The sequence below is a fragment of the Eublepharis macularius genome, chromosome 1, assembly GCF_028583425.1.
Source record: "Eublepharis macularius isolate TG4126 chromosome 1, MPM_Emac_v1.0, whole genome shotgun sequence".
NCBI lineage: Eukaryota > Metazoa > Chordata > Lepidosauria > Squamata > Eublepharidae > Eublepharis > Eublepharis macularius.
The window spans coordinates 128,894,195-129,433,499 of record NC_072790.1 but is presented as its reverse complement, the minus strand read 5'-3'; the positions used below and the strand labels follow the sequence as shown (position 1 = coordinate 129,433,499).

The window sequence follows — 539,305 nt, the reverse complement described above, 5'->3', positions numbered from 1 at the left end:
TTTAATTTGTTAGCTGCCTTGGCCCTTATGATGACAGAACAGTGGGATATAAATTTTGTACCTCAGGAGCACAGGACAATAAGCCTTATGGGACAGGACTTTCATTGGTCCCTGGCACAGAATGGGCCTACATCTTTGTCACCTTTTGCTGGATTGTTGTTTTGAAGACATTTGGAAAAATAGAGTAGAGTAGAGCGTATTTTGTATTGTCTTTCATATTTTTCAAATGCACATGGGAGGCCCTATGCACTCAGCACATATATATCTTCATTATATAGTTGCTGGTCCAGCCTTGTGCTTGTACCTTTCACAAACATACAAATCCCTGTTCCTGTGTAGAGATCTAGCATAAGGATACAGGAGTAATAATAATTTTAATAAAAACTGGTATACTTGGTCATGTATACATATAGAGCAGGTGGTGGAGTAAAAGCAAAACCATCTGCCATCAGAGCTCTCCAGCAATTAATAAGGACAGATTATAACCAGTGGTTCCAGTCCACCTAAAGTTGGTAATGTTCCACTGAACGTTAAGACCAGACCATTTCTACATGCATCTGCTCTTGAAGACAATTTGTAAACCAATGGAACAAGTCAGAGCCGAAACAGACGTGACAAGTTACCTCAATTCAACCTGGGTTTCCTTGCCTCGAGGTTTGACGGGAAGTGTAGGCGTCCTTGCAGATGCATCGCTGCATTTCTCCTTCCCCTGCTTGTGTGGCCCGGAGCTACATAGCCGCACATGCTCTGCCTCCCCCATCGCACTGAGCGTCACTTCATCTCCCCCCATCCCTCGTCTGGCCCAGTCCCCGCAGTTCTGGGCTGCACGGCTTCTGGTGGGGGCCGGGCGAGTGAGGGGGAGATGCAGCATGCTCCAGGAGCCTTTCCTCCTGCTCTACCAGTGCAGCCCAGTGTCGCTCTGTGGGGGCTGGGGCAGGCAAGGGGGTGGATTTGCCTCCCCCCGTCGCACTGAGCGTCACTTCATCTCCCCCCCCTCGCCTGGTCCAGCCCCCACAGAGCAACACTGGGCTGCACCGGGAGAGCGGGAGGAAAGGCTCCCGGAGCATGCTGCATCTCCCCCTCACTCGCCCGGCCCCCACCAGAAGCCGTGCAGCCCAGAACTGCGGGGACTGGGCCAGACGAGGGAGGGGGGGAGATGAAGTGACGCTCAGTGCGACGGGGGTGGGGAGGCAGAGCACGTGCGGCTATGTAGCTCCGGGCCACGCAAGCAGGGGAAGGAGAAATGCAGCGATGCACCTGCAAGGACGCCTACACTTCCCGTCAAACCTTGAGGCAAGGAAACCCAGGTTGAATTGAGGTAACTCGTCACGTCTGTTTCGGGTCTCAGTTACAACTAGGCGTGTGCATTTGAAAATTACTGTTCCATTTTTGAGTGAAATATCTGCTGTGGCTGGCTGGTTTTCTGGTAGGATGCCACCAGGTCAAACTTGAAATTTGTTAGTTTTCTTTCCTTCTCTTGGTTTTCATGGCCTTTCTCATGGTTTTAAATGGAGGCTCTGGGGTCACTGTTCTTACACTCAATGGCACCAAAACCGCACAGAATACAGCTCTCCCTCTGAACCATTGATTCACTGAGTTTCCAGCACACACAAATAAGGGAATTGGTGTTATTGGACCCTGAAGTAGCAAGTGTTGGCGGTGCAGTCATTGTTTCACCGACTCTTATGCCAGAAAACTGCAAACCATAAATGGCAAGCTAGCGCCTAAACAGAACAGCACCTTCAGCTTGTGCATAATTTATTTGCATACCATGATTCTTAGCGTCTGACTATGATCAATCATGCATGTGCCAACTAGAGCCAAAATATTTTAGATTTGTGTTAGAGAAATGCAAAATCCTGCGCCCCCCCCCCCCTTCTCCATTGTTCACAGCAGACCGAGAAAAGTTTGAGTGAGAGTCTGAGACAATTGGGGGGAGTGAGGGAAGTGGATTGTTCTCCACTTTTTTTTCCTATTCTTGGTCAGTAAAGTTTGGAGACTAGCCCAACCTTCCTTTCTGATTTAAAAAAAAAAAAAGCTACCGACCTACCCAAGAGTTGGAAGAAAAAGAGGAGACACTTCGGAACATTCAACTCAGAGTTAACATTGTCAATAAGAGAGGGCCCAAAAAGACTGCAGTCTTTTTGGTGGATATATAGCTCCTCTTGGTGCTCCTCCAACTTATTTCTGCAGGACTACTGCACCCGTAGTTGGCAGATGGAAAAATCCCAAGCAAGCACACCAGCAGAAGGCCACTGAATGGCACACCTAGTCCAATGTCTCAGGCCATCATTGTGACTCCATTTTAAAAACCAGTCAGTTGTTTCAAAATTTACCCTCATTTGCATAACATGATCCTTTGCTGTTTTGCAAGGAGGACAGACCCCTCCCATGGTGCACAGAGATGCCACCAGTGCTCTCCTTTCTGAGAGTGAACAAGTATAGAAAGGGTCCGCTGGCCACAATGGGTGACAAGTGGGTCTGGTTGCTTGGAGCTTTCGCCATCCCAAACAGTTCACCAAACTAAGTTTTTTACTGGGGTGGGGGCAGTCCTTCTGCCAGCATATCGGGGGTTAGTGTTAAACTGAGGGGTGAGAATTGGGAATGGCTATTCTTTTCTTCTTCAGAGGCAGCACCACTCTCTAGCTAGTACTGAATGTAAGAGAAAAGGTCTGTCTTTTCTTTTATTCTACCTTTACAACACTGTAGGCAGGAGAAGATGCTGGTGAACACCTTCTCCTAGGACGTTAACTGTGAGTGAAAGCTGCAAACTTGGCCTTGCCTATGCCAGGTGATATGATCTCATAGATGAAGTGAACAAGTTACACACTTTGAGACCTCTGAAGCTTACCATTCATATCCATCCAACTCTTTACAGGTAGATTGAAATTGTCATGGACGATGTTTTCCTATCAGCCCCTTCTGAGAAATACTACTTCTACTGATGATTGGCACAGGCTACCTGCCTGTTGTCTTGCAGAGACAAGATGGATGAAATCTCCTCCTCTTGGTCCAGATTCATACCAATCTTTGCTAAGTTTTCCTCCCCACAATGCAAGGTGGCAGAAATGACGTACTCTGCCCCCATATGTTAATCATGCTGCAAAGCCATATGTAGATGCAGTCATCATGTTGTCCAATAATGTGCCCAATCCACCTATTCCACCATGTAGTGTTCCTCTGACTCCTGTGCAACAGAATTAACAGAGAATACTAAGATTTGGGGATCGGGTCCATGCAGCTGCACCCTGCATTAATTCTTACCTCCTTCAATGTAGTGCAGTCAGTTGCACCTACAGTAGGGAGAGATAATTGGCTGGTCAACTCAACAGCATGAGGGATGTGTCCTTGTTGGGAAAGTTGGCACTGTATGTGTTTGATTAAAAAATGAAGGAAGGCAATGAGGAGGAGGAGGAGCTGGCCAGGCCACACTGATCTGTATTGAGATGAGATTTATATTTACCTTTAATTAGGACTGCTCTTGAAAACAATTTGGAAACTTCAGTTGGTTCAAAACGTGATGGAATGTTTATTATTGGGGGATAAGGCTTCATGTATAAATTTCATCTGTATTACAAACTTTCAGTTGGTTGCCTGTTAGTTTCTATGTTCAGTTTAAGAGGTTGGTTATTACCTATAAAATCATTCATGGACTGGGACCTACATGCCTAAAAACTGTCTTCCCTATTATGTCTCCCTGCAGCGGCTGTTTAGCTGATCTACTAAGGATTTCACACTACCTGTTGGTGAAAACGGCTACTCCTCACATCAGATTCTTCTCCATGATGGTTCCATATGTTGGAATAATTTCTCAGCTGGTTAGATGGGCTCTCACTCTGCTTACTTTTAGAAAATTGCAAAACTGAGCTATTTTGATAAGCATTTTATGAATGTCTGAGTTTCTATCACTGCACTTTTGGTAGAAATATCTTTTTAATGTTGTTTTAAGTGGTATTTATTGTTGATATTTTTCTACTGTAATGGTTTTTAACTAGTTGTGTGCCTCTCGTTGGGTCCCTTGGGGAGAACATTGGGGAAAATACTGTAAAATAGATAAAATAGCCAGTTTAGGGTTAAGTATAGAAAAGATGGGGAAATTTCAGTTATATTTTATTGTGATGAAAGATTATTATCTTGTAGAGGGTGGGGAACTGAAACAATCTTCTATTATCCTGCCTATAGTTGTAAATAAAAGCACAGGTTCCTGAAACTAGTTTTAAAATTGGTTTATCTGGATAGGTTTAGGACAAAGGCATTACTTGAGAAAGTTACAGTACATTTTTTCTAAGTTGAATTATAAGTTGAATTATAAAATCACTGAGGCAAACATGAGACAGCTTCAGCAAAGGCAAAACAGGCTAGTTAATAAGCAGCTAATGGGAAGCAGCATAGCTACAAGGCAAATATTTTCCTACTATTCGGGCTAGATATGCTTGCAGGAGTCATGGAATGATACTCTGCTATTTCAGCAAAAAGGGCAGAATGATTGTCTGATTTAATGTTAGTTTAGTAGTCAATGAGGGTCAAGACCTTACTTTTCTCTCTATAACAACAACAACAACATTCAATTTATATACCACTCTTCAGGACACCTTAACACCCCACTCAGAGCAGTTTACAAAGTATGTTATTATTATCCCCACAACAAAACACCCTGTGAGGTGGGTGGGGCTGAGAGAGCTCCAGAGAACTGTGACTAGCCCAAGATCACCCAGCTGGCTTCAAGTGGAGGAGTGGGGATTCAAACCCGGCTCTCCAGATTAGAGTCCCGCGCCCTTAAGCACCACACCAAAATCACCTAGGTTTTTTTGAACAAGATGTTTGATCCATGTGAGTTTTCAAAATTAAATTATATTTGAAGCAGGGAAGTGGGAGGAGGGGAATGTGAATGTTAAGGGCACTATCAGGCCAATACTGATGCAGTAGCATCCCACTGCTATCAAAAAGAATTGAATCAGTTGCTTTTATTTCAGAACTTTCAAATTTAACATACAGAAAAACACTCTGACAGGTGTATAAGATAGAGCACAGCTGGTACACAGTTGTATCAATATGACTGTGATGTGGCATGATTGCATCAAGGTACATTAGCCTACAGAAAACAGCTACTGTCACCAGATGCGACATCGTAACATCATTAAAAAGCTGTAGCACAGTACATATTTTGATTACAGAGAATGTGTGGAGAGGGTAGAGTTTGGAACGATTAATTACATTTTCTATGGCCCAATACAACTACCCACAGTATTTGTTTGTCTTGGGATCCATCGACTGGAGGAAGATGAGCTTTAGATTGGACCGATTATATGGGCTGCTTGCCTTCCAGTCACATCATAATGTTATCCCATTTGGCTTCGGTTAACTCTTGGCCTATTGACCTATATTTGCATGCAACACCAGGATAGTTTTAGATGGATAGCCATGTTCGACTGTAGTAGAACAGCTTCAAGTCCAGTAGCACCTTAAAGACAAACAAGATTTTAAGGGTATAAGCTTTCGAGACTCTTGTTGGTCTGAAAATCTTGTTGGTTTTTAAGGTGCTACTGAACTTGAATCTTCCTACCCAACACCAATTTGAAGAATGGGGCTTTTCCTCATCATGCCCTGAAACATTTTTCTTCCCCTCTTCTCATTGGGGGTGGGGGGGAAGGGTTGGAGTATCAGGCTAAATAAAGAACTCCATAGCTTGCTTGCTGTTTTGTGATCCATAATAGAAGGTAAATAAATTTTTAAAAGTGTGTATTTAGTCATAAGGGCAAGAAATTTGCTTTTTTGACTCCACCCTCAAAAGAAAACTTGAGATTCTCAGGAATTCTAATGCCAAATTCCATGCCTTTTATTAATTTGCACTTAATCAAAAAACACCCAGTTACTAGCAATTTTTAATGAGACCACAGCACAGGATTCCATGCATTTGTGCAAACTAACAATGCACAATGCACTGAATTTCATTAGTGAATGTTCAGCAAGTTTGTTCTGCAGTTGAAAAAAATCAAACACAGTATGAAAGTCAATCACAATACTAGTATGCCTAGAAACATTTAAGGTAAGTTGATCTACTTTCCATCAGGTCTCTTATGGGCCTTTGAATTCAATGAGAATTTTCTAGTAAATGTTTAGGAATGAAATTTTATAAGGTCTACTGACAACTGCTAACTTTTCTATTGCTTTAGGCCACCCTTGCTTTTTGATTTCTTCCTCTCCTTTCTCACACCTCTCCTAACAGCCAATGGGAGCTATACCTCACAAAGTAGGTTAGCTTTAACTAGCTCAAAGAATGCCAAGATGTATCATTTATTTCTTACTTCATTTAAACCCCACTTTTGTCCCCAACGGCAGCCCAAAGCAGTTTACATAATTCTCCTTTCCTCCATTTTATGTTCACATGTACTGTAAGTTGGGCTGAGAAGGTGTGACTGGACCAAGCAAGCTTCCATGGCAGAGTCGGAATTCAAACGTGGGACTTCCAGATCTTAGTCTGATACTCTAACCACTACACAAACTGGCTAGACTAATAGGAAGGGGGAAACTCTGCTATCTGAATGTTGCTACTTTACCTTTTACCATTTACTGCAGGATTGTAACAGAAGCTAAAAATGCCGAAGTGGAATTTGAAGCACAAGGCAAATAATCTGCCTAAGCTTATCCTAAGGGAAAGGTAGTTTTCTTCTTACAATTTGGAATTTATTTTGATCCCTCAAGTATTAGTTGTCCTTTATTATAAAACACAGAACACACGAACTGACATGCTTATCGCAGATCCATTAAGATCTTTAATGAGCCTAATTGTCATTGTCACAATTGTTAAGTCATGCCAATTCACATTTAGATGCAGGCTATCAGGCTGAAGATAAAGATTTGCATTATTTGGAAATCACTGCAACTTAATCAGAATGTAAATGCATAGAGGAGATAGAAATCTGCTGGATCGCTGTTTAGATCAACTAAAACGATTATTTTGAACCTGTATAGTCTTTGTAATGTGCCAGTACTTTACATTTATCTTAACTTCCACACTTAACAAAATGTGCAAGAAAGGAATCAAGACATTTTAAAGGTATATCTAGAATGTTATTCTACACAACACACAATCCACAACAACCATTCTTCTAAAATTGATTCATCACCTGTTGCTAAATGCAGATCAGGTGACCAATCTGATTTTAACATTCAGTATGTTAATACTGTGGTTCCTTCGCTGCATTATTTATTTGCTTAGGAGCTAATTTCATTTTTTAGAATAACTTACTTTAGCGTTTACTGTGTTTAGGTTGCAGAAAGCTCAACATGCAAAATACCTACCACCATAATTCATCCTTGGTCAGAAAGTTTGCAGTAACAGTTTTGAAAGATACCCAGCCTGTTCTTTGGCATTTTCTAGCATAAAGGAGTTCCCCAGCTGAGGGTAAGCCTGAAACAACCTCTGCATGCACCCTTGCTACAAACTGCAGAGTTAATCAATAACTTTAGTGTTTTCTATTATTTGCTGGCAGCAACAGAGCAATGATGTTCTAATTTCAACTCATTGAATCCTCTTGCTCAAGAGAGTAAGAAAAATCATTATAAGAATGACAAAAGACACACAGATAAATTAATTTGTGTTTGTATTTTATTTAGTCCAAGAAAATCTATTTTAAAAACATAGAAAATCAAAGTATCGATCCAATCACATTGGATTAGAAGAAACTGCAAAAGCTTGGAGTTGTGGCACAAGCTGAAATTTGCAGCATCATCTGAGTATTTTGAGGCCAAAGCAATACACTGTAACAAAGCAGTATCTGTGAATGGAGACATGCTCCTTGAACCAGGAGAAAATTCTTCTGGTGTTTCTTTGAAATAAGTCAGTTACAAGAAGAAATATTGGTTATATGATTTGTGTTCTTTGCATTGCTTAGAAAGGCCCTAGATCAGTATATAAAAAAGCAAGAACTAAGCACTTGCTGCCTAACTTCTAGCCACTGGTAATTTACATTGTGATTACTAGGTTTTATTTAAATGCTGTTTAGAGAACTTTACATATTATTAACAGCCATGGAACTATAAAGATTAGAACCAGGATTATATAGACCATGCCACTGTTCTTTGTAATTATTTTTAACTGGTTGTAGCTACTGCAATATGGCTTCCCACACATACATTGCAATTTGTATGAACAAATGGTTGCCCATTTGTTTGGTGCTGCAAAGCAGGCCTGTCAAATCAGCAGCCCATCAGCCAGGTAATGCAGCCTGCCAGGTGCTATGATAAAATCCCTCCTTTTCTAGCCCTAGGTAGGCCACAAAATCTAAGTGTTCCAATCATCTGCTAGACAGCAGTCAGCGACTGGTCAGGGCCTCATTTAGTTCTGGGGGAATGAATTAGACAGTCCTGTTGTGAAGCACATAATGAAAGTGAAATCTAACATTTGGCAATCAAGAACCATTGTCAGAACAACCAATTGTAAACTGAAGGAGGGGGGAGGGGAAAAATGGGAAGTGGAGAAAGCTGCAACTAAAGAAAACTCCCAACAATTTTGAGACATACCATGTTACTCACTTTACACGTTTACATATTGTAGACAAACACATGGAATATATCTAAGTGATTCATAAACAAGGTGCTACTTGTCACTTTTTTTGCTGAAAGAAGCTACTGACTGCTAAGCTTCAATACTTAGTTTAAAACTTCCAGCTCACTCTAGGTCAGCATTCTCAGAAATGCATTTTTAGGCATTTGTGTGGTAACAAAACTTACAATGCAAACCTATGCTAAGTTACTCTAGGCTTTTTGCATATGATTGCACTGCAAATCTTGGATATAACCACATGCTACCTTGCATACAGATACTACTACTTTTCAAGGAGAACAATTTTTTTGGGCCTCTCAAAACAATATCTGTGGATCTCTAATTTGCTTTGACAGATAGAGAGTTCAGCGAACAACACTCAACTGTGGGAAAAGTTTCAGATTAAATTTTTTCCAGCTATGTGTTATGAAGATAACACATTACTCCAGCATCTGGTCTCAGCAAAATACATTAAGCATTTGTATTTAGGCCTGAAGGAATATTAAATTCCTCATTTGACTAGGCCAATTTTTGGAGACGTGCTAGCAGATATATAAATAAGGCAGCAAAAACAATTTGATTTGCCTTGAAATCAGCCTAAGGGGCCATTAATTGGGTGTTATTGCCAAATGGCAACTGATAAGGAGGCCCCAACATCTTTACTGGCAGACCCTGAAAGAAGAGATGGAGGCAGGGTCCGTACTATGCAAGTATGGGCTGCATAAAGCACTGTTGGCTCATTAACAGACACAAAGGAGCATGGTGCTGATACAGCTTCCTCACGCTTAGCTTCCTGTCAATGGCCATCAGTAAAAAAACTGGTTCTGTTAAACAGCATCCAACCAAGTACTGCCTCTCACTAAACCTCAGTGGTTCCCATCAGCAGATTTCATGGCAAAACAATTATCCGCACGTTCAGTTTGGCAGCCTTATATGAAAGAACAAAAAGTATTAATAATTAAACTGAAATGATTTAATGGCCATTTGCACTGTGATTTCAATGGACCAACATAGACACTGCAATAGAGAAAAAAAAGTTGTAAATACTTATTAAGAAAAGTGGTCATTCACCTTTCTTATCCTCAAATATCTAAAAACATTTCATTGCCTATAACTTGACATGGATTGCAGTATTAGACTGTTGAATTTCATGGTGTTCATATCATCCCACTGTCATACTTGCTAAGGAGGATTGTTTTTTAAAAAGCATCTTTCCATTTTAATCTTTTACTGATCAACACTTTTATCAAATAATTGTACATGTGATAGTTCACTAATAAGATTATATATTACTGTTCATTAGCAACGCTGTTCCAGATACTATGTTAAGTGAATTTTGAGAAACCCCTAACTGCCATATTTTATCAGAGGGAAAGCAATGTTAGGCAGAGTTCTTAAGGCTTAAGTTACAACGTGTATAGGTCACCACTAGATGGGGCTAGTACACCAATGAAATTTTACTTTCTTCACTCTTTATGCAGCTCCTACAAGAAGGTATTTGCAGCTCACTTCATTCCTTTTCAAATAAATTACTATACATGTAGGACAGTGAAGCTGCTGGACTATGCAACAGGCTCAGCCAGATAGGTGCGGAGGCTCCAAAGTGCAAGAGAACTTGACCTGCTAAACCTGTTTGATGTCTAGAAGATCAAATACTAAATGCTTTGAACATTTTCACTATTGTTCAACTATTTAGCATTTAAAGCCTGCCCAGTAGTTATGCACAACCGATAGTGACCTGCAATCTTATACCTAGCAAAATCACAAATGTCTTTGTGGAAGGTTTCCTAAGTTGAGGGTTTCTTTAAAAAATAATTAATTAAAGCACAAAGTTAAATGTAAGACATCTTTATTTAAAACACTTTTTAGAGATCACAGGTCACTAAATGAACGAAGTGGAACCCACTTACCTAACAAGGGGACACAAATATGGAACAGACTTAATCCTTTGCTGCTCAAAACCTTTTTGAAAAGAATGGTCTCATTTCCTGACATGGTATGTTCCAAGAACAGGAAGACATTATCATTTTTTTAAAAAAAAAAATTGAACTATTTTTCTGGTTCTTGACAAATTAAAATTAGTTCTGGGTTTTGCCTCATATTTGGTATGATAGTTCCTTAACCAAGTCACACTCAAATCTGGTAAAATTGTGGCTATTTGTTTGTTTGACCTTTAAAGACATCCCACTTTCTCTGAGGTGTTCCATACAAAAACAAATTGTATTCAAATAAACTTGAGAGCTGTAATCCAGTACAGACACAGACAGACATTAAAACATTGAACTCAGTCTTCTTAGACACCTGACCCTCCTCTAGACTGCTGCTGAAATGTTTTCAACACATATAACACAAATATCACCATGCATGGAGCAGGTGGTAGAAAACTAGCTTCGGTCTAATTAATTGATATTTCAACTGATCCAAAGACAAACTTTGCTTTTCACTCATAAATGTTCTTTTATGGAAGCAAGAGCCAATGCAGCATTAAACGCTGGGGCTTCCACACAGTAGGAAGCGAATGTATTAAAATCTATGGCCAACTGCAACTCACAGTGCCTCCCTATAATCTCATGTACTTAGTTATTTTCCTACTAGGCAAGACAAATGAGAAGGTCATTTTATATTTTTTTCACATATGTAGAGGGAATATACATTAAAATTAGATTTTGCTTAAAGATATACACATAAATACACAAAAGAATTACACTCCAGTTTTGGAAGCACTAATAAAAAAAGTGAGCCTAAAAGATGCCAACTTCCTTCCTAGGCAGTAATCTCAACAAAAGGCGACACTTCCTGCCTTCCCCAATGCAACTTGCCAGCAAAAAAAAAAAAAGTTATATTAACATATTGTGAAAAGAAAGTGTTAACAATCAAAAGTAAAAGAAGGGGGCTTGAGCTCCTGATGGTGCCTCAGGATTGTCAGATGCCTTCTCAGAATGACATTGAAAAGCAGAGATCTAGTATCACCATTCCAAATCATTGGTCTTTAGCCCAGTAATGCAGAATCCATTTTCGTTCATTGCCTTCTTCAGATAATGGTCCCTCTGAGTGTAAGATGCAGTTTTCAGACAACTGTGAAAAGAGAAGTGAACAAATCAGTGATGTTTTGCAGCATGAGCTTCTTAACCAGTGTGGGCATACCATCGTGATGTATTGGGCTGGCACCATGAGTCAACCTGTCAAGATGCTGTCACCAGCTGCTTCAAGGCAAAACTATACAAAATTGTTATGTGGCTCAGAAACTGAAATTAGGGAAGCATTATTTTAGTTCCACTGCAAGACTCCATCACAAGTGACTTATCAGAAAAGTATACCAGCAAATCACACTTGATTCAAATATTACAGTCTGACCTCTCCCCACCCCATTTGGTGTAGTGCTTAAGAGCAGCAGGACTCTAATCTGGAGAAACGGGTTTGATTACCCACTCCTCTGCTTGAAGCCAGCTGGGTGACCTTGGGTCAGTCACAGCTCTTTCAGAGTTCTCTCAGCCCCACCCACCTCACGGGGTGATTGTCGTGAGGTTAATAATAACACACTTTGTAAACTGCTCTGAGTGGGGTGTTGTTGTCCTGAAGGGTGGTATATAAATCAAATGTTACATATCTCATTCTTTACTGCTAATTCTGCCACTGCCTCCAGGAGGTGAGATTTAACAAAGCCCCATCACAGCTGGATCACTTGGACAGAAGTGCTTTGTGAGCCTTCCCCAACTGCAGGAGGAGGAGGAGTTAATGGTGGGCAAGCAAGCAAACAGGGAAGACTGACAAACTTGAACCAGCACCTAGTTGTCTGGTGTGCTTATCTGACAGTTGATTTGTGAGAATGGATTTGCAGTACAGCTGGAGGATGTAGAGAAGACACTCCAAGGATCATCTAGTCAAACTTCCTGAACAATGCAGGAAATTATAAGTTACATCCCCCATAACTCCCCAGTGATCCTTGCTTTATGCCCACAGGATGACAAAAAAACCTTAGGATCTCTAGCCAATCTGGCCTGGAGAAAATTCCTTCCTGACCCCAAAATGGTGATCAGCATTACACTGGGTATATAAAAAGGGCCAGGAGAGCCTAGCATGGGCTTGTCTGGTTTTCACAACGTGACTCAAAAGGCATGAAAAAATATCTATGTGAACAATGTATTATACCTGTAATCTTCTTGATGCTTGTTATACTCCACTAAAGGTGACTGGAAGGGTAAGCAGAAGATTGAGGAAGGTAGGTAAAGAAAAGCTTCACTGAGTATAATGCCTTAGGCAACACATAATCAGGATTTCTGGACTGGGGCCGTTACAAAAAGTAGAAGTATACATTTTGTATATACTTCTACTTTCAATCTAGATTCAGGGCCATTTTTTCTGAACTATTTTCTATCAATGGTTATATTTCCTGCCAGTGTGGAAGCAATTCATTCTGACAACACTGTGTGCTGTAGCACACTGAACAGGAAATAATGGGATACATTGATATTAGCACCAACATCCCTTGACTGTGAGGGAAAAACAGCAAATATACCACACCAAGTCAAACATTTGTACATGCCTGCAGTCACAGTTGCTCCATCAACAAGCTTTCCAATGGAACTAGTTTGCTGTCTAGTTGCATACAAAGAGAGCTAGATAAATTTTATTTTTATAAGTGTTAAATACAAGGATTCCCCCAGGAATCTGAGAACCTGTTTCAGGCTTTTAAACTTTCTTTTGGGTTCCAATATCAGCAAATTGATTTTGACTTTGAAACATCCAACAATAGTTCTGAAGCCACTTGTTTGCACTGCACACATTTAGTTAATACAATGCCATTTAAAAGCATTACATTGGATTTAAACTAGCCAAGCAATTACTGTAATAAAAATGATACCTACTTTAAACTTCAGGATTCAGTGAGCTCTGATTTTAGCTGTGGACTCTCACTGGATGTGCAGTCTTCGTTATTTACATCTTTCCCTGTCTGTGTCTCCTCAAATCCTGTTGACTGGTCTTTCCTTTTTACATGTGTTTGATGCTCTACAAAGTGTTCTTGCATTTGAACAGTCTGCCCATCTTCTACACCCTTTAGCTTTGAACAGTCTGTGTCAAGTGTCTCTCTGAGTAGATCTTCTGAGACAATAGCTTCCACTGTCACTCTCTCAGTCTCTATTGGAACAGCGGCACCCACTTCAGAGTCAAGCTTTGTTTCACTATTTTCTTTCTGCAAGCTTGGCTCTTCTGTAATTTCTTTTCCAGCTTCATTCACAGCACTGTGACCTTGCACTAGTGTTGCCACAACGTCCAGTTGTTCATTTGATTGTGATATGTGTTTCCCTGCTTCTAGATCTGCACCTGCACTTCTAGAATCCCAAATTTCTCCATATTCAGACATGTCAAAAGTGACTTTTTCTTCTGTTGTGAGGGTCTCTTGTTTCTCTGTGTTCACAGGAAGCAACTGCTGATCAGTGTGTATACTTTCCTGAATTTCACATTCATTTTCACACATTAGACTTGACACAGATGCTGTCTCTTCTGTTTTCTCCAGTTTATCAACAGCATTCTGAATTATTTTAAGCACGATGTTGGTACTCTGAGACTCAATAGTCATAGACTGAACACAATCTTTCTGAAATTCTATATGCGTCAAAGAGGGGCTTCTTTCTGCAGACTGAACCTGTTTTTCAGTTTCTTGACAGAGTTCTGATTTTTGATGTTTCACTTCAGGGATAGAATCAAATACTTGTGTCTGGATCAAACCATCAGCTAGTAACGCTGGCTTCTTAGTGGATGATTCTCTCTTCTCAGTCCATGATATTACCTCAGCATATGGGTCTAGAGCCCCCAGTCCTGACTGAGCAAAAGTCACCTGTTGTATAATTTTGAATTCAGTTTCTTTTGGCTCTTCTAAGAAAGACTGCAATGTTTCTGTGGATGTTTCTTTAACAGTGACACATTCTTCAATGATCTGCTCTTCAATTGCTGCAGCTGTGACTGGCACTGAGGATTTTGAAGCTTCATAGCTTTGCATTTCAGGAATGTCAGTGGTGACAACAATCTCCTCTTGCTTGGTGAATGTATGTTGCTGCATTGGAGTTGCATAAAGTACGTCACTACCAGCAGCTAGTTCAACGTTTTCAGCTGATTTTTCTGTTTCCACTGTTACTACTTTCTCTGACTTTTTTGTTACTACTTTCTCCTGACTTTTTTGACAGCTCTCTGAAACATTCTGTGTGCATCTGGAGTCTGAGACGAGGATGTCTCCTTTCACTTCAGTCTTTGCAGCAACCTCAGTTACTACTTCATCTGCATGTCTTGACTTAATGGTTAGTTCTGTATTTCCAAATTTGTTTCTCATAGAATCCACTGTTGCCTCCTTTTTCACAACATCCTCAGTTAATTCAGCCTCTGTGAAATTTGATTTCAAAGTAAGGGCATCTTCCTTTTGACTTTGCATTAGGCCTTCAGATGCAGAGTTATCCAGGCATTTTGATGCTTCTCCTTCAATCTCCATGCAGGATATAATGGTTTCTGTCTGCACAGGGGTTTCAGTTATAGTTTCTTCTGTACATTTTGATTCTAAGACATCCTTTAGATCACTAGTTTTGGGGAAAGTTTCTTCTATGTGTTGTGATTTTAAAGCAAGCTTGGCATCTGCTATGTTATGCTGGGTGAAATCAATAGCTTCTTGTTTATGAGTTGAAACTTTAATTGACCCCCTTTCCACAGGTTCTTCAGTTATTGCTTGCTTAGTTGATGTTGGTTCAAAGGTAAGACCATCATCTTTAAACTCAAGAGGCCCCTCAGATCCAACGGAATCCAAACATTCTGTTTGAAAGAAACTGGCAACATCTTGCATCTCTCTCTGCACTGGAACTCTAGTTACATCACCTACCACAGGTGCTTGCTGTAAATCCACACAAACTGGAGATTCAACGGAAATTATTGAATTCATAGTATCTTCAGTCTCAGATTGACCGTTGACTTCAGCCTCCATGTTCTGCAGAGTCTTCTTCTGTTCCGCTAGCTTGGCAGCAGTTTCTCCTTCCACCACTTCTTCTGACTGCTTTGCTTCCACATCTACAATCTTTGTGAGGACCCTTGTATTCACTTTTGCATCTACCTTTTCTGAAGGGATGTCTACTTCTGCTTTTTCTGTGAGGACTTCAATTGTTTCTGTGGGGAATTCCATTTGTGTATCTTCTGTGAGGTCTTTCACATCCACCTTATCTACTAGAACCTTCATTTCAACCTCCTTGGTAAACTCTGCTTCTCTCTCTTTTGCATGGAACTTCATATCCTCTTTCTCTATAGAAGCCTCTACAACTACTTTTGCTACAGAGGCATCCACATCAACTTTCAAATCAGCCATTTCTGCTTGGGCCTCTATTTCTACCTCTGCATCTATTTTCTCTGTAGAAGCCTCCACATGCACATTTCCATCTGCCTTTTCTCCTGGGACCTCTGTTTCCATCTCATTTTGAGTAATTTCTACATGGAACTCCATGCCTATATTTGTATCTCCCTTTTCTGTGGGAACCTCTGCTTCTACCTCCTCTGACAAAACCACTGCTTTTTCTGTAGGAATTTCTTCTTCTGTCTTCTCTGAGGAAAGCTTCATTTCGACTATTACTTCGGCCTTCTCTGCCAGGACCTGAGCTTCCACATTTGGTAGGCATGGTTCCTTTCCCATTTCTTCATGGGCCACCGTTTCTACCATTTGCACAAGAGCCTCAATCTCTGCATTGTGCCTATGAACCTCCACGTCCATCTTTCTTATGTTTATCTCAGTTTCCACAGTCTCTACATGGATCTGTGTCTCAGTATTCAACAGGTGAGGTTTAAGTTTCACATCTGCTACAGGGATTTCTGTTTCTAATTTCTGAAGATGGAAGTCAGGTTCTATTTTCTTCACAGGCATTTCCGTTTCCATATTGTGCAAAAGAGCATCAGTGTAATTGTTCTGTAAGCAGCTCCCAGTTGCAACTTTCTCTGTGATTTCAGTTTCTAAGCCAAGTGCAACATCTTTGGTGATATCCAGAGGATTCACTTTATTTACTACATTTTGCACTGGAACATCAATAGCCTGGATCTGAATTGGTATGTCAGGCACTAGTTCTTCAGGACGTGTGGGTTGTATAAACAGCTCATCATCTTTTACTTCATTCTGCATAGGAGCCTTATTTACTTCAGCTGTACTGGTTTCTGCATTTTCTGACTCTGGTTCAGGTACAATCACCATCTGAATAAGATCTGGAGACAACTGAGTCTTCTCTTCATTGATTCTTTTCATTGATCCATCCACTTCTGGAACATCATCTTCAGTGATATCACCGTGAGCTATTTCTTCTACATTCACTGTGACTTCTTCTCCTGCATCCTTAGTTCCATATTCTTCCTTTTCAATTCTTTCTAGAGATATATGTTGTTGCTTTCTGACAGTCTCACCAATTTTTTCTTCTTTCTTTTCATCAGCAGTCACTGTAACAAAGGCAAAATCTTCCTCTTCAGATTTCTCTTCAATTGTCTGTTCTTTGGTAATTTCTTCATGTCTTTCTTGTTCATTTTTTCCACAACTTTCATCAGCCCCATCTACATAAATAATTTCTTTTTCTCTTTCTTTCTCTTCAGTATATGTGTCCTTACTCTTCTCCAAAACTTCCTTCAAACCACTTCCTTTAACTTCATCTTGACTATGATCACTTTCTGTGCCTTCATTACGCTGGATATCAGTCTTCTCAGGTTCTTCTACCTTTAAGAGTGATTCAGCTAATTTAGCATCTGGAAACAAGATGATGACCTCTTGTCTGCTTTTTTCTACTGACAGTGACTGAATGACTGTTTCTGACACTTTCCCACTAATCAATTGTTCTTCACTAGATAATTTAACTCTTTCAGCAACTTCTTGCAGAACTTCCTGGGTTTGCATATTTAATTCTTCTAGATTTTGCTGACCTTCTGTCTCCTGCACAGGTGTAGCTACTTCTGTTGTATCAGGAGACTCGGTTAGTCTTGAAACTGCTGAAACCATTTCAGTTGTCTCTTCAGCACAGGACACTTCAGTTACTTCTTCAATACCTGAAGCTTCTTCTCCAGCTGTAACTGCTTCTGAGGTTAACTCCAGCTCACTAGAGTCACCACTAATATCCTTTCTAATTTCTGGCTCATGTTTAGTAACTACTGCTATTTCTTCTCCTATTCCAGTTTTGGAAATTTGCTCAGTTTGTTTCTCTTCATCTTCATATACATGTTCAATGGACTCTGTTATAGCAGCAGATATCCAAGATGGTGACCTTTCTTCAATACTTGTAATTGCTCTTTCCCCTTCAACCACTGTGACAGTAACTGCATGAACTAATCCTTCGCTGGCCTGTTCATCTACTAAAGCATCCTTTGATTCTTCAGTTCTCCTATTCAAAGTTTTCTTCTCAGTTACATCATCTTGTTTTGCCTTTTGTGCTTCAAATTTCTCTTGCTCAGCAGCTTCATACTCTGATAAAGGAACAACAGCTGGAACATCATAATCTTCTTCATTGTTTTCTGCAGTTTCTTCTCCCACTTCCTCAACAGGAGCATGTTCTGGTATCCCATCTGACTTTTTCTTCCTGCGACCAGGCATTAATTTTTTAAATGAAACCCAGGACTCTTCTTTTCCAGAATCACCATCTGAAGCAGAATGTTCTAAACTTGGAACTGTGACCAGCTCCTCAGTCCTGTCTTCCATCTTTGTTTTAGATTTTCTTCTTGGGGTTACTAGTCTTTTAAAGGACTCCCATGTTGAAACTCCTTCACCTTCAGATGGACTTCCAGCTTGTTCTGGTGAGGAATTTCCTTGTCCTTGATCACTTTCCTGGGAACTAGTAAAGGTCATGTCTGGGGCTATTTCTTTATGTGCTGCTTCTTCTATTTTTTGCCCTTCTTGAGCAAGTCTTTGTCCTACTTCTTCATCAGAAGATGATGATTTTCTAGCTCTTTTCTTAGATGAGCCTACACAAATTAAGGCTTCCCATGATACAGAAGTATCTACTTTTCTCTTGGGCTCATCTGTGCTTTTTTCTAACTTCTGCTCTTCACCATTTTCTTTATCATCTTCCAGTTCTTCACAGGGAGCACTTTCAGTTGAAGAAAGAGTTGCACTCTTCACCTTCTCAAGTTCATCTTCTTTGTCGCTTTCAGAAAGTCTCCTGACTCGTTTCTTAGGAGTTACCATCTTTTTAAATGATGCCCAAGGAGTAACACTTTCTCTTTTCTTTTCCATATCTGAAGAGGCACCCTCTTCAGTTTCAGTTACTTGTACTGCTTCTATAACTTTGTCTACAGAAGAAAGTTCTATTGTCTCTTCAGGGGAAGAGGCAGAACTATCTCCTTTTTGTTCTTCAGGACTTTCTGCAGAATCAGACAATTGTTGTGTTTGTTCTACAGATTCCCCTGACTTAGCTTCTTCTCTTTTTACTTTATGTTTCTTCCCAGACAACTTCTTTAAGCTAGTACTTGTAAAAAGCTTCTTTAAGGGGCTGCCTTGTATCTTACTCCTTTCTTGTGATGAAAGCAATTCAGCTTCATTTGTAATGCTTTCTAGAGGTTTAGGCATTGCTGTATCTCCACTGCTTGGTTCTGTTTGTTTGATCTGTTCATTCACTGCTACAGGTATAGTTTCTTTGACTTTTAACCGTTCTTCAGCAGGTTGTCCGCTTTGAATCTGAGCATCTTTCTCAACTAATTGTTCAAGAGTTAGTTCTTTTTTATTTATTTTTACCTCTTCTGTCTTCACAATGGTACTAACATCACTGTTAAACTCTTTGGGTATTTCATCAAAACTTTCAGTTGCCAGAGGAGCTTTTGGTTCCAGTTTGTCTTCAAGCATTTCAAAATGATCCTCAGTCTTTTCCACTGCCAGTGGAGAAGGTAATTCATGTTTGTCTATTTTTGCCTCACATATTTCTGTTGCTAGCAGCACTCCATTCTTTTCCTCAGATAATGGAAGAGTGCTCTGCTCTAGGGATATTAAACATTCTTGCATTGGTTCTGATTTTTCCTTGGAGACCAGACCAATCTTCTCAGTCAGACATATCTCAGATTCTTTGTTTACACTTTTCACAAACTCCTGTGAGGGCAGAGGAATGGGTTCTACCTGGCATGTTTCTTTTGAGACATCCATAATTTTTGCTTCTTCTCTTTCCTCACTCTCTTTTTTCACTTTCTCATCCATAGGTTCTACAAAAATTTCTGCCCCATCATTCACTGGTACTGTTTTTTCTTCTACCAGTTCTTCTTTGATAGCATTTTCTTCTTTCGTCACATCCTTCTCTTGGTCTTGCTTCTCTCTCTCAAAAGTCTGGTCTTCTTCTTTGGGCTTCCTGAAACTTGTCTTTTTCCTAAAGCCAGCCCATCCCTGAGTAAAGAACTTTCTTAGGGGTGATGCTGTTTCATTAGCTAACGGACTAGTTGGGGACTCTACCAATTTGCTACCATCACTTTTAACTTCTGCCTCCTTGCTTCGTTCAGTTGGCTCCACAGTGCTTTCTGTTAGTTTTTCAGAAGAAGCTTCTTCCTTTACCTGCTCAGTGTGAGTCTCTTGTTCAGTTTTTTCTACAGGATGGGACACTTCACTTTGTGTTACTTCCTCAACCATCTCCTTTTTCACTTCTTTACAATCTCCAGCTCCATCTGCTGCTACTTCTGTATCATCTGCTTTTACATTCAATAGCTGAACAGGTTCTGATTTCTCAGTCTTATCCTTTCTGACCGTAAATTTGAATCCAACAAACTTAAAAACTTTTTTAAACCCAACATCATTAGATGGTGATTCACTGGGTTGTTCCTGCTCTTCTGCTTTTTCTTCTGGTGTTGGCAATTGTTTATCAACACCTGGTAAGTCCTTAGGGTCATCATCTACATTTGTTTCATCAGTTGATTCTGGTGTCTTGGTGTCCATGTTTTCTGCAGACTCTTCTTTTAGGATCACATTTGCAGTTTCTCTCTGTCCAACTAGAAGAGATATTGAAAATGACAAAAATGAGGCATCTCAGCTGTATTAATTCGTTCTATATTGCATGTAAGCATTATAATAACTATTAATGGCTGCACAGATCTGCACACTCACTTAGGAATAAGCTACACTAATTTCACTAGAACTTGCTTTTGAATACGCATGCACAGAATCATGCTGCACCGTTATTACGTGCAAAGTCACAGTGGAACATATAGTTAAACTCATTTAAATGGATGAGTTTTAAAGTACGTAAATATTGTTTAGACTGTGATGGATGCTTTTTTAAAAAAAGATATCAAAACAGATTCCATGATTGCAGTGATGGCTGTTTGTATGTAATTAAGAGAAACAACAGTTTTCATAACAAAGACTAACTTCTAAATTGATTTGGTAGTTGACAAAGTAATCCTGAGGCCTGCTTTTTTTTGCATACAATTTTCTTAGTTTAAATTCTTTCTACTCAGATGAAGTTTACCTAGTGCCTGAGTGCTACGTTCTAAAACTGAGAAATCCCTTTGTCCAGAAAAGATACAGTTAAAGTAAGAAATTCTTCATTGAACTGTCTGAGATGGGAAAAGAAAGACCATCATGAATAAAAAGTTAAAGAAAATGTGGCCCATGGAAAGAGTAATGTTTCAAAACTGAATTTTTAAGGTGTTCATCCCTAACGATGAACCTGTGGGGTTTAGATACAGGATTGTTACCTTTTATAATTTAATAAAACTTTAAGAAATCTCTGAAAAATATTAAACCTAAAAACAATACTACCAATCTTTAAACAAATTTAAACTTATATAGTTTGAAACCTATTTGCCTACAATAAAACATGCAAATACACATTTGCATTCAGCTCTGCCCCCAAAGTAATTTCAGTATATTTTGTCAGTGACCAATGCCTCTGAATGTCATTTGTTTCCTTAACAACTACAATTGTAACACTGAAACTACTTAGCCTATTGACCTAAAAATGGAGCTATTACTTCAATAAGAAGAAAAACAATGTATTTTAAAGCAAAATTATGACATCTAAATAAAAGAAATGACACATGACTTTGCCAGTTTGTATTCATTTGTTCCCTTGTAGAGGTGGATCAAAAGAAGGGAACAATGTTTCTTCTCAGTGTGGTGCAGTATTGTGTGTCTTCCCTTTTGCAGCCTACAATGGGTGGCTTGCATAAGGAAACAAGGGACCAGCTCATGCAGAGCTCACCCTCCATGCAAACCCCTAGGCTTACATAGAAGAAACAGCTGTGAATTGTTGCCTCCATGAGACCACCGAGTTGAGTATGGATTGGTTAAGTGCCCATGAACTTCTGAAGCAATGGCAAGGGGCTTCCATTTCTGTGAACCTGAACACAGAAAATGGCATTTTTTTATATTGCTGTTTCTGAAGCACAAACTCTCAAGTTCAGTACTGGCCTTTCAAGTGTACTCAGAAACAAAGAAAAATTAAAAAAATGTTTTACTTTTATCTACCAGCAATAATTGTACCATAATTTTGACATACTACTTTGCCTATTTAAGGAGAGTATTTTGACTTTTTAAATTGCTAATAGGGTCAGAGATGTTATTAAGCTATTTTTTGGAGGTCAAGACTTTATCTTTGGACAATCTGTGTACTAGAGAACTAATCAGAGGGCACATTATGACTACCATACTGAAAACAGCACAGTTCTTCTTGCACTGTGCCAATCATGCACTAAGTTGAAAAGCAGGTAGATACCTGAATACTTTCCCCTCACCTTTTGCCATCCACATCTTTCTAAAATTTCAAAGGTAAGGTGTGGTGTGATGCTATGTCCTGTGGAAATTAAAAGAGCAGTCCTAAACAGGACTACTCACAAGTAAGTCCCATTTTATTTTATTTTTATTATTCGATTTCTAGCCCACCCTCCCGGTCTGTTCCCAGGAAAACATTCTTCAGATGTTGTAGCCTGAATCTCTGAACGTGGGAATTTAAAATTTGGGGTGATGGAAAGATAAAAAGGGAGTGTGAGAAAAGTGGGCATAAAGTGGCACTTATTCAAATGCAGATTAATTTTTATAAGAAATGTTTCCAACTCAAATTATATTTAATTTCTTCTATTTGAAAATGGAAAGCCACAATTTTGTTCTAAAATAAAACATATAAATATGAGAAAAGTTGTATCTCCAGTCCCGGTTATATTCAGCTTCCATGATTCTTGGAGAAGCCCTGAATTAGACCATTTTGTACCTTCACATGAAGTTGCTGCATCTCACCATTCTCTACAACTTTTAAACACTTTTTCCTTTCCATAATAGAGTTTTAATGAGTGAGATATTTGACTCATGTATTTATACAACCATTCTATAATAGGTAGGCCTAATTCTACTCATAATGTGCCCTTCTGCAAACTATGCTTTTTTCAGTTACTGTAAGCATGAAAAGGTATCCTCACTTACTACTTTTCTACAGATTACTGAAAGGGACAATTCTTGTTTCAGCTTTCTGGCACATGGACAGAGAGGAGAAGAAGAGGGCGAATTGTGTTTATGCAAAGTGGGCGCTGTATTTTAGTTGCTGTCTGCTTTCCCTGAGGAGTATTTAGGAGACTTCATGGTAAATATCTGAGTATGTTAAAAATGGTTTAGCAATATATATCATTACAGTTTGTCCTTGTTAATATAGTCTGAATCCTGACATTCTGCCAGGATCTAGCATCAACACAGATGCCAGAAGGCATAGCTACTGATTGTAGTCTAGTAAGTGTCTGTCTAGAACACAAGCATTTGCAAAACAGCTAATCCAAACAGAACCCAAACAGAGTAGACATGCCTACACAAACCCTTGCAGCCTAACTCAGAAAGAGTCTATTACAGGTATCCAGCACAGATGTTTAAATGCTTATCCAGGGTCTGCAATATAACAACACTGGCACATAAATGCTTGTCTAGATTTCAGACAAACAGAAAAAATCTTATATATCATAATTTTCATAGTAAGCTGGAACCAGAAATACCCATTATTAGGCAGACCAGCTACAGCAATAGGGTAGAATAAGAAAAATGGAAGCTCCGATTACGTGAAAACAATAAAACATACTATCTGTAGTTTGTAATTATTGGTGTAAATGACCAGTACCCTGCTGCTGGCTGCAGTACAGCTCCAAAGATCAGTTCTAAACTGAATGTGCAGTCTAGGTCTAACCAATCTATATGTTTTTAAACCACAAGATAGCTGGTAAAAGATATGGCGTAACAGTGTGACACAAAGGATGCCGACAGACAAGTGCACATTCCAAAACAGAATTCAGTAAGTTTCCCAAGTATTAGAAGTCAGTTCAGATTAAGGACCTTTTGGAACTATTTTCTCTGCTCGTCATCACCAGGGAAATAGGGAGGAGGTTTTGGGCACATCTACCTTCTCCTTTCTCTGTATCATTCATGGGAAGAGAAGACTGGTTAACAATACAGAGTTATTCCAGTTCAAACCCAATGACATCAATGAGCTCAGACTGGAGAAATTTGGTTTAGGATTGCATTGCAAATTGGTGTTTCCATTGTTATTTGAAAGTAGGATCTCCTCTGATCCTGGGAGATTTAACCTGCATTAATGTTATATTAGTAAGTAATTTAAACATTCTGTTTAAACAGAGCTTCTGCCTGCAAAGTTGTTGAAGTATTACTATTACTGTTATGCTTGACCTAATTCCCTATTATTTTGTGGTTGGCTACATTTCTTGTGGTAGCCATTTTGTGGTTAGGGCTGCCAGGTGGCCTCCGCAAAGAAACCAGATGAGGCCTTGGCATGCACTTAAATTTTTTTTTGCACGCATGGCACTCACAAGGCCAGCATGGTGACATCACTTCAGCCATAATGTCATCACTGGTGCCACCCCCTGGGCTGGCCAGCCACTTCTGCAGGTGTGCACAGCCTCAGGAGGCTGGAAGAAGCATGATGGACGCTGCTTGAGTGTCTGGGCAGGCTGGCCACTCTTGCAGGTGCACGCAACTTCAGGAGGCTGGCCAAGCACCTGGGCTGGCTTGCCACTCCTGGGTAGTGCTGTGCAGCTGCAGACAGCCTGTAGGAGCACTGTAGTGGCCATCCAAGCCGGCTGGCCACTCCTGCCAACACCATGCACGAGGCCTTTGCCTGGGCAATGGGGGAGGAGGCATCCAGTATTCAGGGAGCGTTTTCCCCAAACAGTCCCCCCAATACTGGATATCTAGATGAATACTGGACACCTGGCAACACTACTTATGGTTGTGCTGATCACCCCATGTCAGAATTCCAAAGGTGCCTGCAGGCTCAAAAAAGGTTAGTAGCCCCTAGCTTAGGCTGCTTCATCAACATGAACTATGGGGAAGTCTGCCAAGGCTTAATTCATAACTTAAGCTGTCACGACTCCTTACTTGTCAAATTCCATGACTCCAAAAGAGAGAGTAACAGAGTTCCAATGGCTGCCAATGACACTTCCCATCTGAAGTTTCTCCAACTCATCATCAAGTACTTACAGTCTTGGAAGATGTGATCTTGTTTCCCCATCTTTGCTTTTAAACTATTATCAGCAACCAATGGAGACTCAGAGCCAAGTGAGACATGACGGCAGGTTTATCCCTCTAGCCACTGACACTATGTTTCATGGAATTTGTTGTTTTTTAACACAGACCCCACAGGGGTATTGGCCTGTGGTTCTTGGCCTGGGGACCATGTATGGTTCCCTTCTACATTTTTATATATTCCCTTGTTGTGTTACCAATCTTACTCATAGAAGGTATTAGATCAGGTTTTGGGGTCCCAGAGTTCCTCACAGAAAGCAGATTCCAGAGAGAAAATGGCAGTCATAAGCAGACTTCTTTTTTAGAAGAAGACGATGGCTACTGAAGAGCCATTTCCAGTTACCTGCCAGGGGTGTGCTATGTTTGTCTTCTTCCCTGAGGACAAGGACTTCATTTGTCACAAATGATAGTGTTACTAGAAGAAAAAGTGAAGAGCCTGGAGGAACGGATTGGTATCCTTCAAGAGATCAAAGAAGGGTAAGATTTTATCAACAAAAATAGTAAAGAGTCCAGTAGCACTGTGAGTTTTTCCGTCAGCAGGGGGCGCCGCGTCCGTCGGGTCCGTTGTGGCGGGGGTGCGGTCTGCGCAGCCGACGGGTCCGGGGGGGGTGTCCCGCTGCTACCTAGGCCGGGCAGGCGGCCTGTCCGCTGGCTCCAGGGGTCTCAGCTTCCCTTTTGATTGGCCTCAGATGGCCCCAGGGCTGTTAAACCGTGTCTGGCAACAGGTAAGCACAGCCTCTGGACCCAGGGATGGTCCTTCCCTCAGGACAGCCTCCCTGTTTCTCCTCCCCGGCCAGGGAGCCTCTGACCCCTTTTATCCCCTCCCTCGCTAGGGGCAGCCGCGCCCCGCTCCCCAATTGCCAGCGCCCCAGGTGAGGCTCATTATCTGCCCCAATGCCGGCAGCAACACCTGCCTCCAGCCTTTCCGGGGTGGGACGCCTGGTGCTCCCTCCTCCCGCCTCCCAGCTACCATTGGGCGCCATTCCCCCGTCTCCCTGGTGGGCGGGCGGGCTGGCCTATCGCCTGCCGACGCCGGGGCCGGTTCCCACCCCCTCACTGCCTCGCGGCCCCGGGCGAGGCTCGGCCTCGCAAGCGCGGGCCTCGCGGCTGCGCCGCCTCGCCTCTGCCGTCGCCGCCGCCACCGCATTGGGGCCGTCTACCCCGGCGGCGTCCGCCCCGGCGGCCGCCCAGCCTGCCGGTTTGCTTCCCCCGGGGCGCTTCCTCCCGCCCGGGTTGCTGCCGCCGCCGCCTCCTCCGCGGCGCCGCAACAGCGCTCCGCCCGGCCGCCGAGCCGACTGCCGCGGCCGCGCCCGTCCGCCGCCGCGCCTGCCCCGGCTAGGTGAGTTTTGGGGCTCGTGGGGCCGGGGCGGGCGGCGGCGAGGAGGGAGGGGAGGCTCATCCCCGGACACGCCCTCCCCTTTTCGCTCCCAGATGCTGGTGGGTCTTCCTCGTGCATTCTTGACAGGAAGTCGGCGTTCTGGTGCAGGTGCCCTGGTCGGTGTCTCGTCACAAAACTGAAAGGTAAGAGCGACATATACCATCTAAGTATGCGGGCATTGTGGTCCTTCATCCGCGCCATCCACAAGAGGGGGGCATGGTCCGTAACCAGGGTGAAGGGGTTATTGGTGAGGTAATACTGGAGGGCCCCCACCGCCCACTTGACGGCCAAGGCCTCCTTCTCCACCGTGGCATACTGCCGCTCGGCCTTCTGCAACTTGCGACTTAGGAAGAGGATTGGCCGTTCCACCCCGTCGATTTCCTGAGAGAGCACGGCTCCGAGCCCCGTGTCCGAGGCATCGGTGTGGACGACGAAAGGCTCATTGAAGTTGGGATTGTGGAGGACCGGGGCGTTGGACAGGGCCACCCGGAGCGTCCGGAAGGCCTCATCGGCCGTTGCCGTCCAGGGGAGCTTGGGAGGCAGTCCTTTCCAGAGGAGATCTGTCAGGGGGCTGGCCCGGGATGCGAAGTTCGGGATGAACTTGCTGTAATATCCGACCAATCCCAGGAAGCGTCGGAGCTGCTTCTTGGTGGCCGGACGGGGACAGTCCTCCAGCGTGGCCACTTTCTCGGGGACCGGTCTCAGCACGCCACGGCCAACTATGAATCCCAGGTATTTGACCTCCTGGAAGCCCACCCGGCTCTTCTGCGGGTTTGCCCGTAGGCCGGCGGCGTCCAGGGCTTGCAGAACCCGGCGAAGGTGTTGCATGTGGGAGGGCCAGTCGGGGCTGAAGACGAGAATGTCGTCAATGTAGGCGGCGGTAAACCCCTGGCACTGGGCTAGTGCCGTGTCCACCAGCCGCTGGAAGGTGGCGGCCGCCCCGTGTAGCCCGAAGGGCATCATGCGAAATTGGAACAGCCCCTGGGGCGTGGTGAAGGCCGTCTTCTCCTTGTCACCTTCCGCCATGGGCACTTGCCAATAGCCCTTCGTCAGATCCAGGGCTGTTAGATATCGGGCGGTGCCCAGTTGGTCGATGAGGGTTTCCGCCCGCGGCATGGGGTAGGCATCAAACTGCGCGATGCGGTTGACTTCCCGGAAGTCAATGCAGAAGCGGACGGACCCGTCGGGCTTCGGCACTAGCACCACAGGGCTCCTCCATGGGCTGCGGGAGGGCTCGATAACCCCGAGCTGGAGCATGTCAGCTACCTCACGGTCCACTTCATCCCACTGCTTCCGGGGCAAGGGCCGCCAGGGTGCCCGGACCACCCGCCCCGGCGGGGTAGGTATGGCGTGGGTCACCGTCGTGGTGCATCCCGGGATCCGCGAGAAGCTGTGGGGGAAGTCCCTCAGCAACTGTTCCACCTGCTCACGCTGTTCCGGGAGGAGCGCCGGGTCTAGCGTGGGGCCTCCGGGGGGCCCCCCCGGGGGGTCCAGGGCAGGTTTCCATCGGCGGGCTCCAGGGGGTCGGCAGCGAGTTGACACGCTTGCGGCTCCCGCTCCCGCCACGCCTTGATGTCATTGACGTGCAGCCTCTTGGCTTGTCGCCGCGAGGGGCCCCACTGGACCAGATACATCAGAGGGCCCAGCACCCGGGTGATTGTAAAGGGGCCCCTCCAGGGGTCCCCGACTTGTTGCGGGCCAAAGACTCGCCGGTTGACCAGGACCTTGTCGCCTTCCTGGAAGGTGCGTAGCCGGGCTCCCTTGTCATAGCGCTCTTTTTGGGCCTCCTGGGCCTCAGCCAGATTGCGTTGAGCCGTCTCCCGGGCGTGCTGGAGGCGCTCCTTCAGCTCCCGCACGTAGTCCGGAGCCGCTGTTGCGGGGTCGTCTCGGGGGGTCGCCCATTGCATTTCGACCACCCCCAAGATGCCTCGTGGCCGCCGGCCGTACAACAGCTCGAAGGGGGCGTAGCCGGTGGATGCCTGAGGGGTCTCCCGCAGGGCGAAGAGGAGGGGATTGACCAGAAGGTCCCATTGGTTCGGCTTGTCCCGTGCCAGCTTCCGCAACATGGCTTTGATGGTCTGGTTGAGGCGCTCCACCAGGCCGTCTGTCTGCGGGTGATAGATGGACGTAAAGATCTGGCGGATGCCTAGGGTTGAGCAGAGCTGTCGCGTCAAGGAGGCCGTGAAGGGCGTCCCACAGTCGGTGAGGATTTCCCGGGGCAACCCCATGTGGGCGAAGAACCGCATCAATGCTCTAGCGACGCCGGCCGCCTGCATGGACCGCAGGGGAATCGCCTCGGGATAGCGGGTGGCGTAGTCAACCAAGACCAGTAGGAACCGGCAGCCGCAGGCCATACGTGGCAGTGGCCCCACGAAGTCCATGGCCAGGCGGTCGAAGGGGGTCTGTATGAGCGGCAGGGGCATCAGGGGAGCTTTGGGGGCCGGTCGGGTGGAGGCTCGCTGGCACACCGGGCAGGAGCGGCAGAAGGCCTTGACGTCAGCAGCCACGGACGGCCAGAAGAAGTGGGCCAGGACCCGGGCCAACGTATTATTGGCCCCCTGATGGCCGGCCCAGGCGTGGTCGTGGGCGTAGGAGAGGACGGAGGCCCGGAAGACCTGCGGGACCAGCAACTGCCGGGTCTCAACCCCCCGACTGGCAGTCAGCCTGTACCAGAGGCCCATTTCCTTGACAATTCGGGGGTAGCGGCCAGCCCTCCGCCCGTCCCGGACGCACCCCTCACTTACCGCCACGGCGTCGCGGAGGGACTCGAGGGTAGCATCAGTCGCCTGGGCCTCCCGGAAGGCGGGATTGGCACCCCAGGAGGGTGGCGAGGGCTCATCAGGCGACGCCGAGGTCCCGGCACGGGGCCTGGGGTCAGTGGTGGCGGGGAGGGCCTCCGCTGGCGAGGTCTGCAACCGCACCTCCAGGCCTGGCGCATCTCGGCCCAGCAGTACCGGGTAGGGGAGCGCGGGTACTCGGGCGAGCTCCAACTCCCACTCCTGTCCTTGGTAGCGCACCGGAACTCGCACCACCGGGTACTCTTCTGCGTGTCCGTGGAGGCACGCGACGGACGTGCGCCGCACGACGGGCAGGCCTTCGGGCAAGAGCCTGGTCCGTATCATTGAGACGGAACTGCCGCTATCTAGGAGTGCCGACAGCCGCCAGCCCGCAATTTCAACGATGACCAGTAGGGGCGGGGGCCGTACCGCGCGGGTGGCCAGGGGTAGGGCTTCCTCCCACCCTGCATCGCACTCCATTAGGGGGCAGTCCCTCATCAGGTGGCCCCGCTGTCCGCAGCGAAAGCAGGGCCCTCGGTCGGCAGTGCTGGCAGGGGCCGGGCCGCCGGGGGCCTTCACGCTGGGTGGTGGTGGTCGCGGCCAGCGGGGCGGGATTCCGCTGCTGCTAGGTTTGGCCCCGGTGGGGGGTAGGGCAGCGGAGTCAGCCCCCAGGGGTCCACGGGGCCCTACCCGGGCCCTCCCTGCGGATCAGCCGTCGCGCCCCGGTGTAGCTCCGTCCTTGTTGGGCTCCCTTGGCTCTGCCGCCATGAAATTTTCCAGCAGGGCCGTGGCTTCCTTGAGATCGGCCGGCTTGCTACAGGCCACCCAGTATCGTGCCTTGGCGGGCAGAACGTTCAGGAGTTGCTCCAGGACGACCTGATCCGTGATGGCCTTTTCGCCCGGCGTCTCTGGCTTGAGCCATCGGTAGGCCAGGTCCCGGAGGGTGGTTACGAACCCCCGCGGCCGATCACCCTTGTTATAGCTCAGGGCCCGGAACCTCTGGCGGTACGTGTCGGGGGTGATGGCATAGCGGTCCAGAATGGCCTCTTTCAGCCTCGCGTAGTCGGCCGCCTCCTCCTTTGGGAGGGCCTTGAGCGCGGCCTGAGCTTCCCAGGTCAGGTAGGGTCCGAGAATGAAGGCCCACTGGGCTGGGGGCCACTGGGCAGCCTCCGCGGTGCGCTCGAAGGTTTCCAGGAACGCGTCCACATCATCCTCTGGCCCCAGCTTGGTGAGTTGGAACGGGGCGGCCCTGTGGGGGCCCCTCGGGCCAGCCGGGGCCCCGGCGCCTCCTTGGGCATCCCTTAAGGTGCGGCAGACATCCCGGAGGAGGGCTGCCTGGGCGTCGCGCTGTTGGGCCACGATGTCCTGCAGAATCCGCCCCTGCTGCTCCGTCTGCTGCGAGGTTATGTCGCGCAACAGGCGACCCTGTTGCTCGGCCATCCACTGCCCGAACTGGGCAAAGTCAAACGAGCCGCTGGAGTTGGCAGGCGCTGCCCCTCCGCCTCCTCCACCCTGGTCCATAGCTGTCGTGGGTGTGGGCGGTGTGGTGGTGGGTCCCGGAAACGTTGGCGGGCGGAGGAAAGACCGGCTGCTGGCCCACCCCGCAGGCGTGGGTAAGTAGGGGAGGCGCTTCACTAGCGGTCGAATGCCTGCATTCTCCACCACGTTGTGAGTTTTTCCGTCAGCAGGGGGCGCCGCGTCCGTCGGGTCCGTTGTGGCGGGGGTGCGGTCTGCGCAGCCGGCGGGTCCGGGGGGGGTGTCCCGCTGCTACCTAGGCCGGGCAGGCGGCCTGTCCGCTGGCTCCAGGGGTCTCAGCTTCCCTTTTGATTGGCCTCAGATGGCCCCAGGGCTGTTAAACCGTGTCTGGCAACAGGTAAGCACAGCCTCTGGGCCCAGGGATGGTCCTTCCCTCAGGACAGCCTCCCTGTTTCTCCTCCCCGGCCAGGGAGCCTCTGACCCCTTTTATCCCCTCCCTCGCTAGGGGCAGCCCCGCCCCGCTCCCCAATTGCCAGCGCCCCAGGTGAGGCTCATTATCTGCCCCAATGCCGGCAGCAACACCTGCCTCCAGCCTTTCCGGGGTGGGAAGCCTGGTGCTCCCTCCTCCCGCCTCCCAGCTACCATTGGGCGCCATTCCCCCGTCTCCCTGGTGGGCGGGCGGGCTGGCCTATCGCCTGCCGACGCCGGGGCCGGTTCCCACCCCCTCGCTGCCTCGCGGCCCCGGGCGAGGCTCAGCCTCGCAAGCGCGGGCCTCGCGGCTGCGCCGCCTCGCCTCTGCCGTCGTCGCCGCCACCGCATTGGGGCCGTCTGCCCCGGTGGTGTCCGCCCCGGCGGCCGCCCATCCTGCCGGTTTGCTTCCCCCGGGGCGCTTCCTCCCGCCCGGGTTGCTGCCGCCGCCGCCTCCTCCGCGGCGCCGCAACAGCGCTCCGCCCGGCCGCCGAGCCGACTGCCGCGGCCGCGCCCGTCCGCCGCCGCGCCTGCCCCGGCTAGGTGAGTTTTGGGGCCCGTGGGGCCGGGGCGGGCGGCGGCGAGGAGGGAGGGGAGGCTCATCCCCGGACACGCACCTTTAAGACTAACCAACTTTATCGTAGCATAAGCTTTTGAGAACTACAGCTCTCTCTGTCAGATGCATGGAGCGTAAGAAAAAACTCCAGAGGTATATAGGTGGTGATGGACAGGGGGAGATGGTGCAGGGAGTGAGGGTCATGTAAATGTAAATCAGTTACAAAAAGTCAAGAAAGAGGTGGAGTGCACAATCCAGGCAGGGTATGACCCCCTCCCCTCCATAGCAGAATCTGAATGGAATGTCTGAGATAACCATTCATAGTCTCTATTCAATCCAAGTCAGACTGAGTCAAATTTACATATGAATTTCAATTCAGCAGCTTCCCTTTGGATTTTGTTTTTTGAAATGTTTCTGTTGAACTATGGTGACCTTTAAGTCCTTGATGGAATGTCCACAATGACAAACAGCTTTCCAAAGCTACCACCAGAAACATATCTGGACTTAAAACTCTAAAGTGAAAGTCCCAGCTTCTCCACTCACCAAACATGACGGACCAGTTTCTAAGCAACTGGGAGTGAACTTCTCCAGTACAGATGAGTTTGGACAACAAGAGCACTTAAAGCAATAGTCAGCATTTTGGACACTGCCCTCCCATTTTGAAAACATAAGCAGAGATGCTAGGGCAGTTGTCTCATAAGGCCTGTTGCCCCAAACTGTTACTACTTCTATACCTTGCTCAGTTACAAAGTTGACAACTAGAGGCAAACTTTGGCCCAGAGCTGCCAGTTGCTGGCCCGCACCAAGTTGGATAAAGGAGCACAGACAGACCCCTCTACCTAACCAACCCCACAAGAGCTCCTCCCCATTCCCTGCTTTGGAGCAAGTCTTCTATCATTTTTACCCAAGTCTAATATACTTCACCTTGTGGCTAGTGCCCAAGGTCCCCACAGATTGCCCCAACTGACCATCCTTGTTCTCCAATGAACTCCATCAAAGAGAGTGCTCCATTTACCAGTGCCCCATCCCTCAGAATGTCCTGGTAGATTGAAATATTCTCCTACTGGCTTCTGGATATTACCATTTTCATATCAAATTTGTGTCCATTTATTCTTTTGTGCAGAGGTTGGCTGGTTTGTCCTATGTACAGAGCAGATGGGCATTGTTGGCACATGAGGGCATATATCATGTTGGAGGATGAGCAGCTGTAAGAGTCAGAGATTGTGTAGTTGACACCATTGGGTCCTGTATTGGTATTTTCTGTGTAGATATGTGGGCAGAGTTGGCATCTGGGTCTGTTGCAGGGTCTGGTACATGTGTTGGTGACTCTGTCAGCTGGTTCATGGTTGTTAGTGAAACGTTGTTTAAAGTTAGGGGGCTATCTGTAGGCAAGGAGAGGTCTTCCACCCAGGGCTTGTGTGAGAGAGGCATCATTTTCCAGGATGGGCTGTAGATCACTGATGATATGTTCAATAGTTTTGAGCTGGGAACTATAGGAGACAACCAGTGGTGTTCTGTTGTTAGTTCCTTTTCGTTTGTCCTGGAGCAGGCTGTTTCTGGGTCCTAGTTGATTTGTTTCCTCATCTCATTTGATGGGTACTGTAGCCCTCAAAATGCTTGTTGTAAATCTCTTAAGTGAGAGTCCTGATCAAGAGCACTGGAGCAGATATGATTGTAATGTAAAGCTTGGCTGTAGACAATCGACCGAATGGTTTGTTTTGGGTGGTAGCTGGAGGCATGTAGATATTAGTATTGGTTGGTAGGTTTCTGGTATAAGGTGGTATTTATCTGTCCATTATGTAGTTGTACAGTGCTGTCCAGGAAGTGTACCTGTTGTGTAGAGTGGTCCAGGCTCAGGTTGATAGTAGGGTGAAAGTAGGGATGAAATCTCTCAAGGGCTTCTGTCAGGTCTGTTGCCCACAGTCCCTCCATCTTTCTGAATTATTGCAATCATCTCCTGTGTGTGTGTCTATTTTTCACATAAGCTGTCCAGCTCCTGGGAAGGCTGCACTCTTATCTGAGATGGCTCACCACAGCGGCCTTGGGACAGTTCCATCCTACTCTCCCACTGACTGTACCCAGCTGGTTGGGCACCAAGGGTGGGGGGCTTACGTAGAGGGACTGAAACCTTGTAGCAAGCACTCCATACGTCATTCTCAACAAGAGACCTGTGTACAGCCAGATGCTTTTACTTGCCTCTGTGTAACCTATGGACATATATATGCTGAAGCTATGATATCTCATTAAAGAACCTTAACTCAAGAGAGCTTGGATTTCTTGTTGCGAGGGGTAGGAGTCAACTTCAACGTATCCTGCTCTCCATAGACTGACAGCTTCCTTTTCATGGGTCCAAATGATACAGATGTCATCCAAGAACCTTAAGTACAAGAGTGGTTTCAGTGGATGGGAGCTGAGGAAGTGTTGCTCCAAGTCTGCCATGAATATGTTAGCATACTGTGGTGCCATGCGTATGCCCATGGCTGTGCCGTTAGCCTGTAGATATGTTGTCATCAAATTTGAAGTAATTGTGAGTGAGCATGAAGTAGCAGAGTTCAGCGGCAAGGTGTGCTGTGTTTTTGTCTGGGATAATATTCCTGATGGCTTGCAGTCTATATACAGAGCCTCAACATCCATAGATGTTACGATGGTGTCATCTGGTAGGTTGATTTACATTTACATGACCCTCACTCCCTGCACCCTCTCCCTCCTCCCCTCACTGGAGTTTCTTCTTACCTTCCATGCATCTGATGAAGAGAGTTGTGGTTCTTGAAAGCGTATGCTACAATAAAGTTGGTTAGTCTTAAAGGTGCTACTGGACTCTTTACTATTTTGCAACTACAGACTAACATAGCTAACTCCTCTGGATTAACAAAAATGTGATTTTGGGCTACATCAACAGAAGCATAGTGTCCAGATCATGTGAAGTGATGGTACCACTTTACTCTGCTCTGGTTAGATCTCATCCGGAGTATTGTGTCCAGTTCTGGGCACCACAATTTAAGAAGGATAAAGACAAGCTGGATCATGTCCAGAGGACAGCAATGAAGATGATGAAAGGTCTGGAGACCAAGTTCTATGACGAAAGGTTGAAGGAGCTCAGTATGTTTAGCTTGGTGAGGAGATGATGACAGGTGATACGATAACCATCTTTAAGTACCTGAAGGACTGTCATACAGAGAATGGCACCAAGTAGTTTTCCGTTGCCCCAGAAGGCTGGGCCAGAACTAATGGGTTGAAATTAAATCAAAAGAGTTTTCAGCTAAACATTAGGAAGAACTTCCTGACAGTTAGAGCACTCCCTCAGTGGGACAGGCTTCCTCTGGAAGTGGTGGGCTCTCCTTCTTTGGAGGTTTTCAAGCAGAGGCTAGGTGACCATCTGACAGCAATGCTTAATCTGTGAACCTAGGTAGATCATGAGAGGGAGGACAGGAAGGGTTACATCAGTGCTTAGTTCTCATGGCCCCTTCTTACATGCCCAGGGTAAAGCCAATCGACAATATAATGGACAGAGAAGTTGTAGAGAAGCACCTTGCTGCACTGGGTGTGTAAAAATCCCCTGGGCCGATGGAGTGTACCCAAGAACGCTTAAAGAACTTTCAAAAGAGCTTGCAGACCCTTTGTTGACCATTTTCTAGGAGGACAGGTGATATGCCGGAAGACTGGAGGAGGGCAAATGCCGTTCCAATCTTCAAGAAAGGAAGCATATTGGAACAGATATTAAAGGCGTCAATCTGCAAGCATCTGATGGACAACATGGTGATACAGAAAAGTTAGCATGGATTTGTCCCCAACATGTTCTACCAGACCAAGCACATCTCCTTCTACAATCTAGTGACAGGCTTACTGGATCACAGGAATGTAGTTGATGTAGTTTATCTGGATTTCAGTAAAGCTTTTGACAGGTTCCTCATGATATTCTGATGGGTAAGCTGGTGGACTGTGGAATGGACTCTAGGATGGTTAGATGGACAGGGAACTGGCAAGATAACCACACCCAAAGAGTAGTTGTCAATGGCATCACATCTGATTGGAGGGAGGTATCCAGTGAGGTGCCACAGGGCTCAATCCTGGGCCCAGTGCTTTTCAATATTTTTTATAAATGATCTGGATGAGAGAGTGAAGGGATTACTCATTAAATTTGCAGATGACACCGAACTGGGAAGAGCTGCAAACACCCTTGACAAGAATAGAATTCACTGAGATCCAAACATACTCAAAAAGTGGGCAGATTTTAATAAGATGCCATTTAACATGGATAAGTGCCAGGTTCTCCACCAGGGTAACAAAATGCAAAGTATGCATACTGGATGAGGGATACACTTTTGGGCAGCAGTGTGTTTGAACATGATCTTGATATGGGTAGGTATGAAGCTAAATATGAGCAATCAGTATGATGCAGCAGTGAAAAAGGCAATTGCAGTCTTGAGGTGTATTAACAAAAGCTTAACATCCAAATCACAGGATGTCATTATCCCACATTTTCGCCTCTCTACAGAGCTGGCAAAGATTGTGTTACCTTCCTAAAGGCTCTGTCAATATTGCAAACCCTCAGAAAAGCGATCTTTGCCAGCTCTGTAAAGAGGTGAAATTGACAGAACCTTTGGATCTGTCTTTTTAAACCACGCTTCCCAGCTTACATTGTATCTCTCTACATTTGAGCATTCTCGTGTAAAATGTCTTGTGTAAAGAGACTCTCAGAGGAGGAAAGGGAGCTGTTCCTGTTGACAACTGAGGGTAGGACTTAAAACAATGGGTTTAAACTGCAGGAGGCAAGCTACCAGCTAAAACATTTTCATGTTAAGAGTAATCTAACAGTGAAATTGGCTACCTTGGGATGTGGTGAGTTACTCCTCATTCAAGGAGCAGCTAGCTGGAAGAATACTTGTCAGTGATGCTTTAGGTTGTTCCTCCATTGGGCAGGGGTTGGACTAGATGGTCTGTAATGCCTCTTCTAACTCTATAATTGTATGATTCTATTTCTTATTCCCCTCCTCCCAGCAGCCCCCATCTCCGCAGACTTTCCTGTTCCTTCTATTCTTCCCACCTGCCAACGAATCATCCTTTTGTCTGTCCCTCCCCCATCTTCAGCAGTATTTGGGCTGGGAGAGTGTCAAGGTGGCCACAGCCTCCCCCTCAGACGAAACTCTTCTGGCTCTCAACTGCCCCAAGATCAATTTGCAGCACCAGGGGAGGGGAATTGTGGGAGCTGACTGTGGACACCCTGGCTCCCTCCCAGCTGAAACACTCCATCACTGCCAATGCAGGGGAGGGGAGGGGAGGAAAGAACAGAGACAAAGACATATCACCTCCACTGAGTGCCCAAAATCTCTGCTTTCCCACTTGGCAGTTAAAAGGAGGAAGTGGTTGGAAGGAGGCAGCAGAGAAAGGGCAGGGCACTGGCAACACATTCCAGTGCTCAACACCTGCCTTTCTTGGCTACTTTCTCTTCTAGCACTGAGCAGAAGAAGGTGGTGGTAATGGAGAAGGAGGTGGAGGGAAAAAAGGACAGTGACAACAGCCCAAATGCTGCCAGCACTCAGCACCTGCCTTCCCTGGCCTCCTTTGTCTTCCCACAATCACCAAATCAACCCACTCACTCCATCTGTCTGGCTTTCCCCCTCTACAATCTGCCTCAGTTATGTTCTCCCACTTCAGCATCCCCAAGGTCTGTTTCCTATCAGTTATCAGTACAAGGACAGACAACCCTTTATTTTGGATGATTTTGTAAACCTCCCTCCCCACCCAGTTTTTGGTTTTAGATTTTTTTCTACAAAGCTGGCCACCAAACTCCCAGGCTTAAATCAGGAAGGGAGCAGAAAAATATGAGCAACCTTAGAGAACTCGGGGGGGGGGGGGCGGTGGCTTTTTTTCTACCAAAGTGACTGTTGTAATTGCCAGGTATAACCATCTCTGATTCTCACAATTTTCTCAAGTTCCTTTCCCTTTTACTTATTCCTTAGTGGAGATGACATGTCTCTGTGTCCTCTATTTGCAGGGTGAAAGGGAGGCTGGGCAGGAGATCTCACTGGCATTCTCCATCCCCCACTGAAATCCCCTTCTCTGGTTCCTTGAATGATGCTATGATGGTATTCAAGGAATCAGGGAGGTTGAGTTAGTCCCCCACCCACACCCCCAGGATAACTTAAGTCTAGACATCAAGCAGCATTTAGGACATTGGGGAAACGGTAAGGAAGGAGAGTGAGAGAAGGAAGGAAGGGTACTGGAAAGAAGGAGGAGAACTCCATCCTATTCTCTCTGCAGGCAGCCAACACCAACCAGTGCAGCACCAAGGAGTAGAAGGAAAAAAGATGTCACCACTATCAACCTGACAGCAAAAAGTATGTAGGATATTTTTTTATCAGGCTCCTACTGAGAACTCAGGGATTATTTTGGTATCAGCTTGCTTTTACTGCATTGTCTTCTGTTTGCAATTCTACCATACCTTGCCTAGGCAGTTGTAGTTTGCATCATCTACCAAATCAGTAAACTTATTTCAGTAAACTTATTGTTTATTGGATGCCTTTAGCCATATTAATACATTTTTTATTCTGTAATCTGCCTTGAGTCTCAAAGAGAAATGTGGGATATAAAGTAAATAAATATATACCTTTATTTAAAAGGTAGAGCAAAACTGTATAATAAAATATTTTCCTTATGAGTAATCCTATCTGTCTCCAGCAGCACATTCATACTGAGAATATAACAAATGATAGCCACACTATATCCACAGTTGTGACAGCTCATTATTCAGCTACTGGGTTTAAGAGAATTGTAACAGAAACCCTAGATTCAATATGGCGTAACAGCACCACCTAGAACATCTGGGTTGTTGGAGCCCTTGGGTTTTACATGAGAATAATACTTTATTCCCCATTCCATATTGGGGTTACCTGACCTATCCTTTTTTGAGAAAGGACAACTGGCTTGGGCCAGATTCCCTTTTTGTCATGGAAATGCAAAGCCATTACTAAGGTATGACCATCCTGCAATAAGTCTATGATTGACAGAAGTATTCTCTGACATCAGAGATGGAGCTTTACTTGGGATTGATTAGATCCAGTAATCAATCTCATAGAGGAGGCTGGCTTAGGCCAGATTTCATCATCCATAAATATCTGGAAGCTCTGGACTTTTCTTTGCCGGTACCTGGGTTGTGGAGCAATGGGCATGGGACCCTCGATGGCATGCCATTACAGCTGTTGTTGACATTGAAGAGCCTGGGCATGTTCCTAGATGCCACTCTCTCTATGGAGGCCCAGGTCATGGGCATTGCCAGATCTGCCTTTTTCCATCTCCAGCAAGTCAGGCAATTGGCACTCTATCGCTCACCCATGGTCCAGAATGCAGCAGCACACATTCTTACTGAAACGCAATTTCAGGCACACATCCATCCTGCACTGTGCCAGTTGTACTGGCTCCCAGTTCAGTTCCAGATCCAGTTCAAGGTGCTGGTTTTAGTGTTTAAAGCCGTTTACGGACTGGGACCTGCATACCTGCAGGACCGCCTCTCCCACTATGTCTTCTGCAGGGCCTTGTGCTCTGCGGATAAGCAGCTGTTGGTGGTCCCCAGCCCATGGGACATTTGTCTGACCTTGACCAAGGCCAGGGCTTTTTCAGCCCTGGCTCCAGATTGGTGGAATGCACTCTTGATTGAGATCCAGGCCCTGCAGGACCTGTTACAGTTCCATGGGGCTTGCAAAATGGAGATGTTCCACCAGGCCTTTGGTTGAAAGCCAGTGAATTGTCCCTCTCCGGACTTCCGGTTTGGGATCCATGGAGGTCTAACGCAGCTCCAATAGTGGAGCTGACCGGGCTGCCGTTTCCAGCGGCCGGTGGGGCAAATTCAGCCCGCGGCCACCTGCTCCCAGGCGGGGAACAGGCAAAGAATGCTCAAGTACCTCAGGGCGCGTCGATCTCGGGCGAGGGGGGGTTCTGCGCTAAGGATTCTCTCTCGTCCCTTGAGGTCCCACCCTAAGACAGGTCGGCATAAATCTCTACGGCAGATCCGGGGCCAGTGCGACTGGCATAAGATCTTCATGCCCAAGCTTCAGCAGGGGAAATTAATTTCGGAAGAAAATTTGGAATCGAAGCAGTGATTACAACCCAGAAAGACGTGTGAAAAGGTAAAGATCACTATCTCTCAAACCGGGACAGACTGTTTAAAGTAATGAGGCTCTAAAGTGAACTTTTAAACTGCAACAGTTGGACTATATTGAGAAAAAGATCCGGCAAGAATTTGATTAGAAAAAGGACTAAGTTAAAGAAAGTTATTGAAGAAAATAGATAATTATTTACCATACCTGTGGTTATAAAGCGATAGCAAGCTGTGAGAAAACTTCTACCATCGCGAGAGCTGCAGTGGAGAGTCGGCAAACAGGAAGTGCGTAACAGCGATAGAGGTGCCTGTGAGAGAAGGTCCCCATCGAAGGACAGGAAGAAGGGAATCGCCATTTTTGAAAAGGGAAGGGCATTGACTTCAACAGGAGCGGAAGTAGGACATCTTGGATTATAAAAAGACTATAGAAAAACCATAGAGAAAAGACGCCCGACATTTTGGATTTTGTAAGTGTCTCTTGTTTATTTTAAGAACCGGGACATTTAAATTATTTCAAAGGGACATCAATTTAGACGCCACGGAGTTAAGGAAACGTGCAGACTCGTGGGAGCGAGGTAAATCAAGCCCCACGATGTCGAAGAAAGAGTGGCAAACAGCTATTGAGAATTTGGACAAAAAATTCCTGGAAATGTTAAAGGAACTGAAGGAGACAAAACAGGAGTTGGTGAGAGAAGTTAAAGATGTTAAAGAGACAGTAAAAAACAAATTGGCAGAGGTGAAGAAGGGAATGGAAACAATACAAACCGATTTACAGGCAGCGCAGCAGAAAGTTAATGTTGTGGAAAAAGCGATGGAGAATCTTACAGAGACGCAACGAACAGATATGAGAGTGATAAGGGGGAGAATGGCAGTTGCGGAGAGTAAATACATGGAGAAACAGCTGAGGTTTCGAGGTCTGCCGGAAATAGAGACAAAGACAGCACAAGAACAGGTGACTGAAGTGTTAGCTGAATACCTGGGAAAGGAGGAGGAGGAAGTTGTGGCTATCCTGGATGTTGTGTACCGAATAAACTCCAGATTCGCGGCCCAGAGGAAATTACCAAGGGACGTGATTGTGCAATTCACGACAAGGAATATAAGAGAAATGATAGTGAGTAAACAGTTTCAAGATCCATTGGTAGTCGATGGCAAGACGATTATCATCATGAAGGAGCTACCCAGATCGGTGTTGCTTGATCGGAAAAAATACAAAGTGCTTGTGCAGAATTTGAAGGATATGAAAATAAGATATAGATGGGAATTACCGGAAGGGATATCTTTTGAATTTGGAGGAATGAAAAAGCGCATCAGATCTGAATTTGAGATGGAAAAGTTTATGAGGGACAATGAAAAGGACTTACCAACAACAAGGCTATGAATATGGAGTGTAAAGTTTTATCTTGGAATGTAAATGGACTTAATTCACCCAAAAAGAGAAGAAGTACTTTCCACTGGCTAGTAAAACAAAAATGTGACATTGTATGTTTGCAAGAGACCCATATCAGAAATCAGGATGTAAAATATCTCAAAGTGAGTAAGTTGGGCATTGATTTTGTAGCGGCCTCAAAAAAGAAAAAAAAGGGAGTGGTACTATATATTAAAGAGGAGCTACAGCCAAAATTAATGATTAGAGATGTGGAAGCCAGATTTATAGCAGTGGAATGTACATGGAATTTTTAAAAAGTGTTGGTTATCGGAATTTATGCACCAAACGGTGCCAAAGAGAGCTTCTTTGAGGATTTAAGGAAGCAACTAGATGAACTTATATATGATCAGATAATCCTTGCAGGAGACTTCAATGGAATTACAAATTTGGAACAGGACAAAAAATCAGTAACTGCACAAAAGAAAAGAGGACTTTTGCCAAAGACGTTCTTTGCATTAGTGCAGCAGGAAACTTTGGAAGATGTATGGAGAACGCGGAATCCCACAAGTAGACAGTATACATTTTTCTCCGCAAGACACTCTACTCTATCACGTATTGATATGATCTGGGCCTCAAAGGATTTAGTGCTTTGGACTAAGGATGTTGAAATAATGCCTATGGTAGGCTCAGATCATAATCCAATTATGTGGAAGTTCGGGAAAAGAAATAAGAGGAAAGGATGGAGAATAAATGAGGATTTGCTACAGGAGGGAGAAAATATGGAGATGCTGAGAAGGGAAACTAAGTTCTTCATACAACATAATATGAATCGAGAAGTACCAACCAGTAAGGTTTGGGATGCATATAAAGCAGTAATTAGAGGCATACTAATGGATTTAAATGGAAGAGCACGAAAGAAACGAGAGGAGAAGAGACAGGAGATTATGGAGAAAATAAAAGCCAAAGAAATGCAACTAAAGAAAAGACCAGGTAAGAAGAAAATTTATCAGGATATTAAAATTTTACAAGAGCAGTTGACGGCAATGAACAATAGAGAATTGGAATGGAATTTGAAAAGAATGAATCAAAAGTCGTTTGAAGGTGCAAATAAACCTGGGAAATATTTGGCATGGCAACTGAAGAAGAGAAAAGAAAAAAAGATAATAAATAAAATATGTGAGGACAATAAAGTGCATCTGGAACAGACTGCCATTAGTAGAGCCTTTTACAAATTTTACGCCAAATTGTATGGGAAAAAAGAAGTGAAAAAAGATTCAATAGCGACATATTTGGGAAAAGTAAAACTCCCAATAATCTCGGAAGACTGGAGAGTTAAATTAAATAGTGAAATAACAGAGGAAGAAATAAAGAAAGCAATACAGTCAACAAATTTGGGGAAAGCGCCAGGGCCTGATGGACTTACAGCAAAATTTTATAAGGTAATGGCCAATGAGCTGGCGCCATTTCTAAAAGAGGTGATCAATGGGGTCTTAAGAGACCAAAGAACTCCAGATACTTGGAGCGAAGCTAATATATCATTGATCCCTAAAGAGGGACAGGACTTGACAAATGTTAAAAATTACAGACCTATTTCTTTACTTAATAATGACTACAAGATCTTTGCGAAGATCTTGGCAGAGAGGCTAAAGGGATGGCTAGCTGAGGCTATTGGGGAAGAACAAGCAGGTTTTCTTCCAAACAGACAAATTAGAGACAATTTAAGGACAGTTATAAATGCTATTGAATACTATGACAGGCGTTGTGATAAAGAGGTTGGGTTCTTCTTTGTAGATGCCGAAAAAGCGTTTGACAATTTGAACTGGGACTTTATGTTTGCAACTATGGAACAGCTACAAATGGGAGAAAGATTCATAAGAGCAGTTAAAGAAATTTACAGAGACCAAAGTGCAGCAATTGTGGTGAATGATGAGGTGACTAAGAAACTTATTATAGGGAAAGGTACAAGACAAGGTTGTCCGTTGTCTCCACTGTTGTTTATTTTGGTATTGGAAATTCTGATGATACAGATCCGAGAAGATGATGCAATCCGTGGAATAAAGATAAAGGACTTTTCCTATAAGGTCAGAGCATTTGCAGAAAACATAATGTTAATTGTGGAAGATCCAATTGAAAACATGCCTAAGGTAATAGATAAAATCAAAGAGTTCGGAGACTTGGCAGGTTTTTTTGTAAACAAAAAGAAGTCAAAGATATTGTGTAAAAATATGACTAAACAAAAACAACAGCAACTTATGGAAATAACAGACTGTGAAGTAACAAGCAAGGTAAAATATTTGGGAATCGAACTGACTGCAAAAAACATAGATCTATTTAAGAATAATTATGAGAAATTATGGACTCAAATAGAGCAAGACTTGATTAAGTGGAATAGATTGAAGTTGTCATGGTTGGGAAGAATTGCAGCAGTTAAGATGAATGTTTTGCCAAGAGTGATGTTTTTGTTACAGACAATACCAATTATTCGGGACTCTAAACAATTTGAAAAATGGCAAAGGAAAATATCGGAATTTGTGTGGGCAGGCAGGAAACCTAGGGTGAAAATGAAAGTGTTGCAGGATGCAAAAGAAAGGGGTGGAATGCAACTGCCCAACCTGAGACTTTACTATGATGCAATCTGTCTGGTATGGCTGAAAGATTGGATGACGCTGGAAAATTGCAAATTGCTGGCCTTAGAGGGATACAAAAAACTGTTTGGATGGCATGCATATTTATGGTATGACAAAGTGAAAGCAGATTCTATGTTTCTACACCACTATATTCGGAGAAGCCTCTTCACAGTTTGGAAGAAATATAAAGATTACCTACAGGAAGGAACTCCCTCCTGGGTGGTTCCATATGAAGTAATTGATCCAAGAACGATCGATAATAAGCAACAGTGTTTAACGTATAAGGAGATAACTCAAACAGAATTTTCTAAAGTTAGAATAAAGACACAACAAGAGCTGTCCCCAAACTATGATTGGTTTCAATATAGACAAATCAGAGATCTTTATTATTCGGACTGTGCGAAGGGAGAAATAAGAATGGAGAATTCAGAATTAGAGAAAGTAATTCTACAAGGAGATAAAAAAGAAATTTCAAAGGTTTACAAAGTGTTGCTAAAATGGTATACTGAGGATGAGGTAGTTAAAGTGCAAATGGTGAAGTGGGCTATAAACTTGAACAAAGAAATAACAATGGAGGCGTGGGAATACTTGTGGGAAAATACGTTGAAGATTACGACATGCACTAATATTAAAGAGAATGTTTATAAAATGATGTATCATTGGTATCTGACACCAAAGAAGACAGCGCTAGGGAATTTGAACATGTCTAACAAATGTTGGAAATGTAGAAAACATGAGGGTTCTTTGTACCATATGTGGTGGACTTGTGAGGTAGCTAGGCAGTACTGGGGGGAAATAATAAAAGTAATGAGTGAGATTTTACAATTTCAAGTGAATAAGAACCCAGAACTCCTGCTACTGAACTTGGGAATGCAAGATATGCCAGCACAATACAGGACATTGTTATTTTATATGACAGCAGCAGCTAGACTTTTGTACGCGCAGAAGTGGAAAGTACAAGAGGTGCCAACCATTGAGGACTGGATCTACAAATTGCTGTACATGGCGGAGATGGATAAAATGACAAGAAAATTGAGAGACCTTGACCCAGGGCAGTTTAACAATGACTGGGAGAAGCTGAAACAATATCTGGCGAAAAAATGGGAGGTGGGTGGAGAACTGTGGCAGTTTGAAAATTACTGAAACACAATGGAAGAAGAGGGAAGTGACTATACCGAGGGGGGGAGAGTTGACTGAATAATTCTAGGCAAATATCATATTGGATTATTATATAGGGTATTAGTAGTGCTATTATTATAAGAAATGTAAGGATAAAAACTAAACTAAACATCTTTCTGACGTAAATAATAGTTGCAAAAGGGTGAATGGATATATATCAGCAGGTGAAATGTGGATATAACAGATTGACTTATGTTAAACGAATATATGAATGGATTACTCTAATTAAATAGCTCTATAACGGAGAAATTAGATAATTATATTGGATATGATATGTAAAAGGAAGTAAGGAGCAACATATATAGAATATAAGTCAAATTGATTGATTTATTATGAATGCATGCAAAGTTTATAGAAGTACTAGAAAATATGTATAAGGTGGGGCAAATTGCTTGTCCCATATCGAAGAGAGTAGAAAGAGTAAAATAGAGTATAGGTGATCAGAATGAATATTATTGAAAGGAATCAGAAATAGCACAAATATGATAGATAAGCTTAGAAGAATTTGAAAGTATATTATAATAAATATAGTAAAGTTCATATGAGTAAAGGGAAAATAGATGAGGGGTTGGAAAACTGTTGGAAGTCAACAAAAGGGGGGGAATGGGAGGGGGTTAGAATTGGAAATTTAAAGGAATGTGAGTGTAAATGATATGATATGATGTTTCTAATCCAATAAAAATTTTTACAAAAAAAAAAAAAAAAAGAATTGTCCCTCTCCTACCTGCCATGTCTTGTGTTCTGCCAGCGGCTTCCCTGGGTATGTGCCAGAGCTACATCCATGGTTTTTTGGTATTTATTGTAGCCTGTGTTGTTCATGGCAACAGTTTTGTTTTATATTTAGTTTTTAAATTTTTGTGTTGTTTTTAGATATTTGTACATGGTTTGAATGTATGATATATTTTCTTGTTGTTAGATGCCCTGAGTCCATTCACAGGGAGGGTGGGGTATAAATCTAAATAAACACATAAACAAATACATAAATAAGAACAGTGTGACATCTGGAGACCCCAAGACCAGTGGGCAGAGGATAAAGACTTGGTGCAGTAAGGGAGATTATAAAGAGATACTGCTGGATTGCAACTGATAACAAAGCTCAAGACAATGCATCCACCTGGACTGAATCGATACCTAGGCTTCCTGCCTAGGAAAGCAGACAAAATACAAAAGAGGGTGCTATTACACAGCACACAGTTCACAGACTCTTGATTAAAAACAATAAAGTTGGAATAACTCAGCTAAGTATCTAGATTGAGCAGATTCTTTGGTGGATGTACAGTGATCCTTACAGTACCAATAGAAAAGAGCAAGAGTCCAGTAGCACATATAAGACTAACAAAATTTATGGTTGGTATGAGCTTTTGTGAGCCACAGCTCACTTCTTGAGATATAGCTAAAAGTTGAGTCCATCTGTCCTATCTTGTAGAGTGGAGTGATTACAGAAGCAGAATGGTAATAGCCAGTGAATGACAAGTGTACATCCACTTCAGAATCTGCTCAATCTAGATACTTAGCTGAGTTATTCCAACTTTGTTTTTAATCAAGAGTCTGTGAACTGTGTGCTGTGTAATAGCACCCTCTTTTGTATTTTGTCCGCTTTCCTACACCTTTTGAATCCAGCCTCCAATTTGCACCTTTTTCTATAATAAATCTTCTTTTTATAAAGAAGATTTTTCTTCACCTTCATTTAATATTTTATATTTCTCTGGGATGTTTCTTTGAATCTCTTCTCTCTGTGCTAGACTGCAGAAACACTACCCAGTAGATCAGTCTAGAAGTTCTCAGGAAGTACCTAAGTGGTGGCAGCCAGGTTCCAGGATACCCTTGGTCTAAGGGAGTTTCCCAGCAAGGAAAGTCACCTTATCCCCCTTCCTACCATAACCAGAATCATTTCTTGATTATTATGGGAACCAAACCTCTGATTCTGCTAGGCCATGAATACGGGACACTGACATGAAAATGGCAATTCCATACACACTTCTTTGGGTGTAATCCAACACAATGGGCCTTGGAACTTACTCTTCAGAGACCATTGGTTAGGCTTCATTGGTTAGGTTTCTTGAAAACTAGTCCAGCAAAAAGGCATCTACTTTCCTACAGGTCTGAATCAAATATAATGTATTCTCTTCTGATTGTGTCTGCCTACAGGGATTACATGGAGAAATAAACCAGAGCTCCATAGGTACACTTTAGCGCAGTTAAAATGGCAAAAAAGACACTATTATGGAAATCACAGTGGGGAGTGTATCCATGGAGCACCAGTTTATATATTTGATCATTCTCTATGTGAGCCCTGTAACTTGGGTGGACAGGAGCGAATTAAGCGTGAAAAGGCAGCTGAGAAAACGTATGACTGGGTCTTATTCTACAGAACAATCTAGCAGCAAGAAACTCTACCAGAGGTAGCCAAAATACCCAAGCTATACAGATACACTCATATGGTCAGGAGCCACTGCCTCTAGAACCAGCCATATCCAATCATTTTTTTAGGCAGATTTTGAGATAACATTACAGTGTAATAAACTGTCACGTTAAATTTATTGTTTTTGTCTCATGAACTGGGAGAAGGAAGAGAGATAGAAAAGGTCTCCATCTTGAATTCTTTCTCAGATTGCTTGGGATTTGCATTTGAATTGCTTAAGAACTACACGAGATTCCTGCACTGCAGACAAGCCATCCCGTATCTATACCAAGTTGCTTCCTAACTGCCATCTTGGAATTTTAAATGTATTTATTGCGGATTCTGGTTTTTAATGTATTTAAACTGTTTATTTTTGTACTATCACATTATTGTAACCCGCCCTGAGATCGCCTGCGGGGAGGGAAAGCTAGAAATCAAATATATTATTACTATTACTATTACTATTGTTGCTGCTGCTGCTGCTGCTGCTGCTGAATACATCAGTCAGGTAACTGATCTGACCTAAGGCATAGTATCTAGATAAAATGCTGCTGTATATAAACTGACATTTAGATTGTTTTTCTCTCTTCATATTTCAAATGCAGATATTAGTTGCGCAATATAAAATAACTGACTGCATCAAATGATCTATCTTGTTGGATACCACATGTAGCTTTAGTGCATGGGTGCTTTAAACATTCCATAATATTTTAAAAATCACTGCCAGGCTGTGGTCTCTGCCAGTAAGATCACTAATTCTAAACTGACGTCAGATGGATTAAGGAAGAATATTTCCAGACATGTTGATCTCAAGGAGACAGAAAAAAATCACACTTTTTAAAAATAGATTTTAAAAAATAGCCTTGTATGTCTTTAGAAATGTCAAACCTCCTAACAATTGGATGACATCTGCTCTGCTATGCATTACATTAAAAACATTTCCTGAACAGGGTACAACTACAATAAAGTGATAATCAATGGCAACTTGCCCTTCAGTACAGATGGCTTCCATCTTCAGCCATACCCAGAAAAATCCCTCTGAAGAAACATATATACATGCTTTCAGAGAGCGCTATAATTATACAGTTATTATCTGCAATATAGAACCCTTCCCATATCAACAGGATAAGCAATTCTAAATTGAAAAAAAATCCAGCAAATTAGCCTTATGGAGCAACGGCAATGGCTCTAATGGTTATTTAAGGGCCCTCATTAAGCACACCTAAATGTTCTGGATTTGGCCAAGTACTGTACATATTAGGCCACTAGTTCCCAGGCTTTTTTAGTCAAGGATAAACCAACAGAATCTTATTTTTTCTTAAGACTTGCATGTCTATTCCAACTCCTGTAAGTGAAGCCCCTTTATTCTTTGGACTTATTTTGACTCTATCACTCCTTGCTAGCAACTTGACAACTTACCCATAAGTCTCCTGTAATGCATTCTATCAGCCTATACAGCCCAAGTAAGCAGCCAAAGGTTTGGGTTCTATCAAAATCAGACACGTTTTGCATTTAGGCAATTTCTAAAAGATATTTCCCACCACTGACTGTTTTACTTTTAAGACTGGTGCAATATGCCCTACAGACACAAATCCTAATGACAGAATTGGATGGGTAATTGATGACAGCATGTGTGCATAAGTTGCCATATAAGGCCTAAAAGTCTCCTTGGATCATTTGTAGAATTGCCAAAATCTGCCCAGTATTCCACTGGCATGACTGGTTTTTACACTTCTGACCAATTGCCAGATGAGTATTTGTTGTTATCAGAGCTTTTTTTGAGGGGGAACACTCCGGAACGGCATTCCAGCAGCTCTAGAATCTGCCCACATGATTCCTTCCTCCTTCAGCCCCACAGGCTCTGCAGAGGAGGTTAAGCTGCTTTGAATTCATTCTGCTTTCTTTTTATTCCTCCGTGAGTGAGAGAGAGAGCAAGTGAGCTGGGGCCCAGTGTGGGCTCTGCAGAGGAGGTTTAGCTGCTTTGAGTTCATTCTGCTTTTTTTCATTCCTCAGTGAGTGAGCGAGAGAGAGAGAGAGAGAGAGCTGGGGCCTGGCGCAGGCTCTGCAGAGGAGGGCTAAGCTGCTTTCAGTTCATTCTGTTTTCATTCAGGGCTTTCTGTGTATGTGTGTGCTGCTTTGAGTTCATTCTGCTTTCTTTTCATTTCTCTATGAGACACACACACACACACACAGAGAGAGAGAGAGAGAGAGAGAGAGAGAGAGAGTGCAAGCAGAGCTGCTGGGGCCAGCACTCCAGAGGAGGCTAAGCAGCTTTGAGTTCATTCTGCTTTCTTTTCATTCCTCTATGAGAGAGAAAGAGAGTGCAAGCAGAGCTGCTGGGGCCGGCTCTTCAGAGGAGGCTAAGCTGCTTTGAGTTCATTCTGCTTTCTTTTCATTCCTCTATGAGTGAGAGCGAGAGCAAGTGCAAGCAGAGCTGCTGGGGCCAGCTCTCCAGAGGAGGCTAAGCTGCTTTTGAGTTCATTCTGCTTTCTTGTCATTCCTCTCTGAGTGAGAGAGAGAGCAAGTGCAAGAAGAGCTGCTGGGTCTGGCTCTCCAGAGGTTAAGCTACTTTGAGTTCATTCTGCTTTCACTCAGGGGTTTCTGTGTATGTGTGTGCTGCTTTGAGTTCATTCTGTTTTCTTTTCAGGGGGCAAGTGGGGCTGTGCATGAATGTGTGTGTGTGTGTATGTTGCTTTCATTCTTTTGTTGACTGAAGTTGACATTGTTATGCTTCCCACAGCTTTTGAATGCAGATTGGTTCTGTGTTAGTTAAATATATGAGTTATGGTTATTTGTATTAGTTAAAATATCAGTTACGGTTATTTCAGTTTCATGCTAGGAATGGATAGCTGTGTCCAAGTCACAGAAGGCTTTCATCAATATATTCATCAGCATATAGGTGTTCTTACGTCTTAATAGCTGAACTCAAATGGTTCTCCCCACCCTCAGCTGATTAACATCACTGAGATTGCAGTGGACATATGAGAGTTAAGGAAGTTTTTATGAATATTGTTTGTCTGGGACATTGGAATATTTGTGAGCATTTCACAATGTCACAACAGCTTAGCCATTGGTAAGGTAGAGTTGGCAGACAACAAAAAAAAAACCATTTTAAACTAAGTATAAATCTAATGCAGCTAAATCTAATTTTGATTTGCTCCAGTAAAGCAAAACCCGCGCTGAAAATTTGAAAATTCAATATTCATTTGATTAGGAATTTCAGACTCTCTGGAATTTTGAGAAAGAATTTTGGATCCTTTTTTTCTATGCTGGCAGAGGGAATCTGTTAGAATTTAGATTTGTGAGATGGGTTTTGGATTTTTAGAGGCATATTTTAAAATATGATTCCAAAGAAATGAAATGTTTGGGAAAGGGAATGGAAGATTTCACTTTTTTTAGAGGATACAGAAAGGAAAAAAAACCCTTTCTCAGAATAGTGTAATTTTTTAGGCTTACTAACATTTATCTTGTCGTAATGCATTGTGCTGGATTCCAGGAAGCACCATCACTTCCAGGAAGCGTCATCACTTCTGGGAGTGACGGCACTTCTGGGAGTGATGTCATTTCCTGGAGTGCCACATGTGGTAACAGAGAGTTCCACCACCTCTTTTCCCAGAAAAAAAAGCCCTGGTTGTTATAATGGAGAGAACCAGAGAGGCCAATTTTTAATTGTTTAGCGCTGTAGAAGACAAAGGAATTTGCTGTGCTTTAAGACCTTCACAGCACTAGGTATGTGGCCAATTTTAACTTTAATTTTCATTCCAGGATTTTCTCTGCCTCAAAAGAAGCTGCTCTAAACAGTACAGCTGTCTTTAGTTGCCTTTTCTGATTTCTTTTCTCTCCTGATGTCTCTTTGACCAGAAAAAATGGAAGAAAGAATTGCGTGCCTTCGCAGAATTAGCATTTTCTGTTAGCTCTATTCTTGGGCACATGAGCTCGTTCCCTTTAACCTGCTGAGCTCTGCCTTTTTATCCCACTGGTCCCACCATTGGATAGAGGCCCTGGGCCCCACTCTGCCTTTGATGAGGGTCTGTCCTATGCCATATCTATGCATTCTAAGATTTGGCATCCCTAATTTTGTCCTTCATAATAAAATCAGCAATGGAGAAGCAATGGAGAAATGACACAAGCCTGTCCCCATGTAAAAAACACCTAAGTTGACACTAATCATAGTTAGCCCAGATTCAGTCATAATAGCAAACCATGGAAGAGAGGGAGGAATCCATGTACATGGGAGAATGGGGGAAGAATTTGGAGGCTGGGAAAGGTGATTTCAGCTAACACTCTTAAACAGAAACTCCACTTTATACACATACACCTTACACACATATACATAATGTTTCTTCCATGCTTTCTTTTTGACCAAAACACTAAAAATAGCTTTGGGAGGACTGTAATAACTATTTCCCCTTCCTGTTGTTCTTCCACTCAAAAGCAGCCACTAAGCAGGTGGAAAAACATCAGCTTGGAGATGTGAACAGAAAAAACACTGAAAGAAAAGAAGTTATGCAGTCCTTTCCCTCCACCTTGCAAAGATAAATGGGATGATTTCAAGTCTGCTGCCCTGAGCTCCCTGGAGAAAGGCGGGCTACAGCTAAGGTTGACAGATAGATGCAAATATCTTTGGCTAGCCTTACAATGCTGTTACAGTACAGTTACACTGGTTTTCTCCCCTACACTACATTCTCATAACACAGCTAAGGCTGAAACATACATGCACTACAAAACAGAGGAAGTCTAAAATGCTGTTTTAAAACTAACATTCTCATACTGTCATATGATTCAGAAATCTGGGATAAGAGCATTGAAAACTGCTTTTCTTTTTTCATACAGACGGAGTGCATTTAAAATTGCCCTTTTCACTTTTATTCTACAAGAGTAGGATATGGGCTACAAGGTGGTTTAAGTGGCCCATAGGAATTGTCGTAAGAGATTGAATTGTGAACCAGGAAGTTCCCATTTCCAATGTCAGATTTTGCCACAAACTTAAAGGATTTGTTCAGACATAGTACAAAATCATGGTCTAAATTAAAGTAACCACAGTTAATAGTAATCAGAAACCATGCAATCATACTAACTCTGGTTAGTTTGAGTACCTTAAACAGGATATGAAACTAGTTTACTATAAACATTTAGATCCAGGCATGCTTTCATATTTCATATTAATGTATCCTAGCTTAATACTGATTTTTTTTCTTGCCTACGTACCCTGCTTAAAAACGAACCACTCTTGCCATCAGCCAACTTTAAAGCTAAGCCTCTCCCTGCTCGCAGCTCCAAGCCTGCTTAGCAATAGACTCCTCCCTCCACCTGGGCTTCTGCTCTCTATAACATAGCAATATGACAAGCTCCTTCCATGCATCCCCAAGGGAAAAAAACAATGCCAATGGAGTTCGGCTATCTAAATTGCCTGTGCTCCATCCACAAAGTAGTTTACATAGACATATTGTTCACATTTGTTATACTGAGGCAATAGATACCGCAAGGAGACAGACGGATGGAGGAAAAGCAGCCTCCGTACCCCCCTGTTGCCTTCTGCACCACCACCAAGTCCAACCCATTTAACTTGGCATTCACATCTGTTACTTCTTGCTTTCCTTGTTCAGTAAAACACATAATATAATTTGTCTGTGTAGGTATGTAGGCTCTTCCAGGAGCTTTGGGCTCTTTGTGTGAATGCTATGTGGTTAGCAGGTACTGTTTGTGGGAAGTTGGAAAATTGCCTGGGAACATGGGTGAAAAAGGGCCGGGGATCTGTATCTGCTGTGTCACTTAAAGCACAGAACTGGATAATGCTTAGGCATTTGAATGTGCTTGGGTGACACACTAGAATTAGGAGGAGGAGACTGGCTTTCTTGGGTTTTTGAGAGAAAAGCGTAACAGGGAAGTCTTGTGGATTTTTCACTAGCTGGTTTGTGTATGGTGGAGGGCTCTGCAAGAGACTGCTGTGGCCAACCATGGCCAAAGCTGCCTTGGCCCTTGCATTGCTGCTGGTCAATGGTAAACAAACTGGTCATGAAGTGAGGCTTAGCTATCAGTTGGGTGGCATCCAACAGGCTGCAATAGCAGGTCTCTGATTATTGCCTGCAGTTATTATTTGATGGGGGAATGGAACAACAGTGCGGGAAGCCAGGATTTACTGACTGGTTCTGCAGACAGGCCAGCTAAGAAAGACAGAAAGCAGTTTCTAGCATGGAGATGAAAGGCAAATCTATACCTGTTGCGATTTTGTCTGACACATAGCTGTCCTGACTGGGGTTGGAATGGCAGCCCTACATTTTGATTTAAAATGTACCTGCATGCACCCAGGGAAATTCATCTGTCTCCTCTATCATTACCTTCTGCCAGCAGGTGAAGACTTTTCTGTTTTGTTTGGTGGTCTCTACTGACCCTCCTTCCCATTTAAATGTTTTATTTATTTTTATATGTATTTCTAAAATTTGTTTTAATGTTTTTGATTGTTCTCTACCCTGTGGACCCTACGTTGGGTGGAAAGGCAGCATATAAATGTTTGAAATAAATAAAAAGTACTCCCTCCTCTGGGAATGACCATAAGAGAGACTTTCTGACTCAACATCCTGGCAGATTCCCTCAAAGCCATCTGGGGGGGGGGTGTCCTTACATGACTTTCCCCTCTTCTTCTGAGAAGGAGGTCCTTTCCCTCCCCCCCCCCTCACTACTTATGCTCAGGTGAGGGCAATAGCAACAGGAATTCTGTTTTCTGCAGCAGTATTTTCCAGCCTCAGGCTCTCACCACTTGTCACTCAAGCAGGGAGGGGAGAGACAGCTCAGCACATGTGAGTCTCCTGGTTATGGCAAGCCCAATACGGGTGACTGTACTATTGGGGTTCAGCTGGCCCCTAGCCATTCTGTAATTTTGCTGTCCTGTACTGCTTGGTTATTGGACCAGCTTTGTGCCTCTATTGACTATGAGGGCATGAACAAAGCTAAACCAAATACTTCTGCAGGGGCTATGCATGAGAAGTCTCTTAAGGGAGATTTGTCAGACCTGCTTCATTGAAATTTTTGGCAATTGTAAAGGCAGATCTATTTGTTGGGCATCAAGAGTTTGGAATAGAAAATTTGAGAGCTAGGAATATTTTGATTGTTTTAATTGATGCTGTTTTATTATTTCTTCCCTCTTTGTTTTAACTGGATTGTATTTATAAAGTTTTACCGCACGCCTTGAGCACCATACGGTAGAAAGGTGGAGAATAGTTTAAACAGAAATAGAAATAGTGACAATATTGTGTAGTTAAGTAAAATAATTGTTATGACCCCTTTACACAGCCTTCCCCCACCAAAACCTCTCTTCACAGGTTCAGGGCTTCAGGCAGGCCAAAGCAGTCACAATTTGCCACCAGTCTTGTCTCTCTTTTCTAGGCAGAGAGCCCTGAAACCTCTCCCCTACTCTCAGAGAAGTCACCAGATGGGAGAGCCAGTTACCTTATATTAATCACCCCTTAGCCAGCTACTGCCAAGGGCTGTTGGGGACAAGGAACTCCACACTGCTTTACTTTTTCTGCTATCACCAATTTCCACAGTTCAATATTTGCAGAGTGACCGAGACCTATTAGGGGTGTGTATGTGCGCACACGCACATGTGTCTTTTCCCTTACAGAGACCACTTTCATTCAGTAGGGATTAACTAGAAACAAGAAATGAACTTTTATTAAAAATTCAACAATATAAGAGTAATTCATAAACAGTTTATGAATCATATATCCATAGTTTCTTCCCTCTTGAACTTTTGACCTTATCATCTAGTCATGTTTCTCAGGTCTGTTTGTTACTACCTATAATTTTCTCCCTCAGCCACAGACAGATTAAGCTGCGCTCTCCCTCTCTGTTTTAAAATCTTTCTCTCTACTTTACACAGCTCTCCCTCAACTCTCTCTTTTGTGTAGTGGTTAAGAGCAGCGGGACTCTGAGATCCAGGTTTGATTCCACACTTGAAGCCAGCTGGGTGACCTTGGGTCAGTCAGAGTTCTTCCAGAGCTCTCTTAGCCCCACCCACCTCACAGGGTGATTGCTGTGGATATAGTAATTACATACTTTGTAAATCACTCTGAGTGGGCGTTACGTTGTCCTGAAGGACAGTATATAAATCAAATATTATTATTATGTTATTATTGTTGTTGTTGTTGTTGTCATTTAACTTCCTTTTCCAACATTCTGACAGCTCCCATTGGCTGTTCTTAGGGAGAGGCACCGCAGTTGTCTGTCACAAGGATACCTGTCCATCTTGTTAATAATATTACATTGCTTGAGGAAGTTTTTCCCTTCGGGAAATTATGGTCTTGTTAATTGCACCTCTACAACATACAAGCAGAGAATGAAAGACATAACCTTTAAAGGAATAAACTAAAATGATGGCAATTTATCACGTACTGTCTTGTTTGACATATCAAAAGCAAAACTATTATCTATGAACATGAATAGTGCAAAAAATATACATGAAACCTTATTAAATATTTTTCTGCTGCATAACTGAACACCAAATTGCATATCTGGCAACTAACCTGTTAACAAAAATGGACAGCAGAGGGCACTATGTCACTGCTGGTTATTTTTGAGTTGTGAAATTTTAGTAGTTGGCTTAATTAAATTAAATATGCTCTATGTGTTTGTGCTATGCTTGCAAAACTTATGCTGTATTTAAAAAATCATGATTTCTACTGAAACCAGAATACTGCTCAATGAAACATTTTATGAAACAAGAAATAATAGCAAAGACAGATGCAGACAAAACTGTAAAATCTATCTTCTTTGATCTGAAATGCCTAGAAAACAGGTACAAAAATACTAATTAAAATGATAGAAAATGTTGCCTCCTATTAAACAGCAAATGCTCAGAGCAGCTTTCAGTCACTCAGGGCCAAACTGATATAAAGCGGGGGGGGGGGGAGATGAATATATGCATTAATCCACCCATTTAAGTGGAAAGCAAGGTATGTGCAGGGTCTATCTCCCACCCATCCTCCAAAACATGGTAAGTATGAATGAGGACAGCTCTGAAGGGTGAGGAGAACTGATTCTTGCCCCACCTTCTTCTTACCATGTGGCAATCCATAGGAGAAGTTTTATTTTCCTTACCTATATACTGTGTCTTTTGTAAAAGATATACCTCCTCTAGCCTTTTACATGTGAATAAATGCACAAGAGTCCTTGGATCACATCTGATTTAGCCCTCACCCATACATTCCAACATTTATAACACATCCTAGGGTTTCCAGGTCCCCCGTATGTGGAAAGCAGGGGGTGGACCAGTTGGGGGGAGTGTATCTATTAGTTATTATCTAGGATAGCTAAAAAGACTGAGGTGAGGGGCAAAAATGGAGGACTGTGGTTTTCTTGCCTTGCTTCTAAGTTTGCCAGCGGTTGCTGCTTTTGGAAACAGAAAGGCAGATCGGACTTCTGGTCCAATTTGGCAGGGTTCTTACATCATTTAGGGTGATATAAGACAAATGATTGCTTGTGCAGGTGAAGATAATGATTAGAGAATAGCCGGGGTGATTTGAAGCAAAGAAGGTGGGTCAAAGTTAAGCACCCCTCCCTACCTTCACTTTTTGCACTAAACTGCTCCCTCCCAAAGTAGCTTCTCTCTTTTAAAAGACTACCAGTGTTTGTTGCATGTGTCCTCTTGAAACATACAGTTAAGTCCTCATTCAGACAAAAATCTTCTTTGTAGCTGATAAATGCACACCTGTTTTACAAGCCACAGATGCCTAGTCTAATGCAGGGGCTCCTCAATCTATGGGTCAGGTCCCAAAAGTGGATCACAAGGCCAGGTGGGAAGAAGTGGAACAGGATGAGTTGAGCAATAGCACATTTGACTTTGCTTCTGCATAATGGTCATGCAATATAGTTGCTCAGCAATGCTTTTTATGTAGTATATTTTTCTGTTATACCTCCAAGAAACAAAAGACAGCATGCATCATTTCCCCGTCATCCATTTTGTCCTCATAAAAACAACCATGTGAGGTCAGTTAGGCTGGGAGATAATGACGTGCCCAAGTTCACCCAGCAAGTTTCCATGGCAGAGCTGGTATTTTAGCCTGGGTCTCCAAGATCTTAGAGTAACACTCTTAACTACTAGACACACTGCATTACTTAATGTATATAAAATAATTATGAGCTATATGATTATTTCGCATGAGCAATTAAATTTACCTATAAATTTATTCAGAGCTAACTGAAACATACATTTTATGTTGGGGAGGGGGAACGTGGCATGGTGTTTCTTTGCAAGTGGGTCTGAACAAGTACAATAACTTTAGAAATTGACCCCACATTAAAATCTGAGAACTACTAGTTGAATGGATTTTACTAATATTTAAACTAATCAGTCTACAAAACACTGAGGGAGAAATCCTAAGCAGGTCGACTCAGAAGTAAGTTCCATCTTATTCAATGGGGCTTACTCCCAGGAAAGCAACCTTAGGATTGCACCCTAAGTTTACCAATTATTTTGCTTCTCAAAGATTGAATGGTTACTTATCATTTTAAAGCCATTAGTAAAATTTGCTTTTCTCTACTTTATATATGGAGTGGAGAGGTGTAGCTCAGTGGGAAAGCACATGTGTTCCATGCATTAGGTCAGAGGTTCAGTTAAAAGATCCAGCTGGTGCTTCCAGTTAAAGAATGCTGCATAGCAGGGTTGGGACAGCCTCTGCTTGAGCCCCTGAAAACCTGCTGCTCATTAGAGTGGACAATACTGAGAACTGTTCTTACAGTAAAAGGTAATTTTACATGTTGACTTATAGTAATTTGGAATAGTTACATGAATTCATTATGTGAATAATGATAATTGTGATAGTAATGTGAATTCATTATGAAATTAGCAATATTGGACAAAAGATTGATATTAAATAAAACCAAATACAAAAAAAGAAAGAATACAAATATGAAAGTAGCTTTACATCAACTTAAACTTTCTTGATGTCTGTATTAAATGCCTTGCAATTTATGTTTCAATAAAACGAAGAGCATAAACCAACATATATTAGCGCCCTTACCAGGCCAGGAAAATCTAATGAGCTTCTGCATGTGCAGCTGATGCAAATGCTCATCTGGGTTCAGAGATACGTCCTCCCACTGAACTGGAGCCTTTTGATACCGGTGGGGATGCATTTCCAAAATGAAGGCACCACCTGTTGCAGGTACCTGTGTAGTAGCTGCATATGGCTAAAGTTACATCAGAGTTTTTCCCTCATGAGAGCTGCTGTAGCATAATGGTTCAATGGTCAAGTTGTAAATCAGCACTTTGCTGGTTTGAATCCCACTACTGCCATAAATTCAGCAGGTGGTCTTGGTCAAGTCCTTCCTTTCAGCCCCAGCTCCCCAGCCGTATTGTAGGAATAACAACAACTCTGATTTTGTTCGCTACTCTGAGCAGGGCACTAATCTGTCATCTTACATAAACAGTTATTATTCACTATTCTGCCATACGATTACAGGGCTGGCTCCAGGTTTTGAGAACCCTGGGAAAATTTTATTTTACTGCCTCTCCACTAAGCATGTTTCCTCCCTCTATGGTATGTGCAGGCAACCTCCTGGTGGAGGCAGTACAGCATGATTTTCATGCAGCTTCAAGCGCCATCAGTGCTAGCCGGGATTAAAGGAGAAGGAGTTGTACTTTGTTGTCCTGCCCTCAAGAAGCTGGAAACTGATGTACCTCTAAACCTCTGAAACAACCTTTCATAGCCTACAGAAGGCAAGGGAGCACAGCTCTTTTACTTTCCTTTTGGCCCAGTGGGGTTGAAGGGGTGTGAAATTCAACCTCTAATGCCATCACATCAGGAAACACGAAGTTACCCCTGTAAAGCTCCTGTAAAGTTTCACCAAAGGTTCCAGTCTCTCATTCCCTGATGGGAGGAACACCTGGAGCTTGCCTATGGCTCCAAAAGTGCTTGAGTTGGTCCTGATCCTGGACAGGCAATAGCTGTTATTCATTGCTGCATGTTGTACGGGTACGTGGCCTTTTCCTCCCTTCCCTCTTCCTCTGAGCAACGATTCCTGCCTACTACCGCTGCTATGGAGCAAAATTTAAGTCCAATGGCACCTTAGAGACCAACAAGATTTTCAGAGTGTAAATTTTAAAGAGTCAAAGCTCCCTTCTTAGGCCTCAGGGTTCTACTGCAGACCAACACAGCTACGCAACTAAACTATGCTCAGGAGCAAAAGTGACCAGAGTGAAATAGGTACTGATGCCAGCTCAGGCTACCCTCTCCATCACAGGAGCAAGAAGGAACCAAGCCAGGAGGGGCCCATTCTTTACCACTGGCCAGAGGAAGAAGGAAAATTATAGGAAAGCTCCTAGGACTTCGGCAGAGGCAGGTCATTGGGTTAGGCAGCAGTGAACTACTGGAAGCTACCTGAGCATGCTGAGTTCTGATGCCAGACCTGTTCATTTGCATACAATGGCATTTGTTTATTCACATACACTGCATTCAGATATCATATTTAATTGCAATTACAGAAAATGTGCATGAACCTAACTTACTGAAGTACTTTTGCACCTTGCTGTTCGCTCCTCCCCTCCCGTCTTGTGCTGAAACTCGTTATAGTAACTCTAGTTACTTATATCCTAAACCAGCATTTAATCCAGGCTTAGGAAGGGTGAAACTAACTCTGGTTAACCCACAGGCCTGTAATTAGAGCTGGCATTTTAAACATGACTCTTGAAACAAGAAGGGAGAGGAGCAAGGAGTACATGCGAGCTTGGCAACAAGTTTGGTTTGTGCACATTCCTTGTCAGCCATTGTTATATGCAACATCAGAATGTGGCCTCTGTTCCTCTTAGCACAGGTGAGCATGAGAGAGTCACTTAACTCAGTATGTACTACTAAAAATTTAGTTTTGATTCTAGTTCTCTTTTGATATAAAAATTTAAAAAGAAAATATAGCTGTTGGGCAGGCTTTCTGTAAATTAATATACACAGTGATGATAGGGAGATAAAATACAGCTTCTGGTGTGATAGAATCAACTTAGTATCTATTAACACAATACATATTGTATTACACATATGCATTTTGCTTCTAGCACACATACCTGGCTGTTTTTTCTATTTCTCCCATTCCACCTGCCCTTTACACAAGTGAGGAGATATCTGTTTCTTGCAGTTGGAAGACAGAAAGCAATTCTCAGGCTGCAACAGTTAAATCTGAAACACTTCATGTGCTTGCAGTCAACCATGTCAACATCTGGAGTTGGTTGTCTTCCCCCCCAAGGATATGTTGCACAGTCCTGGATTTTCTCCATGAATTCTCTGCATTCTATGTATGTCATACACACCCAATTCTCCATGTTCCAAAATCTACTATCCATTGAAAGTCTCCAAACATGTTTTAAAAACAAAACTTAAGTTTATTCGATATTTAAATATCTATGGCCAAAATATGCTCTCCATTTCATATTTAATCCCACTGTGATTAGTATGTTTGCTTGAGTTTAACTGAGAGCACAAGCCATTGCCTTGAAATATTTGGTTTAAGCCCACAGTGGTTAAAAAATTCATAACAATTCACAACTCCATCATATCTAAAGTTACAACACTTTTAATGTGGAAAGAAAATCGCTCACTGTCATGAGACTCATTACAGCTGGACCCAACAGAGAAATTTAAGAATGAATTTGGACTGACATATATTTGCTTCTCCGAGTGTGAGCTAGCTTTGCTACGGGAATGCAAATTCATGAAAAGCATCTGTAAAATGTGTTGTATGTTTCACAATATTATGTAAATGAATTGACCTCAGAAACAATTCTGCTGCAGTATCAGTTAAACCAACATAAACAAATGGATATAAAATATAGAGTTCTATGACTGCCTAGTTTATCATCTCAGCATTTGTACTAGGCAAAAATACAATATGATATAAACACATTGATGTAAAAAGTAAGTTGGCTTCTTTCCAAAGCCAAGGATTTGGGGTGAGCCACTTCCCTCACAATTTACTGTCCAGAGCAGAGTGAGACTCATCTTCACTTCAGTACTCTCACTTGCTGTTCTCCACACTTGCTGTGTGTGTGCATGTGCACGCACATGCATATCTATACTGGGTAGAGACTGTTCCTCTTCCCATGACTTGGTGTAGAAACTCTACTGTGTACCTAACAAGTTGGAAAGGGGAGGAAAGTGCAGAAAGGAGGATCTCCTAGGAACTCCCATTTTTAGATGTTTCCAGACAATGCAGACATCCACCACCACAAGCCAAAGTTCTGCATGAAAGAGAAATTCCAGCATCATTTACAATCAAATTATGAAAACATATTAATAAAACAACAAACTTCTGGTTCAGTTCAAACAGTTCTTCAAATTGGAAATAGGCAGTGGGTTCATGTACTCCATCCTCTGGCTCCTCCCATGCATGTTAATCCATTTACAGTACCATCCTAAGAACACTTTACCGGAAATAAGCCCCATTGAACAGACCTAAGACTCTGAGTTGACCTGTTGAGGGTTGTTCTGTAAATCTTCGAGTTCTGATTTCAAACTCTGGTGCAAACAAACAATAGTTTGAAAGATAGCACTAGCCACAGTTGACCCAGTTGGATGTCATGGCAAACTAGGGTTATGGAAACAGAAGAGGGAATCAGCTTACAAAGAATGCATGATTTGGCAGCTTCCTAATCCTCTAAACAATCGTTTAGAAAATCCCCGAACTGACACTGTGTTCAGATGCGAACGTACAAGACAAAAATTCTAACATGATAATGTAGTTATCAGGTAATTTAGTTTGTTCAAAATTTGCTTAAAACGAAATTTTGTTATTTTTCAATCTCTCTTACTGTGCTGTGTAGCCATAAAAAACCCTAGTTTCCTCCTTTATTATAGTACTGAACAATCATACTGCTCTTGGACTTCTTTCAGCACTATAGACATGGAACCACACATCCTTACTACCATTTTTTTGGCAAAATAAAAATTCATTATAGATTCTACACTACGGATAATTTCACCAGCAAATCTGGAGAACTATCTTTCTAGTACTGGTATAAGCATTATTTAAGGTTCATGAAGGCACATGGTTAAGGCTGAAAACAAAATATTTTATTTTGAAAACAATATAAAAATTGCCAAAATAATGCTTTTAATGGAAGGTGAGTAAGCGTATTTGTAAGTGGGAACCAATTTTGTTTTTGTCATTGCTTCCCATGCTTTTAACTGGATAGTGAATTGTTTCCACAAGCTTTTTTACTAGAAGATTCTAAATGCCAGCACTTCAAAGTATTGCTTTTAATTAAAATGAAAAAGCCTCTAACTGCTCTGAATCTCCATGTTCACTCCCCATGTTCAGAAACATATTGATGAGATTTCCAAAATTAAGTTTTGAAAGCATTTGGAGACGAGGGGGTGATAATTCAGCTCCAATCACACTAATTAATATATTTTAAACAGTTATTTTATTTTCATGAGTATATGCAGTTGATGTATAATGCACCTTTGTAATGAACAAGATTAAGTAAGCAACAATAACTTGAACTTCAGAAGTTAAAACAGATGTTTGCCCCATTATTTATGTAGAAGATTGTGCCTGAGGGTCAAGGATAATGGAAATTAAGGAAGAGGAAGTTTACTTTTTAAAATATGGGAAGTTGCAAGAAAACATGAAGCTTCAACAGCCATATTCTAGGTACAAATGGGTGAAAGAAAAGGTGCTAGACTAATTTCTTTGTAAACTAAAATGAAATTAAATGAAAGAACAAAATTATAATTAACAAAATGGTTTAAAAGTCAAAGGAAGCATTTATAAGTTTACACATCACTTTATTTCAGAGGTGGAGGATTATCAAAACTAATAAACTGCTCAGTCAGAAACAATACTAGACCACATAGAACTGCTCATGTCTATATATAGCAAACACGTCTAATTCTAAAGCAGTATGTTAAGAACCACTCAGTTTCTCCCACAATCTCTGTATCAAATCAAAGTGACAAAAATTACTTACAGTGCAATCCTAAACAGAGTTACTCCAATCTAAAATGATTAGGATTGCACTGTTAATCACAATTTAACCACCATGCCTGATCCTAGGCACATTTCCTTGGAAATTAGTCTCGCTGCATTTCGTGGAGTCTGTTTTTTTGTAAATGTGCATTAATCCATAGCCTTAGTATTTTAATCAGAATACACACATATTTAAAAAAAACTAAATTATGAAGAAAGGTAGATACATGAATTAGAACTACAGAAGATTGTTCTGTCATACCCCTGAGCAAAAATGAGTTGCTCTATAAAACTACTGCCTCAAAGACCAAACAAAATTTAAACTTCTTTTTACCTGTTATAGTGATGGTTCCCAGCATTTTTGCTATCCTGCAGTAAACAGAAACCTCTCTCTCTCTCTCAGGCAAGACCACTCCTTTATTTCTTTGTAAAAGGGGGAGAGCAGAGCAGCAGTCCTCTGTACTAACAGAATCACAGTTGTGTTTCTCTGCTTGATCAAAAAAGCAGACTGAAGTTGTATTTCAAGCAGCTTGATTCTTGTCAGACAGCTCTCTGTGGTCCAACCCCTTCTTAGCTGCTCACTGGAGTGGGCAGGTTACATGCCTAATTTGAACAATGAGATCTCCACCATTTGCCATTGAACATCCCTTAGTGTTACAAAAGACTTTCTGCAGATCAGTGGAATTTGTTTTGACGGAGGATGGTGAAATGTACTATTCTTATATTTACTACATGCCTCCAAAGTGAAAACAATAGACATTCTAGAACCACTTACTCTCAAGAGACTTCGTGGAAAATTAAGAAAATTCAAACCACCAAGTTGTTTCCTCTAGCAATCTTATTCTCAGGACAGTACTTAAAGCATACTGTTCTTTTAAATTAATTACTTGAGAAAATTTTAATTTCAAAAAGAAGAGAGTTTGTTCTATTTGCTCCTTTATATACCATAATTACTATAGCAGTTGGGCATATCTGCTGTTTAATACAAATTTAATTTATAATCGACCACACTGAGAGAATAAGAACTGAGTCAGTCTGTCTTCAAAACACACCCAGATCTTTGAAATGTGCAAAAAGATCTAAACGCAGGCTGATGGAAGCCTTGGGCTGTTACTCTGCCATTGCAAAACTAGGCACTCAGTAAGATGAATTACATTGAAAAGGATTTGCCTAGAAAATAGGTAATGGCAAGAAAGTCTGTAGGGAGAAATGTTTTTGCCATGAGTTCTGATTATTTTACTTCTTTTGGAGAAATTCTCACTGCGCTAGAGAAGAGCAATATAAGAAGAATGTAATGACCCTTAGAGCTTCAAACATTCCTCCACCTCTGCCATGTTGTCAATAAGGCCCCTTGGGCAAATTGTCTTCCCAGCCAGAGCTATGGGGGCTCTGTAAACTTTTGGATGCTTAACTTGGGACCCTGTCAAAGACTGAGGAGGCTGGGGTTTTCCAGTGGAGTATGAAAAAACATTTTGGCTGGCTCCTTCTGAGGTCAGCTGACCATTTTTCTCTGCATTTCCCAGGAACCAGCTGCAGCCAGAGAACAAATTCCAAAGTAAGCATGCTGGGTGATCTACACTTGCCCATAGGATAGGCAAAAATAAGTTTTCTATCTTCTGTCAGTATAAAGGTCTTTCTTGCAATGGGGATTAGGGAGCGCTGCACCTCAGGTTTGGAAATGACCCAGATGAAATCCAAACAACTGACATTTCTTAGACTGCTGCTGCTGAGAATTACAGAAGTCCAGTGAAAAGGAGGGGAAGCACTCTCTCACTCCCATCCACAGAAATCAACCTACTTTTGTCTACATTCTGCCCCTGTGTGCTAAAGCAGGAACAGAGTATGCATTAGAGCATGTGTGCATATATGTATGTACACGTACAATGACATGCATGGCACTGACACTTTTTATATCAACATGTGTAGGAATAGCATGTAGGATTTTGTGTGTGTGTGAGATCACAAACTGACCAATTTTAAAATGTGGCTCAAAGAAAAAGTTTTCCATTCTTAATTATCCACTAGGTTGTATTTGAATACTTGCAGATATAGTTTTCACATTCATCTAATTAAAGACATTGGTCCAATTAAAGTAGTACATTACATCATGAAACTTTATCTAGTCTACTTCCCTGGAACTAATTCTGCAATACTAATCTTTTTAACATAGTATAATTCTGGAAACAGGGAAGGACATGGCAAGAAATCTAATGGTAATGCAAGAGGTTTTGCTACACAGGACTAACGCATCTATTCCAAAAGAAGTAATAATGGGCTGTCATGATTTTGAATTAAAAATATAAATGAAATAAATATATTCTATTCCACCTTTCTTCTATCATGGAGTTCTAGGAGGTGCATATAAGGCTCCCAAAAAGATTCAGAGCTGCTCAGCTTTAGCTATGTTCCTTTACCATCTGTCTAGCAGGGCTGCCAATTCCAGGTTGGAAAATCCCTGGAGATTTTGGGCATGGAGCCCGAGAAAGGCAGGGACCTCAGCCATAGAGTCAACCTTTCAAAGCAGCCAAGTTTTCCCAGGAAACTGAGCTCTGTCACCTGGAGATCAGTTGTAATTCTGATAGATCTCCAGGCCCAATGTGGGGGTTGGCAACTCTACTTTCCAGAGAAGAGGTTTCATCCTTCTCTAAAGCAGTCATCAAAGCAACAACATTTGATTTATATGCCGCCCTTCAGAACACCCACTTCGAGCGGTTTATAAAGCGTGTTATTATCATCCTCACAACATTCACCCTGTGAGGAGGGTGGGGCCGAGAGAACTCCGAGACAGCTGGGACTGACCCAAGGTCATCCAGCTGGCTTCAAGCAGAAGAGTGGGGAATCAAATACGTTTCATGAGCAATACTGAAGTTCATCTGCTGAATGCTTCTAGACTTGTCAATCATGACAAGTCAATGGATTCTGTCAATGGATGTCCAAAGAAGATAAAATAAAGCAGCAGCATAGATTCAATTTTTTACAAGCAGAGGACTTCTTGAAGGATGTGAAATCTCATCCCCCTGCTGGCCCTCACTCCTGGCCACTGCTTTCTGCTACCACTATTTCCTTCCTCCTTCTTCCACCTCCTCCACCCTCCTGCCACAATGCTTGCCACCTTCCTCCTTCCTGTCCACTTCAGCTGCCTTCCCTCAAACCTCCTGCTGCCACTTTCTTTTCTCCCTCCTGCCTCAACCCTCCTTCTCTGCCCCTCTCAATGCTACACGTTTTGGCAATGTTTATTGGGATTGATAGGCATACACCAAAAGGCAGTCATGATCTCATATGCTGCATTGTGGTTTTTTTGGAGGGTTTTGTAAAACATCCTCCCCACCCCCTGCAAATCTGGAGGCTTCTAGTTAGTGTTTTGGATCTACCAGAGTATTTCTGTGGGCAGGTACAGCATTTTGAGCTACAGCAGGAAAGAGGTGAGAAAAAGGCACTCAGTGGTTAGAAATCTGTCTGTGGAAACGCTCAGATTTTTTCAAACCAAGGGAGCAGGGGTCACTGGGGGTGGAGGGGGGGAGGTGGTGGTTGTGAATTTCCTGCATTGAGCAGGGGATTGGACTAGATGACCCTGGAGATACCTTCCGACCCTATGATTATATGATTCAATGATAATGCTATAAAATGTGTCTGTTTAAATTAGGAAGATTTGGTAGCATTTCACAATAGCAAACGTTAATTTAATTTCTATTTGTGGACTACCTTTCTGATAGTAAAGTCTGATAATCAGCAGTGATTTCTCTTGCTGTTGTTCAGCAGTAACAGAGAGCATGAGGGGATGGTTGTTAGAGAAAAAGATAGCCAGGCCTACTTGCATTCCAATGTACAGACACTATGGCTCTACAAGGGCTGTAAAGTCTTTTAAATTCCTTTGTCTCCTTCATACAGACAAGCAACAGTCTGAGGTGATTATGGCACAGCCTTCATCACCCACGAATTACTGAATTGCTCTATACTTGTTCCAGTGCTTATATGATCACTGAGTAAGATTTCTGCCTCTATAAAAGTAAAATAAAATCTGTAGTGATAAATGTCCATATGCATAAATATTTTGCAGTTTGTTGAGGATTAGCCAGAGCACAAGTTTTTCTTTGGCAATCTTTTGCACATTTATAAAGAATTTTAAATGTATTATTCCATCTCCTGGGCCTTCCAGATAGGGGTACACAATTAAACCAGAGCAGATTTTGCTTCCTGTAAAATGAAAATGACTGAATTTCTGTCTCACAACTGGAACACATTCCATCAAATTCCCCACAAATCAAATATGTGCCAGGAAGAGCAGAGATGCATGTCCACTCTAACTTGAGAATGTCCAGGCAGTATTTTTTGCTGAGATCAGCAACCTACATCTGAAAGTATGAGGAAAATCAGTCCAGGCTCCGTGGTCCAACTTATCTCAAAATAAAGCAGAGAAACACGTCTTTTACACTTCACACAATGGCTTTGAATTTTGTGGAGGAAAAAATAATGTAAGAAGTGGTCCTTTGATTCACTGGTAAACCCCTCTTGCATTTCAGTGATGTAGCTCCTTTGGAATGCAGAGGAATTTGCCTGCATTGCATGAGAGAGATTCCAGTTACCTTGTCAACATTTTTGTTCACAGAAACACCATAAATTCTCTCCATATACCACCACACCCAAAGGGTGCACGACTCAAATGGACTGCGTTCTTTAGGGATCTGAATGTATGTGATGTTCCGTTAACACAATTCTATTTTTTCTGGGGAAATTAAGATTACATCAACTTCAGTACAGAGTTGTGTGAGCCACATTTTCTGTTAGTATTTTTTTTGTGTGGATTTCAGTATGAAAAACAATTTGTACTCCTTGTATCATTTATGGGGAAGTAACTCTCCTCAGTGCTGTTTTGGTATGGGAAAACAGCTTGATGTGGGGGGGGGGGAGGCAGAAGCGCGCGCGCGCGCACACACACACACACACACAGAGACCGACCATGGAAGTGTTCTTTTATTCTTTAAAACTCATTTCCTCCAGTTGCTATTTGGCTTCAAGGAACCCAATTTGGGTCTGAGGAACCTGACTCTCCAATATTCAAAACTCAGCATTTTCATTTACTGCACTATAGTTATTCTACTGTGTCATAAATGATCCTTTTACTCATGTCTAGCTTCTATTTGGGTAGGCATTAAATCTCATCTCAGAAGCTCCAGGAACCAAATATTCCATCTATGCCAGAAGTTGGTCAAATGTATAAACCTCTACCGTGCCCCACCACAGACCCCTTGGTGTTATCTCCACTTTTTCTTCTCCCACAATGTCCTCACTTTTCTTTTCATATACACATATGCCCCGACTTCCAACATCCAATGATTCCTAAATTCGGGGCCAGCAGATCAAGTTGTACCCACTGCTGCTGTACATGGCTAATAAAGGGAGGTTGCAATAGTGATTCTATGCCCCTGCATGTATCAGTAATTTCTATTCTGTGAACATGTATGAAAACTACTTATAACACTGCTTATGTTCTAAGCCAACAGTGTCTGCTTCCACATGAAACTTGCTGCTGTGAACGGAGAGGCATTTACAATGACAAAGGAGCATCCATGCAGAAGTTTTCCCCACTCTTTCCTTGCTTCAACATCCCATTCCCCTCTCGAGCCCTTTTTATTACAGAGTTATAAGGGAAAACATGCAGCCTCCACATTTTTGCTTATAATTCCGCAATGAAAAGGACGAAAACTTTTATCTGGGAACTAGCAGATCATGTCAATATATTATTATAATTTTGTAGCAAGCTAGGAATCCCAAATTTTAAAAAGCAAAAGCTCTCTAGTACCGGGGGGTAATGGTGGCTACAGGGGCTCAGGCAATGAAAATAGTATCAATGTGAGTGGGACCTGAAAAAACGTATACCTTTCTGTCCACATAGCATCCAAAGGCACTTCAACTGTGATCCTTTCAAAAGGACGGCACTACACCATGCTTGGGAAAAGTTGCAGCAAAGAAAATAAAAACACAGAAGCAGGACAAATAGAGGACAATATCATGTAGATGCTCCCCCAGAAAGTGCTGCTTATTATAGGGAAGCCAAGCCAGAGAAAAACGCCTGTATGGAAACAACCAGTAAAAATCCGCAGAAAAATCCCAGCAGTCCTCTTTTGGCAAGCTAATCCTGGAGTAGCGGTACCAGCCAAAAACTCATGAGTGTGAGCAACAGATGTACATAGCACTCACAAGAAAGGGACACAAGCAGTAATTTGTTGTATAGAACATAACAAGCATGTAGGAGAGGCAGTCTTTCAAATATATGATTCCCACATACGATTAAAAAGTAGCATCTTGAATTGAATCCAGAAGAATATAGGTAACCAGTACAACTGTTTTGTTCATAGTGGTACATACAGATGTAAGAAAATGAGAAGCTGCATTTTGCACCAGTTCAATCTTCCAAGTTGTTTCCTAAGACAACCCTGTGTATAACATATTACAGTAATCCAGTCTAGAAGTTACAGAGGTGTGAATCAGATTAGCAGTGTTTGAAAAGATAACCTTCATACTGTGTGTAAATGATCAGGGGTCTGGAGACTGAGCCCTACGAGGAAAGGCTGAGGGCCTTGGGAATGTTTAGTTTGGAGAAGAGGAGGGGCATGATTGCTCTCTTTAAATATTTAAAAGGCTGTCGTTTGGAGGAGGGCAAAGAGCTGTTCCAGTTGGCAGCAGAGGGTAGGACGCGAAGCAATGAGCTAAAACTACATGCACAAAGCTGGATATTAGGAAAAACTTTTTCACCGTCAGAGTAGTTCAAAAGTGGAATCAGCTGCCTAGGGAGGTGGTGAGCTCCCCTTCACTGGCAGTTTTCAAGAAGAGAACATAAGAACATAAGCAAAGCCATGTTGGATCAGGCCAGTGGCCCATCCAGTCCAACATTCTGTCACACACAGTGGCTAGAAATCCAGTGCCATCTAAAGGACTGTCAGTGAGGCCAGGACACCAGAAGCCCTCCCACTGCCTTCCTTCCAGCACCAAGACAACAGAGCACCACCTCCCCACAAAGAGAATACCATCTATCTCCTGTGGCTAATAGCCACTGATGGACCTCTGCTCCATATATTTGTCCAGTCCCCTCTTGAAGCTGGCAATGCTTGTAGCTGCCACCACCTCCTGTGGCAACGAATTCCATGTGTTTATCACCCTTTGTGTAAAGTAGTATTTTCTTCTATCTGTTCTAACCCGACTGCTCAATAATTTCATAGAGTGCCCACGAGTTCTTGTATTGTGAAAAAGGGAGAAAAACACATCTGTCTCTACCTTCTCTAACCCGTGCATTATCTTGTAAACCTTTATCATGTCTCCCCTCAGTCGTCTTTTCTCCAGGCTAAAGAGCCCCAAGCGCCTCAATCTTTCCTCATAGGGAAAGTGTTCCAACCCTTTAATCATTTTAGTTGCCCTTCTCTGTACTTTTTCCAGTGCTATGATATCTTTTTTAAGGTGTGGCGACCAGAACTGTACACAGTACTCCAAATGAGGCCTCACCATCGATTTATACAGAGGCATTATGATACCGGCTGATTTGTTTTCAATCCCTTTCCTAATAACCCCTAGCATAGCATTAGCTTTTTTTATGGCAGTCGCCCACTGTGCTGACGTTTTTAGTGAGTTATCTATCATGACTCCAAGATCTCTCTCTTGGTCAGTCTCTGCCACTTCAGACCCCATCAACTTGTATTTATATTTTGGATTTTTGGTTCCAATGTGCATTACTTTGCACTTGGCTACATTGAACCTCATTTGCCACATGGATGCCCACTCTTCTAGCCTCGACAGATCCCTTTGGAGTGCCTCACAATCCTCTCTGGCTTTCACCACCCTGAACAATTTCGTGTCATCTGCAAATTTAGCCACTTCACTGCTTAATCCCAATTCCAAATCATTAATAAACAAGTTAAAAAGCATTGGACCCAATACCGACCCCTGTGGCACCCCACTGCTCACCACCCTCCACTGTGAGAAGTGCCCGTTTATACTCACTCTCTGTTTCCTATTAATTAGCCAGTTTTCGATCCACAAGAGGACTTGGCCCTTTATCCCATAGCTACTGAGCTTACTTAGGAGCCTTTGATGAGGAACTTTGTCAAAAGCTTTCTGGAAGTCAAGATAAACAATATCTATCGGGTCTCCCTTGTCCACTTGTTTGTTCACTCCCTCAAAGAACTCTAACAGATTGGTGAGACAAGATCTTCCCTTACAGAACCCATGCTGAGTTTTCCTCATCAGCTTTTGGTCATCAATGTGCCCACTAATTTTATTTTTGATAATAGTTTCCACCAACTTACCCGGTATTGACGTCAGGCTGACTGGCCTGTAATTTCCCGGATCTCCCCTGGAACCTTTTTTAAAGATGGGGACAACATCAGCTACCTTCCAGTCCTCAGGAACAGATGCAGAGTTTAATGACAGATTACATATTTTTGTGAGGAGATCTACAAGTTCACACTTGAGTTCTTTCAGAACTCTTGGATGTATGCCATCTGGGCCCGGTGATTTATCAGTTTTTAAATTATCTAGCAGTCGCATAACCTCCTCTCTCGTCACCTCAATGTGACTCAGGTCTTTCAAAACCCCTCCCAAAGTCAGTGCTTCCGGAGTGGGCATGCACTTCTTATCTTCCACAGTGAAGACAGAAGCAAAGAACGCATTCAGCTTCTCGGCCATTTCCCTATCACCCTTTAGTAATCCTTTTACGCCTTGGTCATCCAAGGGCCCCACTGCCTCCCTAGCTGGTTTCCTACTTCTAATGTATTTAAAGAATTGTTTATTGTTTTTCTTTATGTTCTTTGCAATATGCTCCTCATATTCCCTTTTTGCCTGTCTGATCACAGACTTGCACTTTTTTTGCCACAGCTTATGCTCCTTTTTATCAACCTCACTCCGACTAGTTTTCCACTGCCTAAAAGAATCCTTTTTACCTTTTACAGCTTCTATTACATTGCTTGTTAACCATGCTGGCCTTTTCCTAAACCTATTTGTGCCTTTCCTAACCAGCGGTATATATTTAATTTGAGCTTCCAGGATTGTAGTTTTAAATAGTCTCCAAGATTCCCCAAGCGTTTTGACCTTTTTTACTTTCCCTTTCAGTTTCTTCTTCACGTACCCCCTCATCTCAGAAAAGTTACCCCTTTTGAAGTTAAACATGGCTGTGTTGGTCTTATTTGGCAATTTCCTATTTATACATATGTTGTACTCAATAACATTATGGTCACTGTTCCCAAGTGGTGCAATCACATTTACATCTCTCACCAGGTCTTCAGCATTACTGAGGACCAAATCCAGGATCACCTCTCCCCTAGTAGGTTCTGTAACCATCTGTTCCATAGCACAGTCATTGAGACAGTCTAGAAACTCACTTTCTCTCCCCCGATTCGAACACCCATTGGCCCAGTCAATGTGTGGGTAGTTAAAATCACCCATTACAACACAGTTTTTTTGTTTAGCAGCCATCTTTAATCCTGTCATCATTTTATAATCCTCCTCTATTTTCTGATCTGGAGGGCGATAACAAACTCCCACAGTTAAGTTTCCATTTGGGCCCGTAATTTCAACCCATAGCACTTCCAGAAGCGAATCTAATTCAGTTACCTTCTCAATCTTACTGGAATGTATACCTTCTCTGACATATAGAGCCACCCCACCACCAACCCTTCCCTCCCTATCCTTCCGATATAATTTATATCCAGGAATCACCGTGTCCCACTGATTTTCCTCATCCCACCAAGTTTCTGATATGCCCACAATGTCTATGGATTCGCCCAACACTAAACATTCCAGCTCCCTAATTTTACCTCGGACACTTCTAGCATTTGTATATAAACACCTGTAACTTCCCCGGCACACTTTGCCTCGAGACGTAGTTAGGTCATCTGCACTGTTTGTCTCCATCTCAGTTGACAACTCTAATCTATCTCCCTGTAGAAGTGTTATACCTAGCCCTTCATCTCTCTGAGATGAACCATCCTGAACCAGAGACACTTTATCTCTTGTCGGCTTTCCCCCAGCATTTAGTTTAAAAACTGCTCTGCCACCTTTTTGATTTTAAGTGCCAGCAGCCGGGTTCCTTCTCGGGACAAGTGGAGACCGTCTCTCTTGTACAGCTCCCGCTTGTCCCAAAAAGAATCCCAGTGCCTAACAAACTTGAACCCTTCCTCCCTACACCATCGTCTCATCCACGCATTGAGACTCCTGATCTGCGTTTGTCTCTCTGGCCCTGCGCGTGGAACAGGTAGCACTTCTGAGAAGGCTACCTTGGAGGTCCTGGCCTTGAGTCTCCTGCCTAACAGCCTAAATTTTTGTTCCAAGACCTCACGACTGCATTTCCCAACATCGTTGGTTCCAACATGGACCACGACCGCTGACTCTTCCCCAGCACTATCTACCAGCCTATCTATAACACGCGTAATGTCCGCTACCTTCGCACCAGGCAGGCAAGTCACCATACGGTCAGAACGCGGTTGTGCCACCCAGCTATCTACTTGTCTAAGGATCGAATCACCAACTACCAAGAGCCTCCCTCCCGCCCCACCCAGGGATGGTTCCTTGATGCGAAAGGAAACCTGCTCACCAACTGAAGAAGAGGTCCCTTCTGAGGGCATGTTCCCCTTATCCTCAGTACGGTGCCCTGATTCCACAAGATCCTCATTCTCCTTGACAACAAGAACGCTGCCATTTTTAGAGTGGGACACATCTATCCTGTCCCTGAGAATCTTGTCCTCGTGCCTATCTAACTGTCTCCGCTTCTCCAGGTCAGCCACCTTGGCCTCAAGGGTACGTACTCGTTCCCTGAGAACCAGGAGCTCCTTGCAGCGAGCACACATCCAGGACTTCTGACCAGAAGGCAGATAGTCATACATGTGACACGCAGTGCAATACACTGGAAAGCCCCCAACCCCCTGCTGGCATTCTGACTTCATTATTCTGTTTTAGGAATAACACACTAAGAGGAAAGAAAACGGCTATGATCCCCCGGCCAAGAGCCCCCGGCCAAGAGCCCTTTAGCTCTCGCCCTTCGGCTCGTGCCAAAGGCTCGCGCCCCTGCCCAGCAGTTGCCTTTTCAATGCAAAAGGTCACTTCCTGCTAAGCACAGGAGGTGAGCACAAAGGGGGTGTGTGGCTTGTACTCCAGCAACCCCCAGCAGCCTTACAAACACACTCACCCTCAAACACAATCAAGCCCAAACACACTCAGCCTCAAAACTACACTCAAATCAACACAAAACTACCCACAAAAAGCCCCAAAGCTAGAGAGGACCACCCTTAGCTTCTCAGCTTAACCCACCACAGCCAAGAAAGGCAAAAAGCCCTTACCTCCTCTAGCAGCTGCAGACCATGTGCTCCTGAGCCCAGGTGACTCTGCTCTGCCCTGCCCCTGCCCAGCAGTTGCCTTTTCAATGCAAAAGGTCACTTCCTGCTAAGCACAGGAGGTGAGCACAAAGGGGGGGGTGTGGCTTGTACTCCAGCAACCCCCAGCAGCCTTACAAACACACTCACCCTCAAACACAATCAAGCCCAAACACACTCAGCCTCAAAACTACACTCAAATCAACACAAAACTACCCACAAAAAGCCCCAAAGCTAGAGAGGACCACCCTTAGCTTCTCAGCTTAACCCACCACAGCCAAGAAAGGCAAAAAGCCCTTACCTCCTCTAGCAGCTGCAGACCATGTGCTCCTGAGCCCAGGTGACTCTGCTCTGCAGAGTCTGCTCTGCTCTGCAGAGGCTGGATGAATACTTGTCAGAGATGCTTTAGACTGATCCTGCACTGGGCAGGGGGTTGGACTAGATGGTCTGTATGGCCCCTTCCAACTCTATGATTCTAAATGAAAGATACCCATAGTAACAGGGATAGGCTGTTTCTCCAATAGCAAAACTGAGTCTAAGAGTATCCTAAAATTTTGACCTGATCCACCAATGATGGGGCACACCCTACCCCAAAGTGGTAAATCAATACCATCTGGAACTTTACACCTTTCATAAATGTGAATTAGCTTCCTTGACAGAAACTCTTCGAGTTCTACAAGACAGAACAGACTTAAATAAGTGACAAGGTAACAATTAATGTGTTTGACACCATGACTATGATTACGGCTTTGACTATGATGATGGCGAATGCTAAACAGGTGAAAAATAAAATTGATACTGGAGGAAAAAGCCAACCTGATACATGTTAACAAGTCTTAACAAAACGAAGCAGGCAGCTTTGAATTGCTCAAACTCTGTTAGTTCAAAATCAGCCCAGCAGGAACCTTGAGGAGAAAGTGGGGAGGCCTTTATTCAACATGGTTCTCCTTGCACAAGCATCCAATGATGACAATGTCCTGTCTTGATTGCATGACCTCTGCGTACGAATTCAAGGACAGACTACGATTCTGCTGGTATACCAAACACCAAGGTATCAACATACTGTGGCTCAGCTTGTAGATGTGACCAGCTTGTGCTGGAAGCCGACATTTACACTGCTGTGAACTAAGGCCACCTTTTTTGTGCTGCCCAGGATTTCATTCTGCAATGGCAATCATGGGACTGCCCAGATTATTATACACCCTAGAGAGGTGGATTTATTGTTCTTCACTGATCAGAATACTGGTGGTCTGTGATAAGATGCATTGAACAGACATCTTTGTCTTCGTCAAGGCATGTTTAGATGTGGCTATCACTTTTGCAGGGAAAGTATAACCTAAAATACAAAACTCTTCAGTTGCTTGCAAGGAAAAGGGTTGAGGTTGAAGAGGAGTCAGTCTGCCTGCTCAGTGAGTGGTTTAAATCACTAGCTAGTAGGATTACAGCTAAATATTTGAGGTTTGTACCCAAATAGGCCATGAAAAGAGCAAATCTAAAACGTAAACACTGTATCATCCCTCTCATTCTCTATCCAAGTGAAATACTTTGTTTAAAGCTGCCTTAATCAGCAGGACAAAACTGGCTTCAGTTCAAGTACTTCAGCTTAACTGGATTGTGGATGGGGGAGCCCAGCATATTTTCCCTCCTTGACTCACACTTGGTATTCAAAGAGCTTTGCCTATACAAAATCTGCATCAAGATTAGTCTTTTTTCTGCCTCTGGTCTATAAACATTCTACTGGTGTTCATAAAGTAGAAAGTAAAAAGGAAATAATTGTGATTTTTGTTTCTAAATTGATCTTCCCCACAGATTTCCTTTTTTATGTACAAAAAGAAGAAACACTACAAACCAAATGAACTTTAAATATTGTCAATGGACATGCACAAGCCTTTAAATTTTGTCTGTAAATCAAAGACCTTCTGAAACACAAATACAATCCTAACAATGGAAAATATGAAAATTATTCTATCAAAATAAATATACATATATTAAAACAGGCAATTACTGGTGTTGTAAAAAACCAGACAGGAAAACACGGTAACTGAACACTTGTAATATAGTATGAAATGATTTTATGACTATTCAAAAAGTAACCTTTGTACAGAAAGACATAATACACTGATTTATCAGCTATTAGTAATGTACAGCTGGCTAGTTCAAATCAATACATGAAATCTGCCCTGCCCTTCCATTCCACTGCCTGCTTTCTCCTTAGGATTGCCAAGTCACAGCCCCGCAGGGATGGGAGAAGATGACTGGCTATGAAGAGCAGTGCATGAAAGAAATTCAGTGGGAATCATAGGTGTGAACTACAGGGCGGGGGGGATGAGGGGCTTGAGCCCCCCTGGATTTGGCCGGGGGGGCAAGCAGTGACAAACTCACATGAGGGACTCAATTACAATAGCAGATGAAGCACAGGACTGTCCACCCTTCCTGTCCTATCTTGGGTGTATCATATTACAATTTCCATTATTCTTTGGGGCTTTGTTCCTGTTTTTTGCTCGTATGTATTTGTGTGTTTCTTAAGAATTTATAATTTAAAAAAGGAATTGCGGTTTATACAAACAAGTTACAAATAAATGTCACAAAATAATTAAGGGACTCTGACAGAAGATATATCATTTTGAAAATCAGGCTCCTGGAAGGCAAGATTTACACACTAGCAACAATATATGCACCAAACAATGCAAGAGAAAATTTTTATGAAAATGTTTTCCAATCCATTTTCGATTTTCAAGAAGATAATGATCTTCGGAGACATGAATGGGGTAATGGATTTAAAAAAAAGATAGCTGAAAAAATTCAAAGCAGGCAAACTTCCCAAAATGTTTAATTATATGGAAATTTTACAATTAGAAGATGTTTGGAGGATCAAAAATCTGAATATTGGAGGCTATACTTTCTTTTCTGATAGACACCAAACACATTCAAGGATTGATATGTGCTGGATATAAAAAAACTTGAGTTATTTATATTGTTTATTATATCTTTACTCTTCTTTTTCTTTTGATGTAATTATAATTGTGGTATCGTTTTTTTATTTTCTTTTTTCTGTTCTACTTATATTTATAAAAATCAATTTTATATAAAAAAAAGAATTTATACACTGCCTTAAAATACCTATGGGTATGGCCCACACTAATTAGCTTAGTCTTTAACCCTAACTGTAAAGAAGCCTTCCCTAAGGAAAACACTGGGGGAAAGAGTGGAAAACTACACCTGGGGAACTACGCAAGAAAGAAACTAATGCAACAATACTAATGTGAGGAGATTGTATATACATTTATAAATTATTAAAGTGCAAAGTTTTCAAGTGCTGAAGGTCAATAAATACATTAATAGATATCCATCCTTCACAATAAATAAGCATTATTCAAAGTTTCAGATTCTCTCATATGTAATAAGGTGGTGTCCAATCTATAAATATCAATAAATATCACAGTCCAAAGTCCACTCGCACCCAAATAAGCAATATAACTCTCAAATAAATAATAATCATCTCATCTGTTGTGGGTGCATGGAAGGAGGTGCTCCAGAGGACCCCAAAAGGACGAGTGGGTAGGTATGACACATTCAATGCTCATAAAAAATTCTTGTTCTGGTTATTTGGGTCCATCTAAAGAATACCCAGAAGAAGAGTTTTTTATGAGCATTGAATGTGTCATACCTACCCACTCGTCCTTTTGGGATCCTCTGGAGCACCTCCCTCCATGCACCCACAAGAGATGAGAAGATTATTATTTATTTGAGTGCTAGTGGACTTTAGACTTTGTGTGGAAGAACAGTTTTTTCATGGCAATATGTGGAGGGGGCTGCTTCAGCCACTCCTAAGCATCTCTTTCAATTTCCATTCCATTTTTAAATAGAGAGGTGGTATCAATTCCTAAAACTGAATGTTGTCTCTCTGAAGCAATGAGAAACCCCATCTGTATGAACAAGATTGGGTGGGGAATGCAGATCAGAGGCCTTTTTAAATTTTCCTTTTGCCCCATTTGCAGCCTGGAGAGAACATTGGCAAGGAATGTGCACTCTATACATGTTCATGCTCTGCATTTTTCTGGTACCTAAAATGGTGTGGGGTACAGTTTCAAAGGGGTGACCAACTAGCTAATGCCTAGAGAAGAAACTGAAAAGAACAGTTGAGTAGCACTTTCAAAACTACAGCAATGTATTGCTATAGGATTTGAGGATTCTTTCGGTAGATAGATATTTTGTGTCTTCTTCAAGCAGAGGGAGGCTGTGGCTACTCCTGCTGGCTCAGGCCCTCAGTGGCATGTGGCTTCTGCTTTTGAGAAAGTGCAGGAGAGGATGCTTATGGGAGCAGAACAAGGGGTAATAGGGGATTAGGAGAATATTTTATTTTATTGTAATTTTAAAAATTTAAATAAACAGTTGCCATTTTTAATTAAAAGTTAAAGTTGTATTTCAGCTGTCTGAAGATTTGCTGAAGCCAAATGTATTTTGCAAGTTGAACCTAAAGAGCAGAAATTAACTATGCATAGGAATGCAGTAATTTCCCATAAACTTCATTATGTGATTTTGTTAATAATGTGTTCTGAATGTCTGTGTTTTTAAGTAGTGTGCTAAGAAAGCAAGGTATATGCAATCCTAGGTAGTGTAACTGTGTGCGGTCATGACTAGCACTGTGCTGAATTGCTTCAAAAAGTGCTTGTACTCACAGGATATGAGTTTGAAATGAGAAGAAAGATTGCTACTATTCTGAACTCTGTACATTGCTCAGAAATCAAGTGCACAGCAACTGTTTTGTATTCTGCCCTGGTTCAGACTTGAACCATGCATTTACCAAATGAAGGCATTTGCAATGCCATAATTTAGTGAATTTCAGTACTAAGTCACCCTTATGAATAAGACAGAATCAAGACTCCTGTAAATTAATGTCCAGGAAAACTTAAAAAATGTTCCCCTACAGGCTTTTCTGTGTAGCCTTTCTTAGTGTCAAATTTGTGACCATTAGTTTGTCCTATACACATGGTATGTATATTTGTAGAGCTTAAAGGTGACTATCCTAAAAGTGAATTTCAAAACCAGGACACAGCAGGAGGTTGCTGAGATACTACTATAACCACTAGCAAACTCCACCTTTTCCTAGGTTTGGCTCAGCCTAAGGGTGTTGTTGGTGTCAGCATTATATTGTTTTAGACAATATTGCTGTAAGACAGCAGGCACTTAGTGGCCATGATCACTGACAGCTTCCTTTTTTTTTTTTTTTTTCCTTTTTAATATATATATTTTTATTTCAATTATTAACAAAACTGTTTACAATATGAAATACAACATGGGTAAATTGTTAAAAAACTACGTAACAGAGAAGGGTAAAACATGGAAAGACAAATTCAAGTTGAATGATCTGATATATTTTGGATTATAGATTCAGGATTGTTTGGTATATTTTATTGGGAGGATATAGATTTTCTTTCGAAATGTATTCAAAAAAAGGGAACCATTTTTCCATAAAATTTGTTGTTTGGGGGAAATTTTCAGCTTGATAGATTCCATCATTGATTTTTTCAAATAAAAAATGGTCCCATATTTTAGAATACCAACTGGTAATTGTTGGTACAGTATGTGATTTCCATTTTAAAGCAATTAAATTTTTTGCTGCCATTAAGAAGACATTGATGAGGTCTCGTCGAATTGGTGGGATCTCTATATCATCCCATTGATTCAGAAATATCAGCTCAGGTTTCTTTGGTATTTTGTAGCCAGTTAACAAAAAGATTTGGTGCAAGATTGTATTCCAGAATTCTTCTATGTAATGACATTTCCACCAGCAATGTATATATGATCCTGTATCCCCACATCCTTTCCAACATAAAGATGAACTGTGAGAGTAAATAGCTGCTAATTTTTTGGGTGTAAGATACCATCTTGTTAATATCTTATAGGACTGTAGTTTAATACTAATTGTTGATGAATTAAATATTTTAGAGGACCATAATATTTCCCATTGTTCTTTTGATAATATTTTGTCACAGTCTTGGTGCCATTTTGACTGATATGTTAAGGTTTTAAGTTTAAGGTTTTGTAGCAAAATATTATAAATTTTGGAGATTACTCCTTTATTTGAAAGGCCTTTCCTATCTATAATTTGTTCAAATGCAGTCTTTGGTTGTTTCATAATGTCCTTTAAGTTTATAGAAGAGGCTAGATTCTTTAATTGAAAATAAATAAACCATGATATATTACTATTAATTTTTTGCTCCAATTCTGGTTTATCTAGTAAGCCTTCTCGGGAGGCAATATCAGTTAGCCTTGTTATGTTGTTTTGGCTCCATTTTTTAGTGAATGCGGGTGAGAGACCCGGTGGAAACCAATCCTGAAAAAGAAAAGAAGAGAACCTGGAATATTTGGGGGTGATTTTATTTCTATAAGCATCCCATACTTTTAGGATAGCTGTAAAAAAGATGTTTTGTTTAGAGTTTGTTGGGCGGACGTGTTGTTTATTCCATAGAAGATCCTGAATGGATTCATTTTGTTGTGTGTTTTGTAAAAGGTTGATCCAATCCATATGATCTTCCTTCTGTATTATAGAAATTACATCTTTTAATCGTGCAGCTTTTTGATAGAGATCAATATCTGGGAAATTAAAGCCTCCTTGTGTGTTTTTTAATCTTAGTGTTGTAAATGCAATTCTTGGATGTTTATCTTGCCACAAAAATTTATTGAAGAAGGTTTGCCATTGTTTTAAAAGTTTTGGTGGGATTAATATTGGAATTGTTCGAAAGAGAAAAATTAACTTGGGAAGTGCAAATGATTTAATTAGATGGTATCTATCATACCATGATAATTGTTTTTTATTCCAGTCACTTAATTCTGCTCTTATTTTAGCCATTTTATCTATGTGATTTAACTTTAGTAACTGGTTGAGGTCAGATGGTAGGATTATACCCAGATATGGTAGTTTTTTTGGTTCCCACTGGAATTTATATATGTGTTTAATATTCAATTGAGTTGTAGTTGTTGTGTTTAAAGGAAGTATGTTCGACTTGGTGTAGTTTACTTCTAATCCTGAAATTTGACCAAATAAACTTAAAAGATTTGATAAGTGTTGAAGCGATAGGATTGGGTTTGTGAGGTATAGCAGCATATCATCTGCAAAAGCACTGAGTTTATATGTTTTAGAGTTAACTGCGATTCCTTGAATTTGGGTGTTCTCCCTGATTGCTATTGTCAGTGGTTCTAAGGCAATTGCAAATAAAGCAGGTGACAAAGGGCAGCCTTGTCTTGTTCCTCTATGTAGATAGATTTTGTCTGAAGTGTTTCCATTTATTTTGACATGCGCTGTGGGTTGTGAATAGATTGTCTTTATTATACGTCGGAAATTTTCTCCAAAGCCCATATGGTATAGTGTTTCATCTAAATAACATATTTCTAAGGAATCGAAGGCTTTTTCGATATCTAATGATAAGAATAGAGCTTCAGTATGTTGATTTTTGCATATAGACATTAAATTTAAAGTTTTATAAATATTGTGTGTTAAATCCCTGCCGGGCATGAAGCCGGTTTGGTCCTTGTGTATATAGTGAGTGATAAATGAATTAAGACGTTCGGCTATAACTGAAGTAAATATCTTGTAATCTTGATTTAAGAGAGAAATTGGGCGAAATGAGGCTGGGGTTTTATGATCTTTGCCTTGCTTCGGAATTACTATAATAGAAGCAGTCGACCATGAAGGAGGCTGTATTCCTGATGTTAGTAACATGTTACAAGTTTCAGTAAGGGGTTGTAACAGAAGTGGGGCAAATTTTTTATAAAATTCTGCAGGAAATCCGTCTGGTCCTGATGTTTTGTTGTTTTTTGATTTTTGTATGACTGCTGCAATTTCTTGTGTGGTGATTGGATTCTCCAGTTTTGACTGATGTGCTTTTTCTAATTTTTTAAGATTTTTAAGTGATTGTAAAAAATGGGATATGTTTTCTATTTTTGGTTTTTTTGATGTATATAGTTGATTATAGTAATCTCTGAAGATATTAATTATGTCTTTTGATTTAGTGTATATTTGTCCTTTTTTGTCTTGGATTACCCTGATTAATTTTGCTACCTTCTTTTCTTTTATTCTCCAAGAGAGAATACGTAAAGTCTTTGGTGTATTGAACCAATGTTTCTGTTTTAAATATATGAGATTTTTTTGAATATTATCTGATTCTATGGTTTCTAAAAGTTTGCGTTCATTTATTAGTTTCTGGTATACTTTTTTACTACCATTCTGTTTATGTAGGAATTCCAAGTGTTTAATTTTCCCTGTAATTTCTTGTTTTTGAGCTTTCTTAACCTTGTGAATTCGTGATGTTAATGCTATTAGATGTCCTCTAGTGACAGCTTTTAAAGCGTCCCAAAAAATATGTGGTTTTGTTTCTGGTGTTGTATTTTCTTTCATGTATTGTTTGATGATATTCTCAATTTCCTTAACATGATTTGAATGGTACAGCAGTGATTTACTAAATGTCCAGTGTTTTTCAGTTTTTGTTTCTGACTTAAATGAAATGGTGCAAGTAGTCCAAGCATGATCTGAATGGATTATGTTACCAATTTCGGTTGAGTTTACCTGATTAATTAATTTTTCTGAAATTAAAATAAGGTCAATTCTGGTGTAAATGTGATGTCTAGGTGAGTAGTAAGTAAAGTCTTTTTCTGTAGCATGAGTTTGTCTCCATACATCAATCAGATTGTGATTTTTAATCAATGTTGCCAATTTAGTATTGTGACATTTCTTATTGGATTTTTTATAGTCTGACCTATCTAATTTGTGATTCATTATGAAATTAAAGTCTCCACCCACAATCAGTTCGCCTTCCTGAAATTTTTCTAGATTAATTAATAGTTCTTCTATAAAGGTTATTTGCCTTTGGTTAGGTGCATAGATGGATGCCACTGTAAGAAGGTGATTGCCTACAGTTCCTTTTACAAATATATATCTACCCAGAGGATCAACCTTTGTAGCTTTATGAAAAAAAGGAGTATTTTTGGATACTATAATTGCAACCCCACGTGCTTTAGAAGTGCCATATGCATGGTATTGTGTCTGAATCCATCTGTCTTTCAGTGTTAAAGGATTACCAGCACGAATGTGTGTTTCTTGAAGTAGAGTGATATCTGGTTTAAGTTTAGCTATATGTGTAAGTATGCGTTTTCTCTTAATTGGATTCCCCAAGCCTCGAACATTATAAGAAATTACTTTTAGTTCAGAACACATATTGTAACTTCTCCCTCCAATTTCTTCTTAGAAATAAATTATTTTTTGTGTTAAAGAAATAGCTTTTAAACAACTTATTTGGTAACAGTAATGCTATTTAGTATATAAAATCTGAACGATAAGAAAATTTTCTGATGACAATACAGCACTTGTTATAACTTTAAATTTTGATTATACTTAACTGTGTATTATAAACAGTAATACTTCTAATATCCGTAAAGTAACAATATAAACTTGAAGTAGTAATATAACTTTCTAATAACAGTAAAACTCTTCTATAACTCTAAACTTTGTTTATAACTAATTATTTGATATAAAATAGTAACACTCTATAATATAGGAACAATAACAATCCCTATTATCAATGAATTTCTGTTTAACTTGAATTCGATTAATAAGCCAAAAGGGGGAAAAAATAAAATTTAAAAAAAAATGAAAAAAATAATGGAAGAAACTAAAACTTATCCTATATAACCCTCTATAATTCAAGAGATAAACTTCTCTCCTGAATTACTGGAAAATTCCAGAATATCTGGGTAATTCTAATTTGGAAGCTAATTAAATTACTGTATCTTATAATCTGCCCCCCCGAACCCTTTGTTGATATTTTGATGCTATGAATGGCATTTGTTTCAGTCATTGGAATTAGAGCTTCTATTATTTCTAATGCAGAGTTTGAGACTTCAGTTGTGCCTAATCGGTATCTTGCTTCCTTTTTGTGGAGTTGAAGGATATGATCTCTTTCTTTTGTTAGATATGTTGTCTAACTCCATAGGCAGTTCCAGGTTAATGCTCTGTAACAGGCATAATCCAGTTTCTTGGTCTTCTGCTGTGTAGGTCTCTCCTTGTTGTTTTACTTGGAGTTTAGTAAAGTTTATCCATCTATAGTTGATTTTAGCTTTCCTTAAGGCCTCCGTTACTGGTTTAAGTTCCTTTCTTTTATTTAAAATGTCCTTTGGCAGATCAGTTAACACCAGGATAGAAGCTCCTTTGTATGTAAAGGTGTTTTGTGATCTTGCCACCTCCAAGATTTTTTTTCTTGTTCTCCAATCGACAAATGTTGCTACAACATCCCTGGGACTTCTCCTTTTGGGATGATTAGGGTAGCCAAGGCGATACGCTTTGGAAATTAGAGGGCTGATGCCCTCTTCTAATTGAAGGCATGTGGCTAGCCAGTTAGAGAGGAAAGAGATTAAATCTGCATTTATTATTTCAGATTCTTCAATCCCTCTAAATTTTAAGTTCTGCTGACGGTTTGCAAGTTCAAGGGTTTGAATTCTATTTTGCATGTAGTCATTCTCTTTTTGTAAGTCTTGCACATCTCTTTGCAAGGCAATGCTAAGATCCATTGCATTTTCAGCTTTTAGCACTGCTTTGTTAATGTCTATTTTAATTTCTGCAATTTGCTCTGTTAAATTGGAAATTTTTTGAAGGATATTAGACTCCATAGCTTGAAGTAAGGCTGGTAAGCTTAAGTCTGATGAAGAGTTACTTACTCTGCTTTCCTCGGCAGCCATTTTGAGTGTGTCTTTTTCAGCTCTGATTTCTGCTGCTGGTGTTTGGGAGACCAGGAAAAAATCTTGAAGCTTTTTAGCAGCCTTACTGTTTGCTTTCTTCTTTTCTGTTGTTTGTTTGTTCATAGCATTCATTTTACAGTTGTTAGGTTGTTTAAAGGGCTCAGGGTGAGACAGAGCTCAGCTTTAGGCGGCCATTTGCTTTTGCTGCGAAGCCACGCCCCCATCACTGACAGCTTCCTAACAGCTGAATGTGCTGTTTGGTTTGAGCTGGTCAGGTCTGGTTCCTCCCCTGCCTGGATGATGCAATACAGGAGGGGATAGATGACTCAGCATGACTCAGGAGGAGCTAAATGACTCAGCATGATGGCTAATTGGATAATTGTCAGTGCTGATATGTATGTAAGTGTATATGCTGTGCTTAGTCTCTCTCTGCTGTAAAACAGACTGGCTGGCGCAGCACTTTGTCTGATTGAATGACTGTGAACTATATGTTCTGTAAATAAATGTAAATAGTTTTTACACTAGCCTGTACTGGTGTGTGACTCTGCTTGGCTCACCTGCGGCTTCGGTGCTGGGATGCACGTACACTGACAGTTGGGGGGTCCCCATTGGTGCCTGGGTCCACCGAAATTTGTGGGGAGATCCTCCCTAAATCTCCCATGGCCCCACCTCCACAGATGGTGGCATGGAAGCCCCTCTGTGGTGTCATTGGCTCCTCCCTGTGATGTCACTGGGGCCCTGGCATAGCAATGCCTCTGGCCCAGCCCCAGCCCCACCCCAGGAAATTGGAAAGTCTACGCCCCTGGTGGGAATTTCCACTTCTTGCTACTATAGTGGAAATAAACAAAGAGACAATGAGATTTATGCTTTTTTAAAGTGTACCTAGACTGTACTCCTTGGTATCAAAGGACAAGCTGACAGATATGCACAATAGGCTTTGGCCCATATGTGAAAGTAGTTGTATTCAGGCACAGAAAATCTCTAGAGCAGGCTAAACTGGCTAGGTCTCCTGTTATTTAAGCGGACATGCAGTCCATTGGGGCATATCTAGAACAATGTAAAATACCTAAACATTTACACAATGATACTGGAACTCTTAGAAGTATTTTGACTTCCTGACAATGGATTTTTCTTGTCATCTCAGGAAGCCACAATAAATCCTTGTAAACAAACCCTAAGCCTATGTGGACAGCTTTAACCACAGCACCAATGACTTGCCCGGGGCCCTTTTATTGAGATATCAACTAACAATGTTACAAAGGGGGTGTGAGTGAAAGGAAAATTCAGGGTATTTCACATAGGGCCCAATGTAGACTAAGTGAGGGAGCAGAGCTTCTCACAGGGCTCAGTAAAGTCCTGTTTTCCCATTCCCCACTCCCTTAAATGTACACTTGGGTGCTCACACAGGCAGCATGAAGGCCCACTGCAGAGAACAGAACGTCCACACTTACATCTCATATCTCTGTGTAACCTCTTGTTCTGTATACCATGAACTTGTTTGTGCTGTGGAGTATGAGTAACTTGCAGGGTGCAAAGTCAAACGGCAGGATTCAATAGACCCTTATGTTGTTTGCATGTTTGGGTGGAAGGGGATGAATCCTGCACAAATCCTATGTATGCTGGTAGATTACTGTAATGCACTCAACATGGGATTGTATTTGAAAATGGTGTATTCATGTGTGTGTTCAAAATGGTCTGGAAACTTGAGCTCATGCAGCAGCCAGGCAACTGTCAGGGGCTACCATCAGGGATGGGAGTACAGGGATTATATCATTCCAGTGTGAAAACATTTGCACTGGCTGCCAATTTGTTTCCAGACACAATTCAAAGGACTGGTTCTTACTTTAAAACCCTAAATGACTTAGGGACAGGGTAGTATGAAGGACTGCCTCCTCCCATATTGTCCAGCCCACCAGTTAAGATTGCCTCACAAGTCCTGCTCTGAGAATTGAGGAGGGTGGCAACTAGAGACAGGACTTTTTCAGTAGCAACACTTCACTTATGGAATGTCTTTCCCCTTGAGGCTTGCCTGTCACTTACTTTGCTCTGTTTTAGGTGACAGGCCAAAATGTTTCTGTTCATTCAGGCTTTTAATTAAGGGATCTTTAACACCTTTTAACCGTGCTTTTTGTATGAAGCTATTATTTTAAGATGCTCAGTGGTTTATGTTTTTATGCTGTGGCTGAGTTTGTAATGCTGGATTTAAAATAACTTTTAATGTATAAAACAGAATCAGCCGAAGCCTCAACGTCACCCCCATTCTGCAGTCACTCCATTGGCTACCTATCAGTTACTGTGCTAAGTTCAAGGTATTGGTTATCACTTACAAAACTCTTCATGGCCTTGGTCCAGCATACCTACGGGACTGCCTCCCTCCCTATGTTCCTCCACGGCAGCTTCGCTCATCTAACCAGGGTCTCCAGCAGGTGCCACCCTGCACATGAGTGAAATCAACAGCACATGAGCCTTCTCTGTGGTGGCCCCTACCCTGTGGAACGGCCTGCCTGAGGAGGTCAGGAGAACCCCTATTCTCCTGGCTTTCCAGAAACGATGCTAAACCGAATTATTCAAAAAGGCTTTTTATTCAGATAGGAGGGATGTATTGTAGGGAGGGAGGTTGCAGATGCTTTGCTAATGAGTTATGGACCAAAGACTTCACCATTGTGTTGCCTTACATAATATTTGTTGTTTTAAATATGTGTTCCTATGAGCTATCTGTGCTTCATGTTGTCTAATAACAGCTCTAGAATTGCTTATGTTCTGTTTCAGCATTTCTTCAACTTGTATTGGATTCTTGCTGATGGTAGGTTTTTGTAAACTTGTGTTTGTTTACTCTATGGCACTGTTGATGGAAATGTCCTTGAAATTAACTGTACTAATCTCACACTGTGTAATCCGCCTTGAGTCTCAGTAAGAAAGGTGGACTATAAATGACATAAATAAATAAAAGTCATATTTGGAGTGAATGCTGAATGTGAGCACTGCCTCCCTATCATACAAACCAGTGATTAGTGCTAACAAAAATGACAGTGGCCATCATCTAGGTATTTTTTAGAGGGTGTGACACAAAAAAATAACTGCATCAAGGACTTTATTGATAAACTGAGGACCTGTAAATTATAGAACAAGGGCTATGGTCCCAATTTCAGACTTGCCTTTTCCACAGCTTGATGTAAGATCTCCTACCACTGTAGACGTCTCCTTACCATCTGCTACAACTTCTTCTGCCTGTTGTCCATTCAGTTCCTCTGGCTTAAGGTTGAGCTCCACTTGCTCTTCTGCAGTTCCATTAATAGTGGATATCTGTCCATTCTTCTGTAAAAGCTGCATTTGCCAGATTGAAAATACAAAAGAGGGAGAAACACTTATGTCAGTAGTGTCAGACTTAGCTAAAAGAAGCAGTACATTCCCTTTTCCTTCATGTTTAAGAAAATAATAATAAACACACATTTAAGAAAATGTATATGTTATCAAATTTAGGAAATATAAAAATAACACGTGTAGATATAATTAATATTTTAATAATAATTATATGTGAAGCAGCTGCAGGACCAGAAGTTTTTTTTTAAAGTGTGCAGCATTTGAAAATTGTAACTATAATTTTTTTTTTACATTTCTATGCCAACTCCCCCCCCCCCAATAAGGTCCCTAAGGCAGCAAATCAAGGTATTAAAATGCATTTAAAATATATATGTAAAACATTTAACAATACAGTAAAAACATATAGACATACAAACTCAACACAACCAGAGAGGAGGGTCTGTTCACTAATGAAACAAAAAAGTCTTCACCTGCTGGTAGAAAGTAATGAAAGACGGAGACAGATGAATTCCCTTGGCAAGGGAGTTCCAAAGTACTAAGTATTGCCACAACAACAGAGGGATTTATTTAAACTGAAATATCAAAGGTTGCTATTCCACTTGGTAATTTGGGGGGAAATTTTATAAGTGGTTGCAAATTATTTTCTATTCTTTGCTACTCAGTGCAAATATAAGTTGGCAACTTTTAAAAATGGGATAAAAATGTTTTTTCAAAACATTCCAGTTCCCCTGGAGAAAATGGGAGCTTTGGGGAGGGGATCCAATTGCATTATACCCTGCTGAGGTCCCTCCCTCCCCTTGCCAAACCATACCATCCTGATGCTCCACTGCCAAATCTATATGAATTTCCTAGCCTGGAGTTGGCAACCCTAACGTTACCATAGAGTGGCATGCTATCAAATGAAGAAACCATACAATAAAAAACCCCAACAATTTCTTTAACAATGCAATCAATTTTTAAATTATATGAAACCCTAGGTTGGATGTCTTTGGGTGCCATCTTAAGCTCTTTCTCCTTGAACAACTCCATACACTGATGTATCCTGAAGATATTATGCCGTATCTGGAGACAGACTAAGGCAAGTCAGCACATGACCAGTGCTAACATATTTTACTGCCAGTGTAGTAGAATAGGACAAATTAATGTGTGACATATCAGCAAGTATACACAGTAAAGACATCTCTGTGTGTTATCTATATGCCACCATGGACCTTGAGCTTGTTTGGAGGTTCTAGCAGGGGAGCACAGCCACCACACACACACACACACACACCCCGACTGAAGAACAGCACACTCCCTCCATCTGGGATGGCCACCCCCCTCCACCGAGCTCGCAGCCTCAGGAGGGACGCACATGGAGTGGCGAGGGAGGGAGGGGACACACGCCCAGCCAGCCAGACCAGCCGAACCAACCCCAGCGATCAATTGGGTGACAGATGTCGCAGCCAGATCACCCTCACATAGTCTGGTTTCTCTTCAGATCATATAAATCTTTCGCCTATATTTATTTATTTATATTTAATTTATTTTCCACCCTCCCCATATCAGCAGGCTCAAGGCGGATCACAACCAAGTTTAAAAACATATTTCATCATATATACAATTTAAAATCATAAAACATCCTAATACATAGATTAAAATACATGTAAACATATTCACACACATACACACACACACATATATATATGTGTATGGATGTATGTAAACACAGCAGCACATAATCCAGACAACCCCCCTATTTAGCCATCTCCAGAGTATTTTGCCAGGGATGTACGAGAGATGGAGGTGTCACTAGTAGGGAGGGCATATACTGTGCTCCCCCGGCTAGGGGGCACCATCCGGCATCAACCATAAGCCTGGCAGAACAGCTCCATCTTACAGGCCCAGTGAAATGCTAATAATCTCGCCGGGCCCTGGTCTCATTGGACAGAGCGTTCCACCAGGCTGGGGCCAGGACTGAAAAAGCCCTGGCCCTGGTTGATGCCAGGTGGGCCTCCCTAGGGCCAGGGATCTTTAATAGATGCTTATTGCTAGAGCGAAGAGTCCTCTGGGGTTCATATGGGGAGAGGCGGTCCCGCAGATATGCCGGTCTCAGTCCATATAGGGCTTTATAGGTTAGTACCAAAACCTTGAACCTGATTCGGTACTCCATATGCCACAATGAGTTAGAGATGGGCAGAATAGCTATGTCATAAAGTTAAAAAAATGAGAACAAATATTCAGAATATAACATTTACATTATTACTATAAAAATCATAATGAAGTAAACATTATAACAGCATATTTACATTTTTAAAAGAAAAGTCTTCCCATTAAAATCTTCTTTTCCAAGAATACACTCTTACATACTAACTTTGTGTGTCAATGCAATCTGTCCCACTGCATTAGTACTTCCAACTAACTAATTTTGGGTCATGAGTGAGAAACTCATCTGAACTAAGGACATGGAAAAAAGAATTATTATTTATGTTTATTTTCCCCTCCCCCATGTTGAGGGGGAGTTCATGCTACATCCACATCTTGTTTTATCCTCACAAAACCACTGAGATCAATTTGAGTAGTAAATAATAATTCGTCCCTAGCCAATCAATGAGCTTCACAAAAGGCACTAGAGATGAGAATCTGGATCTTACACACTCAAATCCAACATTGTATCAAAAACATATTCTTAATATCAGTCAATTTGGGAAAATTATATCCATTATGGAATCAAATAGAAATTATAAATGTCACAAGACACTACAGTAATGTAAGACAACTGGTTGTTCTAAAGCTTACCTCAAGTGATACAACTGTTTCTGTCAATGTTAGTAGAATACTAGGGCTATATATTTTTCTTCTGGCTCATACCTCCCAATAAAAGGTGATGAGGCACCATGTTAGCTTTACTATTTGTTTATTTATTTATGTATATATTTTTACACCATCTATCCACCACAATATAAACAGTGTGAAGTAACAAAGCCCACCATCTCCCCACAACTAAAATTGCTTGGCTTCAAGTGGTATTATTCATTCAATGATTAATGTAGAAAGGTTTGCCCTTTTCTTGGGGAACAAGGGGAATGAGGCTAGGTCTTCCTCAATTTCTAATCATCATAATTCTCAGCATTCCTTATGTCAAACCCAGGTCCATTCCAAGAATTCCACACAGCAGATCCAAATGCATTGGTGCTAATTTTAGTTCATTGTCTTAATCCTTTTAACATTGGTCTAACTTAAGGGTACTAAAGACAGATACAGCTGTCTGAACAACTGATTAAACTAAATCGTACACCAAAATATTTTCTCCATTGTTTACGCTTCTGCTTTGGTTTATTACTTAGTATTTGGCTGTACCATAATCTGTCACACTAAAAAAATCCTTAAGTGGTAAAGTAATAACCATTTCAGTGTAAATTATTTCTAATAATTTTTAGAGAGAATGGGAAAATATAGGAAGTTTCAATATATTATACTTCTTTTTGGAAACAATAAAAACCCAACAAAATATTGTATTTGTCCTTTTGGCATAACATTTGCCATAGAATCAGCTCTTTAGCCATAATTTTTGGCCTTCGACTGTAACCACTAGACTACGTTGTCCTTTGAGGAACCTCCACATGGGAATCAACAGTTCTACAATAGAACAGAACTACACCTCTGGAGGTTTTACTTCATCACCTTAGTGGTGAAACTACACCAGTTGGACTCTTGATTGAATTTATATGTATTTTTGTATGTCTTTATTGGATATTTATATATAATATTTATTAGGAATTATATATTAGCACTTTGGCACTTTGCACTCTGCAGAAAAAAAATAATAAAAATTTATAAATTTAATTTCCAGTGTACCTCCAAGGTTTTTCTCTTTGTAATTGGATAGAATCAAATCTGGCAAAGGCACTGAAACAGGAGACAAGATTTGTCTCATGAAATCAACTTTTTGAAATCTGGTCCACAGAACAGAACAACACTATTGATAAACCGAATATACTGAACCACAGATTGCAGCCATAGAGAAAAAAAATAGTGTTTCATACCTGTAACTGTTGTTCATCTAGGTCTTCCGTGCAGGCACACATGGGACTGCGCACAGGCAGGCCTGCCGACTTCGGAGATTTTTATAGCGCAGAACCACTAGGGGGCGTCCCCGCCTCCTAACGTGCATGCGCGGCTGTCTTTTCCCGCTGAAAAACAGCTCCTAAGAGGCGGGGCACCCCCGACGTACCCTCAGTCCTCTTTCGCCACTGACTACAAGGTAAGTACCAAGAGAATTAGCGGGAAAGGAGGGAGGGTATGTGTGCCTGCATGGAAGACCTAGATGAACAACAGTTACAGGTATGAAACACTGTTTTTCATCTGCGGTCTTCCTGTGCAGTCCCACATGGGAGATTACAAAGCTTAAATACCTGGGTGGTAGGCACAGATGTATCATCACAGGAAGATTGATTGTAGGACTGCTGTACCCACTATCGTTTCCTTCCTGTCTAGGACGTCCAGAGCGTAATGTCTGACAAACGTGTCTGCAGAAGCCCAAGTCGCAGCTTTACAGATGTCTTGTAGAGGGACACCTCTCAGGAGTGCTGCTGAGGATGCTTGAGACCTGGTGGAGTGAGCATGTATCTCCAAGGGACAAGTAAGTTAGCACATTTATAACTTAACAGAATAGCTTGCACTACCCAGCGAGCCAAAGTTTGAGGATTGGCTCCTAACCCCTTCTTTGGACCCGCAAAACAAACAAAAAGGTGGGAATCTTTCCGAAAGGGCTTCACCCTATCCAAATAAAAGAGGAGAGCCCTGCGAACATCCAGGGCATGAAGAGATCTCTCTGCCTCTGAAGAGTGATCCTTGAAAAACACAGGTAATGAAATTTCTTGTGATAGGTGGAATTTGGATACCACTTTGGGTAAAAACTCTATCTTTGTTCTCAGGACTACCTTATCAGGGTGAACACTCAAATAAGGAGGATCACATGAAAAAGCTGCCAACTCGCCCACCCTCCTGGCAGACGTGACAGCCACTAAAAACGCTACCTTCAACGAAAGTAAATTCAGAGGGCAAGTAGCTAAAGGTTCAAAGGGCTTGGAAAGCAGCTTGGTCAACACCAGCGGCAACGAACATTGAGGCACTAATACCCGCACTGGAGGAAACAAGTTGTTGAGCCCCTTCAGAAACAGTTTGGATGTGTAATGGGAAAACACAGTCTTTCGATCAACTGGGGGATCAAAGGCAGAAATCGCAGCCATATAAACTTTAACTGAAGAATTTGACAATCCAGATTGTTTAAGCCCCCACAAAAAATCCAGAACCTCGGAGAGGGAGGAGGCCAGAGGGTCAACCCCTCCGACCCTCATACCACTCAGTAAACTTGTTCCACTTCAGGGAGTACGACTGCCTAGTGGACAAACGACGTATGTTCTGGAGTACATACATTACTCCCTCAGAGAAACCCCGTCCTGAAGAATCAGCCACAGTTTGAATGTGTGTACTCTGTGATGAAGCACCCCCCAGAAAGACAGTAGATCCGGCTGATCCGGGAATTGGTGCATCCGGCTGTAGAGTCTCAGAAGCGCATGAAACCACGGTTGCTGTGGCCAGTAAGGAGTTATCAGAATGGCTGACGTTCTGTCCAGCTGGATCTTGGAGAGTACCCTGGCTAACAGGGGGAACAGGGGAAATATGTAAAGAAGGCGCCCGGACCAAGTTAACTGAAATGCGTCCCCAAGAGACTCGAGGCCGACGCCTCCTCTGGAGCAATAGCGGGCAGTCTTGCAGTTCTCCTCTGTGGCGAAAAGGTCTAAGTCTGAGGTTCCCCATTCTGAAAAGCCAGGACGTAAATACTTGTCGTGAAGAGACTATTCATGGGTGTCACCCCCAGTCTACTAAGGTGGTCAGCCATAACATTGTCAACACCTGGTATGTGGACCGCCACAAGCCATACAGAATGGTCAACAGCCCAATTCCAAATTCTCATCGTCTCTTCGCATAAGGCTAAAGACATAGTGCCCCCTTGTTTATTCAAATAAAACACTGTGGCGATGTTATCCGTAAGGATCTGGACCGTTTTATTCTGCACCATATCAGAAAACGAAATTAAGGTGTAGTAAACAGCACGTAACTCAAGGAGGTTGATATGTTCTTTACACTCTGACTCATCCCACATACCATGGGCATATGAACCCTGACAATGAGCACCCCACCCTAGGGTAGATGCATCCGTGGTGACTGAAAGGTCTGGCTGACTATAGCTGAAACCAATCCCCCCAAACAGGTTGGCATCTTGCAACCACCAGTCCAAAGATAGGAGAACCCTGCAAGGAATACTAAGTTTCTTCTGCTGGGAATCCCTGTCAGGGAAAAAGGTTCTAGAAAACCAAAGCTGTAGTGGTCTCATCTTGAGTCTTGCCAGGGACATCACAGCCGTGGTGGCGGCCATATAGCCCAAAAGAACCTGAATAAGTCTAGCTGGTTGGAACCTGCATCTCATAAATCTTTTAATAAGTGCTTTAATTTTATTAGCCCTATCTAAGGGCAAAAATCCCGCATCCTGAGAACCATCAATAATGGCTCCAATAAATTGGATAACCTTGGAGGGGATAAGCTTCGATTTCTTTCAACAGCCCTGAGTTCTAAGGAAGGCAATCGCCACCGCCATGCATTTGGTAAATACCCTAGGGGCGGTGGACAAACCAAACGGAAGAACACGGTACTGAAAAATCCGAGTACCATAGGTAAAACAAAGAAACTTCCTACGCTCAGGAAAAATTGAGATGTGGAAATACGCATCTTTAAGATCTAAAACCCCAAACCAAGAGGCAGAGGGTATCAGAGTCAGGACCATTTGTAGAGTGGTCATCTTAAACTTTCGGACCTTTACAGATTTATTCAATTCTCGGAGGTCCAGGATAGGGCGAAGTCCTCCATCCTTCTTGTCTACCACAAAAAGGTTCGAATAGAAGCCAAAGGGGGAAGAAGAAGGAGTCACCGCTTCAATAGCCCCTTTTAATAATAAGGCTGATAACTCTGAAACTACCCCCGGTTGAGGTGTTTGAAAGGAGAAAACAGAAAGCCGGAGACCAGGCCACTGAACAAACTCAATTTTATAACCAAACTGAACCAACCGTAACACCCAAACATCTGAAGTAATGCTACACCATTCAGAAAAGAAAAGAGACAGCCTGTCCCCAAAATAGGGGTCAGGTCACTGTAATTGTCAGAACTGTTTTTGGGAATGTCCCGATTCTTTAGGTTGGTGCTGGTTATTTCCCTGCCTATTCTTATTGCCCTGCCTCCTCCTCTGGAAGGTAGATTGTGGGCTCTGATATTGGCGATGAGGCTGGAATCCATACCCATAATAAGGGTGGTAGCGTTGTTGACAGCTTTTAGTATACGGTCTGTACTGAGTGCGACCAGGCTGATGTTGGTGCAAGACACCATAAGATTGAGCTGTCAACCTATCTTTACGTTTCTTTGAAAGATACTCATCTGTTCTATCGGAGAACAGGTTCTGTCCTTCGAAGGGGAGATCTTCCACCTTGGACCTTGTCTCCAGTGGTAAGGCAGTGGTCCTCAACCAAGTGAATCTGCGTAACACGAGAGCAGACAGGAGTGCCCTGGTAGAGGTGTCTGCCATATTCCTGCTTACAGTAATCTGGTGACGAGATAAGCGGACAGCCTCCTCTTGAATAACTCTAAGGAAGACTCTTTGATCCTCCGGTAACTGAGGCACAAATGTTGCCACCTTTGTCCATAACAACAGTTGATAGGCGGCCATCATCGCTGCATAGTTGGCAATTTTAATGCCAAATGCTGTTGATGTATACACCTTCCTGGCCAGAGAGACAATCTTCCTACTGTCCTTATCTGACGGGACCGACAAGGATCCTTGCTTGGGTGTCGCTTGCATGTCCTCCGTAACAAGGGAGGAAGGAGGTGGGTAAAGCAAAAGGAACGGACACTGTTCATCCTTGACTCTATACAAGTTTTCTATTTTCTTGTTTGTGACAGGAGTAGAGGCAGGTTTCAGGTTTAATCCTGAAAGGAGTTCCACAAAGCCTTCAATCATAGGGAAGACAATCGTCGGAGTCGATCCAGAATACATGTGTTTTAGGATCTTATCCTTCGACCGTGGTTCCGAAGAAGCCACCTCAATGTCTAGCGCCTTCGCCATTCTTTGAAGAAGTTCGTTGTAGGCGCGAAAATCCTCAGTCGGAGAAGCTTCCTCCGATGGACCAATCACTCCATCAGGCGAATCTGAAGGAGGGGAGTCATAAGGCCTTTCGTAGGAAGCATACGTGTCATAGTCGGTGTCTGAAAAACCCGGGGTCCGTCTAGATCCCCCTGGGGAGCTAGCACGCATAGAAGGTGAGTGAGAGCGTCTCTTGGTTCCATGGTCGGAACCATAGGATCCCTCCCTGTAATAACGATGTCTGGCCGAGTAAGGGCTGTATCTGCCAGCGCGGCGTGATTTTGAACGACCTCTGTCTGTGCGAGAGGAACGTGAAGACCATGAGTCGCGAGAAGGTGAACGAGGTACTCCCGATAGAGTCGGGGGCTTTTCAATCATAATCACATCTGATTCCCGGGATCTCTCGGATGCCGGGGTTCTCCTAGGGGAAGCTACGTCCCCCGACCCACGGTGACTCTTCGTAGGTGGATCGGATCCAGAAGCACCTTGCTGACTGTGCTGAGGGGTGATAACACTCTCAGGTACTTGTTTGTCTGATTTGGAAGATTGATGCTTCTTCTTTTTCTTCTTCTTTGCCAGACTCACCCGACAGATCCGAAGAGCGCTTCGGCTCCGAAGATTTTCGTGAAGTGCTGCGTCGGTCCGACTGCGATCCACTCCGAGGGGTTCTTGGCTCCGACGGGGCCACGGAACTCTCCCTCCTAGACCAATCACCCGACAAGGAGCCCGGTGGTTCCGAAGCAGGTCTCGACCCCGAGATCAGATCCGAAGAGATAGGAGCGGTCAGATCCGAGGAGCTCCGAACCAACGTGACCGGACTCGGCCGTCTCGGATCGGTATGTGCGGGAGAGCGGCGACTTTTCCGAAGATTTTGAGGCCGGAGTAGCAGGTGTTCTAGGCGCGGGGGATTTACCCGGTATAGGTGGGTCAGTTACCGCCATCGCGCGTCACCATAAATAAGCTTGAAGTCTCCTCAACCTTTCTGCCCTGGCCTTCGTAGTGAATGTGCGGCAGTACTTACATGCCTGTGGGTTGTGGGTTTCCCCCAGACAGTACAGGCATTCGGAATGACCATTCGATTTTGTCATTTTTCAATCACAAGAGGAACACCTCTTAAATAATGCTTTATCCGACATCTTCCAGATCATGATGAAACGCTTTCCGAAGAGCACAGCTAGTAAGAACCTCTCAAGTTGGCGGCAAAAGAGGAACTGAGGATACGTCGGGGGCGCCCAGCCTGTTAGGAGCCGTTTTTCGGCGGGAAAAGACAGCCGTGCATGCGCATTAGGAGGCGGGGATGCCCCCTAGTGGTTCTGAGCTATAAAAATCTCCGAAGTCGGCAGGCCTGCGCGTGCGCAGTCCCACGTGGGACTGCACAGGAAGACCGCGGATGAATGATAAAATATGAAATGGTCAGTTTGCAACCATTACTGTAACAAACCCCAGAATTGCTGTAAAATCAAATAATCCTTGCGCTCCACTCTTGTTTGTTGGGTAGAAAATTTAGAGTCTTGCTAGTACAGGTATACGGTAAAGATAGGCAAATGATCAAGAGGAACAGAGCAGGTCATGCAAGACTGAAGATTTTGCTTCTTATAGCTTTGAAAGAGACAGCCACCACCTGCAGATGATGCCTGGACAATCCAATTTCAAAATTCAGAGACATTCACTTTAAAAAATTATCCTAATCTGGTAAAAACAGAAGGAACTATATGATGTAACCTGACACTCACTATTTAGCTGCATGCTCAAAGCACCAGTAAGAAAATTGGTAGTGGCACCAATCATTTTTCTTTCAGTCTCTATCAAGAAGTCTCTACACTGCTCCCAGTTTTCTCTCTAAGGGTAGATGCATGCAGCCCCAGCTGCTGGACTGAGCTAGGAAGGGACATGTAAGACCCATATAATCACACAGTTCCTACTTGAGCTAGGAATGTGGTACAAGAGTCTGCTTACATGTGTGGTCCTTAGGTGGACTGGATAAGAGATAGTAACCCTTCTGGAAAGTGGAGCAGGAAAATAATCTTTCAAATATATTGAAATCATATATTGAAAAAATCTTTCTGGGTAAATTACAGTTACAACTGTTTAGGTGAGTGATGCACAAGGTGGAGAAAAGTGACAGCTGCACTGCAGATCTACTCCAAACTTACAGTAGTACAAATGACTGATCATCAATCTGGGTCCCATAACAAGGTGAACAGGGTTAACAGAGAGGGGATGTACCATTGGCCTCTATCCAAACTTCCAAATACTTGATTTTTTGTATAGTTTCCAAGAGTTTAAAATCTTCCCATATTATTAAATATAATTTGTACTCATTAAGCATTTAGGAAAGAGACATTTAAAATGAAGCACAGGGATTCTCCTGTGATTTGTAGGATGTATGTTTATTTTTCTAAGCTGACTTTCAGGGTCTGTCACCAGAACACAGTTGTTTAAATTTTTAAGTGTGTCATGGCTGGTATTTTTTATGTACTCAGAAGTACAGCATTGTTTCTGCCACCTCAGCTTTTTAGAACAGACAACCCCAAATATTTACAGTCTAGTAGGAAGCTGTGAGGCTAGCAGTTACTACAGTGGCTAAGGCAGGAAGAATTAGGTCAAACCCTGGTAAGGTTGAAATGCTGTACTGAGCAATCCAGAAGCAAAGAGCTCAAGGCTACTTTATCACCTGATCGCATCTTTCCCTGCAACCTGCAGTGATACATTGTTTGCAATTCATCTAATTTCTTCTAAATGAGGATTAAGTCACTTCCAAGAGACTACTGTTCTGCTCTCACTGAAAATTGCTTTGCCATAGTAAATCCACAACACAACCAATACTGCTCTAGATCCCCTATGGATATGGCGCAGTTACTGTCCCCACAAGTGTGATAGTGAAGTGAGAATGTCAAGTTCTGAAGAGTATCACCTGGATGGTGAGTGATAGTGACTGAGTGAACAAACTGTCAGAGTAGTGGAGGAAACACCTCATAAATTGGGCCATATATACACTGTATAACATTAGACTTCTTAAAAAGATCTCTCTCAAACCCATGAGGATAGTGAGGTGGGTAGCCATGTTGGTCTGCAGTAGAAAACAGGGCTGTACATACCTGTAACTATTGTTCATCGAGTTCTTTTGTGCAGTCACACATGGGACTGCACATGCAAGCAGGCCAGCTGCTCGGAAAAAATCTTTATAGCTTTTAAAAAGCTATTTTAGGGGCTGCTTCTTCCGACTCACATAGCAACCCATTTTCCCGCCAAAATGGGCACGTGATAAGGGAGGAGTGACCCCTCTTCCCTCCAGTTCTCCTGAGCCACTGTGAGCTACAACTGGCCACCAGCAGAGAGTTCACAGCGAGGCAGGAGGAAGGATGTGTGTGCCTGCCCAGAAGAACTCGATGAACAATAGTTACAGCTATGTACAACCCTGTTTTCATCGTCATTCTGTGCAGTCCCACATGGAGATTACCAAGCTAAACCAATAAAGAGGAGGCGGGGTGAATCTCTTCATAAATTCATTAAGCATGTACCCTCTGTACTTCCAATGACAGTGTTAGATCCCTGCATGGATGCACCACACCATCAGATGCAGGGACCTGGGGTTGTGGTGGTACAACTCCCTGTAAGTCAGGATGTCATGTGTCACTGGCAAGTGTATGTAATTCTGCTCTGCTAGACTCAACAATCTCGGGAATCAGATCTGTCTGGGCCAAAAGGTGGCTATTAATATACAATCCATCTCGTCTGACTAGATTTTGCTGAGTACCCTGGGAATCAGAGGAATGGGCAGGGATAGGTAAAAGTTTGTCCGACCAAATAATCTGGAAGGCGTCCCCCAAAGACAGGGTCGCTCCCAGCACTAGAACAGAACAAGGAGCATTTGGTGTTGCATGCTGTAGCAAACAAATCCGCCTCTGGGACACCCCATTGAGCAAAAACATGCCTGAGACACAAATCATTCAGAGTCCACTCGTGATTGGTGTCTAAGGCCCTGCTCAAAGCATCTGCTCAGGTGTTGTCTGATCCTGCAATACGGATAACATGGAGCAAGACTTCGTTGGCAATAGCCCATTTCCAGACTTCTGTAGCCTTGTACACGCCAGGGAGGTGGCCCCCCCTTTGCTTGTCTACGTAGTACATGGCTGTTGTATTATCAGTATGAATTCAGACATTTTTGCCACGCAGCATTGCTGTAAAAGAGACAATAGCAAAGCGGATGGCTCTGAGTTCCAATATGTTAATATGTAGTGTTTGGTCCTCAGAGGACCAGAAATCCTGTATAGACAAGGATCCACAATGTGCTCCCCACCCCTAAGGGGACTCTCAGCACCAGCCAGAAAACACACTGACTGGTTGCTAGAAACCAATATCTCAGATGAAAAAACTTTTACTGTTTAAATGGAACCAGAAGAGAATGGTACACTGGGACAATTAGGGTAGCGTTTTACCAACTCAGGCAGCCCCTTGCCTACTCCTTCCTGCTTCCATATTGTTTTTTCTACATGAACTGCAGTCAACCTGTCTTGCCTTTAACTTAGCACTACAAACAAGCAAACACACAGGCAGAAGGCTTTGGTTTCCACTATAAACCAGTCCCATCTATGTACACTAGTTCACTAAGCCACAGCAGTTGTCTTTACAGCTCTCTCTGAGAGTCAAGCTACAAGTGATGCCTGACACGAGGTGGACATGAGTCAGGTTCCCGAAAGTTTTGATGGGAAGTGTAGGCGTCTTTTCTGACTACCGCAGCTCAGCTCCTTCCCAGCCACTGGGGGCTGGAGTTTACCAAAGGAAATCACATAGTTAACAACATAATACCTTTGCAACTTGCAGAGTTGGATGAAGAGTGCCTGCATACAGATTGCTAGTATTTATAACACATTTATTACAAGCAAAGCCCGCTGGCAGCGGGATGCAGGGAACTCACCTTCTACTGCCCAAGGGAGCCCCTGGCAGTTGCTATTGCTCCAAGCCCCCTTACGCCATTTCACCGGCAATTGGCAAAGCTGTTGGCAGCCAGGACAGCTGGGAGCACTCCCGCTGGTGGTAGCACAGTCGGCTTCCCACACCTTGCACACCCTGCATCTGCTTCCCCCACCAGCAGCAGTACACCCCTTCCGGACTCTGCGGCTCCCTTCCTGCCCTATCTCAGACCAGAGAGCAGTGCAAGATCCGGCTGGAGGCAGGGCAGCTCATTAAGCTTCCTGCGCCTCGCACGCCCTTAGCTCTCTCCCTTGACTCCCCAGCACCTCTCCTGCCACCCACCCGCTTGCCTCCCTCTGCTGGTGCCTGGCACTCCGGACACCCCCAGGCAGCTGAAGCAGGCATAGGGTGTGCGAGGCACAAGAGGCTTCCTGCGCTGCCACTGGCAGAAGTGCTACCAAGAGTCCCAGCTGCCAGCAGCTTTGCCAGCCACTGGTGAAATGGCGTAAGGGGGCTTGGAACAGCAGCAACTGCCAGAGGCTCCCTTGGGCCGGCAGAAGGTGATCTCCCCGCACCCCACTGGCAGTGGGCTTTGCTTGTAATAAACGTTTGTTGTAAATACTAGCAATCTCTGTGCAGGCACTCTCCCACCAAGCAAGTACCCAACCACAAGCATAAGGCAATGGCAAGCAAGCACAGTTGTTGTATAAACTAGATCCCACTTGTCCTCAGGTTGAAAGTGAGAGCGAATGGTAAATTTGGAAAACTCAAGTTCTCTCTTTCTCTGTAGCCATTCTCACTTGCTCTGAGGCAAGCTTGCTTTTTTAACTCCTTGCAGGGTAATTTGAAATAGGCTCTGTCCTTATAGGAGAATCCCATTGGCCAGAGAAAGTGAGCTCCTGCAAGGATTGACCACTCAGTGCCCCGTCCCTGCCTCATTATTGTTCCCTCCTGCCTCTGCCTCAGCTCTGCCTCTCCCTTCTCTACAAAAAAGATGGGAAATGCTGTTTCTTTGCAAGAAAATGGCAAGGGAAACAGCCAACCCAGCATTTTCTGAATTAACCAGGATTTACCTGGATTTATTCAGGGGCCTCAATCTGGGTACTTGGATCACATCCAGAATTCTCTAATATGAGCCAGGAAAACTGGATTTTGCTGAATTACACATCTCTAATAAGATTACACATCTCTAATAAGAGTTAGTAACTAGTTCATTTATGCTGTAGTACCCATCAAATTTCCCCATTTAAGAGATGTAAGAAAGAACAAGGGACAGGCCTGATCAAAGCATACATGGACAATAAGGAACTCGGAGCCAAGCTACAAGTGACACCTAACATGAGTTGGACATGAGTCAGGTTCCCGAAAATTTTGATGGGAAGTGTAGGCATCTTTTCTGACTACCGCAGCTCAACTCCTTCCCAGCCACTGGGGGCTGGAGTTTACGAAAGGAATTCACATAGTTAACAACATAAAACCCGTCCAACTTGCAGAGTTGGACAGACAGTGCCTGCATACAGATTGCTAGTATTTACAACATTTATTACAAGCAAAGCCCGCTGGCAGCAGGGTGCAGGGAACTCACCTTCTGCCAGCCCAAGGGAGCCTCTGGCAGTTGCTGCTGCTCCAAGCCCCCTTACGCCGTTTCACCGGTGGCTGACAAAGCTGCCGGCAGCTGGGACAGTTGGGAGTGCTCCCACCAGCAGCAGCGCAGGAAGCCTCTTGCACCTCGCATGTGCCGTGCCTGCTTCACCTACCAGGGGGTGTCTGGAGAGCCAGGCAATGGCAGAGAGAGGTGGGCAGGCAGGCAGCAGGAGAGGTGCTAGAGAGCCAAGGGCATGTGAGGCTTGGGACAACAGCCGAAGGTGGGGAGAGAACGGAGGGTGTGTGAGATGTGGGAAGCTTCCTGAGCCATTCCGCACGGCTCTCCAGTCTGTGACACGGTAGGAGAGGAGTCACAGAGGCCTAAAGGGGTGTCAGGTCTGTTGCCCACTGTCCCTCCATATTGTTGCCCAGCATATGATATGTTGCAACAGCCTCTTGCATCTGCTTCCCTTGTTGCCTTCCAGATTCCAGGACGGTCGAACCCTTATCTCGGATGGCTCGCCGCAGCGGCCTTGGGACAGCTCCTTCCGTCCAGCTACTGACTGTGTTCATTCTTAACAAGAGACCTGTGTACAGCCAGATGCCTTTGACTGCTTCTGTGTAACCTATGGACATATGTATCGAGAAGCCTGTGATATCTCAATAAAGACCCATTTGCTCGAGAGAGCTTGGATTTCTTGCTGCAAGGGTTGGGAGTCACCTTCAACGTATCCTGTCTTCCACAGACTAACAAGGGGTGTGCTGCTGCCAGTGGGCAAAGCAGGCATGGGGCGTGCGATGCACAGGAAGCTTCCTGTGCTTCCACTGGCAGAACAGAATTTTGGCACCTCTTGAAAGTAATCACTTGTCCAGTGGCCCCACCCCCTGATCCTGTTTCCTCCCGTGAGCACCCCAAGGCACCCAGCTCTTTAGTTTTGGGCAAAGAGCAACACTTTTCTTGCCGCTTGCAAGCAGCAAGAAAAATGTTGCTTTCAAAGCCCACCGCTTTTCAGCTGATGGAAGGGGGATCCCCAATCAGCTGAAAAAAAGCTGTGGGCCTTGAAAGCAGCAACACTGCTTTCAAACGCCCGCTTGCTTTTTTTCAACTGAGGGGAGGGGGAGGAGGGACCCCCCCATCCTCCCCTCAGTTGAAAAAAGCAGCAGGGCATTTGAATACAGCAACGTTTTTCTTTCCTCACAAGAAAAGTGTTGCTGCTTTCATATCTAGCAGTTTTTTTCAGCTGACAAGAGGGGATTCCCCTCCCATTAGCTGCAAAAAGCTGTTTTAAAATACCAGCAGCTTTTTCAGTTGAGGGAAGAGGGACCCCCCCCTCCTCCTCCTCCGCTGAAAAAAGCAGCGGGGCATTTGAAAACAGCAACACTTTTCTTCCATGTGTTTCTCCTTTATTTCCCTCTTTTTTTAAAAAAAAAATTAATTAGTTTTTTTTACAAAGTTTTTCAACTAACAACAGTACTTAATATACAATATATTAAAAAGATATATTCATTAACATGGAAATAATGTTCAACATTAACCATAAACTTAGAACATAATAACAATAGAAAAAGTTTTAACTTGTAAACAGCACGCCACAAATCCTGCAAGGTGGTAGCCTATTTATTTTAAGAAAAGAAAACGTGAATTTCTTATAAGCAGAATTGAATATTATAATTATAGATAAGCCATGGAATAGTAGAGGTCTTGTTTTGTTGTATGTTTATATCCAGTAGCTTCTTTAGTCAGGTAGTCTAAGACTGGAAGCCATTTTTCAAGAAAATATGATTTGTAGTTAGGGTTTTCTCTCTGAGCCATCTGGTCTGTGATTTTTTGCATAATAAAGTGGTCCCAAATGCGGTTTTTCCAACTATTCAGGGAGGGAGCAGTTCTTTGGTTCCAGCTAGAAGCTATTGTTAGTTTAGCTATAGCTAGAAGTGAGTAAATGAGGTCCAATCTGGCAGTAGGAATCTCAGGATTTTCCCAATAGTTTAGTAAAATTATTTCTGGGGATTTTGGGACCTTATAGGTTGTTATGTGTTCAATTTCCTTAATTATTGCATCCCAAAAAGAACTAATAAATTTACAACCCCACCACCTCATTTCCCTCGAGTGTTCTTTTCCCAGAAAAAAAAGCCCTGAGCAAAACTAAAGGAAATATTTAAAGTTTCTTTTTAAAATCTTGCTTTTTCACAGTATGAATTAGCTAAATAAAAATGTATGCAACCAATGTAATTTTTAAAATTAGAAATTATTGCAAACCATTAAACCAATGCCATATTATAATACAAATCCAAACTGATAGAAAAAGTAAATTACACAAATTTAAACCTCAGCAGCATGCAGTTTTAACTGCATTATAACTTATAAAAAACCACAGCCTTGGGAGTTCAATAAAGAAAACCACCAATCTCTGGTCCAACACTTCAACCATTTTTATGTAGTTTCCTGAATCTTGGCAGAGAAGGCAATTCATGCATCTTCTTCAGCAAGCCGTTCCACAGAGTGGTAGTGTATACAGTAGAAACTAGGGAGAACACTGTAGCTCTAATAGAGCACAAATGTGCCTCGTGAAATGACAGAATCACTAAGAGACAACAACTGTTCTGAGTAGGTGCGTAGGTGTATATTAGGTGAGAGGGTCCCAGACTGTGAAGGGCTTAATAGGTCAAAATCTTAAATTATGTGTAATCATTTCAAGTAAATGGGTGCATGTGTCTTTAAATGCTTGGTCTGAGCTAGGTGAAGAGTGGGGGTGAAAAAGAGGAATGAATGAGCGATATGATTGGCTGACTGAGATTGTGGGCGGAGTGAATGCAGTTTAGACTGGGAGAGAGAGAGCAAAGTAGCAGTCAGTCAGAAGAAAGCAGGCTAGCTGTGTGCTGCCTGAGTATATTGAAGTATTTATGAGAGAAATATAACCTGTGTGGAACCTGAACTGAGCATGTTTGTGAAAGGACACTCAGTCAGGGAAAGAGAGGCCAGCTGTGGGCTGCCTGAGCAGGTTTCATATTTCTGTGAATGAGAGTCAGAGAAAGAGAGGCTAGCTGTGTGCTGCCTGAGGAGTTTTAAACATTTATGTGAGAGAAATATTGAGTTAAAGAAAGAGGCTAACTGTGTGTGAAGCCTTAGAAGAGATCAGTGTGAATGAGTTTATAGGAAGTAACTTTAAGAACCGAGAACTACGTTTATGAAACCGATACGCTTCTTGACTAAATAAAAGTTTGTTTTATTTTGTTACATCCCAGTGTAGCTGTCATTGCTATATCCCATTCCTATCCTCAGGGCCACATAGAACCACGAAGGAGCCTGACACTTAAACACGTTACCAAAGGGAAAATTTAAATAAAATATTTTGGAATAATATATTCCTGGTGGCAGCAAACTACCCAGAGGGTGTAAGGGGAAGATTAAAGGCAAAATCTACCCCAAAGAAAGTAAAGGTCATAACATTATGCCCAGAAACTAAAGTTGCCACCCAGTGGTTGGCACGCAGTAGAAGACTGGGAGGAACAGAAACATGTGGTGTGCCTTATCATCTACAGAAAGAAATCATTTCCAGGGCTAATCCAGAAGTGATGTCATGTAAAACCATAGAGTTTCTGCTGAATCCTAGAGCAGTGTAGTTTCACGTCTAAGTTTGCCCCAGAAATGACATCATCTCATTAATACAACAGCAATTTTTTTCTTACTTTTTTTCCATGTCGGACTACTGAGCAGTGGTTGGGGACCAGGGGGCTGCCAGTGGGAGACTGCCTGCTACAGTGGGCAACCTGGCAACCCCACCAGAAATACACTGGAGGCAAAAGCAACTTTTTAGAACTGCAGTGTCACACACATATACAAGCTTTCACAACTTCCACCACTCAGGAGACAAGTTGCTACATTCTGCACAGCTGCAGTTTCTGCGTAACCTTTAAGAGCAGCCCCACATATAGCATATAATCTGGAGATTATAGAATTACGCATCAACGTGACAAGGTTGGCCAGGCCAAGGAGAGGGCAGAACTTTCTAATCAGATATAATCAGAAAGCACTCCTGGCCCCAGCACTCATCTGTTTCTCCAAAAGCAAAGCCAGGCCCGGGAGCATTCCCAAACTCTTTACATGCTCAGACAAAGAGAAAATAGTTCTGTGCAGTTTACACAGATCAATTTTCACCCCTTCCCAAGACTTCAGCCTTCCAAACAAACATGCATTCAGAGAACGTTTTTCATTTATTTTGGTGCTGTTCTGTGTGCAGCCACTGGGGGCACAGAGCCCTGGAAGCAAACAGCTTCCCAGTAGCCAGTGTCTTTGCCACTTTTTTCACAGCCCTTTTTAAAAAAAGAAAGTTTGCCACGGCTGCAAAGCTGAAGCAAACATGGGCCCCTGGTATACCTTAATCCCCCTGCCCTCCAATTTTCCCTGTATTTGTATCTCCCTGGCTGGGGAGTTAAAACATTTAACTTCAGAAAAGAAAATCTTTGTTCATATTATGTTCAGAAAGGGTATGTGTGCGTGTATTTCTCAAGAATATGCACCCGGCGCGGAACTTACCCGCGCCGGCGTTTGCAGAGCTCGCCGGCAGGGAAAAAGGGGCTGGACGGCATCTCGGCCGGCCCTGCCCGGACACGCAGCTCCCGATGCAGGCTGGGCAATGTAGTTTTAAAGAAGGCAGCCAGCCAATCGGGGCAGAGGGCCGGGCAGGGGAACCAATTAGAAAAGGGAGGTATCTGACCTGAGAAGGGAAGTTTTCCCTCAGGTCCTCCCAAAAAGTATATCTGCTCGGGCCGGCCGGTTGCAGTTCAGTCGGCCTCGGAACAGCGATCCCCACCCACCCTCCGCTTGATTCAGATGTTTGGGAAGCGTTACTATGGGATTTAGTTAGTTAGACATTGATGTTAGCGTAGACTGGTTAAATGTATGCCTTGGACTGTTTTGTTCATTGAAATGAATGAGGTTCACATTTTGTCAAGTTATTTTGTCACAATCTATGTTGGCGGTTTGGGCGTGGGGCACCGATCCCGTCGGGGAAAGACAGGGCCGGCTGGCACTGTTTCCCCATAGATGGGGATCCCCATAAGGGATCTTGGACCAGGCTTGGCAGTGGTAAGCCCAGCTCGGGAGGCTGACAGAGCAGGCCTGTGTCCAGGTGACGGGGGAGCCACGCAGAGGCCACCGCCCAGTGTGACTCCCTTAACCGTCATTCCGGGTTTTCCCCCTGCAGCAGGCATGCTGGAGGGGTGAGGTGTCATCGGTGGGCAGGCGGGCCAGCCGATGCTGGGATCCGTGCCCCTACGCAGCCATAGCTCCTTAATTCGGTAACCAATAAAGTTGTGGCCAATTTTCTCCAAAAAACAAGCGTCAGCGTGGTTTTTATTTCTGCCCTGTACATCCCTGCCTTTTAGGCTGGCAATGCAAATTAAATCCCAGATACAACACTTTGCATGCATTCTTGCTTAACTATGTGACTATAATTTGTGTTTATGGTTTTAAAATACATCTTTTTAGACTGAGTTAAAGCACATGTGAAGTCTGAGATCAGAAGTTAGAACTGCTCTCACCCCAAAATAATCAGGAATGATTTTTAATTGTATATTAAACACTGTTCAAGCAGTGGGTTATTATTATTGTTGTTGTATTTGTGAGACATCTGATAGCTGGTCTTGCTAGATTCATAGATGATATCACTTCCAGAATCTATAGATTCATAGATGACATCACTTCCAGAAAATGATGTAATTGTGCAGGTGCAGGGGCACATGTGAGCTTCACAGAGGAGTGATTTGGACCCCAAATGGGTCAATTTGGGGCCCAAATCAGCCCGCTGCAAAGCACGGGAGAGCTCTCAGGGTGGCAGGATGACACTGCACTACCCCAGGAGTGTGCCCAGGAGACTCGTTTCCACAACTTTCCCCCCTGCCAGCCAGGTAAGTGGTAGTGGGAGGGGGTAGAGGGTGAAAGTGGGGGATCCCCCACCAGGGGAATGAGATTCCTATAGATTCAGCTGGAGCCCACTTTTACATCATCGGATGTAAAAAATATGTATGTGCGTGCATGCGCACACATGTGTAAATATAAATTTACAAAATTAGGCACATGGCTATATAGAGAAATAGTAGGAAGTACAGACTGAGCAAACTGAGTATTTGATACACAGAATCCTCAGGGGCTGGTACAAAGAGAACATGGGAGTTTTCATAATTTTTATTAAGCAGGAGGGCATTTTTGGCAGAAACACTTTGGCTGGAAAGAGGTGAGGAAAGCTGCCCATGCTGCTTTTACACATTCATAAAGGTTTATATAGATAGATAAGTCATGTAAATATAAAGGCATATAAACTGTTGAATGAGGTGAAGACAATTAAATCTTACTTCTAATGGCACCTGTTTAGGATTACTCCCCAAAGATCTCATTGATTCTGTTGATCTGTACCCTCAAGGAGCATGGACTGGGCCACTCTGGAAATTATTTCCAGGGTCATTTTGATTGTCCAATCTGCCCCTGCCCCTGGAGGCAGCAGCAGCTGGAGGGGAAGGGAGGGGAGGGGAGCTGGAGCTAGGCAGATTTCAGCATTGGTGACTAGAATCTCTTTCTAAAATTAGGGCAGGTGCAGGAAAAAAACCAGCATATGGAGAGTTGGCACACCTGCCTCCTCCCTGTAGGATAAGACAGAGTTGCGCTTACTGGTAACTGCTGTTCATCTAGGTCTTCATGCAGGCACATATTGGGACTACACCTGCGCAGGCGAGCCGCTTGGAACAGGATTTTTCTCAGCTTATAGACTAAACTGGGGCGGGGGCACCTCCCCATGGACCACTCCGATCCAGCTTTTCCCACTGAAACGGTCATGTGATAGAGGAGGTTGCCCCCCCCTTTTTCCCTCAGTTCTCCTGCGCTGCCATGAGCCCACATGTACAATACTCGAGAGTTCACAGTGGGGCAGGAGGGAGGGAATGTGTACCTGAACAAAGACTAAATGAACAGCAGTTACTGGTAAGTGCAACTCTGTCTTCATCTACGGCCTTCAGTGCAGTCCCACATTGGGAGATTTCCAAGCTACTCACCAAGGAGGTGGGGTGATGCTCTCATGCAAACAGTGACTGTAGGGCTGCTTCCACGCACGTTGGATAATCCACTTAAAATACTCTTTAGTGAACGTTTGAAACTGATTTTCTATGTGTGGAACAAAAAATCCACTTCCAAAGGATTGTGAAAGTGCATTGAAAGAGCATTATTCAACGTGTGTGGAAATGGCCTAGAACTGCACATCCCACTGCTGTGTCTCTCCGAGCATTCACATCAATCGCATAATGTTTCACAAATGTCTCTCAGATGACCAAGTTGCAGCTTTACAAATGTCCATCAGTGGGACTCCCTGGAGGAATGCTGCCGATACTGATTGTCCTCTCATCAAATGAGCTCACAGAGGAAAAGGACAAGGGGCGCCTGAAACAGCATAAGTTAACCTAATCTCCGTCACCACCCACCTGAAGATGGTCTGTGAGGATGCTGTGTTCCCCTTATTTGGACCAGCGTAACAGACAAAAAAGGCCTGGCTTTGCCTAAATGACTTTGTCCTGTCTAAATAAAACAATATTGCCCTCCTGTGTATTGTTTGTTCTCTAGGGGACTCACGGTTTGGAAAAAACACCGGGAGAGTCACAGTTTGAGATACATGAAAACGAGAGACCACCTTTGGCAAAAACTGCAGACTTGTATGCATCAGCACTCTGTCAGGGAAGAGTTATAAAAAAGGTGGATCCACTCTCAAAGCTTGCAGCTCACTAACCCTGTGAGCCAAGGTTACTGCGATAAGGAAAGCCACTTTAAGTGGCAACATCTTAAGGATACATACCGCCATAGGTTCAAAGGGTTTAAGCATCAGGCTTGATAACACTAGAGATAAAGACCATTGAGAAACTTTTGGAGTTCTTGGTGGATACAAATTGTTTAATCCCTTCAAAAACAATTTAGAAGAAAATGGGAAAAAAGCATTTTACCATCCACAGTAACATGAAAAGCCGAGATGGCTACCATGTGGACCTTAAGAGACGAGGTTGCTAGTCCTGACCTCTGTAAACAAACCAGGTAGTCAAAAACATCAGATAAGGGGCAGAAGCCTGGTGAAATACCCTTACTCTCTGCCCATAGCAAAAATCTATTCCATTTCAGGGCATAAGATCTCCTAGTTGTAGGCTTATGTGGATTCAGAATAACGTGTGCCACTGCATCAGAAAACTGCCCAGTCAGTGTTGCACCAACCATGCTGTTAAATGCAACCTCTGCAGGTCGTGGTGTAACACGGGGCCAAAGGTCCGGGACTGCCGGAAGCCGAATGAGATCCCCATTGGCCGTATCTCTCAATATATGGAACCATGGCTGATGAGACCAAAAAGGGGCTATCACTATGCAATTGGAATGGTCTGTCTGAAGCTTGCATGTTACTCTCTGCAGTAAGGGAATGGGAGGAAATGCGTAAAACAGCCCCACTTTCCAAATCAGTTGGAAAGCATCCCCTAGCGAGCCCCTCCCAATTCTGGCCCTGGAACAAAATTGGGGGGCCTTGGTATTCTCCAGCGTGGTATTCTCCAGTGTGGCAAATAGGTCTACATTTGGATAACCCCATGTCATAAAAATGCCTTGATAAATTGTTGAGATAAAAATGTCTTGAGCATAACTGTGCCCCAAGGACCATTCGTGATGTGAAGTGCCTAATATGCTCAAGAAGTCTGCCCTTATGTTTTGTGACCCTGCAATATGCAGGGCAGAAAGGGTAATGTCCCGGGAAATGGCCTAATTCCACAAACAGATAGTTTCTAAGCAGAGCTTCTTCTATGCTGTACCACCTTGTTTGTTTATGTAACAAACTGTAGTCATGTTGTCTGAAAGAATTTGAACCCTTTTCCCAGACACCATATCCGCAAGTGCATTGAGGGCATAAAATACAGCTCTCAGTTCCAGGAAATTAATGTGACATTGCTTTTCAGCAGCTGTCCACAGGCCATGTACAGATACTTCCCCACAATGCCCCCCCCAGCCTTCCAAAGAAGCATCAGTAGTTAAGGTCATGTCATGTACAGGGGACCCAAATGGAACCCCTTTATAAAGATTCACAAAGTCAGACCACCATTTTAATGACCATAAACCCCTTCTGGGAAAAGAAAACCATTTGTGGGAGGAATGTATCTGAGGACAAAATTTCTTAACGAACCATAGCTGAAGAGGCCGCATTCTCAAGGGTGCCCAGGGAACCACTGATGTCATGGATGCCATGAGACCCAACAGAATCTGGATCGACTTAGCACTGCTGGCAAAATGATCATTCTAAACTAAGTAATCATTGAGATCCCTCAGATCTAGGCCTCTTCCCTCCGTCCTTGTCCACCAAAAAGAAGCGGGAGAAAAACCAAACTGAGCGTCAGAGTTGGAAACCCTTTGAAGAGCACCTTTATCTAACAGTGACTGAATCTCATTAAGCACAGGCAAAACATTGACTGATGCTTGATTAGGTAAGCAACTAGGAGGCAATGAGTAGAATTCCAACCAGTAACCATTTTTAATAATTGCTAACACCCAAGAATCCCTGGTAATGCACTCCCAACTAGTAATAAACTGCCTTAACCTGTCCAAAAGCAACATAGGAGATTCAGTCATCTGGTTTAGTCAGAACTGATGTCTGTGACCCTGGGAGACATCCCTCAGCCTGACTTGGCTGAACAGACTTCTGTCTCCCCGATGAACGGCGTCAAGCTTGGTTAGAGGCAGCAAATATTGGCCAAATATTCATCAGTTGACTCTGAAAATAGGGTCGTACCCTCAAAGGGCATATCCTCAATCTTGTTTCAGATTTCAACAGGCAGAGCAGTGGCCCGAAGCCATGTGTGTCTCCGAACGACGACTGCTGTGGCTAGACCCCTGGCTGACACATCAAGAATATGACGACGTACTAATTTGCTGTATAGACAGAATCGTAGCCTCGTCTTTAATCAGCTTGGCCAGGGTCTTCTTATCATCAGGTAACATGTCCACATATGAAGACATCTTATTCCATAGGAAAATCTGGTATCCACTCATAATTGCCAAAAAATTGGCCATCTTAATAGTAAGGGACGACCCAGAATACAGCTTCTGTCCTACAGAGTCCAGTTTTCTGCCTTCCTTGTCTGAAGGAACAGCCATACTGCCCTGCCTCTGTTTAGCCTGGAACTCTTCTGCCACCACTGACAAAGGTGGTGGATGATTGAATAGGTAAGGACAAGTATCCTTCTTCACTTTATACAATGCTTCCACCTTCCTAGTGGTCATGGGAATGGAAGCTGGTCTCTGCCTCACCTCATCCATGATCTCAACAAACCCTTCCATCATAGGGAATGCCACTACCTTTGGAGTGTCATCATAGACATATTTGAGGATCTTATCCACTTTCTTAGGTTGAGGTGCAGAGACATTAATCTCCAATGACTTAGCCATGCGTAACATCTGCTCTGCATAGCGCTTGTAGTCAAGGGTTGGTGATCTCTGATCTGACTCCCCTACGGTCTCTTCAGGCATTGGATCCAACAAAACATTGGGACTGCACTCAGAACCGAGTGGCTCAATGTCCGATCCCGAATCGGAACCGATTATCGAAGTGGAAGGAACCGCCGATGGGTACCAAGTTGGATCCGAAGTAGGGGAAACATCACAGCCCGAATGCACCGATCCCGGTGCCAGAAAAGGGTAAGCAGAGTAACAGTCCCAGTCGGGCGGGTAACCAGGGGGAAAATATGGAGAGTACCAAGGAGGGTGGAAGTAACGCTGCCAACCCCTCTCATTGGAACTGGAACACCGCCAACGCTCCTTCTCAGCCCCACCGGTTCTGTGGTCGGACTCAGATGAGAGGGATCTCAATCTCCCTTTATGTCTTGATACCGAGGATGCAACCTCCTTTGGGACGCACTGCCTCTTAGACTTGTTTTTAGATTTATCCTTATGCTTGCGCTTATGCCCCTTAGGGAGAGTCGCTTCAGCAGCATTAGGAACCGGCGACTTTGAGAGTGTAGTGTGGGAGGCAGACCGATTACTGCGTACCATAATCACACTAGGCATAGACTGCATAGACACTGAAGTCTCTCGGGATCAAGAATGAGGTCAGCTCTAAGACCTCGGTACTGATGGTTCCGACACGGACTGCGAAGGCCCAGGAACCGAGGCTGCCATTGGATCCAATCCATTCTTCCCTGTTGGGTGCAGCAAACGCTCTGCTGGAGCCGATTTCCTTGCCGGACTAGCAGGATTAGACATCACCTTATTTCCAGAGCGTTGCTTTAAGTCTAGCTGCCCAATCAGCTCTTGCTTTAGGGGTGAAGCTCTGGCAAATCTTGCATCTTTCAACAATATGGCCCTCGCCCTGGCAAGAAAGGCAGCAATCATGACCGTCCGATTTGGCCATCTTAGTGGTACACTCCTCACATTTTTTAAACAAAGATTTATCTGCCTTACGGTTTGGGGTAATGGCGAGACCGACGTGATCTGGAGCTCCGGATCATCTGAGGTGCTGTTTTCTGGCTGGTGGGGTGCACAGATTGCCCACAGCCTCCTGATTTCAGCTAGAAATCAGGCTGGAACGCTTGAAGCCCAGAAAGTGAAGGGTCTCAGTGGGTGGGAGGCTCTAAATAAAGGGCTTTCCTCCCAAGCCTTGAGATCCTCCTCGGAGAAGGGCGGCCAAAATCTCTGCAGCAGCTTCTGGAGTCATTAAATTGACATAGGCTCGTTGTTCCCCAAGCGTCGGGAACGGAATTCGACAGAATTGGATGTTTGAAGCAGTGAGTACAACCCAAGAAGTTGGTGTTAAGTAAAGATTACTATCTCCCCCAACGGACTGTTTTACTGAGCAAAGACCGATTTTTTAAAAGAATGAAAGACTGAGATATTAAGCTGAAAAGGCATACCAAAGAACTGAGCTGTTTAATTTGAGGCTTGAGAGTGAGAAAAGGCTAAAAAGAGCAAAGAAAGAATATTGTTTTGCATACCTGTGGTTGGGGAGAGAGCAACGCGGAGGGTGGATTGTGGGAATCGGAAGAAGCGCTGTGAGGCAGGAAGTGGAGGATAATAGACGGAGAGGAGACAGAGACAGAGCGGCGAGGGAGAGGTCAGGAAGAGTCGGAAGAGCCGGAAGGAAAACAATGCTGGAAGAGGGGGTGAAGCGCCCACCATTGAAAGTAAGGGAGAGGAAGCGGAAGTAAAGTGCCCAACATTGAAAGTAAGGGAAGATTACTGCAGTGACATCATTATCATAGAGAAAGATCGCCCGACATTTTATATCATAGAGAAACATCACCCGACATTTTAAGGGTAAGGGAAGCCTTAACCGCCATTTTAACAGAGGGCAGACGCTTAAAACTTTGATATATAAGAATAGAGACTTTAATTAAAAAGAAGACGGAGTTAAGAAAGAGAGCAGATTCGTGGGGGCCCAAAGCAAGTCCGATGGCTTCCAAAAAAGAAAAGGATTGGCAGGTTGCTATGGAGAATTTGGATAAAAAAATAACGGAGGGAAATAAAAAGATTCAGGAAATGGTACAACTACAGCAAAATTTAATGACGGAAATTAAAGAAGTGATTAAGTTGGAAATAACGGAGGTTAAAAAAGAGATGGAGGCAACAAAAACAGATTCACAGAATACCCAACATAAAGTGCAAGAAACGAGACAGATGGTGCAGGATGGGGAGAAAAAAACAGAGGCTATACAGACAGAGACTATGGGTATGGGTGAAAGAATTGTGATGATGGAATGTAAAGCAATGGATAGACAAATTCGTATGAGGGCTGTGCCAGAAAAAATGGGCGGATCCGTTCTGAAACAAGTAGCTGAAATATTGGCAAAAATTTTGGGACAAACAGAGGAGGAAATGATGACACACCTGGACATTGTGTACAGTGTCAACTCAAAGTATGCAGAACAAAAGAATTTACCAAGAGATATTATTGTCCAATTGACTACAAGGAGAATGAAGGAGGAAATTATTAGAAGGCGTTTTGAAACTCCACTGGAAATAGCTGGGGCACGGGTTCGAATTATGAAAGAAGTACCAAGAAAAGTACTCCAGGATCGGAAAAAATATAGAGATTTGATACAAAAGCTGAAGGCAGCTGAAATTAGATATAGATGAGAGTTGCCAGAAGGAGTGACTTTTGAATTCCAATCAGGGAGACAAGTGATTAAGTCAAAATATGCAATGGATGTCTTTCTGATGGAGAATGGAAAAGACTTTCCTAGCTCAACCAGATTATAATTATGGAGTAAAAATTAATTTCATGGAATGTTAATGGACTCAATTCACCCTCCAAACGAAAAGCTGTGTTACATTGGTTATCTAAACAAAGAAGTAATATGATTTGCCTGCAAGAGACTCATATTAGAGATCAAGATGTTAAATATTTAGTTAATAAGAAGTTAGGAAAACAATTTGTTTCGGCAACAAAGCAAAAGAAGAGGGGAATTGTTATATATATTAAGGAAGAATTGCAACCCAAATTAATAGTGTCTGATAAAAATGGAAGATACCTGGCTGTGGAATTTTTATGTAATGCTAAAAAAATGTTGATACTTGGACTATATGCACCAAATGGCTCTAAGGATATATTTTTTAAAGATTTAAGAGAACAAATGGAACAATGGACTTATGATCAAGTAATTATAGCTGGAGATTTCAATGGAGTGGTGGATTTACAGTTGTATAAAAGTTCATCATCAAGTAAAGTAAGGGCGGGGAAACGACCAAAGTCATTTTTTGAAATTCAGGAACAAGAAAATTTAGAAGATATCTGGAGAAAATATAATCCTAAATCGAAGCAGTATACTTTCTTCTCAACTAGCCATCAATCCTTTTCTAGAATAGATATGATCTGAGCATCTAAAGAACTTGCAGTATTTACTAAAGAGATTGATATTTTACCGAAAATTAGCTCAGATCATAATCCTGTGATGTGGAGATTTAGAATGAGAAATAAGAAACGGAGATGGAGAATTAATGAGGATCTTTTGGGAGACCCAGAATGTGTGGAGGTGCTTAAAAAAGAAACGAAGTTTTTTATTCAGTGTAATGTTGATAAAGGTGTGTCAACACATAAGGTCTGGGACACGTATAAAGCAGTAATCAGAGGTGTGTTGATGGACTTAAATGGTAGAGACAAAAAGAAAATAGAAATGAAGTTAAAAGAGATTCAGGAAAAAATTATCCAAGTAGAACAGCAATTGAAAGAGAGGCCAGGTAAAAAGAAATTGTTGTATGAAATAAAGTTATTGCAAGAACAAATTAGGGTTATGGAAAATAAGGAAGCGGAGTGGGAATTGAAGAAAATGAAGCAAAAATCATTTGAAGGAGCTAATAAACCAGGGAGATATTTGGCATGGCAATTGAAGAAAAAGAGAGAAAAAAAGAACAATAAGTAAAATTATGGAAGAGGGGAAGGAATTATATGATCAAGGACTGATTGAGCATTCTATAAATATTATGCAAGACTATACCAGAAAAAAACAGTGGATTATGAAAAGATAAGAGACTATTTTGACATGATTGATTTACCTAAGGTGCCGGAGAAGCTGAAAAGGAAGCTTGGTGCTGAAATAACAACATTGGAAGTGGTGCAAGCAATACACTTCCAACTTGGTACACTTGGTAAAGCTCCGGGACTGGATGGAATTACAGCAAAATTTTATAAAGTGATGGTACAGGATTTAAAACAACTGATGCAAAAATTGATGAATGAGATACTGGAGGGGGCAGAGATGCCAGATACATGGAATGAGGCTAATATTACATTGATACCGAAGGAGACATTAGACTTAAGTAATGTTAAGAACTATAGACCAATATCTCTAACTAATAATGACTATAAAATATTTGCTAAGATATTAGCGGAAAGATGGTTGTTGTGGGTTTTCTGGGCTGTATTGCCGTGGTCTTGGCATTGTAGTTCCTGACGTTTTGCCAGCAGATGTGGCTGGCATCTTCAGAGGTGTAGCACCAAAAGACAGAGATCTCTCAGTGTCACAGGAATGTCAGGAACTACAATGCCAAGACCACGGCAATACAGCCCGGAAAACCCACAACAACCATCGTTCTCCGGCCGTGAAAGCCTTCGACAATATTAGCGGAAAGACTTAAGGCGTGGTTAGTGGAATTTATAGAAGAAGACCAAGCTGGTTTTTTACCGGAAAGGCAAATAAAAAATAACCTACGAGTGTTGCTGAATGCCATTGAATATTATGATAAAAATCCAGGGAAGCAGGTTGGCTTGTTCTTTGTGGATGCGGAGAAAGCGTTTGACAATTTGAACTGGGATTTTATGTTTGCAACAATGGAAAAGATGCAGTTGGGAGAGAAATTTATACAAGCAATAAAAGCAATATATAAAAACCAATATGCAAATATAATTGTTAACTCGGATGTAACAAAAAAGTTGGAAATAAGAAAAGGAACAAGACAAAGGTGTCCGCTTTCCCCACTTCTGTTTGTAATGGTACTGGAGATTTTAGTTAGGCAAATAAGAGAAGATAATTCAATAAGAGGACTGAGGACAAAAGGATTTGAATATAAAGTGAGAGCTTTTGCTGATGACATAATGGTGATAGTGGAGGATCCAATAGAGTGCATGCCTAAATTGATGAAGAAAATGAAAGACTTTGGAGATTTAGCGGGATTTGTAATAAATAAGGTGAAGTCCAAAATACTGTGCAAAAATATGACTAAACAACAACAAAAGGAGTTGATGGATAAGGTGGAATGTGAAGTAGTGAACAAAGTTAAATATTTGGGAGTGGAAGTGACAGCGAAAAATATCGATTTATATAAGAATAACTATGACAAGTTATGGCAACAAATAGATAAAGATATGATTAAATGGAATAAAATGAATTTGTCATGGTTAGGTCGTATTGCAGTAATCAAGATGAATGTCCTTCCAAGAATGATGTTTCTACTACAGACAATACCTATTGTTAAAGATAGCAAACAATTTGAAAAGTGGCAGAGAACGGTGTTAAACTTTGTTTGGGCTGGAAAGAAACCCAGAGTTAAAATGAAAGTACTGTATGATGCAAAAGAAAGAGGAGGTTTACAATTACCAAATTATAAATTATATCATGATGCGGTATGTTTGGACTGGCTAAAGGAATGGTTAACATTGAAGCATTTGAAGCTGTTAGCATTGGAAGGACATAATAAACTATTCGGATGGCATGCATATCTATGGTATGATAAAGTAAAAGCAGACTCTATGTTCTTACATCATTATGTAAGAAAAAGCTTGTTTGCTGTATGGACTAAATACAAGAAATATATGGAAGAGACTATACCAATGTGGATTATCCCTGCGGAAGTAGTAAATCCAAGAACAGAATATGCAGGGGAAGACTGGTTGACATATAAAGAAATTATTGAGATAAAACAGAACAATTATTTGCTTAAAGACAATGATGAATTGCCATTCCAATATGGATGGTTTCAATACATGCAGATAAAAGATCTGTATGAGAAAGACAAAAGGAAAAATGGTTTCAGACTACAAAACTCTGAGATTGAGAACTGCTTGTTTCAGGGAGGGAAGAAAATGATTTCTAAAATATGTAAGATATTATTGAAAAGGTTCACAGAGGAGGAGGTTGTTAAAGTTCAGATGGTTAAATGGGCAATAAATTGTAATAGGGAAATTCCAATGGAAGCTTGGGAAAAGGTATGGAAAAATACAGTTAAAATTTCAGTATGTACCACGGTGCGTGAAAATGTTTATAAAATGATGTATAGATGGTATTTAACACCGAAGAAGTTGGCCAATGGTAATAGTCAGATGTCTGATAAATGTTGGAAATGTAAACAGCATGAAGGTTCATTCTATCATATGTGGTGGACTTGTGATAAGGCAAAACAGTTCTGGGGGGGATATAGTAAAGGTTATGTCGGATATTTTACAAAGGAATATAAATAAAACCCCGGAATTGTTGTTATTATGCATGAACCTAGAAGACTTTAATAAAATGGACAGAGTTATGGTATTTTATATGATTACGGCGGCCAGAATGTGTTATGCACAGTTGTGGAAGAATCAGGAGATACCATCTATGGAAGACTGGATTTTGAAAGTTCTGAATATGGCAGAAATGGACAAGTTAACAAGGAAATTGAAAGAACAAGAAGTATTGGAATATACATCAAGCTGGGAAAAATTCAAGAAATATATGGAGAAAAAGTGGGACATGAAGGGGAAATTGTGGTCTTTGGATAGTTGCTAAAGAGGAGATAGAAACTTACTTAAGGTTAAAAGGGGGTATATTATTATATTTTACTGGATTAGTATAGAGTTATAGTATTATAGTATTATAAAGTTAAGAGTAAGATAGTATATTCATATGGAAAGTATAAGATTGAATAATAAGGTTGTATAGGTAATAGGGCATATATATGATATTTTAGTGATGTAATAGAAGTAATAGATTTACAATATAAATAATAGGTATTTAAGGAATAGTATATTACATATATATATATATATATATATATATATATATATATATTCTTTTAGTTAGTATATGTACTTATTATATACTTATATAATTTTTATACTCTTAATTTAGATAAATAGTATATTAAGATAGCTAATACAAGTAAATAGATTAGATTAGTATGTATTATATAGATACATATTATATTATTATAGATTTAAGAATTTATATGATATATTCTTTAGATTAAGTTGGGTATGGAAAACTGTTGGGAGTCACTAGAAAAGGGGGGGGGAAAGGATGGGGAAAATGCAATGGGGTGGAAAATGATAACGATTTTTATGTTTATGTTTGTAAACCCATCCAATAAATATTCTTTAAAAAAACAACAACAAAGATTTATCTGCCATCTTGACGACAGAAAACAAGACGGAAGGAACTCACTGAGGGCCGACCGACACTTGTGATGATCGGTTCCAACAGACAGTTTTGGCGAAGAACACTATAACTAATACAACTACTATAACTACTACTCAAACGTTAAACTATTTAAACTGTAAACTCTCTCAAAAATGCTAAACAACACAAGCCTACACTAAGAACGTCCGTTCCTTGCGGCAGCGAAAAACAAACTGAGGGGAAAAGCGGGGGGTGACCTCCTCTACCACGTGACCGTTTCGGCGGGAAAAGCCGGATCGGAGTGGTCCATGGGGAGCCCCCCCCCACGTTTAGCCTTTAAACTGAGAAAAATCCTGTTCCGAGCGGCTGGCCTGCGCAGGCACAGTCCCAATGCGGGACTGCACTGAAGACCGTAGAAAAAAACTGACTTTTCACATATCCCCAATTTTCCTCTCCTTCTTGAGACATCGTCATGTAGTTGTGAGTTTGCTTTTTTGTTTTTGGTTAGCAGAAATATGTTTAAAGTGCTTTTTCAGTTAGTACTTTTTGAGAGACTGAGGTCTCACTTTATTTAATAGGCTTATTCCAAGGTAAATTGTGTCTTACCTATATTTAATTGCTAACAGGCTTGAAGGTTCTGGCTAGGCCCATGGCTTGAGAGTCTTCCTGGTTCTGCTTGTTACTGGTTTGTTGTGGTGGTGGTGGGGGGAGGGGGTTTGCACCATATCCTATTGCAATTATTACGTTATTTGTTTTAGATGAGGGGAGTTGCTACACTGAGGAAAGCAATGGCAAGCCACTTCTGCTCATCTCTTGCCTTGAACACCCCATGGTTGGGGTTGCCATGAGTCAACTACAACACAAAGGCAGTCTTCTTTTTCATATAGGGGGTCCAGGTGGAACAGAGCAGCAGCAGATGCTATGTGGGGGACAGCTGGAAATTCTTCTGCTGCAGCCAGCAGTCACCAACTAGCTTACTCGGCATGGGGTGGGGCTGCTGCTGCTTGTTCTTTTGCCAATGACAAGTGAGTATAGGAAAGGGAAGACTTGGGGCTCTACCCAGTGAGGCTGCAGTGCTGGCATATCTAATTCTTTTTGAAACCCAAGAGGAGGCTATCAGTTGCCACTGGGGGTTTCTTCCACCCTGTCCCTTGCCCCTTGCTTCTTTTTATTTCCCTCCCTATGACTTGTATTTTCTGTCACATCTCTACCCATTCTCCCTTTCTGCCCTTGTGCCTAGAACACCCTTCCTAAGTCAAGATATGGCGCCTTCTCTTTCTCACACTACTCTTTCCGTAGGGTTGCTATCTCTGGCTTGGGAAATTCCTGGAGATTTGGTAGTGGTGCTTGTGGAACAGAGTCTGGGGTAGGGAGGGAGGTCAGTGAAGATGGGATAACAATAATGACATCGTGTGGCAGTGAGTTCCATAAGTTAATTACATGTTGTGTAAATAAATACTTTATTTGGTCTGAACTGCTTCCAATCAGGTTTATTGGGTGATCTGAAATTCTAGTGTTATGAAAAAAGGAGAAACTTATTATCTCCAAAATGTCAGTAATATTATATATTTCTTTCATGAATGCCAGTTTGCCATTTTTCTACTAAAAAATTGGGCAGGAGACAATATGCAGAGGACCCCAGTTTTTCCAGTTTCAGTCTATTGCTTGCATGCTCCAAGGTGAGAGCTGTGATAAGAGAGCTTTAGGAGTAATTCTACTTGAAATTGTGTTTTAAATTGTAAAAGTACAACAGCTTCTGCCTTTTCTTTCTTTTTTAAGCAGATGATAACAGTTATTACATCTATGGAAAGTCACACATTCTAAAAAAAAAGACACACTAACAACACACACACACACACATATATAAAAAAAGCAAACAAGTAAAAAAAAAAGCCTAAAACTAAATTACAAATTGAGTTCCAATTTTCTCCATAACAAATATACAGCATTTTCAGTCTTGCTTATTCTAAATTAAACTTAAGAGCCCTCTTTTTTCTATTGTTCATGATTCTTAATTCATAAATCCAAATGTCATCAAGTCATTATCTATTTTGTGTAAATAGTCTATAAATGGTTTCCATTCAGTCAAAAATGTAACTAATGTATTTTCTCTAATCAGTGAAGTAAGTTTTGCCATTGACGAAAACTCCAAAACTATTGTAGGCAATGTTGGCATTTTCTACTGTTGTGCATAGAGTACTCCTGCTGCCATGATCAAATATAAAAACGAAGTTCTAAAACTTCTTTCCAACTGGCTGTCCATCGTATTACAGAAATTTTCCTAGATACTAGAGCTTAATGTAAATTTCAACCCCTTTGTCCACATATTTTCCCATTGCTCCATTAATATGTCATGTACACAATTGTTTGCCTATTTAATCATATATTCTTTTACTTGCTCTTCTGTCTCAAACCTCGACCAAAGTTTGTACATTTTAGAAATAACATGTTCATCATTTTTACAGAGGGCAATTTCAAATTCAGCTTTAGATTGCTCAAAGTCGTAATATTTCGTCTAGTTTAAATCTCTCTGAGATTTGCATATAGGAAAACCATTGGCAAACATGCCCTTCTGCTGCTAAATCCTCTCTTGATTTAATTTTAAGTTGACCTTGAGAAAATTCCAAGTCACGATAAGTTAACCATTTAGTTGACTGTTGCCTTTTCTTGTGAATATGGTTAAGCTGACATGTCATGTTGCAAATGGTCATTCTTTTTGTACGTTTATCCTGCCCTTTCTCCAGTTTCTCCTCCTCCATTTTACTCTCTCAACAATCCTTTGAGGTAGGTCACTGTGAGGAAGAGATTGGCCTGAAGTCACCCTTTATGGCACAGTGCAATTTTCCATGCAATTTAGTACTGCATCCTAAAACTGTCAGCTTCCTCTTCTTAAGGCAACTCTCTAGTCCTGCGCTCATTTGCCCATCTAACAAAAATTTTCTGGCTATGGGTCTTGAGCTACCCAACCCAAATTCAACCTCAGGAACCTATATGCCAGTTCTGCCCTCATATATACTCAAGCAACATGAACACAACTTAATAATATCAACTTGAGCTCAATCACCAGCTCATCTTCCAGTGTTTCTACTCTCTACATAGAATGAAGATTTGTTCTTACATAAAATATGATATTAAACATTGCAATATTCTGAAACCAGTAAGGGAACATATTAATCTTTCCGAGTTTTTTGCTGCTGATTTTAAAGTCATTATTTTCCAATTAAAGACTTTCAAAGGCAAAATACAAAGAGCAATTGCTACATTAACATTCATGAAGAAGTTTAATACTATTTTAACAGAGACCTTTTATTTCTTACTTATTAGATGCTAATAGCACACCCCTTACAGATGTTTATTAGATCCTCTATACTTTTATAATTTATATCATGCAATTGTGTATTATGACTCATTTTGTACTAGACCTATGGTATGTTAATTCTACTTTGCCTATCTATCAACTGTTGGTAGCAGACTGTTCACTGGCGGTTGATTAAAACTGGCCTGTCTTTATAACATCTTCCCATCACACCTTTCTATTGACTGCAACTTTGAGTCTAAATAATTCTGCCTAATGGATGAACAAGTCATACATCTGATGAGCTGAGCTCTGACTTCTGGAAGTTTATAACAGAGTAATTTTTTTAGCTTCCAAATTGCCACAAGATTCCTGTTCTAGTTTGCTGCTACAGACTAACAACTATAACTACCCCTCTGGAAATATCCTGAATATAATTTTACTAAGTCAGAAATCTCATATACATTTACTTGAAAGTAAGTACCACATGAGTAAATGGTACTTTCAAGTGAACTGAGTTTGTAAGGGCAACACAAAGATCATCACGGTAATTTTCAACACCAAAGCTATGGCTCTACATGCACTTACCTGAAAGTAAAGTCAACTGATACTGGTGTCGTTTCAGAGTATATATTAATAGTGCTAATCTTCCTGACATTTACAGCCCGATCTTAAGTGGGGAGGGGGTGGGTGGGAAGTGCATAGGAAGAGGACTAAGGCTTATTATGTGGGTGCAACTTGCACTTACACAAGCATAAACCTCCCTTCAGAGGATGTTTAGCCTGGAGCGCTGGGAGTGCTGACAAGTTGACCTTGAGTGCCTACGCTCTCATAGGCCGAATGTCCAACCCCCCAGAAAAGGGGGGGGGGTACTTTGAACTACATGTACTGCTATTTGTTGAAAATGTGTCATTCCTAACAAAGTCTTCATTATACCTTGAACTGGATTTTTATAATAAATCTTAATTAAACCAACCAGTGGAGGTTTTTTGGTAAAATATCTTGGCAGATTCCTTACAGTTTGTTAGGAATCCTCTTTTTCCTTCTCCAACTCTGCATACATGAACCCCAGAGCCTGTTAAACCCTGCTGCCTGAGCAATGGCTGGAAGAGAAGCGGATGCTGGGAATGGGGAACTGCCAGAGGGCGAGTTCAAACTTGAAGACCCCTCCCAGCAGGCAGGGAGGTGCACTACCGTGGGTGGGCCACCACCCATGGCCCCACTGGGCAGCCATATGAACACGTAAGTGAGGTGCAAGTCCCTGCACCGGCGCTGAAGACCCCTCTAAGGAGTGTGAGCCCAATGCTGAGGCATTGGTGAAGGTAGTGAGGCCACGACCAGGATCTGCCTGGCAGCCTTTGGACTATAAAAGTTTAATGGAAGGAACTCCAGTGCAATGGGCCCCCAGATCATCATCTATCAGAAGGTGACAGGATTTGAAGGATCGTCGGAGGGCTCAGCTTCACAGCCCAAGTTATCTGACGGAAGAGATCGCTGATCTTCAACTATATGAAAAGGAAGAAGAGGGGGACAAGGCTGAAGGGATGGTACATCAGCTTCAGGTGGAGATGGGAGAGCTGAGAAGGGACATGTACACCTTCATGTTGTTGCAAGCAGCCCTCCAACCTGAGCAGCCTTAGGTCTCAGAGGATCAGCAGCGGCCACTTCCTCCTCCCAATGGGCAGGGAGCTCTGAGGATTCCTGATGGACAAGTTCAGCCAGGGGGACAGGTGCTGTTGGGACAGCCTATTACACCTGGACCAAAAGGGGCCTTATTTTTTATTCCCGTCACCTTAGTGCATCCCCAGAGAGGAACTCACATAAGGGTTAGAGCCCTTATTGATTCAGGATACAGCAGAGATCTCCTTGCTCCCGCCTTAGCAACAGGGTTGGGGCTGAGCTTAAAGAAATTGGCTGCGCCAGTCCAATTTGAGCAAATAGACAGGTCCCCTATGAAAGAAGACCCATGCTTGTATGAGACTGAGTTAACACCTATGGGAATGGGTAACCATTGGGAAGAGAGAATTTTTGTTATAAGCCCCATGGCAAAATTCTCAGTGGTCCTAGGAGTGAGATGGCTTTTTGATCATGATCCCTACATACAGTAGGAAGATGGAACTATATGTTTCCCGGCCGAGGGATGCCAAGAGCATGTGTGGAATACAAAATGGGAGGGGGGGTGCCTACCCCCCAATGCCAGAGAGTGTGTGTTTAACCCAAGAGGACTTGGCTATCATACCACAGGATTATCATTATTTGAAGCAAGATTTTTAAGAGGAGGCGGCAGATGAACTTCCTGCCCACCGCCCTACTGATTGTGCAATAGAATTGATCCCAGGGCAGTCTCTTCCCCAAAGGGAGACTACCCTTTGCCCCTCATCAAAGATCTGCTGGAAGTGCTGGCTCAAGGCAAAATCTTCACGAAGTTAAACCTGCGGGAGGCGTACTACAGAGTAAGAATTAAAGCAGGGGATGGATGGAAAACTGCCTTTAATACTCCCCTGGGTCAATTAGAATATTTGGTGATGCCTTTTAGCTTGCAAAGGGCTCCTTATGTTTTCATGAATTTAATAAATGAAGGTTGATGGTTGTTGTGGATTTTCCGGGCTGTATAGCCGTGGTCTTGGTGTTGTAGTTCCCGACGTTTTGCCAGCAGCTGTGACTGACATCTTCAGAGGTGTAGCACTAAAAGACAGAGATCTCTCAGTGTCACAGTGTGGAGAAGATGTTGGGAGGTAATTTATATCTTCTCAGGAAGGTGGGTTTGGGCTGAGTCATCCTGTAAGAGTTTCCCAGGGTGTGGAATGCTAATGGAGGGAGGCTTCATTGTATCCTGAGGAGGTTCTTTTGCATATGGATTGGTGTTTGATATGCTAATCTTCTCTGCAGAGCTATTGTCGGGTATAGAGTATTTTGTTAGCCTGGTGTTTTTCAGGACTGGAAACCATGCTCTATTCATTCTTAAGGTCTCTTCTTTCCTGTTGAAATTGTGCTTATGCTTATGAATTTCAATGGCTTCCCTGTGCAACCTGACAAAGTAGTTGGAAGTGTTGTCCAGTATTTTAGTGTCCTGGAATAGGATACTGTGTCCTGTTTGAGTTAGGCTATATTTAGCCACTGCTGATTTTTCCGGATGGCCAAGTCTGCAGTGTCTTTCACGTTCTTTTATTCTTGTCTGGATGCTACGCTGTGTGGTCCCGATGTAAACTTGTCCACAGCTGCACAGTATGTGGTATACTCCTGCAGAGGTAAGGGGGTCTCTACTGTCTTTTGCTGATCGTAGCATCTGTTGTATTTTTCTGGTGGGTCTGAATACTGTTTGTAGGTTGTGCTTTTTCATAAGCTTTCCCATCTGATCAGTGATTCCTTTGATATACAGCAAGAACACTTTTCCTGTGGGAGACTGTTTTTCCTTAGTTGTTTGATTTATCCTTGTTTTAATCGCTCTTCTGATTTCATTTCTAGAGTAGGCATTTGCTTGAAGTGCGTAGTTTAGATGATTCGTTTCCTCGTTGAGAAAGTGCGGTTCACATATCCATCTTGCACGGTCTACTAATGTTTTTATTATGCCTCTTTTCTGTCGAGGGTGGTGATTGGAGTTTTTGTGTAAGTACCGATCCATGTGAGTGGGTTTCCTGTAGACCGTGTGACCTAACTGAAAGGTTGCTTTGCGGATGACCAAGGTATCTAGAAATGGAAGTTTACCCTCGATTTCTTTCTCCATGGTGAATTGTATGTTCAGGTGGATATTGTTGAGGTGGTTTAAAAACTCCATCAATTCTTTCTCACCATGGTGCCAAATGATAAAGGTATCATCCACGAACCGGAACCAGACTGTAGGTTTGGGGGGAGCTGATTCTAGAGCTGTTTTTTCAAAATGTTCCATGTAGAAGTTTGCTATAACTGGGCTGAGCAGGCTTCCCACGGCCACCCCATCCATCTGTTCATAGAATTTGTTATCCCATTGGAAGTAACTGGTTGTCAGACAATGGTGGAATAAGGCTGTTACATCCTCTGGAAAAATCTGATTAATAAGTGCGATTGTGTCTTTTACCGGAACCTTAACAAATGAATTGTTACACAAGTTCCTGTACAAAGGAGTTATTGTTTACCTAGATGACATTTTATTGTATAGTGGAAATCTGGAGTCACATGTACAATTGATCAGAGAGGTGTTGACCACCCTGAATCAAAACAAACTTTATATAAAGCTTTCCAAACGTGAGTTTCACTGGACAGTGCTGGATTATCTGGGGTATCAGGTATTCAACAAAGGAATAAGTATGGATCCTGGCAAGGTTCAAGCTGTAAAGGATTGTGAGGCACCCCACACCCTAAAGCAATTACAACCGTTCCTGGGCTTTGCCAACTTTTATAGACCTTTCATTAAGCAGTTTGCTACTATCACTTTGCCTCTCACCAAAATGTTAAAAAGCAAGGACAGGGGGGCAGTAGCTGCTAAGCAAAATGCAAAACTGGCATGGAATGGGAGTGTCAACAAGCATTTGACAAACTGAAGGAAATGTTTAGCACAGAACCCATCCTCAGTCACCCAGATGAGAATAAAAAGTTGATTGTACAAGTTGATGCAAGCAACCGAGCCATGGCAGGGGTAATTTTCCAAGAAGGAGCAGATGGAGAGTTACATTCATGTGGTTATATATCAAAAAAGTTTTCAACCGCAGAAAATCTTTAGTCCCTCTGGGAAAAAGAGGCAGCAGCAATAAAACTAGGTCTTTCTACATCGAGACATTGGTTAGAAGGGGCCAAAATTCCTTTTGAAGTGTGGACAGATCATAAAAATTTGGAGTATTTAAAGATGCCTAGAAAACTAGGGGCAAAGCATGTGAGGTGGGCGGAATTTTTTTCTAAGTTTCATTTCACTTTAAAATATCTCCCTGGGAAGTCTAATTTCCTGGCTGATGCTTTATCAAAATTACCACAACATGAAAGCCAGAGAGAGGAGGTCAATGACCGATTTTTCGTGCCTAGCCAGTTGGGAGGAGTGGTAACCCAATCTCAAGCACAAACACAAACCCCAGCTGTGTCTCTGAGCCTTGGATAGCATAAGTGTGAGAAGAAATGGAATAGGAGGGGGGAATGATTTAAATGAACTACAGCAAAACACTGAGAATTGATGCTGGTACAAACAAGGAAGGTTGTACATTCCAGAATCTTTGAGGGCAGAAGTGTTGAAAAGGTGTCATGATGATAAAACTGTGGGACATTTGGTTTTGTAAAAACTCTCAACCTGGCACAATGACAGTTTTTCTGGCAAGGAATGAGAAAAGATATATCACAATATGTGACCACTTGTCAGGTGTGTGTGATGGGGGAAAAGAGGGAGGAGCTGCCTGGATTATGGCAGCCTTTAGAAACCCCCTCCAGGCCTTGGGAAACAATATCAATGGATTTCATCACAGATCTTTCCCCCTCTAAGGGAAAAATTGTTATTCTGGTATTTATGGACTTATTCTCAAAACAAGCACATTTTGTGCGCTGCTCAAAAATCCCCACTGCAAGGAAACTAGCAAACCTCTTTATGCAACGTGTGGTACATTTGCATTCTTTTCCAACCAAGGTAATCTCCGACAGGGGCCCCCAGTTCGTTGCCACCTTTTGGCGGGAGCTGCTCAAATTCACTGGAATTGAACAGAGTCTGAGTTCTAGTCATCAACCACAGAGTTATGGACAAAGGGAAAGAACGAATCAGATATTGGAAAAGTTTCTAAGACGCTATATCAATTATCAACAAGGTAACTGGATGGATTTTCTCCCTTTTGCTTATTGTTACAATAACAGTATACACAGTTCTATTGGAGCAACCCCCTTCAAAGTCACTCAAGAGTTTTGAAGGAAAACCCATGCCTCCACTAGAGCAGGATATAGTTAACCGAGGAGCGGGACTTGCAACAATGGTGGTCTGATATCAGCAGTCAGTGGAGGATTATAAAGGAAACTTTGGAACAAGCTAAAATGGATTATAAAGAACAAGTAGATAAGCACAGATCTCCCCTATGGGATTTGAAAGTAGGGGACAAGGTGTATGTGTCTACAAAGAATCTAAAGGACACCCAGCCAAGCAAAATACTCAGCTGGGAAGATATAGGCCCCTTTAAGGTGCTGAAAGTAATAAATTCAGTAACAATGGAATTAGATCTCCCAAAGAGTCTGAAAAAAATTCATCCAGTATTTCATTCCAGTCTGCTAAAGAAAGATCCTGGAGAAAAAAAGTGGCACCCTGCACCAGCCCAGACCCCTCCTCTAACGATACATGGACAGTCAGATTATGAAATTGACTTATTCTTAGATTCTAAACCAACAAGAGGAATACTTTATTATCTCATGCAACGGAAGTTTTTCCCTAAGAGTAAGCTGAGTGGGTCAAAGCTATAGACATTAGAGCCCCCAGACTCTCAAGAGATTTCCACAAGAAATACCCACAAAAGCTGGGGGGGAGGGAGGCTAATTTTCAGGGTGGCAGAAAATGTCAGGAGGTTGTACATACATAGATTTTACCCTATGGCAACATTTTGATGAATTACTAATAATGCAAAAATAAGCAGAATTGTTTTGAAATATTATTTATTTTCTGTGGCATTAAACAGCATTTTTCTAGGTCTGTCAGCTATGTGAAAGTTTTCTTTGGAACTAGCAAGCAGGAAGTGAGGCAAGGATAATTTTGAAGAAATATTAGAATAGAGGTTTCATAATATCACAAAACCCAAGAAATCCATAATCCTGAAGATATTACAACAGTAAGCCATTCACGTTTCTGTACTCAGATGATAAAATGAGTTAATGAGGCAGCTCATCCCATCTTTATTGCTATATCATAAATCTTGGGTAGTAACAAATCAGAAAGCCGGGGGGGGGGGAGGAGGGGAGGTGCTGTAATAAAAACTGTCCTAAAGAATGTTAATTTATTCATCTCTGTATTTCCTTACAAACAGACCAAGAACAGTCTTATGCTACAAACTATTCTGTGTCAGCTCAAGATATCACACATACGAATGCTTTTATTTGCCACATAGTGCCAATTCACACAAACTTGATTACACCAGCTTCCACAAACAGACTCCCATAAATTCTAAAAGTGGAGCCTCCTTGCCAAAATTAGGACAGTTCTACATGGAAATCCAATTTACCGCATGTCCAAATAATGTATGACTATCAGTTGTACCGAGCTGGCCTTAATACAAGAATACTGATCACCTGAGCTTTGCAGCCAGCATTCTTGTTGCAGCAGGATTTCCCTTCCCTTGGCACATAGTTCCTTCAGTTTTTCATAGTTGCCAACCTCCAGGTGGGATCTGGGGGGGTCTCCTAGAATGACAACTGATCTCCAGACCACAAAGATCAGTTCTCTTGAAGAAAATGCCTGCTTTGGAGGGAAAATTCTATGGCATTCTACCCCACTGAGATTCCTCCCCTCCCCAAATCCTGCACTAATCACATTCCACCTCCACATCTCGAGGAATTTCCTAACTTGGAGTTGGCAAACCTGGACATGAATAAGAATAATGAATAAAGAAGCCTCTGGTATTGCCAAGAGGTAAACAAAGGTCAGAAAAAATGCAAAGGCTGGGCAGGGGGAGAGATGGGTCTGATTGTGATGCACAGATACAAGTCACTCACATTAGTGAGGGCCCAGCAAACAGAGCTGATCAATAGTTATTCTGGATATTACACAGTAGCTGGATAGTCAAGTCGGTCTGGCTAGTCTAGGTTAGTATACAGAATGCTAGTACAGTGCATGCAGTTCATTGATCAAGAAACCTAAATTAACTGATGAAGTGAAATTAGTCCAGTCACAGTTTCAGTCTCATCCCTCCTGCAATTTACTACTAGGGAAGCTAATAATAGTGTTGTATCTTAAAGGTTTATTGTAATAGACTCTGAAATAATGTATGGGAACTTATTTGAACTCTCTAAATGCTAAGTATTATTATTTCTGGGGATGTGAATATAGAAAGGAGAAGTTGCTAGGCTCAAGAATTTCAGGTTCCAGTGCTCCAGGAAAAGAGATGACATTTTAATATGCTGAAGTAATAAAATCAATGCAAGATTGGTTTCCTTGCAACAATGACTTTAGGAACTGCTGTGCATTAAATTAATGACTTGTTTTGCCATGCACAGGAAAGTCAATTGTGAATCATCTCTCCATTAAATATCAGTTCTATTGGACTTCAACAAGACCATTTGTTTTTAAACACTGAAATCTGCCATTCTTCAAACTTTAGTTGTAGCATCACCATATTCAGCATGACCCACCATTAGGGCTGCCAATCCCCCGCCCAGGGTGGGGATCCTCTGTTCCCACCTCCTCCCCCGACCCCACTTACTTGGCCAGCGGGGGGGGGGGCGTACCCCCTGGGGCACCCCCTGGCAGCACAGCCAACCCACTGTGGTGTGATCCCGAGCCCTGCAACAGGGCTGTTTCAGGCCAAATTGGGCCCATGAGGGGGGGGGGATTCAGCCCTTTGGCAAGCTCGGGCCCACCAGGGGACTCAAGGGACCTGGCAACCCTACCCACCATTACCTGTGCTAGAGTAATCTTATATAAATAGTAATCTGATTCTAGCAACCTTTAATTGTCAGGTGCTCCTTAATCCACTGAATTAATCCACTGGCTATATCAAAAGTTGTTGCTGTTATTTGTTTGTTTGTTTGTTTGCTTGCTTGCTTGCTTGCTTGCTTGCTTGCTTGCTTGCTTGCTTGCTTGCTTGCTTGCTTGCTTGCTTGCTTGTTTGTTTGTAGTCTGCCTTTCTCACTGAGACCCAAAGCGGATCACATAGTTCAAGTGAAATACAATATAACCAACTGCTAGGACATTCACTGAGCAAAGAACAATAATGAACAACAGATAGGATGTTCAGTGAAACAGATACAATAGGGAATGGTAGCAGAGATTTTTTAAACAAGCATAAAGCTGAGCACAGAGATGAAATCTTTCTGAAAAAAAGTATAACTAGTTAACATGGCATGTTTAACAACGTTGAAACTCCATAATAGGAGCATAGCTACATCAGCAGACAGTATCAAATAGCATAGTCTATAGTCCCCGTCCCTACCAAGACATCCTCAACCCGTGGGGGAGTGTGCTGGAAGGGAAAGGAGCGAGTGAAGGGTGGGCCATTCTCAAACACGAGCTTTTGCAAGCTCAAGCCCTCACTATCCCAGCAAGATGGAAACATGGTAAGGGCTCCAAGAAACTGATGTGGATGCACAGAGAGCTCCAGAATAAGCTAAGAGAAAGGGAAATGTTCAGGAAATGGAGAGAAGGACAGACCTCTAAAGAGGAGTATATGAGGGTTACTAGGTACTGCAGATCAGCCATCAGAGAGGCCAAAGCTCAGTACGAGCTGAGTCTGGCCAGGAGGGCTCGCTACAATAAGAAAAACTTCGACAGATATGTGAGAAGCAAATGCAAGGTAAAAGAGGCAATTGGACCGCTGTTGGGAGTAGATGGAGAAACTCTGATGCAGGACAGAGAAAAAGCAGACAGGCTTAATGACTTTTTTGCCTGTTTTCTCCCTGAAGAACTCAGGCACATCTAGAGATAGTAGAAAATGTGGCAGGACACCTGAGTGGCTAATTGACATTGACAGAGAGGTAGTGGAGAGGCATCTGGCTGCACTGGATGAATACAAATCCCCTGGGCCGGATGGGGTGCACCCAAGAGTGCTGAAAGAACTTTCCAGAGAACTTGCAGAACCCCTGTCCATCATCTTCAAGGCCTCCTGGAGGACTGGGGATGTGCCACAAGATTGGAGAAGAGCTAATGTTATCCCAATCTTTAAGAAAGGGAGGAAGGATGACCCGGGAAACTACAGGCCAGTCAGTCTGACTTCTGTTGCTGGGAAGATATTAGAACAGATTTTAAAGGGATCAATCGGTAAGCATCTGAAGGACTGCTCAGTGATCCGGGGAAGTCAGCATGGTTTTGTTCCTAACAGATCTTGCCAGACCAACCTGGTTTCCTTCTTTGATCGAGTGACCAGCTTACTGGATCAGGGGAACTCTGCTGACGTGATTTATCTGGATTTCAGTAAAGCTTTTGATAAGGTCCCCCATGACATTCTGATGGGCAAACTGGAAGACTGTGGAGTAGACTATAGGACAGTTCGGTGGATGGGGAACTGGTTGGAGGACCGCACTCAAAGAGTGGTGGTCAACGGCGTTTCATCAGATTGGAGGGAGGTGTCCAGTGGGGTGCCGCAGGGCTCGGTTTTGGGCCCGGTACTTTTCAATATTTTTACCAATGATCTGGATGAAGGAGCGGAAGGACTGCTCATTAAATTTGCTGATGATACCAAATTGGGAGCGGTAGCAAACACCCAAGAATATAGAATTAAAATTCAACAAGACCTGAATACTCTGGAGAAGTGGGCAGCTGTGAATAGGATGCAATTCAACAAAGACAAGTGCACAGTATTACATCTGGGCCACAAAAATGGGAAGCACAAATACTGGATGGGGGATACACTTCTGGGCAATAGTATATGTGAAAGGGATCTTGGGGTAAGAGTGGACTGTAAACTGAATATGAGCAGTCAGTGTGATGCGGTGGCAAAAAGGCTAATTCAATCCTGGGTTGTATCAAAGGGGCCATAGCATCGAAATCGCAGGAGGTCATAGCCCCTCTCTATAATGCCTTGGTCAGGCCACACCTGGAGTATTGTGTGCAGTTCTGGAGGCCTCACTTCAAAAAGGATGTGGACAAAATCGAGAGGGTGCAGAGGAGAGCGACAAGAATGATCAGGGGTCTGGAGACTGAGCCCTACGAGGAAAGGCTGAGGGCCTTGGGAATGTTTAGTTTGGAGAAGAGGAGGTTGAGGGGGGACATGATTGCTCTCTTTAAATATTTGAAAGGCTGTCATTTGGAGGAGGGCAAAGGGCTGTTCCAGTTGGCAGCAGAGGGTAGGACGCGAAGCAATGGGCTAAAACTACATGCACAAAGGTACCGGCTGGATATCAGGAAAAAAATTTTCACAGTCAGAGTAGTTCAAAAGTGGAATCAGCTGCCTAGGGAGGTGGTGAGCTCCCTTTCACTGGCAGTTTTCAAGAAGAGGCTGGATGAATACTTGTCAGAGATGCTTTAGGCTGATCCTGCACTGGGCAGGGGGTTGGACTAGATGGCCTGTATGGCCCCTTCCAACTCTATGATTCTATGATTCTATGAAGAAGATCTAGCCATGCAGTGACAAAAATGGCAAAAGCAAGAAAGAGGCGCAATTATTTGAATCCATTCTAGAGTATTTTCTTAAGCCTAATTATTTTTTCACATTTCAAGAATTTTTTTAGTCCTTCAATTCAGTTAGATATATATTCAAATTTTAATAAACCCCAAGTAAGGGCACAATCCTGTATACACTTGTTTGGAAATATACCCCAATGAACTCATTACACTGCACAATAGGCATACTGATGAACAGCAGTATTCGTTACACTGCACAATGGGCAGACTGATGAATTTCCTAGGTGGTCTTCAGCGCTTTAAAAAAAGTATATTGACCTTTCTCTTAGAACTGCACTTATAAAGATTGCTGTTAAGATTGTTGATTTCACCTGCCAGAATGGATGGCTTTTACCTTTCTTTAAAAAAATTGAAAGTCAGGACCAAAGAGAAGAAACCTAACAAGATTAGGTACTGCAGCACAAGGAAACAGAGGTGACAGGTTTTGGCTTCCTTTCCAAGTCAATGCCCCTGTAACAGGAGTGCATACATGTGCAACACATCATTAGCGACCACATTTTTATTGTTTTAGCTTATTTTTGCTATAATTCTCATATCCATTGAAGTTTGCTCAAGTGTTTCAAAGGAGCTATTTTAACAAACGTAAACAACATTATCAAGGCAAACAAGAAAACATGGATCCAGTTTTCTTGTTCCTCTGAAAATACATTTGCCACTGCCTATATGATTGCTCCCTATGCCACTCTAAGTAACATACATATCTTCTGCCTATGTGGTTATACTAGACTACCCGATTATATATCATGATAATGAAACAGCTCATCAAAATCACACTCTTGGAAGTGGTTGAGATCCAAAGGGCTTCTAGTATTATAATGTTGAAGTTCTACTCACTGGGGAGATGATTTTTCCTACCAGCTGCAGCCCATCTGCCACATCCCTCACCATTCCAAACAGAATGGCTTACTGGTGGTTTCCAAGTAGACCCCTATACTATAAGTGGTCATGTCCTGTCACCCATTTCAACATGCCTGCCTGACTAAAATCTCTAAAAATCTATTCCTTTAAGTCGGCTTCATCTGATTGTTGTTGTGTAATTCTGATCCTCAGCCAGCCAGCCAGCCTACCCACCCACCACTCACCTTTCCTTCCTTCCAAAAGTGAGCTTAGTGGACTAGGGGTTGCAGCTGGAAGGAAAAAGCACTCTTCAAGTGCATACATGTTTGGCACACACTCAGGGGCTTCTCCAGATCTTCACTATAGGAAACAATATTCTTGATCAGATTTCTCCCTTTTGTTCCTCCTCTCTCACACATAAACATAGACACATAAAAATTACTGCATGCATGCACAGAAATATGCCTGCTTTTCTTTCTTGTGCAGTGGCTCGTTAATACCTGTCCACATATGATGAATTATCTGAAGGCAGTTTACTCAACCAATAACAAACCTCCCTCTTTTTTGATTTCATCCTTTCATCATCCGGCTGCATCACTGAAACCCCTAGAGGTCTAAGTTGAATGATCAGACATTGCTCTATTCTAGCCAAAGAAGTAAAGGACACCTAAACCATAGTTATCAATCAAGGGCTCTCAAGCAATCCCATTGACCTACAGAGAAAGGCCAACAAATAATTCTACAAAGAAATAATTTAGGAACAGATACAAATTTAGAATAATAATCTCATTTTAAATGTTTTCCCACATAAGAATAAAGGCTTGGCATATCTGAACAGATGACTACATAATTAGTAGAATTATAGGCATAATTTTAAAAAATATGAAGCTGTACTACAACTAAAAATAAATGAAATTAAGCTCTTTATAAAGAAAAAAAATTACAAAAGTCCTGCAGGTTTGGAATCAGCAACTGCTCTTTTGCTGAATAATCTTCTTTGTGTCAGGGATTAAAAATACTTGAAAAGGAAGGGGCTGCACTGATGGACCACAGAGGCTGTTGATGGAATGAGAATGGGACTCAGCCACAGAACTGCTTACTAAGAAAGCTTTTACTTATGCATCTACTCCAAGGTCAGCTGAAAAACGTGTATGTCTCCTCAGGAAAATGAGAAATGATTTAGGGATCAAAATCTTATTGCAAGTACACGTAAGTGTCAGATCTCAAATTCTAAAACCTTTTTATCTTTGGCTATTTAAAAGGTGGCTGCACAGATTCCATGAGTTCTGCAGTTTCAGCTTTGCTAAAGCTACAAGTATGGTTCAAACTTACAGGAAAAGTATTGGAAATGTTCAGGCTGGTGCATGTGTGCACACACATACCTCACATACCTCTTCAAAAATTCAGCACTCCCTCCCTCCCTTTTGGGGGGGGGAGGGACTACAGTTAGTCATTTTCTCTTAGCCACAAACTCCAGGACTGCAAACCACACTTGGAATCCTCTTATGGCAGTCAGAGAACAAACTATAGTTTAGTAGCACCTTTAAGACTAACCAATTTTATTGTAGCATAAGCTTTCGAGAATCACGTTCTCTTCGTCAGATGCATGGAGGGCAGAAGGAAACTGGTCAAATATAGGGGAGGGGAGGGGGAGGGGGAGGAGGAGAGGGGGGATGTAAACAACTCCTTTGATATGGAGATGCAGACAGCTCCTTTTGGTGTGGGGATCAGTTTGCTTGTGTAAAGGTTCAAAGGAGTTTGCCGTGTTAGTCTGTAGTAGCAAAATCAAAAAGAGTTCAGCAGCTGAACTCCCCATCCTTGTATACTCTCCATCCACCAGTTGAGATTGTATATATTGTATTACTTCTGGATTGACAGACTAACTCATTATTATTGTTCATAATCGCACTTTGAATTGATATATATGCATTTTCACTTCAGCACTTTGCACAAGCAAAAATATATATAAAAAATTAACTTTCAACTGATTGGTAATTTATTGTCGTTCCCCGGATTCTGTATTTTGTGTTGTTCCTCTCTCTGGGGGTTCACTTTGTTTTTGAGCTTATCAGCACCGGGAGTTATGGCTGATTTAGCCGAGACCTTTGCCTATACGGCAGAGAAACGGGACCAAATATTATCAATTAATAAGTCCCTGCTTCGGTCTAGCAATCTGATTCCTCATGAGGATTGGTCTACTTTGGAGCAGCTTGAAATGAAGAGATGTCGTATGCTCCTAAATGCTGCCTCCCTGACGGACTATTTGGTTAATAAGTTCATCCCCAGGGGCTTACGTATTCACAAGCCCCCGGGGATGTTTAAGGAAGATGAAGACTTTAAGGCCCGTTGGGCTGTGATCCTAAACAAGTGTTCATTTGACCTGATGCTTCTGCTAATTAAAATCTCCAATGAGGAAGCCGAAAAAATAACTCAAGAAATTACTTGGGTGGAGGAGGAATTGAAAACTAAACTTACTCTAGAGGAGTTTGAGACAAAGAAATCAGAATTAGATAAGTGTATTACCGAGGGTAAAGAGAAGTTGAAAGAACTTAAACTTAAAAAATTTGATAAAGATAGGAAAGACTATACCACAGGACACATATATCAGTGGAAGGAAGAGAATAACATCAGACCACGCAAAAGGGTTACCTGGGCTAGGAATTTACCGCCTGATTCTGAATTTGAAACAACCGAGCCCTCTGAGACAGACACCTCAGGGGACGAGGGCAGTAGTGTAAGAACACTTAGGAAACGGAATATTCCCAATCCACCAAGGGGGCATTTTTTAGGCAGACCCCCGCCTCGTTCCAAAAAATCAAACAAAATGAGGACTTAGTATTCAACTTGTCCTCTAGGGCATTGACTGCAACTGAGAGATCTGTATTGAATAAGGGTCTGGGGTTTGTCCCCACACCCAGATACAATGCCTTTAGAACCAGAGTGGACTTTTTCAAATTGGCAAGACTTATAAAACTCAAAAAATTCTTTGGAAACACTACAGACATTGGCACTAACCAAGGCATCAGGTATGTCATCCTTCTGTCCGTCTGTCTCAGACCCTTTAATTGATTCTTTTGAAAAGGTGGTCCTCGAGACATTGACAAACTAGAGGAAAGGAAATTACTTCGGAACTACAATCTAACACTAAATGAATGGGGTGCTATTAATTCACTAAAGAATGACCGTAACATTGTCATTAAAGCCGCCGACAAGGGCGGCGGCATAGTTGTTCAGGATGCATCCCATTATGTTCAAGAGGCTGAGCAGCAGTTAAACATAAGTACGGACTATAAACGCATTTCCTTTAATCCCCTGGCACAGATCCAGAGAGTTATCCGTACTGTGTTAGAGGAGGGCCTTTTGGCAAATGAGATTGACCAAAAAACTTTTAATGCCCTCATAAATAAACAACCACACACACCAGTCTTTTATATATTACCTAAAATTCATAAACAGGGATTTCCTCCACCCGGAAGACCTATCATTTCTGGCTCCAACTCTGTGCTGGAGCCCCTTTCAACATACATTGATTTCTTTCTCCAGCCCCTGGTAATTCGCACTGAAGCCTATCTTAAAGATACAATGTCCAATATCCTTACTAGAACCTCTGAGAATACCCAGCACAGCCTACTTAATGACATTGGATGTTAAGTCATTATATACTTCTATTCCGCATGAAGGAGCAAGGGCTGTTGTGGAAAGTGCCTTGTTGCAACGTACCTCCCAAATCCCCTCCACCCCATTTCTACTAAATATTTTGGATATAGTCCTTGAAAGGAATTATTTCAAGTTTAACAATGAATACTTTTACCAGACCAAGGGGGTGGCGATGGGTTGCGCCGCCGCCCCTAGCATCGCCAACCTTTTTATGTCCCGCATAGAAGAGACATTTATCTTGGCGGAGAACAACCCCTTTAAAGAGTCTATTGTCTTTTACAAGAGGTTCATTGATGATGTCATTGTCATCTTGAGCTCAATTACGCCTGCAGGGGAATTTGCTAATTGGCTTAACACCTTGGATACTGACATTCAGTTCTCTTGGCAAGGGAGCTTAGAGTGTATTAACTACTTAGACGTCACTGTTTATAAACGCACTGACTGTAGCTTGGGAGTGCATCCTTTTAGAAAGATCACTGATAGATGCTCTTATTTGCATTTCAATTCTTTTCATCCCAAACATTTAAAAAATAATATACCTGTCGGTCAGTTCTTAAGAATGAAGCGCAACTCCACTAATGATGTTGACTTTAGACAACACAGTAAACATTTGGACTTAGCCTTTGCCTCAAGGGGTTATCCGGAAAGTGTCAGATTGCCAGCTATTAGGAGGGTGGAGAATACACCCCGTGAGACGCTCCTTTGTCCGAGAGTGCACCAGATTGATTCTAGAATCAAGTGAGCACTAGAATATACTCCCATGGCAGGTCCTATAAGTAGAATAATTAAAAAACATTGGCATTTGGTAAGTGGCATCAGTGGATGTGAAGATCCTCCGACTATTGGGTATAGACGCACTAGAAGCCTGAAAGACATTCTCATTAGATCTGAGTATCAACAATCGGCTCCTGTGCGCTCTTTACCAACGGGATATTTTCCTTGTGGAGAGTGCACCGTATGCCACTTGATGGTTAGACTTGATACCATTTTACCGGATAGGAAAGGCTTTACTATTGGCTTCTCAACATGCAAGACAGCCAATGTAGTTTACGTTATACAGTGTATCTGCCAACTTAACTATATTGGCAGTACCACCCGTCAATTGCGAGTACGCATTTAGGAGCACCTCTCACGTATAAGAAACAACAACAGAGAGGCTCCTTTAGTAGAACAGTATTTATCTAAACATAGGAACATTAATGACTTGCAGGTTTCTGTTTTAGAGGTGATTGATGCACCTTCCAGCTCAGACCAGTCTAGGAAATTGCTACAAATGGAATCTAAGTGGATTTTCGAGCTCAAGAGTTTAACACCCAGCGGTCTGAACTTTTCAATAGATTACTCTTGCTTTCTAGGCTAGGGGAACTATTTTTGGTTTAGAGAGACTGCATACAGCCCACTGAGTCTTTGGAGGGACCTATGGTCCTCCGGTTTTTAGTAAGCATTGCTTCTACGACCATACACACAAAAAATATTTATAATGTTGCTCCTTTTGCACATGAATGTATTTTATATATGAATGTTTTTATATATGAATGTATTTTATATGAATGTATTTATATGTATGTAGATATTATATGTATGTATTTATATGAACTAATACTAATTGGTGTACTGTAGCACACACATTTATGTGGTTTAGACCCCTTTAAGGAAACGGTAGATCTTAATTGTCTTAATGATATCGCCCAAGGCATTTTATTGAAATACGGGGTGGTTTTCTGTTAGCTGTATCTGTCACTTCATTGCATTTTGAGCCTTAATTGTATTTCCAACTGAGTGGGGTGTGAGGAGAGATACCTGTGAGCAGTGAGTATGCATATGAATTATTATACAAGACGCTATGTTTTATAAGAAATAATTTATTAATTAATATTGCATAATAACTTCCATCATAGTCCATTGAATTATACCCAAGAAGAAGTAAGAACGAAACGGGAAATGGAAATTTGTGCATAAGCCCGTCGGCAGTGTTCCTTGGCACTTCCAGCTCCATCTTTGGAATGATGGTCTGAATTTCATCTCAAACGGGACGTTTCTCCCCATCCTTGTATACTCTCCATCCACCAGTTGAGATTGTATATATTGTATTACTTCTGGATTGACAGACTACCTCATTATTATTGTTCATAATTGCACTTTGAATTGATATATATGCATTTGCACTTCAGCACTTTGCACAAGCAAAAATATATATAAAAAATTAACTTTCAATTGATTGGTGATTTATTGTCATTCCCCGGATTCTGTATTTTGTGTTGTTCCTCTCTCTGGGGGTTCCCTTTGTTTTTGTGATTATTATCTCCACAACAAAACACCTTGTGAGATGGGTGGGGCTAAGAGAGCTCCAGAGAACCGTGACTAGCCCAAGGTCTCCCAGCTGGCTTCAAGTGGAGGAGTGGGGAATCAAACCCAGCTCTCCAGATTAGAGTCCCGTGCTCTTAACTACTACACCAAACTGGCCTGACCTGGAGATTACAGCTGGTGCAAAATGCAGCAGCGCGTGTTATTACGAGAACGCCAAGTAGAGCACATATAACACCAATACTACACAAGTTGCATTGGTTGCCAGTGGAGTACTGGATCAGATTCAAGGTTCTGGTATTGACCTATAAGGCCCTATGTGGACTGAGGCCAGTGTATCTGCAGGACCGTCTCTCCCCATATATTCCCTGGAGGACTCTGATCAGAAAAACAGCTATTAGTGGTCCCTGGTCCCAAGGAGGCCCACCTGGCCATGACAAGATCCAGGGCTTTCTTGGTCCTGGCTCCTACTTGGTGGAATGCTCCGTCTACTGAGACCAGGGCCCAGAAGGATTTATTGTCTTTCCGCCAGGCCTGCAAGACAGAGTTGTTCCGCCAGGCTCATGGCTAAGGTTGGGCCTCCACTGGCTTGGGGGGGAAAGGAAATTTAACCCCCTCCTGTGAAAAACTGTCCACTACAGTATGAATGCAAAATATTTTAAGTCTTCCTGATGCTGCCGCTGCACAATACAAAATGTCGCTGTTTAAATGGTGTTTTAATATTTAACATTTATACAGATGTAATATTTTAAATTGTTTTTAAATGTTGTTAGCTGCCCTGAGCCCGCTTGCGGGGAGGGTGGGATGTAAATATGAAATTATTATTATTAATAATAATAAAGTAGAAACAGCTTGTTTGTCATCATGTATAAATTGGGCAACTGAAAAAATAACATTGTTCCAAATGATACTGACAAAATGCAGCACAGGAACCATGGTAAGAACAAAAGTTGCTTACTTATGTCACTATGTCTTTCCATTTAACAAAGGAAAGCATTTTTAACTTCTTCTACATATTTATGTAAGATGATGCAAGCAAAAAAAAAACAAAATTCAGCATAGAGCAGTCCGATTGAAAAGAAGAAATAGAGTATGTAATGATGATACCTCTGTAAAGAAACCTGAAATGTACTGTTTTATCCATGTTTTCAAGTTAGCTTTTAAATGTTAATTTTCAGCAATTCCTTTTTAAAATGTTCTCTTGCTTACTGGAGAAACTATTCACAGAAATTATTCATGTGTATTAATGGGGGGGGGGGTAAATTTCCTAAGGATGAGATACTAAACATACTTTTCTTCTAAACTTATTCACTCCAATAGATTTAGAAAGGTTTAACTCAGCTTTTGGTTGCCTTGTAAATGTTTCCACAGCAAACTATAGTTTGTTATTTCATATGGATCACAAATAATTGTTTATTCTCTGCCCTTTAAACTAGGAATCGAAACCACAATTCAGTCTTGGTTTGGTGGGCGAAGAATAAATTATACTGTAGGACTGGGACAACATGATAAACTACAGCTTGCTGAAAAGCAGAAGCTTTCTAGTGGCACAGAAAGAAAGGGGGAGAGCATAAGCCTGGCTCATTCTTGCAGTTTGCCATTATGTGCAAATCATGCATTATCTCAGCCTAATCTAGCTCACAAGATTGCTGTAAAGATAAAATGTATTCTGAAGTTCTTACAGGAAAAGTGGGATAAAAATTTATCTAATATATAAACTTTAAGCACATATGCAATAGCATAGCAAATCTTAAATTCAGGCTTTTCAGGATGTAAATATGAAAAAAATACATCTGCATTTTCTTCATGTCTGTTTGAGCTGATTAAAATGCTCTTGATGTATACAAAGACACTGGCAGAAAACCAATCTTTTAAAAATTAACTGACTTCTTAAGCAGAGTTTACACCCTTCTAAAACCCTTAGAAGGATATAACTCTGCTTAGAGTTCACTGTATAAGTTTCCTTTTTCTAAGCATGATTTCTCTTTTGTACTATGTCAATGTGGCTGTCAGAGTTTAATCCTGAATATGTTACAAACAGATATCACTTATCTTATTCTGGAAATCCATGTCAACATTTCTGATGAAAGTTCACCAGTTTTAAAAGCTCAAAGCATTTTGCTTTAACAGATACATGGACATAGTACATAGTAAGAACTCTTTATTTGTGAAAGCTGAGATGAATATGATGAAGATAAAGTAAAGGCAAGCCTGCATCACCACCACAGAGTCAACTGCCATATGCAGTGACCAAAAACATTGTTATGAGTTTCAGAGCAACATTAACAGTTTTTCCCTTGAGAATTTTAAAACACTACAACACTGTTCATGGCTGAAGGAAGAAACAATATTCCTCCATGTATCAATTTCCAATTAAGAGAAATGGGAAAGAAAGGCACCTACTACTGTGCTCCTAATACAACTGCCAAGTGTCAGAGCAAATCACAATCAAGTGATTCAGTCCTTGAAAGCAATACAATACTTTCTTTAACAGTAAAGTGTTCTTGTTAGGCATCAAAGTGTTCCTGAATTGTGGGAATGCATTCTCTTTTTCAATGAATTCCAAGAAGGGTTTTAAAAACAGAGAGAACTGATTCAACATGCTTTGACAAATTAGATACTTAAAAGTTTGTAGTACTAAAGCAAGGCTGATGAGAAGTCGTTTCAAGAATATTGGTCAAGTATTACAGTCTTCCTGGTATAAGCATTTTCACTTATTACACAGTTATACAGTTATGTTCATGCAGATGAAAGGTAATAGGTACTGTACAGGGGCAAGTATGCTGTAAGCTCAGCACCCTTGGAAATGTTAGTATACGACATACGACATAGTATACGAAACGTCAGGAACTACAATGCCGAGACCACGGCTATACAGCCCGGAAAATCCACAACAACCATACGACATAGCTGTTCATGGCTAGAAGACACAACAACCATCGTTCTCCGGCCGTGAAAGCCTTCGACAATACAAAGACTTAACTGTTTAACATCTTGGTTTACAAAACAACTTGATCTAGAAGATGGAGTGGCCCCATACATCACAAGGGCATATAGAATAGGCCCAGAAAAGCTAAGCAGGACAAAAAAGCAACCAAGAAGCAACCATTGAAATACCTGATTTCAGGACAAGGAAAAGGATCTTAGATGCAGCGAGGGAAAAAGGCCATTTTTCCTTTGAAGGTCACCCAATTCAAATCTACATAGATCTTCCTGCTGAGATCCTCCTTAAAAGAAAAGAGCTTAAGAAGACAACAGAGGCACTCCGGAGTGCAAATATCCCATATAAATGGGTTAACCAAACAAAGCTCCTTGTTATCATGCAGGATGTGCAGCATATCATCACAGATCAAGCCTCTGGGGAAAACCTGTTAGTAAATCTCAATATAGAATCACCGATGGAAACGAGCAAGTTGAGCCAAAAAAGGAAAAGTCATCAGTTGCTGTCTCCATTGAAAAACAGCAAGATCCCTGTGCGGTTTAATTGAACTCTGGCAAGTTTATTGTCTTCATTTATGTGTAAAAAAGAAAAAAGATGCCAATTGATAGCGATTTACCTGTAAGGGGAAACAATGAAGCAAAGGTGGGGGGTGGGGTGAGGGGAGTACTACGGACATTGCTCCCATTACTGTTGTAATTGTGCTGAGAGTGATTTGTCAGTTAACTTGATGCCTAAACAGCCAAAGGGCACTGGTATTTACCAGTAACTTGTGAGTGAATTAACTTACTTGTTTTCAAGGGCTGTTTATTTTTATTTTACTTCTAATTTTTTTTCCTTTTTAATTTTGAGGTGGGAGGGAGAAGGGAGGGGGAGGGGTGTGTGAGAGGGGGGAATTGCATTGTTAAAAGTTTTTTTAACGTGACAGCAGAGAGTTAAGAAAACATTATTGAGAGAAAGAGGAAAGTAGTTTGCAGTTGCTAGACTTGTTAAAACATCTGTATAGTTATACAGACATTTCTACTTTGTATTAATAAATAAATAAAATAAGACTGTTTTATAGGATAAGTTAGTATAAATATTATTGTGAATATAGTTACATCATCAAAAAGGAAAGAATAATAGAGAAAGGGGGAAATATTAGTTGTATAATTGATTGGTTTTAAGTATTCTGGGAATTCATAAATTTTTGGAGATAGTTAAAATAATAATTAAAAAATAATCAAACAATTAAATAAAAATAAATTAAAAAATAATAACAACTACACAAAAGAAAAATTGTTAGGAAGAATAAATAGAGAGAAGCTTGTTTTTTAATATAAGAATTAGAAAATAAATAAATAATGAATTCAAAAAAATATTAGAATAAAAAATAGCAACAATAAAAATAAGTTAAACTATATAATAATAATAATAATAATAATAATAATAACCAAAAAAACCCTCAAATCTTTCTGCCGATATAATAGTAATAACTAATACAATATAATAACATTTATTTGCTCAACAGTTGAATAGTTGCAGTTGCAAAATAGTTACAAATTAAAATATTAGAATAACCAGAAATAGTTTAAAAAGTGGCAACATACAGCCACATTTGGGTTCTACACAAATATATATTTTAAGTGAAATAGGTGAACAGTACCCTAATACATTCTGAGGGCAATACTCTATTCCACTTTTAAACTCATTTAGGAATAAGCAACAATATAGGAGGTGAAGAAAATATAGGGGGAAAGAAAATAGAAAAGAAACAGGTAATATATTACTCTAGTAACCTAATCAAACTTAACCATACACAATGCAACCAATATTAAAGGTCACATCCCAAAATGTAAGAGGATTGGGAAATCCAATTAAAAGAAGAAGAAGAATTTCTAATTTGGCACAAACAAAATCGCACATCATAATGGTACAAGAAATCCATATGAATCCCAAAAAATTTGTAGAACTGAAAGCAAATCGGATACAGAGCCAATATCATGCAATGGGAAACTCCAAATCTCGGGGAGTTGCCATATTAATTTCCAAAGAAATAACTTTCCAATTAAACAGCATAGTGAAAGACCCAAAGGGAAGATATATATTTGTGAAGGGGTTAATAGCGGATCAAATGGTAACCATAGCATCACTATACGCACCTAATGAAAAGCAGCTAGAATTCATAGAAAATACATTGCAAAAGCTCTCTAGCTTTCAAGAAGGAATTACATTAGTAGGAGGGGATCTGAACTATATAATAGATCATAAATTGGATAGATCACACTTTAATACCAGTGTTAAAAAAAAGGAAATCTAGTAAAACTAGATTGGCCACTCTATTAAAAAAAAACAACTTGATAGATACATGGAGATTTCTCCATGACAGGGAGAAAAGTTATACTTACTACTCGTCTAGGCACAACATTTATACAAGAATAGATTTTGTTCTGGTATCTGATTCATTAGGCTCTAGATTAGACAACTCTGAGATCAGCCCTATAATTATATCTGATCACGCGAAAGTCTCATGTACCATACTTAATAACTCTGATAAAAAAGAGGAATCTACTTGGACTTTGAATAGGGCATAACTTATCAATGAAATTACAGCAAAGGAAATTGAAAATATATTAAAAACCATAATAGATGAAAATAATAAACCCAACACTAAACCACACATACTTTGGGATACGATCAAAGTAGTTGCAAGAGGGCACATAATGGCATTATCTTCTAGGATTAATAAGCAAAGGAGAGAACAGAAAAGAGAAATTGAAAATAAAATCAAAATCTTAGAAGACAGACATAAGACTACAGTAAGCAAGAAAGTTTATCAAAATTTAATAAATCAGCGGAGACTATTGGAATCCCTTGAAACAGACAAAATATGCAAAAACCTCATTTATGTAAAACAAAAATATTGGCTGAACACCCCCAAATCTTTAAAACTGCTCTCATATAAAATCAAAGAGAAAAATGCAAAAAGAAACTTCTCACGCATAATAGATAGTAAAGGACGATCCCTTACAAAATCAAATGACATAATTAATTCTTTTGAAACTTACTACAAACAACTATACTCGACAAAGAAACCAGATCTACAGGATATAGGTGCATTTCTAGCCTCAATAGACAAACTTAAAAAATTATCAAAAGAACACCGAAATTATCTGGACAGTCCTATCACATGTCAAGAAATCTCAGTAATCATTAAAAACTTAAAAAATAATAAATCCCCGGGACCAGATGGATATCCACCTGAATTTTATAAAAGGTATTGTAATTTACTTGAGCAGCATCTTCAGAATGCATGCAATAACGTAAGAGAACATGGTTTGTTGCCCCCAATGTGGAATATGGCCTTAATAACAGTCATCCCTAAGCAAGGAAAGGACAGTACAAAAACCTCATCGTATCGACCTATATCGTTCCTTAATCAGGATTATAAAATTTTCACGGCAGTAATGGCACATAGAATAAACTCATTCCTTCACAATTATATCCATCCGAATCAGACAGGATTCATACCCAGAAGAGATAAGACAGACAACATTCACAAGACATTAAATCTCATAAACCACTGCAAACATCACAAGAAACAGGCTCTCTTTCTATCATTAGATATTGAAAAGGCCTTCGATACTTTAGAAATAACATCCTTGGACAAAGTACTGCAAGCTATGGGATTTGGTAAAAAATTTCTGAAAATACTACATTCTATATATATATATACAACCAACAGCAAATTTGAAAATAAATGGGCAGACCTTCGGAAAAATTTCAATTGATAGGGGCACTAGACAGGGATGCCCTCTATCACCAACTCTATTTGCCATTGCAATAGAACCACTGGCTATTACAATCAGAGAAAATAATAACATTAAAGGAATCCAAATTAGAAAAGAACATTATAAGATGAGCCTATTTGCGGACAATATGATTATTTATGTGACTGATCCCTTTTGTACCTTAAACTATTTAGAACAACTACTCACAGAATTTGGTATGATTTCAGGTTTACTGAAAAATCAAACAAAATCATAAATATTACCAATTAACATAATGAAAGAAGATACAGACAAAATAAAAAAACAACACAAGTTTCATTGGTTAGAAAAGGAACTGCTTTACTTAGGAATTGCAATTTCTACTAATAACAAAAATTTGATACAATCAAACCACTTTAAAATAATTACACAAATTAAAAATGACATGAATAAATGGTCAGAAATACTAAATATTATTAAGGAAATAACAGGGTACAGTGTCCCTATGTCACCAAAAGTAATCTTCTTGGGACTGTGGGATCAGACATCAATCCCAAATGTTAGAAGAGACCTTATCAACTCTCTCCTGGTGGCAGCTAGGAGTGCAATAGCAACCAAATGGAAAGACCAATCTCCACCTACTACAGAACTTTGGTTTACAAAAATCTGGAACCATTTGATAATGGAAAAAATAACTGACAATCTACATCAGATGGAATATCAATCTTCGGGATCAAACTTCTGGGAAAAATGGATCCCATTTTACGAATTCATAGAAGCAAGAGATCTGCAACCTCCCTCTTCACACCACTCATTGTTGATGTATTAAAGTTGAAGCACTGTGTTAATATTTGTAAATGCAATGTATTATATTGGTTTGTTGTTTGATTATTGTTACAGTTCTAAAATTGAATAAAAATATTAAAAGGAAAAAAATATGAATAACAGTAACAACAACATTCAATTTATATACTGCTGTTCAGGATGACTTAACACGCACTCAGAGTGGTTTACAATGTGTTATTATCTCCACAACAACAATCACCAAACATTATTAAACATTATTAACCACTACACCATACATTATTAAAACAATTTAAAACCAAAGCTTAAAATACAAATTAAAACAACAGTTAAAACACTGGGGAGGGGGGAGGGATCAGTGAGGAAATGCCAAGCAAAACAAAAGGTCTTCACCTATTGGCGGGAGACAGCAGCTGAAAGGGCCAGGCAAATCTGGGGAAAGAGTTCCAGAGTTTTGGTGCCACTAATGAGAAGGTTCTCTCCCAGGTTGCTACCCACTTAATCTCAAAAGGCGGGAGCACCTGAAGCAGGATTTCTGAAGATGACTGCAGTGGTTGGGTAGGTTCATAAGAGAGCAAGCAGTCCTTTGGATATGTCGGTCCCAAGCCATATAGGGCTTTGAAAATCAATACCAGTGCCTTGAATTGTGCCGAGAAACAAATTGGAATCCAGAACAGATAAGCCAGGACTGGAGTGATACATTCCATATGACCCACTTCAGTTAGCATCCTGGCTGCAGTATTCAGCAGCAATTGAAGTTTCTGAACAATTTTCAAGGACAGACATGTAGAGCACATTGCAGTAATCTAATCTAGATATAACTAGGGCATTTCCTGCCCAGAAACGACCACAGCTGGCTCACCAATACTAGTAAAAGGCATCCTTGGCCATAGCTGCCACCTGCTCATCCTGCAGAAGGCCTGGGTCCAAGAGCATCCCCAGTCTACAAACCTGTTCCTTCAAGGTGAGTACACTCCATCCAGAACAGGTAACACCTTAAATCTTGGGTCAGACTTTCTATTCAGCAGTAGCACTTCCATCTTGTTGGTACTAAGCTCCACAGATATTCTTCTATGTATCCATTTCCAAGTAAAACAAGAAAAACACAGTTACACAACTTGTCCTCAAAATCATACCCCTTATGAAATGCAAAATGCACACCTAAAAAGAATGGTCTACATTCCTTACGGAAAGTCAATGGCATAGAAGACCTCTGTGTGCCCTTGAGAAGAATGAGCCAAAGAACTGGAACTGCCACCAAAAAATGAGAGGGTTCACATGTCAGGTGCTCAGCATCACCTGTCATGACCAGCCACACCCTGCCAATATGATTATGCTTTATGTATGGGTAAACACTGAGATAATTAATTGCATGGACTGCTTGTCATTCAGACCCGCGATGGGAAAATATGCTACGGAGGTGATTGTTCCAACTGTTATCTGTATGCTTCTCTCAGCTGTACCAAACGCCTCTCCTATTAGTCTGGGAAGAGGTATCTGTACGACCTTGGAAAACCCCATATATCATTCCTGTTGCTTTTCTCACTTAGATGCTTTCCTGCCGAACTTAAAGGACAGTTAGACTGGGGAGGTGGGTTACAGTATGCCCGCACATTAGAAACCTATATATGTATGAGGCTTGCATGTAACCGTTATTCCTGGCAAAGATGGAGTAAGATCATGATACTGGCAACTTTTCAATAAAGCTTTACTAACTGCAGTGGAGTCTTTTGAGAGTTGCTTGGCAGATCTTTATATCACATTGAGTGCAAATGGACAGCTCAAAGGCGAGGCACGCCATGAGGAAGCCCTGCCTGTGACACAGAGGCTTGTAACAAGAAAAAAACAAGGGCAAAAAGCACTCCAGACAACCAGCTTTGTTTCTATAGGTCCATTTATTTATTTATTTAAAATATTCATATATTTATGATATGCATACAACACACATTGGTTTCCAGGCGGTTCTGCAGGATCCAATGCCCCCTGGCAATACGTTAGATGAGCTGGTAGATTATTGGCATGGCCAACTTTCCGAAGCCATCGACGTTATTGCCCCTTGCTGTCCTCTCCGAGCCCGCAAACGGGTAGCTCCTTGGTTCACCAAGGAGCTTCACCAGATGAAGTGGTCTCTGAGACGACTAGAGTGAGTGTGGAGGCGGGAGCGCGACGAAGAGGCAAGAACATCTTATAGGACATTTATGAAAGCCTATGAGGTAGCAGTGAAAGCAGCAAAGATTGGATTTCTTTGCTGCTTCCATTGCATCCGCTAGCTCACGCCCGGCTTAATTATTTCAAACAGTTCAGTCCTTGGTCTCCCTCTCTCAGGGAGACTGCCAAATTCTTAATTCAACTATTGGCTGTGAGGCTTTTGCGAGCTATTTTGTGGGCAAAATCTTGTCCCTTTGCCGTGGCCTGCCGCCCACTGTTGATACAGTAAGAGAACTGGAGACCCCTGAGCATCTTCTAGGTCTGTATTAGATCATTTCATGCTGCTCTCCCAGGACAAAGTTGACAGGATCCTGCAAGGGATGAGGCCAACCACCTGTCCTCTGGACCCCTGCCCATCCTGGCTGGTGAAGACCAGCTCAGAGGGTCTACGGGACCATTTGGAGGCCATTGTTAACATCTCCCTGAGCTCTGGGGGTTTTCCCAGAGCATTAAAGGAAGCGGCAGTGCAGCCCCTCCTGAAAAAATCATATTTGGACCCCACCGACCCGTCACTTACCGCCCAGTGTCGAACCTCCTGTTCCTGGGCAAGGTGATTGAGCGGGTGGTGGCAGTACAACTGCAGGAATTCCTGAATGATGCTGTAGTCTTGGACCCATTCCAGTCCAACTTCCGTCCTGGCCATGGGACGGAGACGGCCTTGGTCGCCCTCACAGATGACCTTCGCAGGCATCTGGATCGAGGCAGTTCGACGCTGCTTGTGTTACTCGATCTCACAGCAGCGTTTGACATGGTCGACTATGACTTGTTGGCCAGCCGCCTCGTCAATGTGGGGATTAGGGGGACAGCCTTACAGTGGCTGGTCTCTTTTCTCCAGGGTCGGGGACAGAGGGTGGTGCTCGGGGAAGATCTATCGCCCCCTCACCCTTTGGTGTGCGGGGTTCCGCAAGGGGCAATACTCTCCCTGATGTTATTTAACATCTACATGCGCCCCCTCGCCCAGTTGGTGTGGAGATTTAGGCTGGGCTGTCATCAATATGCAGATGACACCCAGCTTTTTCTGTTGATGGATGGCCAGCCAGACACGGTCCCAGACAATCTGGCCAGAGCTCTGGAGGCTGTGACGGCAATTTTGCCAGTGGTGAAGAGTCTGGGCGTGCTCCTGGATGCCTCCCTGTCGATGGTGGCCCAGGTCACGGCGATTGCCAAGTCTGCATTTTTTCATCTCTGTCAGATCAGGCAACTTTCCCCTTGTATGATTGCAGGCATACAATCAATGAGAAGCTTGTGTCCAATGGCCACCAGCCAACTCCTTGATGTTAGGGTTGATTCCTATGAGTTGTGTGCCACTTTTTAAATGATTCAGAATTTTATTCTCAGGATGGGAAAAGCAATATAAAACAACTCCCCTTAGTGTATCTCTTCCCTCTGCTAAAATTAATGGAGATAGATCGCCCAAACTAGCAAAGCTTCAACATGTGCATCTTCCATATAATCAGGACAGAGTATGTTCTTCATGCTGGCAGGTTTATCACAAACCACCTTTATTATTTTTAGAAATATTATTTCTTTAATTATATGTATCATCATTTTCATCACTACATAAACCCTCATGTATTTCTAGTAGTCAAGATGGCAGGAAAACAAATCTTGGAAAAAGAGGCTCAAATTAGCATGTTTGGCTATTGGAAACATGCTACAGGTGCACATACTCCCTTCTGCCCTCATGCATGCTTACTAGCAAATAGAGGCCACCCCGGGTATAATCGTAGGACCAGTAGAGACAATGGTCCCCTGTGGGCAGCCAATCAAAGGAATGTGAACAATATCTATATAATAAAATGTTTATAAATTTTAAAGTGCAGAAGTGCTCAATGGCAAATTACATACACTCATATTCCTGAATAGCATAACAATAAATATTACTTCTAAGATTAGTAACAGTTATAAATATGTTGGCAATAAATATTAAATACTGATATAACAGCACACTATACTCAGTATATGCATAGCAATATCATCAGTCCAACATATACATGCAGTCCAATGGGACAGAAGAGATTTTAAATGTGCTTATGGTCTTTTGGAATACAAAATGATGTGGACAATATGTATGTGATGCCGTTCCTGAGGTATGGTATAAATCCTGTCAATCTTACTTCTCTCAGTGCACCATGGAACAAACAACCAAAAAGGTCACACCATGACTGCTTGCTGCGTGCTGGCAGGTAAGTAAGTGAATGGTGTCTTTCAGGCACACAGGTGCATGCTTATTCTGTCCTCCACATTCTGATTTGTAGTAACCAGTTGAATCTAAATGTCCTGAGTGAAATCCGTATGTACAAAAACAAAATTACCCTGGGCTCATTCTATTGTATAGGCTTGATTCTGAAGGGAGGTGGGTGGGATGGAGATTTTGAAGGCTTTCATTTTTTTAAAAGCAGTTTTTATGGTCTGCTTCTAGCCTGACAGCCTCCTCATGTCAGTGGTTTGTGAGGTGCAGGTAGGGACATCCATCACATTGTGAAAGAGTATGGACAAACTCTTGGCCAATTTAATTCTATAGTAAGAAGGCAATTTGTTCAGCACAAAGGCCACACTGGCAGCATACTAAGAGCTGGAATGCTATAGCACATAATAAACACAGAACACATTTGTAATAAATACACTGAGGATTACAGCCATCTTGGACATTTATGGTATTGCAGCTGTTTATTACGGCTTTTGTTTAGTAAAACCTAAGAAAGCAACTAAATGGCTACAGCCTTGGAGACTGAATTCTTTGAAGAAAAGTATTTTAACGGATTTTACACACACACACACACACACACAAAATCCCAGCTGTATTGTAGTTAATCCTTCTATTAGTATAAAGCTGCTTAAACCAAACACCACTCAACCCAGAGAGATGGGGTGTCCTACTGAGTCCCAAGGCAATATGAGCATCTGTGTCACCTGTTAAAGAGTCTAATCCTAAAGCATTTTTCCTCATCAGATAAAAATTCAAAGAATTTCCAATGAAGAGATTTTACTGTAGCATTACATGGAAGCTTATATGCTACACTGTAAATTATATGTGGCACGACATTTAAAAGTTACTGTAAATTGTAAAGATTTATTTAAGAATACAATTACAACGTTTAGCTTTTCGGAGAAATGGAATAATCTGTCAGAGCATAATTTTAAAGCTAACAAACAGCGCAACGAACCAATCTTACGTAAAGTCAACCCTACGAGCTGCTATGTTGAAGCAGCAGTTCATAGGATTATGCATATATATATGCATAATATATATATATTATGCATATATATGCATAATATATATATATAATATATATATATATATATATATATATATATATATATATATATATATATATATATATATATATATATATATATATATCACAGTGCTGCTGTAAATTGGCAGTTTCTCCTTCCAATAAGATTCCTACAAGGTACAGGATTTGACCTCAGCTAATGTGCCAGCACAGAAGTAGCTCCTGGCATTATTAGGGCAATGGGCAGTGTGTGAGTGAGAGAGATGATGATGATGATCTTGCTGGCAGCCAGCTAGATAGCAACAGTTGAGTTCCATCTGGTTACACTGGTCTTCCTCTCCTTAGAGGCTTGGTGGGGGCAGAGGTGCAAGCTGAAGAGGTGCAAGCTGAAGCTCTTCACCCTTTTCCCACTTTTTCCCACTCTTCGCCCTTTTCCCCTTTTCCCACTTAGCCTGCGGTTTGTTTTAGGCAGCTTCTTCTATCAGGCCAGTGGGATCTGTTTTTGTTGTTTTATCATATTTCACCATCATTTGTGAAATACTTTGGATTAGGGTTGCCAACTGCAATGATTTCAAGAAATGGGTGCATGTGTCTTTAAATGTTTGGTGAGATAGGTGAAGAGTGAGAGTGAGAGAGACAAACTCCTGTTAGCAGTACTGCTGAAATGTCCCAAGAAATAGGAGGAGCCATAAATAAAAACTCTGAGGAGTTTAAAAGAGAAATTATGACAGATTGCGAGTTAAAAGACATAAGAGAGAAAGCCAGGCAGAATGAAATGAACACAGAAAGAGACATTTTTGCTTGGGAAAATGAGTTGTTACAGAAAAGGGTTACTAACCTAAAGCTAATTTGTGAAAAAATAGATAGGTCAGAGCAAGAAAACTCTTATCTGGATATAGGAAACAGAATGCCAAAAAAGACTCTAACTAGCCAGAGAAACCTCAGATTTCAACTAGAGTCCTTAGAGAAACAGAATACACAAATTGATGAAGAGAATGTAGAACTCAGAACAGTTGAATCTGTGAAGAGTATGAACCTCATGGTGGCTCAGTTACAATTTGAAAACAAGGAACTGGAAAGTGAGAACCTACAGCTTCAGAAAAGTCTAAGGCGTAGGAAAACATCTTTTAAGAAGGCTGAACATTTAGAAGTCAGTTACCAAGTTTTGGATACAGAAAACCAAAGGCTGCAAAAAGCCCTAGAAAACACCAACAAAAAGATTCAGCATTTAAAAAAGTTGATTTATTTTGCCGTAGTTACCCTTTTAATTGTCTTTCTACTAATGCACAGGAACTATCAGTCAGTTAGAAATAGACTTTATGTAAGAAGAGAGAAACAACTTGATAGTACAGTTGCTGAACTGGCTGAAGACAAATGTTAAGTACTAGAAAAGTTCAGCATGTGCAAAAAACAGAATAAAGAGTTAGGAAACTCCTTGAAGGATGCTAGCCTTTTAAATGAGTCACCCAGTGCATCAAACATGAAGAGAGCATGTAAAGAACTGAGCTCAAACCCTGTTCGCAAGAACAGGGGAACAACCAGAACAACCAGAACAATAGAGGAACAACCAGAACAACCAGAACAATAGAGGAACAACCAGAAGAAGCAAACAACGACCTAGTAGAGAAGGCCAAAGCCGAGATGACCTCAGCCCAGCAGTGGAACATCCCAGAGAGGAAGATGACACCCCAGTAGAGGAGGAACGCAAGTTAAAGAAACCCAGTACTTTAAAACAAAAACCACAAAAGAGTGAGAAATGGACTTAACAGGAACTGCAGAGACAATAAACTATTCCCTAAGCCAGAGAAAGCTGCACACCACTCTTCTGGAAAAATGATGTGTTCCGCTTAAAGGAGAAGGGGGGGATTTGTAATGATTTCAAGAAATGGGTGCATCTGTCTTTAAATGTTTGGTGAGACAGGTGAAGAGTGGGGGTGAAAGAGAGAGATGAGTGAGTGATATGATTGGTTGATGACAGAGAGTGGGCGGAGTGAAGGCAGTTTTGAGTTACTGAGGGAGAGGAAAAGATTCAGCTAGGGCAAGAGAGGCGAGCTGTGTGCAGCCTGAGTGTGTTCATGTATTTGTGAGGGAAAGGCAACCTGAGTGGAAGCCTGAACTGAGTGTGTCTGTGAGACTATATATTCATTCTATTTGAAGCAGGCAAACTGTGTATGCGCCTGAGAGAGAAAGAATTGAGAGTGAAAAGAAAACAGGCTAGCTGTGCGCTGTCTGAGGAGTTCTGTGTGAGAGAAATATAGAGCCTAGAGAAAGAGGCTAACTGTGTGTGAAGCCTTACAAGAGATCTGTGTGAATGAGTTTGGATGAAGCAACTAGAAGAACTAAGAACTACTTTTATGTAACCAATAAGCTTCTTAAAAAATAAACTTTTATTTTGTTTTGTTATATCCCAGAGTAGCAGTCATTGTTATCTCCCATTCCTATCCTCAGGGCCACATAGAACCACGAAGGAGCCTGACTCATAAACACGTTACCAAAAGGAAAACTTAAATAAAATATATTGGAATTTAATATTCCTGGTGGCAGCTAACTACCCAGAGAGTGTGAAGGGAAAGATTAAAGCAAAATCCACCCTAAAGAAAGTGAAGATCATAACACCAACTCTACACCGTAGTCCTTTGTTGTTGTTTTAACCTCTAGGTGGTAGCTAGAGATTTCCTGGAATTGCAACTGATCTCCAAGTTACATAGATCAGTTCCCCTGGAGAAAACGGCCGCTTTGGAGTATGGTTGAAGTGACATTATACCCCTCTGAGGTCCCCAACTGTCAGCCCCACTCCTTAGTCCTCTGTCAGGCCAAAACAGATGTTACAATGTTTCCTCAATCGTCTTTCATTGGACTGAAAAATACAATCTCCATGCCATCATCAGAATATGGATTACAGTACTTTGATGTTTCAGCCATTGCTTTAATTAAAAATGCACAACAGGAATAGGCTGTCCAAGCAGGCTAGGGCAAGAGAGGGGAAGGAAAGATAGACTAGAGATCAACAAACATGCAATACTTGGTTAACACTTGGAATAGAAGAAGGGGAGAAATTAACCCATATTTGAGACAAAGCCTCTAGTTTGCAAATCACAATTTGCAGAGGACTAGCATTACACAATGACAAGCACTATCTTCAGATATAGACTTTCAGTGCCAACCCCAAGTTTTTACCAAGAAAAGAGTCGTGAAATGAGCAGAGGGCCTCTGCTCCTATACCCCCAAAAAACATATATGTAGAGGCACACACAAACATAGGTGCAGAGGCTCTCCATGCAGCAGGTCCAACCACCTCCAAGCACAACTGCCACCATTTTCACATCTGCCACCATGACTACATTGATCCTAGTGGTAGCAGCAGCAACACAAAACAAGCCTTTCCTTCTCTCTTCTCCCTTCCATTCTCTCCAGCTAGCCTCAGCTTTATCTTACTAACCAAGCTTGACAGGACAAAGGCTGAAGAGGAAGGATGCACCCAGAGAGCCAAAAGGATTAGCAAAGCAGTACTTTGGCTGAGAAGGGGGGAAAAGTGAGAGGGCAAGTGGCTAATAAATAGCAGCCACTTGGTGGTTCCTACAGCCTCTTGTCAACAGTGGACCCCTTGCTGACTTGGAGAGCTACCTAACTACATGATGGCAGCTAGATTCAACACAATGGTTTGCTCTCAATAAAGTTTACTCCCAAATGTAATGCTAAGAAACTGCAGTACTCTTTATCCAACTATATAAAAGGCTAACCGTGTTCCAGACAACTCACTTCCTACCCTGGTGCACCACTAGAGGCCACTGCCATGGAGGGAAGCCAAGAAGAGGCAGCCCATCCCTCCAAGAGGCCGCAGCAGGACGCCCAGGTGAGGATCAGACATGGAGCACGTAGCAATGCCTATCCCCCACCTTCACCCAGCTGGGATCAGGAGTGGAGCAGGTGGCAATGACCACCCCCTGCCTTCACTCAGCTGGGATCAGGAGTGGAGTACATGGCAATGCCTGCCCCTGCCTTCACCCAATTGGGATCAGGAGTGAAGCAGGTGGAAATGCCCGCTCCCGCCTTCCCTCCGCTGGGATCAGAAGTGGAACAGTTGACAATGCCTGCCCGATGCCTTCATCCAGCTAGTATCAGGTGTGGAGCAGAGGACGATGCCCACACCCTGCATTCACCCAGCTGGGATCAGGAGCAGAGCAGGTGGCAATGCCCACCCCCCCCATCATCACCCAGCTAGGATCAGGAGCGGAGCAGGTGGCAATGCCCACCCCCCACCTTCACCCAACTGGGATCAGGAGCAGATCAGGTGGCAATGCCCACCCTCCTTTATGCAGCCAGGATCAGGCGTGAAGCAGGTGGCAATGCCCACCCACCCTTCAACCCATCAGAATCAGGCGCAGAGCAGGCAGCAGTGCCCACCCACCCCCTTCACCCGGATGGAATCAGACACAGAGCAGGAGACAATGTCCGCCCCCATTACCCAGCCGGGAACAGGAGTGGAGCAGGTGGCAATGCCCACCCACCCCCTTCACCCAGCTGGGATCAGTAGCAGAGCGGGTGGCAATGCCCACCCCCCCTTCACCCGGCCAGAATCAGGCCTGGCATATCTGGGAGGCTGGCTTTTTCTCCCTCCCTCCCTTCCTCCCTTGTTTGCAGGGGCAAGGCCAGAATGCACTGGGCTGTGGATCCATTTTGCCTCCCAGTCCACCACTGGAGGAACATCCAACCAACTACATCATCATTATATTGCAGAAGATTTGTTCTTTCCCCCTTCTTGTTAAGGTACCTATATAACTTGGGCATGGCCAAGGGAAGCAGCAAGGGAGTGACAGGAACACTGTGGGCATGGCCAAGGGCATGAGCCTTGGATGTGAGCCAAAAGGCAAGAGTCAAATAACTCTTAGTGCTTTGGCTCATAGCCCATGCCTTCAGATGAGCCATTAAATGAGTTCAGACCAGCCCAAGATTAGTTTGTTTTCTTGTTTATTATTTTTGTATAAAATATTATTTGCTGTTATAAGACAATTTGGGGCTCTTGAGGGAGTTAAGCAGGATATAAATAAAGAAAAACAATTTACATTGTAGCTCTAAGACATTATTACCCACTTAAACAACAAAGAAAGGGAGAGAAGAATGTTTAGGTCGAAGCAAAACATCCATATTCTAAATATTCCGTTAACTTCATAGTCCATTTCCAGGTTTTATGGGAGTACATTTTAATAATATTTGTATTTTTTACTAAATAAAAATCAAGATACAGAAACTGATTCATAATATAGATTAATTAACATAGGGCTCGCTAAATTCTACTTACATCCTAATTACCTGCCTGATAAGATTCTGTTATCCAAAGACAGCTTGAGTTTGAATAAATGCAGTAAGCCTATCTATCAACTGATGCAGTTGAAAAGATATAATCTGAATAGCTGATAAAAGCATTGAAACTCTTTAATTATCTAATAGCCAACACACAGAATACAGCTTATAGAGATCAGGATATGTCATGATAGGGACACAGGCTTTTTTTTATATTAAGCTGGCCTGTGATTTTCATATCCAGCCCTAAGGAAGCCAAGGAGGACAGGTCAGTAAATAAACACCATTTGTCCTAACTGACATCGTGGGAGGAATGGTATTCTAGCCATTTGGTACTTTCATAAAAACCAGAGGCTTGAGAGATGAGAACAAGGAGAATATGACAAGGGGCCCCCACTAGCCATGGCGTTTGGGCAAGACTGGTTTTAAGGGAGGGAACTCCTCCCTCTCCCTTGGGAAAAGAGAATATAAAAAGGCTCTGCAGCCTTTTGTGTGTGTGATTCACGGGCTCCCCTTCACCTTCCCAAGCACTGGACACCCATCCCAGCAAAGGACGCCTTGGGTACTGCTTGGGAACCCAGAACGAACAGTTGGATCTTACTTTTTTGGTTTTCTTTTCTTTCTCTTATTAGCAGTACCTTTCTGCACTGCTCATTCCATATATATTCCTTGTGATCTTTGTATTTTTATAATCTTCTTTAGTACAATAAAGTTCTTTCTTTGGTTGAGACAAACTGTGTCATGCTTCACCCACAATCCTTCAATTCAGCTACTTGCTAGAACTCTGCACATACTCAGAGGCTCCCCAGCTTCCCCAACAGCTGGTGAAGGATCAAGTCTGTTTTCAGTTGGGTGGTGGCAGCTCTACTGGAGGAATGATTGGACTGGGAGGGAGTCAGGAGTCCCCTCTTCCAAATCATAACAGGATATATGTTCATTTTCAAACATGAAAAAGATTAAGTAAAACAAAACTGTTTTGTAGGATTTGATTCTAGTGGCACATTAGAAACGAACAAGATTTTTAGAGTATAAGCTTTTGAGAGTTCCCTTGTTCAGATACCTTCCTTAATCATGATGTCTGAATTATCTGGAGCTCTGATGCTTGAAACCTTATACCCTGAAAATCTTGCTAGTCTCTAAGGTGCCACTGGATTAAAATCTTACTGTTCTTCTGCAGACCAACACGGATACCTACTTAAAACTTTTTGTTACATTCATTTGGGACCCAAAAATCAAGGGGAACTGCAAGAGATGAATGAAAGCCTTGCCCTAGACCCTTCTTCCTCCTCCTCTTTCTGCACTATCTGCCTATCCTTACTATGCAACAAGCTGGGTCAGCTGTTCCTGCCACTCTTTGGGGCATCATGGGAGATTAGGAAAGCTGGGGGGGGGACAGCCAGTTGGTCAGTCATATCTCCCCCTCACACCTCAGTACACTAAAGAGTATATTCCCCTGGGTACAGCATCTTGGACATCTCAGAAAAACCATCTGAGGTACTGAAGTAGAAGGAGAGAGATTACCCTATCTATTCATTGGATGGATGGCTTCCTTGGAGTCTGACCGCAGTATCACAAGCAACAGAAGTCTCAGACTACAGCACAGTAAGAGCAAGAGGAATTGTGGGTGGGGGGAAAGGAGGGCAGGAAGAAGGAAAAGGAGGGGAAAGCAGATAGCAAGAAGCCTTGTTCCTGATGAGAATGAATAGAAATGAAATTGTATCAATTCATGTATGAATGAAATGAAAATAAATGACATTTTAAAATGGAAAACTATATAGATCTCTCGAGCTATACAACTGTGGCTTCAAAGAGATTTTAAAAATCCATTTAAAGAGCAATACTGCCAGTTTACATTTTATATTCCACATCCACAAAAGTACTGTTGATATATTTCATGTTCATAAAAGCACTGTTGACTTAGATGTGCATTCATGTCAGCAAACACAATGTGTGATGTATGCAATTACAGTTAATAGTCACTGGCATCATTGACACACCTTTTTTCTAGCAGCTGTTATCACAAAAATGGCTCTTGAGCATAGCCTTGAATACCTAAATCACACATTTGTGTTTGCCCACATTTGTGTTTGCGTATGTCCACGTTTGTGTTTGTATAAGGAAGGATGAGACTAGTTATGTGTATAAGAACTACATACGTATGAACTGTCCTACAGTCTCCACATATCCACGTAGAAATACTTCCTTTTCAGCAGCTCAATACCACTTCTGGTTAAAATCTTCAGATGTATACATATATTAGAACGGAAACTGACTCAAAACCCATTGTGTGAGCACTTGTGGATTAGGTTATTTTATATCTGTGAATAATGGTCATTATGCTTAGAATCAAAGCTGCAAATTTACTGCAACCTCCCCATCTCAATAAAGAGGAAGAGCGCCCCATAAATTTCTACCAATATGCTCTCTAGTAAAAGAAAGACTTTAACTTTTATACGCATAAGCAGTTTTTCCACTAACACAGTGATTCTCGTAGTGTGCTTCGATCCACCTTGGGTAGATTAGGACCCCTGAAGGGAGCACAATCATCATCTGTGGTAAGATTTCCCTCTTCATTTGGGTAAGTAAGGTGGTCAAACAGTTCCTAGGAGAGAAAGAATTCTGAGGCATGTGAATCCTTCCTTCTCCTATCTGTCAAAATATGAATGTTCCCTTCTCCGCACTAGATTTGGGGAATAAATGAGCTCCCATTATCCCATCACATCGCATTTTAATTTGGGAAGAACATTTCTACCTTTGGTCTAATAATGTTTCCTTACTTATTTCAATAAAGGTTGACGATGCCCTTTCCCCCCTCTTTTAATGCTGAATTATTGTACTCCATCTTGATTGTGAGAAAGGTGGAGTGTAAACAAAGTAAATAGATTATGCAAATAGAGAATACCCAAATCCATGGATCCTCAAGTGAAGTAGCCAGCTGCATGTGTTAAAGGTGGTTACAGTAGCTAGTTTATACTATAGCCTCTTTTAAAAAGAAACAAGTAGAACTTAGAAAAAGGAGGAAAAAAACAGACTCCAGCAATTTCTCTGTGTAGTTATCTATAGTTAGTATATTTTCAAGAAATAAAACAGTTGATGCTTACTACCTTTACTGCAATTTTCTAGGGTTAGAATGTAACACAGGCAACTGCAAATGAGAATCCACACTCAGTCACTTATGAAACAGATTCTTTGCATTAGAGCCCAAGTTCAAAAATCCAGGAAATTCTGAATTAAAGAGAATGTCAATGCAGTTGAACATCTGGTTAATCTGAGGGGCTAAAAGAGATTAGTAAATGACTGAAGTGAAGGGGAAAGAGCATTGTTACAGTGAACTGTCCTGAGCCGTAAATCCCAGTTTATGACACTAATTTATTATTCAGTATATTCATTTCTGAACTTGAGTTGCAAAATGTTGGAAGCCAAAAACAATAAAAAGTTTCTTCTTACTGGCCCCAGTAAGGATCTCATCTAGCTCTCAAGATCCATAGAACAAGCTCTGAATTCCCAAAGAGGCTTCAAAACTGTTTCTCAAACAGCAGTTTCCCACATGACTGGAAATGGGAAGGCTTCAAAGAACATGGATATTAATTTTCCTCAAAATCTGTGTGGGTGAATGAGCAAAAACAAGGAAAACCCTACAGCACTGTATCAGCATGAGAAAAGGGCTCAGGGAGAGGGGCAGGAGCCCTTACTCTGCTTGTGGTGGCATTCCAAGCCTGTTTGGGCTCTTCTTAATTTTTAAGTCATTCCACACAGCTGCTGAGTGGCTGTGGGAAACCCAGTCTCAACTCTTTGAACATCTGAACATGTAGTTTGGACCGCCGATTTGTTCTATGAAAGAAACTGATGGATGTTTGACAACACAAGCATGAACCCACACACATTCAAAGAGTTCAGAAACTTGCATCAGTTAAAGCAAATCCATTATTTTCTGGACTCCATGAAGCTCCATCTGGAACACTGGGTATATGTGCATTGTCTTAATAAAATTATTTTAGTACTTTTAAATTTTATAAATATACCAACCAGTACAGTTGCATGTGCTAAGTTAAATGTAATTCATGCTCTGACAGTAAGAAAGTTTTGGTGTGATAGGAAAAGTATCGCACAAATTGAATTCCTTTTCTTTTCTTTTTTTTTTTAATTTATTTTTTTAAACCAAACAAACAAACAAAAACAATGTACAACAAATTGAATTCCTTACACAAAATGTCACCCCTTCTACAATGACAAGCCTGTTTTTAAACTCAGAGATGTTTGCAATATGGCATAGGTCAGCGATGGCGAACCTATGGCACGCATGCCACAACTGGCATGCAGAGCCCTCTCTGTGGGCACGTGAGCCAAGTCACCGGATCGCTAGGTCCAGGGCTCATTTGGAGGGGGAACACCTGCAATGGCGTTCCAGTAGCTCTGAGCAGAGATCACACGGGTTTTGGCCCTGCCCACATGATTCCTTTTCCTCAAGGCTGCCTCCCTGCTGCCCATCTCTTTAGCAGCAGGAAGTGGAGGCAGCAGCCAGGCTGCTGGGGCTGGCTTTCTAAAAAAGAGTAAGCTGCTTTGATTTAACTTGCTTTACTTTCAGTCGTGGCTCTTGAGAGACAGAGGGAGAGTGCTTGCAAGCAGGGCTGCTGATCTAAAGAAGGGCAAACTGCTTTGATTTAACTTGCTTTACTTTCATTCGTGGCTCCTGAGTGAGTGAGAGAGAGAGAGAGGTTAATTAGTTGGGACAACTGTGTGAGTTGTTTTTTCTTAACTAAAACCTCAGTATTCAGGTTTAACTGCAGTGTTGGCACTTTGAAATAAATAAGTTGGTTTTGTGTTGCAGTTTGGGCACTCGGGCTCAAAAAGGTTCGCCATCACTGGCATAGGTTCTGTCTGAAGAAAAAGCCTCAAAAGCCCCAAGCTCTTAAACAGTAATTGGATTCTCCCATTGCTATTAGTATCCCCAAAACTGCTATTCTGTATTCATCAGATTAGTATCTTGACTTTCCTCAGAAGAGCTCAGGTCAGTGTACATGATTCAAATGACCTCCATTTGTCCTCACAGCAACCCTGCAAAATAAGTTGAGAGTGTGTGATTAGCCCAAAGTCAACCACTAAACTTCAAGGCTGATGGGAAATTGAACCTAGGTCTCCCTAGTCCTCAACTGACATTCTAACCACTATACCAGTATTCAGCATACTATTATCTTGCCCTAATGTATCAGTAACACACTATATTGGAACTATTTGTTTTGGAAGATTAAATATGCAAACTATGACAAGGATAAAGCTGAAGGTAAGCGCCAGATTGTTTCCTTCCATTTTGTTCTTCACTTGAATGAGCAAAAATAGGATACTAAAAGCTTGAGTACTTACATTAGCATTAATTATTAACTGTGTTATTATACTCCTAATTTGGAAAACAACATAACAAGATATACTTTTATTCTCTGGATGAATTATGTTAGTGAAGCTTGGTCTATATAGTGATGGAAAGGATTCCAAAACATCCATCAGAACCGGAATACTACTCATCCCCAAAGATTAAATGTTTTTATATTCGTTTTTTAGACTGCCTTCCCTCAAAGGACCTCAGGCCACCACAAGTGTTTTCCTTGTCATAATACTGTAAAGTGGGCTAGGCCCAAGGTCAACCAGCAATCTTCATGTCAGAGAAAAGGTCTGAACTATGTTCTTCCTGGTCTTACAGTGCAATCCTAAGCAGAGTTACTCTAGTTCAAACCCACTGATATCAATGGGTTTAGACTGGAGTAACTCTATTTAGGATTGCACTGTTAGTCTGGCATCCTAATTGTGACACCCCACAGGCTCTCACTTGGTAACTCTGTACTTAAAATCAAAATAAATTCTGAAGAACTCTGATTCATGGTGTATTCATACCATCAGATATAGCAGAATTTACTGAAAGGTCTACTGTCGTAAGTGAATGCTACAGTGAATTCCTGCTACAGTTTAAAGCAATACAGGAAACAGGTCACTATGGGATATGTTCAAATAATGTGCCAGGAAAGGCAGCAGGGGATGCATGCTCCCCTCTAAATTAACTCAGAGACTCCAGCTGATACAGAACACTGCAAGTCAGCTATTATCGACTTAGGAGGAGCATGAATATTACTCCCATTCTGCAGTCACTCAGTTGGCTACCTATCAGTTACCAGGCTCAATTAAAGGTACTGGCTATCACATAAAAAGCTCTTCACAGTCTTGGTCTGGCATATCTATAGCACAGCTTCCCTCCCTATGTTCCATCTTGGCCGCTTCACTTATCTGAACAGAGCCTTCAGCAGGTGCCACCTTGCATATGGGCAAAATCAACAGCTGCTCATACACATGCATTCTCTGTGGTGGCCCCTACTTTATGGAATGGCCCACCTGAAGGCTCCCACTCTCCTGGCTTTCTGCAAACTATGCAAAACTGAATTATTCAAGAGGGCTTTTTAACTCAGACAGCCGTAAAATAAGGAAGCTGTCTCAAAGATATGCATCAGTAAAAGGATAGGGAGTGATTACAGACTTCACTACTATTGCTTAAGTATGATCCTACTGGGGAGATCCTTTGTTGTTTAATATGTTAATCTTAGAATTACTTGTGCTCTATTTCAGCATTTCTTCAACTCTCTATTGGTTTTATGTAAATTTGCATGTATATATTCTATTACTTGTGTATTGAAAAGTCTTTAACTGTACTGACTCACACTGTGAAATTCACCTTCAGTCTCAGTGAGAAAGGGGGAGCAAAAATAACATATATAAATAAATAGATCACACCACTGACAACGCTCCTCAGTCGCTATAGCTTGAGAATAAGTATACATACACAGTTAAAATGGCACGTGCTCTCAATTTTTAATAGGAACAAGCAGCCTATGACTTAGCAGTTCGGGTCATTTTAAGACAGAGCCCTAAAATGAAACTACAGTAAGATTGTGAAATATAGGAACAGCGGGTTTGACTGCTGTGCTGTATTTCTATGCAACTGACATGCCAAGTATTACTTTGTTTGGATTGGTCTAAAAAGCAGTTTCCAGAATTTTGAAGGAAGGATTTTCTGTGTTTCTCAATACAAAATGTGTAATCTATCATATGAACAGATGTATTAGCTGACTTTTCAATAAACAATTTTGCCCTACAATAATTAGCTAAAGTATTGATGAAGGCTGGCTGCAATTTAATGAAAAGATCTAATTTCCTCATTTTGAAAGTAAAAAAGTACATGGAACTCAAATTTTAGAAACGTAATTGTTGTGCAAGGATAATACAAATATTATTATTCTGTGTTGAAACCCAAAAGTTAGATCAAATCAATGAACCAGAGAGCAGTTTTGTAAGAAAAGACTACAAAAAGGGAATGGGTAAACTTTTCCTAATGGTATCAGAAGCCCAGAAACAGCTGAGCTGCATCTGCTGTTAGCTTTATGCAAACGATTGCAGCATATCATGAATTGGATCCAACAAGAGGGGAACCCATGACTTAAGGAGAAGGAGAATAATCCTCCATTGGATGAAGACTGTATGGGATGGACAGAAAGCATCTTCCTCCAGTGGAAAATTTCTCATTTAGCAGAAGAGAACCATTGCCCTCAACCTGATACATACTTCTGGGGGGGGGGGGGTTGGCTATTCCATTTTTTTAGGATACAGACTCACAATCATCTACTAGTACAATCAAACTTAAACAAAATTAACAACAATACAACAACCTACAAATATTATACTTACTATAGCAATACGCATTTTTGAGTAATATGTATTCTCACCATTATTACAATTGGGGATACAGAACAAGGAGTAATAGATATTCCAACATAATTTACATGGATAATAGGGATGTGGTCTTATGTATGCAGTGCTGGATTACTACCACTCTGTATGCTGAATCTTTTTTCTATTTCTGTTCCTTGTTCTACACTGCTACATTATATTCAGCATATGGAATGAGCATATGCCTTAATATGATAGGCCAATGTACAAGTTAAATTCCATTGTGATTTGCCAGTATATCCACATCCCAATCTCATGACAATTAAGCTTTCCTTGTTGTATAAACACATCCCACTTATACTATTCCCATATATGCTGTTGTGTTATTGCAAGAGCACATCTGGTCATGGAATGCCTTCCCAAGTACTTGCTACTACCTCTCCTTCTCTACCATTCCCTCTTTGCATGGGTACATGTGTATGTGTGAATTTAAAGCAGATTTGAAATATTTCATTTCTCTTTCCCAACATTCCACTTCTCTCTCTCATGGCCAAGAAATGGCATCCAGAGCAGAGTAGGGCTACTCAAACAGGGGCTAGGCTGCTTGTCAGTTACAGTTTCCAGATACTGGGGGGAGGCTGTTACCTAGAATGGGTCCCCAGAGGCAGCTGACAAGCCACTGCTGAAAACAGGATGTTAAAGAAGATGGGCTTTTGGTATCATCTAGAAGGGTTCTTATGCCCTTAGGAACAAGATTTAGGTGGGAGAGAGATTTGGATACAGGACAGCCTCTTTCCTCCCAACATCTGTCTGAAGGTTGTCCTAATAATTCTTACACTTCAGGACCTGTAGGCTGTATCCTTTTTAGAGGAAGATGAAGTAAGGCCAGGTTTGGAAAAGGAAACCTGACCCTGCCTCTTGTTATGCATGAGGCAGTGGCATCAGTAAGGGAAGAATAGTGGGCTGGAGAAATGACATTTTCCCCATCAAGCTGGGCAGTCTTTTACTTAGTAGTTAACAATTGTTGGTGCCTAAACATTGAATTAAATGTAGTATATAGAATTTCATTACTGGTTAGTTAAAATGTTCTTTGGCATAACTACTTTACAGTGTGGAATGAAAGGCATTAGTAAGAACATTTTTAGATGATGGTAGCATTACAGAATGAAATAGTCTTTTCTTTGTCTTTAGCCTGATAACTGGATTCATGTGGCAACAAATTCTAAAAACCTTTCCTGGAAGTTAGCATTTGCTTGGATTCGAAACATAGTAATAATTTATACTTTTTCACATGGTTTAAGAGATGCTGGTTTGACCTTCTCAGCAGGATTTTTTTTTCCTTTCTCAAGCTTGAATCCAACATTATTTTATCATCCTGGTCAGATACTTCTGATACATTTCAAGATTTCTGCTGCTACATTCGTTTAGCTGAATAATCTCTCAACAATGAACTATTTTGCAATTGTAAATTTTCTTTTCAGAAACAGAACATTAGAAGATTTTCCCCCTAGTTACTAAATGCTTTGTTCCATTTTGTTTTAAAATAAACCACTACCATATACTGTACTGAAAGACAATAACTATGTAAAATTCTAGCTGCAAGTTAAAATCTGAAACACAAGGTCACAAAAACAGTCCCAAACAGTTCACAAACACCCACACATTAGATATGAGGGTCCTCCAAACATAAAACTTTAAAGATTCCTTCTGTACTTTAAAACACTTCAAATATGAGCAAAACTAATAGACAATAACATTCCTTGTACTTAGCACACCAATATAAAAAGTGAACACTAGCAAAATAAATCATTCTCCTCACCAAATATGAAGTATGGAAAAATGCAAAAAGTAACTCAAGAACACATTTAAATGGAACCTCTTTGCTTCTCCAGTACGAAGATTCATGTAGTGCATTTATGTAGTCATCACATTGTGTTGATTTTGCTTCTTTCTTATGCTAACATTTGTAGTTCTAGAAACATCAGGTATATGAAAGTCCTTCTCACTGCAAAAATGCACATATTTGCAGCACTGAAGAATACCCAACTGATTGTTTATTCTGCACAAGAGATGTACTTTAGAACAGCTTGATACGCGGGGGAGGGGGGTAGTTTTAAGACACTTGTCGATGCAAGAAAACAAGGTACTGACACAGCCATTCATTTTCCCGTTGGCGTGTTGGTTTGTTTTCCTTTTGCACTGGCGCACTTCTTACTTCCATCCTCTAAGGAAGAAACGAAGCTGTATTGCAGCAGCTCTGGGTACCACCAAGCACTGACGGACTGCGGGACTGCAGTAAAGAAGATCCCTACCATCCCGCCATAGGGCGCGGTCTTTTCACACCGCTATTCACACAAAAGGAAAAACCGGGAGGGTCCTGGGTAGGTGGTCTTAACTCCGCCCCCGCCGCTACCTTGGGCTCATTAGACAGAACTCAGCAAGACGCAAAGCGGCGCCCGCCATAGGGCGCGCCTGAAAGCTCCAAGGAAGGGGAGGGGGTAACAAGGCGCCGGGAGCAGAGCCGGGGGGTGGCCGGCCCGGGGGCTTAGGGCGGCACTTGGGTGCCCCTCACTTGTCCTTTGCCCGCGTCAGGGCTTTTCTGACAAAGGGAAGAGGAGAGTTTATTACTGCGGAAGGGCCGGTTGCGCAGTCCTCTGACTGCCTCAGGGGAGGCGAGCCCGGCGCGGGCCACGCCCCACCCCGCAAACTTGGCCCCTGGGCTGCAGGCGGGTGGGCGGCGAAGGGGAGGCAGTTGCCCACGCGCAGGTGTTTGGGCGCGACCAGAAAGTTTGCGCGGGCTGAGCCGGGAGGTGGGGCGGCTGGGCCAAGAGCCTCCCGAGCCCGCTGCCCCTTTCGAGGCTCTTACCTTGGCGGCGTCCTCCAGCTGCTCCTGCTCAGCCAGAGCCGCTGTCGGCGTCTCTGCCTCGGGGCTGCTGGGCTGGGACTCTCCTGCTGCAGTGGCCCCGTCCTGCGAGCTCCGCTCTGCAGAGCTTCCCGCGCCCATAGCTCCTTTCGGGTGTGTGGCGGCTGCTTTGCGTCTCCGTCTCCTTCACCTCGCCTGTCCAGCCTCCAGACTTCCCAGCCAGGAACGAGAGAAAGATTTTCGCAGTAATTAAGATGTCCAGGCAGCTGCGTCCTCCTCCTCAGCCGTTCAGGAAGCGCTCGGGCTGCGACTGAAGGAACCCAGCAGCTTTCTGCAAACTCCTTTCAAAAGGGAGGGGGGAAACCCAGCCTCCTCCCGTGGCCCCCTGCCCGCCTCTCTCTGTTGCTCCATCACATGAGCTGCGCCTCGGACACGCCTTGCAGCATCAAACTGCAAGGCGTGGGAGGAGGGGGGGCATCCAGCCACCTCTGAACAAGGTGGCTCTGAGCTGTCCTTTCCCCTCCCCAGATCCGGCTCTTTTGACATCTTTAGCTGCTCACAATTGGGAGGAAGATAGAGATCGCCCCCTCAGCTGGCCAGATTAATGGGTCTTAATTCCATTACTGAGAGAGCAGAGAAAAAATGTCTCTGCGGAGTGCCCATGACCTTCAAGCTTTCAGCTAAACAAGCTTTCCCCTTCTTGGCTTTGACCAGAGAGATGCCTAGATCAGGCATTTTGATACTAGAAAACTCAGGCTTGCTTGCCAACTCCAGTGCTGAGTGCAAATCACTAGAAACTGAAATTTGTTGGTGTGCTATTTTCCCCAAAACATCCCAGAAAATTAAAGCAGTAATATAATGGATGCCCTTAGTCTTTTACATTGCATATCTCCCAAAGTTTCATAGCAAAAATAGAGACGCCGTGTATACTAATTACACCCCTATTTTCTACAAGGCTCAGTTCTTGAGCATCCCATCTCATTCACACATGATTACACATTGCTGAAAGCTCTCTTCAGTTTTCCCTTTCATTTATCTTGCAGTATTCTGTCTTGCATTGGCGTCTGACGTGCATAATATGCCTATATAGAGTTTTGGCAAAAGCTGCACACATATATTGTGTTCATTTATGCACTGGAATACAAGATAAACAACGGCCAAGATACAAAATCAAGGAATTGTAGAAATGCTGAAACTCTTAAGAACTTTTCTGCATGTATGCACAAGACATTTTTTTAAAGGACACAGTCCCAGAGTCTCTCAAAAATGGGGACAAATTAGGATGTTGTTTATCAGGGATAAGATACCAGAAAACAGGAACAGTTCTGGTAAATGGGGATAGCTGGAGTGCATGACATTGGAGATCAGTAACGGGATAACTGTTTTAGCAATCACACTGGCCATAAGTCTGACTATGGATATTTCTAAATTGTGTTCTAAATTTATTTCCATAAGTCTAGTAGCCATGCACATCTGGCACAATCCCCAGGTAGACCCAGATTTGTAATTGGATCTAACATAGGTGTGGTAATGTTTGAAGGGTGGTATCATATGGCAGATCACACAAATTACCCATGCTAGCATCCATATTTAATCCAAGACACTGACATGGTTAATAACAATGTGATCCTGGCAAACATGACTGAATCTGTCCTTCAAATGTTATGGACACAATGCGATTCTACACCACAGTTGCAACAATAACATCTGATAACATGAATCTAGCCATAATTTGCACAGACAGGGAGAATCCTGCAGTCAGAACACATGGTACTGCCTGCAGAGAGAAAGGATGCACCTATCTGCTATGATGTGGTATCATTTCTTCTAGTGATACCACAGAAGCATTTCCTAGACTGTGCTGTGCTGCTATTGTTCTTTGCAGACCACACTATTCCTTCATTAAATATATGAAATATATCTGCCACTCATATTCACAATATTACCTTTCTGAAAACATAACTCACATCTCTCATTATCTGAAAATGTTTGAAAGTGATACGTTCTGATCCATGTAAATGAGTTTACTTCATGTGCAAAACCCATTATCAACTCAAGGGATACAAAAACCTGATTCAGCAGTCTTCTGGACCCAGAAGGTGGGGAGATACAGGCAGAAATTGGCAACCAGATGTGGGCCTAAAAGCAGAGCAGAACCAGCCCCTTCTTCATAAGCTATGTCCATTATAGTGCAGATCTTCAAAAATGGACTGTCCCATGCTTTGAAGATATGTCTATGAGCATGAGAGAAAGGACTACATCTTGGGAGTAACCAAAAAGATTTACAATAGCCAAGGAATACTTTTGTGGGAAACACAGAACCTCTTAGATTATAAACATAACAAAGGTCTAATGGGCAGTTTTCAAAAATACCAGAAACAATATCCCTCTCCAGTACATGATATTCAGCGATAAATTGCCTCTGTTATTTAGTTAATAGCCATTACATATCGCAGATTGCATATTTTGTTTGAATCTATTTGAATCTGCATTTGAAAATTTTAATTATCTGGTTTATTCTGAAATGTATATTTAAACCAACATTGTAACCCTCCTTGAGTCCTTTCAAGGAGAAAGTGGGCTAAAATATCTTAAATAAATAAGATATATACAGCATTGGGTCTGCTAGTATTAGCCACCTTCTAAGATGCAAAATTTGGTATAGGGCAATGAGTTCATACAGCCACAGAAACGCTCTTAACATGAACCATTAAAATAAAATTTTGAAGTATGGGAAGTCTCTCTAGAGAATGCCAAAAATGCAGCTGCAAGAATACAGTTTATATTGATAGCTCTTTTTTTCTTCAGAAGATAATAATAAATTGCCAATGCCATAACTGTTCTTCAATAAAATTTAAAACTACTTTGTTCACATTGAGTTATTTTATTAAAAAGTCCTCTATGGCTGTTGCCCAACATTTATTTGCAGTATCAGTTTAAGATGCATTTAATAAATAAACATTCACATTCTATCTCTTTTTGATAGTCTAAGGATGCCTGACCAGAACCTGCATTAATGCTGTCCATGACTAGTACCCCTGGATGGTACACATCCAATCTGCATGAAAAAATTCACTGAGTGCAGTGAGCCCTGGGTATGTATAATGTGGGTATGCATCCCCATCAGCTGATTGCTGACATTCTCTTGCTAGATTTGGCCAAGTGTATAGCCTCACGAATCTATAGCCTCAAGAGGAGATACTACAGAATGGAAAACTTAATATTTAGTTTCACTGGACTCTTTTAGGAACAATTTTAAGTTAAAATGGTTTCTTTTTTCTTTATAGAAAAGGTTGAAATACCTGTCTATCAGTTTTTTAACAAAGTCAAATCAGTTCAACAAAGATTGTATGTAGCCTATTACATGATGAAATATACCATGGTTGCTGGGTCCTCAGCATCCTGAGATTCATAGAGTAGGTCATGGTAATGATATCATGAGATGGGACCTGGGCCTTGGTGATGTCGCACTGAATAGTAGTACTACCAGTAATACTTCCATACACCAGTAGGAATTGTATAACATGGAATCTGTGAATTTATATAGTAATAATTTTGTGACTTAGAAGAAGTGGGCTACTTGTTGTGATGCTTCTGCCCAGCACCACAGAGGGATAATTTCATTTCCCACTCAAGCAAATGGTCCTCAAGCGAGGGACAGAGATGCAGCCTTGCTTAGAGGCTGGGACAGAAGTTGTTCTTTTGGGTGTGGGAGATCCACCTGTCTCACAGTTCAACTCCCCATTTAGTGGGATGCCACCACCTCCTGATTCTTAACCCCCTTTTCTCTTGGTTGCTGCCAGGAGGTATAGTGACCTAGGAGTGCATTTTTGTAGCATAAGCATGTGGCTAGGCCATGTGCAGGAATCAAGGCATTGTGCCTTAACTAAGAGAGTTGGTGTGGCATAGTGGTAGACTAGGATCCAGGAGGCCCAGGTTTGAATCCCCACTCTGCATGTAAACTGACTGAGTAACCTTGGGCCAGTCACACACTCTCAGCCTAACCTACCCACAGAGTTGTTACAAGGATAAAACGGAGGAATGATGTGAGGCACACTTGGGCCCCCACTGGGGAGAAAGGGAGGGCACACAAAAAAGTAAATGTTATTACTTCAATACACAACTCTAGAGTAAATACAGTTCCAGGACTAGGATACAGACTAAGGAAAAGAAAAGGAATACAGGAAGGTTGCTAATATTCTTGAGATTTACAGATCATGTGACTGTTATCTTCACTTCCCCCTGGGACATTCAAATGGGTGTATAGGTAAGTGGATACCGTCCCTTTGCATAGTCTCACACACAGGCTCACACACCCAGAAGAGACAGCTCCTTTTCAAGTCCCCTCCTGCATGTGCCAAAAAGACCTTAGCCTCAGGTTCTGGAACAAAAAGCTGCTGGACTCTACTTAACGAATAAGGAGGTGCTAACATATCAAAGAGAAGCCATGTTTTCACTCCTGGCTGTAAAATCAAGCCTATGCAGTTTGAGAAGACTTTTCCCAGCCTGAGTGTCTCTTCAGAGCTGATCAATCATCACAATTGTCATGCCCTATATGCCCTATCTACCATTTGTCCATGTCACCTGCCATGCAAAACAATTTTTTTTAAAAAAAACTTGAAATTAACTATGAACTAAATGTAAAATGCCTCCTATCTCAAGTGTATATGTTGTAGCTAGAGGCTTGGATTCTTTGGCATCATTTCCTTCATGCTTCTCTTCAGCTATTTCGGTAGCTTGCTGCTAGACCTTCCCTGTGTGCAACATCAATGTTTTTCAAGGAGCCCGTATGCATGTGGAAGGACTAGGGGGTGTCCAGTAGGGAATGGCTCTGCAGCACCTGCAAAGAAGTGTGAGGGGAACAATGTCAAGTATCCAAACTACTATATGCAGGTGTGTAGGCTAGCTGATGGCCCTGAGATTTCAGTTTGTTACTCTGGCAGTGGATGGAGTGGCCACAGGCATAGATGTATTTAAAGGGGGTTTAGACAGATTCAGAGAAGGACAGGTTTATCAGTGGCTATTAGCCATAGTGACCTCCATAGTCAGAGGCAGTAACTTTCTGAATTACCAGCGCCTGGAGGCAACATCAGGGGAAGGCCTCGGCCTCTATGCCTTATTGTTGGCCTTCCAGAGTAACTGTTCAGCCACTGTGTGAGATATGATGCTGGACTAAATGGACCACTAGTTTGATCCAGCAGGGCTCTTCTTATGATACCAGTGGTTCTTGCTTCCTTGAAAGTAAAAATGTATGTGTTAAAGCAAAATAAGAAGCTGTTATAAGTTACTTATTTTAAAATTCTGACAAAATCTTTGTTTTCCTCCATTGAACCTCAGAAGGCTTTTGCACAATGCCATCAGTTCTCCCAATAGCTAGTTAGTAAAGTTCTGTTTGATAAAGTGTTAGCCAAAAAGATGGAAGAAGGAAAACTAAGTGAACAAAGCAAGATCTCAACCCCTCAGGCAGCATCAAGATAAATATAGACTTCTTTTCATGCACAATGGCTTCGTTAGTACTGTTTCCAAGACCAGGTTAAGTTACAGTGGTGAATACAATAAAACAAGGAACATGGGATTACATATCCTGATACTGCATTAATTCAACTTCCTTTCCCATGGTGCAGTGGGTGGTTCATCACAGCAAGCGTCCCATGTATTTATAAGGTATTATGAAGTACCATGGGAAAGGAAGCAAATATGAAGCAAATATACTGGATAAACAAAATAATGGACAACTCTCAATTTAAAAAAATAGCACTTAAGTATACTGGGTGTCTGAACTAAATCACTAATTAGTGCTTCACTTCCAGTTTTGACTGCAGGAAATTAATCCTTCATTAAAGAGAAAATCACTTCCCAGTGAAAGTCTGTATCAAGTTTCATCAGTCAATCTGCTTCGTGTCAAGGGCAATAGAAGACTGGCTAGCTGGAAAAGAATCTGTTTCAAGCAGCAAGTTGGAATCAACCCATCTCCTGCAACTTTACTTGTGAGTAAGCAATTTGCTGTAGGAAGTAGCATAACAATAGTTCAACAAACCCTTAGTTCAGCAATAGTTCAACACTTACAGTTAACCATTTTTACAGTTTTAAGGATATTTTGGTTATCCAGATCATTGTACTAAGACCAGAGTCATAGGGTTAAGAAGAGTCCTACTTCCTGTATTACTATTTTTCTGAGATCAGACCAGGCAACCACAACTTGCACCACCTTTCTTAGTATCACTTAAGAAAAAAAAATCTGTATCCTCCAAGATACATACTAGCTTTACAGATTTATTTATTTAGCAAGTTTATAGCTCACATTTCTCACTGAGATTCAAGGCAGATTGCACATCTTTGCCTAAAAATACCACCCAACGCATAATGTCATGTATGTCTCAAAAGCTGGAATCAAGGCAGTAGAAAATTAAAGTCTTGATGCTAATACCTGAATTCTAAACAGACTTCCAAATAAATGTGTTCAGAAATCACAATAAATGTTTTCAGTTCAATATAACATGAACATCTAGCTGCATTTCAATACTCACCAAATCTTGACTATCACTAAGGGAAGATGTACGCTCCTCTGCCTTGTTTAGATTCTGTACCTTTGCTGTGTCCTTAACTGCTGTTTTCCAACTGTCACATGCAGCTGTAGAATGTTAGCAAAATCTGCATGACCTCACTGTAGTCATGAGGCCTACACATGCTGCAATAATTCAGAAGTACATAATCTTCTCCTCTCACCTAATTTTAAAAAGTTGGAAGGATATGGTTTACATGCAACACCCCCACTTTTACGCACCGGTTTGGAGGACATAGCCTTAAATAATGCATTCAATTTAATTGGACAAAAGAGCTGATGGTTACCTTTCTTGCTGTAACATAGCTGACAGATGACTTCCTTGGGTGATGTTCCCTCCTATCTGTGGGGGAGAGAGGGATCCAAATATCCAATGTGATTCAGTCTTCTGCATCTAATGGGGTTTCTATAGGGAAGGGAAGAGTACAGCCCAAACCTTTGTCCCGATATTATTTATTTATACCCCACGTTTCTCCCCAAGCATTGTTCTGGTCTCCTCCATTTTATCCTCCCAGCAATAATCCTGCAAACTATGTTAGACTGAGAGAGAGTGACTGGCCCAAGATCACTCAACAAGCTCCCAGGGCACAGTGCGGATTTGAACTTGGCTCTCCTAGATCCTAGTCGGACACTGAAAGACATTGTTATGCCCCTTCCAATCTAAATTCATGGCAATAGCATATCTTTGTGAACAGAAATCTTATTTATGTTGAAAAACACATTAAAAGCATCAAATGCTGCAAGCAAGTAGGCTCAGGATCTTCTAAGGATATAGTAATACAGTAAATTATAATCTATGTAAATAAGCAGATGACAAAATGGAGAGAACAATGGTTTTTAGCTTGAAGTGTATTGAAGCCAAAACATTGTACGATATGATACTTCTAAACTATTTATTCCTTACCAAATTTGTGATTGCAGCTAAGAACTAGGAATTGGCAGTTAGTCTACATTCATAACAAAGTAAATATTTCTGTATAGATGAATATCACATGCCCCCTTCAATGCAGGCTTGATGTGGTGAAATTTTTATTTCTGTTTGTATAGGACAACAGACCCAGGTAGTGCATGTGAGTATAAAGGAGTATGAAGACATGGATTACCAAACAGATAACCTTTTATCTCCTCACTCTTGAACATAATAGGATATTGCAAATTGAAACAATTGGACATGGAAAAAATCTAAAACATGTATTATGTTAAGGTATCATAACTGCATATACTATGTTATTACAAATTTTATTTTTCTCCTGAAATCTGTACCTCACTACTCTAGTATGATCAGATATATTTTCGAAGTAGGCTTGAGCATATTTTTGAAGCACTACGCCTCAGAATACAGGAGCAAACAGCGGGAAATGCTACTGCATTCCTGTCCTGCTTTGTGAGCTTCCTGGAAGCATCTGGCCAGCCACTGTGAGAAAAAGAAAGGTGGAACAGACGGGTCTTTGCTCCCATGCAGCCAGGCGCTTATGTTCTTAGGTTACTTCAGTTGGTTTCATGTTGAATGATGAATATTGTAATGTTTTGTTAAGTCACCGAAATGCAAAATGAAAACAAGAAAATGGTGCCCTGGATCATTCAGTGCTTCTCAGCAAACAGCAAAATTCAAGCTTGGAAAGAGAGGAGGCAAAATTGGCCTAAGGCAATAAAATAGTTGTGCTGACCTGGACCACGGTATACTCTCTGAATGATTTTGAGGCTCATGTACAGCCCCAATGTAACTTTTCCTTGCAGCAAGTTACAGTTAAAGCCAAATATGACTTCTCATTAATCCTTTTAGCATATTAGCAGAGTGGAGGAAAATACATTATTTGCAGTACAGTTCTCTGCAGAGCTGCTGGAGTTGATCTGTTTAATCTGTTTGCCTCTTGTAACTATTGCCCAGGCACAGCCAGACCAGCAACTCACTGTTAAGGATCCTAGCTTGCAGGCAAAATGCAATCCACATTTTGCTGACTTGGATGCAATGACAACTTATGGCTTGCTGCAAAAGTGGAACTAACTAATTTGTTGGTTAAAGTCAAAGGGAGAGTAAAAGAGGGAATACTGAAGCCCTAGGATCCTATCCCCTTATTCATGTAGTGATTTGCTGATATGTCTAGATCATACAGCATCTGTGGATTTGCTGAAATACACAATCTGATAAAATAGTTTTGATTTGGGAGGCAGTGGTGTGTGTGTGTATGAGAAAGAAAGAGAGAGAGAGAGAGCATGTGTAAAATAGAAGCTAGCATTTGAAATGTGTGAGACTAGTTTGAATCCCCATTCTGCTATGAAAGATTGCTGAGTGACCTTCAGCCCTTGAGCCAATCATGTTTTTTAAACCTAACCTACTTTACAAAGTTGCTGTGAGGATAAACGGGGAGAAGGTTCAATATTGTAAACTGTTTTGGTTTCCCAATGGGGAAAAAAGTGTGACATAAATGCCTAAATAAAATCTGTGTAGAGTAATCACCTGCTCAAAGACAAAAAAGGAAAGGAATATAAACATATATTAGATACTAGTAGAGAAGGGAGAGGAGGGAAAGATGGGAATTACTCTGGCATAGCAAAATCATTCTCAAAGTAAGAAAAGCATTCTATTTTATTTATTGTATTTTATTTTAATTATATGATCTATAGTCCTCTTTTCACACTGAGACTCAAGACAGATTTACACAGTGTAAGTCAATATGATCAACAGCTGGGACATCCAATAAACAATGCAATATATGGTAATGGTTATCTCTTACCCAATGCCAATTGTGAGTCAGACACAGCTTATGAAATAAAGCTCTGATTCACAAAAGCTTATGCTGATATAAATTTTGTTAGTTTTTACGGTACCACTGGGGGTTTTGCCCCTTCCCAATGCCTTTAAACTGGATATAAAATCTAGGCAAAAAAATTAATGCAAATGAACAATAGCTTTAGGTAGCAACAATCTTACTTGTTTCTCTGAAAGAATAAGACATTGAGCATTGAATATAGGGTTTCGATGATATGCTTTTTCTTTGACCAAAGAAAGGCACTAAAAATCTGACAAGATGTGATCTACATATACCACTCACATCAATTATAAATCTCCTCTTGACTGTAATTATTGTAGATTTCTTCAAAAGGTTCAAACACTACATTGTACATTAGTTATGTTTCAGTAGGTGAATCTAGTTACTCTAAAAAATAGTGTTCATAATATATCAGAAAGTGTTACTGGAAATCCATGATCCTAGATACACCAAGCATTATGCATAGCTAAAACTCAGTACAAGAACCAAATAAAAAAAATAGCAGCATAAAATAAACCTTTTTCTTGTACAAAGGATCCCTCCCCCTTATTAGTAGTTTTTTAGCAGCGAACAAATTTCTCAGTCAGCTTAGTGAGCACCCTGGTCCCTGTAGGCAGTCACTCATATTTTCAGAGTCCCTCACAACTAGTGTTATTTTTATAGCCAACTGACTAGTACATTGTCAAGCAACGCTTGATAAAGAGTTAAAACATGAAAATATATGGGGTAAGAATACTTCCTGTCCCTTCTGCACTTTCCCCACCCCCCATCAAATTCTTTTGGCTGACCTGTCAGCTTCTATGTTACTACATTTGGACTTGAATTTCTCAGCAAGGTCAAAGCAGATTAGAAGCTGCTTTCATATCTAAGAGAATTATTACTCCCTCACAAGGGGGGGGGGGCTGTTTCCTGAACATCTCTAAGTGGGGGAAAAAAAGATTCTGTCCCTTTCAAAAACAAAAGTCAACTGGATCCTATCAAGGCCTCTTGCACAATCAAGTTATCTTTTAATAATCTGTCTATAATTTTCCTCTTTTGATGTACTATGCAGATTCAGAAGTCTCACTGAAAACAGCCTTAATTGAAGCAGAAAATATGATCTTCGCATGATCTCTAGCATTGTTTTCTGGATTTCCTTACATAATTCCCCCCATTGCCTAGCCTTCAAACCCAGTAACAGCCATGTAATTCAGGGGTTCTCATTCTTTTATTATTTGAGCTTAATTTATATTCTCAAAGAACTGCTCACACTGAGAAGCATGTTTTCTTTAAGTATCCAACAGCTGCAAAGAAACAGCAAAGCCAATAAGTGAACAAAGAATTTAAAAGAATATGTTGTTCTTGAATAGTATCTCTAAAGAAAAGATCTCAGCATTTTAAAAAATCTCTAATGAAACTCAGAAACAGAGAAGATACTGAAGTTCACGAAGAAAGACTGCAAAATAATTTCTAGCCATATCATATTGGCTTCAGGGCTTTCTCAGTGGTTTCTCCAAGCTTATAGAACAGACTTCTACACTAGAGAAAGGACATCACTGCACAGGCCTGGTGATCTTTAGACAAAATTGAAAGGGTAATTTTCCCCAGAAAATTCTTGGGATTTGATGGAGATTTGCATTGCAGATAACTGTGGTAAAACTGATGTTTATAATGTTTTAGAATGCTTTTAATGATTTCTTTTGATTTTTTAATTACAATAGCCACCAAATTTTTGTTTTGTTTTGTTTTCAATATATTGCTATATATTGCTTTACAATATTTTTGTGAGCTATCTCCAGCACAAGACGTCAGGGTAGAAACATTTTTGAAAATGTATAATAAAACTTAAACAAAGAATTCACATATCTTCAGAGAACATACAGGTGGTACCATGTCATTCTACCATGGATTAAGTAGTGTAGAATAACTACAAATGACTCCTGGCACAAACTGACTCAAGTGACCCCTACGGGGCCCCAGTAGGGCTACAGCATCTGCTTGGCTTGGATCTGGGCCAAGGGGATGCTGGCTTGCCTGATACCATCATATCCAGGATTTGCATTCAAGTCAAGCAGGATCTTGAAGGAAGTGCCTAAAAACAGTGTTTATCCAGGGTACCCCTAAAGTGGTATGCTTTGGTGTGAAAAGTTTCTGCAATTTCGCTGAACCTTCTGCTGTGCTGCTGAGAAAGTGAAACCCTTCTGCAATTGAGTGTTGACATCTGCATGCTTATCAAGTTGTGAAGAAACAGAGTCTGAGAACAGAATGGGCCTGAAGGGCAAAGAAAGACAACTGGCAGAAGGAAGAAAAAGATAGCCTAGGGAAGATGAAAAGAAAGGCAAACAGATGAGATAAGGAGAGGTGGAAAATGCCAGGGTGGGGTGAGCAAAGAAAAGCTGATGTAGAGGGAAATGAGAAGGAGGAAGCATACGTAATTTTGCCAAATAACAAATTTTTTTGCAAAATTATGTCATCATAAACAAATGTGAGAGCTGCTATTTATCCTGGGGTTAGCTGGTTTGCTGCTTTCCTGAGATGCGTCTTGCCAGGCTACCTCACGCAAGGCTCTGTGAAGCCACCAAAATCTTATACTGGGAAGTTCATTAGAAGGCCAAGGATAAATAATGGATAAAATAATGAATAGCAGCAGCATTTACACAGGATTTTTGAATGATCAGTTTACTTCAGTAATAATTCCATCAGGTAGATATGCATCATTATTACAGAAGTTGCAGGCCTATGAAATGAGGATAAATTATTGGGGCATTCTCTGCCCCACTCCACCCCGCTGCCCCTTGCACTCACATAAACCTGAACTTCAGCAGTGTCCTTCTACAGTGTAATTGCCCTGTAACATTGATCTTGTACATGTTACAATTAATGTGCATTCATCTTATCTGTATTTGTACATCTGTTTGTAAGAAATGTGTTCACTTTACAAATGAAAATGAGGAACAGTACGTGGATAAATGTGGGGTCTGAATCACACAGTCAGCTGTACATGCATTAAATATATCGTGAGTATTACTTAATGCACATATTAAGGAAAATCAACTGTACACTGTACACAGTTTGTATATGTGCTCATTGTAACTTGTCAACAGGGCTATGTACTGCTGGAGTTCAGTGCAAGGCCAGGAGGGACCTGCTTCACCAGCCCTGAAATTGAGCAATATAATGTAGGATTCCAGTGCCTTTTGAAGCTTCACAGGATGCATAACCATAACTTCAGCTCCATTTCAGGTTACTGTAAACAGTTACCCTCTTCACAGGTCAAAGAGTCCTGGGGTAGGGGTGATTAATTAGCACTTGATCCTAATCAATCTCCTCTGCAAGCATCCTATTTGCTTCAAAATGGGCAGGGCCTTTAAAAGCACATAATATCTTGGACTGTTGGTTAAATAAAGTTAGGGTATGCACCTGTTCCTAATCTCCTGATGCTTCATTTTGTCTACATGTGTCATCATCTTCAATTTTCTCTATGGCTAAAGGTCTCAGAAGCCAGAAGTGGCATGGACCTCTCTGAACTTTTGAGAGGGCCTGTTACAGGCTAATATTGTTCTACGTATCTGAACAGGGAGAAGTTCCTCCATTGTCTGTGAGTGTTCCTGTCTCACTGTCTTTCTGGTAGCTCACTAGCAGCAAAAGCGATGAGATCCCTGAGTCTGACAGCTTGCCTAAGGGCCATTAAATACGTTTATGACTGTGATAAGATAGCCTTCCCTTCATGTAAAGGAACTGAGGCCAGTGTAAATGCTCCCCCCCACCTCCATTTTGTCTTTATAACAACACTGTTGTTAGAAAGTGGTTAGCCAAAGGGCATCTAGTAAGCATCATGGCTGAGTGAAGATTTTGACCCGGGTCTCCCAGGTCCTAGTCTGAAACTCTAGCTACCATACCAAACTGGCTTGAGAGAAATATGTTCTCTCTCTCTTTCTCTCCTGTGAGACCTAGTAGACAAAAGGCATTAACCTTGTCAAAGGACATGCTGGGAATACTAAACAGTAATTAGAAGCTAGGGTTAGAAAGGGATATATTGAAGTCTATGGGACTCATTCACTGACTATACAATCCAAATGTAAGGATTCCTATCTCTTTGCCTTTTAAAATCACTTCTGAAACAGATTTTTTTCCTTTTTAAGTAAATGTTGCTAGAAGACATACATAATGGCAGCCTGTGATCAATTCACAAAATCGTGAATAAAGAGCATGTTACTTATAGTCTGACTTTCTCACTGAGACTCAAGGCAGATTACATAGTATGAGTCAGTACAGTCAATTTCAAAGACATTTCAATAAACAATGTAATGGGGTATATAAATGCAAAGATTTGAAACCAGCAGAACTCCAACACAAAGCTGAAGAAATGCTGGAAGAGAGTATAAGCAAATGTAAGACTGACATGTTAAACAACGTAGAAACTACCCAGTGGGTCATACAGCAACAGACAGTACATACATACAGCAACAGTAGTAAAGCCTATAGATCCAGAGGAGTTACAAACACACTTTGTAAACTGCTCTGAGTGGTGTGAAGTCATCCTGAAGGGTGGTATATAAATCAAGTGTTGTTTTTGTTGTTACTCTGTCATAGTCTTTTCAAACTGTTACCCACATAGGTGAGCATCTTTACTGTGCTTCTGCCTTGCTATTTTTTAAATCATGAGGAATAGAACAAATCCAGAATATTTTTTACACAGTATAGATAGCCGATATCTGATTTCTCTACCCAGAATATATATGCTTTATTCATGGATAAGGAGTTCTTAGGTGGTTTTAAATGAAAACCCAGAATCCTACTAATCTGCCAAGAAACAGTGCTGGATTCAGGAATGGTGGGGCTGTTCTAAAAAGACAGACTGTATTAGCATCAGAATCCAGCAGACCTGCCCGAGACTGTCAAGATTAGAGCTCCACATTCTTCAAGGTGAATTGAGGGGATTCTCTGATGTCTTTTCTTCCTGACCTGGTAAATTATTGCTGCTTCTGTTCTGGGACCATCCAACCATTCTATCAGAACAGGTTCGAACGGTGATAGCTACGGTTGTATGTAACTTAATTAAGGATATAGTTTCCAGTGGGCTAATGTTACCAATGCCATTAATAAAACTCTTATCGATTACAGGCTTGCAGTTTGGTCTTTTAATAATTGGTCCAAAAAGATAGCATCTCAGTTTTTGACTGTAACTCACTTCAGCAACAGAAAAAGTAGGTCAATGCAGGTCCCCCCCCCCCTTGCTTTAACCAAACAGTACAGTAGGGAGAAGGTTCAGCAAAGCTTTCCATGGCAGGAGATCGAATTGCAGCACAATCAAGCAATGACATCCCAGGCTAGAGGCATTACATCATCTGAACAAACACACTTGCTAATCAGCTCTGCAGGGCAGTGATACATGGCCCATTAGCTTCTTGGCTGATCCTTTTCATGGATGATGGCATGTACCACCACACAAATCTCTCTGAGGAGCTGCTGAAATTTGCATTTCCTTTATTAAATTATCCTGGATGGCTGTTTTGCTGAAATATTTCTTCTATACTTCAGGACTGCTAAAACAAGAGAATTTCCTCCCCCCGCCACTGCCACCACCAAAAGAAAAGCACTATGGTTTGTAGAATTCTTTTCTTATAGAAAAAGATTACTTTTGTTAATCATAATTTTAAAATATGTTGTTTTATTCTGTCTGCAGGAAAAATAAATATCTTTGGTCATTTCCACATGTCCTAACTTCATGCAATATTCACGGAATGAGAGCATCTTCATGACACAATTTCTGATGTCGTGCTACAATCTCGTTTTTGTGGTGCAATGACATCAGAAATCATGCCATGAAGATGCTCTCATTCCATGAGTGTTGTGCGACGTTAGGACATGTAGAAACAACCTTATTTTCAGAACACTATCAATGCAATCCTAAACAGAGTTACTCCAGTCTAAGCTCATTGATTTCTTTTTTTAAAAAAAAATTTTTTATTGGTGAGTATACTTTTCAAATTCAATACATACATTCCCTCAATATCTAATTAACCCTATCCCCCACCCTTTTCCTCCCCCCTCTCTATCGACTTCCAACAGCTTTCCAACCCTTAACCCCTCTTATTACTTAATAAATCCCTTACTCTAAGCACATTCTAATTCCCCCCCCCCCCGGTATTCTATCATATATATCAAATATCCTATCAATATAATATACTTCTATCAATTATGCTATCAAATATTCTATCAGTATAATATACATCTATCAGTTATACTATCAATATAGTATAGATCTTATACCCCTCAATATAGCAGACCAGTATAATATAGTATAATATATAACAGCAGTCTTAGTTTAAACATATTCTATTTCTTTTAAACCTATATTCTATCAAATATACTATCGTCATTATAATATGTATTAAAACCCCTACTGTGTGCCCTGCCACCAATGTGGCACAGCATACAACACCGTACTACACATTCATTATATAATATACAATCTGATCCACTAACTAAGCTCATTGATTTCAATGGGCTTAGACTAGAGTACCTCTGTTTAGAATTGCGCTGTATGTATCTAAAAACTGGAATTTCCTGTATAATCTGTATCACAAAATGCCTTTCCCCCACTCTAGTATATTGCCTTGACCTGGATAGACCAGGATAGCCCAGTTTCCTCAGATCTTAGAAGCTATGTAGGGTCAATCCTGGTTACTGCTGCTATAGCACAGGGGTTAAGTGGTTCGGCTGCGAATCAAGCACTCTACTGGTTCAAATCCCACTACTGCCATGAGCTCAGTAGGTGGCCTTGGGTAAGCCACTCCTCTCAGCCCCCAGCTCTCCACTAACTTGTTCACCACTCTAGGTGAGGCACTAATCTGTCTAGAAGAGAGGTATATTATTGTTGTTGTTGTTGTTGTTGTTGTTGTTGTTGTTGTTGTTGTTATTGTTATTGTTATTTAGCGCTTGGATGGGAGACTACCAAGGAAGTCTCGGGTTGCTATGCAGAGACAGGAACATAATAAAAATCCAATAGTTTTCTGAGGTGCAACCAAACTATTTTGCTAGAATATGGTAGACAAAATATAGTAATATAGTATATGTGCTCTTTCTACTTTCTTTCTTCTCTGCTTTTTACATGGCATGTGTTTTTCCTCGTCTGGGGTCTGTTTAGGAACTATATTCCAGAGGTAACTGTTACATCGTGGCAAGTGGGCTGGCAGAATGGGCAGTGCAGTCAGTGAAATTGGGATTACGACGCATGGGGCAGCTACCTTTAGAAACCTGGAAGCTTGTCGGGTGGGGAGGCCCCCTTCTTGGGGACTCCCGGTTGCTTTTCTCCACCTGCACATTTCATCTTCTCCTCCCAGTTTTCCAGCTCCTCTCCACCAGCTCCAGAGGGACTTTCCATCTGCCCCTGCGGTTGCAGCGGGAATCCTCAGTGTACAAACTGAAGAACATTCATAAGAGAACTCATGGGATCACTCCCTTTTTGAGGATATATATGCTACTCAGTGTTGTAACATCTTGCTGTGTTTAATTTATTGTGATGACACTACAGTGATTGATGGTGGTTTAGAATTTCACATTTTGTATTTAATTTTTGTACATTGTTCTCAAGTTTACGCATAAAATATTTTTGTGAACATTGTGTGAATAACTTAGTGCATTTCAGTACTGCTCATCTGTGTTCTCTGGCGAGTTTGGGTTGGTGAGCATTTTGATAGCCTTACTTGGTTTCACCTTTAGAAACTCAGCTAGCCAGATTCCTCTTGCGGTACCGAGTAACTCCCCACACCACAACTGGGGTCTCCCCTGCAGAGTTTATGTTTGGTTGGTACCTCCGCTCACATTTAGATTTTTTGCAGCCGACACTAGGTACTAAAGTGCATCAGGGCCAAGCAGCTATGCATCATGGACGGCCCCCTCAACCTCTTCCCTGTGCTTTTCAGCTGGGGGACTATGTCTGGGTATTGGCTTTTGGGAGTGGGGGACGATGGGAGTCAGGAGTGATAAGGGGGCAAACAGGGCCAGTATCTTTTCAGGTAGAACTGTCTTCAGGACAGATAATTAAAAGATACCTGAATCAGATCTGCAGGATGTCATCACAGCATCAGGAACACCAGGGGATGGCAGTAGCAATGCAGGATGGGCCAACATTGAGGGGCGGTGGGGAGATCTCAGATGTAACAGGGGAAGGGGACAATTCCACCACTGGGGATTATCAACAATCACCAGCAGTTGCAGAAGAGCCTCAAACATCAGGAGTGACTGAGGCTCAGCCCCTCCAAGGTGACAGAGGTCAAGAACTGCCACAGATGAACTCTGAGATGACTGGCCTCAAGAGGTCCAGGAGATTACGAAGAAAACCAGATAGATTAACGTTCTAGATTGAGTCTTAAAGGAAGAGGGGTGTTATATCGTGGCAAGTTGTGAATTTGGTGATGTTCCCTTATTGAACTGTTTAGTATTTTCCCCCTGATCCCTTTAGGCCGAAAAGCCTGTGTAATAGTTTAGTTTCATTTTCCCTTCATATTGGGGGCTGTTTGTTCTCTACCAAGAAGAGGCTAGGAAAGGCCCTGCTTTTGTTAAATAAAACTTTCAAACCTTTAGACATGGTGTGCTGATGGAATTATTACAGTAACTTTCAATGCTAATGGGTCTTAGGTGCAAAACTCTTCCTCTTTCCTGCAGAAAGAGCCAGTATAGCGTAGCGAGTAGAGATGGGGTTGTGAATCAGAAAGTCCCACATCAAATCTCACGTCTGTCTTGAATTTACAAGGTAGCCTTCCAATCCACACATTACAGAGTACACAGGCGGAGTCTGGGGTCCCTATCCTATGTAACAGATGTGAGTTGTTCTCAATTCCGGTGTGTGCATTTAAGTCCATCAATCTCGATGAGCCACACATCATGCAAAGATACGGCTGAACTGGCAAAAGTGCAGTAATTTGGTATCTGGATCCATGATTAGATCACTCACATTACTAGTTCTCAAACTAAAGTGGTAACAAAACTACCAAGGATGGCAAAAAAAAAAATCAAAAGCAGTGAGTGAATTAGAGCTCACTGTGGCTGTGGCCAATACCTCCTTAATCCAGACGTGGCATTTATATCTGTTCAGGGAAATATAGGGACAAAATCAAATCCACATATTTCTCTGGAGAACTCACCTGGGCCGGCATTTGCGGGCCCACGCGGCCGAGGGAAGAAAGCAGGAGTGGTTCTTCGCCGGCCCTGCAAAGACATGCGTCCCAGCGTTATGCTGGGAGGCGCGGTTTGAATTTGCCCAGCCAGCCAATTAAGAGAGCCAGCTGGGAGCTTATAGGGTGGGAACCATTGCCTGACCTGAGTGAGCATATTTTCACTCAGATCCTCCCACCATCTGTAAAAGGCAGGGCCGGCCGAGGCTTCTTCAGTCAGCTCCGGAACAGTGATCCCCACCCACCCTCCGCATGAATTAAGGCTTGAATTTTATGTTGCAAGTTGTATCAATTAGTATGGTCATTAAAAAAGATATGATTGTTGCACAGCAGTGTGTAAGTGCACAGGTTCATGGTGGGTTTGATGTATTTTTTGTATTTACACAATACTTTGATCAATGATTTGTCACAACTTTAGGTGGGCGGTTTGGGCGTTGGGCACCGAGGGGGGGGGGAACAGGGCCTGCGTGCACTGTTTCCCCATAGATGGGGATCCCCATAAGGGGTCTTGGACCAGGCTTGGCAGTGGGAAGACCAGCTCGGGGGGCTGCCAGAGCAAGCCTGCATCCAGGTGACGGGGGAACCACACAGAGGCTACCATCCAGTGTGGCTCCCTCAGCCGTCATCCCGTGGTTTCCCATCTCAGCAGGCGGGCTGAAAGGGCAAGGAGTCATCTGCTGGCAGGCGGGTCAGCTGATGTTGGGATCCGTGCCCTACGCTGCCAGGGCTCCATTTTGTAATCAAGAAAGTTGTGGCCTGTTTTTTCCAAAGAAGCATCAGCATGGTTTTTCCTGCTGGTTGAACCCGGCCATATCAAGCTAGCCACGCAATCAAATCCACATATTTCTCAGGATTGTACCACATTACTGTTCACTATATACGTATGAGTATTGGAATAATTTCTTTTAAAAAGCTTTAAAACACATGTTTAGAAAATGGAAAGTTATTTCCAGTTTATTTATTTTAACTTGGTATGTTACTTATTAATGGTGTTTTGACAAACATATTCTGCAACTTGAATTGACCAGATTGTCTAGTATGCCAATGTTCTACATTCAATGGCACCGAAAAATTGTGGAGGCTTCTGAGTCAGCCATGTGCAATTTTGACTACACTTCACTTTACCTGGAATCAAGTGAGTAAGTTTGCAGGAAAACCTTGTCTTTCAAGCCAGTGTCTTTTCAGGTCCAAACATTTTTTTGAAAGATCTTGTATATAATATTTAGTCTCCAATGATTCCATGTTCAAATTAGACCTGGCATTCTAAACCTCATCAGAGAGGTCTCATCATGGACAATATACTACTGGTGAAGAGTAAAAAAAAAACCCAGGGGATGCTACTCTAAAGCCCATGTCAAATTTGCTGTAGTGTGGATTTGCACTATTACTGCCAATGTGTGAGGCATGCAAGAGATGCAATGTAAATCCATGTAAGGGTATAAAAAGTAAAGGAAGTCCCCTGTGCAAGCACTGAGCCATTACTGACCCATGGGGGGGGGGACGTCATATCATGACGTTTTCTTGGCAGACTTTTGTTATGGGGTGGTTTGCCATTGCCTTCCCCAGTCATCTACTCTTTACCCCCAGGAACCTGGGTACTCATTTTACCAACCTCAGAAGGATGGAAGGCTAAGTCAACCTTGAGCCGGCTACCTGAACCCGGCTTCCGCTGAAACCCCAGGATCAAACTCAGGTCGTGAGCAGAGCTTGGGCTGCAGTACTGCAGCTTACCACTCTGTGCCACAAGACTCCTTTCATGTAAAGGTATGCAAACCTACAATGTTCTAAGATTGGAAAGATGAGGAAGATTTGTTTAAAATACACATTTAATTTGCTTGCAGATGTCTCCTTTTTGGGTCTGTCACATTATTGGCAGTTCTGTGGCACTTTATGGGCATGCATGACATGAAGCTATACTGTCAACAAGTAGCTGTACAGAAACTCTTCAAAATGTTTCATCCTTGGGTGTTGCTATCTCATCAGAAATCCTCTTGATGCCATAGGGAGTTTCAGGAGGGCAGCCATGTTAATCTGCAGTAGAACAGCAAGATTTGAGTTCAGTAGGACCTTCAAGACCAACAAGATTTTCAGGGTATCTGACAAAGGGAGTTTTGACTGTGGAAAGCTTATAACCTGAAAATCAGATTGTGCTACTGGACCTGAATCTTGCTGTTCTCCTTAGAGAGGACTCTCTGAAAACTTTGCAGCAAGATGACCTTTGCTGCTTTGCTCTTGTAAACTTTGTGTAGGCTTTATATGAGGTGGGTGCAGTTCCATTTTCTACTGCAGAATAGCAGGAGTGGGCTTTTGCTTCTGCTGTCATTGGTCAACAGGATTTTACTGCTGTAGGTAATGATCTGATAGTTGTGTGGACTGACAAAGGTAAATTTGCAATGGACTTATTTTCACATTGCTCACTACACTGCAAGTCTGTACAAACATAATTTCAGATTGCTGAGATTGTTAATGCTGGGAGAGGCCTGCAGAGTCATAGCATCTTTGAAGAATAAAGAAATTCCTTATAATTTTGAACACAGGCTATATATGCTAGTAAGGACATTTTAAGAAATCAACATATTCTTCTGGTTAAGCAGCAAAACTAGATCATTTGTTGAAAATGTATAAAGCAAAGCACTTCCTCTCTCTCCTTATTTCAATTAGGGCCTTTCAAGATAAGTTAAGGGGCAGCTGGGGAGGACAGATTTCCTACACAATGGGAGGTGGACAGTTCTGCTGGCTGTGCTATGCTGTGGGGGCTGGGGTTATTGATTTAAAAAGGGAGGCATGCTGGTGCTGGACTGCACATGCCTAGTGAACTGCTGGAAGGGAGAGCCTAGCTGGTTTTGCCAAGTTTTTCTTTGTGTGTTGCAACTGTATTCCAGCAAATGCTCAAATAAGTTAAAAAGAAGCACACATACCCTCCACACTCTCACAAACACACCTCCCACCATAGGTGTAAACTACGGGGGGGCTGAGGGGCTCGAGCCCCCCTTGGATTTGGCCGGGGGGGCTGAGCCCCCCCCCGGGCAGCCAGTAAACTACATGGGGGCTAAGGGGCTCAAGCCCCCTCAGATCTCACATGAAGGTCTCAGTTACAATAGCCGATGAAGCATAGGATTGTCCCCCCCTTCCTGTTATATCATATTGTAATTTCTATGATTCTTTGGGGCTTTGTTCATGTTTTTTGCTTGTATGTATTAGTGTGTTTATTAAGAATTTATAATTTTTAAAGGTATTGCAGCTTGTATAAACAATTTACAAATAAATGTTACAGAAGAATTAAGAGACTCTGATAGAAGATATTTGATTTTGAAAATCAGGCTCCTGGAAGGCAAGATTTGCACCAAACAATGCAAGAGAAAGTTTTTATGAAAATGTTTTCCAATCCATTTTCAGTTTTCAGGAAGATAATGATTTTCAGAGACATGAATGGGGTAATGGATCTAATAAAAAGATAGGGGGGGGGGACAAAGAAGGCAAACTTCCCCAAAATGTGCTCTCTCCCCTCCTATCAAGAAACTATTTTTGAAGTAATATCTTAAATAGTATATGATGGCTTCAGTGGGTTAAATGTCTAAAAGATGTTTGATCCTACAAAGGGAACACAAAGCTTACAAACTATCAACCAAGCTTGTGTCTCTTTTACATTGTGGGCGACTGAAGCGGTTTACATAAATAAAAGAAAGGACCAGAGAGCATCTGAGATTTTGACAGCCATAAATCCAGAGAGCATTTACCTCAGAAGTCTCTCCCCTCTCTTCACTTCCACCCCCCCCCGCATCTTCTCCAAAATGTGTTTAATTATACGGAAATGTTACAATTGGAAGATGCTTGTAGGATCAAAAATCTGAATATTGGAGACTATACTTTCTTTTCTGACATACACCAAACACATTCAAGGATTGATATGTGCTGGATATAAAAAACATGAGTTATTTATATGGTTTGTTATATTATGTTTACTCTTTTTCTTTTGACATAATTATAATTGTGCTATTGTTTTTTTCTGTTCTGCTTATATTTATAAAAATAAATTTTATATAAAAAAGAATTTATAAACTGCCTTAAAATACCTTTGACTATGACACACTAATTAGCTTAGTCCTTAACGCTGGCTGGCTCCACCCATTTTCAATGTAGCAACAGTCAGATTACAAGACCTCTGTTGGATATAAGTGCAATATAAATGCATGGCTACAATTTACATTCAGGGAATGTTAGAAGATTCCACTTCTAATGCTGTCCCATTCCTCAGGTTTCAGAGGGGGAGAAACCAGAGGGTTAGAAAGATAGACAGGTCAGAGCATCTGTTTACTGTTTATTCCTTTACTGCCCTTTGATGTGGAAATTACTACTCAGGAGCATAGATGGGCATGAACCTAAATACGACCCAAAAAAACCCACGAACCAGGCTGGTTCGGGGTTCGCGAACCAGGGTTCATGGAAGCTGCTTTCCACAGAACTTCCACCAACTGTATGCTGGTTCGTTAGGTTGTATTTACAGGGGCAGTTTAAATGGCCATTTCTCCAGTTAAATGGCCATTTAAGTTGCCCCTTTAAGGGCCCTGCTGCAGCAGGTCCCCCCACCCCGGCCGCCTGCCAGCTGATAGTTTAAAGGGACCTGCCTGGCAGGGCCCTTTAAACTGACCAGACCCCAGCAGCCTTCTTGCCCTTCAAGAGGCTGAAAATGGCCTTCCTGCCCTTCAAATGGCTGCCGTGGCAGCCATTTGAGGGGCAGGAAGTCCGTTTTCAGCCTCTTCCATTGCCCTGCAGGCCCCCAGGGAGGGGGAGGAGGCCAAAAACGCCCTTCCTGCCCCTCCTGGGAGGAGAGGAAGGATGCTGCACTGCAGGATAAGGTAACTGTGGGGCTGGGCTGGGGCTGGGGGGTAGGGGGGCTGGGGTTTGGGCAGTTTAAAGGGCCCTGCCAGGCAGGTCTCTTTAAATAATCAGCTGGCAGGCTGCAGGGGGGGATCCCCCCTGCCGCCTGCCAGCTGATCGTTTAAAGGGACCTGCCGCTTGCAAGGCAGGAAAGAGCCCTTTAAACTGCTAAATACCCCTTTCCCTGCCGCTGTTAAGGCCAGAAAGGGGCATTTAAACCCCACGAACCACGAACTGGTTTGTAACTGGTCCAGTTCCGTGGTTTGTGAAACCCACGAATCACGAACCTCCTGGTTTTTTTTTTTTTGTTCCATGTCCATGTCTACTCATGAGGACTTCCTCCTCAGAACAGATCTGTAGGTAGGAAGCTCTCTTCACTTTCCTATCAAAGTATGGAGTTTCTATAATAAAGAACTCTGACTTCTTTTTTAAAACTAAATTTTTCCTAAAACTACTTCCCTTTTAAAACTTATACACTCACACCAGCCAGCACGTTTTCTCTGCAGTCAATGCTACTCTGTTAAGGACCAGTTCCTATTCCTTTTAACAGGGAAAAAAGTGAGTATCTATTTTACTTTCCAGTAACCTTATCATTACATTGTATTTTGGAAATAGAACACTGGGAAAGGGTAGGCCTTATGTTTCCTTGTTGAAATAGCTTTGTTTGTTTGTTTGTTTGTTTGTGGCTTTTTTTTTTTGCTGGGTGTGGGAGAACAGTTAGTTTTTTTATGGTAATGTATGTGGGGGGCTGCTTCAGCCACTCCTAAACTTTCAAATTCCATTCCATGTTTAAATGGAGAGGTGGTAACTATTGCAGAAAAGGACAATTCCTAAAAATGAGTGCTGTCTCTCTGAAGCAATGAGAAGCCCTATCTGCATGAACAAGATTGGAAGAGGGTGTGTGTACAGATCAGAGGCCTTTTAAAAATTTCCTTTTGCCCTGTGTCCAGGCTGTGATTTGGTTAATAATGTCTTTTAAGGTGGACTTTAAGCAGTGTGCTAAGAAAGCAAGGTATGTAAAATCCTAGGTAGTATAACTGCAAGTTTTCTTTGGGGTCATGACTAGCACTGTTCTGAATTGCCTCAAAATGTGCTTGTACTCACTTATAGGATATGAGTTTGAAGTGAGAAGATGGGAGTTTGCTACTACTTTGCACTCTGTATACTGCTCAGAAATCGAGTGCACAGCAACTGTTTTGTATTCTGCCCTGGTTCAGACTTCAACCATGCATTTACCAAACGAAGGCATCTGCAATGCCATAATTTAGTAAATTTCAGTACTAAGTCACCCTTATCAATAAGGCACAATCAAGACTCCTGTAAATGAACATCCAGGAAAACTTTAAAAATGTTCCCTTACAGGCTTTTCTGTGTTGCCTTTCTTAGTGTCAAATTTGTGACCATTAGTTTGTCTTATACACATGGTATGTATAATTATAGATCATAAAGTGACTATCCTAAAAGTGAATTTCAAAAACAGGACAAAGCAAGAGATCGCTGGGATAGCACTATAACCACTGACCAACTCCCACATTTTCCTAGGTTTGGCCCAGCTCAGGGGCATTGTTAGGGGGGTCCCCATGGGTGCCTGGGTCCCCCTAAATTTGTGCAGAGCCCCTCCCTAAATCTCCCATGGCCCTGCCTCCATAGATGGTGGCAATGGACGCCCCTCCCTGTGATGTCATTGGCTCCTCCCTGTGATGTCACTGGCATAGCAATACCTCTGGCCAGGCCCCAGCCCCCCCCCAGGAAATTGGAAAGTCTACGCCCCTGCCTCCCACAATCACCACCACCACCACCACCACCAAATGATCTTTTGTCTTTAATAACAAAATAACATTGTTTGCCATTAAATGATGTCATGGTGATTGGTGAATGAATCCGCATGGCAAATAACACTTCAAAAAGGTGCCAGACTGGGAAGTGGAATAAGCAGTTGGAATAAGCTGCAGTTTGCCTATAACACAGGTAAGCCCATGCAATAATACCAGTCTGGAAAGGAACTAAGAGGGTAAAGACCAGACACTCACAACACAACTGGTATGCCACAAACTGGAACATAAACTATATATATATGTGGAGCAAGAGATACATGAGCATTTAGAAATGAAAAGCTAAAAAAAATCCTGTCCCTACATACTGTTGGTTTTAGCAGAGCATTGCATATTCTTTATGAGATATTTGAGGCTTAAATTCACAATGTAGTACAATATTACAGAAGAAGAAAAGCTTCATTCGATTGTTTTTTAGCCACAAGATCTGAAAAGTGGTTTTTATTTCAGAGCTTGTGGCTAAAAGATTGTCAGGGCTCTTGATGCTTTCCCTCAGCTTACAGCTGGTTGTAAACTAAGATGGCTTCTGGGGTTATTTCACAGGGCTTCTGGCTCCAAAGCAGTCATTTAACAAGAAGACCATGAGGGACAAATGCAGGCATGTCTGGGAGGCAATTCTCCCAATTTGAGCTGGAATTCTTCAACAGGAGTCTTCTCCCTCACTTAGTTTCCCAATTTGCATTGATATCTAATCCTCTAGAAGAAAAAGAATGGGTCTGACTACACTGCACAAGAACCCAGAAACTGTATTTGAATGACAATCCTATCAAATCTGACATCTCCATCAGAACAATCCTGTACTTAAGCAAGAATATATTTGTTATACAAAGAATAGCATGATTTAGATTCACAAAACATTTGGCTTTATAAACAGCTTTGTTCCCTGCTTAAGAAAACATGAATGTCTTCCACAATTGCTACCAGATGGAAGAGATGGTATAGAATATTGCCCAGATGTTGCAGAGAAGTCCAAAAAACATTTAAAAACAAAGTTTAGCCCGGAACAAGGTAAATAGATAAGGGTAAAGTGATACATATTGGGGCAAAAGATCCTGATTTTAAATAGCAAGATTCAGATCCAGTAGCATTTTAAAAACCAACCAGATTTCCAAGGAATAAGCCTCCAAGAGTCAAAGTCGCTTCATTACTTTGACTCTTGGAAATGTTGTTGGTCTTTAAGATACTTCTGAACTCAAATCTTGCTCTTCTACTGCAGACCAACATGGTCACTCACATGAAACTGATTTTAAATATTCACCAAGGAAGTCTGAACTGTTTTTGACTAACCAAGATAGTGATCTTCCTGAGTTTGATAATGTCAACTCTGTGTGTGGCTGTGTTGAAAAGGGCAAATTCAGTGTTAAGGATATCAAGAATAGGATTGAAAACAACATGACTGGTATATTAACACCTTTATGGTGCAGCTGCATTTTGAATACTGCATACAGTTTTGATCATCATATCTCAGAAAAGATATTGTGGCACTGGAAAAGGTATAGAAAAAGGCAGCTAAAATCATCAGGTATTTGGAGCATGTTTCGCCACAAGGAAAGGGAAAAGTGTTTTTCCTTTTAGATAAAAGAAACTGAAAGGGACATGATAGAAGTTTATAAAATTATGCATGGGCTGGAGAACATGAATAGAAATAACTTTTTCTCTCTTGCCTATAAAATTAGAGCTTGTGGGTCCCCAGTGAAATTGATGTCAGTAAATTCAGGAACCTCTGCCACAGGATATGATGGCCAACAGTTTAGCTGTCTTTAAAGGGAGATCAGAGAAATTATTTAGAGACACTGAATACCAGTAGGGGGAGGGGGGAAACCTTGCTTGTAAGCCTTCTGGGGCATGTGGTAAACTACACTCTGTGAAACAGGATGCTGGATTAGATGGACCATTGGACTGATCCAGCAAAGCTGTTCATAAGTTCTTACAAATAAATGTGTAGAGATAACAGATTTGGTAAGCCCTCCCGCAGACAATACTTACAATCAATGGCTTGGACTGGAATAACTGCTTAAGACTGCACTGCATGTTATGTGGAGACTTTTATATTATAGACATTCTGATACTTTGAGCAAGAGCACCCCTCTCTTCCTCTCTATCCTTCCACTTCCAATTGTTGGTGCTTTATGAAAGGAATTCAGCTTCTAGCCATTAATTATGTTGCTTACCATGTAGAAACCATCAACCTCCCACAAACTTTTAACTTTAAGAGTTAAACTTTCTAATTCTTTACTCTTTTTTATTTATTCAATCTGTGCTATAAAATGTTACTCAACAGAAATGGAAATGTATAATGTACACTTTTCATCAATTGTTCATTTATTATATAGCACAATCAGTGTACATGGTGTCTTATGGAGTAACATAAAAGAAAGATGGGCTATGTCCCAAGAAGTTGCAATGTACATTTAGGCAATGGAAGATAATAGTCTAAGGGGAAGAATAAAAGTTACTGATGATATAGCAGCAAAAAGAGGGGAACAATCAAATTGCAATTATCTTTTCAGCGGGGAGGGGGAGCCCATTAAGGGGTTAACTGAGAGCCAGTTTGGTGTAGTGGTTAAGAGTGCTAGATTCTAATCTGGAGAACTAGGTTTGATTCCTCACTCCTCCACTTGAAGCCAGCTGGGTGTCCTTTCTCACAGCTCTCTCAGCCCTACCCACCTCACAGGGTGTTTTGTTGTGGGGATAATAATGACATACTTTGTAAACCACTCTGAGTGGGTGTTAAGTCATCCTGAAGGGCAACATATAAATCGAATATTATCATCATCATCATTATTAATGCAAAAGTTTAACATAAAAGGGCTTAAAATTAAAAAACAGAGAAGGAAGAAACAAGGGCTAAAGGTAGGCACATGCAAACTAGAGGTATGGTCAGGCACAGGACTTCAGTGTAAGCTAGCCATTTATACAAGCAACGATCTGGAATACCAGGAACAGAGGCTGTAAATTTCAAAAGCAAAGCCAGGACTGGAGCTGTTTGGCTGTAGTAGCATTTTATTGTACATTTATGAAGTCAAAAAAGTGAAAGTCAGCTATGGCAGAAAGGCCTTCAAGAAAACTGGAAAATGATCCCAATGGATGCCTCCATACTTTAACAGGACCTAGGCTAAACAGAGAAATCAACAGTTGCAGGCAGTTGCAGTTTGCTGCTTGGAGCAAAATTATTTAAATTCTTTTGACTGGTCTATTGCTGTAATTACCTCCTCTGGATGGAATCAGCTCCTCTCATCACCTGTGCATGGCATGTAACAGTCCTGACTGAAGTATTTTGGAGAAAGCAGTCATTAGATGACTACTAAGATATGCTCGCACTGTGAAGCACCACGATGAAAAATGAGGCTATTTCCTCTTAGTTGTAAATTCCTGATTAGAAATGTGATCTTCTTAGCATCTTCTCATGAGAGAGGTTCCCTCAATTTCCTGTGGTGCTGCTCTTCATTTTTTGTAGGGTTGTTGTGACTCAGTTGAACTCAATTTCTAAATTAAGAAGTGCATGGGCTGAGCCTTCCATACAAGCCTTCCCTTTCTGTCCTAACAGTGTTAAGGCTGGCTGTAGTGACCTAGCTCCACTTCATAAATTACGAGTGACAGCCTTTACATGATAGCAGATAGGAGCTCTTTCCCTCTACCAAGTACTGCAAAAATGTGTCAGATGGGGCTATGGTTGCCAACCACTGGGAAAGGGAAAAAGTATTTTTAATAGAGCCCTTATGTGTGGAAATGGGTAGATGAAGCATTTCATGGCATGGAGGTAAATAACATCACCCAGTAAATAACATCCCATTAAAACTCTTAAAAGGATAGGATGGCTTTTTTCTCCAGTCAGCTGGCAACCCCAGCTGAGCCTTCCATGCCAGTCATATGGAAGCTTCCTTTAATCAATTTCTCTATCTCACAAAGAGGAGAGGATTGATGTAAATGGAGCTCCCACACCCCAGTTTACACATCCTTTGAAGTGTTTGGTGAAGGAGAAGGTCATTGCAAATCAAAGTTTGCTGTGCCCTCAGGCTACAGAGGGAAGCTGAAAATACCTCCTGCTAAACTATCAGATGAAACAATTTATTTCTGTTCACTATTTCAAGAAAGTAATTACTTTACTTTTTAAAGTATTTGTTCTTGGATAAATGTAGAAAGCCTGATAGGATAGATGTAGATAAAGTATCTATGTGTAATGGTTATATTGTCAGATTAGGATCTGGGAGACCCAGGTTCGAATTCCTGCTCTGTCTTGCAAGCTTGCTAGGTGACCATGGGCCAGTTGCACCCTCTCAGCCTAAACTACTTCATGGGGTTGTTTTGAGGACAAAATGAAAGAGAGGAGAAAAATGTAAGCCACTTTGGGCCCTCATTAGAAAGAAAGGCAGGGTACAAATTAAATAAATAAATATTTGTGTGTGTTTTGTGGTTTTGGTCCACTGGGGCATCTCATTCACACATGCAAGTTACCACTTGATGCTGTGATCATCAGAAAATGACAAATACAAATGTAGGAGCCAGCCTTATGCTGCCAGTGTAACTGCAGGCTACAACCTTTTGTGCTTGTTTCAGATCCTGTTGGAGAGAAAGAGAAAGGGTGAAATGAAGTGACGCAAGTCCTGCAGGTTTCCCACTTGTTTCAAAATAACAACAAACTAGTATTTCTTTATTGATGCCTTTTTTGGGAGATAGTTGTCAAAATAGGATATAAAAATAATAAATATACTAAATAACTGTTTGAGTAAAAGTAATCAAATATATTGTTGTTGATATTAGAGGTAATTTTTATAAAAATCAAACCCTGAGGTTTTCTGCATTGCAACTTACCCATAACAGACATTTGAGGTGTTCAGGTTAAATTAAATACTATTCTGAATCAATTAAACATCCTACAGTTCATGTTGTGTTATGAGGCAACTTGTTCTGGCAGTTAAAACCTCTATCAAACTCAGTATTGTTTTGAATGACATATTTCAAACAGTGTAACATACAAGAATGCATTTATTTTTAACCATGTTCCAGATTCCAGAGTCTTGCACGGGTGGAGAGCCAACTAGTATTGGCCGAGAAGCTTCTGCAGACTCCCCATACAAACTGTAGCAGACATTGACTGTATGCTCTTTACTTCAGGAACTAGATTGAATATTCTGCTAGTCTACTGGCCACTTAGCTCCTCAATAAGCATCCTGTCTGAGTTGGCAGAGGTGCTCTCGGACATGGTGCTGGAGATGCCTAGACTGATAGTTCTGGATGTCTTCAACATCCATGCTGAATGTTCCACATCAGGGCCAGCCCAGGACTTCCTAGTTTGCTTAGCAGCCCTAGGCCTCTCTCAAATAGTTACAGGCCCCATGCATGAAAAGGGCCACACCAACTAGAATTTCTTCATGATACTTTTTCTAACTTGTGTATGTTTGCAGATGGTGAGACACTGATTGGAAGGGATTTTAACCTTGATAGATCACACTCAAGCAAAAGTCCTAAGACAAACAAGGTAAAGCATTCAAAACTCAATCTTTTATTTGATAATTTTTTAAAAAGACGACTGGCGTTCTCTACACACAGAAAAAGATTTCACCTATTTTTCCCCATGCCACAATATCCATACCAGTAGAGGTGGGCACGGTCCGCATTACGGACCTAATTTCGTCACGAACTTACCCAGTTCGTGCTTCGCGAACACACGGGCCGTGGGCTTGTGTTTTTCTCCCGAAAGCGCCGAACATTGGGGCTTTCTGTCCGTGTGTCCGTTGGCCCATCATGCCAGGATTCCCGCTCAAACAATTTCCTAGGCAACGGTGGAACCACCTTCCCCGTTTGGAACACACCAGTCTTAGCCCAGGAAACCTTGATTGGCATCTCTGTCAGCTAAACAGAGATCACCCTTTCTGTATAAAAGACAACGCGCGCAAAGCGTCGGCTCCATTCTCCTGGTACGGGGACGCGAGTTAGTTCTAGCTTAGCAACTGCTTGCTGTGGGGAATTTTTGTGTGTGCGTGTGTGAGAGCGCGGCTTGTGCCTTGGGGCTTTGGGGCTTCAGCTGCAAGAGAGCTTTCTCTTTTCTCCATTTCTCCTCCTTTCTATTCTAGAGCACTTTTTTAAAAATCCTTTTACCACACTGATTTCTTTCTGCGTTGTGAGTCCTTGGGTTCTTCTCGGGCTTAATCCCCCCCCCAAATCTCTTCCTTTTATCTGGGTTGCCGGTGGGTTCTATTGTGCTGTGACGCCACCCCACTCACAGACCCACAGTGGGTGCAAGGCAGCTTTGGGCGTTGTCTGCTTGAGTCCTTGCCTTCATTTCCCCACGTTCTTTTTTGGCTGCGCTTGTGCTTTGGCTTTTGAGGTGCAAGGGGGAGACTGCTCCTGGCCTCTGTGAAACACCTGCTCTCTGGTGACCGGCAGCTCGCTTTGAGGGGGCTCTCTCTGCTTCACTCCTTTCAAAGCCTTTCACTCCCCCAATTGTGGGTGACTTGGGGGGACATTTCCAGCCTGGCTTTTGAGGTACAAGGGGGAGACTGCTCCTGGCCTCTGTGAAACACCTACTCTCTGGTGACCGGCAGCTCGCTTTGGGGGGCTCTCTCTGCTTCACTCCTTTCACAGCCTTTTTAGTGGGTCACTTGGGGGGACATTTCCAGCCTGGCTTTTGAGGTGCAAGGGGGAGACTGCTCCTGGCCTCTGTGAAACACCTACTCTCTGGTGACCGGCAGCTCGCTTTGGGGGGGGCTCTCTGCTTCACTCCTTTCAAAGCCTTTCACTCCCTCAATTGTGGGTGACTTGGGGGGACATTTCCAGCCTGGCTTTTGAGGTGCAGGGGGAAGACTGCTGCTGGCCTCTGTGAAACACCCACCCTAGGACCACCGGCAGCACGTTTGGGGGTGCTCTCTCCGCTTCACTCCTTTCAAAGCCTTTTTCACTCCATAAATAGTGGGTGACTTGGGGGGGGGCATTTCCAGCCAAGTCCTGTCCCTGGCACCTTCTAAGTACCTCCTCTTATTCTTTATAAACTCTACTACTTCCATTAGAATTTGTATGTTGCAGAAGCAGTCTAAGGGACAACTGTTGTCCCTTTCTGGCAAGGCAGGAAGGTGGGTGAGGGCAGCTGCCGTTAAGTTTACGCTAAGCCGGAACTTCAAGTGTGGTCACCTGGTAGGTGTGCGATTAGGCTTCCCCTGGGTGAATGTGGCCTCTTTTTCCACCCTCGGTGAGAATACCAGCGCACTCTATTTTGGCCTGTCGGGAACGGGGGGAACCTCCCCCTCCTCCTGACAACACGTCCTGTCCCTGGTATCCTCCTCCTGACGACAAGCCCTGTCCTGGTATCCTCCTCCTGATGACACGTCCTGTCCCTGGTATCCTCCTCCTGACGACAAGCCCTGTCCCTGGTATCCTCCTCCTGATGACAAGCCCTGTCCCTGGTATCCTCCTCCTGATGACAAAGTCCTGTCCGTCTATGGTGGTCCCCACATCGCAGGGGCAGGTCTGGTTGGCAGGCGGTCTTCCTTGTGGCCAGAGGAATATGCACTGTCTGGGGTCTGAAGGCTTGCGCTTCCAGAGACCCTGTGGGGAAATATACTCGTATGGTGGTCAAAACATCGTTGAAGTGGGATTCCGGATGCCTGTGGCACCCCCTCGGTTTTTCATTTTGGCTTCTCAAAGTAAAACTGGAGTTTGATGGGAGAAGGCCTCCCTGGCGGATTCCCATCGGACAAGGGTTTTTCGGCTGTCACTTTCTCATCCATCCTCTGCCCTGTTCCTTTCTGCTTCGTCGTGGAGGTGAGTTGTTCGGACAGTCGATGAAAGCACTGTCCTGGTGGTGCTTTGAGGACGGCAGGCTCCTCCATTCCATGTTCCATGCCTCACATCCCTGTGTGTGTCAGGGTGATGGATGCTGTGCCAATGAATCATGGTATCTGAAATGCAAGCTTTCCTGTCACCACTCCATCTGGTCACGAGGGATGTTCTTGGGCTGGGCAGACTCAGGCCCACAGTACACATACCATGTCAGACAGGTGCGTTCCGGCTGTGGTCCACTGTGGACAACATTGATGGCAATGCTCTCATCGAGCGGGGCTGTGCTTTCCTTCTTCTGCCTTTTCGCCCCCTCCTCCAGCAGAGAGGCCGCTTTTACAGAGGGAATATTTGTGCCACCTAGTCTTCTTGGCAAGTCTCTTTGGCTGCTTCGTGATCTATCTCCTCTGACAGGACCGTTTTTGGCATGACACCGGTGACCTGCACTTTCCCTGTGGCCACCACATCAGTGAGGTGTGTTTCGGTCTGATGAAGATAGGCGTAAGGGGTTGTTGTTCCTACATGGTGTTCTGGGGAGGTTGAGCTTTCGGAAGGACATGTATTTTCCTTGCCCCCACCATGCAGGCACCTTCCCACCCAAGAAACCACATTGGTGAGGTGTCTTCTGTCTGTCACACTCGCTCCATGGCTCCTTTAATCCACGTGCCTTTCCATGGGGACAAATGCATCAATCTGGTCCCTGAAGGCTTGAGCTGTCAGAGACCGTATAATCTGGATGCTGCATGAACCCCGGGCGAAGAGGTGGGCTTTGTCAACAGGTAGCGCTCCTAGAAAGGGGAGACAGCCAGCGGTAGGTAGGCCATCTCTGACTGAGCGCAGCTGTAGAGGCGTTGCAGAGACGCAAGGCGTCGGCTACTATTTGGATCACCACCACCACCACCTTCCCTCCATTCCTCCATCCACATCCCTTTCTGTGTGGGAGGCGTTCTCCCAAAAGTGGAGTTCTAGTAGCCTTCCCCGAAGATGGGGAAGGCATGTGTTCCTGTCCATTCAGATGCACCTGGCCCGTTGAGGATGTGGGTTCTGACTCTGACAGTGGACTTATCTCTCAACCAGGGGGGGGGGGCATCTTCTCGTCAAAGTGGGATTACACATGTCCAACATGTGGTTGTTATGTCTTCCTTTTCTGGATGTTCTGCTGCAGCTGCCACCACATTGTAGACGTGGGAAACGGTTGCATCTTCTTGCTGTCCTTCCCCTTGCTTGTGCTGGAGACACCATGGGAGTGGTGACTTTTCTTGGTGACCGCCCAGATACTTGCCTCCCTTTTATCCTCAACTCAACCTTTAGAAGTATGTTTTTCAGGGGCACTCTTCCATTCTGTCGCAGCTGTCACGTCGGAGAAGTGTATTGCTGCTCTCTGGTTGACAGGTGGAAGGGAAGGCACTTTGTTGGTGAGACTGTCCTTTCCCCCGAGGATGTGAGAGGGTCCTTCAAGGAGGGGCGCTAGAACTGTTCTTCCCCCAACGTGTGAGGTAAGGCAGGTGGTGGTTGACCCTAGTACCTTCCCATCCTGGACACGACGTTGTAGAGGTGGGATTCCTGATAGCTGTGGCAACCCAACAGCCATTTTTTTCCAAAATAAATGGCTATTCCATGCAAAATAAAACTGGAGTTTAATAGGAGAAGGCCTCCCTGTGGAGGGGTTTTTTCAGCTGTCACTTTCTTCTGAATAACATTCTCCAATGTTTTCTCTTCGGCCAGCCTCTTTTGCCGCATCTTATTCCATCTCTTCTTTTCATGCTCTCTCTGTCTCATCATGACATCATACAATCTCCTCTTTTCTCCCACACCCCACGTTGGTGAGGTGGGTTTTCGGTTGACTGGAGGTGACACAGCCTTCTGGGGAGGTTGACCTTTATGAAGGCCATAGTCCTGCGCCAATCAAGCAGGCACCTTCCCAACTGGCACACCACATTGGAGAGGTGGGTTCCAGGCAAGCTGCCTTCAATGGGTGCACTACCCATCACAACCATGTGTTGCAGGAAGATGCCTGCTAATTCCCCTATGCTAGGCACTCCCTCATTGTCTCTGGCCCTCCCTCCAGTGCTTGGCAATGGAAGTTGGGGAATGCTTTGGTCACGGCCACCAAGTCTGTGAGGTGGGTTCCTCGTGCTGTTCTGGGCTGGCAACTGCACCCCAGGATTTCCCACCCTCCACATTAGTGGGCTTCAACTTCTTTCCATGGTACCTGTCATGTCAACCCCCCCCCCAATTGGGAGGAAGGAGTTCCATTGGTTATGTCCAACCGTGGGGAAGGGGGTGTGTGGCAAGCACATGAGTTGCCTTTGTGGACTGCACCACGGTTGGTGAAGTGGGTGTTGTTGGCGACCATCCTCCTCCTGCGAGCACAGGGGCCCCTCCGAGTGGTGAGGCCGATTCCGCTCACTTCCTCCAGGTGTGGGGAGGAGTGACTGTTGCAAAAGCATGAGCTTCATTGCTGACTATGTTCGGTGAAGTGGATATCATCAGCAACCATCCTGCTCCTGCAAGCGCAGCCAGACCCCCCGCCCCCTCAGGGGAGGCGGCTGGGCGCCGCCTCCCTGGGCCTGCCGGGCCCATTCCGCCCCGCTCTCCTTTGGCCCAGTGGCCGGGCACATGGGGGGTGCCGCCGGCAAGCGGCCAGACCCCCTGCCCCCTCAGGGGAGGCAGAATGGGTGCCACCTCCCCGGGCCTGCCAGGCCCAGCGGCCGCCGTCCTCACCCACCTCCCTTCCTTTGTGGGGATTTCGCCCCGCTCTCCTTTGGCTCGGCGGCCGGGCACATGGGGGGTGCCACTGGCGAGCGGCCAGACCCCCCGCCCCCTCAGGGGAGGCGTCTGGGTGTCGCCTCCCTGGGCCTGTCAGGCCCAGTAGCCGCTGCCAGCAGACACCTTCCTTCCTGGTGGGGAATACCGCCCTGCTCCCCTCTTGCCAGCCACTCAAAGCCCAACTGGGGCCAGTGAAGGGGGCCCCCGCAGGGAGGGGGTGGCCCCCATCGAAACCCACCTCTCCCACATGGTGGCCGCCAGCCACTCGAACCCCAACCAGCATATCCTTCCTTTGCCAACACCGCCATGTTCGGTGAAATGGGTTTCGTCGGTGACCGTCCTGCTCCCGCGAGTGCAAGGGCCCCTCTGAGGGTCAATCCCCAAAGTCCAGTGACAAGGAGGACAGTGGCCCAGGTCAGCTTGCTTGAAAGCAAGCAAGCTGACACACCACGTCACTGAAATGGGACTCGTTGTCCACTGCCCAAAGAGGCTCCTTCTGAACAGGGTAGCATGAGTTTCCTTCCCTCAAGGTGTGGAAGACATCCTTTCCCTCCCTCGCGTGCCTTCCATTCCAGCAAGGGGCCTTTGAATTGCTGCATGATCTCCTGTTGTGGAGTTGGCTTTCATTCAAGTACATCCATTCATTCCCCATCATGGAGAGTTGGTCTCCCCGCCCCCAGGGAGGGCATCTCTTGTTGATGCAGCCCCACGTAGGTGGGTTTTGTGGGCAGCCACCTCTCCTGGACAGGAGCACAAGTCTCCCTCCTTCCCCCAAGGGTGGGTAAGGGTCAGTGAGAATAGGGGAGGGGAAATTGTTGATTGTCTCTTTGGAAAAGTGCTAATCAAGGAGTGTTACATGAGAACCTTTGGTGGGGAAAGTCGACTGAATTGAAAATCTGTGGGAAAACCAAGGCTTTTCTGACCCGAACCGGTTCGTGAACCGGTTCTCGAACCGGGCCTGGTCCGTTAAAAGTTCGTGGACTGTGGTCCGTGGAAGCCCATGAACCCCGAACCGGCGGTCCGTGGGAAAATGCTGGTCCATGCCCACCTCTACATACCAGGATTGCTTATATCCTAGCATCACATAAAATATATCACAACATAATCTCAAGTGTAGGAAGGAAGATATGGTCAGACCATGCATGGGTGGAGAGCCAACTGGTATTGGCCTCTTTCCTCAGCCTCTCGAAGAGGTGGTCATCTGCTCACTACTAAAAAACCGTTCTTAGACAAAAACGATGTAACCAATTATTGCTCAGGCTCTAATCTACTCTTTCTGGGCAAACTGGATGAGAGAGCAATAGCTGACCAACTCCAGGCCTTCCTAGACAACTTTGGAGCTTTAGACCCTTTTCAGTTTGGTTTTAGGCTGGGCAGAGACAACTCTGATGGCTCTAGTGGAAGACCTCCACATGAATGTAGACATTTTTGCTCCTCTTGGATCTACCTGCAGCCTTCAACCTAGTTGACAACGCCATCCTGATGAGGCGTTTGGCAGCAGAGGTGGTATCAGAGGAAATGCCTTGGACTGGTTTAAATAATTCCTTATGGGATGAAAGGGTTGCTATTGGAGACCAGCTATCTTCAGTGTAGGAAATATCTTGTGGGGTTCCACAAGATGCAATCTTATCCCCCATGTTATTCAACCTCTATGTAAAGCCTTTAGGAAAACTCATTAGTAGCTATGGAATTGGATGCCATCAATATGCAGATGACACCCAGCTCTATATCTTGTCATCCAAATCCCCTGGTGATGCAGTAGAGGTACCGAGTCACTGCTTGACAGCTGTTGTCAACTGGCTGAAAGCACCAAATTGAAATTGAACTCAGACAAGATGGAAGTGATGCTGGTTGGAAAAGTGGAGGTCTTGAGGGACATTGTACTTGCAACTTTTGATGGGGTTCAGTTGACCCTGGCTGACTCAGTTAAGAGCCATGGGATTATATATACTAGATCCAGTGCTGCTGCTGGAGAAGCAAGTAAACACAGCTGCAAAAAAGTAATCTCAGAACTCAGACTAGCCTGTTTTAGTATATGTGCTGCTGAAGCAAGCATCATCTCAGACTAGCCTGGAAGATGGCCCCTACCTTGACATGGCTGATCTGGCCACCTGCATTCATGACACAGTAACATTGAGACTAGACTACTATAATGCACTCTACATACATCTCCCCTCATAGCTGACTTGGAGACTCCGATACAGAATTCTGCAGCTCATTTAGTCTCAGGAGGAGCCAGAGGGAGCATGTATATCATTTCCATTCTGCAGTCACTCCATTGGCTTCTCATCATTACTGGGCCCAATTTAATGTCACGACCATTACATTAAAAGCCCTTCATGGCCTTGGCCCCTCATATCTGTGTAACCACATTTCCCTCTATGTTCTGCCATGGCAGCTTTGCTCATCTGGACAGGGCCTTCTGTGGATATCACCCTGCATTTGGGCAAAATCAACAGCTGCCTGCACACGTGCTTTCTTTGTGGCAGCCCCCACTTTATGGAATGGCCTGCATGAGGAGGTCACGAAAGTTCCCACTCTCCTGGCTCTCCACAAATGATGTGGAACTGAATTATTAAAGAGGACTTCCTATCCAGATTATAGGACTGTGTTGTAAGAAGTAGCTCAGAGAGATGCATCGGTAGGAACAGGAACGATATGCTTCTCTGTTGGATACTGTCTGCTGATGTAGCCATTCACCTACTAGGGTGTTTCCACATTGCTAAACATGCCATATAAATTTGTTATGCTTTGTTTCAGAAAGATTTCATCTTTATACTTGTTTTTCAATTTTTTTCTCTAGATTCTAGATTTTCATGTCCTAAGGAGTTTTCCAGCATTTCATTTTTGCAAAAATAAAATCAGAGGGGGAGTGGCATTAAGTGTGCTAAGGACCTTAAAATCTCTCATCATTCTTTTGTCACAGATGCGTAGCCTGATCGTGGTTGCTCATTGAAGACTTTGCACATTCTTTGTTTAGATAATTGTACCTAGTCTTCAACCCAATGGGGACCCAAAGCAGCTTATAGCATCATTCTCCATCTCAACAACTCCCTTTATTAATTCAGCATGTGCTCCAGAAATAAGCTTTACCTTCTAGAGCTAAACATAGGAGAGCCTTAACTTCTCAATAAGCTCTGCCCTACTCCCTATCCCTCTTTCCACATTTAGTGGTGGTAACATTGCAAATATTGGTAATGAATTGGTGGGAATAGTACTCTGATGTTCTTTAACAGCTACATGTTTGCTACTAAAACAAATCACACATTCACATTTTTAAACACAACAAGAAATTTAAATGCAAAATGCCCTTCTTCTTAAAGGAGAGAGATAGGGACACGTCAGCTATACTTTCCTTATGTTGATACAGTTAATGTGTTTCTTATCACCATGATTCCCCTGTTTTTCCTCGCAGTTTCTTTCTAAACTCAACACACATTCCCCTGTTGTTTGGAAGTACTTGAGCATAACAAACTGTACTGTCTTTGCATTCCATTAACTGCTGCCTGAATGTCAATAGTGTTTAATGAACTACTAGTAATGAACTCTTCTAAAAGTAGCAGTTCTGATCATGGAAGCTGAAAAGAAAAATAAGGGGTAGGGTCTTGTGATTCTGTTCTACTACGAGTGGAATCCTTCTGTAGTGCTGAGAGCCTTCTGCAGGCACAAGGAAACTTCCATTGCCATCATATGCCTCTAGCAGAAAGCTCCTTGGCCAGATGAAGGCTTTGCTGTTAGTGGAAATGATTTATAGGATCCAGTCCACTATGTGAGGGCAGTGCACTGTACAGCTATTTCTATTACTACAATACGGTGTCTCATGGGAGGCTACAGTATACTCTGTGCCTCAGCCCTCTCTTAACAATTTTGGAACCGTCTTCCATAGAGAGTAATAGTACAATCATATGTATGTTTATTCTGAAGTCCCCCTATGTTCAATAGAGCTTATTCCCAAGAAAGCATGCTTGAGATTGCAGCCTGAGTCAGTTGAGGGATCCAGTATGAAAACAAGCATAATTAAGTTCACATTTCCCTTTTCACTCCTGTTCAAATCACCTTCAGCAGGCTTGTTGAGAGCTAGTGTGATATAGTGGCTAGGGTATTTAACTAGGGAGACCCAGGTTTGAATCCCCACTCTGCTATGGAAGTTCACTGGGTGACCTTGAGCCAGTCATACACTCTTAGCCTAACCTGCCTCGTAGAGTAGTTGTGAGGATAAAATGGAGGTGAAGAGAATGAGCTGCTTAGGGTCCCCATTGGGGAGAAGGGCAGGATATAAATGAAGTAAATAAACAAACAATAAATATATTGATGTGGACTGGTAAACGTGGACTCAGTTATAAGTCAAGGGCATCAAAAACTGATTCACTAAATTATGAAGTATGCATGCATCCAGTCAATGTTTCAATGGCTAACTGGATGAGCATCTTGGCTGAGCTGTTTGGTTGGGGTCATCTGAATGCTTCACCAAAGATACAACTTGTACCCAGCCCCACTGTGTTATGCCTCTACACATCTGGCACAAATATGATGAATGATGGTTTGGCAAATGCGAGCTGAGCTTTGAAATCTTCTTGTGGTGGAGAAATCACACAGTCATCAAAACATAAGCTAAACTCACCCCAGATAAATATAATCAATATCCACATAAGGCAACAGGAATTTCCTACTTTACTTGACTAAACTCAAGTAAAGCCTTTCATCTTCTAAACTCAATCCCATATCTGACTCTTTTTTGGATAGATAAAAGGAAAGGCAACATAATAATAATAATAATAATAATAATAATAATAATAATAATAATAATAATAATAATAATATCTCTCATCTTATTGCTTTGCAAGTTTACAGTCACATCTTTTGTTATACATCAATTAGTGGCCATGAATTAATAGTTTTAGCCAATTTATGGGTGCACGTCAGCAGCATTAGCAGATAATTTAGTAAGAGTGGATGTTTATCTTCTGAAAATAAAAAAGTACTGGAGAAAATTTGTAACACTAAGATGATGTGGTCTCGGTCAGCTGTGGTGAGAATGAACCTACCACCCAGTTTGGTTCCTTTGTCATAGCTCTATTTTGAGGGTACATTTAATTAATGGTATTGATTTGTACAAGAGAACTTCCTGGTGGATTGTGCCCCATTGTGAGATGATGTGAATCACATGAAACCGCCAGGGTGATAAATTATGGCAGTGAAGAGACTTCAAGGACAAAAAGTGACTTTTTTTGCTCTGATCGTTTGTTTGACACTGATCCTTTGTTTTTGCTGTGGCCTTGTCAGTGGTTGAAGACAAGGAATGAAGAAAGAAAAGAAAGTATCAGTTTCCAGGGTATTCTCTGTGAATATCACCAGACCAGGGAAAAGAAAGATACAACATTTCCAAGATTATAAACCATTCCTTCCCTTCTGGTTTTGCAGGGTACATTTATTTTAAAAATGCTCTATAGAACCAATGTTATCTCAAATTCGTTAATAGAGGTACATTTTGAAAGGTTTCAGATGCTTTTCAGGCTCACCCTAAAGCTTGGGAGAAGAAAGCAAACACTAAGTAATGTATTAAGAATGAAAATCTTTCCCTGCCTTTAGTTTTGCATTCATTTTTTTTTTCAGGTGGAGAGAATGATGCTTCAGCTGAAATAGACCACATTTAATATAGCTCGTGCAAACTGCTGTTGAGGCTTTTAGAGGTAGAAGTAGGTATTAGGGGATATGTTTTGGAGTGGTTCAAACTATTCCTCATGGACAGAAATCAAAAGGTTGCCACTGGAGGCCAGTTATCATCACGGTAGGACCTAACTTGTGGGATTCCACAGGATGCATTCTTATATCCCACACTTTTCAATCTCTATCTAAAGCCTTTATGACAAATCATTCAGTTTTGTGGTTGGTTGGTATCAATTTGCTGATGACACCCAGTTCTATATCTCCTTATCCAAATCTCCTGATGATGCAGTGGTGCATTGCTGCCTTTCTGCTGTGGTTAAATGGATACAGGTGAACAAATTGAAACTAAATCCTGACAACACAGAGGTGATGCTGGTTAAGAAGGCAAAGCTCTTGGAGGATATTCTGCTTCCTACCTTTGATGGGGTTCAGTTGACCCTTGCTGACTTGGTTAAGAGCCTAGGGATCATACTTGCTTCTGCTGGAGAAGCAAGTTAATGCAGCTGCAAAAACACTTGCTTTCAGCTCTGTTTAGCTGGAAGATGGACTCTTACCCTGACCTGGCGAATTTGGTTACTTGGATTCATGCCCTGGTGACATTATGACTAGACTACTGTAAAGCACTCTGCAAAGGTCTCCCTTCAAAGTCAACTCAAAAATGCTAGTGGGTTTAGAATGCTACAGCTAGGCTGTTATCAAGAGCTAGATGGAGCATATATATTACTCCCAGTCTGCAGTCACTGCCCAGCAGTTACCAGATTAAATTCAAGGTAATGGCTAAAAAGTCCTACATGACCTTGGAACTTCATATCTGTGGGACTGCTTCTCTCACTATATTCCACCAGGACAACACTGCTCATCTGAGCCGGGCCCTCTGCAGGTGCATTCCTGCAAATGGGCAAGAGCAACAACTGTCTGTACATGTGCATTCTCTGTTGTGGCCCCCTCCTTATGGAATGGCCTGCCTGATGAGGTCAGGAAGGCTCCCACTCTCCTGGAATTCTGCAGACACTAGAAAACTGAATTACTCAGGTAGGCATTCTTACACAGGAAATAGAGCTATACTACAAGGGAATGGTTCAGAAAGATGCATTAAGGAAAAGAAAGGGACTGTGTGTGTACTATACCACTGTTGCTGTATTATCTTACCATGTAATTTCTGCATTGTTTAACATGTCATGTTAATATTAAGCTTTATTTCAGATTTTTGTCAGATTTTTGCTTGGTTTCAGATTTCTGCAATCCTAGTTTTATTTGCATTGCTTATTGAATCTCCCATCCTGTTGATTGTATTGACTTACACTGTGTAGTTGTCCTTGAGTCCCAGTGAGAAAGGCAGATTTTAAATAAAATAAATAAAAGTAAAATAAAATAAAACTGGACATTGGAAATATGTTCTGGCTTCCCAACAGTGTGTAGTTAGTAGCATCCTCATTAGCATAATACATTGTCTGTGGCAAATATTAGTAAGGCATAATTTTATGCAATATTTATTGATTTACAATTCTTTCCCATCTAAGAAGTCTTAATTCCCAGACATGCCTGCAATTTGAATGGCTTTCTAGCACCTAATTGGCTCAAAACCAAGAAGAATTTATCACTAACTAGTCAAGCAGGAGGAGGGCATTGACCTAATTAACTGGATTAGTTGGAGAGAAAGAAATGGGTTCTTTCAGGCTGCCCAACTGAGAAATAGTCTTGAAAGCATTTATACCATTTTGCAAACAAGATTGACATTTTTTGTATGTGAATTCTACATTTGCAAGTGTCCTTTAAAACCTGTGTGGGATAGATTCAGTTTTAAATATAACTCTCTTATATTTTTTGTGATGTATTAATAGCATCTTAGATTAAAAGGCATTTTTAACATCACTAGTGAGAATCCCTTAGATTTTTTTGTCTCCGAGACAAAGATCATAAGCCAGCACTACTTTGCTGATAGAAGTGTTTGCTAATTTCTAGAACCCACCTTTCTTGTTGACTTGAGGATGTAAAAAATAATAATCATTTCCTCCTTCACAGCAAATAAGGCCAGACGTGGGGTGATGGTACCAGAAGTCTCCTCAAATTTATATTTTCAAAGGGAAACTTGCCATAGGCATCTTTGTCCCAATGCCCTTGGAACAACCTGAGATCTTTTTTGCATCTACTTTAATTGAGAGCCAAACTACAAGTGACGTCTTACACAGGTTGGACACTAGTTGGCTTCCCTCAAGTTTTGATGGGAAATGTAGGCATCCTGGTCTTGCAGCTGTAATGGAGAGCCAAGCTGTAAAAGCAGGGCGCCTACATTTCCCATCAAAACTTGAGGGAAGCCGACTAGTGTCCAACCTGTGTAACACGTCACTTGTAGTTTGACTCTAAGTTCATGATCGGGGACAGAGGGTGGCACTCGAGGAACAGATGTCTGCTTGCCATTCTTTGGTATACAGTGACCCTCAGGAGGCGATTCTTTCCCCAATGCTATTTAAATGCAGGGCCTGTAAAATTGAGATGTTCTGCTGGGCCTTTGGCTGAAGACCAGTGGGTGTCCCCCCTCTTCCACTTAAGACTACCATTTTTTCTGAGCCTGCCCTCGGCCATGTGCTATGCCCATATGCGCCCCCTCGCCCAGGTCGTTCACAGCTTTGGGCTGGGTTGTCACCAGTATGCGGATGACACCCAGCTCTATCTGCTGATGGATAGCCAGTCTGATCATGCTCCATATTCCTTGGCCAAGGGACTTGAGGCCGTGACGGCATGATTATGTCAGAGGCACCTGAAATTGAATCTCCTGAAGACAGGTTCTGTGTCTGGGTCCTGGGGTGATTGAGCTGGGGACCTGTCTCCCAACCCTCGATGGGGTACGGCTGAAACCTTCGTTGACAGCGAGAAGCCTCGGCGTGACCTTGGATGCCATGCTTTCAATGGAGGCCCAGGTCATGAATGTTGCCAGGTCTGCCTTTTTTCATCTTCGACAGGCCAGGCAACTGGTGCCCTATCTCTTGCCCTGGGACCTGGCTACAGTAATCCATGCAACAGTCACCTCCAGGCTAGACTACTGCAACTAACTCTATGCTGGGCTGCCCTTGGGCCTGACCCGGAAGTTACAGATGGTCCAGAACGCAGTGGCATGCGTTCTTACTGGAACATCAATTCAAGCACATATTCATCCTGTGCTGTGCCAGCTGCACTGGCTCCCAGTGGAGTTCTGGATCCAGTTCAAGGTGTTAGCCTTGGTGTTTAAACCCCTTTATGGATTGGGACTTGCATACCTGCAGGACTGCCTCTCCCATTACGTCCCCTGCAGGGCAGTGCGCTCTGCAGACAAGCAACTCCTGGTAGTCACCGGCCTGAAGGACATCCGTCTGGCCTCAACCAGCCTGGCCTGGTGGAATGCTCTCCCGCTGGAGATCTGGGCCCTGCGGGCCCTGTTACAGTTCTGCAGGGCCTGTAAAATTGAGATGTTCTGCTGGGCCTTTGGCTGAGGACCAGTGGGTGTCCCCCCTCTTCCACTTAAGACTACCATTTTTTCTGGGCCTGCCCTCGGCCATGTGCTATGCCCATATGTATGCCTATATATGGACTCCCGACTTTTTATTTAAGTAGCCTACGGATATGACGTCTGGCCCATTTTAATGACTGTTTTAAGATTATTATTGATTTTATAGTTTTATGATTAATTGATTGTATTTTATGAATGTTGTGAACCACCCTGAGCCCATTCGTGGGGAGGGCAGGATATAAATTAAATAAATAAATAAATTCTGCATATCACTTCCTGTGCTCCTGTGTTTGTTTCACGCTCCAGCCTGATACAGAGTAACAACAACAACATTTGATTTATATACTGCCTTTCAGGACAACTTAACACCCACTCAGAGCAGTTTACAAGTATGTCATTATTGTCCCCACAACAATCACCCTGTGAGGTGGGTGGGGCTGATAGAGCTCTGGAAGAGCTGTGAGTAACCCAAGGTCACCCAGCTGGCTTCAAGTGGAGGAGTGGGGACTCAAACCTGGTTCTCCAGATTAGATTCCTGCTGCTCTTAACCACCACACCAAACTGACCTGAAGGAGGATGTGACTACCTGAAAGGAGTAACCCCTTCCTTTCCGTTCTCCTGAATCTCCGCAATCTCAAACTGGGCCTTGCAAGAGAGTTCACAGTGAGGCAGGAGGTAGGGGACATGTGCCTGCACTGAAGAACTTAATGAACAATGGTTACAGGTAGGTACAACCCTGTTTTCATCTTCGTTCTTCTGTGCAGTCCCACATTAGGAGATTACTAAGCTACACACAATGAGAAGTTGGGGTGAATCTCTTCAAGGCATCTTTTATTAACATCAACATCAGTTTTAACACTTAATAAACTTTGCAGTAAGAAGTATCTAAACTGTATAGGCAACATGCCAATAAGGTTATAACTATTTACAAAAACTTTAAAGTGCATAGTGATACAGCTTTTTAGGGTTTTTTTTAAAGGCAAACAAAGATTGCAACACTGCTCTCATGACTGCCACGTCCTGTGTGGTGTTAACATCTACTGCACAGTGTTTGATGAAAGTGTCTGACGATGACCACGTAGCGGCTTTGCAAATGTCCTTTATTGGGACACTTCACATAAAAACTGAAGAAGATGCAGTAGAATGAGCCCTCGGGTGTAATGGACTCTGAACAGCAGCATGATGGTAAATAATCCATCTGGAAATTGTCTGGGCTGAAGCTCTTTTGCTGTTATTTACAACATTTGATGTATATACCATCCTTCAGGACAACTTAATGCCACACTCAGAGCGGTTTACAAAGTATGCTATTATTATTCTCATGACAATCACCTTGTTAGGTGGGTGGGGCTGAGAGAGGGTATCTTAAACACCTTGAGCAAGGTCTTGAACATCTTGGATGATGGCAAAAATGGTACAGACAACAGAATTTCACTACTTCCTTATTTGCAGATTTCTGGTGATGTGTGGTAAATTTCTTTTCACCATTTAATAGAATCTTACATTTGACTAGCTTACAAAATGGGCATGGGAATGCATGCCCAGGGAAGTTCTTATGATAAATCATTGTGTCTGCTCCCCATCTGAAACTTTTCAAGACAAAGCCTTGTTTATATCTTAAAATTTACTCCCGAGATCACACAGGACTGTGAAAACTTCATAAAGGTGTCCAAATTCAGCAAAATGGTAACAAACTAGTTCAGCATTTACACCTTTGCTAAATTCATTCAAAGTTAACCACTTTGAAGTCCTATTAATTTCTAAGGAAAAGATTTAATTGCACTTAGCTCTGCCATTGGAATAAATTGCTTAATTCTTGCTGGACTATGTCCAAGTTTCCATGGACTATTTCATACTTGTAACACAATATATGAACAGGTTCTAAGTTATTATTACACATTTTAATATACTGTTTTAAGACTCTTTCAGTATATTTCCTTTCTTAAGAGAAAAAAAGGTTATGAAGCTTACGGGGTGTTACTTCATAGTTACCAACAGCTGGTCAAAATTTATTTCTGAAGAAGAAAGACAGATACAGTACAGTCCTTTTCCAATAGACCCTCATGAATAGCTCTGAATGCAGCTGGCTCCGAAACACAAAAGTTTCTGCTCAAATCCTAGTTCACAGAATAAAGAATGAGCGGAGACACTACATCTTCTCTGAGTCAAGGCACTAATGATATGAACCATAGTATATAACCAGAAAATAAATAAACAAATACTATCACTCACTTTTTTGCCAAATTTTGATAATCAGAGCAGATGAGTTTTGTTTCTTTTTTAAAAAAAAAAACCCTATACCCTTCACACCTCTCTATTCTGATGACTTGGGGGAGGAGTTGCAAAAATGTCCGCTCATGCAAGGTGAGGCCAGGAAGCTTGCCTTCCCTCTAACATCACATATCCAAATCTGATTGAGTATATCAACATCGTCAAGAAACCAAATCAGAGTGAAGGCAATGTTTCCTGCTCTTCCTGATTTGATTTGGTAATGGCATCATTGAAACAAATCTGATTAGATGCATGAAGACATGACATCATAACACTGGTCTATGTGAATTCTGTTGTCTAGGATCATCTCTGGGAGAAGCCCCAGTTGCTGGTTTTAAAACACAATGCTGAAACTGTCGAAAGAAAACACTATCTGTGGGGAGCAAAGAGTGTATGAAAAAGATTAGCAAAGGACTTCTTGAAACATTTTGTTCCTTCACTCATTGTCTTCACCATGACATTTGGGAGAGGACAATTTTTTTCTAGGTGCAGCCATATTGATAATTGTTATTGGAAGATACGTGCTAAAATATAAATTATTTGTCTGTGGCAAAAGAAATTGTTGTAGTTGAGCAAAAACTAATTTCAGAGAATCTTCCACATCAGCCATTTTTTTTTTAAAAACTATTTTCCCCCTCTGGATCATTTTGTTTAGAACTGTTTTTTTCTGGCAAGGCAAACCAGTTGTAGCATTCATTGATCTGAAAAGTCAAATTGATTTTTGATCAATTAGCATAAATTCAGACAAGCAACATTGATTTAATATTATTACAGCTATCAGGAGCTTTATATAGCAACACTAGAAACAAAGCTGAAATGTGAAAGAGCTGTTTCTGACTCTATCTTTTGGCCATCCCTGGCCCTGTGTTCAACACACACAGCATAAAACACACTGCTTAGCTGGGGCACAGTGTTCTCAGCTAACATCATAACAAACATAGCCAGCTGGCTTAAGTCCTGCGACTTAGCACAAAGGAAGCAGTTCCTATGATAACTCCATAGACACCCAGTGTGACAAGATGAGAGCTTTATTGGAATCAGGACAGGAAGATTCCTGGCTCCTGCCTGGATAAAAAATAAAACCAGTCAATGAAAAGAAGGGATGTAAAACTGGTTAAAAGCAACTCCTTTCCCACTAAGAAGCTATCTCAAATCCAAACACACTTCAAAAAGGGAACATCATCTGTTTCCTAATTGTCCTCAACTGAAAATTCCCAGGATATAATGGCTCCTATTGCACTCTCCAAATGCATACTTCGGTAATTCCTTCTTGTCCCAGGATGGCCAAGTTCATTTTTGGGTCAGTAGAGGAGGGGAGCCTCTGCTTTGAGTTCAATAGAAGACAATACATTCTCATTTGCCTTCTGTCTAACTTGGAGAAAGGCCTGGTTCAAGCAAGGAAACAAACTGATGCACCTGAGAGGTGCCCTATTAAGTGATTTGTATCATGTCCTCCAGAACCTCAACCAGTTTGAACCGTACAGAGGATATGCCTGCAGTTACTGGTTTATAACAACAACAACAATTTATATACTGCCCTTCAGGACAACTTAACGCCCACTCAGAGTGGTTTACAAAGTATGTTATTATTATTTCCAGAACAATAATCACCGTGTGAGGTGGGTGGGGCTGAGAGAGCTCCTAGAAGCTGTGACTGGCCCAAGGTCACCCAGCTGGCTTCAAGTGGAGGAGTGGGGAATTAAACCTGGTTCTCCAGATTAGAGTCCCATGCGCTTAACCACTAACCCAAACTGGTTTAATACTGTATCATTTATAAACCAGCAAAAATGGATGTCAGACTGAAGAAAAATGTAACACAGAGAATACTCCAACTAAATAAATCATTATAGTTCCACTGAACAGGCAAGGCGGGATCTAATGGAAACTTTCTGCTGAGTTAAAGAATTATTTCAGGTTTCTAGACACATAACCTCAGACATTTAAACAAGGATAAAATTAGTAACAGTGAAAAATATGGAGTGATGGGATGTGCTGGGATACAATTTTTTTCCTGCTGGCAGGCCTTATAGATTGGGTCAGCCGCTATTTCCTTGGCACCTTTCTTATCTCATTTTCTTTCTGTCAGACATAAAGCTAAAAAATGTAAACTTGGAATTCTCTGTAAAAGAAGCTTTGCATTTTCACAAGAATATTTTAACAAGCCTAAATTGTCCTACAGAGTTGCACAAATTTTGGAAAATGTTATGAAATTTATTGCTTTCCAAAAATATTTCTATTTGAATTTAGATTTTAGAACAATGCATGGGAGGTAGTTAGGGTTAAGGTAAGGACCTAGGTTTCGATTTTGGAAGTTTTTCTAGTTTTAAATTAGTACCAAGTCATATGACATCTAAGAATCCTTCCCTCCCACAACAAATTATTTTTCCTGTATCAATTATATGGTGGTCCACAACTTAAGTCCCAGTCACAACAGTATCTTATCACTCTATTCCACAAAGTTTGAACCTTTTTTCCAGTTTAAGGAGCCTTCATCCAATAACTGCCAGCTGAAGTTTAGAGAGGCTACTTGTATTACAAGCAGTGTGGTAGGACAAGTTAACATTCCCAGGCATAAACAAAAAATTACAACCATTTGCTGGCATTCTGAAACATGATGGTCAGCCACAGCATATGCTGTGTCTGTGTAGCCCCATAATGAGTACCACCAGGTTAACATGAAACCTGGTCAAAAAAGCCCTTACCAATGGTTCTGAGGATTGAACAGTTCTTAGAACAAAGTACATGAATTGTAAAAAATGTTGGAGAAGCAACAGCCTGCTAAGAATCTAGTCACTGTAAATACTCTCGAAAAAGTAGTTTAGTCCACTTGTACCCAGGGGGAGCCGTGGAACATTCTCTAGGGTTTATTGAATGTTTTCTCTTGCAGTTCAACCTACCTCTTGTTGTTTTTCTCTCTCTGCTTTGTGTTAGTATGTGTTAATGCTTGTGCTCTGAATGCCTCTCTGTTGCATTAATGGCTTGCACAGGGATGTTATTCCCCCGCCCGGGGTGGGGGAATCCCCTGCTCCCACCTTCCCAACCCCACACCCACTTGCCTGACCGGTGGGGGGTGCACTCCCCAGGGCGCCCACCTTGGGCAGCGCGATGCACCCCCGGCAACGCAGCATGCCCCAGGCAGTGCAGCACACCCCCATTTCAGGCTACAGCAGGCCCGTTTGGGGCTGAATCGTACCCCATGGTGGGTCGATTTAGCCGCTTGGGGTGATTCGTTCTCCCAAATCGCCATTTCTACTGGAAGATTGATCTCTGTTGTCTGGAGATCAGTTGAAATTCTGGGGGATCTCCAGGCCCCACCTGGATGCTGGCAAATCTGCCCTCTTCTGGCTTTTAAAGGAAAGGGAGATTTATCTAAGTGTATATGTGGATAATTCCTAAGAACTAGGGAAAGGCATATAAGAAAGAAGAAAGCTCTGATTCAGATCTTGCCTCTGAGCCATTAACTCAATGGGTGGCTTTAGGCAAACCACTATCACCTACTGCTTCCTTCACCTGCCATATGGAAATAATAATCCTGTCCTACATTGCAGAGCTGCTGTAAGGATTACTTTTTATTTTTGATGTTTCCATAGATTATTAAAGATTAAATAGAGGCTATTAATTACAAACAATAATATTAAAGTTTATGATTTGATTGCTCCCAGAATATGATGTAACATGCAGACACAATCCAAAACTGCTTGCCCACCTAGAGTCCTTCCCTCTTCACCATCCTCCCCAAGACTGAACTTTTAGCAATTCTAAGTGGAGGTACTTTTGCCAGGAATTGCCAGTTTTCTGCTTGCTACATATTCCGGCACCTCCCACCCTCAGTACTGTTTGCAACAGCAAGCTAATTAAGATAGTGACTTTTATGTCTCCTGGTGTAAAGAAAACACTCTAACTTCATTTATTCTGTGAACTGCTTGGCCCAGTGAACTAAATATGTTCCTGAAGGAACAGGGAAAAGGAAAGGAAAAGGAAAGTTTTATTCTGGACTTTTGTAATGCTCGGCTTTAAAAGAGTTTGTGGCATAGAGGATTTTTCTCCTCCACTGGCATGTAAGCAGATAAAAATTGATGATTACTTTGCCTCAGATGTACACCCCACACTTTTATTATTCCTACTTCAAATTGCTTTACCCCTTTGGCTAACCATCTTCCTGACTCTAACGAAGCAGATGAATGGGGAGAGGCATCTATCTTGCACCAAGAAGATAAAAATGGCAGCACAAAGATGCCAGTGCCAGAGTCACTGCTAACAGCCCAGGGAACCTCATCCAGCTAACTGCCCAGTTAACTGCTAAAACTGTCGATGTTATTTTTGAAAGAATTGTAAAGAAAGTAAAGTTGACCAACTTGCCCAGGCGATTAAAGACTATTCCAGTGTGAGACTGGACTCAGACAGCTCCCAAATAGGAAATCATCTATTTCCAACTTCCTTACCTTGGAGACCACAGAGAGAGAAGACAAGCACCTGGAGGCTTCAAGCAGATGTGGACCCATTTCAGCTAAAACTACAGCCTCATAAAATATGTATAACTGTCTGCAAACATAAAGGTCAAATTCCATCATGGAACTCTACATGGCGAGTTGCCCATCACCTAAAAGCCCTTTTTGGCAAAGCAATGCCTTCGCTAGACTTAATATAGTCAGTGCCTTTTTACAATTTGAATCAAGCACAAAGAGTAATGCTCTTTGGCAGCTCTGGGGGTCCCAGAATAATGATGCAACAGAAAGAATTTTTGCACACCAAGGGGGTCTTTCCAGCCTGGGTTTTTGACAATCTAATTGTAAAGCCCCTTTTTTCTAACTTACAAGAATCTGGCTCTGCAAAGGATGCAAAGGACATAAAGGATGTAAAGACTGATGATTTTCCCAATGATGACTTGATGGATGTTGTTCATCAGGACCAGGACCAGAGGTCCACCTTTTCTATCCCTCCTAATTCACCATTATTACATTTTTCTCCTGAAAATTCAATCAAAGAGAATTTATTAAATTCATTCTCAGCCCTTACATCAATAGAGCAATAGTTGATCACCACCAGACTGGAACTTTTAAGACTAAAACTCTTAAGAACAACAAGTGACCTGTCCCAACAGGTACTAGCATCAGCTGTTCCTCTACTTATCCACGAACCTGAGTGCTCTCCATCCAAGTTGTCTTCTCAGTCACTACGTCCTTCAAAGTTGGCAGACCCAAGAAATACAAAAGACATTCCTAGCCGTCTCCAAAAAGAGAATCTTGAAAATAAAACACCCAATGACTTCCAAGAATCCAACATGAGCAATCGCAAAAGCCTGGAAGTAGTTTCCTCACAAAAACTGTTGTGTCTTGTTAGATACTGAAGGTGACCTAAATAAGACACTGACTGCAGACTGACAATTAAAGATTCTATCATGGAACATGGGAGGCTGGAGCAACAAGCTGTATGACTCTGATTTTTTAACATTTCTCTCCAATCATGACATACTCTGTCTCCAGGAAACCTGGATCCAGAATCCAGATTCTCTGTCCATGCAGGGTTTTAAGGCCTTTTCTGCACCTGCGATTAAAGTTCATTTGAAGGGACATGGTAGTGGAGGACTGGTAGCTTTTATTGCCATTGAGCTGAATGTTGATGGGCAAGTTTTAGAGAACAGCTGTCCCAATAACATCCAGACTCTACTTTGGGCCTCTGCTATGCATCAATGTGTACATTCCTCCTAGGGGTGCTTGTTCCTTATTATCCACACTGGAACTGCTGATCTCCCAATACTCTATTGATAATATTATCTTATGTGGTGATTTTAACACAAGAATAGGTCCAGGAGAAATTGATGAAAAGGCAGCTTTGAATGTACAGATTGCAGCACATGCACATTTTCTAGACCACTCAGTGAAGGATGCAGTCATAAATAAGTTTGGTTTAAAACTTTTGGAACTTCGCTCACTGCTTAATTTACATATTCTTCATGGTCCCTCCTTTGATTCATCCAGAGGGACTTTCACCTTCTTGTCCACTCGCAAGGCCAGCGCAAAAGAGTACATAGCCATCTCTCCTACTCTAATGAATTCTGTGGTTAGGTTTGAGGTTGTAGATTCTGCCCTGAGAGACCATTGTTCACAGTGGCTGATACTTAACACCAACCCCAAGGCTTTATTATCTCCAGGCCAGGGTTTTGCAAAAGGCAATATGTCCACTCTTAGGAGACTTAGATGGTCCAGAAAATTACATAATATACTAGCCCAAGCCCTTATAAGCCCAGAGTTGACTTCTTTGCAATCTGCTCTATGACGTCATAGTACTGATGTAATTAAGACCTTTGCTGATATCAATAGACAACTCAAACTATATTTTATAAATAACAGGCCCATAAAAGTTTGTTCAGTCATAAATAACAGATGGTATAATTATGAGTGAAAAGAGCTTTAAAAGATGTTAGTTCATACCATGAGACAATCCAGACGTAACACTGATGGGGTGCTAATGCCGCGCCTTCTACAAATAAGATCTCAGTATAAAAACCTAATTGAGCAAAGGAAACTAATTATGCTAAATCTCTCTGGAAATGAGCTGGATCGCATGGTTATTGAAAAGAACAAACCTTGTTTGGGGGAATTAGTGTCTGACAGAAGAAGTGGCTCTCTCTGTCAGCCTGATGCATTCATATCAGGTAAAGAATGGGTTACATACTTCTGCTCAGTTTTTGTTTCCCAACCTTCTACTTCCTTTGTTGACATATCCAGTATCCCAAAGTGGGACTCTGTTTCGGAATCTGAGATCAGAGCCTTAATATCCTCTTTAACTTCTGGAAAATCTCCTGGGGAAGATCTGATCCCTCCAGATGCATACAAAGCTTTCCCTGACTGGTGGTCCCCTGTGCTGGTTAGAGTTTTTTCACAAATCAATGACACAGGTTCAATTCCTTCTGGATGGAAATTAAGTATTATTGTCCCTATACACAAAAAAGGGATCAAATCTGCCCCAGAAAACTACAGACCAATAAGCTTGCTTGATATAACGGCTAAGCTATATGGTATATTCCTGCTTTCCAAAATAGAAGACTGGGTAGATGAGAATCAAATTATTCACCCAGCCCAAGCAGGGTTTAGAAAGGTATCAAGTACCGCTGATCATTGCCTAACACTTCATCAATTGGCTTATTCAGGTACAGCCCCTTGAAAATGCTATATGTAGGCTTTGTTGATCTGGCCCAGTGAGGGGGGGGGGAAGCCTTTGACTCTATTGATAAGACCCAATTGTGGTTGAAGCTCACGAATATGAACATTGACGATCACGTACTATTTTTGCTTCAAGAGCTACATAAAGATAAAAATTGGTCTGAAGAGGTTATTGCATCAATTAGGGGTTTATTGTAAAGAAGAAGTTCTCACTATCAACTTTGACAAAACTAAAGTAATGGTTTTTAGGAAAAGAGCAAAAATGTCTTCCTGGAGTAGCTTGGGTAATCCAATTAAACAATGTAATTCTTTCAAATACCTCAGAGTTAAATTTAAAGAGACTAAATTGGTCTGCCCATGTGGCATCGGTCAAATTGTCAGCATTAAGAATGGTTGGGTGTATTATTATTCTAAGGATGATCACCTCATAGATCCTGTTCTGAAACTATGTAATAGCAAGGTTATACCCCATATGCTCTCTAGAGTTGAAGTCTGGGAATGGAATGATGTCAACTTGGATAACCCTGAAATAGTTCGGAATCAATTCTTAGGCGAATTCTAGCACTCCCCAAGTGGTCTCCATTTGCTCTGATGAGAGCTGAAACTGTTATTCCTTCCCTTAAGACTTGGGCCCACTTAATTCTTAGATACTGGAAAAGAGTCGAAAATTCAAGATCTAATCCCCTTAGTCATCAGTCTTTTAACTTGCTGTTATCTAAAGATCAGCAATATGTTGCGTTTTTGAATACCATACTCTCAAGATATTCTATTCCGGACAATCTTTTAGGAACATCAACTGATTAACTCCCATCTTAGAAATTGGATATACGACTTCAATGCCTGGCTAGATTGTTTCTCAATATTAAAATCAAAAGCTGTCCCATGGCATAAACTAATTAAACTGGACCGTACTAGAACTCCCTACCTAGCTAATATCTCCAACTTTGCACTCAGAGTTTCCTTCGCTTCTTTACGAGTCTAATCAATGCCAATGGCACTTTTGGAGGGCCGCTTTAATCAAATTCCAATGGCCCAATGCCTATGTATCTGTGGTTCCCAGGTACCCAAGGACTTACCTCATTATATTCTTTTCTGCCTGCTTTACTCTAGTCCGAGGGCCAAATTTTTGGCAGGAATTCTATCCGGACTGAGGTCATACCCAGTTGGGGAGAAAAGCTCATTCTTGTTATCCAACACAGATGACTATGTGTCCTATAGAGTTTCATTATTTGCCCATACACTCTAAGGTAGCAATGCGATGGGAGGTTACCTAGATAATTGTTCTTTTTATTATCCCTATTGTATTGAATTTGTAGCCATGTTTTAAAATTGATTTCCAGTTCTACATGCTATTTTTTGTGTATCTGCCGATCTATAGCTTGTATTCAATTTGTATTCCTCACCATTGAGGGCATTGTAAACTTGTAACAGCCAATGGCTATATACAATAAATCAAACTTGACTTGATACTCTCACATTGCCCATAGGATGGATTAGCAGAACTTGTCACATGGACTTCATGCCTATTCAGAGAAAAACAGGTCAATTATAAACCTTGCCTTAGTTGAAGGAGATAAAGATTGGTTTATTTAGCATTTTGTTCAGATAACTCATTGTATATGTTTTGCCTCTTCTTTCCTTTTCTGTTGTTGCCTTGTTATAACTGCTCTTGGCCAAAATCTCTTCTATCTCTTTGGGCAAAAGGCTTCTGAATAGTCAAAGTGTGCCCTTGAGACTGCTTTTCATCTTGAACGAATGAATATCCATTGTGAGAATAGCTGCCTGCTAGAGACAGACCAGACATGGCCTACAACAGCTCAGAGAGGCAATCTGCTTTGGTGGCTCGCTATGGATCTTTTGTAGCTTAGGTATGAATGATGTCATGGGTTCAGAAATCAACAGATTCAAACCCTTGGTAGGCATGAAGGATGCATTGGGTTAGGAAGCTGGCTGTTGGATTCCATTTGGATATGGAGCGTAGCTGTGAGGAAAGCAAAGGAAGAATGTGGCTGTGGAAAAATATATAAAGAGAAAAATGCTACTGGAGCACCAAATATGTAATATGAATGCTGTATTATTTTATTGCCCTGACCTGCATTGTCAAGGCAAGCCTGAATTCATTCTATCTTAGTCAGCTTTACTTAGTAATTGAATGAGAGGAAGACCAAGGAAGACCAGAATTGCTATGCAGACACAGGCAATGGCAAGCCACCTGTTAGTCTCTTGTTTTGAAAACTCGAGCAGGGGTTGCCATAAGTTGGCTACAACTGGACAGCACTTTGAACCACCATTTTTATTAAATACATAATAGTATTCTTAGACAATGTAATTGTTATGATCGCTATTTGGAAGAGCTGGTATGGTATAGTAGCTAGGAATGTCAGTTGGTAAATCTTGAATACAAATTCTCACACAGTCATGAGTTTGCTCTTACACAATCCTTTTATAGGACCAAGCAAAATGGCACAAAACAGTGTGCAAGCTGTCAAACTTCACCAGAACTCTTCATCAGGCTGGATGTTGTAAAAAATAAAAAGGAGGTGGGGTGAGGGGAAGCAGGTCTCAGGCTATGATCTTCAGACATGTGCACGCCAACATTCCATGTTTAATAGTGAGCAGGCATGAGGTAGAGAAGAGTCTGCACACTTGTAAAAAACTTGATTTATATCCCACCCTTCCCCCCAATGGGGATGCAAAGCATCTTATATCATTCTTCTCTCCTCCATTTTTTTCCTCACAACAACCCTGTGTGGTAGGTTAAGCTGAGAATGTGTGACTGGCCCAATTCACACAGCAAGCTTCCACAGCAAAGTGGGGAATCAAACCTTGGTCACCCAAATTCTAGATTGTCACCCTAGCCACTAATTTTAAATCTTCTAAATTAAAAATATCAGCACACTAGTCTGGAGCCTAGCAATTAATAGTTAAATGTCCATCACTGCACAAATATTTGATGAATAACACCCATACTCACTTCCTTGTTGTCCATCACATGTTTGCAGATTGACACCTTTAAAATCTGCTCCATTGTATTTCCTGGGACAGAGATTGTGCTGACTGACCTGTAGTTCCTGGGATTGTCCTTTTCCCCTTTCTTAACAACAACAACAACAACATTTGAATTATATACCGCCCTTCAGGATGACTTAACACCCACTCAGAGAAGGTGACAAAGTATGTTATCATTATCCCCACAACAACAATCACCCTGTGAGGTGAGTAGGGCTGAGAGAGCTCCTAGAAGCTGTGACCGACCCAAGGTCACCCACTGGCTACAAGTGCAGGAGTGGGGAATCAAACTCAGTTCTCCAGATTAGAGTCCTGCCACTCTTAACCACTACACCAAACTGGCTCTTGAAGATTGGGATGACATTTGCCCTCCTCCAGTCTTCCAGCACATTACCTGTGCTCCAAGAGGCCTAGAAGATGATCAACAAAGATCTGCAAGCTCTTTCAAAAGTTCTTTAAGCACTCTTCAGTGCACCCCATCTGGTCCAGAGGATTTGTACACATCCAGTGCAGCAAGGTGCTTCTCTACAACTTCTCTGTCCATGTCAACCAGCATCCTTGGCTACTACCATCTCTAGGTGGGTCTGGTCTCTCCTTCAGGGAGAAAACTGAGGCAAATTAGGCATCGAGCCTTTCTGCCTTCTCTCTGTCTTCTGTCAGAGTTTCTCCATTTTCAACTAGCAATTGGGATATTGCCCCTTTTACCTTCTGTTTGCTCCACATGTATCTGAAGAATGTCTTTTTGTTGTGCTGAGCCTCCCTGGCTAGTCTAAGCTCATTCTGAGTTTTTCCCTCTCTGACGGCTGCCCGAAAGTACCCAGCTACCCCTAGATACTCTTCTTTAGCTGCATTTCCTTCCATCCATTTTTGAACATCTCCTTTTTCTTCCTTAGCTCATCACAAGCTCTATGTTCATCCACATTGCTTTTTAGAACCTCTACCACATTTCCGTCTTACTGGAATGGTGATGGCTTGAATCTTCTTTTAGGAAAACCCATCTTTCACTTGGTCCTTTCCCCTCCAGTATTCTTGGTCTCATTATATCTCTATGTTTATTAAAGTTTGCTGTACTAAAATCTAACCTGCACGTTTGGCTACAAAGCCTTGGTACCCCACAGCAAAAGGAATTCTAGGAGGACATGATCACTTCTCCCTAAGGTTCCCACCACCTTTACCCCAGTAACCAACTCTTTCGTGTTGATTAATAACAAGTTCAGTATGGCCGAGACCCTTGTCACTTCCTCCACCATTTGGGAAAGTTTTTTTTTTTGAAAAAATTTTATTAGGTGAGAGTATTAATACATACAACTTTCAAATAACATCTCAATATCATTTCCCCCACCCTTTCCCTCCCCCCTTTTTCAGGACTTCCAACAGCTTTCCAACCCTATATCTTAATTTATTCCTAATCTATCCCCTTTTTCTATAACTCATTATATCATGTTTACATTCTGCTTTGTTAAGCTAAGCTCTATCTGTTAGCTTCAGATCTATTATTATTAACTTAAAATCTGTTATCTATTACTATCTGTTAACTTCAGATATATTTAAATTTAAGCTAACAATTAAATAAAATATCTGCTTTATTAATTTTACCAATATCTATTAACTCCAAATCCACTTAAATTTAAGCTAACAATTAGCTAATACTTCATTCCATATGGTAAAGATTCCATCTCTTCCAATAAAAAGAAACCCATTCTAATAATTTTCGAATTGCCATAGTTCCCCTTTCACGTCCCACTTCTTCTCTAAATATGTTTTCAGTCTTCCCCAATCAGTAAAGAATTCTGCCAGATTCTGATCTCTCAGCTTTCTTGTCATTTTATCAATTTCTGCCATGTACAGCAATTTATATATCCAGTCTTCAATAGTTGGTATTTCTTGCACCTTCCATTTCTGCGCATATAACAGTCTTGCTGCCGTCGTCATGTAGAATAGTAATGTTCTGTATTGCATAGGAACATCTTCCATACTTAAATTCAGTAGCAATAACTCTGGGTTCTTCTTTATTTGGGTCTGCAAAATCTCATTTATTACTTCTAAAATATCTCCCCAGTACTGTCTAGCTACATCACATGTCCACCACATATGATACAATGATCCTTCATGCTTTTTACATTTCCAGCATTTATCTGACATATTTTCATTTCCAAGCGCATTTTTCTTAGGCGTTAAATACCATCTATAAATCATCTTATAGACATTCTCTTTAATACTGGTACAAGCTGAAATCTTCAATGTAGTTTTCCATAAATATTCCCATGACTCCATTGTTATTTCTTTGTGACAGTTAATTGCCCACGTCACCATCTGTACTTTGACTGTCTCATCCTCTGTATAGCACTTCAAAAGTATTTTATAAATTTTAGATATCTTCTTTTTACTTTCTTGTAGTATAGTCTCTTCCAACTCTGAGTTTTTCCATTTGATTCCTCCTTTTGAACAATCCGAGTTGTAAAGGTCTCTAATCTGTCTATATTGGAATCATCCATAACAGGAGGATAACTCTTCCTCCATTTTGATTCTTATGATTTTTTCCCCATAATCAATATCTCTTTATATGGTAAACATTGTTCTTCCTTATAAATAGCTCTCGGATCGATCACTTCAAACGGTACCACCCAAGAGGGGATACCTTCACCCAGATATTTTTTCCAGACCGTGAAGAGGCTCCTTCTAATATAATGGTGCAAAAACATAGAGTCAGCTTTTATTTTATCCTGCCACAAATAGGCATGCCATCCAAACAACTTCTTATAACCTTCCAATGTTAAGAGTTTGCAGTCTTTCAGTGACATCCACTCTTTTAGCCAAACCAGACATATTGCTTCAAGATATAATCTAAGATTCGGCAACTGCAGTCCACCTCTTTCTTTAGCATCACACAGAACTTTATCAATTGCAAGATATTTAACTTTATGTGTTACTTCACAATCAATAAGTTCCATTAACTCTTGTTGCTTTTGTTTAGTCATATTCTTGCATAGTATCTTTGATTTCTTCTTATTAACATAAAATCCAGCCAGATCTCCGAACTACCATTTGGGAAAGTTGACTGCCAGGAAGGTCAGGAAGTTGTATACATAGCAGATTTGGTCTCTCAGCACACATCAGGGAAGTTGAAGTCTCCCATAACTACAAGGTCATGTTTCTTGGATACCCTATTAAGCTGCTCACGGAGGGCAGAATCCACCTCATCTCTTTGGTCTGGTGGTCTGTAGCCAACCTCAACCACAATACTGCTTGTCCTTCTCTCCCTTATCTTCACTCAGACACTTTCCACTGGGCTGTCACTCTTCTCTTCCCGTATTTCCTGATAATCAAGCCCTTTCTTCACGTACAGAGCCACTCTACCTCCTCTATGATACTTCCCATTCTTCTTGAATAACTCATACCCATCTAAAGAAGTGAGCTGTGATTCATGAGAGCTCATACCCTACCACAAATTTTGATAGTCTTATAGGTGCTACTGGACTCTTGCTCTTTTCATACCCATCCAGTACAGTATTCCAGTTGTGGGAATCATCCCCCCAAATCTCTGTAATGTCTACTAAGTCTTATCTTCCATCTGCATTAGTAGATCAAGCTCCTCCTTCTTATTGTCCAAGTTTTGGGCATTGTTGTGTAGGCACTGGGAGTCTTGCAACATCCCCCCTCTTTGACCTGGTCTTCCTAGATGGGCCTTTACTGTTTGCTTTCCTTCTTCCCTAAAATTCCTATGCCAGTTTCCTCCCCAGCAATGTCAGTTTAAAGCCCTCCTGATGAATCTCTCCAGGTCCGTTCTGAACACATTCTGCCCTGTCCTTGACAGGTAAAGTCCATCATGTGCAAGCAGGCCAGCTTCATGGAAATGTAATCCATGGTCCCAGAATTCAAATTGCTCCTGTTGGCACCATGAACACAGCCAGTGGTTCAACTCCAAAATCTTCTGTTCCTGTTGCATTCCTTTTCCTCTGACAGGCGGGACTGAAGAGAACACCAGTGCCCCCATTCCTTTCATTTGCCTCCCAGGGGCTTCTTAGTCAGGCCTACTGTCCTTAATGGTGTTTCATAGCCACATGAACTATCACAAATAGAAGTCGAAAAGAGTAAGAGTCCAGTAGAGTATTTTGTCAGTCTTATAAGCACTACTGGATTCTTGCTCTTTTCTCCTGCTAGACAGACTAACATGACTACCCATCTTGATCTATCACAAATAGGTAATGGTCTATTAGTTTGACTAACTTGGCCATCCAGTTTGTGATATCCTTAATCTTCGCCTCTGGCAAGCAACACCTTTTGGGCCTTCGGGTCAGGCCTGGACACATCATGTTCCATACTCCTTAGCAGAGAGTCACCAATTACCACGTCAGTAGACATTGTACTAACACAATCTGTAACCTGAGAATAATGGTCAGACTTATTGAGACAATATATGTGAAACATTTTGAACACTGCAGCACTACGCAAATGCTAAGGATCATATTAAATGTGTGTGTAATCTTTACTTGGTGTGTAAGGGTATTTCCTCCACTGTATTTATGTGGTCCAAACCTCTCTCCCTGGCTCTTGGGTGATTTGTACATTCTAATTTTTAGTAATTCTACTTCATATTTGAGATAATAACTGATTTTTTTTACTCAAATGCCCAAATTAGCCTCCTTTCCTTCTCACATATTCCCATAATTTTTAAAAGGTGGTTTCTAGTCCTCATGATGATAATATTTTTAACTTTTAAACTGAAAAACTTTTAAACCACCCTACTGTGGTTTTATATTTAAAGGGCTATTAATACCTTTGCTCATAGTGTGCTGCTGCTAATGCATGTTTTTGCTCATTTGTTGTCTCTGCTCCATCACTGTTTGAGTTTTCTTGTTGTGTATGTCAGCTGTTCCAAAGTGCAGTGCTTGCATAATATGCTGTAAAGCTTGGGTTTGTTTGTATTCTGAAAAGAAAAACACAAAAATTGGGGCTTCCCGAGAAACTTGTATTGCTTTCCAGCTGAATTAGATCTCTCTAATTTGAATTTAATGAGATAAATCAGCTGTCTGGTATCATGAGTACGTGACATGCATTTTCCAATTCTTGAGCAAATAGGTAGGCAGGCTAGGCTAGGACAGCAACTTGCTTGGAATGGAGAGCATTCTGTATTTGAGGTGATTACAATGCTGTTGTTTAGAAACTACATGCCATTAATCCCTTTACTTATCCAAAAATGCTGCATATAGCAACACTATTATCCATTATCTGTAGACTTTCACTACAGACGGAACAGTTAGAATTTAAGTTATGTTATTTAAAAAAGCAGTTTCTACTAGGCTAACAGAACTTAACTTTTACCTTGATGTTATTGTTGTTATTATTACATAATTAGGAACATACAATGATTGTTGACACCCTTGCAATTTATGCTATAACAGAGATTCACCAACTTTTTTCATTACCATTGTGAATTCGTTACCAATTTGCAAAATTACAATTAGGCTCACTTCTGGGTCAAGAACTGACTACTAAAAATAGGGAATAAGGATAAAATTCTGCTGGGGTAAAATGTTTTGAAAAGCTTCACAGTATGGCTTATCCTAACATGCAAAGTCCTACCTGTCATTAAGTTGTCCCCTTGTGCTTGGGCTGTACAGCTTCAGATGGAAAATCCAATTACTGAATATTCTTCCATAAAAAATTCTTATATGCCAGAGAGTAAGTAAAAGGCCTAGTATTCTCCTAAGCATTGTAATTTTTTGGTGTGGAAGTGTCATCAGTTATGTGATACACAGCTGAGGTAGGGGTGTACCATCCCACTGAGTCCTACACCTACGTAGGTCAACCAAGATAAGGGTGACAGAGCACTTGGGAGGAGTCAAGACGCTGCATGCTCAGTAAGGAACAGGCTATCTGGAGCTACCCTGTTTCTGGATAGGGACCAGGCTCACCTGAGAGAGTTGGTTGAGATGATATCTTTGTTAAGACCAGTATTTTAAAGTGTTTATGTGATGGTGGGCAAATGCCATCAAGTCACAGCCAAATTATGGCAATCTCATAGGGTTTTCAAGGCAAAAGATGAACAGAAGTGGTTTGCCATTGCCTGCCTTTGGACTTCCTTGGTAGTTTCCCATCCATGTAGTAACCAGGAACAACCCTGCTTATTTCCAAGATCTGGCAAGATTAGGCTAGCCTGGCCTATCCAAGTCAAGGCAAATGTATGCAAATGAGAGAAATTCATCCTCTTAATCTAATAACCAATTGGAAGTCAGTAAAACCATTATTGTTTATATGTATTGCAACATGCAATAGTTTAAAAAAAGACAGAATGGAGAAGACAAGAGGGAAAGTGTTTAGCTAGTACATGGTAAAAATACACCATTTCTAAGACAGTTAGGAAAACCAGGATCAGTCTGGGCAGTTTTTTCTTATGGCTTTTTCTCACAGCAGAAAATAAATCTGGGGCAATATGGTCTTCAGTCTTTGCTTTGTCATTCCTGGACTACCTCAAGAACACTTACCTGGCAGTGAGTGGACCTGAGCAGGATCCTCAATAGATCTGCTTAGGATTGCTCTCCAGTGTTCTCTGACTTTGAGCTGGTTATTATATTCAACTTACCACAATGGTAACAGAAATACCTGCTTATGAAATTAGTTGGTCCTACAGCTTGTACTCCCCATGGGAACCCGAAGTAGGTTACAATACAAAAAGATACAATAAAACAAACAGAACGGCAGGGGGAGGCTTCAAAAAGCAAAGCAGGGCTTCCTCCCCAGACCCTGCTCTAGCCTAAGAGCCTAAGGAGAAGATCCACAAAGTAAGGAAGGAGACTATGATTGTGCTTCCTAGGGAAATACAACGAATATATGCAGACGACTTTATTTCATGTTAACTACTAAGCAAGATATAAACCCGTCTATGAACAAATAACACATCATTTTTGTTTGTTTGGCATTAATGACAGATTCAGTATCCTGGCAGAACTTCAAGGTTTCTGCTCAGATATCTAGAATGTTCCAAGCATAAATGTGAGAAATGTCAGTATCTGGTCAATAAGAAGACCATATAGTGATACAGTATGTTATAAGTAAGCAACCCACTTGTAAACTGAAGCATACACACATTTCTGCAACTGGACTGGCTTCAGATTAATTACAGAATCAGACTTCAGCAGTATGCATAAGCAAACATACATGGAAGGTGTCTTGTAGCAGCTTAAAAACTACCAGATTACTGTAGTGCAAACTTTTGTGCACTAAATGAAGTGGATTCTCTAGCACATGAAGAATATGCCACAAAAACTCTGCTAATCTTCAGAATGTCTTGAGGCTTTTTTGTTTTTAAAATGCTAAAAATTAAGCTTCCTCCTTTCAGTGGCCCCATTCCCAGTCCAACACTTGATTAATTCATGTTTGTTTTGTTTAGAAATGTTGATCTGTAAGAGAATCTCTTCTTTAGTGGCCTGCAAGGCATGGGAGAGGCAACAGTGCATACTGGCATTCCAAATGGAAACTGTTTTCATCCTCCTACTATAAACTCATTTCCATAGCTTGTATACAGGAAAAGGTCTTTTGAGAGGTCATATACATTATATTATCGATGAACATTTTGTTCTATGTTCACATGGTTCCATGGTTCCCCCGTTGCTTTTAAAAAACTGACAGCCTGCTAATTCCTTATTGTGCCAAGACATTTATTGCATGACAGCTTATGCAAGTTAACTTCTTCCAAATGTCCCTTAAACCTTGAATGAAAAAGGTTTACTTTGTGAATAAATATTTGAGCTTTTATGGGGGGAAAAACTAGCACAAATGCAAAGCATTACTGATATCTGGTAACTGCTATTGCAACCACACTTGTAGAAATATTTAAGTGTTAATTGATTTATTACATAAACAAATGGCTTCAAACGTACATTGTATAATTATCTAACAATATTGTAGTGGCCATTTTCTTGTCACCTAATACTTCTAAACAGGTGGCCTACTTTTATGCTTTATGATTTCCATAATTCAGCTTTCCTCCACTAAAACAGAAGGAAACATTTATGTCCAGGTGAAATGTAAGCCCTACACCAACACTAAGTTGTAGTTTAATAAAAACCTGGAAGCAAAGGATTGTTTTGAAGGTATTCACTGAACAAACTGGTTGAACTCTCCAGAAATCTGGGGAATGTTAGTTCTGTGGTGGTGGAAAGTGCCATGAAGTCTCAGCTGACTTACAGTGACCCTGTAGGCTTTTCAAGGCAAGAGACTTTCAGAGGTGGTTTGCCATTGCCTGCCTCTGTTTTAGTGACTTCCTTGGCGGCCTTCTGTCCAAGGACTAATCAGGGCTGAGGCTGCTGTTGATATTTTAGAGTCCCAGCATTGATTGTGGTATCAGCAAGCAGAGTGACTTAAACTGGTGGTGCACACCATATATATATGGAATTCCATATATATATGGAATAAATATGCATGCTAATTAGAACATATGGACAGAGCCTACATGGTTTAAATGTATGCATGCATAACCTTTTCCTGCATGATCAGGAACTCTTGCTTTTTTAAAGCAGCGAGTCAATCACATGTATGCATGCAGACTTAGTACATCATTCAGCTGAATATACACAGATTGGTGGCAGAGCTCACGATAGGGATTCTGCTCACCACAGATGTCTTCTGTCACCTATTTCATCAGAAGAAGACTGCATGCTTTAGGGCATGTGTTTCTCTCTAATTCTTCTTGAAGACTTGGTAGGCTTTGAGGAAGTACTGAAAGGTTTGCCTGGGAAACAAATGGGTAGCACAGAGCTTGTATCTTTGTTCTGATTACTAGAACTGTATGTGTTCCAATGAGAAGTCATTGCCTGCACCATCCTCTAGTTGCTTATATATCTGCATGTCTGTCTGTCTGTCTGCCAGTCACAACATGGATGGGCAGAAAACAGAGTCTAAAATTAAGTAGAATTTAGAACCAGAGTCTTCTAATAAATAGCCACCAGTCATAACAATCAGTGCTTTCTATTTTAAAGCAGGCTCTAATAAGTCCTCAGTTGCTTAATAAGAGCCCAGAAAATGAACCCTCATATTTTTCTTCACAAGTGTTACATTGTTCTAACCAAAAGAAATGAGCACTGACAACATAAGTGGAGATGCAACTATCCAGATTTTTAATGAAGTCATTTTTGAGAATTAGAGTTCAGTTTTGAATTAAGTTCAGGTTTGTAGGTGCCAAGTTTTTTGCTTGTTTATCCTACAATATGTTATGTAATTTAATTATGTGAGATGGATTGTTGATAAGTATCTTAATGATTCAAAGAGTTCAGTGCATTTCAGAAGATAATTTATTTACCTATCTTTAGCATAACATAAACATTGGGAAGAAGAGATGGTGAGTGTAATCAGAGATAATTATCAGCAATTATGAGAAATAATTCACCAAATATAGTTAGATTTGAAGTCCAGTAACAATTATCCCATTAATGGAAACAATGTTAATTCAGAAAAAAGTCTTCATTTTGGCTTTTTAAACAGGCACAAAAATTTGTGACTGGCCATTATAACAATCCAAAGTAAAGAGTTTTGATTACCAACTCCTGACTGGCAGGAGCCCCCCTTAAAAAATTTAATCAACATTAGTATTTTGGATCTTCCTATTAAGTCTACACTGCTATAAATGGTAGAAAAGAGCAAGAGTCCAGTAGCACCTGTAAGACTAACAAAATTTGTGGAAGGGTATGAGCTTTCGTGAGCCACAGCTCACTTCTTCAGATATGGTAACTGAAGAAGTGAGCTGTAGCTCACGAAAATTTGGCTATAAACAGCAAGACACACTGAAATAAACACATCTGTGCACTAGACTGCATCCATTCTCATATTTTATATATAAAATTTAAAGTACTATTAAGAAAAAGGACAACATTCTTCTCAATTAGGAACCAAACACTAACCCTTTAGTGGGAAGAGACTTGAAGATAAAGCTTACTTATTTCTTTTTACTTAGGAGAAAGAATGCAGGCTTGTTGATATTTGTGATTCTAGCAGAGTTGCTCACAATGGCTCAAACCACTGTAAGTCCAGTAACTCAAACTCCTTTGGCAAAGCATGATACTTGGAGACGCATGAAGTTATAAGCATTTCACAGCTGTTTAGTCACAGAAGGAAAACAGCTCCCTTTTCAACTTTTACAGAATTCCTGAGTTGTTTCCTCAAATGAGATCCCTAAATTGAATCCTGGCTGAACAGTGTCCAAAGTTACACTGACAGGTAATTCAGATTTTTTATGTGAGAACTCAACTTTGGAGTGCTAGAAGCTACCCTGTGCCCTTTAATGCTGCTTGATAAAGCTTGCTTTTCTGCACTCCCTTAGGTGAGGTAAACAGTTTTATTTCCCCAGCTCAAGTAAGGAACAGAAAAAAATTAAGAGTGCAAACCATTTTCTTTTTTTAAATAACACTCCCCACTCCCCTGTAAACCATCAAATGTGTAGACAATTGTTTTTCAAGGCATTGCTTTATACTACATTTTAGAATAAATTAGTTTGCACTGAATTTTTGGTTCTTGTGCTGTTTTTCATTACAAAAAGGTTTCAGAGAAAGGTATGTGTCCTTTAATCTATTCCCATATTCTTCCAGAGATGTATTAGAGGCATTCTTCAAAGTATTTTTTGTCTTGTACTTCAGGAAACATGGAATCTGCAGTTTGTATTTTCAGGAGTCTAGAAAATGTAAAAAAAAAAAAATCTTAAGAATCCCTTTTTCATTCCTTGAAGAAACAGGACTTCATTTTGGCTCTCTTAAAAAAAGACACAAAAAGAATGCCAGACAGCAAATGATCTGTAATATTACACAGTTGTAATTATTTTGCCTGGAGTGTAAGCTAGCATTTAACTGGCCCTCATAGTATAGTGTACTTTTGTCAAATACAGATCCTTGATGTATTCTCACAAAGAATAACATCATGTACCCTGCCCTAGGCCCTTTGGGGGAAGGGTAGGATAAGTAATAATTAAATCATTTTTTTTAAAATTAACACATTATCTATTCAGCCTGATCAAGGAATTTGAATAAATTGTACTCTCACTTTTGGATAACGTCAATGTGAAACCCCCCTAATTTTAGATCTCTCCTATAACATGATTGCAGCATTCAGACACTACAGCAAGCTGTATTTAAACTGAACTTTGAAACAACAAACACAACTTTCTGCTGCGACTGCATGCCCTGTATCTCTTCCCACATCCCTTTTACATGTGCAGATCCTGAATGAGAATATCAGTTTCATCACTCTGAAATTTGCAGTTTATCAAGGCACCTTTATTTGGACCTCACAGCAAACCTGAGTTTGATAGAACCAGGAAGTTTTCAATCCAGTTCTGCCCACATGAAGAGAAGAGAGGTGGGAAGGAACAGGAGAATGCTAGGGTATGGGCAACAAGCTTTGTTTGTGCATGATGGTAGATTAATTACAGTTTATTATAACGTCTGGGACCATCACAGACCCCGCTCCAGTTCCAGTGCGGGGTCTGTGAAATGACAGCCTCTTTTCCTGATGTTCTTGCAACAGGAGAAAGAAGCTGTCATTTCACAGACCCCGTGCAGGAACCTGCGCGGGGTCTGTGAAACTAACAGCCTCTTTCCTGCTGCAGGGCTGTCAGTTTTACAGACAGTCCAGGCAGCAGAAGAAAGGGGTTTGTAAAGGGCTTCAGCAGCCGGTGCAGAGCGGTTGAAATGCCATAGAACAACGAACCATGAACTGGGAAAAGGTCAGAAGTTCGTGGTTCGATGTTCCATGGAAGGCTACGAACCATGAATCACGTGGTTCAGGGTGGTTTTTTTTTGGTTCGTGCCCATCTCTATTCTATATAAAGCCCCAGTTAGTGATGGGGCTCACCTTTTAGTACTGTGTTTTAGAGACTTCAGCCTCTCCTGCTTAAAAGGAAATAGGACAAAAGATCTCACTTCATCACATGCTTGTGTTTAGGTTTCCAAATGACTCCTTAGAAATTGCTCCACACAAACCATTTCAACAGTTAAAAGCAGTTTATAGCTCACCTATTGCCAGTACCTTCCTCTTCATAAACATAGCTCCCCATTCAACTCCCCCTTAAGTGAGCTTTTACCCAGCACTGAGAGAAAAAGTTAGGGAATGTGGTGGAATGGCAAAAGATAGGGTATGTGTGTGTGAAAGTTCTGCTTTGTTTCAGAGTACAATTTGGGGAATGCACTGAAGATGAGGAAGGGGGCTTGCCCCAGGCTTCCAACACCTGCAATATGCAGTGGGCTGTGTTTTCTTGCCATTATATTCTTGTAGATGGGCTCTATTGCTTATGAGTCTGTAGAAACATAGAGCTGGAAGGGACTCCAAGGGTCATCTAGTACAGCCCCCTGCACAATGCAGGAAATGCACAGCTATTCCCCCTCACCTCCCTCAGTGCCCCTGCTCTATGCTCAGAGGAAGGCAAAAAACCTCCAGGATCCGTGGCCAATCTTGCGTGGAGGAAAATTCCTTTCTGACCCCAAAGTGGTGACAGGCATTACCCTGGGCAACTAAGAAAGGGCCACAAAGGCAAACACTGGCTCATCCCTTCATGTACTCCCTCTCTTGATCTCTGTACATTCACATTAAGTCAGAGAATCTTTACAGCTGCCAGATGACCATCTAGCCTCTTCTTAAATACCTCAAAAGAAGGAAAGCCTATCGCCTCCTGGGAAAGCCTGTTCCACTGAGGAACCACTCTGCCAGAAAGTTCTTCTTAATGTTTAGTGGAAACATCTTTTGTTTTTTAACTCATAGTTTCTAGCCCAATCCACTGGGGCAACAGAAAACAACTCTGCTCAATCCTCTGACAACCCTTCAAATACTTGAAGAGGGCTATCATATCACCTCTCAGTTGCCTCCTCTCTAGGCTAAACATACCCAAGTCCCTCAACCTTTCCTCATAGGACTTGATCTCCAGAGCCCTCACCATCTTTGTTGCCCTCCTTTGGACACGTTCAAAGGTCAGTGATGGCAAACCTTTTTGAGCCCGAGTGCCCACACTGCAACACAAAACCAACTTATTTATTTCAAAGTGCCAACACTGCAATTAATACTGAGGTTTTAGTTAAGAAAAAACAACTCATACAGTTGTTCGAACTAATTAACATCTCTCTCTCTCTCTCACTCACTCAGGAACCACGAATGAAAGTAAAACAAGTTAAATCAAAGCAGTTTGCCCTTCTTTACACCAGCAGTCCTGCTTGCAAGCTCTTTCTCTCTCTCTGGAGCCACGAATGAAAGTAAAGCAAGTTAAATCAAAGCAGTTTGCCCTTCTTTACACCAGCAGCCCGGCTTGCAAGCTCTCTCTCTCTCACTCAAGAGCCACGACTGAAAGTAATGCAAATTAAATCAAAGCAGCTTACTCTTCTTTAGAAAGCCAGCCCCAGCAGCCTGACTGCTGCCTCTGCTTCCTGCTGCTAAAGAGGCGAGCAGCAGGGAGGCAGCCTTGAGGAAAAGGAATCACGTGGGCAAGGCCAAAACCCATGTGATCTCTGCTCAGAGCTACTGGAACGCTGTTCCAGCCGTTCCCCCTCCAAATGAGCCCTGGACCTAGCGATTGGTGACTTGGCTTGTGTGCCCACAGAGAGGGCTCTGCGTGCCAGCTGTGGCACGCGTGCCATGGGTTCGCCATCGCTGTTCTAGGTTGTCATCATCCTTCTTAAACTGTCGTGCCCCAAACGGTACACTGTACCCCAAATAAGGTCTAACCAGAGCAGAGTAAAGCAATACCATCACCTCATGTGATCTGGACACTATTACTTCTGTTGATACAGTCTAACATTGCATTTGCTTTTTAGCTACAGCATCACATTGCTGACTTACGTTTAGCATATGATCTATTAAGACCCCTAGATCCTTTTCACATGTACTACTGCCAAGACAGGTCTCCCCTATCCTATAAGTCTGCCTTTGATTTTTCCTTCCTAAATGCAGAACTTTACATTTATCTCTGTTGAAATTCATTTTGTTAGTTTTAGACCAACTTTCCAGCCTGTCAAGAGCACCCTGAATCTTGCTTCTGTCTTCTAGTGTGTTTGGGACCCCTCTGTCAGAGGCGCCCTGCTAATCTGCCATGAGGGCTTATTATTCTCTGTACTGTATTCAGGGCCTCTGAGAATGTGTAACGAACTGTCTGTGTGGCTGTCTAACTGTGTAGCCAGGAGCTGCTTATCTTGCAGGTGGCTGCTTTCACTTTCTCAACTGGCATGGGAAAATGTCCTTGAAGTGCCGGCATGAGCCATATCTCCCTGAGACATGAAATGAGTTCATCCTTGCCTTCCCCTCTCCTACCCCTTCCAACCTTCTAGGCCCTGAGCGCCTAAATTCTAACGGTCTCTACCCCAAGGCGGGAATCCTGCCCTATAACTAACATTGCTTTCCCCCCTTACGTCACTTCTGCCAATGTTGCTGTCTGAGGGCACTGATGGATCTCTAATAAAGAAACTTTAACTGGACTCTTGAAGTGTCTTCAGTGAAGTAACTGGGGATCTAACTGGCAGAGCCTGACACCCTCCTAATTTAGTATCATCTGCAAATTTAATGAGCATCCCTCCTTCATCCAAGTCATTTATAATGATGCTGAACAACATAGGGCCCTGGACAGGATCCTTGAAGCACCCCACTTGTCACTTCTCTCCAAGAGGATGAGGAACTATTTACAAGCACTCTTTGGGTATGATCTGTCAACCATTTACAAATCCATCTAACAGTAATAGGAGCCAAACCATATTTTGCCAATTTGTCAACCAGAATATTATGTGGAACCTTATGAAAATCCTTACTGAAATAAAAATAAACTGTCCACAGCATTTCCCTGATCCACCAAAGTAATAACTCTCTCAAAAAAAGGAGATAAGGTTACTCTGACATGACTTGTTCTTGAGGAACCCATGCTGTCTTTTCTAAATGCTCAAGGACTGATTGTTTGATGATTTGTCACAGGACCTTTCCAAGTATGGATATCTGGCTCCTCCTTTTTCCCCTTCTTGAAGATGGGGACAACATTTGCCCGCCTCCAATCTTCTGGCACCTCACCTGTACTCCAAGAATTCTCAAAAATGACAGTCAGAGGCTCTGCAACTACATCCTTTAGTACCCTAGAGTGCAATTCATCTGGTCCTGAGGACTTGATTTCATTTAAAGAAGCTAGGTGTTTATGTACCACCCCCAATGCCTATCCTAGGCTGCAATTCCATTTCTTCCTCATATGTTCCCTTTTTGCTAAGGTGAGCACAATTCCCCTTGCAAATGAAGACTGAGGCAAAGTAAGAATTGAGCAGTTCTACCCTCTCTTTATCACCTGTTAAAATCTCACTTTCCTCTTCCCGCAATGAGCCTAATACTTCTTTATCCTTTTTCCCGCTCTGAACATAACCAAAGAACACTTTTTTTGTTGTAGTTAGCATCTCTTGCTAGCCTAACCTCATATAGAGCTTTAGCCTTTCTAATCCTCTCTCTACAAGCACTGGATGTTGTTTATATTCATCCTTGGTTATACTGCCCTCCTTCCATTTCTTAAATGTGTCTTTTTTATTTTCAGATCTTTAGAAAGCTGTTTATGGAGTCACTCTGACTTCTTTAGGTACCTCCCATTTTTCTTTCTCATTGGAATAGTTTGTGGCTGTTCCTTCGATATCACGCTTTTAATAAAGTCCTACCCATCTTGAACTCCTTTCTCCTTGGGGTTTTTTGACCATGAGATTCTTCCCAGCATGACTTTGAACTTGTTGAAATTAACTTTTCTAAAATTCAACCTATATGTCTGCCTATGTTCAGCTTTTCCCTTACCCAAAATCTTAAACTCCAGAATTACATAGTCACTACTACCCAGGGTGCCTACTTATTTCACTTCATCAACCAGTTCTTCCCTGTTGGTGAGAATCAAGTCCAAAATAGAAGACCCCCTTGTTTCCATATCTACTTTCTGGAAGATGAAGTTGTCAGAAAGACAAGTCAGGAATTTATTGGACTTTATGTTTTTAGCAGAGTTTGACTTCCAGCAGATATCAGGGTAATTGAAATCTCCAATGATGACTACATTCCGTCTCTTTGAAAATGTTGTAATCTGGTCTAGGAGTATATCATCCAAGTACAGGAAGTACAGTAGCTGTCATCAACAATGCAGTTTAATCTCTCTGCCTCTGCTATTTCCATGTTGGGCCTATATGTCGTGTTAGTCCCAGTAACTCGACACAAAGACACTCCAATGAAGTTCCCTTTGCAAACTATATATATCCACCAGTGATGTCTTTGTAAATAAGGGAAAGAAAGCAATATTGCCTTATGAGGCGCCTTAATGACTGTGTGCAGGTAATGGTAGTCTATTCCTTTGCTGAAACAAAAGGAAAGGAAAATAAGAAAATTGGGAACACATTTAACTGGTGCTCCAGTTTCTGTACTGAGTCCACATTGCTTTCTGGCTGGCATCAAAGTGCTGAGTATGCCTTCTAAAGCCCTAAATGGCTTAGGTCTTCTTGAGGCAACAGCTTCTCTTCTGACATCTTACTGCAACCTCTGAAATAGACTATAAACAAGCTCTTAAGTTTATTACCTGTACACTGAGATTACAACCACAAAGATTGTAGAGATGTGGTCTTGACAGCTGTTCTTTTGTTAAGGAATTCCCTTCCCCTGTTGCTCACCAAAGCCTAAGCATCTTTCAGAAGAGTTTTAAAGACTTTTTTTATAAGCCAGTAGAGGATTGAGGTTTCTAAACTATTTTAATTTGACTTTAACTCAGTTCTCTTTCCATTAGTCCATTTGTCCCATCATTGCTCTGAAATGTCCAAGTGAGGCACATAAAACAAATATACTGAAAAACAGCAAAAGCAGTCCAATTTGTGAAAGACTGCATGAAAAAGGGATTTATGATCAAATCTGTGGATGTGGGTGGTACAACAGAAGCAAAATAGGTAAGGTAAGATCAATAAGGTAAGACAAGGTAAGGATGAGTTGAGTGACTATGATGGCTACACACAACGAGCTTGGCTCTAACAGCTCCTTTTTGAAAAGGATAAATATATGTGCCAATAAAATATATGGGAATTTTGCAATTGATTTTAACAGGATGTGGCTACATCCTTTGAGTCTTTTAAAAATAATCAACTTGTAAGGAAAATATAAACTTCTTTATCAAATACTTGGTGGAATTGTTTCAATAAGCCACAGCAAACTTTTAGGCAATGATTAAAGAGCTCTGGGTGCTGGGCACATTCTCTCTCTCACATTACCAAGAAATTTGGAAAGAGAAGAATAAAAATATAACTGGAAAATGCAATTTTAAAAGAATGCTGAATTTTAAAAATCCCCATAAAAGAGTTTATGGTGGTATAAAGGCTACAGATGACAGTGCAGAAACTGTGTGTCACCTGCAAATTGCCCTAGCCATTACTGGAGTTGCTGTGATGTTAAGGAACGTTCATGAATATTTTAATGACTGATGAGCAAGGTGCCAGCAACTAAATGCAAACTTTGGTGAAGAATGTAAAATATCAGTTTGACTTGGAGAACGTCATTTAGAATCTAGAGATGGGGAACTATGTGCTGTTGCTGGGAAGGAACTGGCAGGAATACAGAGCAGCAGAAGGAAAGGAAAGTGAATGAAACAAAGACCACAGTGGATGGATTAACTAGGTCCAATGACAGGACAGCTGATAGATTGCCAGTACAGTGTAGTGGGTAGATTAGAAGTGGAGAGATTCAGGTTCAAAGCTCTGCTCAGCCATAAAGCTTACTGGGTATCCTTGGGACAGTCATTATCTTTCAGCCTGACCTATTTCACAGCATTGTTGTGAGGATAGCATGGGGAAGGCAGATCCATGTATACCACCATGAGCACTTTGGAGAAAGGGTGGGCAAAAATGAGAGAATTACTGTAAAGTAGGCAGTGAACAGGAAAAAAACAAAGGTGGGGAGAGCAGTGAAGGCATATACCCAAAAGAAAAGAGGGGCAGAGGATGAAGGGAGCTGGGGACACAAAAACTCCCATGCAATCTATTAAGAGAAGGCCCTGTGTACTGTCAGCAGGGAGGGCAACTGGAGTGCAGCATAAATAAAAAAGAGTCCAGTAGCACCTTTGAGACTAACCAATTTTATTGTAGCATAAGCTTTCGAGAATCACGTTCTCTTTGTCAGATGCATGGAGGGCAGAAGGAGGTGCAACAGAAACTGAAGGATGCTCAAGTCTGGAAGATGAGTGGGAAAAGCTCCTAGAAGCACAGTGACTAAAGAAAGAGAAAGATATAGGCAAAGTAGCAAGACTTGTTGAAAGAATGAATGGGGAAGGCAAGACACTGAGGGGAAGAGGAGAAAAGACTGGGAGTTAGGCTAGGGAAAACTTCATCTGGGGACTTCATACAGGAGAGGTAAAGAGCTCTTGCAGGCAGAAACACAGCATTGCAAAAATGACCTGTGCTTTTCATAGAGGCTTAAATGAATGCCATGTGAAGCTTCAGTTGCCCATTTCCACCCTCTACCCACTGACTCTTACTTCACATGGGCCTGTGCCCTCAGGAATAAAATTTCCTGTGGTTTGGAAAGACTACAGTGGGGAAGGGAGAACTGGAGAGATTGGGGATCCTTCCAAAGACCTTCTAAGGTCCTTTCATTCAATCCAACCCTACATCTCACCTCAACTTGCCTGGCTCTATTTTAGAATTGTTGAGGAATGATCAACTATGCAAGTAAACAAGAGGAAAAGTAAGATATTGATTTCTGTATCAATCCAGATTCTAGATGTATAAACACTTATTTTATATTTAGGAATGCACTCTGAACTTCATCATAATGAAAGCTCCCATAACATCCCTCTCGTTACGTCTATGTATTGAACATTTGGATGTGTGATTAGTGAAAGCAAAGAAAAAAACCTTTCTAAAATGTTCAAAGTAGCTTTTAAATTTATAAATCCATTAAATGTATAAATCCATTACCAATGGCAAGAGCAGGAAGCATGCCTTTAACCCCATGTGGCACATAATTTTATTATTATTTATATAATCACTCACCTGATTTTGAGCGTGCTCAAAACAGCCCTTGAACTTGTTCTGTTTCAGGGTCGAGGTCGATATCATAGAAGCAAGGCCTTGTGGGCAATCCTGGCATAGTGCTCATCTAAGGGAACAATGAACCAAAAGTTACAGTCCTGAAACTGTAAGCTGATAACCACTCTGCATGCATATACTCAAGATGGAAGTGAAAGACCATATTGTTCTTCATGGACCCATTAACTACTGATGCATTTAAAAGACAAAAGAGAATCAAACCATCTGCTACTCTAATCCCTTTTGCTAAATTCTAATGCTTAAACAGATTCATTTGTACTTCAGATTCCTTGCAAATGGATAGAAGAAGAAATTCTAGGAAAGAGAATGAAAGGCAACACTGTGTGAAGCCCCATGATACAAGGTCCTAAGAAATAATGCCTATTTCAAGATTACGGTTCTAGGAATGTAAATAGTTAATAATAAATTGAAGCCATTCAGAATACTGTGCAAGTCTGCATTAAGCTATTTCAGCTTATTTTTGGAGTTTTCAGTGCTAGCCGAAGTGTTATTTTAGGGTATGACTGGCAACACTCACAAAAAAGATTTTAAATATAAAACATCAAAATATAAACATCAGTTCTACCAACTTATATAGACTTACATTAATTAATTATTATTAGTGAACTTAAAAAAAATCTGAACAGCCAATCAGATCTCCAGTGGCCAATCAGAAGCTCTATAGGGCACAAGCTCCACCTGGCCCTGCCCACTTTCTAAAAATACTTGGTGGGTACCAGGAAAGGTGTAGGTGGGCATTAAGGTGCCCACAGGCGACACACTAGGGACCACTGGGTTACACTTTACTAGTGAAACATGGGGGTCCCAGCTTTTTCTTGTAACTGATGCTGGTGTATGTATGTGTGTGTGTGTGTGGGGGTCATATAAGTGGAGAATTACAGGTATAGGTAAGAAGCAAGTGATTAATTATTCTCCATCCATCAAGCCTACTCAGGAAATACACCCCTATTGTGCTATTCAGCACTGAGTTACTTTCTTTGCCATACACATGGCAGGCAAGGACAATGTTTTGGCACATGCACTGTCATTTCAAATCCCAGAACCAATGGTCCATATGCATGGACTTCCTCCACCCTGTTTTTTTTAATGTGGGTGTATTTTATTGTAGGGGTATTTTACCATAGAAGGCAATGGCAAACCACTTCTGTTAGCCTCTTGCTATGAAAGCCCCGCTAGGGTCACTATAAGTCAACTATGACTTGAAAGCACTCTCTACCATCTTACCATAGATCTGTTTGTCACAGACCTTAACAGGAGATATTGCTCATGGGCAGGAAAGGAGAAGGCTCTCTTGGGAATGTCCTTCAGATCCCTTGGTCAGACACCCTCTTGTATGCATTTCCCCCCTCTTCCTCTTATCATGACACTCAGCAAGATGAGAAGGTTCCTCGGTGATCGTAATAACCCCTTACTGGCCAAGACAAGTCAGGTTTACCACTCTATTCCAAATGGCACAGGGCAGAATCTACCATTTTCAGTGTGGTTCTCCACCACGACCTGGGCACTCTGACACTGACAGCTTAGTTCATATCTCCCCTGGACTGAATTTTTCCTCCCCAGTCTAGAAGGTCCTGTTGGAAGCTAGGAAACCATCCACCAGGAAATCATACCTAGCCAAATTGAAAAGATTTTCTCTCTGGGCTGCAGGCAACAACTTGAACCCAGTCTTGGCCTCATTACCATCTGTTTTGCACTCTTTGGTCCGGCTAAAAGATTGAGATTTGGCTAATTCCTCCATTAAAGTCCACCTAGCAGCCATTCTGGTCTACTATGATGATATAAATGGGAAATTTCACTTTGCCCAGCCACAAGACCTTCCTCAGAGGTTTAGCAAACCTATATCCTTCACCATCCAGGCCAATTCCTCAGTGGAGTCTTTCCTTGGTGCTCACTTCAATCATGCATAAACCTTTTGAGCCCCTAGCTACCTGTTCCCTTAAGGTTCTGACAGCTAAAACAGTCTTTCTGGTAGCTATAACCTTGGCTAGGAGGGTGAGTGAATTGCAAGCCTTGAGATATGACTCTCCTTTCATTAAATATTAGCAGATAAAGTTGGCCTTCATCCAAGCTTCCCCTTTCTGCCGAAGGTCGTCTCCATTTTTCACTTAAATCAGGACACTGTCTTACCAGTATTTTTCCCTACTCCTATGACTGACACAAAGAGAATTTGCACACCCTTAATGTTAAACATGCTTTCTGCTTCTTCTTGGATAGGACAGCTTCTTTCCAAAAGGATCCTAATTTCTTTGTCTCATTTAAAGGGCCCCAAAAGGGTCTGAAGGGCGCCGCATAGACCATTTTAAATTGGACAGTTTATCACAGAATGTCTGTGATAAATTAGCTAATTTCAAATACTCTAATACATTGGCAGTGTCTGGAAGATGGGCTATGAGTAAAGAATTAATCCAGAGAACTGGATGACAACAGGTGTGGGGTGGGCTGTGGCTGTGAACAACCACAGAGCCAGAAAAGATCATAGTAGAGCCATGTAGTGCAATCTGCCACAGAGCAAAACTAGTCACAGCCCCCTCCTGTTAACCCAAAAATCCTGATCAAAGTGGCACAAGCAGAGGGCAAGACCACCAAATAGTGCCAGCAAAGTAAATGGATCAAATTGGACAGTTTATCACAGAATGTCTGTGATAAATTAGCTGTGATAAATGGATCAATATCATCCAAGCAAATAAACCAAGATGTATATTAAACGGAATTGCTAGCTCTCAGTAGGCATTGTTCATATATGCTCGGTAGGGAGAAGGGCTGGGAATTATTCTATGCTCAAAAGCTCTACCCTTGGCTATCTTCAGCCAGGACTTTTTTATGTTTTGAGAAATGAAAGCAGATATTTGCAAGATCCATGATAGGTTTAGTGTTCTGAGTAGAGATGAGCACGAACAGAAAAAAACCCGAACATGATGTTCGTTGTTCGTTGCCATCCACGAACAGGGGCTCACGAACAACCACGAACATGGCCCTGTTCACGAACATGTTCATGGTTGGCTGTTCGTGGGGGCCAGCAGGCTCTCCTCCAGCTATCATCCAAGTTTGCACAAGATCCCTACTGCACCACTCCCAGAAACCTGACCTGAGCAGGCACCAGGAAAGGTACCAATAATAAATAATAGCTTGGTGCCAGAGCCTGGCAGCAGCCCTGGAACTTGAAAGGGTAGATCCTTACCACACTACTCCCAGAAACCTTACCTGAGCAGGCAGCAGGAAAGGTACCAATAATAAATAATAGCTTGACCCAGAGTCTGGCAGCAGCCCTGGAACTTGAAAGGGTAGATCCCTATCCCACAACACACAAAGAAAATTCAAGCTCCAATGCACTCTATCAAAATGCCAACAGCAACTCTCTCTCTGTCTCCACTGTCTGCAAACTAAGCCAGAGCTGGGGAGCTCCCCTCCCCACTGCTCTTTGCTCCCTTGTAACAAATTTGGAGCTCCACACTTGAAAGGAAGACCTGCCTATCAAGCTAAATTGGGCTTAGACTGGGGTTTCCAGGGCAACAGCAGGAGTTCAGACAGAGTTCAGGCAATCCCTGCCTAAGTTTCCAAGGGAATTGATTGCAGGTGCCAGACTGTCTGGCTTGACGAACAGCAATGAACAGCAACGAATGAGGCTTGCAACGACCACCTGTTTGTTTAGAATGGGGCCTCACAAACAGCTTGTTCGCGAACAGCAGATTGGGCTGTTCGTGGCTTCTTTTTGTGCATATTGCTGTTCGTGCCCATCTCTAGTTCTGAGCCATAGAGAACTGACACTGCTTTGTATATGCACATTTATTTATTCCAATGGCCCTAGAATCCTATCACTGCATTTTTAAATTAGCACAATCATTTTGAGCTATGACGGTCACTTGATCATTTCAACACTAGGCACTGCATAAAATATGAAAGAGAAATCATTAATACAGAAATACAAAAGAGCATCATTCTGAAAGAGAGTCGTGATTTAACTAGGGTCATATAGTTCAAGTTGAAGAAGCAGAGAAAATCTATAACTTTAAAAAATGGAACATGAGGCATCCCCAAGGTGGAAGTGGTTGTCAAAAGGGACCGCCAGCTTTTCCTGTTCCAAACAAAAAAGAAAAGAAAAAGAAAAAATCCCAAAATTTCAGATTGAAATAACAGATGCCTATTGGAAGCAAAATGGAATTGCCTTGCAAAAGGATCAGCATTTAATAAACTCTAATAATTCCAGTCTTTGAGACAGCATTCTTTTCAAGACGAGTTGTAATTGCAATACCTAAAAATGCTTAAAAGACATAATCTCAGTATATATATTTAGTGCCTTAAAATAAATACATAAGATTATGGAAGCAGCCTAATCACGATTTTTAGCCAGTGTTTAAACAAAAGTTTAATAAGGTTCTATGAAAATATTTTTGGATTTGGTTACATTTGGGGAAATAAATATACAAAAATCAGATCAACTTAATGAAAACAGTTCATTTCTACTCTTGTCATGCCGTGGCTAGCCATTATTAAAAATTATTTATCGTTTTTAAATTGCATAACTTTATTTCCTGGTTTTCCCTAGTGATGGGTTGCTTAATTTAAGCCACTGCTTGATCAAAAAATGCAACAGCAGTCTTTTCTGGTTCAGGATATATTCTGTTTCTTTCACTCTTTCAAATGCCACCTGACATTTATACTGCAACAAATATACGTCCATAGTCAGGATGATTTCAGTCCTTCCCATTTAACTTAGTACCACTGAACTGATGAGGCCTGAACTAGACATGCAGTAGAATGAAGTGGCAATGGGGTGGTAGAGGGGACTGTGGCCTAAGACTGCAGGGGACGGATTACATTTTTCAAAGGTCTTCTGCAAGAATATCTGCACAGCATCTCCTTGATGTTTTTAATTTGCAGGGATTTTTTTTTAACATGGGGGATCATTAAGCGTGTGATCACTCTATTATACACTCTGAAGTGGTAATTCCATTTTACCACAGGACTCATTCCCTCTGCATAGGACTGCCTTTGACAACACTCAAAGGGGAATGAAGTTGAAACTGAATCCAGACAAGACTAGGACAAGTGATCTCTTAGAAGGGATTGATGTGCTAAGCTTAGAAAGAGTGAGCTTACATATGGCAGATCACATAAAGAGTTTGAGGGTGATACTGGATTCAGCCTTGCTGTTAGGCAGGTTGGTGTCATGGCTAAGAGCACCTTCTTTCAAGTGAATCAGGGTTGCTAGGTGACCCCAAGGGCAAACTGAGGGCATATAGGGGGTAGGTGCTAACCTGTATGGAAATGCTAACACTAGTTCCCAAATCACTTCACAGGGCATTTTTGTCCCTGAGAACTAGTCTTGTTTTTCCCATTTTGCCCCTTTAATTCCTCCCTTCATTGGCAATCAGCAGCAGCAGCTTTCCCATGAAGTTCCCACTATCCTGACTCCAGAGGTGATGAGGGTGGGATGGAATGGGGGTGGTGGGGTGGTGGTAACTTTGTCTTATGCATTTAATGTTGTAAATATGTATTTACTTCATTTATACTCCTGTTTTCTCCCTAATGGGGCCCAAAGTGGCTTACAACATTCTTCCCCAATCCATTTTATCCTCACAATAGACCCTAAAAGGTAGGTTCATCAATGAGTTGGGTGGGAATAAAAGAGGTGTGGGGGCACCCATTCTTGACTTTTGTCAAGGGCCCCAGAATCACCAATCTGCCTCTGCCTGGCAGGGGATCTGCCTGCCAGTGTTCATGGGTTATGAAGCACACACAGCAGTAGTGGCACTTCATGGCCTGCTTCTTTCTCTGCCTCCTGCTTGGTGGACTGCCTGGCCAAGCCATGTGGTCCCCACATAGCTGACAAATTTTAATCAAATGAGTCCAGTATTTTTGCTGAACCATCTGGCAAACCTGCTTGGGTATAGTTCAGTCAAGTCCAATCTTGTCAGATTTTGGATGCTAAGCAGGGTCTGCCTTGGATAGTAATTGGATGGAAGACCTCCTAAGAAGACCAGGGTTGCTATGCAGAGGCAGGCAATGGCAAGCCACCACTGTTAGTCTCTTGCCTTGAAAACCCCAGCAGTGATAGCTGTAAGTCAGCTATGACATTCCACCACTATGAAGGCAAATTTGTGCAAGCATGTCCATGAATCATTCTTGTAGAAAAGGGTTGCCAACCTCCAGGCAGGGCCTGGAGACCCCCTGAATTACAACTCATCTCCAGATATCAGAAATAGTTCCCCTGAAGAAAACAGTGCTTTGGAAAGTGGACTCTGTGGCATTCTATCCAAATGGGGTCCTTCTCTCCCCAAACCCTGCCCTCCGCAGGTTCCACCTCCAAATCTCCAGGAATTCCCAACATGAAGTTGTCAACCCAAAGAAAAGTGGTTTTTTTCTATTATAAAACAAGCCTTTCTCCTAAGAAAAAACTAAAGTGGTTCTACACTTAAGAGGTATAAATATTCAAGGGATAAAAATATATATTTGGATAAATCTAAAAATAGTTTTCCACTGAGTAATATGGGATTTGGTAGGTACACATTTAAGGCCATATGTCTAGGAGTTTTGGATCACTGAGGGAAACTTCATAAAGTGAATTCCTAAACCCTACAAGTGAAAATTCCTGAAAACCTTGATGATCAGAATTAGGAGCTTGAAACTCACGTGAGCTACAGTCTGAAGTACAGTAGAGTAATATTTTTCTATGAGTCTTCTTAATAGCTGCTAAAGCTCTGATAAGTACCAGCTTGCAGTTTCTCTCTTATCAGGATTTCAAAGCAAAACCCTACCCAAATAGGTAGAAATAGAAGGCAAGGGAGTGGGGCATGAAAGCCTGACATTCAACAGATAGAGTCTTTTTAACTGTTTTGTTTCTATGGAATACAGAGTACAATGTAACATGGTTTGTTTAAAGGTTTATTTCTCTTGACTGCTTATCTCCTTCCTTTCACCAAAAGAAATTTAAATTTAAAAGTTTTGCACCTATTTTCTGGAGAGCTGTGAAAGAGATTTTAGACATTTCATTTTCAAAGAAATAGATAAGGCGAGGCACCATCTATGGCTATGAGGACAGCATCCATCCAGCTGGGATTAAACTTGGCTGGTCTGGAAGGGAATGAGAGGTGTTGCTCATGCCTCCTGTGTTTGGCCTGGGCCTTAGAAGAGCAGTTAGAGCTGAGAAGAGCAGCGACTGGTGGCGGGAGGAAGTAGCAGAAGCTCCAAAAACAGGAGGTTCCCTGGCCCCAAATCCGATAGCAACCTTCTACCCCCTCACTACAAATTGTACAAATATGTAATTTAAATAACACACTCTCGGTGGTACCAATTTTTTGGGACAAATGTGTTAATGTTCCGATATGAACTTTAGTTATAAGCACAGTCTAAGATGTCAAGTTGCTATGCAACTTGTGGGAAGAAAATACAAGACTCTCCGATGGCTTTCTCTACTTTTTCTGCATTCCATGCCCCTTCTTCCATGGAGACAAAACATGCCTCCCTCATATGCATCCTACAGCTACAAGAAAGAAAGAAAAATAGACTGCAGGCCTTTCAAAATACCTATTTGTTATGACTGAAACTGTCACCTAAGCCAGTGTTACTCTGAACAAATAAGTTGGGTTTAGGCTACATTTTTTTAAAAAGATGATTGAAAGTCCGAATACAAATCAAAACTGATGGATCCACTTTTCTTAATTCACTAGAAGTTAATTTCACACAAAACATTCTTTGCACAGAAGCCTTTCTATAACTTCCCTGTTCAGCCAGAGGCATAACAAGCCAGAAATCATCTAGAGTTCAGCTTGCCTGTTTTTACTCTCCCACTTGTGACCTCAAGTAAATGAAAGCTTTCGATCATGACAGAGTCTCAAGTAATAAGCAGCTCAAAGGTTTAAGAAATACTGCAGCATATTTAAGGAGAATGATGCCATCAGACTCCTAAAGTATTTTCCCACAGAAGGCATCCAAGAAAGTTCACAGCTCTTCCTAGAACTTAACTCTCTGTACATTGCCAACAAATTCGCAGGTTCTTGGCCAGCCAGGATATTTAATCACAGTTCATTTGTATTGCTCTGGGGTAGGTATCTTTTGATCTAAGTTTCTACTAAGTATTTCAATATTTTTGAACTTGAATAAAATAGAGCGTTATAGAATTTACAGGGTGCAAAGTTAATGATTCTAAAATACAGGGTTATGATGACCTGTGAAATATGAATTCAATGAATGGATGGGACAGATCTACCCCTCTGTGGCCCTCTGCTCCTGAGTGTGGAATACAGCATGGGCAAGAAGAGGGAAATTAGTAAAATTTCACCCAAGAGGGATATTTTCTGCAGTTACTTTTAAACTGTAGCCTACTTTTTCCAGATGGTCTCCAAACCCCCAGGATCAAAAGGCACAAGAAGTAAGAGATCTGTTCCATAAACCCCTGCCCTGTTAACTCCTCAATGGTCTGGTCGAAAATGACTAAAGCCTGAGTCAACAGGATACTGCCCTGGTCCTCCTTTGATTGTAGAAGGATCTTATTGCAGGAACGCACCTTTTCCTAGGATTGGTTGATGGGGATGAATAATAGCATTCTGTGTTGCCACAAGACTGTAGAAATCCCTTTCCCAAGAATTAAGTCTTTCTATCTTTGTATCTCCTGGAAAAATCTGAACACTCATGTATTCCAGAAGAATATGTTTGTATTTTATTCTCTGTCCAGAGCTATACATTTGATTGCATTTTTGCTATAATTGCCCCCCCCCAGTTGAAATAAAGAGGCAGACACAAGGCTTGGGTAAAAGGGCCACTTTTATTCATGGCAACAACATGAACTTCAACCCATGAAACCGCCGAACTGGCCGCCGACTAGGCGTTGTCGTGCCTCCCGCCCCCACACCCCGTGATTGCTCCAGTGCTGCAGTCATGGCACTAGCCCCCGCAGCCCGTGATTGCTCTAGGGCTACAATCCGGCTCAGAATGGCCTGGCGACTAGCACTCCCCTCATCATCAGAAGATGACACAGCGGGGGGAGGCCTTTTGGGTGGGGGCTTTTTAGCTGGCTGCTTCCCTTTTGAAGGCCCAGACCCCTTTTTTGGCGGCATAGTTATATATGTAATCTGCAAAATTAATAATATCAAGCGTTAAAGTCAGTATACAGCTGGGGCTAAGAGGCCACCTACTGAGCTTATGGCAGCAGTGAGATATGAACCAGAGAAGTGCTGGTTTGCAGCCCAACCACTTAACCAATAGGCTACAGCAGCTACAAGAGCTTGGGCTGCAGTACTGTCCCCCTATGGGCAAACCAAAACCAGTGCAAGAAGCCACTGACAAACCTGATTGGCTCCTATAGGGCAAAACTTCCCCTACAACAGGGGGAAATGGCACCACAGCCAACTAGATGAAAGAAAAAGGGGGGGCGGTGAAGGGTGTGTGTGTGTGGTGATAAAACCCCACTAGGCAAAGAGAGGCACCCAACAACCTGACACCAGGCTAGACCAGAAGCACCCACCAGTGCTATGAAAGCCCCTCCGCCCTTGAGATGGCCGCTCAACCACCTAAACGGCAAACCACCTCCACTCCGAAATTGTAGCCAGTAACACACAGCAAGGAGCCTGGCGCTCCCTGCTCCATTTCCCCGCTGCTACCGCCCCCTGCAACCCAACCGCAGGCAGCCCGTTGGGCCGAAGGTTGCCTGACTCAGCGCTGCTTGATGCAGCCCGGTGCGGCCGTGCGCTGCTCAGCGCGACTCGGCTGTCCTCCGCCGCCCAGAGCCGTCCACCGAGCCGCGGCTGCACGGAGGCAGGAGCAGCACCGCTCGACTACCAGCCTGTTTGGGGAGCCGCGGCGCCGCTATGCTCCGCTCCGCTCGTCCCTTTTCCGCTCCGCTCGTCCACGGCCCGTCGGAGGAGGGAAAAAACCCTCCACTGCAGCTGAGCACAAGGAGGCGAGTGCGGAGCAGAGGGCGAGGCTGCGCAAAGCTTGCGCCAAGCCCCGCACCCTCCCAAGAGGCCCTGCGAGGCCGGGGAAGCTGCCACTTATTCTGCCGCGGTGGCAAATGCAGCCCCCGGCCTCAAGCCCTTGGCTGCCGGCCAAGAGGGGCCGAATTGTATCGATGCCTTTAATTATTATATTTTGTGTTTTAATGGCTAGCCACTGTGTGCATTATTTAATGGATAAATCACAGAACACATCTTCTAAAATAAATAAATCCCATTCACAGTTCATGGGATAAAACTCATAATAGTTCTCATTAGAAAAGCAATCCCCAAACAACTTGCTCAAATTAGTCTTGTTTTGATCATGGAGAGTAACAGCCTGTGCCCATTCAAAATCCAAAAGCTTTACCTTTATACAGTTTAAATTTATGTTGCTACTAGCTTCTGAAGTTCAAGTATCAGCAGCACTCTGAAAATAATTGACTTTTCTCCTCAAGGGGAAAAATGTTACTGACAAACAGATCTTCTGAGGACTAAGATACCAGTTGTGATGGCAAGGACTCTACCCATCCAAATAGCCTGGTGCATGGGAGGGGGAGGGTTAGAACCACAAGGTGCAGTTGTTGACATTTACAGTGCAATCCTATGCAGAGTTACTCCAGTCTAAGACCACTGACTTCAATGGGCTTAGACTGGAGTAACTCTGCATAGGATTGCACTGTAAGAGTTCCAAGCAGTCCGACATCTTAGATTGCAGCTTGTATAAAATAAGCTTTATGAGGATTTATCCTCAAAGGTTCCATTTGTCTGAGTTGTAATGTAAGACAAACCAAAGGAACAGTGTTTGAGAACATACCAATGTCTATTGCTGGTGCTTTGCTCCCACTACAGATAAAGCAAGGTGAAAGAATTAATAGAAGTACAGCACCAGCCACTATGTGTAGCACCTTGTTGGGAATGATCTTTAAAAAGAGAGCTCAAAGCATATTCAGTATTGTGAGCTTTTTTAAAATGTATGTCAGTATACAGTGTCACTGTGGCTAGAATGCTGGGTTTGAATGTGGACAACTCAAATTCAAATCCCTGCTCAGCCACAAAGTTCACTTGGTAACCTTCTGAAATATCTCAGAACTAAAAAAGCTCCATCTTTCAAAATGCAGATCTCTCTGCTACAGAGCATCTCATGTGCTAATTATTCACTGAGGCAGAAACAAAATTTATCCCTTTTTTTGAAAATTGATTTGATAATTTTTGCCTAGAGATGGGCAACAAGGTATAGTTTTAACCAAGCTGGTCCAATAAAGAGAAAGAACAAACTTCTCTGTACGTCTGTTTCCATGAAAAGCTTTCCTGGTTACATTTATAAAGGAAAAAAAAGAATACCATGACAGTAACCAATAAAGACATTCTATATTTTAAAAATCCAATTATGGAAATATGTGTCCTATGCAAAACAGTTTAGCATAGTGCAACTTTTAGTGTTTTATTAAGTCCTGCTATATAATAAATAATATAATATTTTTAATTTGCGTTTTGAACTGAGTTTCTGAAAGAAAGCAGGCTAATTTCCACTCGAGTAACCGGAACTCATATACATATTTAGTCTTGGGAAGGGAAGCTGATCACATACCCCCTTGGCTCAATAGTAATACTGCAATGTATATTTATCTGCCTTTACCAAATAGCTATAATTTCTTGCACAACAGAGGGAGGATTGGAATTAATGTATCTATTTGGATAGCTGTGCAATGCATTCCTTTTATATTTTCCTGTACTGAACTTGTAAGCAGAGCTCTCTCTCAAAATTCAATTAAATGGAAGCTAATAAAAATTAACTGACTTAGCCCTTTGACAGCACAATGCTGTATCTCAGGAAAGGCTTTCCTTATTCATTGGAAAATAGTCCAGTAGAAGAGGTACATTCAGTATTTCCCTCCTGGGTTTTCCCCCTTAAATTATCTTTGTGATGTGGGAGTCGCTGTATTTTAACTCTCTTTCCTGCCAAAGAGGTCAGGTCAAGATGGTTATGTGGAAGGAGCTCATAATGTAGATTTTCCCCAAACAAGTCTTGCCTCAGTTTCTGGATGATGCTACACTACCGACAGAAAGAGCATAACCTCATCCAGGCTATGCTCCACCCATAGAGTCAACAGACTGAGAACATGCAATATAGTTATTGTAAACAAACAAATAAGACACCACGATTCTGAAGTCACATGATCAAGAGGCAGCTGCATTTAATGGCTTCCTCACCATGAGGATGGCATGAGTAAGGGCCTTAAGGTTTATTTTTGCATGACAGGGTTAACCAAGGGTTATTAACATGCTACTTTTTGTCACAGAATTTGTCACAGAGCATTAAAAATGCTATGTTTAATGGCTAGAATACATTATGGGGTCTGGAGAAGTCAAACAGAACTACAACCAAGAAGGATGGGCAACAAACTTGATTGCCTAAGTTGACCCCCCTCAGAAGCTGGATTTAATTTGGCAACTCCCTGTGACATTGGTGACCTCAAACCAATGCTAAGGAATCTATGTCTAAGGTAGTCACACTTTAAGAGGGGCCTGGAGTTCTCTCATGTTACGAATAAAAGGGGTCATGTGAGGGCTTTCCCACTACAGACGTCCCTACTAGACATGGGCACGAATCAAAATACGAATCAAATTTCATGACGAACTGGGCTGATTCATGTTTCGCAAAATACGTTTTGTGGAGCTGCGGTTTTCACAAAATTCATGACTTTGGGGGCCGATTCATTCAATTCGTGAATGATTTGTGATGCCGGACAGGCTGGCACTGATCCATTGATTCCCTAGGCAACATAGCCTAGAATGTCTGCAGCCTTTTTGTTGCCATTGGAAACCCCAATCTTAGCCCACATAACCTTGATAGGCAGCTCTCCCTGCCAACTGGAGAGCTTCCATTCTGCCCTATGCAGCAAGAAGCGGGATGTGTGTGTGTGTGTGTCAATCCCCTAGGCAACTGAGATCGGCCTTCTGTAGCCATGGGAACACCAATCTCATCCCTCTAAACTCTGTTGGGCAGGTCTGTCTGCCAACCAGAGACCGCCTGTTCTGCTCTATGTGAGCATTTCTTATATAAGGCACAGCTCTCTGCCTCATGCTTTTCAGTTCCAGTAGACAGAAGGAGAGGGAGGACCTGTTGCTGGGATTTGAAGTGAGAGAGTGGAATTGGGAGCTTTGGGCTAGATTTGCTGCTGCTTTAAAAGAGGCTGAAAAGCCTCTTTCTTATTTTCAGCCTTGCTGGGAAGGTCACTGGGTGAGGGTGTCTTCTTTCCTCCACCCACCCAACCCCAGTCTCAGGGCATTGCCTGGCTCTGGGGCCTAGCTTGATTGAGGCCTAACTTTTTTCCCTTTAATTTTCTTTGTTTATATTCTTATTTAGAGCATTTGTTCTTGCTGGCTTGTTGGGTGAGGCTGCCCAGCTTTGTGGGCTCCAGTCAGCATTTTGGCCAAACTGGGAGGGCGGGTGGAAGAGAGCCTGCTGAAGTCTTCCTTTGAGTTTGGCATCTCTGGGTATGAAGGGGGCCATTGAAGTGCCCTGGGTTCTGACGAATCACAAAACTAATGAATTGTTTCATGAAGCGGGATAATTTTGTGAAAGTTCGTGATTTGTGATTCGTGGAATGTGATGAAACACGATATGCTCGTTTAGTTTTTCCCATTTCCTGCCCATCTCTAGTCCCTACCCAGGGGTTCTTTAGCTCCCCATCCCTCTCCTACCTGCTCCCTTCAGTCTTGGAGCAGGCAAGGTCCTTACCAGCTGTTACCTCTCTAGTCTGGGAGCAGAATTTCCCAAGCCAGAGTTGGTAATCCTAGTCTGGGAGCAGAATTTCCCAAGCCAGAGTTGGTAATCCTATAATGTCCTCAACTAGTATTGAGATGAAACTCAAAAGCATATTTCATGAATATGCCCTCCCTAATGAAATTAACATCATTTCCCACAACTGTTTGCAGCCCTTACTGAAAGAGTGCTGTTCATAAGGGGATGGGTGTAGGAGGTTGTCAGTGTGGGAACACTCTGTAACTGTCAAGCCACTCACATCAGGACATACACCCAAATTAACTTCCCATCAGAGTAGTCACATCCACATTTGTTATGCTTCTGAATGCAGATGTCATTCTTTTGCATTGCATTACAGTTGAATGTGTAGTCTAACATGATTTAGTTCCCTGGCAGAACTACTCATAACCAGTCTTCTTGTGATTACACATACTGTTTTCCAGTGATCAGAAGTCTGCTCCTGTTGATATTGCTTTGCCAAAATGCAGTGTTAAGACTTAGAAAAAACAAAACCCACCAAGAATACCTCATGTGTACTTCCTAGTGCTCAAATTCCTGTTAGGCTTATTTTTTTTTAGATTTTATTAAATTTTTCAAAGATATTTACAATAATACAATTGTTACTATATATATGCTTAAAAGTTTCAACTGTCCTATTATATATTCTAATCAATTACTTTGTTATATACATATAATTTTTCAGGGTTTTTTGCTTTATGTTAGGTATAAGATTTGATACCATGTATTAGAGATTTTCTAATTCTGCTCTCTCCTTGATTTAGGTACCTAGTATTGTCTGGTAGAGTATATTTGATGATGGTATGTTGTTTTTAGCGACATATTTAATAAAATGTGACCATTTCTCATAGAATCCTATTGTCTTGATACTTCCATTTGATTGTTGGAGTCCTTCTGTAACTCGTTCTATGATTAGATGATCCCAGATTTTTGTAAAAATTGTCAGTGTTTGATTTTGCATTCCATTTTCCTGTAATTGCAGTTGGAAGGATATTTGTGTCTTGCCATAGATCCAAAAAGATTATTTTTGGTTGGAGAGGTATTGTGTAGTTAGTTATTTGATTTATATAGTCTTGTAGTTCCTTCCAAAAGGTGGCTATTTTTTTGCACTTCCACCAACAGTGGACGAATTTCCCCGCATTCCCTCCAGCAAAATGGTGAATATTTTGTTGTTATTTTTGCTAATATTTTAGGGGTGTAATATCAGTGGGTTATGATTTTGTAGGTCTGTAGTTTGGTATTTATTATTGATGAGTTAAAGAGTTTTGATGCCCAAACCTTTATCTATTGTTTGGGCATTATTGTTAATTCCCAGCCTTGTTCCCAATTTGGTAGAAATGTATGGATTCTTATTTTCCTGTTTGTAAGAGGATGTTATAGATTTTTGAAATAAGTCCTTTTTGTTTATATTCTGTTTGGTCTAATATTTCTTCAAGTTCTGTCTTGGGTTTCTTCAAAATATCTGTTAGATGTATTTGTGATGTCATATGGTTGACTTGTAAGTATGTGAATCAAGGAATATTTTGAGTTGACTACTTTTCCAGTTCTGCTTTTGTTAAGATTCTTTTACTTGATGAGATATCAATCAGACATGTTAATTTGGTTTGTTTCAAGAGATTGCTTAGGTGCCGTGTTTTGCCTGGAGGGAACCAATCTTGCCCTATGAATGTTGAATAAAAACAGGTTTCGCTTACCGAACTGTTGTTCATCTAGGTCTTCCGTGCAGGCACACATGGGACTGCGCACGCGCAGGCCTGCCGATACCGGAGATTTCTTTAGCCCAATAACACCAGGGCATGCTCTCGCCTCCCACCGTGCATGCGCAGCCATTTTCCTGCCTAAGCAGCCTATAGGAGGCGGAGCGCCCCACACACACCCTCAGTTCCCCTTTTGCCACTGTAACAAAACCAACAACAACTTACAGCGGGGAAGGAGGGAGGGCATGTGTGCCTGCACGGAAGACCTAGATGAACAACAGTTACGGTAAGTGAAACCTGTTTTTCATCCACCGTCTTCCTGTGCAGTCCCACATGGGAAGATTACAAAGCTTAATACCTGGGTGGAGGCGCCACAGACATGTCACTCAAAGATAGAGTGTAACACTGCCGTGCCCACTGCTGTCTCCTTTCGATCTAGGACATCCAGTGCATAATGCTTTATGAAGGTATCTGCTGAGGCCCACATTGCCGCTCTGCAAATGTCATGAAGAGGGACACCTCTCAGAAGAGCCGCTGAAGACGCCAAGGACCTAGTGGAATGGGCATGCACCTCCAAAGGACAGGGTAAGTTAACAGAATCATAACATGCTAAAACAGTCTGAACCACCCATCTCGCAGTGGTCTGAGATGTCACCTTTCTACCCTTTTTTTGTCCCGCAAAACAAACAAACAAATTAGGATCTAGCCGAAAAGACTTGGTACAATCCAAATAAAACAGTATAGCCCTGCGGACATCCAGAGAGTGAAGGGCCCTCTCCGCATCAGAAGACCGTGTAGGGAAAAAAACAGGTAAAACAAGTTCCTGTGACAAATGAAATTGAGACACTACCTTAGGTAAAAACTCAATCTTGGTCCTCAAAACAACCTTATCCACATGAACCTTTAAATAGGGGGGTTCTGAAGACAGTGCAACCAACTCCCCCACCCTCCTAGCCGATGTAATAGCTATAAGGAAGGCCACTTTCAAAGAAAGGTAGCGTAATGGACAAGTAACCAAAGGTTCAAAAGGCCTGGACATCAGTCTAGTCAAAACTAAAGGCAAGGACCACTGAGGGACAATGGCACGGACCGGGGGATACAAATTATTTAACCCCCTCAAGAACAACTTAGAAGTATAGTGGGAAAAAACAGACTTTTTGTCTATAGGAGGGTGGAAAGCAGAAATTGCTGCCAAGTAAACTTTGACTGAACTATTGGCCAGACCCCGTTGCTTAACCTCCCAGAGGAATTCAAGAATCTCAGACAAGGAGGAGTAAAAAGGGTCTAGATTCCGGCTTCGACACCACCCAGAAAAATGTTCCCACTTGAACGCATAGGATTGCCTAGTGGAAAAGTGTCTAGCGTTTAATAAGACATGAGTCACAGCGTCAGAGAAACCCGTCCCGGCTTGATCAGCCAAGCTGTCAGTTTGAGTAGCTGAATGTTGTGGTGCAGAACTCCCCACCAGGACAGAAGGTCCGGAGCCAGTGGAAACCTGATCGACTGTGTCTGTAACTGAAGGAGAGTGTGAAACCAAGGTTGTCTCGGCCAAAAAGGGGCTATCAATATAACTGCCGCCCCGTCTCTCTGAATCTTGCTGAGGACCCTGGCCGAGAGAGGGAATGGGGGAAATGCATAACACAGAGGACCCGACCACCTGACTTGAAATGCATCACCATGTGACCCGAGGCCTACACCCCCTCTGGAGCAATAGTGATGCATCTTGCGATTGTCCTCCGAAGCAAAGAGGTCCAGATCTGGAAACCCCCATGCTGAGAAGATCGGAAGCAGGTACTTGTCTCGAAGGAACCACTCATGAACATCCCCGTGTAGCCTGCTCAGCGGGTCTGCCTGGAGGTTCTCCACCCCGGGGATATGTACCGCTCATAGCCACACCGAGTGCTCTATGGCCCAAGTCAACAGCTTCATTGCCTCGGTACAAAGGGTCACAGACGCCGTGCCACCCTGTCTGTTGACATAAAACATTGCAGTCGTGTTGTCCGTCAGAATTTACACGGACTTGTTCCGCACGGTATCTGAAAAGGAGATCAGAGCATTTGAAATGGCCCTTAATTCAAAAAGGTTAATGTGGTCTGAACGCTCAGAATCCGACCACGTCCCATGAGCATATGTACCCTCACAGTGAGCACCCCAGCCCAAAAGGGAAGCATCAGTAGTCACTGATAGTTGAGTTTGGCGATAGCCAAACTCTACTCCTTTAAATAAGTTAGCATCCTATAACCACCAATTCAAAGAGGCCACCACCGTCTAGGGACCGAAAGCCTTCTGTTCTGAGAATCATAGTTAGGTGAAAAAAAGGCATTAAACCGCAACTGCAAGGGTCTCATAGCCTAGCAAACGGAACCACGGCCGTAGTAGAAGCTAGGCATCCCAGAAGAATTTGAATAAAATGGGCTGATTGAAAACGGCACCGCTTAAGTCTGAGAATAAGGTCCTTAATTCTAGAAGCCCTTTCTGAGGGCAAGAAACCAGCATTCCTGACCCCATCCAAAATGACCCCTATGAACTGAACGGACTGAGCAGGGGTCAGTTTCGATTTCTTTTGATTTACGAACAGTCCCATTTTAAGAAATAACTCTAAAGTAAGGGACACCTGTTTAAAAACATCCTCCGCTGAACTGCCCACTAGAAGCCAGTCATCCAGATATGGAAATACCCGACAGCCTTGCAGTCATAAGTGAGCAACAACCACGGCTATACGTTTAGTAAATACCCTCGGGGCCATAGCCAATCCAAATGGAAAAACCCTATATTGAAAAACCTTGCGGTCATAAGTAAACCATAGGTACTTTTTGTGTTCGGGGAAAATAGAAATATGGAAGTAGGCATCCTTCAAATCAAGGACAGCAAACCAAGAGTGCATAGGTAACAGGGTCAAAACTATCTGCAAGGTGACCATCTTGAATTTCCACACTCTAATCAACTTATTAAGGGCTCAAAAGTCCAAAATGGGTCTTAGACCACCGTCCTTCTTTTCAACCATGAACAAATTAGAGTAAAACCCCAAAGGAGCGGACTCGTGGGGCACCAGTTGCGCCCTTCTGAAGCAGGGTGGCCAATTCAGCCAGGATCTCCGCATGCGGAGGCCCTGAAGAAAAGACAGGGAGATGCAAGTAAGGTAAATTCACAAACTCAATTTTATAACCAAACTGAACAATATCAGAAACCCAAACATCGGAACCGATGAAACGCCACTCCCTACAGTATGCACTAAGCCTGAAACTAAACATGAGTTCAGGCCCCTGTAATTGTCAGAATTGCTTGTGCAACTGGGGGGCTTCCTTAGTCTGTTGTTGTTGAGAACGAGACTTGGAGCGGTGACCTTGTCTGCATCTCGAAAAGGTCTGCTGTGGGCTTTGATAACTTCTTTGAGATTGGTATGAATACCCATGATAAGGCTGATACCGGTATGGTCTGCCTCGCTGGGAAGACCTAAAGTAAGGTCTAGAAGACTGCTGAGGGGTCTGGTGAACGATGCCATAGGACCGTGCTGTAAGCCGATCTGTTCTCTTCTTCAACAGATACTCATCCGTCTTCTCAGAGAAGAGTGAGACCCCTTCAAAGGGCAGGTCCTCTACTTTATTTCTTGTCTCCGGCGGGAGAGCGGTTGTGCGGAGCCAGGCAAACCGGCGCAACACCACTGCGGAGAGTAAGGAATGAGCGGATGTGTCAGACAAGCTTCTGCTCGCATTTATCTGATGTCGAGAAAGGCGGGTCGTCACCTCCTGAATGACTCAAAGGAGGGTCCGCTGGTCTTCAGGGAGCTTCGGGAGAAAGGCAGCTACTTTTTTCCACAGAAAGAGCTGATAAGCTGACATCATAGCCGCATAGTTGGCTACCTTAATACCAAAGGCGGCCGAAGTATACAGCTTCCTCCCCATCGCATCAATCTTTCTACTGTCCTTGTCAGTAGGGGCTGACATAGAACCTTGTTTAGACCTTGCCTGCATCTCCTCTGTTACTAACGAGGAGGGGGGCGGGTGGGTTGTCAAAAAAGGGTGAGCATCATCTTTGGTGCGGTACAGACCCTCTACCTTCCGATTAGTGGCTGGCGTAGATGCTGGTCCCAAATTCAGCTTCTTCCACAAGTCAACAAAGCCGTCGATCAATGGGAAAGCCACAGAAGGCGTAGACCCAGAATAAATGTTGGTAAATTTTATCTGTGAACTTAGACTCTGTTGATGTCACTTCCAAATCCAATGCTTTGGCCATACGCTGAAGTAATTCGTTATAGGCCCTGAAGTCATCCGTGGGTGACAGTTCTTCCACCGGGCCGATCTCAGCATCAGGTGAATCTGAGAGAGGGGACTCACTGTATCTTGGCTGACTCCAATGGTAGTCGACTCCAGATAAACATGGAGTTCTACGGGAGTCGTCGTATGATCGAGTCTGGAACGAAGGTGAAAGAGATTCCCTTCTATACGAACGATCCGAGTGAAGTGGGCTGTCCCCCAAATAGTATGAGGTAGGCCGCCCTTCGCTGCCATGACGCTCCCTCGATCGACTCCGAGTAGGGTATGGACTACACCGACGACCTGATCCACTCCGGTAACTGTGTTCAGACTGAATCGATCCCGATTCATGAGAGGTCAATCGAGGTCGTCCCGACGGAGTAGGGGGCTTCTCGATCGGCACCGGGTCCTCCTGTTGAGAGGTAGTTACAGGAGTCGGAGCTCAAGTGCCAGAGTCCTTGTATCTCTTCTCGGGCGGATCAGAACCGATCGCGTCCAAAGGGGCTGACAGTGGAGATGAAATCAACTTCTCCAAAACCACCTTGTCTCGCTTAGAAGAATGTTTTCTTTTCTTCTTCTTCTCCAGCTCACCGAGGGCGCGCGGCTCCGAAGCCATCGGATCCGAGGAAGTCGCAACTTGTGAGGGTGGAGGTGTTGGTCTTGAAACCGACGGTGTTCGACTCTGAGAGCTGGTTCCGATGCACTCTGAACTGAGGAGGCGGAATGATCTCTTGGCCTCGACTCTGAGTGACTCGGAGAAGGTAAGGAGCGAGGGGTTTTGGAGCTCGTGGTTTCAGCGGGATGAGGGGTAGAGCCGGATACGGCAGATGGTAGTGCCTTCGCCGGAGGATCTGCAACCGCCATAGCATGCTGCCAAAGCAAGGCATGCAGATGACCCGCTCGCTCTGCCCTAGCCTTAGATGTAAAGGCGCGGCAATGTTTACATGCCTGGGTATTATGGGTTTCCCCAAGGCAATAAAGACAGTTGGAATGGCCATCTGACCTGGTCATCTTGCGATTACAGGTGACGCACCGTTTGACAAAGCAGTATCTGACATCGCGAATGAGTAGAAGAGCCAGAAAACCTCATCTATCGGCGGCGAAAAGGAAACTGAGGGTATGTGTGGGGCGCTCCGCCTCCTATAGGCCGTTTAGGTGGGAAAATGGCTGCGCATGCGCGCTGGGAGGCGAGAGCACCCCCTGGTGTTATTGGGCTAAAGAAATCTCTGGTATCGGCAGGCCTGCGCGTGCGCAGTCCCATGTGGGACTGCACAGGAAGACCGTGGATGAACGTGATATTTTGGGAAGTAATTTCTCTCTATGAGTGTCCCATATTTTTAGTATATCTGATAAAAAGATATTCTGTTTGATGTTGACTTCCTTTGATATAACATATTACTTCTTGAATAGTATGAAGTTGATGTATTGGGGGTAGAATTTGGCTCCAATTTGCATGTTTTCCATTCCTCAGGAACTGTAAAGTGTTGACAAATCTAGCTGCAGTTGTGTATGTTTTTTAACCCGGGTACTTGTATCCTCCTTGGAGCTGTTTCAATCTTAAGGTATTGAATGAAACTCTTGGTTTTTTGTTATTCCATAAGAATTTGTTGAGGATGGATTGTCATTGCTTTATGAGTGTTGGAGGTGGTGTTAATGGAATCGCTCGATAAAGAAATATTAGTTTTGGTAGTATGAAAGATTTTATGAGGTGGAATCTGTCAATCCAGGTATATTATTGTTTGACTCTTTGTAATAATTCTTGTTTAATTTCTTTGATTTTGCAGAAATTATACTTCATTAATTGATCTAGGTTTGTTGGAATGTTGATACCAAGGAATGGTAGATATTGATCTTCCCAGGGGTATTTAATCTTTTTGAGCAGTTGTTTTTTTGTTTGCAATGAGATACTTAAAGGTAATATACTAGATCTGGATGAGATGATTGTTAAGCCGGATATTTGTGCAAACAGGTATAGTGTATCTTGTAGTTGAATTAAGGGGCTTTCTGGGTTAGTGATAAACATTAGCATATCGTCTGCAAACATATTTACCTTGTAAGTTTTTGATGCTATTTTTACTCCTTGAATTTGGTCATTTTGTCAAATTGTAATTGTGTTTTAATGCTATCGCAAAAAGTATGGGTGATAGTGGACAACCTTGTCTTGTTCTTCTTGACAGGAGAAATGTTTCTGAGGTTATTCTGTTTATTTTTATTTGTGCTGTAGCTTGCAAATAGATTGTTTTATTGAATTTATAAAGTTGGTTCCAAAGACCATACATAGGCTTTAATAGTTCAAGTAAGTAAGTTATTTTTAGAGAGTCAAAGGCTTTTTCAATATCAAGTGATAGCAGTTATGCTTCTGATCTGTGATGTTTGCAAGCTGATATTATGTTGTTTTATATATGTTACCTGTCAGATCTCTTCCCAGGATTAATCCTGACTCGCCTTGATGTATATATTCTGTTATGAATGAATTTATTATTTTTGCCATGATTGAGGTGTAAATTTTGTAATCCTGATTTAATAATGAGATCAGGCGATATGAGGCTGGATCTTTTGGGTTTCTTCTTTGTTTGTGTATGACTATAATCTATGCTTCTTTCCATGATGGAGGTTGTTGTCCAGAATTTAAGAGTGTGATGCAAGGATCAGTTAACGAATGGATGATACTGTTGATGAATTTCTTATAAAATTGTGGTGGAAATCCATCTGTCAGGCTTATTTAATGATTTTTCCCTTATAAACATCTGTCCTCCACATTTTCAATCAAACGTTGATGATAAGAGCAAGATTTGGGTCCAGTAGCACCTTAAAGACCAACTAGATTTCCAGGGTATGAGCTTTTGAAAGTCACAGCTCCCTTTATGCTGTGTGTGTTATGTGCTGTCAAGTTGCCTCTGACCTATAGCGATCCTATGAAGGAAAGACCTCCAAAACGTCCTATCAGTAACAGCCTTGCTCAGATCCTGCAAACTGGAGGACATGACCTTTTTTATTGAGTCAAGACAGCTCATTTTAGGTCTTCCTGTTTTCCTACTGCCTTCCACTTTTCCTAGCATTATTGACTTTTCTAGAGAATCTTGTCTTCTCATAAGGTGACCAAATACAATAATCTCAATTTTGTCATTTTAGCTTCTGGGCAGAATTCTGGCTTGATTTGATCTAGTACCCACTTATTTGTCTTTTTGGCTGTCCATGGTATCCACAAAACTCCTCCAGCTCCACATTTCAAATGAATCAAATTTCTTCCTGTCAGCTTTATTCACTGTCCAACTTTCACATCCATACATAGTAATGAGGAATACCATAGTTTGGATTATCTTGATCTTGGTTCCCAGAGAGACATTTTTATCTTTAAGGAACTTTTCTAGCTCCCTCACAGCTGCTCTTTCAAGTCTCGTCTTCTGATTTCTTCATTGCAGCCTGCCTTTTGGTTGATGATTGAGCTAAGAAATAGAAAATCTTGAACAATTTCAATTTACTCATTGTCAACTTTAATATTATGTAATTCCTCAGTAGTCATTACTTTTGTCTTCTTGATGTTCAGCTGTAATCTTCCTCTTAGATACACACCTTAATGTTGTGAGGAGGTTTGAGTTTCCCCTTGAGAGGAAAATGAAGAGAGGAAATGTTTCTTATTCCAAGAATAGCAGCAAAATTCCTTTTTGAAAAAAATCACAATCTTTTTCCTATTTGTGTCATAGAAGCAAAAAAAAGAAAAAGGAAGAAAGAAGCAAATAATGAAACCAAATGGTCAATTTAAAATAACAGACTATTCACCCTGCCGCATTGTCAGAGAAGAAAGGAGAGCAGGATAGAACCGGATACACACATAGTAATTCTACAGTCATTTTCCTCTATATACAAGCCACTTATGTAAGATAAACACTTGTTCCCAGACTGAGGCGTGCAAAGGGAAGTTCTACATATTACAATGATTGCTACTGATGAGATCAAAATTATGAGGTCTAAAGTAATCTTAGTGTTCACATCCCCATTCATAGGATGCATCTAGCTTAGAGTAGCACTCTGTTCATGAATTCCATGAACATGGTGAGGATTGGCATGTGGAGATATTTTAGAATGGGTTCTTGAATCTCTTCTGAGGAAGACCAAGGATCTGGACATAAGGGGATAGGCTGTAGTCCAGAGATGGTACATAAAAGACACTGAAGATACAAAGTAGCTTGTGCAGGACAGGCTGCGGAGGACTCTGTCCAGCAGTTTCCAAATAAGCATTTCCTACAGAAGGAAGTCACAGGAGTACTGGCAGGACAACTAAACGTGGCTGCAGGCAACGATGTCAAAGTTTGCAATTAATGCCATTTAGGAAGTGATGGCAGAGATGTGGAACTTCTTTAAGTGTGTGTGGGAGGGGAGTATCTTCCCATTGAATCCACAAACGAAGTCTTCTTCCTACAGGGTTTCTGTCTGGATCCACTAACCTCATTTGTCCAAATTCCTGGGAAGCTATTTCAATACACTGTCTAAGATGAGAACAGTGAGAATGGCAGTGCAGAAATGGATCACAACAGTGCTGAAGCAGAAGAAAGTTGAGCCCCGGAACCAGAGACTGATGCAGTCTCCATAAACATAACACATAGTTAAGTGGATTTGATCTGCTGAAACTGTTTAATACACTGCTGTCAACAGTGGTTATATTTGTTGGTGACAGGCAGTTTGCTGGCACAACTACAACACTTTTTGAATGAAGTGCACTGCACCATAGGTGTGCAGTCATGAAAGAAAGAAAGAAAGAAAGAAAGAAAGAAAGAAAGAAAGAAAGAAAGAAAGAAAGAAAGAAAGAAAGAAAGAAAGAAAGAAAGAAAGAAAGAACGAATGAACTAGGGATTATTAGGAAAGCACCAGTTCTAGGAATTATTATGAAAAAGACTGAAAATAAAACACCCAATATTGTAATGCTCTTGAATAAAACTATGGTATACCCTCATTTGGAATACTTTTGTACTTTTTCCAGCTCTGCAGTATCCTATTTGAGAACTGCACATCTGTACTCCACGTTCTCAATCAAACTTTGTTCATAAGAACAAGATTCAAGCAGCTTAATGTAGCCTGATCTTGTCAGATTTCAGGAGCTAAGCAGTGTCGGTACTTGGATGGAGGATCTGTAAGGAAGATTCTGCAGAGGAAGGCAATGGCAAACCACTTCTGCTTCTTGCTTGCCTTGAAAGCCACTTGCTGAGGTTGCTATAATTTGGTTGCAACTTGATGGATTTTACACCCACATGTGGTGTTTCACTGCCCTCATACATCCAGGGAATTGTGATGTGATGTGTTAACAGTAGTACTGAGTGGTATTTCCATTACTATGCCTCATAATTGTTCTTGTTTCTTCCGTGGATTTGGTCTTTACCAAAGTATATGCCAAAGGAAGGGGACAACTCCCAAACAGACCCAATTCCTGCAAAACCTCTTGTGGCACAGGCAAGGATTATCCAGATCAATGTACACTCAATGTACACTACAAGGCAGAAAAATATTGGAGTAGAGCATAACAAAGAGTCAAAATAAGCAGTTGGAAAGGCCGTGAAGAAGCAGTTGTAGCAAAATGGGAAAAACCGAGGCTAGTGAACCCGTTGCCAATCTCCCGCCAGGAGCTCCCTTCAGGGCGGCACGGCAGGAAGGTTTCACTGCATAATGTATTGTGGGTTGAATGGTTACCCTGAAAATAAGAAGAATAAAGATGAAATGAAAAGAATGAAGATGTGGATTCTTTGAGTGTACATTGATCTGGATAATCCTTGCCTGTGGCACAAGAGGTTTTGCAGGAATTGGGTCTGTTTGGGAGTTGTCCCCTTCCTTTGGCATTTACATACAGACCTCCCCCTGATATACTGTGTCTTTACCAAAGTATTTCTTTCTCTTGAACCTCCACTCTCCCTGCCATGAGCCTTTCAGAAAAAAACATACAATGGAATTTGTTAGTCTTAGGCTTGCAAATGTTGACGGACAGGGCCATGGTTTCCTGCCTTGACAAAACAGGGGAGGGAAACCCATGAATGCTCTTTAGAACTGGCAGGATAGAAAACTAACAAATAAAAACCTGGACTTAGCCCTACTATTAAGAACCGAACAAGAATTGAGAGTGCTTTTTTTTGTAAAGGCAACCATCACAACTATGTTAATGTGTTAGTCCTTGTACTCTGCATACTGGGAAAACTACAATATTACACAAAAGGGAATATTTATAGGTCACAGTGCAACACAGAAGTATGTGCTGAATATGCATGCTGCCTTGGTCTCTTTCTCAGGTGTCTGAGATAAATTGTTGAACTTAGTTCTTTCATCACCTATGTTGCACTATGTTTGAACAAAGTCTAAGTCTTCAGAGATGTCAAGCTTACAGTTCTAAAGAGGAACACACAGTCATTTTCATCCTATAGAAAGAATGATCAATGCATTTTCCTCCCTGCTTAATCATAAAAAAAATCAGATCTGCTGAACTGGGGGTTGACTCGCTCTCAGTCAGTGATTCATAAGACTGAACTCTACATGTATCTTATACTGGGATATTAAAAGAAAAAACAGCATGTAGTGGAAGAAAAATGGTCACATGAACCCACCATTTTGAAAGAAGTATTTCTATCAAGTACAAAAATTTGTCATTATAAAATAACAGATCTACATAGGCATCACTATAACTTATTTATTTTATTTATTTAGTTTGATTTATATCCTGCCCTCCTTGCAAGTGGGCCAGGGCGGGTCACAACATCATAAAATCGTAAAAACCACAATTAAATACAATAAATAGTTAAAATCATTAAAAATAATAAAATCCACAGATCTCATTAAAATGTGGAACAGAACAAAGTAAAACAGGCAAGGGGCCAGCAGGATAGGTCACTAGCTCCTCAACCACTCTCATAGGCCTCACGGAACATCTCTATTTTACAGGCCCGGCAGAACTGTAATAAGTCTCATGGGGCCCAGGTCTCAACTAGGAGAGTGTTCCACCACGCTGGAGCCAATGCCAAAAAGGCTCTGTCCCTGGTTGAGGCCAAGCAAACATCCTTGGGGCGAGAGACCACAAGCAGATGTTTATCTACAGAGCGTAATGCCCTCTGGGGAACATACGTAAGAAAATTCCACCTTTCATTCAAGTTATTGGATTGATTTTCAATAACTACAGGAAAAAATTACCCCTCTTGAGTGAGGAATCTTTAAAAAATGACACATGGCAAAGTTTCCTTTTAGGGCATCTATATTTCCATAGGTCAGCTCCTGATGCAGCCCAACCTGCTTCTGGTGAATAACAAAAAGGTTTTATTGTACAAAAAATAACATGCGATTGAAGCATGACACCCATTTCCCTCCAACACAAGACCTTTTCCAGTTACCATCTGATAAGATGTGTGGAACATTATCTTGTGAAGGGGAGCATCACACATTCAGTTTCATAGGTGCTATTCAACATTATACAAAAAACCTAGATTGCTCAGTGTGTTTGGGGGAAAGTGGATTGTGTATGGTAACACTGAGCAGACTGATAACTGTTAGCCACCACTGCAGTCTATAGACTGAGAATGTGGAATATAAATATTTTAGATATATAAATTCTTTATGGCTTTCTGCCATCTAGTGATTCATGCCACCCCCACCCCACCCCCTCAAAGGCTAACTGGTAATGTGAACTGGCTCCAGCTACCTGAGCAACTAGCTATAGATTTAAGGGCTTAATTGCAACTCTGCTAAATTTTTCAAATCTATACCTTTTTTTAAAAAAGCAATGATCAGAGAAAAACCAAAAAGCGTATTTCTGGAACTGAGACTTTCTAAATAATGTTATCAGCAATCAAGATGAACTACTTAAATAGAATGAAATGTAACCACATCTACATGGAAAATTATGTGAGGATGAACAAAAATGTCTAATGGTGAAGAAGGTAGGAAACACTGAGAGATATTTACTATTTGCAACCTCCTTGTGGATACACACCTTAACTTGGTGAGAGGGTTTGAGTGTGTTAGCGAAGCTGAGAGCAATACTGCCAGGAGTGCACTCTCAGTTAAGAGTCTAAAGTCCTTGCAGAGTCAGCCAAGGCTGAGATACCAGACTAAGATGCATCCACCCCCTTCAGGAATCAACGGTCACATCAACGGAAGAGAACTGACAGTTTCAATGGTAAGGGGGGTGGAGGAATCCTCAAATAATAGCTAGTGGGCAGAAGCAGTAGTGGAAGGTGACACTGGTGGAGGATCTTTCATAGGCAATGGCAGAGTCAGCTATCCCAGGTTAGTACTGCACAGATGAAGGCAATGGTATAGTTATTCAGTGTATCTTTTATCTTGAAAATCCTATGATGATACAGTCCGAAATGAAAGAAGATATAGTGTTGGAAGACAGGACCCCCAGGTTAGATGGCATTCAATTGGCTACTAGGGAAGAGCAGAGGACAAGAATGAATAGAGCTGTTCTTAATGATGGGACTAGATTAGAGCTGAAAGTACAATCAGTTGCTGATGTGAATATTTTATTTATTTATTTATATTTCAATTTATATACCGCCCATCCCAGGGGCTCTGGGCGGTGAACAGTTTAAAATCGATAAAAACAAGAAAACAACAATACTAAAATCAATATACAAAACAATAATGAAATAAATTAACCAAGTGCAATGGTGGGGAGAACACTCCCCCACCCCAAAGGTGGGAGGCCGACATGGCACCGCCCCCTTCAACTACTGAATGCCTGACGGAACAGCTCTGTCTTACAGGCCCGGCGGAACGATAATATGTCCCGCTGGGCCCGGGTCTCCATTGACAGAGTGTTCCACCAGGCTGGGGCCAGGACTGAAATAGATGCAAAAGGAATGTCCAAAGCCGTGTGATACAAATAATAGGAACATGGAACATGAGAAGTGTGAATCAAGGTAAACTTGAAATCGTAAAACAAGAAATGGGACGTTTAAACATTGCAATCCTGGATGTGAGTGAACTGAATTAGGACATTTTCAATCAGAAAAATAAAAGTGTTTTACTTCGGAAATGTCAAATTCAGAAGAAATAGTGTTGCTCTAAAAGTCAGGTGAGATGTAGCACAAGCAATCAAGAGTTATAACATAAAGTCTGCCCAATTAATATCAATCAGACTTCATATCAACCTAACCATCATTCAAGCTTATGCTTCAACTACAGATGCTGAGGAGAAAGAAACTGAAAGCTTTTACACAAGTGTTGAAGAAGAAATTGATCACGCACCTAAACAAGATGCACTGATGGGTGACTGGAATGCAAAAGTAGGAGACAAAAGTAGGTGACTGGAATGCAAAAATAGGAGACAAAGCAGAATCAAACATTGTAGGAAAATTTGGATTACGAAATGAAGCAGGAGAGTGACTCAGAATTTTATTAAGCCAATTACTTGTTCATTGCAAACACATGCTTCAGGCAACTGAATAGACAATTATGTACATGGAAATCACTGAATGGCCAAAACAGGAACCAAATAGATTACATAATCAGAAGCAGAAGATGCAGAAGGTCTATTCTGTCTCTTAAATCAAGACCATGAGCAGATTGTGATACAGACTATGAATTGTTAATATCAAAAATGAGCATAAAGCTGAAGAAAAGCACTAAAAGAATCATAGTGCCAAAATATAATCTAAATAACATTCCTGGAGAATTTAAAGACCATGTAAAGAACAGATTTGCATTACTGAGTTTCAGGGCTCATTTCGAGGGGGAATGCATAGGAACGCAGTTCTCACAGTTCCCCAAAGAGGTCACATGTCAGGTGGCTCCGCCCACCTGACTCTTGGCCATTTTGAGCTCGTTTCATCCTGGACTGATCACTCTCCCACTCAGCAGCGGTCCGATCTGGACCATTTTGGGGCCCTTTTTGGCCATTTTCAGCCCCTTTTTGCCATTTTGGGCCCAATTTTGGCCCTGAATGGCCAGGATTGGGTCCAAAACAGCCAGACATATTTCCAGTGATGTCAAGGGGCACGGCATATGCGAATGAGTCATGTTAATGAGTTCCTCCAGCTCTTTTTCTACAAAGTGAGTTTCATTGCTAAGTTTTATTGATTGTGAACCGGAAGAACTGTGGGCTGAAACCAGAAATATTATCAAAGAATGTGCAAATACTATTCCTGTAGCCAAAAGACAGGAGAAGTCTAGATAGATGACAGATGAAACTCTTAAAATTGCTAAAGATAGACAAGAAGCAAAAGTAAAAGCTGACAGAAATATGGAAACAATACACTGAATAACTATACAGAAGTGATGGAAAGATGGCAAATTCCTTCAAAGAAGAATCTTTGGATGAAGAACCAGAAATCTTGGAAAGTGAAGTGAAAGCTACACTTAAAGCAATTGGGAGAAACAAAGCACCTAGAGTAGATGGGATACCCATAAAGCTATTTCAAATTAGAGAAACTGAGTCTATTGAAATCTTAACAAGAATCTGTCAACAAATATGGAAAAGAAAAGAAGGCCCACAGACTGGAAATACTCCATCTACATTCCAATTCCAAAAAACGGGAATGCCAAAGAGTGTAACAAGTATCAGACCACTGCATTCATTTCACACGCAAGCAAAGTGATGCTCAATATTCTATAGCAAAGTTTCTTACAATATATGGACTGAGAAATGCCAGATGTCCAAGCTGGATTCACAAAAGGAAGAGGCACTAGAGATCACCTTGCAAATTTACAATAGCTAATGGAGCACACCAGGGAATTTCGGAAGAAAACCAGCCTGTATTTTACAGATTTTTATGTACAGCAAAGCTTTTGACTGTGTGGATCATGAAAAACTATTGATAGTGTTAAAAGAAATGGGTGTGTCACATCTGATTGTGTTGATGGCTTGATGCACAAACCTGTACTCTGGACAAGAGGCTACGGTCAGGATAGAATATAGGGAAACAGAATGGTTTCCAATTGGCAAAGATGGCAAATAAGGATGTGTACTATCTCCCTATCTGTTCAACCTATATGCAGGACATATCATAAGGAAAGCTGGATTCGAGCTTTGAGTGACAGGCTATTCTAAAGAATCTGATTGGGTAGCACGACCTGAACAGAGAAAGACTTCATCATAATATCCACACTATGGTATTCCCCATTACTTTGTATGGATGTGAGAGTTAGACTCTGAAGAAAGCTGACAGAAAGAAAGCTGATTCATCTGAAATGTAGTGCTAGAGGAGAGTCTTATGGATGCCATGGATGGCCAAAAAGACAAATAAGTGGGTTCTAGATCAAATCAAGCCTGAATTCTCCCTAGAAGCTAAAATGATGAAACTGAGACTATAATACTTTGATCACATCATGAGAAGACAAGGCTCACAGGAAAAGACAATGCTAGGAAAAGTGGAAGGCAGCAGGAAATGAGGAAAATGGCTTGACTCAATAAAGGAAGACATGCACCAGTTTGCAAGATCTGAGCAGGGCTGTTAATGATAAGACATTTTGGAGGTCTTTCATTCATAGGGTTGCCGTAAGTCGGAAGTGACTTGAAGGCACATAACACACACATCACTTGCAAAGACCAGGTAAGATTCATACTTCCTTGTCCAAAAAAGTACCTTTATAATATGGCAAATTATGTTCCACACTCTGATGTAAACCTGGGTTTAGATTGGGGAATAGCTAACTTTTTAATTCTCACTGGTCACCCTGTTCTTCAGATAGTGGTCCAAGGGCTAGAAATGTACCATATTTACTCAAAAGAAGATGACTCTGAATGTAAGATGACCCCCTTAAAAATGTTACACTTACAAACACACATACACACACATTCATTATTGGACTTGTATGCCCTTTCATTTTTTGATGGCATACCTGGGCGGGGTGAACTAGTCTTAGTAAATACTGTAGTTTGCTGAACACATAAGTGGAAAAGAAACATAATAGCACTGGATCCATCCAGGAATTAAAGTTTTGGTACCATGACTGAAAAGGCCCTTTCTTGGGTTGCCACCCATCTAGCCTCAGATGGCAGGGCACCCCAAACAGGGCCTCTGAAGATGACCAGAGTAGTCATGTAGGTTTATATGGAAGGAAACAGTCCTTCAGGTATGTTGGTCCCAAGCCATATAGAGCTTTAAAGGTCAATACCAGCACCTTGAACTGAGCCTGGAAGCAAATTGGGAGCCAGTATAGATGAGCCAAAACTAGAGTGATATGGTCTATACGACCCATTCTGGTCAACATTCTGGCCATAGCATTCTGTACCAACTATAGCTTTGGGAGAATCTTCAAGCGTAGCCCCACAAGAGCACACTGCAGTAATCTAATCCAGATGTTACCAGGATATGTACCATAGTGGCAAGATATTTCCAGCCCAGAAAGGCCACAGCTGGCTAACCAGCTGAAGCTGGTGAAAGGAACCTCTAGCCACCTGTTTATCCAACAGAAGGCTTGAGTCCAGCAGCACACATACCACAAGCTATGAACCTGCTCCTTTAGGAGGAGTGCAGCTCCATACAGAACAGGAGATATACCCATCTCCAGGTTAGACCTTCCCTCTACCAGTACCTCCTCCATTTAGTCAGAATTTCAGCTTGTTAGCCCTCATTCATCCTAAAACTGCCTCCAGGCACCTGTTCATGGTTTCCATAGCCTTCCTGGGATCTGCTGGAAGCATGAGATAGAGCTGAGTGTCATTTTTATATTGGTGGCAACTCAGCCCAAATCTTTGGATGACCTCTCCCAGCAGCTTCACATAGATGTTAAAAAGCATGAGGAATAAGATGGAACTTTGCTGGATAGAGTGGCCCAAAGTCCAAGAGGCTAACCAGCACACTCTGAAACCTATCTTCAAGTTCCAGCCCCAAAAGTTCATCCAGAAGGATACCATGATTGATGATATCAAAAGCTGCCAAGAGGTCTACAAGAATTAACAGGGTCACACTTCCCCTAGCCATCTCCCGATGCAGATTCACCAGGGTGACCAAGGCCATTTCAGCCTATGACCAGGCTTGAAACCAGATTGGAACAGATCCCTCTGAGGAGTGATCTTTGCGGCTCTGTAGAGCGAACTCTGCCGGCTCTGTAAAGAGATGAAATTAACAAACTCTTTGAAAAGCGATCTTAGCTGGCTTTGTAGAGAGAGGAGAAATTCAAACTACGTGTCTCGGCTAACATTACGTCTCCCTTCACTTGAGTGTCCTCATGTAATTCATCTCATGTAGTTTAGCTCTCAGTCTGGCTTCAATAAGTCATCCCTCAAAAGCCAAAGCAGCCCTGGAAAGGGCCCTTCCCCTGCCTTTTACAGGCAGAAACTGAGCCTGGAATACTAGCAAAACTGTTATAGTTGCCTAGCAACAGACTGAGGGCATCTGATTAAAGCTCTAGGCGCTCCTTTTATCATTTTGGGTTTTTTTAACCACTCATTTTTTTTTAGATTTCAGATTTTTCTGCAAACCTGTGGCATTTTTGAGGTGTGTAGGAATATCTGTCTTGTCCATTCATAGCTCTAGTCTCCAGATTTAAATACCCTCAGATTAGGACCACTTGGCTAATTGTACATAGATTATAGCTCTCTTTTCAATGTTGTAGGCAACATTACAGTGGAGAATAATTAGTTTTTCAATTATTTTTTCAGTTATTTTTTCAGTTCATTTTCTTTTCCTCACAAGTGAAAATAAGGAAACATTCTAACAAACCTTGATAAAATTTGGTAAGGCCACTGCAAGCCAAATACATTTCCTGAGGGTTAAATATCCCACCAGTTGGATCACTCCTAGTTTAGCTCAAAGTCCTGGGAGAATCATTTTGTCCTCTATTAAAGAGAAAACAAAGATAAGGATTGCATTCCAGCCTGCCTTGCAACTGCAGGAGAAGCACAGGGAAATGTGATTAAACTAATGATTCTTATTATAAGATACAATATTTCACATTTATTGAATTAACAATCATTTTTAAATAGGTAACACTAATTCTGATAATAAGCAACACTTGACATTTTAGTACAATAAAGTTGGAAGTCCAAAGTTCAAAAATCTAAAACAAGAGACCTCCTCTCTCTTTTGCTCTTCCCTCCAGTTCAAAGAACATTTCCTCAGACAATGTTTTTTCAAATTCTCTGCAATTTCCCCTAGATCACTGTCAGTAACCTTTTCATCTCTGAAAGAGATGTGAAGTCCATCTATAAATTCCCTACAATTCTCACAGGTCCTGGCTTCAGATATCATCTGGAGTATATCAACCTTTACAACTTGCATTCTGACATATGTATGAGTGGTTATTGCTGAAGATAAAAGCATTAAAAGGGGAAATGACTGAAACAGCAAATAATTAAGCACAAAAGTTTACCAATACAGCTGGTTCCAAGTTTATCAGGGTTCTTGGACAAGTCAATCTCCATAGAGAATTTTAAAATGTGAGGCCCTGTCTGGTCCTTGTGCCCAGGAGAGGGTGAATTGGATAAAGGTAGCAATACATGGGCAATAGATTCAGGATGCACAAAAAGAAATACTTCTTTACACAACTAGTGAATTCAAATGTGGAGTTCGCTGCCAGAGGGTGTCGTGATAGCCAAAGGCATAGATGGCTTTAAAAGGAGATTGGACAGATACTTGGAGGAAAGGTCTATCAGTGGCTACTAGCCATGATTACAAAGGAGAACCTCTACATTAAGAGGCAGTAAACTTCTGAATGCCAGTGTGTGAGGCTCCTCCAGGGTGGGGTCTGCTGTCTGTCCTTCCACCATGATGTTGATGCGGTGTCAGGTCCCCTGGAACCCCTCCTGCTGTTGGCTGCCTGCTGCTCTCAAGGTTTTCTCACTTGGTTGAGGGCTCCCCCTTTTTGCGGCCTCAGAAATGACAGGTGAGGGGCCGAGGTTATGTCACCCCTGAAAGCCCTTTCCTGGCTTGAAGGCTGCCCTTAGCAGGCAGGGTCAGTCCTCCTCTCTCCTCCCCAACCAGGTGTTTTGAGCCCTCTTTTATCCTCCCACTCTAAGAACTGTCCCACCCCACTCCCCAGGTCCCCGTCCCCAGGGTGACAGTTAACACCTGGGCCAGAGACTACCATATGGCCTTGCCCCAGTCGTACCCTCCAGCCTTACTGCTGGCCTCCACCTGGCCTGGCCTCTTTCCCCTGCCTAGGTATCTGCCCTTGCTGAGTGGGGCCCAAACTGGGTTGGAGCCTGCTGCTGCTGGCACTGAGAGCCAACCCTGCCCCTGGATGAGGGCTTTCAGCAGTAGTATCAAGTGCCAAGTGGCAGCTGGATGATGTAGGCCCTACTGCACTTCCACCAGCAGCCAACAGTGTGTCTGGGCCGTGTTCAACTGATAGAGGTGGATGTCTGTGCTATTTGGTGCCCCAGAGGCACCCTCTTCATTGCCAGTGGTCCTCAATGCACCACCGGCCTGCAGGCTGCTGCCTTCCCCATTACCACCCTTTTCCTATGCACTGGGCTACTCTGTGCCACCTCTCCTCCCTGAGGCATCCTGAAGGTCTCCTGCATCATCCTGGCTGCTGCGCTGCTTCTGCCTCAGGTGGGTGCTGCCAGCACCCCAGGGGGAGGTCGGAGAACAGTTGCCACCAATGTCATCCGAGCTGCTCCATGGGGCTATTTCCAGACACAGTGCCAGAAGGCAACTTTGGGGGAAGGCCTTGGCCTTCTGTTGTTGGCCCTTCAGAGTAACTGCCTGGCCACTGTGAGACAGGACGCTGGACTAGATGGACCAACAGTCTGATCCGACAGGACTCTTCTTATGTTCTTATGCCACCAGTCCAGCCTCCTCTCTGCAGTGACTGCAGTGGCTATCCAGAAGTGGCTATCCAGAAGTGATTCTGCCAACCTCCTCCTCCTCCACAACCTGCCTGCTCACCTCTCTCTCTGGATAGCAAAGACCAGAAGCAAAGGCAAGTTGGATGGTAAGATGATTAGTGCATGAGTGACTTGCAAGGGATAGCTGCAGCAATGACATTAGGGTAGCAGCTGTAGCATAAACACACAGCAGGGCCTAGCAGCAGGAGACTGGGAGAGACTGACTGCCCACTCAATGAGGTGTGCGGGAGTAGTAGCTTCCATCCTCTGCATTTAGAAATGCAGCTGCTTTGCAGCAAACCGACCAGTTATGACTGTTGTTTCCATTGGCTAGCTTGTTGGTGATGTTGACAGGTTAACTAGTAGGGAACAGCGGGTGACAATGTTTTTCAATGACTAGGAATCTGCTGCCAGTAAGCTTACTCCTTTCCATATCTTGCCTGGGATTTCCAAAGACAAGGGAGCAAATTCAGCTGCATGAGTAGTGATGGTAGCTCCTTCACATCTAAAATGCCACCATGCTCACACCAAACCTGACACTCACCATTGGTCTGAAGTTGTGTAACCTCGTCAGAGTAATAAGTAGAAGGCAATCTAGGGGGAGGGGGTCCAGCTGGGGATGGCTCTGGGCCAAGGTCTTGGACCCTAAAAATGGCCAACAATGCAACTAGCTTACAAATATTCAATAAATATTTTTACACATAAAAAAACTGAACTGAATTTTTCATTTGTTGTACTGAAAGGAAAGCATGATTACATAGAAAGAGGGTGGATGTAGCATTTTTGCTTTGATCCCACTTGCATTCAAATGATAAATGAGGCAAGTATCACAACCAAAATTAATGGCATTCAATATACCCACATTTTCAAAGCTGCTGGATAACCTTCCCACTTGTATTTAAAGAACTATCAAAGATTGTATTCCTATATCACCACAACAGCTCTGGAAATATCAGGCTATGCACTATATCATTTCTGTCATCAGTTTTTGCCCTCAACCCCCCCCCCCCTTTTTAAACGACAAGAAAGCAGAGTTTCCAGATGAAGTTCTGGAAAGAGACAAGAGATTCTATACTTCTTTGGAATTCACGAAAAAGAGCAATTTTTTTTAGCAATTATAGACTTTTTTTGATCCTTCTATTTGCTATGAAACTTTGCCAGTTGCTCTTTAATAAGCAGTTACATAACATAGCAGTTATATAACTAACACTGTATCTGTTAAAAGGAGTTTGTGGTAATTAAGTCACAGAAACTGAGAAGCAATGGGACTTTGTGGATTTCATTCCAGAGTGATTTATATATTATCAGTGTGGTATAGGAGCCACTTCCAGATGATCTGGTCCCATGATGCACTTCTTTATATAGAAAGCACTGGCACAGGCAGTTGGTATGGTTTCTACCAGGCTGTTGCTACTGCTTCCCTCCCTCCATGACATGATTCAAGTATAGCGATGTCACTGAGCCTGATCTCAGAGATATGCTTCCAATACTATACAACTGCAACCTGCCCTGATTTCTAAACAGCAAATTGGCAAAGGCACATTGAGTTTCTATAATGAAAAATACTCAGCATGATCTTTAGTAATGCACTAGTGCTGGTAATAAGCAAATAGTAGTAATGAACCAATCTTAATACCAGGGAATTATTTTCCCAATGGTATTAAATTGGATTATGATAAGAGAGCGATGCCTATTTGCATAAACATAAAAGGAAAGCTCTTGAATGAAATATTATTGGGCCAACAAAGCCAACAGCACCATTTGGTCATGTCTATGGACTCTGAGAGTCTCATCACAATTGAATTAGAATGCTTATAACATACCAAAGAGTTACTGAAATAGTAATGGGTAAACTTTCCCAGGCTCAAGTCAGGAAGAGCTCACTTAAAATGAGCTTATTTGGCTTTAATTCATATTAGGTTCCACTAGGCTTCTATAATAAAGAAGGCTAGAGAAGAACCAAATTACAAATGGAGTCTAAACTTCATAAATACTGCATCTCTCTGTTGACTCTCATTTGCACTCTTCATGTCGCCTTCTCCTGGGGTGCCCTCAGTTAGGATCCTCTATTTTCAGGTTATGAGCTTTTTTTCTGTGGTAGGTCCTGTCCTCTAAGATGCTCTCCAGAATGGATGAGAAGAGCACTCTTGCTTGTTGTATTTAGGAAGATGGGTAAGGCAGTCTTATTCCAGAGGGCGTTTAATGAAGGGTAAGCCTTTTGGACAGATATGGCAGCATTTTAAATGGGTATATTTTCAATTGTTTCAATAGACTTTTTTGTGTGTGTCCTTACAACTTGTTGCATCGTGAGTCGAAGGAGTTCAGGTGGGGTAGACAAATTTTGAAAACAAACAAATTTGATTTTGGCTTGCAATCAGTCTGGAAGAACTCTGAATGCGTTACTACATTGACAGTGCAATCCTAAGGAGAGTTCTATCCTTCTAATTCCCATAAAATCAACGCATTTAGAAGGGCATAACTCTATTGAGGAGTGCACTGTGAAGTATGATATGGTATAACACTTTTTGATATTTCTTACTCACACATTTACTTTTAGTCAGTCCCCTGATTCTCTTCAAGTTGGCATTATTCACCTTGCGATACTCTCAGTCCTCATTTTCCCTAAAATGAACTGAATAGGAGCAGAGATGGCTGGGTAGTTATGAAAACTAAGATCCTGAGGGAGGGAATCCTGGGCGTAAGGAGCCTTTTAACATCAGCACAAAGGCATGCCAAACTTTTCTAGTAATGGATTAGATAAGGAGTGCAAGTTGACAATTTCCCTGGCAGTAGGCAAACGGAGAACAAGAGTAAGATACGAGCAGTAGTATAAAGCAATAAGATGTCATGAGTATGTGAAAGTTTTGAAATGGTTTAGTCTTTCTAACTAAACTCCACTTAAAAATCAAAGCACTAGTAGCAATAAAACTACAGGGCTTGTACATGACGGTTCTATTTTATTTTTCCTGCCCCCAAACACTTCTATTTGCATGTATCCAGTCTAAGGAAACTTCCTCCAACAGAAGAATCACTTAAGTTGGAGGAAGTCTCGATAGGCTGTAGGAAGGTTACAAACTTTGCTCAGTTGAAAGGGAAGATCTATGTAATTATGTCAAATATACATGTTTATTCTTGATGTGCATTAACATGGATGGTTCTGAATTGTGTGTTTTTCACTCTTGTATTCTGACTGAGACAGCTTAACTTACTGAAATATTCTTTATACACACAGGATATGATCCAGCCAATCTTTAAAATTGCATTACATTTGGGGCATCCAAACCTGGATGGCCCAGGCTAGCCTGATCTCATTAGATCATGGAAGCTAAGCAGAGTTGGTAAGCTTGCCATTCCCCCGCCACGGGCAGGGGATCCCCTGCTCCCACCTCCTCCCCCCCCACTTACCTGGCCAGTGGGGGAGTGCGCCCCAGGTGATGCAGGTGCAATCTCGGGCAAACTGGTGTGCCCCTCTGCCCCTCCGTGCTCCCGCGCCCCACAACAGGCCCATTTCGGGCTGAATCGGGCCCACGGAGGGGTGATTCAGCCCTTTGGGGAGTGCGTTTGTGCTCCCGGACCACCCTTTGACCTGCGTGATGATGTCACTTCTTGGAAGTGACGTTATCATGCACGTCCAGGAGCGCACGCATGCTGCATGCACATGCGAAGGAGAAAGCCGAAGCCAGCAGAGGGTAAGTGCCAGCATCCTAGTCTCCCACCGGGGGACTTAAGGGACCTGGCAACCCTAAGAGTTGGCTTTAGTTAGTACTTAGATGGAAGACCTCCAAGAAAGACCAGGGTTGTCACACAGAGGAAGGCATTGGCAAACCACCTCTGAAGTTTTAAAAACCTTACAGGTTCACCAAAAGCTGGCTTGTGACTTTTTTAAAAAACAACTTTATTAAACATATTTTACTTACAACTGTATAAAATTGTAACAATAAATAACAAGGTATTTGCGTAACCATAACAATAATAAAAGTACACTGCCGAGTAACATGTCCACATTACAAGGTATCATCAAATCAAATAAAAAATTTCCTTCAAAAGTACACAAAATTTTTTTGCATTTGTTTGGTATTGAAATTAACATATAAAGATGAGATATCACAAATTTTATCTAATACAGGTTGCCATTTATCTAACAAATTATACTGCATAGTACCATTTTCTGCTCGGGTTAGAGCATCAGAAATCTTATCAAAAATTAGGTACTCCCATATCTTATTATACCATTGTGACAAAGGGGCGAGTGTGGGATTCCTCCAGCTGGAAGCTATTAGAGTTTTGGCTGCTGTTAGTAAGGTGGCAATTAGTTCTTTCCTTGCCTTGGGAATGTCTAATTCTTGCCAACAGTTTAATAGAATTATTTCTGGCTGTGCTGGTATATTGTAGCCTGTAATATTTTGATCCAGAAGTCTTTTATCACCTGACATGACCACCAGCAATGAAGGAAAGATCCCTCTTTCTCAGAAAGTCTCCAACACAAGGATGAGGAAGAGGAGGAAATTTTATGAAGATGGTTAGGGGTCAAATACCATCTCATCAATAATTTATAGGATATCAATTGTGTATTGTTAGATTTTGAGGTATAAATGCTAGATTGCCGTATCTTGTCCCATTCCAAGTCATCCAGTACCATCGAGCAGTCTTTGTGCCACATTTGGCCTGTGACTTGATGGCACTTTCCATCATATTGGAACAAGAAATTTAAGACATGGAATTAATGCAACTTCAAAGCACTCAACTTCAGAGGGATGGTGCTCATAGTTTTTCCCTTTTTTCCCTTTACCTTCCCCTTATATTACATTTGTATCTATATGTAATACAGATTATTTCAGAGATAAAAGACAAGGAAAAGAAGAACAGGATTGCTGAAATTTGCATTATACACATAGGATATGATCCAGCATTATACACATAGGATATGATCCAGCCAAGAACAGGATTGCTGAAATTTGCATTATAGTTTAGCTGCTTAGTCATTAGTATTTTATTGGACAAAATCTGAATCAAAGTTAATGCACAAGTTAGAATTTTTTTCTTCTTAAAAATTCTTTGTGCAGCGTTTAAAAAGAGTTTCAGTTTTACAGAAGTTCTATTAAAACATTTTCTCCTGGAAATATAACTAAGCAAAAGAATTGTATGATAATCAACAGTTGCAACTCAATGAAGAGCCATGCTTATATTTTCCTTGTTTGCTCACAGCAGGTACTCTCTTGGTTTTAAAGAGCATTAAAGTGCTCTTCAATCAACTCTGAAGCTGCATTTTGAACTTGGGGCAGTTTGAATTGTTTTGTGGTGGAAGCTTCTGAAAAGGAAACTCTGATACATCCAGATGCCTGCATGTGTCTTTGGACTGCAATTTTTAATTTTTTAAAAAAGAGCTCTTAAACTTTATGCTTAGAAAAATGTGTTTGACATTTATCTTTAAAACATACACACCAGAAAGCAGGAGGGGCCTCTGGCCATACTGGCCTACCTTGCCAATAATTACAAAAGTGTATGCAGACATAATGCACATGACAACAACGAGCATGATTGGAAAAGTCTGGTGGGTATCTGAGCACTGTGCATGATAGCTCTAAAGAGACACCTATCAAAACTGGTGTGAGGTGGTCTTGAAAGAGCCCATTCATCCTCCAACTAGTCAGACCTCCTAAGAACAGTAGCTGTGTACACAGATGTAATTGATTAAAAAATATATCAGTGCACTGGAATATGCAAGATCACAGTGAACATCTCAATATACTACCAACAGCTTATCCAAAATAGAAAGCTTGTTTGGAGGTCTTGGAAACTGCCCCTGAAGTTAGTATCATTTACCTAAACTTTGTTTAATTGTAGTATTAAAGGCAATATATGATGCTTAATTTTTCCAAAATTGCTGAACAGGGTGTGTTATCATGGTACGTTAGAAAATAAGACTTGTCAGATGTTATTAATACCCCCAGCTATGTCCATGATACCACCGACTTCCTGAGGAAACTGCAGTCCTTCAACCAGCTCCCAGAAAACAGCATTCTAGCCACCATGGATGCTGAATCCTTGTACACCAACATCATGATGGACTACAAGCCATTGGAAACTTCATCCTTGAGAAGACCACAGCAGATCTTGCCACTGAACTCTGCATGTGTTTTCTCACCTGTAACTACTTCAGGTTTGGTAACAACCTACGCCTCCAAGTCAGTGGCACAGCCATGAGCACCTGCATGGCTCCAAGGTATGCCAACATTTTCATGGCAAACCCAGAACAACGTTTTCTGAACTCTTACCCATTGGCACCTCTCCTTTACGTGAGATTCATTGATGACATTTTTATTATCTGGACCCATGACAAAGAAGCCCTTGAGAGATTTCAGCAGGCTTTCCACAGCTTCCACCCCACCATCAATCTAACCATGAATCACTCTACACAAGAAACTGTCTTCCTGGACACCACAGTACAGATACACGAGAGACACATAAGTACCACATTATACTGGAAACTGATGGATCGGCAAACATATCTACATGCCTCTAGCTACCATTCCAACCACACTGAGCAATCCATTGTGTATAGTCAAGCCCTATGCTATAGTTGCATCTGCTCCAATCCCTCAGACAGAGATACTCACTTGAAGGTTCTGCAACAAGGCATTTTTGCAACTATAATATCCCCCTGACATGGTGAGAAAGATGATTGGAAAGGCCAGAATGACATTCTACAAGACAAGCCCAAATAAAATAATAACAGAACACTACTGGTGGTCACCGACAGCTCACAACTCAAGCCAGTTCAATGCATTATTAATTACCTACAACCAGGGCTTCTTTTCAGCAGGAACGCGGTGGAACGGAGTTCCGGAACCTCTTGAAAATGGTCACATGGCTGGTGGCCTTGCCCCCTGATCTCCAGACAGAGGGGAGTTTAGATTGCCCTCTGGAGAACAGGGGGTGGGGCCACCAGCCATGTGACCATTTTCTCCGAGGGCAACCCACTGAGTTCCACCACCTCTTTTCCCAGAAAAAAAGCCCTGCCTACAACCCATGTTGGATTGTGACAGTTCCTCACACAGGCACTGGTTGGGAGACCTTTTCTTGCTCACAGACAGCCTCTTAACCTAAAACAACTACTCTTCCACAATGATAAACTACTTAGCAGTAATATGAACTCTAGTACCAATGCCCGCAACAAACCAAGATGCCAACTTTGCCCTCACATAGATCCTAGCAAAATCATCAGTAGACCCAACAACATCAGCCATACCATCTTCGTTTCATACTCCTGCTCGTCCTCTAATGTGATTTATACCATCATGTGTCAGCACTACCCTTTCACCCTCTACATTGGACAAACTGGCCAGTCCCTTCAACAAAGAATTAATGGACATAAGTCTGACATCAGAAACCACAACATTCAGAAAACAGTGAGGGGTCATTTTAATCTTCCAGGACATTCAGTTACTGATCTAAAAGTAGCAGTTTTCCTGCAGAGGAATTTCAAAGGGAGATTAGAAAGAAAGACTGCTGAATTTTAACTGATAACAAAACTCAAGACAATGCATCCACCTGGATTGAATCAAGACCAAGTCTTCCTGTCTCATTACCAACGCGATTTCTCTGCACCCACTACCCCTCTGCAAACCCCACCCAATCCAATCATGCCTGCTATTGTCATTCACCAGCTTTTGTCATTTACCTGCTATTGTCATTTGGCATCTGAAATCACTCCACTCACCAAGATATAAGAACAGATGGACTCACATTCTAGCTGTATCTGAAGAAGTGAGCTGGGACTCACAAAAGCTCATACCCTAACACAAATTTTGTTAGTCTTATAGGTGCTACAAGACTCTTCCTCTTTTCTACTGCTACAGACAGACTAATACAGCTACCCATCTTGATCTACCTCCAATATCCTTTTCCTACCGAACTGCTGAAGTTTGTGCAGTCCCTTAGCCAACTCAGGCCAAAATGTGATCATGCAGAAGAATCTCTAAATCTGATTTTGCACACGTGCATATTTTTAAATTCACCAATGGCTGTGTTGGAGGAGGGAGTCTTGTTTTTGAGAGATCCATACAGTTCTAGTATAGAAAAAAATAAGGTGATGGCAATGTACACGTTTCTCTCTGATAAGTTCAATTTTTCTCCCTCTGCCATTCTGTTTCAAAGCAGTCATTCTACAGTGTTATTAAGAGATTGGCACATGCCACCAATGATGTTCTTCTGTGAATATCAGTAAATAAGTATTAAGCTGTGCTGGAAGAAAAAGAATTTCACAGAGCCAAAGGTGGCAATGTCTCATTTTTCTTTACTTTCCCCCTTATATTTCTGGCCTCCAAAAATGAACACATTCCATTCTTTATGTCAAACTTATCAAAATTAAACTACCTCCAGCTGCCAAAACAGCTAGGAGGAAAAAAATCATTGTTGTTATATAATAAAGTGCTGCTAGCTAGCTGTGAGATTTTGTCTCATTGACTGCAAGGTCTCACTATAATAAAGCTTAACATATGCAACAAAAAACAAAATCCCACAACAAAAAGCCTACACTGAGTGGTGCAATACATATAGCGGTTAAATAATAAACATGTATGTTACCTAGCACGTTATATAATTAGAACCAATTGTCAGAATCAACTAAAAGTAGACAGGGATACAAAGCAGGAAATGAGAATACTGCTGACCCATTAAAAGTTAGCACAAATGACCTCTGTAATGCAATTATTGAAATAAAGCCAGCTCTTCTCCTTAAGGTTATTATGAGACAGTTTTTGCACAATCAAATGAGACTAATTATTCAGCTTCTCCAACTGTAGATTTCCCTTTCATTTTCACAATTCTGTTTATAACCACAGAAATTGAAATTTAGTCACTCAATATGTTTATCAGCAGGCAGGGGTCAATAGTGCCAAGGAGAAAATAATGGTCTCTGTGTGTATAAAATATCAATAGGACAACTGATCTTCTGGCTTTTCTCTCAAACATTGTTAATAGGACTCCTTCAACTAATGTTTTCACTGATACTGAGATCTGAAGGGGGCAAACTAGTGTGGTGTAGTGGGAGAAGGGCTATTTAACCCTTTTTTCAATGAAATTGATCTGCCCAAACTGCTTTTTAGCCCTGGTGATGACCCTCTCCCCCAAGTATCTATCCTGTAATGAAAGAAAATGCTGATTAACTGAGTTATGAAATTAGAAATAATGAAAAAGGATCACACACACCCTGTCCCTGTATTTTTCTTCTATAACATCTGGATTGAAACTTTGATTGAAATAAATGGAGCATGTGGGACCTACCCCTGCCTATGGACAATGCCTACATTACCCCTGCGATTGAGAATGTTCAACATTCTCAATAATGGTGACAGAACTAATGCCTATTTAAATATTTATTTGTATTTACTCCATTTGTACCTTGCCTTTCTCCGTAATGTGGACCCAAAGCGGTTTATATCACTCTCCTCTCTTCCATTTTATCTTCCAGCAACCCTGTGAGACAGATTAGGCTGAGTCATAGACTGGCCCAAGGTCACCCAGTGAGCTTTCATGGCAGACTGGGGATTTGAACCTCAGGCTCCCAGATCCTAGCCTGACAGTCTAACCACGACATCACACTGGCTCTGTTTGTAGTGACTGCATGTAGGTTGGGATTGGGCCAGTATGCCCGCTTTCACTTTTATCTACATTTGTTGTGGTCAGCTATATGTGTTGTTTGATGAAGGCTACTATAGCAACCCACAGAAAAAATTCTATTGGCATAGCTGCAATGGCATCCTACACAAAGCCACTGGAGCTAGTTCATGGACAATAGGTAGGTCAATCAATGGCTATTAATCACAATTACTAGGAAGTAATGTTCTTCTGAATACCAGCTGCTGCTGGGTAAAAATAATTGGATAGAAACATTTACTTTTTGTTATCAGGTGTTTGGTGGGGGTGGGGGTGGAAATCTTTTTGTTATTGTTGTTAACTAGGTTGATAAGAATGATTCCAAATGCTTGCACATTAAAATGATGTTTATGTGTGTGCAGACAGACAGGCAAGAAATGTTCTTTGTTGCATCTTAATCAAAGTCGACTGTGAAAGAAGCCAGAGTTGCCTATGTGTGGAATACAGTACTACTGCCACTAAAGTTGTTGAACTAAAATGTGAGAAAACTACAAAGCAACAGTGACTTTTGGGTGGGAATGAGTCTTTTCACATACTTTAGAGAATACAGTAAGTCTCCACCCAAGCATAACATATAAATGATCTCACCAGTTTCCTAAGCACTCTCAACAAGCTTTCCTGCCTGTTCATGGTATAGCCAACCTATGATGTCAACTGTCCACTTGCAAGCATGGGGCAACCCCTGGGTCAGTGTTACAGAGAGACGATATAAAAACTATACCAGTATTAATTAAATGCACCACTTGTTTTACTGCCAATGCACTCTGGTACGTATTTTTTCCTAGACAGACTTCCCCATTGCCTTCCACAAAACTTAAACAAAAATTCAGGCACTGTTTACACAATGAAAAGACCATCTAATAACTGTACAGCATTATAAAAGCCCAGCAGAAGACGTTGCTTTACATTTTCACATTAGAAGAATATAAACTGACATAAAATATATTTTGTTTTTGCTTGCTAATACAGATGAAACAGCAATTACTAACTCTTCAGCCAGTCTGACAATTTATTGGCATAAGAATTAATATTGCTTTTTTAATACAGGAAGCAGCAATACACAACTTTAAAGGGAGGGTTTTTTTGGTTAAAAAGAGAGAAGTCTTCGAAGCTTAATTCTATCTATCTATCTATCTATCTATCTATCTATCTATCTATCTATCTATCTATCTATCTATCTGTCTGTCTGTCTGTCTGTCTGTCTGTCTGTCTGTCTGTCTGTCTGTCTGTCTGTCTGTCTGTCTGACTTTCATTTATATCGTGCCTTTCTTCCCAATGGGGATCCAAAGCGGCAGTGTCTGAGCCAATAATGATAGGAAATGCTATTAGTTTGTAGTGCTTTTCTTTACTAGTGAAGAGCTCGTCATTCAGACAGGCCATATATCCAGGTCACCACTATTTGACTTTTTTCAGATCCCTGCAGTGGAGAACTTGACAGTGTGTGTGTGTGGGGGGGGGGGGGGACCAAGATACCACTTCCTCTCTATCCTAAAGCCAGCTTCTGGATTGGAAGAACACAGAGTTGGAAACATATTCTCTTCCTAAAACCCAATAACTGGCTTCAGCTTTCTCCTTTCGTTCATCCTGAACTTGGTTTTTTTTTTGGGGGGGGGGGTATTTCTTGCCTTCATCTCAGTTACTACTTTGGTGAGTTTGGGGAAGCTCTAGGTCCACCAAAGCTAGCACAGCAATAGCAGTGGGTGGACAGGTGAGGTGGGATAAAGGCTCTGTGTTTCCTCATCCTCTTATCTCTCATTAAGCTTATTGCTGAGTGAAAGACAGGGCAAGGTCTGCTTCTCTCAACTGGAAAAAGAAACTATAGTGGAGAGGGGGTTAGAGGAAGGCATATTGGTGGAGAATGGGGATGGTGAGTAAGGTGGAAAAAAGGAAGATAGAAAAAGATCATACGGCCTTATGCCAAACCAAACCACTGGTCCATCCAGCTCAGTCCTGTATAGTCAGACTGGCAGCCTCTCTCCAGAGAAGTCTTCCCCAGCACCTGCTACTTGAGATGCCAGAGGTTCCACCCAGGAACTTCTGCATGCTGCTGCCACTGAGCCTGAGTATCCCCCCTCCTCCCTGGAGGGCCTTAACCTGCTAATGAGAATTCACAGACCTTTCACTATTATATAACTTTAAAGATATAATAAAATATTGGAGCAATAAATTCAGAGATCAAAACATCCATGGAACATGTTTTAAATGTCAGATCCTAGGAAGTAAGTTAAAAAGGTCAATTTATTATATTTTCTTAAGACTAAGAGTGCTAAAGAGTTTTTACCTTAAAATAGTGAAAGAAACAAAGGTTCGCATATGACCAAGGAGACAGCAGGACAATTCCTATCATAGGCTTGTTCTGAAACTCCAATGACAGATATATAGCCACCATCTGAATGCTTTACAAATGGCCAAGCCTAGTCATATGCATGGATGAATGATGAATAATACCCATGAAGGACAACAGACAGTCTTCTGAATGTGGGTGAATATACCATATTTTCAATAAAGATGTAGCATGTATATCTACTCATGTTGCATCAACTTTTGACATAAATATTTGGGCTAAATCACTGCAAATCATTTCATTCCTTGCAACATTTAACTCAGAACATAAAGGTTGGGAAGCCAAAAGAGCACTGTGTGGGTTTGGAAGAGGACCAGACCTGAGCAGCTAGTATCTTGTTAATTTCAACAGTGTTATAATTCAGCATTTAGCCTTACTCATAAAATTCCAGAAGACATGAACTAGTTTCCCAAGAGTGCACCAAAGGGCTGAAATCACATTATAGATTACCCCTCTCATAGGAAGTGCTAACAGTTCACTGCGCTTGTGGTGAAAGGAATGTTTCCTGGCCAGATACACAGAAAGAATACCCCCAAGGCCAGAGAGTCCTGATGACGGCACTTCCTGAATGCCAAACACAAATCTTCTCAGGAATCCCTTCCTTCCTTGCTGCCTTTCAGTGCTAATGCTTGAACAATAAGTCAGATAATTGCAATTAACTTCCAGTGTGCTGCCCAAGCAAAGAAGACAGCAGTACTCCAGGAAGATGAGATAACATCAAAAGAGAACTCTCATAGATTGGTTCTTGATCTCCATGTACAGTACAGCTACATAAGTCATCTTAATAATGAATAATAACCTATGCCCTACATTTTTTTCAGGTCGATGGGGCAAGATCAACCAGCAACTCAAAAAAAGGAACCTGTTTTACACTATATGCCGCAAAAAGTTGTTTTTAGCTAAGAACAATGGCCAGAATCCATCAGACATAGACCTTTTGTTAGCCCAGTGTAATTTTTACTTTATTTTTCTTCCCTTATAATAGATTCTCAGTTTCAAATGTGGTTTGTCATGACTTATTTGACCATCTCACAAGCCCAACAACAACAAAATATTCAAAAGCCTTTGCGTGATGTGTTTGCATGTGCATGCATTCGTGTATCCTGCATTTAACTTGTTACAGTCACATGATTGCTTTTTGTCCTCACTGCCCAAAGGGGACAGACATGAGAAAACTTTTAAAATAGTGAAAATGAATTAGTCAGTTTTTAAAAAAACCCTTCCCAAGCTCACCTGCAAAAGATATTTTGCTGACCTTGGTAAGAATTATAAAATGTTCATTCAAGAGGTTTTTTTTTTTTAAAGTAGAGAAATTAAAAGATAGATTTCACATTAAGGACACACTACTTACCGTTCCAACTAGAGGATAAATAAAACCAGCCCCAATGCTTGCCCTCACATCGCTAATAGGCAGAATGAAGCCTGTTGGAACACCTTTCTTTTCAGGCATGTGTGAGAGAGAGAGATGAGTTTTTGCCATACAGATTGGCAGATTTCCAAATCCCTGAGAGGGAACAAACAGAGGGCCAGATTATAGTCAAGACTGAATGTAGTCTGCATTTAAAAAGAAACCCTGACAAAAAGAAATCCAAGTTCTGTGACCAGTATCAAATATGTCAGGTTGCAGTATCTTCCTTAGTTTAATTTATTCTGCTTCTCTCAGCACCATCCTAAGCAGATCTACTGAGACTTCTACTCAGATCTATTCAATGGGGCTTACTCCCAGGATTGCATCATATGAGTCTTGGGAAGAGGCAAAGAACTGTACAGTGTACTGAAGCCTCAGCCTCTGACCACTTGACATCTTTTCTGGCTTAAGAAATTCTACCAGGCATTGTCTGCACCCAGTCACATTTATATTTACAACCACTGGAGATAGAAAGCTTCAGTAAAAGCTGAAATTCATGGCTGAAAAATCAGATAGATTCTCTCCTCCGCTCTTCATGTTTGTTCTTGAAAGGTTTAGGAATGCCAACACCTAAGTGCATTTTCATGCATGGAAAGGTGCTTATCCACACCAATTGTAGCTTCTGGTACAATTCACTGAACAACGTAGCCTTCAACCGTAAGTGTAAAAATTCACCCAGGAATATGCAGGGGTTCATGCTGTACGTGGGCAGTGTCACTTGTAATGCCACACTGGTTTAACATTACATGACTGCAATCTTAAGCAGAGTTGTATGTGTGTATATTATTTGCTATCAAGGCATTTCCAGCTCATTGCAACCCCCCCCCCCCCAAACATCCTATCATTGACAGCCTTGCTCAGGTCTTGCAAACTGAAAGCTATGGCTTCCTTTATTAAGACAATCCATCTCATGTTGAGTCTTCCTCTTTTACTATTACCTTCAACTTTTCCTAGCATTATTGACTTTTCCAGTGAGTCTTGTCTTCTTATGTATGATACTCAGTTTAATTATTTTAGCTTTTAGAGAGAATTCAGGCTTGATTTGATCTAGAACCCACTTGTCTTTGTAAAATTTGTTACATTCTTCTAAATCAATGTAAATGAGTGGGTGTAGAAGGGTGCAACTCTGCTTAGGATTGCACAGTGAGCTTTGGGACTCATGATCTCCCTTTCTACTTCTGAACTGTCTATAAATCGGAGTTTAGACGGCAAGCCTGAATGACAGTTTGCCAATTTGGATAAAATGGTAAATGATGGTTTTTGCTAAATAAATTGTAACTAATCAGAACAAACAAGAGGAGGATAGAGAGGGCACGGAAATGCATATAACTGAGGCTCAGTTATATAGCAATAACCATGATTTGGCATTACATGTGAACCAACCAAATGTCCCTTGAGAATGTAGGTTCCAAGGATGGCAGACAATGAGAATCTCGAATTCTTGCACTCACATTTTGTACATACGAACGTTTGTGCACTTGCTGCATCACACATTACTTCCAACGTATCTGTAGAGCCTATAGGACAGTGGGCTGAATAAATGGATCCTTTTTCCTGAACACAGGAGGGCCACAGTGCTGATGGCACAATTCTCATTTTCATTAAAAAAATACTGAATACATAAACTTGCTGGAGCTACACCTATGATGGATCCAACTGCACACACCCCCAAGCCATTTTTTACCTGTTGACTGTAACGATTTATTTGAGACTGTGCTGCTGGTGATAGCTCTATATCTTGAGCTCCATAGACATTCTGCGCTATGATCCTTATCTTTTCTACAATGGGAAGCTGTGGAAACAAAGCAGATGACAGAAATGTTAACGCATGTTGACAAGAATCTTACTACGCTCCCTGGAGCTGCAAGGTTTGTTTGACAGGTTTCTGGAACAGATTTTGCATTGAGTTATGAAGGTTTCCCTAGAAAAACCACGACAAAATACTAATCATTATTCAACATGCTTGCTATGGTATAAAGTGGCTTCTGATATCCTTACTTGGTGAAGAGAAGAAAACAAAAGGTTTTGCTAGATTAATTTATTTAAAACATCTTTAGCCCGCCTTTCTCTAGTAAGAGACTCAAGATACAGAACACTTGTATTTACAAGGAGCATATGTTTAATGTTGTTATCCGCCCTGAGCCTGCTTGTGGGGAGGGCGGAATATAAATACGATAAAATAAATAAATAAATAAATATCACATCACATCACACTAGGATGTTTGTTTTTTAAGCATCTGATTGCTTGGTCATAAGCAGACATGGGCACGAACAGGAAAAACATTCCGATCACCCTGTTCATTGTTCGTTGCCATCCACGAACAACGAACAACGCACAGAACCAAACATGTCCCCTTAACGAACATGTTTGGTGTTCATCTTCATGGCCCTTTAAAGATCCCTTTAAACTATCAGCTGGCAGGTGGCAGGGGAGGATTCCCCTTGCCGCCTGCCAGCTGATAGTTTAAAGGGCCCTTTCCTGCCATATGCAAGGGGCAGGGCCCTTTAAACACCCCACAACCCCCAGCCCCACCCCCCTGCCCCACCCCAGCGCCGCCGGGACAGAGAGATTCTCTCCATTCCTCTGACAGTGGGCAGAGCCGGCACTGTGGGCCGCTTCTGCTCGCTGTCAGAGGGACGAGGAGAGACTCCCCTGGTCCCTCTGACAGCGGGTAGAGCCACCACTGCTACAGGGCCGCTTCTGCCCGCTGTCATCAATAACTGTAAATAAAAATGTTGTCATAACTACTTTTCCCCTTAAATATTACTTTTTTCTTAAACCTTGAATGTTGGCAAGAAGTAGGATAGAAATGGAAATAAATGAACAACTCTCTTGGAAAAGAAGAGACAAAAGATACAGAAGAAATCTTGTTTTGTTTTTTAAATCCAGGGTTAACCTAAGTAAGTTTCCTTGTGTAGCAATGGTTACCTCAGCCAGATTTCATTTCATGATTAAGGACAATCTGTAGAGAATGCCTGATCATCAGAGCAGAGGGAATTTTATAGTAGGATGTCTTAGAAATCAATAGTGCATCGATCGAACTGTGACCAGCTTAAGCTTTGATTGCCGCAGTTGAGTCTGTATAGCACTTACAAGATCACTTTGATGAAAGTGCCATAAAAATGGAATGCTACAATGCTTCCCTGTAAAATGACAGGGTTTAACCTAAACATACAGTTCGGGAAGAACCCCTGCTACAACACTGCTTTTTAACAAACAGAGGGGAGAAAATCTATTAAAGTCACACTTGCAATTAAAGCTGGACTGTATGTACAAAACAAAGAATCAAAGTTGATTAGTGGAATATATACATATAGCTCACATATACAGCAGATGACAGTACCCCTCTGGGTTCTTATTCATTCACAAACCATTGTCTTCTCATTCATCTTAATCCTGAGTATCCTGGGTAGGCTATAGATATTTTTCAGCATCTACATGAAGCCACTGGAAGATGTTATCCAGAGATCTGGGGTGGGTTGTTACGATATGCAGATGATACTCTGCTGTATCTTATGCATATCCCAGTTTATTGTTCAAAAAAAGTTCAGAATGTTGTTGTTAAAGGATGTTTTACCCCTCCTAGAGAACCACTGTTGGTTTGTTACTGTCGATTTGATGGACGCTTACTTTTATGTACTAATAAATGTTCGTTACAGAAAATATCTCCATTTTTAATGCGGTTCTGAATGGTTCCAGTACAAAGTCCTTCCTTTTGGCCTGTCCTCTACCCCTCAGGTGTTCATCAAGGTGATGGCAGTAGTGGTTGATCACCTCAGGGGAAAAGGTTGAGCCGTATTTCCCTATCTGGACAACTGGCTTATTGTGGGCCAGTCCAGGGAGTCTGTTTCCCATCATACTTCCTTAGTCCTGTAAACCCTACACCAATTGAGGCTACAGGCCAACTTAATAAAGTCTTCCCTGGTTCCACAATAAATTCATGGGAGCAGTGTTGGGCTCCATACTAGCTTGGGTTTTTCCTACCAGAGAACGAATAATCTGGTTCCTAGCCACTCTAATCAGGGTGTGTTCTTGCAGGCACGAAAGCGCAAGACAAATCCATAAACTGTTAAGTTTCATGGCCTCTCTGACACTGATAGTACTGTTTCCCAGACTCCAGCTCCTGCCATTACAAAATTGGTTTGTCAGAATATTCCACCCACACTACCAGAACCTGTACAAATGGTTCTCGGTTCTGAGGATTATACACAGATGCCTGACCTGGTGGAACAAAATCTAATGGTAGGGACCCCATTCATTTCCAAACCCATTCACTTTCCATCTATACAGATGCCTCTCTGACGGGTTGGGCGGCTTATTCTGGAATCAATCAGGTGTAGGGGTTTTGGTCTCAGCATGAGTCCAAGCTGCATATCAACCTTCTGGAACTAAGGGCTATTTGGTTTGCTCTGAAAGTTTTCCTTCACCTTGTCAGGGGCAAGAATGTCCAGATATGCACAGACAACACAACTGCCATGCGTTATCTGAACGAGCAGGGGGCACAATCTCTCTGTCCCTCTCCTGAGAGTCCTTCTTGATTTAGGAATGGGTGATCCAGCATCAGGTCTCCCTCTCAGCCATCCACATTCCTGGAGAGGACAACACTCTGGCAGATGCCTTGAGTTGGTCCAGGGACCAGAATTACGAATGGTCCATTCACATGGATTTCCTACAACCCATATTCCTACAGTGGGGATTTCCCAGCACAGACCTTTGCTACTTCACTCAGCAAGAGATGCCCCCAATACTGCTCTCGAGCAGGTAAGGGAAAGTCATCCCTATGAGATGCTTTTCAAATATCTTGGTCAGGCAGTTTACTGTATGCCTTCCCTCCTCTCCCTCTCAGGACCTTGACACTCAGTAAAATGATGAGATTGTAATCACCACTTATTGGCTGAGACAGGCTGGGTTCTCCACCCTTTTCAGAATGTCACAAGGCAGGACACATCGGTTCCCGCTGTCACCAATCCTTCTCCAGGATGACGTAGTCCTTCACCACGATTTAGACACAATGAAGCTGACAGCTTGGCTTGTGTCACCCCTGAAAACCTTCCACCCAGAAGTATTCTGGCAAGGGGAAATGTTTCTCCCATTGGGCTACTGGACAGGGCTTGGTTCCTTCAGCAGCATCCCTGCCATTTTTCTTACATTATCTAATCCTATTAAAAGACCAAGGACTCTCTAATTCCTCTGTGAAGGTGCATCTGGTGGCCATCTCAGCCTATCATGAAGGGGTGAAGAGTAAGTCCCTTTTTTCCCAACCTGAATGCAAATCCTTCCTTAAAGGGTTAGATAACGTTTACCCTCCGGTTTCCAAGCCTACTTCCCAATGCAGCCTATCTTTAGTTTTAACAACCCTCATGCATAAGCCTTTTGAGCCTCTAGCTACCTGTCCTCTCAAACGTATGACATCCAAAATGGCCTTTTTAGTGGCCATAACACAGCTAGGAGGGTGAGTGAATTACAAGCCCTGAGGTATGAGCCACCTTTCCTCAGGATGTTTGCGGACAAAGTGGTTCTCTGCCCACACCTCCAGTTTCTACCCAAGGTAGTCTCTGCTTTTCTCCTCAATCAAGACATTACATTGCTAGTGTGTTTTTTTTTATATTTTTTTATTTTTATTGTGGAAAACTTAATAGAACAAAGGAAAGAAAGTAAAACATAACAAAAAGACAACTACAAAGGGCCAAGAGTGGCCTACAAATCAGACTACACGTGTTTTTTCCCTCACCCTCCACAGAGACCGACAGACTGCTGTACACATTGGACCTCGAACATGCACTGTGTTTCTATCTGGATAGGACTATTGCCTTTAGAAAGGATCCTAACCTCTTTATCTCCTTCAGAGGACCTAAGAAGGGACTGAAGCTCAGACCATCTCCAACTGGTTGGTGTGGCTCATCAAGGAGTGTTATAAACATTATAAACAGCCTTGCCCTCTGGACATCAGGAGACATTCTACAAGACCCCAATCAACCTGATCAGTGTTTAACTTGGCCATTTCACTAGTGGACTTATGTAAAACGGCCGCATGGTCGACGTTGTCCACCTTTATTAGGCATTATGCCATTGACAGACTCCAGAAGGGATCTGCAGTCAGTAAAGCAGTCCTGAAGAGTTCCTTTAGATGAAGAGCAACACGCCCACCTCCTGGGTAAGTTAGCTTGCTAATCTCCCATGTGGGACTGTACAGGACACACTACAATGAAAACAGGGTTGTACCTACCTGTAACTGTTGTTCATCAAGTGTTCTTCTGTGCAGGCACACATGGGAACTGCGCATGTGCTGGCCAACCATGAATGTATCAAATCTCCAAAAGGTGCAAGACGCTCACCTGGCCTTTTTGCGCACTTTTTCAGTGGGCGCAGCTATAAAAGGCGGGGTAAGCAGATCCCTCCCTCAGTCCACTAAGCCACTGGTGAAGAAGGAGGAATTAGCATATTAAAAAGCACAAGGCAGGGAGAGGAGGGAGGGATGTGTGCCTTCCTCTGTTTTTCTCTGTTACATATCCTGTTTCAAGTACCGACTAAAAGACTGGTTTTTATGATGAACTTCTTTTCAGATGGATATTCATGGTTTCAATTATGTTTCTGTTGTGTGGCAAATTTAGTCTTTTTACCTTAGCTTGCAAGACCCACTCTCCTGTGGCCGGTTCAATTTCAGATCTCATATTATTTTCTTGACATTTCATTTTATATCTCAGTGACAGAATTCTTCCCTCTGATTATAATGAGATTCCTATTATATATTTATTTGTTTAGCACCATCTACTGTGCAGTGATGGACCTTCCTTCCTTCCACCTTTCTGGATAGGTGTCATTTTTAAAATTTAAAATCAGCTTTTACCTTACTAGTTACAATGACGACAACATCACATAGCAAAATGAGCTTGGTTGTATGATGATGTCACTATTATTAGGCTGAAAGCATATTTTTATTTCAAAAACTGGTGCTGAAACAGCAGCTGATTGAGGCTGTGAAGCACTCACACTAGAATGTGACAACCACCTCAGTAAAAGGTTCTGAGAGCACTTCTTAAATAGGAGTTGGAGGATCACAGAGTGTACCAAAGGAAGAGGAACTGCTTGAAAATATGTTGAAGTGCTGCCGTCAGAGAAACACTTTTGTCCTTCATCACTAAAGGGGGACCCACCACACGGGAGAAAATGTTTGTGAAACGTACATCTATTTCAGCTCCAAGGACTTTTAAGAAACTGCTTCCAGAACCTTATATTCTGCCTGCCTGAAGATCTCAAGTCTGTGTTTATAATAAAAGATGCTGTTTATGAAATCATGTGCATACTGTAATTTGCTTTAGCCTTTTTTCTAACATGCTGTATTATTATCCATATTTAGAAACCACATGCTTTATGTATGTGAAACTGGAAGCTGAAAATGTATAGGTTTCCTTTGTAATTCATACCTATATTAATTATTCAAACTCTAAGTGCCTGTGCTTGGTCTTATTGACCACAAGAAATATGTAAGCCTCAAAATCTAAACCATTACTTTGACTATGGGCATAGTAGGGTCCACTGCTCATTTGTTCCCCTTAGATCACCTCAATTGGTACTTTGAATACACTAAAGAGGTGTTTTTGCTTTGTTTTAGTTTTGCAGATCTAACTTGTAAACATAAAACATGTCAGCGTAGACTCCAAAGTAATTAGCAGCAGAATAATAACAACACTGAAAAAACGATGCTTACCACTTGAGAGAATATACTAAAAGAAACAGAATTTTCTAAGCTCTGAACTTTTGCCAGGCCTGCAAGACAGAGTTGTTCCACCAGGCATATGGCTGAGACTGGGCCTCCGCCAGCCTGGAAAAAAGGGGTGTATAAAACCCTCCCTGTGAAGGCTGTCCACCATCTTGTTTTAAATGTGTTGTTTTTAATGAATATGAATTTTTAATTGTATTTTAATTGTATTTTAATATGTTGTTATCCGCCCTGAGCCCGCTTGTGGGGAGGGCGGGATACAAATGTGAAATAAATAAATAAATAAATAAATAAATAAATAAATAATGGGGAAGTTATATGAAATAGGCTTAATTTAATCTTTGGCACTAGGTATCCCTTGAATAGGCTGCATGGTAACATGATGTGGTGAAATCGGATAGGATAATGTTGCATCTTGATTTGGGGCTTTTTCATGGATACCCTCAAAATACAGTAAAATCTAATGAATGTTTAAGGTAATGCTTCATAACTAGCTTGGATGTTACGCCAGAAGACTGCAGAAAGGATTTCAACTGGTAAGCCTTGTCTTTTGTGACTCTTGTTACAATGTCAGCAGTCATTGTATATAAGAAAGAAAAATGCAAAACATCCTTGTTAATGTAACTTCTGAGTGTACTCTGGACAGAGCTAAGTCCTAAAATTTATAATGAAAGAAAACATTCCATAATCTATGCTCAGCATTCATACCCAGAGGATGACATTCCTTGCTGCTCCACTGCCTACTCCAGAGGATAAATGTTAAAGCAGTGAAACATGTTAGTGTGATTAGATTTAAACCACATTTGTTTTGGATTTCTACAACATAAACTATTCACAACAGCACAAATTACCAATTAAAGTGCCTTAACCAGAGATGGACATCCAGCAGCTGTAGACCAGGTTCTGAAGCACCTTTGTGTAGCCCCTAAAGGCTGTACCTTTAAACTTGTTGCTCACATATTTCAGCTATCTTTCATGGCTATGCTATTTCATGCATGTTCTGGAAAGGCAAAAGACCACTGATAATCTGCCTTTTAAGAGGATATTTCAGGAAGCACATTACTTCCACAACTGGATCACATCTATAGCTTTATACCGTACTCTGTATGGGTGCCACCAAATTTGATTAATATGCATTCTAAACTTGGATTAACTTGCATTCTAAACTCAAGGTATAACTACAGCCTGACCATTTGGGGTTGGACTGCATGTTAAAATGCACTTCTGGCCCTTATACTTGTATCTAGACAAGAGTGTGGCACCCTTCCACATATTGCAATTGGCCCCCGCTGATCTAAACCATTATACTCAATTGTCACTGATGAACACAGATTGGACCAAGTGATACAAGAATGCAGTACTACTTAGGGACTGTCATCACAAAATCTTGCTTTGCCCTGGACAGCAATTTCCAATAATGGGCAGCAAACACGCCTTCTTGCAAAGCAATCTGTCCCCTCCATGCATCCCTGCTGGTACAATTGTTCCAACACATGACCAAAGAGAAAATATTATCTAAGAGCCAAAACACACGTTAAGAAATACCTAGGTTCAGCACGTGTTCTCTTACCTCAAGGTTTGCCGGGATCTGTAGGCGTCCTGGAAGCTTAAAGTTTAGCATTTACAGAGCAGCAGGGAGGGAAATACAGGCGCCTGTATTTCCCTTCCCCTTCTTTAAGCTGCCAAGACACCTACACTTCCCAACAAACCTTGAGGTAAGAGAACAAGTTTAGCATTTACAGAGCAGCAGGAAGGGGAAGGGAAATACAGGCGCCTGTATTTCCCTCCCTGCTGCTCTGTAAATGCTAAACTTTAAGCTTCCAGGACGCCTACAGATCCCGGCAAACCGTGAGGTAAGAGAACACGTGCTGAACCTGGGTATTTCTTAACGTGTGTTTTGGCTCTAAGTCTGTACAAAAGGAGATGATTTGTAATTGTAACATGGCTTACGGAAGGATGATTCCCTAAGTCATTCACACAGATATTTCTGTTGTTGGTGTCCCAAGTCTGTCTATTTTGCGCTCACACACAAATAATTCAAATGAGAAAGGAATCACTTAAAGCAGCTTGCTCTCTCTTTTCTTTGCAAAACTCAGACCCATCCAGATTTTCTAGGAGTCAGTTCAGAAGAGGGAGAGGATAAAGCATACAAGCAAGTGAAGAAATAAGAGCTTCTCAGATCACCATGTGAAACAAACAACTATAGAAGGTGCACAGAATCAGTATTTATCAAAGGGAATGGTCAACGATCTGATGCATTTAGGGTTGTACAATCCTTCTCCAAGGGAATATTTGTTGTCAAAAGCATGTAAGGAAAGGCCATTCAAATATGTGCAGCTGTTTTAAATTCAAAAGGTATACTCTGAAGAGAGAAAATTTTAAAAACCTTTAAAATTCAACAGTGAATTAGCTCACTGGCAGGTTAATCCTGATATCAAATACCGGATTGAATGGCAAGGTCTTTTGTGTCCTCTGGGAAAAAACCATAGCCTTTTATGAACTTGCAGTGCACAAATGTTCCACAATCAGGGCTACATGTATCCTATAATCATGCTGCAGATGTACAGTATATGGAACTGGATCTAGAACTCAATATGCTAAGAATCTCAGCTTTCATTTGAAAATAAGGTTTCTAGTTGTTATAGGTTAAAAAAAATGAGTTTAGTGATATTTCCAGCAACAAGCAGCTCAGGTTTCACTGCCGTAAAATTGTTCTTTGCTTATGACAAGTAGGAAAAAAAATGGCTTGTATCCTACAAGTCTTTTCTAGTAACAGCAGTTTCCCTCCAGCATAAAGAACCTCTTCCACTGGCAGAAAGCTTCTTCTGCCAAAGGAAAGCCCTTCTGGTAGGAGAAATGAGGCACAAGATACAAATCAAATATATGCAAGAATTAGGGTTACCAGGTGCCCACTGGTAGCGGGCAAACTCTCGGGAATTTGCCCCCTTATCTGCCAATCGGGGCAAACTCCTGGACCATATGCCCGCCACTGGCACACACCTCAGGAGCACGCACCATGTGCGCGCTCCCATCCCTCATGCTGTCAGGTTCTGATTGTGCTTAAGCCGAAGAGACTCCACTTTAATCCTGTCAGTATATTAAGTGTTTCTTTTGCAAGTGGCACGCCTTCCCATGATAGCTTACAGAGAGAAGAGGAATGTTGTGTCTACATATATCTGCCTTTCCGACACCCTTGGGAAACTTTCACTTTCTCACCCTCGGGCCGATTGTTTTGAGAACTGAGGGGGAGGATGGGGCCCGCAGGGAACTGCTATTCTGTACCTCAGCTTTTGCCTGGCATTCGTAACAATTTTCAAGTTCAGCTAAGATCCGTGTATCTTGGAATGTGTACTCTATTGGTTGTTTATCTCCAGTAAAGCCTTTTGAAATCAATAGACTTTTGTCTTATTGCAAGGGGTAGGCTGAGTTGCAACTTTTAGCAAGCCACAGTCTGACATCCCTGCGCTCTGGTTTGGCCCCAAACCGGCCAAATCGGAGCATGGGAGTGCTCCTGCAGCCAGCGCGTCAACGCCACTTCTGGAAGTGACATCATCATGCCAGAGAGCATGCGCGCTGATGCGTGCGAGAGGGAAAGTTCCAGGCCCCTATCCTCCCGCTGAGAGGACAGAGGGACCTGGTAACCCTAGCAAGAATAAATAAATGTTTACAGATACATTTTTGAGATGATACAGTCTATATAAAGGGAACAAATTATGATACAGCCATAGAAAAAAAATCTCTATATCTCTTTTGTTCTTTAAATATTTATATATGCCTTCTTGGTTCATTTTAGTAGTTGTGTTGGGACAAAGGAAGCTTGTTTAACTTTAATTCAGTGAACTACCGCTAAATCTAAATCATAAGGTACAGTGTGCGTCAAAGCTATCATGTAAAACATAATAAATTGTTACTTAAAATGATCCAGTAATTGGAATCAGCCTGTACTGATCAAAAATACTTCCTGTCCACATAAATATATGGACAATTCACAGTTCTCCTTGCATCTTGTTTTGAAAGCAATATTCTGCCTCATTAATTTTTAAACAAAATTCTCAGCTGCCAAATGGAATCCTAAATGAAACTGAATACTTTTGTAAAGCCCCCTAATTTCTAGTTCTATACTACAGAGATGATTTCATGATCTTTGTTTAAAAAAACCAACACATCACTTAACACTTGCTTAAAATATGCTGTATAGCATCAATGCCCTTAAAGACACTTCAGCATTCAGTTCAGCAGTTAAGTCATTTCTTTGGCTTAAACTCTGTACCAATATCAGCATTTCCCTTGATATTCAGGGTACTGAAGGAACATTTGCTTAACTTTAATACAATGTGGGGTGAATCTTGATAATACTGATGTATTGTCGAAGGCTTTCACGGCCGGAGAACGATGGTTGTTGGGGGTTTTCCGGGCTGTATTGCCGTGGTCTTGGCATTGTAGTTCCTGACGTTTCGCCAGCAGCTGTGGCTGGCATCTTCAGAGGTGTAGCACCAAAAGACAGAGATCTCTCAGTGTCACAGTGTGGAAAAGATGTAGGTCATTTGTATCTACTCAGGAGGGGTGGGGTTGAGCTGAGTCATTCTGTAAGAGTTTCCCAGGGTGTGGAATGCTAATGGCGGGAGGCTTCACTGTAACCTGAGGAGGTTCTTTTGCATATGGATTGGTGCTTGATGTGCTAATCTTGATAATACTGCTTTTAAGAATCAGGCATGCTGCAGTGTCAGGCTTCACTCTGACCCTGCCTTAGCGGTTCAGCTGTAGCATCATTAACTGGGCGAGACCCAGCCGGGTAATCTGGGTCTCAGGAAAAGAGTGTGGGGTGGGCTAATGACACACAGGCTTCCCTCACTACTCTCTTGGTTCTGCTCTGAACTCGCTCTGCACTCTCCTTCAAACTCCTTCCTCTCCACTTTTGCTTGTGGGTGGACTTCCCCTTTATCCCTTCACCATTCTCAGGCTCCACCTCCTAGTCCCACCCCCAACAACCTAGCCATTGCCCCAGCTGTTTTAGGTAGCCACACCTGTGGTCGCCTTGCTTCTAGCCTACCTTGGCTATTTCCAGTCCCCTCTAGTCTGCCTGCTGGTTTGCTGAGCTGTTGCCCTTCCCCTGTCTGCTACTGGGTTGGGGTGTGGCCTGGTATCACCTTTGCTGCTATCGATCTGCTGCTTGTGGTGGTGCTGGCTGACTGTCTCTGCCTCTTGTGCCCTCTCCCTCTTGCTGGCTGTTGAGCTTCCCACGGGCTGAGACAAGGGGCTGCTCTGGAGCCTTGGCTTTGAAGTTGGTGGATACTAGGACCCAGGAGTTGCCGTCTAGTCTGCTTTCTGCGGTCCAGGCCTTGCCTGGGTTTCCTGCACCTGGGGCTTCCTCTGTATTCCTGGCCCATTAGTGCTTTTGCTGCGTGTTCTCTCATTTCTGGGTGAGCGCTAAGGGTGGCAGGACTTGTTTTGCAGTTTGTGGCTCTGAGAGGGTTCCCAAGTCTGGCCTGGGTGCCGGACATATAGTCTGTACACTTCAGCCTGTAGAACCACTCACCCTCCTCTATCTGTCTACACTGCTAATAGAAACGAGTGTAGAACTATACAGTTCTCAAAATTGCTTTCCCATAGTGTGTGGAGGCTCCAGGAAAAAATACAAGCCCTGTCTTGGGACATTTCTTGTACTTCTAGATGTGTGTTACACATTGAACATTGGACACTGAAAGTCCAAGAAGCTGGCTATTTAGATGTGCTCCAAAATGTCCATCATCAAAAGGAGCAGGCACAGAGAATGCTATACTTGGCAGTTCTTTATAAGAAAGAACAGACCTCTCTCCCCAGCCTGGAAAGCTTCATTAGAAAGGGTAGTGAATATTGCAACTGCTTATATTAGTCATCTTTTATAATGGACAGAATGAGGTTGCCCAGATATGATCAATATGTGAGGTGTACACTGACTATCAGTAGTACTCACTCCAGGGCTCACAGAGAGCCATATTCACAATTACCATCAACCAAAAAAGCCACATTGACTGGTGTTTGCCCTTTGTGCAACCCCAACAGGTACTGGTTATTACATACAAAGCTCTTTATGGCCTTGGCCCAACATACCTATGGGACCACCTCCCTCCCTATGTCCCTCCATGGCAGCTTCGCTCATCTGAACAGGGTCTCTTGCAGGTGCCAGCCTGCACATGGGTGAAATCAACATGGGATTTCTCTGTAGTGGCCTCTACCCAGCGCCACACATAGCTCCTGAGCCAATGAGTATCATTGTTGTATATATTTTTTAAAAATTTAACATTTTCTCCAAACCCCACAGCCTTCAAATTACCAAATGCTAAATATGAGAAATTATAGTCTCAGAAGTTATCACTTAATGTGTACTGATTCAAGCTCTGTATGTCTATTTGAAAAGTCATAGTAGTTGACTATGCTCTAAAGTCATAGTAGTTGAGTTATGGCAACCCCTAGTGGGGTTTTCATGGCAAGAAACTAACAGAAGTGGTTTGCCATCACCTACCTCTGCAACCCTGGTCTTCACTGGAGGTCTCCCATCCAATTACTAAGCAAGGCTGACCCTGCTTAGCTTCTAAGCTGACGAAATCAGGCTCTCCTGGGCTATATATAGATGAAGAATAATAGACATTTTCACAACTAATCCCTTAATTTAGGAAACCATGATAAACCTTTAAATGCTGCATCATAACAAAATGCCAGAGAACTCTTTTCCAATGAAAATGTTCCATGAAAAACATAGTATGAAACAGTCAATGTAAGTTTATATTGAACATGACAGGAGGTGTTATGGAGGTCACATTACATGCATACTTGCCAGTGCCTCAGTAGCTCTGGTGCTACTCTGAGGAACAACAGACCCTTTGCAGTTTTGCTAGGAAGCACGTAGCCTTACTGAGACCCAATACTTCTACAGCAATCTCCCTCGTGCTGCTTCTCCAGTGTGTGCAGAGTGCTGAAAACTTCCAGTCACTGAAACTGTGCACAGAATTTATTCCTTAGCTACATCCTAAGCCATAATTGAAAAAAGCAACAGCAACACACACAATGATAGCTGTGTTAAGAAATATTAGACACAAAGAACCGTTACTTCATTCTTTTGGAGCAAAATAACAAAAGCAACTCTCCCTCACCATCTCGTAAAAGGACAATGAGGAAAACCCAAGGTGTGTAATGACTGGCCAAAGCAATTCCCTGCCTGTGTGTGAACTGAGTGCTGCTCAGCATGGAAAGCCAGCTGAAGCCTGACATCATCATCCATCACCCCCCCCCCCAAAGATCCTCATGGTGAATATCACCATCCTCATTATAAACTGCATAGCTGTCAGCTATGGAAGGGATCAAGGACTGCAAGCAGCAGAAATATGATCCTCTAGCAGACGTGTTCAGATGGAGGAAGTTTGAGGTGTCTCTCTCTACATTTTGCTGGTTGGGGCACTAAGTGGCTAGGATTCCAAGGATCAGCCTGTATTGTCCGCAGTCCCATTATGGTGGGAGACTTCCCAGCAATACTGTTTGTTGCCCGCTGGTGCCTGAAAGGGCAGCAGTGGAAAATTTGGGGGAAATGTACCAAGCACACCAGCAGTATGGTGGTGGGCATAGTCAATTCTAATAAAAAAACCTGGAAGTAATGTCATGATGTCTGACTCTGGGGGCTTCACGCTAGGATTTGCTAAAATCTCTATGGTTTAACCAGAGTTTTGGTGAATCTTAGAGTATCCATGGTGTCACTAGCAGTTTTTGCCTGCAGCGACATCACACGTTGGTGCTGTCCATGCCTCTGCCTCTCTCCGCCCCATTTTCCTGAGTTTGCAGATCCATGGCCTGGCATCCCTACTGATACTGCACAGTGATGCTGAGACAGCGACATTAAACACATCTTAGGACACTGCCAGTACAAGGAACCCGCTCACCTCCCCTTAACTCTGGCGGGGAGAGCCACAAGCAGCCTGTTTCCCTAACCCAATAAAGGGGAGCCACTCAGCCTCTTATGTTCATAGACACATACTTGCTTTCTTATCACCTTATAGGAAAAAGGTCATTCCTAATTCTCCATAAACTAGGAATGGCTGCTGTTGGTTTGTTGGTCAGATTAAGCCCTTGAGGCAATTTTATCTGGATTCCAGCAATCTTACCAAATGTTTAAGTTATATTAACAAATTACTTACCGTGACACTTCCCTCACTGAAGTGTTGTCTGTTTCTCTGCCTCTCTTAATTCATATAAACTGCACTAGCACTAGGATCACACTGGATCCACATTTAATTAAATCTCCATTTGATAACTAAGGCTGACTAGAGTGAGCATTACCCATGAAATCATTAGGTTTCAACTAAACCACTGAGGACACAGAAGAATTACTGAGGACATGGTTATAAAATAAAATGAGTAAGATCAAAGTTTATTTTAACTTCAACATATACAATAAACCTAACCTTACCTAATCTAGCACTAATACCTTCCTTTCTTAAATACCTCACTTTATACAAACCCTAAACAGATTTCACACAAACTGTCTTAACCTCTCTCCAATACGTGTCTCTCCCTCAGGCATATTCTTTCATCTAGTCAGAACACTTCCAGTTCTCTCTCTCTCATTGGTTGCTTCTCTCATTCTGTCACTTCACATGGCTCACACTTCCTCCCTTCCCAACCAACATTCTTAGCTTTTAAGCTACTTATAAAGAACTATGCACATACCACAACTTTTATGACATTATCTACCACTCTACACTCACTATTTCACTTGAAGAGAAAGAAAGAGAAATGTTTTCAACTTGTAAGAAATAAACATTGCCTCTTTTTTTTGTATGTATTACATCTGTAACATATAAATTACATGTCTGCAAGTAATGCTATGCTTGAGCATGTATATTGTGCAACTGCAAAGATCTGACTGCTAGACGGTGCCAATGTTTTTACACAGCCAAGCCATTTAAGAGATGGTCCATTAGTGCAGCAAAGTACACTTCTCTCCTTCAGGCCATCATAAAGAGAACAGAATAATGGTTGATCTTAAATCCTCATTCCTGTAGTATAATGCTTAGCACTTCTGTGCATATTTATAGATTGTTCAAAATGCTTCACACATGCTGTCATCAGCATACCTAATTCTCAACTCTACCAAAGCTAAGGATACTTAAATCTGGAGATTGGAGCCATGAATGGACAAGAGATATCTTTCCACAAACCTGGAAAAACACCCCAGGTGTGCTGAAAAATCTGAAATAAAATAATTAAAAAATAAAACGGGGTGTGTGTGTGTTAAAAAAACCTCAAATGATAAAAGAAGCAGCTGTAGCTTTAAGAAACAGATGCCCTCAATGGCCATTGCTGGGCAACCCAATAGTTTTGCAGGCATTCCAGTCTTGATTTCTGTCAGTAAAAAACAGAGGTGGGGGCCCGAATCTTTCCACATCTGTTGTGGCCTTCAAGCCAAGCCCGGCAGCAACCACCGAGCGACTGCTACTTGTGTGACCCACCCAGGCCTAGCTGCTTACTACTTGTTCAACAGCACTCACCCCATGAAAGGCAATGTAGTAGCTACAGTTTCATACTCCCCACTCTACCCTAGAGGCTCACTGCATGAATGTGGGTCAATCACACATTCTCACTGGGTTGTTATGAGGAAAAAATGGATGAAAGTGGATGATGTAAACTGTTTTGGGTTCCCATTGGGGAGAAAGGCAGGATATGTATACTCTCTCAGTGCTGGTGGCAAAGCTACCGCTTCTGTCAGTACAAGGCAGAAGGAAAAAGCAGGACTGTTTGGGCCTCTAAGGAAGGATTCATTGGGGCCACGCTGGGCAGCAGCTACCAAACAACCTACCACCATGCAACTTGCAAGACAACTCAGTAGGTAGCAGCTTGCTACTGTTCAACAGCAGCCACACCACGAAAGCCAGTGTAGTGTAGTGGTTAGTGTTTCAGCACAGAATCTGGAAGACCCAGGTCTGAATCAACACTCTGCTGTGGAATTTTGCCAGGTAACCTCAGGCCAGTTACACTATCTCAGCCTAATTTACATCACAGATTTGTTGTGAGGATAAAAGGGAGTACAATGGTATAAGCTGCTTTGAGTACCATTGTAGAGAGAGGTATAAATAAATAATAAATATGCTGAAGATGGGGGCAGATAAAAGGTAGGTGGTTGGTGGTTGAGAAGCAGGGGCCAATTCAGCCCCCAAATCAGCCCTAAACGAAGCGCGGGAGCACTTCTGTGGCCAGCACGACAAAGTCATTTCTGGAAGTGACGTCATCATGCCTCCCAGGAGCATGCGCACTGCACGTGTTTCCCGGGGTGCCTGCTGGTGGTGGGCAACTTCTGGGGGGGGGGGGGCTCTCACTGATCACTGGCAGATCGGTGAACAATGGAGAAAACCCCTGGAGCTTGCCCACCATTGGCGGGCAACTGGGAACCCTATCTCTGCAACTACTTATGGGTTCCTACTTGTTATTTCAATAAACCATACAGGAGTTCTATAATGGAGAATATTCTTATCCCAGAGAACTGTGACTTGCCAAAGGCTACTGAATTTGGGCTGCAGTGAGATTTAAAATGGGGATTCCTTAGCTCATAGCTGGTACTAACCCTCGAATACATATAGGTCTTTCTCTAGAGCTTATCATAGATTTCCTAGAGCATTGATAGTAGAGTCAAAGTGCATGGAAAACTGATAAGAATGTTGAATTGTTATTATGCTGCTGTCCAGCTATATATGATCCATTCTGGCTTGTATGACCCAAAAATTCATTTCTGCCTCAAATAAAGAAAAATGAAATGTGGCTCGAGTCTGGATGCCTCATGATATATTGGTATGGTTAGTTCACCACAGGCCTCAGCACAGATTTTTCATTGCAGGCTGATGTGGTGATAAATGGTTTGAGCTGGTTAAAAGTATTGTATTAGAATGTCAGCTCAAACTGAAAAAAACAGATTTTGTGCAATCACTCGAATCCTCATTCCTTTAACAAAACTGGTTGTTTGGATGCTACTTCTCTTTACCTCTTGCTCCCATGCACGACATTGAAAAGAGGCCTTACGTTTGTATATTTCTTCCTTACCCGCCCCCCCCCCCCGTTCTCCTGCTCACATGGGGAAGGCCATCCAGGAAACCCAGCATTTTGATTATGAAAAGATCTCACAGCTCACCTGTTACCTTCATGGTTATGCAAGAGATAAATGAAGGAGGAGGAAGCATGCAAGCCTGTGACCTGCTCCTAATCTTACCCTATGTAGAGCAGTGTATGAGAGTCATGCCTGAACAGCCCCTTTGTGACTTGTTTTTAGAGTCTCTCTACACAAGTTATCTTACACAGGAACACTCAAGTATAGGGAGACACAATGTTAGCCAGGAAGGTTAGTTTAAAAAGACAGAGCTGGTGGAGATTGCTCCTCAGATGGTTTTGCCTCCACAAAGGGGAGGTGAAATTGACAGAGCCTTCAAGGAGGCGAAGATGAAATTAACAAACCTTCTGAGGAGCAATCTCCACTGTCTCTGTCTTTTTAAGCTACGCTTGCCAGCTAACATTGTGTCTCCCTACACTTGAGCATCCCTGTGTACAGCGTCTTGTGTAGAGGGACTCTCAGGTTCATGTGAGTGCTCTTCAGTTAAAACAACAGAATCCTGCCTGGTTTATTAGCTTTAATGCAAAGAGAACAAGTCTTTGGATTTGTTATTTAGTCTTAAGGCTTAATGGTTGTGTTTTTTCCTTCCACCAAAATCACAGAATAGCCTTGAGCTGGGGGGAGGGGGGGGGTCAATACTTCATTTCTACATGCTCTGAGAGAAATAATAAATATCTCTCTGCTAAATGAAGTCATCTATATCTTCTCCACATCTATTGTCAGGAACACAGCCAAGACAAAATGCACAGTTCAAGGTGCTCTGGATTGATATGGGATGGTGCTTAAATAAAAGCTGACTCTGCACATTTCAGCTTTCTTTTCTTTTTGTTGTTACTTTCCCATTAGCTTTTAATAAATCTGTTTCTAATTTCATTCTTCTCTTGAATTCACAGGTTCTACGGATGACAGGGAGATTCCTACGCCCAAAGCACCCTCCCTGAATGTATTGGCAAAGGAACAGATTGTTTCTTAATATATGGCAGAAAATGAACACTAAAGTGAAACTGTTATATGAATCCACACCTCTGCCTGTGGTCATAAGAGGTTTATTTTCATCTCCTCAACATGCTGCCACTTCCTACCCCATGTTTGAGAACATGAAAGGAGTGGGAAAATATTTAATAAAAACAAATATTAAAAGTGTCATGCTGTCAAGAGCACACATAGGGGTGGGGAGTATGAGAGTAAGAAAGGGACAAAGCTAGCTTTCAACCTCATAATTTTTTGATTCAGGGCAAAAGCACATCCAGATTTCATTTGAAAGAAACTTGCTTTAGGGGGGGTATCATACACTCCAGTGTATTTGTGAATGCTTTCAAGTGCCATGCCAATATATATAACTCACAAATCAAATGGAGAGTAGTAGGGTGGCCTGTTCTTCGAATATGATCTGATGGACATTACTGCAGAGAATCAAAAGAAAACTTCCATGGCTATCATGAAAGAATCATAACAAGAACCAAGAGCCTTAGTATACCCATAAGACATTCTTGTGCCAGACACACAAAACATTTATTTATTTGTGTGTCTTTTCTGTAGAACAGTTTAAACAGATTTTCAGAGTGGTGGTTGAAGTTGAAGAATTGAGTGACATGAAGGTGACAACAGATTAAGTTCTAGGGCTAAATGATAAATCAAAAACTATTGGGTGGATAGCAACTGAGTGTTCTTAAGGAACTCAAATGCAACACTGCTGGTCTCCTAACTAAAATATGCAACTGGTCACTAAAACTGTTGTTCTTACTAAAAGACTGAAAGAGAGCTAATATAACGCCATGTTTTAAACAGGGATCCCAATGAAATCCTTGGAATTCTTTAAAAATGCCATCCAACATATGCACTGGTAAGCATTATACACTTGAGCTTCCAAAGATCTTTTGACAAAGTCCATCAAAGGCTAACTAGTAAACTTAGCAGTCAAGGGATAACAGAAAGGGTCTTCTCATGGATTCACAGCTGACTAAAAAATACAAAACTTATAAACAAAAAAGAACACACAGCACAGGACAGAGATAAAAGAGCAAAGATTGCGACATAGGGAAGTATATAATGGGATCCCCTGTGATCTGTGTTGGTATCAGCTCCGCTCTATTAAACTTGCTCATAAAGTGGTCTGGAATCAGGGATGAATGTTGAAACAGTTAAGCTTCTAAATGGCACTAAATTATTCAGGACAGCCAAAACCTAGGGAGATGGGCAAGATTCCAAAGGAATCTTTCCAAGATGGGTAACAGAATGGAAAAGAAGATTCAATATAAGCAAGTGTAAAATGATGCAGACTGGGGCAAATATCTCTTATACAACGGTGGGGTCTGAAGTTGCAGTGACCAACCAGGAAAGAAATTATAAAAAAAATTTGGTGGATACATCAACAAATATGTCAACTCATTTTGTAGTGGCAGTTTTAAAAAGGCAGGTTCTATGACAGGCTTACTAGGAAAGGGACTGAAAATAAAACTGTCAGCATCTTGCCTTTATATAAATATGATACAGATGCGTTTGGAATACCGTGCAGCATTCCAATTGTCCATCTCACAAAAGATATAATAGAGCTGGAAAGAATACAAAAAGAGCAACTAAAATGGCAAAGGAGCCAGAGCACTTTCTCTAAAAAGGAAAAGTTTAAAAATTGTGACTTTTTAGCTGTAAAAAAATGACTCAGGAGCAGGATAAAAGGAGACATGGTGTGAAGAGCAAGACCGTTTCCTCCTTGTTCTGTAGTACTAGAACTTGGCTTGCTCAAGCCCCACGTGAAGTGAGGGAGGTGGTGTCCCAACCCACATGAGGTGAGGGAGGCATTGCATGGTCCACCTAAGCCCTGCATGAGGCAAGTAAGGTAACGTTCCGCCAACTGGGTAGTCAAATTGCCTCTTCCTCCCTTTCTCCCTCCTGGGCCAGGGCAGACAAGGGCTCTTTTCCAGGGCTGTTTTTCACTCCAAGTTTGCCTCTGATGCTGTATTTCTATGAGATTTATGAGGTATAATATTTCTAATTTCTGCAACCAACAGTGAAATCCTATGTAGAGTTACTCCAGTCAAAGCCCACTGATTTCAATTGGCTCAGGCTGGAGTAACTTTGCATAGGATTGCAGTGTTAGTCATTTCTATTTTAAAAAATGAATTTGGTCCACCACAAAATATATTTAAACCTATGTGAGTCTTACTCCTCCCCCCCTCATCTCTACTCTTACTTCTCTGTCTGATCTATTTGTCTTTATTGTCGCACACTTGGGATGCATACAGATGTGCACAGCTGTTCTTTTTTCCTTCTCTGGGGTAAGTTCCACTTCACTCCTCTCCATTCCCCTCACCCATTCTTATGCTGATATATATAACTGGCTCCCAACCTGATTTCCACCCTCCCACACACTTCAGATAGGGGTTTCACTTTTAAAAATATCAGACATCTGCTATATTTATCCAATTAAGCATTCATTTGGCACCTTATTTTTCAAAGTCAATGTTTATTTGTTTTTTGAACTTGAAACATTCCATCAGTGGGAAGGGGGGTGATTTCAACAAGAGCCAGCCAACCAGTATTCAGCACAGCTGGAAAGAGGAAAAACCAGTTACCTGGGAGCAAGGTTGCATGTCCAGCCAATAAGGGATGAGGGTGTCTCCATAGTGAACTCATCACACAAACTCTCTCTGCACACAGCCTTTGCCTCCTTTTTCTCCATTGCTTTTCACAGGACTAATTCACATTTCTACAAACTAGACTTCTGTTTCCTACTAACAACCCTAAACTTGAATGTGCTTCTAGAAAACTAAATAGATATCTTTGGTACCACAAGCAAGTCACGTGACTGGCTCACTGTAAACTCAGACTGTTCCAATCATGCAGGAAGATTTAAAAAGAAGCCCAATATGAATTGTTCCTATTTCATATTAACTCACCTCCCCATCAAATTTTCTAACAGGCACAACTGCTACACAAAGTCCTCAAAATCTCCTCCCCCCCCACCCCAATTAAATCAATTAAACATCACATGAACTAAAATCATGTAACTTGCCTGGCTCAATGGGCCTCCAAGGTGATTCACTGAGTTTCCCAGAATTCTGTACTAGCCCCCATCCCCGCCACCAGTAGCCTGTACAATCTTAAGACATGGTGTTCATTCTTTTAGAAACTGTTTTTTGCGAAAGAAAGCCATCTTTCTGTCTGTCTTTTAGTATCTTTCAATCATTTTCTTGGTGATTTTGGGACTTCTGTATCAAGAAATACTGTGAAAATTTTTGCCTCAAAACAATTCTCTCTTAATGAGCTGGGCAGTTTACTTTCATTATTCCATCCTAACATAATGCCTGTACTGCTTTATCTTCCTGGTGTTTTACAGCATTACTGCTTTGTCTTACAGTGGTTCTGTTCAATGAGTTCATTCTATGTCTTGATTCAAGCCAGCACTTTCGCTATTGTTTTCTGCCTGATATAATGCACCAGGGTATCTAACAAAGTTCAGTTAACTGTAGGCCAAATAGTATGGTTTTCATTTTTCAAGCACCACATTAATTTAGAGTGAAAGACAAAATATTTTTGGAAGAGAGCCAACTTTAGACACGTCCTCTCTATATTCAATGGAAACATAACTCTCCTCTTCAGGGCTGAGCTCTTTAAAAAAACAGTTCTGCCAGTTTGCAGAACTACCTAAGCACAATACTGATTGGCTGGTGCTGTGAGCTGTCATCAAGAAGCATCAGTGACCTCGAAGCAATTTTGCTTTTTACAAACATGTTTATAATGAATAAGATGACATGAGTAGGATAAAACACATATATGCAGAATATATAAAACATGCTTATCTTTACATGGTAAAGAGGACAGGACTTACAGTTATACCAGCACTCAGTTTTATCAGAGGTACATTTGTCAATCAAAGTCTGAAGCCTGGAAGGAAACCAGGCATAACCTGTGGCAGAGAGAGAGACTCTAAATTGTTCTCTTATATTACATCTGTTTTCATCCTAGATGGTATATTGAGATGTGAGAGAGAGCTCATGGTGCTTGTGGCATGCTTTATAGACTTCTAAGAAATTAAGAAAAAACAGAGTTGTCCCATATAAGATGTCAGCAGAAATGCTTCAGCGCTGAATGGCAGCAGGCTCCTTAACTATTGAGTGTGGGATATATGTGGGAGAGGATGTATATAGTCCTTCCTCTCTTCCCTCTATCATCTTGCCCTGGTTATCTAAGCTTACTGCTAATGGTTGAGTCAGTGTTTTGAGTAATAGCTCACAGTTTCAACTGAAAGCCTCATTCTTCAAGAAAATTGAAAAGAGAAAGGAAGTCCTCTTTGATAAGAGAGCTGATATGTTGATGTTCTCCATATGTATTCAAACTAATGCTTTAAAAATACAGACTGCTTCATGGTGGGTTCAGATGGCCTTTGCCTACAGCTCTTTCTAACAAAGTAAAAGAAACAATAAACTATGTAAAGTCAAACAATTTATGTGGGTAACAGGGATGAAGACAAACCATGTTAATGTTGGAAACTTTTCTGCAGTCTTCTCAAAGCCTTGTTTCAGGCTACATTTTTAAACAAGTCAGTTGTACAGTTCCAAATGCTATAATTTATTTGTATATTTCCATCCTCTCTCATTCTTATTTCTTAGTATTCAGCCTCTTGACAAACAAAGTAATTTTTCTCCCCATCTTTCCCTATTAGGTCAATAGGTTGTTGTTTCTTTATACCATAAATGGTTCTATCCCAACCACATTAACACGTAGTAATTTGGAAAAATCTAATGAGATACAGATTTTAAACACCTGCTTATTTGTTAATTATACATATTTATTCCTCTCAGATTAGTTTATGTGATCTTCCACTAGTTTCCTATACAGACACTCATTAGCTTAAGTTCATGAATGCTACAAAATCTGATGCTCCTAGACCATGCACCAGTTAAAGATTACAGATACTTGCACCATATTTTCAGGTCTTCCTGAACAGGCTTATGACTTTGAATGACCTAATGAGAACAACAGCCGTTACTGGGATGAATTTCTTGCTTAAAGATCAAGAATCCAGCAGCACCTATAAGACTAACAAATTTGTGGTAGGGTATGAGCTTTCATGAGCCGCAGCTCACTTCTTCAGATAGAAGTGAGCTGTGACTCACAAAAGCTCACACCCTACCACAAATTTTGTTGGTCTTATAGGTGCTACTGGACTCTTGCTCATTTCTGCTACCGCAGACAGACTAACATGGCCACCCATCTTGCATAAAGATATTTTAAAATATTTTTAATCGTGGCATTTAATGATTTTTCTTATATTGCTGCATTTTATAGTTAGCTGCCTGAATGAATAGACACTGGGATAAAGAAACATTCTTGTACTAAAGCCACATTATCTTTAGCAACAAAAAAATAAATTTACCATATCTCTTCAGACACTGAGCTTCCAATCAGACTTTTATCTAGTCTTGATGCTGTGGGAGAACAGTGCTCCTCTCTCCCAAACATTCTCCTTGTTTCAACCACGTTTTCCAAACCCTCCTTTTTCAAATGTTTTGGATCTCTACTGATAGCTTGAGAGGCTGCATAATTGAGGCTACTTAATAATAAAATTCACAAAGAGCACAAACAAACATCCTATTCCAATGGGAGTATTGTGCTCTGTTAGGGGAGCTTCCTGAAAGGATACTTGCATATCAACATGCTGTGTTTGCTATTTGGTATTTTTTACCCTGAGAGATCTGTTGCATCTTTCATTTTCTTTTTTGTGACAGCATGAACCCCTCTTACCTCCAAGTCATACAGATATCTGAATGAGTTCTGCTGATTAGCAGCTCTTCTTACTGCCTGAGCCAATTCCACAGCTCCTCTGCCTCCATCAGACCAATGATTGCAAGGCACTGCATCAGAGGCTCCAGACCGCTTGGCAATCTCACAGACCAAATCAATCTCAGCAGGAGAGTCCGTCCTGCCAACAAGAGAGTTGTTTCATTTACTGCTTCATCAGATTTATTTGTTAAATGGTTCCCCATATGTAGGTATACTAGACAAGAGTAGCTGTTTAGAAGTATGGTACTTCACTATATGAACTTCACACCATGCACATTTTCACTGCTACAATGGATAAATATGCCAGACTAGGACAAGAACAAAAATAACTGATATGCATGCACCAGGGTTGCAAAATCCCAGATACTCAATTGCCACTGGTACCTAACGTATTGGTCCCAGCAACGGAACTTGGCTTGCTGAATATAGTGTCCTTCACGTGAGTTACTGCATGCAAGCCCTGACTGGGTCATTCTCTTATTTCTTAGGTCATAGGAATCACTAGCAATAACTCACTGGAGAATGGCTCCAAAATCAGATACATTTTTAAGTTGGCTGGGAGAAAGGTGGGTTTATAAGTGTTCTAAATAAAATTCAAACACATAATTACCTCACAATTAAGAACTATCTGGAAGAAAGAATGAGAAAGAGTTTCCAGCTTCAGGTTGGGAAATTCCTGGAGATTTGGGGGGTAAAGCCTGGAGAGGGAGGAGCTTGGGGAGGGGTGGGACCTTATTAGGATATAATCTCACAGAATCCACCCTCCAAATAAACCATTTTCTCCAGAGGAACTAATCTCTATGGCCTGGACATCAGTTGTAATTTTAGGAGATCCTCAGTCACCAGCTGGAGGCTAAAACCAAAAGGGGCTGCTCCGGAAACTCTAGAAACTGACAAAACACCGCCCTTCCCAGAGTACACAGTCAATAGCAATAGATTTCAATAAATTTATCTGTGTTTAAAGTGCAAAAAGTGCACAATTTCATTAATAAATTACAATAAATATGTCCAATTTCATCAAAAAGCACAATAAATATAACAACAAAGAAGCGTATTTGTACAATATCCAACTGGTGGAAAAATACAGTATTCAACATTAATACAAATTCAATACAAAAATAGTTCATTCATCTGAAATGCATACTGGCATTCAAGCTAAATCCAAATGGTAACTGTCAAGTCAATCTTCTGCTGTTATGCAATTGCCTGCTGGTGTCTGCGAAACTGCAAAGCTTCAAAGTGCTACGCCTACGGGTTTTGCCGTCATATATTGTCCAATCCCGTTTTGTACATTCACTTCTTCATAGGCATTTCTTCAGTATAGCAAATGCTTCAATCAATAGTACACCACCATGTTGGCATTCCCAGGACGATCTGATGCCTCGTCTGCGGTGGCATCAGACCATCCTGGGAATGCCAACATTTTTGTATTGAATTTGTATTAATGTTGAATACTGTATTTTCCCACCAGTTGGATATTGTACAACTATGCTTCGTTATATTTATTGTGCTTTTTGATGAAATTGGACATATTTATTGTAATTTATTAATGAAATTGTGCACATTTTGCACTTTACACACAGATAAATTAATTGAAATCAATTGATGTTGACTGTGTACCACCTGGAGGCTGGCAACCCTAGGATGAGCAGACAGAAACAAAAAAACACACCAGCAAGAAGGCTCTATTCTTTCACTGGTGTACTTAGAAGTCTGCCCTTTTCTTTCCAAGCTGACTATGTTTTGCAAGGAATTTTCCATCCCTTCCACAGTATATTATATGCTTACAAGGTTTGTCTGTTATATGGGAAACTGGTAGAACTGAAAAACTTACTTCTAACAGCTTTATGTAATGGGCAAAGATAATATATAATGTATAAGCTGCTAGTCCTGCTTCTTGTTAATTGCCCTGGAAAGTCTATTCGACAATCTGCTTTTCAAGCAGCAATGCTAAGTCTAATAACACACCCATACTTTTTACTGAATCACACAAAGGAGCATTCCTTTTTTCAAGAGTGGATAACACATTATCAGCTAGTTACATCATCGGACTTGCCAGCCAGCATCACCTGCATCTTGTCTGAAGTGAGCATTGGCTTGTTTGCCAGCAGCCCCCTGACCATGGCAGACAGACCCAGGCCTAGAACAGAGATGGTGCTTCTGGATGCTTAGTCAAAGACACATACAGCAGCAGAGTGTCATCACTATACAGATGACACCCTACAGCAAAATCATGGACTAACTCATGTTCTTGTGTACATACTACATTTTATGTACATACTAACTATGACAGAGACCTGTGGAACACTGAAAAACAAGCTGTAGACCCAGAATTCCAAATGTTATCTTCTGGACACCATTTATTAATAAACTGCTGAAGCAACTTAGCACTAACACCTTCAACATTTCCCAAGCATTTGAATAAAACTGAATGGTCAACTGGAACAAAGGCAGTTGAGAGATCCAGCAAAATTAACAAAGAGGAATGCTCTTTATCAAAACGCAGATAGAGTTTGTCCACCAAATCTACTAAGGCCATCTTTGTTCCATAGCCAGGCCTGAAGCCAGATGGGGAAAGGTCAAGGGCAGATGAGTCACCTGTAGTTTCTCTGCCACCTTCTTCATTACTTTTTCTAAGAAACACAAGTTAAAAATTGGTTCAGAATTGGCCAATCAAATGAGGGCTTTTAAAAGAGGAAACAAGTAACAGCTTTGTTCAAGTCTTGGGGGAGGGGAGGGCGTTCTCGAGAAGCATTCAGAGTGTATCGCTCAGATTATCAGCCAGGAATAGTGGGGGTCACCAAGGACTCAATCAATATTGTTCAATGATGACACTAAGATAAAACTATCCATAAAGATCAGACAGGCCTCCAGATACCTCTTACACATGTTCTGTTCCTGAACTGACATCCAGATTGGATCAGCTTTTTGAGTTGGGTTATATTATGGGTTATATTATGGGTTATATTATGAGCTCCTCCTCCTCTAGCTCAAGATGTCTCAGTGGCAAGGAAAATGCACTTCAAATAGAGGAACTTTTCTTGAATTCTTACATCCAGGGTTTGAGCCCAGAACTAAAAACTCTAGAGCTGAACACTGTTATGGCTTGGCAGAAATCAATTGCTTGAATTTAGACTGCTGAGCAGCTCAGTTTGTAAAGAGAAATGTGAAGGGTACTCTAACTGTATATTTTTATTTATACATACTTCTTTAATGAATATGTTCAACATGATCATCATCATCCTAATGACACTATTACTGTATGAACTTTAATGTATTTAAATGTTTGTCCTTCTGGATTAAACTGTACCTACATACAAGTAATAAGAAGTTTGTCTGAACACTCTGTAAAATACGGTAAACAACAGAGCTGACACTTGAAGCATTTGGAAAGCGTGTGTACTCCAATGGGTTACTCTCAACAACTGTCTAATATGAAATGCATGCTGAACTAGTACTTAAACAATTGGTCAAGAAAGAGAGCTGAATTATAAGAGCTGCAAGTCACTAAGAAGAAAAATCTCAGACTAGAAGAGAGCCCAGCAAATGGAACAGTCAAGGAAGGTAAAACTGGATACTTCCCCCTACCTTTCTACAGAAAGTACTTGCCAAAATAGAGGTATTTTAAAACCTCTGAGATGCAGATTGCAGTGTCTATACCATAAGTGGCATTGCGAAATATCCTGTATGTATACCCTAAAATAAATGCCGTGACATGTCTCCAGAAATCAGCAATTTGTAGACAAGTCACTTTACACAGATGTATTTGAAGTAAAGGACTGAAGCCTTAATGTGCCAGATGTGGTCATGGGTCTTAAGCTGCCTATCACTATCATAGGCATAAAAAGAAAAAAGTGAAGGAAACGACTATGACATGGAAGCCTTTCATAATCTAGGAAGGGTGGTTGAGTCAGTACTCAGTAGCATGTGGCAAGGGCCTGCATGGAGAAGACCAGAAGCTCCTTTTATGCTGTCCCTTAGCCATCTTCCATAGGCTGGACATTCCACTGCCACAACTAATTACTCCCTGAGTCTTATCTGAATCATAGAAGAGGCTGGGACAACACCACCCATGACCCTAATGTCCATTAATGAGTTTGCTAAAGTACAAAGCTGAAGCAAAGGATCGACATCTTTAAAGACTATAACATGTAGGACCTGCCTTGGAAAGTTCCCCAAGGCTAAGTCTTGTCTCCCAATCTTTATGTAAAGCCCTTAGAAGTCATTCATGGTTCTGGAATAGTGTGTCATTAATATGCTAATGAAATCCAGCTCTATTTTTTTTATCCTTACATTACATTCAATTTATATACCGCCCTTCAAGACAAATTAATGTCCACTCAGAGTAGTTTACAAAGTGTGTTATCATTATCCTCATGACAATCATCTGGTGAGGTAGATGGGCCTGAGAGAGCTCTGAGAAGCTGTGATTGACCCAAGGTCACCCAGATGGCTTCAAGTGGAGGAGTGGGGAATCAAACCTGGCTCTCCAGATTAGAGGCCTGCCACTCTTAACCAATACACCAAACTGGCTTTATATTTCTTTATCCAAATCCAATGTCTGACAGTTAAGGGTAAAGGAAAAAAGCTGAAACTGAATCATAACAAGATGGATTTAATGTTCATTGGAAAGTTCCTCAGCCTGAAGGACATGGTGCTCCCTGCTTCTGATGGGGTCCAACTGACTATGGTTGATACATGACCCGGCTTTATTGCTGGAGAAGCTGATGCAGCTGCAGAAAAGGCATTCTACCAACTGTACTTAGCTCAGAAGATGACCTCTTATTTTGAGTCTGCTGACTTGGCCACATGGCTCCATGCTATGATTACCTTGAGGCTGAATTACTGTAACATACTGTACATGGATCTGCCCTTAGAAAAACTCAGATACTATAGTTGGTACAGAATGCCAGTAGTATTGGGCACCAAGGAGAACCTGCATATTACTCCCCCTCTGCAGATACTCCACTGGTTACCAATGAGTTACCAGGTTCAATTTAAGGTGCTAGGCATCATTTACAAAGCCCCTCAATCCACACACCTGCAGGACCATCTCTCCTGCTATGTCTATCTGAGGTAAGCCTTCTGAAGGTGCCACCCTGCAAAAGGTAAAGTTGGCAATCGTCCATTCACATGTATTGTCTGTGATGAATCCTATATAGTAGAATGGGCAACCAGAGGCTGTCAGGAAGGCCCTCACACTTTGCTGCTTTATACAGAGAGATTAGCTTGAGTTCTGTTTGTTTGCTTGTTTTTTCTTTTCCCTGTTCTACAATCTCAGCCCAACTTCATTATTTTGTCTTAGTGGGAATCTTTGCTGTTAGACTAAAATGTTATTACATTTCGTAATCTTATTGACTGAAAACTCTTATCATACTTGTAGTCTGCCTTGTAGCCCAGTAAAAAAGGTGGACTATAAATGAAAATAATAAAATAATAATAAAATAAATATCTGTATAAAACATGTAGCTTTTCATTTAATCTTAAACCTTAAACTGGAAGTGTTGTAACACCTGATTATAAACAAAAACATGAATACTGGTATCTTTGAATACAAATTTTAGTTTGAAAATCTCCCGAAGAAATTAAGAGTATCTACATCTGTCTTGCAGTTTTGAAGGGTCTTTCGCTCCCCAAGATAATCATTCTGCCTTGAAAGACAGTGATCTCTGTTAATTTTTTTAATAATTTTTTTATTATAATAATGCTTATAAATACAAATAGTTACAAAGCTTTTAAAGATATCAATTCCAAGATATTAATAGATAAATGTTTACAGTAAGGTATTCTTACTATAATGCACAAGATTTCTTTCTAGTGAGTAATCTAATAAATGTTTCATGAAATGGTATTCAGACTTTGGCTATAAACTTAAAAAAAGTGAGAAAAGGCAATAATATGTAACTATCATTAGAACACTTAACTTTACAAGAACAAACCTTCCCTCTCCCTTCCCTCTTTTCCCCCTAAACATAGTTAACAACCATAAGTTCTAGTGACTTTCCAATTCCCTCCCTCTCTGCTTCCCCTTTCCCCCCTTTCCCCTCCCCAACATACAGACACTCCTGAACTTGATGACCTGCAGGTAGTTACCCAACAGGTTATTGGTATGAAAAAAAAAATCCGAAATCAGGAAAAGATAGTGAGGGCTAAATGCAATACCCCACTATCCCCCCCATCCCCTATGATATCTTAATTAAATGCTTCTTTTTTGTTTCACAAAAATGTTTTAAATAAATAAATATATATATCTTTTTGTCACAGAGGAACAAACAAATATAATGTGTAGAATCTTGGAATAAGTCACGTTCAAGGTACTATCCAAAGTCCTTGGTTGGCTAAATGACATGATACAACTTACATTACAGTTGCATGATACAACTTACACTAAAAATAATTTTCAATTAATTACCCTTCCCAATGGATAAAAACATCAATAGTAAAAGCCAACAAACGTAGCAGAAATATGCCATATTTACAAGGGGCAGGGTTGTCAAGGGGAAAGATCAATCAACAACAGCACCAAAACTCTAAATCACCCCAGCGCCTAGATAATTCAATATATTTATCTTCTTATTTATTATACCTAAATACAAAGTGTCTGCAGAAGTCACCATCTTGGACTCTCTGCCTACCTCAATACAGATATGAAGATATAAAGCTCATGGGATGGCACTAGACTTGTGCGCTTTAACAGCATGTACTTAGTATATGAGGTTATTTCTCAGCTGAATAAAAGAAAATTTAATTTACCTGAAAACATTTAAAGCAACCACAACAGGAACACCAAAAAGCTGAGCAATTTCAATTTGTTTTCGTAAATTACTGCAGCCATCAGATACCAACTTGAGATTCTACAAGTAAAGAAAGCAAAATGTTATTTGAAACGAATAAAAAATTAATTTTAATTTTTAATTTCAATTGTTAAAACGAATAAAAAGACTATATTCATTTTATGATACCTATCCCTTCATGCTATGGCTTTAATTAAGCCATGCTCAACATTGCACTGCATTTTTTCCAACCACAACACCAACAGCACAGCAACAAATAAAACAACCATTACAATCACTAAAATGTCTGTCAAAATACTTGTCAAAAATGTTTAAGGCTAAGAAAAAGAAGACAGTGTATAGGGATATTGCCCAGCTTCCCCTACTCTAACACACAGCTCCACCTAAAAGGTTTACATGGTAAATGTATTTAATAAAGACATTTCTGCTCCATATCCTATCCAAGATTCTTATTAGTTTGTCCCATCCTTAGAAATGGTTCTGTTCAATATGTGAACAGTTTCAGGAAGGTCACATTTAGGCCTGAAACATGAAAACTCTTTAATGACTGTAATATGAAATCCAAACTACTAATTTTGGACTCTGCTAATATACAAATCTCAACAACTTTACTGTAGAGTTGGCTGGCTGGCAGTGGTTGCTAGGACGATACATATCTGTGACTTACAGAGGTCTGGTAATAGTGTGGCAGGTTTCAAAAGCAGTAAAAGGCTATTTCTGACCTTCTTAGAGAACCACACAAAGATTCTACAAGACTTTCTCCAAATCCCCTGTGATGTACAGAGGGCTCCAGGCCAAGGACTCAATGGTCATGTGAGGCTAGGAAAAAGAACCAAGTAAGTGTTGGGGAGGGAGCAAGACATGAAGTGAGTATGTGTGTGTGGGGGGGGGGGGAGAGAAAGAATCAGATTAGTGCTAGAGTAGGAGCATGTAAGAGACAGAGATCACTTCCTTGGTTTACAGTCCCCTTCCTTCTTTCTTGCTTAAGGAGAACCACTGATGGGACTTACTCAAGAGCCACGCATCTGCTGCAATCACAGCATTAACAAATCAGTCACTGTATCTTGTCTGTCCTACTCACATATTGGGCAAAACTAAGTATTACCAGTGTACAGTGAAGCTTGTCTCCCAGAATATTTGTGACATGATATTAGTGGGTAGGAAGTCCACTTCCATAAAAGCCATGAAGCCAAAAAAGTGGAGGTGAACATCACATGCCATATAAGGAGGTACAATGGAGAAAAACAACAAGGTGAGACCTAAAGAGCATCCTGCTTGCTGAGATGTAAAACATGGAAACAAAGCAATCTGCATTGGCTAGATCATCAAACAAGGAATAACAAACACTGCTGTGACACCAAAAATAAACAATGCTTTTGTAGTGAGAAAACCAACCATAAATTTCTAAACATGACAGAGAGGCCAGGACAAATGTGTCGCTCTGTTACAATAAATCCATGAAGCAGTTACAAACAATGATTTTCATTTGTTTTCATAAAAGTCATATTGAGTATCAGCTGCAAGATGCTTGGTTGAATATCCTGAGAAGTCAAGTTTTTAGAGGTGGCAAACTTAATTCCTATCTTATTTTACCGCTTGCAAATTAACAATTACTGTAACAATTTTTTTAATTAAAATGTGTTCTATATTTTGCAGCAAATGTCCTTACCTCTTCTGTGTATTCTCTCTTAAGAGGGGCACCAGCTGTCACCTAAAATCACAGACAAGTAGTTAACAAATAATGGTCTAATAATCTGGACCATTACCAAATATTGTTTCATGATTTCAGATTTTGAGACAGCCTTTAAAACTTATGTTTTGACATATTTCTAAGAGCAGAAAATGTCAATATTAATAATTATATTATTGTGATGTATTTTGGCAGCCTACACACTCACAAAATAGTGCAGCTAGTTTCAAAACACTTAAAATATAATCATTACAATTTATACAAGTTTTATGCTGCCATTTTGAAATTAAACATTCTGTTGTAGCAGAGGCAGGCTGTACCAACATATCACATCGCAAATACAAGTTTGTTGAACAACAGGAACACATAAATATTATTTTGTTTAAAACATTTATATGCTACCTGTCCACCCAAGAGACTCCCCAAGCCCTGAGAGAAGAATAAAGCTCAGCTGGCAGGGTGTGGGGTGGGGAGATGATGGCTAAGCATATCATTTGCCACTCCCCCACTACAACTTTGACTCTGGTCTTCTCAAAGAAGTGAGATATAAATGCTCCCAGTCTATCAATCAATCAATTTATCCTGCAACTGCATCATGTTATTCATCAAGGCTGGTGAGACAGATGGGCAAAAGTTCTGCTACTTTCTATCAACCAGTTTGGTGTAGTGTTTGGTGTAGTGTAGTTTGTTGTATTGGTTAGGAGTGTGGGACTGGAGAACCAGGTTTGATTCCTCACTCCTCCACTTGAAGCCAGCTGGGTGACCTTGGGTCAGTCACAGCTTCTAGAAGCTCTCTCAGCCCCACCCACCTCACAGGGTGTTTGTTGTGGGGATAATAATAACATACTTTGTAAACCGCTCTGAGCGGGCGTTAAGTTGTCCTGAAGGGCAGTATATAAATTGAATGTTGTTGTTGTTGTTATCCCTTTGTATGCCTTTTTGGTGTATGTGCAGAGCAACTAAAAGCCACGTAAGACCCATGAAACACTAGAGGAGCCAGAAGGGATGGGGTAGGGGAGAAGAAAATCCCCCAAACTGTCAGTTTGAGGGTTTGTGCCTCCAGAGGATTATGTGGGGTAGGGAGGAAACTGTGTGTCACATTTGCAAATAGTTTCAAGTCTTTTTTTCTGAACATCCTTATTTCTTATCCTGGGACTTAAAAGTTACTGTTTTTTCCCATTTCCCTCATATCTCACATGAAGTCCTAGGGAGGGCAAGGCATTTCTAGAACACAACCCAGGCAGTATCAGAGGGAAAAAGAACTCTAACTTTATCAGAACTGTAGCACGCAGCAACACTAATTTGGCTGTGATAAATTTCCTCATGCATACTTCATTATTTAGAAGCCATATGAGTTCAGTCTGTCAGGTAGAGGTTGGGGTAGAAACCACACTGGTCAAACTTCACATCATACTGCCTATACTCTAACATTATTTCAAACCTTCACAGTCTGGAACTGGAATAGCAGATAATTTCAGTGTTATTTTATGCTGTTAAGAGTCCCTTTTCAAACGGTGATAGAGCCGATTAAGAGATGAATCATTAAATGTCAACTATAATCACACTTGAAGAATGACAATCAGGACAATTGACTCTGGTCCATAGAAGGCTTTTGCCCAGGCACGATATCCCTTCACAAACTCTTCTTCGACGTGTCACTACATACTGCTCTTCTCATTTTTTGCTCACTGCAGTCACTGGACAGCTTGCCAGTATAGGTTACTAGGTGGGGAGATGCAATAAAGGCAAGACTGGAGAAGGTAAGGAAGTTGGGCATGGGCAGTAATGGGACCCAAAGGAGGCAGTAAAGAGAAAAGAGATGCTTCAGAAGGGCCTTGCTGGGAAGTCCTGTGGAGTAGTGAGGGAGAGGAGTCTTTACTGGGTTTGCTCTCCCTCTACCTGCCTACTTACGAAGGGCTATTAAGCAAATCTAATTACTAATCTTTGCTTTGACATCTTGTTCTTTGACAGATCTGGAGCACAACAGTTGCTTAAAATCAATTACTAACGGGTATAAATCTACAAAGCTGCATTTGACAATCTTTTAGCATGGTAATAAGGAAGTACAAAAAGTCAACAAAATCCAGTTCCTTAGATCCAGCATTACATCTCAACTGGAAAGCTGAAAGGAGCGGGAATGAGCAGAAATATTCATGGACTAGAAAAAGAAAAAAGTACGTTCCAACTTATGAACTGCACGGTCAGCTGCTTTCCATGCTGAGACTTGAGTGCTTCTTTTGGCCAAACCAAGAAGCCAAAACATGTTTCCATGGCTGTACTCAGTCTGCACAGAAGTATTCAAAATGCAGAATATTAAACACGTTTATCCATGTTCTGTGTTTTTTCCTGCAATACTAAGAAATATATCCCCAAATTCCTGCAAACTGTGAAGGTTGAGTGGTTAGTTGCAAAAGTCCTATTTGTTTCTACCCTGCTTATGTATCTCTAGAAGGTGTGCAGGGCATATGAAATAACAGTAGAGCTACATTTCAAAACATACTCACATAGCAGTAGGTGCCATTGAAATCAATGGGACTTTACTTCTGAGTAAACATGGTTAGGATCATGCTGTAGGTAAGAGAGCGAGTTTGCAAAATATTAAGCGGAAAAAGTAATTAGCAGAAGGATTTTAAAAAGAGAGAGATGGCAGGTGTGAGGGAGCTTCAGTATGAATATGGATGTCCACGTATGAAGCAGAGAAGCAGCTCCTGTAGGGAATGGAGGGTGTAGCAGTGAGAATGTGCAAAAAAAGAAAAAAGCAGAGGAGGCAATGATGAAATATTTAAAAACTACATACTTTATGCCAGATGCAAAAGCAGAAAGGGGATGCCCTGAAGGGAAAAGCAGACTAACTGCATATGACCAAAAGATAGCACACAAGATAAATCAAAATTCTGTATCAGCAGAAGATGACTGGACTATGAACAGCAACAGCCAGTGGAAGAGGGTGCAAAAGCTGAGCAGAAGAGAAGAGAGAAAACCACCAGGCTCCAATTCCAACAAGACTTTCAGCTTAAGAAATGAAAAGAAGTCATAACCAAAGATGAAAGCCAGACTGCATGCTTGGGTGACAGACTAAAAAAAAATGGAAGAAAATTGCAAGAGAAAGAAAGCTCAAGCCTTGAGTGCTGCTGCGATCCAGATCCAAAGATGCTAAAGAGATAGCACACACCCAGGCCAAGTAAAATACTTTTCAACTCTGTAAATTTCAGTAACTCCTTCCTATAAAAATAAAAATAGTTGACTAATAAGACCATAGTTAGCAGCACTCAATTGGAGAAATGAGAGAACAGCAAATAGAAAGTTAAGCGCTGACAACATGGAAAAATGGTACGCTGAAACTATGGAACGCTATGAGTTTACCCATTTCAAAATCAAGAACAATACTAGGCCATAAAGTGATAAGGACCAAACCCTGGGTTAGAACAGAGTGAGAAAGAAAGGAGACTGCAAACAGACTCCATTCCCCTTCCAACATGTTAATCGTTTTTAGAACACCCCTCATTTATATATCCAAGGCAAATAATCTCCAAGGATAATGCCACAGAGGATTTCTGTATAATGAAAGACAGTGCAACAAGCATGTCTGTCAACTGTCCTACAGAGCAAGCTATTCCAACAAATTTTAAAACTAAAACGTTTATACGTTATCTCAAATGATAAGGCCTCTTTTTTAACCTGAGGGAGTTCCAATGATTTATTATTTGTTTTATTAAGTAAGTACAGAAACTTACATTTGGCCCACCTCCATGCATCTTCAGTGCTCTCACTGTAGCAACAAGCACAACCACACTGGGAACCAAGCCAGACGCTCTGCATTTGATGTTGAAAAATTTCTCCATCCCAATATCAGCACCAAAACCAGCTTCAGTCACTGTAAGGGTGAATGTAAACAAAGCGGGATGAACTTTCATTTCCCAGTTGTCAGAACCCAGACGTCAGATGCATGCCTGGAGCTCCATGTGTGGAGGGATTTTTCCTTTCTCTTTCATGAGTGGCAAGATGCTTGGCATAAATCTTGAGGGGGGGTATGATTAATTGTTTTCTAAAGATTAGAGTGGGAAACTCCTCCAGATATGGAGGTCTGGATCACTTCATAAGCACCTGTTTCACACAAACGTATGCAGAGAAAGGTTAGATTCCTTATGGTTAGCAAACCTGCAGAATACAGTCTTGGTTTTTTTCTCTCTCTGACAATGAATAAATTAATGGATTATATTTCATACTATTCAATCTGTGCTGTTTTAAACTACCAATACCTGACTGCATCTTGCAAATTTTCACATTTTAGCCACCCAATCTCACACAGTGTATATGCGTGATCCCAGATTTGTGGAATCAGTTGGAAACAGTTTTTATGACTATGCTTCAAATGGCTTTGACTTGACAAACGTAAATGTGTTGTCACACAGATCTTCTACATTATGTTGCAATTCACCACCTGACTGGCCACAGGAAGATTTAGCAGTGGGGATAGACACTCAGCATGTGGGAAGGTGCAGTCTAGATTGTGCCCACAACATGAAACAGGCCACACACAGAAACTGTTTCAGTGAGATTCCATGTGCCTGGCACAGCATGGATATAGTCCTGAGAGAGTTTTTTAAAAAGCGTTTTTTCCCCATCACTTGAATGTGCAGAATATTTCATATACGTTTCTTGGGAAGTTATCTTATATGAAGTGTTGCAAACAAGAATCAGTTATTTAATTGAACTCAGAGGGAATATCTGTTGCATTTCTTGTTCACTGCTATATATACATCACTCTTTTTTTTTGCATTATTCTGAATGGTGGAAAGGATGAGTTAAATAATTTTTTATTTTAAATAAATTTGAATTGCCAATGTATCTCACACTTACATCAACATAAGTCCAATTTGCCCCAGCGTAGCTCCCCTGTCAGGCTGGTGCGCTGGTGATGCCCCACCATGGCCAGCTACCAGTGGGCCTTGGCCATAAATCCCTGTGCCAGCATGAAAGTGGGAGGGCTTGGGGGGCAGGCTAGGAGTTAGTTGGCTTCTTAAGCCACTCCAGGCTAAGTAACGTCCACAAACAGTGGTGGACAGTTACGCCATGAAAAAAGATGGAGAAACCCATAGGATCCCATGCAAATGGAAAAGCCAGCTCTCCCACCACCACCCACTGCCCTTTTCCAGATAGCCTGGGGGAGCGACTACAGCTGCAACCAATCCTCTTCAGCCCCAGCAGCAGCCAAGTCCCCTCCCCAGCACACTATCACAGCCCCCCATCCTACATAAACGCCAGCCAGGACAGGACAGGACGTGACAGAACATTCAATTTATATACCGCCCTTCAGGACAACTTAACGCCCACTCAGAGCAGTTTACAAAGTATGGTATTATTATCCCCACAACAATCACCCTGTGAGGTGGGTGGGGCTGAGAGAGCTCTGGAAGAGCTGTGACTGACCCAAGCTCACCTAGCTGGCTTTAAGTGGAGGAGTCAGAAATCAAACCCAGTTCTCCAGATTGTTTTCTTTCTTTATTTAGTCCACCTTTCTCACTGAGACTCAAGGCAGATTACATAGTGTTGAGATTAGTACAGTCAGTATCAAGGACAATTTCATAAACAATGCCATATAAACACAAGGCTACAAAGACATAACATTAGCAAGAATCCAATACAGAGTTGAAAAAATGTTGAAACAGAACAGAAGCAATTCTAGGGCTGACATAGGAGCACATATTTAAAGCAACAGATAGTACATAAGGTAACATAGTGGTGAAGTCTATGGTCCCTAACTCACTAGCGGAGCGTATGAGACCCTCCATACAATAGAAAACCTTTTTTGAATAATTTGATTTTCCATTGTTTGTGGAAAACTAGGAGAGGGGGGGCTCTCCTGACTTCCTCAGGCAGGCTGTTCCACAGGGTAGGGGCCACCACAGAGAAGGCCCATGTACGGGCTGCTGTTGATTTCACCCATGTGCAGGGTGGCACCTGCAGGAGACCCTGTTCAGATGAGCGAAATTGGCATGGAGGAACATAGGGAGGGCGGCGATCTTGTAGGAATGCTGGACCAAGGCCATGAAGAGCTTTGTGTGTGCTAGCCAATACCTTGAACTGGCTACTGATAGGTAGCCAGTGGGATGACTGAAGAATGGGAATGATGTTCATGCTCCTTCTCATTCCTGATAACAGTCGCACCACAGCGTTTTGTACCTATTGAAGTCTTCTAGTTAACTTAGATGGGAGACCTATGTATAGTGCATTACAGTAGTCAAGCCTTGATGTTACCATAGCATGGATCCAGATAGCCAAGTCGGCCACATTGAGGTAAGAAGCCATCTTCCAGGCTAGAATAAGGTTGTAGAAAGCATTTTTTGTGGCTGCATTAACTTGTTTTTCTAGTAGTAGCATTGGATCCAGTATAACCCTCTAGGCTCTAAACTGAGTTTGCAAGGGTCAAATGAACTTCAGTGGAAGTGGGGCATATAATGTCCTTTAAGATCTCTGCCTTCCCAACAAGCATCACTTCTGTCTTGTCTGGGTTCAATTTCAATTTGTTCATTTTCAGCCATTTGTCCACAGCTGTCAGGTAGCGATACAAGATTTTTACTGCATCCTGTGGGAACTTGGATAGTGAGATATAGAGTTGGGTGTCATCTGCATATTGGTGACATCCAGCTCCATAGTTGCAAATGAGTTGTCCTAAATGCTTTACGTAGAGGTTGAATAACATGGGAAATAAGATTGCACCCTGAGGAACCCTGCAAGATAGCTCCCATTCTGGAGATAGCTTGTCTCCGATGGCAACCCTTTGAGTCCATTCCATGAGAAACGATTTAAACCAGTCCAGGGCACATCCTTTGATGTCCACTTCTGTCTCTAAACACTTCAACAGGATGGCATGGTCTACTGTGTCAAATGCTGCCGATAGATCCAATAGAAGTAATAAGGAGGCATGGCCTTTGTCTATTATCAGACAGAGATCATCCTCTAATGCTACTATTGCTGCTTCTGTCCCATGCCCTGGTCTGAATCCAGACTGGAAAGGTCTAGAGTGCTAGAGTTTTCCAAGAAGATCTGGAGTTGGTCAGCTACCGTTCTCTCAATCATTTTGCCCAGAAAGGGCAGATTAGAGACTGGGCGATAATTGACCACATCATTTTTGTCTAGGGATGGTTTTTTAATTAGTAGATGGATAACTGCCTGTTTGAGCAGCTGGGGGCAGATGCCCTGAGTTAGCAATTGATTTACAATAGACCTCAGTGGTTCGTTTATGTGGTCCTTACTTGATTTTAGCAGACAAGATGGATGGATAAGGATCAAGACTCAAGTAGTGGCTTTCACAGATGTCAGGATCCTGTCAAGATCTGTCATTGTAATTGGTTTAAGGCAGTCTAGATTTAAACCAGACGGAGCATTAAGCATTTTTAATGCTTAATGATTAGAGTCCTGCCACTCTTAATCACTACACCAAACTGGCTCATGAACTCAGTAAGTTGGGGGCGTGGCATGGGGTTCTGTCTCAGAGCTCTCTGCAATGTGGACTCAGACCATGAGGCACCTTGGTGGCAGGAAAAGCACAGAGTGGGCACGTCACAAAACTCGGTGAGCACATGGCACTTGCGCTCCTGGGGGAGAGCAAAGTCCAAGTAAACCCAAATAAACTAAACCTTCTGCTTTGCTTCAATTTTACATTCCTATGAACATTCTACTAAAGCAGGGAGAAGCAGTAAGGCAGCTTCAGGAAGGTTCTTTTGGTTCACCTTCCGACATGTTTTAAATGGCCAGAATCTTAACTTTTATGGCATTTCTTTCCAGGATCTTCTGCAGGATAGGAAAGGATACTTTACTGTGGATTTGAACTTTTCTCTACCCACAAAGGACAGTTTCCAAAAGCATTCATGCACAAATTAGTTTAGAAAACTCAAGGAATAGAAAGTTTGTTTTAGTGTTTGAAAATGTTACTTACAAACTGTGGTAACACTATGATTTGAGCAGGGGAGAGATTGCACAGCAGTTCTTATAGTAATCCACATTTGGATTACTCTTTGCTGCCCTCCACCTTGCCAATTTGGTTCGGGCAGTTAAGAGGAAACTTTAGGTTGGGACTTTTAGGTAGGTATGTGGTTGCAATCTACCCTGAGCCTGCTGGTGTGGGGAGGGCGGAATATAAGTTGAATGAACGAACAAAAGAACAAAAGAACAAACAAACAAACGAACAAACAAACATTAGGGGTGTGTGTGTGTGTGTGTTGGGGAGAGAATCTGACTCAACATTTTATTTTTAAAAATATGTATTAAGGGCTTATCTCAACAGGGAACCAAATTTCTTACTGTAAAGACTTAAGTAGAACAAACATGAACTTAGGACTGCTAGTACTACAACTTCTGAGAGAGGAAGGAAACAGGATGCAGTATAAAGGTGCTAGGACGAAGGCAACCAACTACAAAGGAAATAAAACAGAGTAAATGTGAAGATAAAGCAATATGCCAAATCCATGTACTCTGAAACATGTTTGTGCTCAGATATTCAGCACAATCACTTTTCTATGATTTCCTGCTTTCAAATCACAGTGCCAATGAAAACATAAACTAGTAGAGGCCAAAAAGGCAAGAAAGATTCATTAGATTTGATTTTGTAATTACAATTATTTATGTGCTTCTTACTGAGAGAAACCCCTGCTTCATTTCACGGTTCTCTCACATCCAAAAAAATTATAGGGCAAAATCCTGCCCTATTTTAAAATGATTTCAACAGGAAAGAGTTAAGCACATGCCTGATATTTCTATTTAAATCAAAGGGGTTTACACAGTGCCATCCTAAACAGTTATTCCACACTAAGTCCATTGATCACAATGGAATTAGACTGGCATACACTGCATAGGATTGCATTGTCAAACAACTTAAATTTGTTGATTTGTTTATAATTAATTTTAGGTAGGCCAATTTTCCTTACAATCCCATAACCAATCACTAGGAAAATGCAGACTTCAGACTTTCACCCCTTTACAGCCTGCAAGTATTTATTTATACATTTACTTCATTTATACCCCACCTTTTCCCCCACTGGGACCCAAAGTGGCTTACATTGTTCTCCTCTCCTGTATTTTATCCTCACGGCAACCCTTTGAGGAAGGCTGGGCTGAGAGTGTGTGGCTGGCTCAAGGTCACCCAGTCAGCTTCCATGGCAAAGCAGGGATACCCAGATCCTAATCTGACACTTTAACCACTACAACTAACCACTAACCACTACAACTAGCAGCAAAACAATGTTGCTTTTTTTGTTTTTTATTAGTATTGCTGTATCCAAGGAGAAGTTTCTAAAGGACACAGATAGAAAAATAAGTAGAAGTCTAGAATTGTAAGAATAGTGAGAGACTAATTGATAGAAGGAAAAAAGAAAGACAAAAGTAAGTGCCTTAAACAAATTTATTACAATAGATACTGTACACTGAAAAACATAATCCCACTTGGGCTTTCTGGTGAGATATCTGCTGCACTCTTCACCCAACATTTTGAAGAGTTAAGATTTGTGGTTTATATTGCCCATTCTCTCAATGGAATTATTAACATGCTCTTGGGAAATAAACTTTTTCTTTTTACGGAACACTGCATTGTCAAAATAAAAATCAGAACAAACAATCTGCTGACCAAAGGAGCTGAACAGATTTCACATCTCATATATATAGCTGGAAGCCCTACAAGAATAGGCCACAGGTTTAAGTCTACAAGGCTACAAAATGGAGCTGCAATAAGAAAATTCATTTAACCCATAACTAAATCCCTTGTAAACAGAGGCTGATGAAACTGATCTTCCTGTAGTCTACATTTACTATCAACACATCTAAATCAAAATAAAGTGCACATACTGGAAGAATCTGAGAAACATGCATAGTAGGCTAAAGTTTCAGGACATTGGAATGGTGGAAAGAAATTCCAGAACAATGCAAAAGGAAATGGAAATTTTGAATTGCAAGCTGCTAGCTGCTCCCATGATATAAACATATCTGTCCTGGTGCAGCTGTCAGCAAGGAAACTCTGGAAAGGAAGAGTTCAAAGTCAAAGAAGCACATGAACTCTGTCCCAGTGGATCCAAGGCAGTTTGGTTGAGATGCAATGCTTGGGCATTCTGCAAGTGACAAAACACCAGCTGCCAGAATAAACTGGGATGGATCATGTATCATCTGATAGGACACCACATTTTTGTTACTGCAGCAAGGGTGAATGAACTAGCTGTTTATACAATGTGACCTGAAAAAAATCCCTCTGTATTAAACTAACTGTGAATTTCATGCTCTCAGATCTACTCCAATGTTCCCTATCATTTCATGAATCTCCTCTTCAACACTCGACTTAGCCACTGCCTAAAATTTTCTGAGATGCTCATGATCCTATACTCAAATTTTAACTGTCTTAATTCCTGTTTGTGCAGCTAGAAAAATACATGTAACCTTTGACCCCCAGACATCATTACATAACTGCAAAGCATTTCCCTTTCAACAACCCTTTCAATGACCCTTTAGCCATATAATGTTATAATATTGTATTGTAATATTTTTATGGAAGCCATACAATATTATTACTCACATGTTAATGAGATAGCTTAATGACACCCAAGATGAAATTTGAACCACAGGCTTCTTGTGTTACAGCTCTTGACAAGTATTCTACATTAACAGAACAATCCTAAACAAGTTTCCTCAGTCAGAGTCCTACCAAAGTCTACTCAATAGAGCTTACACTCAGGAAAGTGTTCTTGAGGTGATTCTGTTAATCTATGTTGCAGTCTAACAACAGATTTGTGTAGCCTAAGGATAGGAAACTATGGTGCTGCTTCTTGGAGAACTCACACATAAAGATGACCCAGAGGCAACACTGTGTAAAAAAACTGATAATAAAAACAACAACAGTATATACTGCTCTCCGCCCTGTCAGAGAAGTGAACGCAGTCAGTGTTGTTATTATCCCCACAATATAGCTGGGGAACTGAGGCTGAGAGGAGTGGCTTACCCAAGGTCACATGTTGAGGTCATGCCAGTAGAGGTATTCAAACTAGCAGAGTGCTGACCTGCAACCCAACCACTTAAGCCCTACACTACAGCATACATTGCCCTTCATCCAATGAGCACAGAGGCTTCCTAAGCAGTCTCACATTCAGGTACTTCTCATGCACCAATCTACTTAGATTCAGACATGATTTTCTGATTATTTTGCCATATGCATTTTCAATCTCCAAGCCTACCCAGCCTGGCCATCTTAATGCTGGCCAGTAGGTTTCATTCTGAAGTGGCTATGGGGATGTAGCAAGGGGAAGCTCCATGGTGGGTTTTCCCCTTGGTAGGTTCACTGCTCCCCACTGCAGATGGCAATTACCTACTTGTACCAGTCCTGCACATCTATGAGACATTCCACAAACGCAAAGCTGAATTATTCAAGAGGGATTTTTAGTAAGATAAGAGGGCTGTACTGTAGGGAAGTGGTCTCAAAGAGATTCCTTAGTAAAGGGATAGGGAGGGACTATAGACTTTACTATTATTGCTGCAAGTATGATCCTGCTGGGTAGTTCCTATGTTGTTTAAAACATCAGTCTTAGAATTGCTTATGCTCTGTTTCAGCATTTCTTCAACTCTATAGTTGAAGAGAGCCAGTTTGCTGTAGTGGTTAAAGAAGAGTGTGGGACTCTAATCTGGAGAACCAGGTTTGATTCCCCACTCTTCCACTTGAAGCCAGCTGGGTGACCTTGGGCTAGTCAGTTCTCTGGAGCTCTCTCAGCCCCACACACCTCACAGGATGATTGTTATGTGGATAACAACATAGGTAACAACTTGGAGGTTTGTGTGAGTACAAAAAAAAAAGAAGTTAGATCCCTCTCCCCTTCTATTCCACCACTCAGTTTTGTTTTTTATAAAAAATAAAATTTAGATGGAAAAATGCACACAGTTGCAGGTCACGTCTATGTGATTTACTCCACCATTTTTCTGATGGTACCTGTAAGTCTGCAACATGGATTGTTGATCATCTGTGGTCCCTCAGCACTTGCTCTTTGACAATGCCATATGGTGTGGCAGCATATGCTCTAAAGTGCTAAGCTAGAAAATTCCACAGTGCTGACTACTATAATCAGACACACAGCGTTACTTTTTCACACAACATGGGAAAATTCTAGTCTTCTCAATCAAATACATAAAATGTCTAACATTCAGATAGGTCAGTGGATGTTCTAACAAAACTTAACTATCACATGAAGTTCTTCTAATGAAAGCTGAAGGTTTTATAGACAGAGAGGAAACAGATAAAGATTTGTCCAGCTACAACAGTTCCTTGTACAAACAGAGCCACTTCAATGCTTAGGAATCTTCTGGCTGCTTATTTCCTGTTAATTCTTATATTTTCCACTCTTGCATTATCTTCAGAACACAGGAAATGATGTTGTTAAAAGATACTCATACACATGTCTGGAGTACAGGCCCAATTTCATATTTGGATGTGCAAAATGCAGAGAACCTTAACCAAAAACTGACAAATGAAGTAAAGATATACTATATATTTCATGGCTATACTATATATTTCATGGCTTGGCAGAATATATGAGATAAAAATGAACGTGGTGCCCAGATTACCTTTTCTGTTCTTAAATATGCCCTTGATCACTAAATCATCAATTACAGTGATGATTCAGGAATTTATATGGGCAAAGAAACCTCCTAGAATCTCTAAGAAAACAATCTCTAATCTCTAAGAAAAATCTCTAAGAAGCTAAAAGGAACATTGAACCTCCCAAATGCTAATTTGTATTGAAAAGCAGCAAGGAATTGAAACATGTGACTGGTTTACAACATGGAAACATAATCTAATGTTGGATTCATTCTTAGGTCACATTAGGTAGTCTAGTTTGGTTTCAAGAAAGAGCTAGAATGGTTAAGGTTGTTTCAGCCAGAGACACAACAATTATAATTGGAAGAATATATAAACATTTTTTAAGTCCAGGCTTGTCTTCCTTTGAAACGTGCTCTGTATAATGAACAATTATTGGACATTACGATTCTGGGAGCTGTAACACTGTGAAAGAATTCAAGTTGGCTACATTAGAGACTATCTATAAATACAGGGAATTTTTGGCAAATAGAGAGAACAGAACTTATGGAAGAAAGAGTCTGCTTAGGATAACAGAACACAAGGCAGAGCTGCTGGGGTGGGGGTGGTCTGCACCTGCTGCCAGTCAACGGGATTTTTCCAAGGTCATCCCCCCCCCGGGGGGGACAATATTATACAAGATCTAATAGCTTAGTTAATAAAAACCTCTGGTACATTTTTTGAGAAATGAACTATGTTGCTTATATGGTGGAACGCAGAAGTCTAGGATAAGATTGTACCTTGTGTTTACCTTGGCCAGATATAACAGGTGGATTACTGGCTGTCTTTGTATAAGTACTTCATATGGAATGGAATCACATTTTGTCATATGCATTATATGTAATCAGATGGGATTAATGATGTTTTCTCTTTGATAACTGGTATGTTATCTATTGGCATTTTGTAAGCAATTTGTAAATAATAATAAACTCAGACTCACTGGACCACTACAGAAAAATATGATACTGCTATAGTACTTAAAAGGCTACAATCCTAAGGATACCTCCCAGGTCTGAAGAGATCTATTTAAGATTGCTCCCAAAGGTGCCTCAACTTTTTACACACAATCATCAGTGGAAGAAATAATAAGCAAAACAGCATATCCAGCAATTGTTTTGAACAATCTTTATAGCGGTAAAAAAAAAATCTAATCACATACTAACTTTAGGTTCTTTCAAGCTGAAATTTGTTTTCCTTTTTTTCTAGCTTATCACTACCAAAGAAATATTGGCATGTTGTACTTTTGCAAAAGGAAAGGAAATCCTCCCTTTTGGTGATGTTGTAAAAAGATATCCTGTGGTGCCAAACATGCATAGTTCAGGCATAATGATAAACCATGGCTTGCCAATATGTAAATGAGCTTAAAATAGGCTCCCATCCCACCAACCCCCTCCCATGCACATGGCTAGCTAATTCACTGTTCCCCTTTTTTCAGCAAATACTTGCTGTTATGTCTGAGCTGGCAAGTTCATGGTTTCTATGCAAGCTCTCCAACCTTGCAGTTTTAATTTTACCATATCTCAGAATTTTAAATTCTGCTGCTGAACCGTATGGTTATTTTTATTGTGATATTAATTATTTTCAAGAATATGAACATGAACAGATATTCCATAACATGCACAATGCAACTGAACACCCACAATCTACCTACACATCTTGATCTGTGAAAGGTAGCCTTCAGGTTGGTGTATATAACTTCCCCAAAGACTTTCATACTGCAACTTCTCTTTTGTAAAGATCAGTCCCTGAATATTAAATATAAGGCACTCTGAGGGGGAAGTAGATTAATGATATGTATATTGTAGTAGTTACTTGGTAGTAGAGGTTGCAACCTTGGAGAGGCTTGCATCCCAAGATCACAGGATCCAATCAGCTGACTATCAAGATATTCTCCTTTGCAATGGGAAAATATTGGAAAAGGAGGAGCCAAAATATTTGCTCATCAAATGTACATGTCCAATGATGTATGTACAGGCTGCAGTTTGCTGTTCACAGACTGCAGCACAGCATCAGAATGATCAATGACTGTATTGTTTGGTGCAAGCATCCAAGACCCAATAGCCAAGTCATCAATCACAGCAGAGCATGGTTACATCCCAATTCACATCACAGGCTGAATCATGCTGCTGAGTACCTCAACATGCTCCTTTCCTGCCTGTTTCTTTCTTAGCAGCATCAAAAAGATTTGGAAGAGAGACTTTCCTCATATTCTGGTAACACTCTATTGCAAAATAAAACCACATTCAGTCACAGGGCTGCTGCCTGAGGAAGTCAGAAGAGCCCCACTCTCCTGGCTTTCTGTAAACGATGCAAAACCGAACTATTCAAAAAGGCTTTTTACTCAAATGGGAGGGTTGCATTGTACGGATGGGGTCTCAAGTGCTTCACTAACAAGTTGGGGATCATAGACTTCATCACCATTTTTTGCCTAATATATTATCTGCTGCTTTAAATATATACTCCCATGTACAACCATCGCTCCATGGCCGTCGTCACACGGGCATCTCTTCCGTTAAATTTACAGCATATAGCGTCCTACCTGTTATCGGCACAGTAACGTTTCTTTGGGTCACCTAACGGCTCTTCACGCCACCAGCTGTCCACACCGAAGCACTCTGTTCTGTTCTCTCTAACCGCGCAGAAGCAGCTCCTCCCCCTTTTTTAAAAAATTATTCTGGCGTTTAATTCCGCTATAACGGAATAACAGCATATAAATATTCCATTAGAGCAAAGCATTACGACCCTTTTGTTTTTCCAACTTTGAAATTATATAAATAGCCCTTTGCCCGCAGAAAACTCCCCGTCTGGCGTGATCGCCATCTCTGAAGACTCTGCCATGGCGATTGAGTCATTTTTACTTCAGCAGAAAGTTTGCATTGTGTTATGTCGCTATGGCGTTATAAGGACATAATAAAATTTTAAAAAGGGGAGTCGCAGGAAGAAATGGATTCTGGGATTGAAGGGAGGGCATAGGACGTTGCGAGGCGAAATACATCGATGTGAGGCATTCACACTGAGGCACAAAATAGTGTGACTATCAAGCCCAAAGCAGAATAGAGAAAATCGCTACAGTGTTGGAATAAGGTGGGTGTTTGCCGGGAAATAGCGCCATTTTAGCGCTAAATAAAAGCCCGTGTGACGACGGCCCATGTTGTCTAATGTTAGTCCTAGAATTGATTATATTTTGCTCTCTACTATGTCTTGGATCCTTGCTAATGCTATGTCTTTAAACTTGTATACGTTTACCTTATGATATTGTTTTGAAACGTACTTACTTGATACTTATTGTATTAACCTTATACTGTATAATCCGCCTTGAGTTTCAGTGAGAAAGGTGGACTAAAAATGACGTAAATAAAAATAAAATAATAAATAAACCTGTATCCCACGATCCGTATATGGAATGGGAAGTTTTCCCATTCTTCTTTGTTCCTGCAGTTCCTTCAACCTCCCAGAAATGTTACTCCCAAGATTGTAGGACCTGTGTAGAAAAACAGATCAGAGGGCTGGAGGAGGGACAAGGGTGTGAAACTGGTCCTTCTCTCTCTTCCACAAACTGATCTATGCTGAGGAAAAGGGCAATTTCATCCCCTTGTTCTTTCTCACTTCAGCACCCCCTGTGGGTCCCAGGAGTCCAGGAATGATCTTTCCGTGGATTGGAAGGGATGGCAGGAACAGAGAGAAATGAAGGAAACCAGATGGTATGGGCAAATGTTGTGTGTTTCTGCCCCCTCTTTGCTCAGTGATATTTTCTAAGGTTCCAAATGCAGCATACGACTCTGCATTAATATAGCAACATATTAAATAATGGCATAGCCAAAAAGGGTCAGGAAATGGTTTCTTAGAACTCTCATTTCATACTGAGAGCCAAACTATGCTGCATACCTATATGGTCAAAACAGCCCTTGAACTCCTTTTTGGAATGACAAACTACATTAGGTGAGGGTGACTGGAAACAGGCAAATATCTTTTTCTGCACACCATTTGTAGCTCCAAAACATGGATTCAATGACAGGGTTTCTAACTCAAAATACCACCTTCTAGCTTGACTAACTTGTTCCAATTTTCTTCCTTAATTATTACAATATACTTTCTGTCCTAGCTTGACTAAGCCGAATTGCCTTTAGATTTCCGTATGTCCAGGATGGTTTATATGAAACCAAGTTGGTGAAATGAAGAGCAGCCATTACTAGTTTCACCTCATGCATAAATAATAGGATCAAGGGAAATCCATCCTTCTGTGAATTGATAGGAGTAAGTTATGAGAAACAGGACTTTGACAGTGCTGCTGGGTTTGATTTATGAATTCTTAAGAAGAGAAAGAGAGAGGCTGGCCCTAGCCTGTGGGAGACAAAGAATTTCCCTGTGTTAGCTGCATTTCAGATTTGGGAAAAATCTGCTGAAATGGCTTACATTAGGCCTATAAATTATAATGAAAGATGGCACTAGAGTGATGTTTGTTAGTAGAATAAAAATGCCTAAGTGAAAATAACTTTTAAAAGAAATCAAGAGAGCTTTATTTGACAGGAACATCAACTCTTAATATCACGAATGCAGAGGAGTTAGCCGTGTTAGTCTGTGGTAGCAAAATCAAAAAGAGTCCAGTAGCACCTTTAAGACTAACCAATTTTATTGTAGCATAAGCTTTCGAGAATCAAGTTCTCTTCGTCAGATGCCTGATACAGAGACTCTGTATCAGGCATCTGACGAAGAGAACTTGATTCTCGAAAGCTTATGCTACAATAAAATTGGTTAGTCTTAAAGGTGCTACTGGACTCTTTTTGATTCTAATATCACCAGCTTCTTCCACCACTGCCCACCACAAACAAACAGGCAGTGAACAGGTGTGTGTGTATGTGTGAGGAGCAACCACTGCCATTAGGGGACAGCTGCACCCCACAAGAACCTGCTCCTCTTCCTTTGTCTCCTTCACTGGGGGTGGGGGGGGCAGTGACCTTTACAGGGCTGTTTCTGCCAAGATCACGAAGTGCAATGCTTTAGAATGGGGGCTGAGTTAATCAGGCTTTAGGGTGGCCAGAAGAGGGTTCCCAATGCCCTGATGCTGCCACTGCCCAATGGGGCGACAGAGAGGCCAGCAGCATTGTGCTGCAGCAGCTGGGTAGTTGGGTGGACACTCCAGTATGCCCCCCCCCCAGCATAAGACCTAGGCACCAGCCCAGGTTGTCCCATAGCAAATACTTGGGCTTAAAGAGGCTTATGATTACAAACACTAAATACACAAAGAAGTAAACTCCCCTCACCACTGGAAAATGCTGAGAGCTTAAAACCGATTAAAAGTTCTCACAAATAAAATGGCCTTACAGCACTTCTTAAACAATTCTAAAGGTGGAGGGAGCCCCACACACCATCTCCCTCCTCTAGTGCCCAAATCCTAAACAATATATCCTATATGAGCAAGATTCGACTCCAGTAGCACCTTTAAGACCAACAAGAATTTCCACAGTATAAGCTTTCCAGAGTCAAGCTTTGTTTATTAGATCTTGAAAGATTGATTGATTGAGATCTCGAAAGGTTATGCCCTAGGCTTGATCCTTGTTCATATACTGCAGACCAACATGGCTACCTACTTGAAAATATCCTATATGTCATCTCTCTTTGACTACAAACTGGAAGGCTGTATAATATTTGTTTTACAAAATTTGCAGCTGCAGACTGAGAAATTTATGCAGAGCAACTCCTACAACAACTGACCTAAGAAAGGCTGCTAAGTGTGACAGTTTTAGGAAACTGACTGGGAGGTCAACACCTAGAACAAGACTTGAGGACAAGTCCACATTCCCTCAGGAGACGTTTATGGCCTAGTGCAGATAGCAGGGGGTTGGACTAGATGGTCTGTATGGCCCCTTCCAACTCTATGATTCTATGATAGCTCTCTTAGCTAGCAGCATTCCCAAGATTTAGCCAGTTCCTACCCCTAGCTATTGGCCAGTTTGGTGTAGTGGTTAAGAGTGCAGGACTCTAATCTGGAGAATCAGGTTTGAGTCCCCTCTCCTCCACTTGAAGCCAGTTGGGTCACCTTGGGCCAGTCACAGCTCTTCCAGAGCTCTCTCAGCCCCACCCACCTCACAGGATGATTGTTATGTGGATAATAACAACATACTTTGTAAACCACTCTGAGTAGGTGTTGTCCTGAAGGACGGTATATAAATTGAAAGTTGTTGTTGTTGTTGTTGTTAAAGACCTTATGCATATTAACATCACTTAGAATTTGAAGAACCATGTGTAAATTCCCAGAACTGGATTACTGTCCTACTTCCACAGTCATAAGAGGAAATCTGAACACCGCCCTCCACCCGTATTTACTCGCCTGTGTTCTAGGAGGCTTTGCTGCAGGAACACACAACAGTTGAAGTTCATTTAGTGGGAACCCAAGAAAAGGGCCTTTTCGGCTGCAACACAGGCTCTTTGAAACTCTCCCCCCCCCCCCCCGCCTCTATGTGCAAGCCTCTCACTGTAGGCCTTCTAGAGCTTCATATATATATTTGCTCCTTTTTCATTACTTTGCTGCCCTGGGTTCATAGGTTTAAAATGTATTTTAAATTATTGTCAGCCACTTTGGATACTTTTTGTAAAAGGAAAAATGGCTATAAATGCACTCAATAAACAAACAACTAGAATACAATATAAATAATATATTATCTTATTGAATATTACAATAAAACATAGCAAGCAGCACTCAGCAAAATGAGCAACGGTTGTACATTCATTTGTTATAGCATACACTGTATCTAATGGCTTGTTCCAGCACTGCACCAAAGCTTGTTTAATAAATTTACACTCATTAAGGATTTTTATATGATATTCTGTTGAGCCTGCTTGTGGGGAGGGTGGGCTAGAAGTCAAATCAAATAAATAAATAATCAAATAAAGGAAGGAAGGAAGGAAGAGGGTGGGATTGCAGCAGCACTCCACACCAATGGATGTACATCCATTGTAAGGCGTGCTTAGTTCCTATATAAATACAAGTGAGAGCATGTACAGCTTCTTCCAGCTCAAATGATCAGGATTCCTTTTCATGGTTACCATCTGCAGAGATAGGTAGGTAACTATGCCTGTACAATTGTAGGGCCTATGCACACCTTACAATAAATGTATGTAGATTGACACAAACCTTGCCACTTTGAACCCACTTCCACACACCCTTTATTACTCTTAAAATGCTCTGTGGAAAGAACTAGTGAATTTGTAGCATAAAAATCTTAAAAGGTCTCTATTCCTTTGAGTAGACTCTCAAGAATTAACTAGCAGTGATCTGGAAAGATACAGCATCATACAGCACAATTCTTAAAAAGGCCTACTTAGAAATAATCCCGAGATAGTGTCCTTCGAGCTTAATCCCCCAAAAGTGTCCTTTGTATTTTAACCATAGTCTACTCTGTTACGTTTAATCAGCTTTTTTTTTAGCCTACCCCCAACTTTTCTTGATGAGTATGCTGGAAAAGGTAATTGAACAGAAACTTTATATGAAAACTCACTCAAAACAGATCATGAGACTTTCTATGACTCTGCTTTGGATATCTTCACAGATATGACCTTTGGAGTGAGTAATGCACAGTCCAGAATACAAAATAAATTTGCCCATCCGAGAAACAAAAGGGTAATTAAAAGCTGCAAGGAGAAATATCAGTTTATTACAGAAAGCTTCAGTGTTTAAAACAACAACAACACCCTAACAGTGTAATCCTAAACAAAGTTACACCCTTCTAAATAAATTGAAGTGAATGGGTTTAGAAAGGTGAATCTGTGCTGAGGATTGCACAGTCAGTTATCAAGATGGAAAAGCTGAAAAGGTTAAATGGTGTCAATCTCAACTGATTTAACAGTATTTGCATTTACTACTTTAAATTTCAAGGCAATAGCTTTGCATTAAGTGGTATCAAATTTCATTTGCATAATCTACATTTGAGATAGTGGCTTAGGAGGTTTGTTCATAGGCCCTTTTCGCACTTACAGTTTAAACCGCCATTTATGAGCATTCGCCTCGATTGCAATGGCTTCAGCATGGCCCTCCCACATTCCACACTGTCCAAGGCAGTTTCGATTTGGCGTCTTGATTTTCATTTTAGACGGACTATGAAGCCTTGGTGCAGTTTTGGGCTTTTGGGGCTTTGCAATTTATGTCACACTTTAAAAAAAAATTTTGAGCACGCATGGTAACATTGCAGTGTTGGAACCCATCCCCCCTTGTGCTGACTGGGCTGTCCCATGCCTACTGGAGAGGCAATTGGTGGCAGAGTTCTGGGGAAAACATGTACCACTATCATTTATTTTTTTAAAAGCCAAGCCAGGAAAGGGTTAAAATGCTGCTGCTTCTTTCCCTTGCTACCACTTTGATTTGCAAAGAGCTGTGTAAACACTTTTTTTTTTACATTGGCAGAAGATGGGGTGGGGTAGGGGGAGGGAAAAGCAGCCATTTAACCCTTACCTGTCTTTTAAAGCCAGGAGAAATGAGGAGTAACATTACAAGACTTTCTTAGATTTGAAAAAAATAATAAAACAGAGGGAGGAAAGGAAAAAGCAGCAATTTAACCCTTTCCTGGCTTTTAAAGCCAGCAGGGAATAAGCAGTAAGGTTAGGAATTGTTTCTGGCTTTGGAAAAAAATAAGGAAGTGCCTGCATACCCGGCATTACTGTAAAAATGGCGGAAAAGGAGTTCAGAGAGCTGAGGAGGGTGGGAGTAGTTAATTCCACACAGACCAATCAGCTCCCGTGGAAAAGGATAGGGAGGAGAAGAGAAACAGAAGGGGAGTATAGAGTTCACACTGCCATTAATCGCGCCAGCTGTGACTCAAGTAATGATTCAGCTTCTTTTACTGAGAAGAGAGACAACTGGATAGAATGAAGGAAACCCACTGGGCAAGTCTTCATATAAAGTATGATGTCATTCCAAATGATACTCCTTTATATTGGAAAGAAGATCATATCCCACAACAGATAATTACTTGCAGAGGGCTCACATCATTGGAGGGGAGGGGTGGATGAAAAAGAAACAGGGGAAAAGAAAAATGTCTCTGTGAGAGAGTGGTTGCTCAAGTCTGGTATGTTTTGCATTCCCTGATCCTCCCTATTGGTTTGGAGCTGCATTATTTCTAGCACTTGTTCTTTAGCAAATTTGCTGACTTTTAAATTTGATATCAAGCCCCATTCTGCTGAAACAGAGAGTACTTTTTAGACTTACAGGCTTTTATCTTCTTGCCCTTTACAAAATAGATTCTCAGGAAACTATATGCACATGAACTGTGCCCAAGACTTGTACCTTGATTGCCATCTATTTTAAAGGTAGGAAAAAAGAAAAATACAGCAACAGCCACATATTAAAGCGTTATGAAAACAGGAGAAACCTATTAGTGTGAGATACACTAATCCAGTTTGGTGTAGTGGTTAAGAGTGCAGGACTCTAATCTGGAGAGCCAGGTTTGATTCTCCACTCCTCCACCTGAAGCCAGCTGGGTGACCTTGGGCTAGTCACAGTTCTCTGGAGCTCTCTCAGCCCCACCCACCTCACAGGGTGTTTTGTTGTGGGGATAATAATAGCATACTTTGTAAACTGCTCTGAGTGAGCATTAAGTTGCCCGGAAGGGCAGTATATAAATCGAATATTATTATTGTTATTATAAGCTCAACCTCTGACCCTATGAACAATCCACAGAACACTGTGTACAGTTCCAACATACTCAAGAACAGAACTAGATTATGACATCCACCTGATAAGGGCAGCCACCTGATAAGGGCAGCCATGTGTCTAGCTTCTCCTTCTTGTAACATTTCCTACCACTTACTGATGTCCTGATGTCACAATGTTGTGTCTTCCTGGCCCTATTCATATAATTGGCTGCTGAGGGGGAAGGCGGGCAAAGAAATGCAATGATGTCAGCATTTGGGGAAATTATTCTAGACCAGTGATTCCCAATGTGGGTGGCCTCTACCCCCTGGAGGAAGGTGGGATTACCTAGGGGATGCTAAGGGGCAAGGGGTGACAGGAGGCACTGAAAATTGCCTTCTCTGAGTTGGAGGGGTGTGTTCACTTCTCTGAGTGTGTTCACTTCTCTGAGTGTGTTCACTTATTTACAATGGAGCAGGGTAGAGCCTAGACTGAAATACCTTCCTCGTTTCAAGTTTCTGCCTCTGCATAGTGCTGAAATCTGGCAGAAGCTATTGGAATTTTTAATAAACATGTCTTCAGAGCTCTAGCCAGAACAGCATATCACATTTTGAGAAACCATCGTCACCATGTGTATTTTTGTCTCTTTGTCATTTGTCAAGTTTTTGGTATCACTGGATCAAGTTATCAAAAAACCATAGATTTCACAATTATGTTGCCTTACATATTATCTGTTGCTTTAAATATGTACTCCTATATCCTACCTGTGCTTTATGTTGTTCAATGTAAGTCCTAAACCTCATACTGGATCCTTGCTAATACTGTATCTTTGTAAACTTATATTCTTTTACCCCATGACATTGTTTATGGAAATGTTCTTGAAAGTGTATTCATTTACCCTATGACATTGTTTATGTGTTCTTGACACTGTATGGAAATGCTTGCCCTTGTCCTTGCCACTAATTGTACTAATCTCACACTATGTAATCCGCCTTGAATCTCGATGAGAATGGAGGAATATAAATAACAAACAAACAAACAAACAAACAAACAAATGAAATTATGTTGAATTAATTAAACTAAAACGTTTTAATTGGATTTCACAATTAATTTTTACTGTTTTGAATTTTATTGTTATTATCTTCCTTAGTGGTTCATGCAAATCTCTGTGCTCTATGCTTTTCATAGGTAGGGTAGGGGGCACTGGGAATGAGTTTATGGAACTGAGGGGGCAGTGACCCAAGAAAGTTTGGGAACCACTCTTCTAGACATTATAGAGGGAAAAACTAGAAATACAGCTGTCATTTTTGACATCTTCCCTAAGATTGGCCCAAATCAACTCAGAAAAACATTCCCCTTGTCTACTGCAGTTGGCCTCATCCCATCCCATCCATATCCACCACACACTCCCCTACTCTGAAGGTATTTAAAGCAGTGCTTGCAATGCATTTGAGAGGGAGAACTAATGCAAATAGTAGAAATGACAGTTATAAGCCCCTTTGTGAGCCTAGATCTCCCTACACACTATTTTGGATGGCAGCCATTATTAATTTAACATTTGACCCAAAAGAAAGGAAAGACTTCTGTTACAAAAGGCATTGCATTTTCTTAACTATGAAAACAAATGAGACTATAAAAGCTAAACGGGGAATGAATGATACAAGATAGTTAGAAGTTTAAAATTATAAGTCCCTGGAACGATAGGTAGATGGTAACTTTTCAGTAAAGCCAAGCAAAAGAAAAACACAATCCTATAAAGAATCTTGAGCTATGCACATTTTAAGACAGCACGTGTGTGTGTGTGTTTTGTGCCAAAAGAAGTTTAAGGCAGAGCATTTAGGATTTGCTTCCTTTTTTTGGAGAAATGATGACTACCAAGGAAATGCCACAAAGCTCTTTATAATATATGGTCACCTTTCCCTTGGACTCGGGATACTCTCCATCCCCTATTTTTAGTAGGAGTTCAGAGAATTCCCCAGCGGACACCTCGTCTTTCAAGTGGACCCTCGTGTTCTTTCTGAGTGAGAGTTTCCTGATGAGGGGCCACAGATACGACACGTTGACACACACGGTAACCTCGTCAGCTCAAGCTCCTCTTGGGACTACTGGCAGAGTCTGCTGGAAGTCTCCAGCCAGCACCATAGGTCCTGTGACTCCCCCCATCACTCTCTCGTTGCCCCTAACATCTTTGAGGGTTATGCTCAGTGCCTCAAAACACCCCTTAAGCGCCATGGTGTTCTCATCCCAAACAATGAGCGTACAGTTCCGCAGTACTTGGGCCATGTTGCTTTGTTTTGAGATGCTGAACAGGGGTGTTTCTGCATGGATGAAGAGGCAACTTGAAGGTAGCAAAGGATCATATGCCATGCCTGAGTGAGCCTTGACCTTCCATGGAAATGAATGCCTCTCTACTCGTCTTTCAGGATTGCTTTGCTCATAGAGAGACTCTCCTGCTCTGTGTACATCGGGGTAATCTTGTTGGTACTTGGCCACTGCTGCTCGGTGCACTGCAGGAGTACGATGTGCATATTTCTTTGCTGCATCTCTAAATTGCTTCCTCCTTTTAGCATCAGTGTATCTTGCACGATGACGTCTGCCAGGCGGCTTTTTGGGGGCAGGTGATGGCTGCAAGAGGTGTGAGGTAGAGTTGGACTGAGGGAGGGGTGGTGTGGTGGGTACTTTGGCAGGTTCATGTGAGAGGTTCGTATCAAAACGGCCCCTAGAAAGGTCATGCACCATCTCCCCATGAACATTTAAAAAATCAGTTGCCATACTGACTTTTATATAAAATCCCTGTTCAGGAGTCTTGTACCGTCTTTCTTCAACTGTCTGCAGTTTCCTTGACCTGATTTTTACCTCAGAACACAGAGTTCCACAGCTGACCAATCAGAAAGAGGGGAGTGCAAGCAGGCAGGAGCCTGCCAGCCACACAGGAAAGCCAGGCCCCACAGGATTGGTGGCCCTAGTGAACTTTTAGAAGAAGACTGGGAGGTGGAGGAAACATTCAATGACTCCCAATAGCAACTGCATACTGTTTAGAATGTTGGGATGAGGACCAATCAGGCCGCATATGCAAATGACCTTGAAAGGCTGGCCCAATCAGGGAAGAGTGGCCGAGCTAGCAGTGGGGGCCGGGAGAAGCAGGCAGCAGCCTACCAGCCACACAGGGAAGCTGTATCCCTCTGGGAAAACACATTTTATCTCTTTTTACTTCCTTAGGGAGTGAATTTCTTAAAATCCCTTCTTTGTTGGTGTTTACATCATGAAAGGAATGTTCTCCCCAAATTTCATGTTTCTAGGTCTGGGGGTTTAGGTTGGGCGATGATGAGTCAGTCAGGACACTTGTCTTTATAGAGAGAGATATTTAAAATTTTATTGGAGATTATTCATTTCCTACTTAAACACACATGCTGTACTATTTTTGTCAAGTCATTTATAAATTTTTGTTATACAGTTATAAATACATGTAAGGGATCCATTGAAATACAATTGTGTGTGTGCATCATAAGTAGTTAAGCAGCTAGCACTGGTTGTTTTATTGTGATAAGGATATTATTCAGGGTAGTATAAAGGAAGTCAATTATCTAGGTAGCTTATTAAAGTTTATTTTACCTTAAGCTCACTATGAGCAATATTCTGCCATAGTTTTTCAACTATATAAAGTACAAGAAACAAACACAAACCCCCTTCTCATAAAAACTATATAAATCTGTAATGCAGTCACTTCTTCCCCTAAACTGGGAATGATGATGAGTATATTTTGTTGAATCGGGAAGGGGGGAAATGCATTAAAAACTACCATACCTAAACTCTATTCAATGGGCCATGACCTGTTTTTCGTGAATGATATTACTTCATCACCTTATTTTCCCTCTGGAAAAATTCCCTTAACAGGAAATCACCCAAAGTACCATGTTTGAAAAAAACGTTACAGAGAGTCCTATTAAATTAATAATCCAGATACTTCCAGAAATGTATTTAGGACAATGGACAAAACTCTCATTTCTTCTCCCAGTCCTAGTCAAAGAGGTATAAGCCCTAATCCATGAAAGCTATCAGGATTGCCAGTTGCAGGAGGTCTTGAACTAGAAACCTCTTAGGAGCTTCTTCCTTGAGCCACTCCATCTTTCCTGGAAACTTCAGACCTCCTGGGTTCCAAACATTATCAGCTCCCCCTGGCATTGATCAATCCTCCTCCTCTATGCAACTGCTCATTGCTTTGGGGGTCATTTCTGCCAAATTTATGAATAACTAAGCATCTGCTAGTCTGGACATAAGGCTTGTGGGGGGGATCTACTAACATCTTTTCCCTCTACTTTGGATTAGATAAACAATTAGCTTAAATACATATAGTGTTACTACTTATATAATCACAGTAATAAATTTGCACTTTCATCTTTGACAGGCCAGGCAACTGGCGCCCTATCTTTCGTCCCAGGACCTGGCCACAATAATCCATGCAACGGTCACCTCCAGGCTAGACTACTGCAACTCACTCTATGCTGGGCTGCCTTTGGGCCTGACCTGGAAGTTACAGCTGGTCCTGAACGCAGCAGCACGGGTCCTTACTGGAATGCCAATCCAAGCGCACATTCATCCTATGCTGTGCCAGCTGCACTGGCTCCCAGTGGAGTTCCAGATCCAGTTCAAGGTGTTAACCTTGGTGTTTAAAGTCCTTCATGGACTGGGACTTGCATACCTGTGGGACCACCTCTTCCATTACATCCCCTGCAGGGTACTGCACTCTGCAGACAAGCAACTCTTGGTGGTCCCCGGCTCAAAGGACATCCGTCTGGCTTCAACCAGGGCCAGGGCTTTTTCTGCCCTGGCTCTGGCCTGGTGGAACGCTCTCCCGTTGGAGATCCGGGCCCTGCGGGACCTGTTACAGTTCCACAGGGCCTGTAAAATGGAGATGTTCCACCAGGCCTTCGGCTGAGTGCCAGCGTGTGTTCCCCTTCTTCCATCAAAGACCACCACTTTTTCTGGGGCTGCCCTCAGCCATCTGCTATGCCCATATACGGACTCCCAAATATTTATTTAAATAGCCTGCATGTGGACTATTTTAATTACTTTTAAAGATTGTTATTGATTTTATGGTTTTGATTGATTCACTGTGTTTTATGAAGGTTGTTAGCTGCCCTGAGCCCATTTGTGGGGAGGGTGAGGTATAAATCAAATAAATAAATAAATAAATAAATAAATAAATACAAGAGATTCTTGGTCAGGGAATTTATGCTATATATAGGCTTAAAAGATCCTCACTTCCTGAGTAGATCTAGTAAAGAGCTACTTGTTTAATTGGCACTGGAAACTTTAAATCATCTTTTATTTTTAAAAAATTATGGAAGATATTTTAACTTTTCCTGGTAGGTCTAGTAAAGATATAATGACTAATCATTGATTAGGGAGCAAGCAGCAAAATGTCATGACCCTGTCCCTTGTCAACAGGGCACCGTACCTCCCTGGCTTACATTTGTCTGATCATTGCCAATCCCATTTCAGCTTGGTTTATGATGCTCCTAAACTCCAGAATGGAACACTGGTAGACAACATAATCCTTAAACCACCTGTGGCCATTATGTGTGCATCATCCTTCAGAATCACAAATGTTTAGATTTATAGAGCAGAGCTACTTAAATAGGTTAATTTAAGGTTTAAAGAGCTAAATTAATAAGATTATTTTAAGAAACTGGCTGACCCTTTCTGCTGAGAATATCAGAAACATAACAAAATTCAGCTGGCTTTCTAGATTGCACTGGAGCACTATTAAAGCGTTAAAGAGCCTTTGCTCTGCTGGTCTAAGAGCAAGGGAAAGAAGGGATTTTGTTGGATCCCTCCTCACTACAACTTCTTTATGTCACATGGCATTTTGTTCAGGAGGGTCCCCCATACATCAACACAGGTTTTTGGAAGCATAAAAGGAGAAGAGGAAGGTAGTGAAGATCTGCTTGTACAAACATTCCTGCTTATGCATAGCAGGCTTAGACCCTCAACAAACAAATCAGATAGGAAATGTCTTTTGATTCAGAAAGTAATATCTCATACCTAAGCAATGGTATATAAAATACAATGCACACATATACTTCAGTATAAACATTTGGACATTTGTTTCAAATGAATGCTCATTTAGTGTACAGATGAACATGCCAAGAAGAAACAAGGTTGTACTTACCTACAAATCCATCTCTGCCAACCAATTTAAGGGCAATTTTGTCTGCCAAAACTGAAGAATTACCATGAGCAATATTTGCAAAAGGTCCAGCATGCACAAAAACTGGAGTGCCCTAAGTAACACATGAAAAAGTAAAACAGTAATCAGAACAAACAAACCAGTTGTGAGTTAAGCAGGAGCAAACTGGAATGCAGGGCAACTACAAGTTCTTTGTGCCAGATCCCTAAGGGATTGTGGGTCCCTAGTGGAAGCACAAAACGCTGCCTCTTGTTTATATCAAGGCAATTTTAGGGTAAGCTAGGAAGAGCTGCCAGTTGTTCAACAAAGTAAAATGGAAGTTCAGGGAGGTCCACTGCTCATGTTGGCATGCAGATTTAGGCTGATGCTTTGATGAAGCAGTCCTTGGTAGGCTGGATTGTTAACATCTGACTGCAGGGCCGCTAATGCTCCACAGCAGCCCATTATATCATTTCTTTACTCCCACCTCGTTCTGCTGCATGTGAAGACCAAGCTATTAAGTAGCATCAAGATCTTCTTACAAACATATATTTAGATCTGGCAAGTGAGCCTAATAAAATGACATTGTTCCATTTCTTTGTTTCAGAACAGTAGCATCTTAAATCCACATGCTAAGGCACAAGCATATAGTTCTTTCAGTGTCTTCAGAATTATAACCTTTTTAAAAACAGAGTTTCTCTTTATTTGCTATTTAGTTAAGAAAGAAACCATTATTCATTTCTGTTCCATAGTTGTTAAAGCATAGGATTGCATCCAAACCATAAAGATCCCTCAAAGAAATCCTTTCATGAACTGAAGGCCACAATCCATAGGCTGATATCCAATGATATGTATCAACTCCTAACTCCCACTGGATGGAAATATGATTTAAAACATGCAGAAAATGCAGCTTTAGATCTTAGTTATATTTTGAGCACAGCTACTCTATGAAAATCTCAATGTTCTTAGATTCAAGGTTAACATCTTCTTCAAACAACATTCTTTGTAAAATGCTTATGCAAATCCAACATGATAAGAGCAGTATATGTTGCTGAATCTTTTGTTAAAATTTGTTTTAAAATTCACACTCCAGCAATTTAGGTACAGTCTTGAAAAGGGGCAGGAAAGACTAATGTGGTAGATAATTTTACAAAAATGACTGAACTTACTTCTAATGTCTGCATCAGTGTTGGTTTAATTGCATCCTTCATCAAAACTGACAAAGCACCTGTTATTCCCTAAAAAAGAGAAACATATTTAAGTAGCTTTATTTTTCAGAGTAGCCTTATTAGAAACAGAAGAAATTCAAGTAAGCTAATTTTGAGTAAATCTAGAGCTGCCAAAAACATGATTCTGCCTTCACAGGGTGATTCTTTCACTATTTCAAAATAAAAGAAGCACAGCCTGAATCACTGTAAACTTTGAATGGCAATGAGAAACATGCTTCTGAATTACATCATGCAAAACAACATGGTTGGGGATTATTAGGAAAGATTCGGCCACTGTTTCCAATGGGAAGCGCCGCTCCCAGCTATCCAGAGGCCTTGAGGGGGTGCATTTTCTTTCCTAATAGTACCAAAGTTGCTGGAGACTTTCTAACTCTCCTCTCACAACAACCCAAGTTTCAGAAAGATTGGGCCCTGGGGGGGCATTTTATGCCCCCCCCGGAAGGTGACCCTGGCCACCTCATTTGTTTCTATTGTAGGAAAACCAGAATCCCCCAGTAGAAACACATGGATAGTGGAATGGCCACAGGCACACTCCCACTTACCATCTATACCCCAGACAGCCCAACAGAACCAAACTGAAGCCCCCCCCCTAAAAGCCCAGCACCCCTAGTGCAGGCTGGCCATCCATTCCCCATTGTTCTCTATGATGAGAACTTTGAAAATGTCTTTCCCCGGGGCACTTACACACATGACAAGGATGCCATAGCCGAGGCATACTCCTGAATGCAAGATCATCCCTGGGAAAGCCCAACAGAACTAAACGCACACACCCCAAAAAACTCCAGCACCCTCAGAGCAGGCTGGTCAGCCACTCTTTATTGTTCCCTATGAGGATCCACCTTCATATCAGAGAGTCACACTAATAAAAATTCAATTTAAATAAATTTTATTTGTTAGATTTCTTGTAACAGCATTCATGTTATCTTTACATTACATTTATATTAAAATATTAAAAGAGGGACCTAACCCTACCTGTCCTCTCAAGACCTCCCCCCACCCCCACTGGCTTTTAGCTGAAACTGTGAACTCTTAGGAAACCAAGCAGCCAAGCAGCAAAGGAAGCCCCACACAACACAACAACAGGATAAAACAGAAGCCCCCTCCCAGTAGAACAGCAAAATAACAATAAGTGAATCTAAGCCAACGCACCCCCCCAAAACACCCCCTGAAACAAGCCAGAAGAGCACCCCCACACAGCAAAACAATTCAGCAACCAAGTAGCAAAAATTTAGCAGAAAATTTTAAATTTAAAGGACAAACCACTAACAATTTCCCCTTCCCTCAACTCCCTCCCCCAAAGAGAAAAACCCCTGTGAGTCTAGTGAATCTCAAACCAGGTGCAGTCAGTCAGGTCCAGCAGCCACCCCGGTCAGGTCCTGCGGGAGAATCACCAGTCTAGTCTAGTAGTAGTAGGTCACAGCCAGCCTAGAGACCGAGGTAAGCCACAAGGCCACACAACGAATGTGGCTTAAGCAGGGACAAGCCTCCAATTTAAATCCTTGCAGCAGCATTTTGAAATTTAAAAAAAAACACTCTCCTCCCAGAGAATCCCCCAATTGGCCTGGGATCGTGCTGCTGCAGAGATATTATTGGCCACTCTCTCTGAGCACCCCTTCCTTCCCTGATATTCCTCCCTCCTCCCGCTCCTGCCTCTCACTCCAATCCCCTCATCCCACCTCCCATTGACCAAAAAAGGCCCCCGAAGTCCAGTCTCCCTGAAACTTGAGGGGTCTTGAGAGAACAGGTCCCCTGCTAATTTGGTGCATTTTGTTTGCAAAATGCCACCCTCAGCCACCTAGAAAGCTCCCCTAGTTTTCCCCATATGAAATAATGGAGATTGGAGGTGGATAGGGGCACCTTCTTCGAAGGGCCATAACATGCCCCCCCAGTTCAATCTCCCTGAAACCTGGGGGGCTTGAGAGGACAGGTAGGAATAGGTCCCCTGAAAATTTGGTGCATTTTACTTGCAAAATGCCACCCCCACTCCAGTCACCTAGAAAGCCTCACTAGCTGCAGAAGAACTGTTTCCTTCTGCACTACTGCTTCTGCACTACCTGAAGCTTACCGAAGCATTCCAAAGCACTTCAGTAAGCTTTGCTTTGGCATTTCTGAATTGCTTCAGCAATGCTGTGGCTGATTTGTTAATGCCAAAACATCTCGAATCGGGCCCGATTCGGGTTAAAAACCTGGATCCTGAACCCAAAGCACACATCCCTAGTGGCTGTTTCCTTCCCCTCCTTCATGTCTATTTCCCTTTTCACTAGGCTTTCCGGGAAGCAAAAACAGCACAAGAAGATCCCAGCTTCTTTTCTCTTGCAGCCCAGTGGGCTTTGAAGTAGCATGAAGGAGAAGCACAAGAAAAACTTAAAAGTGCTTCTATCCCTTCCCAAAGCCTGGAACACAACAAGGGAGGAAAGCTCTTCCTTTTCTCAAATCTTCTATGTGTGGCAGAGAACTCTGGTGAGGAGCAGAGCCTTGTATTAGTTCATATAGTGCCTTTGCATATGGAAGCAATAGCACAGGTCTCATGCTGCTTCTGTCTTTGGCTAAGCCAGGACAAAGTGAGAGACTAATAACTCTCTACCTTTGCTTCAAGTTTTCTGCAATTTCTTGAGCTCCTGAGAGTGGGGCAAGTGCTACTAGCAACACAGAACCATCAAAGAGCTGTCTGCTCAACAGGCATCATCCCTGAGGTGGTATCTATGTGCCCTCTGCTGGTGCTACACTGCAAACTGGGTTGTGCAGCCTGATTGGCAGGAGCTAAATGTATGGATGGTCTTGCTTTGAAAACAGAGAGTTGATTTTTCAGTCCCTTCCTGTTTCCTATGGAAAGAGGTTCATTTGGACCACCTGAAATGGGAATCCAATCTTCTGCTCTCCTTTGCTATCCATAATTTAAGCACTACTGTGATGTAGCCAATTTTGTGGATGACATTAGGATAGTAAAATCCAATGCTTATTTAAATAAACAAACAAAAATACAAAAGCATCTCTGCAAACTGATGAACAATCAACACACTAGCAAGTGAGATTAAAATTAAGTACAAAGTGATGCACTTAGGTGCAAAACTTTACACTGTATGTGCTGATATGGTCTGAATTGACTGCGGAAGAGCTCTTGAGGCCTTGGTGAACAGTTTGCTGAAATCGTCTATTCAGCATGTGGTAGAAGTGTGAAAAGTAAAATCAAGGTTGGCAATGATTAGAATAGAGATTCCAAATAAAATATACAGCATCAAAATGGCTGTTTATGTTGCATTCAGAATACTGTGTGCAGTTCTAGTCACACCTCCAAAAGGCTAACACAACACTGAAAAGGTACAGAAAATGGCAACTAAACTGATAAAGAGGTTGGAATATCTTTCATAAGAGGAAAAGATAAAGCAAACAACAGGCTTTCCAATATGGGAGAAACAGGCAAATAAGAGAAGTTTATATAATTTTCCCTTCTCATTTTAATACTAGAGTGCAGAGTCATCCAATGAAATAAATATAGCAGTCAAAAGAAAGCAATACTTTGCACAACACATAATTTATGCAACTCATTTCTACATAATGTGGTGATAGTCATTAGCTTAGGCAGGTTTTTTAAAGTTTATACTAATTTATGGGGATCTGTCAATAGCTATTAGCTAAATGGAAAACAGAGTTGCACTTACCTGTAACTGCTGTTCATTGAGGTCTTGGAACTGCATGTGTGCAGGCCTGCTGACTGGATGGATTTTACAGCTTTTTTCTCCTCTAGAGGGGGCACTGTCCTCCCAGAGTGCCTGTGTGGCAGTTTCCTGCCGAAGACGCCCGCACTCTGGGAGAGTGCCCCCCCTTACCCTCAGTTTCTCCTTTGCCGCCAGACTCTTCATGTGAGCAGTGAAGAGTATATAGCGAGGTAGGAGGGAGGATGTGTGTGCCTGCACAGAAGACCTAAATGAGCAGCAGTTACAGGTAAGTGCAACTCCGTTTTCATTGTCGGTCTTCTGTGCAGTCCCACATGGGAGTTTAGCAAGCTACCACACAGAGGAGGGTTGACTCTTCTCTGAAACAATGCTTGCCAAACTGCTCATTGTGATGAGTATCCACAGCATAGTGCTTTATCACAGCGTCAGCAGATGCCCTATTGCAACTCGCCTATCTCATGTAATGGAGCACCTTAAGAAGTGTTGTCAATGTTGCTTCAGACCCAGTGGTCTGTGTATGGCTCCCTAATGGACAAGACACGCAATTTACATGACATAAATTGATAATTTATATCACTCAACTCACAAGAATGTAAAAATAGTTCAAACTGTGTTGTATTATCTAAATAGAATGAAACAAGGTCTTCTAATCTTCAGTGTATGAAGTTCTCTTATGTCCCCCTAAATAGCTGATATGAAGGGGACCAGTGGTATCATCTCTTGTATCAAGTGGAATTGAAACCCCTTCAGTAAGAAAATCAAGGCTAGGCCTGAGGTGTATTTCCTCCTGATATGTGTCCAGGACTGGCTGGTTTATCCTCAGATCCACTAGCTCACTCATGTTTAGCTGGTATAGTCATCACTAAAAGTTACCTTGCAAGACAACATTCTCAATGGACATTTGGCTAAAAACTCAAAGGTCTCTCCATTTGTTAGCTAGTACCAAATGTAGTGATCACTGTGGTACTACTGAAGTGATTGGTGGACATGTGCTCAATTCATACAGGGACTGTATGCATGTAATGCGAAACACCGTTTTCTGTCCGCTGCGGAGCGGGAGGCAGAAAATAGCTGCCCTGTGAACCTAACAGAGGAGTTGGATAAACCTTACCCTGTTAGAAAACCACAAAGTATTCTAACACGATAGTCAGTACACAGGCACAAGGATTAACTCCTGTAGCTCCCGCCCAAGTTCAAAGCCTAGACCATTCCTGGTAAGATAAGTTTACATAGAGTGTAAGCTCTGTTATCTCATCAGGCAATTCAACTAATAAAGAACTAGTTTTGTTGTAATATTCATTCCGGGAACAGGATGGTACTTGGTTCCTTCATAAGAAAAGGGTAAGGGGGGGCGCTCCCCCAGAGTGCGGGCATCTTAAGCAGGAAACTGCTGCACAAGCGCTCTGGGAGGAGAGCACCCCCTCTAGAGGAGGAAAAAAGCTGTAAAATCTGTCCAGTCAGCAGGCCTGCACATGCGCAGTCCCATATGGGACTGCACAGAAAACCAACAGTGAACCCCATGTTAAAGAGGCATTATGCCTTAAAATACCAACGCTATAAATAACAGGAGCAGGCTGTTGCCTTCAGGACTTGTTTGTGGGTTTCCCATAAGCATTTGACTGGATACTTTTGAAAACAAGTGATAGACTAGATGGGCCTTCAGTCTAATCTAAAAAGGTTCTTTTATGGTTATTATGATGCCTGGATGAGGTATAGCCAACTAGTTAACAATTGGTTAAGTGTCTGTAAACCCGTACAGCTGTGACCAAAAAGCACCAAGTCCTGTAAATGGTGATGCTGCATATTTTATTAATAAAATTACTGTGGTCATCTTCAAGGATTTCTTCCCATGGTAATGCCTACTTCCTACTATCTAGGAGTTATGCTATTTCTCATATGATACTCACATTCATGGAGATTAATGAATTGTGCCTTTTCAAGGTTAAAACCTGGATGCTATTTGTCATCTAAATTTTTATGGCTTAAAAGTCCAGATAGGATCTCTGGTTGGATATTTGCTTCATCCAATATAAAATAAGAAATCTACTATCAAACAACAGGATATGGGCTCTTTATCACATGTGTAATAAAGATGGGTCATTTGATAATTCTAGGATCCTAACAAAGTTAGCCCCAAGCAACTAGTCTAGGGTTTCAAGGCAACATCCTCATCTGTATACTATTTGTAAAATGAGCATTCTACCTTAAAGCAAATAAACCTTAATATTTTAAACAGTCTTGCTCAGAAACCTGAGAAGCTTCGTAGCTAAACAAATAGTTACATATTCATTTAATATTCCTTACAGCTGCTGAAATACTATTCTTGGGCATGCCAGTTTAATTTGCCAAGGAGATATGGCATCTGTCCATCAAATATCTTGCTACAATTCTGCAGTCAAATTGCAATCTAGTCTTCAGAACTCTGCTCAATGAACACTATATTTTGGCAGTAAATTCTGCGGCTCCATTACAGAGGCTGAGTTTTTCAAATTCATTACTGTTGTGAACGAAGCCTCTCAACTTATGAAATATTCAAGTTATCTTTTCTTCTCTGTCCCCTCCTGTTTCCAACCCTTACCACATCTGGTTTTCATCAGCCAAATGTGTATTTTAGATTTTATTACACTACACTGAATATGTGATATAGCATCCTGAAATTAAGAGCAATTGCATATTTGCAGGGCATATTAAACACTATTCACATCTGAAATAATTGAAAGAGAGAAGGAATTAGTGGTTTAGCCTGAACATTAAATAATGAATTCAAGACTGCTTAAATTATTGCATTGTTTTAACATATAGAAAACTAGGCAACTAAAAAAATGAATGGTTTTGAACACAAACTAAGAGTTTATGGAAACATACACTAAAAGTGACATGAAAAAATTGGCAGATGGGTAGTTGTGTACCAGCAAGATGAAATGTGAACCCAGTTGTACCTTAAAGACTAACAAAAATGATTCCAACATAAACTTTTGTGAGTCACAGCTCACTTCAAGGATCTGATGAAAACTTATTGGGAATATAATTTGCTAGTCTATAAGGTGTCGCACTGGACTCCTATGTTATTTCTGAAGCTTCACATTTAGAGTACTGCTTTTGTTTTGAAACAAAAATATTTATGGGTATCTTCCCTTCTCTCAACTGGAAGAATAGTTCTCTTTTCAGCACAAAATCAAATAGTTATGTTTCTCACACTTTTTGTACTTGTAAGGCCTCTTTCACAACATATTCTGTATTCTGGACCTAACACAATATTATTTACCTGTTCCCTGTGAGAGTGCAGAAACTGCACTGGCATTAAAATGGAGAGCAGAACAAGAAAACAGAGAGAGGTAGACAGACAGACAGTCTGGAAGGATTTGAATACAGCAGGAACTCTTCTCAATTTAGGTAGGAATTATGGGGTGGATGTGGGAGTAGTCACATCCATAAATGCAATGGGTGTTAATGAAAATTGACTTCTGAAAGGCATTGCAACACAATCATGTCTAGGCTGGGGAGGAAGTCTCTCCTTGACTCAGGATTCTAGCTTTTCCTGAAACTTTGTGCCCTGCTGTGAGGTATTCTAAAAACCCTGTCCCAGGTCTATTACACAGCTTGAGAAACACTGATGCAGGACAAGAAGAGTACTACTAACAGTTTCTAGTTCAGGGACTACAGGCACATTTGGAGTTCTGACACAGCATGTGGGCACAGCAACAAAATAGCTGCAGCAAAATGGTTGCCATAGAAGGTGGAGCCAGCCACAAAATGGTTGCTACAGCTTACCTTCAGTCACACAGTGAAAATTCTTGTACTGTGGAAGCAGTTTCTGCCAAGCAATGTTTTTAAAGATCTGCACAGTCAATCTAATCTCCAATAAGCAATCAGAGGCCATGCTTGGCAAAAACCCCACCTGGCCCCATCCACTTTCTAAAAACATTTGGCAGGCACTAGGAAAAATGTTGGCGGACACAATGATGCACATGGGCACCACCTTGGGGAGCCCTGCTCTAGTTAATTTCAATCAGTCTTCTCATGTGATTCTAGATTATTTTGCTTACACACACAAAGAGAGATACTTAATGGGTCGCTGCTACTGTTACAGACATGCGTATCCATTAAGATGCATCCACTCACTTTTACTGATGACCCTTCTCATCAAAAAAGCATAGCTGGTGCCCCTGAGATGACAGATGTTTTTAGTAATAGTGCCACAGTTACAAATTGAATGGCAGAGAAGCAATTGTGTTTTTACTGGACATGAATATGATGTTGTGAGCTGCTTTGAGTTTCAGAAGAATGAGATATATTGTAAAATAAATATATAAAAATCCCCTTACTACAAACAATTAGCTGAATGCAGTTAACTATTAAAATAAATAAAAGGTGTCATAAAAAGCAAAAAGCATTCCATTGTCCATACCAAATCCTCAGCTGTCACCGGCTGCTCATTTTTGCTGTTAGCAACTACGATCTTCCCCAATCTCTCTTTCATATCTGACAGACTGGTAGTCAGTGCTAAGATTGCCATAATTTCACTTGCAACAGCAATATCAAATTGAGCCTGAAAAAAAATGTATACAAAGAGGCACTTCAAATTCTAATTCATACTTTCCCCTAACAGATTACTCCAAAACACTCCTAGATTTCCAACAGTTTGCTAGATTCTGGATAGTATATGACCGTAATTTTTTCCTGTTTATTTTTTTTTTTAAATTTTTATTGGATTAGAAATCTCTATAATATCTATTACAATCAATTTCCTTTAAATATTCCAGTTCTAACCCCCTCCCTCCCCCCCCTTTTGTTGACTTCCAACAGTTTTCCAACCCCTTATCCGTTTTTTCCCCCTACTCATTTCAAACTTATTTTATTCTATTAAACATATACTTTCACGCTCTTCTAAGCTTCTATTATAACACAGTGCTATCTCTATTCCCTTTCCCACTTAACTTATCGACTAAATGTTACATTCCTGGCATATATTCTTTAATAATAACAGTCATTTGTCTACTTTTGTACTCCATATTCTATCTTATTTCATTCTTGTCTCGTCAATATGGGGCAAACAATTTGTCCCTTATTCTGCATAACTTTAAGTACTTCTATAAGCATTGTATACATTCACTGTAAGTCAATCAATTTAACTCATACTCTATATGTTGCTCTTTACTTCCTTCTATCTTATATTCGTTCTATCTTAGTTATATAATTTCTCCATTATACAATTATCTGCCAGAAATAAAATTAGTTAATTTCTATCCTTATAATTCTTATAGTAACACCTCTATTACTTAGTACTATGTATAGTAGTCAAATAAAATATTTGCTTAGAATTTCTCATTTAACTCTCCTCCCCTCGGTAAAGTCACTTCCCTCTTCTTTTGTTGTATTTCAGTAATTTTCAAACTGCCACAGTTCTCCTCCCACCTCCCATTTTTTTCCTGTTTAGAAAGCTTACAGTCCAAGGGGTTTGCCTAGGTGGCAATCCTGAGAGTGCCACACTAGCCCTCCCCATTCACAGGCTGCAGATACAGGAGATCCTCAATGGATACTATTCTCTGCTTGTTCATACAGATGCAAGGATCAGCAGAAAAATGAACAAAAACACAGGGAGTTGTCATCACAATCAGCCCTTCGTAAGGTGAGGAAATGGGAGTCATGAGATAGCTGTTAAGAAGAGTACCACATGGTGTCTGTGGGAAGATCTGCAAGTTCATCCCAACCCATTATTTCCTCTTTATTCACAGCTATTTGAAAAACAGTGTTCTACCCTGCTGGATCTTATGGCAAATGTGTGTATAAAGGTCTGGTGCTCTGGCCCACACTTCTGTAACACTTCACCCAGTGTAACTGCTATCTATTTCTCACATGGGATTTGACCCTACCAGCTTTCCCTCTGGCATAAGAGGGAGGAGAGACTGATCTTACTCAACTACCCTCCTCACCGTAGCCCTAGAAGTCCTACAATCTTCCACCCCTCTTGCACCAGTAGAAAAACTGGCAGAATGCATTCCAGTACTTCTGAAGTATACCTGGAACACTTTCACAGGTCTAGCACAAATCCACCCACTGTACAGAAACAGAGTAATTAAAATACATAGGAGCCCTTTGTGCTAAAACATTCATAAAAGAAATAATATGTAAAAAGACTGAGTTAACTTAGAACTGATAACATGGTGAGAATTTTAATTTTCTAATTTTAGTTAAGGTCTGCCTCCCAAGCCTTGATCTCTGCAATTAGAGACACGGCCTTTTCAGTGGTGACACCGTGCTTTGGGAATGCCTTCGCTTCTTAAAGCCTGAGTGGTGTCCACATTCCTATATTTTAGGCATAATCCCCAAATAGTAATTTTTAGCTAGGTTTTTAACTATCTTTAAAAAAAAAATTAGCTGTTGCATTGTCTGCTTCTAGCATAAGGTGTTTTGAACTGCTCAATGATTGTTTTTAATGGCATATTGATAATATATGGAATTGTTTATGATTTTATGGATTTTTTTCCCTTGAGAGCTACGTCAAGCAGGTCTCTCTCTGAATAATTTTTGCATAGATTTTTAAACCACTGACATTGTATTTACTACGCAATAAAGGTACTTTTAAGCACTTGTTTTCTCACACACCACTGCGACATACCTCATATCATACCTCACCTACATGAATGCATTATGAAAAGCTCTGATGTAATCCTACTTAATCCTGCATCGTAATTCTAGAAATTCATTCCACATCTAAAGTAGCCACTTTTTAACAACTTAAGTGAAATGACAGCAATGGGGGGGGGGAAGGTTAATGGTTAATTTTCCAAAGCTTATCAGAACATTACTTACCAGGCGAGAAAAACCCTTCTCTGTACTGGCTTCTCCAATTGTTATTTTCCTAAGAAATCTGTCATTTGTATCCAACACTGGAAAGAAAAGTTTTTACAAAAGGACAAAATGATTTAAAAACATTCTACTCATGCCCAACTCCAAGGGGGCCATCACTCGATTACAAAAATATACTTTGTTTCATGCATGCCATTTATTTTAAAATAAATAAATAATACATAAAGATTTTTAAAAAATCAAACACATAAACCAATTTAGGAAATGAAGGGAGTGGAGATCCATGGTTTGATCTACTGCCTCTATATTACGGTAAATGTCAGTCATGGGAGGGCCCAGTTTGGATCAGGACTGCAGCACTGGATGAGGGAAGGTTTAACCCTTTCTCCCCATGACTCCCCATGACTCCCCATGCTATTTGTCCCATAGAACAGCAGCATACAGGAACTGCATTGGGTGGAAGAGTGATTTACAGTGGGGAAGATGTAAGAATCTCTTCTTACCCCGTACTATAGTCTCTTTCCAAATGGCTCCCTTCCCCCATGGCTGATATTTAAAGAGACAGGAGATCAAATCACAGATCTCCAATGTCTTGCTTGGTCCTTAGTTGTATCAGATGTAGCTGTAAGTACCACAGAAACCAAGTCTTTGAAGCACGGCTCTGTTTGTGTTAACCATTTCATATAGTGACTGATGATATTTTAAACCATAGGTAAAAAGATAGCTTTCTGAAGGGTTTTTTTTTTTTAGTGAAGCATTGCTTGGTAATCTTAAACAGGTTTTCTCAGTGGCAAATGCCACTAATTTACTCTCTAGTAATAGTGTTTATGATTACAGTTTATACTGCAGTATCTCCACATATTGCAAATCTTCAAGAAATCTTCAAGAAGTCAGTGGGAATGAGCATACAAGAGTAGACTGACTTTAGTGTTATTCTCACATGGATAGCACATACAGATAGAAATGCTAGATACAAGAACAGCTGGATGCAGGAGATTCAAGCTTGAGAACTGGTCACTGCATAGATGCTGTTTTTATGTAGATGTTGCTAGCTGCCATAGAAAGTAAGCAATACTAGTGTACAGGCTCCCCATGAGTTTGGCCCATCCACATACAAAGCAGAACATACGAAGCTGCCATCAGATGGAAATGCTTCCAGTACCTTCCAATACCAGGGACATTCTGTCAGAACTGACCCTTAAGCTAGGTGTAGGAAATGGATATTCATGAAGATGAAGTTTACTTCACCATCATTTTATTTCAAGAATAACTTTCATTCCAACTAATTTCTTATTGGAGCCAGACAACCACATAGGAGTAGACAATAGGCACGTCTAGATGCTCCACACAAACTCATATCTTCGGAGGCCTGCTTCAGTGCCCCCGCTTTCTGAGATTAGACAGATGGCAACCCAGGAAAGGACCTTCTTGGCTGTGGCACCAAAACTCTGGAATTCTCTCCTCAGGGAGATTTGTCCGTTTCCTTCTATTGTCATTTTCCACCAATGGGTGAAGATTGTTTTGTTTCATTTGGCATACCCTCAGTGATCCCTCACTTTGTATGTTTTTAAAGCTCTAGTTTTATCTGTTTTAATGATATGTTTTATTTTAATGGTTACATTTTAATTTGTCAGCCACCTTGGTGGGCCTTGTGAGGAAAGAAAGGCAGGATATACATTTTGTTAAACAGATTTTTTAAAAATTAAAAACTATTGCTAACCAATGATACAAATTGAATACATCAAATAAAAATGTATTTACAGAGCTCCCCACCCCAAACAGAGAAGCCAAGATAGAGAAGCCAAGCCAGTAGCTTGCCTATCATTCAGCCTGCTATCAGTAAGAGCAGAGAGGTATTTCCCCCCTCCCCCGGTTTCTACTGAAGCATTGCCATTGCTGAGCCATAGAAAAATCCATAAACATCACTGTTTGACTGGAAATTTAACTAGAGTTCTTCAGTCACATTTGAAAGTTGCTACTGTGATTGGCAGGAGTTCTTGGCTAAGATTTCCAGGGTAGTACTGCCTGGGAAACTGCAAAAAGTTGGTGACATTTCAGGCTATACACTGCAATTCTATTATCACATATTCACACACCCTTGCTCCTTGACTGGTCCCTGGGCTCATTTTATTCCCTACTAAGTTGCCTGGACTATGTCTTCCCAATCTTGATTTCTGTTCCCAAAGAGGATTTTCTAGAAGACTGTGCTTCCAGTTCATTCTAGCTCCAAGTCTTTAGCACTGATTGTAAAATGTCTTTGTAATCATTTTCCTACTTTGGATCCTACAATCCCTCAAACACTGACTACTGTTCATTTTCTGTTGCTTATCAGTTGCATTAGCCAGCTTTCATAATGTATTATCTAACTCTAAAGCGCATGGTTTCCTGCGCCATATACACAAAGAAGCCACAGATCCAGTTATTTTGGGCATACTCCATCTTCAGCATTCCTTCCTTTTCTTTCCTGCCCTATTCTGGGAATCTCCCCTTTCTCCCTCTTCAGATGTTAACCGAGGGGCATGAAGCTTTAGGGGATCAGGAACCCCAAACCCAAGTCAGAACTTGGCTAAAGAATAAAAAATGTCAGAGGTTACAGCTGAGAAAAGGAAGCTCTCCAGCTGTAAAGGAGTTCCTGTGTCAAAAAGGGAAAGTTGCTAAGTTGCAGTTAAGAACAGGACATAACCCTCTGTTAAGTATCTGGAAGTGAGTGAAAAGAGAAGTTAAGAAATTTGTGGTTAAATTAGCCATGGTGATTAGAAGGGTCTCTGGCATGAATGGCTGGGAAATTGGGGGAAAGTTTAGCAAAGTAGAAAATAGAAACTTTTAGAGAAACATGCAAAGATTGGCTGGAATAATATGAAACAGGAGTGATTAGGGATTGCTAAATTTGATTTAAGCCGTTTCTTCACATGAACACAGGAAACTATACTTAACCCTAGAGAAGATTAGGTTACAATACATGCAGAAGGAATAGTTGCAAGGGGAAGGTGTAACTTAACATTTGACTTTCCCACTGAAAGTAAGAGCAATATTTTTCTTTAAAAGTGAATCATCTAGTCAGTGGAAGCTCAGAGCAATCCAGGGAGAAATAAGCATAGAAAGAAAAAGACATTCCAAGAAACCAAACTCATTTCTATATTCCCAATCTACACCAGGAGTAAAGCTAAGCATGACTATGGGTGCTAGCTTCCTCTTTGCTGTCTCTGAATTGTAACTCTAACCTGGTGTGTGTGTGTGTGTGGTTGATCTTGCTTTTTTTAGAGTTCTAAAAAAATAACCTGCAACTCAGTGGCCTATTCCCAATTGACAAAGGTGTCAGACAAGGATGCATATTATCTCCCTACCTGTTCAGCCTCTATGCAGAGTATATCATAAGGAAAACTGGATTAGATCTTGAAGAAGGTAGAGTGAAAATTGGTGGAAGAAACATTAACAATTTGAGATATGCAGATGACACCACATTACTGGCAGAAAATAGTGAAGACTTGAAACGGCTACTGATGAAGGTTAAAGGAGAAAGCGCCAAGCAGGATTATAGCTGAACATCAAGAAGGCAAAAGTAATGACCACTGAGGAATTACACAATTTTAAAGTTTACAATGAGGTAATTGAAATTGTACAAGATTTTCTATTCCTTCGCTCAATCATCAACCAAAAGGGAGTCTGCAATGAAGAAATCAGATTGAGACTGGGAAGAGCAGCTATGAAGGAGCTAAAAAAGATCCTTAATGATAAAGATGTCTCTCTGGGAACCAAGATCAAGATAATCCAAACTACGGTATTCCCCATTGCCATATATGGATGTGAAAATTGGATGGTGAAGAAAGCTGACAGGAAGACAATGGATTCGTTTGAAATGTGATGCTGGAGTAGAGTTTTGCAGATACCATAGACAGCCAAAAAGACGATGTGAGTTTCTCCGTCAGCAGGGGGCGCCGCGTCCGTCGGGTCCGTTGTGGCGGGGGTGCGGTCAGCGCAGCCGGCGGGTCCGGGGGGTTGTCCCGCTGCTACCTAGGCCGGGCAGGCGGCCTGTCTGCTGGCTCCAGGGGTCTCAGCTTCCCTTTTGATTGGCCTCAGATGGCCCCAGGGCTGTTAAACCGTGTCTGGCAACAGGTAAGCACAGCCTCTGGGCCCAGGGATGGTCCTTCCCTCAGGACAGCCTCCCTGTTTCTCCTCCCCGGCCAGGGAGCCTCTGACCCCTTTTATCCCCTCCCTCGCTAGGGGCAGCCCCGCCCCGCTCCCCAATCGCCAGCGCCCCAGGTGAGGCTCATTATCTGTCCCAATGCCGGCAGCAACACCTGCCTCCAGCCTTTCCGGGGTGGGAAGCCTGGTGCTCCTTCCTCCCGCCTCCCAGCTGCCATTGGGCGCCCTTCCCCCGTCTCCCTGGTGGGCGGGCGGGCCAGCCTATCGCCTGCCGACGCCGGGGCCGGTTCCCACCCCCTCGCTGCCTCGCGGCCCCGGGCGAGGCTCGACCTCGCAAGCGCGGGCCTCGCGGCTGCGCCGCCTCGCCTCTGCCGTCGTCGCCGCCACCGCATTGGGGCCGTCTGCCCTGGAGGCGTCCGCTCCGGCGGCTGCCCAGCCTGCCGGTTTGCTTCCCCCGGGTCGCTTCCTCCCGCCCGGGTTGCTGCCGCCGCCGCCGCCTCCGCGGCGCCGCGACAGCGCTTCGCCCGTCCGCCGGGCCGGCTGCCGCGGCCGCGCCCGTCCGCCGCCGCGCCTGCCCCGGCTAGGTGAGTTGTGGGGCCCCTGGAGCCGGGGGGGGGGGCGGCGGCGAGGAGGGAGGGGAGGCTCATCCCCGGACAGACGAATAAGTGGATACTAGATCAAATCAAGCCTGAATTCTCCGTAGAACCTAAAATGACAAAATTGAGGCTAATTTACTTTGAACACATCATGAGAAGATTCATTGGAAAAGTCAATAATGCTAGAAAAGATGAAAGTAGGAATAATGCAGCAGGAAAAGAGGAAGACCCAAAATGAGATGGTTTGACTCAATAAAAGAAGCCACATCCTCCAGTCTGCAAGATCTGAGCAAGTCTGTTAATGACAGGACATTTTGGAGGTATCTCATTCATAGGATCACCATAGGTCGGAGGCGATTTGACAGCACATAACACACACTGTGGCCCACTCAGCAGAACTGAGCTATGCCCAAACTGCCACCAACAGCTAACTCCTCTTTTGCTGGTAGGCAAAAAGGACTCTGCCTAAGGAAGGATTTTTAGACAGCGTTACATTTTTACCCACTTTTTCCTTCTTTTCTCCCCAGGCTGAGCTCCTAGTTGTCTTGCAACTTTGTGCAGAGTGGCTGAACCCACAACCAGGATAATTACGGCACTAAGGTTGGCCATGAATTGTATCTTTCCTGCTCTCCCCCATCCCATAATGGGGCTACAAATAGCTTCTGAGAAGGGTTTAGAGACAGGGTAACTGGCACGGGAGCAAGGTCACACATATATCTTCCCCAGTGTTGTTGCCCCAATTTAATGTGGAGCTTGTCACAACTGCTTTGAAGTAAGAATTAAAATATTTACAGAGCCAATTTTCTGCATAAAATATGGTTTAACCTGATGCCTTTGTGCCTTGGTGACTACTAACACGTACCTCTTTGCCATGTTATTGTAGATGCATCTATGTCAAGACGTACAAATCTGTGAATCTCATCTGCTGTTAAAGTATCAGGATCCATTTTATTTATTCCCAGCCGCTGGGGGTGGGGGGAAAGGTGGAGAAGCAAAGAGATAAATGAGACCTCTTAAATTAGAAAGCTACAGAAATACACAGAGGACTCAAGTCACAAAACCCACCCTCAAGACATGCTGTCCCTGTCATGCTCACAATCATGCATACAGAGGAGGTCATGTAATTACTGCCAACACATGTCAACTTCAGTGCAGTGTAGCTGTTGCCATGCCACCCAAGGGCCAGGATACCACTGTTTGTGCTGTCTGATGGAAGTCCTTCCTGAATGAGGTCCTGTGAGCACAACTATACTAATCTTAGCTTCTCATTTTATTTCTTAACTTCAAAAAAGATTAATCTACTAATCATACATACTATATCACAGGGACAGAGCAAAAATCTAACAATCACAGTAAAAGCTGCTGTTCTTTTGTAAGGTATACTATAAGGCCAAATAAAAGAAATGGCTACCAGCTAAATTAGCACATGCAATTTAAAATTCAGTTTTTCTATGATAAAATCTTAAATGGTCAGGATCCTCTATGCTTTCAGTGGCATATTTCTCCATGTGAACTCAGCCATCATGTATGGTGCACTTGAGGGAACTCTGTTCAACGTTCCATATAATCATGAGAGAAGAGCAACAGAATAGGGCTGCTCAGCAGTGGCCTAGAATCAGCGGCCTATGTGTAACATTAGAAAAGTCTGAGATACAATGCAGGCTACTTTGATACAAAGGCAGCTGTAGAGCTGTTATGAGGGTCTGGGGAGAAGGCAATTGCTGAATGTTTCATTGTGAGTTGTGAAGGACCTCGTCTTGAAGGAAATGCTCATATGTGACTGATGAGATCAGCATAGCTACTCTTCAACCTGTTCTCAGAGAACAGGAAATTGGGCCAATAGCAGGTGCCCTCTGATATGCATTACCAGAGCCCAATACTTCCCCCCGCAACTGCTCTCCAGTAGAAAGAGGAGCTCCACCCTTCTTTGCTGCTGAAAGAGTCTTGAGGGTGGCTAATTGGGTTCTGAGGCTATGTGGTTTGTGGTAGGTGTTCTTAGATTTCTTCCCTGCCCACCCTTCTGGCAGGAAAATGACAGCCTCCCTTCATAACGGAAAGGATCGCTATCACCTATGAAATTTTCATGGTCCCCTCCTTGTTTCACATATTCTACGACCCTGAATCTCATTAAAGTTCCCAACATTTAAGTAAGTTTAAGCTTCCTGCTCATATGACTAAAATGCAAACAAGTAACAAGAAACCAGGAACAAAATGTAACACCAGAAAGCAGCATTTGGAATTTTATGGACACCTCTCCCCTCCTAGATGTTTGAAGTAACAATGAAACACCAGTCAAAACAGTAGTGAACAGATAAATCTAATTCAAATATCAGTGAGAATCACAAATATTGGATCCTGCCCACGTTCTGTTTTACTCCAGGCAACTGAATTGTCCCAAACTGTAAAATACACATTTTTAAAAACTGTCAATAATGATTTAAACATAAAGATTTCTTAAATACTTTGTCATCATCCATTGCCATCCAGCAGTTATCAAATATATTCACTGGCACCATAAATTAACTTCTGGAAGAGACTGCTGTAAGCCATCATGTCACTTTCCATAAATCAAAGCTAGCTGCTGAAGGGGAAAGTTAGTAACTGGATACCCCTAATCAAATTATACTCATTTCCCTCTTATCAAATTCTGGCAAAAATCAGGTGCCCATTCCATGAAAGTGTACGTTTATCAGTGTTCCAAACAACTGGCAATTATTCCAAGTGGAAAATTCTTTGCAAGTGCAAGATACAATGCAGTAATATATGACAGCTTCCTCTTCCTAAATAAGGAGATAAGAACCATAGTTAAATAGGTTGGAGTACTGTAATGTACTATATGAGCAGTTGCCTTTACAGAAAACTCAGAAACTTCAGTTAGTTCAAATGGCAGCTGCCTGACTTTTAGCAGCAATGGGTCTCTTTGAACATACTAATCTGTTTTGAAGCAAATCCACTAGTTATCTGTTTGCATCTGGGTTCATATTAAGGCATGGGTCTTACTTTAAATTCAAAAAGTCAACAATACAATCGATGTAATACTTTTTATTAGGACCAATCCTGTGACATAGAAAAGTGTGCAACTGTTTGCGTTCACCAGAATTCTTCCTCAGGCCAGATGTTACAAAAACAAAAAAGAGGGGGAAAAACCAGATTTTTCAGGTCATGATATGATGACCTCATCATGCCAGCATGTGGTGGATCTTCTTGTAGGCAAATAAGCATCTGGTTTCAAGTTGCTGCAGGCTGGGGCCATAAACGGCACTTCGATACATGAGACTCACATACCTAAAGGACCTCAGCTCGCTATATGAACATATACTCCTAGTATGGTCTTTGTGTTAGTTTCTGCTCATTGTGACCTCTTGTAGATCTGTGCACTGATTTTATGGAACAAGTATACCATAACTGGCCACTTCTAGGAAGACTTGTAAGGCTCTCCTGTTTCAGAAAGTTTTTTTTTTAAATTAAAGTTAGGTGCTTTGTATTTGATAGGAATTCTTAGTTTTGCAGACCATCCAACAGGAATTCTCAATTAGACCATGTGTTTTTGATTTGCTGAGAAACTGATGTATTTTTCTGATTTTAATGTCTATTTTTGTCTGTTGGCACATTATTATCTGCAGGGGTAATTTTGTAGAAAAAGAGCTGGAGGAACTCATTAGCATATCTCATCATATATTAGTCCATCATATATTAGTCCACTTCCAGGACAATGCAATTCCATACGACTCTGGAAATCACTATGGCATAGTATAAATAACTGAATTAATCTTAACCCATCATTGTTGGGAGACTGTCTGGCCCCATTTGCTTTAAAAAAATCAGACAACTTAAGACAACTTAAATTTATTAAGGTATAGTTTTGTTTTTGTTTTAAAAAACCCATCTTCTAAAGCAGGGGTCCCCAACCCCTTTGAGCCTACAGGCACATTTAGAATTCTGACAGTGTGGTGAGCACAGCCACAAAATGTCTGCTGCAGGAGGCAGAGCCAGCCACAAAATGGCTACTTAAGTGACATAGTAATGACCCCTGCTGAAGTCGGTTTTGCCAAAGCAGTATTTTAAAAAATCTGCACAGCTGATGAAATCTCCAACAGCCTATCAGAAGCCATGCTTGGCAAAAGCCCCACCTGGCCCCACCCACTTTCTGGTGAGAACTAGGAAAGGTATGGGCAGGCACAGTGGTGTCCATGGGTACCACACTGGGGACCCCTGTTCTAAAAGAATTACTGAAATATGATTAAAAGTAAACTTACTTTCATGCGTGCAAGCTGTATAGTTGAAAATTTCCTCACTCCATGAACTAATGGAACCAATCTATTATACAAGGCCTGTAAAAATGTACATTAAAAATCATTAGACAGTGAGAGTCTCCATCAGATTCTTCCACTGAAGTGCAATCCTGATCCTGCCAAGAAACTAAAGTGCAAGGTTTGGGCATATCTCCAAATTTTGACTGTAATTTTAAGACATTTTTATTCCATTCAAATGGAAATGGTTAACTAAGAAAATTCCTGTCATTATGATGATGAATTGTAAGAGTGAGAAGGATTATACAGAGCAAGGACCCAAGCACACAGAATGCATGTTACATCTCCACACAAAATCCGTTAATGTATGAGGGGCGGATGGCAAGTTTTGCTGTAATTGCAATACAATCCCCAAATGCTGCACTTCATCTGTCCCTACAGGAGTTAATGCTAACCAATACATTATAAAATGAGAAATAAAGAATTTAACTGAGGGCAACACTGTGATAAAGGATAAAGAGGGACAGATTGGGTATTTAACTTTTAGAGAAATTTCCTCGTGGGCTACTGCCCTAGGAACCACTGGTGGCCGGGAGCAAACAGAAGTAAGCCCTGGCACCTTGCCAGCAATACAGAAGTCACTTAGCTCAGAACTTTCAGCAGCAATGATAATCAGTGTCAGCTCATGAAATGCCTCCTCCCAGACTACTGCCAGATTATAGGAAGAAGCAATGAGTGAGCTAATGCCTACTTTTGCCACCCCTTGGTAGAGTAGTCCTCCAGCACTGGCTTGTAGCACAGCTGAGGCCGTTCAGCTTGGCCTGCTCCAGGGTCATTTTCACTTCCTAATCTGCTGCTTAGGATAAATGTGCTTCCCACCCCTAGCAACTTCAGCAGCACAGCATTTTCTCAATTAGGGGAGGGTACAGATTTATGCTCAGCAAGGAAGGAGGGACAATGGCCAGGCAGCAAGGCAGGTAATGCAAGTTTCTGTCTGAGCTTCTGTCTGCCAGTCATCTGCCCCTAAAGTCCCCTTTTCTCCTTACAAAAGTTCAGGTTGCAGCTAGCTGGAGCTCCAGTTTCCCTATAAAAATTAAGCTAACAAATGACATTGCTAGTTTTTAAATAAAATGTAAAAGGAGATCCCAAAGCCATTGTCCTTTGTTCTATTTCTGACCCTCTCTGGAGGAGCAAAGAGTGGCGTGAATACTGGTTTTCACTTCTATAATCAAATAATATATCTAGTTAGCAGAGATGTTCAGATTTTTATTTCCATTTTTGCCTTGATGGATTTTGTCCAGGTACTTTTTAACTTCCCAATTAGATCTGTATTTATTCCAACTTGCCTCTTTCCTTTCTAATGTTTGTACCCAAACAAACACTTTTGCTTTTACTTGGAATATTTTTATTATTGTTATTGTTGTTGTTTGTTTGCAGCCTGCCTTTCTCGCTGAGATCTGTGGATTACATACTGCAAGTGAATACAATATAGAGCAAAAAGCCAATATGACTAAGAATCAAGACATTCAATGAAAACAGATACAATATGGTAGCCACACATTTGAAAAGCAGCATGAAGCTGAACATACAGATGAAATCTTTCTAAATTAAAGTGTAAGTAATTAATACAACATCTAAGTACCCAGTAGGAGCATATCTACATCAGCAGACAATACCCAATAGCCTAGTCTACAGTAGAAAGCCCTCAGTCTTGCATAGTTTGTGGAAGCCAGGAGAGTGGGAGCTTTCCTAACCTCAGGCATGACATTCCACAAAGAAAGTGCACGTACAGCCAATTGTTAATTTAGCCCAAATGTAAGTGGTACCTGCAAAGGCCCAGTTCAGAGGAGCAAAGATGCCATGGCAGAATATAGGGAGAGAGGAGGTTTCACAGATATGAGGGGCCTAGACCATGAAGGGCTTTGAATGTTGTTGTTATATGCTTACCGAGGTCTCTCAGCATGCCCTATTACATCTCTCAGTATTGGTCCTTCAAGGAAGCAAGGAAAGGGAACTTTTTTGTACCAAGTGCTAAAGTTCTTTGCTCAAACACATAGCTGTCTAGAACCCTGACTGACCCAATGATGGGCTGTGATACCTGTTGTTTTAAAAGAAAAATGGCTGGTGGCAGCACACACCTCTCCCCCTGCCCAGAGGTTTGGAGTTTTCCAGCTTCTTTTACTTAGCACCATGACTGAGGACAAACACTTCCCTTAGGTTCCCACAGCTTCTCTGGCTGGCCAGGTGCTGCTTGGCTGGACTGCATGCTAACCAGGCTTTGGCAAGAATGGAAAATACATGACTCAAGTTTACACTTAAAGGATAAATAAGAAGCCTCAAGACCTGAAGAAGGCCACTGTGAGTTTTGCCTCAGTAACACTATCATGATTGTATTCATAGAAAGTCCATGATTATAAAAGATGCCCTTACCTTATCAGACTGAGTGTTTTCATGCAAAATCCTGGCATCAATAGCAGCAGCCAGCAAATTATTTGCTGCAGTAATAGCATGAATATCTCCAGTTAAATGAAGGTTGAACTACATATGAACAAAAAATGAGAAAGACATGCTCTATTAAAAAAGAACTGATTGGTGGAACCTGTCCAAGTACTCTTACTTGGAGGATTAACAGTTATGATGAACAATTTCATAAATCTTGAAGAAATATTATTAAATCATCACTGTTATGTTTGAAGAGGTTTAAAATGAGTTAGATGGTCTCAGTTCAATGTGATAGATCTTACTCAATAGAACCTATGTGGTGGTGGAGAATGCCATCAAGTCTTAGCTGACTTATGGTAACCCCTGGTGGGGTTTTCATGGCAAGAGACTAACAGAGGTGGTTTGCCATTGCCTGCCTCTGCAACCCTGGTCTTTGTTGGAGGTCTCCCACCCAATTCCTAATCAAAGCCAACACTGCTTCTGAGATCTGACCAGATCAGGCTTGCCTGGGCTATCCAAGTCAGGGCAGAACCTAAGTACAGGTGCGTTAAGACAACGTGGAAAAGAAGGATTTTTCATGATGTGGTTATCTGTGGTTTTATTCACACTGCTGATTTTATAAGACCTTTTTATTTATATGGAGACTGCTGGTGGACTGTGTTGCAACTTCTTCCTCATACCAAAATAGTTGTGTGAATCAACACTAATACGTGCCAGAAACTTTTGTATAATCCAGCAAGGCTCTTTCTATGTTTCTGTGAACGCAATGTCTTTTTTCTGGACACTCTTGGGTGAAACTGTCTCAACCAACTCTAAAGGGAAGATATAAGTAATACAATTATTTAAGCAGCTGTTTAACTTGAATTCCTTAAGTAGTTTTTCAGACAAATGCATGCTTGTCTCTGTATATTTTCAATGCTGCAATAGCAAGGAGAACTAGAGTAATTTGTAAAAAAAAATGTGTAAAGAAAATTTCAGCTTACCTCTTCCATTGGTATGACTTGAGCATATCCACCCCCAGCTGCACCACCTACATAAAAATGGAAATGCTTCCATTAAATTAGCATATACATTCTGCAGGAAGGCACGAACAAATAAAATGCAAGTGAGAAATCCAATCAGAACTGCGGTATCAGTCACCAACATTTAGATTCTCTAGTATGAATTATCCAGAAAGCAACAAGTATCAGCAGTTCAAAATACAGAAGCACCCATAATGTTGAACACTGCTGCATTTACAACAAACACTTTGAAAAGCAGCAAACTGTCAACCACCAGTAAGGCAGAGTGGATAGATTTTGAATCTGGAGGACAGTGGTCTTCCCCTTTTCTGTTCATGAAAAGCATTCTCTTCTGCATGCAAATCAGATGCCCTGACTAGACACGGACACGAACAGCATTACGAACAGAAAAAAACCACAAACAGCCCAATCTGTTGTTCGCGAACAAGCTGTTCGCGAGGCCCCATCCTAAACGAACAGGTGGTCGTTGCAAGCCTCGGTTGCCTTTGGCAACCATTCCTCAAGCCAGACAGTCTGGCACCTGCAATCAATCCCCTTGGCAACCGGAGGCAGGGACTGAACTCTGTCTGAACTCCTCCTGGCTTTCCTTCTGGCTTTAACCCTTCAAAGTACTTCCAGCAGAGAGTCCTGTTTTTGCCACTGTGAAGAGAAAATGACAGCCAATGGGGAGACCCATGGATCATGCCTTTCCCGGGGTGCAATCTCTCTGAAACTTGGGGGGTCTTCAGAGGACAGTGAGGACTATGTCCCCTTCAAATTTGGTGGGTATTGGACATTGGGAAGGTCAGTTTGTAACCCCTCAAACTAGTTGCCAGCAAGCACTGCTGTTTTTGTTTTGACAGGGCCCTTTAAACTATCAGCTGGCAGGTGACAGGAGGGAATCCCCCCCCTGCCAGCTGATAGTTTAAAGAGCTCTTTAAAGGGTCAGATATGTGGGTTTGAGAGGAGGGGGCTAAGTGGGGAGGGGGGTTGGGGGGGTGGTTCTGGTCCCCATGAACAACGAACAACAAACATGTCTGGGAACAGTTCATGTTCATCCATGTTCGTTGTTCGTTGTTCATGGATGGCAACGAACAACGAACAGGGTGTTTGGGGGTTTATTTCTGTTTGTGCCCATGTCTAGCCATGACCCTCCCCAAAAGACTGCAATGATTAAGTATCATACAAATATTCAACAAGAATTTAACCACAGTATATTAAAATAAAAAGTTGCAAGTATCAAGTACCTTTAACACCAAAGGTAGGTCCTTGTGAAGGTTGCCTCAGGCAGGCAAAAGAATTTATTTTAAGGTGGGCTGTTAGAGCTTGAACAAGACCAATGGTCACGGTGCTTTTCCCTTCTCCGAGAGGAGTTGGTGTAATCCTAAAACATGATGTTGAAAAGAACTCCATGAGTATACTTAATGATGTCTGTCTAACTAAGGATATAAAAGCTGCCAAATGAAAAATCTATAATTAATTTCAGCTCATTGACGCTATTGTAAAATAACAAAATCTACATATATTGAGCTCACACCAACAATATCAATACCTCTTCTGGTTAAGCAGCTGAGAAGGCAAGAGGAAAATATCAATTGTTTTGGCAACTGTTCTTTACAACATATACTGAAGCCAGTATAGATTTACATTTACAAGCACCTTGAAATCTCATTCTTCAAAACACAGAGGACATATAGTAAACAGCCTTATCTAGTGTACCACGGGAATCATTATTCCTAATTGCTCCATACATGAAAGGGATAGGAAGATTACATTTTGTATAAAAGCACCATGCCCCTTGGTAAGGAAACTGTACCCTTCTAAAACTATAATTATTTTAATTTCAACCTTCCAGGACATTCACTTGCTGACCTAAAAGTAGCAGTTCTGCAGAGGAATTTCAAAGGCAGATTAGAAAGAGAGACTGCTGAATTGCAACTGATAACAAAGCTCAAGACAATGCATCCACCTGGATTGAATCGAATGGACTTCCTGTCTCATTACCAATGCTGATTTCTCCACACCCAGCAGCCCTCTGCATACCCCACCCTAACCAATCATGCGTGCTCTTGTCATTCACCAGCTATTGTCATTCAGCATCTGAAATCACTCCACTCTCCAAGATATAAGGACAAATGAACTCACATTCTAGCTATAGCTGAAGAAGTGAGCTGTGACTCACAAAAGCTCATACCCTACCAACAATTTTGTTAGTCTTATAGGTGCTACTGGACTCTTGCTATTTTCTACTGCTACAGACAAAACTAACACAGCTACCCATCTTGCTATATTAATGCATGATATTATTAGCACATCATCCAAGCTTCTGTATATAGCAACAGCAGCATAACTATGCTTACACATGCATAGTTTTGGTGCCCCTCACATTTAAAGCTCACAATTGGAAGCTTCTCTTTGATTTCTGCTGCAGGCTTAGTCCTGAGAAGGTATTGGTAGTGCTGTGTGTGACATGCTTCTGATCATTTAGCCTTCACTGTTGCATTAAAGTCTTTGATGGCTGCACATCTTTTGCCCCTTTCAAATTGTATGGGATTTATTGACATTAGTACGCTTAAAATCTCCATATATGTAAATACTGTTACTAAGTTTAGTGGAGAGGAATAAGGATGGTAGGTGGCAACCACAAGGCTTTTCATTGATGGCACCTCAGCTGTAGAACTTTCTCCCTGAAGAGATTTGCCTGGCTCCCAGTCCTTTAAGTTTTAGGTCACCAGGTAAAACAGGGTTGCACTTACCTGTAACTGTTATTCAGCTGGGTCTTCATGCAGGCACACCTTGGAGACTGCACTTGCACAGGTCAGTAGCTTTTAGACTACTGAGGGGGCAAACTCTCCCGCTGGACCACTTCAGATCAGTTTCTCCCACCAAAACGGTCATGTGGTATAGAGAGGTTGCCCCCTTTCCCCTCAGTTCTCCTGTGCCGCTGCGAACCCCTCAACAATTTACTACAGAGAGGTCACAGCAGGGCAAGAAGGAGGGAATGTGTGCCTGCATGAAGACCCAGATGAACAACAGTTACAAGTAAGTACAACCCTGTTTTCATCTATGGTCTTCAGTGCAGTCCCACACTGGGATAATAGCAAGCTACTCACCAAGGAGGTGGGATGGTACTCTCAGATGAAGAGAGATAGTAGGACTGCTTGACCCACTGCTGTTCCTCTTCTAGAGTTAGTATCTACTGCATAGTGTTTGACAACAGTATCTGCCAAAGACCATGTAGCTGCCCGGTAGATTTCCACCAGCAGCACCCCTCAAACGAATGCAGCAGAGGCAGCTTGTGCTCGTTAAATGGGCATGGAGAGTAAATGGGCAAGGAATTGAACAGACTTATGACACATTTTAATAACAAGTATCTGGATATTGTCTGAGATGATGAAGCTTTGCCTTAATTGGAACCAGAATGGCAAACAAAAAATGCAGAATCAAAACTGCTCTCCTTACATCCAAAGTGTGTAGTGTACATTCTTGTGAAGTTGTCGGGTTGGGAAAAAACACCAGGAGGGTTATGCTCTGAGACACATGAAATCTGAACATTACCTTGGGCAAGAACTGCAAACTAGAACACATCACCACTCTGTCAGGAAATACACCTGTAGGAAGGGAGGATTCACCCTTAATGCTTGGAGCTCACTAACTCTCCTGGCTGATGTAATAGCTAGCAGGAAGGCCAGCTTAAAGGAAAGGAGAGGTAAAGGGCATGTTGCCAATGACTCGAACAGTTTTAACATGAGCTTTGCTAAGACCAGTGAGAGGGACCATTGTGGTACCAGAGGGGACCTTGGTGGGTACAAATTATATAGTCCTTTCAAAAACAACTTTGGAAAATAGGGTGAAAACATTGTTTCCCCATCTATACCAGTATGGAAAGCAGAGACGGCAGCTAAGTGGATTTTAATAGATGAAGAAGCCAAACCAGAGGTTTGCAGGAATACTAAATAACCAAGGGTGGATCCTCAACACTCTCAACAGGCAGAGACATCCAAGACATGCCTACTTGCACTAATTGGCTGCTTCGAGAGGATTATCACCTCACCTGAATCGGCTTGGCTAGAGGCTTCTTGTCCTCAGACAGGGTGTCCATATAGGAAGACCTCTTTTGCCATAGGAAAATCTGATACCCACTCATAATGGCCAAGAGGTTAGCCATCTTGATATGAAGGGCAGAGACGAGATACATTTTCTTCCCCACAGCATCCAACTTCTTTCCCTCCCCATCCACAGGAGTAGAGAAACTGCCCTGCTGATGTCTGACCTGCAATTCCTCTGCAATAAATGACAAAGCAAGTGGGTGAATAAACAAGCAAGGGCATTGATTTTGCTTCACTTCGTAAAGTGCTTCTATCCTCCTGGTGGTTGCTGGAATAGACACCGGCTTTTGGCACAGATTCTCTATAATTTCCACAAATCCCTCAATCATAGGAAAGGCTACTACATTAGGAGTATCTGAATATATATGCTCTAGAAAACTGTTCCTTGGTTTCTGTTGTGAAAAAGAGACATCTCTCTTCAGAGACTTTGCCATATGGAGCATTTGTCCAGCATACAGTTTATAATCAGTGTTTGGTGAGTTATGCTCAGAGTCACCCACAGTCTCCTCAGGTGACGGGTCAGAAGTGAAGCCTGGACTATGTTTGGAATCAACCAACCTCACATCTGATACCAACTCGGATCTGTGTATCAAAGCACTAGGACAAGGAGGAGGGAGCCAATTTGGATCCAGAGACCAGCGTTTTTTTCTTCAGATCCAATTGAGCTGGAACCAGAACTGAACAAAGGTAAGTCGGGTGAAATTCATTCCAGTTGTGAATTTAGTTTGCTGATGGATAGTGGGGATACCACAGAGCTGGATGGCACGGGTGTTGTGACTGCCCTGAACACCATGAGTGAGATTCCCTAGGGGGAACAGCTCTCACCTGCACTTCCTCCCTCAGTTCCAGGGAAGCATGATCTCCTGCTCACAGTTGGAGGCAGCAGCATCTACCCCATCGGATCTGATGATCAGGTCAGGTCCGAATGACCAGCCTGCTAGTGAGCCTTATGCTGAGGCTTCTCCACATGCTTCGACTTGCCCTTGTGCTTACAGGGTGGAGGATCAACTGAACTCCCCCTTGATGCCAGAGACCTGGAACCCTCGTTCCGAGACCTGGGAGGAATGTCTTCCAGAATTATAATGCTGGAAGCCGACTACATTGAAGTTGAGGTATCTCTGGACCAAGAACATGGTTTATTTTAACTCCGAGGAGAAGTCATCAGACCTGATGGTATTACAGCAGACATTGGATCCGAGGCTGGCATTTACTCCGGGGGAAGGTTTGGTCATTGATGGATCTGAGCACTCTGCTGGGGCAGATTTTTTTGTTGCCAGACTTGTGGTGCTAAACATGGCTTTCTCCCAAAGCATAGCTATTAACCACGAAGCCCAATCTCTTCTTGCTTTTCATGTAAACACTTGGCAATGCTTGCGCCGGTTGACCACATGGCCTTTGCCTAAGCATGCAAGGCATAGAGAATGGCCATCAGTCTTGGCCATCTTGGTCCCACACTTCACACATTTTTTGAACAAGGACTTGTCCCCCATAAAGCCAAATGAAGACTACCACTCAGGCAAAGTTGAAGCTGCTCAAACAGCAACATGACTCACCAACCCAGTAGTAGATCAGATGAACTGTGGTGGGAGGAAAAAAAACCCTTTAACTTTTAATTTCCAAACACTAACCTGAACTATAAATATACATTACAACTTTAATCACTAACAATCACTATCCAATAGAAAGCAGAGCAGCTGGTAAAAAAAATCTGTTCTTTGCAGCAGCAAGAAACAAACTGAGGGGAAAAGGGATATCATCTCTATACCACATGTCCTTTTGGTGGGAAAAAAACACTCTGGAGCAGTCTGGAGGAGAGGGGTTGCCCCCTCAGTAGCCTAAAAGATAAGAAAATCCTGTTATGAGCAGAAGGCCTGCACAAGTGCAGTCCCCAATGTGGGACTGCACTGAAGACTGTAGAACAATAATGTATATTTGCCAAGCCTTTTTGTTAATGTTGTGTTTTTAGACAACCATTAACTTGTTTTGCTGTTGAAGTGGTAGTATTTTATATCTGATTACCCAGCTGAATTCAAAATTTATGCTTCTACATTACTCTGAAGTTTTATGAAGAACCCACGACTTTGGCTTTCTAATTCCCCAACCCTTTGGGGTTTTTCCTCTAAGCAAAGAACAGTGGAATCTCTCACACACTACAGACACTAAACTAAGATGCCAGGGGAAGGAGTCAGTCTTTCTCCTCTGCAAACCCCTCCAAGGTTCAGCACTATGTAAAATGCCTATGTCCTTTTCCTTTGAAGGAAAAACATTGTAGGAAGGGGGCTAGGGAATCTCAACTCCCATTAGCTGAGGTACCAGAACAATCTACATCACAGTGATAAGAAGTAGGACTAGGATCAGGGAGACCCAAGGTTCAAATCCCCACTGTGCCTTGAAACTCAATGGGTGTCCCTGGGCCAGTCAAGTCCTCTCAGCTCCTTGGATGAAAAGTGGGATAAAAATAACTACAAAAATAAAATCTGAGGGAAAGGGAGAGGGTGATAAGAAAGGGTATGTGTGAATTGAGTCTTTTTACTGCACCATTATCCTTGTGGTGCAGTGAGGTGCTGAAGAAAGCAAGCCTAATGGCTTCTAGGGGGGAAAAAACCTGTGCTTGTGTTTTGCCTTGCCAGGATCCCATGGTAATATGATACACATGGACAGGCTTTACTTCTCCCATTGTGGGGTGGAAGGTCACCTCGTGTTTTTTTTATTGTCTGCATACGGAGTAGCCACAATGGTCGATACATTAGTTGTTTATATATATATATATATATATATATATATATATATATATATATATATATATATATATATATATATATATATATATATATTTATTCTTTTTAACATCTAAAAACAATAAACTACAAAAAACTACAATAGTACAAGGGAAGGGAAAGAAGGGAGAATAAGAAGGGGGGAAAGGGGGGTGGAAAAAAGGGGAAGGCAACTTACAAACACTAAACACTACATTTCAATGCTTTCCCTTCATACTGCCATAATTAAAAAAATAGCTTAATAAAGTAATGATGGAATGGTTGATCTTACAAAATACAAATTACAATTCAAATTAAATCTTTTTCCCCCCTCTGGGCCTCGGACGCAGTTCTCTCTGAGCAGCTACAGCCGCAGCGCTCGTTTCCTCCCCCCTCCCTTCAGGCTTCGAATCTTCTTTTTGCTTGATGTCTGGCCCAAATTCTGGATTTTTGTCCACAAAATCCCTTAGCTGATCTTCCGAATTAATCTTGTAAGCTTGATCTTTGTAACTAAACCCGATTCCTTCCGGAAATAGCCATTTGTACTTTATGTCACGTTCCCTCAAAAGAGCGGCCAGCTTTTTATATTTAAATCTTCTCTTCCGAACTAAAAATGGAACGTCCTTCAGTATCTTGACTTTATTTCCCAGAAAGTCCAACTCCGCATTATATGAGTTATATAGGATATTGTCCCGGACCCTCCTGGATGAGAACTCAATAACGATTTCGCGAGGCAGCTGCCGCTTCATTGCATATTTTGAAGATGCCCGACGGACTCCCAAAATGGCGCTTCTTACTTCTTCTTTAGTTGCTCTCGTGGGTGACGCTAAAAGTTCCGAGGCAAGATCCCACAAATCCTCGTTTTCCTCCTCTTTAACATTCTGGAGACGCAAAATGGTCTGTGTTCGTTCCACTTGCAGCCCAATCAGCTGATTTTCCACCAACTTTAGCTCCTTGTTCGTTGCTCTCGTAAGTGACGCATTTTCCCGAGCAGACTTCTCTGCCCCCCCCACTACTTCCTTGATGGCTTTCACATCGCTCTCAATTAAGCCCACCCTTTGATCTGTTTCATTCAGCTTGTCAACAAAGGGTTTTATGGCCTCAGTAACCGATCTTTTCACCAGTTCCTCAAGCGACTCGCCTCTTCCCTGCAGGGCAGCCGAAACTGACTTGCCCAAAGCAGGACTCTGTTTTTGTGATGCCATTTTATGGGGGGGGGGGACCGCCAATCTTCCGAGACTCTGCGAGGGGGGAAAAATCGGAATCTTCTAAGCTTCAGATCCCACCACTCCTTCACATGTGCTTGTAGTAACAGAAGGGATTCGCTTACTTACAGGCTTCCGCCTAATCCTGTTCTTTGCCGTTTTCCATAGCCCGGCAGCACACAAGGTGCCGTGCACGTCTGCCGGCCTCCATAGGGACAAACGGGCAATTTACCCCCTGCCTCGATCTGCCAGAGGGCTCTTCCCGTCGCGTCCCGGACCCAGACTCCCTCCCTGGGAGCCCTGGGGGCTAACCTTTGCAGATCAGCCGCCCGGTCAGGGTGCTCGGCCGCTTCTTCTCGGACCTGCCGAGAGGAGCGTCTGACATGGCTGCGAAAACGAAAACGAATCTTCGATACATTAGTTGTTTTTAATGGCTTTTAATGTATTTTGGTGTTTATTATTTTATTATAAGCCTGTGCTTGTGTTTTGCCTTGCCAGGATCCCATGGTAATATGATACACATGGACAGGCTTTATTTCTCCCATTGTGGGGTGGAAGGTCACCTCGTGTTTTTTTTATTGTCTGCATACGGAGTAGCCACAATGGTCGATACATTAGTTGTTTTTAATGGCTTTAATGTATTTTGGTGTTTATTATTTTATTATAAGCTAAGTAAATAGACAGTATGCCTGCCTACCTAGACAAAATTCTCAGAGTGAAATGGAGAATAACAACCCTATAACTTTCCACAGCACTAGGCTAACCACTCTCCATAGCAACATCTCTCGTTCGGTTAGGCTGAGAATGTGTGACTGTCCTATGGTCACCCAGCAAGTTTCTGTAGAAGAGTGGGAATTAGAATCTGGGTCTCCCAGATCCTAGTTCAATACTTTAGCCACTATACCACACTGGTCATGCAGGGAAAAACACTCACACCATATGAAAATTAAAACATTATTAATAATTAAGCATCTCCCCAGAAATGTTTCAAAAGCATTCATTTGGGGCATCTCTTTTATCAGCTAGAGAAAAATGGAGCTTAACAAAACAAAACAAGATTACATTTTCATTCACATCACTCCCACTCAATTTCTAAAGTGAATGCTTGCCAAAACAGCTCCACTTAACTGTTTAAATCTGTGATACTTTAGTACTTGCAATGAAATAAGTAGTTTATTTAAGGTATGTGACATTAAGGATTACATTTTCATTCCCAGGGATATACAAGCATTCATGCATATGCTAGCCAAAAGGGGCAACTCCTATAGCATGACCTCCTGAAGACATAAGTTAGAAATCCACCTCTAATTAGAAACATCTTTCCCTCAGCTACAGAAACTATGCAAAAAGGTCCAGCTGTTACTCTGTATGTTGCATTCACTCTTATTTAGAAATATAGTCTGAAATATTTGTTGGAGACATTATTGTCTTCTTAAAGACAATCTGATACTTTGTCATGAAGTTGCTATGAAGCAATATGCTCTGTCACCTCCGTGGGACATCTCTCAAAGCTTAGGACACAAGTTCTCACAGGAATAAAGCTTTCAACCAAGATAACCAAGAAGATTAACAACATTCTTCCCTGATTCATCTGGTACTAAGAAAGATGAGGCATCTCAATGGCATCAGGATTTAGGCCTGGATAAGAACTGAACCATAGGCCTTGGGGATATCATGGATTCAGCCTGTGAGCTAATCATCAAGGACCGAAACAGAAATTATGTTATAGTTGCTGCTCAAAATCACCATCCTATAAATAAGTGGAGAGTATAATCTAGAAAAGTGTTTATTTCTTGCCTGGAAATGGCAACCATCATCTCAGACCTACCCTTCAGAAGTGAGGAGAGTAGTCATGAGATTTAGTGCCTTTTCATTGTTGGCCTCCCAGTAGGGTCACCAGCTCCAGCTTGGGAAGTTCCTGGAGATCTGGGGAAGTGCCAGGGGAGAGCTCAGTTGGGATGCGGTGCCATGAAGTCCACCCTTGAAAGATGCCATTTCCTCCAAGGGAACTCATGACTAGTATGGAGATCAATTATAATTCCAGAGAAGTCTGGGCCACACCTTGAGGTTGGTAGTCCTACCTGCTAGTCCTACCAGTGGGGAAATACCTCCCTGGTGCCATTTTAAATGATTTTCACACACAAATGCATCCACATGGATCCATGAGCACCCTCAAGCTCTCAATGCGCTCTTGTTAGCAGTCAAATCCCATATGCTGATACCAGATACCACTACAAAATCTCAATCAAATTACATAAGTAATTTTCACAGTGAATTTTCAAGAAAAATCAGAATTTGAAAGTTTTCAAGAAGTCAGCTCACTCGGTGGCAGCGTAGCTGTCACGTGGGGAGCCTTCTCTTTGCAGCCCCGCCCAGAGGGAGAGATAGGCTCCCTTCCCAGGCATCCGGGGCTTTGGCTGGGGGTGGGGAGCCAAGTGCTGTTTGCAGGCGGCTCCACTTTCCCCGGTCTTCAGTTGCTTCGCTCGCTCGGTGGAAGCAGGAGCGATTTTTCTTCTCTCCTTTCCATCCGAGTGGCAAGCAGCAGGGAGCAGCCTGGGCCGGGCCGACTGAGAGCTTTGCTCCGGCGGCATTTTTGACTTGAGGAGCTTCCAGGGCAGCATTTCGGAGGCGGCAGCTGCGGCGCCATTTCGGCGGCGGTGGCGCAGGCAGTGCCTTTTTAAAGGGGGCTTGTCTACTGCCCAGTCGCTGGTTTCTTAGCGGCAGTGGTTGTGGCACTGAGCCCCTGTGTTAAGGGCCACTGTGTGCAGTGGGGTCTCGGCAGCCAGTGCTATTAGCACACTGGACTTGCGTGCCATTGCCGGGGGGGGGCAATGGGCCCCTGCTTGTATAGCGGCCGTTGTTCTTCCTCCCTCTCATTCCCCACCTGAGGCCTATCTCCCCTTGTCACTTGAGCCCATCTCCTTCTGGGAAGGGATATTTGAGGAGGAGGGGGTGCCTTTGATTGCCATTATCCTTGGCTATTAATCTGCAGTAATTATACGGGAGTCATTATCTGTAGCCAGGCCTATTCTGTGTCCGCCTGGGCTCCCACCTGGTTGCCATTTTGGGGCTGTTTTTCAGGTGGCAGCCATTTTCTGTGGGCTTCTTCAGGGCTCTTGTGGCACCATCTAGTGGATGGCTAGTACTGCAGGGGAGGTGCCCGTACATTCTGGTTAAGTGGCTTGGCTGTGAACCTGCCCCCTTTTGGGATACATAATTGGTGGCTATACAGTCGCCAAGTTACACAATGCTTTCAAAAGGAGTGGCCCATCCAAAGGTAAGCAGCTGGTTAAAAGACCTGTGCCTAAAAAGCCTCCACCTGCCCGTTCCTCTTCGGATGAGGACAATAGTGGTCCAAGCAGGCAGGAGCTTTTAGAGAGTATTACAGCACTCAAGAGGACTAGGAGTGGTGCTGCACCAGTTGTAGCACCTGCACCAGTTGCAGCACCTGCTCAGCCATGCCGAGCTCCTAAAAAAAATCTCTAGAGCTGAGTTTTACAAAGATTTTGTATCTCGTCTTTCTGCTCTTGAGGGGTTATGAAGAGAGGTAATGGGGGATGGAGGTGGTTGCCAGGAACCCTTGACATCGAGAGTGTGGTGGAGGTCAAGCAGGAGTGGCCAGCGGATAGCGGGCAAGTTGCCATTGCAGTGGAACTGCCAGTATCCGAGGGTAAGTCATCTCTGCCTCAGCTGGCGGGCAACTGGCCTTGGGGTCCTTGGGGACAACCTGCTGCCACGGGGGTTGCAACTTCTTCGTCTTCATATACATCTCCCATGCAGGGTTGGCCTTCAGTGGGCTTGCCGGTTTTGCCTGGTTATGCCAGTGGGTCATTGAGCCAGCAGCAGGCGCAAGTTTTACCTGCTATGGGGGGTGCCACCAGTGGGGATAGCCAAGCCTACCTTCTTTCCACTGTTGGGTGGCCTTATGGTTACGGCCCTCAGCTGGGTCCTGGCCCTCACAGGTCCCCTGTGTATGGCATGGTTCTGTATAGGGTGTTGCCCCTAGGAGACACGGCATTGCCTTTAGGCGACCATTTGACACAGGCCACCTGAGACAAGATTATAAAAGGGGAGTATGTGGATGTCTTTACCCTTCTCTTCAGGAGAAGAAGGATAAAGATTATTTGGATGATAGGGACAAGGAGAAGATCCGACGTCGGCAGATTGATAGGACCTGGTCACATTGGTTGCCTGGGTTCCTTGTTTATGTGGGTATATTGGCTAGGGCACAGCCGTGGAGGTACTTTGTTCCAGTACATGAATATCATCTACAGGGGATATACTGATTTTGAGGGGGCAGCTTGGCTGAGGTATGACGAGGAATTCTGTATGCGTGCAGCCTTGAATCCCAGCCTTCTTTGGGATCAAATTCTCATGCAACTATGGGTGCAGGTAATGGCCCCTGCAAAATCTAATCTGGGTAACAGAACAGATAGTGGCCATTTGATATTCTGGCCATCACAGGGGTCAGGTTCCCATACCTCTGTGGGGCAGCAGGTTCAATTACGGCTGTTCTGTTGGGACTTCATGTCCAATGGGGTTTGCAACAGAAAAGCATGCAAGTAGAGGCATGAGTGTCCCGCATGCGCTGGAACCCACCCATATGCAGCTTGCCCCAAAGCAAAGCAGGGTGGAAAACGCTTTGGGGGGGGCAGCTAACAAGGGACTGGTAAAGGGGCCCATTCCAGTAAAGCTGAGGGTATTTGAACGGTTGCTTCAAGGTTACTCTCGGTGCCATGACGCTTACTATTTACTTCATGGTTATAAGTTAGGGTTTAGGATCCCTTTTCAGGGCCCCCAGACACCTTTCATGGCAGCCAACCTTAGATCAGTGGCTGGCATGGAAAAGGTGGTCTGGCAAAAAATTTCTAAGGAATGTGCTGAGGGCAGGGTCTTGGGGCCATTTGCTGCCCCTCCTATCCCTTCCTTGAGGGTTTCCCCTTTGGGTGTGGTGGCAAAAAAGGCGCCTGGTGAATATTGCCTTATCTACCACTTATCTTTTCCCAAAGGGGGATCGGTGAATGACGGCATTCCCAATGAACTCTGTACAGTGCACTACACTTCCTTTGACCAAGCGGTCAAGGTTTTACACCGGTGTGGGGTGGGAGCTGAGATGGCGAAATGCAATATTAAGTCTGCCTTTCGCCTGCTCCCTGTTCACCCAGAAGACTTTGAGCTCCTCGGGTTTTCATTTGAGGGCAAGTTCTTTTATATATATAGAGAGAGAGAAAAAAAAATAGGGAATAGAAAGTAAAAGGAGGGGGGACAGAAAGAGAAGAACAAGGAAAAAAATTACATATCTATTATATTGCACCATTCACTCTAATACATGTCTTAGTATTCTGCTAATCAGCTCTCTATTTGCAAATTTTTCCATTTATCTTCTATTATGTCCATAAAGGACTACATCTTATTTGAAAATTAAACTTCTCCAAACTTATCTTGTATCCATTTGTAAAAAGGCTCCCAAATGTCATTATAGGTTGTAATATCCAATTCTTTCAATAAACTCGACAATTTGTCCATTTCAGCCGTCTCAAGTATTTTTTCGACCAGGTTTTCTTGTGTTGGGATAGTTGTCATTTTCCAAAGACTTGCATATGCAATCCTAGCTGTTGTAATTATATTCAACATCAAATGCTTTTGCTCTTTATTGACTGGGACCGATATGTGGTTTAATAAAAAAAGTTCTGGTTTCAAAGGTAGTGGAGTCATGAGTATCTGTTGTAACATTGTATGTACTATCTTCCAGAACTCCACTGCTTTTTTGCATGTCCACCACATATGATAATAAGATCCCGGTATCTTCTCACACTTCCAACAATTGTTTGACATATTTAAGCGAGATTTAGCTAACCTAATTGGGGTTAGGTGCCACCTATAAAATATTTTATATACATTTTCCTTCAGTGAGGCCGATTTTGTCATCTTTAAATTACTTTTCCACATTTGTGACCATTGCTCTAAATCTATTGTATGTTCATTGTTTCTGTAGGCCATTGATCAACCTATAATGTTGGTTGGTGTGGATTTTCCGGGCTGTATAGCCGTGGTCTTGGCATTGTAGTTTCTGACGTTTCGCCAGCAGCTGTGGCTGGCATCTTCAGAGGTGTAGCACCAAAAAACAGAGATCTCTCAGTGTCACAGTGTGGAAAAGAAGTTGGCAGGTAATTTATATCTACTCAGGAAGGTAGGGTTGGGCTGAGTCATCCTGTAAGAGTTTCCCAGGGTGTGGAATGCTAATGGAGGGAGGCTTCACTGTATCCTGAGGAGGTTCTTTTGCATATGGATTGGTGCTTGATATTCTAATCTTCTCTGCAGGACTATTGTTGGGTATAGAGTATTTTGTTAGCCTGGTGTTTTTCAGGACTGCAAACCATGCTCTATTCATTCTTAAGGTCTCTTCTTTCCTGTTGAAATTGTGCTTATGCTTATACTTATGAATTTCAATGGCTTCCCTGTGCAATCTGATGAAGTAGTTGGAAGTGTTGTCCAGTATTTTAGTGTCCTGGAATAGGATACTGTGTCCTGTTTGAGTTAGGCTATGTTTAGCCACCTATAATGTTCCTTGTGTTTTCCCACAGACAGTAAGCAAAGATGAGGCATTGTGCCATCGGATACTTCCAAACTAAAAATTCAGTAGTAATAACTCTATTTTTCAGCACAGTAGGGATAAATAAGTTTGCAGCCCCAGCTGGAATGAAGAGACACAGGCTTGGAATTAAAGGGCCGTTTATTAACATGACCATTAACATAAACCACGGCAGAGCCTATGACCGTGCGGTAGGGCAGCTCTATGAGTTTTGGGCAATGGCCGGGCTCCAGCAGTTGTGGCCCATCCTGCCTGAACACCTGATGCACTTTTGTGTGGTGCAGCGTGGGAGGGGTCTTTCTGTAAAGTCCATTAGGGGACAGCTGCCTGCTTTAGCCTTTGCAAGCAAGGCGCACAGCTTACCTGAATTCATGGATGTTTTCAGGATTAGAAAGATGTTAGAAGGCTGGGCTAGGGAAGTTAGGACCCCAGGCAGCCCATCTCCCCATCTGTATTGAAGGGGTTGGGGGCCACATAGGAGGAGGTGTGCTCCTTGGTGTTTGAAAGGAAGCTCTTTCATGCTGCTTCCTTGACTTCATTCTTTGGGGCCTTGCGGGTCAGCGAGCTGGTGTCCTCGTCTCGTAAGGACGCTTCTGGCCAGGCCTTGTCAGCCCAAGATATTAAAATTTGTTGGGGATAAAGTCTCCCTTTGTATTTGACGGTCCAAGACGGATCAGCGGCAGCGTGGGAGTACTTTTCTTTTGGGCTCCTGCATGGAGCAGGAGTTGTGCCCTGTTAAGGCCCTTAGGGAGTATGTCACTCTTCGGGGGGAAGACCAGGGTGTCTTATTCCGCCACGAAGATAAACCCCATTAACTAGGCATCAGTTTGGGGCTGTGACAGAGAGGGCACTTAAGAAAATTGGTTTGTCGGGGTCAAATTCAGCACCCAGCTATGGGGTACCCTCACCGGGCGATACAGCGAGTGGGCAGGTGGCGGTCGGGGGCTTTTCGGACCTATATCCGCCCCCTGCCTCAGTTTTAAAAGGCCATACTAATTGCTCTTCTCTCAGGTGCCATGTTGGGCCAAGGGAGGGAAAGGATTCTGATTTGTGGCCACAGCGTGGTGTTCTGAGCAGCCTACCAAGCTAGGAGAATGCCGATTGGATCCCAGCTGGGTTTGAGTGCTGTGGCCACTGCCGAGTGGCAGGGATGGCATGGCCTGAGATGGCCGGGCCTGCTGCCGCTCTTGTTTCAGGGAAGGAAGGGTCCTCCCCCACATATTGTGGTCATTCACCTTGGTGGTAATGACCTGGGGCTAATGCAGGGTAAGGCCCTGTCAATGCAAGTAGCTGAAGACCTACAGTTTATAAGCAGCCGATGGCCGGGTATGCTTATATTTTGGTCAGAGTCGCTACAACGACGGGTTTGGCGGGAGGCCTTTGATCCTAGGGCAATTGAGGGGGCCAGTCGTAAGGCTAATCATGCCATTAAAAAGTCCTTGGGGAATGGCTTGGGCATTTATTTGCCACACCCTAGAATTAGGGCCAAATTTGCCCACCTCTACAGAGGCGATGGTGTACACCTGTCGACAGAGGGCAAACCCTGAGGCAAGGGCTTCGGTTGGCTTTAAGCCATATGTGGGGCATGAGGGTCTAAGCAGAGGCTTGATCCTTGCGATGGCAGGATAGTTTTGGTGAGCACCCAGTGGCGCTTCCCCATGGGTAAGGAACAGGGTCTGCCATCAGAGCGGTATGCTTGAGGTGGCTACCATAGCACAGGCAGGCACCTGTGGGAATCCCCAGGGACAAGGCCTTCCCTCATGCTATATGGCTGGGTCGTTAGGTGTTTGATGGGGGGATCCATTGCCTGGCTGGCTGGGTTGCAGCCATTCTAGGGATGGCCTACACCCGGGGCTTTGGGGCTCACCCAGGCAGGTCAAGGCGGAGGTCTGGGAATGACCCCATGGCTTGTACCGCTTAGTTAAGTGTGTGCTTAAATTCTGTGCCACTGCAGTCAATGCAACTTACGTGTTTAAGAGGGCACCCTTAAATTCATTGATTTCAATGGCTGTCAAAGAGTGTAACTCTGCTTAGCAGTGCCCTGTAACTGTAGATGCTATATCTGAACTTCTCTATATCTAAACTTCTCAGCTTTACTTTTTGGATAAACAAGATAAAATTAAGCAGGACATACAAAGTCTCATTGCCAGTTTCCCCATCGCTACTGGTATTATGCATATGGTAGGTGGGTATCCACCACCAAACCAGGGGATGAGCATACAGAGAAATACGGAAGCAGAAGAACATACAAAATTCAGAGCACAACAGGGATATCCATGGAGTAAAATATAGGAAGGCTTACAAGACACATCTGGCATGCAACACTAAGCCAGAGAACACAGCTGTGCAGCATCTCTAGCTAATCTCCAGGTTTCTTGGACTTCGAATAAACCCTAGGTTGATGCATAGTTACAAAAGCCTTATCAATTACTTAGGGCCTTTGATTTTACTTAGCCTTAATTACTTAGGGTCTTTGATTTTATGATTACTCTAAGGCCTCATCCCCATGCAAAATAAGCCACTTTGGGAGGGATCCACTTGAAGCACAGAAGTGATGAGGTGGGTGGACTTCTTAACTCGGTCTCTTTCCAGTGTTTCTCTGCATCAACAATTCCTCACAACGTCTAGATCAGCAAGGTTCCAACTGCCACCACAAACATGTGTTTGAAAAAGCATAGCAGGGATCTGGAGCAAAGAGGCAGAGAAAGGATCAGCATCCCATTCTATTTTCTGTCTGCTGTTGCTCCTTCCAGAGTGGATATTGCTGGGGAAAGGAGCTGTCTGGGTTTGGTTGCATGTAATTAAGTCCTAGAAGAGGCACACTGTTATGTGTCATTAGGTTTGTGCTTGTGTTCTTGGCTTTCTTAGATTTTACTTTTGGACCTATTCAGCTGTAAACTTCTTTCTACATTCAAGAAGGTCAGTCTTAACAGCCAGCTTGATCTGAGAGAGAACAGAAAGCTGTGCTCAGGACAAAGCATAAATGGAGAGCAAGAATAATAAAACATGTTGTGGGTTAATGGCATGTTAGGGCTGGGCAGGGCAGGGGCGCGAGCCTTTGGCGCGAGCCGAAGGGCGAGAGCTAAAGGGCTCTTGGCCTGTGGCTCTTAGCCGGGGGATCATAGCCGTTTTCTTTCCTCTTAGTGTGTTATTCCTAAAACAGAATAATGAAGTCAGAATGCCAGCAGGGGGTTGGGGGCTTTCCAGTGTATTGCACTGAGTGTCACATGTATGACTATCTGCCTTCTGGTCAGAAGTCCTGGATGTGTGCTCGCTGCAAGGAGCTCCTGGTTCTCAGGGAACGAGTACGTACCCTTGAGGCCAAGGTGGCTGACCTGGAGAAGCGGAGACAGTTAGATAGGCACGAGGACAAGATTCTCAGGGACAGGATAGATGTGTCCCACTCTAAAAATGGCAGCGTTCTTGTTGTCAAGGAGAATGAGGATCTTGTGGAATCAGGGCACCGTACTGAGGATAAGGGGAACATGCCCTTAGAAGGGACCTCTTCTTCAGTTGGTGAGCAGGTTTCCTTTCGCATCAAGGAACCATCCCTGGGTGGGGCGGGAGGGAGGCTCTTGGTAGTTGGTGATTCGATCCTTAGACAAGTAGATAGCTGGGTGGCACAACCGCGTTCTGACCGTATGGTGACTTGCCTGCCTGGTGCGAAGGTAGCGGACATTACGCGTGTTATAGATAGGCTGGTAGATAGTGCTGGGGAAGAGTCAGCGGTCGTGGTCCATGTTGGAACCAACGATGTTGGGAAATGCAGTCGTGAGGTCTTGGAACAAAAATTCAGGCTGTTAGGCAGGAGACTCAAGGCCAGGACCTCCAAGGTAGCCTTCTCAGAAGTGCTACCTGTTCCACGCGCAGGGCCAGAGAGACAAACGCAGATCAGGAGTCTCAATGCGTGGATGAGACGATGGTGTAGGGAGGAAGGGTTCAAGTTTGTTAGGCACTGGGATTCTTTTTGGGACAAGCGGGAGCTGTACAAGAGAGACGGTCTCCACTTGTCCCGAGAAGGAACCCGGCTGCTGGCACTTAAAATCAAAAAGGTGGCAGAGCAGTTTTTAAACTAAATGCTAGGGGAAAGCCGACAAGAGATAAAGTGTCTCTGGTTCAGGATGGTTCATCTCAGAGAGATGAAGGGCTAGGTATAACACTTCTACAGGGAGATAGATTAGAGTTGTCAACTGAGATGGAGACAAACAGTGCAGATGACCTAACTACGTCTCGAGGCAAAGTGTGCCGGGGAAGTTACAGGTGTTTATATACAAATGCTAGAAGTGTCCGAGGTAAAATTGGGGAGCTGGAATGTTTAGTGTTGGGCGAATCCATAGACATTGTGGGCATATCAGAAACTTGGTGGGATGAGGAAAATCAGTGGGACACGGTGATTCCTGGATATAAATTATATCGGAAGGATAGGGAAGGAAGGGTTGGTGGTGGGGTGGCTCTATATGTCAGAGAAGGTATACATTCCAGTAAGATTGAGAAGGTAACTGAATTAGATTCGCTTCTGGAAATGCTATGGGTTGAAATTACGGGCCCAAATGGAAACTTAACTGTGGGAGTTTGTTATCGCCCTCCAGATCAGAAAATAGAGGAGGATTATAAAATGATGACAGGATTAAAGATGACTGCTAAACAAAAAAACTGTGTTGTAATGGGTGATTTTAACTACCCACACATTGACTGGGCCAATGGGTGTTCGAATCGGGGGAGAGAAAGTGAGTTTCTAGACTGTCTCAATGACTGTGCTATGGAACAGATGGTTACAGAACCTACTAGGGGAGAGGTGATCCTGGATTTGGTCCTCAGTAATGCTGAAGACCTGGTGAGAGATGTAAATGTGATTGCACCACTTGGGAACAGTGACCATAATGTTATTGAGTACAACATATGTATAAATAGGAAATTGCCAAATAAGACCAACACAGCCATGTTTAACTTCAAAAGGGGTAACTTTTCTGAGATGAGGGGGTACGTGAAGAAGAAACTGAAAGGGAAAGTAAAAAAGGTCAAAACACTTGGGGAATCTTGGAGACTATTTAAAACTACAATCCTGGAAGCTCAAATTAAATATATACCGCTGGTTAGGAAAGGCACAAATAGGTTTAGGAAAAGGCCAGCATGGTTAACAAGCAATGTAATAGAAGCTGTAAAAGGTAAAAAGGATTCTTTTAGGCAGTGGAAAACTAGTCGGAGTGAGGTTGATAAAAAGGAGCATAAGCTGTGGCAAAAAAAGTGCAAGTCTGTGATCAGACAGGCAAAAAGGGAATATGAGGAGCATATTGCAAAGAACATAAAGAAAAACAATAAACAATTCTTTAAATATATTAGAAGTAGGAAACCAGCTAGGGAGGCAGTGGGGCCCTTGGATGACCAAGGCGTAAAAGGATTACTAAAGGGTGATAGGGAAATGGCCGAGAAGCTGAATGCGTTCTTTGCTTCTGTCTTCACTGTGGAAGATAAGAAGTGCATGCCCACTCCGGAAGCACTGACTTTGGGAGGGGTTTTGAAAGACCTGAGTCACATTGAGGTGACGAGAGAGGAGATTATGCGACTGCTAGATAATTTAAAAACTGATAAATCACCGGGCCCAGATGGCATACATCCAAGAGTTCTGAAAGAACTCAAGTGTGAACTTGTAGATCTCCTCACAAAAATATGTAATCTGTCATTAAACTCTGCATCTGTTCCTGAGGACTGGAAGGTAGCTAATGTTGTCCCCATCTTTAAAAAAGGTTCCAGGGGAGATCCGGGAAATTACAGGCCAGTCAGCCTGACGTCAATACCGGGTAAGTTGGTGGAAACTATTATCAAAAATAAAATTAGTGGGCACATTGATGACCAAAAGCTGATGAGGAAAACTCAGCATGGGTTCTGTAAGGGAAGATCTTGTCTCACCAATCTGTTAGAGTTCTTTGAGGGAGTGAACAAACAAGTGGACAAGGGAGACCCGATAGATATTGTTTATCTTGACTTCCAGAAAGCTTTTGACAAAGTTCCTCATCAAAGGCTCCTAAGTAAGCTCAGTAGCTATGGGATAAAGGGCCAAGTCCTCTTGTGGATCGAAAACTGGCTAATTAATAGGAAACAGAGAGTGAGTATAAACGGGCACTTCTCACAGTGGAGGGTGGTGAGCAGTGGGGTGCCACAGGGGTCGGTATTGGGTCCAATGCTTTTTAACTTGTTTATTAATGATTTGGAATTGGGATTAAGCAGTGAAGTGGCTAAATTTGCAGATGACACGAAATTGTTCAGGGTGGTGAAAGCCAGAGAGGATTGTGAGGCACTCCAAAGGGATCTGTCGAGGCTAGAAGAGTGGGCATCCATGTGGCAAATGAGGTTCAATGTAGCCAAGTGCAAAGTAATGCACATTGGAACCAAAAATCCAAAATATAAATACAAGTTGATGGGGTCTGAACTGGCGGAGACTGACCAAGAGAGAGATCTTGGAGTCATGATAGATAACTCACTAAAAACGTCAGCACAGTGTGCGACTGCCATAAAAAAAGCTAATGCCATGCTAGGGGTTATTAGGAAAGGGATTGAAAACAAATCAGCCGGTATCATAATGCCTCTGTATAAATCGATGGTGAGGCCTCATTTGGAGTACTGTGTACAGTTCTGGTCGCCACACCTTAAAAAAGATATCATAGCACTGGAAAAAGTACAGAGAAGGGCAACTAAAATGATTAAAGGGTTGGAACACTTTCCCTATGAGGAAAGATTGAGGCGCTTGGGGCTCTTTAGCCTGGAGAAAAGACGACTGAGGGGAGACATGATAGAGGTTTACAAGATAATGCACGGGTTAGAGAAGGTAGAGAAAGATGTGTTTTTCTCCCTTTCTCACAATACAAGAACTCGTGGGCACTCTATGAAATTATTGAGCAGTCGGGTTAGAACAGATAGAAGAAAATACTACTTTACACAAAGGGTGATAAACACATGGAATTCGTTGCCACAGGAGGTGGTGGCAGCTACAAGCATTGCCAGCTTCAAGAGGGGACTGGACAAATATATGGAGCAGAGGTCCATCAGTGGCTATTAGCCACAGGAGATAGATGGTATTCTCTTTGTGGGGAGGTGGTGCTCTGTTGTCTTGGTGCTGGAAGGAAGGCAGTGGGAGGGCTTCTGGTGTCCTGGCCTCACTGACAGTCCTTTAGATGGCACTGGATTTCTAGCCACTGTGTGTGACAGAATGTTGGACTGGATGGGCCACTGGCCTGATCCAACATGGCTTTGCTTATGTTCTTATGTTCTTAGGAAAGACTACAAATTCCTGCGAATAACAGCAGAGACTGAGATTTTTAAAAAATGTCTTGAACTTCTCAGAAAAAAAATCAAATGACCAAAGAGATCCTGCAAATTTGCATTTTTATTTAATCTCCGAATACTTGTCAACAATGCAACAGTCAATCTTCTGCTCCCAAATGATTTTACTTGGGAATGAATCAAAACCTTTAAATTCAGACAGAACCACAGGTATGCTTTGGGAACAGAACTATTCTTCTCTAAGATGGGGAAAACTTTTAGCTGGCACATGAACTTTTGAAAAGTGTGATGGGAATATATTTTCAGAGAACAAGATAAGCCTTACTGGAGACACGCCTACCTTTAAACTCCCCACTCCCACCCCTTATATAATTCTGTTTTCTATTCAATAAAAATATTTACCAATTTCAGTAAATTCTATGACACTATTAAATTGTTTATTATAAGCAAAATAGAGTAAAAGTACTGTACAAGCAGGAAAATACTTTTGAGCCCAACAAGACTAGAAAAATCTCATTGCTTAAGAAAGTTATTTTAAACAGCTTAATTAGATCTACCATCCATAAAAACATGATTAACCTCCATGGTCACAATTGGAATAAAGCTGTATTATTTTTAAGTGGAAGAAAAATAATACTATTTTCAGAAATAGAGGGAGAATATTTTAAAGTGCTATGAATTAAATCTGAAAAAACACATCTATTATATTAAAGAAAATACAAGTTGCATGTGTGTTATATAAGGGAGTGCAACTGAAAGGAATGAAACTAAATATTCCTTACCCTGCAACCAGTACATAGTTCCCATCTGGCTGATCCTTTAACCTTTCCAGCAGGGACAGACGTACTTTGGCTTTGGTTTGGCCATAGATTTCAATTTCATCTGTGAGCAATCCTATCTCCCTGGCAAGGACATCAACAGCTTTTGGACTCTGTCCTCGGGAAATCTCAATATCGCTGCAAAAGAAAACAATCAGGAGCCAGGAGATCTCTCTCAGCTTTGGTGGTCAAGAGCAAAGCAAACAGCAGCAAATCGTGAAAACAATGGAGTCACTGTAGGCACTTCGTAGTCCCTTCTCCCATCCCAAACTTAATTATTCAAACTGAAATAAAATCCAAAACCAATTCAAAAAGATATTGAAGAACATTAAGATATTAAAAAAGTAGGTAGCAATGGGAAGAGAAACTAAGCTCATCTCTTCTATAAATTCAACAAGAAACTGAGAAAGACGTAGAGAATATATATTTAATAATAATCTACATTTTAGAAAAGTTCCCAAATCATACATTGGTTTCATATTTGCTCAGACTACACATGGATTTCTTATTGCTTGGTATTTACAAAGGGAAGTAAAATGATTCATATAAATGCACCTGGGAGAGATGTTTACACAGACTGACTTATATTGGGGGCAGATAATGTGAACATCAAGCTCTACTACTCCAGCGTGAGATGGTATAATTTGTTTATCTGGCACCAAGAAGTAGCAGAAATAAAAAGGGAAATAAATGGAAAGAAAAGAATACTATAGACATGCCGACTTTCGGAGGGGAAACACTGTGGCAAGTATATAGTGAATCATCTCAGTTGTGACCAGTTAAGACATAAAGGACAACTTTGGTTCCCTCACAAGACATAATACAACTTTTAATCTTAGGAAGGTATTGGAGTATTGTAAATGTAAATCCTGGTGGGTGGACAAAGGCTTCAAAGAATTACCAGAAAGGTTTTCAGGCTTCCCTGTAAAATCTTTTCAAGTCCTCCGCAATGACAGCAATTGCATTCAACCAGCCTGTCTCAGCATGATCTTTGGCTAAACATCCCCTCAAGCCTCTCACGAAAAGGCCTTATGGCAGATTACAGCAGGTTGTGATAGGTGGCAGAGGACAGAATGGTAGTCATTAATTGTGGCTATTACAAGGGGGGGGCTTCTCACTCCCTGTGGCCATTAATCCCTCTTTGTTTTCTCAGCCACCACCAAATGCACAGCCTTAACCCCTTGTCAGCCATCTGGATATTAGCAAACGGCTGAGTGTAAGCAGGTGAGGACTCCTTGACACAACTTGTACTTAATCCACCCCACCCCCCCAGCAACTGTTTCCCTATAGTTCTAGCTCTGTCCATGACAAAGGGCTTCCCCATTCACTGCAACATTAAGGTATTCAGCATGCGCATAATCAGTCTGGGTGCAGAAGTGCTGACAGCACAGTCAATGGGGAAGCCTCTGATCACTGGACCCTCCAGAGACTACGGTAGAAACTCCTGTCCTAGGGAGAAGAAAATGTATGTCCAGTCTATGTCAAGGAACTCCTGACCTACAACAAACTGCACTAATGAAGTAGACATGGCATGTTGGACAGAAGTGAGATCCCTTGGATTTTTCTTTGAATCTCAATTTGCAAGGAGTCTCAAGGTAATGCAAGAAAATACTTAGCTCAAGAAATTCTCCGGAGAATGAAGTTTGTCATAATGTATCTGCTGTGACTCAATGGGAGATGCTGCCTCACCCCATCTCAGAATGCATCCTGCTCTTAGGGTGGACTGAGAGCCAAAACACACGAGAAGAAATACCCAGGTTCAGCACGTGTTCTCTTACCTCAAGGTTTTCCGGGATCTGTAGGCGTCCTGGAAGCTTAAAGTTTAGCATTTACAGAGCAGCAGGAAGGGAAATACAGGCGCCTGTATTTCCCTTCCCCTTCCTGCTGCTCTGTAAATGCTAAACTTGTTCTCTTACCTCAAGGTTTGTTGGGAAGTGTAGGTGTCTTGGCAGCTTAAAGTTTAGCATTTACAGAGCAGCAGGAAGGGGAAGGGAAATACAGGCGCCTGTATTTCCCTTCCTGCTGCTCTGTAAATGCTAAACTTTAAGCTTCCAGGAGGCCTACAGATCCCAGCAAACCTTGAGGTAAGAGAACACGTGCTGAATCTAGGTATTTCTTCTCGTGTGTTTTGGCTCTGAGTTAGCATCAACATCTCATTCAGCTTAGCTCTAAAAAGTTCCAAATGAGACTCTGCACAGGCTGGAGTTCCCATTAGCTTGATGTACAGACACCATAAAGAAGAATGGTTGTATGTGTGCTGACAATCATGTGCCATGAACATGGGAATACGTCCTAAATGGGTGCAAATGTTAGTAGTCAGACCCCTCCTTCTGCTGAGGGGCAGTTTATAGATATAAAATCATAAAAAACCTTCCTTATATAGTATAAGTGCAAGACACTGCCTAGCCTGAAATATGCCAGCCAGGTAAAAGAGCCTGGAAAAATATTTCAAAAAGAGAGCCAGAGCGGCTAGCTGACTAAACACCCCCTCCACGCACCAGAGAGATTCATAACTTAGGACAATGAGGAAACTCCTGACTCATCTCGTCAATGCCTGCCCTTACTCAAAGAGTCATCAAGCTCCTTTTTCGCCTATAGTTCATCTCGGTTAGATGCATTAAGCCTTCCCCAATTCCATTGTCCACCTCTGAAGACAACCATCAAGTTATTGTTTTGGGGGTGAAGACATCAGATTGCCCTGGGGAGTATTTTGCCCTATAACCGGACTCCCTAGCCACCAGTGAGTATGTGTGTGTTCTGGATCCATGCACATGCCCCCAAATCCATTTGGGCCTCTTCTCTTCTTTATGAAATGCTGGTCATTTTCCTGCTGCCTTCTGCGGACCTCTGTCTTTAGTACTGGTAACTATCGCCTTCTCCAAAACTGCTTTCTCCCATTTTCCGCCCCAATTTTCTTAGGTAGCCTTGTATGTGTACTGTGTGTGATTTCTGTACGTTTGCCCTTTTATTTCTCTTTTAATAAAAAAAACCTTTCGGGTTGAACATCTGCCTGTTTTATTCTGAGAGTTATCTAAGGGAATAATCCCCATAAACATAGGTGGAGAATCCCAGTTATCCCCTCTTGTTTGTCTCCTATAAAACTAATTCCTTCAACTGATTAGGAGACTGCCTATTTATTTTATTATTTATATTTTTAGCCCACCCTCCCCATGAACAGGCTCAGGGTGGGGTACAATAAAATGCTCAATAAGCATTTAAAATATATAAATACAAATAGATTTAAAATCCAGAGAACATAAATACATAAAACAGCATATAAGATGGCGGCCCCCTCCAATTTCCCCAATCATAGCATAAAAACAAAGGGAGTGGGTGGGAGCCATAGTTTAATAATAGTCTGGTGACTGCACTTATAGGGGGGCAGATGACTTCATCACCCTCCTGGTGGGAGACCGGTAGGGAGGCTACTAAACCAATCAGAAAATCAAAGACTGTGTGTTATTTGGGTAACACAAAAGGCTTGAGAGTACCTTTGCTGCAGACTCTCTCAAGTTAAGCAAGTACTGGCCCCGCCACTAATCCAGGAGGGAAGTCATTTGGCAAAGTGCAGGATCTCATAAGCAAACGTTATAAATGGGGAGAGGAGAAAGTTTGAAGCTACTTTGAGAATTTTATTACGGAGAGAGTTTTTGAAGGGAAGCCCTACAGATTTTACTGTACCATCTTTGGAAATGCCTCTAATTAACACAGAGTGCTTAAAACAGATGTTCAGTTCATATGTTGCTTTCCCACCCCTTTCAATGAATTACCCATCTGTTTTACTATAAAACTGCATATTATTGAATGAGAATACATGATGTCTTCCAGCTGGCTACCAAGGTTTCATTTATCTATGAAAATACAGTGGTGCAGTGACAACAGCCAAACAAACAGAACTGCTACCACTTGTAAAATATTTACATCTATTTAATCTAAGCCATGATGTGCTGTGCCTCACTGACCCACTGTTAATTTCACTGTGTTTTTAAGCGGTGGTGTTTTCTGTTTTGGCATGCTGGGGAAGCATTTACTGGATAAGTAGGAGCTTCCAAATAGTCTCTCTTTCCTGTAGCCATCTGGAAATGCATGTCCTGTTGGAGGTTTCTGAACATTAAAACTACATGGTTTTTTTTTTCAAGAGAATAGATTTTAAAAGTCAGACTGAGTACTTTAAAAGTATTTTAATATATATATTATAAAAACAAGACTTGGCAATCTAGCTGGCAGAATTCTCAAACTACCCCATACTAAGTTTCCCCAAGTCAGGAAAATAATACGAATTTCTTCTCCAGCTGTTTATACAAAGTTCCTCAGGAGGGGCAGTAGGATAGCAGGAATATTCTCCTGCTCCCATCATGCTTACCGTTGCAATATGTGTGCAGTCATATGCACGATATGATTATTCTGCCTGGAAATTTGTCCTTTAGAGACGAGGCCTTGAGTAGATGAATGACTGCTACTGTGTAACAATAGCAAAACATCCCACAATGGGTGACTACAGCCACAGATTCCAAGCAGGGCAAGTTCATTCTCAATTGCCCTGTTCAATAGCCTTTTCTTCTTAGTCTCTTTCCCTCCATCTCATTTATTTCTTATCCGCTTTAACGTCAGCAGTAACAAGTAAAAACACTGAGCAACAAAAAAGGTTGCTGTACGAAATGTACTTTAAAACTTGAAAGGACAGAAAGGGGGGGGGACAGGAGGCACAAAGTGAGTCACTTGTATTCTGTTTATCATGAACTGCAAGCTCCCTTTCCTTGCTGCATCTTGCCTGTTTGGAAGAACGTATGCCTCTTGATTATGTGCAAAATGCTTTTTAAGCATCAGTATATAAGTGTCATAATCCTGTCCTCAACTCTTCCAAAATCTGGGATTAGGGCTAAAAGAAATGTATTACTCGGGGGGCTTAAATCCCAGAAATTCTTACTCAATAAATATTTAATTGCAGAGGGTCAAAGTGTTAAGGGGTATACTATCCATGCTGGATTAAGCCCCATGACCTCTCACTATAGAAAAATGAAGTCATTAAGAGGACCTAAATAAATTTAAGCCAAGCAAGAGTTCTTGTTCAGAATGCCAAGAGTGCAGAAAGGTTGAGAAAGTACTTGGGCCTTTTCTTAATTATACAGTAACTACACACATCCACTAAGCTGGCTTTAGAGATTTAGTTTCAAGGTTGAAGGGAATGATGTCTGGCCTTGACATCTTCCTTCTGTTTCCACATGTATGACCCTAATTGAAAACCTGAGTTCTTATCAGATGATCAATTTGTGAAGGAATTCAGGATCATTTATTCCCACTTCTCCATTTCTCCTACTGTTCAGATGTCTCTCAGTTATCTGTTGATCATGCTGTGTTTTGCTCTGTGAATGTCCTAGCAATTGTTTATATTGCATTTGCTTGCAGTAGTGTAAAGGTTGACTATAAATAAATAAACAACAACAACAACAACATCTGCAATGTCATTGGATGAAACATCATTACTGCAACTATTGAGGTTGTGGTTAACCACCCACACCTCACTTGTATTCACAAATGTGCCCCCTGCCCCAATTAAAGACTAGGTTCAAATAATAGTGATTTACAGTGCCATCCTAAACAGAGTTGTACCCTTCTAAGTACATTGACATTAATGGGCTAAGATGGTATAACTCTGCTTTGGATTGTACTCTTAATCATCTTGTGAATCTATGGCAAAGCTGGGATTTCAGACTCTTTACAGGGCAACCTCATTAGCTGGTTATTCAGGGAAAAAATGACAATTTTTTTCAAAGAGAATAACACACTTCCAATTAGGTTTAGTTTAATAATTCAACAACTGTGTAAAAGCCATATTGTATGCTTCTCACCTTGGAACAGGTGAACGGGGCTGAAGTTTCAAGCAACGGAGTTTCCAGTTCTTATACTGCTGGGCCTGTAGCCATCTCTCGCTTAGTTTTACCAAATTCTTTTAGGAAGAGACAAAAAAAATGTAGCTAACTCAGTTGCAAAATACATTTTCAATCTCATATTTTATTATTCAAAATGGTCAAGATATTTTCATTCACTTTAAGGTATGAAAGAAGGGTTTTTATTATAGTGGCTCAATATAAATGCTAAGATAAGAACCCTCTTCTGGCTTTACTGTTTTGGTTTACAACATCCCATGGTCTGTGCTACCTTCCAATTTATCTAGGAAAGTTTCTAAATTATTTTCAGAACTGCTTAATTAATAATGCATTTATTTTATTTGTATATAACCAATATACACCAATATATAACTGCACAGATTAATGACAGAAGAGCAAATAACTTTGAACTGATCAAGGTGAACATGTGTTGGTATTGAAGAATGGGAGATCATTAATGTATCAGTGCCTCTCTTGAAGCAAGAATGGATGATTTTTAACTAGGGGTGTGCACTGCTAAAAAATCCGGAATTACCAGAATCCCGAAGCAGCAAGATGCTTCAGGATTCTGGTATTTAGCTCGCTTCGGTATGCTCCATAAAGATTCGGAGCATACTGAAGTGAGGGGGAGCAAAAAACCCCCATCCCCCTGGGGGAAACCCCCCCATCCCCCTGGGGGAAACCCCCGCCCCACTTACCTGGCAGGCAGGGAGATCAGCTGAGCAGCGGGGAAGCATTGAGCCGGCTCCACACTGCCTCCTCTGCTGCTGCAGTGACCAGCTGGGTGGCGGGGAAGTGCAGAGCCGGCTCCTCTGACCCTTCCTGCCCCTCAAATGGCTGCCATGGCAGCCATTTGAGGGGTAGGAAGGGCCTCTTCCACTTCCTTCTCTGGTGGCTGGAGGGAGGGGGGGAAGAGCTTAAAGGATAGAAGGCTCTGCGCCGCATTTGCAAACAGGGTGTAGAGCCTTCTACCCTTTAAGCTCTTCCCCTCTCCAGCTGGCTGGAGGCACGGGGGAAGAGCTTAAAGGGTAGAAAGCGCCGCTAAAAAAAGTACTGCAATGTCTTACTAACCTGCATGCAGATTGCCATTGCCAGTTGATCTACAACTTCACCAGGGGTCTGGTCATTGTGTTTTGGAGGCTGTTCGCCACGACTATACCATCCTGTAAAATGGAAAAAATACAATTTAATTGGGAAAAACAAGTCAGAATGTGATCGGAAAAGAAAAAATGCACAACCATCAAGATTACAAGTAACTGTCCACCTCTCAGTATGCAACATGTGTGTATGTACACACACGTGTATTAAAGTTGCCAGCTCCAGATTGGGAAATTCCTGGAGATGGAGTGGGGAGGCCTGGAGAGGGTGGGGTTTGGGGAGGAGAGGGACTTCAGCAAGATATAATGCGATAGAGTTAATGTTGCCAGATCCAGGTTGGGAAATTCCTGGATATTTGAGGGGTGGAGCAAGAAGACGACAGGATTTAGGGAAGGGAGGGACCACAGTAGGGTATAATGTCATGGAGTCCACCCTCCGAAGCAGCCATTTTCTCCAAGAGAACTGATCTCTATGGCCTGGAGATCAGTTGTAATTCCGGGAGATTTACAGCCATCACCTAGAGACTGACAACCCTAGTATGTATGTATGTATGTATGTATGTATGTATGTATGTATGTATGTATGTATGTATGTATGTATGTATGTATGTATGCTATTTATAGTTCACCTTTCTCACTGAGACTCAAGGCAGGTTACATAGTATAAGTCAATAAAATTAACTGCTGGGAAATTCAGTAAATAATACAATAGGGAAGGACTGCAGATATTTGAAAACAAGCAGAAATCTGACAGAGATCAAAACAATGCTGAAACATAACACAAGCAGATCAACATAATATATTAAACAGCACAGAACTATCCAGTAGGAGCATACTTAAAGAAACAGACAGTACACTATAATATAGCTTATCGTCTGTCCCTGTACCAACACATCTTTTTGAACCCTTTCCTTACAGCACAGCCCTATTACATCTGTAAAAAAAAGTCTTCCTGAATAAGTCAGTTTTACAGGGTTTGCAGAAAGCTAGGAGAGTGGTGGCAGCTTTCCTGACCTTCTCAAGAAGCCTGTTCCATAAGGCAGGCGCCACTACAGAGAGTATGCATGTATGGGCAGCTGTTGATTTTTCCAGTTGAGAGGGTGGGGCCTACAGAAGGCCTTGTTCAGATGAGTGACACTGCAATGGCAGAACACAGGGAGAGCGGCAGTCCCACAAATATGAGGGACCATGGCCATAAAGCTTTGTATGTGGTAGCCAATACCTTCAATATATGTTAGAAAGAATGAATTTAATGAACACTTTAAACTGAGACTATCTGTCTCAAAGCTACGTTTCACAGGAAAGCTGGCGAAAGAACTGGAGTTTCCCAAAGGAGCTCACACTTATACTGTGGGATTCCTAAGGATATGGAAAGGCCAAAGAATCACCTCAAGCGTAAAAGCTTGGCCTTTAATTGAATTACCAATTTAATTAACAACTGAAACATAACTGAATAAGCCCAACAAATAATGCATGCATCTGACGAAGAGAACTGTGATTCTCGAAAGCTTATGCTACAGTAAAGTTGGTTAGTCTTAAAGGTGCTACTGGACTCTTTTTGATTTAACAAAATGTGTTATGCTTTTATATAGTTCTAAACTTCTTTACTGAAAAACTTTATTCTATCCAAGGCCCATTCCATAGTCAATTTACAGTGATTCAGATTTCATTCTGCTTCTCTTGATCTCCAGTGTTTCAGAACTGATGCAGAATCAAATTTTCCCTGTCTTTTCTCCGGAGACTTCTTTTTGAAGCCGCTGTTGAGGCACAGCTGATGTGTCTTACGTGTGTGCAGAATTCTTAGTCCTGTATTGCTTCTCTCTTCCTCACCCCTTTTCTTTCTCTTGGAGCTCATTGGTTGGCCACTCCCTCCCTCCCCAGCTCTCCACAAACACCCTCTTTAATTTCTGTTTCAATGAGGGAAGGATCGTAATTAGAGGTGGGCATGAATCAAAATTATGACCCCAAAAACGCATGAACTGGGCCGGTTCATTAACACACGGTTTGTGGAGCCACAAGTTAATGAACCCCCACGACTTTTTCAGGCCCGGTTCATGCGGGTCGTGAGCGTTGTGACCCCAGACAGGCTGGTGCCACTGAGGGGTGTGGAGCGAGCGGTAGGAGAAGGGGGGGGTTCTGTGGTAGGAGAACGGTAGGAGAAATCTCTTTGTGAACTATTCATGCTAAATGTATCCATAGAATAGTCAAAGATAGACACGGAAAGCCAGCTGCAAATGGGAGGATCAGAATAGCTACTTTCAGACAGGAAAGTCCTGGACAAGGAGCGGGCAATAAACCACTCAGCAAGAGAACTGAGCTGGCTTCAAGTTAATTAGATTAACAGAACTTTCCAAGGCTACAAGAAGTCCCAAGTAACAGAAAAGGGGTACCCCATGTAGTCTCTATCACGTTCCTGAGGAGGGGAAAGCGCTCCCCTCCCATGGTACTCGAAGGGACAATCTTTGCCTGTAAAGATACAAGGTTGCTGAAGCGACACTAAGGCGCCCTTGGCAAAATGTTACATTGTCCGGGGAGAAGGAAATAATAAGAGATCTATGAATGGGAAAGCATGAGAGAGGAAGAGAGATGTTCCTTTAAAAGATAAAACAATGCACTAATGTGATAAGCAATGCTAATTGGGAAATATTGTAATTATGCTGTTGACCAGAGTTATTCTTCCAACAAGGGACCACTTTATTGTCACCTACACAGACCAATGGGGTTCATAATTATATCCGAGCCAATGGGACCCCTAACATTGTTATGAACCAAAGGGTATAAAATGCTTTGCATAGCTATTGTAGCTTTGATGAGCATTGGGCACGAGTGATTCTTTTACCCTCTGTGTAGCTGATGCTCCTCCATGTTTATTAAACTTAGCAGACTTGCTTCCTTCACAGTGCTCTGCATCTGTCTCTTCTTTGAATTGGCTGAGGGACATTCGAACCACGGATTGAGTGGAGCACAACCCATAAAATTTACAACAGAGGAAAAGACAATTTTATCACAAAGTGTCCACCAAGGGAAGCAAAACTGCCTGAGATTGAGGAGAAAATAAAAGCCAAAGAAGCACAGTTAAAAAAGAGACCAGGAAAAAAGAAAATATACCAGGAAATTAAAATTCTTCAAGAACAGCTAACAGCAATGAGTAATAAAGAATTGGAGTGGAACCTTAAAAGACTGAATCAAAAAGCGTTTGAGGGCGCTAATAAACCTGGGAAATATTTGGCATGGCAATTGAAGAAGAAAAGGGAAAAGAAAATAATAAATAAAATCTGTGAAGAAAATAAAACGTACCTGGAGCAGACTACCATTAGTAGAGCCTTTTATAAATTCTATGCTAAGCTGTATAATAAAAAAGAAGTAAACAAAGAATCAATAGCATTATATTTGGAGAAAACCAAACTTCCAGAAATCTCGGAAGCTTGGAGAAATAAGTTGAACAGTGAAGTAACTGATGAGGAAATAAGTAAGGCAATACAATCCGCAAATCTAGGAAAGGCGCCAGGGCCAGATGGACTTACGGCTAAATTTTATAAGACAATGGCCAATGAACTGGCACCATTCCTAAAAGAGGTGATGAATGGAGTTTTTAGGGATCAAAGGATTCCAGACACTTGGAGTGAAGCGAATATATCATTGATCCCAAAAGAGGGCCAAGACCTGACTAACGTGAAAAATTACAGACCTATATCATTACTTAACAACGATTATAAAATTTTTGCGAAGATATTGGCGGAGAGACTGAAGGGGTGGCTCTCGGAAGTCATAGAGGAGGAACAAGCAGGCTTTTTGCCAGACAAATAAGAGACAATTTAAGGACATTGATCAATGCTATTGAATACTATGACAAGCGTTGTGACAAAGAGGTTGGTTTCTTCTTTGTAGACGCTGAAAAAGCGTTTGACAATTTAAACTGGGACTTTATGTTTGCCACTATGGAAAAGCTACAACTGGGAGAAAGATTCATCAGAGCAATTAAGGAAATTTATAGAGACCAGACTGCAGCAATTGTAGTGAATGATGAACTGACCAAGAAATTGACGATTAGTAAAGGAACAAGACAAGGTTTCCCGTTATCTCCATTGTTGTTCATTTTAGTATTGGAGATTCTGATGATACAAATACGACAAGATGAGGAAATACGAGGAATAAAAATAAAGGACTATTCATATAAGGTCAGAGCATTTGCAGATGACATAATGTTAATTGTAGAAGACCCACTGGAGAACATGCCAAAAGTGATAGACAAGATCAAGGAGTTTGGAGACTTGGCAGGTTTTTTCATTAACAAAAAGAAGTCAAAGATATTATGCAAAAACATGACTAAGCAGAAACAACAATTGTTAATGGAAACAACGGATTGTGAAGTAACTAGTAAGGTGAAATATTTGGGAGTTGAGCTGACTGCAAAAAATATAGATTTGTTCAAGAATAATTATGAAAAATTATGGACTCAGATAGAGAGAGACTTGATCAAATGGAATAGATTGAACTTGTCATGGTTGGGCAGGATTGCAGCAGTTAAGATGAATGTGCTACCAAGAGTAATGTTTTTGCTACAGACAATACCAATCATCAGAGACTCTAAACAATTTGAAAAATGGCAGAGGAAAATATCAGATTTTGTTTGGGCAGGCAAGAAGCCCCGAGTGAAAGTGAAAGTTTTACAAGATGCAAAGGAAAGAGGCGGAATGCAACTGTCCAACCTGAGACTTTATCATGATGCAATCTGCCTAGTTTGGTTAAAAGAGTGGATGACACTAAAGAATAAGAAACTATTAGCCCTAGAGGGATATAAAAAAATTTTTGGATGGCACGCATACCTATGGCATGACAAAGTAAAGGTCAACTCGATGTTCCTGCATCATTTTGTAAGGAGAAGTTTATATACAATCTGGAAGAAGTATAGAACTTACCTACAAGAAGGAACCCCCTTGTGGGTGGTTCCATATGAGGTGATAGACCCGAGAGCTGTTGACAATAAACAACAATGTTTAACGTACAAAGAAATAACTAAAATTGAAGTATCTAAACTTAGAATAAAGACGCAAGAGGAACTATCACCTAACTATGATTGGTTCCAGTATAGACAGATTAGAGACTTATACAACTCGGACTCTGCAAAAGGGGGCATACGAACAGAGAACTCGGAACTAGAGCAGACCCTTTTTAAAGAAGACAAGAAAAGAATATCCAAGGTATACCAAGTACTGTTGAAATGGTATACTGAGGATGAGATAGTTAAAACACAGATGGTGAAATGGGCTATAAATTTCAATAAAGAAATAACAATGGAGGCATGGGAATACTTGTGGAAAACTACAATGAAGATAACGACATGTACTAATATTAAAGAGAACATTTACAAAATGATTTATCGTTGGTACATGACACCAAAGAAGATTGCGCTAGGGAACTTGAACACTTCTAATAAATGCTGGAAATGTAGGAAGCATGAGGGCTCCCTCTATCACATGTGGTGGTCGTGTGAGGTAGCTAGGCAGTTCTGGGGGGAAATAATAAGAGAAATGAGTGAAATTTTACAGTTTCAAATAAATAAGAACCCAGAACTCCTGCTGCTAAACTTGGGAATGGAGGGAATTCCAGCCCATCATAGGACGTTGATATTTTATATGACTGCAGCAGCTAGACTTTTGTATGCGCAGAAATGGAAAGTACAAGAAGTGCCAACTATTGAAGATTGGATCTACAAATTGCTGTATATGGCTGAAATGGACAAGATGACAAGAAAACTGAGAGATCTGGACTCAGGGCAGTTTAACACAGACTGGGAGAAGCTGAAACAATATCCGGAGAAGAAATGGGAGGTGGGAGGAAAACTGTGGCAGTTTGAGAACTACTGAAGTATAATAAAAGTATAAAAGAGAGGGGTGACTTTACCGGGGGAGGAAGAGAAATGTGAATTTGTAAGCAGTTAGATTAATTGATTGAGATATATATAGATATGTATAGGTTAATTGATAGAATATTGATAGAGAATAATTAATGATAAGGTTTAAACATGAGGATTGAGTAATTAACAATATTTTCTTTCTTTGATAAGATTTATATGCACCAAACTGAATGCACAGAAGAGTTAAATTGATTGATTATGTGATGAGTTATATAGAATTACCATAAAAAGATGAAATGAGTAATATATAGAGAACAAATCAAATTGTTTGATTTAAATGTGGGAAATTTTTATGGTTTATGATATATAGGTTTATGATATACAGAAATATTCAAAACTGGAAAATGGGATAAATTGTTTATCTAAAGACGTATAGTTTGGGTGTATAATAAGTAAAGGAGTTAAAGATGTACTGCTTAATATAATGGAGAATGTATATCTGTTTTAGACAGAGGAATTTAATAGAAGTAAGGGAAAAGGGACAGAGGGTGGGAAAGCTGTTGGAAGTCAACAAAAGGGGGGGAAAGGGAGGGGGTAGAAACGAAAAATTTGGGGAAAATTGAATGTAATGTAAAAATAATAATGTTCTAACCCAATAAAAAACTTTTCTAAAAAAAAAAAAAGGAAGCAAAACTGCCTTCTAGTGTCATACCCATGCACTGTAAAAGATTTATAGCTGAGAGGTGCCATGAGTACACTTTGGAAGACCAACAAGAAAACCTGGCAGAAGCAAGTAATTTTTAGAGAGAAACTTGCAGTCTTGATAATAACTGAGAAGAGCTTGGGATTCACACATTTCTAATAAATAAGCAATTTCAAAGGCATCTGCAAGCCATAATTTTATACACCAAATTTATTTTTCTGAACTCAGCAGACCAGTTTGAAGAAGATTTGATGTTGCATTCCTCCATATGAAGAGTTTCTGGTCAGCAGAAGAGGTGTTTTTCTGCCACTAAGGTTTTTAAAATGTTGAGTGGGAAGAATTCCTTCTGCCATAAATTAGATGAAAAAGCCAGTATGATCCTGTGACATCGGAAGTCCAAATTTCAAATCAAAGTTGGACCATAAATCAGTACAAAGCCAATTTTATTTTCCTTACAAGACCTGTATTTTGATGTCCCTTCACTGTTGCCTCTCTAGGACAGGAGTTTCTGCAGTACATCTCTGGAGGGTCCAGTGATCAGAGGCTTCCCCATTGACTTTGCTGTCGGCAGTTCTACACCCACACTAATGATGCACAGTGTGGGCATGCTCCGGGGGCGCATGTTCCGCATGATGACATCACTTCCCAAAATGAGCCTGTTTTGGCACGGATTGGGCCTGCATTGGGCCGCTGCAGAGGGCAGGAGTGCTCCTGCCCTCTGCAGCGGCCCTGATCCAAGCCCCTGCGGAACATGGGTGCGCTCCGGCGGGGGAGGAGCGCCGCATGATAATGTCACTTCCCAGAAGTGACGTCATCACTCTTGCGGGAGCGTGCACACACGTGCGCTTTGCGCACGTGCACCCCCCCTCCCGAAGGTGAGTGCCAGGCCCCAATCCCCCCGCTAGGAGGTTGAGGGGGCCTGGCAACCCTAGCTGGGATAGAGTGGGTGGGGCCAGGAGACTGCAGAGGCTAACCAGCCGTTCCATCAGGCTTGGAGAAGGGCCACTCAGAGAGGCTGGGTGGTGACTGGGAGAAGATCCAGGGAGGTCAGAGAAGGAGAGGCCTTTAAAGTCAGGTTCCTGTGATGGCAAGGAAGAATTGCAGGGAGACGCAGCTGGAGCATGCTACCACTCCCAGAGTAGAAGAAGGAACGAGGTGGTGCAACCCCCTTCCCTGCCCTTCTGAGGCCAGAGGATGCCTGACTGGAGAACTGGCAGGATAGCAGGCTGTCAGGAGGGGGCGCCAGTGAGAGAGCAGCCTCACAACATCTTTAAACAAAAGATCATAACTGTCCTGGCTTGTAAATGACAGTTGACTGAAGGGTAACCAGATATAGCATACAAAAAGCAGAGTTTAATTATGGGGGTGGAGTGTAGCAATGACCTTTATTATGATATTATGAAGGCATCCATGATGATCCACCAGGAAAAAAATCCAAGAGAAAAAGTAGGTAATAAACTACCTTTACTAGGATTAAAACATCCCAAAGCACTGAATAAGTTTTCACTTGTCCAGTGGGGAATAGATAAGTCCAGACTCTTGTTTTCCTAGAAAAGATATCACCCTTCCGTCACTGTTTTATGAAAACAGAGATGTTACAAGATGTCCCTATATATATGTATGGCTTGGTGAGAAACATCAAAAGGTTACAATGTTATATTCAGTGTTAATTAAGCCAAAATAATAATCATTCACATGCACTAGAATTGTTGCTCGAGGTCACAGAAATGCAGAAAACACAGGTGCGTTTCTCAGTCCAAGAACATCAAGAGATATGACCTGCTTAGAAGACGAGTGCCTAGCAGTCCACAGGAAGCAGAACAGAGATCTGTTGCAGTTTGGCTTTCTCTGCTTCGCCCCACAATGTCCTCTGGCTTGGAAGTACATGTTTGAAGCAAACAGACAAAGCCTGCAGCTTAACAGTAGTCTTCAGAAAGAATTTAAGCATTCAGAAGCATCCATGAAACCAAAGCCCCATGTCCAGAAAAACAAAAGTCTAAATCCGCTGGCTGAAGCTGGTTGCAGAGTAAACAAATACAGCATAGAGAAAGCAGAGTTTAGTTGAGAAGGCGGAGGGCAACCGACTTGCCACACTTGCCTCTAGTCGTGTCAGCTACTTGAGTTCTCCTTTTGTTTACACAACCTTGTTCATCTTGTAACTCTTCTTAAATGTTATTACACTATAATCTTAACTTTTGGTAGCAAAGATAATCAAGTCATTTTTTAAAAAGATTATACTAACACTGAACACATACAAGTATAAAAACATTTCAAAAGTCTTTTGTTCATGTTCACACCTGTCTTTCAAACTCAGTCTTCTGGAAAATTTAAATGTAGATTAGTACTTGGAGCACTTCACTGGAAGTTTCAAAACACAGACAGCTTGAGCCATAAATTCATGACACCTACAGTGAGGCCACACTGGGATCTCAGCCAGAATAATACCAAAGAGGAGGAATCAAATCAGAGTCTCATCCCCCACCCCACAGTCAAGTATCTGTGTTTCACAGAAACGTGTCAGCCTACATGGTTTAATGTTATATGCCTTATTTAAACCAGCAGAAATAACATATGGGCTTTCCCCAAAGCTCTTTCAAGCAGTGCATGATAAGGGGCTTGTTTACCATTCTGACTAGAAGTACAAGTAGCCATGAGTGGTTGTGGGTGGGGATAAAAAAAATATTCCTTCCATTCCTAGCTATATTAGTAAAGCTGTGTATACTGCAAATAGTCTCATGCAAGAAGAGATAATCTTTTTAAAAGTAAGATGACAAAAGGGAAGACCTTTACAGAACAGAATGTAAAGCCTGCTTCTACAGCCTTTTCATAGCTGTGTCAGATTCTGCCAGTCCAAGGGATGTGTACCCTCAAGCATCTCCCTTTTCCCCAACACACCTTGGGCAAGGCCTCAGTAAAGGAGAGGAGGGAGGACATTCCATTATGTGGGGTGTTCTCTCTCTTCCCTGGTGTTTGGATGCCCTCTGACCTCAAGGGTGTGGCCTTGCCTAAATCCTCCATAAGGAGAGGGCCACAACAGAGAAGGTAAGAGTACAGGAGGCTGTTGATTTTGCTCTTTTGTAGGGTGGCACCTGCAGAAGGCCCTGTTCAGATAAATGAAGCTGCTCTGCTGTAGCATAGGGAATCACAGGCTTCTGTAGATATGAGGGACCAAGGCCATTATGGGCTATCCTGGTTTACCTCCCTTTCTAGATGGCAGGAGAATCACCAAACAGGGCTCTTTGTTAACCTTGATCACAGCCAAGGAACACATGCAGGAAACCAGTCAATCTTTTTATATCTTAACAAAGACAAGCTTTATTCACTGACACACACAGGATACAGAACTATGTTGCAGAGATTAATAAAATAAATGAAACAGAGAATACCTTATGGAAGGGCCTGTCTGAAGAGGTCAGGAAAGCTCCCACTACCCTGGCTTTCTGCAAACTGTGCAACACTGAATTACTCAGAAGGGCCTTAGATAGGTAACAGGGCTGTGGTGTAAGGAACTGGTTCAAAGAGATGCTTTGATAAAGGGATAGGAACTGTAGACTATACTACTGAGCACTGTCTGCTACTGTCATTTATTATGTCATGTCAAATTGCTTATGTTTTGTTTCAACAGTGTTTCAGCTCTGTGTCAGATTTCTCTCTTTTCAAATTTCTGCAATCTATACTCTATGTTATTGTTTATTCAGTATCTCAGCTGTTGATCATATTGAACTACATTGGGTAATCCACCTTGAGTCTTGGTGAGAAAGGTGGACCATAAATAACAAATACAATAAATAAAAAGTAGGAGAGTGTGAGAGTCACAAGAGTTCTTGCTTAAAAGAGCCAGTTTGGTGTAGTGGTTAAGAGCGGCGGGACTCTAATCTGGAGAACCAGCTTTGATTCCCCACTCCTCCACTTGCAGCCAGCTGGGGGACCTTGGGTCAGTCACAGCTTCTAGGAGCTCTCTCAGCCCCACCCACCTCACAGGGTGATTGTTCTGGGGATAATAATAACATACTTTGTAAACCGCTCTGAGTGGGCATTAAATTGTCCTGAAGGGAAGTATATAAAGCCAATGTTGTTGTTGTTGTTGTTGTTACAAAAGAGTAGGTTTCCCTCAGATACAACACACACACACGATTCCTCAGCCCTATCAAAGACTGGAGCCAGCTGCAGCCAGCTTTGAAGTTTGAATTTAAAGCTCCTGAGACTGGGAGACAGGGAGTCTCCCCCATCCCAGCTGAAGCCAGGGAAGCCCCAAAACGGGCTTTAAACTTCAGCTGGAGGCGGAGGATATCCCTCTCCCAGCTGAAGCCCGGGGAAGCCCCCCAAAGGCCTTTAAACTTCAACCGCCTCCCACCTGAAGCATGGGAAGTGCCCACCCCGCTTATTTCACCCAGTGGGAAAGGGAGGAAAGAACCCCCTCCTCCATCTCCCATCGGGTGAAATAAGTGGGGTGGGAGTTTCGGTGTGCAACGAGTCTTCATGGAGCATACTGAAGCGGGTTGATAAGTGATTTCTAAAGTGGCTTGCTGCTTTGGAAATTGCTTATTTCCGACTCTTTCCTGCTTCGGAAATTCCGAAGCAGGAAAACTGAATCTTTCTGGTGTGCATACCTTACTGACCATTTCTACACCTGCATAGTTTTATGTAGTTCTCATTAAAGGATTTAATATAGGATTATAAGAATGGGTACATCAGGTAAAACAACAGCTACCAAAAATGAAATAAGAAAAATTGACCAATGGCAGTTTTTGACTCATAGCAGCATTTCTCTGATGTGATTTCACAGATGTCACATATTCAATATTTCTATAAATGATCCAGATGAGGGTGTAAAGGGATTACTGTAATCCTGGGTTGTATCAACAAAGGTATAACATCCAAATCACAGGATGTCATTATCCCACTATATACCATGTTGAGCAGGCCCCACCTGGAGTATTGTGTACAGTTCTGGAGGCTTCACTTCAAAAAGGTTGTGGACAAATTGGAACGTATGCAGAGGAGAGCAACCAGGATGATCAAGGGCCTGGAGACCAAGCCCTATGAGGAAAGACTGAGGGACCTGGGAAAGTTCAGTTTGGAGAAGAGGAGATTGGGGGGGAGACATGATTGTTCTCTTTAAGTATTTAAAAGGCTGTTGCTTAAGGAAAGGAAAGGTGGTGTTACTGTTGGCAACAGAGGATAGGACTCAAAAGAATGGGTTTAAACTACAGGAGGGAAGGTACTGGCTGGACATTAGGAAAAGCTTTTTCACGTTAAGAATAATCCAGAAGTGCAATCAGCTGCCTAGGGATGTGATAGGTCACCACCAGGGGTCATTTCGTAGAAAAAGACCTGCAGGAACTCATTAGCATTTACCACACACCCTGACATCACCGGAAGGGTGTCAGAAGGCAACACCCACCCCTCAGGGCCCTTTCCCCAAAAATCTCCAGGTATTTCCTGAAAATAAAGCAGAATGAACTCAAAGCGGCTTACCCTCCTCTGGAGAGCCAGCCCCAGCAGCCCCACTTGCACGGACACACTCACTCACTCACTAGTCACAAATGAAAATAAAGCAGCAGAATGAATTGAAGCAGCTTACCCTCCTTTGGAGATCCAAGCCCAGCAGCCCAGCTTGCACTCATTCACTCCCTCCCTCACTCACTCTCTCACGAGTCACCAGTGAAAATAAAGCGGCAGAATGAATTGAAGCAGCTTAGCCTCCTTTGGAGGGGAGGCAGAGGGGAGGAAAAGGAATCACATGGGTGGGGCCACAACCCACGTGGCCACTTTTCAGCACTACCGGAATGCCGTTCTGGCGCTTTCCCCCTCCAAATGAGCCCTGGGTCCCCCCTCATTGGGAGTCTTCAAGGAACGGCTGGATGAAAACTTGTTGGGTATGCTTCAGGCTGTTCCAGCATTGGGCAGGGGGTTGGACTAGATAATCTGTAAGACCCCTTCCAGCTCTATGATTCTATATTAAGCAGAGCATTCTTAAACTATGAGATAACCCCAGACATCATCTTGGAAATGTTAATTAAATAAGAATTTAATATAAATATGAAAAAATGAAATGTTTGAAGGGGCTTGTTGCCTCTTTTGATGCTATAGTTTCCAGCATGCAACTAGAATAGGTATAAATAAATATTCTGCAATTTGACTAAGCACATTTTTCATGTCAAAGGTATGTGTTTCATACAGATGCATGCATTTAACACACACATTTCCCTCCCCATTATGAAACAGTAAAAATTATTTAGCTATAAAAATAGCTAAAAAAGTGTTTCTGCTGTTCTTTTCAGGTTATTCCAGAAGACAGGATATAACAAAAACATGCACGACGGTGCACAGACATTGTACAGGCAGTACACAAAACAGACTTCTCTAACTGAGACGTTGTGTGATGTCACTAAATGCCCTAGCACTGCAACCTGACAGCAGTGTTGGTACACATCAAAGTTAGGGTCACATTGTATCATCACTGTATAGGTTGCTGGGCATGTCCATTTTTGTACCCAACAAAAATAATCAGCAGACTGCTAAAACCCAGAAAGGGTTTAAAACAAGAATCACAAGTTTCTGACTTGGCCCCAATTCATCAGATTTCCTCTGACAGAAAAAAATATTGGACAAAGAGCTGAAGAGGACATAAAGATGGCTGTCTGAAAGCTGAAGATATATACACATTGGTTATATAATATTATGCAGCATGAATGGAACTCACCATGCAAAAAGTCATGTGAACAATTCACAGCAGTCATCTCAGAAATCCAGGTAACTGGAATGTCTTTGGGTTTGGTACTGCCTACTACCACCAAGTCAGCATCATGAAGCTAAAAGCAAGTTGGGAGAAGGAAAATACAATGGATAAAGCTTTTAGTTAAAAGATAAAATTCAGTATATATTTCCAGGTTGATGCACAACATTGATTTTTAATCAACTTAATCCACTTTAATCAGAAAAGTTTGTATGAAGAAACTATGTATGTATGTGCATTACTGTCAGGTAATGCACAAAGAATCCTTAAAAAAAAGGTTATTTTTCTGTTTTGCCAAGTGAATGTTCAAGAAAGTAAAAAAAAAACCCTATGAGGTCTAATTAAATAATTAATAAATAATTAACTGACATGGTGTTAGTATAGTTCACATGTAATGACAAATCATAGTTTGTTTTTTGTGGAGTAAGCCTGGGGGGGGGGTCTTGTGTTCATGTACTCCCCCCACCCCACCCCCGCACGGCTCAGAAAATAATGATTTTCACTTGCATACCAAACTCTGGTTTGTGTTTATGGCTAGGCCACAAACAATGATTTTTTTCTTTCCTATACACCAAGATTACTCTACTGCTTGGAATCCTAGTTTCCAGAGAACAGAGTATTTCATAGTTTGCAGTTTGTCTGAACGCACTGAGCTTCCTTATACTGAGTCAGGCCATTGGTCAATTGAGGTCAGTATCGTCTACTCTGACTGGTAGCAGGTCTCCAGGGTCTCAGGCAGAGGTTTTTCACATCACTTGTTGTCTGATTCTTTCAACTGAAGATAAGAGGGGTTGAACCTGGAACCTTCTGCATGCAAAGCAGAAGCCATGGCCCTTCCCAGTCTCTATGACAACAAACAATGTCTTACCACTAAAGAGAAAATTATTTATTTTTGAACTGTGTGTGACAGCAGAGAGAAGGGAATGTGTGAGCATAAGGAGCCCCCACATTCTTTACTGTAATGACAAACTATAATTTATCAGTACATAAGAACAACACGTGTTTTCTTTGACCTATCTTCCAATGCATGTACCAGAGTACTGAATGGTTATGAGAATTTGGTGGTGAAGGAAAGTGCTGTCAAGTCATAGCTGATGTATGGCAACCCCTGCTGGGGTTTTCAAGGCTAACAGACTAACAGAACTGGTTTGCCACTGACTGTCTCTGCAACCCTGCTCTTCTTTGGAGGTCTCCCTTCCCATAACTAACCAAAACTGACCGTGTTTGCTTCTGAGATCTGATGAGACTGGGCTTGTCTGGGCTATTCAGGTCAGTGCTATGAAAATTGAAACTTTCAAAAAAATATTTCGTCACCGTATCCCTCCTTTCTCCAGCCCACCCAACCATGTGGTTGTTACGTGCATGGATCCCATGAACCCAGGAATGATCTTTCTGGTGGATGGAAGAGGTAGTATGAACATTTATACATGGATTGGTTGGATACATGCTACTGAATTTAGAAAACATTTTTCCATAAATATAACTAGACTGTAAATCATGGGAGAAGAAGCGTGACATATTATGAAAATCTTAAAGGATGACTTTCATCATAGAGTGGAATTGTCAGTTCTGCTAAAGAACTGTCATATAGAGTGGAATTGTCAATCCTGGTAAAGGACCTAACTTTGGATCTTTTCTTCAGCATCAGCTACACATCTGTTTCTGTGACTTTATCCAAAGTTGAATAACACAATGGATCATTATGTGGTAGGATGATCCTCTCCTCACCAATATAGTACAATTTTTGTATCCCCAAACTACATCTTGATATCATGAAGCTTGCACACTTAATCAGCCCTACTACTTGTTATGTCTTGTGCTACATAGAGAGCAATTCATAGTCATCTCCCTTTCTTCCCTGTAAAGATCAGATAGTTAATACTTACCCATTTACTTTTAAATAATCTTAAATACTGAAAATATGGTAGGAGAGTTTCCCCAATTCCTTGCTATATTAGCTCCATAATAACATCCTTCCTGAAACTATAGAGTAAAATTAGCATGAAAGATTAACAGTGCAAAATTAATCCAGTGTGAGCCCACTGAGTGCATTGGGCTTAGGATGGAGTAACTTTGCATAGGATTGCACTGTAAATCTTCATTTTTGAATGGGTTTCCTTGATTGTCTTTTTGTACACCCATCTTCAGTCTCAACTGCTAAGAACTGATTGGTCCACATTACTGGGGTTAAGCTGTTACCCTTTCCCTATACTTGGAAGTTTTATATATTCAAAAAGAAATAGGACCAGTAGGATTTTCTATTTTCTGCTCACTGTCTATATGAGACACACATGCAAGCAGTAATTGCTCTAGGATGAGGGAAGGGCTATATGAAGTCTGTGCCTTTTTGGATCCTAGGAATATGTATGTTCATATTTATTTTATCTTACAAAATTTATATCCTGTTTTTCTGTCCTCATGAGAGTCACTAACGTTGCTAACAAATTAAAACATATATAATAAAAATCACATCTTAAAAATAATTAAAACCAACAAAATCCACATCATAAAACATAATAAAAACATAAAAGCAATTAAAACATTGAATAGGAAGGAAGGATCACTGAGGAACACCAAATGAAACAAAAATGTCCACTGGAGAATGGTGTCAACAAAAGAAGACAGACAAGACTCCCTGGGAGAATATTCCAGAGTTTTGGTGCCACTACTGAATACCCTGTCCCGAGTTGCCACCTGCCTAATCTCAGAAGATTGGGGCACCTGAAGCAGGACCTCTGGTGATGACCCTAGTGGTCAGGTAGGTCCATAAGGACGTAGTTTGGGTATGTTGGCCCTAAACTCTATAGGGCTTTAAAGGTCAACACTAGCACCTTGAATTGTGCCCAGAAACAGATTGAGAACCAGTGTAGATGAGCCAGGACTGGAGCGATATGATCCCTATGACCAACTCCAGTCAACACCCTGGCTGCAGCATTCAGCACTCATTGAAGTTTCTGAACACTTTTCAAGGATAGCCCCACACAGAGTGCACTGCAGAAATCTAATCGAGATGTAACCAGGGCATGTACCACAGCAGTCAGATTTTTTCTGCCCAGTAAAGGCTGTAGTTGGCTTACTGGCCAAAGCTGGTAAAAGGCATTCCTTACCAAAGCTGCTGCCACTTGCTTATCCTCCCTCCTTTTTTCCACTCCTTGTATCTGATGAATGGAGCTTTGACTCTCAACATCTCATACTCTGGAAATCTAGTTGGTCTATAAGGTGCTACTAGACTTGAATCTTGCTCACTTGCTTATCCAGCAGTAGGCCAGGGTCCAAGTGAACCCACAGACTACAGACCTGTTCCTTCAAAGAGAATGCAACTCCATCCAGAAAGGGTGACACCTTAAAGCCTGAGTCAGACATTCGGCTCACCAGAAGCACTTCTGTCTGGTCAGGATTAAGCTTGTTTATTAGCATGCAAAACTGCCTCCAGGCACCTGTTCATGGTTTCCACAGCTTCCTTGGGATTATGTAGATGAGTGAGATAGAGCTGAGTGTCATAAGCATATTAGTTACAATCCAGCCCAAATCTCTGGATGACTTCACCCAGCAGTTTCATGGAGTTGGTAAAGACAACAGGGGCCAAAGATGGAATCTTACAGGACCCACACAGGCCTAACGGCTGTTAGTAAAACCCTATTTGACAATTCCACCCAAGCCATGCAGCAAAGAAAGGAATGTACTGAAGTATGCTTTTTTAAAGCTATTTTATCGTGTTGGAGGATTTTTAATTCTTCTTTGATATGGTTTCATTTAATAAGAATTTTGCTTAAGAGTAATAAGTTTTACATGAGAAACTGCCTAGATTGCTTGGTTACAAAAACCTTAAGCCCAGAACATATTCACTTTCCCATGCAGCATGAATTATTTCAGGCTTTCATAGCAGACTATTTTAGGATGCTGGATCTAGAGCTGCCTACCTCCCAATATAATTACAAATGGGCTGTTGGAGAAAGAGCTCTTAAATCGACCGGGCTTGGATTCCCATGGAGTGCACTTGGGAATGTAAAAGTGGTAAAGTGGTGAGAAAACAAAGAACTCAAAAGTGTAGCTATTTCTATTATGGCCAGCACTTCTGCTACTGCTTTAACTAATCTGCTGAATGTTTATATCATAGCCGTGACAGAGGAGACGCAGTATGCACAGCAACTGAATGATGGCAATGGAAGAGGAACAGTGCTATTCTATTGCCATGATTTATGTGATTAAGTATTTTTGCATTTACTAAAACAAAACACTCAATAACAACACTAACTTTATAATTTCCTCCCGTAAGACACTGACAGTCTGTGGTTGGAGGAGTGGATTGCTTGTTTCTCATGCCAAAACCACACAAAAATGTTTGCATGTAACAAAGAATGTTCTAGCCTAGCATAAGCTCTGGTCTAATTATTTTTCACTGTTGGCCTAATGACATTTACCACTGTTGGCCTAATCTAATGGGAAATTCTCCCCTGTACTTTCCCTTCATTTCCACAGTGCTTCAATAGGTGAAGTCCCTAATGGATATTCTTCCAACTGTTGTAATAACTTGGTATATTCATGTTCTACTGAAATATAATTTGTTTGTAAAATGAAAAAAGAAAACCCCAAAACTTAGGCAAAGGTCAAGTGAAAACACAACTGACTCAGCCAACTGCTTTTATGTTCACAAATACAGAACCTAAACACATCATAATAACTTGTGCCATAAAGTGACACCACTCCAGCAGTAAAGTTGGATGCCTGTCTGCATCCCACAGAAGATGCATGCAAGATCAGACCTTAACACCTGACTTAAAGAATCTGCTTTCCATTCTTCTCTTTTTAAATTTTTTAACATCCAGCTTGACAAACAGTTTTGGTGAGTTCAAAATCTTGTACAATGTTTTGTGTGAATTTGATTGGTCATAATAAAAGGTATTACATGGATTTCATCATTACTGTAAGCCATCTTGACTGTTAATTTTAAAATTGAAAGGCAGGATATAAATATTCTAATATATAATTAATAGGATTTCTCAGATAACTCTACCTTGCTTACATGCATTTCCTTTCTGTTGCTGTTCCTTCCCTGCTCAACTATCTACACTTGGCATATTATCATACTATCATACAATTTATACTAATTTCTTATGATCAGCTGATTAATCATAACAAGCAAACTGAAACTGATACCAATTTAACTGCCTGGTCTTACACTAAAGAGTCCTAAGAATTTTAGGTTAGTGAAGGCCCTGCTAACATTCCTAATAACAACATTCACAGAAGTTCTAAAAGGGCCTGGGGGCAGGAAATGACTATTAACTGCTTTAAATATGTGTATATGTAGATATACTCACTGTCCTTTTCCCAACTATGTCCATTTGCTTGGTATCTTTGCAAGATGATAGAGATCTTCCATGTAATATGCTGGTACGGTCTAGCCAGGATTATAATCTGTTCTTCCCACTGCTGCTTGATCTGGCAGCAGAAAAAATTCTAAAAATCGCTGGCATTGTATGTGATGCAACATCACTACTAGGGAAAACTCAGAAATGACATCACTTCACTCTAGCAGTTACTAGAAACTCTATGGTTTCACCACAATTTCTAGTGGTTCCCAGAGCAATGTCACTTTGTTTTCCCCAAAAGTGACATCACGCTGCTCATGATGCCAGCACTCCTCATGTCCCTGCCCCCCCAGCTGGGTACCAGCCATTTGCTGGCAACTCTAAGTCTGACCCATGTAGAGTAACCTTTTTGCTTGTCCCATTGCATGAGATTCATGCATTTCCATAACATGTGTTCCCTCAAAAATAAACCCTACTCCTAACTGGGAAGGGGTTTTGGCACTCTAACGCAAAGGCTACACCACTTCCCAACACTGCTTCCCAATACTGCTTAAGTAAGAATACTTACTCAATAAAAATTAATGTGCAACAAGAAGCCTCTTTAGACAAACCATTCATTGTTTGGCAGAAAGCACAGACAATCGGGGACGGGGGGGAAGCTGCACAAATCTCACTAAACTCTCAGATAGTTGTCATTTTTTAGTTATGACAGGAGTTAGACAGGAGTTTTAATCATTCTGTAAACTCAGTATTACAATATTTTTTTTACCCAGAAGACTTTGAATGAGCTGCCCAGTAGTCTAGTCTATTACACCTAAAACTATGTTAGAGGTGGATGGGCCAATGAAACAATCAAGTTCACCCCCCTGAAAACATACCATATGGCTTCCAAATGGACAGCAAATCTGATACAAAGCAGACACTTCAGGTAATTACACCCAAATGCTATAAGAAGATAAGAGAAGTGCTAACATGCGAGCAAAGGATAACTAGTTGCATGTTGTAGAATTGGTTTCAAGTGTCATTAATGAGATCACAATGCAAAGAAAGAAATAAAGTCACACAAAACAAACTATCACTTAAGCAACATCTTAGGAACAGAGGAGATAGAACTCTCTCTAGACTCAAACATCTCTCTAGTATTTTCTTTCTCCAGTCTGGGGAAGGTTAATGCCAATAAATACTCTGACACTTTAGCTAACAGCAGAATACAAACTACCTCAAATGAGATTTAAACTGAAGTAGGCTTAGAAGAAACGCCCACTCCCAAGATAAAAGTCTAAATTCTAAGAAGAGTAATGCAGGCACTGTAAGCCAAATATGCAATGATAATGACACACCATAAGGGTATATTTCATATAACTGCACAGCCTTCCTACGTGGAAGGTTGCATAAATACTGCTTTCCTCTAGAGTTGGAATCAGTTTCTAAAAAAGACACTGTAAAAACCCCATGATCAAATTTAGAAGCTTCTATTTGTAAAGTTAAAATATTAATGGGTATAATGAGGGCAGATTTTTGCTAAGATTGATGTAGGCAGATTTTAGGTTAATAAGTATATGGCAACTTGAAAATATAAGGAATAATGGACTATGATCAGAAACAGAAATAAATAATTTCAAAACAAGGAAAAAATTTAGTCATCTTAGCCATTGAAGCTTTATATTCTGATTTAACTTTACCTGGATTTTGTAGATGGGACATGGTTTCAGTCTTCTCTAGCCAGGAATACACAGTAGCCCACAAGTGACACTGAACCAAGTGTGGATTTTTCTTTATATGTCCATTGAGTAGTTCTCATGTTAGATTCCACGTCTCTACAGCTGAATACACGATTGAAACCCCCACACTGATCCAGATACTATTCCCTGGTTTCATTTGTCAAATGAATGCAAATTGGCTGTTTCTTACACACTGGTGTAGCAAGTGGCTCCTCTGTACGTGTATTCACTGTAACATGTGATCAGGGACACTGTGTCTATAGGCTGGATCCAGCCATCAGTCAGCAGAAGGTGATGACAGTCACTGTCCATCCTTCTTTGCTTTCCTCTCCCTCAGAAGCCATTTCCCACCCCAGGATAGTTGATTCCCGGGGTCACGGGACTCATATGGAATAACAGCCATGTGGATCAGTGGGCTGTGATGAGCTTGGGAGAAATGGGACAAAATCATCCTTCCAGTCTCTTCTATCAGTGCAAATGCCTCTTCTGTGAGCAGACGGCCACTGATGGATAAAGCAGGAGGAGCAATTTTTGTTGCCTCCCCCTACTCATTGCAGCCCACCAATCTGCGTGGCTACTACTCCACATGGGTCCTGTGACCCTAGGAATCAACTGTTCTAGGGTCAGAAACTGGGGTGGGTGGGTTTAAAAGTGAAGACACACAATACCTTGGGGAATTTTACAATTCTTGACAGCACAAATCATTGGATCCAACCCTTTATCTGTTAAATACCCACTAGCATGTTCCTTGTTGGGAACAGGATCAGAGAATGTGTTTCAAAAGCAAGTAAAGTCATTCAGTGTATTTTTCGATAACATTTCTCAGGGTGTTGGCAGGCTCCTCGGCTGTGGCGCTGGCGGGTCACTAGCGGTCCCTCTCCTGGGAAGGTTCCTGCTCAGGCCACCCAGACCGCCTGGTGGGTCTGGCCGAGGCCTCCCAGTCCCCTGGTGGATGCTCCCTCAAGGCCTCAGCTCAGGTGTGGAGGTACACAATGGGGAAGAAAACCCTCTCCTCTGCAGTTGCCCCTTTTCCTGCCTGGAGGTCTGGTCCTTACTTCAGGGACAGAACCTCCACTTTCCTCCTTGGTCAGGAGCTCCTGTCCACCTTATATCCCTCCCTCCTAAGTGATAGCCCTCCCTCCACCCCAAAAGCCTGCCCCCAAAGCCAACCTCATGGCTCGAGCAATGGGCAGCCAGACGGCTCACCCCCGTGGCCAATCCCGGGGCTTTGCCTCGGCCATCCTGGCTTCCTGCTGCTCGGCCCGCCTCCCTTCAAGCTCTCCCAGCACCTCCCCCCACTCCCAGCCGGAAGGGGCTGATGCCCCTCAGGGAACGCCATCCGTGGCCACGGGCTTCCCTTGGCGGCGGCAAGGCTCTGGCTGACTTCTGGGTTATCGGCTCCCTCTGCTCTGCTGCTCAGCTGTTCGGTGCGGCCACGGCTTGGCTCTCCCGGCGTGCCTGCCTTCGGGACAGTGGGCGCTCCTGCCTGGCTGCTCCTGCACTCCTGGCGTTGCTGCTGGAGGCCCTCCAGACAGGCCCCACCGCGGGGTGAGAGTGTTGGGCCTGTGAGGGTGGGGGCTCCCAGTCCGAGCCGTGGCTCTGGCTCTGGACATAGGGATACGTGATCCAGTTTTTAAAGCTTGACATTTTCATTAAATAATAAAAAGCTTGGAATTTCCTAGCAAAGATCACTGAGACACTTCATCAGCATTTCATTAATACTTCGTTTACAACAGAATGCATAGAATTAGTGGTAGACTCCCTGAGTCTGCTACTCTACCAAGCATCCAGTTAGCAGTTACACAGAGCCAAGCTACAAGTGATGCCTGACACAAGTTGGACACGTGTCAGTTTCCTTCAAGTTTTGATGGGAAGTGTAGGCATCCAGTCTGACTTGCAGCTTGGCTCTCCATGTAAAAGCCCATTGAAATCAATTGAAGTTTGAGAGCAGTCAGTCTAACACATTAGAGCTTTGCTCTAATGCAGACCAATTGGAATGGGCAGCAGCAGCCCCGGCAACATTCTCAGCTCCTCTCAGCCCAGAAGGGTGAGGTGGCCACCGGCCAAGCTCGCACTGCCCTGGCCTGGCCAAGCCGCCACTAACCCAAGGCTGCTCTGCACAGATGCCAGCTTCCCAGCTCAGAAGCTCAGGTGCTAGAGGTCGGACAGAGCCCCTTGCCACTCTCCCCCCTGCAACCACAGCCCTGTCCCACTGCTGCTCTGCAGCCCAGCAAGGCAAGGCAAGGCAGACACCGGGTGAGATTGAGCTGCCAGCCAGGCCAAGAGGAGCCAGGAGCGCTGCTGAGACTGCGGCTGCCTATGCTCTCTTTGTGGCCGCCTCCAAGGTGCAGCGGTGGAATGAGGCCCAGCCAGCAGCATGAGCTTGCTCGGTGTCTGCCTCACCCTGCCGGGCCGAGTGGAGCCAGGAGCGAGGCCCTGTCTCACCACCACACTTTGAAGACGGCCACTGAGGGGGCGTGGGTAGCTGTGACCCCACTCTCGGCTCCACTCGGCCTGGCAGCGTGAGGCAGATGCCAGGCGGGCTTGTGTTGTTGGCTGGGCCCTGTTCCGGCCCCCACACCTCAGAGGCGGCCGCTGAGGGAGCGCAGGCAGCCGCAGCCTCAGTAGTGCTCCTGGCTTCTCTCAGCCATGAGCTGGCAACTCTAATATTTGCTGCTGCCAAATGTAACAGCAAAAGGGTGGTGGAATTAATTTTCCCATAGTCTTTCCCGATCCTAATATGATCTGTGCTGTCAGAGATGGCAACACTAATCGGCTGTCTTGCAAGAGAAAACAAGAGGTGATTCTCATACAGGGCAGCAGACACTGTGTCTTCCGCTAAGTGTGAAAATCTCTAGATTGGAGCCTCTCTTTTTTCAAAATGATACTGACCTAATAGGAATTCTTGAGTGATTTAAAAACTGCAGAAACGCAAGAGTTCAAAGACAGAAAAAGCAAATACAAAGATTATTAAAGGCTTGTCAGAAAAACTCTGCTTTATATAGAGCTTCCAAAACCTGCCACATTGGCCAGGTTAGTAGCTTTGGGGGGGGGGGGCACAGAGACCTGGCAAGCCTATCTGCTAACCTTCAGGAGGATCCTAGAGATCTCCTGAAAATTCAACTGACCTCCAGATATGGTTGCCAACTCTGGGTTGAGAAATTCCTGGAGATTTGGGGTACAACTTGGGGACCGCAGGGTTAAGGAAGGAAAGGGACCTTTGCTGGATATAACACCTTAAGAGTCCTCCTTCAAAATCAGCTATTTTCTCCAGGGGAACTGACTGCTGTAGTCTGGAAATCAGTTGTAATTCCAGGAGATCCCTAGGCCCCACCTAGAAGTTGGCAACCCTACCTCCAAACTACAGAGCTCAGTTTACCTGGAGAAAAAGCTGCTATGGTGGATTCTTTGGTATTATACATTGTTAAGGTCCATTACCTCCCCAAACTCCACCTTCCCTTAGGTCCAACCCTGTGTCTGTAGGAATTTCCCAGCCCAAAGTTGGCACCCCAATCAACAGGGCTTCCACACTGCAAGTTTCTCTTTTTTGAAAAATTGGCAATTTAATAGCATTATATCAATATACCGTTATACTAAAATAGGCACAAAGTTCTCTCAGTTCCTGGGTTTCACAAAAATAAAAAAAAGTCTCTAGCCCATTTCATTGTGGAGATACACTTTTTTCCATATATCTCCACAAGGAAAAGGGCTAGAGGCTTTTTTAAAAAAAAATGAAAGCTGGACATTCAAAGAACCTAGTGCATATTTTGGTATAATGGTATTGTTGATATAATGCTATTAAATTACTGATTAAAAAAAGAAAAACCCTCTGCAGTAGGGAGAGGAAATGGCTACTATGTGGGTAGGACCTGGAAAATCCAAACTTTTCCACCCACACAGCAGCCACCCAGGCTTTGCTGACATAGTTCCCGAAATGTCAGAGCAAAACTAGTTTCAGAAAGACCAGATAAAAACCGTGGAAACCCAGGAAATGCATAAATACACCATGATGCTGTAGAGAAACAGAAACTCTACTTCCCAACAGCTTCAAAATCAGGGCAAATAACTCATGTGGAAATACCCTCAATGTACAGTGTTAATCTATGTGGTAGTTTTCTTATTACCCCTGCTCTCTAGAGTCCAGTGCGATGACAGGGTGCTGCCTCAGTACTCCCTCATCCGTTACATCTCCAGTGGCACTGACCAAGCAGTTTAGGTTTGGTAAGTTTGTAAGTGGTCAATAAAGCTAAATATTAAAATAATCATGATGGGCAATGTGCTGCAGTTACAGATGGGACAAAACAAGATTTCTGTATACTAGGATGACTCCCAAGTATGCAGAAAAATATGACTTTGTAAATTAACAGAGGCCCTGACCAGGATAGCCCAGGTAAACCTGATCTTGTCAGATCTCAGAAGTTAAGCAGGGTCAGCCTTGGTTAGTAATTGGATGGGAGACTTCCAATGAAGACCAGGGTTGCAGAGGCAGGCAATGGCAAACCACCTCTGTTAGTCTCCTGCCATGAAAACCCCGCCAGGTGTCGCCACAATTCAGCTATGACTTGAGGGCACTCTCCACCACCAAATTAACAAAAAAAAACCCCTCATCCTCCATGGTCTGATGAAGACTGAGCATACACAGAGAAGTTGTGTATCAGCCAATCAGTGAAAAAGAGAAGAGAGGAGGGAGATAAGGAAGTTGTCCTGTTCACATTCCTGAGAGCTTAAAGTAACAGGAGATATGGATCAGGGGGGAAATTTTGAATTCTTTATGCTGCTCCTTTGGCAATTCCTGCAAGCTACAAACTTGCAGTTTGTAATAATACAAGTAAAACAGCAGAAGAGGTCCTCCATACAAATCAATCATACAAGTGCCATTTCATCTACAATTGAACAAAAAAGTCACTAAACTCAAAAGTATAATGTGGCAATGTAATAGAAAATGATGAGAAACTTAGTTTAACTTCAAAGAAGCTGCACTGCTGGTGTGGATGAAGGGAAAACCTTTTCAAACTTCTGTCCATCATTTAAAACATATCAAATGTTACAGTAACATCAGCAGCTGTAAAAACAAGGTCTTGCCAAAGAAGAAACGTCTTACAATCACAGCTGTTCCAGTTAGGGAAAACGTACTCTGCTTTGGTGTTGCAAGTTCAAAAATTTTAAAAAAGATAACTTCCACATAAAACTTTTTGACTTGGCTGCCACCTTCTGGAAACCTCTATGAAACACTAGGGAAAAGCTTAACTTCAGCTTGTATATGATACAATTCTGAGCACGCCAATTAAGTTACTGTACTTTTCTTAGGTTAATGTATTACCTATATTATTGCTAGCCAAAGGCCACTGGAATATCATGGGAGGGAGAGGAGACAGGTTGGGGGGCAGGGCTCTTGCTCCTCAGCCCATCACTTTCTACGCCATTGCTTCATTCAGTCCCTCTTCACTCCAGTTTTCCTATTCTCCTTTCCTCCCAGGAAATATCCTCTAGTATCTTTCCCCTCTCTCTAGTCTTAGCATGCTCTCCCTACTACCATCTCACTCCCTGGTGCACTCTCTTTTCCCTGTCTCCATCTTATCCATCTGGCTCTCTTCTCCCTCTCCTCCAATATCCTCTCTCACATTCCTCCTCCCTCAAGCACAAGACTTTACTTTTATCTATGGGAATAAATGGCAATCCTTTACTTACAATGGAGAAAATATAGGATAAACCAAACAAAACCAGGAGGCAAACCTCAAGATGGAGTGGGAAATAATGACTAAAGGGGAGACTGTTGCAACACTGGGTGACTTCAACTGCCCCTTACATTGACTAGGATCTTTTCTACAATGGGGTTTTCAATTGGTTCTAGCCCCCTACTGCATCAAGTTCTCTTCAGAGTTCTGCACACATGGTCAAAATATCCTGATTCAGTTTCAAACTGTTTCCCAGAGGGTTCCCCCCCCCCCTTCTGAATGGGAAAAGGCTGCATCTGCCACAGAACTGATCACCCTGGCTTTTCTCCCTGTACATATGTCCCAATGTTTTTTTCCCACGAAGTCAAACTGCAGTGGGGTCCCATAATAATTGGCATTGGGACCCGTGCTATTTAATTTGTTAAATAATTAGGAATTGAGGCTGAGCAGTATAGTAGTCAAGTTTGCAGATAATACCAAATCATTCAGGATGGTGAAAACCAAGACAGATTGTGAAGACAATTTAAGTTCAAAGCCGGTAAGTGTAATGTGATACATATTTGTGCCAAAAAATCCTAATTTCAAATATATGCTGATCGGGTCTAAACCTGCTAAGACTAAAATTGAAGGAGATCTGGGTGTTGTTGCAGAAATCTCAATTAAATATTTATTTATTTATTTATTTATTTATTTATTTATTTATTGTCTACCTTTCTCACTGAGACTCAAGGTGAATTGTACTGTGTAGGTCAATACAATGAATGGCTGGGACATTCAATAAAGAATACAATAGAGTAAGGACCGCAGACTTTTGAAAACAAGCAAAAATCTAATACAAGGCTGAAAACAATGCTGAATACAAAAATGAGCAAGTTGACATGACATAGTGCCTGGTGTGGAACTACCCAGTAGTAGCATGCTTGCAGAAACAGACAGTATACAGTACCATAGTCTACAGTCCCCATCCTATTCCAGCACTTCTCTCTGAACCATTTCCTTACAGCACATTTCCTTACTACTTATGTAAAAAAGCCCTCCTGAATAATTCAGTTTTGCATAGTTTGCAGAAAGTCAAGACAATGAGAGCTTTCCTGACCTCTCCAGGCAGGCCATTCCACAACGTGGGGGCCACCACAGAGAACGCACGTTTAGGCAGCTGTTGATTTTTGCCCATTGGCAGGGTGGTAACTGCAGAAGGCCCTGCTTAGATTAGACAAGGTGCTGTGGTGGAATAGAGGGAGAGAAGCAGTCCTGTAAATATGAGCGACCAATGCCATGAGGGGCTTTGTACGTGATAGTCAAAACCCTGAATTGAGCTCAATAACTGATGGGAAGCCGATGGAGTGACAGCACCATGGGAGTAATATGCATGCTTTGCCTAGCTCCCTTAAAAGTACAGGCATTGGATATACAACTTCTACAACTTCTTTTAATAAGTTAAAAATAATTCAAGGGATATGAAGCCTCTGAAATTCAGAGAGGGCAGGGGGAAAATATATGTATTTTTAAAAAATCCTTTATCCCATGCAATGCCCACTTGTTTACAATTATCAACATGTGTGGCAAGTACTTAGGTCACATGCTGTGCCTGTGTCTCCAATCAGGAACATGCTAAGCTGGATCATTTAGATCAGGCCAGACTCACCGCCTATCAGCATCCTATGCCTCCTGGGGAATGCTCATCAAGCCATGTTTGGGGAAGCTTTCTACTTCTTTCCATTAATTTACAAAGACATCTTTTCCTGTACATTTGGGAAGCTGCCCCACCCCTCAAACATATAACATGCTACCTGTTCTATGAGTAGCATCGTTTTGCTGCTTTTCTGATCATAATGGTGGCAGCCACTTAGACATCTGATGGATAAAGGAATTGTATCACTAGGTCAGAAGGAAGAAGGGCTTCATTCTAAGAGACTGCTCAAATCTAAATTATGCCCTGCAGCCTTTACACCGACTGAGATCAAAAGTAGCATTCTGCTTCTCCCCTGCTTCCACTTCCACCCCACGATTATAATGCAACATACAGGCTATAAGATTCCCAGGATGTCTGAACACAGAATCCCCTCTAATCCTCAACAGCCATTTAATTATTTAGGGCTTGGGGATATCCCATGTCCAGATAACCACGGACTTCCTGGTTCAAGTATTACCTTTTGTACATGTGATTAGGAGTGTTGGGGAACATGTGAAGGGATGCAGCTGAACCAAAAACCTGTTCCAGATCTCATTGTATGTGGAGGTAAGGGTAGGAAAGGAACACTCGAATAGGCTCTCAAATGGAACGATCTGAGTAAGACCAAATAGTGACCCAGGTTCACTGAGTGAACAAAAGGTGTTTGTGTGGTGTAGGGATTAGCGTGTCTGATTAGGGTCTGGGAGACCAAGGTTTGAACCCCCACTTTCTCCACTTTGGCACAGAAGCTTGCTGGGTGACTTCGGGCCAGTCACACACACTCAACTTACCCTAACTCACAGAGTTGTTGTGAGGATAAAATAGAGGAAAGAAGAACAATGTAAGTAACTTTGGGACCTTTTTTGGGAAAAAAAATTGTGGTATAGATGAGGCAAATAAATAAATAAATTCTGCACGAATTGAAGACCTTGCTTTGTACCAAATACAAGAGGAAAACTAACAGTTAATTAGGTACAATATTTACCATAGCTTGAAGTTGTTTCATTTTCCAAGGGCAGCTCATGGTCATGACCCCTTTTCTCTGAAGAAGGCAATGCAGAGAGACTTCTAAGGGTCCTTCAAATCCCAAGAGTAGCACCTTTTTTCCATCTAGGGAAGTATTTGCTGGATATTGGAAGGTAACAATTGCTCTAGTTAGATGTATTAGTCTAGGTTTAAGTACTGCTTTAAGACTCTACTGAAGATGTATACATTGAAAACACTGGATTTTGTAAGGATTATGCAGAGGACAAGGTACACTCATTTGGAAATTCACAGATCTAGTTTGCTCCTTCCTCCAACACAAGGATTCTTCCCCTGATGCTAAGAGAACAACCTCTTCACATCAGCAGAAGGCTCTTTGCACTAGGGAAGGCACTGCAGTTAGTGGAATGGATCCGCCCCCCCCCCCCCCCGATTGGCTCCAAGGCACATGGAGACACAGCTGACAAGTAAGTGTGCCTCTCCTCTTTATGTCCATTCCATTTCCTTATCACATTTCTTTTCACAACTCCTTTAGAAGGTAGGCAACTTTACCAAAAAGGACTTGAAACAGAGGCCCAGTCCTCTTACTAAACCCATTGCTGAACTGGACACAAATATACCAAGTACTGTTGGGGGGCATGGAAAAACAAAAATGTCATACCTAGTTTTTCCAGAAGCTGGATCACTGCACCAACCACAGGGGGGATGACACAGAAATTCATGTCTCCACGCACTAGCCTTCCCAAGTTAATATCTGTTACTCTGTGATACAAAGAAATGTAAATGTGTATACATACGTATATAAAAAGAGTATTAATTTTTTTTAAAAAATCAAGGATTGGAATAATAATAGGGGACCAGCTAGAGTCCATCTGATGGCATTCATGAAACATGCACACACCACAAAGCTTCCACTACATTTTGAAGCAGAACTGCTGACTTGTACTTTGTTTGAAATAGGCTGTTGCTTTTGGAGGAAATCTTGTTCCTCCCCTCCTGCCTTTCCTTTCCAATTGTTAAGCTAATTCTCATTCTCCCATATATTGTCACATAAAGCCACATTCATTACACTAATTATAACATCACAAGCTTTCCTTAAATTGTTTGGTGGCCTCTGATAGTGACTCTACTGTCCACCTGAAAAGCCACTCAATCAAACAGACTCCATACAAGGGAAGAAGGGAAAGTCTGTTAAAAAGTGTCCAAGAAATGGAAAGTGCTTTTGGAGTCACTAAATAACATGCTTTGTTAATTGAATTACTGTTAACAGAGGGAATATACAGGCAAGTTTCTTCTATCAAATTATTTTCAGAGATTAGGATAAAATCTGTATAGCTATAAATTTTAAAAAAAAGAATGTGGGTTTTAGAGCAGTACTCCCTTAGGCAACCATTTTGAAATCTGAAGACATGTTAGTCCCTGCTATTGGCCTCTTCCCTTTCTTTTTTATCTGGAATTTAGTAACCGGAATGCCACTTTTGAGCAGAGAACCAGGAACTAGCCCCAATGCCTCACCAGACTTCTACTATTCTACAGAAGCAGAAACAGAGAAAGCATGTGTGTCAACATGAGCGTTCCCTTATTGTCAGGGAAAATTCATATAACCCTTCTGGGGAAGGTATATGTAATTTCCTGGAGGTGCGGGGAAAAGAAGCAAATACTGCCATTAGGAAGATTGTCAAATTAGCCTCCCTCTTGTTGCCATAGCACCAGCAATCCCTTCAAATGCCTCTTTCGCCTCTGATGGAAACTAAAGGCAGGGTGGGGACACCATATCTGAAGGTTGTGGTCTACAAGCCACTAGTTACTGATTGCTATTCTAAGAGAAATATACTCAGTCCTTTCATTTCAATTGAAAAAACAGGGGTTTTGTTACCTTGGTTAATAGATAAATATTGTAAAAGTGAATCAACTAAGCTGGAATGACAATGTGAAATGCTGCAAAGAGACTGGAATTATAGAGGGAAGTCTTTTCAGAAAATGTCTTCTGTAACTTTAAGAGTGGCACTTTTCAGATTTATAGAATGTCATGGTACTAATCAACATGATTTAAGTAGAATCCATATATTTGATTTCAAGGGAATAGATTGGATTCGTTCCACTAACAGTGGTACTCTCTCCTGGCAAAAAGAGCATTCCTCTTATGCAAGAGGCTTTCTCTGATGCAATTAGCCATCATAGGTCTGATCTACATCTATATGAGGCAGTAATGATGTGACAGAGTGCTGAAGTAGTAAGAATAGACTGTTCTGAGTTGTAGAAAGCATTTTGCACCGGAATTTGCATTTTGCACATTTATGTGGGGGAAGTTTCCACATTCCCCCACATAAATGAATCCCTGTAAGCAGAAAGTGAGTTTAGCATGCAAAGAACTAGGATAGAACTTCTCTCTCCAATATGCTATTTTTTTCTTTTCAGATCATTTTTACAAGGAGGAGTATTAAAAATGTGACCCTCAAAATTCTACCACCCTCTTTGCTGCATGTGTAAACCAGGCCAGAGTGACTGTGGAACCCATTAGTTAAAAACAAGTGTTTTCTGCATTTCCAATGAGATGCATTTGTATCTGTCAATGAACTTCATGGTACCTTACTTACCCATTCACATCTTTCTCTGGCTTCACAGCATTCAGTACTTTACTTGTATGTGACTCGTTAAAGCAGTGAAGTACAAGGCCATGAATATTACGATCCTCATTGAGTTTTATTATTTCATCAGCAATCTAGAAGTAAAAATAAGGGTTAAACAAATTTCTTTTTTTAAAGTCAAACACATTCAATACTAGAACACTACCAAATAAGAAGTTTTTAAAAATGTGAAAAACTTGCTCACTGACAGTTGTCAATGAGCAGAAGCTGAAATCATTTGCAGAAATTGAAGGATATAGCAGAAATTCATTCACAGCTCTCAAGTTCCAGAACAACATAAGAAGAGCTCTATAGGATCAGACCAGTGGTCCATCTAGTCCAACAAGCTGTTTCACACAGAGGCCAACAGGGTCAACCAACAGGGCATAGAAGCAGCAATGGACTGGGAGGCAAAAAAACCCCTGCCCCATGGAGAGAGGGACGAAGTAAGCTTGCTATGGCTTCTCCCTGGCTTGTGACCACCCACATTATGTGGAATAGGATCCACTAATTTGTGGCTGCAGCAGCTCCCACCCTCTTTGCACCCATCTGCCTTGTGCAAGGCTGGGACCATTGTTCCTGCAAGGTGGGAATTGCCAGTTTGCAGTGGTAGCAACTCCACCCACTTCACGCCCACTCACCTTGGGCAGGGGGTCATCAGCTCCCAAAAGGCAGTGCCCACTGGCATGCAGAGGCAGCAGCTCCCATTTCCCTCATATCCCACTTTGCTTGGCGCTGCTCCACAGATGAGGTAGCTCTGCCCTAGCCATCAGCCCATCAGGACTAAGCCAATCTGCCCCTCTACAGGGACCAAAACCTTCTCCTGATACTGCCTCCTAGCACTGGCACTTGGAGGTCTGCTGCCCCATCTAAGGCCATATCTGCTGTCATACACATTCATACTTCATACTCTTCAGAGCACTAACAACAAAGACAGGACAGCAGCACACACTACACTATGCGATCTGGACCACTCTAAATATATTTCTCCAGATTGTACAAATATGTCTTAAGGGGATGAAGGGTGGCAGCAGGTCAATCACTTTCCAGCCACATCAACCTGGTATGAAATTGCAGCAATCATAAAGCGCAGAAACCTCCTAAGAGAAGTACATGTTCACAGTGTCCAAGAAATACCTGGTACAACCAGAACACTTAGCCCATATTTGTGCAGCATGACATTTTCCCCAATTCTGTGCATAGCATTCTCCACCCCACCCCAATTGCATTGCTGCTGGTGTTCTGGCTTGAAGAGGCCCTCATTCTATATAACCCGAGGTTCTGTTTGCCTGAGCCATGCCAACTATTTATCATTAGCGTGATGGCAGGAAGAAAAAAAAATGTCTTGCTTGCAATTGATGGCAGTGCAACAGAAGTCAGGCCACAGGAGGGAGGCACAGACCTAAGCCTGGTTGCTCCCATCCTGCTGTACGGCTGGCTTCTTTCAGGAAAAGAACAAAGCTTCAACTGTATGCTCTGTAGAGCAGAAAGGGTGCTGTGCCATTTGGGGGAAGCCCAACAGCCCAATGCCACTCTTGCTGTGTACAAACCATAGCTAGCATTGACTGTATGTTCCTTACACGGAAGACTAAGGATATATTAGGTAATCTTTTTGTCTTTCAGCTGCCTAGTCACCCAGTGGGTACCCTCTCTGAATTAACAGAGATGCTCTCATACATGACGCTAGAGACATCTAGACTGATTGTTCTGGGTAATGTCAGCATTCATGCTGAATGCTCCTAAGGGCCAGCTCAGGATTTTATAGCCTCTTTGGCTGCCCTGGGCCTCTCTCAAATCATGACATGAAAGAGGCCATACCCTCTTTAAGGGGAGGTTTTGTTTGGGGGTTGGAGATTCAGTCCAAACCATTGTCTGACCATTATCTACTAAAGGCAAGGGTGGATATAGACCAACACCCCACAAAAGGGCCCCCCAGTTAAAATGGTCCACCCATGGAGCCTCATGGATCCTTCTGGATTCAAAAATACTCTGAGGAGGAAGGCATGGATTCCAAACACATGCATTGTTGAGACTGCCGTTAGAGCTTGCAACATGAAACTCCTCAAACCTATTGACAAAATTTCTCCTTGTAGACATTTCCTGCCATTGGGGTGGAAGCCAGCCCCATGTTTTACCATAGAGTTGGGTGACCTAAAGAGGGATGGAAGACATCAAGAAAGTCACTGGCAGAAAACTCACACTGAATCTGATAGAGCATGCTACAGAGCTCATTGGAAGCAGTGCAGCCTATGAAGCAGTGGTGATAGCAGCAAAGAAACCTTATTTTTTTGCAACCGTTATATCAGCTTATTCACAACCACCCCAGTTGTTTAAGGTATCTCATCAACTTCTCAAACTAATATCCTAAACAACAGACATTCTAAATCTGAACCTTTCCTGTCTCAGGAACAGAAAATGAGCTCTAACATCTTTGTAAAGTTTTTTTGCTGATAAAATAACCCAAACACGCTGATCTGGATGCCAGCTGTAATATAGGCCAGGCAGAAGAAATGCTTAATATATTGTCTGGTCTACATATGGACCAATTTGACCCAGCTGTCATGATGGTGTCTGGGAATGCCTCCTCAGACTCCACCCAACACCACCACCACCACCACCATCCCTGATGGAGGGCCCACCACGGCAGTGTAGGGAAGCCCCCCAGACACTGCTGACTGACTGCCCAGCCCCTGCAGAGACCTTGACTCACTGGGGAAGAGCCCATAGGCAATGGGGGAGGTTGGGTGAGCCTTCCCAGAAGATGGTTGGCCCAGCTGCAATAGAGGCGGTGCAAGGAGCTGGCCGAGGAGTGGCAACCAGGCAGCAAGAGAAGCTGGCGGGAGAGCCTCCACAGATTCTTCAACCTCCATGTTGAATAACCTTTCTAAGTCTTTAAGATAAGTTATTTGTAGCTATGAAATTGGATGATATCAATATGTGGATGACACCCAGCGCTATATGTCTCTATTCAAATCCCCCAGTGATACTGTAGAGGGGATACTGTCAGTCATTGTCTGACAACTGTAGTCAAATGGCGGTAAGTCCAACAAATTGAACCTGAACCCAGACAAGTCAGAAGTGATGCTAGTTGAGAAGGTGGAGACATTGGAAGACATTGTGCTTCTGATGGGGTTCAGTTGACCCTCACAGACTTGGTGAGGATCCTAGGGATTCTACTGGATCCAGCAGTGCTGCTGGAGAAGCAAGTTAATACAGCTACAAAAAATGCCTTCTTCCAACTCAGTCTAGCCTGTAAAATGGTCTCCTACCTTGACATAGCCCATCTCAATCCACACCATAGTAACATCAAGACTAGACTACTGTAATGCACTTCCCTCAAAGTCAGCTTGGAAACTCTAGTTGGTGCAGAACACCACAGCTCAGTTATTATCAAGAGCTAGGTGGAACATGCACATTACATCCATTCTGCAGTATTGGCTGCCCATCAGTTACCAAGCACAGTTCAAGTTTTTGCCTATCATATACAAAGCCCTTCATGGCCTTGGACCCTCATATCTGCAGAAACACCTCTCTCTTTATGTCCTGCCATAGCAGCTTTGCTCATCAGGGCAGGGTGCTACCCCAGAAATGGACAAAATCAACAACTCCCCACACATTCTCTCTTTGCAGCCTCTGTCTTATGGAGTGACCTGCCTGAAGAGGTCAGGAAAGCTCCCACTCCTGGCTTTTCCCATAAACTATGCAAAGCTGAATTATTCAGGAGGGCTTTTTTACACAGGTTATAGGATGGTATTGTAATGAAATGGTTCAGGAAAATGCTTTGGTAAAGGGATAGGGACTATATCACTGGGTACTGTGTTTCTTTACATGCTGCTACCATGTAATTTAGGCATTGCTTAATGTATCATGTTTAAATATTTATGCTTTAGTTCAACTTTGTATCAGATTTCTGCTTGTTTTAAAAGTTCTGCAATTCAAATCCTATTGTATTATCTACTGGATGTCCCAACCTGTCGATCATATTGACTTACACTGTGTAATCTGCCTTGAGTCTCAGAGAGAAAGACAGACTATAAATTATGTAAATAATAAATTAACCAAACCTGCACAAAATTTCTACTTACATTCCAACCATACACAGCATTTTCACTATTCCACCCATTAAATTAATTTTGCTTAGAAACATTATATTATTTTTGCAAAGAGATGGAGAGGGAGAGAACTATAGTATCACTGCAAAAAGCCCATAAAACTGCAACTAAAACACTTCAAAGGGATCTATTTATTTGAAAGTTTTATATTGTTTTTGATAGCTTTCACAAAGTCAGAATTTGATAGCTATCTAATGAGAAATAAATGATAGTAGCAGAATGACAATTGACAAAGCTCTTAGAGTGCAGGTGAATATACTGAATGAAATGTAGCAAGATTCTCACATCAAGGACTTCCAGGAGAAATCCCAACCAAACAGTGTTGCTGTATCTACAATTCTGCCCAAGTTTTATGTGAAAACATAGGCAAGTGAAATAGTTAGCATATTGCTGATAGAGGTGAATTGAGGCCTTACGATCATCAATCTCAACCTTGAATTAAACTTCGTTATTTTTAGAAAGTCCTAGGGTATTCATAGTCAGTCAAAAATTGCTTGGGTCATTTAAGAACTGACAATGAAATCCTAAGCAGAGTTACTCCAGTCTAAGCCCACTGAAATCACTTACTTGGTAGTAAGCACCACTTAAACCAGTGAGACATTTCTGATGGACAGGAACAGGCTGTGTAGTCAAGTCCTAAGCAGACTTACCTGCCAGAAAGACTGCAGTCTTATATACTCTAATGGGGAAGTCCCATCAACTTCTGTGGGTTTACGGTTGTTTCAACGGCTGTACAGCATGTTGAAATTTACAAGTGTATGTATTTTACATCAAAACATTTACAGGCTATTCCCACTGTGTATATAGCATTCAGGGGAAAATGCCACTAATCAAGATGTTACTCATTCAGTACCACAGTAAAAAAGAAAAGTACCTCATCTTTGGTGCGCTCATGAGGGAGGCAACTATGGATAATATTCAGACCAATCTGCAAAGGGGAAAAAAATGAAATGATTTGCTACAGAACCAGGCCAACTTGCAATTCAGTTTGAAAAACTAATGATGCTCTTATACTCTTACCTCTTCAGCAGAGTTTCTCATTTCTTGCCCCAAATCATCATCACCGACCTTGACAGGATGCCAAAACAAATTATATATGAAAACTGTAAAAGGCAACGGACAGGCCTCAAAGATAACGGGGCCATCACAAATTGTTAGCAAAGACAAAACGGAAAGCAATCCTAGATCAGAAACATGCAACATTGAATACAATTTGCAGAACTGAAAAAGATTCTGCTTCCATTCATTAGCATTTGCACAGAACAGGAATGCAATTTCACAGTAAAATGTAGGTCATCTTGACCTCAAGATCTCCATTCCAAGTTCACATTCTTGAGGCTATGATGAAGTGAAATGGGCCAAAACCAGATACAAACTGAAACATGCTAGAATAGCATTCGGGGCATTTCTCACTCACTCGCACACACGCCAGCAGATTTGCAGCAAGAAACAAACAACTTTATGGAGCCATCCACAATATGCAGTAGTGAGAACCTGGACAGAGTTTTGTGAGTAAAGACATCTAGAATGTCTGCAATAAATGAATGACAACTGAAGTCTGATTGTCTCCAAAGGGGTGGTCATACAAACCCCAAGCGTGGGCAGCTTATTTCTTTCTTTCTGAATCTAGCTTCTAGAAAAACCCACCCCATGGGTTTTAGCCTTCCTTCTACCAACATTTTGTATCCCCAACGTAAAGCTAAAAAAGGTACGTATATAATTTGTGTTAGGACTGGACAGGATGCTAACTATTTCTTTAGGGGAAGGAAATTTACCTACACATGCACAATATTTAAAGACTAGGAAATGGAAAACTGAAGCCCAATGGAAATATGGTTTCAACAGCTTGTATTATAGTGCAAAAGAGAACTGCCACCCAGATCCGATTATCTTGGCTTCCTACAGCTATCACTATACTTCGTATCTCAGATGCACATTTTTAGCCTTTTTCTCCTGGAATACATGGATCAATAGGCATACCATAACAAGCTGTAACTACTCCTCCTCTGGAAAGATAACCATTTCACTTTAAAAATAATATATATATATATATTACCTGAACAACGGAAAGAGTTGGGTTAAAAGTAGGATGTTCTATTTGCAGTAAACTCAGGGCTTTCTTGGAGCTTTCGATGACTTCTCTAAAAAACACACACACACACGCATTCGATGTGTTACTACTAGATGTGAACGTCGTTTCTCTCACTTCCCACCAGCTAGTTCAAAACCTCCAGGTGGGGCCTGGAGCTCTCCTAGAACCACAGCCGATGTCCAGACTCTCAAGGCTGGTCCCCCTTGGAGGAAACGGCAGCTTCAGAGGCGAACTCTGTGGCACCACAACCCTGCTGAGCTCCCTTCCCTTCCCTAATTGTGCCCTCACCAGACACTGCTGCAAAATCTACAGGGATTTCCCAAGACAGAATTGGCAAAATTATCTTTATGGATTCTCCAAAATTACACCTTACCTTTTTTAACAAATGTACAGAAAGAGGGAGAACCCCACAGCAGCAGAAAAATTAAGACTGTTGCTTGTATACATAAATATTAGTGTCAGTGCTTGTATTATGGTTGCTTTATCCTTGTTAGGCAACCTTCGGCCTATCACTCTCTCTCAGCTTCACCTACCCCATAAAGGTGTTATGAAAATGAAACCAGGGGTGAGACCAGAGAAGCAATCCTGAGCTGGGTGTCATCCACATATCGATGACAACCAATTCCATATGTCCTACCATGTAAGAAGGCACCCCCTATCCCCACCCCACCGTGCCTTGCCAGTTGCCAGTCAGGTCAAAACCCCACTCTGCCACAGAGATTCACTGGGTGACCTTGGGGCAGTTATACATTCTCAGCCTAACTTACCACACAGGGTTATTGTGCAGATAAAATGGAGGACAGGAGAATGATATAAGCGGATCTCCCAACTGTGGAGAAATGTAGAGTATAAGTGAAGTAAAATACAATATAGCTGAAGATGGAGGAGCAGATAAAAGGTAAGTTGGTTAATTGGTGAGAAGGAGAAAAGGAAGCAGGGAAAAGTGAAGATATTGGGAGGAGGAAAAGAAGAATAGTGTGCATGGAGGGGAATACAGGAGAAAGTGAAATGCCTCTCAAAAGTTCTTTACTTTATTTGGTATTTAGCCCACCCTCCCTGCAAGTGGGCTCAGGACGGGGTACAACATTCATAAAATACATAATTATATAAATACAATTAAAATCATATCATTCTGTGTGAGTTCCCCACTGCACAGCTAGACTGGTACTGGTGGCAAGCAGTGTACAACTGGACCAAGCACAGAGGCCAGCACCATGCGACTGGGCCATAGTTTTCTCAGGTAGAGTGTGCCAGGGGGACACAAAGAGACGAAACTGAAGAAAGAGGAGTAAAGATAGGTTGGCTGGTAGGTGGGAAGGGGACATGGAAGAAGGAAAAGGGGAGAGGCTATGGGGTTTTCAGGGAAAGGAAAGAGGGAAGTACAAGGAGAGGGGAAAATGAGATGCTCCATGCAAGTCCTTGTGTTTTCTCCAGTTGTAACAATAGCCAGTACACTGTAGTTTATTTGGGTGTTATAACAGGATCTGGGAGACCAAGGTTCAAATCCCTACTCTGTCATGAAACTTATTGGGTGACTTTAGTACAGTCACTCTTTCTCTCGGCCTAACCTACCACATAGGGAAGTTATGTGGATAAAATGAAGGAGAATGATAAACACCATCCTGAGCACACTGGAAGAAGGGTGGGATGAAAACGTATCAAGTAAATAAATGTATGTTCGTAGAGAGTCAAATCAACATACGTTACAAACTGTAACTATGTAATCAGTACAACACATTATCTTCTCATTAGGGGTTTACTTGCCAATTTGGTGTAGTGGTTAAGAACGGCAAGACTCTAATCTGGAGAACCTGGTTTGATTCCCCACTCCTCCACTTGAAGCCAGCTGGGTGACCTTGGGTGAGTCACAGCTTCTAGGAGCTCTCTCAGCCCCACCCACCTCACAGGGTGATTGTTGTGGGGATGATAATAACAAGCTTTGTAAACCACTCTGAGTGGGTGTTAAGTTGTCCTGAAGGGTGGTATATAAATTGAATGTTGTTGTTTTGCAATTAGAACTATTTTTTTAAGGTGGTAGAAGAGTATACTTTTGAAAACATTTCAGAAATACTTTGAAAGAACAAACTGTGAGGACTATAGATATCTGCTTGCTTCGTTCAGTCTATTATAATACTACATTCGGTGTCATTTTTCTTTGTAAGATTTTGGCAGGTTCAAATAATTATGCTTCCTTTTTAGGGCAATGATAGTTTAAATACCACACATTCCTATGAAACATGGTAGTCTTACTAGAGCAGGTTTAATTGCTATCACTGCACTCACATTTGGGAGTTTTGTTTCCAAACTGGGGAGGGTGAGTTATTTCACAGAAATTGTTCTCTATAACCAAATTACAAAGGAAATGACTGATGTCATATTGGGAGACCTTAAACTCAAGTTGCAGCAAAGAAAAGGGCATTAGATTTTAATCTTATACATTTATGTGGGCGTAAGACCCACTGAACTCGCTAGAATTTATTATTCAGTACACATATTAAGCGTAGCATTTTTATTACTGTAAAGAGTATCAGTTGCACAGAGACGTTTGCCAAGTCCATGCTGACAGGCACAGCGCATATTAATGCTATGATCCTAGATCGCATTTATAAACGGGTACTTGCCACTGTGTTCACGGGGGCTTCCATACCAATGAACACGACTGGGTTCACTGAACCCAAGAGGCTCAAAAAACTGAATTCTATCAAAGCAACTTTTCCCCCCTGCACAGGAGTCGGACTCCCCCCCAAGTTGGCAACCCTGAATGGACGCGGCGGCGTGACAAGCCCAGTGGGTGGGCTGGCCCTCTGCAAGCCTTGAAAAAACACGGGCCTGCTGAGAGTCTGCGCCGGAATAACTTCGGTGACGCCATAAACTGATGAAAGAGTTAAAAGAGTTTCAGGGGCAGCAAGAAGGCCGCGCCCTTGGCGTCTGCGCTGCTGGTTGGCTCCCAAAAGCGCCGCTGTCTCGCCCCGGCCTCAGCAGCACAGGAAGAGGCGGAGCAGCCGCGGAAGTTTCCCACGTGGATTGCTGGCGAGCGGCTTGGCTCCCACTTGCTGGGTCGAAAGCTGGTGGAAAGAACCCGCGGGCAGCCTTCCCCATCCCCGAGGCGCTCACTTACCTGGCCAGCGAGGCTTGCAGCCGCCCGCTATATCGGACGGCCTGCTGCTTCGCCAGGCGGCCCCACGTGCTGCATATCCCTCGCGGGGGCAAGAACACTGGCCAGCCGGGGAGCCGGCTGAGAAGCTTTCGCGACCCCCCGCCGCCGCTTTTTCTTGCAGCCCGACTAAGTGCCGGCGCTGCTGGTCTCCAAGCCAAGCGGCACAGCGCAGGAAGCCTCATGGTGGACTGAGCGAGCAGGCCGGCCGGCTGTCGGAGATGCTGGCGTGGGGAGGAGGAGCAGAGCCCGAGCGGAGGCGGGCTCAGGGCGAGCGAGCAAGACCGTCGGTGGCTCTGGCAAGTGGCGCGGTAGCTGCAAGGGCGGGGCTAGCCCTGAGCATGTCAGGTTTCCCAGCCGCTTGGCACCCGAGGCTGTTACGCATCTCCGGGGGGCCCCTTCAGGTTACCGCAAAGATTAAGGAGGCTTGCAAACCCGATCGGAGCCACGTCTGCTGAGTAAATAGCCCTGCATCGCGCTGTTACATGGAAACGTTTAATTGCCGTGGAAATATCACTGGCGTCGGGAGGGGAATCTCCGGGCCCTCTTGAGCAAGGCTGGGGTATCAGGCGGATTGGCGAATAGTTGCTTTTATTAGTTTGGACCATTCAAGTGGGAGCGGGGGACGCAGCCATTGAATCAACTTCTGCAAGTGCTTAGAAAGTCAGCATCGAGGAAGCTGGAACAACAGCAAGCACTCTTGTTTGGGTTTTTAATAATAATTAATTTCTAGCCCACTTTTTCCGCAAGGACGGGTTACAATAATGTGATAGTATGAAAATAAACCATTTAAATACATTAAAAACCAGAATCATCAATAAATACATTTAAAATCCCAAGATGGCAGTTCTCTCCACTTTTCTCAGCCATAATAAAAGCAAGGAGGGTATGATTTAGTTGTGCTAATTTGTGAACTTCCAGTTCTTGCTTTTTGCAAACTGACTACAATCACTGAACAGAAGGGATGCCTATGTGCCTTTGGTGGTGACGGTAATACCATGTTCTTTTTAAAATCCAGATGATGTTGGTCCCAAACACTTGCACTTCAGTTTCACTGCTCCAAGAGAAATCCCTTTCCCATTGAGAAAGTGGCAGAGCAGTCAGAAAAATATTTTTCCATCCCCATGGCACAGAGTGATAAGCTGCAGTACTGCAGCCCAAGCTCTGCTCATGACCTGAGTTTGATCCTGGTGGAAGCCGGGTTCAGGTAGCCAGCTCAAGGTTGACTCAGCCTTCCATCCTTCCGAGGTCAGTATGTGTACCAAGTTTCCTGGGGGTAAAATGTAGATGACTGGGGAAGGCAATGGCAAACCACTCCATAACAAAAAGTCTGCCATGAAAACGTCAGGATGCGACGTCCCCCCATGGGTAATGACTCGGTGCTTGCACTAGGGACTACCTTTACCTTTTTAACCTGTTATAAATGTACTAAAGTAGATTAGGGTTGCCAGATCCCTATACCCTCCTGCCGGGGGAGGGACCTGACATTTACCTCATGCTGGCAGAGAGGTCCTATTCACGCATGCATGCTCTTCAGCGCCTGCATGGTGATGTCACCCCCTCCCCCGGAAGTGATGTCATCACACCAGCCATGGGGGTGCTAAATGCAGGGCTGATTTGGCCCGTTTGGGGCCTAAATCAGCCCCAAATGAAGTGCAGGAACATTCCTGTGACCAGCATGGTATCACTTCCGGGGGAGACATTGCGCCCCTTGGGAGCATGTGCACGGTGCGTGTTCCTGGGGTGCCTGCCAGTGGCGGTGTTACCGGAACTGGTCTTGCAATAAAATGATCTGTGGGGGAATTAGCTAGCAAGGAGAATGGCTGTGCAAGAGGCTGGTAGCCTCAGGGATCTGTTACCATTTTCTACCAGGTCCCTTCCCAAGATAGCAAACGAGGCTGGTTCTTAAGGTCCAACAATAACTTTTATTAAGAACAAAATGACATGCACATACAAGCAGAATTACGGGGTAAGAATAATTACACACACAGAGCCCTAGGAAGCTTAGTCAGAAATTGGGAATAGAGAGGGATCTAGTCCGTGGGAGAAGAGAGTAACTTTGAACGCCAGCATCCTTGGCTAGGAGAGCAAGAGGCTTGGGCAAACCTCAAGGGAACAACGCTTGTGGATCCGGAAGCATGTACAAAGAGAGAGAGGCTTAGGGAAGTGACCCTAAGGGAGCAGCCAGGAAGCATGCATGATTCGAATGAGGCCAGGAGGACTCTATGGGTAAAATGTTCCCTGAGGTGGAAGAGCCTACCTAGCCATTAGAACAAAGGCTCCAATGGTCTGTTCCTGGGTTTGACAAAAGGGTTGATCACCTTGATCGGTAGCTGCCGGGGTGTGTGAAAGCAAATGCAAAACATGTTCTAGCGCTGCACAAAAGGAATAGTTTGTTAGTGAATTCCACCAGAGCTAAGTTGATGGATTTTAGGTGGGGATTGTACTTTCCCAGGAACAACTGTATATACTTATGAATGTCATTGGATTAGCTCCTCAATCAAGGACAGGAGATCTCATCACGGAAGAAGGGAAAGGAATGTGTTAAGTGGGGATGACTCTGTGAGACCTTTATTGCACTGGACACCTATGGGGCTGGCGGGACTGCAAATCTAATCATCTCTTAATCACTCCGCATTCCTGTGCGGCATTCCATGCATGCCGTGTTCTCCTGGGTGGGATTCAGCAACTGTTGGAGGTCCTCTGGTGGCAATACAGCTGCTATTTTAAATCCAGAGGCTTGGTGGTATTTTTAATATCACAAACAACCATGTTAAAATGGCTATTAAAATGGCAGAGGCCAGGCCGACCACTTATAGCAGGCACCTGGGAACCATAACATATACTTGTGAATGTTTCTAACAATTCGCGAAAGACAAAAATGAAGTGAAGGTGAAAGCTGGTGAATTTCAGTTCTTAATCTTAAAACTAAGGACTGTATTTTGATTTAAAAATTGAAATAATACATGAAGCCTCTCCTTCAGTGTTGGGGCCTGAATTCGTAGCTTTGCATAAAGCAAAAACTGAAATTTCATTAAGACTTCAGTTTTTCATAAGCTAAGGGAGGAAAGGTTCCTTAAAATTTTAAAGCAAAATAGTGAGAAGAAATTGACAGACCTTACTAGTTTGTTTTTTTTTAAAATTTCCAGACATGGGATAGGAACCCTTACAATAAAGAGGTTGAACATGCAGTTAGTAGGAATGCTAGTTACGTTGATTTTTCTTTTTAGAACAGCAGCAGCCATTTGTATAGAAAACAGGTACTAGGTGAAGTTTTTCCAGCAGCAGTAGTGCATGCTGAAGTCAGCTAACCATTGTGAAATTTGTATTTAAGCAGATTAACACCTGTATAGCTATCAACAAAAGAAAAAAATCACTTAGTGTCAGCTGGAGCCATCCCAAGGCTAGATACTTGGTGCATTAAAAGCCAGGTAGAGCAGTCAAATTTTGTACACCACTTTTCCTAGCACTTTTCCTATCTTGAGATGAAGCTTTGGGGCTACCCATCAAAGAAAAAAAAATTAATGCTGGATTGCACCAGCTTTTCCACTGGTGAAAGGAGGAAGGGCCTATAAAGTCTTAATGTAGCCCTTATCCTGTTCCTATGGTCCCCAGCATAGCTTTTTCAGACATCCTCTCCTGCAGCAGCAGCACACATTGTAGGATCTGACTCAATATAATCAGCTGCTGCATAGAGATATAACGAGGTATAAAGTGCTGGACAACAAGAGTTGCACTTAGTGTAACTGTTGTTCATTGATGTCTTCTGTGCAGGCATACATGGGACTGCACACACGCAGGCCTGCCGATCGGTGAGATTTTATAGCTAAAATCTGCTAGGGGGCGCACGTCTCTCCACTGCGCATGCACAGCGTTTCCCGCCGTGCATGCCACTAGGAGACGGCACCCCTTTACCCTCAGTTTCTCCTGAGTCGCCAGCCCAACAGAAGTATTGAAGAGGCACAGTGGGGCAGGAGGGAGGGTATGTGTGCCTGCACAGAAGACATCAATGAAGAACAGTTACGGTAGGTGTAACTTTGTTTTCATTGTCCATCTTCTGTGCAGTCCCACATGGGAGCCTCACAAGCTTCTTACCCCAGAGATGGGTATGTCTCTTATTGGAAGAGTGAGTGTAGCATAGCTTGTCCAAATGCTGATTCTCTCCATCACACCCAGGATGTGCTTTGTGAACGTGTCTGCATTACAGATGTCATGTATGGACACTCCTCTCATCAGTGCTGCGGACGAAGCCTGGGATCTCATAGAATGTGCCTTCACCTCTAAAGGGCAAGGTAAGTGTGCTGTTGTGTAGCATGTTTTGATGGCTAGTATTACTCATCTCACTATGGATTGTGCTGTAGCTGCCTCCCCTTTCTAAGGCCAGCATAGTAAATAAAAAGCTGTTTGTCTTTTCTAAATGTAGCTGTACAATCTAAATAGAACAAAATAGCTCTGCGCTCATCAAGTGTATGTAGTGCTCTCTCTGAATTAGATGAAGGTGTTGGGGAAAATACCGATAGTATAATGTCTTGAGACAAATGGAATTGGTCCGCTGCCTTGGGTTGAAACTTAAGGTCTCAGAACCACTTTGCTTTGATGTACCTTCAAAAAAGGAGGGTCGGATCTTAGAGCTGCTAGGTCACTCACCCTTCTCAAGGACATAACAGCTACAAGAAAGGAAACTTTAAGAGATAAGTGTTTCAAAGTGCAGCTTGCCAGTGGTTCAAAAGGTGAAAGCACAAGTCTAGCTAGCACTAATGGCAGGGACCATTGCAGAACTGTTTCCTTGACTGGTGGAAACAGGTTCTGTAAACACCTCAGAAATGATGCTATGTGAAAAAAAACATCTTCCCATCGATTTTAGGATGGAAGGCTAAAATGGCAGCTAAATAAACTTGAACTGATGAGTTAGAAAGGCCCTTATCCTTGAATGTTAGTGAAAATTCTAGTATGTCTGATAGTTGGGAATCAAAAGGATCTAATCCTTTCTGTCTGGCCCAAGTGCCAAACCTCTCCCATTTGAATGTGTAAGACGTTCTAGTATTTTCTCTTCTGGAATGAAGGACTGCTTCCACTCTGTCAGAAAGTGTTCCTGCCCTATTATGTGCCAAGCTGTCAGTCTCGTTCTGGATAGGTCATGATACCATACCCCGTGGTCGTGGGGAAGGTCTGGTTCTGATCCAAAATGAAATATTGAGCCCTTGGATAGATGCATCATGTGTTGGAACAACCTTACTGGCCCAGGAACCAAGGTTGCCTGGGCCAGTAAGGAGTTATCATGATTATATTTGGTTTGTCCCTCAGTATTTTGCTGACTGTCCTGGCAATCAGGGGAATAGCAAAACTTTGGTGCTTTCTGGTTCCCTTCTTTTGCAAATAGGTCTATGTCTGGGTAACCCCAATCCCTGAACACCTGTTCCAGATATGTGTTTTTCAGGGACCACTCATGACTCTCCGGGTTTAATCTGCTTAATTTGTCTGCTACTACATTTGTAGTGCCTGGTATATGTACAACCTACAGGACAATGTTTTGTTCCAATGCCCATTCTCAGATGAATATTGCTTTCTCGCAAAGTACTCTGGAAGTGGTGCCCCCTTGTTTGTTTAAATAAAACATGGTGGTACAGTTGTTGGTCAGCACCTGTACCCTCTTCTTTGTCATGGTATCTGTGAATGTGATAAGGGCATGATGAATGGCTCTCAGTTTAAGGACATTGATATGTAATTCCCTTTCTTGTTTCAACCACTTCCAGTGGGTGTCGAGCGAACCCCAGCAAGCACCTCAACCCACTGTTGAAGCATCTGTAGCTATGGTCCTGTCTCTGTGTTTCAAAATCATGGACCAATAGGAACCACAATTGCAGCTTACACATATGTAATTTAGCCATAGGTGTAACTGCTGTAGTAGCAGCCATGAGCCCCAGAAGGGTCTGGATGGTTAAGGCCAATTGGAACCTACAGCGGGTGGATTGTTTCGCTATATTCTTGATCCTGTTTGCTCTTTCTTGGGGTAAGAAGCCTCTATTATGTATGCTATCTAAGATAGCCCCTATAAATTGTGCCCTTCTAGAAGGGCCAAGCACAGATTTCTTAAAAGTTAACTACCAAACCTAGGTTTTTGCAGGTGTTAATCACCAAGCGCGCATGATGTTCCAGCATTTCAGATGACAAGGCTGTGATCAACCAGGTGTTAAGATAGGGGTAAATTGAACACCCTTATTTTCTTAAGTAGGCTGACACTATAGCCATACATTTTGTAAATACCCTAGGTGCTGTGGATAGATGAAAGGGTAATACCTGGTACCGAAAAATGTTGCTGTTGCAGATGAACCTCAGAAATTTTCTATGCATGGGGTGGATAGAGATATGGAAGTACGCATCTTTTAAGTCTAAGACTGCGAAGCCAGAGTTAAATGGAAGTAGTTGTAACCATTCTGAATTTCCAAGTATGTATATGTTCAAACCCAGGAGGTCTAATACAGGTCTTATACCACCATCTTTCTTATCCACCAGGAACATTCATGAGTAAAATCTCCCCAAAGGCTCACTGGTAGGGACCCTTTCTACTGCTTCTTTCTTTTGTAGTTTTGTCAGTTCTGTTAGTATTTTGTCTGAACAGTCATTTAGGGAAGAATCAGGAAGACTCGGAGCTGGGTAACTGGAAAACTCAATTTTATAACCAACTTCAGCAACTTTTAACACCCATATATCTGAGGTGATATTTGCCCAGGCTGCATAGTATTTAGTCAGCCTGTTTCCAAATGTGACAGGCTATTCTATGCCTAGTCAAAACTGTTTCTGCTGGCCTTGGGACTCTTTTCCCAATGGGGCCTGTTGCCCTAGACGGGGCCTATTAGCAGATCGTCTACATGAGTATTGCCCCTATTGGGATTGGTGTTTTCTCTACTGTGAATAGTGAGGACATGCTTGGTATGATTGATATTTGTAATGCTTGTTCTTGTATGGTTGTTGCAGGTGGTACTGGTACCATTGAACAGGTTGTTGCTTTGGAGGAATTACTCCATATGAGTGGGCCGTCTGTCTGTCTTTTTCTGCAAAAGATAGTTATCTGTCTTGGAGGAAAACATTGTCTGTCCCTCAAATAGCAGATCCTCAGTTTTGGCCCTCATCAGATGGAATTGATGAGCTACACAAAGCCTTCAATTACTGGGAAGGCTGCGTTAGTCATATTCCCAAGTAGAGATAACTGAATGACCTTGTCCTTGGGCTTTGGGTCCACTACCGATATCTCAATATCCAAAGAGTATAGATGGTAATCATCTGTAGGGGAAACTTGTCCTGTTCCCATCATGACCTTATCCAGTGAGGGATCAGATACAGGGCTTGGAATCCTTTTCCAGACTGGTTTTAATGCTTGGTAGAAGAAAGATGATCTTGAGATTTCATAATGCATCTTTGCATCCCTTGGTTGGTCAAAGCTAAGGCAGATGCTGTGGAGTGGGAGCCGTAAGGTTCGCCCAGTTCAATGCTGTATCTAACTGGCAGCGTAAGTTGTTATTGCCACCAGTCTTGGCATTCATGGGAGCAGCAGGGTTGTTTCTCATCATGGACCTCTGTCCAGGGCAGTTCTGTAGGTATCACTTCTTCCATTTCCCCCTCCTCAGCCAAGGAGTGGTACAAGAGAGGCCTAGAATGGAGGGATAGCATTTGAGGTCTGTCCATTATGATGGTCTCAACTTGTTTAGTATGTCTCTCCTTGGGCTTTGTCTTCTTGGTCTTCTTTCTTGGGGATTCCAGGAATTCGGGGACCCCCTGATCTATACCCTTCGGTGTTTTCTCAACTGGCTCACAGTTCTCAGTTCTTTAGTTCTGTAGTTTTCAGATCCGAAATCTTTGGATCCAAAGGTTGAGTTGTGGTTGGATCCAAGCGCCTCTTCTTCAGCTTTGCTGGCAGCACCGAGTTCGGTTCCAATCTCGAAGGCGAAGGCGATGGTAGTCGACAGGTCCAAGGAATCTTGATGAGGCTTTGTGTCTTGAGTGTATGATGTCGCTCTTGATTCCAAGACAGATCCATAACTGTTGGAACCAAGGTGGTCAATTGGGTCAAAGGACATCAGATCCAAGATGGGGATTTGGTCTCCGACACAGAGGACTGAGTTGGTGCAGCATGGTCCACACTTCCAGAAGCAGAGGGGAAAGTAATCTTGGGAATATGAGGCTTTTATAGCCCCTTCCCAGAGAGGCACCTTCAGCCTAATGGTTCTCTTGGCTCTAGCCTTAGGGGTACATTTGCAGCAATGTTCACAGGCCTGAACATTGTGTACTTCCCCTAGGCATTCTAGACAAATGGAGTGCTCATCTGTTTTTGTTATCTTTGTTGCACAAGTAGTGCAGCATTTAAATAATGCTTTTCCAGCCATTTCATTCACACTTTCTTTCTTTTATTCTTACTTTACAGATTACAGCAGAGCAGAAGCCAAGAACCTTCCTGGCCGGCGGTGAAGAAGGAACTAAGCGTTAAGGGGGTGCCGTCTCCCAAAGGCGTGCATGGTGGGAAATGCTGAGCATGTGCAGTGGAGAGATGTGCACCCTCTAGTGGATTTTAGCTATAATACCCCATCGATCGACAGCCCTGTGCTTGTGCAGTCCCATATGGAACTGCACAGAAGATGGACAATGAACACGGCTTGTTTGGGATCCATATGAACACGGCTTGTTTTGGATCCATATCCTGAGTTACTAATGTTTACTGTACCTGAGCTACCCCTTTCTAATTAGAAGCAATGCAAAAGAAAAGTACACAGATCAACTGCAACTTCAAAACTCTTATATTAAACAATATCTCAAACACTTTATTAAAACACACCGTAGAGTTTTGCTGCAAATAATTTTTTCCTAAGCAGCATTTACTTACATATATCCAGGTTTGGCATGCTTTCAACTCTGCTTTTAAGCATAACAAAATCAGAAAAAGTTTTATTTAAGAAGTCTTCTACATGTACATATATTTTTACATATTCCTTACAAAATGGGTCATGAAAAAGTGCAACATAGACGTTCTGTCTCCTAGCAATCAAATAAAATATTATCAAATGATATGCAGAAACTAGGAAATAGATACTGTGAATTTATTCAGAACAAGTGACTATTTTAAACTTTGTCCAATAGTAGTGGGCAGGTACTGCTATACTGAAAAGCATGAAAATTGCATGGTTGGATCATACCACTTTGCTCATCGAAATCTTCAGTGGAACTGAGCAGAGTAGAGGGATCTAGCCTGGTGCCTTCTACAGGCAATGTCACATGGTTACAACAAACCTTTCCTATGTTGTTCTAAACAGTTACAAATGTAACTTTTTCAAAAGAAGTGAGGAATCATCTTTTCAGACAGAAACTACGGACAGTGAAATAACATGACCAGCATGCAACACTTCACTTGGATCTTTCTGCTGCAATTTTTTTTTGCCAGTATTACTCCAGCTTCTCGAATAGCTGCATTTTCCCCCTGGTATGACACCTTTTGTGCTGTCTGCAGCAATCAATGGAGCAACGTGCTCAGGAAAGCTCTTGGGCAGGTGGCAAATGCTGTGTGTTCATGCTACCAAGGGAGTGGCAGTCTTACAAAGCAGTCACAAACTAACTCACTCTTTTGTGTAGCAAGAGACTCTCTGACTGTTACTTTTGATTTCATTCACATTTTTATTGCCCTGAGGCTGGATAACTGGATATTTTTAATAAACAAGAAAATTACTTATCTTTGTCATTTGTAGAAGGCTGTGCATCAAAACCTTCCTTCCTTCCCCAAGTTATATAACACTAAAGTAAATTGAACTTTCTAGAAGAGAACTTGGTAGAATTAGGAAATCTGCATTAGTTTCATTTTCTGCAGAAAGCTGCCTGGCATGGCTGACTGTTCACTTACCAAGTGCATATGAAGATTTCACACCTGGTGAATGTCGGCATTCTTTTGCTATCTTGGCTAAATGTTTTAGAAGCTGTATTTTATAAAATCTAGACTTTTTAAAGTTGGGAGTAGATTTCTTGTTACTGGCATTTTTTTGGCAAGTGGTAATAGAATGGTAGCAATACAGATTGAGCATACTAGACACATGATAGAGATAAGGTTGTGCTCTCTAAATCTAATTTTCTCATGAAGAGCTGAAAATCACAACTTCCTTTGCATTCTCAAAAACAGTTCAGTACTGTGTGAGTTTCAGCTACTTGCTTCCTTGCCAGAAAAGCTAAAAGTACACAAAACATCCCTTTAAAAGCTACATATTATAATTCTCTCCATTTGGCTCCGTTGGGTATATTTTATCAGATTAACAGAACTATTCTACTCATCCAAAGAGATCAAATGTGCATTTGATAATGCACATTATTTCTATTGTTACTATTTATAGTATTTATATTTTATTATATAAGAGGCAAACAGTGCTAATTTCAGTATTTTACATGTACGTTATTCCTCATCCATTACACTAGATGCAGGTTTAGTGCTAGGGGTTTCTACTGAAGGCAGCTTTGTACATAAGATTATACTAGTTTATGGTGGAACGGAAAGAAAAGCCCCAAATACTTGTAATAGTTGATACTACAAAAGCATTTGTAGTACACAGTTCAGCATAATTCAGCAACCACAAAATCTTCCACTTTCACTTCAGTAGAACAGTATATAGATGCCAGTTTGAGGATCGGAAGAGAATGACCCACAAAAGCGCAATCACTGATATTTTACAATTCGTGAAGGCCCCTGTGCTTTTGGCTAAAGTGAAATATGTACTTGAAGTGATGCATAAGAAAGAACCCCTGCCCAGTTAAACATACATCACTGTTTATTTCCTTCATCTGAAAACTGGTTATGTGTTCATGAAGTATTGTTTTCAAGTAATCCAAGCCAACGCTATGTCTCAGAAAGTATCATAACAGCAGCCTTGGCAATAGGAAATGACCACACATATCCATGGGATAAACGGAAGACACCACATCTTCAAGAACGGAATGTTTTCGGCATATTCAAATACAAGTAAACCAATCAAAGCTTCTTCAACTAAACCTCTTCAACTTAATGGGCCAGATTCACTCCATGCTGTGAAGTATATACCTATGCCTGAAAGGGGCCTTTTCTAGACAGGGAATTTGCCTTCTAGTTACTCTGCTAACTTGAATCTGAGAAAGATAAATTTGGAAATGCTGACCAAGTTGATCCCATATGTTCCATTTTGGTCTATATCACAATTGCACATTTTACTTCTCAAAGCTAAGTGGAAAACTGTTTAGCTGAGAGAAAGGGAGAAATCTTAACCCTAATGGAGTCCAATACCAGCACATCAGTCACAGTATTTCACATCTCAGTATAAAAAGATTTAAGTACAGCCTTGTAAGCAAGTAAACCTGAGATTATTTTATATACAACTAGTATAATGATAGATACACCACTGAAAAAATATGCAGCATATGACACGCTTTCCCGCCCCCCCCCCCCCGCTGTTTCAGAATTAGTGCTATTTCCCCAGCATTCCAGATTCTGACCTATCTGACTTGCTCTCATCCACACTGCCAAAATTTAAATAGAAGGAGAAATGGTAAAAGTGGATGCAAGAAAGAGGAATCCAGAATCCTTCCTGTCATGTATATGAGACACTAACCAGAGCACTTCCATTATCTCAGCAAATGGGGCTTGTATATTCTGAAGCAGACCTACCCTACTCCATTATATGCTGCCAGTACTGGCTATTCTCCTATAAATCAAAATTAAGACAGCATCATTAGAAGTTTCAGAAAATATCAAGCAAAGCTACTTGAGCTAAGACACTGAAATTTTTCCCGTAATGACTGGACAATATTCTGCTGATTTGGAGATGGAACTCTCCACAGATAGTCATTCAGTTTATCTGACTCACTATATGTGGTCAGGTAAGAGTCTGGCGGTTTGGTCATATTTCTGCCACCATGAGCTTCTGAAGGGGTAGACTGTGCATTTATCTTTGGATCTAAGAGCTTTGGATGGCCGTGGGAAGCCTCAAAATCAGACCCCTCATCTTCAGATTTTATTTCAACATAGTCATCATCCTCATCCCCATCTCCTTCAGTATCTTTGAAATTTGAAAAATAGTTCTGGGTTGCTATTTGCGCATTTGAGAGCGAGTGTCTGTTAACTCTAAGGACTTTTTGAGAGTCTTGCAGAATCATCTCTGAGCAGCTCTCGGGCATCTGCCTTGTCTCACCACACTCTGCAGGTCCCGGAGAGACTGTGGGCACAGATTCTTGATACTGGTCACAGATAAAGTTCCTACTCGAATACAAATGCTTCTTATCCTTTTCATGTGGATAATTCATTGGTTCTCTAGACCTGATGACTCCAACTGAGGATGACAATTGTGACCGAATGTATGTTTGTGCCTTTTCATTGCTTTCTTTTCTCTCCAAAGAGTTGTAAACATGGCTGTGGTGCAAGTTCTCTTTGTTGGGCTGACTTATGATGGCGCTCCATCTATGGGGAGGAGTCTGAAGGGAAGGCACTGAGCAGGCTGTTGGCAACTGTCTCATGATCTGTTTTGAACTCATCTCTGAAGGAGAGCTTTTAGACTTCAGGGGTGGTGTGCCTTCTGGCCAGGCAGAGAAATCAGAGAGTTCTCCATTACTGTAAGCTGAGTGCAAAATCCAATCCTCTGCTCTCAGACACTCAGCAGCTAATTGAGATGTTGATACTGGTGAGGAATATCTTACATTTGATGTTTCCTGAGAAGGGACTTTGTGTGTTTTGGGTGAGGTTTCCCTAAAAATAATCTGATCATAGAGTTGAGAGTATTCAGCAATTCTGGCACCTGAAAAGGAAAAGAGAGGACAACTGAAAAAATTGCACTGCTTAATGTACAAGAGCACAATATGAATGTTAAACTTAAATGTAGACGTCATTAAGGAAACTTGCAGCCCAATCAATTTTTAATCCAAAGAAATCCCCATTTACCTTAAAAAGGGATTTATTGCTGATTTCAATGTGATGTTGACAAGGCAAAATAACTAATCTATGGGAGTTTGCATTCATACACTGCCTTATTTAAACATGGCTGCTGCCCATGCAGAGCAGCTACAGGTGCTTTATTAGCATGGCAAAGCAGCACTCACCCAAACTACAGACCTCATTAAGCAAACCCAGCCACCCTGTTTAAACAAGACTTTTTGCCTCAGCATCATCAAGTTTAACTCGAGCCTATAGTTAAGAATGTGGGGATAGCCTTGGCGATATTTTCTGCTATGCTTGCATATCCTATGTTCTAAACATTTTCTCACCATCTTATTAAGCATCCTTACATGATGTTTACAGGTGGATTTGTAACTGGTTGACAGATTGCATCCAAAGAGTGCTAATTAATGGTTTCTCATCCTCTTGGAGAGGCAAGTGGAGTTCCTCAGGGATCAGTCCTGAGACCTGTTCAACATTTTTATAAATTATTTGGATAACAGGATAGAGGGAATGCTTATTAAATTTGTAGATGATACTCAGTTGGGAGGGGTAGCAAATATGGTCAAGGACAGAGTAAGGATACAGGATGAACTTGACAGGCTGGGAAACAGCTAAAATAAATAAAATGAATTTCAACAGATAAATGCAAAGTTCTGCATTTAGGAAGAAAAAATCAAATTTATAATTATAGGATGGGTGAGACTTGTCTTGACAGAAGTATGTGGACTAGATGACCCTAGAGGTCCCTTCCAACCCTATGATTCTATGATTAAATTGTGCATGATCAGGCTGTATACAGAAACATATTTACAAGCTACTGTGGTTGATCAACTAAAGTGTTAGATCTGGATATGTGACGAATTGGGTTTAAGTCCCCATTCACAAGGAAGCTACATGTTACATGATTCTTTTCCATTGTGGCTCTCCATCAGATAGAACCACTGCTGGTAGCTTTGAACTGATTGAAGTATCAGCTGGTGTTGGGGAGGGTCTTTCCTTCCCAGCCATCTGTCTGTTCAAAATCACCTTCTTCCCTAAGCTGCTTTTTTCTATGAAAGACAAAAGACTCAGGAACCCTATCTTTCATTTCTTAAGCATTTGGGAAAGGAAATTTTACTTATAGCAGAATGTCAGGCAATTGGGAAAAATAAGGCATTGGTGTATTCTTTACACAAGCAACAAGGAAAAAGAAAGGCAAAATATGACATTTCCCATATCAACTTATTAGTCAAATTGTTAGCAATGTAATTGAGTCAGTGGTGTGCAATGGTTAAAATGCTGGCCTAGAATGGGAGACCCAGGTTCAAATCCTCTCTCTGCCATGGAAGCTTGCTGGGTGATCTTGGACCAGTCACACACACTTGCTCTAAGCTACCTCACAGGGTTGTTGTGAGAAGAAAAATTGCAGAAATAAAAATAAAAAATTGTGAAATAAAACAAATACTGTCAAGGTTTCTCTAGTACAGCTATCAAAACATTACCTCTCTTCACTAATGAGTATAATGTATGACAAAGCTATGATTCTTGGGCATGTTCTTTGACCACAGATAATGTCCAGTTAGAGAGCCATTTGTTTAAGTCTACCCTAACTAGTATAAACAGAAGACAGATTTCATTCTTTACTCATAAAAAAGAACTATTTGCTCATATGCATGGATTTATTTTAGTCAGTTTAATCTGGGCTAAATCTGAGCAAACGCAATCTCATCCAAAGTATCCAAGAATTTTATTTATAAGAAGGGAAAAATAAAATATGGTATCATACCAATGGCAGGACCACCTTGTTTCTTTTCTTCCAAAATGGCTGCTAAGTCCTTGTGCCTCAATTTCTGTTGCCGGCTCAAAAGTTGTTCTTGCTCTGGACTTTTTACTTTCAAAAGCTGATTTGCTTTCTTAATTTTTTGACTATACTGTCTTGCCATCATGAAGACCCGGTTCTTTGTTTTATCCACAGCATCCAATTCACTGTCCCCACATTCTGTATTTGTGTTGCATAGAATGCGATGGGCAGATTCACTGAGGCCATTTACAAAAGCTACCTCATTGGAGAAGGAAGATCTGTTAAGACTTAACAGTGAATTTGATTTACATGATGCTGGCTCTTCAAACCTAAGGTTGGTTTCACTTAATCTGGCTACTCTGTTGGATGGAGTTTGGGGGAAAGCAGGTGTTTCTGGCAGTGAGAGAGTAGATAATGAGTATTCTCCATCTTCGTTTAATTCACAAGTAGTTCCAGTATGTGTATTATCTATGTCATCTTTAGAGACAGGAAAAGCTGCAAGAACATGGTCTCGTGTCTTTTCTTCATTCTTCTTGATGTAGTTCTCCAGATCATTCCAGATTTCATCTACCTCCTCTGATAGCTTATCTGCAGCAGATTTATGTGATAGAGAGTCAGAATTTGAGGAGCTATCCAGTAAATTCAGATAGTCATGATCTAATGGAACATAATGATACGGGCTTTCATCCTCACTGAACTGGAGAGACTCTTCAGAAACAAATTGTCGGAGATGGTCACAACATACAAAATCTGTTTCAAGGCCCAGAAAACTCCTGTGTTTGGAACACTTAAGATGGTCACATTTGAAATTAAGCAATGATTGTTCTGGGAGCAGGATGGTATCATAGATGTTCTCCTCACTTATCCTTAGATCATGAGAGCTTACAGATGGGGAGCTTCTCCCCAAGGCTTCCTTTCTGTTAGGAGGAATGGTGGTCCTGCTGTAAGTGGGCTGTCTTTTCTTGAAGGCAACTTCTTGGTCTTGGGTCTCATAAAGAGAGTCTCTAGCTGATCCTTGTGGAGTGTGATCAGATTCTTCCCTCCGAACCAGACCCATTAGTTTCAAATCTTCAAAACTTATATTGTCATAGACGTGATCTACATCATCAATTGTCAGTTCTTCTGAAGATTCTGGGTAAACCTGTAGATTGTCCATGTCAGACCTGGAATGCTTTATTTCACTCCAAGAAACATTTTGGCTAAGGTCATTTTTTCTATATCTTGTGGCACATGGAGAGGTTCTCCTTTCACCAGCACTGCTAGCCCGCCTCACAATTCTGTGAGAGTTAGAGCTGGAGGCTTCACTCTGATGAGCTAGTCCTACATGCCAACTGCAAGGACGAGTTGAAGGGACTCTCTCTTCACATGCAACTGGAGCTAAATTGGATGCAGATATGGATGGTACAAACATCTGATAATCATCTTCATCCTCTACCGTCTCTTGAGTAAGGCGTCTGCTAGGGAACAAGGCTTGCCGAATCTGATGGTCTGTCCAGATATTTCTTACAGCTGCTGTTCTTCCCAATATATTCATCATAAATGAGCTGTTTTGTGGTATGAACTCTCTAGATGTGTGACTGCCTCCTCCGGTGGAAAATGGAAGGCTGGTGTTCACCTGGGAGGATTCTTCAACTGCAGAATCTTGCAAGTTCTACAAAGATTGGAAATGCGAGCATATTGCTTATTTAAACTACAGGCTGCACATTGTTAAAATTACTTAAGACAGCACACAGCCGTAAATAGAACACTTACTGGTAAAACAGATAAAACAATTTCCTATTTAAAATATCTATAAACTTATTTAACTAAAATAAAATATTTATTTTATTTTTATTTTATTTTAGTTAATCTATTTCTTAATCTCTTCAGAAAATTGCTTGAGACCTCTAAAACCAGCATAAAAGGAAAATTGGGGGGTAAAATGGACATGAAAGGAATTAAACTAAAAGCCCTTGCAACTATAATTGTCTTTAGCTAGTCCCTATCCTGAGGATAAATAATTCTGCTATATCTGTGCCCCCCAAATCAGGAAGTCATACCTGCTACACAGACATGAAAGAATATCCACCCCCTCCACACACACACACACCCTGTGAAGGACAGTTGGAAGAATGCAAGGTCAGAGCAATGAATCATGCAGACACTCAGAAGGCAGCTTCTCTTGTAAGCATGCTGGGCTTGAAAGAGTTTATAATGGTTGGATTAAATTATTTATGATGGTGTATGACAATTCTGTCTTTATAGTGGCTAAGTATCAAGGAAGCTGTCCATCATCCACAAAACCATGAGCAGAAACTGGAAAGGCAGAATATAATAATTTAAAAATAAATATCCAATATATTTTGTTGTTTTAGCTCCTTTATACCCAACCTTTCCTGTTTTCCTTGCTAGGCCTTGCAAACTCTACTCATTGACCAGAGTTGCTTAATTTCCTGCCTGCTGGATTCCTTGGCCTACCATAATTCTTAGCTACCCCAATACCTTGAATTCTGCTTAAGGCTTCCTTGCCTGTCTACTTCCCAACTTCCCAACTACTTCCCTACTGTCTGCTTCCCAACTGGTCCATCTTGCAAAATGCCAGAAAGCCTTGCTGCAGTCCTCTATGATGCCAGAAAATGATGCAGAAAATGATGCAGTCCTCAAAATGCCAGAAAGCCTTGCTGCAGTCCTGTCTTAACAGAGCTAGCCAAATTCAATCCTAGCCATTTAATCGTGTCTGATCCTTGGCTACTCTGTAGATCGTATCCCTCCAGGCCTTTCTGTCTCTGACTGTTTCTTTCAATTCCTTCATGTTCAGTCCAGTGTCTTTCATGATGGTATCCAGCCAGTGGGTTTTTGGTCTTCCTCTCTTCCTCATTCCACTCACCATTCCTAGCATCATTGATGTTTCTAGTGAGTTGGCCCGCATTACATGCCCGAAATAGCTGAGCTTCTGCTTTGTAATCTTCAGAGCTAGCACAGGATACAAATTCTGAATGAGATCTCATACACACTTGCACTCCCATTCAGCAACCATCCACCTTCCTCACAGCAGCAACATCATCAACTTTCAGTGGCTGATCATTCTCTACATTGGTAGTGACAGAACTTGAGAATATCTTAGAAGCCCCACAGAAGATCAACCAATGGGTTGGGGGCAGGGCAGGGCAGTAATCACAAACAGCTGGACTGTAACTAATTTTGCATATAGAATTACATGCATACTCCAAGAGCCTCCTGAGTCACACTAGTTGTTAGGCTTTTTATTCACAGCCTATGAGTATTTTTATTCTTGATGCTTATTTTACACCCCTGACTCCATTCAACTGAAACAAAATAAAATGGTTTTCCATAAAGTCTGCACAGCTCACTTAAGTACCTGAATTGCACATTTGCTGAGATTAACACTTCTTCGTTTTTCAACATTTTCAACAACTTGACTGTTTAGCCTTTTCCGCCCCACTTTTGATTTCTGTTGTGAGTTTTGTTGTGTACTCTGCAGTAAAAGAGAAAATGTTATGCTGTGAGGTATAGTCCTTTAAACTGAAAAGCCATCAGCCCAAACCAAGTCTGCTAAGTTGAAGAGTTCAATGAATGGATACTAAATTATACTTGGAGCATTGTGCTGCCTCTTAGGAGGTCAGAAAAATTCAACATTTTAATATGTGATGGTAAGAACATAAGAGAAGCCATGTTGGATCAGGCCAATGGCCTATCCAGTCCAACACTCTGTGTCACACAGTGGTCAAAAACCAGGTGTCCTCAGAAGGTCTGCCAGTGGGGAAGGGACACTAGAAGCCCTCCCACTGATTGCCCCCCAGTAATGACTGAGCATTTGCTTATAGTTGAGTATCTTTAAAAAGAGTTCCAGAGGAGATCCGGGAAATTACAGGCCAGTCAGTCTAATGTCAATACTGGTAAGTTGGTGGAAACTGTTATTAAAGAGAGAATTAGTAGGCACATTGATGAACAAAAGCTATTGAGGAAGACTCGGCATGGGTTCTGTAAGGGAAGATCTTGTCTCACGAACCTGTTAGAGTTCTTTGAGGGAGTGAACAAACATGTGGACAAGGGGGAACCAATAGATGTTGTCTACCTGGACTTCCAGAAAGCTTTTGATCAAGTTCCTCATCAAAGGCTGCTAAGTAAGCTCAATAGTCATGGGGTAAAAGGACAAGTCCTCTCGTGGATCAAAAACTGGTTAATGAATAGGAAACAGAGAGTGAGTATAAATGGGCAATATTCATAGTGGAGGGTGGTAAGCAGTGGGGTACCGCAGGGCTCAGTATTGGGTCCGGTGCTTTTTAACTTGTTCATTAATGATTTGGAGTTGGGAGTAAGCTGTGAAGTGGCTAAGTTTGCTGATGACGCTAAACTGTTCAGGGTCATGAGAACCAGGGAGGATTGTGAGGCACTCCAAAGGGATCTGTCAAGGCTGGGCGAGTGGGCGTCAATGTGGCAAATGAGGTTCAACGGGCCAAGTGCAAAGTAATGCACATTGGGGCCAAAAATCCCAAATATAAATACACAATGATGGGGTCCAAACTGGCGGAGACTGACCAAGAGAGATATCTTGGAGTTGTGGAGGATAACTCACTGGAAATGTCAATACAGTGTGCAATGGCAATAAAAAAGGCCAATGCTATGCTGGGGACACTAGTCACGAGGGTATTTTAAAGAGCTGCCAGAATGCTGTTCCGGGGTGTTCCGGCTCAAAAAAAGCCCTGCCCTGCCCTTATGAAACCAGCCAGGTTTGCCATACCTCCATAGCCTACCTCCATTCGCTATATGCAGGAAGCTTCTACCAAATCTGTTTAATCTTGTGCTTGGAATGCTAACACAGGTAAGGAGACCAGAATTCAAATCCCTGCTCAGTGACACAGTCTACTAAGTGGCCTTCAACCAATCACTCTTGTTCAGCCTAACCCACCTCAAAATGTTATTATGGAAATTAGCTGGAAAACCATGTGCACCATCCCAAATTCCTGGGAAGAACAGCAGGATAAAAACATAGTAGGTAGACAGAGGCAAAGGCAACTAACTCCTGGACTTCCTATCTAACCTGGAACTAGAGCCAGTTTGGTGCAGTGGTTAAGAGCCACAAGACTCTAATCTGGAGAGCCAGGTTTGATTCCCCGCTTCTCCGCTTGAAGCCTGCTGGGTGACCTTGGGTCAATCACAGCTGCATTGGAGCTTGCTTAGCACTACCCACCTCATAGGGTGATGGTCGAGAAGATAATAACACACTTTTTAAACCACTCTGAGTGGGCATTAAGTTGTCCTGAAGGGTGGTATATAAATCGAATGTTGCTGTTATTGTTATTATTAGTGATGGAAGAAACAGCCTCCTGGAAGGTACTTCTACCCTTTCCCCAGCAGTGGCTGTGACAACAAGTTCAAGGAATCAGTTTGGACAGAGTGTATCCATGGCAGAAACTGTCTTACCTGTAAAAATGCCTTCAATGTTCATCCTTGGATATTAAAATTGAATAATAAAGAATATGTATCTCGCAAATGTTAGTCATCGCTCATGATGACTGCAGGCTGTAGTGGCTAAATCAAAAATATTATTTATATGACTTCTAGGTAGGTATGATTGATTCTAACACCTATACTCAATTATACTACTATATATCAGTGAGTGTCTTTTTCACTTTCAAAAAACAAAGAAGGCTACCTGTTCAGTTTCATCCTCATCATCAGCATCTGTCTGATCTGTAACGCCAGCAAGAATATTATCTTCTCGGTCACTATTGTAGATTTCTTCACAGGACTTGAGTCCTTTGTGATTCAATGAAAGCCTTTTCCTGGGACTGAGAAGAGCTTCAGCCTGGGACAGGAGGGCTCCTTCAATACTGATCCGCTTAGGGAAGAATATATGTCATTAAACAAACCAGTCCATTCTTATGCTATACTAATATAGATGGCCAATTCAGAACTCTGTCACTGAAAGGTTGCATCGGGACCAGCAATTTTTCAGGCAACCACCTATCGATAGTTCAGAAGAGGTGGTTGATAGCAATGGATACCACACCACCGCTACTTGTGTTCCTGTGTCTTTCTAGCACAACCCACACTAACAGTTCAATCCTAATCAGAGTTACTCCAGTCTAAGCTTAGAATTGTGCTGTGGGACAGAAGTTTTGTGCTGCCCCTCTTCTAGGTTATTATTCCATTCCTCCTCCCACACATGAATTTGTGCCATTACATCCTTGTGTCCATCTCTCAGGGCAGCTTGTCAACTTTGTCATTTAGCAGAAATTACATCTAGCTATTTCTCAAGCATGCAAAACAGCCTAAAATCTCTTTCCCTTTCTTGATTCTTGCTCAGTCAAATTAATGAGAATTTCATGCATGGTTGCCCAAATTCAGTATTTATTTGTATAAAAGTTAGAAAATAAAACCTGTAATATTCAGAGCAGGACAAGTGGCTTATACCATGACAATGAGAGGTGAATGTCACATGAAGTGCAAGGCAACAATCTTTAGGCACATTACAGGTTTGAAACTAGTCCAAGGGGTTGCAGCAGTAGCACTTCTTAACCAGCGGTCTCTTTGACTATCCTTCTACCGTGTCTACTTAAGATATACCATGATGTACAACAGACAGCTGGTTTGGGGAGCCATTATGGGTAGCATAGCAGGAGACAGAGATGAGCCTTGGAGCACAACTGATCATACTTTGCTCAGCTCCCTTCATTTCAATGGGGCTTGCTTAATTTCCTGACGGATTACGCCCCAGACTTATGTTTATATGTGAAAGTGCCATTTGCATTTTGCACCACACAGGCACAAATTGGCTCTGTGCCCTTTGAAATATAAAAGGATTTAAATTGTGCTCTAGCTCAGGAAAAAAAGAGAAATGTAAAGACTAAGGAGGGAGATACCACTGGAGTTATTATGAGAAAAGCAAAGTATCTACAAAGTTCTAAAATTAAAATTACTCAGTATCATGGATCTGAATAAAAAACAGTGCAGTTCCAGTTCATAGAGAGGAAAAGGTATACAGCTTACCTTTTGTATGTCGGGATCCATTTCTGAAATTAAAAAAAATCAAATAATCCTAAGTATCAGTTTGTGCAAAGATATTTTTCTACATTTATGTTGACAGTGTGAAACTGTTTTAATAAAATCTGAAACTACCTCTAAAAATGTTACTTACCCTAAAATTAGGGTCCACTAATACCCTAAAATCAGAGTCCATTTTTCCTTAAAAACTCTCTTTCCTTTTAAGCAATCTTTTCCCCAAGCAAAAGAAACAGTATTAACACTAGTGACTGCTGTTGGGAATGGGCCAATATCCTTCTATCTATTATGCATTTATTGTTTATATAGAAGTGACAGACCTATTGCTATTCTTGGCATTTCATAGCATTATGGCCCATTTCCAACTGTTTTCTCCACGTCCATTTATATACCTATCAACATGACAGGGATACATTGGGCGTGGTGGTGGTACTTTCTGCAGTGAGAAAGATAACCCGTCTGAACTGAAATCCAGCAGCCTGAGACTGAATATTCTCTTTGAAGTCTTTTTGTTGATGTTTTTGAAGTAGGGTAACTATAAGTCTACTGGGAGACTGAAATGCCCTTTTATTTACCTTACTATTTACTGATACCAGATGAATGACTTTGTTGCTGTAACAGACTAACATAGCTTTGGAATCTTAATGATATTTACAAGGAGTTACTCTTACATGTGCTAAGTATTTATTGTTCCATGATGTGCTGCTAAGTATGTGCCATTTTTTAAACATTACATATTTTGACACTATAACTTACCATTTGGCTTTATAATTTTATGGACTCTGGATGAGGGCTCTGAAAAAAAGAAACACAGGGACATTACTGACTTCCAGAAGGAAATCACTGTACAAAGCAGGCTGTTGTGATTCAAGAGAGGTGGAAAAGGAGGACAAGTCTTGGGGTAAAAGGAAGTTTCTCAATGCCCGGTGCCAACTGCCTTCACAAATTAGCTGGCCCACTAAGCCTGAGCATACATGAAATCAAGGCAGGCAAATCATGTGGATGAAGAGTTCTAAGGATCCCTCATCTTATGCTATCATCCTCCAAGCTACTATCAGTTCCATATCATTTCTGTGCAATATGCCTATACCTCACAGTGGGGAGAGTACTGTCTTCATCTACCCAGCCTGCAGCCCTTCAAGCCACCATTAGCTACCACCTCTCTTACCCCCAACCCAGTGGGCTAATGGTAACAACTGAGCAGCTGTGAGGCAGACTCTCTTCCTAATCCTGACTGAGAAGTCTAAACTCTCCTTCTTAGGCAGACCTAATGGATGATGCTGGGACTGCTCTCTGGTTCCTCCCCAGCGCCACTTTCTTGTAACATCATAATTAGTGTGCATGGGAGTGGAGATGTGTCAGCACCCAAATGCTAGTGATTTGCATGATCAGTATAGTGCATGGCATTGTCAATAGCATATCAGTGTCAGCCTACTATTTGTGGAACTTTTCATCAATAGCTACTCTTATTTACACTGTATTGCTACAATGAGAGCCCCTAGTATTATGGCTTATTATTATAAGCCTGGGCTTGGCCAGCGGCATTTCTCACAAAGGAAAAAGTTGGACAGAGCGGCTACAAAGCTGGCTGCAGCTGTGTATCACCTAAGCCAACTGTTCTCTCCTCTGTCTAGAAGCGGTTTTAATGCTCTTTAATCTCAATTCTTGACAATCACCATAAATGGTTAAAAAGTTTAAATTTTGAGTTTTTTAAAAAAATATAACAGCAAGCCTTTTAATTACCTGACTTCCTTCTCACCCTTTGTGGGGTGATTCCTTCTTTAGAATTACTCAATGCTTTCATTTCTCCTTCAGGGCTATAATGGAATCCTGGGTGATCTATAAAGAAATGGGAGAAATAGTAGTACTTAAGTATTAATTGATATATTAGATGAAGCATTCTGAGAAATTCTCTCTACTGCAAAAACAACATAAGTGCTTCAAATTGCTTTTGCTAACTGCCTTAACTTGCATTCCCATACTATTTGAAGACTGACTTTGTGCAAAAAAAAATACCATACTTCACTTTACAAAGCAATCATATCCTCTAGTTACATTGGCTGGACAATTATATAATTGCTACTATCAAAAATTAAATTAACTTTTTAAAGTATATGTTTCCTAACTGAAGTTCCCACCTTGGCTATGGTTGGGTAAATTCATCATTTATATTCAGTACAGTAGGAGGATGTAATTACATAGCATGGCATGTTCATGTGGCAGTGTAGCCAAACAGCAGTGGTATATTTTTTGAAGATGGATAAAACAAAAGATGAGAGGAAAGAAACTTATGAAAGTCTGAATAAATAAAGAGAGGCAACCAAAATACTGAGCTGAAATTTGAGTCAGCTCTAGTAGCAGTAACTTTCTTCCTTAACTGTCAAAAGAAACATACTTACAGGTAGCATCCATCTCGAGAATTGCTTGCTTGGCCTGAAAAACAAAAAATATGCATTAACTGTGTGGATTCCATAAAAACTGCATATATCTCTTCATTAATATCTGATTCTGCGTGGGATTATGTGTTACCTTGGCAAATGTGTACAGTATTCCCATATTTACATTTACAACATCTCACTTATACCATAAGCTGAACAATTTTTTTACATCATTTGTAAATTTTTAGAGGGAAAACCGTATGTATTGCATATGGTAAAGCACTAACCCTAGTGGGGCAATTCTCCTAAAACCAGTCGATTGTGTTTCTGTATTAGCTGCATGCACAATTACAATGGAAGATCACACACCAGTGGATATTGCATGACTGAAATCATTCAAACATACTCCAAGCTTCTTGTCCTGACTGGGAAAGATTAGTTTCTGATTATAAATCTGCCCCTCCCAGTATTTACCAATATAAGTGGAGGTATATCTCCGATATCTATTTAAATGAGCCAGTCTGCACTATTAATTCATAGCACCATCTTTCTATCTTCCCACCCCAACAATGTTTTTTTTTTTTTTTTGTAAAATTTTTATTGGGTTAGAACATTAATATTTTTACATTACATTGCATTCAATTATCCCCTAATTTTTCGTTTCTAACCCCCTCCCTTTCCCCCCCTTTTGTTGACTTCCAACAGCTTTCCCACCCTCTGTCCCTTTTCCCTTACTTCTATTAATTTCCTCTATCTAAAACAAATATATATTCTCCATTATATTAAGCAGTACATCTTTAACTCTTTTACTTACTAAACATCCAAACTATACTTCTTTAGATAAACAATTTATCCCATTTTCCAGTTTTGAATATTTCTGTATGTCATAAACCATAAAAATTTCCCACATTTAAATCAAACAATTTAATTTGTTCTCTCTATATTAATCATTTCTTCTTTTTATAGTATTTCTATATAACTCATCACATAGTCAGTCATTTTAACTCTTCTATACATTCAGTTTGGTGCATATAAGTCTTATCAAGTAAAAAAAAAAAAAATATTGTTAATTACTCAATCCTCATGTTTAAACCGTTAATTATTCTCTATCAATATTCTATCAATTAACCTTTACATATCTATATATATCTCAATCAATTAATTAATCTAACTGCTTATAAATTCACATTTCTCTTCCTCCCCCGGTAAAGTCACCCCTCTCTTTTATACTTTTATTGTACTTCAGTAGTTCTCAAACTGCCACAGTTTTCCTCCCACCTCCCACTTCTTCTCCAGATATTGTTTCAGCTTCTCCCAGTCTGTGTTAAACTGCCCTGAGTCCAGATCTCTCAGTTTTCTTGTCATCTTGTCCATTTCAGCCATATACAGCAATTTGTAGATCCAATCTTCAATAGTTGGCACTTCTTGTACTTTCCATTTCTGCGCATACAAAAGTCTAGCTGCTGCAGTCATATAAAATATCAACGTCCTATGGTGGGCTGGGATTCCCTCCATTCCCAAGTTTAGCAGCAGGAGTTCTGGGTTCTTATTTATTTGAAACTGTAAAATTTCACTCATTTCTCTTATTATTTCCCCCCAGAACTGCCTAGCTACCTCACACGACCACCACATATGATAGAGGGAGCCCTCATGCTTTCTACATTTCCAGCATTTATTAGAAGTGTTCAAGTTTCCTAGCGCAATCTTCTTTGGTGTCATGTACCAACGATAGATCATTTTGAAAATGTTCTCTTTAATATTAATACATGTCGTTGTCTTCATTGTAGTTTTCCACAAGTATTCCCATGCCTCCATTGTTATTTCTTTATTAAAATTTATAGCCCATTTCACCATTTGTGTTTTAACTGTCTCATCCTCGGTATACCATTTCAACAGTACTTGGTATACCTTGGATATTCTTTTCTTGTCCTCTTTAAAAAGGGTCTGCTCTAGTTCCGAATTCTCTGTTCGTATACCTCCCTTTACAGAGTCCGAGTTATACAAATCTCTGATCTGTCTATACTGGAACCAATCGTAGTTCGGTGATAGTTCCTCTTGCGTCTTTATTCTAAGTTTAGACACTTCAGTTTTAGTTATTTCTTTGTACGTTAAACATTGTTGTTCATTATCAACAGCTCTCGGATCTATCACCTCGTATGGAACCACCCACAAAGGGGTTCCTTCTTGTAGGTAAATTCTGTACTTCTTCCAGATTGTATATAAACTTCTCCTTACAAAATGATGCAGGAACATCGAGTTGACCTTTACTTTGTCATGCCATAGGTATGCGTGCCATCCAAAAATTTTTTTATATCCCTCTAGGGCTAATAGTTTCTTATTCTTTAATGTCATCCACTCTTTTAACCAAACTAGGCAGATTGCATCATGGTAAAGTCTCAGGTTGGGCAGTTGCATTCCGCCTCTTTCCTTTGCATCTTGTAGAACTTTTACTTTCACTCGAGGCTTCTTGCCTGCCCAAACAAAATCTGATATTTTCCTCTGCCATTTTTCAAATTGTTTAGAGTCTCTGATGATTAGTATTGTCTGTAGCAAAAACATTACTCTTGGTAACACATTCATCTTAACTGCTGCAATCCTGCCCAACCATGACAAATTCAGTCTATTCCATTTGATCAAGTCTCTCTCTATCTGAGTCCATAATTTTTCATAATTATTCTTGAACAAATCTATATTTTTTGCAGTCAGCTCAACTCCCAAATATTTCACCTTACTAGTTACTTCACAGTCCGTTGTTTCCATTAACAATTGTTGTTTCTGCTTAGTCATGTTTTTACATAATATCTTTGACTTCTTTTTGTTAATGAAGAAACCTGCCAAGTCACCAAACTCCTTGATCTTGTCTATCACTTTTGGCATGTTCTCCAATGGATCTTCTACAATTAACATTATGTCATCTGCAAATGCTCTAACCTTGTATGAATAGTCCTTTATTTTTATTCCTCGTATTTCCTCGTCTTGTCGTATTTGTATCATCAGAATCTCCAATACTAAAATGAACAACAATGGAGATAACGGGCAACCTTGTCTTGTTCCTTTACTAATCGTCAATTTCTTGGTCAGTTCATCATTCACTACAATTGCTGCAGTCTGGTCTCTATAAATTTCTTTAATTGCTCTGATGAATCTTTCTCCCAATTGTAGCTTTTCCATAGTGGCAAACAATAAATCCCAGTTTAAATTGTCAAACGCTTTTTCAGCGTCTACAAAGAAGAAACCAACCTCTTTGTCACAACGCTTATCATAATATTCAATAGCATTGATCACTGTCCTTAAATTGTCTCTTATTTGTCTGTCTGGCAAAAAGCCTGCTTGTTCCTCCTCTATGACTTCCGAGAGCCACCCCTTCAGTCTCTCCGCCAATATCTTCGTAAAAATTTTATAATCATTGTTAAGTAGTGATATAGGTCTGTAATTTTTCACGTTAGTCAAATCTTGGCCCTCTTTTGGGATCAATGATATATTCGCTTCGCTCCAAGTGTCTGGAATTCTTTGATCCCTAAAAACTCCGTTCATCACCTCTTTTAGGAATGGTGCCAGTTCGTTGGCCATTGTCTTATAAAATTTAGCCGTAAGTCCATCTGGCCCTGGCGCCTTTCCTAGATTTGCAAATTGTATTGCCTTACTTATTTCCTCATCAGTTACTTCATTATTCAACTTATTTCTCCAAGCTTCCGAGATCTCTGGAAGTTTGGTTTTCTCCAAATATGATGCTATTGATTCTTTGGTTACTTCTTTTTTATTATACAGCTTAGCATAAAATTTATAAAAGGCTCTACTAATGGTAGTCTGCTCCAGGTACGTTTTATTTTCTTCACAGATTTTATTTATTATTTTCTTTTCCCTTTTCTTCTTCAATTGCCATGCCAAATATTTCCCAGGTTTATTAGCACCCTCAAAAGCTTTTTGATTCAATCTTTTAAGGTTCCACTCCAATTCTTTATTACTCATTGCTGTTAACTGTTCTTGAAGAATTTTAATTTCCTGATGTATTTTCTTTTTCCCTGGTCTCTTTTTTAACTGTATTTCTTTGGCCTTTATTTTCTCCTCAATCTCTTGTCTTTTCTCCTCTTTCTTTTTCCTTGCTCTGCCATTTAAGTCCATTAGTATGCCCCTTACAACCGCCTTGTACGCGTCCCAAACTTTACTGGTTGGTACTTCTTTATTCACGTTATATTGTATAAAAAACTTTGTCTCTCTTCTCAATATTTCCATATTTTCACTTTCCTGTAGCAAGTCCTCATTTATTCTCCAGGCTTTCCTTTTTCTCCTTTTTCCAAATTTCCACATAATTGGATTGTGATCTGAGCCTACCATCGGCATTATTTCTACCTCCTTAGTCCATAACGCTAAGTCCTTTGAGGCCCAGATCATATCAATTCTTGATAATGTAAGATGCCTTGCAGAATAAAAAGTAAACTGTTTGGTTTTAGGATATTCTCTCCTCCATACATCTTCGAGAGTCTCTTGTTGAATCAACTCAAAAAAAAGCTTTGGCAATAGTCCTCTTTTCTTTTGTGCTGTTGTAGTCTTTTTATCTAGTTCCAAATCTGTCACTCCATTAAAATCTCCAGCAAGAATTATCTGGTCATATACAAGATCGTCTAAATGCTTCCTTAAATCCTCAAAGAAGCTTTCCTTTGCACCGTTAGGTGCATAAAGTCCGACTACCAACACTCTCTTTAAATTCCAATTACATTCCACCGCTACAAATCTAGCTTCCACATCTCTCATAACAAATTTTGGCTGCAGCTCCTCTTTTATGTACAACACGACTCCTCGTTTTTTCTTGTTAGAGGCCGCTACAAATTCTTTGCCCAATTTTCCAGATTTTAAATATTTTACATCCTGTTTTCTAATATGGGTCTCCTGCAAACAAACAATATCACATTTTTGTTTTAGTAGCCAATGAAAAATATTTTTCCTCTTATTCGGTGAGTTTAGTCCATTTACATTCCAAGATAATACATTACACTCCATATTCATGGTTTTGTTGGTAAGTCTTTTTCATTGTCCTTGATAAATCTCTCCATCTCCCGCTCAGATCTGATGTGTTTTTTTGCCCCTCCAAACTCAAAGGACACTCCTTCCGGTAACTCCCATCTGTATCTGATATTCATGTCCTTCAAAGTTTGAATTAGCACTCTATATTTTTTCCTGTCCAGTAACACTGATCTGGGCAGTTCCTTCATTATGATAATCGTCTTGCCATCAATCTCCAATGGATCTTGAAATTGTTTTGTCACAATCCTCTCTTTCATGTTTCTAGTTGTAAACTGCACAATCACATCCCTTGGTAGTTTCCTCTGGGTTGCAATTCTCGAGTTCACACGGTACGCCACATCTAGGATAGCCACAATTTCCTCCTCCTCCTTCCCCAGGTAATCAGCCAACACCTCAGTCATCTGTTCTTGCGCTGACTTCCCTTCCACTTCTGGCAGACCACGAAAACGAAGCTGCTTCTCCATGTGTTTAGTTTCTGCAACTGACATCCTCCCCTTCACCAGTCTCATCTCTGTTTGTTGCGTTTCTATTAAATTCTCCATCGCGTCTTCTACTGTTTTAACTCTCTGCTGCGTTCCTTGTAATTCACTACTAATCGTTTCCACGCCTTTTTTCACTTCTGACAGCTCCGACTTTACTGTCTGTGTAACTTCTTTGACCTCTTTAATAAGCTCCAATTTCGTGTCCTTAAGTTCTTTCATCATGTCTATAAGCTTTTTGTCCAAATTTTCTATTGCCGATTGCCACTCTTTTTTCGACATCGTGGGGCTTGCTTTGGCTCGCTCCCACGAATCTGCTCTCTTCCTTAGCTCCGTGGCGTATGTTTAAACGTTTTCCTTTTTTTCAAATGTCCCAATCTTTGCCAAAATTAATTTTTTGTATCCAAAATGTCGGGCGTCTTTTCTCTATGGTTTCTCTATGTTATTGTAATCCAAGATGGCCTACTTCCTCTTCCGCTGAAGCCGCGACCCTTCCCTTTTCAAAAATGGCGATTCCCTACTTCCTGTCCGTCGGCAAGGGCCGCTTCCCTCCAGCCACTCTATTGTTGTTACGCACTTCCTGTCTCCCGTCTTCCCACAGCAGGTCTCGCGATGGTGTCTTTTTCCCACAGCTCCAAAACCACAGGTATTCAAAACAATAGTCCGATTTTTGCAATAACTTCTTTAAATTTAGTCTCTTTTAAAATACAACTCCTGCCGAGTCTTCACCTCCTTTTCACTAGTCTGTTGCAGTTTAAAAATCTACTTTCTTTCCTCTCTGTTTTTATCAATCTGTCCCGTTTCAAGAGATAGCGATCTTTACCTTCTCTTCAACTTTCTCGGGTTGTAATCGCTGTTTCGATCTTAAATTCTCCTCTCGACTTCCCTCCCCGATCGAAGCTTGGGTATGTAGGTCTTATGCCAGCCGAATTGGCCCCAGAACTGCCGCAGAGATTATAGCCGACCCGTCGCAAGGTGGGACCTCAAGGATTGGGGGGGAGACTCCTTGAGTAGAGCCCCCCCTCATCCGAGATCTAGCTCACCCTAGGGTCTTGAGCGTTCTTTGCCTGCTCCCCGCCTGAGAGCAGTCGGCCGCGGGTTATTTTCACCCCTCCGGCCGGTTAAAACGGCAGTCCGGTCAGCTCCGCAAATGGAGCTGCGTTAGACCTCCATGAATCCCAAACCGGAAGTCCACCCCAACAATGTTATTGAGCAACAAATCCACTAATCCTACATCCAACAACTTCTGTACCCCCTCCCCATAGAACTGAACTCCAGCTAACTCAGCTAGAAACTTCAAGTTCTCCCTTTTCAACTGCAAATTAAGAAATGATGCAGATTTTACAGCAGCAGCAAGACTTTTGTATGCGCAGAAATGGAAGACACAAGAAATACCAACTGTAGAAGACTGGATTTACAAATTGCTGTATATGGCAGAAATGGACAAAATGACAAGGAAACTCAAAGATCTTGACCTAGGACAATATATTGTTGATTGGGGAAAACTGAAACAATTTTTGGAAAAGAAGTGGGATGTAAAAGGAGAACTGTGGCAGTTTGAAAATTTTTAAAGAACTATGTTGCAATGGGAAGAGAGAAGGGATCTTACCATCTAGGGGGAATGTAATTATAATATAAGCTAATATAATATTTAAGGGGACTTTACATTGAGTATATGGGATAACGAGAAGGGGTAAGCAGATATCTCAATGAGGTATACTATATATGATATATAACATAAAATAGCAGGTTAGTGGATCAGATTCTACATTATAACATAATATGTGGTTGTGCTATGTGGTGTTGTGTGCTGTGCTACATTGGTGGCATAGCATACAACATATATATATAATATATTATTGTGATATATACTATATTGATAGTGTATTTGATGGAGTATATGCTTAAAAGAAAAGAAATAGAATAAGTTTAAAGTAAGAGATAGGGCGATCCCTGCTATATATTATATTATATTGGTATGTTATATTGATATGAGATATACTATATTGATAGTAGGTTTGATGGAGTTTATGTAAAAGAATAAGAATGTGCTTAGAATAAGAGATATTATGATTTAAAGTTGGTAGGAAAATATAAATGAAATAGATTTAAGTAATAAGAAGGGTTAAGGGTTGGAAAGCTGTTGGAAGTCAATAGGGAGGGGGGAGGAAAAGGGTGGGGGACAGAGCAAGGGCAAAAAGTGGGATTATTTGTGTTAAATTCGGAAAATTTTCTTTTGTTTTTCCACTCACTAATAAAATTTTATTAAAAAAAAAAAGAAATGATGCAGATTTTAAAAGATGATATAGTGATAATAAAAACTATATTAAGAAGAAAAAAGTGATTGGAACAGCTATCACTGCACTGCCCAGATGTTGCAAGTAATGTGAAAAATAGTGCTATTTTATTGGCACATTGTGGTGCCAATTAAAAGAAAGAAAGCTGTGTTGCACAGCTTGGAGGCTGCAGATAACAGGAGGGAGGATTTAAGAGATGGTATCAGCATTCCCTGAGGTAGGATAGCTTCCAGGACTACTGGTGGGCCTAGTGTTGCCAGGTCCCCTCACACTCCTGGCAGAGGGGGGGCTGATACTAATCTTTTCCCTCCTGTTTGTGTGTACACTGACTCCCAGGGTGGCATGATGTCGTCACTTCTGGGAGTGATACTGTTGCACTGCCCTGGGAGTGCACCCAGGAGGGCTGCTCCCCCGCCTTTCTCCCCTGTCAACAAGGTGAGTGGTGGCAAAGGGTGGGAGCAGGAGATCCCCCACTCCCACTGGGGGAACCTGACAGCCTAAGGTGAGCCCCACCGCTGCTGGCCCCTCCCTATTAGTGTGCACTGACTCCACTCACTTCCCTGTGAATGCTCCTTGATTAGTGTTGGGAGTTGGAGATCTACATTCTGGTTATTATACGGTTAACACATTTGTTTTGATCCTGAGAGACCTAACCCGGAAGTATAACCTGTCTTAAAGCCAATCCTGTTTAGAAGCTATAAAAGGGTTCATTACCAGCTAGACACTGTTCGCAGGTGCAGATGTAAATGTGCAGCCTCGCTACGGTAGAGTTTCGTTACTTTCATTATCTGATTGCTAGCTACTAGTTGTATGTATGATTTCACTTGTTTATTGACTTACCTATTTTTACAGCTATAAAGATTATTTTCCCATTAAACGGCTCCTCTTTCCCTGACTCTTCCTTTTATCCCACAATTGGGAGGACTCGTAAGCAAGCGGAAGAAGAACTAGGGTTGCCATCCAACCTGCTGGGGAGAGAGCTCTCCAGCCCCAGCTCCCATTGGCTGCTACTGCTCTAGCAGCTGGTGGTAGAAAAAGTAAATATAGCCATCAGCATGACACTATTGCATCAGTGGAAACACTCCGAAGTAACTTTACACTGTTCTATGAATCAGTGGAAAGTCTTGGGTAACCATGACATTTCTGGTGGTTTCTAGAGCATAGTGCTCTCACTTCCAGGTGTTCTCTGGAAGTGATGTAAGACTGTCACACGAATGGTGTGTCCCCCCCCCATGTTCCTGCCCCCTGGACTCCTGCTGGTTGCCAGTCACTGGCTGGCAGCCTTAGGAAAGATGCACAGGCACACAGAGGCTACGTGGGTGGGTGGAATGGAAGGGAGGTGTAAGTAGGGCACTTGGTAGAGGAGGGCCCATGGACATTCTCTGCCCAGGGCACTTGAACACTTGGAATTGACCCTGGGAAGATTTATCAGAAGAACAGGGATTTACTTAAAGAAGCATCTCCAATCTAAAGCCACAGCAGACCTTCAAACACCTCCAAATGAACTGTATCAAATAAGTAATTTTAAGAATATGAAATGGCAAAGATCATCCATACCAAAGGCTTGTGCTACTATTCCACAGCAACAGGGAAAAAAGCAGCTGAGAAATATGGGGAAATGCAGACCTGCATATGATTACTGAGGTCATTTAGAACCAGCATCATAACTGAATGTATGTTCATTTCATTACAACTGTAACCACCCCAAGATAGCATACAATTAATCACTTCTGCACACCTAGAGAAACAGCTCAGATATTTTCCCACTAGATGTCGCACATGCTCAACTTTAACTATGAATGAGACTAAAGAGTTCAGCCTCAGAAAAGCAGAACTGCCCAAATCTGGTGCTACAATTACTTCACTGACAGCTCCCTTTTGCCCTCCAAGCACAAGCTTTCTCTTTCTTGAAAAGTATAATTCTGGTTTTAGTTCATGATTCTTCCAAATATTCATGCCATAATATATTTTTGAGCCTTTATAGGCTCAAAATATAGTTGCTTGAGCAGTGTTATTTCAGTATAATATTAGTAAAGGGATTAATACTAAATTCTCTTTACATCAGTTCTATAAATGCAAGTACATCTGCTATCATTTCTATGCCCATTCCACTCTGACTGGAGATAGAAGTATAAACATATTCTTCAGCTTGAGATCCTATGAAGATGCCTGAAAGCTGCTTTAGTAGATTACATTGTTATCTACAGTTACAGAGAAATGCAGTTACATAAAAGACGCAGAAAATATCAAGCAGCGGACTGAGATAATAGGAATGTGGTAGATTCATACAAACTCATCTTAAATGGCCTACAGTCTATGGAGTAAAGAATGACATTCCCTCAGAGTGAGCCTAACACTATACACACCTGTAAATTTCAGAAGCAGAGTAGAGCCATAATTCTCAGAATCATATTTGAGCAAGATCTGTACTTGACATTAGGTTTGTCTCCATAGCTTTTTTCAAAAAGAAGCAATGTTTTTAGGGCTACTCTCCCATCAACAGACACCAGCAATCCTTGATGTGACATGTTCAAACAAGTCAAATCAACCATTTGGGTTTGGTTGGCTATATATATTATGATCACTACAATTCTGCACCAAAAATAATGTTTCTCTTCTCAAACGTTTATAATCCAAATAAGACAAAGAATCTGAACCTCATGCAATTATTCACAAGATTAACAACTAAATGGAGTAGTTTATAATTCAATTCAAGAGAGCTGAACTTTCAGGAAAATTAAACAAGTTCCAATCCAAATCACCTATGAATGTGCTGCATCTCATATCCCCTCACCCCGTCCATAAGGTTGGATTAAAAAAAAAAGTTATGAAAAAAGACAAGACTTTATCTCAAGGTGGTTATGAGGAATGATAGGAATTGTGAAGGTACGTCGCTTACAAAAATGCTTTTGAACAAAACAGTAAACTCAGTATACGAGCTGCAGAAAAGTAACTAAACAAGATGAAGAAAGCAAAATGTTGGGACAAACGTACACACCTCAGAACCGGTTCCAGGTTTTCGTGGGCCCTGGGTGACAGTGTATAGCCTTTCCTCTCTGGTATGGCTGTTTTCTCCTCATCCATTTGGTCCCTCCCCTTAGGCTCTTTAACCACATACTTTAAGCCAGTTAGCAACAGAGTCATGGTTCTCCAGGCAGTAGACAGTCAATCTCCTTTCCTGCAGTCCTTGGGACCAGGAAGGTGATCTGCTCATGATGCCATCAAAATCCCTGACTATGAAGAGTACCACCAAAGTCGCCAATGCGCTTGGTGAGCACTCTTTGGAATGACACCAGGCCAAAAGGCTCATCATAAATGTTGTCCCATCTCTGAAAACTGAAGAACACGCCTGCAAGCCTCATGAAAGGGATTGTACAGATACATTTTCAACAAAACCATCAGGACTAGGAAATCTCCCTTGCTGACTGCTGCTATGAGGATCTGAATGTCTCCATCTGGAACTTCCACTGTTTTATTGTTCAATTGAGCCACTTTGGTTCTAGGCTGGCTCTCCCATCTCTCTTCTCATTTTGGGACAATAAAAGGATGGAGTATAACTCCTTGATGGTTGTTGATTTACCTGGACAGGTGTGATTGTCTCTATGCTCATTAGATGTTGTGTTGTTTACTGTAATAGCTGGTGTTTAATCACAAACCAAGATAAACCTGTCTCTCAGGCTTTTTAATGATTCTGGAGATTGTAACCAACATTCAGCAATCCAATGCTAAGCTTTATCATGTTGGGGCAGACCACTGGGCCTGGCCTCCCAACCCAAGAAAAGTCATGTTGGGAGCCCAGGTCCAGTGGTCTGCCCCAACCCCGATGTGGCTCCTTGCTTTCTCTACACTTGGAGTGTGAAAGATCTTACAGAGGTGGCTCTGTTTCTGGATGGTTGCTCCTGTCACACCTGAAAGAAATCTGTCTGCAATTAGATCAATTTGAATGAAAGAGACAAACTTCTTGATGTTTTTGGCTTCTTGATGCCTGGTCAGAAATACGTCTTAATTCTTGGACTCTATAAGGAGTTTGTCCAAAGATAGCCCAAAAAAGAGTTTGCCCTTCTAACAAGAGTGGCCTATAGCCAGACTAGAATGATTTCTGATGCCCCCTTCTCAGCATCTAGGCCAAAATTATGCTGACATACATATTACAGGCCAGAGATCCCCAATCTTTTTGAGCCTGTGGGCACATTTGGAGCTCTGACACAGTGTGGTGGGTGCAGTAACAAAATGGCTGCTACAGGAGGCCGAGCCAGCCACAAAATGGCTACTACAGCTTACCTTGGGTCACACAGTGAAGATCCTTGTGCTGTGGAAGCAGCTTCTGTCAAAGCAGTGTTTTTAAAAATCTGCACAGCCAGTCAAATCTCCAATAGTCAATAAGAAGCCATGCTTGGCAAAAGCCACACCTAGCCATATCCACTTTCTAAAAACACTTGGCGGGCAGCAGGAAAGGTGTTGGCTGGTGCAATGGTGCCCATGGGCACCAAGTTGGGGACCCCTGCTTTGGGCCATGTCTCAAGCAGACTGCTGGATTGCATCCAAAAAGGTATCTGCCCCAAAGGAACCATTTAGGTCATATTTTTAAATTCATCCTCCAGGTTTTAGGAAAATCTGAGTTAACAAGCACCAAAGACAGATCCTTCTGCCTGAGCAAACAGGGAGCTAGTGGAGGGTAGAATCATAGAATCACAAGGTTGGAAGGAACCTCTAGGGTCATCTAGTCCAACCCCCTGCACAATGAAGGAATTCACAAATACCTCCCCCCCCCACACACACCCAGTGACTCTTGCTCCATGCCCAGAGGATGGCAAAACACTGTCAGGATCCCTAGTCAAACTGGCCTGGGGAAAACTGCTACCCTGACCCCAAGGTGGTGAGCAGCCTTATCCTGAGCATGTAAGAAGGGGCATGTGAAAAGGGATAATTCCACAGCAGAAGCCTTTCTGAATGCCAGGTTTACCACAGGAATCTTGTAGGAGGTCCTCTTAGACTGTCAGAAAAACCAGCAAAGAGACAAAGCCTGCAACAGAAACATGCATCGCATGGATGCATAAACAACACTGCTACCAGGAGATATAAGGAAAAGAACTGGGACCTTAGGTGGTGATGGGCCTTAAACAGCAGGCACATCCTATTCTGCCTTGATCATTTTGCTGAAAAAACAGAAGAAAGGACAGAAAAATCTGAATTCTGATACCCCTCTGCAGAGAGACTCACCTGAAACCAGGTGACTGGGCATCCTCCTATGAACAAGTCTGACCCCCAACCCACTTGCCACTAAGGCTTAGGAAGGGGCCTCCAATGTCTCCGGCTATCTGCCACTGCATTTTGCCCTGCTCAGGAATGTTTGCTACTTGATCCATCTTTTTCCTTGGGTGAGAGGAGGGGAGGCCTGCTTGGTGAAGCAGAACTGCAGCAAGGCATATTTCACTTTCTAAGAGTTATAGTGTTAGCATGAACAGAAACCATTTGTGGCAGCCAGTTGCATTGCGTGGGCAATAAACTTGAGCTAACTGCTTGGAAGGCAGTCACAGCCACTCAGCATTACCTACCTGACAGGGTTGTTTTGAGGATAAAATGGAGGGGAGGTGTCCCCCCCGTGGGAAAAGGTGGGGTATAATAAAATAAAATAGGCAGCTTTTTAAAAAAAATTAAACATGGGTCCCACTTCAGGGTCTTCCGTGAAGCTTGCTAGGATGCTGCAATTGGAAGATTTAGCCTCCTTGGCCATCAGCCTGGCCTCAGATAAGTGTGGTAAGGGGGGAGGGCACACCCTTCTTATGTCAATAACAGAGCTCCTAAGGAGCCTTCCTGTAGTTCCTTCCAGTGGGGGTTGGGGCCCCCAAAAGACATGGCTGGGACTCTTTAGAGGGAGAAGGAAGTACTAAACTTGTTCTTACACCATTTAACTGTCAAACAGCTCCAGGTTCCTGCAAAAATCACAACTCATGGGAGCCCTCCACACATTTCCAACTACCACGCATGGGGGGTGGAGGGTGTGTCAAACATCTTCAACTTGTCCTCCCCCTAGTAATGAATTGCTGCCTCTGGCAAAACCATTCCTCTTGCCTCCACTGACAGCAGGGCTTAGGTGCACCTATAAACAAAGCTGGCCCCCAAAACTGCTCACCGCCGTGGGAATGGGCCTTAGGAAGGTGCCTCTGATGCCTCCAGCCTTGTACTGTTGACAATGTGGCTCACAGCAGCCTCTGGAGTTGAGACACTGTGGCCATCCCCTTCTGAGAAAGGGCTGTCTTCCTCTCTCTCACACACACATATGTTTTCCCATTAATGGCCAGAGAATGCGGGTAGAGGTCAGAATGTTACCAGAGGAGATGGCTGCCTCCAGGTTTCAGGCCCTGGCAGACACCTTTAAGCCCCACTTTTTTCCTTAGGGAAGTGGGGAAAGTGAAGAGGAAAGAAAGGAAAATCCTAAAACTGAGACATTAGAGTCTCACAGCACCCTGCCAGATAGGGACAAACTGGAATAGGAATCTTCTCAGAAAAAACTCATGACCCTGCCTGTTCAGGAGGAGATGCTTCTCCCAGCTTTCTAGACTGTAGCACTCAAGGAACTACTGGAGAATGATGTGGAGAATGCACCCACATACTTTAAAAGACCATGAACATGCACGTCCTCAAGCACAGATACAAGGCCAATTCCTCTCCTTGTTGTAAGCCAACTGATTAAGCAAGACACGTTCCAACTATGTTAGAGGACTGCAACGTCCACGGAGCTGCCTTCATGAAGCCAGACACAGCAATCCAAAGGAAGGAGTCTCATGCAAAGAGCTAGAATAAAAGTATGAGGAAAAATCCATACCTTACAAAAAACAATTACCTTGACTGGAAATATTTACCTTAGCTGGAATTTTGGCAGGGTGATTTTCTAGAATTAATCTCTTCAAGTGAAGAATCCAAAGGCGTTTATCTTGCTGTGATTTAGCCTGTTGCAAAAATTAAAAGATGCAAAATACAAAAAATGTCAAGGATGATGGTAGTCATTAACAGAGGTCATATTTTGCCAGAAACACTGGCAGAGTACTGAAGAGGATCTAACTGCCAGTGATCCCCGCTGAGATATGGTACAATGGTGGCAGCTGTTCACAGGATACCAGCGTGGGATGTCTTGTCCTTAGTGGCATGTTTCAGAACACACTTGGCATAATGTAATTTTTAAAATACCTGAACTGTGTGCTGCATCTTAGGATTTTTGTAGTGGAAGACACTGAAGCTAAGAGGTTCCTTTGGTATCACTTCCACTAGCATGAGGTTACCACACTGCAACAGAGAAAAGGGAACTATGAAAGAAAAACTGGTCATCTGGTCATCTCAGTTCAAATACATGTATCTACTACTTCTCCATTAAGCATTTATAAACATACAGACTCTTTCTTCTGCTGTCAAACATGCTGCTTCTTACCCTTCCCTCAGTTAGTACAATTGGCATACCAAGATATGTGCTTTGTAGGTAAACATCTCTTCCCGCTTCTTTGTAATAAGCAGCAGTTTGTCAAAGAGGAACAGCGTTCGCTCATTTTTCGCTCCCTGGATACGAAATGTTCCTTCTAAAACCAGCTCTCCATAGCTTGTAAGATCTGGTCCTTTCCAGTTAGTGAGTAAACTTTGTATTTCCTGCAAGAGGGGGAATAGCAAGCACATTAAATATACTGTTTCATGGTATAGCTTCATGTGGCAAACCTCACAGAATGATCCAGCAATTCCTTCAGTATTTTAGAAAGTAGTCAGGTAGTTTATATGGCAGTAGGTGTCCTTAAGGTATACTAACCCTAAGCTGTACAGGACTTTAAAGGTTAATACCAGCACCTTGAGTTGGGCCCAGAAGCAAACTGGGAACCAGTGTAGATGGAACAAGACTGGAGTGTACCAGCTGTAACTTCCAGACAGTCAGTTTGGTGTAGTGGTTAAGAGCACGGGACTCTAATCTGGCGAGCCAGGTTTGATTCCCCACTCCTCCACTTGAAGCCAGCTGGGTGACCTTGGGCTAGTCACAGTTCTCTGGAGCCCTCTCAGCCCCACCCACCTCACAGGGTGTTTGTTGTGGGGATAATGATGACATAGTTGTTGTGGGTTTTCCGGGCTGTATTGCCGTGGTCTTGGCATTGTAGTTCCTGACGTTTCGCCAGCAGCTGTGGCTGGTATCTTCAGAGGTGTAGCACCAAAAGACAGAGATCTCTCAGTGTCACAGTGACACTGTGAGATCTCTGTCTTTTGGTGCTACACCTCTGAAGATGCCAGCCACAGCTGCTGGCGAAACGTCAGGAACTACAATGCCAAGACCACGGCAATACAGCCCGGAAAACCCACAACAACCATCGTTCGTGAAAGCCTTCGACAATACATCAATGATGACATACATCAATACATCAATGATGACATACTTTGTAAACCACTCTGAGTGGGCATTAAGTTGTCCTGAAGGGCGGTATATAAATTGAATGTTGTTGTTGTTGTTATTCATAGGCAGCCCCATGCAAAGCACTGCAATCATCTAATGTAGATTTTACCTGGGCTTACACCACACTAGCAAAATCTGCTCAGGAATGCCTGAAGATGGTAAAATGCAGCAATGGCCACTGTTGCCAAATGTTTATCCAATAAGAGGCTCAAGGCTGGCAGCACCACCAGGCTATGGACCTCCTCCTTTAGGGGGAGTGCAACCCCATCCAGAACAGGAGACATCCCAATTTCTGGGTCACACTTTTCTCCCACCAGTAACATCTCCATTTTGTTAGGATTAAGTTTCAGTTTGTTAGCCCTCATCCATTCCAAAACAGCCTTCAGGCACATGTTCATGGTTTCCACAGCCTCCTTGGGATTTGCCGGAGGCCTGAGAAAGAGCTGAGAGTCATCTGCATAACCTCTCCCAGTGGCTTCACGCACATGATAAAAAGCAAGGGGATGAAATGGAACCTTATAAGACTCTGTATGCCAGAGGTCAAAGGGCGGAACAGCAGTCCCCCCACCACCACCTACTTTCAAGGTAGGACTGCAAAATGGTGCCTCCCAGTTCCAACCTAGAAAGGCAGTCTAGAAGGATACCATGATGAAAGGTATCAAAAGTTGCTAAGAGCTCCAGGAGAATTAACAAGGTTGCACTCACTCTGTCTATTTCCCAGCACAGGTCATTCACCAAGGCTACCAATGGCATTTCAGTCCCATAATCAGGCCTGAAACTAGTTTGGAATGGATCGAAATAATCTACTTAATTCAGAAATCCCTGAAGTTGCCCAGTCACCACTTGTTCAATCACCTTGCTCAAGAATGTAACATTTGATACTGAACGGTAGTTATACAACTCTCCAGAGTCCAGGTTTATTTAGGAGTGGATGTACTACTGCCCAATTCAAGGCAACTATCCTTTCTCTCAGGGAGGCATTTATTGTCTTCCAGGCCCAATCCCCCAGAATACCCCACCCAGCAGATTTAAGAAGCCAGGAGGGGCAATGGTTGAATTAGCAGGTGGTAAGTTCAAATTTCCATGAATCCTGTCCACATCCTCAGAGTGAACATGTTGAAAGGCATACCACATGACTGGAAAGCTGGCACCCTGGGACCATCCGATCCTGTCTCTGCTAATGCAGAATTCAAGTTGGAAAGGATGGAAGAGATTTTATTCACAAAGTGTTGAGCAAAATGATCACAGCAGGGCCGTTTCCACACGGCTTACCTTCCCTCGGAACGACCCGGAACATCGTGCAAAAAAACACGGAAGATCGTGTTTTCTCACTCGGGTCGTTCCAAGGGAAGGTAAGCCATATGGAAATGACCCAGGTTGCAGAGCAATCCGCCAGTCAGGGCACAGCAGTGTTGAGGGTTCCTTGGGAGAAGAGGACTCCTCAGGAGAAGAGGTGCCCAGGGCAGCTAACCCTGGACCAGGAACCAACAAGCAAGCAGACGGGCTGCAGGCTTGTCAGGAAAAACAGCCTGCAGCTGAGGCAGAGCCACGCTCTCCAGCCCTGAGGCAACAGGTGAATCCCAGTTGGCCATTCCTAGCCCTCCAGCATAACTTTTGGAGCCCTGGAGACAAAAGCCAAAGAGCAAGCCTGAAGGAGACACGGCAAAGCACACGCCTTCTGGCCCAAAGTCAGCAACTTGCTGATAGTGATGAGTAGCAGCTCAGGATCTCCCATAAGTGGCTGGCTGCAAGCCCAGCCCTCTGGTATCTAGTTATAAAATCCAGCTAGGGAAGAACATGAGGCATGGAAGCAGCAAGTCACCACCTCCTTGACTCTTGCATCAGATCCCTCCTTGTTTCCTGCAACTCCTTGGACCAGCCCTAACCCTGCTCTTTCCCAAACCCTGGAACTTGATTATGAACAACTCCTGGCATGTCTGATCTTGCTTTTCAGACTGATCCTTGGACTGGACTCTGAGCTTCCAACCTAGGACTGGACTTTGACTACACCGCTGGAACTAGCCTTCCTGTCTGCCCCTCCACACTCTGGCAACGCGGCTCATGTCGCCCCAGCCTGGAACCTGACTCCACCTCTTTTTGTAGGGAATCCAGTAAACCAAGGGGCTGCCCAGGATCTACAAGTCGAGAGAAGATACCTAGGAGAGATCATGTCAATTGCCCAAGTCATTTCCTGATTCTAAAGGTCAATCAGGGCATTGACAGGAGTGCTGATCATATCAACATAATGTTGTCTAATGCTATTTATTTCTACCCCTCCTTTCTCACCAATGGGGATCCAAACCAGCTGATATCATTCTCCTCTCCTCCATTTTATCCTCACAACAACCCTGTGAGGTAGGCTAGGTTGAGCGTGTGTGACAGGCTCAAGGTTATCCAGCAAGCTTCCGTGGCAGTGTGGATTCAAGCCTGGGTCCCCAGATCCAGTCCGACATTCTAACCAGTACACCACACTGAGATGTCAGTATACATCAAGATCAAATTCAACATTTGAGAAAAATACTTCAAAAAAGCAAGTAAAGGCATAAAAAAAATAATTTAAAATGCTGTTGCCAAATACATATAAAGCAAAAGCCAAGCAGAAATCTAAAATATTACAGAAGCATTTGCAACTCACTTGCAGCCTGATGGCATGTTCATGTTTCCTCTTCATATCATTAATATGCCATGCCACTCTCTGCATCGTATCTATGGCATCGAGTACCACATCATAACCTTCAGTGTCCTTGTCAAGGTGGTTTTCTATTTCCTTGTAAGAAAGCCAATAAAGAACAAAATAATTTATAAACTGCCAGAGGCTTGCAGCCGAAAGACTTGGCACGTAAAAAGCCAATAAATGAACAAAGTCTCTTTCAGCACATTACTACTGGTGACTGGCTCACTGCTTTTCCTTTTCCTCAGTGCTACTATTCAAGTTCTGCTTTTCAGAAAGCTAAGCAGGGCCAACTCTGCAATGAGGTAGTTGCCTCAGGCAGCAAACTTTGGACACAATGTCCCAGCCCCCTATCACTAGTTTCCTGTCTTGTCCACCCATCTCCGCCACCTTTGCCCAGAAGCCAGACCAGGTAATCCTGCTTGCTTCCTCACTTCCCCAGGTGTCTTGAAGAAGAGTGTAGCAACTGAACCAGGAGGCCTGTTGGGTCTCTGCTGGGTTGCCAAAAATGGAACAGCAAGCCATGAAAACTAAGTAAGATATCAACCAAAATTATCCAAATGAAATACTTAGAAGACCAGAGGTGATAGTGTTTGGAAAATATATATAATAAATCCTCAAAGGAATGTTTATGGCCAACAGGATTATAGAATGTTCTAATGCATTTTTTCAATGATATACCAAGGCTAGGTTGAGTAAACTTTAAAGAAACTCAGAGTGCTACACTTAAGCCTCAATGAGTGCTAGTAACTACATATCCAAAATTCCTATGTCCAGCAAGATTATCTCAGACCAATAAAGTGCTAGTGTGATTTGGCCTTTCACAGATAATACAATCAATATCATATATCGATATATGCAGGACTAGTTTGTGAAAAATACCAATCATTATAAAATTCATACAATAGAAATAGCCTTTAAAAGGAAATACAATATAAAGTACATTCAAAAGAAATTCAAGAACTGGCATGCTGCATTCAAAAGGGTCGAAACAGATCCTTGACGCCTTTTCAGGAAACAAATTTCCAAACATGACCACAACGGGTAATCCAGTGCATTTTTCTCCATTTCCAAATCCTTTTTCAGAGTAGTCACATAATAGCAGGAGCCTCTTGTCAGAGTATCACATCCTCAACTTCTCACCCAAAAGGTTCATTATACATTACAAAAGCCACAGTTTTGGCTGCATTTATTTACACTGTGTAATCTCAGTAATTCTCAGTGAGAAAAGTGGATTATAAACAATGTAAAATAAATAAAATAAATGTGCAACAGTACCACTTTTGAATTCAGATGGAGGAACTACATAAGCCCCACAACAAAACTTTCTGTTACTGGAAGAATAGCACTTCTAGGTACAGGGCCAAGCTAGAATGCGAACACTTCCAGCCACTTTTAATAGACAGGGCTTTTCAAATATGCAATGTTCAGGGAGCAGTGGGATGCTAGAAATTTTCATGATCATCCCTTGAGACCCCAAAAGACAGGTACTTTTCTCAGAAATTTCATTTCACTGCAACCATGCGAAAGTCAGTAATTGTTGTCATATGCAGAGAAGTAACAATACAATGAGAAATCCAGTGTGCTGTAAATGTTATGTATAAAACTCCAGTACTAATGAAGTACTGATAAAGAAAATGTAGAGTAGATGAAGATCCAAACAAGAAGAATTTAAATGACAACATACGTGCAGAAGTAGGTGATATTTGAGTATTCGCTGGACAGGTTTTAACAGATATGATCCCAAAGGTAGAGAATGTTGTAAAGCTTCTTGCTGTTCTCTGAAAAACTTTGCTAGAGATTTGTTCCTCATGCATTCTGTTAGTACAGCTACTGACCTGGAAGTATAACACAAAACTTTTTAAAGCTGTTCTCTAATCTTCTATTCATTATACAGAAAACCACAGCTTCAAGTCCATATATCTGGCAGCAGGGCAATCTCCTGCTTTGGACTACTGCAAGAGTCAGGCACTTGCTATGTGGAAATCACTTCAGTGCAGAGGATGAGTGAAAGCATCAAGCTTGACAACTGAACAACCTACATAGAGAGGAACGTGGTTATCATGCTTGATAGTTTCTGCCTGTTTTAGCCCCTTCTATCACAGCAAACACCTCTAGCACTGTCATTCTATGTCATTAAACAATGGTCACTTTTCAATAAACTTATGTGTGTGGATAGATTAATGTAGACGTATGATCAACTTTTCAGTGAACTACCCAAACAGCTATGGAAGGGGGTTCCTGCTTTCTAATACACAACAACATGCTGACTCCCCACTGTTAACAAACTTGCTAATTATTATATATATGTGTGGTGATTAGGTTAAGTGCATAAAATGACCACATTCCTTATGTTCAACTCTTTCCCAAAGTACAAAATGAAAAAGGGAGACAAAAAGAGAGAGAGACTCATACCTTGGATAATTGGTGCAATACTGTGTATATATGTGAAAATCTTCACTCTGTGTACAAAAAGGGGGGGAGAAGCTTATTTAGTATTTGCATTTATCACAGCTCCCTAGAAAGTCTGCAGCCTTTTGCTATCAACAATCTTTAAAATATCTCCAGCCTATAGATATGCTTCCTGAAAGGGGAAGCCTGTCCAGTTTCCTAAAGGTCATTCTTACAAGAATCTAGGCATTGGTGGCATTTACAAGTCTGTTTCAAAAATGTAGACACCTTATTGTTATTTACAATTCACTGCACTACTTATCTTATTCCAGAAACAGGAAGTCATATGTATTTACTGTTCCAAACCTAATGTAATTTTTTTCATAATTTTAAGACTTGGAGCATTGCTGATGTGCATTTGATGATTCAAAAGGAAAGAGACAAAACAAAACATCTTACACACAATCAAAAGCATTTATCTGTAGAGCAGTTGGTCTATCTTCATAACTCCTCTAGAAAACCACCATCTAACCAAAATTCTTGAATTCCGGGGGTGGGGGGGGGATTTTTTTCAGAAAACATTTTGCTTTACCGCCATCCCAAAATGAAATTGTTATGTACAAATGGGATGGTTACAAGCAGTAATGAGTATGACATCCATGACTGCAGTACAGTAAAAAAAAGTATTGCCAAATTGCTTCTGTTATCCATAGCCATATAGTTCTGGCTAGAGATGGGCACAATCCCCATTACGATCGGAAAAACCCCACGATAATGGTGATCGCGCGATAGTTAATTTTTTTTGGATCGTGCCCATCTCTAGTTCTGGCTTGCCAATTCTGACTTGGGAAATTCGTGGCAATCTGAGGGTGGTGCTTTAGGAGGGAAAAGTCTGCAGAGCGGAGGAAGCTCAGTAGAGATGTGATGCCATTTCTTCTAGGGGAACTGATCTTTGTGGGCTGGGGATCCATTCTAATTCCAGGAAAACGCAAGGCCCCACCTTGAGGCCAGTAACCTTAATTAATTCACGTACTGCATTTGCATCTGGCCAAGATTGCTCAGTCTTATGTCTCTATGAGCCCATAATTGTGGGAACCATTTACGTAAGCATTTCAGCACATACGATGGCATCAGGTAAGCATAGACTATCTGACTTTAAAAAAAAAAAAAGACCAGTAAAACTATTCACTCTGTTTAAAAGCCTGCCTTATTACCAGATAGTGACAGTCCTCCAGTAATTATGGAACACTTCAGCTGAACCTTTGGTGATGTACAGTAAAATATTTTATCATTTTTCTAATCTGAATTCTCATAGTTACCTTCACTGAGGAACAAAAGCTTGAAATCACAACTTATTAAAAATATGTACTTTAAAGTAAACAGCTATAGCAGAAATCTATCTCTGCAAGGAACCAGTAATCAAGTTAACCACAATCTGCAACAGACGTTACAGTCTGTAATTAGCCGATGGAATCAGTAGACTGTCATAACTCTAGTTATCTTTCATAATAAAGGTGAAGGCTCTCTAACAACATCTTCAAATGTAGGATTCAATATTAAAGTTATACCAAAACAGTAAATAAGAATTTAAAGCAAACAGATAGGAAAAGGCAGGAAACAGCAATTTAGAACATTATAACTAGCTGAGCTCTCATAGCCACTTACCAAACTATAAATGGCATCTCATAAACAGATTTTTTTAACTTTCATAAGAATTATGTTTTATATTATTTAACAGAGAATAGAAAGAAGCCAAGCATATACTATATGTACGACTGAATCCCTTAAAATCACGTGTTTATTTACTTTATCTTCTGCTTTTCTTACTGAGATGCAAGGCAACTTATGCATTTAATTATACCTTTAGTTTTTTTCACTCTTTATGAAATGTCATGATCACCAACCAATAGTTGCGAATATTCAGCTACTAATATATAAGAATGTGAATTTTTAAAAAAATCTTTACTCAGAGGCAGACTAGCCCTTCAGCACACTGGAAGAATTTCTGATGGCTCACTGTCCTGGACGACCATGGGTGGCAAGAAACAAGGCAACCTGAAAGCACCGGCAGTGCTGCAGTGATCTCCCCCTGGCTTGGATGCAACCAGTGGTGATAACATAGGCTCACCTGCTGCCTTCTCCTGCACCACCCCAACCAAGGTTCAAGCTGAGCTGTTCTGACACATAGGGGAGAAGGCAATGTGTGAGCTTGATGGAGTCCAAAACCAGGTGATTACTGCCTGGGATACTCAGTTCAGTTTGCTCCTAGGCCATTTGAACAGCTCAGTCCAGCCCTGGCCTTAGTCAAGTCACATTTTATGGTCTGTGAAGTTCTATTATTTGTTTCATGGGCCCTTTTTAACAACATACTTTCTCACAGGCCACTGATCTCTTTCCTTTGTTTCTAAGGAATATGGACATCAGAGGGATTGGCTATGTTGCTGTGTCTGACTGAGAAAGTATCTCTCCTCTCCAGTATGTGGCACAGCTATGTCATTTCTAGCTCCACACATGCTCTTTTGGCAGGCTTTATGGGTAGGTACTATTTGTGCTTTGTGGTTGGAGCACTGCACCAGTTCACAGGTAACCGGTCCTGTCAATGTAGATGGGAGACCTGGACAGCATCACCATTTTCCTCACCTCACTACTGAACACTCACTTTCCACTCAAAGCTTCACATACTATAACTGCACTACATTACCCTACTGACATCTGTAGTCTGCTGCCCAAGGTATTTGTATCCATCACATAACAGACCAAAGCAGAATATTCTGTAGATTATCAAAGTTAGATTTAAGGTGTGGTATATTTTTTGCAAAGTAAGTAAGCACATAAAGAAGAAAGTCTTCAGGACAATAAGCCATAATATCCTCAGCATGTTTATTGTCCATTAGATCTGCATTTCTAGTTCTCGTTAACATCACAGATGCTTGTATCTATAGAAAACGCCATTGATATTTAACAAAAGCTGTGCAACATGGATGGTGGCCAGCAAAATCTGCAATGTAACAGTCCTGAATCTTTGCAAGCGATAACATTATGTAGTACTTAGGAAAGGAACAAAGTATAAGGCTACACTTTTGAGAGAGACAAATATGCCTTTACAGATGCTACTACTACCTTTTTCAAGATAAAAGAAGAAAGGGCAAGGGAGACGATTGCCCAAACTGTGCAATGCTAGACTTCACCATGCTCTTTCTGGTGACCAGCTGAAAGATAAACACCCTCTTTACATGCCTAACTCATGTAAATCTACTGAACCTACATGGATTAAGTATCAAGCATTCCTAAACAACCTCTCTAAATAAAGACAGAGAACATTAAGCTCACAGACAGCCTTAACAGATAAAATGGGAGAAAGTCCCAGTTATTAGAGACAAAAGCCAAAACAATTAACCAGATTCATTATCTTTCCATATTTCCAGAATGCAATAGTGAACCAAACTAAAGATAGAGCTTTCACCCATTCAGAGCTGGGATCCATCACTATGCTTGCAAAGTTGTTAGGGAGAGCTGTAGACTAGGTAAAAAAATTAACTGAACATATATGCCACAATTCTTAAATCTTAATTTGTCCTTAATCACAAACATAGTACAAAATTGTCAGTCAGTCCCAAAGCTCTAGCATGGCAAACTTGCAAGCCTGGAAAGAGCATTGTACTGTGGCCTGCAGGCACTTCTGCTCCCAAACTTCCTGTCCTAAAGAGCATCAGATTTGTCTTCAAACACAAAATTGGGTAGATGGTTAGGCTTGCCAGGTCTAAGTAAACCAAGCAATTCAAGGAGGTTTGGGAGGCAGTGTACAGGGAGGGAGAGCATCATTCAATGCAGCAACATCACTTCCAGTTAAAGACCTGACAATGATGTCACCATGTTGAGCAATGCTCTAGGAATTCCCCTAATCACTATGGAAAATACCACAGATATTTTAGGAATTCCAAGAAAATCACCCAAGATGGTGACATGACCTCTGGGGCTTCACCTTGATGTGATGATGCTGTTGCATCCTGGAACACTGTCACCCTCCACATATTTGCTCCCACTGCCACATTGAGCAGCAGTGGGGGACAGGAGCTCAGGGGCTACTCTACAGCTGATGGAGAATTTAATCTACAGAAAATTCTAGCTATGGTTTTAACTAAGGCAAGGAAAAAATAGTGAAAGGTAGGGAGACTCAGATTTAGACATGCACTGTGATCTGAAGGGGGATGGAACAAGGTGTTTTGAAAAAGGGTCATTAGACCTGCATAGGCGCTAGTACCTGTACTTCCTAATTAGAGATGGGCACGAACAGCAATACGAACAAAAAAAAAGCCACAAACAGCCCAATCTGTTGTTTGCGAACAAGCTGTTCGTGAGGCCCTATTCTAACCGAACAGGTGGTCGTTGCAAGCCGTTCATTGCTGTTCATCAAGCCAGACAGTTAGGCACCTGCAATCAATTTCCTTGGCAATTTAGGCAGGGATTGTCTGAACGCTGTCTGAACTCCTGCGGTTGCCCTGGAAACCCCAATCTAAGCCCAATTTAGCTTGATAGGCAGGTCTTCCTTTCAAGTGTGGAGCTCCAAATTTGTTACAAGGGAGCAAAGAGCAGGGGGGAGGGGGTTGCCAGCTCTGGCTTAGTTTGCAGACAGTGGAGAGGGAGAGAGTTGCTGTTGGCATTTTGGTAGAGAGAGTGCATTGGAGCTTGAATTTTCTTTGTGTGTGGTGGGTTAGGGATCTACCCCTTCAAGTTCCAGGGCTGCAACCAGGCTCTGACCCAAACTATTATTTATTATTGGTACTTTTCCTGCTGCCTGCTCAAGTAAGGTTTCTGGGAGTGATGCAGTAGGGATCTACCTCTTCAAGTTCCAGGGCTGCTCCTGGGCTCTGGAGCCAAGCTATTATTTATTATTGGTACCTTTCCGGGTGCCTGCTCAGGTCAGGTTTCTGGGAGTGGTGCAGTAGGGATCTTGACTTGGATGATGGCTGGAGGAGAGCCTGCTGGCCCCCACGAACAGCCAACCACAAACATGTTCATGAACAGGGCCATGTTCGTGGTTGTTCGTGAGTCCCTGTTTGTGGATGGCAATGAACAACGAACATCATGTTCATTTTTTTCCTGTTTGTGCCCATCTTTACTCCTAATCAGCTTCATATATCACCAAGTGTCACTCTTAACCTAACCCAGCTCATAAATAAGGGCCAGTTCCAGGTTTTTAAGGGCCCTGGGCAGAGAGTGCACAGTGGCTCCTCTCTCTTCTTCTGCCCACCACCAAGACCCCCCACTCATACCTCCCTTCCAACTCCCACATACCGTTGCCTGCCTCCATCTCATTCCCCAATCTACTCCTGACTCCCTCCTACCACTCATGCTCACAGCCTGCTGTTTGCCCTTTCCTCAGTGGCACTTGATGATATGTGGGGCTGGGAGTGCCAATGCTGTGGCTGTCAGGAGCACCTTTTGCATTACCTGCATGCACTTGCCTCAGAGTTGCCAGATCCTCCCATCCTAAAAATGGAGGAGGAGTATGTGGGGTGAGGTGGGTTGACTTATTTGTGTGTTTGCTTACATCCCCAGCTAATGACATCATTTCCAGAGCAACCCTGAAGTGACAAATCGTACTAGGGTGATTCAGTAAAAATTGGCAGAAAGCATAGCATTTTGGTGCTGATTTTTACTGAATCAGCCCTGCTATGACCTATTGCTTCTGCGTCATGCCAGAAGTGACATCATCAGCCAAGGACACCGTCACACATGGGCCCATGTCCCTCATTTCTACCCACTGGCTAAGTGAGTGGCAGTGGAGGGAAGCAGTTGGAGATCTCCTACACCAGTTGGGGGAGGGGGGGATCTGTCAATTTTAACTTCCTTAGCAGTTCTCTGCAGACAAGAGCACAGAAGGAGGAGCGCTTGCAAGCAAGTGGGTGGGGGAAAGGCACATAAGCAGGTGGCACAGGAGGCATACGGGCAGGGGTCAGTTACAGTGGGCCTTGCCAGAAACCAAATGCCCTGGCAAATACTCCATTTCAGGATATGCTGATGACAGCCCTGAAATTTAAAAAGTCAATAACTGAAGCATATTTCATTTGCGTTTTTCAATGACTTGGCAAAAGAGGATTAAAATACAGCAATCTGCATTAAACCTGTTAGGAAGGGGCTATAGATCATTGGCGAAGTGCACACCATGTTTGTAGAGGATCACAGTCTCAATCCCTGACATATCCAGTTAGTTAAAAATGGATTTTGGATAACAGATGTACTGCTGCTGTCCCTGAGCTAGAGAAATAAAGGGTCTGACTCAGGATAAAGTAGTGCCATGTTCATAATTTAAGAATTGGAAAATAGACACCCCCCCCCCACCGCCATGTAGTTTCTTAGACCAAGATTTTTCTGTTAATTATTCTTTATGCCAAACTCCATCTGAATTTGTATTACCTCATTTTTCTCATTTCAATTTTATTTTGCACATACATATTAATTTTTAAAACTGGTCATGTAACTACGGAAATGTTTAAAAATGGTTTTGTCAGAATGCTTCCAATCCATTTTATAGCAATTCAGAAAGGAAATGTCACTAATGAAAGTATCAAAAATAATCAAGGGCCTTTCAAGAAGACAGCTTGAAATGAAAAGGATGAGTCTCTTTAATCAAATTTAATTCTCTTGGCAATTTAAAGAAATTAAGAAAAGGCTATAATAACTGAGGAACACATGTGCCATTGCACAGCTCCTGTTCATTTTAATTGGTTTTATATATTCAGATGAATGACAACTAGGGCAAAATTAAATGAAAAAAAAGGAAAAGGAAACAGGTCCCCTAATACCAAAAACGTGTGGCTTGATTTTATTGTCCATCATTTATTCAAGAAGAGTGTGTGTTTGGGAGGAGGGAAAATATGAGGTTTTTCAAAATCTGTAGAATCATTATTTTACTGCCACTCATTATTTTCAAGGGTTTTTAAAAAATTTACACAGAAATACACACACTTTATTAGTTGTAGACTGTTGGGAATAGAGGGACCCTTGAGTTTTTATAAACACAGAGGCTGAATTGTACTATACTATAGATGAGTATCAACAGAAAATTTACGTTTCTTACCTTAGAAACAAAACATTCTGCTATAGCCACAGGGTCATTTTCACAGTTTTCCAAGTCTTGCAAAAGTTCACTAGTTTTTACAAACAAAAAATTAGAAGTCATTTTTTTTGCCAAGACCTACATATGCTGTCTCTATTCAAAATATGTACTTTGTTTTAACTTTAAATAATCCCAGCAACGTTGTTTCTTCCTAAAGGGCAAAGTTGAAATAGGTTGTTCTGCCTATTTATTTTTTGCTTCTAGCCAATCTCTTCCTACTCTTGTCACAGCCACTAGAATTATGAATATTCACTCACAGGGCTAAATAGCTCTTGCAGCTGCTGGTTACCAGAATGATTTATTGTGCCACAACAAAACTGCTCAGCTATAATCTGTATGCATCTCTTTATTCTCTGCTTCTAGCATTTAGTAGCTAGTTACCCTTGTTGGAAGGAATACACAAGCAATGTCTCTTCTTCACAGGGGGCAATAGAGCTAGAAAGACAGAGAGCTCAGGACTCCACATATTTTTGTTTAGATATGCTCTAGGGCAGTCCCTTTGACCTTATTCGAAGGGAAATTTCCTTCCAGCTGAGCATCCCTGTTTTTTTGTCTAACCACCATAGGAGCAAGATGTGCTCCTTTCTATCTCTATCTTAGCATAGGGAGATAACATTCTAAACAACTTGAATCAAGCTGGGAGAGGTAAAAGGGGAATGGAAAGGATCTGTGCTCTACTTAAAGGGGCAAGAGAAGAGGAGGGTGGGTACAGGAACAGTCCCCTGCATTTCTCCCCACAGTTTAGTAACTTTTCCCTGCTGAGTTTGTAAGCAAGCTTCCGTTTGCTGGAAGTTCATATAACTTTGATACCTTGACAACCAAATAGCTTTTGTATTTGTTTTTCCTTTAAGTAGGTACACAGTCATTTTTAGACAATATATAGTGAATAATTGCTACATCTACTGAGATCTGTCAGTCTTATGTCCCTAGGGTTGCCAGTAGAGCACTAGCATCCAGCAGGAACAAACGGTGGGGAACAACCTTGTGACATCATGGGCACTAATTCACTCATCTCTATGGTTTTTATAATCAAGAAAAAAGGCTCCAATAGGAATCCCATTCACACACCATGGTCCTTCCCCAGTAGAGGGAATGGGTGACAGAGAGGAATTAACTTATGGGTCCACTCAACAGAGATCTGATAGTGGGTCATGTCATCCGGATATACATGCATCCCACTACACTGGGTTACTGACTCCCTTCTGTGCTAGTTTTATCATCAAGGTCCACATACACTGTTGTTTTATTATTTATTTATATCTATTTAAATATAAATAAATTATACATGTATAAATATATATTATATTTACAGCCTACTTTTCAATTCAGAGAATGTCCAAGGCAGCTAAATGAATGCTTTTTAACTTTATCTTGTTTAATCCCAATGCTTATCAGTGGGCTCTTGCCTTCGAAAAGTGTTTGTACTAATTCTGTCCTCAGATAGCGGCACAGAATAATCTAATTGCAAAAAAGCATTTTGTGTTAGCATGCTCACTATTTGTTTGTAAGGGATAAGATCTTTGACCTCGTATGCCATAATTTCTTAATTACATTAGCTCTATACAGAGCACTGCAATACAGAGCTGCAGTGTCACAGATTTAATCTAGGGTTACCAGTCCACTACTGGTAGTGGAGGGGGAGAGACTTGTCTTTTTTTAATGGAAATGATGGCATAAACGTGCATTTGTGCCATCTTTTTCCATACCACAAAACCTGAAGAGAGTTAAAGTGGTACTGAGGTTAGATTTCTCCTACTTCCTCATCTGCAAAAGGCAAATCACAACAGGAAGTGTCAAAAAGAAACAGTAGGCTTTTGTCGTTTCATCAAAATAAGCCATACAAAACCAGGAGAGAATTTTATTTACCAGAACACATTTTCTTGGACAAAAATGAGAAACAGATGGAAAATGAGAGAGCACAGGGCAATCTGGAATTTTCCCCTGCCATTTGACCCCATTGCAGAACACAGACAGACAAGGGAGAAGGGGCAGCACAGTCTTGATCAGGTTTAGTCTCCCTCCCTCACCGAACATAGGAGAGTCAGGATAGGCAGAAAGGAAACAAGTAAGCCTCTGAATTCTCATTTGGGTCTTGTTCTTGGCTGTCATTTGTTGGCCCCAAGTCCAACCCATATATGGATAGGGCTGAGAATGAATCAACAACATCCAAGAACTGGTTAGTGGGAGCATTTATAGTATTTATTTATAGACTTTTTGTGCCTGTTTCCTGGTTATACTGCAAATTATTCTAGTTTGAATTGCCAAGCCCCTTTTGACTTCAGGTTACTGGAAGAAAAGAGTCATGAAAGCACTAAAATATGTTTTCACTTAATATGAATATTTACTTACCTATTGAAATGATAGATATCTTTTATGTTTCCAAACAAAGCTGATCGTTCTTCTGGCCCCAAGGAGAGCTTGGATTGGTCAGTGATACAATCAAGGTAATCCTATGAAATAAATGAAAAGGATGTCTTTAAACATGGCTGTTCTATTCTTCTTCAATAAATGGAACTATCCTTAATTGTGCAAGTTGAGTCTCCTCCAGATCAGTTTCACTTAATATTACTGTAATCCCTTCAACAGGCCTACAGTGAACAGTCATTCTATTATGGAAGATAACAATACTTATCTGTTCACAAATACCAAAGAATAAACCCAAACACTGAATGCTTTGCTATGCTACTTTGACTATACCTTGTATGTTTTTCAAGCTGCAAATGTATTCAGATTTCACCCATAGTGACAGCTTAATTATCTCCATTAATTTACTCAATAAGGTCAGAGACATTCTCCTATATTAAGGGATTTTTTAAATGAAAGGAATTATTTAAGCACCTGGATTTCATGCAGATAGCCATAATTTTCCAGGACTCTGCTTGTGCTACACAGAAATAGCATTTGAATAGCATTTTTAAAATTCCAAAACACAATGCAAATACAAAGGATACAGTTGCCAATTTGTTAAAGAACAGGGCCTCTGTTCTTCTGTCGTGCCCACCTGGTATATTGAAATTCAACATGTGCTACACTGAAATATATTACAGCCAAAATGTATTCTCTTGCCAGATTAGTTATGCAGAATACATTTCAGATACTTGATTGTAAACAAGACAGCTACAAATGAAAGCAGAAAGTATTACTCTCTGATTTTGAGGTTACTCGCTATAGTAATTTCCTTGCTGGGGAACCCTGTGCCTACCACAGGAGTTTTTGAAGCATGCCATAATTGGATCACGTTCTGTTCACACAAGCTACTGGCCGGGTCCATTGAGCCTGCCACCCCATGTTCTTTAGAATGCACCCAACATTCCCATATCTCTACATTTTGCAGTGAAAAGATTGACAGGGATAGGATCAACTGGTCATCTGGTAAGCTTTCTCTGGTTTTCAGAATCCTGTTTGAAATTCATCTCTCTAGGTTAAGGTTGCCAGTCCCCTGCTTGGGGTGGAGGATTTCCCACTCCCACCCTCCACCTGCTGCCCCCGCTTACCTGGCTGGCAAGAGAAAAGGTGAGGAAACGCGCCTCCCAGGGGTGCTCCCAGGGGCGGTGCAAGGGTTTTCGGTGCTCAAAGCCGGCCGCATGACATCATCCTGAGAGCACGCGCACCGCCGCCAGCCCAATAGCTGCGGCGGGCGGCTGTGACGGTGTGCAGGTGGCCTCCGAGCTCTCCCGCTTGGTTGCCTGCGCTGCCGCAGATGCCTGCCCATGGCGGCTGCGCCCAGCCGGGGGCTTGTGCTGGCGGCGGCGACGGCGCGGGGCGGGAGGGATAGGAGGCTGCTGCTCTGTGGTGCGTGCTCCCACCCCCTGTGCCTCCTCTGGCACTCCCTCCAGCAACCCCACGCCTGAGGCCACCGCCTACCTGGCCTCAATGGGCATGCCGGCCCTGTGTGGCACACACCTGCACTCTGCAATGGCCCAATTTGGGCCCCAAATGGGCTGAATTGGGTCCATTTGGGGCCTAAAGTGACTCGCTGTAAAGCATAGGAGCACTCAGGGCCCATCATGCGCGCCAGCAGTGGGCCAATTTCGGCCCCAAACAGGCCCAATTTGGCCCACCGAGGAGCATGGGAGCTCTGCCAGGAGGGCCCTGGAGCACTCCTGCCCTTCATAGCGGGCCAATTTCGGCCACAAATGGGTCCAATTTGGCCTCAAATGTTGCGTACTGCACCTTTGTGCTCAAAGACCTCCAGAAAGGTAAGTGCCAGGCCTCTAGGCACTGCCTGGAGGGTGAGGGTACCTGGCAACCCTACTCTAGGTACACTGAAAGTAATTGTTTCACAATTACTTTAATTTCCTAATTAATTTCCTTCCCATCTTCATTAACTAGGACTAGTTCATAGGTATATATGATTCACGTGATTAGCCAATAGTGATTCAATTTTTTTTTAAAGGTGACACTGGGTGAAATTGAAATTATAGTGGTGGCATTAAATCTGTGATAGTTCATTCACACCTCTCAATGTTTTATCAAATGAATGGATAAATCAGTCTCCAGGTGTTTCATGATAAAAACAATGTAAAATGCTATTTTCTGTTGCAAGAATCCTAGTGTGTTTATTTATAAAAAGACACTGCAGGAAGAAGGAAAAACAACAATGGAAAAGTGAACAGCTGGAACCATCTTAACAAAAATACATCATGATTCCTAGCCTAAGGGTTCAGACAACTCGCAGTGGCATTCAACCAATGACAACACAACATTCCATAGCGCTAAAATCAAGGAACCTCAGGAAATGACATCTAGACCATGAAGATATTTGTTACACTGAAACCACATTCCAGATCCCACACAGGAAAATCAGACACAGCAACATGTGAAAACAACTATCTTGAAATTGTCATAGAGTCTGTTAACAATGGATATTTTAAATATTATTGGGCATTTTTTACACACACACATCAAAATATATATAACATATAGAAAAGTACACAAAGATCACAGTTTCAGGTGTTCGCAACTGCAATGTTTTAAAGCAGCCGTTCTTGCATTTCATGGTATTAGCTACCAGTTCAAGCCCCCTCCCCATCTAAGAGTGGAAGTACAGATTATAATGGCTGCTGCTGAAAATGACAGCCCAATGTCAAGTTCTCTGTTGTCCCCATAACATATAATTCAACCTATCTTACTTCCAGACATCCTTATAGTATAAGTTCCCTCTACTCCTGCTCCATACAATTGTCTGCTACTGGCTGAGATTAAACAAAATGCTCAGTAAAATAACTTCAGGCCACTGGGCAAGCACTGTTACATTTTACACAGGGGAAAGAGAAACATTCAAAGCAAGTCTGCCACTTTTGGCAGCTGTTCCCATTTTCTTGTAATGTGTCGTTCTCCCCTAAAGTAAACTGGCAATGGATTTAACCTGCATCATTTGCAACAAGCTAAAAAAAAAGTAGTTATCAGAAAATTTTGAGGATACTTTTTATAAACTGCAGAGGTCAGGTAAATTACACAACAGTCTGCCCCAGGGACTCTTAACCTTAAGAGACCAGAAGACAATATTGTTGTAATTCTCTTCTACATGGAATCCAGAGAATTTCTTCAGCCTCACAGTGATATGTTACGTGGAATTTTTGACTCTCAAATGAAAATCTGATTTCCATGCTGTCTAAGAAACTGTTGTTGAAATGCTCCTTAAACCTTTTTACCATGCAGAATAGGAAAATGCTACTAAAAAACCCACAAAACTCCCTTGAGTTTGTGCAACTAATTGCATGGCCTGAACCTTCCAGCACCACTTTATAACAACACACATCTGGATCTTGTACTAGGCTGTGGTGAGTTTATCCTCCATCACCCTCTCTTTTTGTTTACTCTTTTTGAAAGTAGCAAAAGGAGAGAAGGAAGGAAACACAAGTATATAGGAAACAACTAAAAAAGAAACCACATTATATAGATTGGGTTTAATGGTGACTAAAGATCACCCAGGACTCAAAAACTTAAGACCAGCAGGCAGCCCTAATCGTATTATGCCTAACCAATGTTCTCTTGGATTTAAAATTGCTCTTCTCTGAACAGCACAGGTACTGGCTATATCAGGGATGCTAGAAATTCACCTACAGTGCTATCCACAATTGAATAGCACTGGCCATGAGAACCTCCTATAATTCTGCCCTAAATCAGTGGGAGAGCATATTTTTGATGTGGCATGCAATTCATTGAGGAACTTGATCTCTCCAGAGACTCTTTGGTTTTATCTCACGCTTCTAGAGCCTAAAGACTTCCTTATCCTTAAGCTTCTGGAAAAGTACATAATTTGTTCCTTCTTAACTTACTATCTCCTTCCTTGTCTCTTTTTAAAAATGTGTTATTTTAAAATATTTTATTATAGACTCAAAATGAACTGCGTACTAATTAGTAGGACTATATAAGTACTTTTATTAGCACTGTTGCCCTTGGCTTAGAATAGAGGAAGGAGCAAAGTTACATGGGCTCAAATCATATTAAGAAGTTGTGGGGGGAGTGAGGGACATTGCCCACCTGACTCACCAGACCACCCACTCACTGGCCAGCCTGCCCACCTACAGCACCATCACTTCCACTAGCTTGGCTCACACTCTATCTTCCTGCCTGCCTGCCTTCTGTCTTGCCAGGTCTCCCACTTATAGTTTTGCCTCCTGGCAAAACTTCACTGTGCCTGCCAGCACTCCCCCCCCCCCCATGAGAGGTATGAAACAGGTGGTGGCCTCTCTCCCCAACCCCTTTCCTGCTGGGGCCAGATGCTTTTGCCAGTTATCTGGCACAGATACCGGCTGAGACCCTTCTAAGAGCTGCCTTCCTTGCTGCTGTTACCTACTCCAACATAAGCCAGGTAAGTGGTGCCAGAGCTGTAGGATGAGTGGAGCAGAACCCCCCTCCCCACTACAGCAACCAGGCAGAGGTGGTGGAGCTGCAGGCTGTATGCCAGGCTAGCTTATGACTATTCCACATGATGAGGATTTGTGTCTGCTGTCCTGTCGTTTTTATGTACTTCAATAATTGGGTCTTCTCACTGCAAGGATACTGGAACTAGTCCTTACTACTGAATATTTTGCAGGTGGCCTTGAGTTTCATCTGACACTTCAATTTAATGAAAAGAGATTTGCAGCCACCTGAGTGTGCCTCTTTTGGATTAGACCTCCCAGGCTTCTATGTATTCAGAAATCTTAAATTGTTAATTGATTTACAAAAGTGCAACAGCTTAACCTACCCTATGGCAGCCACAAGAACAACCTGTAACCTGCCCTTCCCAACACACACATTTCCCACCCCATGTCTTTCCCACGTGTTTTCTTCAATGATCTATATTAACAATCCTAATTTAGAAACATGTTTTTCTTTTTAACATATCCTTGTTAAAACTAGAATTTTCCCTGGCTATGAAATAGATGGTAGATGTACAACTAAATTCCGTAACATTTAAACTCTCCAGAAAACATCATCTACAGCCCTCCTTTATATTCCACCTCCACCAACTTATGACCTCATTCCTGAAATCTGTTCCTTAAATACGCTTGTACATTAAGTCATTATAACATTGTCTCTGCGGCTTCCTGAAACTGTGAGTGACCTTTTGTTTTCTCCCACAAGCTGCCTTAGAGCAATACATACCACACCATGTGCCAAATATTTAAAAAAAATAATTAAAAAGTCAGTGTTCTACAGTGTGCTTATATACAACCCTTCGGGACAGATTAGTGCCCACTCAGAGCGGCAAACTGCACACCCACACAAGGTAAGTACTCCAGTCGCCTCCCCCGCAACCCTCCATCCCTGCTTTGAGCCCAAGGGACCTGGCAACAGTGTTTCATTATTCCAACAGTACAGTAGCAGAGGAGTAGAGGAGTAGTACAGTACAGAGGAGTAGCTTACCCAAGCCACCTGCAATGCTCATGGCACTAGTAGGAGTCGAACTAGCAGAGTGCTTATTCAAAGTCTAACCACTTAACCACTATAATGGGCTGATACAGCACAAGACTACAGTTGGTTGCGGATATTAAAATAATTCATAAAGCAAATTTGTCAAAATATGTGCCTGATTTTGGCATCATCATTAATGTTTTTGGATCAGGAGTTAGAAGTGAAGTCTCTGCATTATTTAACCATAATTCTGATTTTGGCAAAAGTTTGCTGGAAAATAAGCCCACAAAATAGCATCATTGTAACATCTCCGAATCTTCTTCAAAGAGATCTTTACATTATGCAACCAAAGTCATGCTCTCATCTGCCAAGACAGAAGGTTAGAGATCAGAAAATGACTGCTTTGGAGTGTAAACTGTACGGCATCATAACCTGCTGAGTTCACTTCCCTTCCAAACCCTGCCCTCTTGAGGCTCTACCCCTCAAATTCTGAGGAATTTTCCAACCCAGGGTTTGCAACCCTAGATCTGGGAAGAAACATCGGTATGCACTGCACTAATGCAATATCAACACAAACAGCAATACAAACTAAAAAAACCCACGAACAGCCCAATCTGCTGTTCACGAACAACTAAACCCAATTTAGCTTGATAGGCAGGTCTTCCTTCCAAGTGTGGACTGGAGCTCCAAATTTGTTAAAGAGGAAAAGACCAGGGGGGAGGGGGGCTCCCAGCTCTGGCCTTCAGGAAGAGACAGCTGCTGTTAGAGAGACAGGGTGAGTGCATTGGAGCTTGAATTTTCTTTGTGTGAGGTGGGATAGGGATCTACCCATTCAGGTTGCAGGGCTGCTGCCAGGCTCTGGGGCCAAGCTATTATTTATTATTGGTACATTTCCTCAGGGCTTTTTTCTGGGAAAAGAGGTGGTGGGACTCTTAAGTGGCAAGCCACTGCAGGATTTGGTATGCTCCTTAAAGATTCAGGAATCTTTACAGAGCACACCGAAGCTCAAAGCAGCACTTTACTTGCCATTTGCAAATGGCAAGAAAAGTGTTGCTGTCAAATGTTTTTCAGCTGATGGGAGGGGAATCCCCCTCCCATCATCTGAAAAAAGCTGCCAGCTTTGAAAGCAGCAGCACTTTTCCTGTGGCAAGAAAAGTGTTGCTGCTTTCAAATGCCCTTGCTTTTTTCAGCTGAGGGGAGGAGGGGGCCCCTCCTTCCTCTTCCCTCAGCTGAAAAAGCTGCCAGCATTTGAAAACAGCAACACTTCTTTTCAACTGAAAAAGCTGCCAGCATTTTAAAAGAGCTTTTTTCAGCTGATAGGAGGGGAATCCCCCTCCCATCAGCAGAAAAAAGCTGCCAGCTTTGAAAGCAGCAACACTTGGGCTGAGCGGGGAGGAAACGGGATCAGGGGGCAAGGCCACCAGACATGTGATTACTTTCAAGAGGTGCCGGAACTCTGTTCCACTGTGTTCCCCCTGAAAAAAAGCCCTGCATTTCCTGCTGCCTGCTCAGGTAGGGTTTCTGGGAGCGGTGCAGTAGGAATCTTGATGGCTGGAAGAGAGCCTGCTGCCCCCCACGAACAACGAACAACAAACATGTTCGTGACAGGATCATGTTCGTCAGTGTTCGTTGTTTGTGGATGGCAACGAACAACAAACACCATGTTCGGGTTTTTTTTTTTCCTGTTTGTGCCCAGAGCTGAATTTATGTACAAACGAAGTATGTACAAACAAAGTAAATTACAGTTTTCTCTAATACAACTATTTGTTTTTCCATATAAGACAGTGGCAGCCGTTTTGATGATATAGTGCAAATTACTCAAGAAAATCACTGAGGTCAGGGTTGTCCCTACAGCTGTGCTTGGTAAACCCAGTATATATAGTAGAAGGAGTTGTTTGTAGAGAGGTTCCTCTCATCTTGCCAGTTGAAGTGATTTTAAATTCTGTGCAATAAAGTAATATAATAAAATCTGGCCCTGTCTGTACAGTCCCACAGCATTTATCTATTTCCAAGAAAAGCTGGAATGTGATGATAGAATTTGACAAAAGATGATAGAATTTGACATATGAAGCCAGCTTTGTAGGATCAAAAAAGGACAAAAATACATTCCTAGATAGTTACATTCCTAGAGTCTGGAAACTCTTCCAGAAACAAAAATGGAAGTACAAAAATTATGATTTTCCACAGTAAGTCCCCATGGACAAGGATCAAAACTATGTAACATTGAAGCTTTAAATATATAACTTTCGATTGATTATTCTGTTTCTATTACCCAATGGCTCACTGAAGACTACTGTGGCAAAGTAACAATAGCTATCATAGTCTGAAGCCATAATAAAAAGTTGGAAACTCCCTAATAACAAATCAACAACAGACATAATGAAATATTACACAATCCTAAGACATTTATTAAAACAAAGCTGTGTGGGTGGCTGAAATGTAAATGTTGTGTGAGGAAATAAGCCTATTGTCTCCTAAGATTACAGCCAAACATTCACTTCATTTTCTGCAGAGTAAAAGAGCCAGTTTCAGAGCCAGTTTGGTGTAGTGGTTAAGAGCACAGGACTCTAATCTGGAGAGCGGGGTTTGATTCCCCACTCTTCCACTTGTAGCCAGCTGGGTGACCTTGGGCTACTCACAGCTCTCTGGAGGTCTCTCAGCCCCACCCACCTCATAGGATGATTATTGTTGTGGGGATAATAATGACATACTTTGTAAACCACTCTGAGTGGGCATTAAGTTGTCCTGAAGGGCAGTATATAAATCGAATGTTATTATTATGTTATTAAAAGAAACCCCCAAAATTTCTGAAGAGATTCATGGAACCAGGAAGGACTTGGCACTAGCCATTCGATAACTGAGTGTTACTTCTTCTCACATTGTTCATCAAATAATTTTCAACTAATGGGATAAGACTAAAGAAGAGTCTTATTTTGCAGCCTGTAGACTGGCTTAATAGCTCATAGCTCATACTCCCAGTATTTAGGTCCTCATACTGAATTAGATTTAAAGAAGGTAAGGAGTGCATAGACTTATTTGAAGGCAAGTTTTTAAACTTTCAGAACATGAAATAGCCTTTTAAATTTTTAACCAGTATCTTGACATTTGTGTGCAGTTTTTGTTTGCTTATGTTGTTAAGGACTGAGTATGGGATTTTCTCTTTTAGTAAAAAAATTATTATAAAAATAAAACAAATTATTCTAATTGTTCTACCAGTGTCACCAGAAGAACACAGTGCACCTACAAGGTGGTTCAGCCATCTTATTTCTCTGTGTCTCGCTGTGTCTTCTGAAATCTAAAACTGCATTTTCTTCTTACACACACACACACACACACACCCGCACTCATGCACACAAACACATAAACGAGGCCCTTCTCTTCATCTGAGGGGAGGGTCAGCTTCTCCAAGCCCTGATGACCATTCTGTAACACTGAAGGTCCACTGAGACCCACAGATCTACAGTCATTAAGAACACTGCCTTTCCTTTTTTTCTGCACTCTAGTCTAAGCCCAAGGGATAGACCAATGTACAAAGTCCAGGCTTATAACACTTTCCCTTTTCTTCAAAAAGATAGTTATAAGAGGTTGTCCTTGCCCTAGAAAATAAATGAACAGGCTAAGAAGAAATAAAATATCTGATAATTAATCACATATTATTGAATTAGGAAACAAACAGGTAGTTAAGGGATGAATCAAGCCAGCTTTTCACAGTCTCATTCCGTTCTACTACTGCAGCCCATAGAACATGGCTTTTGTCTATGAAGGTCCTATTATTCCCAGCATATGGTTTTTGGGTGGTTTCAGGGGATCCATCCTCCTTTTCATCAACAGAAAAACTGGTTGGATCCAACCTCAGATTTGGCAAGAGGACATACTCTGGTCACATGCTGTAAATGAAGCAAAACTGGACAGCAGACCAATTTGTTCTAGGAACTCATGATTATGTACATTTTTAAGCAACCATTGCCTAATTTGGTCTCAGTCTGGAATCAAAATTCCAACGCTTTCACAAATATCCCACCCCCAACTTCGCAAATAAAAGTGGAATCCTATGCCAAGTGAATCTTGCCCTTAATGAACTATAAAATAATGGCTGACTCTACAAATGATTTGGACACAGTGGTGTGTACTCACAGCCACGCAGACTTACCACATTCACTATCTATATTTCCACACACATTGCTATGAAAATCAATAAAACTTTTATACACTTCCTATTATTCCTTTTTCTTACATAAAGTAATTCTTTGTCTGTTTTTCCTTGAAGTCTTTCCTAAAATATTTTAATGCATTGAAAACTAGCCAGGATTAAGTCCAATCTCCTATTAAAGAGCTTTCTCTACAGGAAGAAATCCTAAAAATAAAAAATAAAAAATAAAAGGCAGCAATTGAGTTTCAACTGAGTCATACAAATAATCATCACAAGGGAGTGAATCATTTCAAGGTAGTGCTATTTTACTTTTCAAGGTGATCATTGAACTGTGATGGAATTCAAAGTACTAATTTGTCTTGAAACCATATCAAGCTTTGATGGCTGATTTGTCATTGGCTTCATATTGCAGCTTACTCTAAAAAGAAACTCAGTTTTAAGTCTCAAGGTTAACATATCCTATCCATAAATCTATTACAGGGCAGATAACTTCTTACAGACATGGAAAACCATGCTTACTATAGACTTTACCACCCACTTAAATGAAGAACAGCACCCAGTAAGGAACAGACAACTGCCCCAGGTATTAGCCCTAGAGCCAAAATGAAACATAACATTATCAATATATTTCTTCCTCAACCTTTGGGAGCACAGGGTACTTTAGTGCTTTTGGGGGGACATGGCAGCCATTTGAGAAAACAAGATGGACTTGAGCCTATGACAAACCAGCCAGTAACACGAGTTGGAAGTCAATTCCTGTAAATGATGATTGGCACATATGGCTGCTGCCACCATGATTTGAGGCTATATGTACAGGCTTCCCAAACAATTATATTGAAATTCTTGTATGAATAAAGAATGCAAATTCAGCAAAATTGCCTTCGTTCTTCTATCCAACACATTACTTCCATTTATACATCTTTCTAAATAGTACCACCAACCCAGCTGTATTATAGAAATCCCTATAGATTGTTTTACACTGTTTCTTTCCTTTCTTCCCAATGAAAGGATAAAATGATTGCAAAAGGGTGAAGCAGATTAACTTCCATCCTTTTATCTACACTGATTTACATTCACAATGAAACTGTACCCTTCCAGATTAGCAAAGAAGACTATGACTCACAAAGTCATTCACAGGACACCACACACCAGGCTCAACCATGGTTAGCATTCACATTAATCATGGCTAGCACTAACAAGGGAGGGCTCGCTTTTAGCCAGAAGTTGGTAAAAGTGAACCACAGCTAACATTACCTTATTATGTCCAACAGTAGAAGGACTTGGAGGCAGGATTTAAACACAAGAGGAGAGGATAAAGACCCAATGAAGAGAAAATGGCCTTTTAAAAATGGTAGTACGTGGAGAAATATTAAATGAAATGGTATAGTACATACCTATCAGTCTGCATATTGTTATACAGATTTCACATAAAGACACAAACCCCTTAAGCAAGTATTTTGAGGCCCATATTCCCTTGGAAAATAGTCATGCCTACTCCTGCGTATGTGGTATTACCCTCTGGCTTTTAAAACAAGCACACACCTAGTCTTTTGGGGCTTTTGAGTTCAAAGAAAAAATGCAAGTTGGGAAACTCGATTGCATTGCCACAATAGCAGCCTTTCCCTTCCCACGTGATACGAAATACTTTAATCACACCATGGAGAATGTCATCATGCTTATAATTAGCTACTTGCTGATTATACTACTGTCAAAAACTCAGCATGTTCATGACTGCCTTCAGAAAGGCAAAGTAAAGCCTCTTTAACATTTCAGATATTTCTGACAAAGTCAAGTCAATTTCACAGGACAGCTTCAACAGCCCTGCATTTGTTTATTCTGCTCAAAGACTGGCCACTTTCTAGAATATGTGAACAAAGAAAATCCTTTATAGCAATAACTGACCCATAATCCAAGACAGCATACAAAAAAGTGGGGCAGCTTCACTGTCCATCCCATCATGGGAAGTGAAGTCATTTACATATCCGAAGGCAGGAGGAACAATGCAACAAATCCCCCTTTTATTAAGACAACTGTGTAAAACGTTACCCTACACATGCTGCATTTACTAAGGTTCATCAAGCAGCTCTCAATACATAGCAGTAGTAGTAGTAGTAGGTTTAATTGTATATGGCCAAAGGCCATCACAATACAAAGTTAAGAACAGTAAAAATAGAAATCTATCTTACAAGTATAAAATACAGTTATTAAAATAATAAAAATAAAATACAATTAAAATGGGACCTTAATAAATACCAGATAGTTATGAAAAAAGTTAGGTTTCTGAGGAAACAATCTTGGCCCTAATCTTTTTTGCAGCTAAGGCAAACAGGGATACTCTGCTAGTGACAAATGAATCAGTATCAGATAACAAAAAACTAATTTGTCAATATCAGAGGTAAAGTTATGCCCCACTAACAAGTTAGCAAGAAATTTAGCTCTAACCTCTGCATACATGGGACAAAATAAAGTGTAATGTAGAACATAGGAGGAAATAATCCTAAAGACACTTTCCTGGGAGTAATCCTCACTGAATAATATGGGACTTACTTCTGAGTAGACCTGTTTAGGATTCCTTCCACGTGTTTTAAGTATTGCTGTTTTTAGAGGCTGGTGCTCTAACTATTTTAATTAGTTATTGTAAACCTGTTATATGTAAGCCATCTCACAGTGTTGTAGAGACATGGCATATAACTATTTTAAATTACATTAAGAAATCATTGCTTCATACCCTGAAATGCTTTTCCTCCTGCCTCCCCATTCACCTTCCATTTGAGCATTGCCACTCAAATTCTTAATTATGCTACAAAAATAAACAGAAGGACAGGAAGAATGCTGCCAGAGTTATATCCAGACACACCCATGGAAATGTCTAATAGCCCAAGGCTAAACCCATGACTTCGTTTTGGGTTTTTTTTCCCTTCCCCATTAGAATTGCTGCAAAAGAACATTCAGCCTCAGGATTTATTGGAACTCCTTTCTTAGTACAAGGCTGGCGAGTATTGCATTTGCACTCACATACATTATTCTTAACAGAAAACGTTAATGCTGTAGAGGAAGTTGGTGGGTGACACACGACCCAGCAGGGTATAACAAGAAAATCACTTTATTCATTTTTCAAGGAGACAGGAAGGATGTTGGGAGGCCATGGGACTGAGGGCCATGAGGGAAATTCACAGCCCTTAAAGAACATGGATCCATCATTCAGCAGCATTCAGAGCTGCCCGAATCCTTGAGCAAGGGAAGAATGTAAGTGCAAAACAAGTAAGGAAAAAGTTCCAGAAGATCAAGTGATAGCAGGTCTGTATCATGGCTGATTAACTGGAAGAAAGTGCTGCCAGGCAGCAGAGATTCATAGTGCTCCTGGGCACAAGCTTATCAGAACTCATGGAACTGTATTTCTACTGAACTACATACTAGAGTGCCACTAACTGCAGGTAAAAGTAGATGAGATACTGGGACATCCATGACTGCGTCTCTCTAGCATTTCTTTTTGATAGGTAAAAGCCATGAGAATCAACCTCTATGATCTAAATTGCAGACACAGGAGAGAGGAGCAGAAGGGATTTTTTCTTTTCCTCACATCCAACTTCTTTAAAAAAAATGTATTATTTAAAATATTTATATCCTGCCTTTCCCTTCATGGTTCACGTAGGCTAGCACACCATAATTAAAACATCACAATTTAAAACTAATCAAATAAAATCCCAAATACCCCCTTTGCCTCTGCAGTCTATGCCCCTGCAGTCTATACTCCCCTCTGCACCTGCAGTCTATACCCCCACTAAAAGCCTTGGCAAATAAAACAACCTTGCAATAATTCTTGAAATTTCTAAAGATGGAGCCCCACCTCATCTCTTCAGGGATCCCATTCCACAAACTGGGAATTACAATGATTGAGGCATAGGCACTGGTTGATGCCAGGCATGGCTACATGAAGCAGGAAAAATGGCAGTAGGTGGCAATCTGAGGTGCAACTGGCACACAGCTGACATATGGGAGGAGATGGGGGGGGTTAGATATGTGGACCCTAGTCTGTGAAGAGCTTTAAAGGTTATAACCAGCACCTTGAATTGGAGTCAGAACTGGCAGCCAATGTAGTTATTTTAAAATAGATGAAATGTGTTTCCATAGGCTAGCTCCTGACAATAATCAGGTTGCCACATTCTGAACCAGCTGAAGTTATGGAGTTGTCTTCAAGGAAAGGCAATGAAGGGGAACATCACAGTAGGCCAAACACAAGGTTAAAAATGCATGGATTGCTGTGGCCAGAGCAGCTGAGTCTAAGAAGGGTCTGAGCTGGTGAACAGCTAATATCTACTACATCAACCTGCTTTTCAAACAGCAAGACTAGGACCATGTGCTCTTGACTAGAACGGCAAATGCCAACCCCACTTCATGCACTACATCAGCCTCCCAGACCAGAACCACCTCTGTATTGTCTGGATTCAGCTTAAGCGTATAAACAAAACCTCAACGTACTGGTTCAGAGCCAAGACAAATGCCAATGTAGCTATTTTAAAATCGATTAATCAGACCCAGGGTCTTCAATATCAAACTGGCCTCTGATTCACCTTCTCATAATCAAGCCCTGAGTTAATCAGGAGAGTCAAGAAGAGCAGGGCAATTGAGATGCCACTTACTGCCCTAGACTTTGTGTTCAACAAGATAGAAAAGATCAAACTCCCCAAAGAGCTACTCTCTTAACGCCAACTCCATATTCCAATAATGGAATGGTCAACTGTGTCAAAGGCCACAGATAACAATAGTTAACAATAACAATTACTTTCTGCTGTCCAGCTTAAAATGAAGATTGCCCACCAGTGCAAATAAAGTTGTCTTGGCTTCAAAGCCATGCCTGCCCTTAAACCAGATAGAAATGGGTCAAGGGCAGATGATGGACCTTTGGAACTCTTTGCCTAACTGGGGGGAAGCAGAAAGTGACATACAAGCAGCAAGTATGTTTCTTCCAGTGGAATAAAGAAAAGTACCAGGGGACTGTCTGGGATGGGAGGAAAATCATGGAATTACCTCCACACACTGGTACTGATCTGGCCACAGGTGCCCCATGGCGCAGAGTGGTAAGCTGCCATACTGCAGCCCAAGCTCTGCTCATGACCTGAGTTCGATCCTGGCAGAAGCCAGGTTCCCATAGCCAGCTCAAGGGTGACTCAGCCTTCCATCCTTCCGAGGTCGGTAAAACGAGTACTCAGTTTCCTGGGGGTAAAGTGCAGATGACTGGGGAAGGCAATGGCAAACCACCCCATTACAAAAAGTCTGCCACGAAAACGTCGGGATGCAACATCCCCTCATGGGTCAGTAATGACTCGGTGCTTGCACCGGGGACTACCTTTACCTTACTGGTACTGCAGAACCTGATCAGGGCCTCCTGATAGTTGTTGCCCACAAAAAAAATAGATCTGTTCACAGGCATTCCAACACCACATCTCGCCTGGTTCTCAAATTTGAGACCTCATTTCTGGTTGGTATCTATGAGAAACAGGATGCTGGATTAGACAGACTATTGTCTGATCCAGCAGCGCTCTTATCTCTCTAGCTGAAAAACTTGTTTTACACATATATACAGGATGGCAGCTTTAATGCAATTTGCAAACACTATCTCAAAAGCTGTGCCTTTGTGAGTAACTCTGCAGTATACAAAATGAATTAGATGCCTTAGCATTCTATTACAATTGCTAAAGAACCATGTTCTGCGTGGAAGATTTTACTGTAAAACTAGAACTTAAAGCAGCGGTGCAGGAAAGGACTTGTTTCTGGGGATTAATTTTTTAAAACATGCTTTTATCTATCAAACCTTGGTAATCTTTTTTTCCTCGCTGTCTGTTTTTGTGTGTCGTCATCATCAGACCAGTATTGCTTTTCCAGATTAGCAATGTACTTAACACAGAGAATTGCCCACAGCAACATATTATAGCATCTGCAGATTATGTGTGTGTCTCTGTGATGAGTTTGTGCTGGTCAAAGGTGCCAAAGAATCCTAACCAACACAGTAACAAAATACACTTTGCCTATAAGCCTGGACATTGCTATGTGATCACATATTTTTCCAGATTTTTCTATACATTAAAAACTATTGCATTCTATAGAAAACTGGGCTCAAATTCCACATTGTATCATTTCACTGATTAAGTGAAATTGAAAGCAATGAGTGTACTAACAGTACTCAACAGACCTTGCATTCGAGGAAGGACAACTAATGAAAGGTTATTCAAGGCTTGCCATTTCTTACTCACTGTGGGCCCACTGCTGTTCCTAAAAGTTAGGAGCACTTTTCACCTACTCTGTGTAAGTATCAATGTCTTTGCTGCTAGGATAGAAGACAGAAGAAAACACACCTTAAATATAAAACTCCTTAAAGATTTACAAGCCAAAAAAGGAACAGAAGCACAAGAAAAGCCCTGAGCCAAGAAGTATACATAGGAGTTTTCTTCATTTAAGTACTTGGAAAAAATCAGAAAACAGCTACTTAGCTAACAAATTGGGGCTTTTTTAATCAATTAGAGTCACCAACAATTCCTATTTCCTGTGATGGACCAAAAGAAGGTGCTGCCAAGACACAATCAATTCATGGTGACCCCATCCAGGCATGAGATGAACAAAGATGATTTGTCATTGCACGGAAAAGGACTACAAAATAGATGAAGTTGTACCAGTATTCCTTTTTATAGTTATTTATTCCTTGACTCCACAGAAAGCTTGCCTGCAGACAGCCTCCCGGCTCATCCTGGACTATCTTGCCCCCACTCTGGCCCCGGCTCACTTACCTTGCAGGGCAACCAGGATGACAGAGGATGACACTAAGGACCCCATGGCCAATGCTGGGGTCCAAAAGAATGCCACCAAGACCACCGGAGTCCACAAGGACACTGCTGAGACCACAGAGCCCCGAGAAGATGCGGCAGGGGCCATCAAGGCCACTGCTGGGGAACAGAGTGGCCACAGGAGGAGCAGAGTATGCTCAAGACACAGCCACCATTGCAGCAGCCAGCCCTACAGCCTCCACCAACCCTGGATCGGCCCGAGGGCAGATGGAGCTGGGAGCAGCAGTGGAGCCACCACAGCCAAGGTGGCGTGTCCCAGTCGACTCCACCCCCAGAAGGAGCACCAGGGCCACAGGAGGGCAAGAGGCTGGAAGGAGAGGAACACGGTCAGAGGGCTCCACAGCCACAGGGGGCATGCTCGCCCAACCCCACTCCACTTCCGGTATAACCCCTGCAAAGGATACACCCAGGCACACCCTGCACAGCTGCAGCCCCGGCCCCATTAGAGAGGGGAATGACCCCAGCCCTCACAGGGCCAATGAAAAGGCTTGTGGGGCAGCGCCTGAGCCTACCGGGGCACGGGGATGGGGAAAGGGGGTGTGGCCCTCCATGACCTAAGTGCTGGGTCTGCCCTTGGATGGAGGGACATCGAGTGGAGGGAGGGACCTGCAGAAGGAGGGAGGGGGATGAAAGGGGGCAGAGAACCTCTGGCCAGGGAGGAGAAAGGAGGAGGCCTGACTCTGAAGGAAGGGCAGCCCCTCTGGCAGGGAGAAGGGTTTGGGCCTGTTACCCGGCCCTCTCCAGCCATGCCTGAGGCCAACAAAGGAGGCAGCCCCAGGAGGGACAAGGGCCGACAAGGCGGCTGAAGTAGGCTACTCCCCAGGATGGACCCGGCAGGCTGGCCAGTAGCGCCCAGCGCACTGGGAGGGAAGTGGACCCAGCAAGGGGGAACCTCACAAAGCTGTCAGCACAACCCACAGCAATGTCAATTTAATGCACTTACCTTCACAATGCTTTTCAAATCCTGGACATATGTCCTCTCTGTGTCCAGGATTTCTTGGACCACTCTGTCCACATACAAGAGTTTTGGACTTGTGGGCTCTGTGATCAGGGACATGACACAGTTTTTGCTAGTTTCCTTTGATTCCACCTTCCGTGGCATATTGGGTCTTCTTCCCAGACTTCCCTCAGAGGTCTGTTGCTCTACAGGATTATTTTTTTGTAGTTCCTTGCTGGAAAATCGATGGGCTGGACTCAGCTCTAGTCTTATAGCTCCTGCTTCCTTAGCGTGGTTGAATAAACCCAGATGATTGTTTGAGACCAAGGTTGTCCTGCTACCAAAGGAACAGTGACTATCCCTGGAGGATGCAGAAGATGATGTGGAGCTGAAGCTGACTGGACGGTCACTGTCTGACAGTTCCATGGTCTGGATTCCAAGGTAGTGGAGCTGTTGGTTTTCTTTGTGCAGGTCTGCCCCTGTTGCCTTGAAGGTAGTGCCCACCATTACAGGAGGCGACTTGTCAAGAGGCAAGTGGTAGCCATCTTAAAAAAAAATAGTGTCATTGTTATCATTGTTATCACAGATATTGAAATAAACATATCACTGCCCATGCATGAAACAATGATAATGTTAAATAAAATGGCAAAAAAATGAGAAATGATATTGTTAAATATAGGGCAAAAATTAAGAAATTGCCTACCAATCAGCTTTTCTCAGTATGGCAGTGCTTAACTAGTTCTTGAAATCTTCTGAGAGACTCATTTTGATCTACCTCTATTCATCTTTACATAATTCTTTATACAGCTGTTAGTATATATGCAGTTCTCATTTCACTAGAGTCTCTCCCTTATTTTATCAAGTGCTCCCACCAATCCCTTCCCACAAACTTGTAAACTTTTAGCACTTACTTGGCTGCCTGTGTTGAAAAGGAAAACATTCCAGACAACCAGCCTAAGACGCTTTAGTTAAAAGATCAAACTACACATTACAAATAAGAACTGCCACCTGTTTCATGTCCCCCCCCCCCGTCAAAATAACAGGCAGACACAGAGCAAGAAGACAACTGCACACTGGGGCAAGGCGGAGCAGGCTTATAAGCCTTTTGCACACACACACACACACACAAAGCCCCAGATGCCCAGGAGAAGTCCTGCTGCCCTTTTTTCTTCCAGGGTAGCAAACGTGGCCCCTGTCCAAGCCGTGGTGCTGCTGGCCAGGAAGGCCAACTTCTCTTCCCACTTCAAAATCAGGTGGCATGGAGAAGATGAATTACACAGTTTAAGAACTCTTGGCATAGCACTTATTGGAATAACCTCCACATTAGACTTGTAAGCCTATTCAAAGCTATAGAAGACATGTTTCATGTTTCTCCATACTTGCTTTTAATTTTAAAAATGAACATGCAAAGAAACTATACAGCAATAACCAAAGTATATAACTGCTTAAGATTATCCACACAATTAGTATTGTTTAGAGTTTCTTTAGTCAGCAAAAAAGGTTATTTCCTTGGGTTTCTGATAAAGATATATGTCTATGTTTTATCAGTGTTAAATGCTATTCAGACTTAGATTGGCTTGGAACCTGGATGAACAAGATAACTGGAAAAACCTTCCGCTAATTTATCAGAAGACATATAGAAAAAGATCTGTGACAAAGGACACTTGATTAGCTGCCATAGCTGGGTCATAAAGAGTTCCCGTTTCATTCAATCACTTTGTAGTCTCTCTTCCTGCTGCACTGATATGTTGTCTCATTTACAGATAACCTGAATGGCACTAGTAAGTCACGTTTGCTTGGTCAACACTGCACTGTTCATTAATGTAAAGTAAACAAAAAAGCACTTCGGTCAATTAAAAATTGAGAGAACCCTTAGAATTGAAAACATATATATAGTCAAGGCTTTTTAAGGGTTCCATAATGTACATTTTATTTATTTTACAATTTTATGTCCCTATAAAAGAATGAAAATTAGCTGCAGTACTCTTAAAAGCTTTCAACATAACTTTGGCAAATATTAAGGCAAGTTGATATCCTCAGAACAAGTCGTAAGATTTGTATACTGCAATTTTTTATTTGAAAATTATACAAATTAAAAGGGATTCAAGGTTCCTTCTCATACTCCTTTTCAAAGATGCAAGTGTGCATTCTGAAAGAAAAGCCCATTTTAAAGCATATTTCTCCACATTCGTTGAAAATTTCTTTTTAAAAGGATTCTTTTTACCCTCCTGTTTCGTGGTTTACACACTCAGGAGTTGATTAAGAGTTCATAGAGACCTTATGTGCTAAAATTAACTGCACCACTTCATAATGAAAATGTTCACATTTGAAAGTTCCTTTGTAATGAAAAACATTCCCTGCAAACAGAAAACAATTACAGCAAGGAGAATGTTCCCATTCCTTCACTCTGCTTGCTGGTTTTGTTTTCTATTTCAAGGTGCTTTATAATGTAGAGGAGCTCTCCAAAATGCGACCCTCCCCTCTGATCTGAACTGATGCTGTTTATTCTGCCACCTCAGAGCTCTTCCACTTCATTACCACTTCTTTCTGCTGCATGTGTGAACCAGGCCTAGATCTCCTAATCATTAAATAATATGCCAGACGCATGAAAAGACACATGCTAATACAGATACTTGATTTAATTTGATGGGTGGAAAGAGGTGGGGATCACTGCTACTGATAAAAGAATATGATAGGTAAAGTCTGAAGTTTAAACTCAAAAACAGCATCCTATATACAAATGGCCAAGTGACCCTGATCCAAGGATACTTAAATCTGGAGATTGGAACCATGAATGTACAAGACAGATCTTCCTACACCCTGAAAAATGCCCCAAGTTTGCAGAAAAATCTGAAATCTAAATGGAGGGGAGGGGGTAAAAACCCAAAATGATAAAAGGAGCACCTGTAACTTTAACCAGATGCCCTCAGTGGCTGTTGCTAGGCTACCATAACAGTTTAGTCAGGGCTGTGTTAGCCTTTGAGGGAGGATTAATTGGAGCCAAGCCCAGCAAGAACCACCAGATGACTTAATACCACACGACTTGTATGCCTCAATCAGGCCTGGTTTGCTACTGTTCAACAGCAGCCCCCTCCCCAAATCAGTGTAGTATAGTGGTTAGCATTTCCTAATCGGATCTGGGATACCCTGGTTCGAATTGCTACTCAGCCATGGAAGCTAACTGAATGATTTTGATCGAGTCACTCTTAGCTTAACCTACCTTTCAGGGTTGTTGTGAGGATTATATGGGGGACAGGAGAATGATGTAAGCCGCTATGGATCCCCATTGGGGCAAAAGGCAGTATATAAATGAAGTAAATTAATAAATATAGAGAAAGATGGAGGGCAGATAAAAGGTAAGTTGTTTAGTGGGTTGGAAGGAGAGAAGGATGTGGGGAAAGGGTGAGCATATGGTGGCTGCCATGAGAAGGGAAAGAGGAAATAGTGTGCGGAAGGGGATACAGGGGAAAGTGAAGTACCCCCACAAGTTCTTGCAGGTTCCCCACCATACGACTACTCTGCTCAGCTAGCAGCACCATGGAACTGGGCCATAGGAGAGAGGCTGCCAGGGGGGAAGGTGACGACGGGCACAGACAATGGTGGGTGGGAAGAAGAAAAAGGAAAAGGAAAAGAGAGAGAGGTTATCGGGGCAAGGAAGAGAAAGAGGGCATCGTGGGGGAGGGGAAAATGAGATGATCCCCCTGCAAGTCCCTGTAGATCCTCACTTGTAAAAATTCTACTATACTCAGTTCTTGGTAAAGCTGTTCTCAGATTCAACTCCCTTCATGTATTTTCTATAAATGTCTTATAAAATGGACAAAAGTTTTAATGGTCTTTAGCTCCATGGTAATTTGACCAGGGACATACAGGAAACATGGAATCCTACATACAGTGATGTGTGGATCAGTGTGGACCCCTAATATTTAATAATAACTTATCTTCTTGTAATCAATTATTATTTTATTCAGTCCCTATTTATCCTGTCTTTCTTCAAGGAGCTCATTACTTCAAGCATTCATGGTTGTTTCCTCCCTTTCTCTCACAACAGCCCTCTGAGGGGGTTAGACTGAGAGACAGAGGCCACCCTGTAAATTCGACAGGAAATAGGGATTCAGATCACCCAGGATCTACACCCACACTCTACCCACATCAAAACTGTTTTCCATTTCTGGTTTGCAGGTAACTTTTAGTTTGTTATCAACCAGGAAGGTAATCTTAACTTAATCCTGACAAAATGAAGGTGCTACTGGTGGGGGTGAGGGTTTGACTCAGGGACTGCAATATCCCTGTTTAGAGATGAGGGATGCACTTCCTATAAAGGAGCAGGTTTGTAGGTTAGAGGTGACGCTGGATCCAAGCCTGTTGGATAATCAGGGGGAGTGGTAGCTAGGGGTGCCTTTCACCAGCTTCAGGATTTCCTGCAGGGAAGATCTTGCCACTGTGGTGCACACACTAGAAACATCCAAATTAGATTACTGCAATGTGCTCTACATGGGATTGCCCTTGAAGACTGTCCCAAAGCTAAAGTTGATCCAAAATGCCAAAGCCAGAATGGAGTGGGTCACAGGGACCATATCACTCCAGTCTTGTTCCATCTACAATACCTCCCAATTTGCTTCTGGGCTCAATTTAGATGCTGATATTGACCTTTAAACCCCCATATGGCTCGCAGCCAGCATCTCTTTAGGACCACCTTCCCCCATATGAAACTACCTGTCCACTCTGGTCATCTTCAGATGTCCTACTTTGGGTGCTCCACCATCTGAGGATGGGCAGGTGGCAACCCAAGAAAGAGCCTTCTTGATCATGGCAACAAAACCTTGGAACTCCCTACCCAAATTTCTTGCTTTTTGACTTACTACCAGAAAGGTGAACAACAAAGCAGACTTTAAAACAATGATAATGATGATACTTGTTCAACTAATTAAGTAGTATTTGTTTTCTTTGGACATGTGTGCAGCACAGCAGATAAAGAGGAAGCAGCAATATATATGCATGAAAAGGTTTAAATGGTCTGCCCAAGTCCACTCTTTCCCTTAGAGTTCCAGTCAGCCCCCATTCCACTACATGTAGCAAAAAGGCAGTAGCAGCAAGCTGCTTCAAGGAAGCTGCTGGTGGCAGCCAGCAGCAGCCTCATAGCTTTTAGTTGTGGGCTTGCCAAAGGCTTTGGCTGGTGGCCACCAGAGTATGACACAGCTATGGAGTGCAGACTCTCAAGACTGGCTTCAGTTGTCTGTGGTGGCAGAAAGTAGTGGGGATGGTGGTACAGCTTTTGATTCTAGAGTTAGGGTGGTTAGCAAAGAACTTTAGGGGCATAGCCATGTTGAACTGGCAGCTGGTGGTAACTAGGTTTGTGCATTCGGTTAATACCAAACTTGGAAAAAATTGGAATTTGGGGAATACCGAATTCATTCTCCATTTCGGTTCAGAAATACAGAGCAAATTTGGTAAAATTCCGCCATTGCTACTATGGGAAACTCAATTTGGAAGTTTTTAGTGGCCTGGAGGGGCTGTCATTTTTGACTAAAGTTCACCAAATTTGCAGGGGACTCCTCCTAACTGTCCTCTAATGACCTCCCAAGTTTCATGAAGATTGGTCACCAGGGGGGCCATTTTAGGGACCCCCAAAGAAGATGCTCACAGCCACCTCCAATCTCCATTATTCTCTATGGGGAAAATCTACAACTAGCCTATCTTTAAAAGACTTTTAAAAGTTCACACTTCACAATTCTCTCAGGATACCCAAAAAGTGCACCCAAACACCACTAGGTTGAGAATCAAGCTACAAGTGATGCCTGACACGAGGAGAACACATGTCAGTTTCCCAAAAGTTTTCAATGGAAGTGTTTGACTGACAAGCTCTCAGAACTGTGTGAGGAGGAGGGGGCATTTAATCTCCAGAACCAGACTGCAGCACACAGGTGGTGGCCAGCCAGCCCCGATCCCCTGTGCTCTGTTGGGAGGAAGGGTTTCCCTGCCTCCAATGAGGCTTCAAACCCTCCCACCTTCCAGGCACTCCCTTCCCATCTTCCCCCAGGGCAAGCCAGGGTAGCGCGGGCTGGGAGGCTGGCCAGGAGACGGGACTCACTGAGTCATACTGGATTTGCAGTGACAGCAATACTTTCATTTCGCATCAACCCCATGCAATTTGGAAAGGAGGTAGTTCCGAAAGAACCAATGCTTTATTCTTAGGCATGCTCAGCAGCCTCTGAAACTTTGCTGATGATAGAAGCCTTTACATCAAATTCCTTGACAACACATGTAAAAATTGACCAGTATTCTGTGGCCTGCCTCACTTCTGATTTATCCCTCCTTTCTCATTTCAATTCTATCACTTCTCTATCTGCTCTGCACATGTTATTTGCTGTTTTCTGACTATGGCACAATTGTACTGTGATATGTGAGGGCCAAATATCATGTGTGGCTGATACTCTGATAGCAGGTGACTAGTGAGTCTACCTCTGGACCTGCCTCCAAATCACAGTCCATTACTAGAATCCTAATACTGTGAAAATGTTTCTTACTCCAAAAATTCTAACAAGGCTCGAAAAGCAGGATTTGAGTCCAGTAGCACCTTGGAGACCAACAAATTTTTCAGGATATAAGCTTCTAAGAGTCAAAGTTCCCTTCTTCAGTTATCTGAACAAATCCTGCTGTTCTACTGCAGACCAAAATGGCTACCCACCTAAAGCTAACAAGGCTAGATTCTGCCTTTTATGGGGGCAGGGGGGAAGCTGGCAACTAGCCCAGAGATCAAAAAGCTGCCTTCTCTTGGCTTTTGGCAACCAGAACCCTGGCACATGATGTTGACATCCACAGATTTTTATCCCAGCTGTGATGCCTCTGAGCAGGCCTAATGAGGCTTGACATGATGAAAGTAGTAAGTGACCCCTGAGTCCCAGAACAGAACTACCTTGGCTGGATATTAAAATCTGCAGCTGAATTCAATGTTTCTCTGGAATTCAGTGGCAAGCAACTATATTTTATACAATAGTTTTAGAAATGGTGACTCTTCATGAGCCTTTAGGGGGAGCTAGAATACACAATAAGCCTACAAGAACAGATCAACCAGTAGTACAAGAATAGATGCCACAGGTCCTAGGAAATGTTACAAGGAAAGGAGAAAAATCTGACAAAAGGCTACCATTTTTTGTCAGCTGCCTTATATTACATATAATTCTTCTTAAGTATTTAAAATAAGACGATGAAACACTTGCTATGCACATTTTCATACTTCTACTACCAGGGAAGAGGGAGATGTGCAAGCTAAGCACTGGAAAGAAGGATAATTGCATGTTTATCAACATTGACAAGGAAATGTATTTCAGCAACATGATCCTTTCTTGTTCATACCTTTCCACAAATGTGGTTAAGTTCCCCACCCTGTCTGGCCTATTCCCTGTGAAGTTACATACAGCCTTCTGACACTCCAACAAGAGATGTTTAATCAACAAAAAAGTGACCCACAGAGATTGTGTTACAATGCTAGACTCAGTATAATACTAGATACCACATAGTACAAGGTTACATATAAATCAAGAACTTTCCCACAGATGATAATATAATGTTAATTGAAATGAAGTTTTCAGATTAAACGTGCCATATTCTTCTTTCTATCCTTAATCATAATTTGAGCTGTATTGTTGCCTTTATTTCCAACAATCACTGAATATCTTTTCTCTTTCTGGCCATTTCAAAGACTACAGTCAAATGTACATTTGTTTCCTTTCTGAGACCAATATTTACAATGCAGCTTGAGAAACCCAACAAAGCTAAAATTTGACTCTCGAAAGATAATATCATGGAAATCTAGTTGTTCTTTAAGGTGCTATTGGACCCCAATCTTGCAATTCCATATGTATTTCATATTTTAATTGTTATAACTCGACAACAGCCATACACTTTGATGTGCTGTCACTGGAGATTTTTGGGCTCAACTATCCTATCAAACACTTAATTTTAAAATTAGTATCAACTTAATTAGAATCCACACCACCAAAAACGTTGACACCTTTTATTCTATCAGATTTTAACTTCAGATTTTTCTTTGTCCCTTTGTCCCTGTTCTTAAGAAGTTAATTTGGAAGGTTTCATGCAGTGATCATACAACAGAAGAGTTAGGAAGTTTGCTTGAAAAATTATTGAAATCAGATTTAATTTGAAAAATGAATATGTAATGAATTTAAACATTTATACATATAGACACATGAAGATGAACAGGCACTACAAGCTATTTCAGTCACAAACATTGTTAATTAAATCCACAGTTTGCAATGTTTCTGTCACAGAAATGAAACCAGTTAAGTTATTCTGTTCAAAACAACAGTAACACCATAGAACAGCTATAAGCAGCATGGAGAGCTCAGCTATATTTTAAAATACTAATTTATATTCAAAAGAATTCAAGTAGGGCAAGTAAAATCTGTATTCCTCAATGCTATGCCTATATACTTGTTTTTTAAAGCTCAGACAGTGTATGTATGGTAAATCATTCAATAATTCAAAATGCAGCTACTGAAGCGCCTAATATTATGATATTCCTAACCCCCAAATCGTGCCACAGTGAGATTTCTGCAACAGTTTCAGTTTATAGCCAGCAAAAGACTCATCTAACAGTTTGCCTTGATTTCCTGGTCCAAATGTGCTATCATACCCTATCATGTTCTATCGTAAGCTAGAGACTCCTGAGCCTTGTTGTGAGGAAAAATTCTCTGCGACAGTACCTCACCACTGTGGAATGCCTCCAGCTCCTTAAGCAGAGAACAAACAAGTTCTTCCCCTCTCTCTCTACCGTACTCCCTCAAAAAACTTGCAGCTTACCTGTGTAACCGAAGATAAATGCATCCTCTGTCTCCAGCAACTCCAAAATTACTTCACTGAGGCACACGGCTGAAATGAAAAGGTCTTACTAGTCTATATAGCTCCTTTGGTAAGAATACTGCATGAGTCAGCTTTTCGCTATCGAAACCCTAAGCACAAAAGGCCCCACAGAAACCTGATTCACAACTTTCTCAGTGCCTGCACCAAATGCAGTCCTCGGCATGGCTAAGAGCCTTAAATGAAACATGACATCATTCAATTCAGGAACAGGACAATAGACACCACTGTGGGTAACTTTAAAATGCACACTTCACTGAGCAACCCTCTGCAAAGTATTCGTTTAGGCACAGCACTGCGGGGCGGGGGGGACATCAAACAGTTCGAAAACATTTTGGTTGCTTTCCTTCAACCATTTATTCACACTAGATAACACTAAGAAAAATGCAGAATAAATGTGAGCAGGCGGCAGTCAATTTTAGATGGTGGCAGAGAATAAAGGAAACTAGGAAACAAAGTGATGTATTTTATTGGACCAGTAATTTGAGACATTTTTGGCATGTTGAAGTGTCTGACACACTGCATCACAAATTTAACAGCAGTATTTTGTTTTTTATAGTTGAAGAGATTTGTAAAGAAACGGTAGTTAGTAAAACAGTAATACGAATTTTTAATGGGAAAGGTGTAGTAAGTCAGCAAGAATGCAAGACAGAAAATTTTGCCCATTAATATCACACAGCACCTACATTATTCAAAATATAGAAACTAAAACATGAGACATCATGCACTTGTACGGGTTTTTAAAATAATGCAAACTACTAAGTGCAATTGAATATACAATTCAATTTTATATTCAAAATCCTCATCCTATCATTGATTCAACCGCATTCCCTGGCTATTTAATAAGGCATTTGTATAAGAAGATTGCTTTCACCCTCATTACCACTTCCAATTCCAACACATTTGCTGCAGCAATGGAGCCTTTATAAGGCAATATTCTCCATGCTTTACCTTGCACTCCTATCCCTCTCCATTAATGGGCTTTTTGCTGTTTTTTTTTAAATCAGTAGTTGGTATATCATTATACTGTAATGCTACTGCAGCAATATACCTATTACTAGTATTTTAGAAAAGAAAAAAGGATACTGTCAAGGTGTGCGGGCGGAGCATGGAGAAATGGGGAGGAAATGATGCTGGATGTAGGCAGGAAGGAACAAAAATTTGCAACTTCCATCCACAATACACTATAAGGATGATATTCCAGGAAAGCAGATATGGGAAACTGAACAGCAGATTGGCCTTCCAACTCCCTGGTCAGGGAGGGAATCTCTCACCTGAGCCCCTATTTTACCATAGTTTCCAGAGATTCCTAGAACTACCATAATCACTTCTGGGTTTTAACTGGACGTGATGTAATCATACCTGTGATGCTGGCCCCTTCACCATGTCTCCACCTCCAATCCTCCTGTCAGTTGACAGGCTCAGCCTGGGAACCCTAAAAGCAGAGCTGGTGGAAACCCAGAGGATAGACAATTACATGACAATGTTGTATAGAAGCTGCCCCCCCCGAAATACTAAAGCTTAGGGGGTGATATGGAACAATGCCTCCATGTGGAAGCAACCCTGGTCACATTAGGGTAGGGTTGCCAGGTGCCCTTACCCTCCTGGTGGGAGGGGGGACCCAGAGCTCACCTTTTAAGCCTCCTCAAGCTTTGGGGCCCAAACCAGCCCGGGAGTGATGTCATCATGCTGGGAGTGCACCCAGAAGGCCTGTTCCCCCACTGGACAGGTGAGTGGTGGCAGGGGGTGGGGGGTGGGGGGTGGGAGCAAGAGATCCCCCGCCCCTACTGAGGAACTTGATAGCCATACATTAGGGTATGCTAGCAACAACTTTCCCACATTTAATTAGGTACAATTTCAGAACTCAAAATGGAAATATGTGATGGAAATATAGAAATATAATTATGTTATCTGATCATGTTGCACAGCTGTATTGAAAAGATCTCCATCTTGGATGACTACCTTGCATAACAGGTTTCTGAAAGCAGATAGACTGATGGACAACTAGCTAGTTTTAGAAGATCTGTGTACAAACCAGATGTTCTGCCATGAACCACAGTCTCTCCCCATACATACAAGAGGCACTTTCACTTATGCAAGGGGATGTGCAAGTTTCCACCTCCGACATGGTTCCCAACTGCCTGGAGAAAAATTTTCCCTTTAATAGAGGCTTAATGAAATGTTACTTATCAAGTGATGTTATTTACCTTCAGCTGTTCCTTTCCACAATGTAGGCCTTTATTAAAGGAACAGAACAATTTTCTCTAGCCAGTCGGCGATCCTACCATCCTACCTGCAACCATCCAAAAGCCACTGCTGAGGGGGATCAGACCAAGAGAAGGTGGTAGTGGCACCCTGGCTGCAGAACAGTCTTCCCTGAGAAGCTTGTCTGCTGCAGTCTTTATTTCATCATATCATTGTCAAGTAAAGACATTTAATTTAGCATGGGTTAGCAAGCTGAACTCACGGACTTATGTTTTGCAATTTAACGGTTCTGTTCTATGGGAATGTAAAGAAATTTGCTATTAAATGTAACTGATCAAAAGGCTAATCACTAAGGAGTGGGTTTGATTCCCCACTCCTCCACTTGAAGCCAGCTGGGTGACCTTGGGCTAGTCACAGTTCTCTGGAGCTCTCTCAGCCCGAATCACCTCACAGGGTGTTTTGTTGTGGGGATAATAATGACATACTTTGTAAACCGCTCTGAGTGGGCATTAAGTTGTCCTGAAGGGAAGTATATAAATCGAATGTTGTTGTTGTTGTTGTTATTAATGTGATATGCTATTCTTGTTTATTTTGCTTTATTTTGTTGGAGGTTGCGGCATTCTCTTTTATGGTAACTACTGTTTAAATTATTTTTATCATGTTTATTCAAATTTTCATGTTTTGTTTTTATTCTGATTTTCTGTAATTATTGTATTCTATTCTGTGTCTTGTTAGTTCCCTTGAACATTGTTATGGAAAAGTGGGATATAAATCTTTTAAATAAATACATTTAAGTTTCAGGACCTGACTTCCAACTCTTTATTACTCAAATTAAAGTACTGCATTAGTAAGAACATAATTTTTAAAACTGTAACGTCGGCCTTTTTAAAAATAAAAGCAAGAGTAATTTTTGTATTTCATTTGTTATTCAGAAATCCTGACATTCACAAACACCATTTGGAAACAAGTTGTTCTTGATTTAATAAAATTAAATGGCAAGAATATGACTAGTGACAAAATACTACTTTATGATACTTTAAGATACAAGGAATAGGCCCTGATTGAAAGCTTTCAATTTAAAAAAAAATGGAGAGGGAAAGAGATGGACAAAAAGAAAATATACAAAGTTATTTAAGGATGAGGAAAGGATGACTGGGAAGTTACCAGAGATAAATGAGAAATGTGTATAGACCTACATCAGTTACTCCTGCTTGATGTCGAATCATAGGGTTCCCATGAGCAGGGGATCCCCCAATCCCACCCTTCCATTCCCACTCTCTCCGCCCTCCCCAGCACGTGTGACATCATCATGCAGGCACCTTTGACCCTGCGTGATGAAGTCACTCCTGGAAGTGACGTCATCACGCACACTGGGAGCAGCAAGAGGACCAAGGAGGTAGGAGCCGGCATCCCAGTCTCCCAATGGGGGACTTGAGGGACCTGGCAACCCTATCGAATCAAGCATGCATAATCCCCATGGACGTTAAATAAAATCAAACGATTAATCCAAAATTTTAGATTGGTATCAGTATCAAATAATAGTACAGTAATGACAATCAAACAGAATAGTAATAATACTGAGCTAGCTAACCAAACTTGACTAGCTCAAGAACTACCTTTCCTACAGAGAATGTGCAGTAGTTTTAGGGTGTAAGGCTACCACTAGCCTGACCTAACAAATTCTTCCACACAAATTGAGATGAAAAGCAAACCTTACGTATAGCTGCCTACATCCCCAATCTTACCCTATTAGTAATTTTGTAAAAGAAACCAAATTAATGCAAGTATATATAACCTATTTTATATTTAATCTGAATAACTTTCCCCATTAATCAGTTGGAAAAACTATATTTTTAAGCAAAGCACAATGATCATGTAAGTGATACTGGCATGTATCCAACCATGGATGCACAAACGTTTGCCTGGGTTCCTCTCTACCTACAGCCTCCTCCAATCCCTGGACAGATCATCCCAGGGGTTGCAGGATCCACGTAGAGGAATAACTGTACAGGTTGGCTGCCTGGAGCAGGGTGTGTGGGCAAAGAAATTAAATGAATACCTTATTTCAGGGAAGCCATACTTGTGGAAGGAGGAGAAACAATTGCACTTCCTTGTCCTTCCCCACATTTAAGCCCTTCAAACTGCACAGTTGTTCCTCCTTGAGTCCCCTGAGACTCTGGGAATGAATTTTCAGGGGGCTGGAAGGGTCTGAGGAAACAGAGAGCTGTGTGGAAAACACTGCATTTTGTGTATACAAAGGTAGGATGTTGCCCATCTCCAGGGCTTTTTTTCTGGGAAAATTGGCA

At 41.9% G+C, this 539,305-nt stretch overlaps 4 protein-coding genes across 6 annotated transcripts; all 4 read right to left on the bottom strand.

Moving 5' to 3' along the window:
• Window positions 1–13,418: 13,418 nt before the first annotated feature.
• LOC129324608 (A-kinase anchor protein 12-like) lies at window positions 13,419–27,660 on the bottom strand. Its single transcript, XM_054971946.1, has 4 exons — window positions 27,440–27,660; window positions 26,720–27,250; window positions 23,134–23,240; window positions 13,419–20,536 (listed from the first exon to the last, which is right to left on the bottom strand). The coding sequence occupies exons 1-4, from the start codon at window positions 27,658–27,660 to the stop codon at window positions 13,419–13,421; spliced, it is 7,977 nt and encodes a 2,658-aa protein (XP_054827921.1).
• A 60,844-nt stretch (window positions 27,661–88,504) lies between these two features.
• On the bottom strand, window positions 88,505–171,700 carry LOC129324599 (A-kinase anchor protein 12-like). Its single transcript, XM_054971933.1, has 2 exons — window positions 171,407–171,700; window positions 88,505–88,711 (listed from the first exon to the last, which is right to left on the bottom strand). The coding sequence occupies exons 1-2, from the start codon at window positions 171,542–171,544 to the stop codon at window positions 88,505–88,507; spliced, it is 345 nt and encodes a 114-aa protein (XP_054827908.1). The 5' UTR covers window positions 171,545–171,700.
• Window positions 171,701–201,104: 29,404 nt separating this feature from the next.
• On the bottom strand, window positions 201,105–454,456 carry MTHFD1L (methylenetetrahydrofolate dehydrogenase (NADP+ dependent) 1 like). Of its 2 annotated transcripts, none has more exons than XM_054988191.1 (28): window positions 453,618–454,456; window positions 450,464–450,548; window positions 449,428–449,475; window positions 449,282–449,335; window positions 444,266–444,390; window positions 442,330–442,430; window positions 441,670–441,809; window positions 426,272–426,380; window positions 412,980–413,071; window positions 411,870–411,967; window positions 405,985–406,158; window positions 384,510–384,646; window positions 383,245–383,291; window positions 382,250–382,357; window positions 379,826–379,900; window positions 376,432–376,534; window positions 370,834–370,910; window positions 368,429–368,569; window positions 360,287–360,355; window positions 359,121–359,232; window positions 334,457–334,596; window positions 330,702–330,743; window positions 328,992–329,092; window positions 322,200–322,377; window positions 298,294–298,401; window positions 296,553–296,705; window positions 247,733–247,838; window positions 201,105–201,164 (listed from the first exon to the last, which is right to left on the bottom strand). In XM_054988191.1, exons 1-27 carry the CDS (start codon window positions 453,836–453,838, stop codon window positions 247,749–247,751), a joined length of 2,928 nt encoding a protein of 975 aa, XP_054844166.1. In that variant the 5' UTR covers window positions 453,839–454,456; the 3' UTR covers window positions 201,105–201,164; window positions 247,733–247,748. The 2 variants fall into 2 exon arrangements, with proteins under 2 accessions (XP_054844166.1, XP_054844158.1); XM_054988183.1 differs by lacking the exon at window positions 201,105–201,164 and adding an exon at window positions 237,848–239,403.
• A 10,560-nt stretch (window positions 454,457–465,016) lies between these two features.
• Window positions 465,017–526,454, bottom strand: PLEKHG1 (pleckstrin homology and RhoGEF domain containing G1). Of its 2 annotated transcripts, XM_055000877.1 has the most exons (17): window positions 525,924–526,454; window positions 508,496–508,596; window positions 506,108–506,177; window positions 499,051–499,097; window positions 498,323–498,473; window positions 496,600–496,731; window positions 492,998–493,180; window positions 492,731–492,826; window positions 492,406–492,492; window positions 477,766–477,799; window positions 477,110–477,205; window positions 476,123–476,161; window positions 475,355–475,377; window positions 474,018–474,203; window positions 471,720–471,836; window positions 468,347–470,012; window positions 465,017–466,441 (listed from the first exon to the last, which is right to left on the bottom strand). In XM_055000877.1, exons 1-17 carry the CDS (start codon window positions 526,422–526,424, stop codon window positions 465,402–465,404), a joined length of 4,569 nt encoding a protein of 1,522 aa, XP_054856852.1. In that variant the 5' UTR covers window positions 526,425–526,454; the 3' UTR covers window positions 465,017–465,401. The 2 variants fall into 2 exon arrangements, with proteins under 2 accessions (XP_054856852.1, XP_054856843.1); XM_055000868.1 differs by lacking the exons at window positions 471,720–471,836; window positions 474,018–474,203 and having other exon boundaries at window positions 468,347–469,993; window positions 475,348–475,377; window positions 525,924–526,448.
• Window positions 526,455–539,305: the final 12,851 nt, after the last annotated feature.

Excerpts from the sequence above, each read along its gene's own strand:
- LOC129324608 (XM_054971946.1), bottom strand. The coding sequence starts at position 27,660 with ATGCTCCAGCTCGGGGTTATCGAGCCCTCCCGCAGCCCATGGAGGAGC. Across the intron at positions 23,241-26,719 it reads TTGCAGAAGGCCGAGCGGCA|ACAGACACTTACTAGACTAC; the intron begins GTATGCCACGGT and ends CTTGTGTTCTAG. Across the intron at positions 20,537-23,133 it reads TATATTAACAAGGACAAACT|ATGCCTCATTTTTGTCATTT; the intron begins GTAATGATATAT and ends AATACAGCTGAG.
- LOC129324599 (XM_054971933.1), bottom strand. The coding sequence starts at position 171,544 with ATGGGCGCGGGAAGCTCTGCAGAGCGGAGCTCGCAGGACGGGGCCACT. Across the intron at positions 88,712-171,406 it reads AGCTGGAGGACGCCGCCAAG|CTTTTACAGAAGAATGGACA; the intron begins GTAAGAGCCTCG and ends TGGCAAATGCAG.
- MTHFD1L (XM_054988191.1), bottom strand. The coding sequence starts at position 453,838 with ATGAGGCTTCCTGCGCTGTGCCGCTTGGCTTGGAGACCAGCAGCGCCG. Across the intron at positions 360,356-368,428 it reads CGGTGACAGCTGAGGATTTG|GGAATAACAGGTGCTTTGTC; the intron begins GTATGGACAATG and ends TCTCTTTTTTAG. Across the intron at positions 247,839-296,552 it reads TTTATCCTCTAGTTGGAACG|ATGAGCACTATGCCAGGATT; the intron begins GTAAGTAGTGTG and ends TTGTTCCCTTAG.
- PLEKHG1 (XM_055000877.1), bottom strand. The coding sequence starts at position 526,424 with ATGGTGGGCACTACCTTCAAGGCAACAGGGGCAGACCTGCACAAAGAA. Across the intron at positions 508,597-525,923 it reads ATTTGAAAAGCATTGTGAAG|GATTACCTTGATTGTATCAC; the intron begins GTAAGTGCATTA and ends TTTATTTCATAG. Across the intron at positions 492,827-492,997 it reads CCTACAAAGCACATATCTTG|TGTGGTAACCTCATGCTAGT; the intron begins GTATGCCAATTG and ends TCTCTGTTGCAG.